The sequence below is a fragment of the Schistocerca gregaria genome, chromosome 3, assembly GCF_023897955.1.
Source record: "Schistocerca gregaria isolate iqSchGreg1 chromosome 3, iqSchGreg1.2, whole genome shotgun sequence".
Lineage (NCBI taxonomy): Eukaryota > Metazoa > Arthropoda > Insecta > Orthoptera > Acrididae > Schistocerca > Schistocerca gregaria.
The window spans coordinates 553403802-553980517 of NC_064922.1; the positions used below are offsets into that span (position 1 = coordinate 553403802).

At 41.4% G+C, this 576716-nt stretch overlaps 3 protein-coding genes, 1 non-coding gene and 1 pseudogene across 7 annotated transcripts in view; 1 reads left to right on the plus strand and 4 right to left on the minus strand.

Moving 5' to 3' along the window:
- Positions 1 to 42435: 42435 nt before the first annotated feature.
- LOC126354266 (gamma-aminobutyric acid receptor subunit beta-like) lies at positions 42436 to 341146 on the plus strand. 4 transcript variants are annotated; one of them, XM_050003798.1, is made up of 8 exons: positions 42436 to 42857; positions 171113 to 171225; positions 280281 to 280348; positions 282715 to 282860; positions 282982 to 283139; positions 308690 to 308974; positions 337672 to 337911; positions 338034 to 341146. In XM_050003798.1, exons 1-8 carry the CDS (start codon positions 42778 to 42780, stop codon positions 338459 to 338461), a joined length of 1518 nt encoding a protein of 505 aa, XP_049859755.1. In that variant the 5' UTR covers positions 42436 to 42777; the 3' UTR covers positions 338462 to 341146. The 4 variants fall into 4 exon arrangements, with proteins under 4 accessions (XP_049859755.1, XP_049859754.1, XP_049859756.1 ...); XM_050003797.1 differs by having other exon boundaries at positions 42437 to 42857; positions 337672 to 337896; positions 337986 to 341146; XM_050003799.1 differs by having other exon boundaries at positions 42448 to 42857; positions 337672 to 337896.
- On the minus strand, positions 140343 to 140460 carry LOC126356567 (5S ribosomal RNA; annotated as a pseudogene).
- Positions 203144 to 203218, minus strand: Trnas-cga (transfer RNA serine (anticodon CGA)). Its single transcript has one exon. It is a non-coding gene; the product is annotated as a tRNA-Ser (tRNA).
- A 52617-nt stretch (positions 341147 to 393763) lies between the features above and the next one.
- On the minus strand, positions 393764 to 451761 carry LOC126354267 (putative protein-lysine deacylase ABHD14B). The gene is made up of 5 exons (XM_050003801.1): positions 451008 to 451761; positions 450822 to 450929; positions 450565 to 450736; positions 413352 to 413575; positions 393764 to 394269 (listed from the first exon to the last, which is right to left on the minus strand). Exons 1-5 carry the CDS (start codon positions 451104 to 451106, stop codon positions 394084 to 394086), a joined length of 789 nt encoding a protein of 262 aa, XP_049859758.1. The 5' UTR covers positions 451107 to 451761; the 3' UTR covers positions 393764 to 394083.
- Positions 451762 to 465377: 13616 nt separating this feature from the next.
- The window catches only part of LOC126354410 (nucleoporin Nup188), a 240912-nt gene continuing 129573 nt past the window's right edge, over positions 465378 to 576716 (minus strand). The window contains exons 17-25 of the mRNA XM_050004028.1: positions 532751 to 533340; positions 531470 to 531627; positions 519594 to 519931; positions 500311 to 500448; positions 499921 to 500205; positions 494794 to 494957; positions 481726 to 481945; positions 469633 to 469851; positions 465378 to 466303 (exon numbers count right to left, since the gene is read on the minus strand). Coding sequence (XP_049859985.1) covers positions 465656 to 466303; positions 469633 to 469851; positions 481726 to 481945; positions 494794 to 494957; positions 499921 to 500205; positions 500311 to 500448; positions 519594 to 519931; positions 531470 to 531627; positions 532751 to 533340 — 2760 coding nt within the window. The 3' untranslated portion in view covers positions 465378 to 465655. The remainder of the gene's footprint in view (positions 466304 to 469632; positions 469852 to 481725; positions 481946 to 494793; positions 494958 to 499920; positions 500206 to 500310; positions 500449 to 519593; positions 519932 to 531469; positions 531628 to 532750; positions 533341 to 576716) is intronic.

A 576716-nucleotide genomic window follows, 5' to 3' on the forward strand; every position in this document is an offset into this window, starting at 1 on the left:
AGCTGTTAGCAAAGGCACTAGCGACGGTCGTCTGCTGCCACAGCCCATTAACTCCAAATTTCTCCACACTGTCCTAACGGACGCATTCGTCGTGTGTCCTACATCGATTTCTGCAGCTATTTCGCGCGGTGTCGCTTATCTTAGCACTAAAAATTCAATACAATTGCCAGTTCGCTCAGTCGTGAAGTGTCTAACATTCTGGGTGGTGTTCTATATCGTGTGTCCCTACCACTTTCGCGCAACGACGCTCTGGGCATGTTTTTTAGGGAATTGAATAGTTTGAACATGGGACCTGTTGCTGGTAAGGAGACGCCAGATCACACATGACATGTAGAATTGAGAAGAGTTCAGTGAGACTAGCGATGATATAACAAAATACTTAATGATTTCAGCGTCAGCTCCACTGCACTCCCTGTAAAAGAATCTAAATACTAACTAAATTTAGTAGAAGGGGTTCAAGGCTTTCCTATTTTTAGTTAGCTGGTAAAATAACGTCGAAAAAGCAGTTAAGTTTACCATTGGAAATTTTATTTTACTCACAAAACATTGTTTATAAATTGCACTATTGATAAAAGGAAGTGTTTTAATACAAGATGGTAAAAACCAACTGCGTTCAACAAAAATGTGAACGAATATTCTGTGAAAGGGTTTCCAAGTTCTACAATGGATCGAAGGATGACCTATGCCATATCACATCTATAATCTAAGTTAAACTTAAGTTTCACAAAAGAGAAAACTATCGAAATTGTCTACAGTGACCCTCAATTATCTTTAATTACTTATCTAACTTGTCGTAAATTACAGTGGCTGATGTGGCTTCTCAATAACTATATAACAGAAACATAATCGCGATTCAGATTTTCACTTCAAGTGGCAAATGTGAACACCATGAGCTTTAATTGACGATCGACACTAGTATTACGCAAAAAGGGGGTGTAACAGATGAGACTTCTGCAGTTCTGAGTGAAGCTTTATGCGCTGTTATGCGGCATCACGTGAGTTCATTACCTTGTCGGTGTTTAGGCCGCGTCAGGGCGGCAGCGGGCAGCACAGCTCCGCTCACCTCGCCATCTCGCAAGCAACTCTCTCTTCACTTCTCCTTACTATAATTTACCGAAGTTGGTTTAAAAAAACTATCTGGCTGTGTTTTCATCTGACCAATCAGGGTCTCAATGTTAACCTTAAGCTCCGCCTACAAAAATTCTGTCTATCCAATGAGAAACGTTATACTTTTCGTGCTGGGGCAATGTTTTTAAAGTTTGCAACGTAACAGAGACACGAAAAAGTCTCACGCTAAAACTTGTGGCTGGTGTGGTCCTTTTAGCGTTATCGTAAGATCTATACTGTTCTTCTGGAGGGCTCTATCTTTTAACATGGGCTGGGGGATGGTCCTTGACGTAACAGAGACGTGAAAAAGACTCACGCTAAAACTTGCAGCTGGAGTTGTCCTAGTGGTTAGATGGCGACGTGGGTGTCCAGTCCGTCCCTTATCGTAGGGCCTTCTAGCTTAACACGGTTCTGCTCTCGGATACTGTTCTCGTTTGTCCCCTCGGAACTGCGTCTGTCTCACGATGGGAAGGGATGACATGCATTTAGGCATTCTTGTGTTAGTCTGTGGTATTCCATTTGCTCACTCGTTACTCGTATTACTTTGGTTAATTTAATGTCACGATTTATTCGGAGCTATGTGACATATTACTGGATTTGCTTATCATGTCCGGGTTTTCATGGAAGGTGTTGGATTTGCCTGACACCTTACAAGTGAAGGTCGTCGGAAACGGCGTTGTCCGTGATGAGAGGTTGTGCCTGAAATCTGGAATTCCCGGCACGCTCTTGACACTTTGGATCTCAGGATATTGGATTCTCTAACGATTTCCGAAATGGTGTGCTCCATGCGTCTAACTCCAACTACTATACCGCGTTCAAGGTCTGTTAATTCCCAACTTGCGGCCATAATCAAGACGTATATCTTTTCTCATGAATCACTGAGTACACTGATCTTTTACACGCTGTGTACGCAATACTATCGCCATCTGCTTATGTGCATATCGCTATCCCATGACTTTTGTCACCTCAATGTATTAACACCTTGTTGGAGGAGCCAACTGGGTTGTGGCTATACATTTGTCATCATACAGATAATTGAAAGGCATGTAGAATTTCATAGAAGGTCGTACAGAGCACAATCGGTAAGCCACACAGACAAAATCGCTGTGAGCATTGAGGCGATCATTCCACCGACATATCATGATGAAGATACCCTTTTGGTAAAACACCGTGTCCAGCTGTCTGGAGAGGCTTAACTGCATGTGCGATCCTCGTTTGACAGGTATCATTGACCTTTCAAGGACTATTTTAAGGGAAGAAGTTATGAAAATAGCATGGGGGAGAATTGCACGGCACGTACACTAGTATCTACCCTCTCCAGTTGGTCCATAACTGATGAGCCTCCCCCCACACAGTATTTCCCGGATTTTGCTTTTCCATAAGCGGTAAGCATGCTGTATTTCACACTATGTGCAGTCCGGTGTCTTCCCAGTATACCACATTATGTAGCGAAACACCGCTTTAGTTCGGTTGACTCGATGAGCCTAGCGGGCCAATGCATCGAAGCGTAACTGTTTCACAAGAGAAGTTTGTTTTTAAGTTGAAAAGTCCCTTTCAAAAGCAGCAGGTGTAAGATGCGGATCACCCTGTGGAACAGTGGGAAACCACAAGGCCCACGCCTTAACTCGGAACAATCCAGCCATTTAGTTGTAAACTTAGAACGAGACTGCTCACTGGTCAACAGTAATAATTTAACGGACGAACGGAACTGTTCGCGGTTCTAGGCGCTTCAGTCCGGAACCGCGCTGCTGCTACGGTCGCAGGTTCGAATGCTGCCTCTGTCTTGGATATGTGTGATATCCTTAGGTTAGTTAGGTTTAAGTAGTCCTACGTCTAGGGGCTGATGACTTCAGATGTTAAGTCCCATAGTGCTTAGAGCCAGTTGAACCATTTGGAGCTGTGCGCTGACTGTCAGAAAGTCCAAAACGTCGAGTCAAGCGGCTGGCTAGAAAGATAGCAGAGTAGGGAAGTCAGGAAAGCTTTTTCGGAACACTGCAAACCTAGTGATTGTTGATCTACTGACGATCCTGCCGTTGGGCAGAGTTCTGTAGAATCTCCTGATCGGCCTCCGAAAGGAGCGCAGACAGAAGAGTGAGAGCTGGTCTTGAGAACAAAATACACACTCGACTTCACATCCAACCGTTGCAGAGCGGACTTCTACTGCCTCAGTCTAGTCCACTTCTCCAGTGAGAGCATTCAACGGCTGGCTTCCTCTCCACCGGCACCACTTAGCAGCAGACCGTGACTTCTATTCCGCTACATACATTATCCAGTGACCAACAGTTTCGGACCTTGTTATTTCGTGAACAGTTTGAGGTTATATTCAGCTTATTGAAGTAGTACGCATTCATTTCATAGCCAACTTTTCGGCGTAATCACGTAATTACTGGACAGATAATGCGAGTTCGTAATTGTACAGATGGTGTACGTGGCGATACCGTTACACAGAACCCTTTCATATACCAGTCAAGATTTTAGTATTACTCTTGTTCACTAATCGGTTAACCCGTGTAGTTGCGTTTTCTGATCTTCAGTCATACTGCTTGGTTAAATTCATGTCTATGTGTTCTAACCCCCATTTGCAATAAATTGAGTTGATCAGTAATCTTTATTCATTTGGTAAATAGATTGTTTCCTTGGCATTAATTAAATGTATAACTGTCTTGTGTCATTTTTGTTAAATAAATTAGTCAGTTACGCACAGTTCAGTTAACTCCTGTGAGCCTATGGAAGTTTCGTCATGTCACAAACGACCGGCATCCAGTACTATGTTGATGATATATTTCCCATTGGTAACGTCAGTCAACGAAATTATATAATAATAACACCCTTCGTCAATGAGCAGTTTTATATGGCTGACACCGATGACATCGTTCAAAAAGTCATTTATTTATAAAAATTACTGCGAAGCCTACAATTTCACAAACTTGACCCAAAAAACAAAATCATGTTTTTTAAATGTCAAGACCAGGTGCCAAGAAATAGCAATAAACGAACGTAAAATGGAATGAGTGCATTCAGCTTCTTAGGAGATACTACATCCATCACAAAAGAAAAACACATGCCGAAAAAAACTGCAAGATTCAGTTATATTAATGGGACATATACAGAACAGTGAACACGCCCCGATCCGTAGAACGCCAGTTTTCTTTCTCTTGATAACGACGTCCTCTTGAGTAGTCCCCACCCGGAGTTCCGAATGGAGGACTATTTTACCACCCAAATATTTTACCTAAGGGGACGCCATCATCATTTAAGCATACAGTAAAGCTGTATGCCCTCGGTAAAAATTACGGCTGCAGTTTCCCCTTTCTTTCAGCCGTTCGCAGTACCACAAGAGCAAGAACGTTTTGGTTATTGTTACAAGGCCAGATCATCCAGACTGTTGTTGCCCCTGCAACTACTGAAAACGCTGCTGCCCCTCTTCAGAAACCACACATTTGTCTGGCCTCTCAACAGATACCCCTCCGTTGTGGTTTCACCTACTTTACACCCATCTGTATCGCTGAGGCACGCAAGCCTCCCCACCAATGGCAAGGTCCATGGGTCATGGAGGGGGGGGGGGGGAGCTTTTAAGCCTCGTCACATGAAAACAACTCCGAGTAACAGTGCTGCGAATTCCTCACGAGGGATCACAGATAGCCAACCGTGCGACGCTTGTTTGACGCCCGGGGTTAGCGGAGCGGTCTCAGGCGCTGCAGTCATGGACTGTGCGGCTGGTCCCGGCGGAGGTTCGAGTCCTCCCTCGGGCATGGATGTGTGTGTTTGTCCTTAGGATAAATGGTTCAAATGGCTCTGAGCACTATGCGACTTAACTTCTGAGGTCATCAGTCACCTAGAACTTAGAACCAATTAAACCTAACCTAACCTAAGGACATCACACACATCCATGCCCGAGGCAGGATTCGAACCTGCGACCGTAGCGGTCGCTCGGCGCCTAGAACCGTATAGCCACTCCGGCAGCCCTATCCTTAGGATAATTTAGGTTAAGTAGTGTGTAAGCTTAAGGACTGATGATCTTAGCAGTTAAATCCTATAAGATTTCACACACATTTGAACATTTTTGACGCTTGTTTACAGTGAGGCACGGGACAGAATGCATGCGGGGAGAGTTGCCTCTTCGTCATATCATAGTTGTGAACCTGGAAGTGTGAAGGTGTCCAGCACGAGCATTATAGACGTCAATCGGAAAGAGTTGTTGTCCGTCATTAGGCTGCCGCGAACCTCGTGGATACCTGCACTGTTTTTTTCCATCGTTAATGCGCCGAATGAAATACGATTTGTGAATGAATACAGTGTTCTTCCGTAAGTAACATATGACGATTACTGTATGTAGTTTGTAGTAATTAGCTTGTCTGTTTATGCCGTAGTAACCAGTTATTGTTTGTTGTGTCATATCTTTCAGGTGCATAATCTGAATAATGGAGGATGTACACATTCGACTAGCGCTGTAATATGTAGTTGGAAGCCTGTCACAGACGATGGTAAGCGGGAAGTTACCGACGCTGTGCTTTGGTTTATAAAAGTGTTGCAAGACAGGTGCATTATCAATGCGCTACCGGAAGCAGGCAGTTCTGTTTCTCGGCGTTCCAGATTGATAGGAGCGGCTATCGTCGAACGATTTTTGGAGCTGACGAACGTAATGACTTTTGCTAATACTGAAGTACTATACCATGAAGACGAAGCAGAAGTTGATTCAGTGGAAGATATCCCGACTAGTGAATCGCAAAATGGTCGTAACACTTTGGAAATTTCCACGACACTGGGAATATATGTTTCATCTGTTACCGATGAGTATTACGAACCGGTTACTAAACGATTGAACTTCGGCGCTATACCCGTTGAAGTAAAAGTAAAGGCGGTAGCGCTAGCCAGGAATCATCCAAATTGGAACTTCACAAACAGTGCAAAAGAATGGAGCAACAACAGTCCTGAAAAGGGAGAAGGACTTGAAACTATGAGAAAGTGATATCGTTAAAGGAGGGACAAGATAAGACATATACTAGGCGATAAATAAGTGGACCGATTTGTCGAATCTCGGTGTCGTAACGAGAATGTAACAACGAGAATCCTTCAGGAGTGGGCTGCAGATGCAGCGCTTCAATATACAGCCAACAAGGATTTTACGTTTGCTGCAGCATTATCTTGGGCAAGAAATTTCAAATCGGAGTATAAAATTCGTCAACGGAACGTCACCAAATACGTCTCTCATAAGGAGGTACAAAATATAGAAGATATCCAGAAAGTGGCGGCTCTTTTCAGCACGCAAACAGCCTTACTTATGACCGGTTTTACTCATGGTTACGTGATCAACACCGATCGAACAGGATGCGAGTATCGGTTGAACATTCCACGTACGTTATGGCGTAAGGGAGAAAAAGGAACCCTTGTGGCAGTTGGTAGTAAAAACATTCGTACACGGCGCAATATGCCATCACAGCTTCTGGAAAAGTGTTGCCTAAAATTTTCCCATGTTTACAAGAAACGAATGTTACATTTGGTCCTCGGGTTATAGAAGAGGCCAATCGTTTAACTGACTTGTTGGAAAATGTTTACATTACGTGCTCCAAATGCGGGAAACTGACGAATGCTATTTACAGAACATTTTCTTGAGAATGTTTTAAAACCAAACGTTTCTGATAACAAGTTTTGTCTAATATTGGATTCCTGGAGTGGACAAATTAATAGTACAATATATGACACAATGTTTATAGATGGCGAGGGTCAGCCGACGTGCACAGTTAAAGTAATACCGCCAAACTACACACCTGTGTGCCACCCGTGTAATGTTTATTTCTATCGCCGGGTTAAAAACTTTATTTCCAGGCTTCAGAATTGCAGTGTGCTTCTGGAAACCCAGCGGTAATTGCACAACCGCACGGTTGCAATAACTATTCACAGCACAATTCATAACCAACTTTCAGCTCCGATTTTTCAGACAATGATATCGTATGCGTGGTACGCATCAAAATTAACTCCCGAAAAAGACATATTTTTAATTATAAACCAAGTTTGTTTTCAACCTACTCTTCAGAAGAAACAGTGCAGCTGTTTATAGATTTGCATTCATTAGGTGTTCTTGGTGCCGTGAGTATATTTGTTTTGAATGATTATATGGGAAGTACCATCCATCTAGTTGTTCGAAGAAAAGTGAGCACACGTAACAGTGACTGGAAGAGCCATTGTAAAGTGACCTGCAGTAACATTTTAGTTGTTTAGTATCCCAAGAGGTTTGAGAAATTTATTTGCCTACCTTATTATTATCATCCTTTATTGATTTACTTACCTTATTAACCCTCCAATCCCTTCCTTCGAGACTCGAACCCGGGTTCTCCGATTCCCAGCAAGTTACCTTGGCCGTTGCACTATCGGTGCTGTCGGCGAAAAGCGTTTAGTATGTGGGTACAGAAGCGGCAGTTGTAAAAGTTTCTTACCTCAATTTCTCGAAAAGTATGCGTTTTCGGACCCCATACCTAATGATGAAAAATGCTCTGTTTACAATTATCTATCGATCCCGCCAGTTTTGAGTCGATTGCTCGTCATAACCTTTAGGGGTTATTTTCTCAAAAACGCCGGGGGTGTTGACCCAAAATATCTTAGATTCATTCGTTTTAGGTTGTACACAAGCGACCTGCCAAATTTGAACCCAATCGGTTGGACGTGTCTGAGGCCTTACCCTTGTGAGCTTTACACAAGTCAACAGCGCTTTTTCTTTAAACATGATGCTGCAAGCCCCTTAAACTATGTAACATGAAAACTAATTCCTTTAATACTTTACGAAACCATAAAATATTTTAGGACCTAAATACGACATACCGGCTATGAAATTTGATCGTTCAGTTGTTAACGTTAATGTGGCTGAAGCTGAGTTCTAAGAAGCATGTTACCTTTCAGAATCTTTAGACATTTAATTAGAATTTGGATGGATTTTAAAATGAGAATGATTAGTGGGTGTCAAATGCAAGTCGCTATTAACAGCAGTGTGTTGAAACTGATAAAATTCAATCATACGAATGTATCACCAACTCCTACTTTTGAAATTAAGAAAATTATACATCATTTCAAACGTAACAACTCTACTGGTTTTGATGGTATTTCCAATATGGTACTAAAGATTTTCTCCCATGCAATAAGTGTATTAAGCCATTTTTAAACCCCTCTTTAAAAATAGTTGATAGGGGAGTTGTCAATAAGTACCGACGTTTTTCAAAGTTGACATCGTTCTCCAAAAATTTTGAGAATGCGATGTATTCTAGAATAGTATCTCACATCAGCAAAAGCATTATCCTTAGCAAATGGCAGCTGGCTTTCAGAAGTAATGTTCTAATGACAATGCCATTAACATGTTCATTTTACAAGTATTAAATAATATAATTGCGCCGTCTGGTATTTTCTGCGACCTCTCTATGGCATCTGACTATGTGAAACACAGTATTTTCCAAGACAAATTGACAATTTATGTGACTCATAGTACAACCAACGAATTTTCTGTAGAAATTCAAGCAATATGGTGCAGGGACATAATTATGACTGGGGAGAAATCACGTATGGAGTTCCCCAAGGTTCAATCCTAGGTTCACTACTGTTCCTCATATATGTCAGCGATCTTCCATACAACAAGAAGAATTAGTCCTTTTTGCAGACGACACTAGTATTACAATCAATCCAAAGATATATAGAGAAACAGAAGATATGGTAAACAAAGTTCTTAAAAGCAACATTGACTGGTTTTCTATGAATGATCTAAATTCAGTTTTAAAAAGACACAACATATTAATTTCTGCGCATCTGGAAGTACTGCACCAATGATAAGTGTAACACATGCTGAGGAAATAATAAATAGGGTGGAAACTTCTAAATTCCTATGGATTCATATTGATGAGAAATTAATTTCGAAAAAACACGGTTTGGAACTCATAACACAACTTAGTTCGGCCACATTTGCGTTTAGAATCACTGCATATTTTGGGAAGAGAGAAATCAGTAACTTGAGATATTTTTCATAGTTTCCTTCAATAACGTCATATGGAATAATGTTCTGAAGTATCTGATTTTAAGAAAGAAAGTCCTCATTGTGCAAAAACGTGTTTTAAGTCTAAATTGTGGTACTCGCTCACCAACATGTTGCACACATGTGTTTAAGGAGTTGCACGCTCTGACTACCGCTGCACAGTATATTTATTTCCTCTTGAGGTTTGTTGTAAATAGTCCACTGTAGTTCAAAAGAAAGAATGATATACGTAATTACAATACCAGAAAGAAAAATGGCATTCATTACTCCACATTAAGGCTACTTTAGCACAAAAAGGCATGCACAATGCTGCAACAAAAATTTTTGATCAGTTACCCAGCGATATAAAGTGTCAGAAAGCAAAGCAAAATTTGAAAACATATTCAGAAAGTTTCACCTTGACAACTCCTATTCCGTAGAAGAATTTCTATTATTGTAATTGTAAAAGATGGTGAGTAGGAATTACTAATTCACATCTGTATATCTTTTCTCTTCTTGTAATAAAAAGTAAAAATCAAAAAACTTAGTTATGTTCATAATGTAATCTTATGTACAAATTAATTTGTGATGAAAATGTAAAATGACTCGTTCCACATCACTACGATCTATAGTACAAAATAAACCGTGGAACATGCAGCAATGACTAACTAACTAAATAACACTTTTTGAAATAAAACCTTTAAAGACGACTAGTAAAATGCAGTTATCCCTCCCTGGGAGAAAAGTCAGTTTGTGTTAAATATCAATCAATACTTTATATACAAATAACAAATGAACAAATGTTATGTTACTGTTAAATCTATAAATGTTTCAACCAAGAAACACGAGGTCACACACTTTGGGTGAGGATATGTAGTACTCCTAATTTTAAGAAGCAACACTGTCTTTATTTTCCGCTTAAGGGACCCCCAGTCAGTAAAAACTGAAATGTTCAATCACATATATTTTATGTGATGTGTATACAAAAAATATGTTCTTTGTTTTGTATGTTCCTGGCAAGGTGTAACAGTAGTGTTCTATCAGTGCAGCGATTGACACAGCATGTCACTGTACGTAGGGTGTCGTAGGTTCATGATGAAGAGAACAGCTGGGTTTCATTGTCAATAATGTCTGTAACCACTATGCTGAATGTTAGTAACAAAATGTTCAAAAAAGATTTTGAATTATGTATCAGTATTAAATCAGTCTTGAAAAAGTCTTTCACATGTAATGATCTAAGCAACACATGTCAGTGTGTCATTAAAAAAACGTGTCTTCGTTAATTTGTGTCGAGCACATCTTTTTAGTCGATTACCACCGGCAAGAAAAACATATTTGTTCAGTTTACTGGAACATGATTAATAACCCACAAGCCCATTAGTGAGAGACTTTAAAAGAAATTTCTTTATTCATGAACATGTTCTGAAAAGACAATCAACATTCAAACGCCAATAGTAAAAACATACTAATTTGCGAACTGTTACGAACTTTAAACAATGCTGTTGAGTATATTGATCTTTGGTATGTGACCTACAACTTATTACACTGAACAAAGTGTTTTAGTCACGACAGAGACGTTTTAAACAGTGATAGTCGATTTCTTTAAAAGTGAGTGCAAATGATGAAGTCCACGAAAATAATTCATTTGATGATTTAGAGTAGAAGTATAAACTGGTTTTATGCAAACCAATTGATCACAGAATATTATAAGTATATTAAGTTTGTGACGAACCACAACGTCTATGGACGGCTACTGATGATTGAGTTAATTTTCAAAGATGTTCTGAAGCCTGTTAACTTGGATGAACTGAGAAGAATATAAAATTTTAGATTCTACAATGAAACTGAGAAGTTCTCATACAGTTGACGCTAAATAACGAAAAGTGTGAGATGATCCACATGAGTTCCAAAAGAAATCCGTTGGAATTCGATTACTCGATAAATAGTACAATTCTCAAGGCTGTCAATTCAACTAAGTACCTGGGTGTTAAAATTACGAACAACTTCAGTTGGAAGGACCACATCGATAATATTGTGGGGAAGGCGAGTCAAAGGTTGCGTTTCATTGGCAGGACACTTAGAAGATGCAACAAGTCCACTAAAGAGACAGCTTACACTACACTCGTTCGTCCTCTATTAGAATATTGCTGCGCGGTGTGGGATCCTTACCAGGTGGGATTGACGGAGGACATCGAAAGGGTGCAATAAAGGGCAGCTCGTTTTGTATTATCACGTTATAGGGGAGAGAGTTTGGCAGATATGATACACGAGTTGGGATGGAAGTCATTACAGCATAGACGTTTTTCGTCGCGGCGAGACCTTTTTACGAAATTTCAGTCACCAACTTTCTCTTCCGATTGCGAAAATATTTTGTTGAGCCCAACCTACATAGGTAGGAATGATCATCAAAATAAAATAAGAGAAATCAGAGCTCGAACAGAAAGGTTTAGGTGTTCGTTTTTCCCGCTCGCTGTTCGGGAGTGGAATAGTAGAGAGATAGTATGATTGTGGTTCGATGAACCCTCTGCCAAGCACTTAAATGTGAATTGCAGAGTAGTCATGTAGATGTAGATGTGTAAGATAATATGTCGAAATATTACAGAACAGTTCAGTTAAACAGAATCTATAATTTTGTAATTCTACACATTAAATGTACCAGTGAGGCAAATTGCCATTACAATTTGGTTATTATTCTGAACGCAATATTTACAATATGTATTGATATAGTGCATGTGTATGAAATTCAACGTATACTGTAGAAAGAAGAGTAAAAACATTACACACCATAGTACACATATGGTGAGGTGTTACAGTATTTCTTCAACTTTCTTTTTTATAAACGCATTAGAGGCAGATGTCGATCAGTTTCTTGAAGAAGTCACGCTGGGGCAGCACAGGTGAAAATCGAGTCCACAAAGTTCAGCCAGGAACTGCCTCCGATACTTCTCCCAACTTGTTCTGGCGCTACAAAGTTTCTCCCTTTCTCGCGCTCGTAGCTCTGATAACAGCAGAGAACTCGCAGGTGGAACTAGGCGTCGCGGTGGCAGTACTGAGTACTTGAGTACGAAAGCTCTGGGTGACCGCAGTGCACGCCCGCCTGCGACGCCGCTCTTGCTCAGAAGCGCTTGCAAATACCGTACGGCTGCTCTGCTGAAATGGGCAACTCATCTATGGACAGTGTCAAAGAGAGCCACCACTCTACGTCAAACAATTTTGTTGTAGTGAGACTGGCGATTTGCTGCGGAGGGCCAATCCCACAAGTTGGCAAATCCCATTAAAAAATTACAAGAAATTGCATTTGTCCCAAAAATATACAAGGGTTGAATTAAAAGCAAATCCTCCACCTTCGTTAATTTGGTTTGGATGGGAATATTTTAATAAATCAAAAGCGGAAATTATCCTTAGAATGTGATCTTTAATTACTCATATTCAGTTTTCCACACAATCACCAACGATGAACAAATTTTCTGAAGCCGTCACGGAATAAATCGACACTGTTTCCGCAACCACATTCTCACAATTCTGTCAACATTTTCATCAGAAGCATAATGATGTCCTCGCAGATCGTCTTTCATAATCGGGATCAGATGGAAGTCAGACGGTGCTAAATCTGGACTGTATGGAGGATGCCGTACGGTTGTCAGATTCAGTCTCTGAAGTTCTGCTGTGGTGGCACGTGAAGTGTATGGTTTGGCATTGTCATGCTGTCTATAAACATTTCCCTTTTCCTTTCGGACCCTTGTGAGCCGTAGTTTCAGATTTCGCAGCGTTGTGATGTAAAGCTCTGAGTTTATTGGAATTTATTTTTGTTCCACTATCAAGGAAATCAACATGGATAACACCATCTGCGTCCCAGAACACTGTGGCCATGATTTTTCTAACTGAGGGTGGCGTCTTGAATTTCTTTCTCTGGGGCGAGTCTTTGTGTAGATATTCCATAGAATGACGTTTCGTCTCTGGGTCGTAACGGTGAACCCACATTTCGTCTCCTGTCACAATTGAATGGAGAAAGGCGTCACCTTCATTCTTGTGACGCGGGAGGACTTCCTGGCAACTTTCAAGTCTGTGCGCTTTCATTTCAGGAGTGAGCAGATCTTCCGATAACCAAGCAAAGCAATAATGCGACCCACAAGTTCATGTGAAATGCTGATTGAGCTTTCAATTTCTCTCTGAGTGATACGACGATCGTCCTGAATTAATATGTGAACATTTTGCTTGTGAAACTCGGTGGTTGCTGTCACAGGACGTCGAACGCTTTGTTTATCACTCAGGTCAGATGTCCCCGACTCAACATATTGAAACTTATTCGCCCAACGACGCACAGTACTCACATCAACACAATCACCATAAACTGCTTTCATTCTCTGATGAATCTCCTTTGGGGCGACACCTTCTACTGTCAAGAATTCAATGACTGCACGTTGCTTAAATCACATTGATCTGCGTAGGGGTCCATACTTTACATTGTAACAACGCAACCGTTCAATGATAAGGCTTCCCGCCAACTGGAGCTGTAGAGAAGAGGCTACGGAACAAGCCATAACAATGCCATAACAATGCTGCCAACTGTTGAAGAATTACGAAGGGGAAGGCATTACTTTTCGGTCAACCCTCGTAGATGGGTACGTAGATATTTTGTGACTATTGGAGACAGTGTTACTATCAATGCTATCATGCTATATTCAGCCATATATTGGATATTTTAACGTTGGCGACAGGTAATGAACAAGAGTCCCAAAATATAGTTATAATTTTGCAAAATATGAACATACGAGTGCATTATTCAAAGGAAAACTAACTGACCATTACGTGACATTTGTGCTCCGTGCTGGAATAGAACAGTGAGGAATGGAGACTTAGCTAACCAAGTCACCAAAATCTAAGCCAATTGACGTTGTGTATCAAAGAAAAAAGAAGGGCAGATACATCATTCACAGTTAAAATAGAAAACATGACGACAGACAGTAATACCTACATATTCCACGAAGCTGATGGTATTACAGAATTAAAATAAAAATCCAAACTTCTGAAAACTAAATCAGATAAGTATCATCTATGTTACCGGGTAAAAATAGTCTTATCTCGTGAAAGATGGAAAATTCCTCCCTCTTTAATCAGATCAAACAAAACACCTTAAGGTCTAGTCATCATGTGGTATACAAATAGATGGTTCAAATGGTTCAAATGGCTCTGAGCACTATGGGACTTAACAGCTGTGGTCATCAGTCCCCTAGAACTTAGAACTACTGAAACCTAACTAACCTAAGGACATCACACACAACCATGCCCGAGGCAGGATTCGAACCTGCGACCGTATCAGCCGCACGGTTCCGGACTGCGCGCCTAGAACCGCGAGACCACCGCGGCCGGCATACAAATAGATGAAATTAACATAAGTTTCGCTTATGAGACGTTAAACACCGAAAGAGGTTCAACCAGCGGCACCTGCCAACTTCAAATTTAATTCCAGAAATGATAACGGTGACGAAAACTGAGAAGGTATATGGAAACCACGTATGAGATAAATTCTCGCTCTTGATCGCTTAAACAGACTATCACCCGTGTATGGTAGCCCCAGCAGAGACGAAGACTTTGGCAGCCACGATCGCAGCAAACGGCCCAGTCCTTGGCAGACACGGCGTAATCAAGTTAGGTACGAACCAGACAGCATCTGAGCGAACAGTATGTTCCCTGATAGTCATCACACCGAACGCTAAACGCAGAATGTCGCAATCTACCCACGGAGCCGGCAAAATAGTCCGCCAAAGAGATGGTACAGAACTGTCTCATCAACTGCTGAGGTAATACTATCCTCTGACAGAACCCTTTCAGTACTTGACACCACATGTCTACGCTCAGGTGACGCGGTTGGCGTAGAATGGAGCACGATAGCGTTCTAATGTGTTTCATAGATTTCAAATCAGGTGAATCTGGTGACTAAGACATCACTATCACGCTTATCGAACCACTGGTCTGGCCTGGCCTGGCCTTGTAAGACCCCCTACAGCAAGAGGTCATCGCCATCGGAAAAGATGTCAAGCAGGTAGAGTTGCAGGCGGTCCGCAGCTATTTTCAGGTAATCCATGCTGTCGTAATGTCTTCGATTAATGCCACAGCTCCCATGGAAGTCCACCATAACACAATTCTGCGTTCATGGCGCGATGCATACTTTGAGCAGCATTTCGCCTAGATGATGGCGTATCCGAACATGACCATCTTAGGGCACTCAATAATGATTGACATTACATTTTTTCTTTCTTTTTGAGTTCACAGAAATCATTTACTGACAAGACGAATACAGAGTTTGCCGATGCCTATGCACTTTTTCCATCGTTCTGGCATCTTCCGTATTTGCATAAAAAACACCATTCTTTGAGAGTACCACGGCGCCACTAGTGGACAAGTGAATGAAGTTCATCAGTGGTGGTGAACTTCTTATTCCACATGATCTCTTTCACTGCGTCGAAAGGGCTTAGCCGTTAGGAACCAGATCAGGCGAATACGAAGTATATGGCACCATAGTGACACTTAGTTCACTCGCGGTGGCAATCGTCTGGCGACTGATACATGGCAGCACGTTGACGTGTTGGAGCAGAGCACTATGGCTCTGTTTTCCGTGGCGGCGTTGTTGAATGCGTCGGCGGAATTGCTACAGTGAACCGCAGTACCTGTCACTGTTGAGGGTCGTATTGGGAGGGAGACAGTCCACCAGTCCATCTGTAATATCCGTTCCTGATCCTAGAACACCGTCGCCATTTGTTTCTGCACGAATAGTCTTCGATGTACTTCCTGGGACGAGGGCTCCCAATATGATTCCACTCCAAAGGCTGGCGTTTTCATTCTTTCGGAAGTCTCGTGGAAGAACCGTGACTCGTCGACGGTGATCGGACGCTGGAAGGCCTCTGTTGGATCTGCACTGTACTGTTGCACCATCTGTTGGCATATCTCCATACGCTTCTGTCTTTGCACGTTGGTGATGGAATTGGGCACACATTGCGCACACGCCTTCTTCGTCTTCAAATCCTCATGGATGATGGTACCGGTAAGTTCCTATGGGACCAAACTGCTGAGGTCCTGGGTTGGTGATGTGGGCGGCAGTGGTGGGGACGGGTGTGTGTGTATGGGAGGGGGGGGGGGAAGTGGTTCACCGTGATAGACCTGTTGCCCTATCTAGTACATCAAACGTGATTCGCCTGTACTCTATTATCGCACTATCGACACGCAGGGCATTGTTCAGTCTGCTTGCAGCAGCTGGACTCCCAGTGCTTTTGTATTTTTCAACACAGCCCCTGCCGTCTCAAAACTCTTATACCCAACGAAACACGGATTTGCGGCCTGTTGCTACCCTTTTGTGGATGTGAACCAGTCACTCATTCTCTCCAGAGAAACCAACCTGTCCACTGTTGTCCATGTTTGTATGCTTCCATGTTGTCTTATTAGTGCCCGCCAGGGTGCTCGGAAGCCGGAGTAATTGTTGCTGCAATACGGCACCTATGGCAAGCAGCAATACCATTTGGTGGCGGGATAGTAGGCCTACTGTAGTCTATTTCTATGCATTCATCGACATACGTGTAAAACTGCTACTTTTCTAGCATCATACGAGTGGGGGAGGGGGGTGCCAATCAGTACTGATGAGCTAAATGACAGAAGTATGATTCGTTCGGCCAAGGGGCACGTTTCCATTAATGCACAATTCATTTTCAATTATTTCCTTCCAACGAAATTTTAATTGACGTTCTCGTTGGATTCACACGACTGGTCTGTTGAGGAGCCCAATTTTCAACAATGTACGCTGGCTCAAAGATATACCCGAAACGCTTGTAATCTAGTCAAATTACACAAAAAAAATCACCCCAACGCTAACATTAAAAAAATGTGGCAGAAAGGATCAGGATGATGTCCGGGTCAAACTTCCAAAAGTCCCGAAAAATCCAGTTAGGCAGATATCGGCAATCTTGGAATATTCAACCATAGTAACTGACCAAGCGACCGACTGGCTCCATTTTTGCGCCAAACTGTTTGTTCTGTGATCCATTTTAACCAAAAACAGAGATAAAATACAAAAGCTAAAATAATCGGTTTTACTGTGTTAACATGTAATTTTAGATTAAAAAGAAAGTCAGGAAAAATTAATATTCTGTATACTTCTGCAGAATATTTGTTTTGTGTCCTTGTGATGAATTGCAGTGTCTCAGAGATCGTTTGAAACAAACACATTTCGACTTCCTTTTCGAAGAGATCTCTGCTCACGACCTTCTTTGCTCAGAGATCATAGCCTACACAGTATATTTGTTCGACGCAAAACTAAAACACACTACCTCATCTTGACGGCGCGCTGAGAAACTTCGTGTGCAATGCTTATAAATAGTTGACATCATGCGACTGTTTGTGAGAGCCGAAAGTTCGGAATACTGGGCCCTTCACCGGTTCTGCGTACGAAGTACTCTGCGCGACACTTCAGCTTCAGCAAATATTCCAGCTTTTATTTACTTACTTATACGTGTCCAGAACATACCAAATATGATTTATCATACAGAGCATATCATACATAGCTCATCATACAAATATATTACAAGTATTACAGAGAATATGTGGATATTTATACACTCCTGGAAATGGAAAAAAGAACACATTGACACCGGTGTGTCAGACCCACCATACTTGCTCCGGACACTGCGAGAGCGCTGTACAAGCAATGATCATATACGCACGGCACAGCGGACACACCAGGAACCGCGGTGTTGGCCGTCGAATGGCGCTAGCTGCGCAGCATTTGTGCACCGCCGCCGTCAGTGTCAGCCAGTTTGCCGTGGCATACGGAGCTCCATCGCAGTCTTTAACACTGGTAGCATGCCGCGACAGCGTGGACGTGAACCGTATGTGCAGTTGACGAACTTTGAGCGAGAGCGTATAGTGGGCATGCGGGAGGCCGCGTAGACGTACCGCCAAATTGCTCAACACGTGGGGCGTGAGGTCTCCACAGTACATCGATGTTGTCGCCAGTGGTCGGCGGAAGGTGCACGTGCCCGTCGACCTGGGACCGGACCGCAGCGACGCACGGATGCACGCCAAGACCGTAGGATCCTACGCAGTGCCGTAGGAGACCGCGCCGCCACTTCCCAGCAAATTAGGGACACTGTTGCTCCTCGGGTATCGGCGAGGACCATTCGCAACCGTCTCCATGAAGCTGGGCTACGGTCCCGCACACCGTTAGGCCGTCTTCCGCTCACGCCCCAACATCGTGCAGCCCGCCTCCAGTGGTGTCGCGACAGGCGTGAATGGAGGGACGAATGGAGACGTGTCGTCTTCAGCGATGAGAGTCGCTTCTGCCTTGGTGCCAGTGATGGTCGTATGCGTGTTTGGCGCCGTGCAGGTGAGCGCCACAATCAGGACTGCATACGACCGAGGCACACAGGGCCAACACCTGGCATCATGGTGTGGGGAGCGATCTCCTACACTGGCCGTACACCTCTGGTGATCGTCGAGGGGACACTGAATAGTGCACGGTACATCCAAACCGTCATCGAACCCATCGTTCTACCATTCCTAGACCGGCAAGGGAACTTGCTGTTCCAACAGGACAATGCACGTCCGCATGTATCCCGTGCCACCCAACGTGCTCTAGAAGGTGTAAGTCAACTACCCTGGCCAGCAAGATCTCCGGATCTGTCCCCCATTGAGCATGTTTGGGACTGGATGAAGCGTCGTCTCACGCGGTCTGCACGTCCAGCACGAACGCTGGTCCAACTGAGGCGCCAGGTGGAAATGGCATGGCAAGCCGTTCCACAGGACTACATCCAGCATCTCTACGATCGTCTCCATGGGAGAATAGCAGCCTGCATTGCTGCGAAAGGTGGATATACACTGTACTAGTGCCGACATTGTGCATGCTCTGTTGCCTGTGTCTATGTGCCTGTGGTTCTGTCAGTGTGATCATGTGATGTATCTGACCCCAGGAATGTGTCAATAAAGTTTCCCCTTCCTGGGGCAATGAATTCACGGTGCTCTTATTTCAATTTCCAGGAGTGTATTTTTATGAGCTGCCCAGAATTCCGTTCCACAGACTGCCTTATCATTGGGGACAATCAGATCGTCCATGGACACAGGTTCCGACAGTTTCCTGCAGTTGAGTAGGTGCTGATGGTCTTCAGGTTCACCACACTCACATAGTTCGTTCCCTGACATGTATCCCCATTTCTTCATGTTCTCCTTACAACGAGATACTCCTGTTCTTAGTCTATTGAGTACCGTCCATGTCGTGTAAAGTAGATGATGACATATAGCAAGTTCTTCCTTGGGGTTGTCCCAATATTTCTCTGATGATGAGCTACACCAGAGTTGTATCCTATGGTCTGCAGGTGATGTCTGGATTGGTTGCGTTGTCCGGAGAAAACTTTTTGTCGACTTGAGTCTTGGTGTTTGAAGTTCGCATCCAAACAGGGGGATGTCCGTCATTTCTTTCTTTCCACTTCAGTGTTCTCCTTCGGATGTCTGAAGGTGCTAAGCCAATGAGGTGGTAGATTTTGTCAACAGGGGTTGCCCTCAAGCAGACGATTAAAATTCGTCCTGTTTCATTTAGGGCAATATTTACCTATTTGGCGTGGCTGGAGTTCTGCCATACAGGTGCTGCATATTCAGCAGCGGAGAAGCACAAAGTGAGGGCAGATGTGCGGAGTACCTGTGGGTGTGCTCCCCAGTTGTTGCCTGTCACTTTCCCAGTAATGTTGTTCCTCCCATTGACTTTCATTTTTGTATCTGTACAGTTGTCCTTGAAGGTGAGGGACCGGTCCAACTTCACTCCGAGGCACTTTGGGGTGTCACAGTGGGTCAGCTGTTGACCTCTCTAGGATACTCTCAGTTTCCTTCGTGTCTGTCTGTTCCGTAAGTGGAATGCACACACTTGTGTTTTGGAGGGGTTTGGCTTCAGGTAGTTACTATCGTAGTAGTTAGATAATGCCTCAAGACTTATTGTGAGCTTTTCTTCCACCTCCTCAAAGATTCTTCCTTCCGCGGCAAGTGCTGTGTCATCTGCATAAATGAAAGATCTTGTGACAGGATTAACAGGCTGGTCATTAGTGTAAATATTAACCAGCAGTGGGGCTAGCACACTTCCTTGGGGGATATCATTTTTTGTGCCACCCACTGGCTCCTCTTGTTTAGTAGAGTAACAAAGAAACGTCTGTTATGTAGCAGGTATCGGTGTTAGGTCGAAGTCTTTCGCGATGGCATAGATCTTTGTTAACACGAATGGTGTCATATGCAGCAGTAAGATCCACAAAGGAGACACCGGTGATCTTCCCGCGTTCATATCCATCCTCTATGTGTTGTATCAGACTCAAGATCTGTACACAACACGACCTCCCAGGGCGGAACCCAGATTGTTCTCTGATCAGTGTTTGATCGACTTGGTCCGATATTCGATTGAGGATCATTCTCTCTAAAACTTTGTATTGATGACATAAGAGTGATATGGGTCGGAAATGTTTGGAATCTGTAGGCTGTCTCCCCGGTTTCAGTAGGACCACAACTTTAATGTTCCTCCAGATCTTTGGTATTTGCAATTTTGAGGCACAGGTGTTCACCATATCTAGAACCCACTTCTTGGTTGCTGGTACAAACATTTTTATCTGTTCTGTCCTCAAGTCGTCTAACCCCGCAGCTTCATTGTTCTTCATTGAGCACATTGAGGTTTCTAATTCTTACAATGAGAATGGTGTGCTAATACAGTTATTGGCCTCAGTAATTCTCTAGATCTTTCGAGTTGCCGAATTTTTATTAACTTTTCCATTCAGCAGTAACTGATGAGCTATCTGGTTAGGTGTTATATCAGAAATGTCCGAGGGAATAGCTGTTGGGTCGTTTCCAAGGTTGTTCAGCAATTGCCATGCCTTTCTACTATTTTGTTTCATATCGAACTGCGTCATAAGATCGCAACATTTTTCTTTCCTTCTAACTGATACCATTAGTATAAGTCCTTCACCAACCTGTATTGTTTCTTCAGCTAATGGGTCATCTTCAGAAAGGTATTCATAAGTGTTTTTGTATCTTTGTCTAGCCCTGGTATGTAAGTTGTTATACATCCGCGGGGTATATACCTACAAGAGACAGCTTTCATCAGCTTTATATAGCTATCATATTTCTCTGGAGAAGGATGTCGTTCAAAGATTTTGGAATCAAGTTCTTCAGTAAATTTATCCCTTCGTGCTCGTTTAAAGTTAAATCTTCTCTCGAAGGGGGTATAGCTGGGTTTGATGACTGTTTCTATAGTGCAAATAATTGCTCGCAGTCGTGTCCTTGGAACTGGGTCTCCCATTTCTTTCTTCACTTGGTGGGCAACATTTTCACTTGCAAAGATATTATCTGGGTTATATCCACGGTCCCACCTTCCACTATTGAAGGAGTATGGTAGCTTTGGATCATGTATTAACTTCAGACCCGTGCTTTCTACCCAGTTTTCAAGGACTTCTCCACTTTGGTCTGTTTCTCTGTAGCCCCATGATACACTGTGCCAGCTAAAATCTCCCATGACCAAATTGTAAACTGAAATTATCAGGTTCTTTGAAACGGAATTGTTTGGTGGTTTGTACACTGATGTTACTGTCTAAGCCTCTGTTGGTACAGTCAGTATTTCTGTGTCGTTATCTACAGTTAAGTCTGCGGACGAGTGTTGAGGCCTGGTTTAGCAAATATTGCACTGCCATAGTATTCTCAGTGATTAATGTCATTCCACGTATACTCGGACTTCTGTCATTCGGACCTCTATGAGTTCCCTAGATGAGCAGAAGATCACAGTTCTTTGTCTTACACATATTCGATAGTAATAATTCTTTCTCTACTGATATTCCTTCTATATTTATGGAGATTATTGTAACAGCTGGCTTTGTAAACCTTTTTGATTTATAATCTGGTGTAATGATCTGGTGGTGGAGGGATCTGCCACTGGGATTACTCCCAGCATCGCCCAGGGTACGCCCGATTGCTGATGATGACATGTCGTCTCGTATTTATCCCTTTGTTGCGATCTTCTAGGAGGCCCCTTCCGTGTAACCCAATTGCAGCTCGAAAACATGTGACGCTCTTGGACACCGTCAATTCGTCAGCGAAGGCTACTACACTGTCCGACGATCTGTTGAGTTTTGGTCTAGCATTTTGACTGATATGACCATGGATTATAGTACATAATTTTATCGTTTTAGACGATAGCGCTGCGTAAATCATTAATTTGGTGGAAAAATGAAGCCAGTATAAAGCTTGGTTCAGTTACTAAGGTTAAAACTCGAAAATTCCAAGATGGCGGTGGTCTTTTCAAGACGGTAGATTTTCTTCAAAGTGGATTTTTTTGGGACTTTCGGGATTTTGATCTGGTCATTGTCCTGGACGTCTCCGTCAAGTTTCAGCTTATTTTTTAAGATGTCTGGTTTAATGTCTAACTTCGCTAGACTGCTGCTCCTGCACCAGTCCTGTACTCTGTTGCCAGATCTGCAAGGGATCGCTTCCTGTCCTGCTTTATGGAGTGGGCAGAGCTCTGACCTGCACGTCTTGAGGTGAGGCATGGACATCACCCACGTGTGATTTCTCCGCACTCCAACCGCTTCTCGTAGATGCTCACGGCAGCAGCACACGAACAGCCGACCAGCTGCGCCTTTTCCGTGGTGCTCGTTCCGAGACGCTGCATTGTGATGAGCTGCTCTTTCTCAAAGTCATTTTTATCACTAGTTTTCCACATTGGTGGCACGCATCGTCGCTAGAGCGATTCCCAAATCATTTCTGTTCCACTTTTGCATCTTCCTCGCCACTTCACGTCCTTGTGAAGCCGGCAGGCGGCATTCACTCCCGTCATATTGCTTAACCAGTGTAGTACAGGTAACTGGAAACACAAGAAATCGAAAGAAAACTTTTATCTATACTGTCTGTGTGGTACCATACGCGATTTTATTTACGACGAGCCATTATGATTTGGATCTAACTTTACTGAAGATAGCTACCTCCCCCCATGAACCATGGACCTTGCCGTTGGTGGGGAGTCTCGCGTGCCTCAACGATACAGATAGCCGCACCGTAGGTGCAACCACAACGGAGGGGTATCTGTTGAGAGGCTAGACATACGTGTGGTTCCTGAAGAGGGGCAGCAGCCTTTTCAGTAGTTGCAGGGGCAACAGTCTGGATGATTGACTGATCTGGCCTTGTAACAATAACCAAAACGGCCTTGCTGTGCTGATACTGCGAACGGCTGAAAGCAAGGGGTAACTACAGCCGTAATATTTCCCGAGGGCATGCAGCTTTACTGTATGGTTAAATGATGATGGCGTCCTCTTGGGTAAAATATTCCGGAGGTAAAATAGTCCCCCATCCGGATCTCTGGGCGGGGACTACTCAAGAGGACGTCGTTATCAGGAGAAAGAAAACTGGCGTTCTACGGATCGGAGCGTGCAATGTCAGATCCCTTAATCGAGCAGGTAGGTTAGAAAATTTAAAAAGGAAAATGGATAGGTTAAAGTTAGATATAGTGGGAATTAGTGAATTTCGGTGGTAGGAGGAACAAGACTTCTGGTCAGGTGAATACAGGGTTATAAATACAAAATCAAATAGGGGTAATGCAGGAGTAGGTTTAATAATGAATAAAAAAATAGGAGTGCTGGTAAGCTTCTACAAACAGCATAGTGAACTATTATAGTGGCCAAGATAGACACGAAGCCCATGCCTACTACAGCAGTACAAGTTTATATGCCAACTAGCTCTGCAGATGACGAAGAAATTGAAGAAATGTATGATGAGATAAAAGAAATTATTCAGATAGTGAAGAGAGACGAAAATTTAATAGTCATGGGTGACTGGAATTCGACAGTAGGAAAAGGGAGAGAAGGAAACATAGTAGGTGATTATGGATTGGGGCTAAGAAATGAAAGAGGAAGCCGTTTGTTAGAATTTTGTACAGAGCATAATTTAATCATAGCTAACACTTGGTTCAAGACTCATAAAAGAAGATTGCATACATGGAAGAATCCCGGAGATACTAAAAGGTATCAGATAGATTATATAATGGTAAGACAGAGACTTAGGAATCAGGTTTTAAATTGTAGGAGATTTCCAGGGGCAGATGTGGACTCTGACCACAATCTATTGTTTATGAACTGTAGATTAAAACTGAAGAAATTGAAAAAAAGGTGGGAATTTAAGGAGATGGGACCTGGATAAACTGACTAAACCAGAGGTTGTATAGAGTTTCAGGGAGAGCATAAGGGAACAGTTGACAGAAATGGGGGAAAGAAATACAGTAGAAGACGAATGGGTAGCTCTGAGGGATGAAGTAGTGAAGGCAGCAGAGGATCAAGTAGGTAAAAAGACGAGGGCTAGTAGAAATCCTTGGGTAACAGAAGAAATATTGAATTGATGAAAGGAGAAAATATAAAAATGCAGTAAATGAAGCAGGCAAAAAGGAATACAAACGTCTCAAAAATGAGATCGACAGGAAGTGCAAAATGGCTAAGCAGGGATGGCTAGAGGACAAATATAAGGATGTAGAGGCTTATCTCACTAGGGGTAAGGTAGATACTGCCCACAGGAAAATTAAAGAGGCCTTTGGAGATAAGAGAACCACTTGTATGAACATCAAGAGCTCAGATGGAAAGCAAAGAGGGAAAACCAGAAAGGTGGAAGGAGTATACAGAGGGTCTGTACAAGGGCGATGTACTTGCGGTCAATATTATGGAAATGGAGGAGGATGTAGATGAAGATGAAATGGGAATTACGATACTGCGTGTAGAGTTAGACAGAGCATAGAAAGACCTGAGTCGAAACAAGGCCCCGGGAGCAGACAACTTTCCATTAGAACTACTTACGGCCTTGGGAGAGCCAGTCCTGACAAAACTCTTCCATCTGGTGAGCAAGATGTACGAGACTGGCGAAATACCCTCAGACTTCAAGAAGAATATAATAATTCCAATCCAAAAGAAAGCAGGTGTTGACAGATGTGAAAATTACCGAACAATCAGTTTCATAAGCCACAGCTGCAAAATACTAACACGAATTCTTTACAGACGAATGGAAAAACTAGTAGAAGCCGACCTCGGGGAAGATCAGTTTGGATTCCGTAGAAATGTTGTAACACGTGAGGTAATACTGACCTTACGACTTATCTTAGAAGAGAGATTAAGGAAAGGCAAACCTACGTTTCTAGCATTTGTAGACTTAGAGAAAGCTTTTGACAACGTTGACTGGAATACTCTCTTTCACATTCTAAAGGTGGCAGGGGTAAAATACAGGGAACGAAAGGCTATTTACAATTTGTACAGATACCAGATGGCAGTTATAAGAGTCGAGGGGTATGAAAGGGAAGCAGTGGTTGGGAAGGGAGTGAGACAGGGTTGTAGCCCTCTCCCCGATGTTATTCAATCTGTATATTGAGCAAGCAATAAAGGAAACAAAAGAAAAATTCGGAGTAGGTATTAAAATCCATGGAGGAGAAATAAAAACTTTGAGGTTCGCCGATGACATTGTAATTCTGTCAGAGACAGCAAAGGACTTGGAAGAGCAGTTGAATGGAATGGACAGTGTCTTGAAAGGAGGATATAAGATGAACATCAACAAAAGCAAAACAAGGATAATGGAATGTAGTCGAATTATGTTGGGTGATGCCGAGGAAATTACATTAGGAAATGAGACACTTAAAGTAGTAAAGGAGTTTTTCTATTTGGGGAGCAAAATAACTGATGATGGTCGAAGTAGAGAGGATATAAAATGTATACTGGCAATGGCAAGGAAAGCGTTTCTGAAGAAAAGAAATTTCTTAACATCGAGTATAGATTTAAGTGTCAGGAAGTCCTTTTTGAAAGTATTTGTATGGAGTGTAGGCCTGTATGGAAGTGAAACATGGACAATAAATAGTTTGGACAAGAAGAGAATATAAACTTTCGAAATGTGGTGCTACAGAAGAATGTTGAAGATTAGGTGGGTAGATCACGTACCTAATGAGGAGGTATTGAATAGGATTGGGGAGAGGAGAAGTTTGTGGCACAACTTGACTAGAAGAAGGGATCGGCTGGTAGGACATGTCCTGAGGCATGAAGGGATCACAAATTTAGCATTGGAGGGCAGCGTGGAGGGTAAAAATCGTAGAGGGAGACCAGGAGATGAATACTCTAAGCAGATTCAGAAGGATGTAGGTTGCAGTAGGTACTGGGATATGAAGGAGCTTGCACGGGATGGATTAGCATGGAGGGCTGCATAAAACCAGTCTCAGAACTGAAGACCACAACAACAACAACAGCTACATAGTAGCTGGAATGGGCCTACAATGAAAAGACTAAAAACTAACGATCGATGTTGCCTTCCACCTTTCTTGGATCTTATTAACAAGATCGCAAAGGACTCTGTTCCTAATGGAAACAAACCTGAATCTGAAACAAAAAACTCTTCTCTTACTTTTGTACATAGTTTGGAGAATATGACTGATATGTCCAACATTAAATATACTCATGATGTTCACTAGAATCTGCACTGTTTGATGCTTTTAAAGCTTATTACAGTGGTCCGAGTCCAATCACTACAGTTGAATACCTTATGACCGGAAATTGTTACTGTACAATATAACGGCGAATGCTAATACTACGGAATCCCACAAGAAAACAAAACTATTCGGCTATGGGGGGGGGGGGGGGGGGGGAAGAATGGTTTGGCAGGATCTGTCAGTACTCTGAGATTATGATTGGTGGTGGGAATATATGGTGTGCTATACTTCCAGTATGCGTAGAGGGAGATATACACTTAACGGAATATTCGCATAGGTGTTATACGCAGTGTGCTGCATAGCTCCAGCTTGATAACTTGTTACGGCTTCTGCAGTACTTGTTATGGCCGTTTGCTACTTGCTAGCAGCAGACACAGTGGCTGCGCCAAAGACTGAGACGGCGTGGAGTTTTACAATTATTTATTGAACTTTCTTTACAACTTCTCCCACGTCGTCGCCGCCCAGCCCTGCGCATCCCTCCGCCTGGCCGCTGCTGTGTAGATTCTCCGACAATGCGCGCAACGCGCGCCGCTGATCGCACTCGGGAGCCTCAGGCCACCAGTGCTCCGCAGAAGCCAGGACGCCCTGCGGTTGAGATGGACTCGTCGCCGCTCAGCGCGCCAGTACGTGAGACCAGCTGCGACGCCTGCTGCACCGGCGGCTGGGAAGCTGTCAATAGCGATGTCTGTGAGGTCCCGTCATGGACGGACCACACAGCGTGGGGCCGAGTTGCCGTGAGGTCCGGGCGTCAGTCCCCGGCGGCGCCTGTGACCGAGACCGAGATGCGGCCGGTCCTGCTGGAAGTTGTCGCTGTGGTTAGTCAGCCACGGTGCCGACCGAAGTCGGGCCGACCTCCAGAGCTGAAGTTGACATCTGGCGGCGAACGGATGACTCCTGCGAGCTGGAACAGACTTCCGGAATAGTCACCTACGAAGATTCAACATTCGGACACGGACCACGTTCGTCCTCAGATCCGAACATTTTGTTATGTAGTAGGAATTACTAATTTCTTTAATCTCGCAGGCTTGGATTGGGTCCAGTGTCCACCTGCAGCGGGACGACGGTTTATAGTGGCATTTTAATACATACAACATACACCGAAATTACTGCCACCATAGTCATCGTATTTAAAGTTTCGTGCGTGTAAGCATCGTTTGGACACGTAAAGTATTCAGAATGCTGACTATGTGTCAACTCAATATTTACAGGCACCAGACTTCAAAACAAAATGGCTCAAATGGCTCTAAGCACTATGGGACTTAACATCTGAGGTCATCAGTGCCCTAAACTTAAACTACTTAAGCCTAACTAACATAAGGACATAACATACATCCATACCCGAGGCAGCATTCTAACCAGCGACCGCAGCAACAGTGCAGTCCCGGACTGATGCGCCTAGAACCGCTCGGCCACAACGGCCGGCTCTAGACTTCAACCATGGTGACTATGACGAAAAAAAGAAAGTTGTTTTGTAATTGTAAGTCTCAATATTTAACTTTTAAATTGCTGTGCCACTGAGCTTACATATGCAAGAGGCGTATACGGATCTGACATAACTTTTTTTTCCAAATCAATCTACATGTAGTATACTACTATTCAGCCTATGTCGACACTTTTGTCAGTACAAATCTCCTGAGTCTTGGTTATCTGTTACAAGAAACTACAGTTGCAGTTGCGGGAAAAATAAGAATTCTACTGAATTCACGTTTCTCTAGTTGTTGCAATAAATTAGTTTCGTACTTCGCCTGTTATTTATTTCCACTTTATTTTTATTCTGTGCAGTAAGGCGCTGCGTCTGTGCAGCTGTTGTCAAATGGCTGTATACATAACAGAAAAATATAATCACAACACAAACTACAAAGCAACTTTTTTTTCATCAGTCTTCTGACTGGTTTGATGCGGCCCGCCACACAAATTCCTCTCCTGTGTCAACCTTTTGATCTCATAGTTGCAGTCGCAAACTATGTCCTCAGTTATTTGCCGGTTGTATTCCAATCTCTGTCTTACTCTACAGTTCCCTCGAGTGCCACGGAAGTCATTCCCTAATGTCTTTACAGGAGTCCTATCATCCTTTTTCTTCTTCTTCTTCTCAGTCTTTTCCACATAATTCTTTTCTCACCGTTTCTGCAGAGTAACTCCTCATTAGATACCATATGAGTCCAACTAATTGTACATTCTTCTGTAGCACCACAGCTCAAATGCTTCGATTCTCTACTGTTTCGGTTTTCCCACAGTCCACGTTTCACTACCACACAAACGTACATTCTTTGAAATTTCTTCGTCAAATTAAGACCTATATTTCATATAGTAGATTTCTCTTGAACAGGAATGCCCTTTTTGCCAGTGCTAGTCTGCTTTTTAATTCCTTGTTGCTCCGTCCATCATGGGTTATTTTGCTGCCTAGGTAGCAGAATTCCTTAACTCCGTCTACACCATGATCACCAATATTGATGTTCCGTTTCTCGATGTTCCCATTTCTGCTGCTTTTCATTATTTTTACCTTTCTTAGATTTACTCTCAATCCATATTCCGTATTCATTTCGCTGTTCGTTCCATTCAACAAATCCTGTAATTCTTCTCCACTTTCTCTCAGCATAGCAACGTCATGGAGGAGGGAGGATCTTAGTGTTTAACGTCCCGTCGACAACGAGGTCATTAGAGACGGAGCGCAAGCTCGGGTGAGGGAAGGATGGGGAAGGAAATCGGCCGTGCCCTTTCAAAGGAACCATCCTGGCATTTGCCTGAAGCGATTTAGGGAAATCACGGAAAACCTAAATCAGGATGGCCGGAGAGGGGATTGAACCGTCGTCCTCCCGAATGCGAATCCAGTGTGCTAACCAGCAACATCATCAGCGACTCTTATCATTGATATCCTTTCAGCTGGAATTTCTGAGCCTTTCTTTTATTTCCGTCATTTGCTTCTTTCAGGTATAGACTGAGCAGTGGGGCTGAAAGACTACCTCTCTCTCTTACGCACTTTTTTAATCTGGGCACCTTGTTCTTGTTCACCCAGTATCATTGCTCCGTCTCGGTTCTTGTATATATTGTGTATTACCCGTCATTCCCTATAGCTCACCCCTATTTTTCTCAGAATTTCGAACGTCTTGCACCATTTTACATACTCGAATGCATTTTCTAGGTCGCAAAATCCTATGAACATATCTTTATTCTCTGTCTTGCTTCCATTATCAATCGAAACGTCAGAATTGCCTCTCTGGTTCCTTTACCTTTCCTAAAGCCAAGCTGAACTTCACCAAACAGATCCTCAATTTTCTTCTCCATTCTTCTATACTTTATTGTTGTCAGCAGCATGGACGCATGAGCTGTTAAGCTAATTGGGCGATAATTGTCGCACCTGTCAGAACTTGCCTTCTTCGTAATTGTGTGGACGCTGTTCCTCCGAAAGTCTGGTGGTACACTGCCAGTCTCATAAATTCTACATAGTCGTTTTGTTGCCACTTCCCAAATCATTTTAGAAGTTCCGTGGAATGTTATCCATCCCTTCTGCCTTATCTTAAGTCTTCCAAACTTTTAAATTCCAATTCTAATACTGGATCCCCTATATCTACTCTGTCGACTCCTGTTTCTTCTTCTATCACGTCATCAGAGGCCTTTAGTGTCCTGTTTCCAAATATCGGTTCTCTCTGGTGCAGTTAATAGTGGAATTACCATTGCATTCTTAGTGTTACCGCCGTTGATTTTAATTTCACCAAAGATTGTTTTGACTTTTCTATATATAGAGCCAGTCCTTCCGGTAATCTTTTCTTTTTTTCGATTTATTCACATTTTTCATGCTACCACTGCGCCTTAGCTTCCCTGCACTTCCCGTTTATTTCGTTCCTAACTGTCTTGCGTTTCCATATTCCTGAATTTCTCTGCACGCGTTTTTTATTTACTTCTTTTAACGATCAACTGAAATATTTCTTCTGTTATCCATGATTTTTTCGTAATTACTTCCTTGTACCTACGTTTTTCTTTCTAACTTCTGTTATCGATCTTTTTGGAGATGTTCATTCCTCTTCAACTAAACTGTCGCAGTATCTGCAGCCTCAGAGAATTTCAAGCACTTCTCTTCTTCCTTAGTATTTCCGAATCCCACTTCTTTTTGTGCATTGGTTCTTCCCGACTAGTCTCTTAAACTTCAGCCCGCTCTTCATCATTACTAAATTATGATCTGAGTCTATATCTGCTCCTGGGTACGCCTTAAAATCTAATATCTGATTTAGGAATCTCTATCTGACCATTATGTAATCTAACTGAAGTCTTTCCACCTATCTTTTCCAGGTATACCTCCTCCTCTAGTGAATCTTGAAGAGAGTATTCGCTGTTACTAGCTGAAATTTATTAAAGAACTCAATTGTGTTTTCCCTGTCTCATCCCTACTACCAAGCCCATATTCTGCCGTAACGCTCTCTACACCCCTTCCCAATCTTCCAAGACTATTAGACTTTCATTCCCTTTACGTAAGAAATTACCCTTTTAATATCCTCATATGCTTCCTCTACCTCTTCGTTCTCTGCTTGCGACGTCGGCATGTATAGTGTCGTTGTTGGCTTCCTGTCAATTCTAATGAGAACTATCCTATCACTAAACTTTTCACAGCAACCCACTCTCTGCCCTATGCATAGAATATCCTATCCCAGTTCATGCCGTTTCTTGCTTGACAGCTTGTCTTTACGGAACTGACGCCCCGTTTCTTATTCGATTTACTGGCGTCACTAAGTTGCTGGCTTGCCTGTCCGTGAGTAGCAGCAGCAGCGTTTATCGATAATAACACTGTCGTATTATCCTTGAAGCGAGCGCCAGCATTTCCGGCTCGTCGTGCGTCAGGGAGTTCAGTTGGTACGTAGCAGCAGTGAGGTCAGGACAGCCAGTACTCGACGACCGTGGGCGACACACATGCACTGGCCGACGGATGGAGACTGGAGCGGAAGCGACCCTTGGTTCATAATGGTTCAAATGGCTCTGCGCACTATAGGAATTAACTTCTGAGGTCATCAGTACCCTAGAACTTAGAACTACTTAAACCTAACTACCCTAAGGACATCACTCACATCCACGCCCGAGGCAGGATCGAACTGGTCGGCCACCCCGGCCAGCAGCGCACGTTGGTTGGTAGTTCTGTCGGTCGTCTCATCGGGCGACGTGTATTTGGTAGCCGACCTCTTAATGGAAACTCTGCGTGTGTCGACTTGTGATTCGTCCTTATTGTTCCACAGCGATTGGTTTTTAGGATTGTCAGAATTCTTGGTGCAAGTGTTTTCTTGGAACTGTGTCTAGCTTGTGTAATTTCGACCGAGCAGTTATGTTAATGCTGTCTGCGTACTGGAGTAGGCAGTCGGCCGGTTGGGACAGAGCAACGAGGAAGTCTCCACGGCGAGGGCATAAGCGTAGTGTTCCGCAGTGAGTTTTTCCTCGCCGTGTTGATGCTGTCCGGTACGGCGTGTAGTTAGACAGCCTTTGTTGTTCACATTTCCGAGTGGTTATTGTGCCTTGGCTGTGTTTAGACGACAATTTGAAGACGTAGTTCTGCTGGTATCTTCGTCCTCGACTGACATTTTCCGTTATCGTGCCGATGGTCGGCCGGAAGGGAATTGATTAGGTTTTTGGTCATTCCTTCAGTCGTCTCTGGGTCGGATTGCCATCTGATTACATAATCTTATTCCTGGCTGCCTTCTCACCTAAACTTATGTTAGAGCTACCTCCTCAGGCCGACCCTTGGAACACTTCTGAGCACCACTGTTCTGTTGTTTTCGAATTGTGATTTTCTTTTGTCTTAAGTACTGTGCGAGGCCTTCAGCCGTCTATAATTTAGTCTGTATTAATTTTAAAATACGGTCTTAAGGTTTCAAGACTGAATTATTTAAAGCTTACGTTAAAAAAGGAAATTTTGCTCTAATTCAAATCTTTCTTATTTAGACTTTAAGCCTTCAGTTCATCAATGTTCAGTATGTGGTCTTCAGCCGAGACTTTATGTAACTTTTTTTCCTTTTTTTATCCTAAGGCCTTCACCCATGTGTATTCCTTAAAGTAATTTTAACAGCTTGTGTTCGGGTCTTCAGCCGTATTGTTTTGATAAGAGCATGTGCGGTTAAGTGTCTTTAGGAAAAAACAGTTTGTGTGTTTTGTGCAACTAACAGTAACTGATCCTGGCCCCTTTCCACAACCATAACCTGATCCGCTCTGTCCTACGAAACCAGATTTCATCCATTTTCTATTTCTTTTGATACTATCCTACAATCGTCTGACCAAAAATCGCCGTCTTCTTTCCATTTCACTCCACTGACGCGCACTATATATAGGTTCAGCTTTCGCACTTCCCTTTTCAGATTTTATAGATGCCCTACCACGTTTAAACTTCTCAAGTTCCACGCCCAGACTCGTTGAATATTACCCTTTCGTTGGTTACTCAATATTTTTATGATGGTCACACCACCTTTGGCAGTTCCCTCCAGGAGATCCAAATGAGGGACAAGTTCGGAATCGTTTCCCAATGGAGAGATCGTCATGACACTTTTTGGATTACAAAGCAGATGTCCGATGGATATATACTGTCTGTCTTTAATGAAATGATTTCCATTGCCTTCTGCGTCCTCATGCTGTTGATCATTGCTCATTTTTCCGCTTTTTAGGGCAAATTCCCACTTCAAAGTCAAGAAGATTCCTTGAACCTCTGCCGCCCCTCCAGCCTCTTCGACAAGGCCGTTGGCAGAATGAGGGTGACTTCTTAGGCAGGAAGTCTTTGGCCCCCATTGCTGATGATTTTTATTCAAAATTTAAGAAATAGTCTAAAGTATGATAAAATAAATAAAAATTAAACAGTATGTAAATACAAGCAAAAATTGTAAGTAGGGAATTGTTGAAAATATCATGCAATAAAAACGTTTGCCGCATTACTGGGCTTTAAAGGTGTAGCCATCATATTAGGTGCAGTACAGACGATAGCATATAGCTACGCCATTTACTGTTCTCAGGGACAACCGAACACCTCGTGGCACACAAGACAACGATAAACCTGAGTGAACAGCTATGCTCTGTGTGTGCTCTGCACTATTTAAGGTATTAACATGAATATTAGGAAGGGAAGAAACGAAAGATTAATTTGTTTATTTTGTCTACAAAGATTGTAGCTAATACCATTGAAATATAAGATGCTCAATACTACCATTGTAACAATTGCCATATACAATTTGCGTCAATAAAACGAAAGAAGATAATGTACAGGTTCTCATCTTCCTTTTTAGAAAGAGAGCTATTATGAATATTAAGATAAAACGATAAACAATGTAACTATACGTGCTACTATTTTCGTGGCGATTTTGTTTGACGTATTTTGTATTGATAAATATGGTCACGCCCACATGATGCTCCTGCACATTTCTATAAAATAGTGATACAAAATACGAAATTTTATGGAAATACAAAACCTAAAGTAATTTGATCCAATAAAAACATTATGTAACAGTTGTTAACTAGTTCCCAGCAGTAGAATGATCTAAGGTAACGTACAAATTTCCATATTTCCTCCCAAAAACAGAACCATTAGGAACAATGCGCTAAAACGATCATAGTTTAGGTCAAGTAGACTTTTGCTGGCCTATAAATATGTGCAAGCTGCAAATAATTAATCGACTTTAGGCATGCCAAACAAGAATTTGAGCTTGCGACTGTTTGTGGTTTGAGGTAAACGTGTGAGGGGCCGCAAGACCATGAAACTTTGTATTGGGAAGTCAAATTACCTTTACTGATCATTAGACCCAGAAAAAATGCCACTGTAACAGCGGCCGAAACGTTGGTGTTTCCGTTATGGTTCTTTACATTATGGCACGATGCGATGCTCACAAAACTTTTATGCCGGCTTACTCTGGCCGCGAAGCCTACACAATTAAATTATGTTTTGGTTATATTTTTCTGCATTTCGTGAAGGATGGTCCGCGAGGAAACGTGATCATCAGTTCCTCGTCTTTTTTGGCACAGGATCTTAATTAAATCGTATCCCTCCTCGACGATGTCGGTCTCATCGTCGATTTGCGTCGAATCGAGGAAGTCATCCCGTGTTAGAAAGTTAATTACACAAGTAATTAACAGACAACACTATAAAACACGTGCTTGAATAACTAAATTAACAAAAACAGCCACGTAACTACGTAGGTAGGTCCCTAACTAAACTGCCCTTAAATGTGAATATTTGGATTAATATGATTTAGTGTTCAAAAGTAATTTAACTCCACAAAAAGCCTTAATACAGTAGTAATTTAGCGCTACGATGCATTTACGTTTTTATTTGTATCTTTGCAAAGGAGTCAGTGAATTTTAAAATTTGGGAGTTCTTTTTACGCAAAAATTGATTCTCCACAACTTTCATGCTTGACGCTTTTCATTTGGAGTAACCGTTTTTCATTTGCAGGCGTTGGAACATGTGTATAACTCACTTCCCTCCAAGTTAGTAAAAATTGCCGATCTTTGATGATCGATTGTGGCTGAACGGATTTTCATTTTTAAGTACACCATTCTACGTGACTTTTTATGTTCTTTGATTTCGCATGCGTGTCAGCAGGAACATTCCATCGTAATTCCAAACAACATAGGCACTGCAATGCCATATTTATACTGGAAAAGCGACTTTCAAATAAAATGTCTCCCCAGTACAGAAATGTACATAATGAATGTACGAGTGCAGATTTTAGAGACATATTTGACGTTATATGGAAGTTCGGATCTGGCCGTGAAGCGATTTCGGGTAGCCTAATGATGAGGGGACCGCTCGCGGTAAGCGGGAAATTTCGGTTCGAGTCCCAGTCTGGCACAAATATTCACTGTCGACATTCCACTGTACAGCTGATGGTAGTTCGTGTCCGCAACTGCGAATACATGTCGTGTATTTCATAACGGCTGCAGTCGCTTCGGTACTTTGTATCCTGTTTCTGAACAACAACGGCAATGCGCTATCGGATTTTCTACGTTTCTTCTAAACTGCAGATTTAAAATAACTGAGCGCAACGGGAAATACTGACTTAATCAGCCACTTTATATCTTTTGCTTATTTCGTGGTCATGCTGTTCAAGGGAGATTATCCCGGTTCCTTGGCGCGGCGACCATTTCTCCGTTGTTCTGCAGGGAAGGTGGCTGCAACCTTTTACAGAACACTGCCGAAGTACAGGGTGGCAATTATTGAGCCATGTTACAAACTACAGCGTCCACGTACTTTATTTAACATGTGAACTTCACTACAGATATACGGATTTAGATTATGACAGGTTCGATATGCTTGCCATCATTGGCGACGATGTGGCGCTGACGAATAGCAAAATCCCGTTTGACCCACAGACGTGTCGGAACATCGATGCAGTGGAAGTCTTCCTGAATGGCTGTTTTCAGCTCAGCAATGGTTTTGGGTTATCGCTGTACACCTTGTCTTTAATGCAGCCTCGCAAAAAGGAGTCGCACGTGTTGAGATCTAGAGAACATGGTGGCCAATCGAGTACCCTAGAGCCAGAATGCGGTCCCCAAAGTGCTGCTCCTGGACATCACCCTCTTGCATGAACTACATATTGTCGAAATCAGGGTTACTTTGGATAATGGGGAAGAAATCATCGTCCGAAACCTTCACGTACCGTTTGGGAGCCACCGTGCCATCAAGAAACATCGCACCAATTATTCTGTGACTGCACATTGCACACCACACAGTCAGCTGTGGAGGGCGAAGAGATTTATCGATTGCTAAATGCCGATTCTCAGTCCCCCAAATGCGCCAATTTTGCTTATTGGCGAAACCATCCAATTGATAGTGGGCTTTGTCGTTAAACCCAACCATATTAACACCCATCATGCCCCGCGGCCAAAAGTGCAGTTTGCACGTCCTTACGCAAACCGTTCAGAAATTATTACAATTTTATTTCATGTAGTTTAATAATTGTCACCCTGTGCATATTGTCCCCATCTTTTCTCAGTGTATTAGCTGGTACTTGTTTTATGGACATAGAGCCGTGATCCATAAAACGAGTATCAGTAACTACGCATATACTGTCCGTGAATGCCTGCATTTTATGATTTTCTCTATGTTTTCCTCGTACAGCGCTTTCCGAGATGCATAAAGAGAGGTGTCCAACATCCTGACGCGTGGCTTCCTGCGACATAAATGTGACAGCACTACACGCGTGCCGCTAATGTGTCTCCAATTCCCGCTATAAATCCGCATTCCATTGCCGACAGTGGGAGCACAATAGCAATTTACAATTGTTAAGTGGACAGAAAAGACTCCTGTTAGCTTTCTGGTAGTACATTCAATTTTACATCTCAAAGCTGTAAACTACGGAGAACACAGCCATCTTGTATTATATGTGTGAACGTTTTTATTCACAGGACTGAAATACATAAGATGAAAAAAGAAAATGTAATTTTTGCGGTACTTAACCTATGAGCCAAAATAAGTAATTTGAGAAACTTAAACGTCATTTTTTGCGCTAGAGGAGTGGGGAAAAAGTGTCAGACTTCAAAGTCGAAAAAATGGACTCCCCAAGGATTGGGACATTCTTAAATCAACAGACCTAGTCTTCTACTGGCCATAGGCTACATTTCACTTAACCAACTCCAAAAACGTAGATTTGAAAACAATCTGTTCACCTTAAGTTGTTGCCGTCAACACTAAAAAATAAAAAAAAGAACATGGACGTAACGCAATAAATTCATCAAGAAGTAAAGTGTTATAACCGGACAAACTGTTGTAGAGGACAGTAGGGTTCAATAAGACTTTTAAATATTGTATTCCATGACTGCCCCTTCGAGGGGTATTAATGTTGGTTATTTTTGACGGTATCCAACAGGACTTTCTCAATTGTTTTGATTTTTGTGATATATTTTATGTTTTTAATTTTTAGTTTCAACTTAATATTATCGGAATATGAATTACGCTAAGGGAAATAATCGAAACAGCAAGGAGTTGTGACATACAAACGAAAGTTGGTAGACTTGTTTCTATATGTGGAGAAACATTTTTATTCAGATTTCGTACCAGTCGCGTAAGAGAGGCTTTAGTGGCTCCACTAATAACATCACTGAGTCTGAACAAGGTCTTGTGATAGGGCTACGAGAAGCTGGATTTTCCTTCTGCGATACTGGAGAAATACTTTGCAGGAATGTAGCCACTGTATATCACTGCTGGCAGCGGTGGTTACGAGAATGTACTCTGCACTGCCACGTGGCACTATCTAGAGGGTAGACCATCGTGTTCGACGTATAGCTCTGTCGCATCGAAATGCATCTACATCAGCAGTTTAAGCAGCAGTTGGCATCACAGTGACACAAGGAACTGTTAAAAATCGGTTACATCAAGGACATCTCCGAGCCAGAGGCCCTGTAATGTGCATTCCACTTAACCCAAACCATCGCCATATGCGACTTAACGGTGGTGTCAAGCGAGAGATCATTGGAGGGCTGGCTGGAGGTTTGTTGTATTTTATGATGAAAGCTGTTTCTGCCTCGCTGCCAGTGATGACCGTGTGTTTGTTAGAATGATGCTAGTTGAGAACCTGCAACGAACCTGTCTGCATGTTAGTAACACCGGATCTGCACTTCAGTTATGAATTGCGGTGCGATTTCGTATGGTAGGTGGAGCACTCTCTTGGTTATCTCATGTACCCTGACTACAAATTTGTACGTCAGTCTGGTGATTCCACCTGTTGTGCTGCCATTCATGAACAGCATTCTAGGGGGTGTCTTTCGACAGAATAACGCTCGCCCACATACCGCTGTTGTAACAGAACATGCTATATACGGTGCCGACACGTTGGCTTCGCCTGCTCGATCACCAGCTCTGTCAGTCGAGTACATAGGAGACATCATCGGACGACAAATCGAGCGTCATCCACAAACAGCGTTAAACGCCGCTGTATTTACCAACCAAGAGCAGCAGGCATGGAACTCCATCCCACAAACTGACTTCTGGTACCAATAGAACACAATGAATGCTTGCGATCAACGTTCTGGCGGCTACACTGGTTATTAATGTACTAGCATTTCATATTTTCAATGACTTGTCTTGCGCTTACATTAACCATCTATCTTGCAATGTTAATCATTTAAATGTGTTACCTAGACAAACGTATTACCCAGATTTCATTACTCTATATGAATTACACTACTGGTCATTAAAATTGCTACACTAAGAAGATGACGTGCTACAGACGCGAAATTTAATCGACAGAAAGAAGATGCTGTGATATGCAAATGATTAGCTTTTCAGAGTATTCACACAAGGTTGGCGCCGGTGGCGACACCTACAACGTACTGTAATGTGGAAAGTTTCCAATCGGTTTCCCATACACAAACAGTAGTTGACCGGCGTTGCCTGGTGAGACGTTGTTGTGATGCTTCGTGTAAGGAGGAGAAACGCGTACCACCACGTTTCCGATTTGATAAAGGTCCGATTGTAGCCTATCTCGATTGCGTTTTATCGTATCGTGACATTTCTGCTCGCATTGGTCTAGATCCAATGACTGTTAGCAGAATATGGAATCGGTGGGTTCAGGTGGGTAACACGGAACGCCGTGCTGGATCCCAATGGCCTCGTACAACTAGCAGTCGAGATGACAGGCATCTTATCCGGATGGCGGTAATGGATATTGCAGCCAAGTCTCGATCCCTGAGTCAACAGATGGGGACGTTTGCAAGACAACAACCATCAGCACGAACAGTTCTACGACGTTTGCAGCAGCATGGACTATCAGCTCGGAGACCATGGCTGCGGTTACCCTTGACGCTGCATCACAGACAGTAGCGCGTGCAATGGTGTACTCAACGATGAACCTGGGTGCACCAATGGCGAAACGTCATTTTTTCGGATGAATCCAGGTTCTGTTTACAGCATCACGATGGTCGCATCCGTGTTTGTCGACATCGCGGTGAACGCACGTTGGAAGCGGGTATTCGTCATCGCCATACTGGCGTATCACCTGGCGTGATGGTATGGGGTGCCATTGGATACACGTCTCGGTCACATCTTGTTCGCATTGACGGCGGCATTTTCAACAGTGGACGTTACATTCCAGATGTGTTACGACCCATGGCTCTACCCTTCATTCGATCCCTGCGAAACTCTACATTTCAGCAGGATAATGCACGACCGCATGTTGCAGGTGCTGTACGGGCCTTTCTGGATACAGAAAATGTTCGACTGCTGCCCTGGCCAGCACATTCTCTAGATCTATCACCAATTGAAAACGCCTGGTCAATGGTGGCCGAGCAAGTGGCTCGTCACAATACGCCAGTCATTACTTTTGATGAACTGTGGTATCGTGCTGAATCTGCATGGGCAGCTGTTCCTGTACACGCCATCCAAACTCTGTCTGACTCAATGCCCAAGAGTATCAAGGTCGTTATTACGCCTAGAGGTGGTTGTCCTGGGTACTGACTTCTCAGGATCTGTGCACCCAAACTGCGTGAAAATGTAATCACATGTCAGTTCTATTATAATACATTTGTCCAAAGAATACCCGTTTATCATCTGCATTTCTTCTTGGTGTAGCAATTTTAATGGCCAGTAGTGTATTTTTGGATGTTGCGATTTTTTTCGGAAAGTGTATCTTTCATGAATATTTTCAAACTTATGCTCCATAATTTGTTAGATACCCTGAATGTATCATTTGAGGACGTAATTTTAGACTGTTGAACCAAAAGTGTGTCATTAGCATTGATCTTAATAACATAAGATGTGCTATGCATATGGGTTACTATTCATTAGCGTATGGGTATCAATCTGCCTTAAGAATACTGAATGGATGAATAATTTAGCGTAAGATAAGTTTTGTGTACTAGTGAAATTAGGCCTTGAGGCATGGCACTTTTTTTCAAACTCGCCGACTCAGTTATATCAATAATTGCAAAATTAAGATCTTGCCTCCTTTTGCAAAAAATTCTGCAGGCGCCCATGATCATATTTGCATTATTTTGTTGACATTCTAGGTGAGTATAGATTTCAGGCCCAGTAATGCAGTAAACCATTTTATTGCACGACGTCTTCAACTGTGAGACAGTTTCAATTATTGCTTACTTCCTGTTTTTACTTATACTTACATATTATTTAATTTTTACTTACTTTGTGGTGCGATCAGACAACGACCTTGCCGCGGATACACCGGTTCCCGTCAGATCACCGAAGTTAAGCGCTCTCGGTCGTGGCCGGCACTTGGATCGGTGGCCATCTCGGCCTCCATGCGCTGTTGCCATTTTTCTGGGTGCACTCAGCCTCGTGATGCCAATTGAGGAGCTAGTCGTCCGAATAGTTGCGGCTCCGGTCAAAGAAAGCCATCATAACTACCGGGAGAGCGGTGTGCTGTTCACACGCCCGTCCTATCCACATCCTCAGGTGAGGATGACACGGCGGTCGGATGGTCCCGGTGGGCCTTTTGTGGCCTGAAGGCGGAGTGCTTATGATGCGATTATATTAAACCAACTACGGACTATCCATGAAACTTGCTTTAATCCAAAATATACGAAGTTAATGAGTTAAGTATTGTGAGTAGTTTTTAGTCTAATGATATTCTGGTGATTACATCAACGGTTGCTTCGTAATCTGTATTATAATTATGTTTTTGTTATATGTACGCAGTTGTTTGATAAGGCTATACAGCCGACACGGCTTAATGGGCAAAAAAAAAAAACTCCATACATATGGTATTATACAATTGGATGTGTGTGTGTGTGTTTATGCTTCACATTCCCTCCTAAACCACTGGGACCGGCACTTGGTACCTATATCGCTTACTGTCAGGCAACAATTTATGTGGGGTTTAGAACTATCTACCTACTATAGTTCAGGAGATATGACGTCATACACAATGAGACGTGTGAAAAACTTGCGCATCGTGAATGACTTTTTCAATTTATTACTTCTGTGCCACTAACTCCATTTGCAATAAATTTCGAAGAAAGAATCCACATCTGCTGCTAAATGCGCCTACAGAATTGTATAATGGTACCAGATGTAGTTCAAGAGATATGCCGTCTTCAACACTGAAAACTGCGTCTTGCACGACGTTTAAGTTTAGTACTTCTTTGTTACTAACTCTATTCCCAACATATTTCGCAGACATTGTACACATATTCTACTGAATGTATCTATCCAAATACATCACTGTATGACACATAGTTCAATAGGAATGATGTCATAAACACTGAGATGCGTGAAAAAATGCCGCATCATTCATGACGTTTTAATACATTTTTTCTTTACTACTAAGACACTCCTACAATCGGCTCAGATGAAGAAAACCGCTGAAACTTGACAGCGCTTTTGACAGCTCTCAATGGCCGAGCGGTTCTAGGCGCTTCAGTCTAGGCTCTTTGAACAGCTTTCAACTGCGAAGCGCAAACGGCCATAGGTGAAAACAATAGTCATCTATAGAGCTACAAAGAAGCGTTGGCATAGAGTCGTTTACAAAATCGCGTTGTAGACATTCGAAGTTACTGCGCACAGCGTACAATAGCGGTCCTGAATCATCTCCGATCAAGTCTACTACAGTAGTACTCATAAGTTTTCGTTTATTATAGAAAATTGGAAAAATTAATACCCGGAAAATGCCGGGTATTTCAGCTAGAGGAAATTCTTCTCAAGAATGTTGTCACGGCTGTGAACCCGGTAGAAACTATATTTTTCAAATTGGTCTTATGGTAGGAACGGCGTAGCAGATCCGGAGGCGGTCTCTCGCGCGTGCTGCCATCTGTGGTCGCGTCGGCAGCGGCAGCGGCGCATCTCCGTCGGCGAGGCGCGGCGTCGCCAGCGTCGATGCTGCGGTCGCGTCGGCGCATGCGCCGTGGCGCCGCGCCGCCTCCGCCGCACACACACACAGGACGCTGACTCACGCACACACAAGCGCGCGCCCGCCCGCCGCCAATTTCCTCGCCCAGTGCCGAATCCCGGAGCAGCGCTCGTGCAGATTCCACTCCGCTCGCAGCCCCCACAATACGGCCGCCCCATGTGACGCTGCCGCCTGAGATGCTGCTGCGAGCGCTGGCCCACCACGCGCACCGGCCACTGCCTACCGCCACTGCCCCCGATCCCGAATTCTCGTAAACATGTGTGACAGCCATGCGATGCCCTTCGTCTACCAAGTGACGTGAAGTCCCGCCGCCTGTGCGGTTTCGCTGAGAGGGCTGACAACGTGGAACGCCGGGAAGGATGGTGAGAGGCACGCCGGCTGCCAGCCTGCTATGTCTCCTCACCTTCGCATGGACGGCGGCAGAGGTGTCCTCGGCCGGGTGAGTAGCCACGCTTTCTCTACCGTTTCTCACGTTCACGTTTCTCCGGTAATATAACTGTCACACAAGGCTAGACATGTCTTACAATTTAGTTCGATATTACAATCAAAACGTTAAATTCTAAACATATGTAAGTGTTCAACATCTCAAATGTGTCATCAATATTACAAATTTTCACTACCAACGATGTGCAAAAGTAAGGTAACTTTAAACTATTATCTGGTCGGCTGTGACAACGCGAGTCCAATCTCGTTATTTTGTAAGCCTGCCGTCTGTTTCTTACTCACTAAAAATAAGTGATTTTCTTTTTGATATGGGAAATTTCTTGACTGAATGAAACGCTTTTTTAAAAATTCGTCATAGATTTTACCTTCTTTTGTTTCTGAAGCGTGGTCTGTGATTGGACTGTCAGAAAAACAGCGGACATAAAAATTTTACTGGTGACTTGTAATATTTGTGGAAATATTTAATCAACAGCATGCAGAACTGTAGAAACCACCGTCTAACACTCGCACCTTAGTAGAGATTGAAAGAAATTGTGACAAACAGATGTAACTGACACTAATCACACACAGACATGTGTGTGTGTGTGTGTGTGTGTGTGTGTGTGTGTGTGTGTCTGTGTGTGTGTTCTGAAGACAACTTAGAAATTTTAAAACACGCGAAAATCTGTGGTTTCTATGTGGAAAAAATATCTAAATTAATTTAATGTTCCTGCTGTTATCAAAAATAAAATTATAAAAATTACTTTGTTTAAAGTAGCAAACCGATCATTGGCTGCTCAGATACATTCTTGAGAGAGAATCAACACATCCTTCCTTAACACAGGTTTTCCAGACCAGCTCCGCACAGAAACAATGTTTTCAATACGTAGGTCCTTAGTCACAGAATACAATATTGTGTCTCATTTTTTAAAAGCCACTATGCACATTGAAAGCGTCGTCAGCGTAACGATATAACATTCTTCTTATGTTTACTTTTAATAGTTCTTAACACTTGTTTTCAGAAAATTTGCATATTTATAATAGCATTGTGTAATTTTTTCAATATTTCAATCCTGAAATCGACGACAAGAAATGTAAAATCTAAATTCGAGTCACTTTTGCCTTGAGCTCTACCAGAAACACATAAAACGCAAGGTGTACAAGTTTTGCTTGGATAGAACTATGAATTAGACATTCTTTTTTTAAGTGAAATACAGACACTCAGAGACCAGAGGTTTATACTTGAAACGTTGGAATCGTCTGAAGTTGGTGTATAAATGTTATGACATAAACATCACATGTATGGAGTATTTTATTTATTACTTTTATACCTTAAATCTTCTGTGTGTATGATGCGTTATCGTGGAGCGTTTCGTCGCATACTGAGAACATTTTTAAAGACAGACAGTAAATAAAGAAGCTTTGAAATATAAAATGCATGAATACAAAATTAAAAAGGAAAACACATCCAGACGTTCAGAGATCAGAGGTTTACAAATAAACTTTTGGAATAGTTTCAGATTGGTGTTTCAATGTTATGACAAACATTTATTGTAATTCGTGGACGTTCATGTTTATCATGAATATTATTTATTGTTGTGTGCATATCACAAAATATCATAAAGCGTTTCACCACATATTGAGGAGTGTTTTAAGGAAAAGTAATAAAGAAACTTTGAAATATGAAATGCATGAATACAAATAATGGTGACATAATAGTAATAATAAACATCCAGTATAAAGCTTTGCATAAACTTACTAAAATATGAAAACTGTAAGCGACTGGGGTTTTTTAAACACTGCAAAGTTTGGTGTTGGCCATGAATAAAGTCAGCGTTAGGAAATAAGGAAGCCAAAAAGGAAGCAGCTGTTTCATTCATACACAAAAGGCTTCAGGTTGTGCAGCTGTTTTACGTACTAAAATACAGCTGGGAGTACGTTCATTTATTTGAATAAGAAGCTTCACCACTATTTCTAGTTACGTTTCTCTTCTCTTATATTATTACTTCCTTGTTTTGACAGAGCTGAGGTATGTATTCTGTAGCTATTAAGCAGTAGTTTCTCGAAACGCGGGCACTATTGTACGATTTTCTTTATTTAATTACTTGAGCATTTATATTGTTCCACAATGCCAGTCCCTTAGTCCCTTACCAATCAGGGATTCTTAGAATTTCATTTTACATTTAACATAACGGGTATTGCACATCCAATACTACGCTAATATTAATAACTATTGGTATTATTATTTTATAGTAATGAACTTCATTCTAGTAATGTCGGCGCTATTAAATTTGATTTAAGTGAGTTTCTCATAATGTAAGATTCCTGTCAAATGTGGATAAAGTAGTTTGACCAAAAAGGCAGCAGTGCCAAAAGATCAAATTTGCAGAAGTAAATTGGCTCTAGAAAAGTGAGAAAAAGAGAAGGAGGAAAAAAAGAAACAGAAGGAATAAAGAAACGGAAAGAGGGCTACTGAAGTCTGGGACAGCGCTGATATGCCACTAGTTTCCCTCCTGTACGATAGTTGATATTGTCAGTTGAATTGATAAGAATGTAACACAGCCGGAATACCTTTGATATACGTGTACAGCAAGCCAAGCACTGAACCTTAGGGGACTACAGAAAACACCCACCTGGTCACGCACCGAGGAAAAATCCTTGGCAGTGCCGGGAATTGAGCCAAGGTCCTCTGCGTGACAGCCATCTATGCTGATCAGTTAGCTACAAAGCATTACTAGAGCCCTCACGAACTATGTAGAGCATAACTTACTGTGGTGATGTCTCTGATCCATAGATTACTGGCTCATGTCTGTTTCTCAGCTTGTTGTCCAAACACAGTACCACAATATTTTGGAAATTAACTGTCTCGTGGTTAAAACTTATTTAGCATATTTTTGAAAAATAATGGCTCAAAACCTGTCGTCTTCTGTGATAAATAATACATTTTCGTTACCAAAAAGAACTAAGTTGACCGATTTTGAAAGACGGTGAAGTCTGACATCTGTCTCCCGTGAATCTAACTAGACCCATGTTTTCACATGAACCTAGGATTTTCAGGCTTAAATATTTAATTTTAGAACCATTTTATGAGAATGGAAGTTAAAGAAAAAAGTATAATAAGACAGTACCAAAACACAGCAAAAAACATGAAGTATTCAACATAACATTTGAAGATTTCTTTAACGTACCGCACATATTCTATGAGGTTTTCTGGGGAGTATATGTCCCACTACATACTGATTATGTACAGACCAGCAGAATTGGTAAGGTATGTAGTAATTTTTGAAAATAATGTTTACGGTGTATAATAAAACATACACGGCAGTATTTTGCAGAAAGACTCGTATAAAACACTCTTGATAACATTGCAGGACCTGTATTTATCCCTTCCATAAGACAGCAAGTTGTTTTGAATGCGAACGGCTTACGCACGGTACTATGTTATACTTTTGTTGTTTACAGCCGGCCGGTGTGGCCTTGCGGTTCTAGGCGCTTGTCAAGAAACCGCGTGACCGCTACGGTCGCAGGTTCGAATCCTGCCTCGGGCATGGATGTGTGTGATGTCCTTAGGTTAGGTAGGTTTAAGAATTTCTAGGGGACTGATGACCACATATGTTAAGTCCCATAGTGCTCAGAGCCATTGTTGTTTATAGAGCTTTGTACTCCCTCTGCATGTGAGTTACTGAAGACGCACAGAGGATTAGAGCAAGTTAGTTTCCAACCAGTACTTTTTTTATTTTCGGATAGTCTTGTAACTGGTTTGATGCGGCCCTCCACGAATTCTTCCTGTGTCGGCCTTTTCATCTAAGTATAGCAAACTACGTCCTCAATTATTCGCTGGATGTTTTCCAGTCTCTGTCTTCCTCTACAGTTTTTCCCCTCTGCAGCTCCCTTTAGTGGCATATAATTTACTGCCTGATGTCTTAACAGATGTCCTATCATCCTGTCAGTGTTTTCCATATATTTCTTTCCTCGCTGATTCTGTGGTGAACCTCCTCATTACGTACCTTATCAGCCCACCTAATTTTCAACATTCTTCCTTTGCACCAGATCACAAATGCTTCTGTTGTCTTCTGTTCCAGTTTTCCCACCGATCATCTCTCACTACCATACCATGTTGTGTTCCAGACGTATTTTCTCAGAAATGTCTTCCTCAAATGAAGACCTATGTTTGATACTGGTAGACTATTGTTGATCAGGAGTAAACTTTTTGCCAGTGCTAGTCTGCTTTTTGTGGCAACATTCACTGTCTATCAAAAGCATCCGAATATCCCTAGGTAATGCGAAATCGACCACTCCACGTCATGGGACCTGTCAGTAGGAAAGTAGGCAAAGCGCAGTGTGTGGTTAGTAGAGCAGCAGTAATAACTGAGTGGATCGGCCAGGACAGGTCAGTTACTTCGACCGTGAACTATTCACTGGATCTCATCTGAGCAAAAAATCCATCAGGGACATTTCAAACCTCTATGTAACCGCAACTAAATCAAGACCAGGCACACATCACGTAATGAACTGAGAGTTTCGGATGGTAGTTGTAGAAAATCGCATGAAATCAGCTGAAGAATCCATTCGTGTGTTCCAAAATGCTATGTGCAGTCCAGCTAGCACAGTGACTGTCCATAGCGAGTTAAGAAGTGTGAGACATAATACTCGAGCAGCTCCTCATAAACTGCACATTTCCGCAGTCAACACTAAACGACGTTTCAGGTGCTGTAAAGTGAAGCCACTGGACAGTGAATGACTGGAAACTGGTGATTTGGAGTGACGAAACACGTTGTACCCTATGAAAAACCAATGAAAGTGGGTTTGGTAAATTCCTGGCGGGCGTTACTGGTTCAAATGGCTCTGTGTACTATGGGACTTAATTTCTGAGGTCATCAGTCACCTAGAACTTAGAACTACTTATGAAACGTCCCCTTAGAAAAACTTATACAAGACTGTGCTTAAACTGACACACAATATTTTTAGCACAACGCAATCTGACTTTCAATAATCCCTACAAAAGAATGGCCCTGACTAACATTAACCTATACCTTTCACAAATCACTTACCTCACCAAAAATCTTCGTTACTCGAACTACTGTAATACAGCGAGCACCACTACTGCCAGCTAAATAAAAGATTCAAACTTAATAGTCATAATATATATATCAGTTCATGACATCAATTCTTACAAATTTCAAAACTCCGCCATCTCTCTCCCCACGTCCACCACTGCTGGCGGCTCACCTCCAACTGCGCAACGCTACGCGCTGTTAACATCCAGCTGCCCAACACTACAATGGCGAGTATTACAACAATGCCAACAAGCCACTGACTGCACACAGCACAGCCAGTGATTTTCATACGGAGCGCTACGTGGCGTTACCAATAAGAAAACCTAAACAGCCTACTTACACTTAAACCTAACTAACCTATGGACATCACACACACCCTTGCCCAAGGCAGGAATCGAGTCTGCGACCGCCGGCCGCAGTGGCCGAGCGGTTCTAGGCGCTTAAGTCTGGAACCGCGCTACCACTACGGTCGCAGGTTCGAATCCTGCCTCGGGTATGGATGTGTGTGATGTCCTTAGGTTAGTTAGGTATAAGTAGTTCTAAGTTCTAGGGGACTGATGACCTCAGATGTTAAGTCCGATAGTGCTCAGAGCCATTTGAACCATTTTTTCGAGCCTGCGACCGTAGCGGTGGCCCGGTTCCAGACTGTAGCGCCTAGAACCGCTCGGCCAACCCCGGCCGGTGAGGACGTTACTGGTCTTCATGTGTAATGCCAACAGTGAATTCCTAAGGCGGTTGTGTTACGGTGTGGAGGTGTTTTCCATGGTTAGCAAGCCATAACCCTATTGCAACTAAGAAAATGCTAAGTGCAGAAGGAGATGAGCACATTTTACAGTATTGTTTACTGCACATAGTGGAGGAACATTTCAGTGGCGATGCCTATTTACATCGACATGACAGTGCACCCCGTCACGAAGCAGCATCTGTGAGGCAATGGTTTGTGGCCAATAATATTCCTAAATGGACTGGTCTGTCCGGGTCGCGACCTGAACCCAATGTAACACCTCTGGGATGAGCTGTAGCGTTGACTTCCCTCTACACCCCAGCGACCAACATCACTATCCTCTCTGGTTTCGGCTCCTGGGGAAGAATGAGCTGCCATTCCTCCACAGACATTCAGCTCATTAAAGGAGTCCCCAGCATCAAGCCATCAGAAAGGCGAAGGGTGGAGACAGTCCATAATAATGTATACTAATAGGTGTCCGGATACTTTTCATCAGGTTGTGCATAAGAATGGTAAAAGAAAGGATCTGTAAAATTACAGACAAATATTCTTAACGCTGGATTGCTGCATAACTCTTAAGCATTCGTAAGGGCCAACAAAACAAATTTCCATGAGAGAGAAAAGCTACGCACAAATCAGGACGCATTTAGAAATCGTTGCTAGTGTGAAAATCAGCTTACCCTTTCCTCCTACGACATCCTGAGAACCATGAATGAAACCCAACAGGCAGATTGCATATTCCTAGATTTCTGAAAAGCACTTCACACAATACCAAAGTGTAGGCTGTTAAGGTCTGAGCATACGGAATAGGTTCTCAGATATGAGAGGGACTAAATCCTTTTAAGGAATAGAACCCAGAAAGTTACAAATCACTTGATGCGAAGGATAACCACACCTGTGATGATACATTTCAACTGATGAAAACAGCAACAGCCGCGTCAAAATGTTATGTTAAACACGACTAGTGTCATGGCGTTACATTCACATATTCAGGTAGGAATCTGTTGGCCTTTCAAAACATAATGTCCTTAAAACTGTTACCTGAAGATGGGACTGTAATGGCACGAAATCATATTGATACAGCTGTTGCGGTTTTTTATCAGTTGAAAAGAACCCAGTAAGTTGTCCTCGACGACGAGTGTTCATTGAAGTAGGAGATATCCTGCATGTTTCTACAGTCACTCAAAGAAGGCGCTATCCCGCACTTTACGGCGTCGTCAGCAAACTGAAACGGACTACTGCTTACCTTATCCGTTGGTTCTTTTATGTTTATAGATAACAAGAGTGGTCTTCTCACTCTTCTCTGGGGCTCTGATGATGTCTCCGATGAACTCACGCCGTCCGGAAATACGCCGCGAACTCAAATGGAAACGGCTGGAGGGATGAAAACACACTACTGACAAGGGGAGGCCACCCCGTTGGATCACAGATTTACTCCCAACTTTGTACAACTTTAGTAGGCCATTAAAACAACATAGTTGCAGCTAGTAAGGTGCACTAGTCTGGCAATTTCGAGAAAATAGCAAAGGAAGCTTTACGCAACTGAAATGTGGCTTATGTGTCTGTACGCAGGGTCGGGACCTTAAGAGTTCGTGGCAGGCAAGTGGTTGGCGTTCGAGATTCGTACAAACGAGCATATATGAGGCGTCGGTTTGGTTCCAGCTCAAACTTAAGTTTTAATCTATTCTATCGGAAGAAAAGAAATTTTCCAAAATGTCAACACGACGTGTTTTCCCTTAGAATGAATATTCCCAGTAAATGCGGGAAAATTGAATTCATTCGATATAGTATATGCCGTATCAATTTATGTTTTCCATGTCTGTATGATAAATACCATCCTGCAACGCGTAAGAGCACATCCGACAAGTAATTGTACATCACTCTTGTGGTCTGGCAGATCGTGTCTTACTACACTCCTGGAAATTGAAATAAGAACACCGTGAATTCATTGTCCCAGGAAGGGGAAACTTTATTGACACTTTCCTGGGGTCCGATACATCACATGACCACACTGACAGAACCACAGGCACATAGACACAGGCAACAGAGCATGCACAATGTCGGCACTAGTACAGTGTATATCCACCTTTCGAAGCAATGCAGGCTGCTATTCTCCCATGGAGACGATCGTAGAGATGCTGGATGTAGTCCTGTGGAACGGCTTGCCATGCCATTTCCACCTGGCGCCTCAGTTGGACCAGCGTTCGTGCTGGACGTGCAGACCGCGTGAGACGACGCTTCATCCAGTCCCAAACATGCTCAATGGGGGACAGATCCGGAGATCTTGCTGGCCAGGGTAGTTGACTTACACCTTCTAGAGCACGTTGGGTGGCACGGGATACATGCGGACGTGCATTGTCCTGTTGGAACAGCAAGTTCCCTTGCCGGTCTAGGAATGGTAGAACGATGGGTTCGATGACGGTTTGGATGTACCGTGCACTATTCAGTGTCCCCTCGACGATCACGAGAGGTGTACGGCCAGTGTAGGAGATCGCTCCCCATACCATGATGCCGGGTGTTGGCCCTGTGTGCCTCGGTCGTATGCAGTCCTGATTGTGGCGCTCACCTGCACGGTGCCAAATACGCATACGACCGTCATTGGCACCAAGGCAGAAGTGACTCTCATCGCTGAAGAAGACACGTCTCCATTTGTCCCTCCATTCACGCCTGTCGCGACACCACTGGAGGCGGGCTGCACGATGTTGGGGCGTGAGCGGAAGACGGCCTAACGGTGTGCGGGACCGTAGCCCAGCTTCATGGAGACGGTTGCGAATGGTCCTCGCCGATACCCCAGGAGCAACAGTGTCCCTAATTTGCTGGGAAGTGGCGGTGCGGTCCCCTACGGCACTGCGTAGGATCCTACGGTCTTGGTGTGCATCCGTGCGTCGCTGCGGTCCGGTCCCAGGTCGACGGGCACGTGCACCTTCCGCCGACCACTGGCGACAACATCGATGTACTGTGGAGACCTCACGCCCCACGTGTTGAGCAATTTGGCGGTACGTCTACGCGGCCTCCCGCATGCGCACTATACGCCCTCGCTCAAAGTCCGTCAACTGCACATACGGTTCACGTCCACGCTGTCGCGGCATGCTACCAGTGTTAAAGACTGCGATGGAGCTCCGTATTCCACATCAAACTGGCTGACACTGACGGCGGCGGTGCACAAATGCTGCGCATCTAGCGCCATTCGACGGCCAACACCGCGGTTCCTGGTGTGTCCGCTGTGCCGTGCGTGTGGTCATTGCTTGTACAGCCCTCTCGCAGTGTCCGGAGCAAGTATGGTGGGTCTGACACACCGGTGTCAATGTGTTCTTTTTTCCATTTCCAGGAGTGTATATTTAGCGAGGTCTGACTCGGTCTTTCGAAGCGTGTACCTCGTGCTTGAAAATTTAATTAAAAATAGTAAATAGTCAAATAACATACGAAATTCGCTACACTTTTATGACAATGCGTGTGTTTTTTTTTTCTTTTCATTACATTGCCTCTCAAATCTCATAGGAATTAAATAATGTGACCAGTGGTAAAAAAATACGGATTAAAAGAATGTTTTGGCACGATTCGAACTGTCGCCTCGTCCGCGACCCTCATGCACAGCACAATACTAACCACTTGAAGACGATGACTTCTTACAGCCAGTCCATTTGCTCAGATACATCGGTCAGGTAACACACTCGTAAAACGTCTCTTGCGATTCTCTCGGAACTGCCAGAGTAGCTAGCTTCTTCAGGACGGTCAAAACTGTCGCGCTCGTCCTGTATTTGAACCTGGGACCTGCTACTCCCAAACCAGGAATCATACCCACCCGCCTCACCCTTTTTTTTCGGTATTGCTCGTTGCGTTTTGTCTGGTTCGACGTCACATGACATCCGTTCAAGTTGATCGTTGATTCGTTTACTTGGTTTTTTATTACAGAGGACAAACAGCCCTCTGAGCTACCGTGCCGGCAACCTTAGACAAACAACCCACCTGCCGCCTCCAATCCAGCTGACTGTAGACATTCCTCTCCGCCGTACCCTGTGTGGAGGCTTGCACAGTATATATGCAGATGTACATCCTTAATCGATAAATTTGATTTTAATTACGGTCTTGTTTCAGGCCTTACCAAATTTGTGAATATTTTACGTATACTGTCACATACTTGTTAAACTTCAGTTACACGATAAATCAGTCTAATCTAAAAGATGTAAATTCAACTAAATATCTAGGTATTACAATTACGAAAAACTTAAATTGAAAGGAACACATAGAAAATGTTGTGGGGAAGGCTAACCAGAGACTGCGTTTTTTTGACAGGGCACTTAGAAAATGTAACAGACCTACTATGGAGAGTACCTAAACTACGCTTGTCGGACCTCCTTTAGAATAATGCTGCGCGTTGTATGATCCTTACTAGATAGGACTGTCGGAGTACATCGAAAAAGCTCAAAGAAAGACAGCACGTTTTGTATTATAACGAAATATGCGAAAGAGTGTCACAGAAAAGATACAGGATTTAGGCTGGAAATCATTAAAAGGAGGAGTTTTTCGTTGCGACGGAATCTTCTCACGAAATTCCAAGCACCAACTCTCTTCTCCGAATGCGAAAATATTTTGTTGACACCAAAATACATAGAGAGGAATGATCACCACGATAAAATAAGGGAAATCAGAGCTCTAACGGAAAGATATAGGTGTTTATCCTTTCCGCGCGCTATAAGAGACTGGAATAATAATAAAGGTGGTTCGTTGAACTCCGTTGCCAGGCACTTGACTGTGATTTGAGTGTGTCCATACAGATGTAGTTGTAGGTACCGAGTAAAATTCCGCTGACCTCTTTTTCACATAATTCCGATAAGTATTACACATCGTAAGTAGCGGAATATTCCACTAGATATTGATGCACGAAACATTTCGCATCTTGCTGAGACTATTTATGCCGCTTAAACTTCCTTTCTGTGCTATAACATCAGACAAAAGCTCTACAGTTAACTCGTGCAGCCATTGTGTTCAAATATCTCGCTCGGCGCCTTATGAAGAGCAGAAGTCAGACATCTGGTGGGGGCCGCAGCGAGCTGCAATCGCTGCTGGAACTTTGCCGATCTGTTTCCAGGAGCTTTTCCATCATGTCGGTCGTTTTGCTGGCGAACTGTGGGCGCCAGATCAGAATAGCTGAACGGCTAAAAATGAAGTAAAATTAAACCTTTCTCGATCTTCATCCTGGCTGGTGCTTCATTTAGGCTGGGTGCTACTAAACGCGTAGTAGTCGGAAGATCCGTTTTTCTAAAGGTAGGAAACGAAGACAAAATAGTCGAAACGTTTATTAACGATCACCTCTTTCTTTTTCATTCTGCACCTAATTGACAGAATAGCAAATACTCAGGATCTCTACCTGCCGTAGACGTGGAGCGAAACAATAACCCAACGGTTAGAACATTTAAATCCCACAAATAAGTTCCTGATCGTCTCAGTCCAATTCTCAATTATGTCATCCGTAAATAAACGAGGGAATCAGTATAAAACTTTGTTTCCAGTGATGGTACACACACTTCTAAACGCGTAGTAGTCGGAAGATCCGTTTTTCTAAAGGTAGGAAACGAAGACAAAATAGTCGAAACGTTTATTAACGATCACCTCTTTCTTTTTCATTCTGCACCTAATTGACAGAATAGCTGTAAAACTGTTAAAAGAAATTTTAAGTAAACAAATTGTGCAGATTTTAATCATAGTCATGCACATTAAATCGTATGGTGTTGCACCAACGTCACTTTTGCTGTGAAAGGCAGGTCATGGCATAGAAGAGGGGTAAACCTGGGAAGATTACGATATTTGCCTCTGGCCACGGGTTTGTGTGTCTGTAGTAAAGCAATAAGAAGCGACTGACGTTAAAAGTAACAAAAATGATCAAAAAGGCCTATAGTATGTGCAGTAAAATAGCTTGCTATTCTGTTTCCTCTGCCACAGAAATACACGCGGATTCGTGTCTACTATAAATCAGCAAATCAGCTATTCAGAAAATTTACTGTAAAAGAACCGAAGAATAACAGTACATCACGTGTGGCTGGCTGACCACTACATTAGAAAAGTATGAGGAAGCTACACTGCAGCACGTTAATATCTCCAGCCTCGATGCTTAAGCTTTTCGGTAAGACGTAGTACGCAAATATGATTTTTGGTTAGTTTGTGAGACAGTTTATTCTACAGATAAGCTGAAGAGTCCTTTTCTTTTTTCATCGAATGACGTAAGTATACCACCCACTTGTGAGATTCCCAAATACTCAAAAATGATGACTTTAGTGGTTCCAGATTCGACCGATCTGCGGGGCGGAGAATCACAGTAAACAACTGAATACTGTAGACAGATGACACACACTAGGGTCAACGTTGGGAAATGTCATTATCCCTTGTCACATAAAAAGGGCTCAATAAGAACACATAAACGAGTTCGAAAGGTGTAGTACGAACAAAATTCTGGAAATGGATTATCTTATCGTTATATTTTGGCTCCTACAAAAATGGTGATTTTCTAGATGCAATGTATAGAACACGGTTGAACACAACTGCGATCCTACTCCGGGTAACGAAATGTGTCATTTCCACCAATTTACTTGCATGGCTGAAACTGATGGTCTAGCTTCGTCTGCAGTGTTTACTCGACTGTAACGTTTCTGGATCTTCTTCTGTCAAGATTTTAGAAGGTTTTAACGTAGGTCTGAACATAATTGATCCGATTTTAGAAACCGTAATACACAGATAGCTCCTTAACCGTCTCAGTACAATTAATATATTGTCAGAACCACAATTTGGATTTCTAAACCGTTCCGACATTGAGAAGGCTGTTTGCACATACATCGAGAATGAACTAATGTCATCAGACAGTAAATTACTGGCTACTGGTATAATCTCTGATTTCTCAAAGGCGTTTGTCAGCGAAAATAATATTACTTTTTTTATAAATTACAATATTGTGGCGCCACAGGAACTTCAGTCTTTTACATCAGAAAAAGCAAACAAGAAGCACCCTGTATTAATCTATCACTCACCATCTAAGTAAGAAATAATTACATTCGGTGTGCCACAAGGTTGCACCTTAGGGTCTTGATGTTTTGTTATGTATATTAATGACCTTACGCCAGTAATATTACCATTTGATAAGTTTATTTTGTAGGCTGATTATCCAAAAATTGCAGTGAATAGCAAAGGAAAGACAATTTTAGAAAGAACAGTTATTGACTTTTTATGGATATTAATAAATGTTTTCTAGTCAAATCTTTGTCACTAAACTTTGAAAAAACACACTATATGCTGTTCAGAACTTGTCAAAGTTTTCCAACCAGTAGTGGCTTATATGCCAAAAATATGATGACAAGTAGAAAAGGTTGTGTATTAAATCACTTGGAGTACAACTTGATAATAAAGTGGGATGGGAGGAGAAAGCTGCCGAACGTCTGAAACGCCTAAACGAATCTTTATTTGTAATATTGATATTGTTAGACGTAGGTGATACAAAAAAATCTAACATATAGTGCTTATTTTCATACTATATTTTAAGGTAGTTCAATAAACCAGTCCAAAAGCGAGTAATAATAATTGCTTATGATGTGAATTCAAGCATGTCCTGCTGTTTATTGTTTAAGAAACAATAAAAGCAGAAGGAATCAATAAAAGAAGAGGAATCAATAAAAGCAGAAACTGCATCCAGCGCTTCATCATATGTAGAATCTCTGGGTAAGAATTACAAACGACAAAATCAAAAACGCTACGGTCAACTCTGAACTGAATATAATATAACTGTGAATTCAGAGATATATGCGGGGAATTAAAGATATGGCATTCACTCTCCAAACCAGCTCACTGCTCAGAACCCACATTATTAACTCTTGATTAACTTTGTGATTCCAGTGGAGGATTTAGGAGAGCCCCTTTGAACCATGCCTATTCGAACGTCAAAATTCAATAAGTTTCATTATTTCTTATTATAAACCTTAGCTTGTCATCTGTTTACCTGCAACATGTTTTATGTGGTCGTTCCACTTAAGATTGTTCGGCATCCTGGTCCTAAGTATCTTATGGTTTCGATATTTTTAGTTATTTAACATAAGTAGTGTAATCGAACAGTAATGGATCGCTTGCCCAATTTTTTTCGCAATAACCCATATTTATTTACGTTGAGAGTTAGATATCAGTCCCTGCACCACGTGTAGATCTTCTGGAAGTTTTTGTGCATATGCGATCGCAATACGTGGAGGGTACAAGCCGTATTATATTCTTAAAAATCAGAGATCATGCACAGTTTTGCAGTCTCAGACATTTGCCATGTACTTACTCTGTGGTATTTTGTATATTCCAGTCACTTGCATCCTACTTCTCGTCGTTATTTTCACGAAAGTTAGTGTAGATGATGAAATTAGATATTTCTCAAAAACAGGAGTTCAGTAATGCAATACTTATTTAGTAAAACATTTGTAGAAAGTGGCAAAGAATTTAAGCATGCTGCTTGGTGTGGCTGCTGAGACAGTGAGATTTCACCGCCCCAGACACGCAAATATAGCACAGCGGAAGAGCAAATTCTGCTGAGTGAGCGGCATTTTAAAAGTTTTTCTGCAAACATTTCACTGAAGACATTGAAAATGGTTGTATTCCTGTTTTTGTTTTTTTATTTTTTTTATTTACCGTAGGTGTTCCACTTGCTTGTAGAAGCAGTGTCCGTAAAATACAATACACGCTTCTACGCCTTTTGTGCTTGGTGTAAGCCTTAAAAGTTTAATACCTTAAAACTTCCAGAACATATTATGGATGACATATAATGTGGGACGCCGGACATTCTGCAAGAAGTTCATAGGACATGGGACGAGTTGTCCATAATTTTATGCTCTTTACTATCTTACATTTTTTCCTATTTTACTGCCCGTCTTTATCTTAGCGAAGTAGGTACACTGGGCTTGTAGGTTTCTGTGTGGAATTATATTCAAATGTCTATGAATCTATGTTATCACTACTCAACACGTTCATCGAGAATAACACGTATGGAAAGAGGAAAAAAAGTAAATCATTTTGCCTCCATCAGTCCGTTTTTATCTAAACGTCGGTGAAAAATGCAATTAAGCCGACAGACTTTTTTAGTCACTTGTATATTCAAAAAGTTGTCATTTTCTCTTGACTTCGATGTCGTGTTCTTGTTATCACACAGCTCTTCATTTCGAAGCTGATCCCTTGCTCGCACGACGCAAGTGGCCGTTGGTTAACGTTTAAAACTGTTCGTAGAGGTTTACTCTGAGAAAAGTAGTTTAATATGGGAAACGCGAGAATTCACAACACTTGGAAAGGCCTAAAAACTGTCCCCATAGAAATGATTCACTTTACTTTTGGGTTGGTATCTGCATAAAAATTTGAATATCAGAAGTTAACTGAGTAATGTAGGATATTGAACATGAACAAAATTTGAAAATAAGGGTGGGTCATTTCTGGTATTTTCGTGCGAGATTAATAGACAGTAGCCATTATTGCAAAGCTCCGAAGGTTTGTTGGTTTGAAAACCTGTAGGATAAATGACGACATTAGTACTCTTTGCCATTAATTTCATATGATTTTCAGTGTATAGATGGATGTAAATGTAAAATAATATCACACATGGAAACTGTAAGACATTACGCAGAGTAACTAACTATTTGTCATTATCGTCTCTAATGATCCCGATATCGACGGAATGTTAAAACTGTAATTTTCCGTCCTTCCGTACGTGTGCAAGTGCTATTAACGGCTAGAGACGTGCGACAAATACAGGGTGTTTATAAATTAGTTCTACAAAAATAACCTTTAATGTCGGCCGGACTGGCCGAGCGGTTCTAGGCGCTACAGTCTGGAACCGCGCAACCGTTATGGTCGCAGGTTCGAATCCTACCTCGGGATATGTGTGATGTCATTATGTTATTTAGGTTTAAGTAGTTCCAATTTCTAGGGGATTGATGACCTCGGCAGTCAAGTCCCATAGTGCTCAGAGCCATTTGAACCATTTTTCTAACCTTTAATTGTGATAAGGGTATATAACTTACAGGAATGCATGCTGGAACAGTGAATGTAGTATATCTTCAAGTTCTAGTCCCACCTAACGCCGTTAGTTCTCGGCACTCCCGTTAGGTGGCACGCGCAAATGAGTTATTGCAAGTGATCTTGAAGTCGTTCAACGATGCAGAACGTGCGCAGTGTTATTTATGATTTCATGAATCCAAATCCGCTGCTACAATTCAGGAATAAATATTATAAGGCTCCAGCTCAGAGACAGAACTGTTATTAAATGGTACAAGTGTTTCATCGAAACTAGCTGTGTATCACGTGGGACGTCGGTGAGCAATCTCCGACACAGCAAACAAATGCGTTCAGCAGTCCTACACTCGCCGTCCGGCTAAATCGAGAGGACGGTGCCAGTTTAGGATCGAATATGCCTAGTGTTACAATGTGGAAGGTACAAGGAAACGTCTATCGCTCAAATTATACAAACTGGAACTGTTGCAAGCTTTAAGAGAAAGAAAGACGAAGAAACACGGGCAGGGGTTTATGTAGAAATGTTTAAGAAAAAGATGACTGAAGATAATTTTCTTAATCAAACTGTGTTCATTCATGAAGCCACCGTCCATACCAGCGGTGAGGTGAATCGGTATAATGTGCTGATGTGCGTTGAGCACAAACCACGTCACGTAATCGAGCATGTACAGAACTTGCCTAAGATAAATATTTTTTGCGCTTTACGGCCCCTTCTTTTTCCCGAAGTCAACTGTAACTAGCATATCGTATCCGGACACGCTTGAACATTATCTAATGACTCAATTAGAACAGGATATGGGCACAGGATTTATTTTTCAGCGATGTAGTGGGCCATCACATTATCATCGTGAAGCTGTCGCGTATCTCCGAAAGAATGTGCTGACTTGGACTGGACGTTCTGGAGCAGTACTCTGGCCACCATGATCACCTGATTCAACAACGATGGACCTTTGTTTTGAGGTTACGTTAAAGACAAAGTGTTTGCTCCCGTGCTTCCGGGAAACGTTGACGAGCTGCGACAGCGGAAAACACAAGCAGTCGCCATTATACATCAAAAATTGCTCCATAGAATTTGGCAGGAAATTGATTATGGACGGAACATTTGTCGTGATTCAAAAGGTATCCACATTGAACATTTGTAAGTAAAACCTGAAGATATACAGTATTCAGAGCTGTATCAAACATTTCCCTACGCAAGTTACTTCTTTTACAATTAAAGGTCTCTTTTGTATAAATAATTTACAAACACCATGAATTTGCTGACGACTGACGCGAATAAAGAGCAAACATATCATAACTCACGGATGATAAAAATGGCATGAAGTAGTGGATGCTTTTAATGGAATAAGTCATTAAAAAATTTCGGAAACTCTTAAATTCTTTCCAAGTCTTTAACGGAAACATGATCAGAAGAGCGGTTCTGTCTTTGATGTGTAGACGATCAAGAAAATTATAAGAAACGAGGAAAATTGAGACAGACTTTGTCTTCGGGAGTTGTGAATAGGGTCTTTTTTTTATAAAAGAAGGCCAAGAAATAGACTAAAGTTGAAAATCTAATACAACATTACAAAAGATAAAGGACAATATTTGTCATCGAATTTATATCTTATTTTTATGTGATCGTATGAAAATATGTTATTAAATAAGATTAGTGAAATTGTGTTAGCAGAAACAGAAAATTAGGAAATCAGTAAAAAATATGTTGCAGGAATTTCATATTTCGTGCTTTGGACAGAAGCCATTCATTTAGTACGACATGGCGAGCAGTTGAACGTGGAGTGCCATTAGCCCTGCCGCCTGTTACATTGAAATGATGGGAGAGGGACGGGGGAGGCGGAGGCGGGGGCGGGGGCGGCAGCTGATTCCGCTCGCCGTGGGCGGACACTTACAGCGCCTCCAGCAGACGCCGCTTTAAATCCACAGCCAGCAATCTCGAATCATTCTCTGTTTCCCTGCCTAAAGTACAAGCCGTGAAGGCAAATACTTTGCCCATCTCTTTTTATAATTCAAGAATATTTACTCACTTCCAAGTCGATTATCTAGCGATTGCTTTTCGCAGTAGCTTAAATCCACCAAAAGGCATCTTACTTCAAAAAGATAATGTGTTATTCATGAATGAGAAACAAAAACTACAGGTATTGTCCAGTGTTTCACTTGTTAGTCGTTTCTGGGCGTACAGAATCATCATCAGACACGAATAGTAAATGGCAGTGCCTGTGTTATTAAGAAATTCGATGCAATATTTCTTCATATAGGTATGCATATCCGAAGAAACATTACCACATCCTACTTCTTAATAAAACAGGCACTGTTATTTCGTATTTATCAGTAAATAAGTGGTTACTGGACGTCAATTTACGTGAAGTATGAGTGCAGGTTGTGACACGTGGGTGACGACGTACGGAAGTTTAGGTCTGGCCGTGATTCGTGCACAGATAGCCGAAGCAGTGCAGGCACGGTACCTCACGTGTTCGGTTAGATGGCTGGCTCCCTTCTGTAATAAAAATAAATATATAAAAATTTTAAAAAACTGAGTTAAGTATATAACGACGAACTTGAAGGGCTGTTGTGCAACGTTCGCCCACACCAAATGACGTGAACAATGACAAATAAACAAAAAAACGCTAAAGGAAACCGCTCGCGTTGGGGTAGGAGTCCCGGTCCGGCACAAATTTTAACTGTCGTCATTCCAATACACAGGTGATAGTTGTTCATATTCGCAGTTGCGACTATATTTCCTTTACATCCTCAGACAACTTGGGAGGTATCACTCTAGAGCCAAAAGTGTGTTGGGAACTGAGTAGAGTACATACGAGGCGGTATCTAAAAGCTCCCGAAAGACATTAGTTAAATTTTCACATCTTTTGTAGATATTGCTCTGCACCATCAGCTTCAAAGTTGTCCTCTTTGGAGCGAATACAGATATCCTAATGTTTGTGCCACTTTTGAGTTATATCCCCGAAGTCCTCTTTTGGTAGTGCTTAGTTCCATCTGCGATTCCTTCCACTGTGTCTAATCTTCACCCATTCGGCTTGATTTTCTTGGTAAAGACTTTGTAAAGCCGAGATCGCATAAAAATTTCTTTATTTACAACAACGGGTCTCTACAGATTTTGCTGTCTTTTACAGGTCCTCAAAAATGTTTGTTATAAAAACTCTCATGTTAGTGGGTAAAATGTAGCACATTATGCAAAGCTTTGTCATAAGTAAAACATTTATATGAGTAGCCCTCACAGATGATTGGTACGTCATAAAAATCACAGTACACAATAAAATGGACAGCAGCACGGCTGTTTACGTTAGCTGGACATGTTCTAACCATTAAAGAACTACCTTAGACGACGTATAATTACATTCAGTTGCCAAGATCGTCAAATATGTGAGACGCTGTTGATGCACAACTGAGCTGAGACAATTATTAACACGAACAAGAGTGCTGAATGACCTTTCTGCTTCAGCTGCAGTCACTTGTAGAGCCTAAAACATGCGCACAGTACATGTACATTCGGAAATATGCTTGAAATTTTAAGCTCGTGCATCTTATTCGAGAGGTTTAATGGTTCCAAAGTAATGTAGTCCAAGTTTGAAGTAGGAACTGTTTCCAAACATTTAATTTCTTCGTCTAAATCTGTTGTGACATCACTATGGTGTTCATAAAGAAACAACTTGCATGCTACAGTTAGTTACCTGATCGTCATCCATCTTTTGAGTACTTCATTAAAAACGAAATATTTCATCTAAAATCTTCGTTATTTTCAAGCTAGACAATAGATCGCCAACAATGACGTAAAAACATTTATCTTGAATAAATCCTCTGAATTCACATCAGTCACTTCATTCCTGGATTCCTCATTAAATGATCTTAGTGCATACTTCTGGAAATTCAGGAGCAATATTAATTCCACTGGTAACCACTTCAAAGTCGGGGAGAATAGAATCCTAATTTTTGCGACGGTATTTTAAGTAATTTAAAAAGCACTCAAAATGTCTTACCTCAGTATCAATGGTAGTACTTCGAACTTGCAGCAATTTGCTTCAGCAATCAGTTGGTACCAGCAACTTCAGCCATGATTAATCACTCGAAAAATCTCACATAATCTAAAACACTCCGTACTACAGAACGTGTATCAGCTGACAAATTTAACTTCGTGTTACAATAACAATGGTAATGTCATTAAAGTGAGCTACAACTCGTGCTACAGCGGCAATGCTAGCATTCCAACGGGAATCAGCCAATGAATAAAAAGAGCATCCATTACGCTACTACAGAATTTGCCATCGTTGTGGCCTGGAACTGAACGGGTTGTAAGAAAGCTGAATCACTCCAAAAAAGTATGCGCTTCGTGGCAACTCTCAGCTGTATGTACTCTACATACCCACGCAGAGAAAATTTTGCAAGAGAGCTCCATTGAAGAAAATTTGTCTGAGCTCCTCTATAGCCCCCAGTCATATTACTTTCGTTATCATGACCTTGTCAGCGACATTCACTGATAGAAACTGAGTATTACACAAGTATTGTCTGATTAAATGTCCATGAGGACTCTTGTTTTCTGAATGCGATCTACGAATTCCAAAACCCAGTCATTTATTTGCTACATGATGAAGTTTGCCTGTTCAATATGATTTTAATAAGGAGTTGCATCAACAATAATTGGATAATACTTCTCATTCTCTCTCTGTTACATAATGGTACTCCTGGCATCGTGGAACCAAGAGAAAAAAATTCATTCTATCATTTGTAAACGATTTCCAGGTTCTTGTTCTTCTCTGATCTTGTTAATGTGTTTTGCAAGAATTGGATCATAGTGACTTAAGAGCTCTGATATTCCGAGAAAATTTCCATTATTTGGCTCTCCCACTTTTCTGAGTTGTATCTCTTAGAGCTAAGCCTCTTTGACCAAAAAGTGATATCACATCAAGTACCACGAGAGTTCCCATGTAATTTAGGTATTCTACGGACGAACAAAAGAAGAGCATTATCTCTTTACTTCAGAGCATCAGCACTGCCAATGTACTGTAGCTCTTGTATGTCATTTCATTTCTTCACTTTTACGATTCTTCCAGAACAACTGTATTTATACAAGTAGATATCCTTTTTCTCTACTCTTGTATGGAAAATGTTTTCTGCATATTTCGTGTAAAATCATCTTGCGATGGAATCAGAAGTTCTCATCTTTGAATGTTATCGGCAATTCTATAACGTTGTTTCACAATTGGTGCCACTTTCGTTTATTGGGGAAATATTTTGGTAGGATTTCCAACAATACTTAATTCAAATATTGTGCATTCAAGACTAAACACGAAATAGAAATGTATGCAGGTGGCCTATAAGATTCACAAAACTGCATAACGGAAGTGGTAAGCAATAGCTAGTTTGACAGTGATGGTGCTACGGTAATATTCTTTTATTTATTATATGATGCAAAAATTATTTTACAGTAGTAATCTGATATTTGCCAACTGAACACCCTGGGAGACTTGCGTCCCCTGTGAGGCTTGAGCCCCCAGGCTACCACGCGATGTGGCTTTTGGTCGTATTGAAGCAGTCTTGACACACACTTCACCGCAGCCTCGCAGCCGGTGCCCTCACTCTCTGAGTATTTTATGATTTAATGCTAGTTGACGTAGTTGGTCTGTGTCAGCATCTTGTGTACGAGGTTGTCGTGCCAGATATTGTCGTAGGCGTTTTGCAAGTCCAAAAAATCGGCAGCTGTCGACTTGGCGGTGTTGACGCCTTTTCAGATGTGTTCAGTGATCCGTAGGACCTGAAGTTCGGCACAGACGTGCAATGTGAATCCAAACTGTTCAGGACGGATCGTCCCAGCTGCCGCAAGAGGTTGGGAAAGTCGGTGAAGGATCACAGATTCAAGGACCTTCGCCATAGTATTTAGGAGGCTGATGGGTCTGTTGTTGGTGGGGACCGTAGGGTCCTTGAACCTCTTGGGGATCGCAATCAGCTTGGCTTGTTTCCACTGAGGGGGGAAAAGGCCAGGCGTGAGACAACAGTTTAAAATCTTGATGAACAAGGTGAATGGTGCGCGGGGAAGGTGGCAATACCGGTTATTTATGTCAAGATCGTGGATCACTTCCTCCGTGGTAGGACTTTCCTAGTGGCTCAACGGGGAATGCTTTCTGGCATTCGCCAATTGTCGGCAGGCAATCCGCAAAGATCGGTGCTACCTCCCATCCTTTTCAATATCAATGTAAATGATATGCCCGTCATCCCCGAGTGCCACCTTGCACAATATGCTGACGACACAGCACTATACACCACTAACCGCATTACTGACGCCTCCAGCGACAGGTGGACGCCACCATCACCTGGTGCCGGGCAAACAAAATAGCTCTCAATGCCGCCAAAACTACGGCAGTCTTCTTCACGAAACGGCGCTCAGTCCTCCGCCGCAATACTTGATTGTAGTCGTGCAGGTGCCCTGGTCCCCGACAAACACCTATCTCGGGGTCCAGATGGACCACAAGTTGCTCTTCCACTGTCATGCGGAGTATGTCGCCAACAAGGGTCAAAAGCTAACCAGGGCTTTGTACCCACTCTTCCGCAGTAGGGAACTTAATCTGCATACCAAGCTGCGCATTTACCGAACAGTTATCCTGCCTGCCCTCACGTATGGATCTGCTGCATGGGCCACGATTAGTGTCACCAGGATGCGCCTGCATATCAAGGTGCTCAGATGGAGCCTGCACGCCCCGCCACTCACGAGAACTGTCACTCTCCACGAGGAAGCGGATATCGTCCCCGTAAAGACGACCATACGCAACAACGCGCGGCGGCTCTATGAGAAAGTGGATGCCTTGCAGGACACTGTCCATGGGTTACGCCTCGTTGGGACCACACTTCCAAGCCGCTGGCATCGACATCCGGTTCCCCTAACCATCCTAGAGGAATCGGATTCCGACCATGGCTAACGATAGGCCTGGCACGCCCACCACCGGTGCATCCTTTGGCGGGACTAGCCCCCATTCTACGTCCAATACTTTCCCACCCTACCTGCCCACGTTAGGCTAAATTTTTCTGCCTGACTGATGTAGTACTATCACTGTCATTCCACTGTGGATAAATTTACTGCCTCACCAACACAATTTGACCACAATAGACCGGTGATGCCGTATTGCAACATACAACAACAACAACAACAACAACAACAACAACAAAAATGACGTAGTTGGTGTTTTGGCACTTTCGATCCTTTTTAAGTGTATATTGAACAAAATCGTTTTCTTCAAAACCTTGCTTCAACATTTGATGTGTTTCTTCAGCAGTTTTCCTGAATTTAAAACAAAACTTTTACACCCGTACATAATGTTCACGCATACGCGACAATGGAAATATTCTCACCAGCGATCACAAAGTTCATGCAGCTCGCAGCCACATGCCACTGATGCAAGAATGACTCGTACCTAGCGGTATTTCAGTGAAATCGTAATCATTTGCGTGCAAAATTGAAGTTCGGTTAATAGCTATAATCAAAATTGTTCAAATGGCTCTGAGAACTATGGGACTTAACTTTTGAGGTCATCAGTCCCCTAGAACTTAGAACTACGTAAACCTAACTAACCTAAGGACATCACACACATCTATGGCCGAGGCAGGATTCGAACCTGCGACCGTAGCGGTCGCGCGGTTCCAGACTGGCGCCCAGAACCGCTCGGCCACCTCGGCCGGCCTAGTTGTGATCATATAGCTACCTGCTTCTAATATTAATAGAGCAGTGAGTGTTGTGACCTTCACAGGGTGTTGTTAGTAGTTTGTGATATGGGTGACCAAATCATTGGCTCGAGTTGCCTAGAATGCGCAGTGGTTAGACACTGGACTCGCATTCGGGAGGACGACAGTTCAATCCTGCGTCCGGCCATCCTGATTTAGGTTTTCCGTGATTTCCCTAAATCACTGCAGCAAATGCCGGGATGGTTCCTCTGAAAGGGCACGGCCGACTTCCTTCCCCATCCTTCCCTAATCCGATGAGACCGATGACCATGCTGTCTGGTCTCCTTCCCCAAAACCAACCAACCTTGTCTAGAATGGTCATCTCTCGGTCGTTAAGTGAAGGTCGTCGGACACTGCGTTGTCCGTGGTGCAAGGTAATACCCGAAATTTGGTATTCTCGGCACACTCTACACTCTGTGAATCACGAAATATTGAATTCACTAACGATTTCCGAAATGGAATCACCAATGTGTCTAGCTCCAACTACCATCTCACGTTCAGAGTCTGTTAATTCGCGTTATGTGGCCACAACCACGTCGGGAATCTTTTCGCATGAATCGCCTGAGTACAAATGGCCCCGCCAGTGCACCGCTCTTTTATTCCCTGTTACACGATAGTATCGCCACCTGTATATGAGCATATCACTACCCCATGACTTCCGTCACATCACTGCGTGCCGCTGAATGCACCTACAACATTATATCTTTGTACGACACACAATTCAAGACATACGTAATAAACACTGAGATAAGAGAGAGAACGCTGCACCATGGATGAAGGAATTTAAGGAAATCCCTGAGATCTTTCAGCGCTTTTGACAGCTTTCAATTGCAAAGCGCAAAAGGCTGCAGGTAGAAACGATAGATTTCTACAGAGCTGTGAAGAGGCTTTGTCACTGAGACGTTTACAAACTCGCGTTGTAGCAACACCTGCCAGATACGCGTGGCGTTGGTTGTACACACGCGAAGCAACTGCGCCCAGCGTAAGAAACAGTCCGGGATCATGTGTCTTAATTTGGATACCGTACTTATACATTTGTACGTTATGTATATTTCTTTGTATGACTGTTCCATAATTGCAAAGGTGTTTCCACGAATAAAGGTAAATGAAATATTTTCGACATTTCACTACAAATACAGTTCACTTTTTGTTTTCATTTACAATATTAAATTGGCAAAATAAATACATGGGCAGGACCGGGCTTGTCAGCTAGTAATGAAATAGGCGTATAATACAGCCATCGCCTATGACGGCTTTTGTGCGGTTGTTAAGCATAACGCTGTATTTGTGGATGGCGGCAGTCAACTGTAATCTGATGGCTGTCTTGTAAGCTGGAGACCGATTGACAAGAAGAAATACATAGTGTAGAACATTCGCAGTTAGTGATTTTCGTTTTCGAAGCTGCTCCACCAAGTAAAACGGAAGTGTGCAGTAATGAATTAATTTTCTTGTTATAAAGACATGAATGCAAATAAATGCATACACTGCTTAGCGCCCAATTCACTGCGCTTGTCGTGGACGTACAGAGTCAAGTGCCAAGAAAGTGGGAAACCATGTTCCAATTTTGGGGTATGACGCTCCGTTGTTGCAGAACGTACGTCACGTATATATAATAATAAACTTATTTTCCTGGGAACAGTTTTGCAGTAAAGTAATTCTTTACTGCTAACATCTTCACTGCGAACCAAAAATATATGTGAAATGAAACACGTGAAGATAAAATACACAATAATTATATTATTCATTCTAATCGGGTACAATTATCAGAGCCATATATCAGTTATAAAATACTAGGCTGCACATCATGAATTCGAAATTCTTCTTTTTCATTATAGATCGCACAAGGCAACAAAGTATGAAGCAAGTACTAGCATCGTTATATGTAGAATTTCATTCAGTATATTACTTATTCAAATGAGTTGCCTGCCACGTTAACAATCTCGTAAATCATAATGCGAACATCCCCATCGCTATTATAAAATTTAGTGACCATCTTTACAAAATAAACTTCCATCTGACATCTAAATATGCTGTGAACGGAATGAAAGATTAAGATTTAGCTTCCTTCGATAATGAAGTCACTGGAGAAGGATCTCCACCTCTATTTGGGCGAGGACTGGGAAAGAAATCAGCCACATCCTTTTCAAGGAAACTGTCGCCGTAATAGCTTTAAGCGGTTTGGCAATAACATAGAAGACATCAAAGTTTTATAGACTGGACAGAGATTTGAGTTCACTCCTGAATCTCTCTCCAGTCCCTTAATCATAGTTGCGTATTTGTTTCTCTTATCGTGAAGGCAGTGTGCCCTTGACATGCGTTATAATATGACGTTACTAATGAAATGTTGTTGCTTATTACGTCTAAATACTGAAAGGTCATTAACCAAATTTTCATGAAACAGCACAAAACCGGCCCTAGTCTATAAATAAAATCTGTACTCATACAAGAAGAGCGAGTGCAACGCTCCTTACCTTTAATGAATAATAAGTAACTGGTCGACGAGATTGTCCACTGTGCTCAACGATGACATCGTCACGATGAGAATAACAAACTTAGGAGTAGAACAGGTAATATTTGTTATTTATTTAATCGTGTCCAAGCCATAGACAACCCACATATTAAATATACACACAAATACAAATACAATACACATATGTATAAATAAAACAAACCCAAAATGGGGTGTCACATTACAATATAAAGACAAACATAGTATATATGTCATATCACGTCCCACCAAAACTCAGCGCATTCAACTGCCACTGCCGTAGCGTTTGCCAGACCTTCTTTCCTGCACACTTCCCCCATGCTGCTGTATTCCAGGAGGTGGTCCATTGTTTGGGTCTGCCCGCACTGGCACGTGTCCGTCCCGTCTCGATATTCCCATGTACACGTGTTTACGTTGCATCTCCCCACCCCAGTTGGTAGGCGGTTGAGGGTTCTCAATAATGACCAATTTAGTTCATTTCCAGAGGCCAATTGTTCGTTGGGTGAGATTAGAGGTGCCTGGTCTCCCGTAGGCAGTGTTGCTTACCATTTTGTCAATATGGCCTTTTGTTTTGAGGTTTCGAGCGGTTAAACTGAGGTGAGGAAACTCCGTCTTGATTTTAGATGTGTGTGCGGAGGGTTTTGTCCGAAGAGAGAATGGCACCGTTCGCGCAGCTGCTTGAGGCGCTCTGCTTCGCTTGCTATAGCTCGTCTGATGTTGGGTGGAGCTGTGCCACTAAGCAAATAAAGTTGGCTAACCGGGGTGGGTCTCAGGCATCCCGTGATTACGTGACAGGCATCGCTCAGCAGAGGATTCACTCGTTTCGCATGCGCTGATCTTTCCCAAACTGGGGCAGCGTATTCAGCAACCGAGTAGCAGAGTTCAAGTGCCGACGTACGTAAAGTATGTGGGTCGGCACCCCATTTTGTGGAGGTGAGCTTACTCAGGAGCTTGTTTCTTGTTGATAGTTTGCCCTTGACCTTGTCTAAAATGATTCAAATGGCTGTGAGCACTATGGGACTCAACTGCTGTGGTCATTAGCCCCTAGAACTTAGAACTACTTAAACCTAACTAACCTAAGGACATCACACACATCCATGCCCGAGGCAGGATTCGAACCTGCGACCGTAGCAGTCGCACGGTTCCGGACTGCGCGCCTAGAACCGCGAGACCACCGCGGCCGGCTTGACCTTGTCTACATGATGTCTGTAAGTAAGTGTGCGGTCAAGGGTGACGCTTAAATAACAAGGAGTGCTGCTGAACGCGATCCGTTGGTTATTTCACGTGATGTTTAGGGTATGTTTGGCGTCTCGTTTTCGAAGATGGAATAGGCAGGATAATGTTTTTGCTGCGTTCGGGCGTAGGCAGTTGGCTTCGTAGTATGGCGATAGACCGTTGAGGGCATTCGTGAGGCTAATTTCTATGTCGTTAAAGTTCCGGCCCTGCACGGCTATTGCTAGATCAACTGCGTAAGCAAAGCTCCTAGTCCCTGGTGCAACTGGTTGATCATTCACATATATGTTGAAAAGAGTGGGTGCGAGGACACTGCCTTGGGGTTGTCCATTTTTCTGGATACGCCATCGGCTTCGCTTCCCTCCTAGGTTTACGATGAACTGTCTGTTGCTGAGAAGAGTTGATATAATTTGTAATATTTGTTATTAATACGTCTCCTAACAATGGAAAAGTTGTAGGAAAAATTAAAGGATTTCGAAATTTAAAACAAATCTGATTACAAGACATTTTTAATTTGCTCTAATTGATGGACACAGTTTTCAAGGACTTGACAGAATAAAATTCTCTAAACACTCAATGGGATTTATACAAAATGGGCGGAGGAATCAAACTATATGGAAGACTGCAAGGAGAAAACAAAAAAAAAAGGTTCAAGTGGCTCTGAGCACTATGGGACTCAACATCTTAGGTCATAAGTCCCCTAGAACTTAGAACTACTTAAACCTAACTAACCTAAGGACATCACACACACCCATGCCCGAGGCAGGATTCGAACCTGCGACCGTAGCAGCCCCGCGGTTCCGGACTGCAGCGCCAGAACCACACGGCCACCGCGGCCGGTAAGGAGGAAACACAGTAAGATCCTTATCTAATAGCTCGGGAATTCCAAGTTAATGAAATAAAATCACAAATTAAACTTCTAATTCCATACTAGACAAAGAAAGTATGAGCTACTCAGAATATGTATCATGCTACCACGTATTACCACCCTCGCATTTCCAAAAAATCGGCAAAGGGTGCACCCATCAGCATCAGACAGTAGCCAGGAGGATCTTAGTTCTCCATCCTCAACTCCCTACTTTCCAAAAGGAGCTCTGCATGGATGGGACGACTCAATGCTGATGTCAATGTGATGGACGACAATGTGATTTATTACAGAAAAAACATGGGAACGCATCAGAAACTTCCCACTCTTCGTATACAAAACACACATCGTCAAACATGTTACTACAAGCCTGCAGCAGTGTTCCTTGATTTGTCGACTTCTTCGTGTCAAGTGTGGCATGATATATTGTCATGCTCAATTATTCCCTGTTGACGGCAGTGGCGGCACGGCATTCCCTGCCCTTAGTGAGGACAGCTGTCGGCTCCGCCCACGAAAGCACGAAGCGGGCTGCAGCCCACTTCCGGAGACCACCCATCTCCCTGAGGAGGCACGCCTCTCTTAATAAGATTCCTTAACTGCCTTCGCCAGTCAATAGAAACCTGAGACCACACTAGAGTGTATCCTTCCAGCGAGAAAAATGTAAAGCTTTCTCCCTAGCAGGTATGTCCAGCGCCCACATTAAAATAATCACGAAATAGTGGCGGAAAAATGGAACAAAATGTCACAAGCTCTGTAAACATGTTTTGTTTGTACGGACAGATTTAGAAAAATTTCGCCTCCAATCTTGAATGCTGGCACCTCCCCTCAACTCGATTTTTCATACTGGGGAACCAGCACAACCAGGCTCCATAGAGGCCTGCTTGGTTTCGGATGCGTAGTGGTACTCCCAAGATTCATCATTAGTGACGATTCCTTTCAGGAAATCATGCAATTCTGCGGCGTAACGTGTTAATTGATCCAGGCTTGTCACCATTCGCTGTCCCATGTGGTTGTCTGTTAGCTACTTACGCACTCTGAGAGCACTAACTTTACGAATTTCAACGTGTCGTGCACAACATCGTACGCTGCACCATACCAAATGATCTGCTGCGATGTTCGCAGTTGCACACGCCGTTCGTTCAAATTCGTTGCCTCAATGGCTTCGGCACTCTGCGCTGTTGCATCTGTTTACCGGCCACTCAGAGCGAGGCGAATCACTAAGGTTGACACGGCCGTCTTAGAAGAATGCGCACCACTTGGAGACATTGCTGTCCACACAGTCGTCCCCATATATGCCACACATGTTCCTGTCCATTTCACTAGATCTATGCCCTATGGATCGAACAACACTTCGCCGCCGGCCCGTGTGGCCGAGCGGTTCTAGGCGCTTCAGTCTGGAACCGCGCGACCGCTACGCTCGCAGGTTCGAATCCTGCCTCGGGATGGGTGTGTGTGATGTTGTTAGGTTGGAGAGGTTTAAGTAGTTCTAAGTTCTTGGGGACTGATGACCTCAGTCCCATAGTGCTCAGAGCCATTTGAACCATTTTTGAACACTTCGCTGCTCTTCACAACGTGACGGCAGTAACATGCGCGCCATGTTTGTTTTGTAGTTCAGGCTTCTCTTGCTAGAGTTGCGCATGAAAACAAAATACCCTCTCTAGCACGAACTTCGCACTATATCGTCATAAAATTTCAGCATTTCACCTGCAATCCCCGTGCGTCACTCCCTGATCCTTCCTTATAGTTTTCGAACATATTTTTTCTTCTATTGTCCTATCTCTTTCTTCGTCACTTTTTCGCCATCATTCGTGTGTGGAGGTCGCATCAAACCTATGACATTTTGTGGAAGACAATTTCAATTTATTATTATTATTATTATTATTATTATTATTATTATTACAGAGGGTAGCCAGTCCTCTGACCGAACACAATGAGCTGCCATGCTGGCTAAGCTAGACCGCCACGCCCGAACTTTTACGACCAGTATGACAACTATGACCTTTAAAGTTGTCAGCACATAATACTACGTTGCAACTGTTTAAAATGTTTTTACGAAACCATTACAAGAATTACGGTTTGCACATTTGTTCTCCCTTAAAACTAGAGTTTTTTCTGTCAAATAGACCATTCCCTACATCTGCAAAATAACTCATATCGATCTTTCTTGCTTTTTGTTAGGATATGCACAAAGCTAATCTTGTCAACCCTTTCTCTTCTTTTGTGAATGTTTGTTTCACTTCCTTCATTAGAGTTTCAGTTTGCAGCGTAATCAAGATGGGATAAATTACCACTCTGTCTTATCTCCACCCTTAAAGTTCGATTGATATTTGCTGATAATCCATGAAGGCCTTAATATTTTGTTGCAATCTTACGGGACTATTCTTCTTTCGAATTTCAGTAGCGATTTGCACACAGTTCTGTGGCCCCTATCCTTGTTTCCTGTATCAGGAGGAATTTGCGAGACTAGTATTCAACTTTGACCAGTGAGGTAATATTAATGGCTACTGTGACATGACTCCTTTGTGCATACGTTGAACTGTATTTCTATATGGCATTATTTGGTGCCACTTTCTCGTCGGTTTAGAGAAATTATTTCTTCATCTTTTCTGCATGAAAACCAAAATACTATCTCTTCTGTGCCGGAGGTAATTCTAACATTTCGTTATTTTGTAATCATATTAATTACGAAATGTGGCGTGCATCCCAGTTCTTAGCACTGGGCCAGATTTACATTGATCAGCCAGAATATTATGACCTCCGACCTACTATCGATACAGATCCTCCCAGCGTCACGTGTCGAGGAGTGACTGCTAGTCAGACACACGAGCAGTGCATGTTGTATCAGTGGGCGTGCTGTGCGTGTGTAAAATGGGAAGCCGTGCTGTCTGAGTTCGACCAAGGGCAGGCTGTGATGGCCAGGAGGCTCGGTACAAGCATTCGAAAAGTGGACGACTTGTCGGGTGTTCGAGGAGTGCTGTGTTGAGCGTCTTGAACACGTGGCGAAACCAAGGTGAATCCACGTCCAGACGTCTTGGGATTGGATGGCCATCCATCATTAAACTGTCGGACGTGGTAGGCTGGGCACACTGGTAAAACAGGAGAGGCAGTGAACTGTGGCGGAACTAACGTCGGACTTTAATGCTGGGCAGAGTATAGTTGTGTCTGAAGACATAGCAGCCGACGACGCGTACAAGCGCCAATGCTAACACCACGACATCGGCAACTACGAAAAACATTACTTCAGTCTAGTGGCCGCTTTACGTGTCGCATAAAGTTGCAACTGTATTCATTTACATAGTCGTCGATAGTGTACACGTGTACGCAGTTACATTCACATCCGACCTGGGTGCTCCAACAGTGTTTACCAGGCAGTGTATTTGTGTGAAGAAAAACATTCTTGACAGCCGGAGTGGCCGTGCGGTTCTAGGCGTTACAGTCTGGAGCCGAGCGACCGCTACGGTCGCAGGTTCGAATCCTGCCTCGGGCATGGATGTGTGTGATGTCCTTAGGTTAGTTAGGAGGCGACTGATGACCACAGAAGTTAAGTCGCATAGTGCTCAGAGCCACTTGAACCATTTTGAACCAGAAACATTCTTCTCATTTCTAATTCACAGAGGTTTTTGCTTTAATCACCTGAAAATGGCACTGGCTCAATTTCAAAATATCGCGTGTTACGCCAAAAACCTTTTCTACAGGTAATTCGACGAGATATCGATAGGGAGACGTAGGGTATATTAGCACTTAACATACCGTCCATGATGAGGTGGTCAGAGGCAGTGTTCAAAATCGGATTGGGAAGGATAGGAATGGAAATCGGTCGTGCGTTTTCAACGAAACTATACCGGCAGTGACCTTAAACGATTTTGGAAGGTCACATAAAAATTTGGATGACTGAATGCACGTGTCTTGCTACTGCGCTGCCTTGGCGGCCTCGTCTTAGCTGGACAGTTTTCAGTTTAAATACTGGTAAAGTAAATCAAGTTAGGCTGTCGACACTCCCGAAAACTGATCGAGAGTTCGATCTGGCAGGAAAACTTAAAACATTTTCGATCAGCGACGTAACTGAGGTGGAATTAGGTGCGTCGGTGCGTCAAACGCAAATACAGCGAATTTCTAAAGAACGTTCTCATTGTAGTAAACAGATGCTCGTTAAACAGTTGATCGAGTCTAAAACCAAGAAGTGAGACCTTTCGACTTATTGGAGGTGTCTTTCACCTTCTCTATTTTGTGCTGTATTTTTGTCCTCTACAGAAGTACTACATCCAACAGCCTCTATATTTTTTAGTTGTTATACGCTTGTTTTGGCTCTCCAATTTTTCCCTTCTCCTGAAACTTCCAGTTAATATTACTTACGGCGATGTTAATTATTCCAAGATACCCCAACAGCTGCCCAACTAACCAGTTCTCCTTCAGTTAAGGGTCTGTCACAGTCTTATTTTCTGACCTATTCCTCTGTAGTTCTTCACCGCTTTCATTATCTGTTTGTTATGACAAAATCCATTCCATAAATAAACGTGAAAGTTGCGTAAAACATATAAAATTTCGATAAAAATTTTTGCACATCTTCGCTATTTTTTGGTGGTATCCTAGAATTATTATCAGATGGAGCTGGCACGCCTGCCTCTCGCACGGGATGCTGGGAATCAGTGAAACAAAATGGCTGCAGCGTTGCACGTATGCACCAACGTAGAGCAGCGAAGCGTATTAGATTTCTGTTAGCTATAAGATTGAAATCAATGGAAATTCATCGTCGGCTGGTATCGCAATATGGTGAAAGTTTCTCTAGTCGAAAGCAAGTACGCTAGCGGGAAAGTAAGTTCAAAGGGGATGTAACAAGTGTTGAAGATTCGCCACAGCCAGACGCTCTGTCTGTGCACTCACGGAGAACAACATTGTGAGAGTTGATTAGTTGAAATGGGAAAATTGGCGTATTACGGCGAGTGATGCTGCTGCAACGAAGACCATTAGTGCCGAATCAGCACACCATATTGTTCATGAGATACTGTTGTTCAAAGAAGTGTGTGCGAGGTGGGTTACAGAACATTTGACATTAAAAATCAAAAGATGGCACATGGGTGTCTGCAGATAGACCTGAAGTTCTTCTGCTTGCCTCATCCTCCGTGTTCCCGCCATATGGCACCTTCAGATTATCACATTTTTAACCCACTGAAAAAACCTTTTAGTGATCAACGTTCGCTGATGATAAGTAAGTCCAGACAGCAGTGTATAACTATTGTAGTAACGCACATGCCCTCAATAATTCTTTGCACATGGAATTAAGAAGATTGTCCAGCACTGGCGTAAGTGCATAGAATTTGAGGGGGACTACATTGGAAAATAAATAACTATTGTATTCCATTCTCGTAATAGATCTTTTACAAAAAATTCACTTTTTTACTGAATGACATTTGTAGTTCTTTTTCTTATATTTACAATGTCCCGCATTTCATTTCCATACAATACTTTAATCCAGACATAAACTTCCAGGAACTTCTTTCGTATTCCCATATAAATACCTGGTATCAGGAGGGCTCTGTTATTGCAGAGAGTTCTCTTTGCCTGATTCAATATATTCGTGTTATCTACCTTACTTCAACCAACCTGTGTAAGCTTCCTTCGTGGACAGGATGTGGGGATGCAATCTAGGTTGGACGCAAATGTTTCTTGTTTTTTTTTTTGTTTTTTTTTTTACCTTATGAACTTTTATTTGGTTAAGCTGTTCATTATTAAATGAATAACAGCACTGGCTGTTAAAATGTTCTTTGTTTTAGCCCACAGCAGGATTCATATTTTATGTTTAAGCCATTTTATAGTGGATCTAAAAATTGTCCTATGGTGAAGCAACGTCATGTTCATTAGAAAACATGAATCATGTCATGGACTGAAATGAAGAACATCTTAGCAACTGTAGCGGTTTGAAACTTCCTGGTATATCTAATCTTTATGTCGGACTGGGATTCCAATCTGGTACCTTTGCCTTTTGCCAGTAAGTGCTCTAGCGAGTGAGCTATCCAAGCATAAATCACGACCGTGCCTCACAGCTTTACTTTCTTCAGTCTCCTACTTTACAGATTCCTCGGAAGCCCTCCTACATTTACTGCTGGACTGGGGTATTGTTTCCAGAATGGAAACTGAAAACTAGCTATCATTCATTAACTCAGTCGGCAGTTGCGGGCCAGTAGTGCATCACTAATTGTTCAGCTGCATCATCACACTTACTTTTCAGTCTACAGTGGTAGCACATATGATTATAAGTGACACATGAAAACTTCTGGAAAAAGACAGTGGCTCCGTACGACTTCCTATTGTAGTTTCCTTTCAGGTGTGTTAGCTGAAAACTATAATTTCTCCTTCGAAGAAGCTGTGTAATACACGTTCATACTAGTAAGGGAATTTCTATTGTCTACTAAATGATTTTAACACACTTCTGTGGTAAAACCTTATTATACTAGTGATTCAATTGTTTTCTATTTACTACGAGAACGTCTACACTCTTTAAATATTTTTAAATTGGAGTAACACGTAAGTTCCTTCCGAATAACATCAAATAAATCACCGGGTCAGGATGGAATCCCAGTTCGGTTTTACAGAGAGTACTGTACGGCCTTAGTCCTTTACCTAGCCTGTCGTGAATCTCTCGTCCAGAACAAAGTGACAAGCGGCTGAAAATAGAGCAGGTGACTCCTGTATAGAAGAAGGCCAAAAGAATGGACCCGCAAAATTACAGACCGATATCCCTAGCTACGTTTCTCTTGCGAAATCCTTGAACATATTCTCAGTTCGAATAAAATAAACTTTTTGAGACTGAAAAGCTTATGTCCACGAATCAGCATGGCTTTAGAAAGTACCGCGCGTGCGAAACTTAGCTTTCCCTTATCTTGCCTGATATACTGCGGACTATGGATGAAGGGCAACAGGCAGATTCCATATTTCTGTATTTATAGAAAGCATTCGAGACGGTGCCCCATTACAGGTTGTTAACGGAGGTAAGAGGATGTGGAATAAGTTCACAGATATGTGAATGGCTCGAAGACTTCTTTACAAACAAAGCCCAGTATGTGTCCACCAGAGACGAGGGTATCGTGAAAGCGCCCCGGGGAAATGTGATGCGACCGCTGTTGCCGTGTATATAAATGATTTAGCGGACTGAGCGCGCAGCAATGTGGGCTTGTTCGTTGATGATGCTGTGGCGTACGGGAAGGTGTCTAAGGTGTCGAAGTTGAGTGACTGTAGGAAGATACAAGACGACTTAGACAAAATTTCTGGTTCACAAATGGTTCAAATGGCTCTGAGCACTATGGGACTTAACATCTATGGTCATCAGTCCCCTAGAACTTAGAACTACTTAAACCTAACTAACCTAAGGACATCACACACATCCATGCCCGAGGCAGGATTCGAGCTTGCGACCGTAGCAGTCGCGCGGCTCCGGACTGGGCGCCTAGAACCGCTAGACCACCGCGGCCGGCTTTTCTAGTTGGTGTTATGAATGGCAGCTAGCTCTAAATGTATAAAAATTTAAGTTAATGCGGATGAGTAAGAAGAACAAGCCTATAATGATCGGATATAGTATTACTAGTGTCGCGCTTGACACAGTCAAGTCTTTCAAATACCTGGGCGCAACGTTGCAAAGCGATATGAGGTGGAACGAGCATGTGAGAACTGCGGTAGGGAAGACGAATGGTCGACTTCGGTTTATTGGAAGAATTGTAGAAAAAGAGTGGTTCACCTGTAAAGATGTAAAGGAGGCCACATATAGAGAGCTGGTGCGACCTATTCTTGAGTTCTCCTCGAGCGTTTGGAATCCGTACCAGGTCGGATTGAAGAAATACATAGAAGCAATTCAAAGAACGGCTGCTAGATTTGTTACCGTTAGGTTGCAACAACACGTAAGTGTTATTGAGATGCTTCGGGGACCCAAATAGAAATCCCTGGAGCGAAGGCGACGTTCTTTTCGTGAAGAACTATTGAGAAAATTTAGAGAACCGGCATTTGAAGCTAACTGCAGAATGTTTCTGCTGCAGCCAACATACATTGCGCGTAAGGACCGAGAAGATAAATTACGAAAATTAGGGCTCTTATAGTGGCAAATGGCCGTTTTTCCCTCGCTCTGTTTGCGAGTAGAACTGGAAAGGAAACGACTAGTAATGTACAGGGTATCCTGCGCCATGCGTCGTATTGTGGCTTGAGGAGTATCTGTGTAAACGTAGATGTAGGTATCAAAGGTCGCACACGGTACTGTTCACGCAACGCTGTCGGTATAGTTCAACCCTCACCGTTTCCCTCCTTAAAGATGGAAAACTAATATGTCATGATAGTCCAAATCAGTTCATGAGTCTCAAGTCACCATACGTGTCACACCGAGGACACACTGACTCATTCGACACCGACTCATTCGAGTATTAAAACATAGTTCCAAGAATTTTGTGAACCACAGTTTTAGAAAATACAAGTGGTCATAAAATATTATTAAAAATTTAATAACACAGTCTATACCACATAAAATATAAATTTAAAAAAACGGGACCAGTTTCGATCAATGGCTGGTCATCGTCAGACTGTTACATACTCTGTAAATTGAGTAACATGAAAGTTATTAGAGGACACATGCATATAAACACAGCAGTAAAAATCTACATAAGTACAATGTAAGTGAAGAAAGAGATACCTTCCCTGACTGCTGGGCCTGGTGGCACGGAGCGCTAACGTCAAATACGAATGAAATCGGCAAAAATAAAATTGTAGTGTGAAATATTTGGATCACGACAAGAGTCATGTTATTATAACAATAGGATTGCATAATCAGTAATAAAAGAACATGTAAAAGAAGCGTAATAAGGAAATAAACCATTAATATTCGAACTATACACAAAATTCCCTCTATGGAAATTTGTTGCATGAGATATTTTCTGCAAATATTGCTTTCAAGGGTGCCATCAGTAACCACAATGACAGTATGAAGATTGATATGTTCGAATCTCTAGTAAGGCCATTTTTGATCTACGTATGATACATCCCAAGTCCCCATAAAGTGAACCTAGTGTCTAGTTTTAATGGCAGTGGCTTACTGCTTTATTATTTTTGGTACTTCATTTATATTTTTAGCGTCGTTGGTAATTTGCGTATCGTATCTACTATACTTATTACCTCTTTTGTATGTAATGATGATTTCGTTCCGAGTCAAAAATTGTAAGCAACTCTTCTGTGTCTTTGACCGGAAATAGGAACATATCGACCTCCATGGTTACTATTTGCGTCCTTGTAAATAATCTGTAAGTAGGCTATTTAGGTTTTGATATTGGTAACGCCACGTAGCGCTCTGTGTGAAAATCACTGGCTGTGCTGTGTGCAGTCTGTCGTTTTGACAAAGGAATTCTAAGTTGGTTTGTTCGCGTGCATCTACACTTTTTCCAAAAATTGCACCTTGTAATTTAATCTTTCGTAAAGTAAGTGTGGGGGAATCGTTCGATTTGTTGCATTTGCTAAAAGCTGTTTCATTAATTACTAAAATGGGACTGCCAGAGTCAAGTACTGCCGTAAATTTTACGTCATTTACTGTAATGTGAATCACAGGATATGCAATGTTGTTATGTTTTACGTCGTGTTCCTGCAGTAAGATGTCCCTAATGTCTTCCATTTTTACGTAATTACTAGCTACGGTAGCTGCGTTGTCAGTATCATAAGTACGCACTGTGGCTGCCAGCGGTGTGAGTCATTGCCCACTCTGTTGGCGCGCATCGTTTTTGGAATTTGGAGACCTAACTTCTACAAATTCACCTTGTCGAGAGGGCCCTGCCCTGTTTGAATCCCGCCGGTTCTGATGAAATTCAGGTTTGTCGTTTTGTCGGTAGTTTACATAGTTTCTTTTCTGCCGGTCATGTGGTGGAGAATTTCTCCCGGAATCGTAACTGCGCGGTGGACCGTTGCGTCTGAAGTTATTTTGTCTCCCTTGATAATAATTATTTTGGTTCCCATATTGTCTGTTTCTCTGATTGTCTCTATGATAGTCATTACTGCGGAGAGGTGATATTTCCTTGTAATTATTACTACTTTGCCAACGGTTATCATATGGGTGGTGTCCGTTTTGGTCACGATTTACGTTGTAAGAATAGCCTTGTCGCGTCCAGTTATTATTTCTGTCATCGCGGAATTGTGACGGATGTGACCTGTAATTGTTGTGTTCCTGTTTTCGCGTCCCCCGATTGCCAGTGTCAATTTCCAATTCTTGTAACTGCCCCTGAAAAGCTTCAATGTCGTCTTTGCAACGTCCTGCCAAAATAATGTGTCGTAAATGTTCAGGCAATTTGATTAAGCAAATGCGGATGAGTTCTGAGGGGCTGTATGGGTATGACAGGTATTGATTCTTGTGCAACATGTCTTCTAAATATTTCACATGACTGGAAAATTCAGATTGTTCGAAATGTTTCATCATTATGATGCTATGTTTTACTCGGTCTTGTGTAGCTTGAGACCAATATGCTGAGAGGAAGGCATCATAAAGTTCTCCTTCACTGTGACAATCATGAATGACCGATCGCATTCTTACAGCTGGTTCATTCTCTAAGTAGCCACACATAAATTCTAATCTGTGCTCTAATGACCAGTTGAGAGAAAAACAATTAGAGAATTGATGAAGCCACGTTTGTGGATGAATGTCGTTGCCAGAATTCTTAAATGTTTTGAATTTACGTGTAGTAATGAACAGCTTATAGTCAAAGTCGGCGAGTCGCATATCGGTCATTGTTACGTTGTGTCGGCGGTTCCATCTCAAAATTCGGTGCACCTTGCCAATTTCTTTCATAATTTCCGAAATGCCTTGTGTTATTATTTTGTGGCTTTTCCGTATTTCTAAGTCCCTCCGCCCGTGTTGGAGCGCGAGTCTCCTCTAAAATATGTAATTCTTGTATTACTTGAGCCAACTGATCTTGTACTTCCCGGATTTCTCTTTTGTGTTGTGTATTAATTTGATTCTGATTTTGTTTCAACTTATTAATTTGTTCATACTCTTCTGTGTCAGTGAAGGCTACAGGTCTTGTGTCATTCAGATCATAATCCACCCTTGTAGATAAGTTAGTGAACTGATCCGAAAGTTCGGCTACATTCTCCGATAGTGAACTTATTTCCTCAGTGTGTTTTTCTGAACCAAGTTTCAGAGTGTCCATTTGTGTTGAAATCGTATCTAATGTGTTCTTTAAGTTTTCCTGAGTTTTTGCAAGTTGCGTAACCGAATCGGTAGATGCAACTGGGTCAATTTTAGCTTGCAAGGTGTCATGATTTTCATGAACAATAGTCTGGAGTTCCTTTATGGCTGCTTCGTGATTCTGTAATACATTTTCATGACGCGAAAAAATAGGTTGGGAATGCTCACAAATTTGTGCTTTTACGTCATTACAGACTTTTTGACATTTCGATTCGATTTCAAGTATTTGTTCAAGCGTGGTGTCTAACTTCTGACTCTGTTGCTGTGACTGTTTTTGATTTTGTTCCATTGCGTCTAACGTTTGAAGATTTTGTCCCATTTGTTTCTGATTTTGTTCAAGCGTTGTGTCTAACTTTTGTAGCCTTTGTCCCATTTGTTGGATTAATTGTAGTAACAATGCACTGGTGTCTGAAACATGTTCCTCAGTGCTATTCGGTAGTGCATTTGAACCGGCAATATTCGCATTTTGAAAAGCAGAAAATGTGTCTTGACTTATTTGAGAAAACGGCGAGGACGCAAAACCTGAATCTACAGTATTTGCAAGATTGTATCCTGTCATTTCGGATTCCTGAGGCGAGATGTTGCCGACCGATCGATCGATAATGCTTCCCTGATCACTAATTGTTTCACTGCCTACACCTTTATTTGCAGCCGGCTCCATTTCCCTATGCACAATTACCAAATTACTACTTTGAACATTAGTTAATTCATTACACGGTGGCGCTAACACACTGCTTTCGTCTTCACTGTCATTTCTCAGTTTACTTTGGAGGCTAGTATTACGTTTTTCACACGCCATTATTGTCACAATATTTCACACGATAACACAGCAAAGCACAATTTGAAGAGCAAAATAAAAAAAACACATAAACATAGCACTGAAAATAATATCTCGTTAATTGCTAGTGCAGCTGGGAAATACTTGGTGCAAATCTACATGCATGCCACAACTGTTTTACTGTACAACAATGAAAAACTACAACTACAAAGGAAATTCTCTCTATAATTACGCGCTAGCCATAAACAATAGCTACACTAATTACAGGAACTACTAGAAAAAATCAGAAGATTCCAGTGAGGTATCCTCGGCTAAGGGTCGACATATGAAACGTCCCCTTCGAAAAATTATAAATGACTGTGCTTAAACTGACCACAATATTTTTAGCGCACCGTAATCTGACTTTTAATAATCCTTACAAAAGAATGGCCCTGACTAACGATAACCTATACCTTTCATGAATCACTTACCACAAAAAAATCTTCATTACTCGAACTACTGCAATACAGCGAGCGCCAGTACTGCCAGCTAAATAAAAGATTCAAACTACTGAAGGCACTAACTACTGATAGGCATAGTTAGCAAATGAAAGATTTTGATAAAGAAAAAACAATGTATTTACCTTAATAGTGTTCAAAAGTCATAATATATATATCAGTTCATGACATCCAGTCTTACAAATTTCCTGTCTCTGATGGACACACGTCCAGATCATCCCCTCTCAAAACTCCGCCATCTCTCTCCACACATCCACCACTGTTGGCGGCTCACCTCCATCTCGGCGGCGCAACGCGCTGTTCACAGGCAACTGCCCAACACTACAATAGCAAACAACAATGCAAACCAGCCACAGACTGCACACAGCACAGTCAGTGATTTTCATACAGAGCGCTACGTGGCGTTACCAATATCAAAACCTAAACAGTCTACTTACAAATCATTGCACACATATGGCATGCACAAATCACCACACTTTGGGTCTAGTTCTAATGTTAATGATGCATTTCTTTATTACACTTCTTTTACATTTTCCTTTATATGTTTTATGCAAGCCTATTTTTATACACGGATAGGAAAAATTGTAACACCAAAAACTACTTAATTTAGAGTTATGAAATTTTGGGAACACATTTATCTAGGAAACATATTTAAGTGTTTAACATGGCAAGACCACAGGTTAACATAAGGGCGAGATATGGCGGATGTCAGTTTGTAGGATGGCGTTCCATGTCTGTTGTACTTGGTCGGTCAATACAGGAACGGTTAATGCTGTTTGTGGATGACGCTGGAGTTAACGTCAGATGATGTCCCATTTCACTCGATTGGAGACCGATCTCGTGATCGAGCAGGCCAAGGCAACATGTCGACAGTCTGTGGAGCATGTTTGGTTGCAAAAGCGGTACGTGGACGAGCGTTATGCTATTGGGAAAAAAAACCTGGAATGTTGTTCATGAGTAGCAGTACTACAAGTCAAATCACCAGGCTGACGTAAAATTTTTAGTCAGGTTGCATGGGATAACCACGACGGTGCTCTTGCCGTCGTGAAGAATCGCACCCCAGGCCACCTCTCCAGGTGTAGGTCCACTGTATGTAGCACACAATCTGGCTGCTTACAGGCCCTCAACTGGCACGCTTCTAACCATTACACAACCATCATTCACACTGGGGCGGAACCAGCTTTCATCAGAAAGCACACTGGACCTGCACCCGGCCTTCCAATGAGCTCTCGCTTGACACCGTTGAAGTCGCAAATGGCGGTGGCCTGGGATCAGTGGAATGCATGCCACGGTGCGTCCGGCTCGGAGCTGTCCTTGAAGTAACCGATTTGTGTGACTGTGGTGCCAACAGCTGCTCAGATTGCTTCTGCAGATTCAGTACGATGCACCAGAGTCACATTCCAAACACAATTGTCTTCCCTCACGGTAACCTCACCTGACCATCCGGCATCCGGTCTTCTTGCCGCTGTGTTTTCTCGTGACCACAACTGCCTGCAATCATGTACAGTCGCTACATTCTTGTAAAGACTTTCTGAGATATCGCAGAAGGAACATGCAGATCCTCGTAGTCGTATTACATGATCTCGATCAAACTCCGTACGGTGTTCGTAATGGCCCCTTTGTCACCTTAACTGCATTCTTGACGAACCTCAACTCAGCACGTTGAAGTTTAAAGCTACACAACGCTTACGACCATTACACCGAGTATTTAAAGTAAACCTGATTTGCATCCTTATAGTGGCGGTACTAGCGCCATTCTTATTAAACTGGCGCGAAATCTGAATAGACATCACCTTGCAGATATTGCAACACGACTACCAACTTTCCTTTACGTCGCACAACTCCTTCTTGGTGTCGCGAATTTATTTTCCGTCAGTGTAATTGCATTACTGTGGTGGCAATCAAAATATATCATACTACAACTTTATTTTTGCCGATTTTATTCGTGTTTGATTGCCATCGGCCATCACTGACGTGATGCTGGGGGCGCTGAGCCGATCTCTCGCTATATATATGATGGCAACTCCACGTCTGCCAGCAGCTGCCCTTCACACCAGTTAGTGCTCCATGGAACCAGGTCCAGCAGTCAGGGAAGGTATGTCTTTCAAAAAATTTCAAATGTGTGTGAAATCTTATGGGACTTAACTGCTAAGGTCATCAGTCGATAAGCGTACACACTACTTAACCTAAATTATCTTAAGGACGAACACACACATCCATGCCCGAGTGAGGACTCGAACCTCCACCCGGATCAGCCGCACAGTCCATGACTGCACCGCCTGAGACCGCTCGGCTAATCCCGCACGGCACATCTTTCTTCCCTTACATTGTAGTCATATAGATTTTCACTGTTGTGTTTATACACATGTGTCCACTAATAACTTCCATGTTACTCCATTTTGAGAGTACATAACTGTCTGAGGATGATAAGCCATTGACAGAAATCTGTCACCTTTTACAAAATAAAATATTTTATGCGATCTAGACTTTTTTCATTACAATAATTAGTAAGCCTGCATTCGGGCCGAGTGGATCGCAATAGTAAAAGACAAACATCGGGCGAGGAATGAGTTTATTGCTCATATGACGTGTTTCGGAATTTATCCGCCACCAGATATCCAGCAGCGATTTGTGCACATAAATGTAAAGTATCCAGTTGTATGTGAAACAAGCATGATCTGCGAATGTTTGTTTCACATACAATTGCAAACTCTATATCTACGTGCAGCAATCACTCCTGTATATCTGATGGTGGATAAATTCCCAAATGCGTTTAGCAATAAAATCATTCGTTGCCTGATGTTTGACATTTACCATTGCGACCCAGTCAGCCTGGATACAGAACTACTGATTACGTTTTATAATAGTGACTCCCTGCGTCCTGCATAGCTCTATCTCACATTTATATGATGTTCGTTATATTTTAAACAGCTTCGAGAATTTGCGTCCAGCAAAAGCTATACCTAAGATTCAGCAAAGGCCCGTTACACCCGAGGCACAGCATGGGTACACGTGGAGGCTGCCTGCGTCAGAATGCGCCCCCCTCCCCCCCCCCCCCTTCACTGGCGGTCCATAGGAGCAGATTGACGCCGTTGAGACACTCCCCCCCCCCCCCCCCCCCCCCGCCTTTACCGCTTTGCACAGCTCTTGGCCGCTTCTGCCTCTAGTAATCAACCCCATTTGATTATTGTACTGGATAACTGCGTTCCCATCTGGGAATTTTCAGTAATTAGGTAATTTATGTTACTGAACGACTAAAACTGGCAGTCAGTCACCTGGTTCGCAATGGACTTATAGGGGCACAAAAAATTTGGTTTTCAGGATTTATTAATTACTGGCGAAATTTGAAAATTTAAAATGTTGTTGCACTCGAGTTATTTAAGGGATATAACCTTAAATAAATACAATAAGTCAACTGTGTACAGACAAAGCTAGTAGGAAATTCTAAGTATGTGGTAGAATCGCCTGTATGTTCTGAGAGATACCTTCAGATGTGGATCGTGGTTAAAATATTCAAGTTCCAACAAGCAAAAGCTACACAGCATCGTTAATGTTTTGACTCAAAACAGTAAACCCGAATCAAACGTTGATTAACCTATACTGATTTTATTAAAATTGGTGTATCGCTAGTTTTTCCTCAATTTTCTCTCTCCTGCTTGTGAACAGAGAAGAATAAATCTGATATTTTTATATTTCGTAATTACATGCTTTTTGCCAAATTTAAACTTTCCGTCTCCACTTGCCACCAGCCACACAAAACATCGAAAAATAGATAACAATTTTTAAAATCCAGAATGAAACTTTCACTCTGCAGCGGAGTGTGCATTGATATGATACTTCCTGGCAGATTAAAACTGTGTGCCGGACCGAGATTCGACCTCGGGACCTCCTGCTTCCGAGTTCGAGTCTCGGTGCGGCACACAGTTTTAATCTGCCAGGAAGTTTCAGTTTTTAAAATATTTATTTCAACTTCTTTTAATTGTGCCAAACGTTATTTATTTATATGTGAAAGGAAAGTTATAATAAAAGCAGTTGTTATTAATGTGTTCGGTACTGTTGAGAAACATACGCCTTAGGAAGTATTCGTTAGTCACTTCTTCATTACTGAATGTCGTTGTGTATAAATAATTTTTTTTTTAAATTTGCTGTATACCCTCCCTCGACTGTAAATCTTTGTCGACAAAAATCGCGCTTATGACACTCACAACTTACGATACTCTGCGTTATTTCGTGGTTCATCTCTGGAAAAAAGTACTCCGTTTGCTTCTTTACGTCAGAATTGAACTATACGGTGAGGAAATGTCTAAGTTATCGTTAATGCCAACTTACATGATTTGTATGAGTCGTCTTAAAATAAAAGTAATCCCACCATTCAGCTAACACCACTATTGAGCTGAACAATTGAGCTGAAAACTTTGTAAAACACGGAACCAGCTCGAACCAATTGAAGTCCCGGACACACAGTTCCCGTACGAGCCACTTGCGGCAGATATTGCTCACGATTGGTTTTTGAATTCACGGGGCCTGGCAGTAAGAAGACATAAGATACGAATCTCCGGTATGGACATGAACTGTACTTTAAAAAAAAGTTCCTCTATGTCAGTACCGGTTAGGGCCACTGTGAGTAAGAAATCGGTGGAATTAGAGAGCTAGCTGGTCACCATGTCGAACAGCGCATGGGGAACAACAAATGTGATTTACGGAACGTTTCCGTCACTCTGAGTCTGCTTTGGGTAACGAATCGAACGAGCGCCAAAATTACTGGCTCAGCCCGAATCTGGCACAAAATGCGTGCAGGGAAGAAAACCTGCGATTAACGATACGTTACAAGTAGTAAGGAAACCGTGCTTAGATCTTCGTGGTGTATTCGTTATGCAGCGACATTTACATGCGATGTGGAATAACTCTACTAGGGAGCACTTACCTAGTAATCAAAACCATTGTGCGGTGCGGACAGAATACAGAGCGCCCTCCTAAGAAATCACTGTTACATAGGAATGTTTTCAGCTCAAGCAAATCTGCCCCTGGAAGTGTTGGGTGATGGTTGGCTGCCTTTTGAGTAGAGCAAGCCTAAAAACCGATAGCTTCTACGACTATTTCTGGACCAGCGTTGCAACAGAAGGCGTCTTCGGACAAATAAACTTATCTCCCACGCACGGAAATTACACTGAAGAAGAAAAGGTCAGAACCACTGGAAATTATGTAAATATGAAAAGCAATTTAATGCATGCCTTATCCATTTTCAGTCTTATAAATATTGTAAATAAGTTTAAGGGGGTAACACCACTGTTACGTCCCAAAAAAGCGTTTTCGAGGCAATTTCTTTTTGGCTGGAAGTAAAGATGATAAAGAAGTAATACGTGAGGTAGTTATTATGCAATATTTAAAAATATTACAGAACATTATTGTCGGATAATATTACAAAATCGCGACACTGCAGCAATTCTATCGATGCTTGTTGTGTTTGAGGTGATCTGCGCACCCTCAGTAAATGGTGCCAATTTGAATCTCAGCGAGAAGTATCAATCCGCACATGTGTTCAAACCCTTTGCACGATGGCCACTAAGGCATTCAGGTCAGCTAACTCTGGCGAACATGGAAGAAATTGCAAGAGACGCAGCTATGGCGCACGGAGTTGACAGGCCTCTGTTTGCATTAATAAGGCTTCCAGAAAACAAAGGACACGTACCTGCTGACGAAGTATATCAGAAAATCAGTGGAAATATCCTTTCCACATCTCTGCTTTCATCGGATACTGTTATGGCTGGTGCTTATGGACCTACGGTTAAAATCGATATGGAAATCGGTATGGCATTTCTGATGATCCTCTTGGAAGTGTAACTACATATGCTCAAGAAGGTTCCTTGGCTGAAGACAGCAATGGAAGTTATTTATAGTGTTCTTGTTAAGAGTTAACAATGCTTGTCTACCAGTTCAACATCTGTTTCATAAGCTCTGAAGTAAGATATTTTTCATTGTACAATTTGTAAATTTAATTTGTTAAATTCTTATTTTTACGTCGAAAGAAAAAATAAGAAACGTAGGTAAAATCGTTTCCTCCCAAGGCAAGATTCTAGATTCGGTTTCCTGTCTAGCACAAGTTTTTAATCTTCCAGGAAGTTTGAAAACAGCGCAGATACCGCTGCAGGAAGAGAGAGAGGTTCATTGTGGGAACAGAGGCCTTAAGCTGCAATCCTGCCATACACCCTTCTCGACAAAACCTCGCTGCAGTCATAAACAGCAACGTTAAATAAGGCAAATGGTTAGTTGTTGAACGTGCGATCGAAATTCGTCCCTCGCAGTTAACAGTAAAACACTACCACTAATGAATATTGCCTTACAGCATACGGCGCTGTGCAACTGATTACTCATCTCCTACCTCGCAATCTGCATCCCTACGTTCTTTCTGAAGCCGTATCTTTCGTTGCCCGCTTTGTGTACTCTGGTCTTTCACCCGTAACGCAGTTTCTTTCTTCTGAGCCTCCATCCAGTACCCTGTTAGCGCCTCGTGAATGAATAACCAGTCTTTCATCTTGCAGGAAGATTTCAGTCAGTTCCTCAGGTCGTCTGAGAACATCCAGTCTCTCAATTATTAGCTGCCCTTTCCTCATTACTTATACCTGAGTTTTCTGGCAGTTTTGTGCCGCTGAAGTCCTTCCTGATGACACAAGAGTGCAATACATTTTCATTGATTTAGCCTCATTGATTTTTGTTCGAAATCAACTACTTGAGCGTGATTATGATTTTGGTTATGCGCAAATTACTAGCAGCACAGTACTTTAGATGCGGTTGCAGGTTTAATTTTTTCCTGTGTAACGAAGCTGTAACTGTCGGAAACGTAGGCGAGAGTGAGTCATCCCACGAATGACCAATTCTAGTGTAACTAACGATGCTTCAGTAACTCAAAACTTTACAGAAATCTATCTTTTTTGTTGCTAAGGGGCAGTTCCACGGCCCACGAATGACGTAGTTTGACTGCAGTCCTCAACATGTCATAAAGATGAATAAATCTTGAGCTACAAGTTCGTTGAATATTTCATACTGCGTTCCCTCCTGAGGTCAGATCCTATAGTAACACCTGTCTGGCAATAAGTAAGTAGCTTGCAACAGAGCAGTAAGAAATTCAGATACGTTACATCTTAATTTTCTATTAAAATCGTATATAAATCTACACTACTGTTCGTGAAAATTGCAACACCAAGAAGGAGATTTGTGATTACAAGGAGGAGGAGGATTTCAGTGTTTAACGTCCCGTCGACAACGAGGTCATTAGAGACGGAGCGCAAGCTCGGGTGAGGGAAGGATGTGGAAGGAAATCGGCCGTGCCATTTCAAAGGAACCATCCCGGCATTTACCTGAAGCGATTTAGGGAAATCACGGAAAACCTAAATCAGGATGCCCGGAGACGGGATAGAACCGTCGTCCTCCCGAATGCGAGTCCAGTGTGCTAACCACTGCGCCACCTCGCTCGGTTTGTGATTAAAATTAAATTTATTCCCCGTATTAGGCTCATGAGAGTACACAAACGATTAGAATTACAGAACTGTACATGCAATTGGACTTTCAGAATTCAGTATCGTGTGCAGCTGCCATATGCTGCTCTGATGAGCCTCTAGATGTCGTGGAATGGAATCACAAAAGGCCTGGATATGGTGTTGCGGAAAACACTGACCGTAGTTTGCAGGAGTATCTGTACGGCATCGGCACTGGTTGCAGTAGGACAATAAGTAGCAAATTAATGAACGATCACACCACAGACATGTTTCATGCACGACTTCTCAGGTGCACGTGCAGGGCAGGGAATCAGTCGTAGCCGGCCGCTGTGACCGAGCGGTTCTAGGCGCTTCAGTCTGGAACCGCGCGACCGCTACGGTCGCAGGTTCGAATCCTGCCTCGGGCATGGATGTGTGTGATGTCCTTAGGTTAGTTAGGTTTAAGTAGTTCTAAGTTCTAGGAGACTGATGACCTCAGATGTTTAGTCCCATAGTGCTCTGAGCCATTTTTTTTTAATCAGTCTTACACGCCATTCTTTGGAGGAGATTGCATGTTCCTCGTTACGTGCGCCCCAGTCTCTGTTCTGTTGGTATAATTGGAGAGCATTTGTAGCCACTCATTGATTTCATGTTTCCAAACAACGTTGGAATTTTTATGGATGACAATGCGCCATGCCACTGGGCCACAATTGTTCGCGACTAGTGTGAAAAACCTTCTGGGCCATTCGAGCGAATTATTTTGCCACCCCGACATGAATCTCACCGAACATTTATGGGACACAATCTTGCACAAAATCTTGCACGGTCAGCACTTTCATAATTATGGATGGCAGCATGGCTCAGTATTTCTGCAAAAGGGACTTTCAACGGCTTCTCGAGTCCATACCACGTCGAGTTGCTGAATTACACCGGCCAATAAGAGGTCCGACACAGTGTTCGGAGGTATACCATGACTTTTGTCATCTAAGTCTATATCACAGGATTTAAAAAAGAAAAGGAAAGAAACGTACGAAATATTTAGACATCATGTGCACAGTATCTCTAGATATGTCACTCATATCAAAACGAGACAGATGAAAAAAAGTAAATAAACTGTTTATTATTTCCAAAGTGATCGCCACAACTATACAGGGTGGTTCATTGATCGTGACCGGGCCAAATATCTCACGAAATAAGCGTCAAACGTAAAAACTACAAAGAACGAAACTTGTCTGGCTTCAAGGGGGAAACCACATGGCGCTGTGGTTGGCCCGATAGATGGCGCTGCCATAGGTCAAACGTATATCAACTGCGTTTTTTAAGAATAGGACCCCCCATTTTTTATTACACATTCGTGTAGTACGTAAAGAAATATGAATGTTTTAGTTGGACCACTTTTACGCTTTGTGATAGATGGCGCTGTAATAGTCACAAACATATGGCTCCAATTTTAGACGAACAGTTGGTAACAGGTAGGTTTTTTAAATTAAAATACAGAACGTAGGTACGTTTGAACAGTTTATTTCGGTTGTTCCAATGTGATACACGTACCTTTGTGAACTTATCATTTCTGAGAATGCATGTTGTTACAGCGTGATTATCTGTAAATACCACATTATTGCAATAAATGCTCAAAATGATGTCCGTCAACCTCAGTGCATTTGGCAATACGTGTAACGACATTCCTCTCAACAGCGAGTAGTTCGCCTTCCGTAATGTTTGCACATGTATTGACAATGCGCTGACGCATGTTGTCAGGCGTTGTTGGATCACGCTAGCAAATATCATTCAACTTTCCCCACTGAAAGAAATCCGGGGACGTCAGATCCGGTGAACGTGTGGGCCATGGTATGGTGCTTCGACGACCAATCCAGCTGTCATAAAATATGTTATTCAATACTGCTTCAACCGCACGTGAGCTATGCGCCGGACATCCATCATGTTGGAAGTACATCGCCATTCTGTCATGCAGTGAAACATCTTGTAGTAACATCGGCAGAACATTACGTAGAAAATCAACTTACATTGCACCATTTAGATTGCCATCGACAAAATGGGGGCCAATTATCCTTCTTCCCATAATGCTGCACCATACATTAACCAGCCAAGGTCGCTGATGTTCCACTTGTCGCAGCCTTCGTGGATTTTCCGTTGCCCAGTAGTGCATATTACGCCGGTTTACGTTACCGCTGTTGGGGATTGACGCTTCGTCGCTAAATAGAACGCGTGCAAAAAATCTGTCATCGTCCCGTAATTTCTCTTGTGCCCAGTGGCATAACGGTACACGACGTTCTAAGTCGTCACCATGTAATTCCTGGTGCATAGAAATATGTTCGGGTGCAATCGATGTTGATGTAGCATTCTCAACACCGACGTTTTTGATCATCCAGATTCTCGCGCAATTTGTCTGCTAATGATGTGCGGATTTAACCGCGACAACAGCTAAAACATCTACTTGGGCATCATCATTTGTTGCAGGTCGTGGTTGACGTGTCACATGTGGCTGAACACTTCCTGTTCCCTTAAATAACGTAACTATCCAGTGAACAGTCCGGACACTTGGATGATGTCTTCCAGGATACCGAGCAGCGTACAAAACACGTTCAAAGTCGTCGCCATGCAATTCCTGGTGCACAGAAATATGGTACGGGTGCATTTTGATCACAATAGCCATACACCAACACGATATCGACCTTTTCCGCAATTGGTAAACGATCCATTTTAACACGGGTAATGTATCACGTAACTAATACCGTCCGCACTGGCAGAATGTTACGTGATACCACGTACTTATACGTTTGTGACTATTACAGCTTCGTCTGTCACAAAGCGGAAAAAGTGGTTCAACTAAAACATTCATATTTCTTTACGTACTACACGAATATGTAATAAAAAATGGGGGTTCCTATTTTTAAAAAACGCTGTTGATATCCGTTTGACCTATGGCAGCGCCATCTAGCACGCCAACCATAGCGCCATCTGGTTTCCCCCTTGATGCTAGACAAGTTTCGTTCCTTGTACTTTTTTCCTTTTACGCTTATTTCGTGAGATATTTGGCCCGGTCACTATCAGTGGACCACCCTGTATACGTTTGACAAGACGGTCAGTGCTTTCATGTAAAAATGTTGTGGTTGACTACGGAAACATGGTTGAATAGAGACATTCACTCTTTGTCCGAAGCAAGATGACGGCAACGAAAGTCTTTCTTCAGGGTTTCAAAAATATGGAAATCGCATCTATTAACAGTTATGGTGATTACTTTTGAAATAATGATCTGTCTCGTTTTCATTTGACTGTCCACTATAGATCACTTATACTTAAGTAGTTAAACCTCTAATTTAATGCTACATTGTTTTAAATTTTCAGAAAGACAGCAGCCGTTGTTGGAAGGGGAACCTCGTCATAAATCAATACTCCGTCAAAATATTTTTGTTGCATTTTTATCTAGATCACACAAATAGTAGGTCCAAGTCTGCTTCTTTATTTCATAAATAATAAAATGGAGATCCCTACAATCCTATCGCGAACGGATGGATTGGAAATTTACCACGATTTGTGTGTTGTTATGAATCACATGCTACTGTTCCAATAAGTTAACTATGGGGATAATGCTGTTTCAGGTCTCAACCAGTTGTAATGCACTGCTTTTAAGATCGTGGTCCAGTCTCATTGCGCCTGACAGATGTTCTTTGCTTTTTTCATTGATTAAGACTTCCTTGCCTTGGTAAGGAAGTTTATCAGTTAAGATTTCGCCTAAGTTCATTGCTCGTTTTCTTAGAACGCCCATTGTGTCGTGATCAGAGGTTTCACTGTACCCTGTAATCTACAAATAGAACCGTTACTTCTACATGGACATACACACTCCGCAAGCCACCGTCAGATGCGTGGTGGAGGGTACCCTGTACCACACCTAGTCGTTTCCATTCCTTCTCCAATCGCAGACAGAGCGAGGAAAAACGACTATCAATATGCCTCCGTATCAACCCTAATGTCCCTTATCTTCGGTGTCCCAGCATGGAAGGTATGTTAGCAGCAGTAGGATCGTTCAGCAGTAAGCTTCAAATGGCGGTTCTCTAAACTTTCTCAGCAGTGTTTTTCAAAACGTATGTCTTCGTCCCTCCAGGGATTGCTACTTGAGCTGTCGAAGCATATCCGTAACACTTGCATGCTGATGGAACCTACCGGTAAAAAACCTAGCAGCTCGCCTCTGAATTGCTTCCTTGTCCTCTTTTAAATCCAACCTGGTGCGGATCCCAAACACACGAGCAGCACTCAAGGATAGGTCGCACTAGCGTCTTACGTGCGGTCTCCTTTCAGATGAACCACACTTTCTTAAAATTCTCCCAATCAACCGAATCAAACATTTGCCTTCACTACCACATTCCTAATATGTTCATTTCATTTAGTATCGCTTCACAACGTTAAGCCCAGATATTTAAAAGTCGTGAGTGTCAAGAAGGACACTACTAATATTATATCCGAACATTACGGGTTTTGTTTCTCCTACTCATCCGCAATAACTTCCATTTTCCTACATTAAGAGCCACCTGCCATTCATCACACCAACTAGAAGTTTTGACTAGGTCATCTTGTATCATCCTACAGCCACTTATCTCCGACACCTTCCTGTACACCTCAGCATCATCAGTGAACAACCGCAGATTGCTACCCACGCAGTCTGCCAGATCATTTATATATACAGAAAATAGGAACGGTCCTGCTACACTTCCCTGAGGTTTTCCTGATGGTACCCTTGTCTCCTACGAACATTAGTACTATTCCTACTTGCTTCTTTGTTGCGAACGTGTCACTTCTGCTCTACAAGGTGTTTCAGGACGAACAGTTAACATTTTGGGAAGTGGTATTACTGATTAATTCTAATAAAAGATTCCATATAACATGTGTCAAAGTATTCTTGGTTAGAGGTACAACTGGTTAAAGAGAAAATTTTCATTTCACGTGTTGGTGCTCCGGATGTTGCAACTTTATTTAGAGATATTCATTTTTATTTTGAGCTTCAGGCAATGGAATTATGCTTGAGTTAACATAATTTAATTTTTCAACCGTGGTTATGACTGTGACTTGTTCACCATTTCTAGTGTATCGTTTATGTATGTCGCAAGTACACTGACAGAAAAACAAAAATCGCTACATCAAGAACTAGTTGTGAAACATAAACCAAAGTTGCTAGGCGTATTTTCTACATCTGAAAGATGATGTCTTTTCAAAATTTCGCACCGGTCATATAAGAGTACCGCTAATAGCGCCTCTATGAGCATGCTAATCAGGTTTGCTTTAAATACACGCTGTAACTGTCGTGGGCGTTAATTACCTTTGAGACTGGAGGTGGTGAGCTGATGCTAGTCAAGAACCCTTTATGGCGACAAAGACGCCATTATCAACACCTCGCTAACTTTGAGCAAGGTCATGTACGAGAGTGAGTCAAATGAAAACCTCAAATTTGTAATAACAAATTGAAATTTCGCCCCTTTATCCTGTACGTTGGTAAGCGTGCTACAAACAGCGTGCACAATGACCTGTACAGCACAGTGCAGATGCAAACATACCGTCGCAGTATCAGTATAAAGATGGCCGCCCCACTTGCGACTTGCACCAGGGAAGAACAGCTTTCTGTTATCTGGATTTTGCGTAGTAAAGGTATGAAACCTATGGAAATTCATCGAAAAATGAAGGTTCAGTACGGTGATGCATGTTTGTCACAGCAGCAAGTCTACGAATGGAGTAGGAAGTTCGCAAATGTTGTGACTTCAGTAGAGGAATCTCCTCGTCCAGGTCAGGCACAACGAGTTGTGACTCCACAGAACATTGCATCAGTTGAAGCCATAGTGAAGGAAAACCGCCGAGTGACACTAAATGACATTGCAGCATGTTTACAGATTAGTCATGGGTCAGCACACCACATTGTGCTCCAGTTTCACAAAGTGGCTACATGATAGGTGCCACAGCACCTGACTCCTGAAATGAGAGGACGACGTGTTGATGCTTGTGAAGAACTTCTTCGGCTCTTTGAACTAGAAGGTGATGGCTTCCTTGCAAGAATCGTTACTGTGGACGAAACCTGGGTTCACTTCCACCAATCGGAAACTAAGAGAACGAGCAAGGAATGGAGCCATTCGTCATCACCAAGTGATTTCCATATGTTTGGACCACTCAAAGACGCAATGGGAGGAAAGAAGCTCCGTTCTGATGAAGAGGTACGCCACGCGGTGCATGAGTGGTTGTGCGGACTACCAGAAGAATTTTTTTTCTAAAGGGATTCTTGCACTTTGTAAGCGCTGGAGGACTTGCATTGAGCGTGAGGGAGATTATGTTGAAAAGTGATGCAGCTTTGTACCACTTCTGCATAATAAATAATATTTAAAAAATATTTAAGGTTTTCTTTTGACTCACCCAAGTAATAGTTCTACGAAAAGTTGGATGTTCATTCCGCGATAATGGGAAAAGACTTGTCAGGATTTTGGTCAGTGTACACGATTGCTGGCAGCGGTCTTCATGAGAGTGTACGGTTGCAAGAAGGCCGGGCTCCGAGAGGCCACATGGCACTACCGAGAGGGAGGACTATCGTGCTCGACGTATGGCTCTGGCGCATCGTACTCCATCTGCAGCAGCAATTTGAGCAGCAGTTGGCACCACCGTGATACAACGAACTGTTGGAAATCACTTACTTCTAGGATCGCTCTGATCCAAATGTCCTTTAGCGTGCATTCCATCGACTCCAAACAGCCACCTTTTGCGTCTTCAGTTGTGTCAAGTAATAGCCCAATGGAAGGCAGGTTGAATGTATGTTGAGTTTTCTCCCTCGATGCCAATGATGCCCGTGTGCTGGTTAGAAGGAGGCCAGTTGAGGGCCACCAACCAACCTGCCTGTGCGCTGCACACATTGGAGCTATGATCTGGAGTGTGATCGTATGATAGCAGCAGCGCTCTCGTCGTTATCCTATACACCCTGACTGAAAATCTGTACTTGAATCTCGTAATTCGACCTGTTGTATTGCTATTCATGAACAACAGAGCAGGTGGTGTTTTCCAACTAGATAACGCTCTCCCACACGGCGCTGTTGTAACCCAACAAGCTCTGCAGAGCGGCCTGGTCGATCCCCAGATGTGTCTCCAGTCGAGCTCATATGGGACACCATCCGACGACAACTCCAGCATTAAGCATGTCTGTATTGGCCGACCGACTGCAGCAGACATGACATGCACGTCTGCATGCTTGCATTCAACATTCTGGCGGTTACTCTGGTTCTTAACGTACCAGCAATTAATTATCTCGCGCTTACAGTAACCTGTGTTCTTGTAATGTGAATCACTGGAAGATGTTATTAGATAAATGTACTCCCAAAATTTCATTACTCTACATTAATTATTTTTTTGTGTTGTGATTTTTTTTCCTTCACTGTATTTACAAATGCGTCGAATACTGTACGGTATTCACGTACGGGTTTTGTAACGGTACGCTGCTGCTTGAAGAGAATACGGCAGACGGTTTCTAACCGCACAGTAACAGGTTGTAGAGCATTTACTTGTGTTTTCACTAAACTGTCCGAAATTGGTCCAACAGTCATTTTTCATCTGAATCTGCAAATAAACAGAATGTGACTGAAGTGTTAAGGCGTTATTCCTTTAGTAGAACTTATCCTTCAACAAGCACATACACCATTTCTACACTTATCGTTCTCCCACGTACAAGAATATGACAGAATTTACGTACGCACCGTGCGAAATAATTATGACTCTCTTCGGGGAGGAGACGAAGGTAGACTATTAGAACTTTGTCGTTAGCTAATTGCAAATCGCAGAGCAGTCCCTTAATAGTGTTTACTGGTGAAGCCACTTTAACTCGTAGTATTAATAACACTCGGTAACTGACATGAGTGGACCGACGTCCCTATGCCAGGCACTTAAATGTGATTTGCAGCGTATTCATATAGACGAAAACCCACATGCCGTTGTGCAGATACTTTCAAGAACGCTTCTCTGCAGAAGCGTGATATGGTATGATAGACGATCATTTGATTGGCCCGTCATGTCACTGAATGCTCTTACAGTGTCCTTCTTGAAAACGAACTTCCAGCATTATTGAAAGAGGTTCTTTTGAATACAACAATGGGTGCATTCTACAACACGGTAGGGCCGTTGGACGTTCTAGTCGTCAAGTGACATCGTCCAAACCAGTGGCTTTCAAGCTGCGCGTGGGGGCACCCTGGGCGTCGCAGTCTTGCCCAGAGGTGTGGTGCTCATTTCATTAAAATAATAATTTGACCAAATTATGCAATACATTGCAGAGAACGGTCAAAGTTGCAATACTAATTTCCTCTATTACCTGATAGCTAATTTCGAGCCCAAGCTCATTAGCAAATCATTAAAAAAACTGCACCATATATTAAGCATTTTGTACATTACACACCTGTGACACAATATAAAGATAGCTGATAACAATTCGTGCACACCAATAACTTGTGCAATAACATATATTACGACAGCCACATGAATTTTCACTATAGTTAAACACGTCTTTAGCATAAAGCAGTACAGGGCTGAAGTTGATTCACCTTACGGAGATATCGAAGTGTGGAAGATATTAGGAAAACTAGGGTAGGGGGCGCTTATCAAAATAGTGCCATCTAGGATCAGGTGAGTTTTAAATTTCTCTCTCTTCTTTCAGTTTTTATAAAACGGTCGACCGCACGTGTGGTAACAAGCATTACAAAAAAGTATGTAATAAGTAATAATATAATGTATATACATAGTATTTTCGTTTCTCAGCATTTGACGTTCTCAGCTATTATATCCACGAAGCTATGTTTTTAGAGTGAAGCACTATTTAAGAATTGTGTTAGAAATATGCTTTTACATTAATATTTCAATATTTTATTATTTATTTCTGTTCTAGTCATTTTTTGAGAGGTAAAAGAATGGAGTCAACAGTGTCAAAATATCTTACGTTTACATATGATAATTTAAAACGTTGCTCTTTTTTGTGAGCATAGGACTTTGTTAACAGGAAATTAAAGGCAGACAGACCTCTATTGTATCTCCGATTCTATGTAATGGTTTTGTTTGTGACTGTGTGGTTTTACCACTAATTTATATCTGGTTTTTATGTTATTTTTTCGTACCTGATGTGTCCTATTTTTCATGCTGAATTTTCTTATCTTACCATGTTATACTTAGTTGTCTATTATGTCCATTTCATCTAATCGTTTATACTTGGCTGTGCAGCTTTATCACTGTTTTATGTCTGCCTTTTATGTAACGGTTTTATATCCGACTGCGTGGTTTTATTCATGTTGGACTTCCCTTCTTACCATACAGTACTAAATTGTCTTTTTAATTTTTCTATGGTTCTGTTTGTTGGTGATCTGAGAATTTGCTTTTGCCTTACTGGCTTTTTTGAAGCGTTCAGAAATTTCTTTCGTTCATTTGCCGAGAATGACGCTGCCAAGATGACATATAGATTCCTTTTTTCATTCGTTATAAAATGTTACTTGAATACTTTCTTGTAGAGGTTTTTGCTTTTATTTGAAATATGTATTTTGTAATGCTCGTTAGCATATGTTCAGCCAACTACTTTGTAAGAAAACAGGAAAAGAGGAAAAAATACACGTAAAATAAAACGGATTGTAGACGGCGCTGGTGCGATGAGTGCCCACTGTCCTGATATCTGCTGTATATAACAACATGTTTAACTACAACGAAAATTCGTGTTGCTGTCATATTGCATGTTATTGCATAGCTTACTGATATGTACCAATTGCCATCAGTTATATTTGTGCTGTGACACTGCTTTACAACGTTCAAAGTACTTACTATTTGGTTTCGGTTTTTTAGGATGATTTTATAATGAGCTTAGGCTCGAAGGAAGTAATCAAGTAATAAACGAAATAATATTGCAACTTTGACGGTTTTCTGCATTTTATTTCGCAATTTGGTTAACCAGAATAGTTGCTAACGTCATGCTTCCAAGAATTCTGGAAATTAGTAAATAATAGTTTGGAAAGAAACACAGTGGAAGAAGAATGGGTAGCTCTGAGGGATGAAGTAGTGAAGACAGGAGAGGATAAAGTAGATAAAAAGACGAGGGCTGCTAGAAATCCTTGGGTAACAGAAGAAATATTGAATTTAATTGATGAAAGGAGAAAATATAAAAATGCAGTAAATGAAGCAGGCAAAAAGGAATACAAACGTCTCAAAAATGAGATCGACAGGAAGTGCAAAATGTCTAAGCAGGCATGGCTAGAGGACAAATGTAAGGATGTAGAAGATTATCTCACTAGGGGTAAGATAGATATTGCCTACAGGAAAATTAAAGAGACCTTTGGAGAGAAGAGAACCACGTGTAAGAATATCAACAGTTCAGATGGCAACCAATTTCTAAGCAAAGAATGGAAAGCAGAAAGGTGGAAGGAGTATATAGAGGGTCTATACAAGGGCGATGTACTTGAGGACAATATTATGGAAATGGAAGAGGATGTAGATGAAGACGAAATGGGAGATAAGATAATGCGTGAAGAGTTTGACAGAGCACTGAAAGACCTGAGTCGAAACAAGGCGCCCGGAGTAGACAACATTCCATTAGAACTACTGACGGCCTTGGGAGAGCCAGTCATGACAAAACTCTACCAGCTGGTGAGCAAGATGTATGAGACAGGAGAAATACCCTCAGACTTCAAGAAGAATATAATAATTCCAATCCCAAAGAAAGTAAGTGCTGACAGATGTGAAAATTACCGAACTATCAGTTTAATAAGTCACAGCTGCAAAATACTAACGCGAATTCTTTACAGACGAATGGAAAAACTGGTAGATACAGACCTCGGGGAGGATCAGTTTGGATTCCGTAGAAATGTTGGAACACGTGAGGCAATACTGACCTTACGACTTATCTTAGAAGAAAGATTAAGAAAAGGCAAACCTACGTTTCTAGCATTTGTAGACTTAGAGAAAGCTTTTGACAACGTTGACATGGAATACTCTCTTTCAAATTCTAAAGGTGGCAGGGGTAAAATACAGGGAGCGAAAGGCTATTTACAATTTGTACAGAAACCAGATGACAGTTATTAGAGTCGAAAGGGCATTAAAGGGAAGCAGTGGTTGGGAAAGGACTGAGACAGGGTTGTAGCCTCTCCCCGATGTTATTCAATCTGTATATTGAGCAAGCAGTAAAGGAAACAAAAGAAAAATTTGGAGTAGGTATTGAAATTCATGGAGAAGAAGTAAAAACTTTTAGGTTCGCCGATGACATAATTCTGTCAGAGACGGCAAAGGACTTGGAAGAGCAGTTGTACGGAATGGACAGTGTCTTGAAAGGAGGATATAAGATGAATATCAACAAAAGCAAAACAAGGATAATGGAATGTAGTCGAATTAAGTCGGGTGATGCCGAGGGAATTAGATTAGGAAATGAGACAGTTAAAGCGGTAAAGGAGTTTTGCTATTTGGGGAGGGAAATAACTGATGATGGTCGAATTAGAGAGGATATAAAATGTAGACTGGCACTGGCAAGCAAAGCGTTTCTGAAGAAGAGAAATTTGTTAACATCGAGTATTGATTTAAGTGTCAGGAAGTCGTTTCTGAAAGTATTTGTATGGAGTGTAGCCATGTATGGAAGTGAAACATGGACGATAACTAGTTTGGACAAGAAGAGAATAGAAGCTTTCGAAACGTGGTGCTACAGAAGAATGCTGAAGATAAGGTGGATAGATCACGTAACTAATGAGGAGGTATTGAATAGGATTGTGGAGAAGAGAAGTTTGTGGCACAACTTGACTAGAAGTAGGACATGTTTTGAGGCATCAAGGGATCACAAATTTAGCATTGGAGGGCAGCGTGGAGGGTAAAAATCGTACAGGGAGACCAAGAGATGAATATGTGAAGCAAATTCAGAAAGATGTAGGTTGCAGTAGGTACTGGGAGATGAAGAAGCTTGCACAGGATAGAGTAGCATGGAGAGCTGCATCAAACCAGTCGCAGGACTGAAGAGAACAACAACAACAACAGTTTGGTTTATTTGTTTTGTGAGTAAAGGAATAACACGTGCGCCAGTAACTATACCTAGTGAGCCGGCAGGTACTTGTCGCACCGTGACAGATAGCAGTCGAATCGTACTACATGACTCATTTATTTTTCTTCAGTATCACTCAGTGTGAAGATTAGTTCTGTCGAATAGACATGGTATCTATTAGGTGAGTTAGCTGTGAAGCAACTGACAAGTGTGCCTTTGTCAGACGACACTATTAGTCGTCGAGTACTTGATGTGCGTGGCGATGTAACTGATCACTTGGACGAAAAATGCTAACGTACTGGTGATTTTGCTAGTCATTTCGATTTAGCCACAGACAACCACAATTCGGTTTATACAACATATTTCATAAAGATCTCCTTTTATGCAAGAAAATAACTCTTGGGAGAAAATCAACGGGCACCTTTGCAGTACAATAGTATTTTACGAATGAAAACAACATTAATTGGGAAAATTTAGGTTTGTGTACAACTGGAGGTTGTAGTATGGCTGGCTGTTACGTCGGATTGAAAATTTTGATCCATAAAGAGCCTCCTCATTCTATTTGTACACACTATTTTATTCATCAAGGAACACTGGTCCTGTCCTTAATGAGGTTCTTGAATCGGTGATCGACGTGATAAGCTTCGTTAAAAGTCGACAACGAAAGTCGCGTTGTTTTCAACAAATTTGTGTTGGTATGAGGCTGAGTGCAGTGCCCAAATTTACTACAGGAACTCTCGATTAATTACCCATGGGAATGTTATGAAAAGGGTGTATGAACTCAGGAATGAAACTTACTCTTGATTTGTTCATGAGAAACATTTGACTTCCTACAAGTTAGTAGACAGTGACTTTACCTTGAAACTGGTGTATCTTTGTGACATCTTTGAAAATCTCAGTTCACTGAATTTATCCCTTCAAGATAATGAGACGAATATCCTGCAACTGTCAGATAAAGTTTTAGTATTCAGAAAAAATTACTGTTGTTGGAGAAAAAGTTGGATGATAAACATATTTCCCTGCTCTTCACACGGGTGAAAAATTGAAGTCTGACCTTGTGAACCATGTAATTGGAGTCAACGACTAGTTTCTAAAGTACTTTCCAGAACAAGTTGATCAGCACAACCGGTTCAAAGATAATGTCAGTGTAGAACTAAATCAACACCTACCACTGAAGAACAACAGCAATTTATTAGAATTTCTTCAGACTCCACATTAAAATCGAATCTCACTTTCTCATCACTGCTTGACTTTGGAGCTTGGTGAAGCAGGATTATCCACAAGTAGGTAACTAGGCCCTAAGAATTCCGACAGCTTTTGCAACGTCCTACTTATGTGAGGTTGGTTTTTCAGCGTTGGCATTTACAACACGAAATACAGATCACAAATGTATGTGGAGAAAGGGATGCTTGCTTCAGTTTCCAGTCACATGACACGATCTGAAGAACTGATAATGAAGAAGCAAGTTCATTCATCCCATTTATTTTGTTGCAAGAATGAGATGTAATAACATATAAGATTGGTTAAAATTTGTTTTAAACTCAGGAGAAAGTCTTAAAAAGCATTTATTTCAATAACCGGTTTCGGAAAGACTATGTCATCATTTTCGGGTTGTAACATTACAGGACATATTGGGACATATTGAAGTATTCGATACTGTAGACTTTTAGGGGATGTCGATACAGATATGCAAAATGTAAAGGGAAACTTTGGTGATGTTTAAATATTGTACTGTGTCAATATTAGGACAGTTTGCACAGAAAGAACAAAAATAGAATTAATGTAAATATATATTAGTGTTAGTAACCTATTTTCATTAAATTTTGTAATTATATTTCATTTTGTAAAAGAAAGACTCACTGTTTGCTGTAGCTCTGATTAATTGTATAAATTATCAGTTTTGAGCTAAATTATTTCGTATAATATGGACAAGATACTTTTAAAAAGTCACCAGCTAAAGAGAAAGTCTGTAAATGAACGTTTAATGCACACTTCTGGAACTTTCTATGGAGAAATTCGATATTATGATCGCAAAAATACGAAAACTTGTGAAAACTGTTTCATAACCTAACTTCGAAAGACGATTTGTATCAAGAAATATTGCTAAAAAGATTTATTTACGTTTTGAAACACGATTTAAATCATTTTACATATAAATAGTTGTTCTAAATCACTCAAGAAATATCCAGAATCAAATGTAAAGATATTTCTGGAAACATCGGTACAAATCTGGTGAAGGTTATCCAGAAGCTGGTAGAAAAATGTTATAAAATCTATTTGGAAATTATGCTTGTAAGAATTTATATGTACTGATCCTTTTACTTACTTTAATCTGTACTAAAATTCTGTAATGTCTAATTTAGTTTTATGTTGTGAATTGCTATCGTATTGTAAACAAAACATTGTTAAAGACTCTCATTGTCTAGAAAGATATTAATACACCTAGGAGTTGTCAGTTGCCGGTTCGGATATGCAGTGCGGTTAGCTCTGAGAGTCAGTTGTTGAGTCTGTGAAGTCTGTCAGTTCTGTTTGTAAATAAACGTCTGTAATGAAGAATTACTTGTTGTCGTCAATATGAACTCAAGACCTTTTGCACGAAGCAGACACCTCGTATTGCAACGTTTTAATTTGGTTGAGGAAGCTGGGATCGCTATAAGTGCAAACAAATTGAAGTGGAACGTTTTAATTTGGTGTTGAGGAGCTGAAATGTTATAATTTGGTGGAGGAGCTGGGATGTTACAGGGTCTGCTACGGTTAATGTCAGGAACATATGACATTCGCTTGTCAACAGTTTAGAAAGAAATAACTATTATTGTTCATTTTTCCAAACTTAAGCTGTCCCCCCTCCCCTTCAAGTCGGATGTCATGTGCGAAATGAGCCGCAGCTTTTCATGTTGAGGTGATGAAGGCTGTGCACTCAAAAATTTTGAAAAACACTGATGTAAAACGAACATTAAACGTAAAAAAATATCTGCAGAATTGGTCACGTCTCTTGGCCATCAAAGTCCCCGGACCTTATCGCTTAATATTTTTGCCCGTAGAAACGGTTGAAGGGCAAAATACACAAAGTAGCAAATACAAGAGACGAATTGATCGTTCTGATTAGGAACAGAGCTGCCTTCATAAAATAACACCATACGACCCCACAAGAGAATTCGGAAGTGTAGTGAAGTTGGAGGTGGAAATTATGAAAATAAACGTTGCACTCAATCATTTGTCACTGTTTAACACCTCCTATGACTATCTGTTTGGGTTTCATTCTAACAGTTCTTCTTCTTTAAGCAATAAAAATTAGACAGTTGTATGGGGTGTTTTATTCGAATCAGTCTATGCAAGCGCGTCCTAAAATACACTGTTCACAAGAATTAGGAGAACACGGGTATTACGTCTGGTATGTTAAATCTATTTTGATACAGGCGGCACTTGTCATCTTATTGCGTGGCTCCAGGTCTCCGCTTTCATTATAGGCAACAATTAAAAAAGCTATTTGAGCATCACAGTAACAGGTGAACCCTCAGAAAAAAGCTAGTTCTGGTTTCCCAGTGTTCTCTAGTGAGGCGTTGTATTCAACGGAGGTCATGCACTGCGAATTCTTAATGCATTGGAAATTGCAGGGGTGGTCTGTTTGATACAAAAGGGATTTGGTCGTGTTTCTGCAGATGCCAGTACCTCTCCATGTGTCATCCATAGGTTGTGAAAACGCTAAATGGAGACAGGTCAATACAAAAGGCGAGCTAGACAAGGTCGCCGACTCATTAGAGCCCCACGTGAATACCGATATCTAACCATATCTGAGATGCGGCGTCGTACACGTACCGCCAAAGCACCGCAAAATGACCTCAGAAGAGCCAATGGAACCGCTGTGTCAAATCGGATTGTAATGAATAGGTTATGGGAAAGGACCTTACCATCCTCCGACCCCCGATCTGTTAGAGTACCTCCCTTGAGACCACGACATCTTGCAGCTCACTTTCAGTTCCGCCGTTCCCACGTAAACGGCAGTTTCGTCACTGGCAAAACGTGTTATCCACAGACGAGTCCATATATCTGATGATGGCCGCGTACGTGTACGGAGACCCGTGGTGAGCGGTACCTGCCAAATGTTATCCAGGAAAATGATGTATTTCCACGGTTCTGTGATGTTGTGGGGAGGCTCCAGTGTTGACAACCATACGGATCTTACCGTTGTTTACAGTCGACGTACCGTCAGGCAGTGCATCGAACAGATCCTATCATGTAGTGTCTGCTGCATACCATGGTGGTCCTACATTCCTTCTAACGCCAGAGCCTATGTGGCGGGCGTCAGTAGGGATGTCTTGAGAAGCCTGAACATCGAAGTAACGGAATGACCGGCGGTGAGTCTCGGCCTAAGCCCCATCTTGCATATGTGGGACATGCTTGACAGATGTGTTCGTGGTCATCCTATCCACCATCACAGTCATGGTCTCTCATTGAAGAATGAGAGTGCATACTTCATGGTGACCTCTGCAGACTCACTCGGAGCACGCCACGTAGACGTCAGGCAGTGATAAACGCTCACGGAGGGCATACATATTATTGAAGATCTCAAAGCCGGGATGAGGGGGCTGAATGATTGTTTTCACTTTGTTTTCGACACCTGTCTAATATTTCAGTTCTTGTTATGTAAACGATCTAGGATGTAATGATGTTTTGTTATGAACTTCTTTTGTGAAAGATAAAGGTGTGATTTGATAGTATAATCAGTCCTCAATTATTGCTCAAACGCATGTCGTATTTCCCTAATCCTTTCGAGCATGTACAGGGTGATCAAAAAGTCAGTATTAATTTCAAAATTTCGTATACGACGGATAATGTAGATATAGAGGTAAAAATTGACGCACATGCTTGGAATGTCATGGTTTTTATTAGGGAAAAAAAACAAATTTCACAAAATGTCCGACAGATGGCGCTGGACAGGAAACTGCTGTCGTGGCGGGTGAGAGGTACGCCGACATGTTACAGAATCGCATCATTCCCAGCTTGGCTGATAAACACCTGCTGGAACGTACGAAGTTTATGCAGGTTGGCGCTCCACCCCATATTGCTTGACGCGTGAAAGATCTCTTGCGAGCCTCGTATGCTCAGCCGCCACTTTCGTCATGCTTGGCTTCCAAGGTCTCCAGACCTCAGTCCTTGCGATTATTGGCTTTGTGGTTACTTGAAGTCGTAAGTGTATCGTGATCGACCGACATCTCTAGGGATGCTGGAAGACGCCAATGCCTTACCATAACTCCGGACATGCTTTACAGTGCTGCCTCAACATTATTCCTCGACTACAGCTATTGTTGAAGAATGATGGTGGACATAATGAGCATTTCCTGTAAAGAAGATCATCTTTGCTTTGACTGACTTTGTTATGCTAATTATTGCTATTATGATCAGATGAAGCGCCATCTGTAGAACATTTTTTGAACGTTTATATTTTTTTTGTTTCTAATGAAACCCCGTGTCATTCCAAGCATATGTGTCAATTTGTACCTCTCTATCTTTATTATTCCGTGATTTATTCAGTTTTCAAATTTATACTGATTTTTTGATCACACGATATTTACTACTCCTGTCGGAAGGTCCTGCATACTGTCCATCACTGACTGAAGTTCCGGTTATTTCAGTCGTGCAAGTACGTCTGTCAGAAATTATAAATGGAATTCGAACGCGCAGATGTATCTTCACTGCGTCCAGAGTGAAATCTGCGGCATTTTCTCACGCCGACTGCCTAGGTGCGACGTTGGCCAGCGCGCCAGCAGAAGAAAGCCGAGGAATGCGTGGCGGCCCACGTGTGTCCGCAGCTGTTAGGAGACAATTAGCCGCTGCGTTGTGGCGCCTGCGCAGACAATGCGTGAAATTGGCTCCGAATCAGCGGCCGTGGCCGCCCCTTGATTTAGGGAGAGGCGCTTCCTTCCGCGGCCGGCCGCTGCTGCGCCGCCTCGCCCTGGGTTCGGACTGGCCCGGCGCCAAATTGCCGACCCACAAAGTGACACCTCCAACATTTCACGTCGGCACGCCGTATCGCTCCTTTACAAACACACACGTCGCCGGACAAAGGAGGCTCTGCGAATTTTGAGACTATCAACGAGCAACCAGTTACAAGTTTACTGCGGCACTCGTTTGCGTTTCTTAAATCCTCGTTGATGTTCCTTCATCGAAAATAAAGACTGCGTGTCGGCATTTTGTAAGCCGTAGAAAACTTCTAGGCTTGTGGCCAAGATAAATCTGGCTACAGTATGAGACTCACTTGCAAAAGCTACAGCCAGTTGTTCACTAGCCTATCGAACCTGATTATTTTTCTTTTTCTCTTCGGAACTCACTGAAGCAAGGCTACATGTACCTACTTTTCTCCTTGTTTTGACTTCAATGTGTCATTAAAGCCACATGTAAGTTGCATAATTTCATTTCACCCAGCCAAATGGATTTTCCTGCCTGTTAATAACATTAAGTATTTCGGCAGAATGTGTCACATTTGTAGGTGTTTAAAATTAGACTTGTATTTTATGCAAAAGTAACAGAGAACACAGCGAACCTGGGCATTTTCTTATACAGTCCATAAGCTAGATCATTTTTCAGGTAATAGCAACCTACGCGGAACCTTACAGACCAAAATAGTCATACCAATATTAGTAACTTTTCCATCAGCTAAATGCAGTGCAGAATTGAAAAATATTTCGGAAAAGTTCTCTCAGTTCTTCGTTATAGGCCTTTCACCTACGTAGACCTCTCGTTTTCAGTACTCGTCGTAGCATTTGAAATATAGCTAAAACATAGCCATTATTCATAGAATTCCTTCATTTCTTCTCTTTCCATCAGAATGTCTAAATCTTTGTCTGCCCTTTTTTTTATAATGTGACAAAAGCGCATAATGTATGAAACTCAAAACCGCATAAGAAGACACGTAATGACAGGCGTCCCTCAATAATGAGTGTCTGTGCTTCTGCTGTTTCCCTTCCGTATAATGTTGGTGGTCCCACTAACTGTCTGACCTTTCTTAAGTGCCCAAAAATACATGAGGATAACATACGGAGTAGGAGCACTCTTAGTAATCGATTTCAGTGCGCCATGTCGCAGATATCATGTAGCAGATACTGGAGCCTCGAAAACGAGCGTCTACTGAAGAAAATGCTGGAACGTTCTCCTACTCTGTGGTGTAGGGGTCGGGTAAAACTGGAAAGAGCTTTCACAAGCTCGTAATTTTATGGCCTAGCACAAATTACAAAATAAACGTGAGATGCGACTTTAAGTACCTCGTAAAAAGCAGAGCTCTGAAGTCAAGTTTACAGTGCTTGGATAGAATTTAAAAGCCTGTTGACAAAGCTTCTCTTCAAAGACACTTGATAACCTATGATTTCAAGGAGGTACAGCTGTATCCTAATGTTCAATGGATTTTGCGGGCTTCCCTACTAATAAAGTTAACGCACCCTAAAAACAAACTATATTGAACACAGCCTGTAGTTTAAAAATGAATTTCTACTGTTGAGCAAAACGATTGAGTCCAGCCGGCCGCGGTAGCCGAGCGGTTCTAGGCGCTTCAAATCGGAACCACGCGACTGCTACGGTCGCAGGTTCGAATCCTGCCTCTGGAATGGATGTGTGTGGTGTCCTTAGGTTAGTTAGGTTTAAGTAGTTTTAAGTTCTAGGGGACTGATGACCTCAGATGTTAAGTCCCATCGTGCACAGAGCCATTTGAACCATTTGATTGAGTCCACACAGCATCAGGTGCAATCAAGCCATGTTTGAAGACCGATGATATTTGTGCCACAAACGTAAATTTAAAACTTGTTGACAAATCCGTTCTATGATGTATTATTATTTAGGATAATGCTGATAAAAACTGTTTCCGAAGGATGCAAACATTCTCTTAAGTATCTTTATTAGCTTTTACTTTTGAGTATACCACATTAGAACCACTGATAAATAAAGACACACTAAATTTCCTCTCTTGTTATAGACCAATGTTGTCCTGCACGGAGTTCATACGCACTGCATTATGTACCGCTTTACCAGTTACCTGAATGCGCTAAGGAACATGAATTATTTTTGGGGACATCACGGTCTCAAAACAGCTCTTACGATAGAGGCGACACTGAACTGACAGAAAACCCACAACCCCTTGTTGCTTTGATCCTTCTTGATTCCAACATGATTTAGTTGTGACAAATGCGATAAACATCTAAATCGTTGTCTGCCCTTTTTTTATAATGTGACAAAAGCGCATAATGTATGAAACTCAAAACCGCATAAAGAAGACAACGTAATGACAGGTGTCCCCCAATAATGAGTGTCTGTGCTTCTGCTGCTTCCCTTCCGTATAAAAAGCATATCATGCACATTCTTATTCTGCAGCTATCGTTCATATGCAGACGATCTTCAACTGTATCTGACCGCCAGACCAGAAATCTAAATGCAACTTTGTACTCGAAGCTGTTTATGACTGGGGCGATAAAACAGAACTTCAGTTGAATCCTACTCAACCACACGGAGAGTTCTAGTCCCACGTATACTTCATACCTCTATCGTACAGCAAAAGCTTTCAGTTTCTATTAGAGATCATCACGTAACAATGGATTAAAACTTAAATAGGAGCACAAAGTATGAGCACCATTTCATATTACATAATCAATTTGACAGTCGGTGTGTTGCTTGGTGGTTTGCCATGGTCGTAGAACCCATAGGCTTAGACGGCCTTACTGCCACTCTACTCACGGCCTCTAGAAGCCTAAGGACGGGAGTATCCATGAATCGAATGCATGTGAGTAATCAAATTTTCAAAAAATACAGCTGTATGGACAAACGAATTTAATAAACAGATGACAAGTGTCATAACTGAGGTGCTCCCTCTCCTTCCTGCTACGGAGTCTTAGGCAGCACCCTCATCATACAGCATCCTCATCATACAGTTCGAACTCGAGAGTTCCACGACTATGTTTGCTTCTGTCTGCTCCTCAATAGTCATAGCTTCAAACATCTATTCCAAATGCAGCATTGCTGGAGAAATAACTTTCAAGGAACAGTTATTATTATTATTATTATTATAGTATGGCACTACAGAACATACACATGTGCATAAAAATGAATATGCTTAATTTATAAAATCAGATTGCAGGTGTCTGTACATTGACTTCTTTAATATCACCTGTAAAAGCACGGAGTCGGAAGTTCTCCTCAATACCTTTTATTGTCAGTTCCTTCAAACAGCAGTCATATGCAGCACTTTTACAATGACTTCATTGCTTCACGATGTGGTGCCTTGTCCGGTCCGGAAGCTGTTGATTCTCAGCTATTTGCGCCGGAGAAATCAAATTCTGCGATCAAGTCCTGCGTTTGCGGACGATGTTCATTGCTGTGTTTCTTTCCACTTTCCACTGACAATGCAAAAATCTGTAACATCAAGCTCGACCAAAGGCGGTAAATTATAGCTCGTAAATTCTGAAAAGCGCTATTAAGTTCATATGCGACTCAATCTTCTTAAGGATTTGTGCTGTGACTGCTTTACGTCTAAATCCGGAGGGGCAATATTGGGTAGAGAAGGCATCCACTGAATTAGACTAAATCTGACAGAGTTAATGATCAATATCATAATATCCTCATTCCGACATACATCTATCTCAGTTGTGTGTGAACACTTGTAGCATGCAGCGGCACGATATTCACAAGCCAAATACACAAGTCGAACTGCAGTACTGCTTTCCAGGTACTTCCAAATGTTTTATGAAGCACTTTTGCTCTTGAGTCAAGCTTTGTTGATAGGTACGTACGGTGCTGCTGAAATGGCAGCGCCAGACGAGCGGCCAGTCATAAATGCTTAGAGATTTAAATATGGAAAACTTCGGCCCCATTAATAATGTCGTGTAAACTTTGTGTGTGTTTCTTTATTATTAAGATGGCTTTGACTGGAGTCTTCGTTTGCAAAAGTGTTCACTCAATAAGGTGAAATCACTTGAGAATATACCCTCACAACGCTTGACATCTCTGTTCTGATGTATTATTACCAGATCTTATAGAGCAAGTTTTATTACGCAGCTCTACGTTTGATCTTACTGGCTGTAAGCCATGGAATCTCATCACTTTAGTTTTGTCCACATACAGCATTCTTGTCGTACAACTATGTTTGTTTTCATTGGCTGTGTGATTATGTTTCCCATATCTTAAACAATGTCAGTGTTTGTACGTAGAGTCCTAATAGCATTTATGAGATGAGTTGGATAACATCGGTCAGTCATATGTTTCATAGCATTTCTCTGTCAACATTATCAAATGCTTTTTAAAAACCTGTAATAGTAAGATGAGTTTACTTACTGAATTCACCCAAGGTTGCCGCCGGTGGCGACACCTACAACGTGCTAACATGAGGAACGTTTCCAACCGATTTCTCATACACAAACACCAGTTGACCGGCGTTGTGTAGTGAAACGTTTTTGTGATGCCTCGTGTAAGGAGGAGAAATGCGTACCAACATTTTCCAACTTTGATAAAGGTCGGACTATAGCCTATCGCGATTGCGGTTTATCGTATCGCGACACTGCTGCTCGCGTTGGTCGAGATCCAATGACTGCAAAATATGAAATCGGTGGGTTCAGGAGGTTAATACGGAACGTCGTGCTGGATCCCAACGACCTCGTATTACTAACAGTCGATATGACAGGCATCTTATCCGCATGGCTGTAACGGATTGTGCAGCCACGTCTCGATCCCTGAGTCAACAGATGGGGACGTTTGCGAGACAACAACCGTCTGCACGAACAGTTCGACGACGTTTGCTGCAGCATGGACCATGGTTGCGGTTACCCTTGACGCTGCATCACAGACAGGAGCTCCTACGATGGTGGACTCCACGACGAACGTGGGTGCACGAATGGCTAAACGTCATTTTTTCGGATGAATCCAGGTTCTGTTTACAGCATCATGATGGTCGCATCCGTGTTTGGCGACATCGCGGTGAACACCCATGGAAGCGTGTATTCCTCATCCCCATACTGGCATATCACCAGGCGTGATGGTATGGGGTGCCATTGGTTACACGTCTCGGTCCCCTCTTGTTCTCATTGACGGCGCTTTGAACAGTGGACGTTACATTTCAGATGCGTTACCAACCGTGGCTCTACCCTTCATTCGATCCCTGCGAAACCCTACATTTCAGCAGGATAATGCACGACCGCATGTTGCAGGTCCTGTACGGGTCTTCCTGGATACAGAAAATGTTCGACTTCTCCCTTGGCCAGCACATTCTCCAGATCTCTCACCAACTGAAAACGTCTGGTCAATGGTGGCCGAGTAACTGGCTCGTCACAATACGCCAGTCACTGCTCTTGATGATCTGTGGTATCGTGTTGAAGCTTCATGGGCAGCTGTACCTGTACACGCCATCCAAGCTCTGTTTCTCAATGCCCAGGCGTATCAAGGCCATTATTACGGCCTGAGGGGTTGTTCTGGGTACAGATTTCTCAGGATCTATGCACCCAAATTGCGTGAAAATGTAATCACATGTCAGTTCTAGTATAATATCTGTGTCCAATGAATACCCGTTTATCATCTGCATTTCTTCTTGGTGTAGCAATTTTAATGGCCAGTACTGTAATTTATGGGCTGAATCCAAAAGGAATATGATTCAATAGTTACTACATTTATTTCTTATAGCCCCTTTTTAAAGACAGATATTACGACAGCTCTTAGCCAGTCTTTTGGCACCTTCTTATTTCTCCAACACTGATTGAAGATATGAAGAAGTCTTAGATATAAAAATAACCCTCCATATTTTCACAGCTCCATATTAATACCGTCCTCTTCTATAGCCAAGTAGGGAGCCGGATTCGATTCCCGGTACTGCCATGGAGTTTCCCTTGGTGGGAGGACGGGACCGGAGTGCACTCTACCTCGTGATGCCAAGTGAGAGGCAGCCTGATAGAGGTAACGGCTCCAAGATCGAAACAACATCCGGGAGTGCTGTGGGCTGACCCCGTGCCGCTCCATACCGCACCAGTGATGAATAGCTGAAGATGATACGGCGGTTGGTCGACTACCGCGTGGTCTTCAGGGCCTGATCGTGAGGATTCCTTTTTTTCATATCAATACCATCAAAACCAGTGGCTTTCCTATTCTTTTGTAGTTTTTAGAGCTTCCGTCATTTCTCTCATATAAGTATCGTCCAGGCCCTTTGTGTCATTAATTCGGGTAATGTCTGAATTGAGGTGCTGTCATACCATAATTTTTTATAATGAGCTATACATTCACTCTTCCCTATATTATTGACGTGTATACTATCATTTCCTTATCTGTTGAGTGATTTCACCGTCTGATAAGCGATAGGTTGTCTGTTATGTGAATCATGCTTACATTGCTAATAAAGCGTTCCCACGACTCTGCGTGCACTTTCCGAGTTATGTATTTTACATCATTTCTTTTATCTTTATATTCTTTATAGTTTTAGTATGTGGGATTACTTCCGTATGTCTTGAAACCTTCTTGTTTTCCTTTAATTGCTTTGTCCAGATCCTTTCCTGTAAGTACCCTGTATTTCTTTATCTACCTCAGTACCTCATTAGCTATGTTTTATATGGTTTCTTTTAAGTTTTTCCAGTCTTCATCCAAGTCTGCTGTTTCCAAATTTGCTAACTTTTGTCATTTGAGTTTCGTAGATATCCCTCATGCTGATATCTTCTAAAATGTTCACCTTAAAAACTTGTTCTTCCTTTTTATCCTTAATTGCTTTCTTCGGTTTTCTCCATTTTGGATAGATGTCAATTATCGACACAAATAAGAAGCAGTCTGATCCAACATACACTCGTCGATAAACTCTGGTATCTGCGACCTAACCAGGAAATCTCTGTTATATTATTATATAATCTATAACAGATCTGTATCCTCTTACTAAGCAGGTAAATTTGTGTGTGCCTTTCTTCCTAATGAAGGCGTTGGTAACTTTTAAATGATTCAAGGTAACAAAATTCGAATATTTTGCCGTTTTACATTATACATGTTTTCTCCAAAAGTGCCTATTACTTTAGGAATTAGTACATTTCGAATTCTAACACTGAGCTATCAGACGAGCAATTTCTAATTTTCATTGTATCCTTCTAATATCATTTGCAATTGTTTGTAAAAGCACTTGCAGTCATCAATTTCGCCATCTTCTGGGCCATAGGTTCCTATTATTCATAGGATTTCTCTAGGGCTTTTAAATCCTGGTACTATGCGTTCATTCACCTGTTCAAAGTTCGGTACTTTGTCTTTCTATTTTCTATGAATGTAGGTGGAAACTATTTCACTTGCTCGTCGTTCTTGTTTTACTTTGTTGTAGAGTATAATATAGACGTCTGTATAGTTATTTCCAGATGTTTTCTTCTTTTTTTGCTGTAATTGCTAGGAAATCTACTTCCTTTTCTTTCAAAAGTTTAGATTATTCGATATCCTTAAGAGCAGTTCCCCTGACGTCCCAGGTGGCAACTATCCAAGCTTCAATAAACTATTTCTCTTGTTCCCGTTTCTTGCTAGTGTCGCATCCCGGTAATTCATCCCGTTTCCAAGGACAGAATGACTTTTGCAAGTACGTTTCTTGAGTCCCTGAATGCGATAGTGGCCCATCTCAGATAAACTGTTGATGAGGCCGCCATCTCATAGTTTTATGGACTACCGCTCGTAACTCAGCTACATATGCTACAATATTTCCTATGCCAACATACTTTCAGCATAGCCTTGTTTGCGAGGCAGGTTATACTACAGGCAGGTGAGGCTTACAGTAGGATGAGAGAGGGTGTATCTTAATGTCATCGTCCCATTGGTACCTCTGTCACATTAAACAGAATCGGAGCCAGGGAAAACTGAAAACCATCGACTAAAGAAATTGTTGTTGAGTAACGTTATTGGTTCAGACGTGGAATTACATCAACAAATGTATCTTTGGTTGCTGTAAGACCCACGAAAGCTGCAGCCGATCTGGGAGCTCTCTGAAATCAAGTTTCAGCGAGTTTTGTAAGCGAGTAAGCCTGCTCCGGTTTTCGTTATAAAAATTCTTGCGGTAATTTGCCCTCGAAATCAGCAGTCATCGGACTGAATATTTACGAGAGCACGGGAGGGCAGGCTTACGACCGAGGTACGTGTCACTTTACTGAATCCTCTAGCCATGCTCTTCAGACACTGTTCTATCGAAACTCTTACTATTTCTGTCCATAATAATGACGACAAGATTTTGTTTCGAAACCAACACAGTTAAAATGAACATTGAATTTATTATCTTTAGGTTCAAGCAAAAATGTCCTTGTTTTGCCTAATCACCATTCACACTATAGTCACAATCACTCGTATTTTTCAGTTCCTTCTGGGCTTACCTTTGCTGTTCGCTTCGATACGACCGTAAAACACTAAATTAGTTATTTCACACATTTCCGCACGTGGATGAGCCCAGCGCGTGCATCCGCTACCTGACCTACAGACTTGTTCGGGCTCCACTGGCATTCCCCCACAAAATATCAGCAGGCGTCAAACCTCGCCTCGCCCGTAATATAGGCATCCCTCCCCCTCTCCCCCCCCCCCCCCCAACCCACGCCATCGACGCTGCTACACCCGAGCAGAGATGGGTAAGGGCAAATTCGATCTGTTGTGTACGGGATCGGTATCTGTACCCTTACAGGCATTAGCACCTGACGGCAGCAGGTGCGATTTTGTTTTCTAATATCGTCCTGATCGGCTGGGATTATTATAGCAGCGACCTCATGGATGTGATTGAGAATTAGCCTCTCCGATAAGCTATATGACATTCTGAGAAGAGAGAAAGGTCGGCAGTGAGCCGCATCAGTCCCTTCCTTGCCTGATTTCGAAACTGCGAAGTACGTCTGTTTCCAATTTTAAAGAGATTCCCGTCTTACGTTCTAGACTATTTCAAGTTCCCCCTCTCGTACCACAAGCAATTGCATTAAGTTCTGGAATAACCTAAGTCACGTGGAATAACCAGCGCCAAAACAACAGACAAGTTACAAATTTGTGCAGCTGCAGATATTAACTAATTAGTTATCTCTTGAAATAATGGTACCTCTCAGTAGAGTACATCTTTCGAGGATACTCAGTTTTTTTATGACAACTCTCCAATGTGGTTTGACTTGAATAACTGCCCGAATGCTGGAACTCCGTAACTGTCCATCTACATTCATCATTTTCTTCGGGCCTTTGTCCGACTTCAATATGGGGTCGGCCTTGTTACTATGGAGGCCCTTCCTGTCGCCACCCCATATCCCCTTGGCACAGAATTAGTATACCCCAGCTGTCTGCGTCTAGCGTGAAATAGTGCGAGCGTGTTCAAATGTCTGCGAGTCGTGCAACTGGCGGCACGTAGGGACCAGCCCGGTATTCACCTATTGGGTGGTGGTGGTGGTTAGTGTTTAACGACGTCCCGTCGGCAACGAGGTCATTAGAGACGGAGCGCAAGCTCCGATTAGGGAAGGATTGGAAAGGAAATCGGCCGTGCCCTTTCAAAGGAACCATCCCGGCATTTGCCTGAAACGATTTAGGGAAATCAGGGAAAACCTAAATCAGGGTGGCCGGAGACGGGATTGAACCGTCGTCCTCCCGAATCACCTAGTGGGATATGGAAAACCACCTAAAAACCACATCCAGGCTGGCCGCCACACCGGCCCTCGTCGGTAATCTGCCGGGCGGATTCGATCCGGGGCCGGGGTGCCTACCCGAGTCCAGGAATCAGCACATTTGCGCTCTCAGCTAACCTGGCGGGTAGGACTGTCCATCTACAGTATCAAAATATAACCGTTGTAAGCCTGAAGATGCGTCTATACTGACATGAAACCTGGAGTTGCAAATAAAGCACTTTCGCACAGCTATGCAGCTTTTGGAAACACCTCATCATTCTGGACTTCTTTAATTGTTATAATTTTAGGATAATTTAAATGGTTATTGAGTGCTAAATGTTTTTGTCGTTATTCGCAATATTATATACCAGTGTCTTGAATACATTTTAACTGTCTGCGTACCTTTCCTTCTTTTTTCCTTTTTTTCTGATTCTTTTATCTTAAACCATCTTTCTTCCATTCTTCTCTTTCTAAATTTTAAATTCTGTGTCGTAATCACAACACAAATCTAACATTATATTACACACCAAACTCTTACGTGGCCCCATTAAGTCTTAAAGATACGTATATCTCCAATGAAAACTGGGCTTGATTGATCTGAGACATAGTCTGATAAACTTACTTTAGTGAGACTGGCACACTGAATAAATAAATAGTAACTGTATAAGGATTATTTGCTAACTTGACTAGAAACATTGCAATAGGGTTTTAGTAACGCAGAAAATAACGACAAAAAATCAGATCAATTGCAAAATTTTGCAGGTACTTTCATCACTGACGTTTAATTCCTGGTGCCACACTTACAGAAAGTGAGGCAACTGCAGAGCAAACATTGCAGAGGCTATAAGAAATAACGGACTGTAAATAATCAATGAACTTGCTATTTTTTAACATGTTAGAGGATTAGGGCACCAAAAACGAAAACACTCCAAACAGTGTGGACTATGGAGGAATCATTTACGTAAACGCACCACTGGAGAACCCACTGTAAGAACATAAAGCATTTTTATCCAAAGCTCCTTCCCTGTTGATAAGACTTCCAAATGATCTATGATATAATTATCACAGCGGGTAAATCAAAAACAATGCCTAGTAATATTTTAGAATTGATCAAGGCAGTAAGTAACAAATACTTTTTTTTACGTGAAAAAGGCGTTGCAGTTGAATGGTAACAGATAAATGAGTTACTGGAATGTTATAATGGTGTTATGATAGTTTTAAAAGCCTCAGAAATGGCTCCAGTAACTATCTCTTCTGGACGCGCTTATACGCTCCATACCTCCAAGAAGAACATTTTAGGTCGGCTAATCGTAGTGACCAACGCCTTGACCAATACTTGACATACCAACAATCGTAGAAAATACCACTAACAATACCGCTAATGTGACAGTCTATAGAGATGCTGTGTGAGCCCATTATTCTTCCCCAACTGCCAGCAGAATATTTCTCCGGCAGTTACCGTCATACTGAACATATAAAAACAAGATGGCACCTACGGAGACCTCAAGACGATAAAGACACATGCTGAGTATATAGGAAAAATGGGGTTGTTGCCGATTGTTGTATAACATCTATCAAGTCTGTCATTCTGTAAAAGATATGCCTTCACATTCGATTAAAAAAAATCATAATTTACTTACGTGAGTATACAATTCAGTGAATTTGCCTTTGTGACTCTCACTGAATGAAGTCGAATAATATGACCAACGCCTTGACCAATACTTGACATACCAACAATCGTAGAAAATACCACTAACAATACCGCTAATGTGACAGTCTATAGAGATGCTGTGTGAGCCCATTATTCTTCCCCAACTGCCAGCAGAATATTTCTCCGGCAGTTACCGTCATACTGAACATATAAAAACAAGATGGCACCTACGGAGACCTCAAGACGATAAAGACACATGCTGAGTATATAGGAAAAATGGGGTTGTTGCCGATTGTTGTATAACATCTATCAAGTCTGTCATTCTGTAAAAGATATGCCTTCACATTCGATTAAAAAAAATCATAATTTACTTACGTGAGTATACAATTCAGTGAATTTGCCTTTGTGACTCTCACTGAATGAAGTCGAATAATATTTGATTTCATATTAAACTGAATAAATCCAATCAAAACTGAAAAATCGGTGGTGTAATTTGCACTGCCGGCATTACTAAAGACAACCATACCAACACTGTAGGTGTTAGACGGTTGACCCGTGCAAGCAAGCAAGGCGATTGGTCGATAGAGTGCCATTTCTTGATTTTGGCTTGGGGATTTGCAGAGTTGTAAAAGGCCGTGAGGTGCCGAAAACGCGGATATAGAGGGTCGCTCAGCGTGAGCAGGGCTGAGTTTACGTCTGGAGACAATGTGGAGGTCCGTTGTAGTGTGTTGGACAGGATGATATCGGCCGAGAACGGTCGTAACTAGGCGGCAGGTACTGGAACAGGCAATGGCCGTGCCGCGGCAGTCACTGCAGACAGCAGTTTCAAATTGCGCAGATGACCACTGAGCTTTAATTTTCCTATCGTCTTATAGACTGGACCTTATTGTAAGCATCCCAGCGTCTGGTCATTAAGCACCTTTTGATATTTCTATCGCTGAGGAACTTCTGTTCGTTTGGCTGTGAAATAGGCTGAGCGCATTTCGGCCATTGGCTGTACCTGTTACATTAACAAAACTTCTACCGTGACGGCTGAGAGGTACGCCGATATGTTTCAGAATCGCATCATCCCCAGCCTCGCTGATAAACACCTGCTGGAACGTACGATGTTTATGCAGGATGGCACTCCACCCCATATTGCTTGACGCGTGAAAGATCTCTTGCGCGCGTCGTTTGGTGTTGATCGTGTGCTCAGCCGCCACTTTCTTCATGCTTGGCCTCCCAAGTCCCCAGACCTCAATCCGTGCGATTATTGACTTTGTAGTTACCTGAAGTCGCAAGTGTATCGTGATCGACCGACATCTCTACGGATGCTGAAAGACAACATCCGACGCCAATGCCTCACCATAGCTCCGGACATGCTTTACAGCGCTGTTCACAACATTATTCCTCGACTACAATTATTGTTGAGGAATGATGGTGGACATATTGAGCATTTCCTGTAAAGAACATCATCTTTGCTTTGTCTTACTTTGTTATGCTAATTATTGCTATTCTGATCAGATGAAGCGCCATCTGCCGGGCATTTTTTGAACTTTTGTATTTTTTTTTTTCTAATAAAACCCCATGTGATTCCAAGCATGTGTGTCAATTTGTACATTATTCCGTGATTTATTCAGTTTTCAAATTTGTACTGACTTTTTGATCACCCGGTATGTCAGTGGCACTTCAGACATAATTCTTTTCATCGTATGCATTCGGATTTGTATACGGTATTACTGAAACTTAGTGTTCTGTCGTTTCTGTTATATGTAGACTGAGTGCCAATTATGGTTTCTATATTATACTGTGTAATGATGCGTGAGTCACGGCATTGAATCTGAATACCTGTATTATATCTTTTTACCAAAGGTTGTGGGTACAGATCATGATCAAACAAGGTAGCAGGTTAAAAAGTTGTTAAGTTACTGTACGTGTTAAAAAGTTATTAAGTTCCTATACATGAAACGAAGCCTTAGGTCTTAGACAATTTGGTGTCAAATTGTTCCCTTTGATTTTACAAATGTGTACCATTGTATTTTTTATACTTCGATAACTGCTATGTTGTATGTTTCAGTTATGACACTAAGACTGCCTACGGGGTTGGTGTTTGATTACGTAAGTGGCATGAATCCGAGAGAGCGTAAAAATTAGTTCCACAGCGTGCTAGCCTGTATGACAAAGGTATATTTGTTAGTCTACTATTTTAATCTATGTATCAACAAACTATTTCATTGTGTTCTGGGCGTAAGATTAATTGCTGTTGAGACTTGGCGCCTTTTGGCGTGCGATATGTTTTGGTGGAGCTTTCCACCGGTTAAGCAGTGGCTCTGTTAAATAATAAATTGAGCCATTAACTCGCTAGTTAGCACTGAGTGGCTTGTCAAGATTTTAGGTACTGAATTGTGGCTTTAAATTGTCTCGTGGACCGATCACTGCAAAGTTTAAGTCATTTCCGTTTCTTTGAGTAATTATCTTACCTAAGTTACCTGAAAAAACTAATGAGTATAAGCTCTTATTTTGAGCTGTTAGGCCTGAAGCAGTTGCTGCTGACGAAACTTTCTTATATACAGCATCTCCATATTGCTGATTAAGACATTTTGATTTTGTTGTTTATTCAACCAACATATCTTTTGCCATTGGTTACTACGTCACGAATTCTTTGACTAAACGCTAAATTTTGGAGCAGCCGTCAGTCGTGTATTCCTGAATCGTTTTAAATCTTCTAAGCTTGGTTTAATTTCGCTTAATGATTATTTCATTTATATCAACAATTTATTTCATTATTTGAATTTAATTGAATGTCTGTCTTGGTGTAAAGTTTAAAAAATGGTTCAAATGGCTCTGAGCACCATGGGACTTAACTTCTGAGATCATTAGTCCCCTAGAACTTAGAACGTCTTGCAGAGCACGATGAGTTTCACAAGGAGAGTGCGGGCGAGCATTCCTCTTGGAACAACACATCACTTTCCTGTTGCAAGAACGACAAAAGAACGGGTGTAACAAGATTCTTTCGTGCCGAGCGCTGGTTAGCTCCCCTACAGAAACATCAGAGAGAACGAGAGTTATAGCTTATCGCACACCAGGCCATGAGGCCAGTGGTGGGGTCAATGTTTCTTCGACGAATGAACTCTACGTGACAGGGCTCACCAGTTCTACATTATGTGATCAAAAGTATCCGAACACCTGATTGAAAATTACTTACAAGTTCGTGGCGCCCTCCATCGGTCATGCTGGAATTCAGTACGGTATTGGTCCACTCTTAGCCTTGATGACAGCTTCCACTCTCGCAGGCATACATTCTATCTGGTGCTGGAAACTTTCTTGTGGAATGACCGCCCATTTCTCATTGAGCGCTGCACTGAGGAGAGGTATCGACATCGGTCGGTGAGGCCTGGCACGAAGTCGGGTTGCAAAACATCCCAAAGATGTTCTATAGGATTTAAGTCAGGTCTCTGTGCAGACCAGTCCATTAGAGAGATATTATTGTCGTGCAGCCACTCCGCCACAGGCCGTGCATTATGGACAGGTGTTCGATCGTGTTGAAAGATGCAATCGCCATTCCCGAATTGTTCTTCAACAGTGGGAAGCAAGAAGGTGCTTAAAACATCAATGTAGGTCTGTACTGTGATAGTGCCACGCAAAACAAGACGTGCCAGTCCCCTACACGAAAAACACGACCACACTATAACACTACCGCCTCCGAATTTTTTTGTTGGCACTACACACGTAGGCACATGACATTCACCGGACATTCGCCATACCCACACCCTGCCATCGAATCGCCACATCGTGTACTGTGATTCGTCACTCCACACAACGTTTTTCCACTGTTCAGTCGTCCAATGTTCACGCTCCTTACACCACACGAGGCGTCATTTGGCATTTAGCGGCGTAAGGTGTAGCTTATGAGCAGCCGCTCGACCATTAAATTTAAGTTTTCTCACCTCCCGCCTGTCATAGTACTTGCAGTTTGTGATGGTCTGGATAGATTACACACTACGACCCTCTTCGACTGTCGTCGGTCTCTGTCAGCCAACAGACGAGGACAACATTTTCTGATGTTTTAAAGAAATTCAGCCATCATTAAGCCTCCCATCCCAGGAGTTAAAGTTGCTCTGTCGAAAATGAGGCACCTCTATGACGGAAGTCCTACAGTCTGCAATTCTTATCTAAAATCCAGAAAACCGACGATCTTCTTAATCTATTGGGTATTGTCCACGGAGAAATACGACAGTTTTTCTTTAAATTTGACAAAATAATAAAATGATGGTCTTTTGTATCAAATAGTTTTGTCGTCCGTTTATAGTCATGTTTTTTTGCGATAGCTAGTGAAAAAAATAAATAAAAATCAGGCTATTATTCCTTGCAGACATTCGTCTAAATTTCAGAAAGATATCTTTATTAGTGTGCCGTCAATCCTTTTCGTCAGCTTGATCTATAGTGTATTTGAAGCTGACGGAATGGATTGCAGGCACACTAACAAAGATATCTCTCTGAAATTTGGATGAATTAGTTCTCGGAAATTTCCCCAAGTAGTAACAGCTTGATTTTTATTTATTATTGCAAAAAGAACGTGACCAAAAACACACGACAAAATTATATCTTTATTTCAAACATTCATCATTTTATTATTTTGTTAAATCGGTGCTGTCTCTCCGTGGGCAATACCTTATAAATTAAGAAAAGTGTTTGCTTTTTGATTTGAAATAAGATTTTCAGACAGTAGGACATCCGTCAAGGACACACCTCATTTTGTACAAAGCAACTATAACTCCTCGGACGGGGGAGCTTATGGTGACTTAATTTCTTTAAAAAATCATAAAACGTTCTCCAAGAGTCAATAAGTAATGTGTCAAAAGAATTACGATTACTGCCTCATTAGCTTTCGAAAAAATCGTAAAATTGCTAATTTTATTGGCTTACTGAGGAAGATGAAGCCTTAAACCAAAATATCTGAAAATATCCCTGCACAGCCTCAGAAAAACTGTCTGTGGATTTCGGATTCCTCCTATATACCTATGCGGGATATGTATGAAATTCTAAAGACGTAAGACTCACGGCTCTGTCGGCAGGAGACTCCCCGGCCTCCCGGGAAAGGTTTTCTTTCTTCAGGCTTACTGACACGATTCCCTCATGAAATTTGCATCTTACATTTCTTATGTAACGGTAGGTGACTATGTTGAATGTTTCTATTACAAATTGTTTGTATTGTTGATGTTGGAGGGAGATCGGGATGTAGTTGAAAGACAGTGCTGACAAACAGCCTTGCCCGCTCGAATTCCAGCATAACGCCCACTTGTGACAAACAAATCACAGTGGAAAGAACAACGTCTTCATTTCACGTTGCTGGGGATGAGGGGGAGGGGTCGGAATTTCTTCACTTGTGTGAACTGCACAACCCCAAAACAATAAAGAACAAAGCAAACCAACGGTCTACAGGACATTGCATATCAAACTTAACAGCCATAACAAAACAAATTTGCTGCAAGTAGTCTTTTCTGTACTAGTTACACTTCCAGCACTTACAAGCAACCGTGCCTTAAAAACAGCATTAAATGTCATCAGAAAATCGTACTGCCAGATAAACCCAAATGGTAGCTACCGTCTTTTCACCACAGAAAAATCTGCAACGTTATCATCTTCAATCAGATAATCAACTTTCAGTAATCAGCAATCTGCCAATCTAAATGAAACGTCCTAAGCCATGCATAATTATCCTGGGACTACTTTTGAGAATCTCATCTAACATTAAAATGTCTAAGATTAGGACATGTTCGAAAATGTTCAGTGAAACAAGAATAAATAAATAAATTAAGCTCATATGTCTCACTTCGCACATTAATAACATGAGATGGCGAAGGGCAGAATGGTAGAATATTCCGAGAAATGGGTTCATTCCTTCAGAACGACTGAAGATGAGAAATGTCAGTAACACCAGTTCGAATTCTAACACGTCCCAAATAATACCGTCTATAAATAAGTGGTAACACGATGTGGAACCTACAAATCCAGTACCTGGCTGGTGACATTAATTCACGAAGTAACTGCCTGTTAAATGAGATGATGCTATCTGTGCAAGTGATTTAGAGGTGGGCGGTCCGTGGTATCTGCCCAAATTATCTTTGGACTCCTGGATCAGAACCAACTACAAGCATCCACAGCTTCTCCCTCGTACAAGCGCTTACACAAACGGTGAAATACTTTGTGTTTGTCTGATAAAATAATGATGCTACTGTTTTCTCGATTGTTTCATTTTACTTCTTAATTCGAAACTTCATTTTCTTATTCCTTATATTAAGTACTCATTTAAAAAGCGACATTACATTCTATCACGTACACAGTCACTTCAGGATCATAGATTCATTCGGTCATAAAACACATTGTGCACATTTCATAAAGAAGTTCGCTTAATGTTGGGGAATATCCGTTACCATAAAGATGTAGCACTTCTGTGGAGTTCATTCATTTGAAGATAGACAATATAGTTATGTGCCATCATGCTTCAAATTAGCATTGAGCAAGTAATCAGAAGAACGTGCACCATCAACTAAAGCTGCTGATATACTAATCTAGCTGAGACTAATACTTCGTACTGTACTAAAGCAGCTCATTCATTAACAGCGTTAAGACATCGACTTATTGATTTCTTGATTTCTGTAAATTACTGTAGCTGAATTCGGGGACGGCTTCTTTGTAAAGAACGCGGTCAATTTCTTCGTTGCAAAACTTGTTTTACGAAGTACGCAACTTGTGGATTGCACAGTCTCTGATCAGAGTCGTAAAAGAGAAATGTTTTGTTAAAGTTCAGCCTCAGAAACGTTGTTTGTTTCAGATGTCCCACTGCTGTGTACGTACTGTGATGTACGAGAAATACAAATTGTCACTTTGCGTGAGGGATAACAGGAGCGCAGACATAGGTAGGGCCTACATACGTGGAGTAGTCATATTATTTTAATCATACCGGAAAACTGTTTACAATGTATATAAATGACCTAGCTTAAAGCGTCGAACGCTGGTTAGGACAGTTCACAGATAATGCAATTACGTGTAAGAAAGTAACAAGGCCAGAAGACAGTACAGGTTTGCAGAACGACATGCAAAACATTGATTAATGCTGCAGGCTCTGGCATTGGCCCTGAACGTAAATTGTGTTGCGGATACGTAGGACAATAAATCCACTACTGTACAAATATACTACTGGTGACAAATTACTGGAAACAGTATTTGCCGTAAAATATCTAGGAGTAACTGTCTAGAGTGAGCACAAGTGGAACGACCACATAAAACAAATGGCAGTAAAAGTAGATGCGAGATTGAGATTCATAGGAAGAATTTTAAGGAAATGTAACTCATCCACCAAAACTTGGCTTACAAGACCCTTGTACCATTGATTCTGGAGTATTGTTCATCCACCTGGAGCCGGCTTCTATGGCCGAGAGGTTCTAGGCGCTTCAGTCTGGACTAGCGCTGCAGCTACGGTCGCAGGTTCGAATCCTGCCTCGGGCATGGATGTGTGTGATGTCCTTAGTTTAATTAGGTTTAAGTAGTTCTAAGTTTAGGGGACTGCTTAGAGCCATTTGAACGATGCACCTGGAATCCTTACCAGGTAGGACGGTTAGAAGAGACAAAGTCCAGAGCGGCGCGTTTCGTCACGGGATCGTTTAGTCGACACGAGAGCGTTACAAGGATGCTCAACGAACTCCAGTGGCAGGCGCTACAAGAGAGGCGTTGTGCATCTCGGAGAGGTTACCAGTGAAAGGTACATTCCAAGAAGACTCGGACAACATAGTCCTTCCTCGCACATACGACAAGCGAAATGATCACACTGAGAAAGTAGAAATTCACGTTACGTAATTATTATTCGTTTTGTTTGCAGACACACGCCTCCAGCACTGGTACACAACTAAATCCTCCCGCCACACTGCTAGAGTAGGCAAATCCAAATTGGGTAACCATTGAGAAAGCGCAGAATACTGTGCAGTAACTCGTTTTCTGTATTTGAGTGGGAACTACGCTGCAAAAATTCACACTTAGAACGAAATGGTAGATCACCTTCTGTGAAGAACCACGAGATCGCAACAGAAGAAACTGTCATGGTGCTCGAAGACCGTAGTATCTCAAACGAAACTGTAGTGGAAAAAGTTAAACTTAGTCATGGATCAATTTTCAACATCTTGAACAATATTTCTAACATGAAAAAAATCGTCCTCCTCTGGATTTCGTGGTTCACGTCGATTCAAAAATCCCGCCGTACCAAGGTTATAAGGGAAATGTGGCAGCTGTATCAGGCCAGACCAGATGACTTCTTTAGCAGCCTAATGGGCGAGTGCTCGTGTACTGTTATGACCCCGAGACGAAGGAGCAAAGCAAGCAGTGCGAACATGTGGATTCACCACCACTGAAAGGGGCAAAGGCCCAACCATCGTGGGCAAGGTGAAGCTGAGTGTGATGTGATACCAACAAACTATGCACACTGGGAGAAAACCGTCACAGAAGCATACCACCTAAATCTCCTGACGAAGTGTTGCGCCAAACTGTCCAAGGGGATATATTGTTTCCTTCCACGACGATACGTCAGGCATTCTTGATGTTTCTTTGGGCTATCTAATTCGCCTGATCCTCAATTCACATCTGCCATATTATTGGCATGTGGTATCACTGAGCACATTAAAATGACTACAGAGCGAGGTGCCACAGCAAGGTTGGTACCTCGCAGCCAAATCCCAGTCAGTGCAAGCCACGTGGACAAATGAGAGCCACCGGAGTATCCACTCCCAGAAACGCGTAGCTGCGGCAGCATCGCCTTCCAGTAGGCCACCTGTGTGATTAAGAGACTAGGCAGAACACGACATGAAAGTTATTACTAACTGTACTCTGAGTGAGAGACTTGTATCAAGTGACACGTTAATGTTCAGAGACAGTTGTAAATACACATGATATTCCTGTGGAAATGAATTGTGCATAGTTAAGCCATTCTTATTTGTGTTGTAATAATGTGAAATAATATGTGTTACAGTATCCACTCAGTCTCCTCCAGGAGAAAAGTAAAGAAGCCCCCATTCTACCAACAAGTGTATTTTCATCATGTACAACACAGGTAGTCAATGATCACATACAGGGTGTTACAAAAAGGTACGGCCAAATTTTCAGGAAACATTCCTCACACAGAAAGAAAGAAAATATGTCATGTGGACATGTGTCCGGAAACGCTTACTTTCCATGTTAGAGCTCATTTTATTATATCTCTTCAAATCACATTAATCATGGAATGGAAACACACAGCAACAGAACGTACCAGGGTGACTTCAAACACTTTGTTACAGGAAATGTTCAAAATTTCCTCCGTTAGCGAGGATACATGCATCCACCCTCCGTCGCATGGAATTCCTAATGCGCTGATGCAGCCCAGGAGAATGGCGTATTGTATGACAGCCGTCCACAATACGAGCACGAAGAGTGTCTACATTTGGTGCCGGGGTTGCGTAGACAAGAGCTTTCAAATGTCCCCATCAATGAAAGTTAAGAGAGTTGAGGTCAGGAGAGCGTGGAGGCCATGGAATTGGTCCGCCTCTACCAATCCATCTGTCGCCGAATCTGTTGTTGAGAAGCGTACGAACACTTCGACTGAAATGTGCAGGAGCTCCATCGTGCATGAACCACATGTTGTGTCGTACTTGTAAAGGCACATGTTCTAGCAGCACAGGTAAAGTATCCCGTATGAAATCATGATAACGTGCTCCATTGAGCGTAGGTGGAAGAAACTAAAATGAGATCTAACATGGAAATTAAGCGTTTCCGGACACATGTCCACATAACATCTTTTCTTTATTTCATTGTGAGGAATGTTTCCTGAAAGTTTGAACATATCTTTTTGTAACACCCTGTATAATGTTTGTTGGGTGGCCCGCTTTCGAGATTTATGTCATTCACAATAGCCTATACTACAACTTAGCCGATGGATGCGTCACAATGTAATAGGAATTTTCATATCTGAGGTGTACAACAAAATAAATATTTTTTTTTTTGTGAAAAGGTATATTGAAACTAAATAATTAATGTCTTGAGTGAATGGAATTGTCCCTACAAATGAGAGTACATGCGCATTCACATTGTAACTTCACTTATCCATTACCAGTTTTGTTTCCGATGGGTCTCCGTAAAAAAACTATATTGCGCCACGTTAAACCATAGTGGTCGTGCAAGGAGACCACACGGCTATCAAATTTTTGTATTATTTTATGTTCACGCTACTTGAAAATCATAATTCAAATACCATTCGCCCAAAGTAGTTCGATGTGACTCTAAAATTCTCGTGAAAATTTGCTTTGAGGTTCCCCAGGCGCCTTTAATATACTAAAGGGAGTAGGATGGTCTACGGGCCACATAGCTCTTTCGGTACTGTTCGAGACTAGTAATCGCTGGATTGCGGGTTTCTCTCTCGTTTCAGTCTTCAGTTATTTTTCTGTTTCTTTTCTTACTCTGAGTTTGAATACACTGGACTTAAAAGTATAAAACTTTGAACATAGCTGCTAAGGTTCAGTGGCCGTGTCAGAATTATATTAGAAACAAATAAGCCCTCGGTCACAAATTTTGAGTCAAAATTGACCAGGTTTCGACGCTACTATGAGCGTCGTCTTCAGAATTAAACTAACTGTTCTAAAACATATTAGGTATATAATACACTAATAAAATTAAAGTTTGTACTGACTGGAAGGAGATGCAGTACTTACAAGTCACATTTTAAAAAATCTAAGCCGGAAAGGGCTGCTCGTACTTGAATGAACAAGGGTTGCAACAAGACTGAGGTGCCCACGTTAGAAAGTGTGGGTAAGCAAACGTGGTGTTGCTACGAGCGCCATCTAGTAGCCGCAGAAACAACTAGGCTACTGTACATTCAAAGTTAGACACATGAAATTATGATGAAGCTGATTCAGGCATAACGTAAGCACTAATAATAATAGGATGAAGTTACATATTTATCTGTTTTAAACAGAGATACATTTTGTAAGTAAAAACACGTCAGTTATGAAATACAAGAAAAGAGCAAAGATATAACAGGAAAACAACATTTCGGCAAACTGCATGAGGATTAACACATAGTTAATTATCGTTTCGTTCAAATGGCTCTGAGCACTATGGGACTCAACTGCTGTGGTCTAAGTCCCCTAGAATTTAGAACCACTTAAACCTAACTAACCTAAGGACATCACACATATCCATGCCAGAGGCAGGATTCGAACCTGCGAGCATAGCAGTCGCACGGTTCCAGACTACGCGCCTAGAACCGCGAGACCACCGCGGCCGGCTATCGTTTCGTGTGAAAATCAAATCTGAATGGGGAAACGCCATGGTGGTGAGCGCCTTTCTAACAGAATAACACCACTTCTTGCCTGCGTTTGTTTACACACTTCGCGGTACACGTGTTACTATTAGTTGGCTACCTTGACGACGATCTAATCCCCCTGGTTCGACACTTGAATTAGTATATTTTTCAAAAATTTTATATTTATGTGACTTAGGGATTCGAACTGCGCGAAAAAAGGCAAAAGAAATAGTGACCGTAACGAGACTCCTGCCAGCGAATTAGCTACTCCCAGCATCGAGTACTACTGATACAGCCACGCGTCCCCTCGAAAATTGTTGCTCGGAGAACTTCAAGTCGATTTTATCGAGAACATTTGAGAGTCGCATGGAACAGCTTTGTGAGACTGATTGATATTCGAGTACTGAACTTCAGGTACCACAAACATAGAACCAGTCCGGTGGCTCCCTTGTTCGAGAAAATACTTCGCGGCCACACCCACACCATCGGGGCCCGCTGCCACACCCGTTCAGTCCACGAGCCGGCTCCGCATATTGACTGCCTATGCCCTTTTCCTGCAGGCGCCAACAGTTCATTTCACTACCTAGCTGACGGTCTCCATCAGAAACTGGTAATGGTAAGATTCGATACTTCTTAGCGGTATCAATAACTATGCTCTTACAAGTTATACACAGTGTCCCAAACTGGGTATTTTAAGACAAGAAACCAGTGGAAGTAGGTGAATATTTTACTTAACAAGGGTTCTTGAATAAGCAACGCTTGTGTTCTTGTTAGCAAACTGCTCATGTTTCGTGATAAGCAACTGGCTGCCGAATCGAAGCTGGTGGAGTTACCTAGGAAAATTATATATAGTCTTCTGTAACGCGTCCAAGGTACCTTTCTGCAGTTTTAGTTCACGCATGAGAGCGTTTTCAATTGTGATGAAGTTTTCAAATGGCCGCGATAGCCACGGCTTCGGTGATGAGAATGCATATGAAACGCTCGTATTAGATCAAAAGCAACGATTTCCTATCATCATATGGTCTGGAGCTACGCTACATCAAGTAATATAACTTTATTTACGGCCACCTGATTAGAAAGAGCAAGATTTACGAGTAGTTCATTCGCGATGTACTTTTACAGTTTTTTGAGACTGTCCCTCTTGTCTGGACACCTGTCCAACATCCCAACGGACAACTGCAACGGTGTAACCCATATTTTAAAATTTTTGAAGCGTCAGCTCTCCCGTTAAAATGATGAGCAGAGGAACTCATTGAACTCTGAGTGAATGGTTCAGACCCACTTTTTTATTATGTCGTCAGTAGCCCTCAAGAGGAAGTTTCAGCATTTCTTTTCATCTGATTCTCGTACCATCAAACCACCAATCAAGTCAGTATAAATTAAGATTTTTTTTTTTTGGCACCTCTGATGAAACCAGTTTGAGTGCGACCTCCCAACACTCTCTCGAAATTTTTCAGAAATCCTTTTAAGCTTCTTGACTCACTTTACGAGAAAATTTTATGGAGCGTAGTAACGTAGATTTTACATACACTAAACTCACCGCTAATTAACCAACTGTCGTGTAAAAAATGAGGCGAATACTTTAAGCGTCATCGTTTATTGAGTCACAATGAAGTTTTTCCAAGTGCTTGGTGTTTTTAATACATGACACGCTAATTAATAAATTGATGTTATCAGTGACAAATCACATATTTGTTTCGACATAGAGAAATATTCTATACAAAACTGTTAATATGTATTCCTGAATAATTGCTGCAGCGATTCTGCTTCTGAGAACGGACATGTTCACCTACCGTCTGTTTAACTCTCGTGAGGGCCATATTACAATGTTGCTCTATAGGACCCATAACCGATAGGACTAACCAATGGTTGAAATGGCTCTGAGCACTATGGGACAACTTCTGAGGTCATCAGTCCCCTAGAGCTTAGAACTACTTAAACCTAACTAACCTAACGACATCACACACATCCATTCCCGAGGCAGGATGCGAACCTGCGACCGTAGCGGTCGCGCGGTTCCAGACTGTAGCGCCTAGAACCGCTCGGTCACTCCGGCCGCCCAATAGGATTAACAGCGCATACTGAACGTATACAAAGAAGGTTAGCAAGAGTGGTAACAGGTTTGTTTGACTCACAGTTAAGTGTCAAAAAATAGTGATAAACGTGAACTGTCAGACGCTTGAAGATAGGTGTCAAATATCCCGCGAAAGTCTCCTTACAAAGTTTTAAGAACTACTTGTTAGTGAAGAATCTAGGAACGTACTGTAACCCCTGTGTTCGACTACAGAAAATTTCCTTCAGAGAGTAAAGTTTCTGTTCACTAACCAGAATGAATTTAGAAAGCGTCACTTTTGGGAAACTCACCTTGCACTTTTTCTCCTGCGAACGGTTGATAAAGAGGAACAGGTCGATTCCATATTACTGGATTTCCGAAAAGCGTTTGACACATTGTCACAATGCGGACTGTGCCAACAATACAGTACAAGTCCTCACATGTGTGAGTGACTAGTTAAGACTTGTTAAGTAAGAAAAGGAAGTACGTTGTCCTGTTCTTCAGAGACAGAGGTATCGTGAGGAGCGCCTCAGGGAAGTACAATGGGACCGCTCCTGTTACATCTCTACTAGCTGACAATCCCAGCATTGCCCAGATATTCATTCGCGAGTTTTCTGTTACTAATGGAAAATAACTGTTTTTCTAATGACGAATCGACAAAATTTCATTTTCATGTATTCGTGAAAACACCTTTGAAATTATGAAACATAGAAAGATATACGCATAATGTCCAGATGTATAGGTACAGGATTCAAATTAAGGAAGATGATCCCCGACAACGTGCGTAAGCCATGCACAGCTGTAAACATGTCAATCGCAACGCCTCGTCATACCTCTATAGATGGCTATCATTTTCCCCTACAGCCATTTGCGCTTCGCAATTGAAAACTGTTCAAAGCGCTGCCGGATGTCGGGGATTTCCTTAAGGTGGCTCGGCTGTAGGAGGGTCGTTGTAGTAAAGAATAAACTATTAAGACTTCAAGCTTGACGTGACATTTTTTCACGTTTGTCAGTGTTTATGCCATTACATCTCTTGAATTACGTTTCGTACAATGATATATTTGTGTAAATACACTCAGCGGCATATGTGGATAATATCTGCGAAATATGTTGCCAATAGGGTTAGTAGCAGATACATAACAAATTTAAACGCCATGCGTGATGCGAAAGTTTTCACGCACTCAGTGTTTATGACGTCATATCTCGTGATCTATGTGTCATGCAATGATATAATTTGTGGATGCTGTCTGCAATACATGTTGCTAATAGAGTTTGTAAAAAAGAAGTAATAAATTTATATGTCATGGAAAATGCGGCAGTTTTTGAAGCATCTCTTCTTTTATTATTATTTCTCCTAAACTACAGTGACGAAAGAAATCGTAACAGCAAAAAGTAATTAATGCAGAGTAATGAAATTTTTGGAATACATTTGTCTAGCTAACATATTTAAGCGATTAAAATTGCAAAATCACAGGTTAATAAGCGCGTAACAGGCCATTGCAAATGTGGAAAGCTGGTATATACAGCAAGTGTAACAGCCAGAATGTTGAATGCAAGCATGCAGACGTGCATGCATTGTGTTGTAGCGGTGTCGGTTGTAAGAACGAGGGTTGTAACTTAAATAGTGGCAGCTATTTATTCACAACAGAACAAAAGAGTTACATGTTTGCACCTGTCACTAACCTTAAAAGTAGTCACCAGCGTTGTGTAGAACCCGTTGCCAGCGATGTGGAAGGCGTTAGCGCCGTTAGCAGAGCCTGTTCTGTTGACGATGCGAATGGAGCGCTCTAAAGTTATGGTGATTCTCGTGTACGACTGTGATGGTGTTATCCGAAAGCATTACGTTTCTCCACGGCAGACCGTCAACGCACAGTATTACTGTTCGTATTTGGAGCATCACCTGCGACCAGCTTTGCGAAAGAAGCGGTGACACTTTCTGCGTAACCCTACCATCATTTTGCAAGACAATGCGCGGACGCATACAGCGCAAGCTGTACTATCCATCATACTCCTCGGACTTAAGTCCTTGTGACTTTGATTTGATTCTGAAGATGAAGGAACCATTTCGTGGCATTCGCTTCAGAACTGTTCCAGAGATTCGACAGGCAGTAGACCACTCCATTCGTACCATCAACAGATCAGGCTCTGCTAATGGTATATTACGCTTTCCACATCCCTGGTAACGGGTTTACACAACGCTGGTGACTACTTTGAAGGACAGTAACAGTTGCAAACATATAACTCTTTTGTGTCGGCTGTGAATAAATAGTCACCACTATTTAAGTTACAACCCTCGTATGTGGGATGGAGCTACACGGCTGTTGCACTTGGTCGGTCAATACGTGGACGGCTAATGCTGTTTATGGCTGACCCTGAAGTTGTCGATACTCCTTAGAGCATGTTGGGTTACAACAGCAGTATGTGAGCGAGCGTTATCCTGTCGCAAAACAACCCCTGGAATGCTGTTCGTGAATAGTAGCACAACAGGTCGATTCACCTGATTGACGCAAAAATTTTCAGTCAGGATGCGTGCGATAGCCACGAGAGAGCACCTGCTGTCATAAGAAACCACACCCCAGACAACAACTCCAGGTGCAGGTCCAGTGTCTCTAACTCCCAGACAGGTTGGTTGCAGGCCCTCAACTGGCCTCCCTCTAACCAACACACGGCCATCGCTGTCACCCAAGCAGAAGCAGCTTTCATCAGAAAACACAACAGACTTCCACCCTGCCCTCCAAAGACCTCTCGTTTGACACCACTGAAGTCGAAACGTCAGTGGTTTGGGGTCGGTGGTGTCTGGTTCGGAGCTGTCCTTGCAGTAATCAGTTTGTAACAGTTCGTTGTGTCACCGTGGTGTCAATTGCTGCTCAGATTTCTGCTACAGATGCAGTATGATGCGCCACGGCCATACGCTGAACACAGTGGTCTTTCCTCTGAGTAGTGTCACGTGGCCGTCCGGACCCTAGAGCCCGGTAAATTCTCGTGACCACTCCAGCTAGCAACCATGCACAGTGGCTACATTCCCTGGATGCCTTTCTGCACTTTCACACAAGTAACAGCCAACTTCTCGTCGCTCTATTACGCGACCAGACTCAAACTCAATGAGACGATGATAATGGTATCTTTGTCGCCTTAAGGGCACTTTTGGCTAACATCAACTCGCCACGTTCAATGTCACAGGTAACTAACGCTCACGAACGTACAGTATGTGTTTAAATCAAACCTGATTTACATCATCATAGTGGCGCTACTTGCGTTGTTCTTCTCCGACAGATGCGAAATTTCATCAGGTGTCATCATTCAGACGTAGAAACACGCCTACCAGCTTTCGTTTATGTCGCACAACTTCTTCTACGTGTGGAGATTTTTTTGCATTGTTGTACAAGTGGTACCATGATACACTTTTGTACGTGCATTTAACAGATAAGTGAATACTGCCTGCGAAATTTATTGCGAATGCAGTTCACAGCACAGAAGTAATACATTTAAACGTCATGTGTTATACGGCCGTTTTTACACACCTCATTGTTAATATCTCCTGAACTACGATAGGTAGGTGGTTCTTATCTCCACAGCGATTATTGCCTGACAGTAAGCTAAGCTTTGCTGAAATCGGCTCATTGGTTTAGGAGGAGATACGGATACACACAGAAAACACACACACACACACACTAGGTATGGATACAGCGTGGTCATAAACAGTGCAAAAACAAAAAGCTTGTGAGGATGTAGCAGGAAAAGGAAAAAATTTGAATCGTTGCGCCGTTTCAAACTTAATTAGCACTGAAGTTAACCAATCGAGCCGTTGTGTAGGCAAATTCAAGCTGGCTATCAGAGACGGTGTCGCTGAACGTGTCCTTCGTTTAGTTTCCAAAAACCGAACAAAAATTCGACACCGGACTGCAGTAAGGCTCGAACACGAGCCAAAAGCTAGGCACTCTCGCGTGATATCATCTAAGCTGTGAGAACAACTGACATAGATTGTATCTGACAGGCCACTTCAATTGTAGAGCGCAACGGCCTGACTGACTAGCTTCGGAAACGATGCAACATATCGAGTTTTTTTTAACCATTTTTTCTCAGCGCATCTCACCCTGTAACACGTTACAAGCTTATCAGGCTGTTTCTGACCGCCCTGCATAAACGATCTGACGGGTAGAGTGAGCAGAAATCTGCGATTTTTTGCTGATAACGCTGTATGGTGCGGGTTTGTGTCGTTGTTGAGTGTCCTTATGAGGATACAGGATGACCTGGATAGAATTTCTGTTTGATTTGACGAATGTCGAAAAATTGTAAGTTAATGCAGATGAGTAGGAAAGTCAGTCATATTCGAATGCAGTGTTAGTACCGCACTGCTTGACACATACCTATTCGTAACGTTGCAAAGCGACTGAAATGGAACGAGCACCTGAGATCGGCTTTAGGAAGGCGAATGGTTGATTTCGGTCAATTGGGATAGATATATATATATATATATAAGCGCGTGTAGGACACTAACGCGATCCGTTCATGAGTACTGCTGCAGTGTTTGGGCTCCCAGCCGGATCGGATTAAGGATTAAGGAAGAGATCGACGCAATCCAGAAGCATGCTGTCAGATTTGTTACCGGTATGTACGAACAACACGCGAATATTACGGAAATACTAACTGAAATTAAATTGGAAACCTTGAGAGGGAGAAGACGTTCTTTTCGTGAAACACTCTCGAGAAAGTTATAGAACAGGCATTTGCGATGGACTACGGATCGATTAGAAACGGTCCATGTTCAACGTCAACGTAATAACCACTCATAGACGGCAGGTGGCAGCACTAGCAATGGAAGGTCTATAAAGCGTGTTCTGGAGACGGGCAGAACGGTTCAGTCGTTGTAATGCGGGAATGGAACGATTAATCTGGCATGCTATTGGGCATTATCACTGAATTTTGGGCCAAGGGTGGAAGCATTTGCGAAACGGCTAAGATTGTAAACTGTTCGTGTCTAGCCGTGGTTAAAGTGCACCGAGTGTGGAAAATGGCGCTATCAAAAAATGGTTCAAATGGCTCTGAGCACTATGGGACTTAACATCTGTGGTCATCGGTCCCCTAGAACTTAGAACTACTTAAAACTAACTAACCTAACGACATCACACACATTCATGCCCGAGGCAGGATTCGAACCTGCGACCGTAGTGGTCACGCGGTTCCAGACTGAAGAACCTAGAACCACAGGCCCACACCGGCCGGCAGCGCTATCCAAAACCGACGCCGAGGCAATTGTGGAAGGAATGAACAATAGCTGCGGGTGATGTGTACGGGCGAATAGATGTGGAGCTGTTGAGCAACTGATCCCCCAAATGAAGCAAGGGGCTACCAACGTTTGTTACATATGGGCCTCCGCAACATGCCCCTAGTTCGTGAACCCATGCCGACTGCTTGCTGTTCATCGGCGACGAAGGCTGGAATTTTCACCCCTGTACCGCAACTGGACGTCCACTGAGTGACAAGAGTTAGCCTTTTCAGGTGAATCACGTCTTATGCTCCATTGAACAGATGGCCCGTTTGCGAGTACAGCGTGAAACGTCTAAAAGCGAGCACTGTGCAACAAACGTCTGAAGGCCCCAGGCCGGAGGAGGGAGCGTTATGATCAGGGGACTGTTTCAGTGGCATTCCCAGGATGATCTAGTCATTCTGCAAGGCACAAGTATGTGTCTGTACCTCGCGACGAAGTCCAACCCTAAACGCAGTTTGTTTTTCCTCGGTACGATGGCATCTACCTGTGATACGATGGCTGTGTCACATAGCTTGCGGTGGTTTGAAGAGCACCTTGGTGAGATTACCTTATTTCCCTGGTCACCGAACTCCCGGCATTTTAGCCCAATGGAGAATATGTGGAGCCACATCTATCGGGCTGGATCAGCCGAGAATCCCAGCGCAGGTGGCCACTGTGCAGGAGTCGGCATGGCTCCACATCCAGGTCGGTCTCTCCCAGAACCTCGCTCACTCTGTTCTTGAACGTCTCGCGCTGTAAAAGGTTCTTATCCCTTTCCACTCTGGTTTTAAATTTTTTGTGGCTAAACTGCATCACTTTCCTGTGTAACTCCCGATTGCAACGGTTCTGCGAGTTCGCGGCTTCCGTTTCACGGTTGTTTTGTTAAGTACTATGACAACCAGAGCGCAACAGATCATTTCAAACTTCAACGAGAAGACAAAGTCATGCATCGCCAAGATAAATAAAATGTTTTCCTAAATTTCGTTGGTTTAAGGAAATTCCTGCGTTATTTTAGATTAAGAATGTCTCATTTAACTTATGTAAGGTGTCTAAATATGTGCATGAAGCGCCTTTTCGATGTTACATAGGTTTTTGTACTTTGAGTAGCACGATCGTGATAGCGACTTCTTGGAGGAACTATTTCCATGATATTTTTTCAGCTTTTTTACCTAATTCCAGAGGTCATAAAGTATAGAAACAATCAGATAAACTTATAATAAATTTTCTCTCAGGGTGGAAAAGGTTATCGGACTTTTGATAGGTTCCTCACATTAATGTGATTGCGTTACTGGAGCTTTTGATAAGTGGTCACATTAATGTGACTGCCGACAGCATACAACACGCGTAAGGACCGCGAATACAAGACAAAACTCCTCCCGAGCAGACCACGAAGGCAAAAAAGATACTGACCGGCCGCCGTGTCATCCTCAGCGCACGGATGTCACTACAGGAGGATATGGAGGGGCACGTGGTAAGCACACCGCTCTCCCAGCCGTATGTCAGTTTCCGAGACCGGAGCCGCTACTTCTCAATCAAGTAGCTCCTCAGTTTGCCTCACAAGGGCTAAGTGCACCCCGCTTGCCAACAGCGCTCGGCAGACCGGATGGTCACCCATCCAAGTGCTAACCCTGCCCGACAGCGCTTAACTTCGGTGATCTGACGGGAACCGGTGTTACCACTGCGGCAAGACCGCTGGCAGTACAAGACGAGAGAAATGATAAATGAGAGCTCCCACGGAAGCATGTAGACAACTGTTTCCCCTTAGTCCATTTGTCAGTGAAACAAAATAGGGAATGACTAGCGGTGATTAAAGGTATTGTCCCCCATTCACCGTTTGATGAATTGCATGAAGATGGAGATGGAGTTTTAGATGTAGATATCGCTCTTGTAGGGGCCGTGAGGACAACATTAGACTAATCTCATCGCGCACAGTGGCGTTTCAGCAAGCACTTTCCGTGCTGCTAATAAATGGTACATTGCACTCCGCCGTGGTAAGAAGGCTATATATGTGGCTTGATAACGGTCTACTTGAAGTGCCTTGATAATGGTAGCACTGAACGTAAAAATACACAGCTGATGCTTACTAAAATGAAGTTTCATGATGTAGATATAATTTTGACTCCGCGTTACGGTCGCACAACCTGATGCCACATACACTACTGGCCATTAAAATTGCTACAGCACGAAGATGTGCTACAGACGCGAAATTTAACTGACAGTAAGAACATGCTGTGATATGCAGATGTTTAGCTTTTCAGAGCATTCACACATGGCTGGCGCTGGTGGCGACACCTACAACGTGCTGATATGAGGAAACTTTCCAACCGATTTCTCATACACAAACACCAGTTGACTAGCGTTCCCTGGTGAACGTTGTTGTGATGCCTCGTGTAAGAAGGAGAAACGCGTACCATCACGTTTCCGAGTTGGACAAAGGTCGGATTGTAGTCTATCGCGAATGCGGTTTATCGTAACGCAACATTGCTGCTCCTGTTCGTCGAGATTCAATGACTGTTGGCACAATATGAAATCGGTAGGTTCAGGAGGGTAATACGGAACGCCGTGCTGGATCCAAACGGCCTCGTATCACTAGCAGTTGAGATGACAGGCATCATATCCGCATGGCTGTAACGGTTCGTGCAGCCACGTCTCGACCCCTGAGTCAACAGATGTGGACGTTTGCAAGACAACAACCATCTGCACGAACAGTTCGACGACGTTTGCAGCAGCATGGACTATCAGCTCGGAGACCATGACTGCGGTTACCCTTGACGCTGCATCACAGACAGGAGCGCCTGCGATGGTGCACTCAACGACGAACCTGGCTGCACGAATGGCAAAACATTTTTTCGGACGAATCCAGGTTCTGTTTACAGCATCATGATGGTCGCATCCGTGTTTGGCGGCATCGCGGTGAACGTACGTTGGAAGTGTATTCTTCATCGCCATACTGGCGTACCACCCGGCGTGATGGCATGGGGTGCCATTTGTTACACGTCTCGGTCACTTCTTGTTTGCATTGACGGCACTTTGAACAGTGGACGTTACATTTCAGATGTGTTACTACCCATGGCTCTACCCTTCATTCGATCCTTGCGAAACCCTACATTTCAGCAGGATAATGAACGACCGCATGTTGCAGGTCCTGTACGGGCCTTTCTGGATACAAAAAATGTTCAACCGCGGCCCTGGCCAGCACATTTTCTAGATCTCTCACCAATTGAAAACGTCTGGTCAATGGTGCCCGAGCAACTGGCTCGTCACAATACGCCAGTCACTACTCTTGATGAACTGTGGCATCGCGTTGAAGCCGCATGGGCAGCTGTACCTGTACACGCCATCCAAGCTCTGTTTGACTCAATGCCCAGGCGTATCAAAGCCGTTATTACGGCCAGAGGTGGTCGTTCTGGGTAGTGATTTCTCAAGATCTATGCACCCAAATTGAGTGAAAATGTAATCACGTGTCAGTTCTAGTATAATATACTTTTCCAATGAATACCAGTTTTTCATCTGCATTTCTTCTTGGTGTAGCAAGTTTAACGGCCAGTAGTGTACTTTACGACCATGCTGAGCGCATGGCTGCGGCGAGTCCTCGTGGAGCTGGACGACAGGTGGCGACGCGACGGCCGTGCCGCCCACGTCTGTCCGCCGGTTGCCAATCCGCTATTTTTAGCGCCCCCTGTCTAGCGCGACGCCGGCCGCGCGGCCACTAGAACCGACTCGAATGTCGGCGGCGCCTCGCTTCCTTGATGCACTCTCGGTCAAACACATCACCTTGTGATCTCTAATGGCGCCCGTCACACAACAATACCTGTGACAGCACCCACCATTTGTTTTCACGGAGAGTCGAAGCCGTTCACACACTGTATTCAAGAATCGGCCGATCTCCTGGACCAAAGCGATACACATAACGTGTAAACTTCAGCTACAGCCCTAATAAAATCGAACAGTCTTTACTAGTGCGCAATGGCTATCCTGGTAATAATTCCATTAGGCTAAAATAAAATACTGGAATATATAAAAATAATCTCAATAGGAAAATTTTTAACGTGATAGAAAATGGAGACATTTGGCGCACGTAAGTGATTTTGATTTACAATCATAAAGATTGCTGATGAAATTTTCTTCCTTTCTCAGCCGTGACGTGGCGTCGTGCCACCGGGAACCCGGGAAGATCATAAATGAAATTCGCAAAGAAAGTCTGCATTCCCATGATACGATTGTATCCTTAAAACCATGGAATATGTTCCTAAACTGTCATCCATGCGTCCATAACTGAGTGTTAAGAAAATATGACCTACCGTAATTTTTACACCATCTTACCTGAACGTCACTGGAAAATGGCTTATGAAGTGCATTGTAAGATGCTTAATTTTCTGATTCATGTACTTGCTTTCAGAAATTAATTTCGTTTTAGCCTGTCAACTTATCCGATATAGATTAAACCTAAGAAACAGAATGTTCAAATTTTAATTATAGAAATAGAGTATCGTATCCATTGTCGAACAGTTCTGTGAAATCATTAGAGATTCATTGTCTGCATAACCATATATCACGTAATCATGGGATGGTGCATCTGTAGTTTCCTAAATGGACCCAACACGAGTAGGATACGCAAACTTCTCCGTATTTTTTCAAGTTCATCGTTTTCCCGAATCGCCATCCGTATGATCTATTTAACTGTCGTCGCACAATGTTGGTCAAGTCAAAGTCTGATTCAGATGCAAATGACGGAAAAACAGTTTTTCTCTTGTACTTCGTTCGTTTTGTCTCAGAAGGAACTGCTTTCCTCTTCGTTACTTTTCGTTACTTTCCGATTTGCGTTTTTCCTTTCATCCGCTTTCTTCTTTAAGTGTCAGCATCTCAAATATTCTTTCACTGGTTGTAGAAATATTCGAAGTTTATTCCTATTATAAATGCATTTAATAACAAGTTACACAACCGGTCATACCTCTTAAAATTCGCAGTAGAAAAATGACAACAAACGGCGGCAAAACATGTTTCATTCCGCTGCACTAATTTAATGGAAACTAATGGCTCCTTCAAAATACCAATAAAACTGCACAAACACCCACTATAGTACAGCACCCTTCAGGGTCAATTTAGTTTATAAAATGACAAGCTACAAAGATGCGACACATACCGGTAAAAACCGTCTCCTACAGCTGTGTACTACTTCTCTACATAATTACCTTTCAGTTTTTCACCATTCATCGTTCCTCTTAACGAAGTAGCAAAATCACAATGCTTAAAATACTGCCTCCTGATAGTATTGCCAAATCATGGCAGCACCTTGAATTCCTTCGTCGCATGTGTTTGGAGCCGAGGCACTTCCACACGTTCATGAAGAGATGAAAAAATTGTTCACTAGGCCCTATCCTTTCTGATAGTACGGAAGTGAAAGTCTAGAGATGCAACTATTCACTAAGTTTTGGAGCTCTCACACGGGAGTATTTTAACACAACGAGCACAGAACTTGTGCTTCCTAAGTTGCTTGGTCACTATCTCGTACAAAACAATATCATATCCTTAGCAAACGACGCCATTGACACACAACTGATTCACTTCTCTCATTCGGTACACTGCACTTTTTGGTATGAACGTCTACAATTAAGAAAATATTTGCCACCAAAAATCGAATTACGAAGTACATTTGACGGTATTTTCATCCCCAATGTTGCTACTGTAGGGGAAAGAGTTGAAATATGACTTCCTTTATCTCCCAGTTATGAAATCTGACGCATTACATAAGTCAGTGTAGCGACTGCATTTTCCTTCTCCCCACCCACCACCAACCCCCGCCCCCCATGCCACACAAAAGTGAGTATACATTCCGAATATCCTCAGTCCCTTCAGTTTGTTGTCAGGAAAATACTAATTATGGAGTGTGTACCTCCCAACAGCCGGTAGGAGCACTGTCCTTGACAATTCGACAGATGTTTGCAATTTCTGTCGTGCAATGTGTAGATAGAGTTAGTCCAAACAAATACTGCTCTTGACGTCTTTCATGCGACATTAAGTGTTGTTGGCTTCAAACCCATTAAAAACAAAATTATTTTTGAAGCGCCATTTAACATACCCGTTCGATAGAGCGGTACCAGATGGGTCTAGGGTGGTTTTCGTTTTATCGATATGTATTCACTGCGACGGTAAAACGACAGTAAAGCACGAAGAATAACCAGTACTCTAGTAGCAACCGAGCTGCGCTGCTGTATAGAAGAAGTCAGGAGGGCCAGGGCGGTGCTGTTGCAGTTGGTGTACTGGTTATTCTTTGTGCTTTACTGTCCCTGTAGAAATGTTTCTATAAAACGAATATCGCAAGAGGCTAATATACGACAGCTCTACCGAATTTTGCTTGTAGCTGCAAGCAACGACGCTTTCGTGGACGCTGGGCGTCTCAATGAAAGACGTAATGAACAGTGTTTGTTTGGGCTGACTCCAGCTACACATTACAGATCCGAAATACAAAATATGGCGAAACACCAGACAAAATGCGCCCTACGTCCTTACAAGGGACATCCTGTATATATAAAACACCTATTTTGATAATCTCCTGACAAAAGACCAGAGTAGTAAGTATTATATTCAAATGTTTTATGTTTCTATGTTATACTTTCTGACATGTTCCACACCCACGGGAATGATCTCATTTTTTGGGTCTAACGAACGGAAACTGAATCCAATCTCTAATCTGATCTTGATGCAACGGTTTTAACAAAACTTTGAGCACATATATCTGCCAGAAAGATGCAATGTGGGGCTGGTGGTGAGGATGAATAGGTGGTGATAGAGCCATAATTCAGCAACATCTGGAGCAACTGAACCAAAGTTTGTATACAAATGACTCATTATTTGTATAAAAATACTGTAGAGGTCACGTACCCCTATCGCCTCTGTGGTGGGGTTGGGTATCACATGTAACAACCAATATTATTATCGAATCTATAATTTTATGGGTCGCTAGGTGCACTGATGACATTCCCGATGTCGTTTCATCCCTATGATGGAGATAGAGGGGAAACTGCAAACAGTAAAAAAATACTGTGCCAGTAAGACACCGTTGGCACCCCTACAACGGAGGTTTGGGGCGGAAAAGTAACGCCTGTAGCTATTTCAACAATATTTAATATATACAGGACTCATTAATTATGTAAAACTTCTGTAGAAGTGGGTATGGGGATGAGAAGATCTGACACCAAAAATTTTCAAACTGATCTGTTGGTATTTCTTCCGTATGTTTTCTTGACCTGGAATATTTTAAAAGTATCAAGCGTATCGCAATCTCTTTCTTATTTGTGTTGTACAGTGCGATAAACTATTCTTTTTTAAGAGAATCGTGAATCAACGTTAAGGAATGAGACGAAATACATGGAGTGGACAAAAATATGCGACCTTGCAGAGTAATCGCAAAGCTCATGGAATATCATGACGTTGTTGCCCAAATCATCACCGAACCCCCACCATGTTTCACTCTTGGGATGTAACTCGCCCATAAGCTGGAAATAGTGAGAAATAAGATTCATTCGACCAAATGACTTTCTTTCATTGCTCCTTGGTCCAGGTTTGATGGCTTTCCTGTTACGACAAATTGAATCATTGATGTGTGGCTTTGATAATCCAGCTTATGGAGCTCACTGTGTGTTGTTTTGTTGCTGACACTGCTCTTGAATGCTACATTCAGTTCTCCAATAACTTTTGCAGCTGTCGTCCTTTCATTTTTCGTCTCAATCCTGTTCAGTGACCGTCTCTCGCAATCACTCAACACACACTTTCTTCCGCTTTGTGAGTTAGCGGTTGATGGTTTTCCGCTTTCCCTGTATGCGGTATAGTTTTTCCATACGCTGCCTATTGCATCACCAAGGATTTCGACTATCTTACTTACGAAAGCACCCACCACATGACCGCCATCTATTTGGTCACGTTCGAAGCCACTTAGCTCCAACTACACGCGGCTTGGTTAAGTGTACCAGCATAATTTGCAGGCTTGGCTAGAATCCACATTTATGTTACAGCATGCGTTTCTCGCAGTGTTTCCATACTTTTGTCCAAACCCTGTTCTTATCCCACTACAAACATAAAAGTTGTTTGTTCCATTTTCACAACTTTTCTTATACTTCGTACACAGCTAGAATTTTAAGTTTCGTCACGGTTCAGCTGAAACTGCAGCGGGATATACATTAAAGATACAACTGAATTATGCGCTAAATATGTTCAATTTACAAGCTGTTACGTAGTCGCGAATAAAAACAGTGATACAGGAAATGCATAATTTGTTTCTTCTATTCCATTCTATGATCTAAAACAACTTTTTTCCTGATATTATCGACTGTGGTTAGTGGTGACCGTCTCTACATCTGAAATATGTGTGAAATATGTGCTTGCGCAGGTGAGGCTGCAGTCAGAAAGCTAGTTGGAATATGATAGTGTTAATTCCTACTGCTAACATAGTAAGTCTGAAACAGTCAAATGTAACGGTGTACCACCAGACAAAATTGAACAGTTTCCTCGGAGGAAGAATTGTGTTCATGAACTTATGTGTACGGAAACTTTCCGTAATATGTGAGCACTGAAAACTCGTTTTTTTTATCATAATTTTTTGTACGACGTAGTTATTGCTCCTCTTCTGTAAGGCTAGGTACGACACAAATCACCAACATCTCTCGTGGGCTAGTGTTGGCACACGGTATTTTCGAGAAGCCAAAAACACGCCGGAAAAGCAGTTCTGCGGGTATTCGGACAGGCAAAAGTAATCAACTAGGAAAGTAATCAAGAAAACATGAAGATAAACCATCATATGCAGTGTCTGATGCTGTTCATATAGTTTACGACTCACTCTGTTGTTATTTTGCCCGCATCTCGTGGTCGTGCGGTAGCGTTCTCACTTCCCACGCCCGGGTTCCCGGGTTCGATTCCCGGAGGGGTCAGGGATTTTCTCTGCCTCGTGATGGCTGGGTGTTGTGTGATGTCCTTAGGTTAGTTACATTTAAGTAGTTCTAAGTTCTAGGGGACTGATGACCATAGATGTTAAGTCCCATAGCGCTCAGAGCCATTTGAGCCTTTTTTTTTGTTATTTTGATCTTGGAATCCATTTTTACTTCAACATGTGACCCGTGTATGAATCAAGTTCTTAAGCTTAGTTGTATGGCAGTTAATCCATCGGCTTTAAACGACTTCTTGAGCTTGCTGCAGGATTCATAACATGAATTACATGAAAACACTCGAACGTAATACGATATTAACATTTTTGCTTGAAAGAGATACCATTACGATCAGTAATTTATAGAGGAGGCACATCCAGATTACAGCCTTCCGTGATCAGGCCCAGAGGACAGCACGATACCGACCGGCCACCATTTCGTCCTCTGCCATGTGGGATCACGGGGATGTGAGGTGAGGTGTGGTGCCATCGCAAAGTCCTCCCGTTGTTGGCCTTCCAATTCTTCAAGATGCTGCTTCTCATTCATGTACTTCGTCAGTTGGCATGGCGAGACTGAGTGCGCCCCGTTTCAATAGTCCCACTAAGGAAAAATCCCTGACAGTATATGTAATCGGACCGGGGCCCTCCGCATAGAAGTCAGCCGTGCTTCAGCTATGGAGGCGGACAAACTTACATACTGAGCATAAAACTGTCGTTGCTGGAAATCTGAAATAATGTCAGAAGTATCAGATGTACACCGAAAGCGTTCACCGAGTGGTGTAAGAAGAAAGCCTTATGAGTAGTGAAACGGAAACTCACCTTGACTGTGAAATTATCCAATTGGATCAACAGCTGAGCCGGACTTCTTTTACAGCGCGTCCCTTTTGAATAGTTTGTTTTAATTTGTAAGCTCTGTACTAGTGTATTCTCATAAATTTAATTAACATTCGGTAGTTCCTTGTCGCAGAGATCTGATATTTTATCGCAGTGATCTGATCTTTTATCGCTATCGGAAATCCTTGTTCGATGGTTCTAAATCGACATTATCCTTACTGAGGTTAATCACAAGTTTTCTGTGTAGATCACTTCTAAGCCGATTTATTATCTTGGTGTTAATTATTTCTGTCGTATACCTTGGGACTGTTCCGAATACTTCTGCCAGATAGGATGGTGGGTAACTACTATATGTGTGCTGCCACTATTGGTTTGCGAATTGTGAGCTGCTGTTTTGAAAATACTGCATCACATTACAAACTTGTTTGTCGTACAACTACTGAGTATCTGTTAACCACCTCCCTCCTTCAATTAAAACGGATTTTCAGCTCATTTAGAAAGATGTCATATTTCGTAAAAATTCACCTTGCTTTCTACACCTGGTTTTAACGGTAATTGTTTACAACAAATCACAATTTTTTTGGGGAAGTCGAGACAAACAATTTGATATAGGACGCCTATGATCTTTCAAGTTGGTAACCTACCTCAGATTGGCCTGCCAAAGAAAGACATAAGCTACAACGCACGCCCATCTCGCTTCAATATGCTTCGTGCAAACGCGAATAGGACTTTTCTTGTAGGATATTTAATGTATTTCAATTTTGTAGTGCGGTATGTTTTCGCTAGAGGCCGCAGTTTTGAGTTAATGAAGAAAAACGTACACAAGTGACATTAAAAAATACCCCAACTCACATTCTCTCACCCTATTAGTCTGGAGTTTTTGTATGTTGTTATAGTTCTCCCTTCTACCACTGTACAGAAATTTGAGACTACACAAATTATTTCTCATATTCGATCTTTTTTGCTCTTCACTGACTGGGCTATTACGACACCGGTTTAGTCAGCTGCTTCTTTAGCATTACTAATTTAAACTTTCCAGTGAGGGTATTGAAAGAAACAAAAAACTTTTCTAAACGTTAGCCAGAGTGAAGTTGTGGCTCCATCAAAAAGTCAAACGCTCTACGGGGACGGTATCAACAAATGGTCCCTAGATGGGAGAAATGGATTCGTCGCCAAGGTCGCTATGTTGAGAAATAAATATGTAGATATGATGAACAAAGCTGAAGAGTGTTAACACCGTATGTTTTATTTAAAAAGCTTTAGGAGTTTTCACGTAAAAAAATTCAAAGGCACTCCTTTTCAGCAAAAACAATACACAAAATAGTAAAGTAAAATTTACACAACGTCAGTTTTGTAGTTTTTAAGTATACGACGAAGCCGGTGGAGTCATAGTCCAGTAGATGAAGACCAAAAAAGGTCGAATATGGGAGACAATTCGTGTGGTACCAAATTTTTCTACAGTGGTAGGAGAGAGTGCCATGAACAGGGTGAGAGTGTGTTTGAAGATCACTTTTGTACTTTTTTCTTGAATAACTCGAAAATCGCTTCGCCTGGGCCCGTCAAAATCGACATTGGACTATTCATGACTGGAAACATGTTGCCTGGCTGGACAAGTCTAGTTTCAAATTTTATCGAGTAGATGGACTTGTACGGGTATGGAGACAATCTCACGAATCCATGGACCCTGCATGTCAGCACGGGACTGTTCAAGCTGGTGGAGGCTCTGTAATTGTGTGGGACATGTGCAGTTTATAGTGATATAGGATCGCTGATACGTCTACATACGACTCTGGCACGTGAAACGTACGTAAGCATCCATTCGTGTCCACTGTGCATTCCAACGGACTTGGGCAATTCCAGCAGAACAATACGACACCCCATACGTCCAGAATTACTACAGGGTGACTCCAGGTACACTCTTCTGAGTTTAAACACTTCAGGTGGCCACCAAACTCCACCGACATGAACATTATTGAGCATATCTGGACTCCTTTTAACGTGCTGTTCAGAAGAGATCTCCACCCCTTCGTACCCTTACGGATTTATGGACAACCCAGTACCACTTCAGGCATTAGTCGAATCCATACCACTTCGTTTTACGGCACTTATGCATGCTCACAGGTGCCGTACATGGTATTAGATACTGGGCAGGTTTACCAGTTGCTTTGGCTCTTCAGCGTATATGAGGGTGTGCACTGCTTGTTATAGCTGTTATGAGTTCTCTTGTAAGCTCTCTTGAATTTCTGTGATCTGACTGTCTGTGCTTCGTCTACTATCCCTGACGGTTCTATGTTCTCTCCCAGATAGCTGAAACGTCTGACCCTTATGGTTTGGTTTGCCCATGTTTCGTGTCTGGTTTCTATAAGTTATGTTTACTGTGGATGAATTAAGTTCAGTTTTTTCAGCGCATTGTTTGGGGACTTCTATATCTTTTACTGCTACAATTTCACAGTCCGCTAGTATCGCTAAATCATATATGAAAGCTAAGCAAGAGATCTTATTATTATTGACTTTTTAAGTGCATATTGTGACATATTTCTGTGTTTTAGTAAAGGATATGAGTAATGGTTCCCTTCAAGGTTTTGTAGGTGTGGAGAACGGTAACGGAAGGCAACAACAATTTTTTGGTCTTGTTGATTACTTTCTCTGTGCATCAACGCCTATTTTCTTGGGTTCTCTTTCTACATTTAATAGGTAACCATTAGCCGTACATATGGCACATTGATATACAGCAGAGAGATGGTTCATATACTGTGATGAGCTACGTGGAATGTGCTTTGGTACGAGTCACAAAGTGGTCTGGTAGTCGGACCATCACCAGCCGCCGGTAGTGCGGGCTGGCGCTTGCCGCTTGTAGTGCCCGGTAGCCTAGCTGCAGGCGCTGAGGCGGCGGGCGCGCGCGCCAAGGTGGTGTCGGCACGGCGTGGCGTATTGATTGACTCGCGGCGCAGCCCGCCTCCTGTTTACGGTTGCTGCTGCTGCTGCTGCAGCAGCTGCTGCTACTACAGCCGCCGGCTGCCGGCAGAGGCATCGCGATTAAGCGAAACTCGTGCCGCGGCACGGCCCTGCTTCCACGAGAAATGCAGCCAGCGCGAAGGCAAAGCACAAACACTGCTTCGAAGTCTGTGAGATCCCACTAGTTTAATCGGAGCTTCGTCACCTGTGTAAACTGGGCAACTCTAGCACTATGAAGATCAAAAAACAAACTGATGATTTCCAGTTGCATATGGAACCAAAATAAACATATAATGTCATAAGTAGTACATTTTTCAAGGGGACATTCCGGATCGTCTCTTTTCGATTTTCTTAATATTTGTAGTATTTGAAGCTCAGTGCTTGAACATAAATTTGTCAAAGCAGTTGACATAATTTTAAAAAATCTCTAACGAAATCACATTTGAAAATTAGATTTCCGACCGCTGTTAAATACAAGACATTTCGAGTGAATTAACATATTCGCTCGTAGACAACTGCGTAGTGTACCACATCGCAGACACCTGACGCCACTGGTTCTGTTCTAGAAAGAATTTTTATTTCAATTATATCTCTATTGTCAATACCTCTGCAATTTTAACTTCTAATTGGATGAAACTGGGAGATAAATTAAACGTTACTACGGAAAATCAAAACACCATATTGAAATAAGAGTTTTTTTATTTCTAGATATTGAACATTGGTATTGATGCATTTTTTTCATTTAACACTAAGGCATTTCGCATTGCAGTATTAAAATTTAATTTATTCTCTCTAATTAAAAATGAAAAGGTGTTATATTTACTACGAAATTATGTTTCAGTATTTGTAATAGACATTTTCATTTGAAAATAAGTGATGAATTTAAATAAAAGTAAAAAATTGCTTCTAACTTGAACCAAACAATTAACTTCAGGATTAATGTACTTGCAAGCTACGCAATCAGCAACTAGTTACTCAAACTGTGTTTATAAACACGAGATGTTTTGCGCTTAACAGCGATCGGAAATCTCCTAATTATCAAACTCAATTTTTTCGAGTTTTTTGAGAATTACGTCATACAGCTTTAGTAGACTGATGTTTGGGAAAATGGAAGACTTCTAGTCCATAAAGTTTAATTGTTAATACTTTTCCGTGTAAGAGGCACTGAACTGCCGTAGTATTAGCTATCGTAGGCTAATTCACGACCCAGGCCCTCGAACAAAAATCGGAATATTCTGACAAGAGACTTTTTTTCTGCAGCGGACAAAATATTCTGTGTTTTTAATTTATTCTCAATTACATGCACTTCGAGTGAAGTCCAGTTGGAAATAATATTACATAGAAAAGTATTCAGTGGCACTAGAAAGGTGTATGAGCACTTGAAAAGCTGCTAAACGAAGCCACATCATAACGAGCATTCTGACAGCATACAATAACCTCACACAGTACTCTGACAGAATCTGAATAATACTTCCTTAATCACATGTGTGTAATGTGACTCAGAAGCCGCAATGGTGTTCAGAATTCTGTTTTCTTTACGAGTTAATGCCTATATTCTAATGTCTAGTACAATAGCTCGAAAAAGTTTCATCAGTAGGCCGCTTCCTCGATAAATTCCAATCTAAAATTAATTGCCCCGCAGCTTTCAGGTCTGACTAGAAAACAGTAATAACGTTTGAATCGAAAACGGAAAAAATAAAGTTAAGTAGTGGTGTATTGAATATCTGTTACGTGAATGCGACATAACTAATCTATATCTTTAGATGAACAATAGTTCTGCATCAAATAATAGAAACTGTTTCCCAATCTTCAAAATACAATACCGCATAAAAGTAACAGAATATAGTATCATCTCAAGTACGGTTTCAGTTAATATTTAAGAATGTAATAAAATGTTAATAATATGTAGATCAGTACACGTTATCCGTAAATGCAAGAGAGAGAGAGAGAGAGAGAGAGAGCAAGGAACAGTCGTCTTCTTCAGGTGCTTCGAGCTGTGTTATTATGTGTACTCAGACTCCAATGAAACTGTCATTACAACACATTTCGGTTACTTGAAGAAGACGACTGGGTTTGTAGTCGAATTATTGCGCAGCCCAGACAGTGTATTCTGTTTCTTTCACCACAATTCTCGTCTACTTTCCAAAGAGACTGATGATAAAGGCGTGTAAAAATATGACGAACCTTTCTCGCGCCGTGCAGTAAATTGAATGATTTCTTTGCACACCAGGCAACAGTAACGTATCTTTTGTGGGCTCATATTCCTTCAGCTGACTACATTCAGCACTCAAAACGGACAACCGATCGAGGTAGCGTTTTGGTTAACGCACTGGAATGGCATTCAAGGAGATCTGTATTTAGTTTTTTCGCGGTATTTTTAAATCACTTAGAGTGACTGTCGAAATCGTTTCTTTTAAAAAGCCGCTGATAATTTTCTTCCTCATCCATGGCCAATCCGGACTAATTCTCCGTCGTCGAAAGGACGTTAAACCCACCCTTTCACGTGGTTTACACGTTCTTTATGTCACGGTCGAATAACGATCATGTGGTCATAGTGCTCTGGTTACTCCTCGTATATTGATGGCCACATTCGACGGCACTTGTACAATAGATGAGGAAGTTACAAGCGAACTTCCGACTCTGTCGTTCCCAGGCCAGGATTTCTCAAATTGATACCTTTACCATTCTCCATCATCCCTCAACGTTTGTAGCATCATCACGGAATCACCCGTGTACGCCGATAACGCCACCCATTATTTGCCTGTTCTCTCTGCTAGCTGTAAGGTGGATCCAGAAGAAATTTTGTATAATGGTACGGAACATACTAAGGCGGACGTGGCCACGATGATTTAATTTACTGTATCATTCCGAATCATGTTGTCCGCCTCCACCTCTGCAAATTCTGTTACAACCATGTATGTTGCTTCCAGTATTGCTATCGTTACAATTTACATTAAAGAATTAAATCTTCATTTGCAGTGAAATTTCTGCAAAACTTACAGATTTCGTAAATGTAGAAGTGTCATATTGTCCTATTTCATTGATATTATTATTCAATGAATAGCATTAATACAACGTTACATTACTGGTAAACATTTATTTACCAGTATAGCACATTGGGTTCTTAAAGACAAATGACTGTGAGAGCTCTCACACACTTAAAAAGATAACAGTATTTCATCAGTCAAAAGTGTTGAACTTCTTTCGAAATTTAAGGTGGGTGGAACCTACTCGTTCCCCTGAGCCTTTGTAGACTTCGTGTATGGACAATGAAACTGTGTTTCACAGAAATGATCTTCCATTAACCTGTGCTGATCCTTTCATAAAAGTTTCTGTTTTCCAAGAAATATCACGTTCGAATTTATAAGGAGTGATTAAAATGTATCCATTTGGAGACCACACAGTCCAAAAGCGGTACGCCAATCTGGAAAAAACACTGTGAGCGTTGAAGTAACCATCCCACCGACGCATCAGGCTGAAGGTACCCGTTTGGTAAAACACCGTGTTTTGCTGCATGAAGAAGTCCGTAACTGCCTGCTGCACATGCTAGTCCGTCAAAACTCGTCGACCCTTCAAGGCCTTGTTTATAGGACTAAAGGCGTGATAATCGCATAGGGAGAGATGAGGACTATATTGCGGGTGCTCGAATGTCTCCCACTTGAGTTGGAGTAGCTTCTGCGTTGCGCCATTTGCAATGTTAGGACGTGCGTTATATGAAGCAGCAGCACCGCTTGTAGCAGTTTTCTAGGACGTTTCACCTTAATTGTTTGCCGTAATTATTTATTTTTAGATGGCTGCCTACCTGTATTTGTCCTTCCCAGTTGGTCCTGTTTGAACGCAATTGGTAATAACGTTGACATAGTCCACGTACCGCAGTTATCGCGTGCACTTCATAAATACACCAATGTCGCTTTAATCCCTTGTATACATGTCGGTGCTTATATACCAGCATCAGAGTCACGCTACGTTGCATGCACGTTGCAGCAACGCCCAGATACTGAAACTTTTTGATTGTCCTTATAGAATACCCTCCAAGAACTTGCAACGGACAGACGTTTGTGACATCCGTGTGTAACTCTTTGCATTCGTGATTTTCCCAATGAAGCGAAATCAAATTACAAGTTGTACTTCCCACGTGCTCCATAGTTTTATTGTTTATCTCCGTTATTTAGTCATATCGAAACTTCCTCTGAGCTATTAATCTATTAGCACCGACCAATGCGACAAACGTAATGAATTTTATTCTGCATTGTGGTCTTCTCATGGATTGTATGCATTTACATTCCGCGATAACTTTCTGCTCGCTGGCATCCTCAGTACGTCTCTTATTTTCTCTCGATGAATACAGAGTTCATATAGACAGAAAACAGTTTACGTGTACGCAGATAAATTAAAATGCCTTAATTTTAGTGGAATAATACTAGATGATTCCAGAAATAAATGTAATTAATTCGAGAATAACGCTGTACTCTCAGCATATTCAAAAAGTGCGCCTTGTGATTGAGGGCGTCCTAAATCAGTTCGAGTAGGAAAGAAATGGCAGTGTCATAGCACGGTTCCTTAATATACGGCACATTCCGATGAGCGTAACTGTACTGTAAAGTACATAAAACAAATTGGGCCCTACCTGTGGAAGCTGTGATTCGTTTCCACCGCTTTGATCTTCCCAGTAGACTGGACGAAAGAAAAGATATTGGAACTTGGGGTTTGACAGGACCAATTTTAAAGTAAACTAGGGCGGTAATTAATTTTTGGCTGCGGTAATTAACCACCTTTCAGACTGAAGCTTTGGCACTGGAGCAGTGGCCAGGTTGCTACCTCGAACATCTGCGCCTCGCAATAACCTCGCAAGATGAGGAGTCGCTGCCAAAGCCGCCAGGCTGCTGCCGCCGTGCACGACATAACGGGTGCCGCGTTATGTTTCATCGCCTTCAGGATCAAAGGCAGCAGTACCAATTTCTATGACACTGGTTCCCAACCTGAAGGTAATTACCCCATAAAGGGTGAAATGAAATTTTTTTGAGAGGCAAAAACAAAAGAATTTGGTCATGTTATGGCCGCGGAACTATTTTTTTTATATAAAGATAATTGTTGTTAATGCTATTTCGTGAAACTTGAATCCTGATGGGGACTTCACAATTCTTTAAATACTACCATTAATGTGTGACAGTCATTGGTAGAATTTTCAGCTTGAGAAATAAATGTATGAACGTCATCTTCTTCACATAGACCTCCCACCACACATATACTTTGCGCTACGAATCTGTGACAGTGAAACTGAAACATTCATCAACACTGATGAGCCAAAGAAATACGACCACCTACTGAAAAGCGTGTTGTTCCACCTCTGAAACGCAATTCAGCAGCCTACGCACCAGATGCCTACGCACAGGTCCCGCACTTGCCGTAATCTGCGAGCGGTTAGTTTCTGGGGGCGGAGCTGGCGCCCGATAGCGTACCAGCTGGGTTTCATCGGATTCAGATAAACAGAAATTGATGGACAAGATATGAACGTGAGTTCACTGTCATGCTCCTCAAACTTTTGTAACACGATGTGACGCACACAGATGTCCTGCTATCACTGTTGGGGAGGTCATCAAGCATAATGGGTCACAAATGGTCCCTGATAATTTTCACGTAGTCTGCAACTGGCATGGTGTCTTCGATTAGTACCGCAGGTCCCATGGAAGCCCAGGTGAATGTGCCTCCATTATATAATATTGCTCCCACCGGCCTGTGTCCTTAGCGCGCTGCACGGGCAGCCTTTCGCTTGGACGACAGCGTATATAGACACGACCATGGACCTGGTTTAACAATTAACCGGATTAATCCGACCAGAGGACACGATTCCACGGAACCATGGTTCAGCCTCGATGATCCCTTGCCCACTGTACTCATAATTGACGATGTTGTTGAGTCAGCGTGAGCCCACGTAGGTTCCTCTGCTGCGGGATGCCATGTTCAACAATGCGCGCTGATCAGTGTGATCCAAAACACTTGTGTCTACTCTAGCACTGCACTCTGGCGCCAGATCTACCACATATCGCCACTTATTTTGATGTTGAGAGCGGGCAGGCCTCCACTCCTATGTTCTGTAGTGAGGTATGAACGTCGAACTACTTGTTGCCCGCTCATGGTTTCAGCATTCTTCAATCACTTGCTCTAGATGTTCACCACAGTAGCACCCAAAGAGCCGACCAGCTTCGTGTTTCCGAGATGCTCGCTCCCAGGCACTGGGCCACAACAATCTGGCTTTTCTCAAAATCGCTTAAGTCACCGGATTTCCGAACTTGCGCAACTTATCGTCGCTAGAGCGATTCGTTTCTACTTTGCTCATATACTCTCGTACCACGTCACGTGCCTTGAGCGCCACCAGTTAGCCTACAACTCTTGTTTGGCAGAGCTGTTTTGGCTCATCAGTGTATATGGTTAATCATATCATGAAAATGTCGTCTCTGGGTGATAGGTAATCCCTTCAATGAACCGGAAATTGCTTCATTATTCAGTTCGTAACAGATAAACAGACTAGTTGACAGCCCAACACAACAGTAAGAATAAAATCGATAATATATTGCAGTAAGACCTACACAGTATTACTGTTATTATTATTACTATTATTATTATTAGTATTGTCTTTTAACGTCCGTGCGAATGTGAATACACCGGAGCCCATCAGGTGACCGAAGTTACACACGTTCAGGCGCGGCTCATACTTGAATACGTATCCATCCGGGTACACGTCATGTTGACAGTTTTCTCTTTCCCTATTTCACAGAGTGGGTAGGAGAAATGGTGGCGTGAAATCCTTGATCATCACTCTACACGCCATTGCCCTAGATTAAATTCCAAACATGTCCGTAGTGGGGGCATGCAAAACTGTTGATAGTGAACCGTCCGTCTGATGGGGACGTTAAGCTTGGCGGGCCCTCGGTGTTCTTAGAGAGGAGTGGGCAATGTGTTGGCACTGAGTTTCACCCTCTCCCTTCTCTCACCATCTCTAATACGACACACACACACACACACACATACATACACACATACACACACCGTTACAGTCATTAACACTTAGCAGATACACTTACACACATAGCTCTCATACTTCGTGAAGGGAAGGTCCCTGCGGGAGCGGAGGATACAAAAACACTTTCCAGTTAGGCGGCTGAACCATCCCTTCGGGGTCTCTCATGCCACATGGCTTTAATTTACTTTCCTTTACTTATTATTATTATTAGGAGTGGTCAGAGACAAAGTAGTGGCGTCCTGAAGTTTTCCAGTTTCTGCCAGCTCAAAGGTAAGGAGTCCAGCAGCCAAGTGGTTTACGAAAATCAGGGCTAGGTGTAATGTAAACATTTAAATCGATTGATTTTGAGTAGGGATACAGAGTGAAGTAACTATCGCTACGGAGAGAAGTGGTGTAAAAGAAGAATATTTTGTAAAAAGTGTCTATCCTTAATGTGGGTAGTCGCCTTTCTTTTCTGAGAAGGGGCTACAGGTGCCACTTGCGATGCCCTGAGAATTGCTTCATCATTCTGTAAAAACTGTTGTCAGAAATAAGCAGTACCAATCGTCTCATTGATTCATAACTTCGTGGTTTAATAAAAATTAAACATAAAGTAAATATCATTTATGTTTCAAAGAAAGTTCTTTTTCATTCTAAAGTTTAGTAAGGTGCTAATGTTGATGATGATGATGGAGGGGTTGGAGGGGAGGGTGACGCAAAGGGCTGTGGGAGGGGATTATCAGTTAATATCTGACTGCACTGAGGGTAAGGGTCTCAGAAAGTTTAGGAACTACTGTTTTACGAGGACGTGCACGCTCCCTTCTTACAGAGCGAACTCATTGTTGATTTAATTCCAAGGAGGTGACTGCGTGAAAACTAACGGCTCGTTTCAGTGGTGTACATAATATTCTAATCACCCCCATCATATATTGCCTTATGGTGAAATTATGCACAGGACAGACGTTGTTGTTGTTGTTGTTGTTGTTGTCTCCAGTCCTGGGACCGGTTTGATGCAGCTCTCCATGCTACTCTGTCCTGTCCAAGCTTCTTCATCTCCCAGTACCTACTACAACCTACATCCTTCTGAATCTGATTAGTGTATTCATCTCTTGGTCTCCCTCTACGATTTTTACCCTCCACGCTGCCCTCCAATGCTAAATTTGTGATCCCTTGATGCCTCAGGACATGTACTACCAACCGATCCCTTCTTCTACTCAAGTTGTGCCACAGACTTCTCTTCTCCCCAATCCTATTCAATACCTCCTCATTAGTTACGTGATCTATCCACCTTATTTTCAGCATTCTTCTGTAGCACCACATTTCGAAAGCTTCTATTCTTTTCTTGTCCAAACTAGTTATCGTCCATGTTTCACTTCCATACATGGCTACACTCCATACAAATACTTTCAGAAATGTCATCATGACACTTAAATCTATACTCGATGTTAACAAATTTCTCTTCTTCAGAAACGCTTTCCTTGCCATTGCCAGTATACATTTTATATCCTCTCTACTTCGAGCATCATCACTTATTTTACTTCCTAAATAGCAAAACTCCTTTACTACTTTAAGTGTCTCATTTCCTAATCTAATTCTCTCAGCATCACCCGATTTAATTTGACTATATTCCATTATCCTCGTTTTGCTTTTGTTGGTGTTCACCTTATGTCCTCCTTTCGAGACACTGTCCATTCCGTTCAACTGCTCTTCCAGGTCCTTTGCTGTCTCTGACAGAATTACAATGCCATCGGCGAACCTCAAAGTTTTTACTTCTTCTCCATGAATTTTAATACCTACTCCGAATTTTTCTTTTGTTCCCTTTACTGCTTGCTCAATATACAGATTGAATAACATCAGGGAGAGGCTACAACCCTGTCTCACTCCTTTCCCAACCACTGCTTCCCTTTCATGCCCCTCGACTCTTATGACTGGCATCTGGTTTCTGTACAAATTGTAAATAGCCTTTTGCTCCCTGTATTTTACCCCTGCCACCTTCAGAATTTGAAAGAGAGTATTCCAGTCAACATGGTCAAAAGCTTTCTCTAAGTCTACAAATGCTAGAAACGTAGGTTTGCCTTTTCTCAATCTTTCTTCTAAGACAAGTCGTAAGGTAAGTATTGCCTCACGTGTTAGAACATTTCTACGGAATCCAAACTGATCCTCCCCGAGGTCCGCATCTACCAGTTTTTCCATTCGTCTGTAAAGAATTCGCATTAGTATTTTGCAGCTGTGACTTATTAAACTGATAGTTCGGTAATTATCACATCTGTCAGCACCTGCTTTCTTTGGGATTGGAATTATTATATTCTTCTTGAAGTCTGAGGGTATTTCGCCTGTCTCATACATCTTGCTCACCAGCTGGTAGAGTTTTGTCAAGACTGGCTCTCCCAAGGCTGTCAGTAGTTCTAATGGAATGTTGACTACTCCCGGGGCCTTGTTTCGACTCAGGTCTTTCAGTGCTCTGTCAAACTCTTCACGCAGTATCTTATCTCCCATTTCGTCTTCATCTACATCCTCTTCCATTTCGATAATATTGTCCTGAAGTACATCACCCTTGTATAAACCCTCTATATACTCCTTCCACCTTTCTGCCTTCCCTTCTTTGCTTAGAACTGGATTGCTATCTGAGCTCTTGATATTCATACAAGTGGTTCTCTTCTCTCCAAAGGTCTCTTTAATTTTCCTGTAGGCAGTATCTATCTTACCCTTAGTGAGATAAGCCTCTACATCCTTACATTTGTCCTCTAGCCATCCCTGCTTAGCCACTTTGCACTTCCTGTCGATCTCATTTTTGAGACGTTTCTATTCCTTTTTGCCTGCTTCATTTACTGCATTTTTATATTTTCTCCTTTCATCAATTAAATTCAATATTTCTTCTGTTATCCAAGGATTTCTAGCAGCCCTCGTCTTTTTACCTACTTCATCCTCTGCTGTCTTCACTACTTCATCCCTCAGAGCTACCCATTCTTATTCTACTGTGTTTCTTTCCCCCATTCCTGTCAATTTTACCCTTATGCTCTCCTTGAAACTCTGTACAACCTCTGGTTCTTTCAGCTTATCCAGATCCCATGTCCTTAAATTCCCACCTTTTTGAAGTTTCTTCAGTTTTAATCTATTGGTTATGGCCAATAGATTGTGGTCAGAGTCCACATCTGCCCCTGGAAATGTCCTACAATTTAAAACCTGATTCCTAAATCTCTGTCTTACCATTATATAATCTATCTGATACCTTTTAGTATCTCCAGGATTCTTCCATGTATACAACCTTCTTTTATGATTCTTGAACCAAGTGTTAGCTATGATTAAGTTATGCTCTGTGCAAAATTCTACCAGACGGCTTCCTCTTTCATTTTTTAGCCCCAACCATATTCACCCACTATGTTTCCTTCTCTCCCTTTTCCTACTGACGAATTCCAGTCACCCATGACTATTAAATTTTCGTCTCCCTTCACTACCTGAATAATTTCTTTTATCTCATCATACATTTCATCAATTTCTTCATCATCTGCAGAGCTAGTTGGCATATAAACTTGTACTAGTGTAGTAGGCGTGGGCTTTGTGTCTATCTTGGCCACAATAATGCGTTCACTATGCAGTTCGTAGTAGCTTACCGGCACTCCTATTTTTTTATTCATTATTAAACCTACTCCTGCATTACCCCTATTTGATTTTGTATTTATAACCCTGTATTCACCTGACCAAAAGTCTTGTTCCTCCAGCCACTGAACTTCACTAATTCCCACTATATCTAACTTTAACCTATCCATCTCCCTTTTTAAATTTTCTAACCTACCTGCCGATTAAGGGATCTGACATTCCACGCTCCGATCCGTAGAACGCTAGTTTTCTTTCTCCTGATAACGACGTCCTCTTGAGTAGTCCCCTCCCGAAGATCCGAATGGGGGACTATTTTACCTCCGGAATATTTTACGCAAGACGACACCATCATCATTTAATCATACAGTAAAGCTGCATGTCCTCGGGAAAAATTACGGCCGTAGTTTCCCCTTGCTTTCAGCCGTTCGCAGTACCAGCACAGCAAGGCCGTTTTGGTTAATGTTGCAAGGCCAGATCAGTCAATCATCCAGACTGTTGCCCCTGCAACTACTGAAAAGGCTGCTGCCCCTCTTCAGGAACCACAAGTTTGTCTGGCCTCTCAACAGATACCCTTCCGTTGTGGTTGCACCTACGGTACGGCCATCTGTATCGCTGAGGCACGCAAGTCTCCCCACCAACGGCAAGGTCCATGGTTCATGGGGGGGGGGGGGGGCGTTAGAGACGCCATTTCTTCGAATGATACTTTCCAGTAAGCATATTTTTTGACGTTAACAATTTGTAATTATATCAAACAAAAAAATTCTTTTGTCATTTGTTATCCGACGTCAAGCTCTAAATTAAATTTAGTTTAGTAATGTCATGTTCTGTAGATCATTTTCACGATTATTTTATCGATATGGTGTGGAACAAGTCAGATTACAAGATATATACACACACACACATGAATTGTGCTAATATTAATATTTCTGAAATTTTTAGTTCCGCTCATGCAACTACACTTAGAGTTCTGAAACAGAAACTCGTCCATGGAATAGAAGGAGTTGTCCAAAAGAAATGAGCAACTGACAGCTTCAATAACGGATAGGAATGGTCATTTTTTCCTCTAGTGTTGTACCTATGAACATCATTGTTCTTTGCGAACTGAGATGGATAATTTATAACGAATTTCACTAGCGAATGTATGTACTCTAACCTAACTCCTTGAAAAGGTGCCAACGTGACTTCCTTGGGTGAACACCACTAATTATTGTCACTGCTCTCTTTTGTGCAATCATTACTTTATGTCTAAGTTTTGAGTTACCCCAGAAAACTATTCCATAAGACATAATTGAGTGAAATATGCGAAGTACCTTAGACTAGCGATTATACGAAGAGCGAAAGAAGCTGAACTTAATTGTTTGAGAAGCTCAGTAATATGCTTCTTCCAGTTCAAGTTGTCATCAATGTGAACACCCAAAAATTTGGAGACATCTACCCTGTCAACTGAGCCCTGTTCATATGCTACATCAATTGTCGGTATGCCTTTATTCGGTGTACAAAACAAGATATAGTGAGTTTTTTCAAAAGTAAGGGAGAGTCCATTTTCTGGGAACCACTTAATAATTCTTTGAAAGACGTCCTTAACAAAATCATCTAATTTTTCTAGAATGGGATTTATTATAATAGTCGTGTCATCTGGAAAAAGTACTAGTTATTGTTGCTGAACGTTAAGTGAGAGGTCATTCACATGAATAAGGAACATATAGGACCCAAAATTGAACCCAGTGGGACTCCTTCTGTGATAACTCCCCATTCACTAGAATCGACCACCCACCCAAAATTATTTGTGTTATTCAGCACAACCTTGTTTTCATTTTGTTCGTTAAGTATGATTCAAACCAGCTGTGTGTATAACCTTCAATTCCATAATACCTGACTTTTTCTAAGAGTGTGACATGATCCACACAGTCAAATGCCTTGGAAAGATCACAAAAAAAACCAACTGACGATAATTTGTTATTTACTGCTTGTATTATTTGATGGGTAAATCTGTAGATAGCATTCTCAGTCGTGTAACCCTTCAATAATCCGAACTGTGACATGCTGAGTAAATTATTTTCACTTAAATGTGAGCCTCCTCTTGAATACATAACTTTTTCGAATATTTTAGAAAATAAAGTCATCAATGAGATTGGTCTATACTTATTTAAGTCACTCTTGTCCCCTTTCTTATGAAGGCGTATTTCAAGAACAACACTTCAAAACTCTGTTAGACTCCATCAACACCACATGAGTTCTTGTTTCTCAGTAGATTTATAATTTCCTTGATTTCAGTGGGGGATGTAGGTGCTATTTCTAATAGCTTAAAGTCATGGGGAATGACATTTTTAACACATTTTTTGCTTCTTCAACTGAACCCTTTAACCCTATTTTTGCTGCTACATTCAGAAAGTGATTGTTAAAAATACTTGCAACTTGTGAATTATCACACACATAATCATTTAGCTTTATTGCTATGGTATGGTGTGCACTGTCAGGCTGCCCCGTCTCCCGTTTGACAATATTCCATATAGTTTTAATCTTACTATCCGCATTATTAATTTATATCAGAACTCATAAACTTCTCGACTTCTTAATGATCAGTAGTTCTGCATTCAGGCTGACTGGGTTGCAATGGTAGAAGTCAAACATCAGGCAAGGAATGACTTGATTGCTCATATGACGCGTTTCGGAATTTATCCATCGTCAGCTCTCTAGGAGCGATTACCAAACGAAGATAGGGCGTTTCAGGTTGTATGTGAAGCATCATATCTACGTGCAGTAATCACTGCTGGATATCTGATGATGCATTAATTTCGAAACGCGTCATATGAACAATAATGGTCCTTGCTTGATGTGTGACTTTTACCATTGCGACCCAGTCCACCTGAACGGAGAACAACTGATTACTGTAATTACTATAATGACCTGCCTCCTGCGTGACTTTATGTCACATTTATATTATTGAAATTAAAACATTCTCGAAAATATTGGAATCCCTGGGACCGATAGCTTTGCAGTATCAATGTCGATGACAGGCAAAAATGGCCGAGATTCTCGATTTCCCAAACGGATGAATTGTTTATATACATAGCTGAGTTCGTACGGAAGTCTCAATGCGCGAAGCTTACTCGCAGCTGTCCATTTTTTGTTTTCCATTGTAACCGATCACTTTACACCAGTGGATGGTACTACACAAATCGGTGCCTACTGTTCGTTCCCTTTAGATGAAACACTTAAAGAAACGAAGTAAACAGTTGATAAAAGATTTCATTTTTTTACGTTATGTAGTATATAAATTGAGACTCACAAATAAACCAAATTTCTCCAGTTACTGCATATATAAATGACTGCACGTATGCGCAATGAGAACTTTTTACGCTATCACTCCTTTGTTGAGAAGCTTTAATGCAACGGACGTCGTGACAAGACGGGATGTGCTATGGACACTTTGTCCCGCTCTTCGTCCCACAAGGAAGCGTCACCAACTTGCTTCGTATTTTACGCACAAAAAAGCACATTTCCAAGATATCATCCCCAGTAATTGACCCAGTGAGAAAAGTTCGGCTATAATTCTGACTGTACACAGTTATGACCTTCTAAAAGTACAGCTTTTACACATGTGCGAGAACCGTTTGTTTGTCACTCGCTCCGCTCACGCTTTGTGTCGCTTTGTTCACTGTGTCAAAGTACGCGGTTTTTAACCTGTAACTGGTGCCAGAGATCTTTTTGCTTTGAAAATTGTTATGTTTAGATTCACAAATGAAGTGTAAACGGGTCAGAAGGATTGCAAATTTCATAATACTGAAGTTGATTAAGTCAAATTCATTATGTATGTGGTAGAGGTTGATATATTATATTCTGTTTTCACGTAAAGTAGCGCCCATCTCGAGCAGAATTTCAAAACGCATTCACGTTCAGCAGACGTGTGCTTCTCTCAATTTCCCCTCTCCTTCGACATTCCGCAAATAGGAAAGCTGTGGTTATCACTCGGATGTACTGACGTCGCGTTCTGGCATTAGTCGGCTACAGTGGGACAAAGCGAGTGACAAACAACCGATTCGCGCACGTATTTAAAATCCTTACTTTTAGAAGGTCATAACAGTGTACAGTCAGAATTATAGCCGAACTTTTCGCACAGGGTCGATTTCTGGGGCCGATATCTTGCAAGTGCGCTGTTGTCACCTTAAAATATCTCAAGTCGGTGATGTTTCTTTTTAGGGACGACCACACACGCCCGTAGTACTTTGTCCTTAAGCATGAAGCTTAATATTTAAAAATTGCAGTTACTCAAATAAAGTTTCCTAGTGTAAGGGTTACGCTGTAAATTATTTTCACAGACAAAAGTTTACATACTTTTTATCTCATTTAATCAATTCTAAAGAGCTTTAAATGCAGTGGGATTAGAAAATAATTAATAATTCTAGAGGGTCTCAGTTAAATATAGCTCCATCTAATTCCTTAATGAAATGTATATAAATTATTCATGTTTCTCCCATTAATCAATATTCACCGTTATCTGTGTAAATTCAAGGTTAACTGTCCAAGTAGAACATACTGCACTCGAAAGTAGCGGCATTATCACCACTCATACCACCGTACGAACATCACTCACCGCGTCCCACTACCTTGTAATTACCCCTACTGTTGATATGCTGCTACCGAATAATACATTCAACTGATACTCTTTTTACTAAGGTTTGAAGCTCCTCTTTATGTTTTTCCGTGTTTGCGATTTAAAAACTAGGCTGTTTTGAAAATTTGCCTTATACAAACACAATTAGTTTATTTTTTATACTTACCCGGACATGTTTCGACACCTATGTGTCATCTTCAGTGGGTCAAATTTTTTATTTCTGTAAAGAACAATTTCAAATTTATAATAATTTAACTGTTGTAGGCCTAAGAATTACAATATATTCAATTTGCTTTGCTTTGTTTAGACGCTCACCTTATAATTAAATGAACTGCATTATTATACACCCGTTTTTTTCTACAGCACGTCATCTGTAAACTAGCCATGAAGAAAATTATTGCGTATTTCCGAAGCACTGTTTCGTGGGTAGAGTTTATGTGCGTTTGTGTACTGCCACTCTTCCGTCCCTCTGTCTCAATCGGCACCTTCCGATTCCTTGTGACTGCGGTCTTCGGACTGCCACGCTGGCGTTCCTTTCTGCGACGTCTTCACCGACGTGTCGCGCTCTGATCATGTGAACGCAACGTAACGGTTCACAGTAGCAAAACATGCTCTTCTCGTGTGACTGCCTGCGAGCACAACGCTTTTTTCAGCGATTCCTTTGCTTCATGGTACTCCCATAACCAAAGCTTAAAAGTTAAATTCAACCTTCATATTTGATTACGATAACAGAAGATTGTTGCTGTTTTACTAGCAGTTATTTCGGCTGAGAGTCTGTTGTCAGTTTACAAGACCGAGGGAGATTTTCTTCTTCCGTATCCGGATGCACCAATTATATCTTCCCTTCCCAGTAATTAGCAACGTAGTTTGCTTTGTCATTGACTTTCAAAATATCATCTTTAGTGCATGTTATAGACATATCTGGGCAAATCAGTAGGTGGTCCAAGTCCTGTATTGCTCCGAATTCACACCTACCGCTATCACTGTAACCCCATTTAAATAGGTTTGATTTGCACCCAGTTACTCCAGTACGCAGCCGGTTTAATGACCTCCAAGTTGTAAAATGTAGTTGAAATCCTACAGATCCCTCCTCAAGTAGTTCCATTGTGAAGTGTGGCACCATTTCTTCCCAAAGAGATAGCCGCCTTGCGACGGGCTTGGTGGCGAGCTCTTCAGTAGTTTCAATGAAACTCCTGCGGGATTTCAGCCGGACACGTTGTTTTCGGTGCATATGCATCGGGTGTCGAGGATCATTCATTTGTTTTGATCTTTCGATCTCGGCGGCTAGTTGTTTGCGGATAGTGGGTGGTGCTATGCCTATGATGGGATAAATGATGTCTGTGGGAGTTGGTTTGAGGCATCCTGTGGCAATACATACAGTTTCGTTTACGGCGACGTCAACTTGCTTAGTGTGTGTAGAGTTCCTTCAAACTGGCGCCGCAAATTCCGCTGCTGAGATACTCAGCACCAGACCCGTGGTGCGCAAAACATGTGGCTGAGCTCCCCACGATGAACCTGTTAGCTTCCGCAGTATGTTGTTCCTGGCACAGACCTTTTTTTTGTGTTGTGACAGTGCTGCTTAAAAGTAAGTGCTCTGTCCAATGTTACTCCCAGGTATTTTGGGCTGTTAGTATGTTTCAGCTCTTCCCCTTTCCACATGACTCGGAGTTTCCGTTTGGCTTGTTTGTTCCTAAGATGGAAGGCGAATACTTGAGATTTACTAGGGTTTGGTTTGAGATTATTGCCGTCGTAATAGGTAGCAAGTTCTGTTAACGCTCCTGTGAGATTCTCCTCCACTTGTTCAAAGGTTTTATCCTTCGTGGCCACTGCTGCATCATCAGCACATATGAACATTCGTGTCTGGTGGCTAATGGGAAGATCATTGGTATAGATGTTAAATAATATTGGAGCCAAGACACTACCCTGTGCAAGTCCATTTTTCTGTGTCCTCCATCGGCTGTTTTTAGATTGTAAGGTTACATAGTAGCGTCTGTTCTGTAGCGTGCATTTCACGAACATAGAAAGGGTGTAGTCCGTAGTGACATTACACACTTTCTGGGTAAACAGCTTATGGTTAACTGTGTCATATGCAGCACTGAGATCCAGGAATGCGACCCCAGTTACTTCTTCTCTCTGATAGCCGTCTTCGATGAACTGTGTGAGATTAACGATTTGGCCACAGCATGATTTTCCTGGTCGAAATCCAGCTTGTTCGTTAATGAGTGCTTTGTCCACATAATAAGCTATGCGTTTGAGGATCATTCGCTCCAGCACTTTAAATAAATGACAAAGCAGTAAGACAGGCCGAAAACTATTAGCTTCAGCTGGGTCTTTCCCTGGCTTTAGTAACGCAATAATCCGAGCTTTCCTCCACAGTTTAGGAATTTGCATTGTTGTAATACAGTTATTCATTAGCTCTAGGATCCATGCTTGTACTCCCGGTCCAAAATGTTTAATTTGCTCAGATCTCAGATCATCGAGGCCAGAGGCCTTATTGTTTTTCAAATCGTTGATGGCATCTTGTAGCTCCTAAATGAAGAACGGGCGAGCTAGGAAGCTAATCTCCTCGTTCAGTTTTCTTTTAATTTTGCCATTCCTGATCTTCCTTTTAGTTTTTCCGTTCATGAGTAGTTGGTGAGCTATCTGATCAGGTGTAACTTCACTGTAATTTGGTTGTGGTTCTGTTGGGTCGTTGTTGAGACTTTTGACCAGTTTCCAAGCCTTCCTACTGCTGTGCTTCATGTCCGTCTCTTGTAGGAGGTTACACCACTTTTCCTTTCTCGCTTCGGAGATACCATACATCAGTACCTCACCTGCCTGGATCGTTTCCTCTGAGAAGGGGTCCTTATTGTACAGTTCTTCATACTTTTCCAGAGCTTCCTTGCTGCTACCATTGAGTCCAGCGATATACTGGGTGCAGCACCCTCTAGGTATGCGCCGTCGAGAGATTTTCTTGACAAAGTCTATAAAAGTTTCATATGATTGTGTCTTTGGTTTAATTTCCAAGATCTCCTTATCAAGGTCCTCTGTGAAAAGTTCCCAATGAGCTTTTTTGAAACTGAAGCGTCTCTTGAATGGCATTACATCTGATTTGATTACTGCAGTAATGCAGCAAGTTATTGCTCTGTGTTGCGATCTTGGAATTGGGTCCTCGATTTGCTTTACAGTTTGCAGGGATACCTTTTCGGAGACAAAGATGTTATCTGGATTATATCCTCGTTTCCATCTTCCGGTGTTAAATGATGCAGGCAACTTTGGGCCATGTATGAATTTCAGTTTAGCCTGGTCTACCCAGATCTCCAGCATTTCGCCATCGTCATTTGTCTCTTTATAACCCCATGCGAGGCCGTGACAGTTAAAATCTCCTAGTACAACTTTAATGTTTTTTGAATGGAAATTTCCAGGCTCCGTAAATTTGAACCTCGCTCTGGGTGGTTTGTACACGGATGTTACAGTACATGAATGTAGCTCAATAATTAAAATTTCTATATTTTCTTCGCAGGTCAGAGCACAGGAGCATATGTCTAAGTTCGGTTTCACAAATATAGCACTTCCGTACCTTTCGTGTGGTCTCTCAAGAACTAATTTCATGCCCTGTATTTTTGGTCTATGGCTAGTTGGTGCCCTGTGTGTTTCTTGTAACACTAATACATCACAGTTGTTTCGTTTGCACATGTCAGATAATAAAATTTCTTCATTTGCAGATAAGCCTTCAATGTTGCAGGAAGTTGTCACTAGTGACTGTCTTGATAAAGGCCTTTTTTGAGTCTCTTCGGAGAGTTGTTGGGTCATCTTTGGTTTTGGTGCTCCGGTGTTTGCAGGATTGGCCGACTAGGTCGTTTCCAGGGGACGCCCGATTGCTTGTTGTTCGGGTGGTGAACGCAATCTTCGTGGAGGCTCCTGCAGTGTCCCCCACCGAGGGAGATGGCGTTGTGGTTAGGACATTGCTCTCGCATTCGAGAAATGCAGTGTTCAAACCCCCGTCAGGCCAACTTCATTTTGATTTTACACAGTTCCTTGGAACAGTCGTGATGCATGCTGGCTTAGTTAGGATGATTCCTTTGGAAATGTGTTCTTCGCCTACTCGTTACCAGACTTAAATATCTCGTCAATGTAAGTATGACCTCAGACCGTACACTAGGCCATTTGAACAATGATTGGAAACAAATTCGTCTATGCCCTTCGTCGAGAAACCATTTCAACGTTGGTACAGAAAACTAATTCATGCTGGAAGATGGTGAACAACGCTTCTCCAAGAAGATAGTCTCATCACCACTCTTCTGCGGCGCAAGGTGTTATTTTTAGCAGTAAAATACAATGCAATAGTCTCGAAACAATCTCACGGATAAACGAGAACTTTAGCAGCAAGCTTTACTCCTGCATTACTCCGACAAATCCACTAACGACTCCGATGCCCTGTTTTGTTCCCAGGAGCAGCGACCAGTACCAGGGTTCGACGGCCTCCGACCGGCTGGAGAACGTCACGCAGACAATATCTCGGCTCCTCGAGGGCTACGACATCCGCCTTCGGCCCAACTTCGGAGGTAAGGGTTTGCAAACAACGACCTCTTCCTCGGTGCTATTTAGGAAGCCCCATTTATCTTGAGCAACACAAACAACTTTTTGTCCAGGAGCAAAACAAGGAATATACCAAGCAAATGTTGTTCAGTTGGCAGCGTGACAGTAAATAGCGTGATTTAGTTTATTGTAACTTTGTTCGTTGCGAAGATATCAACAGCAATACGTCTTTCTTTTATTTGGTAATCCTCTTCCTGTTCTCTACCCCTGTTCAAAAAAGTATCACAGTGTGCCATGTACGTAAATATGGCGTGATTAAAAACTAAGCACATAATTGACTCTATTACAGTAGCAGCTAGCTGGAGTTGACAATAAATAAATGGAAACATAAGGGAAATGACCACCGACTTTCAGTCACCACCTTCGACTAGAGATTTGTTTGGATACAGTATACACCGACGAAGGTAGGAAAGCTACCTGAGTGTGAAGAATGTGTGCGACCAGAACTGTAATTGCAGTAACGTCTTCTTATCTGCAATTTTGGTACACACACACTGATGTGCAAAACTTATGGACGAAAGTAACTTTCTCATAATGTCTCACTGTCAAGTAAAATAGTCCGATGAAATTTTGGACCATGCGTAGAAATAATTGCTCTAGTATGACAAAATACAGTACAGTACAGAAGGCAGCTGAAGAAATGCGCAATGAGAGCAGAAACGACATTTTTATTCAAAGGCAATAATTACACTGAAGTGACCGCGATTCGTGATGGTCCCCTATACCTTACAAACGGCGGGATGTAGTTCTTAACAGGGTATGTGATCACCACGGACGCCAGTACATGCTTCTAATGTCTCCCATGTTGGCCACAAGGTTGTCAAGGAGTTCTTTTGGTAGGGCTTTCCATTCCAACACCAACGCGGTTAACAACTGCTGGATAATCATTGGTTCGTGTGCTCATGCTAAAGTGCGCCTCCCCAACGTATCCCACACGGTCGTATTGGAATTTAAGTCGGGAGGAACAGGCAGGCCAATTCATTCGCCTAATATCCACTCGTGCCAAGAGCTCCTCTATCTGCGTTGTTCGACGCGGTCTAGAGTTGTGTTCCTTAAAAATGAAGTCAAGGCCGAGTCCACTCATGAAAAGACGCAGATGGCGGAAGAGTACAGTGTCACGATAACGTTGAATAGAGAGTGCGCCGAGCCCGAAGGTCTGGAGCTCAGCACGCCCATGCAACATTATGGCATCCCACAACATGACATCTCGACCACCAAAACGATCATGCTCGACGACGCTGGACTTACTCTCATACGGCGAAAGGTGGCAACACGTTATGCACCCAGGAACGTAGCTTCTCCCAACTTATTCATTTGTTAATGCGTAAAAGAAGTAGTATAATGTGATCTTCTAACAAGTCCAGTGAACATGCAGGGACGTATCGCGCCTGCCTCTAATTCACTTCAGCTGTCACCACTGAAAGCTGCGATGAACTTTCATCCAACGTTTTGACCAGTGTATCACTGCCCATGGTCATCATTTTTAGTACGTTTCAATACCCCTTTTTGTTTCCCAGTGAGTTACAGTGTTATAAAATGGTATTAAAAATTTCTGTATCTGTTTACGATCAAGTTGAGTGTTTTATTTATGTGAATATGTGATATGTTTTTGAGTAGCTCCTGGGGAGAGGATGCTATTTAAAAACTAAGTTCTGCTGTCGATATCTTTGTAACAAACAAAGTTACTGAAAGGTGAACTTGTTGATTGATATGTTCCCACGTATTTAAACAACTTTCACTTTAAACAAGTTTTATTTTTCTTGTGGATTTAATATTAGTTGAGGTGTCAAGATAAGTGGGATATTCTGTGTATCACATATGGAAATATCAAGAATTGTTACAGAACTCAGAAGGGCATCGAACAAAATTTGACTGGATTAAGGATTTATTGACACGGAGAATACAGATCCTTACCTCGGATGGTGTGTAGTGGCTCTCGCTGTTGATATTGTATGTTAATGATGTGGAAAACAACATTAATGGTAATCTCAGACTTTTTCCATGTGGTACAGTTGTCTAGACTGAAATAATACCAGAAAGAACTGCCCAAATATCGAGTCAGATCTGGATAAGACTACAAAGTGGGTCAGAGATTGGCAACTTGATTTAATCTCCTCATCGTTATTGATGGTGGAGTCATACTGCTGCAGTTCATTTTATTGCAGCAAGATTACAGATTTTCTCAGGTTGACCTTTATTCATCTTGATTATTCACAGAAGGAACATGATAGACTTGTGATTACAAATTCCGCCGTCAGCTGTATCTTGGAATATTCATGACCCTAAAGTGAATGTTGGTCCACCTTTGGAACGCAGTATAGCAACGAGTCTGCGTGAAACGGTTTCTACGAGTCCTTGGCAGGTATGTGGGCGTATATGGCATCAGATGTCTATGTACTTAAATTACAAGCCTGTAGTTTGTGGCTGCACAATAGAGTCCCAGATGTTTTCTATCGAGTTCGTATCAGGCGAATGCTTTGGCCAAGACATCAACTATCATGTTCATCTGACCTTATGACACACATAGTTAGCCTGTTGGAAGATGCCATGGTCATCGTTGAAGATATAATCATTAAGAGATGCAGGAGGTCCATTGCGTCTCCATTGTATAATAACTGCCATCACCGGCTTCCGTCTGTCCGTGCGGTGCTTGGTACGAGCAGCCGTTTGCCTGGTGGTCTATCCGAAAACGACCGTCGAGCGAGTGTGACAAGAAACGCGATTCATCCGACCAAGCGACATGGTTTTATTGATCCACGGTCCATTCACAATCGCCCGCGCCTACAGCTACAGTAATCGGTGGTTTCGTTGTATCAACGGGAAGGTTCGCCTACTGTGGGATCCCTTATTCAATAATGTGTGCATCAGCATTGTGTTCTGCTGCCAGATCTGCTACAGATCGCCACCTGTCCTCATTTAACCCGCCGACCTCCACGTTATGTGACGGGGCGTTGACGTCCCACATCATGCCTCCAGTTGTGGTTTCACCATCCTCCAACCAATTCCCATAAGTACCCACGACAGTAGTAAGCGAACAGCCAACCAAATTCGCCGTTTCTGAAATGCTCGTTCCCAGGCGACGAGTAGTAGCAATCAAATCTTTGTCACAATCGCTTACTTCAGTGAATTTCCTCATTTGAAATCCCTATCGTCGCTAGAGTGATCCCTCATTTGTATGTGCATGTCTTAATGTGGCACGTGCCCGCAGATCCACCACCCGGCGTTCAGTTACGCGGTAGGCAGCGGGCATTACATTTACGCTCTTCATTGTACATCGATTCAATGGAGCGTGTCCGTGCACTGACCATAGCTTTTTTCCCACAAAACTTTTCCACAATGGGAAACAAGTGAATTTGTACAAAAATAATTATCCTTGCTGTGCTTAGAACATACACCACGTAAAGCATTGAGCATGATGTGACTTCAGGAAATCTCCATTGTTCACTGTCTAAGTGTCGGAAGTACTCGCAATGCTGAGCAGAAGGCATCGCCTGTGACACCCAGTTTTGCTGAAGGTTATCGCGTGAAATATTTGGCCAAATCAGCATCGGATATTTCGTTCTGGTAGAATGCATTCAAACTTATAAAAACCTGTGTGTGTTCGGCACACATTGTTTTTCAGATTGAAACGAGACACAGTGAAAATGACAGCTTGCTGGCAATCGAGACGTCAATTTTCCCCTATATTACTGTAGCCGGAATAGCGTTGGGTTTCACTACAGGTGTATCATCTGAAAGTAAACGCCTTTGAACTGTGAAACCAGATAATTAGTTACCTGTGACTCCAAACGAAATATTTTCTTACCTCCCGTCTTTCTTAAGCAGACGAGGCGTCTCACACCATAAGCTGGCTTCACACCTTGTAATCCACTTCCAAGAATACGGTTCATTCCATTACATATGGTACCGTCTTTCAGACACAAACACACACACACACACACACAAACACACACTACGGTCATTAAGCTTACATTATATGAAGCACACGGGTCTAAAAAAGTTTTAACGACCCAAGTCATTTCCACATGATGTGTCACTCCCAAGTAACATAGCTCGATGAAACTTGCACCAAACGGTAGAAAGAAGTGCTACTGTGTTGTACAGAAGGTAACTGGAAAAAATGAGCCTTGAGACGAACTGAAATGACATTTTTATCCAAAGAAAACAGTTACGCTGAAGTCATAACTATTTATGATGGTCCCCTGGACATGAAAAATGCTGGACGTGTTTCTTAATAGAGTGTGTGATCACCGCAAAGGACAATGCATGCTCCGCGACGTGCTCCCATACAGGACACGAGGCCGGAAAGTTGTCCTTGCGGCAGGGTGTTCCATTCTTCCAACAGCGTTGTTGACAACTTCTGGTACGTGTGGACGTGTTGCAGCATGTCTTCCCAACGCGTGTTCCCTGCACCTGCGCTCTTCGATGCAGTTTCGCATTGTCATCCTTAAAAATGAAGTTGGGAGCAAGTGCACCCTTGGAAAGACACTCGTGAGGGATGTGCACAGTGTCACAACAACGTTGACTGATGAATGTACCGTGTTCAACAATTTGGAGGCCAATATGACCAGTCAGCGTTATACCAAACACCCTACAATGCCTGGGTAAACGATCGTGTTCGACAGTGTTCCTGGGTGTATCACGTGTTCCCAACTGCCGCCGTAGGGTACGGCCACAATCGCTCCTCAGACTAAATCTGCTCTCATCCGACAAAAACACGTGATCCCACTCTTCGTGGGTTCAGTCTCTATTCTCTTAGCAACATCTCAAAAGATGCCGCCGACGTGTGGGTGTCAACAGAACCCAGTATACTGGCCGACTGGCAGAGAGACCGCCAAGCAGTCGTCGCGCCATGTGGAGCTTGATATTGCGTGCTGTGCAGTCCTGTTAAATGTAGTGATTGTGGCACAATGTAGCGGCCATATGTTGCTGTTGAAACAGTACTCTGAACAATACCAAATCTTTGAACTACTCCCATCACACTTCGTTCTTCTTCCACTTTTCCGATGATTCTTTCCCGTGTGAAGTCATCCAGATGTTGTCTACGGGTAATGTTGTAATGAAGACCACCACACTGCACCGTTAATACTCACTAGCACACAGCACACACACACACACACACACACACACACACACACATACACACACACACTGTGTTTTTCCGTTTCTTCAAATGCCTCGTGTTGCGGGGCTATAACCACGCTGACCTCACTGTGTGACGTCCAGCATTTTGTGCTTGATCGCGAGACCTCTGGCGCAACATGCTCCCGTGCTTCATTTCGACCGAATTATTTATATGTCTTGTTATTTTATCTATCTCGTGTACGAACGATTGAATCGTAGACCACACTGCAAATATTTGCTTCAGGTGACGAGTAAGTTAGCTTTACTCTTGTTAGGATCTGTGTGCCATTGCCGGGTTTTGAGTATCATACTATCTGTATTTTCCAGATACGACCGATAAAATTCATTAATTTTGGATTCATTAAACACTCCTATGTGAAAGATACTGTACTGCACTTCCAGTAAGTGCGAGTTTATATTATAATTTCCCATTCTCAGCAATCTTCATAAAATGTGGCACTTTTTTTTCCTTCTTTAGTTTATGAAAATTAACTGATTTTGCGTTTTCTTGAGGGGTTTCTGATCATGGGGGTGTAACGGGACATAACACACACGGTTCACTGCATGAAGTTCATGCACTCAGGAAGTATAAATCTCTGCCACTGAAGAACATGTTTTAATAAGTTATAACGAACTGATATTGCTCTTTCGAGGTATCATAACAAAAACATGTTTGTTACACACCTGAAACAGAACAGCTACATGGCATCATACTTCGCAGCTATGTTTCTAATATAAGATGGATTCATATCAGTTTCTCGGTATCTTCACTTTCTTATTGGCGCCTGAATATCCAAAGCATTGCAGTCACACCTCACTACAAAAGTGGTAACAATTAACAATACCTTCGATGTTCTTTTCAGAAATGTTCACTAATATTCAGATTTCTTTTCTTTATTTCGACTTCCAAGAGAAATACAATTAAAGATAAACGAAGCTATTAGAAATATTACTACTGCCATCAATATCATAAATTTAAAATTATCGACGATATCGCCATTATAGGTCACTCAAACCCTTTGAAAGAAAGAAATTTCCACTTGCAAGTAGTCTAGTGATATGCCACTCAGTTCTGTGCAGTTGCTGTTCATATTTGAAAATAATTGGCTGTCATTTTATACGACAGCATTCTCTAGCTTGATAGATGTTGAGGGGACAGTCAGATTTGTTACGAATTTGTGAGTCTCTTAATAAGCTTTCCCTCCAGTTTCTCTTCCTTCCGATTATTTTTTTGTAAGCTTTACGTGGACGTTGTTTGTAATTTGACACTTGTTTCGTAATTAATGCAGTTGCAAGATACATAAATCTGTTAATTCGCAGAACGTATAACCTCATTCATAAAACAAGGCATCATCTTTTCAAAATATTGTAATCTAGGCAGCTACTTTAAAATATTAAGTAGCTTTTGAAAAAAATCGAGCGTTTTTGAAACTGCACGATTTGTCGGGTGTTCGAGGAGTGCTGGGGTGAGTGTCTTCAACACATGGCGAAACCAAAGCGAATGTTCAGACGTCATAGGATTGTGCGACCACCCCTCATTACAGATGTCGGACGTCGTAGGCTGGGCAGATTGGTAAAACAGGAAAGGCGACCAACTGTGGTGGAAGTAACATAAACCTTCATGCTCGGGACAATAAAAGTGTGTCTGAACACTCAGTGCACCGGAAACTCCTAACGATGGTCCTCCTCAGGATGTACCAATGTTAACACCAGGACGTAGGCAACTAAGACTGAAATTGGCACGTGGCCATCAACACAGGACATTGGCGCAGTGGCAGAGCGTTGCATGGTCTGATGAACTCCAATACTTCTTCATCAAGCGTCAGCAACTCGTGGTCTCGCAGTCGCGTTCTCGCTTCCCGAGCACGTGGTCCCGGGTTCGATTCCCTGTGGGGTCAGGTATTTTGACCTGCCTTGCGATGACTGGGTGTTGTCCTCATCATTTCATCATCATTCATGAATGTGGCGAGTTTGGACTGAGCACAGGTTCGGAATTTGTACGGGCTCTGATAACCGCGCAGTTGAGCGCCCCACAAACCAAACATCATCATCATCATCATCATCTGCATCAGGCCGATGGGAGGGCGCCAATCCGTCAACAGCTCCTTGACACCTGCACTGTGGGACGGAGACAAGCTGGCGGCGGCTCCATCATGCTCTGGGGAACATTTACGTTGACATCCATGGGTCCTGTGGAGCTCGTTCAAGGCACCATGACGTCAAGGCGTGTCGCACACTGGTTGCGGGTCACCTCTTCGTGACGATCGTGTTTCCCGACGGCAGCGGCATTTTTCAACAAGATAATGAGACATCTTATAAGGCAGGAGTGTGGTGGAGTGGTTCGAGGAACATAATGGCCAATTCCAATTGAAGAGCTGGCCTCCTAACTAGGTAGATCTGAACCCGATCGAACACTTCTCTGATGTAATTGGTCGGGGTGTCAGAGCTTATCGCCCCCCCCCCCCCCTCTCCTCAGTATTTACGAGAATTAGGTGACCTGTGTGTGCAGATGTGTGCCAACTCCATCCAGCGACCCACCAGGGCCTCACTGCTTCCATGTCACGAAGCGTCACCGTTGTTATCCGTGCCAAAGATTATGAGTTAGGTGGTCATAACGTTGTGGCTGATCCGTTTGTACGTATTTTAATAGAAAACTTCACACTTTGTCACGTGAAAATGCGGACACCGTATATACAACAGTGTCTGTTCCTTCAGACACGGATGCACGTCTGGAGGACATTGTAATGTGAAAATAAAGACACTGTATAAACAGAGACTTTGTAATCATACATAATTTCTAAAATTATTAGTGCGTAAGATGAATAAAAATTGTCGTTCACAACAGCATGCCGGCCAGAGTGACCAAGCGATTCTAGGCGCTACAGTCTGCAACCGCGCAACCGGTACGATCACAGGTTCGAATCCTGCCTCGGGCATGGATGTTTGTGACGTCCTTAGGTTAGTTAGGTTTAAGTAGTTCTAAGTTCTAGGGGACTGATGACCTCAGAAGTTAAGTCCCATAATTCTCAGAGCCATGCGAACCATTTGAACAACAGCATGTGCAGTGATGTTAAAACGCTACCACTTCAATTTGCTTCATATTTCACATTATTGCCTTAAATTTTGTGTTCAACTCTAAGAGTATTTTATCGATGAGAAACTATACACTCGAGCACTCGTCTGACCCGGTGAGTTAGCCATCAGGTAGGAGTCGATCCGCACAGGGCATTGTGATCCGTCCGTTGAGATCCTGACCTCGACAATCTAATCAGCCGTGACAACAGTCACCGTGTTAAAAAACCATGTCAGTCACAATGAGTCTGCCGCCAGTTATCTCGCCAGCTTGGCGTGACATTGCTTCGCACGACGCTGAAAAAAGACATAAAATACCGCAGAATGAATTTTCACGTTGTGGCAGCGATTGCGTTGTTCCGATACTTATTGGCAGATTCAAACTATGTACCGGACCGGGACTGAAGCCCGTAATTTTGCCTTTCGCGTGTAATAGTTCTACCGATTCGGCTGTCAATGCTCGACTGACGACCTGCCCTCACAAATTTAGAGCCGGTAGCCGACAGTTTGTGGACAGCTCATTTTGCAGAGAGTCAGCCAGGCTAACAAAGGGCCGTAAGAATTTCCCCTCACCGATTTGATTCATATCGATAGGATGGGTAGGGTATGACAACGACTTCAACGTATGTAAACAGAAAGACGCAACTCTCAATCGTTTTTTAGAAAATCGAGTTTGCAAATTTTACACGTAGTTACGTATTTTGTGTGGTCGCACCGCGCAAGAAGTCCGTCGACGAGCGTGTTAGTTGGTTAGTTAAATGTGCGCTAGGTCCGTCGATAGAAAATCCCTGGCTGCATTTTTCTTTTCTTCCCACGTAATTCTTATGGCTCTGTAAACGGACATTATTGAATGATTCATTTATTATTTTCATAATATTAATCACGAAGAAAGGAGAAAGGACGTTTTCGTAATTATATTGCAAAAATCGATACTCAAGAATTTTCAAGCAAATCAGTATAGAAGTTTTCTTTATCTTATTTCATCGACATGTGTGGCAAGTGTGATGGAGAACAGTACAAATCAGGACTATACTGATCATAGGAACATGACAAACAATAATTACTGCATCATACAACACTTGTAATGAACGCCAAGTCTTTGCTTGTACATGGTTTTTTTTTTCAGTGTATGTACTACAAAACGAACGTGGGCTACATTCGTAAGCGGTTCTCGATCATCAAATAATTTCGCGACCTACCACGCATATCTGTTACTAGAATTACGTGGTAATGAAATAAAAAAGGAGTACCAGAAGTTACCTTCAATCCACACACCTCGCGTTTATGAATCTGCACTCTTATTCGGCTGGCTGCGGAATCCTTGAGTACTAGCGACCATTCGAAGTATATAAAGACACGTAAGACGTTCAAATTCGATTTTCTCGTGAAGAGTTGCCTCTTGCTATTTACATATCTTGAAGAACTAGTCGTGCCCTACACATCCTGTCAGTATGAATCTAAACGGTGAGGGGATGTCCGTACGGTCTCCTTGTTTTACTCGTCCATGAAGTTTCTAAACAGTGTACGTTGTGCAGCTAATTTGCAGAATGTGGTTTTTTGGAAGCGGTACCACAGATTTTTTGTCATAAGAGTCTCGCGTTTTTATTGAAATCCAGAATCTGGAGGTGGAGGAGCAGGAGATTAGTGTTTAACGTCCCGTCAGCAACGACGCCATTAGAGACGGAGCACAAGCTCGGATTAGGGAAGGACGGGGAAGGATATCGGCCGCACCCTTCCAAAGGAACCATCCTGGCATTTGCCTGAATCGATTTAGGGAAATGAGGGAAGACCTGAATCAGGATGAAGGGAAGCGAGGTTGAAACGTGATCGTCCCGAAAGAGATTCCATTGTGCTAACCACCGCGCCGTCTCGCTCGCTCCATACAGAATCGTTGTCTATCATTTACCGCAGCCCCTCTTACACGCAACTGTGCCGTTGTTCTTCTCGTTATAAACGAAAACTTTTTTGCTCACATGAAACACATCACTTGTGACACACACACACACACACACACACACACACACACACACACACACACACAGGCGCGCGTGCGCCCGATTAATGTCAAGTGAGCGCCTCTATAGCCGAGTGGGCCCGCCACCGTGCTCGCGACGTGGCACCAATTCACCAACAAAAAATATGCTACGAGACACCGCCCCTAAGCTGTCGGACTAACGGATTATAGAACCGTGGATCCCATCATCTACATCTACATCACTACTCTGCAATTCACATTTAAGTGCTTGCCAGAGGGTTCATCGAACCACAATCATACTATCTATCTACTATTCCACTCCCGAACAGCGAGCGGGAAAAACGAACACCTAAACCTTTCTGTTCGAGCTCTGATTTCTCTTATTTTATTTTGATGATCATTCCTACCTATGTAGGTTGGGCTCAACAAAATATTTTCGCATTCGGAAGAGAAAGTTGGTGACTGAAATTTCGTAAAAAGGTCTCGCCGCGACGAAAAACGTCTATGCTGTAATGACTTCCATCCAAACTCGTGTATCATATCTGCCACACTCTCTCCCCTATAACGCGATAATACAAAACGAGCTGCCCTTCTTTGCACCCTCTCGATGTCCTCCGTCAATCCCACCTGGTAAGGATCCCACACCGCGCAGCAATATTCTAACAGAGGACGAACGAGTGTAGTGTAAGCTGTCTCTTTAGTGGACTTGTTGCATCTTCTAAGTGTTCTGCCAATGAAACGCAACCTTTGGCTCGCCTTCCCGACAATATTATCTATGTGGTCCTTCCAACTGAAGTTGTTCGTAATTTTAACACCCAGGTACTTAGTTGAATTGACAGCCTTGAGAATTGTACTATTTATCGAGTAATCGAATTCCAACTGATTTCTTTTGGAACTCATGTGGATCATCTCACATTTTTCGTTATTTAGCGTCAACTGCCACCTGACACACCATACAGCAATCTTTTCTAAATCGCTTTGCAGCTGATACTGGTCTTCGGATGACCTTACTAGACGGTAAATTACAGCATCATCTGCGAACAGTCTAAGAGAACTGCTCAGATTGTCACCCAGGTCATTTATATACACTCCTGGAAATGGAAAAAAGAACACATTGACACCGGTGTGTCAGACCCACCATACTTGCTCCGGACACTGCGAGAGGGCTGTACAAGCAATGATCACACGCACGGCACAGCGGACACACCAGGAACCACGGTGTTTGCCGTCGAATGGCGCTAGCTGCGCAGCATTTGTGCACCGCCGCCGTCAGTGTCAGCCAGTTTGCCGTGGCATACGGAGCTCCATCGCAGTCTTTAACACTGGTAGCATGCCGCGACAGCGTGCACGTGAACCGTATGTGCAGTTGACGGACTTTGAGCGAGGGCGTATAGTGGGCATGCGGGAGGCCGGGTGGACGTACCGCCGAATTGCTCAACACGTGGGGCGTGAGGTCTCCACAGTACATCGATGTTGTCGCCAGTGGTCGGCGGAAGGTGCACGTGCCCGTCGACCTGGGACCGGACCGCAGCGACGCACGGATGCACGCCAAGACCGTAGGATCCTACGCAGTGCCGTAGGGGACCGCACCGCCACTTCCCAGCAAATTAGGGACACTGTTACTCCTGGGGTATCGGCGAGGACCATTTGCAACCGTCTCCATGAAGCTGGGCTACGGTCCCGCACACCGTTAGGCCGTCTTCCGCTCACACCCCAACATCGTGCAGCCCGCCTCCAGTGGTGTCGCGACAGGCGTGAATGGAGGGACGAATGGAGACGTGTCGTCTTCAGCGATGAGAGTCGCTTCTGCCTTGGTGCCAATGATGGTCGTACGCGTGTTTGGCGCCGTGCAGGTGAGCGCCACAATCAGGACTGCATACGACCGAGGCACACAGGGCCAACACCTGGCATCATGGTGTGGGGAGCGATCTCCTACACTGGCCGTACACCTCTGGTGATCGTCGAGGGGACACTGAATAGTGCACGGTACATCCAAACCGTCATCGAACCCAGCGTTCTACCATTCCTAGACCGGCAAGGGAACTTGCTGTTCCAACAGGACAATGCACGTCTGCATGTATCCCGTGCCACCCAACGTGCTCTAGAAAGTGTTAGTCAACTACCCTGTCCAGCAAGATCTCCGGATCTGTCCCCCATTGAGCATGTTTGGGACTGGATGAAGCGTCGTCTCACGCGGTCTGCACGTCCAGCACGAACGCTGGTCCAACTGAGGCGCCAGGTGGAACTGGCATGGCAAGCCGTTCCACAGGACTACATCCACCATCTCTACGATCGTCTCCATGGGAGAATAGCAGCCTGCATTGCTGCGAAAGGTGGGTATACACTGTACTAGTGCCGACATTGTGCATGCTCTGTTGCCTGTGTCTATGTGCCTGTGGTTCTGTCAGTGTGATCATGTGATGTATCTGACCCCAGGAATGTGTCAATAAAGTTTCCCCTTCCTGGGACAATGAATTCACGGTGTTCTTATTTCAATTTCCAGGAGTGTAGATCAGGAACAGTAGCGGTCGCAGGATGCTTCCCTGGGGAACACCTGATATCACTTCAGTTTTACTCGATGATTTGCCGTCTATTACTACGAACTGCGACCTTCCTGACAGGAAATCACGAATCCAGTCGCACAACTGAGACGATACCCCATAGCTCTGCAGCTTGATTAGAAGTCGCTTGTGAGGAACGGTGTCAAAAGCTTTCCGGAAATCTAGAAATACGGAATCAACTTGAGATCCCCTGTCGATAGCGGCCATTACTTCGTGCGAATAAAGAGCTAGCTGCGTTGCACAAGAGCGATGTTTTCTGAAGCCATGCTGATTACGTGTCAATAGATCGTTCCCTTCGAGGTGATTCATAATGTTTGAATACAGTATATGCTCCAAAACCCTACTGCAAACCGACGTCAATGATATAGGTCTGTAGTTAAATGGATTACTCCTACTACCATCGCCTTGAGAGAACTTTTCGAAATAATTAGGGGCAACGGCTCAAAAGGGATAGTTCATTTTTTTATGGTAATGAGAAAGTAGCGGTGCCAAGTAGAGGTAGCTTTGATTTTTGTTTCATTTTTTAATACTAAACTTAGATACGCAGATAGCAAAAAAGGAAGCATAAAAAAGAGGTTAGAGTCACTGCCCTCGGTGCCGAAGGACACGTGTTCGATTCCCGGTGTCTCCTAAGGTTTTTTTTCTCAGGGTGGGAGGCATGGAACGGGGTCCCCTCGGCCTCGTGAGGGCAAATAAAGAGCTGCTGCTATAAAAAAGCAGCAGCGTCCCCAGAATTCATCTCTTGGTAATAACTGGTGGTGCGACTGGCGACATGCCGAACACATACCTCACGGTCATAGATCGCTCCTGCTACTGTATTATAGACAAAAGTCGGTCAGTCGGGACAGGCCTAAGATCTAATCCCTGGGCGGTTATCTTTACATCAAAAGTGAAACAAGGACAGCAGAAAGGTGTCAAAAAAATCTGTTGATGCTGAGGAAAAGACGCACTAAAAGTTATAGAGGAGTTCTGCTGTCAGAGCAAAAAAGATAATTGATGGTGGCCGATGAAGAGCAGCTATAAAATGCAGACTGACAATAGCAAGTAGCGCTTTTGAAAACGACAAATTGCTAATATTTAGTGCAAATTTAAGTTATGAGGAAGCATTTTCTGAAAATACTTATTTGGAGTGTAGCCATATATGAAAGTGGAACATACGCTAAATACTCCAAAAACAACAAGAAAAGCTTTTCAAGTGTGGCATTAGAAATCATGCCGAAAATTACTTGGGCAGAATGAACAACTAAGAGATGCTAAACGTGTTGGGAAGAACGGAACTTTTAACACAAATTGGCTAAAAGAAAGGTTGACAGGTTGCATCCTGAGACCTCAAGGAAAAGTAAGTTTCGCTGCGGAGGGAAGTTTGTAACTCAAAAATTGAAGATGGAGATCAAAACTTTACTATCGTAAAAACGTGCAAGTGGATATAGGTTGCTGAAGTTATAGATGAAGAGGCCTGCACAGCTTAGGCTAGTACGGAGAACTGCATCAAATTAGTCTTTTGCCTGACGACTACAATAAGAAAATACAATCTGATATATTTCTGATCAACGTGTTCTACTGCAGCTAAAATATTTCCCAGATGTGATCCCCTCTGCACTAATAGTAGTTCGCCTGGTGTTTGGCTAAAAAGAGCCAACGCTCCTTAAGATAGAGTATGCTACACAACAAAACACAATAATTCGTATTCTAAATGAAGTTACTGCAAGTCGCAGTAAAGAAACAAGAGTTGTTAGTTGTAACCGAAATTAAGAACAACCGTCAGTTAATGTCCTTTTTGACTATCAATTAACTTCTAGGAAGTTTTAAGCTGCTTCATATGTTTAAAATTTGCTATAGGATACTTACATTCAATAGCTCCAGTAACGACATTCAGTCGGTGCATATGTCGTAAGGCGCAGTTTACCGCTAGCTACACTATTTTAAATGACACTAATATGAGGAGTGGCCTTTATGCCGGCTTGAACTCTGCTGGGTACACTTTCATTGCGGCAACTGATATATGAGGGGGAATGGCAGTCTATTGATCCTCGACAGCTGCAACCAGAGGGAAAAGACTCATGTCTGAAGCGTTGGTGACGTGCTAACTCATTCCAGAGGTCTTCTGTTGGGTTCAGATAATGACCCTCAACAGGTCAGTCCATATCAGGAAAATTATTGTCCATAAAACATTGCCTCTGAGATGTTGCTTTATGACAGTGTGCATTGCCATTCTAATACAAGCAGTCATCATCTCCTAAATGTTCCTCTACAGCATGAAGTACACAGTGCTGTAAGATGTGTTCATATCCTTCCGTATTTAGTGTTTTTCTAAGTGAAATGAAGAGACCACACCCTAACCAAGAAAAATGCCCCCATACCACATCGGTCTCATCGGATTAGGGAAGGATGGGGAAGGAAATCGGCCGTGCCCTTTCAAAGGAACCATCCCGGCATTTGCGTGGAGCGATTTAGGGAAATCACGGAAAACCCAAATCAGGATGGCCGGACGCGGGATTGAACCCCCATACCACATAAGCTCCGCACTTCACTAGTGGCACTACAAATAATGGCAGGTAAAGTTCTTCAGGCATTCTCCAAACCAGACCCTGTCATCGGATTGCTACGGGCTGTAGCATGATTCGACACACCAAAATATCCATTTCCATTCTTCCTCTGTCGAGCGGAGTCACTCTTCATACCACCTCAAGCGTTGCTTAGGTTGACTACCGTAATGTGTGGCTTATGAGTAGCTGCTTGACCATTATGTCCCATTCTTTTTAACTTGCTACGCGCCACAGTCATTATGCTAGGTGGTCTGCTGGCAGCACTTTGGAACTTTCGAATGATTCATTCCACTGATTTCAGGTGATTTTTTACAACCACGCTCTGCAATGCTCGGCAGTCCCTGGTTATGGATTAGCAGTGGTTGTTTCTTCTCGTTTCCACTTCACAGTCACATCACTAACACTTCACTCGGGCAGCTTTAGAAGGTCTGAAATGTCCCAGATGGATTTGTTACTCAGGTGAAACCCAGTGAGTAGAGAGTTGATGGTTGGAGAGACATCACAGTTACAGGTAGTCTGCGTAAACCAGTTGTTGGGCACTGATGCATCGTATATATGGAACGTGATAACCGCTTCAGCACCAACTAAGGCCTGACGTGCCGACACTGGTAGGTACACAATAAATGACGACGTAGGGACGGCAGTAGGTGTTTCATTTCCTTACAATAGTGAACGTCAGAAGTCCCCAAGACCACATGGCACAAGGATGGACATACAAAAACCTAGTGACTAGTCCACGTTCGAAGCCAGCCTGCTCTCTTGACCGACCTAGTCTGCTGTTACTGCTTCCCTGCTCACAACGCAATACTCCCCGCCTCCTTTTCTACAGCCGGCTCCGCCTCTCACATCTAGTGGGCAATTCCGCATTACACAGGGTTGTCCGGATACTTTTGATCAGATAGTGTATAACAACTCTGGCATGATAACTAAAAGTACTCGCGTGCGTTGCAGTGTTGCGGTTAAAACCCGATGCAAATGATAATTGACAACTCATTTACTCGACTTTCTCAATTTTTGGCGTTTCTTCATACGAACAGAAAGCTCTATTTACATACTTGTTTCTGTAACTGTAAATTACATTTAAAATTCAAACTGAAAAGCCTTCAATATCATGGAGTAGTGAAACTGAATGTTGTGCTACCTAAGAGATTCGAGAGAATAATTTTTGCATTTCTTTATCTAAAAGTGATGTCGACCGGTCGCCACGTCGTCCTCTAACTCGCGAGGTCATGCAGATGCGGTATGGAGGGATATGTGGTCAGCTCACCGCTGTACCGGCTGTCTTGTAGATTTTGCATATCGTGGAGCCGTTACTATCCGGTTAGTAGCTCCTCAGTTGGCACCACGTGTCTGAGGGACTAAGTGCACCCCGTACCATCAAGGAAATATCTTTGGCAGTACAGGGAATCGAACCACTCAGCTACGGCGACGGACTTTCCTACACATCATTATTACAATTTATCAAATAATATATTACCTACCTCTGTTCCAGAATTCACTTCGTTATCCCAGTCTAGCGACAATGCTTGGGTACTACTCCTCTTAACAACGTAAGTTATCAACAGTGTAATATAGTTATCGGATACATCAATAATTCTAAAACAGTCGATTCTAAGAAGTCGTAATTTTGTAATTTTTTTTGTAAAAAAGAAACAAATTTCGGAAACATATTTTCAGTCCAAAATGAACAGTGAAGCAAATAACTCATATGAACTTCGCGGCTTACCGCTTACCGCAGACACAAAAGTGCCTTCTGGTGATTTACACCCTTACGCTTGTCTTTTGGCAAAACAAAGACGGACAGCTGAATTTGTAGACGAAAAACATTGCTGACACTCGCTCAACTCATTTCTAATTTCGATTTCACTTCTTGTTATGGCCTAATTCTGACGATAAACAGCTACTGAGCTCTTACAGGGGTTGGACAAAATAACATGAAGACAAAATAATATGAACCCCACGTTTCTATGTTTCGTTGTCTTCCATTGACCAGAGCTCACACAGACGTCTCATATTAAAATACGACGTTGAACGCCGCTGTTGGCTTGCCAAGCTGCAAAACGTAGTGTTTTCGGGCGAGTGCTCACTCTTATGATCGCATACGGTTTAAACGCTATGGTATTGACTCGCTTGTCATGGCCCTCTAACAACCCTGCTGTTGGATCGTGGCCAGTGACTCTGTTGGCTGGATCATTGCAAAACCTCACGCATCCACTGGCCGAGACACATTCGATGAGGTTGTAATGACTGCTGAGTCGGAACAGCTAACGCCCAGAATCATTGTGCTAATTTTGACTACAATAAATATTATTACCAAAGACCTTGGATAATGCATTTTACATTTTATATTTCTCGTCTGTTCTTACGTTTCAGAAGTTTTGTTTCCTCCTATAATTTGACCCCTCCTTCTGTTTTCTTTGGATTTTTTACTACGTGATGCTTAATCCGTTTATTTTTGGAGTAAGAGTTTATTAGTCACCTCTCCATTTCTTACATTATCTACATCTACATAATTACCTCGCAAATCACACTTGACAGTGTACATAGAGCTATTTTCGAACTATATATCTAAATTTTCTCTCTCGAATTACATATGGGAAAAATGAACAGCTCAATCTTATCGTGCAAGCTCTGCTTTCTCTTACTTTAGTAGAAGCTCGTTCCTCTATGTGCAGGTAGGAGCCAACATAGAATTTTGGGATTTGGAGGAGAAAGTGGTTAAAATTTCTTGAAAAGACCTTGCCGTTGTAAAACACGCCTTTGCCTTTTCACACTAACTAGTTCATCATATCTGTTTTAATTCCTCCTCTGCTTCATGATGATACAAAAGAGCTGATCTTCTATGAACGTTCTGCATGTCCTCCGACATTCCTATCTGGTAAGGATGCCATACTGCGCAGCAGTACTTCAGAAGAGGACTGACGAGCATGGCGTAGGCATGCTCTTCAGCCTACCTGTCCAGTTATATCAACCATGAGTGCCACCGCCTTACACTCCCTAGTCGTCATGCGGAAAGTAAAACAGTAAGTACAGAATCAGCTGAAGCTGACTGTAAGCGTTAATGTGTTACAGTCTCATTTGGAAGTACCCTGCTACGCCTCGGCAGAGCTGAATATTAGCTGCTTGAAGTCTCTTGCACCCTTCGAGGCGGAACGGCACTTCAAAGCGAATACGGTGCTCGAAACAGCTCCATCCCTCTGCGACCGCTTTCTTAGCAATGTTACCCCACTGCGCACTCGATCCAAGTTGCAAACAGCGCTAACCGCATTAACGTTCACAGGACATCCACGTCAGCTCCCACTGCAGCCGAAAGCGGTCTCCGCCAAGACTATGTGCTACACTTTAAATCGCTAGTGTATTTGTATGTGTGTGTGTGTGTGTGTGTGTCTTGAGGGACAGAATAAGTACAAGGAACGTTCTATAAGTAATGCAAAACATTTTTTTCGCTGCCAGTTTCGGAAGAAATATGCGGAATTAGTTGTAGGACATTTTGAAATATTCTCGCTTCACCCGCTATAGTTTCATGAAGTTCCGACTGATGGCGGCGCTATACATAGCGTTAAAAATGTTGTCTGTTTCGGAGGTGTGTTCCAAGCAGAGAAAGAACATATTTAAAATGTTTATAATGAGTGACATAATTCATTATAGTAGCGTACGTGTGTTCGTGTGTGTGTGTGTGTGTGTGTATGTGTGGCCAAATAGGTATAGAACGGTTCGTCTGTTTAATTTAATACGCCCTCTCTTCCACGTGTGCACGTTTTTATACTGCAAAAACACGAACACTGGACGTTTTGAAGAATGAATGAAATTAATGTGATTAGCGGACGAAACCTCGTTGGAAGTAGTAGGATAACTCGATTGCAGAGTGTGTGACACGTAACGACTCATAAACACTCTGAAATAAACACAGGGCTCATCCTGCGACACATTTGTTTCGGGGAGTCGGCACCTCTTTCGCTTGCTTAAGTTTACAGAATTCGTGGAATTTTGAACCGCAGCCAGAATAAAAACGGACTGTAAGCAAGGTACTTGCCAGTGCCCCGTTTAATCAAGACAGTTGCTAACATCACTCTAAAAGCGCAGCAGCTCGCGAGTTATTTATACCGCGGCTCTTTGACTGAGTTTTCTCAAGCTGCAAGTGCAGACAAAGTATGCAAGTTTACAATTACAAGACGAAATAATTTTGATTAGCGTTGGTAGACAAGTATTTATCTGAAAGTAAAAGGTCGCTACAATCAGCGGTGAAAAGATTCCAAATCAACTTACACTTTTTTTTTCTCCGTTAAATCTGGCTATGCGTTGGAAAATCTGTTAGGATAGAGGGAAGACAGGGGGTTTAAGATCAGCCTGCAATTTCCGAGCAGTGAGAAGTAAATGCATAAAGACAAATTCCAAGTGAAGGGAGATTGACGACTTGGATTTGCGCCGAACGCTGTCAGATGGCATCTACGAGAGATGCGGATTTTGAGACTCGAGAGGATGCTAGCCGCAGGAGACTCATGGAACTCGGGGGTCTGATTAGCACTATTTGTGTGCGATGAGTCTAACTATTACACTAAAAGCTAATTCTAAACACTAGAAAAATCAAAGGAGGCAACTGGCTGCACATCAGAAGCCACGGGGACGGATGCTAAAAGTTAGCGAACACTAGCAGTTAAGTACAAACTTAAGAACAGCGCTCCAAGTGAGAAAAACAGACCGAGGCTGGCCTCGAGCAAAAGGGAGTCGGCATCCCTGCGATCTGACTGAGAACTCTCCCCGAATACAAAAACATGGGCTTTTAAAGAACAGTGGCTGGGCGCCGTTTCTCCCTTCCTGTACTCGATCCACCAATCCACCAACACTTAGCAAGCTTCGGCTAATCTGGAGAGTCACTCTGCACCTCCAGGGCGCCTCTGGCCAAAAGCATTTAGATTCCTCCCCACTCCTATTCTATAGGTAGGGACGCTTCTGGATTTTACATTAACAAACTCCAAGATCGGTATCAACAGCATTCAGCTGAAAGCTAAATGTCGCTGCCACTCCTATTATGGCCTGCAACAACAGTGTTTTAAGTTACTCCGTCCTTCTGTGGGTGAGAACTGCTGCAGTAGCACTCTAAACTGTGTAAACCCACTAATGTTGCAGTTCTCAGGAGCAAGTATCAATCTTGCTGCCTCTGCTGAGACGTAGCCATCATCTACAGTGTCGCCTTGCGACAGTGTCTAGGCGGTGAATGGAGTTACCAGTTAATTCTCTGAAGTGAAACTTCTCCCATGGGAGCTGGCGGGGTGGCCGAGTGGTTCTAGACGCTACAGTCTGGAACCGCGCGACCGCTACGGTCGCAGGTTCGAATCCTGCCTCGGCCATGGATGTGTGTGATGTCCTTAGGTTAGTTAGGTTTAAGTAGTTCTAAGTTCTAGGCGACTGATGACCATAGAAGTTAAGTCCCATAGGGCACAGAGCCATTTTTTTTTCTCCCATCGGAGAGCTGCTCAGAGCGTCTGCAGTTCGCAGGGCTCTACTGTTGCTATTTATCTCTGGTAACCTAAACGCTACCATTTTTGCCTGTTGACTGCATTGTGTCTGATTTCCTACCTTGGAGTGCCCGTGATGGTTCCAAATAGCTTTAAGAGTAACAACGTACATGTCAATATGTCGACAGTACATGACATCACTCCCCTTTGAAAATTGTAACCTGACTTCTATTCTAGTTAAAACATCTTAGCTCTGGAAACAACATTATAGACATTTTTCGGTTAATCACTTTAGTTCTCTTTACATTTTGCACTCTGTAAAGTTCGTATTCCACTTCACTTTTGCACAAATGTAAACATCAGCATAAAACACTGTTTCATTTTTCATTGCACTTGTATACACATAGATATATATATAGGCATAGAAGCATCGTCGTAAAATGTTTGTTCATTTTTCGTGAATACACACATTACATAGAATATAAATTTAAATCAAGCGCTAATTAACTTTTCCCTTTTTTACATTATAGATAGAAATACACAGCAAAAACAAATATTTTTCTCTCTTTTGTTTTTGGAGTACTTATGCACGTCCATATTTATATGTTTATTTTCCTTCACATCACTTATGCATAAATATATCAATACAGCACATTACATATCATCATTACAATAATAAATCGAAAACACACCATCTCACAAAATTCTTGTTTGCATTTTACTTATTTGTTTCACAACAGTAATTTCTTCCGTACTAAGGGAGTTTTGTAGTGCCTTGCATCATGTTTGAACTTTGCGTGTTGATGGCACAGGCAACGCAGCTGCGTCATTGCGTTCAGACGTAACGGAATCTTTCATCATGCTCTTCACCATTTGCTCTTCCTAACCGAAGAGGCCACCTACTACGAATGCGTGTCATTTCCAACACTTCACACTTGTTTACTATCGTCGTCCGCACACACATTCTGCCACAAAAATCATCGCCCATGCCTTTCCACAAGTATTTAAAGCAGTCTCTAAAATACCTGCAATATCTCCACAAAGAAAGCATAAACATAATGTTAAGTATTACAACTCCTAGATAAGACCAAAACGAATTATCATACTAAAGAATTTCTGGGAAACTATGCTGCTCTTGGAAAGCTGTTTCTTCCTCTATTTCAGTTATTTTATGATCTGTTACTTTAAGGTCATCTAAATGTTTTATTACATGTTGCAATGGAATGTCTAACTGTAAGTCAGAAATGTTCCTCTTTTTCTGATTCATAATACAGCATTTAATATTCATATTTAAAACTGGTACTATGTTTTCACTGGTCACATTAATTCTTATTGCTTGTTCGAACTGTTTAAATGCCTGAGTTCCATACTCTTTACGTTTTCCATAAAATGTTAGTCTCCCTGTACCTTTGACCAGTACGGCTGTTGGCTTGTTGTCATTACACAAAACTGCTCAGCCTGCCACCTTTGGAGCAAAAAATAACCATTAGTCCCGACTCAGTGGAGTCCAAATACTATCATTTAGTATAGTAAACGTTTTGATATAATCTTTGGGAATTTCCCTTACGCGTTACTACATCGCTGCTTCACATGTTTCGTGATCATTTGTGTACATTAAAACAAACTTCTGTTTACAATTTTGCGAAGGCAATCGATCTTTTTACACAACTGTTCTTCGTTGCTCAGTTTTGCATACTGTCGATTGGATTCAATTAGAAAACAATCATCTTCTGGCTGTATGTACATGAATAAACCTAGACTTCCATCAACTTCAAAAGTTATGAGTAATAAATACTTTTTACAGATTAAACAGTTCGTTTTCTACTAATGATACATTCGGTACATAACCGTGTATATGGCCAGGTATAAACGCATCAAAAATTGTGTGTAATAACTGGTACCCACTCTATTCTGTGAGGGCAATTGGGAACTTCTTGTCTTTAATATCATCCCGAATTAAATTCAGGTAACTAACTATTTGCACTGGAATAATTATATAAGGTTTCAGTAGTCCTTTCTGAGTATTTACTGTGGTCGAAATTAACAAAAAATGGCTCTGAGCACTATGGGAGTTAACATCTATGATCATCAGTCCCCTATAACTTAGAACTACTTAAACCTAACTAACCTAAGGACATCACACAACACCCAGACATCACGAGGCAGAGAAAATCCCTGACCCCGCCGGGAATCGAACCCGGGAACCCGGGCGTGGGAAGCGAGAATGCTACCGCACGACCACGAGATGCGGGCCGAAATTAACATCTCATTAAATCAGTGTAATGCGATACCAACTGTATTAACTGTTCATTAACAATAGTGATCACAGCTAAGTGCTGTGTCTTTTGATCAGTACTATTAGCATATTCATTCATGTATCTATGGTGCTTTTCCATTTTTAACAGTCATTTCTTCGTTTCATGCAGGGCTAGTGCATGGTTAAAATTGGCCAAAGTGACCTTTACTGCTGTTACTTGCTCTTTGGTCAACTTAAGCAATTTCCTTTGTTCATTTTCAGTTAAATTAATCTTTGATTTGAAATAGGAGGCATCATGTTCATCGAATGTCCCAAACAATATTTTACTATTTCACCCAAGAAATTTAAACCACCTCATTCCCTCGCCTGAAATTCAAGAAAAATTTCTATTTCAGCAGAACTCCTCTAACTTAGTGGCATGCAGCGTTAAAAACCTGTTTCTCTTCAAACGAGTGACCGCATTGTGGCCCTTTGTCCTTACTACAGCATATGGGCCACGCCCATGCGTATCTCAATTACTGCTTCTGCCTCTTCTAACGCTTTCATCGTATGAGAGGACTTGGCCACCAGTTTAAAAATCTTTCTGATTCTGGTCTCTGTCACTCTTCGTTCCTCTCCTTACACTGTTTATTATATTCTCTGGCACACTGGCATCTGTCTCATTTTCTCTTTTAATTCGAGTACATAAGCATCGTAATTTTAAGTAATACCTGTGGGATCTCTCTGGAATACAGCCGGTATGTTACAAGCACTACCGAAAAATAAATCATTTGGTGTACAATTCGTGGCTCTGTGTGGTGTGGTATTGTACACGAATAACGCGAATGGAAGTCATTCGTCGCAATTGGATTGAGCCGTATTGATATAGTGCCTCAGGAATTCTGTTATAGTTCTGTGTGATCTTTCCAATGCTCCATTCGATTGGGGATGGTAAAGGGAGATCTGTACCTTACCAATCTTCAATAATCTGCACACTCTTTTTAGCGCGTCACTCAAAAAATTCTACCATTGTCACTATTACGGAGGGTATTCCAAATCTCAGAATTATTATAGGAGTGTTTAGTTTCACGGCGATGTATGATGGAGAATATTTCAACCAGACGGACGGCTTTGTGATGGGAAGCCCATTAGCTCCAGTTGTTAACAATCTGTTCATGGAGTAATTTGAAAACATCACCCTGGACACGGCTCCTGAAAAGCCTAGTTGCTTTTATCGTACGTCGACGACACATTCGTTATCTAGTCTCATGGACGTGAAAAGCTGGGAGAATTCTTGGACCACATCAGCAATACCCATGACAACATCAATTTCACGATAGAGATAGAGACAGATGGCGCCTCGCCATTCCTTGATGTCCTCTTCCGCCGCAAAGCAAATGGATGTCTCAGCCACAGCGTTTACCGGAAACCTATTCACACAACCGATCTCTGCATGCTAACAGCTGTCACCATCCGTCGCAGAAACGTTCTGTTCTGAGGACCTTAGTGCATCGAGCCGACACCGTCTCAGATTATGAAAACTTGCCGAAGGACTAAGCCATTTACGGAAAGTATTCGTGGAAAACGACCACAACAACTGCCAGATTTCGCAAGATATCTTTCCGAAAATACGCAAGGAGAAAAACTCCGAGGACGTCTTGAAGATTTTTGCGTTCTTGCCGTTCTGTGGCGCAATAACAGGAAAAATAAGCCGGCTCCTAAAGAGGCATAAAATCGATGCGGTCTTCAGGGCTCCAGCAAAAATTCTACATCTCTTGAGGCCTGTGAAAGACGACATACACTCAGAACGCCAGGAGTTTGTAAATTACCATGTGGGCGTGGACAGTTCTACATTGGACAGACTGCGCGCACCATTGAACAGCGCTGTGTAGAACACGAGAGATGTTTCTCTACGGTACCCAGAGAAATCAGCGATAGCAGAGCATGCATTAGAAAAAGGTCATCGTATTGCATTCGACGAAACATCTCTTATCAAACGGACTAACAGTTTTTGGGACAGCATAATAAAAGAAGCGATCGAAATAAAAATTTGTGACAACACGCTCAATAAAGACGGCGGCCTGCAGCTAAGCTCAGCGTGCAACCCGGCCATCGGAAGGCTGAAACGGGCGCGGCGACTACATAACGCATACATCACTATATATGATGCCGGAGCGGGTACCAGTGACGTCACGGCAGATAGCGCGGCTATATAAGGACGGCAGCAACAACCAGAAGACAGTCACCACTTGACAATGGCCGAGGAGTACTTGGCCGAAAGCTCGTGGATTTCAAACCACTTGACGAGGATGGAATCCTGCGAAGCTTTGATTACTCATAATTATTCTTTCTACCAGGACACGAGTTGTTTCTGCATCCTGCCTGTCTATCGGTTCTGCCGTAGTGAACTTTGGAATGTTAATATATATCTGTTATTACCCTCTGTTATCGTCACTGGACCGACAGTATCAATGTCGCAACTATCAAACACTCCTGGTATTGCCGTTATAACCAACGGCATTTTTGTGTTATTTTGTGTCATTTTGTTATTTTGACAGCTAGCGCATTTTCCGATGTAGTCCTCAATATCGCTTTCCATACCAGACCACGTTCGGTATTTCCTAATTCGTTCCCTTGGTCACCACCTATGACTGCGTTATGAAATTCCCGTAAAATTTCCTTTTCGTCCACAGTTATATTCTGCTGTTCGTCCTCCTCGACTACTAGCACTTCCACTCTTTCTTTTGCCCTTGTTTCGATATCAGCTTAGTGTACTTCCTCTATCCTTGACAATACATCCTCTACATGGTTGTGTTTGCCTTTTTTGTATACAATTTTATAATCATATTCCTCGAGTTTCAATCCGAACTTGATTAAGCCTAAGGAAGGAACGCTAAAATTTCCGATCCATTGCAATGGGGTATAGTCTGTACAAATGGTAAACTGACGACCAAAACCATATCGTCTGAAATGTTTCACCATTCAAACTACGGCCAATAACTCTCTCTCTATTGTGCTATAATTTTGCTGTGCAGTGTTCAAATCTTTGGACGCATATACTACTGGAAGTTCTTTACTTAACTCCCCTTGGGTAAGAACTGAGCCAACAGCGTCTTGGCTCGCATCTATGGTGATAATTTTTTCAAAAATCTGAGTACTGTAATACAGGGCGGTTGAATAGTTTCTATTTTAGCATTTGGAATGCCTCTTCTTGCTTGGCACCCCTTCATACTTAACACTTTTCTTTTACAACCCATGTAATGGTTTTACCCTTTACTAAAGTTGGTCAGGAAGCATCTATAGTACCCAACTAACACTGCAAAACTTTTTGATGCTTTCGTTGCACTGGGCTGGGGGTAATCCGAGAGTGCCTTTAGTTTGTTTGCGTCTAGTTTTAACCTATCTTCGGTTAAGATGTGTGCCGCATGGGATTAGCCGAGCGGTCTATGCGCTGCAGTCATGGACTGTGCTGCTGGTCCCGGCGAAGGTTAGAGTCCTCCCTCAGGCATGAGTGTGTGCGTTTGTCCTTAGGATAATTTAGGTTAAGTAGTGTGTAAGCTTAGGGACTGACGACCTTAGCAGTTAAGTCTCATAAGAGAGCAGATTAAGATGTGTCCCATATACATGACCACCTTCCTTAAAAAGTCACATTTATCCACCTGTAACTTTAAGTTACGTCGCCTCAGGCTTTCGAAAGCCTCGCCCAATCAGGCATTGCGTTCTTCCAGTGATGGGCCGAAAATTACTACGTCGTCTTAATAAATAAACGTCCTTTCAATCTGTAAACCCATGATAATTTTTGGAATGCAGAAAGTTCAGAATGGAGTCCCATTGGCTTTCTTAAGTGCATATTATGAGCGTATCGTGTGCTGAAAACTATAAACTCTCGGTCTTTTTCATCTAGTAACGCCTGATAGTATCCCTTAGCCAAATCAAGCGTTGGAAAATATTTTGCCTCACCCAGTCCACCTAAATTTTATCTATACGTGGAAGTGGGAGGACTGTGTTGACACTAATGTCATTTAGTTTTCTATAATCAGCTACCACCTTCCATTTCCTTTGACCAGATGCATCGATCTTTTTGAGAATCATGAATAATCGGGAATTATACGGGCTTCTTGAAGGTACTATTATATCGTCCTCCAAAATCTGATTTATCTCCTACGGTTACGCCTCTTTCTGGGCCTCAGGTATTCTGTAAGGGCGAGAGCAAATTACTCGTCCCTCTGCTTCGGGAATCAGTTTTATTTGATGCTGGATTGTATCAGTATACGTCAACTTATCCCCTGGCAGATGGAAAATATCATTATAGGCAGAATACATTTCTATTATGGACTGTTTTTCTACGACATTTAAATGATCTAACCGCAAGTTTTCTTTTAATAAACTTATCCTCGATTTTTTCTCGCTCGGCACGACGGCATCCGTGAGCAGGGCAACGCAATGTGTCACGCAGTGTACGTGCGTGGTCCAAAGAACACCAGGATGAGTTTACTGTACACCCCTGGTCTCCACACTCCCAGACTTAAACACAATGCACGAATCTATAGGACGTCCTCGATCGAGCTGTTCCCGCTATGGGTTCTCCTGGCGCAGTTGGCCACTGGGGACTGGAGTCAGCAGGGCTCCACACCTCTGTCGATACTTGCCAAAAGCTCGTTGACTACCTGCACGTCCAACGCAGGAAAAGGCGGCTATTCAGGAGTTTGACAGATGGTCACATGAATGTGACTGGACAGCGTATTTCGGCATGCTCAAATGTGTGTGAATTCCTAAGGGACCAAACTGCTGAGGTCATCGGTCCCTAGACTTACACATTACTTAAACTAACTTATACAAAGAACAACACACACACCCATGGCCGAGGGAGAATTCGAACCGCCGGGGGTAGGGCCGCGCCATGGCGCCTCAAACCGCGCGACCACTCGGCGCGGCATTTCGGCATAAAGTACGCCCGGAAAATCTGAAGAATCACATCCTGATTCATGTTGGAGCTGTCATGAATGAGTGTGCACGCTAAACGCCTCATTGGCCATTAATGTAGTCGGCCCTTTGTATCATTTAAAGGAGGTTACATACCGACAGTACACGTCTCCATTCATCTGTTGTGTAGTTCCTTTGTTGTATGGTGCATAAAGACTTGCAATTTTATGTGTCACTGTTGGCAATGGCGTTTTCGCTAGGTACTCGACTCCAACGTTAGCTCGAATTGTTCAGATGGACCTGGATAATTAACAGCAGCTTTGAAACTGACTGTTGTCTGTTAGGATGTTTTTACAACATGTTAAATGACCACGAGTGGTACACCATTGGCTGCAGAAGGTGGACAGTCTGTTTTGAAACACCCACTTCATCCACATTGTGCTCCATGGGCACGTCCAAACACAATAGCAGATTTTCGCCACTCCATGTAGGCCCGTCTTTCTGCCCTGATTCCATACAACTGGAGGAGGAGGAGGAGGAGGAGGAGATTAGTGTTTAACGTCCCGTCGACAACGAGGTCATTAGAGACGGAGCACAAGCTCCGATTAGGGAAGGATGGGGAAGGAAATCGGCCATGCCCTTTCGAAGGAACCATCCCGGCATTTGCCTGAACTGATCGAGGGAAATCACGGAAAACCTAAATCAGGATGGCCGGACGCGGGATTGAACCGTCGTCCTCCCGAATGCGAGTCCAGTGTGCTAACCGCTGCGCCACCTCGCTCGGTTCCATAAAACTGGCACGTGCATACACTTGACGCCGTGGCTTACGTCAGTGGCGGAAAATATCACATCTGCCTGGAACAATATCTACCTCATCCACACTGATCCAATGTGATCAGTGGATTTTGCCCGTTGAGATTATTGTCCTAAGATTGCTGTTCTGTAAAATTCCTAGGTCATTGCAAGTAACCAGTTACTATGTAAAGTGCATGACACTGTTAGCGATATTCTGTCTCCTATACAGTATCGTATCTTGGAATCTGAATCCAACCAGATCACGTATCACGAGTGCCATACTTGTAACTAAATTTGGGTCGCGGATCAATGCCAGACTGGCGACCCTTAACTACACCTCGCAACACAATTAAAGGATCACTTTTTTCGAAATTGCTACGTCACCCTCGAACTCTACGTCGCTTCAAACAGCAAGCTATCGACTAACGCAGAAACGAGGCCACAGCTTATAAGTTCATGTGACGTGTAATATTGGTCAAAGATGTCACATTTGCACCAAAATTCTGTACACTGCCACTGTAGACGTGCCACACGATGGGGAAGGTTGTGATATCCGTGTCACCTACATTTCACAACTTTTTTGATGCCCCTGCGATGGATGTCAGAACCGTGACGTCTAGCCTTGAAATCGCGCGATTTTCTTGTGAATGGCGGACAAAAACCTTTCAGACACGCTGTAGGTCAGAATCGACGCCAAAATGCGTCAGAGAGTGGCATGAAGTGCGTCAATGAAGACAGTTTTTCCTTTGGGCGTTCATTTACACATATGTCGTGGTCGAAAATGACAGTTCGTAAGTGAGGTGAGCAACTGGATGACATTCTTGACAAGCTTTGTCACTGCTGACACCCCCGGACGTTTGAAACCTTCTCTAATGACATTGTAAGTCTGCATCTCAATTGAACGTGATCGCACCCATTTGAGGTGCAGCGCGACTGCAATTTTTACTCTAGTGTGCAGTTTGAAATCAGTAGGGACCGTTCAAAACCATTCGGCGACATTTGAAAATACACTCCTGGAAATGGAAAAAAGAACACATTGACACCGGTGTGTCAGACCCACCATACTTGCTCCGGACACTGCGAGAGGGCTGTACAAGCAATGATCACACGCACGGCACAGCGGACACACCAGGAACCGCGGTGTTGGCCGTCGAATGGCGCTAGCTGCGCAGCATTTGTGCACCGCCGCCGTCAGTGTCAGCCAGTTTGCCGTGGCATACGGAGCTCCATCGCAGTCTTTAACACTGGTAGCATGCCGCGACAGCGTGGACGTGAACCGTATGTGCAGTTGACGGACTTTGAGCGAGGGCGTATAGTGGGCATGCGGGAGGCCGGGTGGACGTACCGCCGAATTGCTCAACACGTGGGGCGTGAGGTCTCCACAGTACATCGATGTTGTCGCCAGTGGTCGGCGGAAGGTGCACGTGCCCGTCGACCTGGGACCGGACCGCAGCGACGCACGGATGCACGCCAAGACCGTAGGATCCTACGCAGTGCCGTAGGGGACCGCACCGCCACTTCCCAGCAAATTAGGGACACTGTTACTCCTGGGGTATCGGCGAGGACCATTCGCAACCGTCTCCATGAAGCTGGGCTACGGTCCCGCACACCGTTAGGCCGTCTTCCGCTCACGCCTCAACATCATGCAGCCCGCCTCCAGTGGTGTCGCGACAGGCGTGAATGGAGGGACGAATGGAGACGTGTCGTCTTCAGCGATGAGAGTCGCTTCTGCCTTGGTGCCAATGATGGTCGTATGCGTGTTTGGCGCCGTGCAGGTGAGCGCCACAATCAGGACTGCATACGACCGAGGCACACAGGGCCAACACCCGGCATCATGGTGTGGGGAGCGATCTCCTACACTGGCCGTACACCTCTGGTGATCGTCGAGGGGACACTGAATAGTGCACGGTACATCCAAACCGTCATCGAACCCATCGTTCTACCATTCCTAGACCGGCAAGGGAACTTGCTGTTTCAACAGGACAATGCACGTCTGCATGTATCCCGTGCCACCCAACGTGCTCTAGAAAGTGTTAGTCAACTACCCTGGCCAGCAAGATCTCCGGATCTGTCCCCCATTGAGCATGTTTGGGACTGGATGAAGCGTCGTCTCACGCGGTCTGCACGTCCAGCACGAACGCTGGTCCAACTGAGGCGCCAGGTGGAAATGGCATGGCAAGCCGTCCCACAGGACTACATCCAGGATCTCTACGATCGTGTCCATGGGAGAATAGCAGGCTGCATTGCTGCGAAAGGTGGATACACACTGTACTAGTGCCGACATTGTGCATGCTCTGTTGCCTGTGTCTATGTGCCTCTGGTTCTGTCAGTGTGATCATGTGATGTTTCTGACCCCAGGAATGTGTCAATAAAGTTTCCCCTTCCTGGGACAATGAATACATGGTGTTCATATTTCAATTTCCAAGAGTGTAATCCGACGAAGGAAATTGTGCTTATGCGTTTTCAGCCTTGCTGTTTCGCAGCCTCCTACGGCATGATCTCTGGGAGGGGGCCGGGGATTGGGAAGCGATATTGTCATATGGTTGTCTACCAAAACGTTAGCCCCGACCCCCTACCCCGTTAACACCCTCGGTAGCACCTGTCCACCTTTATTGATAATTTTTAAAAAGTGCCCTTACGCAGACAAGCGGTCCTGGACACCTGCAGAAGGCATCTCAAATTATCGGGATATCAAGGGGTTGCCTGCCTGCAGATCCCTAGGACTACTACACAGGCTGCCTCTGTACAGGTACTTTTTTTAAAATAGAGGTGGGCCGGAGCCACCTGTTACCGAGCTGAGAGGTGTTAGAGGGGCACTTTGCCGTATTTTTTTCTTTTCGCCCACACATGAATGTTTCCCGCCCCGCCCCGCCCCGCCCCGCCCCGCCCCGCCCTGTCGCCCCTTAATCACGCCATGTGAGGCCGCGGAACAGCACGGCTGTCGCTAGTGGTTCACACCTGCACACGGGGGTAAAAACTGCCGTCACGCTGCACTACAAATGAAAGTGATTATGTTCAATTGGGATGCAGCCCTACAATGTCCTCAGATTAGGGTTTAAATGTCCGGTGGTGTTAATAGTGCCAACGATTGTCAAGAACATAGTGCTGTTTCTCACCACATTGTGAACTCAGAATGCGATTTTCACTCTGCAGCGGAGTGTGCGCTGATATGAAACTTCCTGGCAGATTAAAACTGTGTGTCCGACCGAGACTCGAACTCGGGACCTTTGCCTTTCGCGGGCAAGTGCTCTACCAACTGAGCTACCGAAGCACGACTCACGCCCGGTACTCACAGCTTTACTTCTGCCAGTATCCATCCCCTACCTTCCAAACTTTACAGAAGCTCTTCTGCGAACCTTGCAGAACTAGCACTCCTGAAAGAAAGGATACTGCGGAGACATGGCTTAGCCACAGCCTGGGGGATGATTCCAGAATGAGATTTTCACTGTGCAGCGGAGTGTGCGCTGATATGAAACTTCCTGGCAGATTAAAACTGTGTGCCGGACTGAGACTCGAACTGGGGACCTTTGCCTTTCGCGGGCAAGTGCTCTAACAACTGAGCTACCCAAGCACGACTCATGCCCCGTCCTCACAGCTCCTGGAAGAGATGATATTGCGGAGACATAACTTAGCCACAGCCTGTGAAGTTTGGAAAGTAGGAGACGGGGTACCGGCGGAAGTGAAGCTGTGAGGACAGGGCGTGAGTCGTGCTTGGGTAGCTCAGTTGGTAGAGCACTTGCCCGCGAAAGGCAAAGGTCCCGAGTTCAAGTCTCGGTCTGGCACACAGTTTTAATCTTCCTGGAAGTTTCATTGTGAACTGTCGTTTTTGACAGCGATATGTGGGGGTTCCCAGGGGAAGGAGTGGTTTCATTGGCACCCTTTATGCCACCCCCCTTCGCCCCGCGTCGGAGGCCCTCTCGTGTTAATACTGAGAGGCGGTGTGTCTGAAATGTTTTCCTCTGCCACCCGTAAGAAAAGCGCAAGATTTCAATGCTGGTCGTCGCGGTTCTGACCTCCATCGGAGAGACATCAAAAGGAGATGTGAAATGTGGATGGCAAGGGTATGACAACCTTCTCATCGTGTGGCACGTCTACAGTGGCAGTGTACAGAAGTTTGGTGAGTTTTGGTCCACATGTGTCATCATTAAGCAACCTTACACGTCACATGAACATCTAAGCTCTGGCCTTTTTTCTGTGTTTCTCGACACCTCGCTGCTTGAAGCGTCGAAGACCGAAGGTGATGTCTCAAGGTACCAAGCCAAATTCCAAACGTATGTGTCGTAATTGGAGACAGTTGAGTGATTTCCAAAAATTGATACTCTGATTGTGTTGCGCAGTGTGTTACGTAAGTCAAAGACTGATGAAAATTGAGCCGGGTCCGTCGATTAATGTTTCCCCTCCACCGACCACGGTGTGATTGCGCTGCGTCTCGTGCCGCGTATCGCCTGGTCCGGCGGACCGTGCGAGGAGGAACAACGTGGCATTAGCGGTGTGGAACACGGAGAGCGCAGGCGTGCTGGGGGCGCGTGCTGCTGGCACAGGCGTGCGGCGGCCCTTTATCGCTGGCAGCGCGCCACGCCATCGATTGTGCTGCAGCCCGGCGGCGGCAATGATGCTGCCTCCGGTCGCTCAGGCGGCCAGCACTCACCGCAGTCCAGCGCCTAAATACCCAGTGTGTGGACGGCGCGGGCCATTTTCCAACAAATGCCTCTGGAAGCAAACAAAATGCAATACCTCAAACTTTAACGGATATTAACCACATAACGCAAAAAAACAATTAATATTAGTCTTCGTTGATCCATTGTGGACCGTGGGACAACGGCTGGCACGTATTTCTTGATGCAATAATTTATCAACAGCCGTATGTATTGTAGAAATTTATTTTATAAACTTCTTATGTGCTACCAGTTTCGGCATTACATTGATGCCATCATCAGGCCCCAGACGTCATAGTCGTGAAATCGCTATACACGGAAGGAGCCATATAACTGGATCCGTGAATCAAATCGTTATTCAACACCAAGAGCTGTGCGGGGATGCACATTTTATAACAAGTGTCAGTGTGGATATTTAGCATTCTTTCCTGAGGAGGAGTTGTAAGGCCGGCCGGAGTGGCCGTGCGGTTCTAGGCGCGTCAGTCTGGAACCGCGTGACCGCTACGGTCGCAGGTTCGAATCCTGCCTCGGGCATGGATGTGTGTGATGTCCTTAGGTTAGTTAGGTTTAATTAGTTCTAAGTTCTAGGCGACTGATGACCTCAGAAGTTAAGTCGCATAGTGCTCAGAGCCGTTTGAGGGGTTGTAAGGAGCACTCACAATGCACCGGGTATGACTTCATCATTCATTCTAACATACATACACATGTACGGCGTCCTCATCAACTGTACTGATGAGGTGACATTACATGTGCGAGGTGGCGCTACTGTGAGTCTCGGACCGAACTGACGCTCTCTATGACAATAAAGGTGGGGTTGACTTTACCATGCATTTAACTTACGTACTATTATGCGTTATATGGTCGTTAGGAATTTTTCTTTTTTAAAGACATTCATAGTTAAAAACAATTAAAATATCTAAATTAAAACATAATACAACCCTGAAAAACCTAGTTAATAACATGAACTCTGCTGTCCAATTTTGATCGTCTAGGTAGTTAATATTTAGCCCCCTCATACAACTAACTGCTGTATCCCTACAGGAAACTGCTTTTCTTTGATGTGGTTCTTGTTTTCGTGAGACTTGGTTTCAATTTCTTTTATTCTCAATTTAGGTAACTTCACAATTTTTAAAAAATATACTTCTTTATGGCCTTCAGTAATATGGACAAGCTATACGCTCGCCGTTTCTAGAAAGAAAACAATATAGCATTCACAAAATTCATGTTGGTCTGACAAACGGCCTGATTTTAAATTTCTGTAAAATATTACCGGCGAGATCAGATACTTCTTTAATAAAATGGAGAGAAACGTGTTCTTCTGTCATTGTGTTTTATACTGGTCCTTCAGCCTGTTGTTATTTGGTCGTAGAATTGTACTTCCTTCTTTCCCTGGATAGCCTTTTCTCTCAAAAGCCTGCTGCTGATGTTTTAATTCGACGTCTAGGTGTCCCGGCGTGCAAATGTTTTTGGCTCTGTCGACAAGACTTTTAATGAGACACCTCTTTTGTTGTGGACAATGGATGGAAGCCTTATGTTAATATCTACCCGTATGCGAGACTTCCGAAAAAAAGTCCAATCTACAATCGATCTTTCACAAACTTCCATTTCCGTGATAATCTGAATTTTTCGATTTACATTACTTAAATAAGAAAAGAGTTCTTTTAAAGCTGTTTTACCGGCTGATCAAACCACAAATGCATCGAAACTTCCTGGCAGATTAAAACTGTGTGCCCGACCGAGACTCGAACTCGGGACCTTTGCCTTTCGCGAGCAAGTGCTCTACCATCTGAGCTACCGAAGCACAACTTACGCCCGGTACTCACAGCTTTACGTCTGCTAGTATCTCGTCTCCTACCTTCCAAACTTTACAGAAGCTGTTCTGTGAACCTTGCAGAACTAGCACTCCTGAAAGAAAGGATATAGCAGAGTGAAAATCTCATTCTGGAAACATCCCCCGGGCTGTGGCTAAGCCATGTCTCCGCTATATACTTTCTTTCAGGAGTGCTAGTTCTGCAATGTTCGCAGAAGAGCTTCTATAAAGTTTGGAAGGTAGGAGACGAGATACTGGCAGACGTAAAGCTGTGAGTAGCGGACCTGAGTCGTGCTTCGGTAGCTCAGATGGTAGAGCACTTGCCTGCGAAAGGCAAAGGTCCCGAGTTCGAGTCTCGGTCGGGCACACATATTTAATCTGCCAGGAAGTTTCATATCAGCGCACACTCCGCTGCAGAGTGGAAAATCTCATTCTGGACACAAATGCATCGTCCACAAAGGGATACCATCGGGATGATTTCTCATTTGTTTTTGCTAGACCTGATTCTTCGAATTTTTCCAAACACAAATCATTGCTCGATACATCCAATACATCGCCTGTTCCGATACCACCAATTTGCTCATAAAACCCATTTTCCAATTAGAACTGGCTAAAAATAAGGCAATGTCTAAGAAGAACAGTCAAATCCCCTGGAAAAACATCCGCTATACAATGGGGTGATAAAAGGCACGGGATCGCGAAGTGCACATACAGGTATACAGAAGGCGCTAGTATGTACTCACGTAATTCATGAGATATCGAGTGGTTATGGCCGTACGACAAGAATTAATAGACTTTGAACGCGGAGTGGTAGCTCGAATTATATACTTGAGACATTCCATTTCGGAAATCGTTAGAGAATTCAGTATTAAGACATTCACAGTGTCAAGAGTGTCCTGAGAAAATTAAATTTCACGCTTTACCTCTCACCACGGAAAACGCACTGGCTGACGACCTTCACTTAACTACAGGGAGCAGTGTGGTCTGCGTAGACTTGTCAGTGCCACGCAACATTACGTGAAATAACCGCAGAAACCATTGTGGGACGTACGACGAACGTAGGGACGGTACGGCAAAATTTGGCGTTAATGGGCTGTGGCAGCAGACGACCGACGGGAGTGCCTCCGCTAACAGCGCAACATCGCCTGGGTTCGCGACCATATCGGTAGGAGCCTTGACGACTGGAAAACAGTGTAGACAGTGTCCTGGTAAGAAGAGTCTCGATTTCAGTTGGTAAGAGGTGCTAATAGGGTTCCAGTGTGGTACATATCCCACGAAGACATAGGCCCAAGTTTTCAACAAGGCACTGTGCAAGCTGGTGGTGGCTCCTTAACAATAGGCTGTGTTTACACGGAATGGTCTGGGTGCTTTTATCCAAATGAACAAATCATTGGCCGGAAATGGGTGTGTTCGGCTACTTGGAAACTATTTGCAGCCATCCATGTACTTTATGGGCCCAAGCAACGATGGAATTTTTATGAATGACAGTCCACCATGTCACTGGGCCACAATTGTTCGCTATTGGTTTGAAGAACATTTTGATTTCCCTACCCAGATCGCCAGACATGAATTCCATCGAACATTTATGGGACGTAATCGAGAGGTCAGTTCGCGCACAAAATGACGCGCCGGCAATACGTAAGCAGTTATGGACGACTATACAGGCAGCATGGCTCAATATTTCTGCAGGGAACTTCCAACGGCTTGTTGAGTCCATGGCACGTCCAGTTGGTGCTCCACGCCGTGTAAAGGAGGTCCGACGCCATTAGGAAGTATCCCATGTCTTCTGTCAGCTCAGTGTATAAATCTCAATTTCACTGACAGGAATCATAGTGAATAAATATACTATGCCGAAACGTAATAGAATGTCTTCAGGGAGCAAACTAAAAGTTTCACAATGAAATGACCTGAGTCATTTATATATGATCTGTATCGTATCTTGTTGTTGGATACGTCGGGGAATTCTGGATAGGCCGCAAAGTTGGAGACACATAGCTTCAGTCTTCAATATGGCCTTTTTATCTTCTTTTTTAACTGTAATATATGACTTTGTCAGAATATTTGTTTCCTTCAGTGTGGCAGCGATTGAGTCTATCTTCAGATTTTTATACTTCCCTGACGTTAAAAAATTTAATATTTTGTTTCCATAACCCTCTTTATTCGTAACGACAGTAGCAGTCCCTTTGTTATCAGAATGAACAATTATCTCTTCATATGCACTATAGTCTTTTTCTGGATCCATTTCTCTCAATGACAGGAAAAATCCTCAGGTCATTGATGTTACAAAATGTAATTTTCCTTGCAGTGCATTTCTCTATTAATTTCTTTTATTTATCAGTGTTGAAAATCAATAAATCAGTTGCCTGAGAATATACATTGTCCAGAAAGTAATGCACCGCATTTTTTTCAGCCGAAAACAATGCTACGAATGCGAAACGTTAAGTATGTATTATTTGATGTGTCCTGATGAGCGCGCCAGGTTTCCGTCACTTCTGATAGACAGCGTAGCTGCAGGACAGTTTCAAAATGGCGCCTGCAGGTGAGGTACGTTACAAGCAACGTGCCGTGATTTAATTTCTCACTGCAGAGAAATAAACTGTGGGGAATATTCAGAAACGCTTGTGCAAAGTCTATGGAGCATCTACTGTCGACAGGAGTACAGTGAGGAGTACAGATCAGCAGAGGACGACTCGGAGGAACTCCACGATTGGCAAGGGTCGGGGAAACCATCAACACCTGTCACACCTGAAACTCATGACCTAGCCTCCACGGACTTCCACTTGTTTGGGGCCATTAAAGGATGCCATTCGTGGAAGAACAAAAAATTCAAATGGCTCTGAGCACTATGGAACTTAACTTCTGAGGTCATCAGTCCCCTATAACTTAGAACTACTTAAACCTAACTAATCTAAGGACATCACACACATCCATGCCCGAGGCAGGATTCGAACCTGCGACCGTAGCGGTCGTGCGATTCCAGACTGTAGCGCCTAGTACCGCTGGGACACCCCGGCCGGCAGTGGAAGACATTTTGAGGACGATGAGGGGGTGTTTCACACAGTGAATCACTGACTCCGCCGCCAGGACAAGAATTGGTACCGACAGAGCATACACTCTCCCTTTTCCGACGCTGGAAGAAGGCCATAGAAAGGGACGGAGATTATGTGGAAAAATAGGGTGTGTAGATAGAACACCATTCTTTTATGTCTGTAACTCTCATTAGGTTCAATAAAGAATTGTTGAAGAAAAAACTGCATTACTTTCTGAGCAATTCTCATATATATAATCGACTGTTCATGAACTCTCACAGAGTATTACTACAGTATAGACATAGAATATGTGAAGAATATATGACAGCCTGCAATGGCGTCAAATGAAGGAAAGTAGATACAGTGGAATGAGTTAGTAATAGACACAGCTTTTTGTACTTACAATATGTTGTTTCTTTCAAATATTCTTGGATAAAGAATAATTGTAAAATTTACCCTATAATGTTCTTTTACGGTTATTGTGAATTTTTCTTATATCTGTATTCGTCATGGGTGAATTTGTCTATACAGTTTATGCACTTTTAATAAAATTATGGAAAAGTTATAATTTGACAGAATTGTTATCCAAATCTTCACAAAAGGATACACATGACCCAATGTATATTATCGAAATCTGTATTAAGTGAAAAGATGATTAAGACTGACAGAACCACACTCCTATGTGAAAAACGGGATACTTCACTTCTCTAAAACTATAAAGCCTAACACCTGTGACTCAACACTAAATACCAACCGGGAATGAAGCACCTGTGTATCAGAAACCCCATCGCATACCTAGGTATCTGCAGCCAATTAGGGAAGATTTTATTAACTAGCCATTTGCTGATGGAAGAGTAGAAGGGAGTAGTAGTCCATTGGATACAGGAATGATGGTCATATCAGAAAGGTCCACAGACGCTTCTAGACCATATGGGATCTGCTGCGTGCCGGCCGCAGTGGCCGAGCGGTTCTAGGCGCTTCAGTGTGGAACTGCGCGACCGCTACGGTCGTAGGTTCGAATCGTGCCTCGGGCATGGATGTGTGTGATGTTCTTAGGTTAGTTAGGTTTAAGTAGTTCTAAGTCTAGGGGACTGATAACTTCAAATGTTAAATCCCATAGTGCTTAGAGCCATTTTAACCATTTTTGTACTTTTTGACCCTGTTTCTGAGGAGTGGTTACTATCAATTGGAGGTTCTTCTCGAAGACAACATTTTTGGTACCAGAGGAGTACTAACAGTTCAAGAGAATGCGATTTGGATTGAAAAATGCGGCTGCAGCATTTCCGAGATCATTTAACGGTGTGTTGAGAGGTACGAAACTCCGTCAGCGTTTAGTTTACTTAGAAGATGTCATCATATCCTCAAAACGCGTGGAGCAGCGTAGACAACATCTGAAAATTTGTGCTGGACTGGGACTGGAACCGGAATCCGGGTTTCCAACTTCACATGAGTAGTCGCCTGAACCGCTTCGACGACCTGTATGTGACTGATGTCCAGACCCAAACTTGCACATGTTGTCATTCGTGGCTCACAACTGATCATGTAATTCACATACAGGGGAGGACATTTAATTGAAGATCGCTACCTGGCATTGACAGATAAATACAGTACTGCAGTGACTGTGTCGTTAAGAAGACCTATCCAATACTCCTTCGGACATGCATTGCTCCGACCACAGCCATTATGAAACGCATGAAATGTATTTGCAGTTGCAAATACGAACAACTATCAGCGGTACAAGGGAATGATGACAACGAAAATTTATGACGGCCCATGAGTCGATCCCGGATTTCCCACTTCACATGAGTGGTCACCTCAATCACTGTGGCTATCCGTACACGAGCCATGGCCAGACCCAAATTTCCATATGCCATAGTTCCTGCATCACAGCGTGTGCTTGTATACACATATGTGATTCCTGTGCAGGGGAGGATATTTTAATTGAAAGTCGCTGCTTTATATCGGAACATAAATACGATATCGCAGTGCCTGTGATGTATCACACAGCGTTCTTCTGAACATCACAGGCACTGCAATATCGTATTTATGAGCCAACATAAAGTAGCGACTTTCAGTTAAAATATCCTCCCCCTTATGCACGTTACATAATATGTTACGAGTACAGGTTGTGTTACAGAAACGACGACATAAGGAAATCTGGATCTGGTTGTGAGTTGTGGACAGATAGGCAAAGCACTGAAGGCAACCGCTCACGTAAAGCGGGATTTCCCTGTTCAAATCCCGGTCTGGCACAAATTTTCATTGTCATCAGCTGATGGTTGTTCGTATTTGCAACTGTGAATACATTTTTGTGTATTTCATAACGGCTGTAGTTGCTACAGTGCACTACTTCGCTCTTCTCAACAACACAGACACTGCAGTATCGTAATTCGTAAAAAGCGTTTACTGACATGCTCGACCACTCATACAGTTGCTGAGGAACGCTGTGAAATTCGGCATAAGAGTGTCAGGGCGAATTTAAAGAGTGTTTTGACACCAAGTCCGATTTTAGTATTTCCAGGGAGTTAACCCTTTCATTTGAAGCGTCTAATCATTCTTCGGGATGTGTCTTAACCGAGAAGATTAACACTGAAGAGCGTCTTGTTGCCTACTCGTCGAGACAGCTGAGTTCAGTGCAGAACAACTATTCAAAAACAGTGAAAGGTATGTATAAAATTTATTCGTAACTGCAGAATCTTTCTGACATTAGCTGCATTAGGTATGAGGATATTACCCTTTGGTTGAACATGAAAATTTGTACCAGACAGGTATCCGAACCTTGATTTCACCAATGTCTGTTTCTTCAGACATTGCTGAAAATAAGTATTAGAACCTCAAGTAGATAAAGGGTACGCAGTCAGTTGCAGTGATGCTTATTGCATGTCTAGATTTTGTGTGGCCACCTTCAGCGTAGTACATGTAAGTTAAAACATTTGTATATGCAGGTAGACCCAACTGGAGTAGTCATGTCAGAAGTTTTAACTTGCCTTTACTGCACTGAAGCTGATTACACAGTGACCGAAATCGAGATATACAACAAACATCATTGTAGCTGATTGCTGTACCCTTTACAAATTGAAATGAATATAGTTGCTGGGCACAACGGTTTCGCTAGGGAATCAAACCTGATTACAAGCCTCTACAGGCAAAATGACGGTCGTAAAACTAACTTTGAATACGTTTGTGTCCTTGAAACCCTGTTGCGAGAGTCCAAATAAAGTTCAGGCGATAGGGTCTATAGACATTACAACAAATGGAAGTTTGGGTCGGTCCTGGAAGTGTGCTTAGATAGTTACAGTCATTAAGGCGACTGCTCATACGAGCAGAAATCCAGGTTCGCGTCCCAGTCGCCACAGCTTTTCATGTTTCACCAATACGTAATATCTTCGTAGCTAATGCCAGAAAGATTTCACGATTACAAATAAATTTCATAAATTTAGTGCAGCTGCGAGATCCCACCGATGTCTGTTTCTTCAGACTTTGTTAAAAATAAGTATAAAGAAAGAGATGTTGAGCCTCACTTACGGTGCAAAATACTTTAGATGTTATCTTTACAACAACAACAACAACAACAACAATAAAATCGGGTAGTGACTGACCACATGCCGCTTTGAAGTGGCTATTGGGACTGAAGGTACCTTCCAGCAGGATGACAAACATAGCTAGGCGAGTTTGTCTACGAAGTAGTACCCAAGCAAGGTAGAAATACAGGAATGCAGACGCATTAAACATAAAGGTAGCAGTGTTGAAAGTTCCGGGTCATAGTCTTGCAGCGTGGCAGGCATTGCAGAACGCTGACAGGGTCTGTAAACAGTACAGTGGCACTCTCAGTTCAGCAAGTATGACGGACTGTTGTGCAAGGAAATGCGGCTAGGGTCTCGGGAAGTACACTCCTGGAAATTGAAATAAGAACACCGTGAATTCATTGTCCCAGGAAGGGGAAACTTTATTGACACATTCCTGGGGTCAGATACATCACATGATCACACTGACAGAACCACAGGCACATAGACACAGGCAACAGAGCATGCACAATGTCGGCACTAGTACAGTGTATACCCACCTTTCGCAGCAATGCAGGCTGCTATTCTCCCATGGAGACGATCGTAGAGATGGTGGATGTAGTCCTGTGGAACGGCTTGCCATGCCATTTCCACCTGGCGCCTCAGTTGGACCAGCGTTCGTGCTGGACGTGCAGACCGCGTGAGACGACGCTTCATCCAGTCCCAAACGAGCTCAATGGGGGACAGATCCGGAGATCTTGCTGGCCAGAGTAGTTGACTTACACCTTATAGAGCACGTTGGGTGGCACAGGACACATGCGGACGTGCATTGTCCTGTTGGAAGAGCAAGTTCCCTTGCCGGTCTAGGAATGGTAGAACGATGGGTTCGATGACGGTTTGGATGTACCGTGGACTATTCAGTGTCCCCTCGACGATCACCAGAGGTGTACGGCCAGTGTAGGAGATCGCTCCCCACATCATGATGCCGGGAGTTGGCCCTGTGTGCCTCGGTCGTATGCAGTCCTGATTGTGGCGCTCACCTGCACGGCGCCAAACACGCATACGACCATCGTTGGCACCAAGGCAGAAGCGACTCTCATCGCTGAAGACGACACGTCTCCATTCGTCCCTCCATTCACGCCTGTCGCGACACCACAGGAGGCGGGCTGCACGATGTTGGGGCGTGAGCGGAAGACGGCCTAACGGTGTGCGGGACCGTAGCCCAGCTTCATGGAGACGGTTGCGAATGGTCCTCGCCGATACCCCAGGAGCAACAGTGTCCCTAATTTGCTGGGAAGTGGCGGTGCGGTCCCCTACGGCACTGCGTAGGATCCTACGGTCTTGGCGTGCATCCGTGCGTCGCTGCGGTCCGGTCCCAGGCCGACGGGCACGTGCACCTTCCGCCGACCACTGGCGACAACATCGATGTACTGTGGAGACCTCACGCCCCACGTGTTGAGCAATTCGGCGGTACGTCCACCCGGCCTCCCGCATGCCCACTATACGCCCTCGCTCAAAGTCCGTCAACTGCACACACGGTTCACGTCCATGCTGTCGCGGCATGCTACCAGTGTTAAAGACTGCGATGGAGCTCCGTATGCCACGGCAAACTGGCTGACACTGACGGCGGCGGTGCACAAATGCTGCGCAGATAGCGCCATTCGACGGCCAACACCGCGGTTCCTGGTGTGTCCGCTGTGCCGTGCGTGTGATCATTGCTTGTACAGCCCTCTCGCAGTGTCCGGAGCAAGTGTGGTGGGTCTGACACACCGGTGTCAATGTGTTCTTTTTTCCATTTCCAGGAGTGTAGTACCAGCGAAGTTTAAGGAGGAGATTTTAAAGTAAACAAATGATCATGTGTTATCTGGTCATGGAAATTGCAGAGCAACAAACTCCGAGAGTGGAGAGGAAGGAAAACGGATGTGCATCAATACATCAAGAATTGCATAAAGCATGGACATTGAGCTGACTTTAATCGCAAACAAGTACCATTACAGAGGCTACCAGACCAATCAAAATCATTTTAAATTCTTGTGATTGGTGTATCAGGACTGTTCACACTAGCTGGAAGCTGATTTGTATTAACAATAACGTCTGTTGGTGTACCAAAGCAGCAGGCACGGAAATTCAAAAAACAACGTTTAGTAAGTGAATGATGAAGTTTGGAGTAACAGGTATAGTTACGGACCAAGGTACGAATTTCAAGTCATACTCATTCAACAAACTATGTTGGTTATTGCATGTGAAGAAGTTGAGAACTATTCTCTTCATCCACTGACCAATGATACAGTGGAATGGGTACATAGAACAAATGGGAATATTTTAAGTGATAGGCGGCTTCATGGCTACACCAGCAGTACCATGTTCTACCCAGCTAGCACTCTGCTTGCTATGTGAACAGCTGCAGGCAATTACTCCCTGAGAGCAGCGAGGCTGCAGCTTAAATGCAACAAGGCTCCTGGCGATCAGTGAGGTACAATGTGCCAGCAAGGAGGAGCGAGGGGCCATCAGTGAGGCTGCAGCATCAACATATGCAGGTGCATCCTCAGTGCTGGCGGGCCTTGAAGTAGCAAAAGACGGCTCAAGTTTCAGGACAGGGCGATGGGCGCAGTGTGAAACCCAACACAAACCAGCTTAATGTCATAACATGGACCGTAGCGAGCAGTAGGATGGACAGCGAGATGCAGGTTGAATGGACGAGTAAGACTGTGCGCGCTTGGTTCATCTTCGCTGTGCTATGCCAGCAAGCAGTGAGGCAGTACCATAAAGGCACCCTTATGTGCATCAGGAGTCCAGAACATGTGCAGTATCTTTCCAAGGACCAAGAATGAGTTTACATTCATCTCTGCTCCACTTATATACTTTCCCTTCTGTGCCAAGTGCCCACAGTACCAGTCTTTCTGTATCGTTCAGTCTTTCTGTGAGCAGTAGTCCTACTGTATAGGCTCATCAGCGTATGTGGAAAGCTTAGACTCAACTTTTCAGTGGACTGGGTTTTACATAGTATTTTTAATGACGCTTCTCTCGAACACCTAAGGTAAGATTATTAGAACAGATCCTACTGTCATAAGGAGGCAAACGGAATTCACTAACACTTTACAAAATTGCTCTACCAGAAAGAAGCATCTTAGTACCAATGCTTTTGAACAACTATACCTATACATCAAAAGTACGATACTTATATATCGTACTCTTTCCCCCCTTCTTGAAACCAACTTCAATACAAGCATGCCATTAGTCGATGAGCTCCAGTTCTGGCATGATGTCTGCTCTTGTTGTTTGGCTTTATTATACCATTTCTGCATAACTACTATGAACCACACACTTCCGAATAAGGGCGCTAAGTGTATGAAACCAGTTAAGAAATTAAATTTCCTTTATGCAGCTGGTTGCTAATAATTTTGGTACATACAACTACAGCTACTGTTGACGGATAAAATACTAAACTGTACCATTGGTCAACCCATTCATTGTGTTGTCACACGTAACAACTTGATCACCGGTATAGGTGTTAAAAAGCATTGGCGCAAGGGGACTTCCTTCTGGATAAAGAATTCTTAACAGTGTGGTTTGTATGCAATATTGTGAATTCGTTACTAATGTTTTTATAGATCTATCATCAACATTTCCTGCACTGTGAAGAGCTAGTGAGGTTAGATACCCATTTTTACCGATACTGTTATATCTCTATCTGTCCCTGTAACAGATAAAGTAAGCCATGATAAAATTTATTTTGCGCATCTCAAAATTAAACCCTTATTTACATTTGGTGATTTGTAATTTGATGTTTGGGGACACAATTAGACATCATTGGTACAATTATTTAAGCTGGCTTCTTCCATTAAAAAAAAAAACACTTCACTTTCCTATAGTTGAGGCTTTCGTAAGGATTTCACAGCTATGTTTTTCATGCAACCTTTCAGTAATAAGCCAAATAATAAGGATGTCTGTGCGTCTATGATTCGGTCTTCTGTTCGATTTCTAGTACATAAGGGTCGTCGAAGCTGTTTCTCTGAAAATAACACCCAATCCCCTCTTTATGAGGGTACAATAGGGCAATGAAAAGGCCAACACCTGGTACCCAATCTGCCTTTTCATTTGTTTAATGTCACTTTAAAATCCACTTTTAGTAAACTTACTTAAAACTGTGGGATTATTCGCATTCAATACGCCACGGTGTAAGAAAGAGATTTTAAATTTAACATCCCACGACTTTAATGTCACAAGGGCGGGACATTAACTCAGCTGAATAAGAAGAAGAGGAAGAGGCGACAGAATCTCCCATAGTCTGTTTACGGACTCATCTCAGCATTCAGCATCACAGAATTCCTAAACCAGGATAACTGGACTATTATTTGAGTCCTCTCCTATCCTGACTGTGCATCATGTTATTGTATGATGAGGCACTGTATACCCTGTTTTGGTGTTCTTTTCATTTAAAAAGCCAGTACTTCTAAAATGTTCCTTAACACTGTGTCATGCTGCTAATCCAAAGGCCTTGAGTTCGATACCCAGTGGGTTGTCGTTATTTATTGTGCCTCTACCATTGCTTTGTATACGTGAAACATATAATCTTGGCACATGGTTCAGAGTCGCTTTAAACTGAAGATTTCCCTCAAACCGTCTGGGAAGTCAGATCAGAGGTAGGTAGAAGGCAAAAGAATATCATCTGTATTGCATATTCGTATTCGCATTTCTTAATTAGTTCCTGAACTCGTTATTTGGTATATACTATATAGGACGATCCAATACATGTTGCATACTAGTGACATATGTCTAAAAACAAATAATATTATTGAAATCAATAAGTGTTATTGAGAACATTTAATCAGTTATACTACCCTTGTGTCCGGCCCCGGTAGCTGAGTGATCAGCGCGACCGAATGTCAATCCTAAGGGCCCGGGTTCGATTCCCAGTTGGGTCTGGGACTGGGTGTTGTGTTGTCCTAACCATCATCATTTCATCTCCATCGACGCACAAGCCGCCGAAGTGGCGTAAAATCGGAAGACTTGCACCCGGCGAACGGTCTACCCGACGGGAGGCCCTAGTCGCACGGCATTTACGAGTACATTTAATACCCTGGTGGTCAACATTAAAGTAACAACCGAAAATTTTGCAAGTTTGCGTTCATTTTAGAACAAAACAGTGTAAACACGTGGCAGTAAAGCAGAAACAATGTAACGAACACAGAACGTAAACAACAATTTATTTATTTATTTATTTGCAGCTTAAAGGATTTGCACACATATTCCGACAACTGGTTAATGAGCTCAGTGTAAGGTGTGCCCACCTCTGGCAGCAATACAGGCATGACAACGACGGGGGATGGTGGTGGTGGTAGTTTCCTATGGGACTAAACTGCTGAAGTCATCGGTCCCTAGGCTTACACACTACTTAATCTAAGTTAAACTAACTTACGCTAAGGACAACACACACACGCCCATGACCGAGAGGGGACTCGGACCTCCGACGGGGGGAGCCGCGCGAACCGTAGCAAGGCGCCAAGACCACGCAGTTACCCCTCTCGACGACGGAGAATGCTGTGAATGACGTCATCAACCTCATGTTGAGGCAATAATGCCCACTATTCCTGCAGAGGTGCTCTCTAGTCTCGGAGAGTGGTTTCTGGATGCTGGTGCGATGCAAACCGTCTATCCAGTGCATCCCAGTCATGCTCTATGGAACTGGAATTGGGAGAGCTAGCAGACTACGCCATGCGTGCAATATTTTCCGTTTCCAAGAAAACATCAACCACCTGTGCTCTATGAGGTCGAGCGTTATCGTCCATCAATATGAAGTCTGGATCGACGGCACCTCGGAACAGCCGCACATGGGGTCCCAAGATCTCGTCACGATACCTGTCAGCAGTTAAACCTTTCACAAAGAGGTGTTCAAGTGGTCAACGTAATTCCTGCTCACATCACTAGCATCCTTCTCCATATCTGTCTCTTTCCACAATGTTTGGGTCCCAAAATTGTGTTCCACATTCCCTCCAGATGAAAATCCGTAGAGAATCACTCTCTAGACCAGATCACGACAGATCCGTGAAAAGAACAATGGCCCGCTGTTCGACTGACCACGTGGCATTTTGACAACTCTACTCTGAACGTTCCCTTCTGTGAAGACACGTCAGAGGTACACATACATAAAGTATACTTCTGTATACCGTTTGAACTGATACAACATGTCCATTGGACGTTGCGACACCAGATGCGATTTATCGTTTAGTACTAGGGCGGTATCGTCGCGTCCTTACAGCCAAATGAACGGTCCTCTCTTTCTGACGTGGTCGACCCAGCCCTGGTCTTCGATGGTGGTGGTGGTGGTGGTTGTTAGTGTTTAACGTCCCGTCGACAACGAGGTCATTAGAGACGGAGCGCAAGCTCGGGTTAGGGAAGGATTGGGAAGGAAATAGACCGTGCCCTTTCAAAGCAACCATCCCGGCATTTGCCTGAAACGATTTAGGGAAATCACGGAAAACCTAAATCAGGATGGCTGGAGACGGGATTGAACCGTCGTCCTCCCGAATGCTAGTCCAGTGTGCTAACCACTGCGCCACCTGGTCTTCGAGAAACAGTTTTGGTTTCTGTTAAACGTCGTCACATCCGAGAAACGACAGAACGATTCACGTTAAGCCACATCATTTTGCGCCTGTCCTGCTTCCGTTCTTCCTCTGGCCCTCCACCGCAGAGAGTCTGGTAGGTTGTTCATTGTACCATATTGCACAATCTGCGACTGTGTACACAGCGGTTATCGATGTGGGACTATCCGTCAAACACTACCTCGTTTGATAGGTGCCCTGACGTCATCGTTGGCATGGCTGCCGTTGACAGGAATGCCATTTTCCGTGCAGTACAGGATCGTGCGGACACCTGTTGACAGTTCGTATGATTATATCGTAAATTACGGTAAACACAGGGTGGACAAATAGCGCTTTGTTGCTTTAATTTAGACACCAATGAATTACGTACATTGAAGGGGAGGAGGGAGAAAGTAAAGTAAAGGGAAGGACTAATGATGTGAGTTGCATCCTGACTTCGTGCGGAATCAGCGGTGAAGATGAAAAGATATGCCAGACCGGGACTCGAGGTCGGGATCGCCTGCTTACTAGGCACTTGCGTTAACCACTGTGTCATCCCAGCACAAAATTTAGCGTAAATTCGGGAACTATCTCGGCACACTGCCCGGCCGCCTCACACTCCCACCTAGCGCCAACTATCCACAGCCCGTCCACGTTCTCCATGCTCGCTAATTTTAGATTCCTGCTGGAGGTCGAATGTAAACGTGCGTCCGAAGTGAAAGTCGTGGAGTCACTGTCCACCGAGGTGAATCAGTTATATGAATGCGTGGTGTCTGTTCTATCGGATCTGTCACTTGTCGCCGCCGATTCCGCAAAAACTGCCGATGCAGCTGGTATCATTTGTTCCTTCCCTTTCCTTCCCTTTCTTCCCCCTCCCCCTTCAGTTTACACAATATGTATCACCGCTGATAATCCCGTGTGGTGTCTGTTCTTTCGGACGTGTCCGAAGGAACAGACACCATGCATTCATATAATTACATTATTTTTATGTTGCTCTAGAAACTCGGAGACAGAATAGAAGCAATGGTCAAGCAAGTACTGTTAAAGTTTCTTTTTAAAGTTGTATAAGTTCTGTACCTGTTTCAAATAGGATGTCATGTGTTTTACAGCCTAAAGCCAGTATGTTTGTCTTAACTGTGTTGCTTGATATCATAAGAGTGAAAATTACATTTATGAAAAATGGTTCAAATGGCTCTAAACACTATGGGACTTAACATCTGAGGTCATCAGTCCCCTAGACTTAGAACTACTTAAACCTAAAGACATCACACACATCCGTGCCCGAGGCAGGATTCGAACCTGCGACCGTAGTAGCAGTGCCTTTCCAGACTGAAGCGCCTAGAACCACTCGGCCACAGCGGCCGGCATTACGTTTATAGTCTGAGATATTTTCATCTTTCCAGATGGTTCCAATTGTGACGATTAGTGCTTTGTAGATATATAAAAAAAAGCAGCGACGGTATACTGATACTTTTAAATATTGATCTACAAGACCGTCTGTGTTTAGTTTATCTAATTATTATGGAAATCTTTCCTGTAGTGTACATGTTATTCTATTAATTATACAAGTCCTCAAAAGATAATTTCATCCATCAGTAGTGATCAGATACATTGAGAACACTTGTGCACGGGAGGTATTTCACGTAATAATTCTTAAAGTTATGTGAATGTGTATCTTTTTATTTAGATTATTCTAGTCCGTCTTCCATCCTAGGTTTTCCGGGATATGTATACCTAAAAACTGTCTCAATTACACAGAGACTGTCAGTCCTGAAAATCGGTGTGGCAGGATCAACCACAAGCTTTCTAGCTCTGAAGAACGAAGAGAATGAGTCTAAGAACTGACCCTTAAGGGTCTACTGTCTGATTTTATTGTTTACATTATTATGAAAATTATAAACTTTTCGTGTGCTTCTGTATCTTTGTATTTTATTTGTGTGATTTGTTGACAAGTATGGGCTGCCGTTTTCAAAATAAGCTTCAGACTGAGAAACCGTTTCCGTGACGTAAAGTTAAGATACGTGTCGCTTTCCTCATAGGCTATTTTCAAGCAGTAATTAAACTCGAAAAGAATATTTCCATTCTGATATGGCTCGTGAATAATAAATTTAGGAAATAAAGCTCATCAAAAGCGACCGGACAGAAGTGTATTATCATTGTATGGCTTACAAACCAACTACTCCCTTCTCTTATAAATGTTTTTATTGACTACCTTCCACCATAGACCAGTGTCATCATCGACTGGAATACCACGAGACATCATTTTTTTGTACGGCTGGAGCCTTCGAGGAATTTCTCTGTGGATAACACAAAGTTTACCACATCACGACAGACGGAAGTGTACAGAGTCATCTGCAGTTAGAAAGCAGTTTAACGGTAAAAACCCCTACGATATGTCCTTCTTTATCGTAACGACGAGGAAGAATATTTCGTTGTGTTATATTTTACGTGATGATGATTCAGCTAGGAACAAAAAAGCTTTTTATGGTGTGTGAATTATACGATGTTCGTAGATTTTTTTTTTTTTTGCCGTTTCCTTTAATTCGTTCACATGGTTCACTGCCTTAAATAAAATTCTTACAAATGGGAAATCTATTTGCGAATGTGAGATCACTTTATGAAATGTCTTATTGCATCGTGGACGTTCGACTTACAATTTATAACAGCTGTGTCATAAAGCAATCCACTTTACTGCTCTAGACACGAACTCTTATGTTTATGATTTTCGATTTCTGTAAAAATGTCTCAACGTAACAATATGAGATGTTCGAATCGAGTATGTTAGACGTCAGAATTAATCAAGGAAGCGAGATTTTTGCCTGAGGTTGACTATAAATAATTGCAGAAGGGTTATATTGTTTTCACTGACGTAGAAATCAGACTAAACGAGCCTCGTATTGAACAGAGGTTTCCTCAAACAAACGGTAACAATAAGTTACAGGTCAAAACAGAAATATTTTGTACACGCTAGACCATATGCACAGATATCGAAAGTTCTTTACAATGGAACGGGGAATTTTTCCAGCAAACTGGCTGAGATGATGGCTCTTTAATAGTGCAGATAGTCACACGGACACCGAGACAGGTAGCCTCACTTTCAAAAAAGATGTAATATATTGACTTTGGTAAGTCATTGGTAACTTGTGTTCATGTCTTCCTTCAGAACTGAATTATAATGAGTCATGTATCGAAAAGCTTTCTCAAGCACTTGTTTTGCCCTACGTGTCTACGTTCATTTATGTCACATTCTTCAGAATATTTATTCTAATCAATTTTTTTGTTTCGCGCTCATTGAGAGGAACACGCTTGTGAGGAACTAACCATTACACAAACTGAGCAGATTGTTTCTGAACAACTGAGAAAAGTATTTAGACGTATAACATGGGGAAACTTTCTCGCTTATATTTTTCAGCACTGGGCTAATCTCTCTGTGATTCTGGGATCACTCTATGTGTGCAGTATCTCGCTAGTATTACAATAATAAGATGCTGTCTTCCTTTCTTGGAACGGAAGGAAAAAAATTTAACTATCATTTTCATTGCAAATAAATGCCAAGCAGTGCATTATCTTTTTATTCAGCTACAATTTATAAGTGAGGCTTCGGAAGTCTTGCAAAAGAATAAATCTCCGTTATCTATCTCATTTGTTGAATACATGCGATCTACTGGCTTTTTTTAAATTTATACCTTAGGAACTTCTGCCTTAGCGACGCCATTAGAAACTTCTTTGTAATATAACAGAAATGTGTTCATTTTTCAGCCAGCAGAAACATTTAAACGCCCTTTTTTAAATTCGGTATTTTATATGCACGTAATTGCGTGTAAAGAATCATTCTTGTAATGCATTCTTACTGGAATCTTCTAATATGAAACATTAAGACTAATGTTCTACATAAATTATTAAATTAAGGTGTACCTCTTTTCATAGAAGCGTCGAGAACATTGGGAGATATAATGTTCAAATGTCATATAAATGAAATTTTGAGTTAATGATCCAGTAGTAAGGACTAAAATATCGTGAAGTTTGTTTCTAGTAGAAGTAGATGGCCGCTGTTCGTATTCTCTCCTAATTTCGAAATGTCTAAATTTGTTCTCCCCCTTCACATATTATTTGCCTCTCTAGCCGAGGTCTTTAACGCACAGCTGTGCGGTGACTTTTGACTCGGAGGTAAGCCGGTCCGAATCTTGTTGGTGCAAAATGTTCACCGCCAGTAATTGGCCGGCAGGAGGAGGAGATGGGGTAGCGTTAAAGTTCCTGGTCACCAGTCCTAGCGCTAATATCATGGATTAAATTCCAAATTTCTTGAAGTGTTTCCACAAACGCTACACTGCACTACACTGTACAAGCGCTCATCGCAGTCATCCACCCGACACAGGCACACACGCTACAACTCATAACAGATCGAAGAAAGGCAACGGCAAGCCACCTCCTTCAGGACTTTGCATAGAACGACGGGGCAACGTTCTTGCATCTGCTCCTCGATGCTCATTCCCTGAGTATAGGTGTAACGTTTCATGTCGAATGTTACTTCAGTTTCTTCTGCCTGGTCCACTGATGAATGAGTGCGAAATTTTCATGCTTCACAAAAATTATTCACGTTGACATCTGAACTGCACACTCGTCACGTAAACAAAAAATGGACAGACGTCGCAGATCTCTTTGACTTCCAAAAGTAACTTCAAAACTGACTCCTCGCAGCATCATTGCATCGCTTTATATAGAATTTTAACAATAAGTTCCAAAATAAAGCATTATTAATTTTGTACAATTTTGATGTTACAATTAAAATTTAGAAAAACTAAAGAAACTGATGTTAGAGCCGAATAAGGTATAAAATACAATATTCAATGACAATCCTTTATAGTAATATCTTTAATTTTCCATAATAAAATCATTCTGAACTTTAAATACAATAATGTCTCTCGTATTATTTTAGTTATGTAATTGATTACAGTTAGGATTTGGTTACTAATATTCAGTAGTAGTACAGAACTCGTGCTTTATCCGATTACATACATAAAATGCACAAATAAGGCCTCAAATTCTGGAAACTGGAAAACTGTGAGATGTAAACAATTGGAGAGTTAATTAGAAATGTAATTACAAAGAATATTAATTACAGAGGAAGACATAAAAATAAATTAAAAATACATCGCTTGGTAATAACTTTTAAACTCTTTGTCAACATAATGAGGTCTTCTGTTACTGTATTTTTAGATTACCATTTTGTTGATTAGAAGCATTGATTTTTCATGCAAATATCTCTGCAGGCTCTAGTTATTTATTTCTAAGGCTTATTACTTCAGTTTCTTGATTAGTTACTTAAATTAGTATATGCACATAGTTTTATGAATGACAACAATCCACCGATAATTATGACAACACACGTCCTTCCAGAACATTACATATGCTTTGGCAATGAATATAAAGTTTTTATCAAATAGAACAGAATGATATGTATAAAGACACGCATACAAGGCATTAGGAAGCACTGAATTGTTCTATAACTATCCGGATACATATAAAAAAGGTGGTATCGGACATTTCATATGAGTACTGGGGGAGGCTGTACCGTTGTATAGGGTTACTTTGACTTTCGACTTAGATATTGTGATAACTCTGGCACTATTGAGGTATAATCGACATATCTCACGTTGTTTATAAGCACATCTGCTGTCAGAACATAAAACTTCTCCTACATGAGTCGGAACGCACTAAAAGCACAAAATATTAAGCTGTCTAAATAGAAGATGAGATGGTGAAACGCAGTTGTAAGTATATGTCTTCCTTCGTGGGGGTACAAAATGCCTTCCGAATGTACAACACATATGCACATTTTTTAAGAGGACGGCTGTTTAGTGCGATGTGAAGAATGCGCATTGTTTTTCTAAAATGAAACGTTGGAAAATTGCTATGCTCTTCATGCGCCACAACCAGCGTCAGAGGGGAAGCAAGACCAGAGAGCAGGTCGATAAACAGACCGCTTTAGTGCTCAGATGGCTAGCTATGAAGCGTGAATGCTTCCCTAAGAACGAAGTTTCCTCCTTTCCCAAGAGGGCGCCTTAAGAAAGTCAACTGGAACAAATGACACTGCGTTTACTTTAAACGTGTATCTCACGGCGGCTGACAGGTTCGTGTATGATGACCATCCATTCCTGGAGAGATGAACACACTATATGATAGCGCTCCTAATGCGCGACGGGATTTTGTTGTGCTTACGTAGACAATAAATGTATTAGACAATGTTGTTTGTAACGTCTATCGAAAAATGTTTAGCGTTGTCTGCCTCTCCGTAGTAAATTACTGATGAAGATAAAGCGAGGGAACATCGATAAAGATAGGTGACATAAAAAAGAATTTCGGCAGATGCTAAGCAGCTGTTAACAAAAATGGCTCCCATCCCAGCTTCTAATGTGGTGACAATCTTCTATGACTTATTTACTTCTGCACCACTTATCAACCGTAAAACGCCATCTTTGTGTCCACTGACCTTGATAAAGCATTATTGGTTCCACATCTACATCTACATCCATACTCCGCAAGCCACCTGACGGTGTGTGGCGGAGGGTACCCTGAGTACCTCTATCGGTTCTCCCTTCTATTTTAGTCTCGTATTGTTTGTGGAAAGAAATATTGGCGGTATGCCTCTGAGTGGGCTCTAATCTCTCTAATTTTATCCACATGGTCTCTTCACGAGATATACGTAGGAGGGAGTAATATACTGCTTGACTCCTCGGTGAAAGTATGTTCTCGAAACTTCAAGAAAAGCCCGTACCGAGCTACTGAGCGTCTCTCCTTTAGAGTCTTCCACTGGAGTTTATCTGTCATCTCCGTAACGCTTTCGCGATTACTAAATGATCCTGTAACGAAGCGCGCTGCTCACCGTTGGATCTTCTCTATCTCCTCTGTCGACCGCATTCGGTACGGATCCCACGCTGGTGAGCAATATTCAAGCAGATGGCGAACAAGTGTACTGTAATCTACTTTATTTGTTTTCGGATTGCATTTCCTTAGGATTCTTCCAATGAATCTCAGTCTGGCATCTGCTTCACCAATGAGCAACTTTATATGATCATTACATTTTAAATCACTTCTAATGCGTACTCCCAGATAATTTATGGAATTAACTGCTTCCAGTTGCTGACCTGCTATATTGTAGCTAAATGATAAAGGATTTTTCTTTCTATGTATTCGCCGCACATTACACCTGTCTACATTGAGATTCAATTGCCATTCCCTGCACCATGCGTCAATTCGTTGTACTTCAGTACAATTTTCCATTGTTACAGCCTCTCGATATACTACAGCATCATACGCAAAAAACCTCAGTGAACTTCCGATGTTATCCACAAGACTCCTGGTTCAAAAATGAAGTCTAAGAAATTAAGATCTTTTCCTATAACGGTCCACAGAACTTTTGATGTGTATACCTTCGGTATCTTTCTCCCGATCACATACACTATGGTGACACAAGTCATATTACACCTCCTAATACCGTGCCTGTTCTCCTTTTTGTCGATGTGGTGCAGTAACTCGATGTGGCATGGATTCAACAAGTTGTTGGAAATCCTTTGCAGAAGTACTGTGCCATGTTTCATCTACAGTAGTCCATAATTGCGTAAATGGTGCAGGTGCAGTATTTTGTGCAGGAACTCATCTCTTGATTATGTCCCATTAATATTGCATATGATTCATGTCGGGTGCTCTGAGTGGCCAAATCATTCGCTCGAATGGCCCGAAATGTTCTTCAAACCAATCGCGAACAACTGTGGCCCGGTGAAACGGCGCATTGTCATCCTTAAAAATTCCATCATCGTTTGGTACCCTGAAGTCCAGGAATGGCTGAAAATGGTCTCCAAGTACGCGAACATAACCTTCTCCAGTCAATGACCGATTCAGTTGGACCAGAGGAGTTCATTCCATGTCAACCGAACCTACACCACTATGGAGCCACCACCAGCTTGCACAGTACCTTTTTGACAACTTGGGTCCATGGCTTCGTGGAGTCCACGCCACAGTCGAACCCTGCCATCAGCTCTTATCAACTGGAATCGGGACTCATTGACCAGGTCACGGTTTTCCAGGCGTCTATAGAATCCAGCCGATATAGTCAAAAGCCCAGGAGAGGCGCTGCAGGAGATGTGCTGTTAGTAAAGACACTCGCATCAGTCATACGCTGCCATAGTCAACTAATGCCAAATTTCGCTGCACTGCGCTAACGGATACATTCGACACACGTTCCACGTTCATTTCTGCGGTTATTTTACGCAGAGTTGCTTGTCTGTTAGCAATGATAACTCTACGGAAACGTCGCTGCTCTCGGTCCTTAAGTGATGGCCGTCAGCCACAGCGTTGTCCATGGTGCGATGTAATCCCTGAAATTTGGTACTCTCGGCACACCCTTGGCGATGTGGATCTCGGAATATCGAATTACAAATCGATTTCCGAAATGGAATATCTCATGGGTCTATCTGCAACTACCATTCCTCGGTCAAAGTCTGTTAATTCCTGTCATGCGGCAACGATCACGTCGGTAACCTTTTCGCATGTAGCACCTGAGTACAAATTACACCTCTGCAAATGCACTGGCCTTTTATAACTTGTGTAGGTCATTACTAAAATCATCTGTATATGCGCGTATCGCTATCCCATGACCTTTGTTACCTGAGTGCGTGTGTTTGCTAACAGTCAGGTAATGAGAAAGGTGGAGGCAATATATCCCCGTCACACATCTGTACCTACATCTACATGGATACTCTTTAAGTCACATTCAAGTGTCTCACAGAGGGTTCATCAAACCACCTTCACAATTCTCTATTATTCCAATCTCGTACAGCGCGCGAAAAGAACGAACACCAATATCAAACTGTACGAGCCCTGATTTCCCTTATTTTATCATGGTGATCGATTCTCCTTATGTAGGTCTGCGACAACAAAATATTTCCGCATTCGGTGGAGAAAGTTAGTGATTGGAATTCCGTGAGAAGATTGCTCCGCAATGAAAAACGCCTTTGTTTTAATGATGTCCATCCCAAATCCTGTATCATTTCCGTGACACTCTCTCCCCTATTTCGCGATAATACAAAACGTGCTGCCCTTCTTTGCACTTTCTCGATGAACTGAGTCAATCCTATCTGTCTCTTTAGGTCTGTTACATTTTCTAAGCGTCCTGCCAATAAAACGCAGTCTTTCATTAGCCGTCCTCAGAACATTCTTTGTGTTCCTTCCAATTTAAATTGTTCGCCATCGTAATTCCTAGGTATTTAGTTGAATTTACGGCTATTAGATTAGACTAATTTATCGTGTAACCGAAGTTTAACGGATTCCTTTTAGCACTCATGTGGATGACCTCACACTTTTCGTTATTTAGGTTCAATTGACAACTTTCGCACCCTTCAGCTACCTTTTCTAAATCGTTTTTAATTTGTTTTGACCTTCTGATGACTTTAGCAGTCAATAAACGACAGCGTCATCTGCAAACAACCTAAGACGGCTGCTCAGGTTGTCTCCCAAATTGTTTTTGTAGATAAGAAACAACAAGGGCCTACAACACTACCTTGGGAAACGCCAGAAATCACTTCTGTTTTACACGATAACTTTCCGTCAATGACTACGAAATGTGACTTCTCTGAGAGGAAATCATGAATCCAGTAACATAACTGAGACTATATTCCATAAACACGCAATTTCACTACGAGTCGCTTGTGTGGAACAGTGTCAAAAGCCTTTCGGAAATCCAGACATAAGGAATCAATTTGACATCCCTTGTCAATAGCACTGAACAGTTCGAATAAAGAGCTAGTTGTGTTTCACAAGAACGATGTTTTCTAAATCCGTGTAATGTTCGAACACAATATACGTTCCAAAATCCTGCTGCATATCGACGTTAATAATATGGGCCTGTAATTTCTTGAATATAGTTCATAATGTTCAGTAATTTCTATTTTCATTTTGGATTTGTCTGTCTGTCATATTGGTTATCTGGGTTTCTTGTCTGTTCTGAGTTCTTTCAGATTATCGAAACCAGTCTACGTGTCCAAAAAATCATAGTGCTTACACGTGGAGTCTTCAGAAAGTATGTTACACAAGATGCTGCGCAATAAGAGTAGCGCATAGTCACAACAGAGTACAAGTTTCGAGTTTCCTGCGGACACAGTTCTGCTGCTTTACGTACGATTGAAACTGTGAGACAACGAGACGTACGATTCTTGTAAGGCAAAATATCTACACTGGACACCTGTTCATAACGAAATTCTGGCGGTATATAGACCAAATGTGAAATGTAGGCAGCAATTTGACCACTCAGACGTGGGTGATGCTCATCGTAAAGTCCAGATCTTGCATCATGCGATTTCCACCTTCTCGGAATGCTGAAAGAACATCTTTGGAGGAAGGAGATTTTCCAGCGATGAGGACGTTCACACAACGCTTCTCCAATAGCTCCATGACCAGGAGCGGTTTCCTGTCGACGACGAAATGAACGACTGACAGAAGGTTCTGACCGTTATCAACAGAGATTTGATGACAGTGTTGGAAAATAGTGTCATCTACGTGTGCCACTTTGAAGTGCAGTGCATAATTCAACAGAAGTTACGTGGGCTACCACAATAACATATAACTTATTTTTTGAAGACATCTCACACTATCAATAGTATCATTAACGTGACATGAAAGGCCCGAAACCTCGCTATAGAAGATGGCACTCTTGTACTGCAACCCTCGGAACAGTTCTGCTAGTCCTCTATCAAACGTATAGCGGCCAAAAGCGGAGCACATAACAGCCTACTATGCGCAGCCCTAGCCTTAGCTTGGCGCAGGCGAATCAAAGCCACAGCTTCAAAGGCGGCAGGCAGGCTTAGTAGTATACGGCCGGGGGGGGGGGGGGGGCTGGGGGAAGGCGGGGGAGGGAGAGAGGCTCACCGCTGTCCGGCACTGCCCCTGCGGCCTCAAGTACACCGAGAGTAGGGCAGCCTTCGTCGCTGACAAGAAACGGTGAGCTTAACATCAGAGTCGGCAGAAACGTGAAGAAATATCCTACCATGCACAGTCGATACTTCCTATCCGCAGTAAGCCAGTCTATGTACGCTATCCCATCAAAAGAATATCGACACCTATTAGCGAATATTAATACGGATAACGTCCACCCTTCGCCTTTATTATGGCTTGAACGCTGCTCTGGACACCTTCAAACACATTATGAAGACCTGTGGAGGAATGGCAGCCCATTCTTCCTCAAGAGTCTTAAGCGGAGAATGCAGTGATGGTCGCTGACGTCTGGAGCGAAGTCGACGTTCTGACTCATCCAGAGGTATTCAATTCGTTGCAGATCGCGACTTGGGCAGGCCAGTCCATTTCTGGAATGTCGTTCACACGCGATTGCCTCATAGGTGGTGCTTTGTGAGAGAGTGCATTGTCATGCTGGTGCAGACAGTCACCGTCCGAACTGCTCCTCTACTGTACGCAGAACACAATGCGGTCAAGTGTATTTTTATCCATCTGCATTTAGCGTCTTCTTAAGCCTAACTACGAAAACCACCCCCATAACGCAACACAATCTCCTCCGAACTTCACTGTTGGCACCACACTTGCTGCCAGGCTACGCTCTCCAGGCATTCACAAAACCCAAATCCTTCCATAAGATTGCCACATGACATAGGATGGTCCACACATGGTGGCCTTTGGTATCATCCTCAAGGCATGAAACGATCTCTACATCAGAATTACGTTACGTGTTATTAAGTTTCATGTGACTTTACGTTATGCTGACGGCCAAGTGCATCGACAACTCAGTGCATGCAAATGAAGTTCTGTCGGTTTCGTTTGGACGTAAACCTTGTTTAAACAATACTCATTGGGCTGAAAGAGGCTGGAATGTTTTTATTTTTTCTTTGAAAATTTGTGGTATATTCCTATGGGACCAAACTGCTGATGTCATCGCTCCGTAGGCTTACACACTACTTAATCTAACTTACACTAACTTTCGCTAAGGACAACACACACACCAATGCCCGAGGGAGGATTCGAACCTCCGACGTGGGAGCCATGCGAAACATGGCAAGGCGTCCCAGACCGCGCGGCTGGAATGTTTAAAAATATACAATAACAAAAATATTTATTTCGATCTTGTTTCACACCTCTTCCAAATTGTAGAAATGACATCATGTCAGAAACCATTTTTCGGCTCCTGTTTTATCCACGTCATGAATACAAGAACATTTTGGGTGAAAAGGATTATTGAAACTGGAAATAAAACACAAGCAATACTTACAGATTGTAGTTAGCCACACACACACACACACACACACACACACACACATATATATATATATATATATATATATATATATATATATATATATATATATATATATATGCTAAAACGCCACAGAAAAAAATCAGTCGGATCATTGTGATGTTCATTGCAAGGTAAGGTCTACGTACCAAAGGCTGGAACATTTTTCATTTTGACTTGAGCAAGTCTGTTCAAACCTTTGGCTATTGCCTTCTCGCAACGTATCATTATGGTTGTTAATAATTTCATTCTTATGAAGACATCCTTATAGCCCTCGAAATCTAGATCAGTGTATTAAAAATTATGTACAATCGGTTGGCGGAGTTATTTCTCCGTTGAAACTTCTATACGGTTGCTGAAAGACGGCCTTGTTCAAAAGTGACAGATTTTTAATAGCGAATCAAGAACTTAACCTCCCCCCTTCACATAGAATATATGACTGCTTTATAGGCAACGCACATTGGGTACGCACGCCGCAGAGGACTTACGCACTACCGCCTATCGAGAGCATAACCAATAGCAAAAGGCACCCAGCGTCACCAGGAGCAGAGAACATTTTGTCTGTAACGACAGTTTTCCCCATGATAAGACCTATCACCCCTGGATGTTTGATGCAAACACATTCCAGAAAATCACAATGTCAAAAATATAATATTTGCAAATAGTTATAATATTATAATTTTCAGACCAGTTTCCGTGCTTACTGAAAATAGTGATGCGTTAAGGATGAGTCTATCTTGTTTCAAGTACACAATTACTGTTTTGCTTTGATACCTAAACGTGTTTCACCATAACTGTGACATCCTCAGTGGCCTTTTTATGTTATTTCACGTTGTGTGTGCCAACGGAAATTAGCCATGTGTATAATTTAGTACGCCACTTCATCTGCAAACATAAGGCATGTTAGGATACCGTCTGCATTGAATTTTTGTTTATAATTCAATCTTTAAAATATATATTCCGGTATAACTTGGGGTATATGCCCGTTTTTGCCCTTACCATTGCTGTATCTGATTTGTCCTGAGCTGTGGCTGGTTTGTGTTTACGAGCCGAAAGTGGTTTTTGGTGCTTTTTTATAGATGGACTGAACCTTGTTGTGGATAACTATGGATAACAAACCACATCGAAAAGTTCTCCACACCAAAGTTTAACAGAAGTTTTTACCAGTGTCCACCGGTCAGTCAACTACACAGAAACAACAAAAACACGTTCAGAAAACAAATATAAACCAGACACAGCTCAGAACAAACCAAATACAGCAATGACAAGGCCAAAAACGGGCATGTGCCACCAGTTGTGACAGAATATGTATTGATGTTGGATTATAAACATAAATTCAATGCAGACGATGCCCTAAAGTCCCCTATATTTGCAGATGACACGGTGTTCTAATTTAGATGTATGTTTGATTTCGGTTAGCAGTCACGGAACACACACAATGTAAAAGAAAACGTAGAGTACATATGAAATTTAACAAACAACAAACTCCGGTGTAACTTAAACAGAAACAGTATGTATGTATTTCATAAAGATACAAGAAAAACCACTGAGGATGCCACAACACCGGTGAAACATATTTGGGCATTAAAGCAAAACAATAATTGTGTACTTGCAAAAAGGCGGAACCATCCGTAATGCACTATTTACGAACAATGTTTAGTGACGCAGAGGTAGCTGTATAAAATGTCAGTTACATACAAAATCACTACATAAATGCTAAAATCAAAATCGGAACAGTATTGAGATGTGTATCTAAATGTTCCGACTTATCAGAGGGCTGCGAAACTGAAGTTAGCGTTAGAAACAAGATACGAAACCTTAAACCACTCGAAGAAAGCTGATGAAGTTAATACAAGTAAAAAGATCGACATGTAAAGAGACGAAGAAATTTAATGTAGTGGCCGAAAGTGTCTGTTATTTTAATTCAGAACTAACTCTTGTCACGTAAAATTTTTGGTTATAGTTTACGATGGAGTTTTCATCTTAAGCAAGTTGATACACTGTAAGGCTGAATTATTTTAACTCAACTTCGTCCACTACTGTACTTCCGTGACTGTATTACCTTTATAAAACAGGAAACAAACCGTCTTCAGTCACAAATTAGCGTCTTTATTTCAAGACACGATGCGTTTCGAGGACTCGTGCCTTATCTTCAGGAACTTAATCAGTCTACATTTTTTTTTTATTGATGTAAGCTTTTACCGTTCCTGTTAAGAGTAAATAGACATATTGTGACTATAATTTTTACAAAACCAATTGTTACTATTTGTTGCCGGCAGTGATTATATAGGGTTTAAACAAGTGATGAGTAAACATATTTACGTATATACAGGATGGAGAAAAATTGTGTCACTAAATTTTAAACCCGCGTAGCTGCCGCCAGTAGGAACCAAAATTACTAATGTGTAGGTCGACAACGCACCATTTTTAAACTACGGAAACTTGGCGCCACGCACGCCGATTGGCCGTGGGATTGACCTGTTGCCGTTCGTCGGTTAACGGGCGGCGCTATGGTTGTCGGTTCATACATACAAACGTCCCTTCCCCCCCGCCCGTCACTGCCGCAATGTGATACGCATACGCGCACGTGTCGATTAAGTTTTGCTGTTTATCACCACCTCACGTCAGAGGCATTCACATGTAAGCTTCGCTTTGGAGCACACACACGTCACCTGCGATTTAGTCATACAGTAAGCATGGCGCACGATATTCGTTTGAAGAACAACGAGATATAGTTTTTGTTTATGATCACGCGCGTGAAGTTCGACGGTTGTATGAGGAACGGTGCCCAACAAGACGCCACCCACACCCGCAAACGTTTACAGCAATTCACTGACGATTTGGCGAAACAGGCTCGTTAGCGGGATATCGTGGTGATGCTGGAAGGCCTCGAACACGACGGGGTGCTGTCGTAGGTGATTCCTCTAAGTATTTACGGCAAGTACTCGAGTGGTTGTATACGACATAAGGGTAATTCATCAGTTAGTCAGTTAGGGATGATGGCCAGCATCCATTTAGTTTAAACCCTGTCCAAGACCTAAATCCTGTGGCAGACACAGCCTAGGGTTTTGCCGGTGGTTTCTGCGACGTATTGCACGAAATCTCGACTCCCCGCCATTGTGTTGTTTACCGACGAGTGCATCTTCCATCTGGAAGGCCTTTACAACACTCGAAGCGTTCCTTACTGGGCAAGGGGAAATCCTTACGTCACGTAAGTCCACGGACACAAGGAACGATTTTGACTCAACATTTGGGCAGACATTTTGGGTGACCATCTGACTGGGCCAATCCGTTTACCTCCTCAACTTTACCTTCACTTTTTGCAAGAAATTCTACCCGGCCTGCTGGAAGATGTTCCCCTGGACATACGGCTAAGCCTGTGGTTGCAGCATGATGGAGCGTCCGCACATAATAGGCGTGCTGTGCGCGTATTTTCAAATGAGCTGTTCAACGGCCGGGTAATTGGCAGAGCTGCTCGTTGGGCATGGCCACCGCGACCACAAGACCCCAAGCCACTGTGGTGATTCTTCAAGGTTCTAGTTCACCCACCCGAACGCGAACCACCTAGTAACGAAGAGGAATTAATGGATCACGTTCAGCATGCCGCCAATCACGTCCGGGCAATGTCAGGAATCTTTGAAAGAGTTCGGTAAAACAGTGTTCGACGTTACTAAGCTTGTGTCGCGTCAGAGGGTTGCCAATTCGAGCACCTGCTTTAAGTAAACAATGTCCTAGCTACAAAAGAAGACCCTTCTAGGGCCGACACAAATTGTAAAAGATTTTTTGTACGCCAACTAACGGCTGCTGACAGGTTTTTTGCCGGTACGTCTTATCATGAAACTACAATGGATGTGTCGGGACCCCGGAGGATTCGCCCCCAGGCCTCCAGAGTGGAAGGCTGGCGCGCTACCACCGAGCGTGCGGGCCGCCTTGGATACATCGCGATATCCGGCGGGAAAATCACTCGCGGTCATGCGTTGCCCAGAGCATCCGGCAACAGGACAATCCCACGGCCAATCGGAGCACGTGGCATCAAGTTTCCGTAATTTAAAAATTGTGCGTTGTCGACCTACACAATATTAGTAATTTTGGTTCCTACTGGTATCATCCAGGGTTAAAATTCTGTGATACAATTTTTCTCCATCCTGTATACATATGTCATAGTACATTTTTAAAATTCTTAAAACACGATGCTCATCTTCAGGTGCTTGAGACGAAAAACGTGTATAAGTATGTAGGTATGTCCGCTCATATCGTAGTCACAAAAAGTATGACCTTTACTGGAAACTGTACGTCATTTTTATGTTTTATTTTGCTTTTCTAAGAACTGTAGTCTCCATAAGCGTACCCTACGCTTTCAATGCGCACTGGGTATCCTAAAATTCACCAAATGGTTTAGACAATTAAATTTTCTAACTGCACTGATTAACAGGTTGTTTTAGTGAAAGTATACATTTTCATAAACAGAAAAATCAGGGCTACGAAAGTATAATACTGAGTTATGGAAATAATTACATTTTAATATTGCAGCATTCTTGAAAATTTTGAATACAAACAATTTCTGAAATATTTAGTTTTTGAAAAAAGTAAAACGTCTGTCGAAAAATGGGGAATAAGGGTTTTCAAATGAACTGCGCCAGAGCCGGCCGCTGTGGCCGAGCGGTTATAGCCACTTCAGTCCGGAACCGCGCTGATTCTACGGTCGCAGGTTCGAATCCTTCCTCGGGCATGGATTTGTGTGATGTCCTTAGGTTAGTTAAGTTTAAGTAGTTTAAGTCCAGGAGACTCAGATGTTAAGTTCCATAGTGGTTAGAGCCATTTAAACCAACTAAGCCAGTCTCGAAACAAACAAATTTTAGCATCCTCGAATTTTCACATGTATGTTGTCTTTGGATTTTGTAAATTATGAACATTTTGCTAAAAAAAAGTCCAGGTAAACTTACTATACTATTGTCTTCAGTAATCGCGAAGTTACACAGTGAACAACAAATTTTTATTGACTATGTCACGGATAAGAATTCAGTCATTTCATATCATCATCGTCTTCAGTGATTAGACCTTTTGGATTGTTCCACCTCATAACTGTTCATGGCATCTCTTTAAGGGGCGTGCAGCATTTTCCTTTTCTGTTCGGTTATACAATGTTGTAGCTTAGGTTATCTACTGTTAGACACACGTTGGACTGACCTTTCCAGTTCGGTATGTATTCTTCTTTTATACTTGTAATGGGTTCAAAATTTAGTTCTTGTCTCTTATCGGTGTTTCTTTAAGGATGCAATAACGAATACGCCGCTACAAAGCAGAAAAACTTCGTCTCTGATGATACGATTAGTCGTAATTGATTAGATGTTAAGAGTCCAACATTCGTTACCAAATAGATGCAAGGGCTGTTACTTTGTAAATTTTAGCCAATTTTTTTTCGTATGCTATGTTTTCATGTAAGTTGCGTGGTTCCACAGAAATGTGTGAATGTAGCCAATTTTATCTCTGCATCATCAGACTTGGGAAATTTAAAGTTGGAGCCTAGGTGTTTAAACTCTCTTGCTTGTTCAATTATTTGTCCATCTGCAACAAATTCTGCTCTTGTGCGTTCCAATCCACCGAATTCCATTATTTTGTTTTATTTGTCGATATTCTCTTTTAGTATTTAGCGTCAATTTATTTTAAGTATGGTAAGGTAGGGAGCTCAAATTTCGTCATCTTAATAGACTAGGGCCTGTATAATCCCTGAAATATTAAGGAAAAGGCTAAAACTCGAAATGTTCCTGAATTTATTCTACATTTGTAAGCAAGTTACAATTAAATTCTTATAACATACCATAGTCAGTGTTTAACGTACACATTGACACTGTAAAAATAGACACACAAGAAAAGTAAGAACTTTCAGCTCTTCAGCGCGTCAGCAATCGAGGCTGACTTTTCATAATTATTTCATAAGAAAAGTGTTGGTAATGTTGTCTAACATAAAAACGCTCCAAAGTACAATCAATTTAAATGTATTTTTCCATCTAAATATTGGCAAAAACTTTCGCTATTATGAATCATGTGGATGCCATGAACCGTACGATGTTTTCAAGTTATTTTCAGTCTTCGAAGCATGCGTCACACACAATTTGTATGCATGAGTAGATGGTTGGCCTATTTCGTGGTGTGAAACCAAGCGTTTCAAAAGCGTTTGAAAAGTAAAACAATCTACATAAGTAGTAAATTAATTCGAATGCATTTCCAAACTTGGTCCTTAGATGGCACATAGGAACCGCAAGGGTATTCTGACGAGTTGTGCAACAAACGGAAATACACACGTTGCAATAACAACTTTTTGTTCATTAACCATGAACTCGGCATAGCTTCTGAGGACGAAAGTCTACATAACTTGATTACAGCTGAAATGTCAGTTATTGACGATGCCTAACAGGTACTTTCTATGACCAAGTCCATAAGTGTCGGACTGACGAAGAGCCAGTAGGAGTCACAGATGAGTAGCTACACGGCTCCACGAAGCTATGGGCCGACGAGCAGCCAAGTGCCGTAGCGACAAGGTCCCACGAGGCGGTGGCTCGTAGTCAGTCGAGACGCAGATCCAGTGAAGCGGAGCCCTCTGGAGCGGCTCACGCCGATGGCTGCACAGCACTGTCTGACGGTTAGCAGGCAGCCGAGGCAGCTGTTGGGTCCCTGGTGGAGACTCGAGGCGTCTGGCCGTCGGTCTGGAGCGGGGATCGAAACCGGGCTGAGCGGCGACCTAGAGCCCGTCTTATACGATCGATTTCCTGTCTCAGTTGACTACTCGAGAGAAGTCCGTCTACTGCAGCGCCATGGCTTTTTATTCCCGTACCCGTACTGAGTCTCATCTGTTTCGAGTGTACTTTGTAGTTTATACGTCAGCGCCAAAACTGCCGTTGTTCAGAGAGCAGTTTGCTGTGCTTTTTGGCATCTGAGTGGTAAATCTGAAGTTGTGGTGGACTACCCTTCTCACAGAAAAATCGACATATAGTAACAAAACGTATGAACAAGCAATGACAAGACACAATTCGTAGTGGAAAACCTCGTCAAAAGTCGTATGGTAAATTGTTCACACCCCTGAGAAATGAAAGAGCAGGAAAAATGCCGCCTAACATTTCAGAACACATACATTTACTCTACTGGCCATTAAAATTGCTACACCACGATGAAGCCTTGCTACAGACGCGAAATTTAACCGACAGGAAGAAGATGCTGTGATATGCAAATGATTAGCTTTTCAGAGCATTCACATGAGGTTGGCGCCGGTGGCGACATCTACAACGTACTGACATGAGGAAAGTTTTCATCCGATTTCTCATACACAAACAGCAGTTGACCGACGTTGCCTGGTGAAATGTTGTTGTGATGCCTCGTGTAAGGAGGAGAAATGCGTACCATCACGTTTCCGACTTTGATAAAGGTCGGACTGTAACCTATCGCGATTGCGGGTTATCGTATCGCGACATTGCTGCTCGCGTTGGTCGAGATCCAATGACTGTTAGCAGAATATGGAATCGGTGGGTTCAGGAGGGTAATACGGAACGCCGTGCTGGATCCCGACGGCCTCGTATCACTAGAGATGACAGATCTTATCCGCATGGCTGTAACGGATCGTACAGCCACGTCTCGATCCCTGAGTCAACAGATGGGGACGATTGCAAGACAACAACCATCTGCACGAACAGTTCGACGACGTTTGCAACAGCATGGGCTATCAGCTCGGAAACCATGGCTGTGGTTACCCTTGACGCTGCATCACAGATAGGAGCGCCTGCGATGGTGTACTCAATGACGAACCTGGCTGCACGAATGGCACAACGACATTTTTTCGTATGAATCCATTTTCTGTTTACGGCATCATGATGGTCGCATCCGTGTTTGGCGACATCGCGGTGAACGCACATTGGAAGCGTCTATTCGTCATCGCCATACTGGCGTATCAACCGGCGTGATGGTATGGGATGCCATTGGTTACACGTCTCGGTCACCTCTTGTTCGCATTGACGGCACTTTGAACAGTGGACGTTACATTTCAGATGTGTTACGACCCGTGCCTCTACCCTTCATTCGATCCCTGCGAAACCCGACATTTCATCAGGATAATGTACGACCGCATGTTGCAGGTCCTGTACGCGCCTTTCTGGATACAGAAAATTTTCGACTGCTGCCCTGGTCAGCACATTCTCCAGATCTCTCACCAACTAAAAACGTCTGGTCAATGGTGGCAGAGCAACTGGGTCGTCACAATACGCAAAAAAAAAAAATGGTTCTGAGCACTATGCGACTTAACTTCTAAGGTCATCAGTCGCCTAGAACTTAGAACTAATTAAACCTAACTAACCTAAGGACATTACACACATCCATGCCCGACAATACGCCAGTCACTACTATTGATGAACTGTGGTATCGTGTTGAAGCTGCATGGGCAGAAGCGGTTGTTCTGGGTACTGATTTCTCAGGATCTATGCACCCCAATTGCGTGAAAATGTAATCACATGTCAGTTCTAGTATAATATCTGTGTCCAATGAATACCCGTTTATCATCTGCATTTCTTCTTGGTGTAGCAATTTTAATGGCCAGTAGTGTATTTGCACGAGAAAATATATAGTTGCAGACACATTAGACAATAGGTAGAAAGCAATAAATAGCGCCTTTTTTTCCTTTGTATCTTGTTTTCTAAGTGACAATTAACAATGACATTTTTTCGGCCAATAATTCTGACATTTTCATTATTAAAATAATTTTCGTTAAAACAAGTTGATCTATTGACGGTCTTTTTTATGCATAGTGTAGGTTCTTTCTCTGTAAAATGAAAATACTTCTTGCTTTTAGATATTTCATCTCTCTTGTAGGAAAACACTATTAGAAAAAAAAACATAATGTAAGTTAAGAGTACACGAAAGCATAAAACAATATAATAAAAGTTAAGAAGATACGAAAGCATAAAACCCATCTCCATACCGGGATGATTCCTTTCAAAGGGCACGGCCGACTTCCTTCCCCACGCTACAGGAAACAATTACAGTGGTGACTAAAGTAAACGCATCACACTGTCAATGCTTCCAAGTCAGCTGTGCAACCCTTATTAGGCCCTGATTTACGACAAGCCGCCCGAATCGTGCTCATTCCTAGGTGTAATAATATTGTCATCGACTAGTAGACATGCTCAAATGCGGCCGCTGCGTCACTTTGGAGGTCGTTTGTCAACAGAAGAGTCGCTGAATTGTTTACCGCCAAGCATGCCGCCACAACGTCTGGTTTCGCAAGCCGCGCTGATATGTGGCGTGCAGGGTGCGGTAAACGGCGGTGCAGTAGCAGGCACTTATTTGTGCCCGCATAACCCGTGCCTGCAGTCTTCCACGCAATGATACTTAAGTCCGTTTTACAAGAGCGACTTTCTGGTCGAAATCAACTACTCAAAGTGCTTGCACCTTTCGTGCCTGCGTGTAAATCAGCAACCAACCACGACTCGAGCGTGTCTATAATGTCAATGATCTGTAGATTGTGCCGAGCGTGAAATTGTAAATTTCCGAATATGCTACAGGCTGCGTATATACAGAGACGAGCGACTATGGCAGCGTCTGTTAATATCGGAAGTCGAGCTCAACCCTATTATACACTCCTGGAAATTGAAACAAGAACACCGTGAATTCATTGTCCCAGGAAGGGGAAACTTTATTGACACATTCCTGGGGTCAGATACATCACATGATCACACTGACAGAACCACAGGCACATAGACACAGGCAGAGCATGCACAATGTCGGTACTAGTACAGTGTATATCCACCTTTCGCAGCAATGCATGCTGCTATTCTCCCATGGAGACGATCGTAGAGATGCTGGATGTAGTCCTGTGGAACGGCTTTCCATGCCATTTCCACCTGGCGCCTCAGTTGGACCAGCGTTCGTGCTGGACGTGCAGACCGCGTGAGACGACGCTTCATCCAGTCCCAAACATGCTCAATGGGGGACAGATCCGGAGATCTTGCTGGCCAGGGTAGTTGACTTACACCTTCTAGAGCACGTTGGGTGGCATGGGATACATGCGGACGTGCATTGTCCTGTTGGAACAGCAAGTTCCCTTGCCTGTCTAACAATGGTAGAACGATGGCTTCGATGACGGTTTGGATGTACCGTGCACTATTCAGTGTTTCAGTGTCCCCTCGACGATCACCAGAGGTGTACGGCCAGTGTAGGAGATCGCTCCCCACACCATGATGCCGGGTGTTGGCCCTGTGTGCCTCGGTCGTATGCAGTCCTGATTGTGGCGCTCACCTGCACGGCACCAAACACGCATACGACCCATCATTGGCACCAAGGCAGAAGCGACTCTCAGCGCTGAAGACGACACGTCTCCATTCGTCCCTCCATTCACGCCTGTCGCGACACCACTGGAGGCGGGCTGCACGATGTTGGGGCGTGAGCGGAAGACGGCCTAACGGTGTGAGGGACCGTAGCCCAGCTTCATGGAGACGGTTGCGAATGGTCCTCGCCGATACCCCAGCAGCAACAGTGTCCCTAATTTGCTGGGAAGTGGCGGTGCGGTCCCCTACGGCACTGCGTAGGATCCTACGGTCTTGGCGTGCATCCGTGCGTCGCTGCGGTCCAGTCCCAGGTCGACGGGCACGTGCACCTTCCGCCGACCACTGGCGACAACATCGATGTACTGTGGAAACCTCACGCCCCACGTGTTGAGCAATTCGGCGGTACGTCCACCCGGCCTCCCGCATGCCCACTATACGCCCTCGCTCAAAGTCCGTCAACTGCACATACGGTTCACGTCCACGCTGTCGCGGCATGCTACCAGTGTTCAAGACTGCGATGGAGCGCCGTATGCCACGGCAAACTGGCTGACACTGACGACGGCGGTGCACAAATGCTGCGCAGCTAGCGCCATTCGACGGCCAACACCGCGGTTCCTGGTGTGTCCGCTGTGCCGTGCGTGTGATCATTGCTTGTAAAGCCCTCTCGCAGTGTCCGGAGCAAGTATGGTGGGTCTGACACAACGGTGTCAATGTGTTCTTTTTTCCATTTCCAGGAGTGTAGAAATGGTTGGTTGATTTTGGGGAGGGTACCAAACAGTGAGGTCATCGGTCCCGTGTACCTAGGAATTCGGGCGGCTTATCGTGAATCAGGACCTAATAAGGGTTGCACAACTGACCTGGAAGCATTGACAGTGCGATGCTTTTACCTTAGTCACCACTGTAATTGTTTCCTGTAGCGTGACCGCGTGTTTTCGATAACGGCCCAGTGCAATAATAGCGTGGTTGAGTAGTACGAGCGTAGTGGCCGAATATGCAGGGGCGTAGCCTTGCATTCACCACTAGGGAGGACGAAATTATGAACCTTCCCAGATTTATTATAATGACCGTTACTGTAAAACACATCAAATCTTTGAATATAGCCTTTACATGCAAGAAACTACAACACGCGAGTGGAATGCAGCCCATATTTGAAGATAACGGTGGCCATACTAGGAAGAGCACGTTGTTAATCTGAGTGCTGCGCTAACACACATCAGCGTAAAAACTGAATTCCACTGTAATTTCTTACAAAAATAATTTTCCCTGCTCTTTAGTCTTGTGTGTGTCAAATTTTTCAATCGATTTGAAATTTTTTTGTGGCATTTCAACAGATATGTGTGGTAAATTTTGGGATTGTTTCGTTTCTCTTCACCTGAGTCAACCAGTACACCGCTTCCTCCTACGATTATCTCACGAATACCACGAAACATTCACAAGCGGATCTAGGGAACTAGGAAAAGGAGAAATTGCAGTGGTGCACGAAATACCCTGTGCCACACATCACACACGAAAGCGGGTTAATATTGCATTGTCATTTCTGAACTATGTTGAAAGTTTCGAGTCTCTATGTTGAAAGTTTCGAAAAATGGTCCAAATGGCTCTGAGCACTATGAGACTTAACTTCTGTCATCAGTCCCCTAGAACTTAGAACTACTTAAAACTAACTAACCTTAAGGACATCACACACACACACACACATGCCCGAGGCAGGATTCGAACCAGCGACCATAGTGGTCGCGCGGTTCCAGACTGTAGCGCCTAGAACCGCTCGGTCACAAAGGCCGGCAAAGTTTCGAGAAATGATAGTGGTAGATGAAATATTCTCAGCCACACACCAGACAAGAAAATGAGTTAATTTCAAGTCTCTAGCTCATCTTGAAGTTAGTTTGAAGTCAATTGCAAAATTTGTGCAAAGAAACCTAATAAAAATGAATTCCCACGCACACGGACGCTAAACGTGCTGCACACAACAGACGCTCTCCAGACAAGACGACGGAACGAGGTGACGCATGTACACGCATCTAAACATTCGTTACCAACAGTGGAAGCCGGAAGTTCCGAGGACGTTGAAAAATGGAGCAGGAACGGAATTAGGGGCCGTAAACTTATATGCATTACGCGTATAGTAAAAAATTATGTATTTAAGGAGTAGGAATGTAGAAAGTGGCGCTGTCCCACCTTGATACTTCTCAAGTGTCCCATATCGACGCCAAGTTCCGTCAGTGCTGGCTTGTCTGCTTCTAGCGAGCGGATGTACCGTTGATGTTCTATAGATATCTGAAGAAGAATTCGTGTTGTTTGGTTCAATTGGCTCTGAGCACTATGGGACTTAACATCTGTGGTCATCAGTCCCCTAGAACTTAGAACTACACGGTGCGTTCCGAAAGTCATGCAATTATTTTTTTAAAGTAATTTATTGAACAGATTTGCACAAACACTTAAAATTCTTCAAAGTACTGTCCTTGGGCCTCTACACATTTTTTCCAGCGACTCTGCCATGACCGGTACGCGCCTGGAAGGCGTCTTCTGGGACCTCTCGCAAGGTCTTCGTCACGGCGGATTGGATCTCGTCTATCGACGAAAAACGGGTTCCTTTCAGGGCTGACTTAATCCTAGGAAACAAAAAGAAGTCAGCTGGGGCGAGGTCAGGACTATAGGGGGGGTGGGGCAGCGTTGGCACCTGGTGTTTGGCCAGGAACTCGCGGACTCGTAGCGCGTTGTCGTGACGGAGTTGCCAGGTAGCGGAGATGTCCTTTCTCGTCCTGACGACCCTTTTGCGGAGTCTTTCCAGCACATCCACGTAGTAGGCAGCGTTAACTGTCTGTCCTTGAGGAACAAACTCCTTATGGACCACTCCTTTGCTGTCGAAAAAGACAATGAGCACTGTTTTCACTTTTGATTTGCTCATTCTTGCCTTTTTGGGCCTGGGGGACTGATCAGTGTGCCACTCAGAGTTTTGGCGTTTTGTTTCTGGGCCGTATTCAAAAACCCAGGTTTCATCACCAGTGATGACGTTGTCCAAATAATCAGGTTCAATTTCAACACGTTGCAAAAGTTCACTTGAAATTTCCGCTCGGTTGGTTTCCGTGACACGGTCGGCGCGCAGAGGTTTACAATAACAGACGTCCTGCCGCTTCCACAGCTCGGAGAGCACTGGAACCGGTTTCGCGGCAAAGCTTAGCGTCCCCCCCCCCCCCCCACCTACTCCATGTGGCCCGCTCCCACTCCGACTACTAGGAGCGGCGCGGGAAATTCAATTGCATTACTTTCGGAACGTACCCTGTACTTAAACCTAACCAACCTAAAGACATCACACACATCCATGTCCGAGGCAGGATTCGAACCTGCGACCGTAGCAGTCGCGCGGTTCCGGACTGAGCGCCTAGAACCGCTAGACCAAATTCGTGTTGTTTGCCCGACATAATAACCGCCGACGAACGTAAATAAAGTGTTGGTTTCCCGCCCGCTGTTCTATGAGGCGGTCGCCGCGCCGGTGGCGGTCAGTCGTCGGCGGTCGGGGGCGGCCGGCCGCGGCCAGCTTCCTTCCGCGTTTAGCGCCCCATTGGAGCGGCGAGTGGCGCCCCTGGAACTGGGTTAAGGGCTCCGTTACTGCCGCGCTGCGCCTGCGCAGTCGATACCCGAGGACCGGCCGCCGCTGCCGAGCGCTGCACGTCGCTGCACTGTGCACGGCGCGCCACTCATCTTTACCGTCTCAGCTTTCAGGGAGTGATAGGCGATGCTACGTTTACAGGGACTGGATGAAGTAATGTAAACATTCTCATTCTCTCTCCCTCCCCCTCCCCCCCTCTCTCCCTCTCTTTCTCCCACTGTCCTAACGTTTAACGTTTAGGGCAGCAATGAACAGCTTTTGCTGACTCGCAGCCTGATTCACAAACCAGGTGGTTATAATTACAGGGCAGCTGCTCACAGAGGTCAAGCGTGGGCTGTAATTATCGTATGGCAGCTAATAACGCCGAACCCATTTACGCTGCAACAGCAATCGGACACAAAAGGTCAAACATGAGACAAAGGCACAATGCTGATTTTATTATTAATCACTGCTTATACAATTTGTTCAGTATGAGGACGAGAGACAATAGGTATGTTTATAAATAATTCTTCTACTACGTCATGATTTTCTTTATTTACTTTCCGAACGATCTTTTTGTGAAGTTGGTGGCGAAATTTAGGACAAATAACCAACTAAAATCGCGTGTTTCTTATATATTGCAGCAAAGTCAATGAAATGAAGCAGACTGTAGAACATCGACAACATCTCATAAAAATGGCGAAATACACACAAAAACGCAGTTGAAAATGGGAATTATTTCTTTAAACGCGTCGTGTGAAAAAGTAAATAAAGAAAATCGTGACAGGTAGCAGAAGACTTATTTATAAACAAACCTATTGTTTTCACAGTCGCAAGCTTTTAAAACCATTTATAACGGATGAAATCAGGAAGAGAGACGTTTGACGAGATGCTGCGTCCGTAAAAGGACATGATCAACCGCTGCTCACTGCAGTTCCAGTGAAATCCGACCAACTTGTTCTTGTGTACTGTCTTTCAGATCTGGTAAAGACCGAACCAAAAGTCACGTAGCTTCAGGTCAAGTGATCTTGCAGGCCATGTATCCGGAAAACCTCTGGAGATGGATGCATTAAGCAGATGTTCCCTGTGCGAGCGACATGAAGTGTTGCCCCATCCTGCATGAAAACAATGGTTTTCACACGGTTTCACTCTTCCAAAGCCGGAATAACTTTCTGTACATGCAGGTCTGTATGAAATTCAGGCGTCACAATACGCCTGACACTTCTCTGGGTGTATTCTCTTCAAAGAATAACGGACCGATGCTTCTGAATCCACACCAAACAGTCACCTATGGCATGTGCAATAGCTCTTCGTGTACAACTTGCGATTTAACAGTACTCCAAATTCGGCATTTTCGTGTGTTCAATGTGGTCTGTAGTGTAAAATGTGCCTCGTCACTCCATAGAAGATTGCCTGGCCATACAACTTCAACCCGTGTCGTGAACCGAAGAGCAAATTACGAACGTTGCTGCAGATCATGAGGTTTCAATTGCTGCATCGTCTGGATCTTGTACGTAGCGTAAGTTCTGCATGTCAGTTACAGCAACAGGAACCTTGTCAATATCTTTCACCGGGATAGCACACCTTCCTCTTCCCGGTGCCACACCAAGCTTACCCATGTTTTCGAATTTCCTGAACATAATCTTTAAACCGCTTAATGATATCGGGGCTCTTCTCTGACCTGCCAGTCAGTGATTCTCTCTCGATGCAGAGCTGTAATTGGTACCATTCACATAAAGCAGTTTCAGTGACAGCGCCGGTGTCTTTTCTCAATAGCCAAACTAATCAGTCACGTTGTGACTTGTCAAATGACAACGTGGGTGTCACACTGTCATACAAACGGTGTACAGCGCCAGCTTTGCACCTGGTGGCCAAAACTGGAACTACTTTTTCCAGGGTAAATCGGTTGCGCATTAACGCATTAGCAGATCTATCCAGTTTCGTTGCCATACGTAGATTACAGTCCATAGAGGACCTCAGTGAGTAGCTGCACTATAGTTCGATGCCACCCCGTACTTTCTTAAGCTCGAAGGCCGCCTAAACCGCCAGCCGGAGTGACCGAGCGGTTCTAGGCGCTACAGTCTGTAACTTCACGACCGCTACGGTCGCAGGTTCGAATCTGGCCTTCGGCATGGATGTGTGTGATGTCCTTCGGTTAGTTAGGTTTAAGTAGTTCTAAGTTCTAGGGGACTGACGACCTCAGAAGTTAAGTCCCATAGTGCTCAGAGCCATTTTGAACCGCCTCTACCCAAGACGCGACAGCAGCACTCCTAGCGCTTAAAATCAAAACCATAACGTCCGTGACGTTAATGTTTATGGGATAATGCGCTGATACGAATGCACCCTTTCCCAACACGTCACGCCAAACATGTTCTTCTCTTTTTTTAAGAGTACCTCCATTTTGTTCACCCCATCTTCAGATGTTTACGTTTTATTTACGGACCGAGATGCTGCATCCGGAAAATGACGTGTCTTACAAAAAACCCATTGAGTGAGGAGTCGCAAAAGGCCAATGATGTTTACGGCATTCGACGCACCCACATATTGTCCACTACGCAACCACAATATTGGTTGCTAATGGCAACAGGAACAGTATTAGCGGTGTCCAGTGGTAAGCACTGCATGCGGCTACGGAGCGTAGTTGAATTACTTACTCGACGACTAACACACAACAGTGCGATAGTACTAGTGGTGTTGGTACAAAGCAGACCAATGACAACGACAAACAAATCAAACATTGCAGTAAACCTACAACAACGGTTGCCAAAGTTGACATTTCGTCAGAATGGAACCCAAGGAATTCCGCAGAGTGAGAAAGAAGTGACAGGTGAAATAGAGCTTTTGCAAGATGAGTCAGTGGAATGTGTGGAGTCGTACACGCTCGATTGTGTGGACAATGTACATGAGTAGTAGCGGACAGTGTACATGAGTACAATTATGACAAGACGTGCTTAAGAAGTGAAAGTGATACTGAAACAGGTGTCGAGTCACGTAGTTCATCATCCTCGTCGAACAGGGAGACACAAATCCTGTCTCCAGTTAAGTTCTTAGTAAAGGACAATCGTTGTGCAAGAAGCGGACACTTAACACAATTACGTACATGGAAGATCATCCGCAACGTAGTAAGAAAGTAACTATGAAAAACAAATTCGAATAAGTCCGCAGCAGTATGAAGGTGCAGTGCATAAGAAAAACTGTATGTATTCAAGAGAGGAGAAGGAGCACTTGGTACACTGGTGTCTGCGCGTTGCAAGGATGCTCGATACAATTTACAGGACGTGGACGATAGACCTACTATGTTATGCGCACCAAACTGCGCGCAAGCAGGATTACAACGATTTCAATGGAACCAGTGGATGGTTCCATAACTTCAAAAAGCGCTACAGAATAGGAAGACGAAAGATAACGAAATTACAAACAAAGCGACAACTTGGCGACTCACAGCAAATTCCGGAATCGGCCAGAAAATTTGTAGAAGAGATAACCAAACTTATCCTATTGTTCCGCAATGAATTTGTTGCAGTCTGACTTATCAGGATTTGAAGAGAAAATTCATATGAAAGGAACCCTTGAAATTAGAGGTATCAAGAGAATTGTATCCAGATCAACTAACATCTATGCCTATTATTAATTTGGATTCAAATTGGCTGGAAGTTATTTATCGTGCTGCGAGAAGTTGGTGAGGCTCTGCCCCCCCCCCCCTCTCTGGTTCTTTCCCATATGCGTTATCTCGCTAGGGCAGTAGGGAATATTTACGTCACAACAAGCAAGGGTGGGAAAATGGGCGTGAGAGAATTAAAACTATGGTACGAGCACTGTTTTTGACTATAAGCTGGTCAAAATAACTTGCTTTTGCTTGATTCCTGGTCTGCAAACAGGACACAGCATGTTGTTTTCAACGGAGAGACGTCTACAGACGTTAAAGTAGCCTCTGGCGTGCAACATGGGAGTGTTATGGGACCATTGCTTTTCACAATATATATAAATGACCTAGTAGATAGTGTCGGAAGTTCCATACGACTTTTCGCGGATGAAGCTGTAGTATACAGAGAAGTTGCAGCATTAAAAAATTGCAACAAAATGCAGGAATATCTGCAGCAGATAGGCACTTAGTGCAGGGAGTGGCAACTGACCCTTAACATAGACAAAAGTAATGTATTGCTAATACATAGAAAGAAGGATCCTTTATTGTATTATTATATGATAGCGGAACAAACACTAGTAGCAGTTACTTCTGTAAAATATCTGGGAGTATGCGTACGGAATGATTTGAAGTCGAATGATCATATAAAATTAATTGTCGGTAAGGTGGGTGCCAGGTTGAGATTCATTGGGAGAGCCCTTAGAAAATGTTTCGTCACAGGGTTATTTGGTAAGCGTGATAGCGTTACGGAGATGATTAGCAAACTCAAGTGGCAGACTCTGCAAGAGAGGCGCTCTGCATCGCGGTGTAGCTTGCTGTCCAGGTATCGAGAAGGTGCGTTTCTGGATGAGGTATCGAATATATTGCTTCCCCCTACGTATACCTCGCGAGGAGATCACGAATGTAAAATTAGAGAAATTCGGAGGCTTTCCGGCAGTCGTTCTTCCCGCGAATCATGCGCGACTGGAACGGGAAAGGGAGGTAATGACAGTGGCATGTAAAGTGCCCTCCGCCACACACCGTTGGGTGGCTTGCGGAGCATAAATGTAGATGTAGATGTAGAGACCAGAACTTTGACAGAATGCCATTTTAAATATACTAAATCTGTCTTCAACTTGAACATGAATCTGTACGATTTACATCTTTGCGATTAAATCGCCTCAGTTTTATGTTGCCTTTTTTCACGCACAGTAAATGCCCAATTGCCGAAATACGTGCCTTGTGTTGCCTTATGAGATTCGTCGTTAAAAAAGGTAAATGGTGGTAAGTGTTTTACTTATCGTTTTTGTTTACTTGGCTTCCAATCGGATCATACCTCCTTCAAAAGCGACAATGAGTGTCGTAGCTAAAGAGGGTTTTCATTATTGTTGTAAATTCCTCTTTCTTTCAATTCTCATTGTGATGTTGATGTTGTTGTATAAGATAGATAATAGCATGCCGAAATTCAGTATTCCTTTAAGCCTTAATATGCAGAGCTACATTAACAGTTTTGGAGCCGATGCTTTTTCTACTGATGGTGAAATACGTCTGTGCAATATATGGCAGCCGTAAGTGAATTAACAAAAATGAATATTTAATTTCTCGACCTATCAGTACAACCAAACACAAGACTGCACTTTCAAAGACTCCTGGGAAGAGGATTACTAAGCTTCCAACGGCAACTGCAACATCGAATCAAAAATCACACTTCCCATCCGACCATTGTGAAGTTTTTATTGATGCCGTAATGCCTTTGTGGAAACTGCAGAATCCTTCTTTAAGGTAGATTTTGGTGAAGTATACTGATGAATCTGTTCCCAGTGAGTCGCGTTTGAGAAAAAATACTTAAGTCAATGTTACAATGAAGCAATGAAAATCATTAAAGGTATGTATCAAATTAAAAAGTGAGTCAGCTGATCCTAAACGTCTTTTTCATGCCCATTTCATTGTTGGGCCAATAGATCCTTCAGAACGTGGATCAATAAAAGCATTCCTGCACTACACATAAATAAGTCTAAGACAACTTTAAAAGTACTATTTCCAAAACGCTTCGTGTGGCCTACGTAGTACATGGTACCGCAGGGTGTACGAAGCTTGTTTCCGGATGTCGACAAATTGGTTTCTAGTATTAAGAATATCTTTGTGAAAGCCCAGTCAGAGATTCAGACATTTAAAAACAGTGCAATAGATAAACTTCTGGCCCTCAACGTATCATAACGAAATGAAGTATGGACGGATACGGATTAAACGTGCGGAGGGAGTGTGGACGCATCGATTCCGCTACCCCCCCCCCCCCCCTTCTTTTAAAGTTAGGTCAAGTCTTAGTATTAGAGTTTATTCATTGAAACATGAGAAAATAGTTCCTAAAACTCTGAATTCACACACTGCTGCAATTAGTTGCAGTATCGTCTTTTTGTGCTAGCGTTAACAATTGGTATTACTAAAAAGATTCCCAAAACTACAAATGTACTTTCATCATGATTTACAGAGATATCGAACAGAAACACCTCTCCATGAAGTAAGGATAGCTGCTGAAAACCCGTGAAGCGTCTTCGACAGTAGCAAATCATTATTAGAGTTATTAATTCACAATGCTTACAAGTCGTCATGCTTTCGTACCAGTCTCGGCTGATGCTCATTCAGCCGTGTATTGGATTTTAGCTGGCGTTCGATGAGTCACCTCAGCGTTTGCACGCCCACGTGGTGTTAGTGACCCCTGCCCCTTTGCGGGTTGCCGGCGAGCAGGGGCGCCATTGCCCAGCACTAAGTGATTGCCCTCTGGTTGCTGGAGTGTCCTCGGTCCCACACTGAATTCTATGATGATCCTTGATGACCCATCCACAATGTACCTTTGTTGGTAGCCGTGTGGTCCTTTGATCTCCTCTCCTTACCACCTGGTATGCCTCAGCACCCTGAGGCACCTGGATGTTGTACAGGAACACAGTTCCAGAGAGGACCTGTTGCTAACTACCGCACTGAAGTTCTGTGCCGGCAGCACCCTGTGATGTGATGATGTCGGAAGACTGTCAGTTTCTCCCTCAGATGGTGGGCAGCAAGCAGCATGAAGTTCACCAGGTGAAGACCATCATCTTGAGTACATCGTCGGCTAGTTCATAGACTGTGTTGGAGCATCTAGGACATAGAGTCACTACAATATCGTGGTCGTACAATCATGTACTATTACTGTGAATGCTATTCATCCCAATGATAAATCCATGACACAAGCTGAAGAAACGGTTACTTTTGGGCAAAGCAAGGACAATAAAACGATATTCTTCTCAATTTGTTGTTGATTTACAGTCCCCAGCAAATGTCAGAAATTTGTGACAAATTTTGTCGCATGATAAACATGTATTCAAGTATCGACTGCAGACTGCTCTGACACCCAAACATACAATACTGGCCATTAAAATTGCTACATCACGATGATGCCGTGCTACAGACGCGAAATTTAACCGATAGGAAGAAGATGCTGTGATATGCAAATGATTAGCTTTTCAGAGCATTCACACAAGGTTGGCGCCGGTGGCGACACATACAACGTGCTGACATAAAGAAAGTTTCCAACCGATTTCTCATACACAAACAGCAGTTGACCGGCGTTGCCTGTTGAAACGTTGTTGTGATGCCTCCTGTAAGGAGGAGAAATGCGTACTTTGGTAAAGGTCGGATTGTAGCCTACTGCGATGGCGGTTTATCGTATCGCGACATTGCTGCCCGCGTTGGTCGAGATCCAATGACTGTTAGCAGAATATGGAATCAGTGGGTTCAGGAGGGTAATACGGAACGCCGTGCTGGATCCCAACAGCCTCGTATCACTAACAGTCGAGATGACAGTCATCTTATCTGCATGGCTGTAACAGATCGTGCAGCCATGTCTCGATCTCTGAGTCAACAGATGGGGACGTTTGCAAGACAACAACCATCTGCACGAACAGTTCGACGACGTTTTCAGCAGCATGGACTATCAGCTCAGAGTCCATGGCTGCGGTTACCCTTAACGCTCCATCACAGACAGGAGCGCCTGCGATGGTATACTCAACGGCGAACCTGGGTGCACGAATGGTAAAATGTCATTTTTGCGGATGAATTCAGGTTCTGTTTACAGCGTCATGATGGTCACATCCGTGTTTGGCGACATCGCGGTGAACGCACATTGGAAGCGTGTATTCGTCATCGCCATACTGGCGTATCACCCGCCGTGATGATATGGGGTACCATTGGTTACACGTCTCGGTCACCTATTGTTCGCATTGACAGAACTTTGAACAATGGACGTTACATTTCAGATGTGTTACGACCCGTGGCTCTACCCTTCATTCGATCCCTGCATTTCAGCAGGATAATGAAAGACCGCATGTTGCAGGACCTGTACGGGCCTTTCTGGACACAGAAAATGTTCGACTGCTACCCTGGCCAGCACATTCTCCAGATCTCTCACCAATTGAAAAAGTCTGGTCAATTGTGGCCAAGAAACTGGCTCGTCACAACACGCCAGTCACTACTCTTGATGAACTGTGATATTGTGTTGAAGCTGCATGGGCAGCTGTATCTGTACACGCCATCCAACCTCTGACTCAATGTCCAGGCGTATCAAGGCCGTTATTACGGCCAGAGGTGTTTGTTGTGGGCACTGATTTCTCAGGACCTATGCACTCAAATTGCATGAAAATACAATCACATGTCAGTTCTAGTATAATATATTTGTCCAATGAATACCCGTTTGTCATCTGCATTTCTTCTTGGTGTAACAATTTTAATGGCCAGTAGTCTAAATATATACAGGCTAGATTGGAGTTCCTATGTCATAGACTTCAGAATGAGATAAAGTTATCTTCAATGATAAGAAAAAGTTTAATTTAGATGGACGGGATGGATTTCAATATTATTGGCAAGATCTGAGAACACAGCAGCAAGTAGGGATGAGCAGAAAATTTGGCGGTGAAAGTGTTATGATTCGGGCAGCCTTCTGCTCTGAAGACAGTTCGCGCGTTGCTTGGTTGAACACTACAACGAACTCTCGACATGTACGCTGGGATACTAGAGATAGAAATGATTAGAATGTATTAAGTCTAGGGGACGAAAGTAATAATGTTTCAACAAGATGTTCATGTTTCTACTACAACCCGAAAGTGGTTTCAAGATAAAGATAATGATGTCTTGACCTAGCCTGCACGAATCCCGGATTTTAAGCCATTAGAAAACCTTTCGAGAATACTTCCAAGACACATTTTATCGTAATGGAAGGCAGTTTGAGGCCGTATGTGAGCTGAGAAGAGCGATTCTAGGAGACTAGGCGCCAATTTCACTGTAAGGATTAGAAACCATAATAAAATCAATGCCGAAGACAATTTTTAAAGTAATTAGGAAGAACTTATTTTGAAATAAGTACTAACAGTGCAGTAACACAACACGACAATGAGTGTCTTTATACCAATTTCCATTCAGGAAATGAAAAAGCCTTATTTTGTTACTCGCGTTAGGAAAGAAACTATGTAATTCCATCATGACTACATCTACATCTACATGGTTACTCTGCAATTCACACTCAAGTCCTGGAAGAGGGTTCATCAAACCATTTTCATACTACCTCTCTACCATTCAACTCTGTAATGGCGCATGGGAAAAAGGAACACCTAAATCTTTCCGTTCTAGCTCTGATTTCTCTTATTTTATTATGATGATCATTTCTCCCTACGTAGGTGTGTGTCAACAAAATATTTTCGCATTCGGAAGAGAAAGTTGATGATGGAAATTTCTCAAATAGACCTCGCCGCAAAGAAAACCGCCTTTGTTTCAGTGACTGCCATCCCAACTCGCGCATCATATCAGTGGCACTCTCACCCCTACTGCGCGATAACACAAAACTAGCCGCCCTTCTTTGCACTTTTTCGACGTCCTCCGTCAATCCTATCTGGTAAGCACCCCACACCGCGCAGTAATTTCCAGCAGAGGACGGACAAATGTAATGTAGGCTGTCTCTTTAGTGGGTTTGTCGTATCTTCTAAAGTATTCTGCCAACAAAGCGCAGTCTTTCTTTCGCCTTCCCCATAGTATTAGCTATGTGGTCTTTTCAATTTAAGTTGCTCGTAATTGTAATTCCTAGTTATTTAGTCGAATTGACAGCCCTTAGATTTGTGCAATTTATCGTATACCCAAAATTTATCGGATTTCTTTTAGTACCCATATGGATGACCTCGTACTTTCCTTTGTTTAGTGCCAGTTGCCACTTTTCGCACCATACAGAAATTCTCTCAAGATCATTTTGGAATTAGAATTGATCGTCTGATGATTTTACTAAACGGTAAATTACAGCATCATCTGTGAACAATCCAAGCGGGCTGCTCAGATTATCACCTATATCATTTATGTAAATCAGAAACAGCAGATGACCTAGGGCACTACCTTGTTGAACGCCAGATATCACTTCTGTTCTACTCGGTGATTTACCGTCTATCACTACGAACTGTGATCTCTCTGCGAGGAAATCACGAATCCAGTCACACAACTGAGACGATACTCCTAATGCACGCAATTTGATTAATAGTCACTTGTGAGGAACGGTATCAAAAGCTATTGTGTCTGCATATTCTGAAAGGAACCTGATTGGCATACCATCTGGACCGCAAGACTTGCCATTCTTAAGTGATTTGAGTTGTTTCGCAACACCTAAGATATCTACTTTTATGTCACTCATGCTAACAGCTGTTTTGGTTTCGAATTCTGGAATATTTACTTCGTCTTCTTTCGTGAAGGAATTACGGCAAACCGTATTCAGTAACTCCACTTTAGTGGCACCATCATCAGTAACATTTCCATCGCTATCGCGCAGTGACAATATTGACTGTTTTTTGCCACTAGTGTACTTTACATACGACCAGCATATCTTTGGGTTTTCTACCATATTTTGAGACAATGTTTCATTGTGGAAACTATTAAAAGCATCTCGCATTGACGTCTGCACTAAATTTCGAGCTTCCGTGAAACTTATCCAGTCTTGGGGATTTTGCGTTCTTCTGAATTTGGCATGCTTTTCCCGTTGCTTCTGCAACAGTGTTCTGACGTGTTTTGTGTACCATGGTGGATCAGTCCCGTCTCCTATTAACTTATGCGGTATGAACCTATCTATTGCTGTCGACACTGTATCTTTGAATATGAGCCATATCTGGTCTACTCTTACATCACTAGCTTGGAAGGAATGGAGACTCTCTCTTAGGAAGGCATCAAGTGATCTTTTATCTGCTGTTTCAAATAGGTATATTTTGCGGTTACTTTTGGTGGTTTTGGTTGATATGGTTTTGAGCCTCGGTACAATGACCTTGTGTTCACTAATCCCTCTATCCGTCATGACGCTCTCTATTAGATCAGGATTATTTGTGGCTAAGAGGTCAAGTGTTTTTTCGCAACCATTTACAATTCATGTGGGATCATGAACTAATTGTTCAAAGTAAGTCTCAGAGAAAGTATTTAGTACAATCTGGAAAGATGTTTTCTGTCTACTACCGGCTTTGCACATGTATTTTAGCCAACAAATCGAGGGTAGATTGCAGTCTCCACCAATTATAACTGTATGAGTGAGTTACTTATTTCCCACGCCCGGGTTCCCGCGTTCGATTCCCGGTGGGGTCAGGGATTTTCTCTGCCTCGTGATGACTGGGTGTTGTGTGCTGTCCTTAGATTAGTTAGGTTTAAGTAGTTCTAAGTTCTAGGAGACTGATGACCATAGATGTTAAGTCCCACAGTGCTCAGAGCCATTTGAGCCATTTTTTTGAGTTACTTATTTGTAATGAGATTCAAGTTTTCTTTGAACCGTTCAATCATCTGAGTGGTAGAAGGAGCCAATTATTATTGGTACGGCTGTTGATTATAACCTCTACCCATAGTAATCCGCAGGAACTATCTATTTCAACTTCACTACAAGATAAACTACTACCAACAGACACAAACACACCACCACCTACTTTATTTAATCTATCCTTTCTGAACACGGTGTGGGAATCTGTAAAAATTTCGGCAGAATTTATCTCCGGCTTTAGCCAGATTTCTGTTCCTATAACGATTTCAGCTTCAGTGCTTTCTATCAGTGCTTGAAGCTCTGGTTCTTTTCCAACGCAGACTGTTTGTCTTCTTTATCTACTACTTTCATAATAAATTCGACACATGTGTGCTTCAGACATTGTACTGCTACTTTTGTAGGAACCCTACCTTTATACTGATTTCTACTATTGTACACCATTTTCTGCTGCTGTTGATATTACCCTACACTCGTGTCACCAGAAACCCTTATCTTCTTTCCACTTCACTTCACTGACCCTCACTATATGCTGGCTGAGCCTTAAGATGAGGAGATGAGTGTTTAACGTCCTGTCGACAACGATGTCATTAGAGACGGAGTAAAAGCTCAGATTAGGGAAGGATACGGAGGGAAATCCTTTCAAAGGAACCATCCCGGCATTTGCCTTAAGAGATTTAGGGAAATCGCGAAAAACATAAATCAGAATCTTCGTACATCCATAGTTGAAATGGAGGACAGTGGGACGCTAGCTGGTATAAATTTATATTAAAAATGAAGAAATTCCTCCAACTGTGCTCCGTGTGGAAGGTGGATAGTAACTACGACTAGTTACCTTCCACACGGAGCACAGTTGGAGGAATTTCTTCATTTTTAATATAAATAAATTAGGACGCCTGCACCCTCGTTTAAACCGTCGTCCTCCCGAATTCGAGTCCAGTGTGCTAACCACTGTGCCACCTCGCTCGGTCGAGCCTTAGCGTTTCCTTTTTCAGAGTTTCTAATTTCCCTGACCAGTTCAGACTTCTGACACTCCATGCTTCGAAACGTAGAATATTACGTCTGTTGGTATTTTAGTCGTTCTCTCGTGATTACCACACCCTTGACAGTCTTCTTCTGGAGAACTGAATGGGGAACTAATCCCGAATCTTTCTCTAATGAAGAGGTCATCATGACACTTTCTCAATTACACGTCACCTGTCTTACAGATACAAATGAAGTGTCTTTACTTTAGTTGTTTCCATTGGCTTCTGCATGCTCACGCCGTTGATCATTGCTGATTCTCTCGCCTTTCACCAGTTTTCAACCCCAAGGGCAAGAGGGCTCCCTCATTCTCTTTCCGCTCCTCCGCCCTCTTTGACAAGGCCCTTCGCAGGGCGAGTGTGAATTCTTATGCCAGATGTGTTTGGCCGGTGGTTCTTACGATTTTTATACAAAATTTAAGCAGTGACTGGGCTCGAACCCTGGGCCCAGGACGGTTTTATTACAAACCAAAAACGCTGCCCCTAGAGCTCTGTGTCAAATATTCTCTGTAATGCCGCTTGCAACCTCAACAAGAGCGTTGTAAAGTTACTGCAACGGCGCAGACGTGGACAGGGCGTCGTGGAGGCGGCGGCAGCCAGCCTGGAGGCCTGCAGCGGTTTCTTGAGGCGCCTCCGGCGGCTGGTAGTGGCGGACACGGGTCTCCCGAAGCGGATTTGCATGGGATCTGCATTAGGGACGGGACAGCAATTTCACCGCCACAATGGCGACCAATCAGGGCGCCCTACAAGCGCACTATCCTTGCAGATTACGTTCTCTACAACCAAGACAGCCCTGATACAGCAGCCTTTCTTGTTTTTAGTTGATTTTGTCCAGGATGGCTATTAATTTAACGCTTGCTCCCTTGCCTGGCATCACACCGTAAAACTGTGAATTGCATCTTTAGCCCGAAGTACAATACGAGGGACATTTCATAAATAATGTACAAGTTGGTATTTTGTGGCTTGTTTGATGCAACAATAACGAAAATTACGTCAAATGTAGTAGGGACTTTGAGGAAGAAGCACGTGTTTTTTTTTTCTTTTTTTTTCGTTGTGTGCTCTAACATAAAACTGGCGAGAGGTAAAAATGCACTGTGCAGGGGTGCCCGGTACTGTGACTGTTGAAGACCAGAGGTAGTACATAAAGATCGAAACTTTACGCGACAAAAACCCGACAGAACTTCATAGTGCGTTGAGTGAAGTTTGTGATGAGGCTAGAGTGAATCGTAGTACAGTTTCTCATTGAGTTAATTGATTTCGTGTTGGTTGTATGAGTACAGACGATAATCCAAGACCCGGAATGCCAGAGACGTCTACAGATGAACGAAGTGTGAAGATTGAAGACGATCACAGTGCGATTTGTGAGGAACTCTGAAGCCAGGAGAATTCCGTATGCTGACGAATGATTTGAAGAAGAGAAAAATTTCTGCGAGAAGGGTCCCACACCGTTTGACTGCTGAAGAGAAGCAGAAACTTTGATTTTATCCATACTGGATCAGAGGTCGTGGTTGTGGATGTCAATGTTGAAAAATATATCGGCTCAACCACTTGTTTATAGTGTAAAACACTAAGATTGACGCGTTTCGGAAGTCAAGCTTCCATAATCAGAATAATAAAAAGTAAAAGAACCTGTTAAAACTCGCTAAAATTGAACATGCACCAGGCATAATAAAATTGATAATAATGTTTTAATTTTACTATCAATTTTATTGTGCCTGGTGCATGTTCAATTTTAGCGAGTTTTAACAGGTTCTTTTACATTTTATTATTCTGATTATGGAAGATTGACTTCCGAAACGCGTCAATCTTAGTGTTTTATACTATAAAAATGTGGTTGAGCCGATATATTTTTTAATACAGAAGCAGAAACGCCTGGACATTGCAACCTTACTCAAACAACGATTCGACCGCGAACTTCAGGGATTCTTGTGTCGAATTGCCGCTATTGAAAACACGTGGATTAGAGACTTTGAACCGGAGTTGAGATAACAGTCTAATGAGTGGAAAGCTTCAAATTCTCCATGTCCAAAATATTTTCTACGTGCTCCATCACAGCTCAAGCAAATTATGATTTTTGCTTATGATCACCAAGGAATCATCACGGCAGATAGTCCCAAGTGGAACAAATGTCACAGCAGAGTGTTTCCATAACATCATGCAAAATTTGCTCCAGCTAGGCCACTCGTTCTCCACGACAAAACTCTCCCGCGTGACGACACTATTGTAGCCCACTTCCCATGCGTATACGCATGAGAAGTGTTGCCACATCCTCACTAGAGCCTGGATATGAGTCCATCAGACTTCGAATTGTTCCCGAAGTTGTAAAAACATTGTGCGTGGACTTCGTTATCTTTCTCTGGGAGAGCTTTTTACCTCCGTTACTCGAGCCGTTCTACAGATGAACTGGTGTTCTGTATGGAGTAACAGAGCTTCCGAGACGATGGGATTCAGTCGTAGGGAGGCAGGGAGACTATACTGATGAATTGTTAAGAGATATCGAAAAATAAAAATAAATGTGTAAGTAAAAAATAGTGAGCGTTAATTATGAATTATCCCTCGTAATATTAACAAATATTAGCAGTGATTTTAAAGACAAAATAAAATGTTCTCAGTGTATAAGCGAAATATCCCTGCCTAGATCTATATCTCCATTCGTGGCAGAGTGGAGGAAGATCCTGATGCCGCCAACGTACATCTAGCACAAAGACGGCAGAAAGCAAATCGGAGAAATCTGAGATCGTACGGAAGCAAATACATAGTTTTTCTCTCCCTCGATTTGCCAGTGGAACAGGAAAGGTATTGACTTTGAAAACTCATATTGATTTATTCAGTTAACTTACAGACATGATTTTAGTGTAATTTAATAGCAAAATACATAAATTTTTTATCTTCTACCTAAACAGGTTAAATATGGCTTCCACTGGTTATGCAGCAGACATCCTGTCTCAAGTCAGAGCACCTAGGTCAAGCCACTTGCCCCATTGTAAATTCTTATTTTGAGATGCAACCGTTTTCTTAACACGCGCCGAAAAGTCATACTGTATGTGGGACGCCCAAGTCTCCAGGCGCATGCTGGTTTGATTTTGTAAGGCGGTTCACGAAGTGGCTCAATTCTGTACTAGCACATAACGTGAGTCAAAACTTGATCTCTTATTCCTCAAGATGAAACCAACACTAAGCCTGTAAGTCGTATGATTAAGTTTGTAAGAATTTTCAAATCCTTTTTGATACAGCCTATCCAGTGTGATGCAACTAATCAGACCGCGTATAAACGCATGATCCAGTCACATTAATGTGACCACCGCCCATGTTCGACGTCAACGTGCAGTAATCACTCGCAGACGACAGGTGGCAGCTCTGGAAGTGGGGAGATGGAGCGGGGGGGGGGGGGGGGGGTATATAAAGCGTGTCGGAGAGATGCGGAAAACAGTCCAGTCGTTGTCACAATGCAGAAACGGAACGATTTACCTGACATCCAATACAGCATAGTCATTGGCTTTCGGGCCAAGAGTGAAAGCATTTTCGAAACGGCTGAGCTTGTAATTCTCATCCGCCGCGGTTAAAGCACACCGTGAGTAGCCAAAAGGCGCTATCCATAACCGGCACCGAGGCAACTGTGACCCAACACTAGCCATAGATCACAGGTGTGAACGACAGCTGCGGAGATATGTACGGGTGAACAGATGTGCAAATGTTGTCCAGCTGACTGCCCAAGTGAACCAAGGAGCTACCAACAGTCTTCTCAACGACACTACAGCGAATGTTTCTGCGACTGGGCCTCCGCAGCAGGCGACTGGTTCATGCACCCGTACTGACTGTTGACCTTCGTGTGTACGGCGTGAAATGTCTGAAAGCAAACACCAAGCAGCAATCTTCAGAAGGGTCCACGCCAGAGTAGGGGGCGTTATGGACTGGGAAATGTTTTCTTCCCATTTTCTGGGTCATCTCGACATTCTGGAAGACACAATGGATCAACACAAGCATGCATCCTGAGAACCAAGTCCACTCCTAAATGCAGTTTGTTTCTCCTTGGCACGATGACATCTAACAGCAGGTCAATGCAATATACCTCACAACTGGCAGTGTACGTACGTGGTTCGAAGAGCATCTGTATGAGTTCATCGTACTTCCCTTGCCACCAAAGTTCCCGTATTTAAACCCAATCGAGAATCTGTGGGACTACCTTGATCGGTCTGTTCGCGCCTTGGATCCTCAACTGAGAAACCCGGGGCAGCTGGCCACGGCACTCGAATCGCCATGGCTCCATATCCCTGTCGGTACCCTGAATGATTCTCTTCCTTTACGTCTCGCAGCGGTGTGCACTAAAAATATTTGCTTATTCAGGCTTTTAATAGGTGGTCACATTAATCGGAGAGTATGAATCGAGGTTCAGTTTGCGCTAAGCTATAGCTGATAATGGCAAATTTTCTTCGCCGACGTCTGCTTCGTTGCTAGTTGCAGCATCTCTTCCTCTTTTTGCACGGTAAGTATACGGATAAGTACACCAAGTTGTATCGGTTGCGTCTTGAAGGAAGGGATGTCACTGGCTCAACAGTCTAGAAGTTAACGCTGGTTGAGGGTACTGTTGCAAAGGTTGGAAAGGGGGGGGGGGGGGAGGGAGAGAGCGGTTCTGTGATGTGTTCCGTCTGAGGTGGCTGGTCAGCCGGGGGTGGGAGTGGGAGGGAGGGGGAGGGGGGAGGGGTAGCTACATCGATACGAAAGCGACTGGGGGGCAGAGGGCTCGCCATAGTTAGCTCTGCTGAGGTTGGCAGTTGCGACCAGTCGGTTGGTGTCAGAGTGTGGTACCAGGATGAGTCTGATGCAGGGATGGAGTGTGTGGCTACGTATTAGTCGCATAGAGCATGGACCTAGCCAAAGGTTGTATGATTTCACAGACGACAATGAAAATTTGTGCCACACTGGGACTCTAATCCAGAGTTTCTGATAGTCACAAGTGGTCGCCTTACCATTTGGCTATCCGTGTGCAACTTAAAGCCACACCCAAACTTTCATATGTCGACAACCATGCGCTACAACCTGTTCTCGTACATCCACTCTGGGATGGACTAGATTGCGATGTCAAAGCTGGAAAATGCGGTCTGCCGACGGTGAACCCACAACAGCTCTGTTTCTCACTGATGGACACAGGGGACCATGCAGATTGTTAGTCTTAACCACGGGTGAACACCACAGGACGAGCAGTATATTGAGTGTGGAGGTGCTTCCATCATGCAGCATCAGCTGCAGCGGGCAGAGCAGAATGCCTAGAATCTCTGGTGGTCTTCTCATTTGCCGGTGTGGGCCTAAAAGTGCTCACAGAGGCAGGCAGAGGAGCTCCTTCTGTGCGTACAGGTCAGTGAGATGCTTTCACTTTTCCTTGTAAGTCCTCAACATATTCTCAGCTTTACCATTTGATTGAGAGTGAAGTGGGGCTTTCAATATATGGCTATTACTTTGGTCCGTGCAGAAATCGAAAAACACTGCAGAGGTAAACTGAAAGTTGTTACCAGAAATAGTGTATGCGAAGCCTACTATGCGAAAATTTGTCACAGGGCACAACTGGTCGTTTACGATGTGACATTGAGGAGGCAGCGAACATACGGAAATTTCGAGGAAGCATGAATGAAGACAAGCCACCTAGAACGAACAAATAAACCATCTTAATCAATACTGGCGCGATATCACAGGTCTGCTGGAAATGTGTATGATGAAAGCCGTACACGAGTTTGGTGCGATTACAGCACGTCCCATGTCCGTACCTATACCCGACCAGTAGACATGGAGGTAGGCCAAGCTCTTCATTCTAGAGTTACCGCTGTGTACTGCATATAGAAGTGTTAGGGCCATCGAGCGACCTTTAGTCTCGTGAGTGATAGGCTTCAGGCAGTAAATGATGAGTTCCCGAGCTGCATATAAGTGACAGTTTATTAACACGATGCAGAAAGAACAAAGATCGAAATAAGGTATCTCCTGAATGGTCCACTGAAAGGGATCCTCCTGATCTGGTAATGTGGCGCAACCAAGGGTCTGTAGTGACATGGGGTGTGACCAGGTGGCGTGTGTCGTGACGCTAGTCCATCGTGACGAGGGTCGTGACGGTAACAGTGATGGTACCGAGTCTGCGAAGTCCAGCGTTAGACGGGCGAGGGTCCAAAAGCAACGACTGGCGGATCGGGGTGGCGCGGCGCCGCTGGTGCGAGCTCCGACTGATGGGCTGTGGAGCTAGCGCTAACTCCGGAACGGGAGCTGGTCTACTGCTGCCCGCCTGCGCTGACGCTGACGCTGACGCTGCACTGAGGAGGGCCAACCCTCGACTTGATACGGAAGATCTAGCGCTGGGGCGGTTCGCCTTCCTCGTGGCGGTGTGGTGAGTGGTGACGTGGCGGTGTGGAGATCTGGATGGTGTGCAATTACAGTTTTTTTAACCCAAAGATGACAGGAGAGAGTGAGAGAGAGACAGTGGAAGAGGAGGAAAACGAAAGGCCTTATGTGACTGGCCTAGTGGTTTTGTTTTAATAGAAAAGGATAGTAGAAGGAACAGTAAGAGAAGTGGAAAAACGAAAGGCTCAATTGACAAGCCGGTTACTGAATGAGAAATGAGAAGACAGGAAGGAGAAGAGAGAGTGAGAGAAGAAGGAAGAAAGAAAAACGAAGACCAAAGTGGCCGGTCGTCGACAATCGGATGGCGAGGCTGACACTAGTAGATTGAGGAGGGGGAGGGAGAACTTAGGAAGGGAGTGGAGCGTTAGTAGGGCCCCAGTAGGGGGCAGACTGTGGAGGGAGTGGAGGAGGATAACAAGGAGGGAAAGAAATACTAGGGAACGTCCAAGTGGGGGGGGTGGGGGCGGCAGGGAGGGGGGAGAAAGAAAGGAAGGGGGAACCAGGACGGGAGGGGATAACAGGTGATGAGGGATCAGCGGACAAGGAGGTCAGGCCAACGGTGGTGGCCAGTCGATGGAGGCGGGTGCCAAGGGAGAGAATGAGAGGATTGTTGGAGTCACGGCAATGGTGGTAAAAGGAAATGGTGGATGAGCGGACACGGTCGTGGAGGAGGGGGATTCCAGCAAGGAGGTGAAGTTCACCGGTAGGGAAACGACAGGGGAGGTGGAGGGTAAGACGGAGAGCACGGTTCAAAAATGGTTCAAATGGCTCTGAGCACTATGGGACTCAACTGCTGTGGTCATTAGTCCCCTAGAACTTAGAACTACTTAAACCTAACTAACCTAAGGACATCACACACATCCATGCCCGAGGCAGGATTCGAACCTGCGACCCTAGCAATCGCACGGTTCCGGACTGCACGCCTAGAACAGCGAGACCACCGCGGCCGGCCAGAGCACGGTTCTGGACCGTCTGTAGTCGGTAGAGATAGGCGGGGGTGGCATTGCCCCAGCTGTCTTCCTGCGATTGAGCGCCGTCTTTTACACGCAACGAGCGGAAGGATTGCGCGTAAGCTTTCGCCGAGCATGTGGCGAGGGTTGCAGCATAGTCCATCCGATCGCAGCGCCTCTGTCACTGGTGCTCGCGCTGTTGTGGATGAGGCTGTCGCCTTCTGGTGGCACTTGCTAGAGGTCAGCAGGAATGTTTCCAGAACACGCGGTCTACTAACAATCGTCAGCTCGTATTGTCTCCAGTGGAGCAGCGCCCGGAGTACCAAAGCAGACTACCCGCTACTCGAGAGTGTTGTGCTGGTGGCAGAAGTAGCAGGCGTAATGCTGGTATACGGCACGACCTACAAGGGCTACTTTTTTTTGAGCCTCCGATCGGTCGTGAAATCGAAACTACAATAAACATAAATAATGTCTTATTTGCAACACCTAGCTACACCTTCCAGCTACTTTACCTAATCACCGCTCCGACGTAGACATTTTCCCTAGCGTGGAACTAACTGTCCAATACCCTCCTCACAGATGGCTGTCTCCAGTGCTTTCCACCATTTTCCTACGCTGGTCTGTAGCTCGTTGTCTGTAGCAAAATGCTGTCTGCATTGCCTGCGGTTCATGTGAGGGAAGAAATTAGAAACAGAGAGAGCCAAGTCCGAGCTGTATAGTGAGCGATCAAACACTTCCCACTGAAAACGCTGCAGGACTGTCGTTACGTTGTGTGGGCTGCATGAAATCAGGTGCAACCCTTCCGCAGTCACTTCCCATTTGGCGGGGCTCACTGTGGGCTCAGAACTGAAAAGTATGACGTAACGCGTTAGACGGCTGTATTGCAGGCACTGCGCAATGCCTCTGAGCAAAGCTTTGTCAGATTTTCACGTGATTTTAAGTTTGTGACCGACTGGAGGTCAAACAAATACGGCCCTCGTACTGAGATAACTACCTGATACGAATCTTACTCTGTCACTAATATCAGAACTCCTTCATGGTGGTTACGCTTGATAGTGACGTCGCCTTCTAGTGCCCGTTCTGATTTCATGGTAGCTGATCTGGCCAACCAATTGCCTTCCATTTCAAAAATTTGCGGAGAGTAGCATCCCCTTAGGATTCAGCTGTGACTGTAGAAGCCCTATTGAGGAATTCGCCGAGAACGTGAGAAACGTCTGAATCTAGTTTCCCGGTCACATTCGAAATTGGGTTATTCTGGCAGCGTGGAGAAGATATTTCCCGTTGTATAAAGCTTGATAAACTTATACCGAGAATAGTGCCCATCTGTAAAAACATTATGACTCCCTGTCAGGCAAGAATGGTCATGGGTCGTACGAGGGTAACAATGGTTTTTGATCTGCCATCATGTGACATGGCACAGACAAAGGTGCAGTACTAAGTGGAATTTCCTCATTGCGTAAACTGTGAAAAGAGATTCTTTCTTAATTTCTGAGAATTTCCTCTGTTCCTCTAGGCAGAACATAATACTTTTATGAACAAAGACTGTTTAATCTTTGTGTGATCCCTTATGCCATATTGCAACGCATTGGTAGACAGTATTAATAGTTTTAACAGGGTTAAAACAAAAGAGTGCCAGAAGTGATTGTTTTAATTGGTGGATAGATTTCTTGCGTTCTGCAAACGGTAGAAATTTTGTTTTCTTTCTTTCCCTAAAGCGTTCAGGGGTCTAACATTCTGCGTGGTGTCTGTTCGTTCTATATCGTGTCTCCCTACCACTTTCGCACAACGACGCTCTGAGCGTGTTTTTTAGGGAATTGACTAGCTTGTACCTGGGACCTGTTGCTGGTAAGTAGACGCCAGACCACACATGACATGTAGAATTCAGAAGAGTTCAGTGAGATTAGCGATGATATAACCAAATACTGAATGATTTCAGCGTCAGCTCCACTGCACTCCCTGTAAAATAATCTTAATACTAACTAAATTTAGTGGAAGGGGTTCAAGGCTTTCTATTTTTAGTAAGCTGGTAAAATAACGTCTAAAAAGCAGTTAAGTTTACCATTGGAAATTTTATTCTACTCACAAAACATTGTTTATAAATTGCACTATTGATAAAAGGAAATGTTTTAATACATGATGGTAAAAACCAACTGCGTTCCACAAAAATGTGAACGAATATTCCCTGAATGGGTTTCCAAGTTCTACAATGGATCGAAGGATGACCTATGCCATAGCCGGCCGCTGTGGTCTAGCGGTTCTAGGCGCTCAGTCCGGAACCGCGCGACTGCTACAGTCGCAGGTTCGAATCCTGCCTCGGGCATGGATGTGTGTGATGTCCTTAGGTTAGTAAGGTTTAAGTAGTTCTAAGTTCTAGGGGACTGATGACCACAGATGTTAAGTCCCATAGTGCTCAGAGCCTTTTGAGCCTATGCCATATCACATCTATAATGTAGGTTTAAATTAAGTTTCACAAAAGAGAAAACTATCAAAATGGTCTACAGTGACCCTCAATTATCTTTAATTACCTATATAACTTGTCGTAAATTACAGTGGCTGATGTGGCTTCTCAATAACTATATAACAGAAAAATCATCGCGTCTCAGAATTTTACTTCAAGTGGCAAGTGTGAACACCATGAGCTTTAATTGACGATCGACACTAGTATTACGCAAAAAGGGGGTGTAACAGATGAGACTTCTGCAGTTCTGAGTGAAGCTTTATGCGCTGTTTTGCGGCATCGCGTGCGTTCATTACCTAGTCGGTGTTCGTCAGGGGGCGGCCGACAGCACAGCTCCGCTCACCTCGACGTCTCGCAAGCAACTCTTCTCCTCACTTCTCCTTACTACAATTTACCGAAGTTGGTTTAAAAAAAAATAAACTATCTGGCTATGTTTTCATCTGACCAATCAGGGTCAATGTTAACCTTAAGCTCTGCCTACAAAAATTCTGTCTATCCAATGATAAACGTTACACTTTTCGTGGTGGGGCAATGTTTTTAAAGTTTGCAACTTAACAGAGACGTAAAAAAGTCTAATGCTAAAACTTGCAGCTTGTGTGGTCCTTTTTGTGTTATCGTAAGATCTATACTGTTTTTCTGGAGGGCTCTAGCTTTTAACATGGGCTGGGGGGTGGTCCTAACATAACAGAGACGCGAAAAGGTCTCACGCTAAAACTTGCAGCTGGCGTTGTCCTAGTGGTTAGCTGGCGACGTGGGTGTCCAGTCCGTCCCTTATCGTAGGGCCTTCTGGCTTAACACGGTTCTGCTCTCGGCTTCTGTTCTCGTTTCTCCCCTCGGAACTGCGTCTGTCTCACGGTGGGAAGGTATGTCATGCATTTAGGCATTCTTGTGTTAGTCTGTGGTATTCCATTTGCTCACTCGTTACTCGTATTACTTTGGTTAATTTAATGTCACAATTTATTCGGAGCTATGTGACATACTACTGGATTTGCTTATCATGTCAGGGTTTTCATGGAATGTGTTGGGTTTGCCTGACACCTTACAGGGGCACGAGTTCTAGGAGATATTAGAAATAAACAAGGATTAGCAATTTCCTTTTTTGCCTCATGAAGGATTTTTAGCCTTTTTATATTCTTTAATGGTGGCATTTTTTCAACTGCTTGCAAGTATTTACATGTTGGAAGAATGCTTTATATACCGATAGTGAAGCCCAATTATTGGAAGAATCAACATTTTTGCACACTGCATCTTACGTAAGCGCCGTGGGGGTTTCTGAGTAAGAATCAGAGACTTGGAAGGTGCTTGTAAATATTGGCTCTTCCAATAACTGAAACAACTTTCTGAATCAGTCGGAAGACGGCAGATACACTTGAAATGCCACAAGGTAACCAAGGTACCAGATCAAACGGTCTGTTCAAAACTAAAATCTGTTGGGAATCGTGACGCAGCGGAATTTGCAAGTAAACGGCCAACGAGTAATCTTACTATAATACTCCCAACGTTTTAGAAGAAAAAACTTTCTCTGAGTACAAAAAAGGGTAGGTGTTGATTGGCCACTTTGAAATATCTGTATATTTATAGAGAACCAGTCACTTTAATTACCACCACCACCACCACCACACACGATGTCCGTATGCCGTAAACCGCAGGAGCGATTATTCTGAAGTCGAACCACAGCATGTCTTTCTCTCTTGTGTAGTAAGTGTGGTGCTGCTGGGCAAGAGAGATGAAAATATGTGCTTTTATGTTATCCGCATATCCTAATCCTAAAGGGAACAACGTCGAAAATTGCTTATAGTGTTCATCACTCTGTCATCGATTTGGGAAACAAATACGTGGAATGCAAATAACCAGAGGGCGTCCGCAAGATGGGAAAGGGGGGGGGGGGTCGCATTTGTCCCCTACACCCTCACCCTCTTGAATCTGGGCTACAGACTTTTCATTCATTACAGTTATTGTTATGCACTTCTAGAAATGATTATGTTTACGTTAAACTGCAGTGTTAATGTGAACGACCACAACGAAATACTATGGCTTTATCAATTGCCACGTAACTTGTGTAAGTTTTATTTTTACGGGAAATCACGGCGGTTTTATTGGTGCAGCTCCGTTTTCGCGCTGATTTAAAATCAAAGCACATGCAGACCATTGCAGAACCGTGCTGAAACACAGCCCCAAATACTTTTTCCTGTCGATTTCCTCTTCCTGCTATTGGCGGGTGCACTCCTGACGCATGAGTACTATCCAGATTTAAACAGCAGATCGTTGGACTGGGCCGCAAAGAAAGCGTTCACGTTATCCAGTCAGTGTAATCATTTCAATCTCCTTTATACAAAATCTTGTCGTCTAAAAGATAAAATATGTTCTCTGAATCCTTAACATATCCACTTTTATCTAGCTCATAGTCTATAGTACGTGCGACATTATCGATTTTGCATTAAAGCTTTAATTCTTCTAAGCTATTCAGAAATCTTGCTGTAAATTGTTTATAACAATTTTCTGGATATTTAGGCAATTCTGGGATGATGTGAACTACCGCAATTAGAAATACTATGGCTTTAGCAATTGCTACGTAACCTGGGTTTGTTTTATTTTTGCGCTGTTTATTGAATATCACCCGTTTTCATTGGGGCAGCTGCTTGTCTGTGCTGATTTAAACTGAACGCAGATGCAGAGCATCATCAGTTGACTTTCATCGGTTGTGTAGTCATTTATACATACTGATGAGTACCTTGATGAAACGTAGGGTGCGTCTCGTCGTATTCCTCTGATTGACTACAAAACTGACTCTTCGTTTTTTGGACGACTATAAGTGGACTTCAAACTATAATTTCGATAAAAGAAGCTCTAGTTTATTACATAGTATGACGTTTGAGTACAACAATAGTATACGCGCCCTCCACGGTGTGTTTATTCTGCAACCTCGGCTCGTACTTAGTCGGCATGGTCCAGTGACGATGTGGTGTGACCTCTCATAGAGGTGACTGATGGGAGTGACAGCGTCGATTAAAATCAACTGCCGATAATCGTTATTGTCTGCTTCCTGATCCCTTCCAACTTTAGACAGCAGACGACACTGTGTTTACTTGGTCCAACATGCCAGTAAATAAGACGATTCCATAAAACAGTTAGGCCATACGGAACATTTCAGCGATTGTTGACTCACTTTCCCTCTCGTAGATGAGTCGCAAAAATGAGGCCATACAAATAGAGTTCGGCTGAAATCGGTTGATTTGTTTGTTGTGACAGACTTGTTATGGTTCAAATGGCTCTGAGCACTATGGGACTCAACTGCTGCGGTCATTAGTCCCCTAGAACTTAGAACTACTTAAACCTAAGTAACCTAAGGACATCACACACATCCATGCCCGAGGCAGGATTCGAACCTGCGACCGTAGCAGTCGCACGGCTCCGGACTGCGCGCCTAGAACCGCGAGACCACCGCGGCCGGCGACAGACGGTTCTGCAGTGTTGACCGAGGGCTAGGTCAGGTTGAAACGTGATAATTCAGTTGTGCATTGACTAATCCAAAGAATGTGAATGGCAGTAAAAGTTGTAACAGGTTTATCAGTATTCTTGTAGCGAGCGGGGGACATCACGCGATCCATATGCCGTTGCTGCGTCCTCATTTTAGTCACTCCTCTGTCGCAGATGTAGATGCAATAAACACCGCTGTCTGTCAGTTCACGTTGGCAGCGGTCAGAAATCAGTTAGTCACAGTTGTTTTTTTTCCCCGCACTACGTTCCTAGCATTTGTAGACTTAGAGAAAGCTTTTGACAATGTTGACTGGAATACTCTCTTTCAAATTCTAAAGGTGGCAGGGGTAAAATACAGGGAGCGAAAGGCTATTTACAATTTGTACAGAAACCAGATGGCAGTTATAAGAGTCGAGGGACATGAAAGGGAATCAGTGGTTGGGAAGGGAGTGAGACAGGGTTGTAGCCTCTCCCCGATGTTATTCAATCTGTATATTGAGCAAGCGGTAAAGGAAACAAAAGAAAAATTCGGAGTAGGTATTAAAATCCATGGAGAAGAAATAAAACTTTGAGGTTCGCCGAAGACATTGTAATTCTGTCAGAGACAGCAAAGGACTTGGAAGAGCAGTTGAATGGAATGGACAGTGTCTTGAAAGAAGGTTATAACATGAACAACAACAAAAGCAAAACGAGGATAATGGAATGTAGTCGAATTAAGTTGGGTGATGCTGAGGGAATTACATTAGGAAATGAGACACTTAAAGTAGTAAAGGAGTTTTGCTATGTGGGAAGCAAAATAACTGATGATGGTCGAAGTAGAGAGGATATAAAATGTAGACTGGCAATGGCAAGGAAAGCGTTTCTGAAGAAGAGAAATTTGTTAACAACGAGTATAGATTTAAGTGTCAGGAAGTCATTTCTGAAAGTATTTGTATGGAGTGTAGCCATGTATGGAAGTGAAACGTGGACGATAAATTGTTTGGACAAGAAGAGAATAGAAGCTTTCGAAATGTGGTGCTACAGAAGAATGCTGAAGATTAGATGGGTAGATCACATAACTAATGAGGAAGTGTTGAATAAGGTTGGGGATAAGAGAAGTTTGTGGCACAACTTGACCAGAAGAAACGATCGGTTGGTAGGGCATGTTCTGAGGCATCAAGGGATCACCAATTTAGTATTGGAGGGCAGTGTGGAGGGCAAAAATCGTAGAGGGAGACCAAGAGATGAATACACTAAGCAGATTCAGAAGGATGTAGGTTGGAGTAGGTACTGGGAGATGAAGAAGCTTGCACAGGATAGAGTAGCATGGAGAGCTGCATCAAACCAGTCTCTGGACTGAAGACCACAACAACAACAACAACTAAGAACCGCTTATACAGCGTTTTGTACAGCCCTTCCCGCCTAGCGCGCGGAACGGGGAGTAAGCAGTCGCTGCCGTGGCGAGCGAACACAGCGCCGTGTAGCAAAAGTGTCTCAGATAATTAATTTTTTGAATAACTTTCAGTTCATCTCGACATCTTAATTGTTGCAGATGTAATTGCTACACAAGTGAGTAGCAGAGGAAACAAAATCAGGGCAGTGTATGACGTTACATTGCAGACGACTTCCATCAATTGGAACTTTAATTTGTTGACAATTGACGTTACAAATTGCATAAAAAATCCTTTAACATAGTTTTTATGATAATTTTTCAATGATGCATATTTTATTACCAATGAAACTGCCCCTTGTTTATTCCCAGTAGTCGCCACAAAAATACGAAGTGTCTGTTTGATTTAAATTGATTTAAATTAACAAAACGTTATCCTTAAATTGGCACACATGATAAAAGAAAATTTATACATTCAGGTATTTCACAGTAATTACTAGTTTTAGTTAGATAGAACTGGAATGTAGTAAGTAACGATCATGGTCATTGTTCTGCATAGTGTGCTATGTACTAGACACACCCAATCAAAAGCAATTAAATATGTGAGGCAAATTGACAATGCAGAAATGACTGAAGTTCAACAATAGTGTTCCTTTGAAAAACCTGAAATGTCAAAGAACTATCGGAAATCGTATTATCCGTCAGTTTACTCAAAATGCTTTACACTACCGAATTTTTTTTTAACAGGTGTCTGAATCACAATATTATGAATAATATGAACAGTGTTTTCGTCGGCCTCTGAAAGACTGAAGTGTCGTTATGTCCAAACCAAGGGTGCAAAAAAATAAATTGTTTTCCTCTAATGGTAACAAGACATTTCGGATTTAATGTTGAAAATGATTCCCATTTCTCCAGATTTTGCTTCTTTGATTACAAGATTTTTGCAGTAAACGGTCTTTTTTTTAACTTTTGGTCCTATTTTGCCTTGATGTTTCTGAAGAGAGATATAAAGCTACGGAAACAATATACTGATACATATCACTGGCATTGTTGTATACAATTGTTTCCAGGGCTTCGCGCGCAAACTGCTGGAGAAACGGCGTGACGTCATTTGGAATACGAAAAGCAGGAGGCGAGAACGCTGGACATACATTGTTAATGCACGCAGATTCTTAAATTGTTGCTTTTAAATTAATAGAATACTGTTGCTTATTAGCTGTTCTTCTAGCTGGTCGGTTTGTAGTACTATGAGCAAAGTCAAGACATTATTGTACTATTGCTGACTGAAAAACTGTTTCATATAAAACTGCGGATGTCGCTTACCATACATTTCCTGAACATAAGAGAACTATAGCGCAGATGGATGTCACGTTGGAAAAGAACTGATCCTTTTGATGTGAATAATGCAAGGCTTTATTGAGATCGTTTCCTTTCAGCGGATTATGAATGTAACTTTTTGCGGTTTCCTTCAAAGAGATAATTAAAGCGTGACTTTTTGTATCATAAAAAAATTCAAATTGGCATGCAGATGTAACCAAGGTTGTCGCAAGTAGCAGCAAGGACAACGTTCATATAACTGCCAGATGTTCATTCTCTTCAGAAAGGCGTTTCTGTGCACTATCGTCTTCAGAATTAATCGTGCATTGTTTTCTATACAGATGTGAAATGAGAAGAGTGTGCTGTCTGCTCTAGAAGCTTTATCTACGAAGAAAATTAAATTATATCAATCGACCAGCACAGATGTAGTACTTGACACAGACATTACTGCTAAACACGAAATAGGCAGATTAAAAATTAAGACACCACTGCTGATGAGAGAAAACTACGCATTGAAAAGAAGTAACAGAGTCCTGCAAGCCAAGTATTCGAGATACGAGTATGTTGTGGAAGAACACTGGAGCGCATGCGTATTCAAATACAGAGATATGTAAACAGGCAGAATACGGCGCTGCGGTCGGCAACGCCTAAACAAGACAAGTGTCTGGCACAGTTGTTAGATCGATTACTGCTGCTATAATGGCAGGTTATCAAGATTTAAGTGAGTTTGAATGTGGTGTTAATAGTCGGCATACGAGCGATGGGACACAGCATCTCCGCGATAAATATCAGGTGGGGATTTTTCCCATACGATTATTTCACGAGTGCACTGTGAATATCAGGAATCCGGTAAAAAATCAAATGTCCGACATCGCTCGGTCGGAAAAAGATGCTGCAAGAACGGGACCAACGGCAACTGAAGAGAATAGTTCAGCCTGACAAAAGTGCAACCCTTCCGCAAATTGTTGCAGATTTCAATGCCGGGCCATCAACAAGTGTCAGCATGCGAACCATTGAACGAAGCATAATCGATATGGGCTTTCGGAGCCGAAATTCCACTCGTGTATCCTTGATAATTGCACGACACAAAGCTCTAGGCCTCGCCTGGGCTCGTCAACACCGACATTGAACTGTTGATGACTGGAAACAGGTTCCCTGATCGGACGAGTCTCGTTTCAAATAGTATCGAGCGGATAGACGTATACGCGTATGGAGACAACCTCATGAATCCATGGACCCTGCATGTCAGCAGGGGACTCTTCAAGCTGGTGGAGGCCCCGTAATGGTGTGGGGCGTGAGCAGTTGGAGTGACATGGGACCCCCTGATACGTCTAGATACGACTATGACAGCTGATACGTATGTAAGCATCCTGTCTGATTCCCTGCATCCATTCGTGTCCATTGCGCATTTGGACGGACTTGGACCATTCCAGCAGGATAATGCGAAATCCCACACGTTCGGAATTGCTGCAGAGTGACTCCAGGAATACTCTACCGAGTTTAAACACCGGCTGGCCACCAAACTCTCCAGATATGAGCACTATCGAGCATATCTCGGATGCCTTGCAACGAGCTGTTCAGAAGAGATCTCCACCACCTCGTACTATTATGGTTTTATGCACACGCCTGCAGGATTCATGGTGTCAGCTCCCTCCAGCACGACTTCAGACATTTCTCGAGTCCATGCCACGTCGTGTTGCGCACTTCTGCATGCTCGCGGGGACCCTACATGATATTAGGCAGGTGTACCAATTTCTTTGGCTCTCCGTGTAAGTAGATATGCTTCTTCTACACCCACACGACTACTCTACCATTCGCAATTAAGTGCCCAGCAGAGAGCTCATCGAACCACCTCCAAGCTATTTCTCTACCATTCCAATCACAAGCAGCGCAAGGGAATAACGAAAACTTAAAGCTCTCAGTGCGAGCTCTGTTTTCTCTTATTTTATTACGATGATTATTTCTCCCTAGCTAAGATGGACGCCGAAAACAAATATTTTCGCTTTCGGAATAGAAAGATGGTGACTGAAGTTTTATGAGAAGTTCCTACCGCAACGAGAAACGTGTTTGCTTTAATAATTGCCATCCTAATTCGCATGTCATATTCATGGCACTCTTTCTGCTATTTCGCGATAATACAAAACGAGCTGCCCTTCTTTGAACGTTTTCGATGTCCTCCGTCAATCCCATCTGATGCGGATCCCACACCACACAGCAATACTCCAGAAGAGGATGTACAAGCGTAGTGAAGGCAGTCTCTCAGTAGAACTGTTGCATTTGCTACTTGTTCTGTTTTACCAACTATATTATTTATGTAATCGTTGCAATTGGAGTTACTCGTAACTGTGATCTCTAAGTATTCAGCTGAATTTACAGCCTTCAGATCTGTGTGATTTATTGCGTAACCGAAATTTAGCGAATTCCTTTTAGTACTCATTTGGATGACTTCACATTTTCATTATTTAGAGTCAGTTGCCAGTTTTGTTCTGAAATAAAACAACGAATTAGACAGTATTGTCTTACTTTGACAGTTTCTTGGATTCAGTCTCAGAGAAACTTCTTCTGGATTCAGATTACATCACCGATAATGACTGCATCTCCATAATCTCCGGAAGTGGTTTCACTTCTCCTTCAGTTAGCTGGTTCAATAAAATAAATGAGTTTGAAGTGACATTTTGCAGTTTTCATGGGCGACGTGTTGCTACGTGTGACAGAGTGCTGCAAAGGATAATTTCTAAAATAACATCAACGTTTCCCGTAATGCTTCACAAAGCAGTTTCTCTCTACGTTAGAACAAGAACCTTCTTTAAACCAAAGCATCTGAGCAAACAGCATCAAACAGGAAACATAAAAATACTTGCTGTGAAGAAAAATCTTCAGTATGATGCTTCGTGATCTTTCTGAGCTACAGTGAGTATTTGTGAACACAGTAAATGTTATAACACTTAATAAGTCTTTGAAGGTGGCTATTACACACATCAAAAAGATTTGCATCACCCTTGTTCCCAGAACTCCTGAACATACACATTGACTATGGATATTGCATCACTGACACAGTCCCTTTGACTGTTCATAGATGTCACTAAACCCGCCCATAGATTTAACCAACCATGCATGAGCAGCGCCTATTAGACAGAGGGGGTCCAACAGCCGATCAGTTCCAGTTATTCCACCCGGAAGGAGGTACACGGCTCGTGTTGTCTGTAGTTCAACCATGCCAAGACGGTCGATACCGCGGTTCGATCGCGTCCGCATTGTTACTTTGTGCTAGGAAGGGCTCCCAACAAGGGAAGTGTCCGGGCGTCTCGGAGTGAACCAAAGTGATGTTGTTCGTACGTCACTGGTGGTCACGGAAGGCGCCGTACCGGCTGTACGATACGTGAATGCCATCCTCCAGTAGATAGTGTAACTATATTGGCAGCATATTGGCGAGGCATTCGTCTTCATGGACTATAATTCGCGCCCCCAAAGTGCACATCTTGTGAATGACTCGTTTGACTAGAGTGGCTAGCATGTTCTCCAGACTTGAACCCTATCGAACATGCCTGGGATAGATTGAAAAAGGCTGTTTATGGACGACGTGACCCACCAACTACTCTAAGGGATCTACGCCAATCGCCGTGGCGGAGTGGGACAATCTGGACCAACAGTGCCTTGATGAACGTGGAGATAGTGTGCCAAGACGAATACAGGCATGCATCAATGCAAGACGATGTGCTACTGTGTATTATTGTGAAAGTCTGGCACCTGCGCAAAGACAGATGCTATTAAAAAGCATAAGCCAAGAAATCAAAAAGAAAATTAATTCAGTTTTATCTCCATTGTTAACACTTAGCAGTACCGAAAAAGGCAACAGCTAATTATTGTGGATATTAAATGAATTGCATACATAAGCGAATAGTAACATTGAACAATTATGTGTCAGAAACTATCAGCGAAAGTTGAAATGTGCTTTACAAATTAAGATCGCGTTATGCCGTGATATCCGTATACCGATGTGCCGTCAGCTAAGGATATGTGCCCGGCCTGTTGTACATACGTGTCTTTATTTGCATATACGTCACAAGAGGAACATGTGGATGCGCTCATTTCAAAGATATACTTTGGCTGAAGCATCTGGATGAGGCCATATTGGATTTCGTCAACTCGTATTAGGTGCGTTTTATATTATAGCCAACTTATAAATTATGTCATGTAAATAAATACTAGCACTTTTAGGATCTCTCGAAAATGTACAGGTTATTGATACTGAATGTCAAATAGCGAGTTTTCGGTGTTTACAGGTTTCAGTAGATGTACCGTACGACACAGAACTAAGCTACCGCTTTAAATGCGAATATGTTAAATGAAACTGGAAAAATTTGCTTGAGATCATTTCCATATAATCTCACTCTCATCTTTTGATAGTCCTTAGCAGATCTAACTGCACACATTCTCCTCCTGCCTCCTACTCCTTCCCCATTGTTATGATGACTTATTTTATTATTAACATATTCAGGTGCAAGAGAATCCTCATTAACCCTGAACATAATAAGGCCTGAAGTTTGTTGTCTGCACTGAAGTGACATAACAGTTAGCTTTCAGCATTAGTAAACAGTCACAGGTAAACAGCATAAACCATCAGGTGCATACTCATTTCATCATTAGCGTCGCTTTGTGTTTCAACTACTTTTATCTCTGTTCTCTTGTTTCATTTCCATCATTACATTCTTCCCCTTGGTGTCGCCTCTGCTTCTCCATCCCATTTCTTTCGCTGTTTTAAATAAACTCTCTAACTTACCAGCTACCTAATTTCCAATGGTCATTCTCAGAAATTCATATCTTATTTATTGTATTACATTTCTTATGGTGTCATCTGTATGTTGTTCATCTGTATTTGAATAGAGACACAATCACAGAGACACCCAAACATTTTTGTATCTGTGTGCTTGTGTGTACTAGAAAAAGAGCAAGAGCTCAAAAAATATTGTGAATACTACATTCTGTTACATGTTTCTGTGCTCCACAAATCAGTCTGCTATAGGTGAGTAGTTGCCTTTGCCTTATTTTATGTATTGTTCCAAGCAGGAATTGCCATTAATGTCTAATACTTATTCAGAGCCTCAGTGTTTTCGTTCCTTTCTTAGCTTCCGTAAAAGAAAAATCTGCCTCTTAACCATGGATTGTTTCACCCCATCATGTGGCTGTCTTTTTTGTTGTGCACCCGTGGTCTAGAGATAGTGTCTTTGACTAGTAATTCTGTGCAGCTACTGTAAAATCTTGAATGACCCCCAAATACCTCCAACGCAAGAAGTCACCCCCATTCCATCAATGGCCTTTTTAAAGATGGCAGAGGAGCAGACAAAAGGGTGCCCTTGGAGTTGGAAACTGCCCCTCAAATACGGAAGAAGCAGCAATGATAAATACCATGAGGATGCAAAAGACACTGGGAGCATTAAAGATATATAATGAGTATTTAAAGGAGATGTGGCTATAACTGAAAAAATGCGTTGACTGATCTCTCCACTAGCCAAAGATTCCAGATTAGCCACCATTTGGATCTCCAGAAAAAAAGATGGAAGAAAATAAACTGTTTACATAAAAAGAGAATGGAAGCTTTTGAAATGTGGTGATACAGAAGGATGCTGAGTATTAAAGGGCTAGAATGAATAACTAATGAGGAGGTACTGCATCATATTGTACATGCAAAAGGTAATTTACAATACAAAGTAACAAAATGAAGGGTTTGATTGATGGGCAGCAAGGAATCATCAATTTGGTAATGGAGGGAAGTGTGGAGACTAAAAATTTTGGAGGGAGACCATTTCTTAAATACACTAAGCTAGTTGAATTGGACAAATGTTGCAGTAATTATGCAGATATGAAGAGCCTTACAAAAGAAACACTAGTGTACGAGTTCTGCATCAAACCATTCTTTGGACTGCAGACTATAACAACAACTTCTCTACTGCTGAATGAATTTTAATTCTAAGTTTTATCCATCTGTAATGTAATTTTACATCTCAAACTCTCTTACAGAGTTGTCCAGCCATTGACCTAATAATCTCTGCCAGTGTAAATCATATATTTTTTAAAAGTTGAATCAGTATGTAGGATGCTATTTAGATACCTCTAAAATGAAGAAAAACATCCAAATTTATTGGTAAATGTTATATGGCTTCTTTTTCTCTTTTCTCCAGGTGACCCTCTGTATGTTGGTATGGATCTCACAATAGCAAGCTTTGATTCCATTTCTGAGGTGAACATGGTAAGTAATAGTATAGAATTTGTCAAAAGAAGATAAATTATACAGTTTCCAAGCAGTCAGCACCTACATGCACTGAACAGTGCTATCCATGGGATTCCATAAATTCAGTATTATGAGAAGGATAGATTGCTGCTCATCATGTACAGACGACACTGAGTTGCAGACAGGCACCACAAAAAGATGGCTATACATTTGAGTTTTTGGCAAAGAGCCCATCTCATAAACACACACATGCACACACACACACAACCACTGCCTTTGGCCATGGGGGCCAAACTACATAAAGCAACTGTGCCTGATGTGAGAAACAATCTGTGGCTGGTGAGGGTAAGGAGGAGGCAGGGGTTAGGAGAGGGGTGGTGGTGGTGGTGGTAGAGTAGGATGGAGGGAGGTATAGTGCTGCTTGGGGGAGCCTGCAGTGACATGGAGGGGCAGGGTAAGGCTGCTCTGGGTTTCGTTGTAAGCTTTGAGGAGGGGATGGGTGGAGTCAGGAGGGGGAGGGGAAAGGAAAAGGAGAGAAATAGAGAGGGGAAAAAGGTTAGTTGCTTCACTGGTGTAACAGAAGGCTTTGTTGTGCTGCAGTTGGTGCAGGGATTGAGATAGGTGGTTGAAAGGCAGGAACTAACAAGGTTGATGCCAGGGGTGTTATGGGAACATACGATATATTGCAGGGAGAGTTTCCAACTGCACAATTCATAAAAGCTGGTGTTGGTAGAAAGGATCGAGATGTGCAGATTGTGACACAGTCACTGAAATTAAGTGTGTTGTGTTGGGCATCATGTACAGCAACTGGGTGGTCCAGCTGTCTCTTGGCCACAGTTTGTCATTGGCTATTCATTCAGGCAGATTGCTTGTTGGTTGGTTGGATGGTTGTCATACCACATAAAAATCAGGACAGTGGTTTCAAATTAGTTAGTAGATCACATATTTACTGATATCCCCGCCTTTGATGGGATAGGAGATGCTTATGACTGGACTGGAATAGGTGTTGCTGGAAGGGCATATGAGACAGGTCTTGCATCTAGACTAGATCTATTGCAGGGGTATGAGCCATGAGACAGGTGGTTGGAAGCAGGGGTGGAGTAGGGATGATGGGTGGCAGAATACCAATGGGAGGGGGGGGGGGGGGGGGGGGGGGGGTGGAGGCAGTGGGTAGGATGCTACTCATTTCAGAGAGATAGGTGAAACCCTAGTGGAGAATGTGATTCTGTTACTCCAGTACTAGGTGGTACTGAGTTACAAGGGGAGTGCTCCTTTGTGACCAAACAGTGGGAGTGTGGGAGGTAGTAGGTGATTAGAGAGACAAGGCATGGGAGATCAGTTTCTGTACAAGGTCAGGAGGGTAATTTTGTTCTCTGGATCTTGTATATACCATCACCTGCTGTCTGCTCCCATCCAGTCACAAGCATCACCCATCCAATCGAAGGCCAGGCTACCTGTGAAAGCAGTATGTGATCTTAAGCTGCAACCACTGTGCTGCTTTCTACTTGGGCATGACAGCCAACAAGCTGTCGGTCCACATGAAGGGCAACCAACAAACTGTGGCCACGAGATAGCTGCACCATCCAGCTGCTGAGTATGCTGCCCAACATAAAGTGCTTCACTTCAGTGACTGCTTCACAGCCTGTGCCATCTGTATTCTCACGATCAACATCAGCTTTTCTGAACTGCTCAGATGGGAATTCTCCTGGTAATATGTCCTATGTTCCTGTAATCCCCTGGCCTCAGTCCTTCACTAGTCCCTGTCCTCCTTCCACTTATCCCTTCACTGCTCCCATTCCAGCACTATATAGCATTCATTCCACCAATGCATCTACTAGCCTTTTTCCCTCCCTACTTCTCACCTTTTCCACTCCCTTACCCCCACAAACCTCCCAATTGCACCTAGCAGTCATACCCTGTCCCCACCACATGCTCCTACAGCACCACACCTTCCCCTCCTCCCCCCCCCCCCCACTGCTCTCCATCTCCCTCCCTGCCCAAGCCTCCCCCTTATTCTCACCACCCATTGATTGCTTCTCTCATCAAACACCATTGCTGCACACAGTCTGGCCTCAGTGGCCTGAGAGAGTGGCCACGTGTGTGAGTTGCACTTGTGTGTGTGTGTGTTTTCTACTTTAGAAGAAGAGCTTTTATCCAAAAGCTCAAATGTAAAGCCATCTTTTTTGTCTGCCTGTCATTACCTCCCCCATATGGTGAATAGCAATCCATCATCTTCATATTATGGTCATTATTCCATCCTAGTTTTACCATTGATGGATTTCATAAATTAATTTTTGTAGCCCATGATAGAGTTTCATTTATTCATTTGCCAATCATATACATGGACAAGCTGAAATAGTAAATGATAAATATTTTACTTGCAGGACTATACCATTACCATGTACCTCAATCAATACTGGAAAGATGAACGACTTGCCTTCAGTAATGAAGAAGAGATATTAACATTATCAGGTGATTTTGCTGAGAAGATATGGGTACCTGACACATTTTTTGCAAATGACAAGAACAGGTAAATAGTTAAATCCTTTTCTTTGTGTCTGAAACAATGTGTATATGTAAGCTTTTCCACATTGTGAGGCTTATTATGTAAATCCTTCCCCTACAGCAATTACTAAATCTGTCTGTTTCAGCTTCCTTCATGATGTGACAGAAAGAAATAAACTGGTACGGCTTAATGGAGATGGGAGTATTACATATGGCATGAGATTTACGACGACATTGGCCTGTATGATGGATCTACATTATTATCCCCTTGATTCACAAAACTGCACAGTAGAAATTGAGAGCTGTGAGTAATAAAGCATACTTAACACCATGAAAGTTTACTCATTTCGATCCTACAAGCCATAGGCATCACCATTTATCGAATAGCTGTATACACTGTCAGAATCTTACTCTATTCTATTTGTGCTAGAAAGGGATCTGAACGAATATCTTAAATAATTAGGAAGAGAGTCACGACTCTAAAAACATATGTTGTTTCTGCAGTCATACCACTCATCTGCATCTCACCTACTACTGCATGTTTAAAATTTACATGAGAACAATAACAGTCATGGAACAACAGTTGTTTGTCAACAGCAAGACTGCAGCTTTATTTCAGATGAGAATTATTAACAGTCATGCTGCAGGTAGCAATCTCTAATCATCAAATGTACATAGAAGGTAATTTATGTAGCTTCTAAATATATGTTTTTGTAACAATATTATGAAAAGGATACCATACAGCTGAGAGGCTGAGTCACAGATAGGCACTACAAAAAGACTGCCAGCAAGTGAGCTTTGGCCAGCAAGGCCTTTGCCAAAAATAGACAAGACACACACACACACACACGCACATGTAACACATACATACATGACTACAGTCTCTGGCAGCTGAGGCCAGACAGTGAGCAGTAGCGCACGACACACGATGGGAGAGGCAACTGGATGGTGGTGGTAAGGACGAGGCTGGGGCAGGGAGTGGGAGGGATAGCAGGGTACAGATGGGGGACAGTAAGGTGCTGGTTGTGAGGGTGAACAGGGATGAGGTGGAGAGAGGGTGGGTAGCTAGGTGCTGTCTGGAGGTTAGACAGAGGGTGGGGGAGGGAGGGTAGCGGAAAAGAAAAGAAGAAAAATGACTGGGTGCATTGGTGGAACAGAGGACTGTGTAGTGCTGTAATGGGAACAGGGAAGGGCTAGATGGGTAAGGATAATAACTAACAAAGGTTGAGGCCAGTAGGGTTATGGGAATGTAGGATACATTGTAGGGAGGGTTCCCACCTGCATAATTCAGAAAAGCAGGTGTTGGCGGGAAGGTTATACATGGCACAGGCTGTGAAGCAGTCATTGAAATGGAGAACGCCATGTTGGGCAGCTTGCTCAGCAACAGGTTGGTCCAGCTGTTTTATTGTCACAGTTTGTCAGTGGCCATTCATGCAGACAGACAGCTTGTTGGTTGTCATGCCCACACAGAATTCAGCACAGTGGTTGCAGCTTAGCTTGTAGATCACATGACTGATTTCACAAGTAGCTGTGCCTTTGATGGGATAGGTGATGTTTGTGACCAGAAAGAAGTAGGTGGTGATGAGAGGACTTGTGACACAAGTATTGCATCTAGGTCTGCTACAGGGATATGAGCCATGAAGCAATGGGATGAGAGCAGGGGTTGTGTAGGGATGGATGAGGATATTGTGCAGGTTTGGTGGGCTGTGGAATACCACTGTGTGAGGGGTTGGAAGTATAGTGGATAGGATACTTCTCATTTCAGGGCACAACAAGAGATAGTCGAAACTGTGACAGAGAATTTAATTCAGTTGCTCCAGTCCTGGGTGGTACTGAGTCAGAAGAGGAATGCTCCTCTGTGGCCAGACAGTGGGTCTTTAGGAGGTGGTGGGTGACTGGAAAGATAAGGTATGAGATACTGTTTTTGTACAAGGTTGGAAAGATAATTATGGTCTGTGAAGACCTCAGTGACACCCCAAAGTGGATGTAATGCTGGTGTTTGGTAGGTTTGATGTGGGCAGAGGTACTAACATAGTCGTCTTTGAGGTGGAGGTCAACATCGAGGAAGGTAGGTTCTGGGATTGAGTTGGACCAGGTGAAGCAAATTGGGGGGGGGGGGGGGGGGGGGGGGAGAGGTGTTGAGGTTCTGGAGGAATGTGGATCATGAATATGTCATCAGTGTATTTGAACCAGGGGAGGAGTTTGGGATTCTGTGTGTTTAGGAAGGATTACTCTAGATGGCTCATGAACAGGTTGGTGTATGATGGTGCCATGCCAGTGCCCATAGCCTTATCCCAGAGGCCATGGGCACTAGGGATGTTAGTGTAAAGGAAGGGTGCATCAATAGTGATGAGCTGGGCACCATGTGGTGAAGAAACACGAACTGTTGTGAGTAATAGGCTGGAAGTGTTGGTTGATGAGAGCAGAGATTCTCTCAGTGGGGGGCACAGTAATTGGCCACAATGGTGTCCTGTGTTGTTGAGTTTATGAGTTTTAGCAAATATAGAAGGTAGGAGTGCAGGGAGTGCTAGTGGTGAGGAGAGGGATGGACTCCAGGGAGAGTTTCCAGGTCGTGTGTTATGAATTGTGTTTGCATGAGTCTCTCTCTCTCTGTCTCTCTCTCTCTCTCTCTCTCTCTCTCTCTGTGTGTGTGTGTGTGTGTGTGTGTGTGTGTGTGTGTGTGTGTGTGTGTGTGTGTGTGTGTGTGTGTGTGTGTGTGTGTGTGTGTGTGTGTGTGTGTGTTTTTGACAAAGGCCTTGTTGGCTGAAAGCTCACTTTCTGACAGTCTTCTTTTTTTTCCCTATCTGTGACTCAGCATCTCCACTATATGGTGAGTAGCAACTATCATTTTCATCCAAGATTTTCTATTGTTTGAAAGGACTTTGTCTGATAGCGTAATCTACTTTTAAATATCCTTGTTTGAACCACTTCCATGTCTGAATTGGTAGCATCACTGCCTTCACTGTCGAAGCACCCAGGTTCAATTCTCAGTACCTCCTCAATTTTTTTCTGAGGTATGGTGGTCTGGAATGGGTTTAACTCAGACCCAAGAGGCAAAATGAGGATTTGCTTCAATAAAGAAGTGGTGGCACCATCAGGATTTGTCTACTGGCAATAAGGGGTGTAGCGATTGGCAACTTGCTGATCACATGTCCCATCATCATAGATTGCTCATATTGCCTTGTATGTGGCAGTCATCCTATGGGATTAACTAAGGCCCAATATTTCACTGGTGGTTATGTTTTTGTTTTATGCACTTGTTTGCCACTCAATGCTTCCTCTATGTGCTGAGTTAATATTGTTTAAAAAACAATCTTAAATCAATGAACATAAAGGACAGTATCAGTGATCATTAGGCTGTAATTGTACCTATGACTACAGGTATTACAATGAATGTTAAGAAAGTTAGGAAAATATTTATGATTAGCAAGAGTGACAAGATACAAAGTGCAGACTATCTGAGTAGTCAACATCAAGTATTCAGTGCTGAGGGCAATGACATGGAGCACAAATGGAAAAAATTCAAGTGCATTGTTCAATATGCAAAGTCTTAAGGGATGGGAAAGACCCACCATGGTTTAATAACCATTTCGGAAAACTGCTTTGCCTGTAAACAAAGGGTTCTTCCTCACAGTTTCAATAGAACTCAAAATCTGGCTGACAAACAATAGCTGGATGAAGTGAAAATGAACATAAGGCGAGCTGTGTTAAGTGACATTGAAAGAAAAAATTTGTCAATCAATCTAATGGAAATCCTAAGAGGTTTCAGTCTTATGTAAAATCAGTCATCACTTCAAAATCATCTATTCAGTCACTCAGTGACCATAATGGCAATAAAATGGAAAAGACAGAGCGAGAATTTGGTCTTCCAAAATTTTTTCACCGTAGAAAATCATAGTAAGATTCCTTCTTTCAATCATTATATGAATTTCAGAATGACACATATTGAAATAACTGATTGCAGAACAGAGAAACAATTACAGTCACTTTGTAGTGGAAAAGCATCAGGACCAGATGAGATACCAGTAAGATTTTACAGAGACTATGTGAAAGAACTTGCTCCACTTCTAGCAGCAGCTCATCGAAGGTGACTTGTGCAATGAAGGATACCTGATGACTAGAAAAAGTGTATGTCATTCGCTCTCTCAAGAGTTGTAGGACAGGTACATATCATTATAGGCTCATATTGTTAATGTCAATCTGTTGTAGAAGTATGTAACACATTTTATATTCATATATTATGATATTTTTGGACCATAAACATCTCCGCTATAAATTTTACATTAAAATTTTCCTGAGACATTTAAGTCTCATCTTTATCTACAATAATGTTGGAAGCTGAAGAAATGAATCAAAATTTGTGCTGCGGCTGGGACTCAACCTGGATCTTCTTGCTTACTAAGCTGATATGCTGACCATTACACCACTGCAGCATGAACTACCCAAGTCAATTGCCATCCCCAACACAAACTCTAATTCACATCTCCAGCTTATATTCCCCTTACATTTTCACTATTACCAGGGCTCTGCAACATTGGGATAGCACCCCAGCATTGGACATAAGGGGGAAGGTAGATAAGATAGATCTTATAATTATAAGATCTATACAATCACATTTAGTAGAGGACTACCCCATTAAGTCCAATGCTGGGTGCTATTCCAGTGTCAGAGAACCCTGGCAATAGTCACAATGTAAGGGGAAAATAAGCTGGAGATGTGAATTAGAGTTTGTGTCAGGGATGGCATTTGACTTGGGTAGTTCGTGCAGCTATGTTAACCATAGTACTGTGGTGGTGTAATGGTCAGCATATCTGCCTAATAAGCAAGAAGACCCGGGTTTGAGTTCTGGCTGTGGCACCAACTTTGATTAATTTCTTCAGCTTCCAACTCCTCTATAAAAATCATCATGAATTCTGCAGAAAGAGATCTTGTGAAACTCAACTCACTCTGTTCCTTCATGAAGCCCACAGTGCTCTAGACATCAGTCCTCAGGTTGATGCTGTGTTCCTTGACTTCAGGAAGGCACTTGACACTGTTCTACACAGCCACTTAGTGAAAAAAAAATACAAACTTACTGAGTACTGGACCAGATTGATGAATGGATTCAAGACATCCTTGTAGGTAGAACTCAACACATTGCTCTTACTGAAACAAAACCAACAGTTATAAAGGTAATTATGTGAGTACCAAAAGGAAGTGTGATAGGACCATTACTGTTCACATATATAAATGATCTAGTAGACTGCGTTGGAAACTTTTTAAGGCTGTTTGCAGATGATGCAGTTATCTATAAGAAAGTAGCAATGCCGGAAGGCAGTATTGATTACAGAATAACCTGTAGAGGATTGATGAATGGTATGTGATCTGACAGTTGACCCTTAACAAAAATAAATGTAATACATTGTGCATACATAGGAAAATAAATCCACTATGTACAACATCACTACTGATTACAAATTAACAATAACTACCATAAGATATCTAGGAGTATCTATCCAGAGTGAACTTCAGAGGAATGACTACAGCAAAAAAAAATAGTAGGAAAAACAGATAGATGGCTGAAATTAATAGAAAGAATCTTAAGGAAATGTAATTCATCTATTAGAGAAGTGGCTTACAATGCACTTGTTCAACCAGTTCTTGAGTACTGTTCATCAGTCTTTTGACCATTACCATGTAGGACCAATAGAAGAGATAGGGAAGATCCAACAAAGAGTGGTACATTTTGTCACATGATCATTGAATCTGTGCAAGAGTGTTACAGAGATGCTCAATGAACTCCAGTGTTACGTGCTACAAGAGATGTGCTGAGCATTACTGAGAGGTATACTATACAAATTTCAAGAGAGTACTTTCTGGGAAGAGTCGGACAGCTCATGAAATGACCACAATGAGAAAATTCAAGAATTTTGAACTAATACAGAGAATTACTGATGATTATTTTTCCAATATGCCATTAGTGAATAGAACAGGAAAGCAGGGATCAGTTAGTGGTACCATAAGTACCCTCCGCTTGTGGAGTATTGATATAGCTACAGATGTAGACAGATATAGTAACAGTTATGATGTTTTATAAAGTAGTGTTGTCCCTGTATTACAGTAGAGAAGAGAGTTGCAGGTCTCTTGCTAACAACGAGAAAGTAAATTCCAGGGGCAAAAGTCTTATGCATGAAGTACAGAAGAAGAGGAAGAAGAAGTAGGATGAAGAGAGAAAAGAAGAGGAAAAACAAGAAGAAGTTGCAATGCTGTTTTCTTTTTATTTGAACACAATACTCAGCTACACTATTTACTGCAGTTATTGTGTGTCAGTAACTTATGGAAATTGGATCTACAACAAAGTTTTCAATAGCTGTTGCTCTAAACTCTTCTGTCCTTACTTGGAACTTCCATTTGAGCAATTAAAGCAATTTTATTTACTTAGCCATTTGCTTTTCCTTTTTTTTAATGTAATGATATGATGTTTATTTGTATCTGTTTAAATATATCTGTTCCATTTTTGTAGTTTTCAAGTAGTATTCAGATAACCATAACATGGCTATTGATAATTAACCATTGTGCTTTATGACACTGATATTAGAAATTTATAACCATTATTTCAAAACCTACATTTATTACATAACTCTGTCAGTCCTAATCTGTTATTCTAAAAATGTCAAAGAAAATGAAATCATTAGACTGGTTAGATAACTACTTTCATAAGACTGAATAACACAGTATGTAAGTAATATCTTGTAAAAAGCATTCACATGCTGACCATACAATGCACAAGGGCAAGGGAGATATACGGGCAACTGTGAATTCAGTCTTCTATTTCCCACCTGTTGTAAACAAGGGAGCAAACTCCTTATAAAATTTAGGTTCATTTCCTGTAGTAGTAAACAATTTGAAACAAAGAATTTTACCACAAAGTGTACCATTTTGAGAACTTAAAACATACTTCATTATTTTTAAAAAGCTGTTTAAGTTATAAGTAAAGCCAATCAATAGTCAAGTTAACACTTGATTTACATCATTATAAAATATGTACCAACATAACAAAAACAAAATTTCATTGATATCTCTATTATCTCTGCACTGTCAGAGAACAGTTTGTGCATCAAAAGAATACTAAAGCCCACCCAAAACTGAACTCTGTCCCTATGAAATACTTTTCAAGGACTTGCTGCCCACAACTGTGGAGTAAATTGGTGTGTTCCTAATTTTACTGAGAACTAGAAAACAAGGAAGACCTGATTTAACTCCCTATTGATAAATAGGCCATTTGAGTATGTACTCAATTTGCACCATGATAAGGAAAGAAATTGTCTTATCTGTTTAGGGAGACCATTCTGGTATTCATCTTAAATGCTTTAGGCAATCTCAAGAAGTTAAATCTGGATGACTGTATTTGAGAGATCAAAGAATGTGGTGAGACAATTCATGGCTCTTGTGCCATGATAACACTCCTGCACATTCATCCCTGTTGGTAAGTGAGTATTCCACAAAAAATGAAATCACAGATATTTGGATAAAAAGGTAACTTCTATGTGATGAGTAGCAGTCTGTCCTAATATTCAAGTTACTACTTCATCCCAGATTTTCTAGTGTGATTGTTTCCAGTCATTCAGAGTATAAGTACCATTTATTCTATTTTTGTCTGAATACCTACTGTAGCTGCTTTGCAAATTTCCATGCCATATTAATTTGCCATGAATCAGATACACCATGCTGTCAGTAAAATATGATGGAAAATTCTAGGTTGTTTATACTTATCTGAGTACAGTTACCTTTCCAAAAAGAAAAGTCAGTTCCTTATGGAAAATAAACAATAAGACAAAGCACTGTTACAGAACAAAGATATACACTGTTGTAGATCTGTCACATGAGAGATTCAAAAAGTTTAATTAAAACTGAATGAAAATACTTCAGATAGTTGCTAACTCTCATATACAAAATGCAAGGCTGTAAGTTAACAAAACGAGAACTAAAACTGGCTGCAGTTTACATTGGCAATTTATTATTTATTTACATCAAAGCATCTAACTTCAGGATAAAAGATACAAACATATATAGGTCTGTTCAAAAAATTCTGGAACTTTGTCCACAAAATTTTTTTACACTTACCTTTTACTTATTGTGCATGGTCTGCTTCAAAATGCTTTCCTCCTCAATTGATACGCCACTCCCTACACTGTTTCGACTTTGGGAAGCAGTCTTAGTATGCCTCTTGCTCAATCATGAATTTTCTTTTATCTCATGTACCACTGCAAATCTTCATCCTTTCAATGGGGTTACCAACTCTGAAAGCAATAAAAAGTCTGCAGGGGCCAGGTTTTGAGAGTATGGAGGGTGGGGCGGCACAGTGATTTTGTGTTTTGTGCAATACTCACACAGCAACAGGGATGAATGTGTAGGAGCATTATCATGGTGCAAGAGCTATGAATTATCTCACCACATTTCAGGCCATTTCCTTCTCACATTTTCTTGCAGACGTTGCAACACATCCTGATAATATGACCAATTAACTGTTTGTTCCTATGGCATGAATTCACAATGAACTAATCCTTCAAAGTCAATGAAAACTATCAGCATGGTTTTGACATTTCACCCGACCTGATGAACTTTTTCTGGTCTAGGAGAACCATTCCCAACCCGCTGTGAAGATTGAATCTTGGTCTCAAAATTATAATAGTAGACTCATATCTCATCACCAGTTATGTTTCTTTTAAGGAATGTCTCATTCTCATTTGCGCGATCCAAAAGCTCTTCACAGGTTGTGAGGCAAAGGTCTTTCTGGTCTTGACTCATGAGCCGTAGGATGAACTTGCTGGCAACACAATGCATTCCAATATGTTATGTCAGGATTTCATGACATGATCCAACTGAACTGTTACATTCTTCTGAAATCTCTCAGACAGTCTATCTTTGATTAACACACACAATTTTGTTGATTTTCCTGACATAATCATCATTGCTGATATTCTTCACGGGTTTGCAGCCGGATCATTTCGTCCTCCAGACACAATATTTCAGCGGACCAGCTGGCCGCCATCCTCAGGTGAGTTAATGCTGGTGCACTGCCTCGCCGGAACTGAGTTCCAGCCACAACGACGGAAACCTTTATACACCACAAACCGTTCACCGCGCCTGCGCGAGAAGATAGCGCCTCCTGGCGGTAAGAAGACACGCAGCGCGCCAGTGGAGAAAGACGGCGGAAACGATAAATCGCATCAGGAAGGATCCAGAGATCGAAAAGAAGAACGTTTTTGTTTAATGTCCGACAACATCGGATTCCATATTTTGCTTAGAGGAAAACCTCTATCCCTGTTAATAATATTGCTTGCTAATCTGATTTCAATAGATTCTTTAAGAATACATTCCCAATAGCGAGAAGCAGGAGAGATCAATTGTGTCCTGTCGTACATCATTCTGTGTCCCTCGTTAAGGCAATGTTCCGCCACTGCAGATTTCTCGGGCTGGAGCAACCGAGTGTGCCGATGATGTTCCACACACCGGTCCTTAATCGTTCGAATAGTCTGACCAATGTACTTCTTTCCACAGTGACACGGGATTTCATATACACCGGGTTTCCTTAAACCCAAATTATCCTTAACTGAGCCGAGAAGGGCTCTAGTCTTGGCCACCGGCGTAAAAACACTTTTAATATCATATCTCCTTAGAATTCTTGAAATTTTAGATGATATACTTCCCGCAAAGGGTAAATAAGCAACAGCTACAAAAGTATCCTCTATAGGCTCGCGTGACGGACCAAACTGAAGAGCACGGCATATTTGTTGTTCCGTATATCCATTCTGTTTGAAAACAGTTTTCAAATGGTCAAGTTCTTCTTTCAAATGTTCCTCGTCAGAAATGGCATAAGCTCTTTTTACCAAAGTCCGCAAAACTCCACTACGTTGGTGTGGTGGATGACAGCTGGTCGCATGAAGATAACGGTCAGTATGAGTAGGTTTCCGATACACGCTGTGTCCGAAAGTCCCATCGTCCTTTCTTTCAACCAAAACATCAAGAAATGGAAGTTTGCCATCACTTTCAATTTCCATGGTAAACTGAATGCTCGGATGTAGACAATTAAAGTGATCCAAAAAACGATTCAAGGCATCAATTCCATGCGGCCAAACCATAAAAATGTCATCAACATATCTGAAAAAACACTTAGGTTTAAGAAACGAAGTTTTGAGTGCCATGTCCTCAAAGTCTTCCATAAAAAGGTTAGCGACTATGGGGGAGAGGGGACTCCCCATAGCCACTCCGTCAGTTTGCTCAAAATATACATCATTAAAAAGGAAATACGTCGAAGTCAACACATGACGACATAACTTGGTGGTTTCTTCATCTAATTTCTCACTGATTAGTGACAGGGACTCTTCAAGAGGAACCCGAGTAAAAAGAGAAATAACATCAAAGCTGACAAGCAAGTCAGAAGGACCAGAGTATAATGATTTTAATCGTCGAATGAAGTCAGACGAATTAGATATGTGATGTTCACATTTTCCCACATATGGCCTGAGAACCGAAGCTAAATATTTGGCCAAATTATAGGTAGGGGCGCCCAAGTTGCTGACAATGGGACGCAGAGGAATACCACTCTTATGTATTTTGGGTAAACCATACAATCTCGGAGGAACCGCCGCACCAGGATGAAGTTTCTTGATGACATCACTAGGTAAAGAGCTCTTCTTTAAAAGTGAGAGAGTCTTTCGTTTTATACAATCCGTGGGATCATTTTTGATTTTCCGATAGGCCGATTCCTGTAGCAAAAGATCCATTTTGGCAACATAATCCTCACGTGCGAGAATAACCGTGGCATTGCCTTTATCAGCCGGAAGAATGATTAGATCCCGATTTTCTCTCAGAGACCGAATAGCAGCCCTTTCACAAGATGGAATATTATTCCTTGGAGGTGGAGTTCGACGAAGTTTATAGGCAACCTCCTGCCTGATCTCTTCTGCCCTGTCCTCATGAAGGCGGGCCACAGCTTGTTCTACAGCACAAATAAAATCCGTAATAGGAGTCCTCTTGGGAGTAGGTGCGAAATTTAACCCTTTTTTTAAAACAGATAATGTAGCATCATCAAATTCCTGAGTCGTAAGATTAATAACCACCCGTTGACGGGTGTCGTCACCAGACATAATAGGAGAAACAGAGAGACGTTGGAACTTAGATGACTGTTTACCAGCAGCAATTTTCTGCACCGAGTCCGAAAAAGCCCATGAAGCGCTATCCACCCATTCCCATGATGTGGCAGACAGTCTCGAAGATATTTCCAGATGCAAATAAAATAAATCTTTGGATATAAAATCCAATCGTCGACGCGTAAAGCGAATACGTTCCCGTACCAATGCACGACTGGCCCGCTTCTTGATTTTGTTGGCCGCTTTTGTGTCAATATAATGATTAATTCTGGCAAATTTAGGGATAATACCCTCGTCCCGACATCTCAATAAAAACACAAGTGCACTCAGTAACTTCCCTTTCTTCTTGCGAAAATTATCCAACTTTCTAACAAGACTCACCATCTCCTCCCCGTAGAGGTTTTGGATGTGATTTCGTAGACTTTCCCGGCGTAATAACTGCTGATATTCTTCACGGGTTTGCAGCCGGATCATTTCGTCCTCCAGACACAATATTTCGGCGGACCAGCTGGCCGCCATCCTCAGGTGAGTTAATGCTGGTGCACTGCCTCGCCGGAACTGAGTTCCAGCCACAACGACGGAAACCTTTATACACCACAAACTGTTCACCGCGCCTGCGCGAGAAGATAGCGCCTCCTGGCGGTAAGAAGACACGCAGCGCGCCAGTGGAGAAAGACGGCGGAAACGATAAATCGCATCAGGAAGGATCCAGAGATCGAAAAGAAGAACGTTTTTGTTTAATGTCCGACAACATCGGATTCCATATTTTGCTTAGAGGAAAACCTCTATCCCTGTTAATAATATTGCTTGCTAATCTGATTTCAATAGATTCTTTAAGAATACATTCCCAATAGCGAGAAGCAGGAGAGATCAATTGTGTCCTGTCGTACATCATTCTGTGTCCCTCGTTAAGGCAATGTTCCGCCACTGCAGATTTCTCGGGCTGGAGCAACCGAGTGTGCCGATGATGTTCCACACACCGGTCCTTAATCGTTCGAATAGTCTGACCAATGTACTTCTTTCCACAGTGACACGGGATTTCATATACACCGGGTTTCCTTAAACCCAAATTATCCTTAACTGAGCCGAGAAGGGCTCTAGTCTTGGCCACCGGCGTAAAAACACTTTTAATATCATATCTCCTTAGAATTCTTGAAATTTTAGATGATATACTTCCCGCAAAGGGTAAATAAGCAACAGCTACAAAAGTATCCTCTATAGGCTCGCGTGACGGACCAAACTGAAGAGCACGGCATATTTGTTGTTCCGTATATCCATTCTGTTTGAAAACAGTTTTCAAATGGTCAAGTTCTTCTTTCAAATGTTCCTCGTCAGAAATGGCATAAGCTCTTTTTACCAAAGTCCGCAAAACTCCACTACGTTGGTGTGGTGGATGACAGCTGGTCGCATGAAGATAACGGTCAGTATGAGTAGGTTTCCGATACACGCTGTGTCCGAAAGTCCCATCGTCCTTTCTTTCAACCAAAACATCAAGAAATGGAAGTTTGCCATCACTTTCAATTTCCATGGTAAACTGAATGCTCGGATGTAGACAATTAAAGTGATCCAAAAAACGATTCAAGGCATCAATTCCATGCGGCCAAACCATAAAAATGTCATCAACATATCTGAAAAAACACTTAGGTTTAAGAAACGAAGTTTTGAGTGCCATGTCCTCAAAGTCTTCCATAAAAAGGTTAGCGACTATGGGGGAGAGGGGACTCCCCATAGCCACTCCGTCAGTTTGCTCAAAATATACATCATTAAAAAGGAAATACGTCGAAGTCAACACATGACGACATAACTTGGTGGTTTCTTCATCTAATTTCTCACTGATTAGTGACAGGGACTCTTCAAGAGGAACCCGAGTAAAAAGAGAAATAACATCAAAGCTGACAAGCAAGTCAGAAGGACCAGAGTATAATGATTTTAATCGTCGAATGAAGTCAGACGAATTAGATATGTGATGTTCACATTTTCCCACATATGGCCTGAGAACCGAAGCTAAATATTTGGCCAAATTATAGGTAGGGGCGCCCAAGTTGCTGACAATGGGACGCAGAGGAATACCACTCTTATGTATTTTGGGTAAACCATACAATCTCGGAGGAACCGCCGCACCAGGATGAAGTTTCTTGATGACATCACTAGGTAAAGAGCTCTTCTTTAAAAGTGAGAGAGTCTTTCGTTTTATACAATCCGTGGGATCATTTTTGATTTTCCGATAGGCCGATTCCTGTAGCAAAAGATCCATTTTGGCAACATAATCCTCACGTGCGAGAATAACCGTGGCATTGCCTTTATCAGCCGGAAGAATGATTAGATCCCGATTTTCTCTCAGAGACCGAATAGCAGCCCTTTCACAAGATGGAATATTATTCCTTGGAGGTGGAGTTCGACGAAGTTTATAGGCAACCTCCTGCCTGATCTCTTCTGCCCTGTCCTCATGAAGGCGGGCCACAGCTTGTTCTACAGCACAAATAAAATCCGTAATAGGAGTCCTCTTGGGAGTAGGTGCGAAATTTAACCCTTTTTTTAAAACAGATAATGTAGCATCATCAAATTCCTGAGTCGTAAGATTAATAACCACCCGTTGACGGGTGTCGTCACCAGACATAATAGGAGAAACAGAGAGACGTTGGAACTTAGATGACTGTTTACCAGCAGCAATTTTCTGCACCGAGTCCGAAAAAGCCCATGAAGCGCTATCCACCCATTCCCATGATGTGGCAGACAGTCTCGAAGATATTTCCAGATGCAAATAAAATAAATCTTTGGATATAAAATCCAATCGTCGACGCGTAAAGCGAATACGTTCCCGTACCAATGCACGACTGGCCCGCTTCTTGATTTTGTTGGCCGCTTTTGTGTCAATATAATGATTAATTCTGGCAAATTTAGGGATAATACCCTCGTCCCGACATCTCAATAAAAACACAAGTGCACTCAGTAACTTCCCTTTCTTCTTGCGAAAATTATCCAACTTTCTAACAAGACTCACCATCTCCTCCCCGTAGAGGTTTTGGATGTGATTTCGTAGACTTTCCCGGCGTAATAACTGCTGATATTCTTCACGGGTTTGCAGCCGGATCATTTCGTCCTCCAGACACAATATTTCGGCGGACCAGCTGGCCGCCATCCTCAGGTGAGTTAATGCTGGTGCACTGCCTCGCCGGAACTGAGTTCCAGCCACAACGACGGAAACCTTTATACACCACAAACCGTTCACCGCGCCTGCGCGAGAAGATAGCGCCTCCTGGCGGTAAGAAGACACGCAGCGCGCCAGTGGAGAAAGACGGCGGAAACGATAAATCGCATCAGGAAGGATCCAGAGATCGAAAAGAAGAACGTTTTTGTTTAATGTCCGACAACATCGGATTCCATATTTTGCTTAGAGGAAAACCTCTATCCCTGTTAATAATATTGCTTGCTAATCTGATTTCAATAGATTCTTTAAGAATACATTCCCAATAGCGAGAAGCAGGAGAGATCAATTGTGTCCTGTCGTACATCATTCTGTGTCCCTCGTTAAGGCAATGTTCCGCCACTGCAGATTTCTCGGGCTGGAGCAACCGAGTGTGCCGATGATGTTCCACACACCGGTCCTTAATCGTTCGAATAGTCTGACCAATGTACTTCTTTCCACAGTGACACGGGATTTCATATACACCGGGTTTCCTTAAACCCAAATTATCCTTAACTGAGCCGAGAAGGGCTCTAGTCTTGGCCACCGGCGTAAAAACACTTTTAATATCATATCTCCTTAGAATTCTTGAAATTTTAGATGATATACTTCCCGCAAAGGGTAAATAAGCAACAGCTACAAAAGTATCCTCTATAGGCTCGCGTGACGGACCAAACTGAAGAGCACGGCATATTTGTTGTTCCGTATATCCATTCTGTTTGAAAACAGTTTTGAAAACAGTTTTCAAATGGTCAAGTTCTTCTTTCAAATGTTCCTCGTCAGAATTCTAAGGAGATATGATATTAAAAGTGTTTTTACGCCGGTGGCCAAGACTAGAGCCCTTCTCGGCTCAGTTAAGGATAATTTGGGTTTAAGGAAACCCGGTGTATATGAAATCCCGTGTCACTGTGGAAAGAAGTACATTGGTCAGACTATTCGAACGATTAAGGACCGGTGTGTGGAACATCATCGGCACACTCGGTTGCTCCAGCCCGAGAAATCTGCAGTGGCGGAACATTGCCTTAACGAGGGACACAGAATGATGTACGACAGGACACAATTGATCTCTCCTGCTTCTCGCTATTGGGAATGTATTCTTAAAGAATCTATTGAAATCAGATTAGCAAGCAATATTATTAACAGGGATAGAGGTTTTCCTCTAAGCAAAATATGGAATCCGATGTTGTCGGACATTAAACAAAAACGTTCTTCTTTTCGATCTCTGGATCCTTCCTGATGCGATTTATCGTTTCCGCCGTCTTTCTCCACTGGCGCGCTGCGTGTCTTCTTACCGCCAGGAGGCGCTATCTTCTCGCGCAGGCGCGGTGAACGGTTTGTGGTGTATAAAGGTTTCCGTCGTTGTGGCTGGAACTCAGTTCCGGCGAGGCAGTGCACCAGCATTAACTCACCTGAGGATGGCGGCCAGCTGGTCCGCCGAAATATTGTGTCTGGAGGACGAAATGATCCGGCTGCAAACCCGTGAAGAATATCAGCAGTTATTACGCCGGGAAAGTCTACGAAATCACATCCAAAACCTCTACGGGGAGGAGATGGTGAGTCTTGTTAGAAAGTTGGATAATTTTCGCAAGAAGAAAGGGAAGTTACTGAGTGCACTTGTGTTTTTATTGAGATGTCGGGACGAGGGTATTATCCCTAAATTTGCCAGAATTAATCATTATATTGACACAAAAGCGGCCAACAAAATCAAGAAGCGGGCCAGTCGTGCATTGGTACGGGAACGTATTCGCTTTACGCGTCGACGATTGGATTTTATATCCAAAGATTTATTTTATTTGCATCTGGAAATATCTTCGAGACTGTCTGCCACATCATGGGAATGGGTGGATAGCGCTTCATGGGCTTTTTCGGACTCGGTGCAGAAAATTGCTGCTGGTAAACAGTCATCTAAGTTCCAACGTCTCTCTGTTTCTCCTATTATGTCTGGTGACGACACCCGTCAACGGGTGGTTATTAATCTTACGACTCAGGAATTTGATGATGCTACATTATCTGTTTTAAAAAAAGGGTTAAATTTCGCACCTACTCCCAAGAGGACTCCTATTACGGATTTTATTTGTGCTGTAGAACAAGCTGTGGCCCGCCTTCATGAGGACAGGGCAGAAGAGATCAGGCAGGAGGTTGCCTATAAACTTCGTCGAACTCCACCTCCAAGGAATAATATTCCATCTTGTGAAAGGGCTGCTATTCGGTCTCTGAGAGAAAATCGGGATCTAATCATTCTTCCGGCTGATAAAGGCAATGCCACGGTTATTCTCGCACGTGAGGATTATGTTGCCAAAATGGATCTTTTGCTACAGGAATCGGCCTATCGGAAAATCAAAAATGATCCCACGGATTGTATAAAACGAAAGACTCTCTCACTTTTAAAGAAGAGCTCTTTACCTAGTGATGTCATCAAGAAACTTCATCCTGGTGCGGCGGTTCCTCCGAGATTGTATGGTTTACCCAAAATACATAAGAGTGGTATTCCTCTGCGTCCCATTGTCAGCAACTTGGGCGCCCCTACCTATAATTTGGCCAAATATTTAGCTTCGGTTCTCAGGCCATATGTGGGAAAATGTGAACATCACATATCTAATTCGTCTGACTTCATTCGACGATTAAAATCATTATACTCTGGTCCTTCTGACTTGCTTGTCAGCTTTGATGTTATTTCTCTTTTTACTCGGGTTCCTCTTGAAGAGTCCCTGTCACTAATCAGTGAGAAATTAGATGAAGAAACCACCAAGTTATGTCGTCATGTGTTGACTTCGACGTATTTCCTTTTTAATGATGTATATTTTGAGCAAACTGACGGAGTGGCTATGGGGAGTCCCCTCTCCCCCATAGTCGCTAACCTTTTTATGGAAGACTTTGAGGACATGGCACTCAAAACTTCGTTTCTTAAACCTAAGTGTTTTTTCAGATATGTTGATGACATTTTTATGGTTTGGCCGCATGGAATTGATGCCTTGAATCGTTTTTTGGATCACTTTAATTGTCTACATCCGAGCATTCAGTTTACCATGGAAATTGAAAGTGATGGCAAACTTCCATTTCTTGATGTTTTGGTTGAAAGAAAGGACGATGGGACTTTCGGACACAGCGTGTATCGGAAACCTACTCATACTGACCGTTATCTTCATGCGACCAGCTGTCATCCACCACACCAACGTAGTGGAGTTTTGCGGACTTTGGTAAAAAGAGCTTATGCCATTTCTGACGAGGAACATTTGAAAGAAGAACTTGACCATTTGAAAACTGTTTTCAAACAGAATGGATATACGGAACAACAAATATGCCGTGCTCTTCAGTTTGGTCCGTCACGCGAGCCTATAGAGGATACTTTTGTAGCTGTTGCTTATTTACCCTTTGCGGGAAGTATATCATCTAAAATTTCAAGAATTCTAAGGAGATATAATATTAAAAGTGTTTTTACGCCGGTGGCCAAGACTAGAGCCCTTCTCGGCTCAGTTAAGGATAATTTGGGTTTAAGGAAACCCGGTGTATATGAAATCCCGTGTCACTGTGGAAAGAAGTACATTGGTCAGACTATTCGAACGATTAAGGACCGGTGTGTGGAACATCATCGGCACACTCGGTTGCTCCAGCCCGAGAAATCTGCAGTGGCGGAACATTGCCTTAACGAGGGACACAGAATGATGTACGACAGGACACAATTGATCTCTCCTGCTTCTCGCTATTGGGAATGTATTCTTAAAGAATCTATTGAAATCAGATTAGCAAGCAATATTATTAACAGGGATAGAGGTTTTCCTCTAAGCAAAATATGGAATCCGATGTTGTCGGACATTAAACAAAAACGTTCTTCTTTTCGATCTCTGGATCCTTCCTGATGCGATTTATCGTTTCCGCCGTCTTTCTCCACTGGCGCGCTGCGTGTCTTCTTACCGCCAGGAGGCGCTATCTTCTCGCGCAGGCGCGGTGAACGGTTTGTGGTGTATAAAGGTTTCCGTCGTTGTGGCTGGAACTCAGTTCCGGCGAGGCAGTGCACCAGCATTAACTCACCTGAGGATGGCGGCCAGCTGGTCCGCCGAAATATTGTGTCTGGAGGACGAAATGATCCGGCTGCAAACCCGTGAAGAATATCAGCAGTTATTACGCCGGGAAAGTCTACGAAATCACATCCAAAACCTCTACGGGGAGGAGATGGTGAGTCTTGTTAGAAAGTTGGATAATTTTCGCAAGAAGAAAGGGAAGTTACTGAGTGCACTTGTGTTTTTATTGAGATGTCGGGACGAGGGTATTATCCCTAAATTTGCCAGAATTAATCATTATATTGACACAAAAGCGGCCAACAAAATCAAGAAGCGGGCCAGTCGTGCATTGGTACGGGAACGTATTCGCTTTACGCGTCGACGATTGGATTTTATATCCAAAGATTTATTTTATTTGCATCTGGAAATATCTTCGAGACTGTCTGCCACATCATGGGAATGGGTGGATAGCGCTTCATGGGCTTTTTCGGACTCGGTGCAGAAAATTGCTGCTGGTAAACAGTCATCTAAGTTCCAACGTCTCTCTGTTTCTCCTATTATGTCTGGTGACGACACCCGTCAACGGGTGGTTATTAATCTTACGACTCAGGAATTTGATGATGCTACATTATCTGTTTTAAAAAAAGGGTTAAATTTCGCACCTACTCCCAAGAGGACTCCTATTACGGATTTTATTTGTGCTGTAGAACAAGCTGTGGCCCGCCTTCATGAGGACAGGGCAGAAGAGATCAGGCAGGAGGTTGCCTATAAACTTCGTCGAACTCCACCTCCAAGGAATAATATTCCATCTTGTGAAAGGGCTGCTATTCGGTCTCTGAGAGAAAATCGGGATCTAATCATTCTTCCGGCTGATAAAGGCAATGCCACGGTTATTCTCGCACGTGAGGATTATGTTGCCAAAATGGATCTTTTGCTACAGGAATCGGCCTATCGGAAAATCAAAAATGATCCCACGGATTGTATAAAACGAAAGACTCTCTCACTTTTAAAGAAGAGCTCTTTACCTAGTGATGTCATCAAGAAACTTCATCCTGGTGCGGCGGTTCCTCCGAGATTGTATGGTTTACCCAAAATACATAAGAGTGGTATTCCTCTGCGTCCCATTGTCAGCAACTTGGGCGCCCCTACCTATAATTTGGCCAAATATTTAGCTTCGGTTCTCAGGCCATATGTGGGAAAATGTGAACATCACATATCTAATTCGTCTGACTTCATTCGACGATTAAAATCATTATACTCTGGTCCTTCTGACTTGCTTGTCAGCTTTGATGTTATTTCTCTTTTTACTCGGGTTCCTCTTGAAGAGTCCCTGTCACTAATCAGTGAGAAATTAGATGAAGAAACCACCAAGTTATGTCGTCATGTGTTGACTTCGACGTATTTCCTTTTTAATGATGTATATTTTGAGCAAACTGACGGAGTGGCTATGGGGAGTCCCCTCTCCCCCATAGTCGCTAACCTTTTTATGGAAGACTTTGAGGACATGGCACTCAAAACTTCGTTTCTTAAACCTAAGTGTTTTTTCAGATATGTTGATGACATTTTTATGGTTTGGCCGCATGGAATTGATGCCTTGAATCGTTTTTTGGATCACTTTAATTGTCTACATCCGAGCATTCAGTTTACCATGGAAATTGAAAGTGATGGCAAACTTCCATTTCTTGATGTTTTGGTTGAAAGAAAGGACGATGGGACTTTCGGACACAGCGTGTATCGGAAACCTACTCATACTGACCGTTATCTTCATGCGACCAGCTGTCATCCACCACACCAACGTAGTGGAGTTTTGCGGACTTTGGTAAAAAGAGCTTATGCCATTTCTGACGAGGAACATTTGAAAGAAGAACTTGACCATTTGAAAACTGTTTTCAAACAGAATGGATATACGGAACAACAAATATGCCGTGCTCTTCAGTTTGGTCCGTCACGCGAGCCTATAGAGGATACTTTTGTAGCTGTTGCTTATTTACCCTTTGCGGGAAGTATATCATCTAAAATTTCAAGAATTCTAAGGAGATATGATATTAAAAGTGTTTTTACGCCGGTGGCCAAGACTAGAGCCCTTCTCGGCTCAGTTAAGGATAATTTGGGTTTAAGGAAACCCGGTGTATATGAAATCCCGTGTCACTGTGGAAAGAAGTACATTGGTCAGACTATTCGAACGATTAAGGACCGGTGTGTGGAACATCATCGGCACACTCGGTTGCTCCAGCCCGAGAAATCTGCAGTGGCGGAACATTGCCTTAACGAGGGACACAGAATGATGTACGACAGGACACAATTGATCTCTCCTGCTTCTCGCTATTGGGAATGTATTCTTAAAGAATCTATTGAAATCAGATTAGCAAGCAATATTATTAACAGGGATAGAGGTTTTCCTCTAAGCAAAATATGGAATCCGATGTTGTCGGACATTAAACAAAAACGTTCTTCTTTTCGATCTCTGGATCCTTCCTGATGCGATTTATCGTTTCCGCCGTCTTTCTCCACTGGCGCGCTGCGTGTCTTCTTACCGCCAGGAGGCGCTATCTTCTCGCGCAGGCGCGGTGAACGGTTTGTGGTGTATAAAGGTTTCCGTCGTTGTGGCTGGAACTCAGTTCCGGCGAGGCAGTGCACCAGCATTAACTCACCTGAGGATGGCGGCCAGCTGGTCCGCCGAAATATTGTGTCTGGAGGACGAAATGATCCGGCTGCAAACCCGTGAAGAATATCAGCAGTTATTACGCCGGGAAAGTCTACGAAATCATAATCATCATTGGTAGATGTCAAAGGGCATCCAGAACAAGGGTCATCTTTAACTTCCATCCAGCCATTTTTAAACCAAGTGAATCATTCGTAACACTGAGCATGGCTTAAGCACTCATCATTTTAGGCTTCCTGCATCATTTGGTGTGTGTCTGTAAAGGTTTTCTTGAGTTTCACACAAAATTTAACACAGACGTGTTGCTCCTCTAACCAGCATCTCAGCATTTACATACTGTGAATCACAATGTTCTACTCAATGCAGCACTGAACAAGTAACAGACAAACAACAATGAAACTGCTGGAAATTACAGATGCTTGTGCAGAAATGCCAACGGCATTCACTCCAACACACCATTGGTGTGAAACTACAAATGTTCTGGAATTTCTTGAACAGACCTTGTACATACAGACATACTTAACAATATACATATAAGCTGTTAGTTAAAAAAAAATGAAGACAATGTTACAGCTTTCAGCTGTATACATTATAAGAATGTTGAATAAAAGAAATAAAGGCAAAGATTAAAATCTAAGCAACTTTAGCCCAGTATTTGGCTGTCATAATGGCTTCAGAGTTTGTTGACATTTGGTCATCAATGGTATGTCTTGCAGTATGTATCCTACATTGCTATAAGTACTCCATAGTTTGTTGAACATCATAGTCACAAAGTGTCAATGATGTAGGATAACCTCATTTCTACAAATTCTCTTTTGACCTTGCAACCCCAGTTCTGAGCCTGTTCAGAGTTCCTACATTCACCATTCTTCAGTGAAACCATCAGCTAGATTTTCTGATAATATCACCTAGAGGTGTTCAGACATCATCTCCGATATAGATAGTCAGGAACATGTCTGTAAGACAGTGTTGTCTGTTGTCCTCATGACACTTTTTCTGAGCATCAGTCAGGAACGAGGGGGATGGTGGCCATGTAATGGGTATTTATTGGTGGTCGGTACCTTGTACCATTCTCTGTATGCAGCTATCTCACATCTCTTGCCTAGGGGGCAATTTCAGCTTAATGCTACTGTTTATCCCATGGTGCATGTTTCTGACTTTGAGTAATTAGTTTGCATGAATTATTAAAAGTGATATCCACTTGGTTAGTGTGGCTAGAATTATGCCAAACAAGGCTAGCATTTTCACCTGCAGTGCAACACAAAGACAAATTTGCTGTTTTTGCTGTTGCATCCCAGGATGGAATTTTCTGCAATATGTTGTTTTATTTTTCACTCATACAATGCTGCTTGAAAGTCTGTGCACAGTCAAGAGTGATCCCAAGATATTTGGGCTAAAAACTGTGTTCCACTTGCACTACTTTCCAAGTCATCTGAAATTTCCTAAGAGCCTGACTGTCACTCAGACAGTGTTTTTGCTGGGATCTGGTATTAACTGGTTCTTACAGCAGTATTTGTTTAATTCCTTCAAATCAGTATTAAGATTTAGTTATGCCTATTCAAAGGCCTCACTCTGAGAACAGATGGTGAGATCATTGACATGGATGAAACTTCATGTGTTATTAGGCAAAGGGATAAATATTAAATAACAGAGAACCAAGAAAAACTGCCCTGGGGAAATTCTCTGTTTTGTACCCTCTGTTAACTGTGCTGATCTTGAAATGTTATGAAAAACCTTATAATTTGTAGGAGATCTATAATTATTTATGTAAGAAGGTGATTTTTAGTTATTCCATACATTTGTGGCAGGAGTATTTGGTTGATGATCATGTCACAAGCTGCTGTTAGATCAATAAATGCTAACTCAGTGATATTTTTGTCTCAAAACCATATCAGTATGCTGGGTTAGATTTAATACCTGTGCTTCTGAGTCCTTACCTGTTCTAAATCCAGGTTTCTGTGGGATTATGAGAGATTCATCTGCTTTTAAGAGTCAGTTATGTGTCATTCTTCCAAAGATCTTTTACACGAGACATAGAAGTGAGATTAGTAAGTAACTCCTTGGGTCTTCAACTTGTTTACCTGGCTTCAGAAAGGCAAATACAAGAGGTTTCCTACACAAGTTTGAGATCCAACAAAATTGTTGAGACAATTTTCAAAGAAACATAGGAGACAGTCATGCATTTCTGGACCAAGATGTTTTATTTGTTTGACAGTTATTTCATCTAAGCCAGCAGCAATGCCAACTTCAGCACCTGATATTGCCCACTTGGGTTGCTCTTGAGCAAATAGTTAAGACAGATCATTTAATTACACATCCAAACATTTGGATAATTTAGTTGAAGACTTATGAATGTGACCATCTGGTTTACCATTCTTAACAGTTTGATCAGCAGAAATGTGGCATATACAGATCTCTTAACCAGGTAATTAAATAATCTCCTCAGCAGTCTCCATGCCCTTTGACTACTTCTGGTCATATCTACGAGGGGGTACCTAAAAAAATAACATTGCCATAGGAGGAGATTGTGTAGTATGCATTTCTGTCCTAGGAGTGTATAATGCAAGTCATTGCCAGTTCTGTGCCACCTGTGTTGTTGACCTGGCTTATCTGCAGTGATTGTTTTTACTAGCACCACTTTGTTCTAGTTTTGTTTTCGTATGATGGGATGTGTAAGTGAACAATGTGTGGTTATGAAATTTTGTTTTCTACTCAGTAAAAATTCTGCTGAAACTGCTTTAATGTTGTAAACAGCTTACCAAGATAACACTATGAGAAAAACTCAAGAATACAAGTGGTTTGCTCAATTTAAAAATGGCAACATGTTAATTGAAGAGAAACCTCATTCTGGATATAATGCAATTTCCACTCTACAGCACAGTGTGCGCTGATATGAAACTTCCTGGCAGATTAAAACTGTGTGTCGGACCGAGACTTGAACTCGAGACCTTTGCCTTTCGCGGGCAAGTGCTCTACCAACTGAGCTACCCAAACATGACTCACGCCACGTCCTCACAGCTTTAATTCCACCAGCTGTGAGGACAGGGTGTGAGTTGTTCTTGGGTAGCTCAGTTGGTAGAGCACTTGACTGCGAAAGGCAAAGGTCCCGAGTTCGAGCCTCAGTCTGGCACACAGTTTTAATCTGCCAGGAAGTCTCATTCTGGATGTCCATCAGTTGTGCAAATCAATGAAAATATTGAAAAAAATCTGAGGGCCTATGCTCACAGACCATCAATGGGCAATTGATCAACTGTCAGAGATTAGTGGGTCATCTTGGAGCTTGGTTCAGTGAATTTTACTGGAAGATTTGGGAATGGAAAGGATTGCTTCCAAGTTTCTTCTTTGGGTTCTGACTGGCAATCCAAAGGAATGTCGAGTTGCAACAAGTTGTGCTTTGAAACAACAGCTTGAAACTGATTCAGATTTTCTGTCAAAGGTCATTTCTGGTGATGAGTCATAATACTATGGTTATGACCCAATAACGAAGCAACAGTCAAGTCAATGCAATACGTCATTCTCACCCATCCAAAAGAATGTCATCAAGTCAAATCAAACATCAAAACAATGCCGACTTGTCTGTTTGATGCCAAGGGAATAGTTCAGTCAGAGTTTGTTCCCACAGGTCAGACCATTAATTGAACCTTTTATTTGGAAGTTTTAAGGATATTACAAAACAGTGTTCATCAAACAAGATCAGATTTGTGGCAGAAAGGGGACTGGTTCTTCCACAACAACACACCTACCAGAAAGCCATCTCTGTTAGACAGTTTTTGGCTAAAAATGGCATGATTCCACTGCCCCACACACCTTACTCACCTGACCTGGCCCTGTGAGAGTTCTTCTTGTTTCCACGCATGAAAATGGGTGTGAAAGGACACCAGTTTGACAACATTGAAGACGTAAAGAAAAAACAAGGAAGGAGCTGTCAGCCATTTCTAAAGATGGCTACAAAAATGTTTTGAACAATGGAAGCACTGGTGGGACAAATATATTAGTTGTAATGGAGAATATTTTTAAGGGGATATGGTTGTTTCGTAAACAGTTTGAAAATATGTTACTTTTAAATAATAATTCTGGTTTCTTTTGGATACCCCCTTTCAGATTTTCCAAAAGTTCTATCCACCTCTCTCTATTACATCTCCATACCTTTAAAGAGAACAGTAAGGATGCTGGTGACAAGGTATAGCTGAGGATTGGGCACAGTAATCAAAACTTAATATCTTTGTGTATGGCACAGCAAAGAGGCAGCCTTGTTGGGCATTAAAAAAGTGAAATGCAAATAATGACTCAACATCTGTTCTTTTTAGTTCTAATTACAAAATAATTTCACCGAACTGTTCTGTTATATACAAGTAAATTACTGTCACTATAAAACAGACTACTTCTTCCAACATATTTCTGCCTTGCAATATCCAAGTTACACCTGCCAATGCAAAAAAGATTATAAGAATTATTTTCCATAAAAGAAAACTTATATTGCCATTGTGAAACAATGAGCCCTTGAAGCTATTAAGACACCCAGAACACAACCTAATATATATAATTTATACACACATGCTGGTGTGCTGGATGGTGAAAAATGACATACATGTACTCCCATACATTCTCTGTTTCGTTGCTAGCTACAGCAAAAACTGATCACTTTGCAATGATGTGGGAGTGCTGTCCTGATACCCATTGTGTTCTGAAGAAGTTATTAACCAAATCAGAAAAAAAAATTTAAGTGTGAGCTTCAGTTCACTGCACCAGTAATACATGTGAATGAAACAGACCTTTCTCTTCCTTACACAAATAGTAGTAATATTGCACTGCATGTAATGGCAACAGATAATACTTATGCACCTCTCTGAAAATTTATGTTTCCATTTTTTCCATCAGATGGGTACACTGTATCTGATGTTGTAATGTACTGGAAGGAGACACCAGTACGAGGAGTGGAGGAGGCAGAACTACCTCAGTTCACAATTGTTGGATATGGAACCAATGACCGCAAAGAAAGACTGGCAACTGGGAACTATCAGCGACTTTCCTTATCCTTCAAACTTCAGAGAAACATTGGTTACTTCATATTTCAGACATATCTTCCTTCAATATTAATTGTTATGCTGTCATGGGTATCTTTCTGGATCAATCACGAAGCAACCAGTGCTCGTGTAGCATTAGGTAAGTTTTCTGCTTACAATGCTACATTTTTAAAAGAGACAGACAGATGCTTTCCTGTTTTGTTGGTGAGTCAGTACTTGGTACTTTTACACAATGCCGATGCCTTATTCACTAATTCTGCATGGTGCACAATATTTTTGTGTGCGAATTGTAGTTCACTGAAGAGCTATTTGAAGCTGTGGTATTTATTTCTGAATGTCTGTTATTTGCTTTCTTTAATTAATGATTTGGAACTTTGTTAAACAAAATATGTTTCTATAATTATATCCAAATTTAATTGAAAATCCTCAATAAGCAAATCACATTCTATTGCCCACAGATCTTATAATCACAACTTTCACACTGGCTGAGCCACTTCCTTCAGTTTCACGATTAATTCATAACAATAATAACATTACATTAAACCAGTTATCCTATGATTAATAAACCAACTTTTTACTTTCCTTTGTATAGCATATCCTATCCATGCCTGTCTCCAGCAGCTGCCTACTACACTCAGCTCCCTTCTTAGCAGCTTCTGGCTTCATCCCTGTTAATATAAGAGGACCTACTGCAATGGAGATATGATTTGCCACAATCGAAAAAAATATGGAACTCCCAAAATAGATCATCTATCTGACGAATATATTTATATAGGAAGTAATTGAAATAATGCCTCATGAGTGACCAGAAGTAGGCACGAGATAATAACAGTTTCCACCTGCTTCAACTATATAATGTTTAGTGTTCTGTGTAAAAATGCAGAAGTTCAACCTAAGCGCTTAAGTTTACCTTCAGATCCTAATGTGGTGGTGCAAAACTGGCTATGCCATTAGCAAGGTTTTCCAGTTCTTCCCCTGTGAACACCACTCAATTAAGTAGTGTATATTTTTTAAAAAAAGTCTTTTAGACACACTTTTCTACAACACATCATATATAAATTTACTGTTATAATAGTACCAAAACAAATTAATAAGTGTCATGCAAAATACAATCTGACAGGCAAAACAACACATTTATTTGTTGAAAGTAGGAAGTGGAATTATTTCATCTCAAGTATTTAATAATAAATCTCATAAATTAATATTACTATTTTTCTGTAGTTAATTATGATTCATTTGGATTATGATACTCATTGAGCTGTATAAGGAGGCCAAGTCACCCTGCTAAGTATTTGTCAAATGACCCAGTTATTTGTGGATACAGCCAAAATTTCCTTCAGCTCAGGTCATGTTGCAAAAGTATTGAGGCAGTGCTAGTGAGATTTAAAATTAAGGTGGTGTCATTGTTGAGATCAGATCACATCTTGTACAATAAAAGAAAAAAATCATTAAATAATTCAGTCTCTTTTTCATTCTTTTAATGTACGCTCTTTGTAAAAATAAATAAGATGAAGTAAAAAAGAAGACAACAAAAATTGCACCTGTCAAACATCCATGTACATATATGTGACTTTAAGAAGAAAATAGGAATTTCTGGTGACCTATAAAACAAATTTTAACAGTGTGATTGCATTGGAGTAGCACATCTTTTTAAATCTTAAAGTGTCTCCACATACAAACTAAACACTTAGAGACAACTAAATATGTAACTATGTAAGGAGTAAACACCATTTGAAAAGAATCCAGTCATTTTCAGCTAGTTAAATTAAACACTGGTTTATGGTAATGTAATAATATGATATGTGGAGGTCGGTAGTAACAGCTGTATCTGCAATCTTAGAGATTTTTAGGTAATTATCTGAAACACTTAATGGAATGCACCAGACAACATTTTATATTCTTTATTTGCATTCAGATTGTTGATTGCTGTCATTGCAGTAATAAGACTGGTAAGAATGGGACTGTGATGACTGAGATAACAAATGAGAATCAGTTGATCTACTGACCTACTGGGATCATGTACCAACTTCAGTTTCTGTTCCTCCTTTGTTGTTTCCTTTTTATCAAGTAAACATTGATCCTATTCCCATGTTGTCTTTCACTTTATTCTACCCATGCAAATGGTTCAAATGGTTCTAAGCACTATGGGACTCAACATCTGAGGTCAACAGTCCTCCTACCCATACAGTTCCTGATTTCTTACTTTTTTTGTCTCAGGAGCTTACTAAATTTACTACTTCATTTTTAGTACAGTTCCTTTCTATTATTTCTGTATGTTTGATTTATTTATTTCTAGCTCTTTTTTTAATCTGTAACCCCTTGTTATTGTTTACTCCTTTTTCTAGAAATACATGAATATTTTGGAAAGAACAATAATTCAATTGAGCTGGAGACATACAGTAATTGACTGTTCTGAAAATAATTCATTATCCAGCACAATCAAAATCTTTCAGACCATAAAAATTTAGCCCAACTCTAAGTTGTATTCAAGACACAGGTGGAAGTTCCTTTGCCATGTAAACAAAGTAGTTATAAAGATGCTTTACCTGATAATATATACAGTAGTAATTTCATTACGCATTTGAACAACAGATGTCTATTTGAAGGAATGATCAGCAAACTTTATGATATGCAAATTCCTCGAGGAGGTATGAAAGACTCAGTAAAGGTAATATGTCTTAATGAACATTGGCTTAAAACTGAAAATATCAATCTCCTCAACACATTTCCAGGCTACAAGCAAGCCACCAGCTTTTGTAGAACTAACAAGTATGGAGGCTCATTCATATTAATCCATTCCCATGGTGAACTATGAAATGAGACAGAATTTTAGCTATCTAAATGAATATGTTCTTGTCATTAAGTGAAAAAGTGTTCATTGCACAAAAGTGTGTAATCAGAATAAGAGCTGGAGCACACCCAAGATCACCTTGCAGACATTTATTTAAGGAACTCGGGATTTTCACAGTAGCTTTGCAATACATATATTCACTTATGAAATTTGTCACTAATAACGCATCCCAATTCAAAAATAAGAGCAAAGTCCATAGCTACAACACTAGAAGAAAGGACAATATTCACTATTCTGGACTAAATCTCACTTTGGCACAGAAAGGCGTGAATTATGCTCCCACAAAAATCTTTGGTCATTTGCCAAATACACTCCTGGAAATTGAAATAAGAACACCGTGAATTCATTGTCCCAGGAAGGGGAAACTTTATTGACACATTCCTGGGGTCAGATACATCACATGATCACACTGACAGAACTACAGGCACATAGACACAGGCAACAGAGCATGCCCAATGTCGGCACTAGTACAGTGTATATCCACCTTTCGCAGCAATGGAGGCTGCTATTCTCCCATGGAGATGATCGTAGAGATGCTGGATGTAGTCCTGTGGAACGGCTTGCCATGCCATTTCCACCTGGCACCTCAGTTGGACCAGCGTTCGTGCTGGACGTGCAGACCGCGTGAGACGACGCTTCATCCAGTCCCAAACATGCTCAATGGGGGACAGATCCGGAGATCTTGCTGGCCAGGGTAGTTGACTTACACCTTCTAGAGCATGTTGGGTGGCACAGGATACATGGGGACGTGCATTGTCCTGTTGGAAGAGCAAGTTCCCTTGCCGGTATAGGAATGGTAGAACGATGGGTTCGATGAGGTTTGGATGTACCGTGCACTATTCAGTGTCCCCTCGACGATCACCAGAGGTGTATGGCCATTGTAGGAGATCGCTCCCCACACCATGATGCCGGGTGTTGGCCCTGTGTGCCTCGGTCGTATGCAGTCCTGATTGTGGCGCTCACCTGCACGGCGCCAAACACGCATACGACCATCATTGGCACCAAGGCAGAAGCGACTCTCATCACTGAAGACGACATGTCTCCATTCGTCCCCCCATTGACACCTGTCGCGACACCACTGGAGGCGGGCTGCACGATGTTGGGGCGTGAGCGGAAGATGGCCTAACGATGTGCGGGACCGTAGCCCAGCTTCATGGAGACGGTTGCGAATGGTCCTCGCCGATACCCCAGGAGCAACAGTGTCCCTAATTTGCTGGGAAGTAGCGGTGCGGTCCCCTACGGCACTGCATAGGATCCTACGGTCTTGGCGTGCATCCGTGCGTCGTTGCGGTCCGGTCCCAGGTTGACGGGCACGTGCACCTTCCGCCAACCACTGGCGATAACATCAATGTACTGTGGAGACCTCACACCCCACGTGTTGAGCAATTTGGCGGTACGTCCACCCGGCCTCCCGCATGCCCACTATACGCCCTCACTCAAAGTCCGTCAACTGCACATACGGTTCACGTCCACGCTGTCGCGGCATGCTACCAGTGTTAAAGACTGCGATGGAGCACCGTATGCCACGGCAAACTGGCTGACACTGACGGCGGTGGTGCACAAATGCTGTGCAGCTAGCGCCATTCGACGGCCAACACCGCGGTTCCTGGTGTGTCCACTGTGCCATGCGTGTGATCATTGCTTGTATAGCCCTCTCGTAGTGTCTGGAGCAAGTATGGTGGGTCTGACACACCGGTGTCAATGTGTTCTTTTTTCCATTTCCAGGAGTGTAGTATTAAAAGTCTGACAGACAACCAACCAACATTTAAAAGCAAATTAAAAGAATTTATGAATGACAACTCCTTCTATTCAATAGACAAATTCTTAGATATGAAGTAGTAACTGTAATTAACTGTAATTAATTAATTATTTTCTGTAAAGTGACATGTTCCACATCATTACGAAATGTCGTATTCATGATCTATAGAACAAGGATTAATGTATGTATATGAACTTACTTTTGAAAGTTGTTGTATATAATTTAAGGAGTATAACATGTTAATCATCAGTATATATCACATACCTGGGTTCTCTGTGCTTTTATATAAATTTGAAACTCCGTTACATAAATTAAAAACTGAAAAACTGTGCAAGAAACTAGTTATATGTGCTGACTGCAACATAGATATAAGAACTGATGACAAATCTGCTTCACATTTAAAGACTGGTAGACACAAATGGGCTAAATTTGAATTTTGACCTATGCACGAGAGTTGCAGCAACATGTATTGATAATATTGTAAGTAGTCACAATTACAATATCAAAGAAAAATGTATTTAATTTTAGGAATATCAGACAATGCAATACTATTTATGATATCATCAGAATGAAATTCAGGCTGCACAACAAATAGATGTAGGAACTCCTGCAAAGAAAATGTGGAGATATTTATAAAAAAACAAAGCCTCATGGTTTGATCAGTCAGCAAACCCACTTCAACAAATGACAACTACAATAACTTTGCAACCAAATTCATTAGCATGTTCAATGAATGCTTCCCTTTTATAACAGTATGGACTGAGTTGCATAAAAGTAGATCATGGGTAACAAAAGGAATTAGAGTGTCTATCATCAAGAAGACAAAACAGCATATGGAGGCAAAAGTAATTGAAATCCTAAATTTCTTAAATATGTTACCATATACAAAAAAACATTTGACAAAGTAGTTAAACCAGTAAAACATACTGCAAACAATACATGCATTAAAAAAATATCCAATGCTGTTTACTCTGTTATAAGAAGTGAGTTTGGCAGTGAAATGAAGAGAATGTCCCTCTAAACTAATGATAAATGGCAGGACAGTGCAGAGCCCAGTGTGATATGTGACGCCTTCATTAGTTGTAACAAAATTGGTGACTCCTCAACACCAAGTACAATTTCTAGAATGACGGAAAGAAATTCCTTGGATTTTCAATTTTCACCTGTTTCAAGTTCTGCTGTCATTAAAACAATAATGCACATAAAAATTTTAAATTCAGCTGGATTTAGATGAGGTTACCACTAGAATAATAAAACCAGTATGTCATGTATTGCATACCCACTCTCCCTCATAACGAAGCAGTCTTTTGAAGAGAGGTGTTTTCCAGATCAGTTAAACTATGCTAAATTGTACCAGTTCACAAAAAGGGCAAACGAGATTAAATGGAAAACTATAGGCCTATCTCATTGTTACCAAATTTTTCAAACATATTGGAAAGAGCTGCGTGTGACCAGATAGAATGTCATAATTCATCCCACAATACTATTTTATGCAATCAATGTGGTTTCAGCGAAGGCTTCAGCACAACGTATGCAAATGAATGTGGAGATATTTATTAAAAACCTAAGTCTCACTGTTTGGTCAGTCAGCATACAAACTTCAACAAATGAGAACTACGATAACTTTTCAACCAAGTTCATAAGCATGAGTTAGCAGTTGTCTCAGTAATAAAGTGTGTGTAACAGGCATCTTTTGCAATCTTAACTAAGCCTTCAACACTGTAAATCATGACTGGCTTCTTCAAAAACTGACTAGCTGTGGTTTTCAAGAAAAATCTCTTAGTTGGATGTTATCATACTTGGCAAAAAGAAAACAAAGGGTGCTTGTTCATAACAGTGGCAAGAAATTCCTTTCTGGCTAGAAACTCTTACAATTAGGTGCCACACAAGGCTCAATATTCGGGCCACTACTATTTTTGTATGATATCAATGATATGCCATGCCAGGTTGAGATAGATACCATCCTCTATGCAGATGACTAAGCAATGATAGTCTGCTGTAAAACCAATGAAAATTTCATCCACTGTATTAAGTAGGCACTTGGGGAAATGGAGACATAGGAAAAAATAATAATTTGAAATCAAAATTTGCAAATACAGAAATTTTTCACTACACGTTGAAACCATCAGCATGATATATAAGTGAAATAAGCTACACAGACAAAAAGCTGGAAACCACAAGCAGTGTCAAATTCTTTGGTGTCTTAATAAATAAAAATATGTTGTGGAGCAGTAATGTAGACAGAATTCTCACTTGACTGAACAATATTGTGTATGTCATGAATGTCTTATCTAGTATCATTGACTTAGCAGTTAAAAAGCTGTGTATTATGCATATTTTGTTTCAGTAGTTAAGTATAGCAGAATTTTCTGGGGGGTCTGAGAAAAGTAATCTGTTCAAAGCCTTTAGACTAACAAAAAATAAATAAATAAATAAATAATTCAAGCCATGGTGAGAGCTAAAAAGAATCAAAACTGCAAACTTCAATTTGAAAAGCCTTACATACTACCTACCAACAGACTCAACATATATGAAAAACTCCACACTACATGGGCATGAGCATGAAATTTATAAATAAAATCTGTAAGATGAAAAGTGATCTTGAAAAATATTTTAAAAGTAACTGCAACTATAGTGTAGAAGATTTCTTGAATTATTACCATGTAATATAGTATCTCTCTAAATTGTAACATCGTATATGCCATAACCATAGATTTTCTTTTTTTTAAAAAAAATGTGATAACTCTGTAAAGTAATACATATCAATGTCACCCTAGATTACTTTATTAGTCTTAAAAATTGACAAGTCATCTATGTCACAATGTTTTATTTATGAAGCATGTTATGTGATGATAAAAATTTGTTGTTGTTGTTGTTGTTAACATGTCATGGTTCAGTCATACCACTGAGGAAACCACATTGTCAGTTATTGACAATGTTGTGTCTTCAGTGATAGAACTGAACCATAATATGTATTTTGTGATCTGATGATAGCCAAAATAAGTCATATCATTTGAAATAAGTATGACTGTGCTGCACAATAAATTATTTTCACAAGTATATTTGTTTTGTTAGCTGGTTCTCATTCATTTGGAAGATGTGTCCAAAGAATATTAACCTTCTCTTTGCTATTAATTCTTATATTCTCTACATACATGGTATCCACAATTAAAGTCCCAGTTTCAAAATGCTGTAAAAACAAAACCACTACTCAGAATGATGTCAAATTTGAACAGGATAGTATTAACACAGGGGGAAATGTATGAGGGGAAAAAAAACAGATGGCACCATAAGCATCTTATCATAAATGGGGTTAGCTGCAAATGACAGGTGAATCACAATATGATGGCTGTGGCTTGATTCGCACATTACATCATCTGCACGGTCCAATGTGCATGACCACACAAGTTTGACAGTCAATAGTTGTTGCACAGTTAGTTAGGCAAGCCCATACACCACATCATGGATTTACCACACTGGATGTCAAAAATCAGTTTTTAACTGTCCTGATGCTTAAAACTGCATAAAAAGCAAAATTGGGTCTGTTTCTAATTGTCATGCGACTGGTGCAAGATGCTGTTCATTGTTTTCTGCCACAAGTTGAAACTGAGGAACAGCATGTCCCACAATAGACCAATTTGTCTCAGTGGGCACATAAAGAATGTGTTGTGCAATGCATGCCTTCAGTTCAGCTACATTTATGACTGAAGCACTGAACACACCATCTTTCTGATAACCCCACAGCTAAAAGTCATAAGGATTAAGATCAGCTGAACTATATGGCCAAACTATAGGAAAATAATGGCTGATAATTCTAGCATTTCTGAAATCCCTCTACAGCAGCCACTTCACTGGCTGTGCAATGTGTGGAGGAGTGCCATCTTGCATAAAAATGATGCAACCCACACATCCATGTTGTTTAAGGGTTGGGATGACATTGATGTGTAGAAGATTCTTATAGCATTTACCAGCGACAGTACAGGTAACAGGACCCACAAGGATCAACTCAAAAAATATGGCCCTACAAAAAGTGATACCATCAGTTCACATCAGAGTCACCTTTGCACAATGAAATGCTAGAAGTTAATGTGTGTGCAGACTTTCCATTGCCCGTATTCTGCAGATCTGCATATTGACGTGTTCTTGAGGTTAGAAATGGGCTTCATCTGTCTGCAGAATGTGTCATGGCCATTCATTGTCCATTTCCATGTGAGGAAGAAATTCCAGAGCAAACATTTTTCTTGCTGGAAGATCAGCAGGAAGCAACTCCTGAACACGCTTGGTTTTGTATGGATAGCAATGCAGGATGTTTTGTAGGATTTTGTGCACCATGCTCACAGGCATGTCCAATATTCGGGCAATTCCCAGTGCACAGCAAGTTTGCATGCCACTACTTGACCCCTCCTGCAATACTGTAGCCACATCTTTGACAGATGTCGGATCAATTGCTTTCCTTCCTCTGCCACTCTGCACTTCAAAAGAATCTGTCTTTTTTAATTTTGTAATCATGGTCGTGAAACTCTTAGACATTGGAAGAATGCTTTTTTCATACCCTTGAGTGTCTGAAACTACTGCAGAGCTACTGGTGCATAATAACCGTTCTTGTAAAAGAGCTTTGCCAACATTCCATGACCGTTCATGTAGACAGTCATGTGGGCATCTTGGATACAAACTGAGAAACGGCCATGTGCCACCCATCTGTCACATCTGTTGGTGTGCATACTGTGATGCTTACAGTGCCATCTGTTGGCCAGGTTTTCATTTTTTTCTCATGACATTTCCTGCTGCATAAATAATAAGCTCCTCAAATTTGAAATCACTCTGAGCAGTTGTTCTCTCTCTACTGGAATTTTAATTATGGGCACCGTATGTTTTGGTAGATCTCCTCATTACTTCTCAGTTTCCAACCCTATGTTGTCTAATGGTGGGCTTCTGGATGTCCTGCCAAGTTGTTGTTCGTGTTTTATGCCTAAAGTGGAAACAACAGCTTGGTAGAACACCCAACACTACTCCATTAATCAATCACTCCAAGAATTCAAGCAGTTCTATTTTTCCAGCTTAAAATTCTTTGTCAGCATTCATACTTATACATTGTGGCAGTGCAACTGAGGCACAATTTTTCAGTTTTGTATGTACAGAGATGCTCTGCCTGATGTAAATATTTTTAGCTGATCCACATGCTGTTTCTGTTTCTTCATTTTTACACCCATTGTATATATTTCTATTCTATTTTGCTGTACATTTTCTCAAAGATATTTAAATTCACTACATCATTCTATTTTACCTATCTGAATACCTGTCATGTACATCTGTAGAAACTTTGCCAAGAGAGGGCAAGATTCTAAAAGTGTATCTTATAGAATTGATATTTTTGCACTTAGTATTTTTAAGGTAGATTGCTTTTATAGCTAAACAGACAGCATATTTTGATACTTCATGAAAAGTACTTAATTCCCTTTTATGTTATTTACATGAACATGGATGTAAAATGATTCATCATCATTATCTTCTTCTTGTTGTTGTCCTCCTCCTCCTCCTCCTCCTCCTCCTACAGTTTCCAGCCCATAGTTGGATCTGTGTAGAACATCAACCTCTCCATCTTTCCCTATCATCCCACCATGATTCTCTCTCCACTCTGTTCCAGTCATCTCCTCTCTTCATTGCACATTCCTTCACTCCAACAATCCATCTGTCTCTCAGTCTTCTTCTGAACCTCTTACCTCCAGCTGTCATTTCATGGGCCTGCCTCGGTTTCCTGCCAACTCTCATGCCCATGCCATTTTGTCTTCTCTGTGGTCTCTTGCATGGGCCTCTCATCTATTGTTTTTTTTCTCCATCTTATTCCTTACTTTGCCCACTCTAGTTAACCCCATTCTGCTTCTTTAAAATTTCATTTCACAAGCCTGTATCCTGCTCATCTGCGTTTTGTTCATTATCCATATTTCTGGTGAATACATGAGTATTGGAGCATAATATGCTTGCTATAACATTTGCTTGATTTTGGCACTACTTCCTTGCTCCAAACCAGTCTTCTTACACTCTGCAGGAAACCATGGGCTTACATACCCCTTCTCATTCTTCCCTCTGTCTTCTATTATACTCCTCAAGTACTTGAAACTTTCCACCTTCTTTAGCACTTGCCCTCTGATACTTGCTTCCATTTCGACTCCCCTCTTATTCCTCATTGACACAATCATTTAAGATTTCACATTTCTTTGCATTAATTTCACTTCATACCATCCCACTACTTCATCCCATACATTTAGCCTCTCTTGCATTTCTCAGTTTCCCCAAACCAATAAATCTCTGGAACACCTCTACTTTTATATTTTCATCTCCTATTCATGCTACACCCCTGTCATCATCTCTTCCATAAGAGTGATGAAATGTTGAGGAAATAGTGCACTCTCTTGTTTCAGTTTATTTTTCTATTCAAACCTCTATGTCTTCCAACCTCATGTTTTTAAACAACTCACATTTTCTTGATACATTATCTTTATTCTTCTCATAGTCAGCCTTCCAATTCCCCTTTTCTGAAGGATTTCCCATATCTTGCAGACTGAGTCAATGATCTAAAATTACATCCTAATGTGATTAAATACAGAGTATCTAATGACTTATGAAACAAAGTTAGACCTATTCACAAAAGTGTTCATATTCCAATAATGATAGGTTGAAGCTAAAAATTCACAAACCTTAAATAGAAAAAAAATCAGAACAGTTCAGAAAACCCTATTGGATATCAACAAAAATAACCAAACAAAAATGCTACTGTACATTAATTTACTTCAAAGAGGAGAAACAGAGAATAAACTTTAAACAAGAGTTATTCAACTTTGGTGCTGAATTGTGAATTGTGGTTTAGTTGCCTCATAACATACATAATCTAAAGTTCATTTATAAAAATTTATGCCTGATAATTAATGGTTTTACTGAACTGCTTTCACATTTTCTTCTTTTCTTTATGTTGAGTGGTATAAAGAAAAGTGAAACAAATGAGCTCTGAAAATTATTTTTTTGGGCTGGTTAAAATGTAGCCCAGGGGCACTATATGACTAGCTGAGCTTGGGAAATCTCCCAAAACTACCCTTAAATTGACTCATAGAATCGATTTTTAACAGCTTAAAATAGAAACAAGGAAGTCCTTGTGTCTCCATTTTGTGACATTACTGTGCTGCCAGGCCAACTCAAATGTAAAATTTGTAGTTTGTGACTAAATGTAATGTTGGATACCATCCCTTAGGGTTGAGGAGATCACAATGCTTGGGCAGGACATCTTTCCTACCTGGAAGTTTCACGCTGTTTTCCCCCTCTTCTAGTGCAGAAAATAGTTTTTTGATGCATGAATTGGTCCCATATATTAAGTGTAGATATACATACCTATATGACTATGTTCTTCAGAATCTTCCAGATATAAAACTGAATGTAGAATTAGCAACCATCAAGGGTCTTATTTGTGCACAAACAAATGGTTAAATACTGTCATGATCCTGTTATGCAGCTTGAGTAAGAACATACTTGAAGGAATCAGGGATGAATGACAGGCCCAGGCCATGTTTATGTTGTTCTGGGAATCCACACATCAGTGTGTTTGATCCATCCTTTATGAGTTCAATAAGGGCTCTATGAGAAAAAAAAAACAGAAAAAAATATTGTGTACACTGTATTGGTACTGTTCTGCAAGGTTTTGTGTGCATCTTGACTACAGAACAGCGCCGAAACTGGTGCCACACTAAGGAATCATCATAATTTCCAAAGAACAATGTGACAAGCAAACAAATCCAACATAAAAGGTGATTGCTAAATTCACTATATTTCCCACTGAACTCAGAAAAGTTAAATGTGCGGGTTAGTTAAGTCACAGAGAATCATTGCTAGGAATTTATGAGCATTCTGTTAAGTATAAAACTCCTGCACCTAGATTCCAGAAGGGGGCAAGTATCCCCTCTTGCCTCCTATGTAGAAACTAATCCTGACTTTTGTTTTACATCTGAAATTGTAGGATCAGTTCTATTGCATATTCTTACAAGAAAATTTATTTGAGTAACTGCTTCTGTCAGATTTTCTGAAAGTATTTCAAATTTGTATGGTAAAGATGGTTGTAGTTGGCAAGCTTTTGAAGCCAGTGGCCCCTTCTTCAGGCAGAAGTGTTGAGGGAGATGGAAGAAGGCGAAGAAAAAGGGACTGGAGAGGTCCAGGAAAATGGGTACATTTCAGGAAATTGACCCAGAACTGCAGGTCAGGAGGACTTACTGTACAGGATGAGAAGAAAAGACTGATTGTTAGGGACGGCATCCGACAACTCCCCAACAATCCATCTTTCCTTTTCATCCTGTATGGTAAGTCTCTGCCTGCTTTCAGTAACCAAGTATTAATAATAAGATCTGCTGTGGCCATGGGAGTGCCTGTTTTGATGTGTGTGAAAGTGTGTACTTTTGTTAGAAAAAGAGCAAGAACTTAAAAGCTAATGTGAATGCTGCTTCCTCTTAAATGTCTCTGTGTTCCATGCATCAGCCTTGGTATTGGTGATTGGCCATTCCTATAATTTTATTTAAGGCAGCACATTGTTATCCAATAAATCTTTGTTTAAAATTAGATATTTGGAGAAACAATAAGCTGATGATACAACACATTACGCCCACCTACTTAAAAGCATGCTGGTCCACCTTTGTAATGCAATTCAGCAGTCATTCTGTATGCCATGGATTCAATAAGTACTTGATAAGTTTCCAGAGGTTTGTGGCACCAGATGCCTATGCACAGGTCACACAATTCCCACAATTTACAGGCAGATGGTTTATGGGCATGGAGCTGGTGCCCAATAGCCTCCCTTTTGGGTTTCACTGGATTCAGATAAGCCAAAGTTGATGGCCAAGACATCAATGTGAGTTCACTGTCATGCTCCTCAACCAATGCAGCATGATTCTGGCCTTGTGACAGGAACAGATATTCTGCGGGAAGATGTCACCACTGTTGGGGAGGACATCAAGCTTAAGGGGTTACAGGTGGTCCCTAATAATGTGCACACAGTCCACAGATGTCATGGTGCCTTCAATTACTTCTGCAGTCCCCATGAAAGCCCAGGTGAATGTCCCTCATAACATAATACTGCTCCCACAGGCCTCTCCCACTGGCACTGTATGTTTCGAGTAGTCATTTGCATGGGTGACAGCATATCTGTTTATGACCATCGACATGGCTTAACAATATAACAGGATTCATCTGACCAGGTTATGATTCCATTGATCTGTAGTCCAATCTCGATGATCCTGTGCCCAATCCTGTGCTGCAGAACACCACATTCACACTGTCCACTAAAAAGCCTCTAAAACACTTGTCCCTGCACCAGCTCTGTCATCAGATTTGTCTCATATTGCTGTCTATCCTGCTTTAGAGAGTTAGAAGGCCTCTGATCACTATGTTCTGTGATGAGGTATGGATGTGCAGCTTCTTGTCGCCTACTCATGGTTTCAGCATTCTTCAGCCACTTTCCATAGATGCTCATGACAATAGCATGCAAACAGCCAACCAACTTTGCCATTTCCAAGATGCACACTCCCAGGTAGTGGGCCACAACAATCTGGCTTCTATCAAATTCGCTTAAGTCAGGAGATTTCTGCATTTGTGCCACTTATCATCAGTAGAATGATCCCCCATTCATCTCTGCTCTGCTCATATACTTCTCTTACCATGTTCTGTGCCGTCAGTGCCACCAAGCAGAATACAGCCTCACAGTTGGCAGTGGTCCTAATGGATCAGTTTATGTATGGGAGATATTATCTAATGGTTTAAATACCCTGCTGTCACAGTTACAACTGGCTCCAAGAAAGAAAATGAAGCACATATTTTCACAGCACAGTACAGCATCTTCTTTTATAGTCTTTTTTAACAGAAAACCTGAACATTCTTGATTAGAAAAAATATACAGCTTGTAGAATGAGATTTTCACTCCGCATCAGAGTGTGCACTGATATGAAACTTCCTGGCAGATTAAAACTGTGTGCCGGACCGAGACTCGAACTCGGGACCTTTGCCTTTCGCGGGCAAGTGCTCTACCAACTGAGCTACCCAAGCATGACTCATGCCCCGTCCTCACAGCTTTACTTCTGCTAATACCTCGTCTCATCTCCCTCCTTCCAAACTTTACAGAAGCTCTCCTGCGAACCTTGCAGAACTGGCACTCTTGAAAGAAATGTGGAGCACTTGCCCACGAAAGGCAAAGGTCCCGAGTTCGAGTCTCGGTCCAGTACACAGTTTTAATCTATACAGCTTATGTCTGTTTGAATATTCATTAGAGTATCATATAAAAATGTAAAGTAAACCAATCAATGACTTCTTCAGATTTTTGCTAAAAATGTTCACCCTTTGCATGAGTATACCATCAGCATAAATGTGAACAAATTCCTTGTTTTCAAAAATGTTTTTGTGCTATAGCCAGTTGGCACTTTATATTTTCTCTACTTTGCCCATTGTGAGTTTTTTTGCTGCCCAAACAGAGAACTCATCTACTACTTTAATGTCTCTCTTTCTAATGTAATTTCTTCACTCTCATTTGGAATAATTTTGTGACATCACATTAGTCTTGTATTACGTTAGTTGAAGTTCATCTTATAATCTCTTTTCAAGACAATGTCCATTCTGTTCTACTGCTCTTTCAAGTCCTTTGTCTCCTCTGTCATCAGCAAACTTCAAAAAATTTTTATTTCTTCTCCCTGAACTTTAATTCTCTTTCCAAATTATTCCTTGGTTTCATGTATTGCTTACTTTGTGTACAAATTGAATAACATTGGGGGTGGTTTACAACCTTGTCTCACTCTCTTCTCAACTAAACCTTTCCTTTCATGCCCTTTGATTCTTGTAAATGCAGTTTGGTTTCTGTATGAATTGTAGGTAACCTTTCACTCCTTGCATTTTATCAATTCTAACTCCAAATTTTCAAAGTTTTTGTTCCAGTCAGTATTATCAAATGCTTTCTTTAAATTTATAACCACAATTGCTATAAACATGCATCTGCCTTTCATCATCCAAATTTCTCAGATAATTCATAGGTTCAATATTGTATCTCACATTCCTATGTTTCTACAGAAACAAAATTTATCATCCCAAAGGGTGCTATTTTGCAACCGTGAGTCATTACACTGAAAATATGGTAGTATTCACAACTGTCAGCTACTGTGTTCTTTGTAAATGGAATTATTATGTTCTTTCTTAAGTTTGAGTCTGTTTTGTCTGTCTCATATATCCTACACACCAGATGGGCTAGTTTTTTCATGGCTTTCTCTAACACAGAACTGAATAATTCTGAGGAAATATCGACTCCAAAGGCCTTTTGTAACTTAGGTGTTTTGATGCTGTGTGAAATTCTTTTTACAGTATCATTTTTCCCAAATCACCATCACCATCACCCAGTCACCCCACACCATCACTTTCTTCTTCTCTCCTCCTCCTCCTCCTCTTCAAGTTCATCTCCCTTCACAGGGCTTCTGTACAGCTCGTTCTTTGCCTATTACTGGTTTCCCACCAATGCTTCCAATTTTTACAAAGCTGTTTCTCTTTTCTCCAAAGTTTTCTTTGATTTTCCTACACATAGCATCTATCTTTCTCCTAGCTGTACATCCTTGCATTTTTTGTCCAGCCATTTGTGCTTTGCCATTTTGCACTTGCTGTCACTCTCATTTATTAGACATATATAATTTCTACCTCTTTGCTGCATTTTTATATTTCCTCCTTCCATCAATTACACTGACGTGACAAAAATCATGGGATAGTGATATGCACGTATAAAAATGGTGGTATTATCAGGTTTTTGATGTGATTATGGCCATACAATGAGATTTAATGGATTTTGACTGCAGAATGGCAGTTGGAGCTAGACACATGGGACATTCAGTTTCAGAAAGCATTAAGGAATTCAATATTCTGAGATCCACAGTGCAAAGAGTGTGCCAAGAATACCACATTCCTGGCATTACCTCTCACCATGGACAACACAATGGAAAATGGCCTTCACATAATAGCTAAAAGCAGGGCATTCGTGTAGCACTGTGAGTGTTAAAAGTCAAGAAACACTGAATGAAATAACTACAGAAATCTATATGAGATGTACAATGAATGTATCTGTTAGGACAGTGTGGCAAAATTTGGCTTTAATGGGCTATGGCAGCAGACGACCAATGTGAGTGCCTTTGCTAGCAGCACAACATTGCCTGCAGCACCTCTCCTGGACTCATGAACATATTGGTTGGACCCTAGATGAATGGAAAACCATGGCCTGGTCAAATAAGTCCTGATCGCAGCTCGTAAGAGGTGATGGTATGGTTTGAGAGAGGTGCAGACTACATGGACCCAAGTTGTCAAAAAGGCACTGTGCAAGCTAGTGATGGTATCATAATGGTGTGGGCTGTGGTTACATGGAATAGACTGGGTCCTCTGGCCCAGCTGAACCAATCATTGGCTGTAAACAGTTTTTTTGGCTACATGGAAACCATTTGCAGACATTCATATACTTCATGTTCCCAAATGTATCACCAAGCCACAATTCTTCAAAGTTGGTATACATAACATTCTGGATAATTAAAGTGAATGATTTGTTCATCCAGATCACCTAAGATGAGCCTCGTAGAATATTTATGGCACATGCTCAAGAGGTCAGTTTGTGCACAAAAAACCTGCACTGGCAACACAATTATGGGTGGCTATAGAGGCAGCATGGCTCAATATATCTGCAGGGGACTTCCAACAAATTGTTGAGTCCATGCCATGTCGAATTGGTGCGTTAGCCAGGTAAAAGGAGGTCAGACTTGATATTACAAGGTATCCCATGACTTTTGTCACTTCAGTGTGAATTCAATATCTTATAAATTATTCAGTAATTTTTACTGGGCTTCTTAGTTTTGCCTATTCAGTCCTCTTTTGTCTTCACTACTACATGTTTCAATGCTCCCAATCATCTTCTGTTGTATTGCTTTCCCTGATCCAGTCAAGCATTGCCTACTGCTATTTCTGAAACTTTCAATTATGCCTGGTTATTTCAGTTTGTCTGAGTTCCATCTCTTCAATTTCCTACCTTGTTGCAAACTATTCAGTTTTTGATCTGCAGTTCATAACCAATAAATTAGGATCAGAGCTTATCTTTGCCCCTGGAAATATTTTCCAGTCTAAATGTGGTTCAAATTCTCTATCTCATCATTATGTAATCAGTCTGACTTCCTCCCAAGTCCCCTGGTCTCTTCCACATATATAACCTTTCATGCTTTTTGAACCATGTGTTAGCAATGATTATGTTATGCTCTGTACAAAATTCAAACAGGTGGCGTCTTCTTTCATTCCTTTCCCCTGATATGTGTTCTCTCATTGTCTATTCCTTCTCTTCCTTTTTCTACTATCAAATTGCAGTCCGCCATCACAGTTAAATTTTCATCTCCCTTAACTATCTGAATAATTTCTTTTACTTCATCATACATTATTAAACTTCTTGACAGGCTGCACTGCTAGTTGCCGTCTGTTGTGATGAGTGTTGGCTACATGTTTATTTGGCTTTTTTGTGTTCACTTTCTTAGACCTGTTCCAGCATTACCCGTATTTGCCTTTTGTATTTATACCTCTGTATTCATCTGACCAAAAGTCCTGTTCCTCCTGCCACCACACTTCATTATTTTCCACAATATCTCACTTCAGCCTGTACAGTTCCCTCTTTAAATTCTCTAGCCTTCTTCTTTAGTACATCTGTCTACGACAGGTTTCAACTGAAGGTTTTCCACTGTGTTCTGTTCTGATTATCCTCCTTCATCTATTTGTATGTCCCCTTTCCACAGTCATCCATCGTTCCAATTATCTTTCTAAGTCTTCCTTTTATCCCTTCACTTTTCCCTCTATAATTCTTTGTTGCAGATAATTCCTATGCAGTACATGTCCAAGCCAAGGTCTTTTTCTTTTTCTGATAACACTCAATAATCTGCTTTCTACCCCTATTTTCTTCATTACTTCTTCATTCTACATCTGTCTGTTCATTTCACCTTAAGCATTCTTCTCCACAGCAACATTTCAAAACTTTCTAGAACCTTTTTTCCTCCGTGCCATTGGAATTGTTCCAGATGTTAGTAACTGCTTCATCTTTGTAAATTTTCTCTTTCTTATAGAAATACTCCTCCTTATTTTGTCCATTCATCTTCCATTCCATATCATATACTTACCACATAGAGAAAAGTTTTTACTTGTTCTACATTTTTTTGTCTAAGAATATGTTAAATGGAGCTTCCTCTTGCTTATTCTTGTCGCTTTTGTCTTCTCTATATTTATTTTCATTCCATACTCCTTGCCTTTTCTTGCAGTTCTTTTCAGAATCCGCTGCAGGTCCTCTTCTGATTCTTCCAGATCTGCTTTACCATCAAAATATTTTATAGTTTTATTAGTTCTCCTCCAATTACAATCTCTCTTGTATCCTCTATGGCCTTATGTAGCAGTTGTTCTCCATATATGTTGAACGGATTTACTGACAGTGAACATCCTTGCCTTACACTCATTCCATGCATTCCATCTTCTTCTTCCCTACTCTGTCATTTTTGCTTTGTGTATATTTCATTTATTGACCTTTTATCTTTCCAGTCTATACTAGCGTCTTTTAAAATTCTCAGCAGTACACTCTGGTTGATTCTATCGAAAGTCTTCTCCCAACTGATAAAATAAATATATAGCTTCTTGACAATTTTTACTGTTCTTTCTTCAGTCGTCCTTAGACAACCTATTGCATGTCTTTTTCCTTTGCTCTTAGTGAACGTGAACTGGTCTTCACCTGTATTTTCCTCAGACAATCTGTTGCATGTCTTTTTCCTTTACCCTTTGTGAACCTGAACTGGTCTTCTTCCACTATATGTTCCTCAATTTTCTTCCAATCTCCTTAATATAATTCTCATTACAGTCTTCATAACATAACATGACTAATAAAACTAGCTGTCCTGTAGACTTTGCATTCTTTTGCATTGCAGTTGTTAGGCAAAGGTACTAGAATAGTCTTATGAAGGTCTTGAGACAAAATTCCTGTGTTATAATTTCCTTGTGTGATCAATGCACATAGCATACAAACACATAACAGAAAACAGTATTCACACTAGCTTTCAAGTACTATTTCTTTTTCTAGTAGTAGTACACACATTCATACACACACAACCACACAGATACCCAAATGCATAATCTCCTGATTATTGGTACTCAGTTACTGAAAGCAGTTGCCTGAGCTGATGGAGGTGGGGAGGGGGTATAGAAGGAAATTCCTATCTGAACTATGCAGATGGGAATTGTTTCTTCAACTCAGTTTGCATTCTTGCAATTCCCATGGCCTAAACCTCTGCCAACTTGTTTCCACTGCCTCACCTTGTCTTTTCTCTATTCTCTCCTGCCAATGCCACTCCTTCTCCATCCAGATCATGCACTGTCTTCTTTCTCCCATCGCTCTTCCTCTTGACTTCCCCCTCCCCCATATGGGCATTCTAAACACCCCTCTCCCCCTCCCCCCTCTCTCTCTTCCCCCACCCCTTTCTTCCCTTTCAGTTCCCCCCTCTCCCTCTTCCTACATCTCATTTGTTGTTCTGTCTGGTCTATATTCTTTTTGCATTGTTGTGTGGCTCTGAAGTCATCTGTCCAAAGATCTGACTCTTTCCCTCCTTGCATCCTTCTGTAGGACCCCCCCCACCGCTATCTTCTCAGGCAACTGCTTTCAATAATCGAGTATAGGCAAGTGGTTGCCTTTCCCTTATTGTATGTATTGCTCCATCCATGAATTTGTCAGGTCTAAGACTTTCAGTGCCTCAGATGGTGCTCTATAGTAGCCCAATGCTTTCTTTTCCTGGAACCCCTGAATTGCTTTCTCTGATTCCCACTTCTCCATCTTAGGATTTCAGTCTTCTTCATTCTCTCTTCCTTTCCATGTTCATCTTCCAAAACTAGTATGATGTTATCTGCGTGTGCACTGTGCAAGTCTTCCACGTAATCCATTCAAACTTTCAACTTTTCATCTATACGTGTTGTCTTCTTTCCATCTTAATTTAACACTACTGTTTTCTTATTTTCATTACTTTTTCCTTGTCAGGGATTACATTGTTCTGTATATTTCTTCCAAGTTCCCTTTTTTTATCTTTTCCAGTTATTCTATTTCTTCAAACTGTTTCCTCATCCAATCCTTTCTAGCTTGGTCAGTTAACTTTTCTTAGCACCTTGTTAAGTTTTATATACTGTCTTCTGCCTTCTTCAGACTTTTATTTTTCCATTTCCTGCATTCATCCATTTTATCCAGCATGCTTCCTGTTATACAGTGTTTCTTATTTCATACTCTCTCTAGCTTATCTACATGGTAAAAGAACTAACATTTCACACTCCAATCCATAGAATACCAGTTTTGTTTCTCCTGATGAAGACATCCTTCTGAGTAGTCCCTGGCCAGAATGCTGAATGAGGAACAATTTTACCTCCACAACATTTTACCCAAGAGGATACAATCATCATTCAACCATACAATAGAGGTGCATGGCCTCAGGAAATATAACAGCTGTGGTTTCCCCTTGCTTTCAGCCAATCACAGTACCAGCCTTGTAAAGCCATGTTGACTAATGTCATAAGGTCATGTCACTCAATCACCCAGACCGTTGCCCCTGCAATAAGTAAAAAGACTGCTGTCCCTCTTCAGGAACCACATATTACTTGATGGCCAACTACATTTTCAAAACGCGTTTTTCACTCTGCAGTGGAATGTGCACTACCATTTATTGCCAGTCTTTGTCATTCACCAGCCATGGCTGGACAGACTGTGTCAAAGTTACAATCAAGTGATTTAAAAATAATTAATTACAGAATAACATCTAAACTTAATACAGGTAATGTATGTAGACAATGTCATGTTCACTCTGGTCATTCGCTTTCTTCACAATGAAAGAATTTTTGGACTGAGTATAGTTGGGATTGTTTTAGGCCTTCAGCAATTTGTTTCTTGAAGTTGTCCAGTGGTAGGGTCTGCAATGCAATTCAACAGGTAGTTTGTTGAACATCCTCACAGTAATCACCAGAAAAGTCTCTCTTGTTTTATATCCTTGCAGCCTGCCGAATGACTCCATAGCTGTAATCCATACAAAATGTGGCTATGGAACAAAGCATGGTAGACAGTTATCAGTGTTCATTTTGTTTTCTAGTACTGAGTGTTTGAAATTCCCTTTAGGACTTTTAGAGGGGAGTGAGTATATAATATTTTGAATAGGAAATGTCATCCAGTGATGCTACAGAGCATCAGTGTTATAGGTGCTAGCACCTGTAATGTATGTAGAAACAAGGTGATTCTGTGTTATAAACTTTCTAGGATAATGGAGAAGGATAAATGTATCAATCTGAGGTAATGGCCACTGTACCAGAAACAAACACGTTAAAAAACTGTTCCGATACCTCTGATAGTGGAATACATGTATTGGTAATGTTGTTGCCAATACTGTAGGATAGGCAGCTTTCAAACGTGGTAGTATGAACCAAAATAAGGAAAGATATGTACAAAGGATGTGGGCTCTGAAATTCATACTGGGGGAGCTATGAGCACTTGTTAACCTTTTCTATTGTGAAACACATCTCCTCTATTGAACAAATCCACATAGCTCTTAAGGTATGTATTTTAGAGCCCATGTTTACTAGGTTTTTTTTTTCTTTTTTATCCGTCCATACTAATCACCTCTGAAAGTTTCTACCTTATTCCACAGTCTACATTATGGTGCATGTCAGAGGGTATCCCTTACCACTATTAGTCATTTCCTTTCCCATTCCACTTGTAATCTTGCCCTCCCACACATAACTATCAAAATTCTCTGTCTTTGCACAAATTTTGAAAGCTTCAAGAGGCATAAGATATACCAAAAAATAACTTTTTACTTCTCTTCATTATCACGTTGTTGTTGCTGTTGTTGTTGATGGCTTGAACACTTGCTGCAGAAATTTGGATGTTGTAGGTTCTTGATGACTAAATAACTGATGAAGATTTGCCTGTATTGAATTTTATTCTTTGTCACATCTTTCAACATCACGCCAATTTACATTTTCCACATTAAAAAAAAAAAAAAACAATAATTACATAGTTGGTGACAAACTTAAAAAACATCTACTTACAGCAGAGGTATGTCTACCACTACTCACATTCTGAAGTACTCACATTATTCCAAAGAGCTTACAAAGCAGAAAAGTTTACAAACTTTCTTTACCAAAGAAGAATCTTCATCAAATTATATCGTTATTTTATCAATAAATCTAGAAATAAATTTAATGATTAGAGTTATATTGTACAATTAATAATATAAATTTTAAGTATACCATAAATTTTATAATTTCAAATATTTTTAGAAGAAGAATGATTTTAACTGTTAGTACATATCAATTGTAACACATTAATTTCCTTTTTTATACATTTTAGCCTGAAATATAATACATTATATACAAAATCATATGAATTCTTTTAATGAAACAGCTGAGATAATTTTAACCTATGCAAGAACCGATGGTATACGTGGTATTGGTTATCTCTATTTAAATGAAAAAAATAAATGGTAATGTTAGGGGAGTGTGATTGATCATACACTCACAAACAGAATGAGAGAGAAACAACTGTCTATATGCATCTGTATGAACCCTGTTTCTCGTATCTTATCTTCATGCTCCTTACACACAATGTATTTTGGAGGAAACAGAACCATTCTGCAATCAGATGCAAATGCTGGTACTCTAAATTTTCTTAATAGTGTTCCTTGAAAAGAATGTTCGCCTTCCCTCTAGGGATTCCCATTTGAGTTCCTGAAGCATCCATGTAATACTTGTGTGTTATTCGATCCTCCCAGTACCAAATCTAGCAGCTTGCCTCTGAATTGCTTCAATGTCTTGCTTTAATCCAACCTGTAATGGATGCAAAACATTCAAGCAGTACTCAGTAATGGATCACACTAGCATATAGTATGCTGTCTCCTTTACAGATGAACCACACTTTCCTAGAATTCTCCTAATAAACCAAAGTTGACCATTTGCCTTCTGTGGGCATTGATGATGTACCTCTAACAGTATTAAAGATGAGTGCAACAAACCTAATTGAAATACTCACACACTTATGTGGCTGCTCACTTCAGGCAGGCACTTTCCCTGATGTACTGAAAATGTCAAAAGTTTTTTCAGTATATAAAAAAAGGTGAGAAAGGTAATGTAAATAACTACAGACCCATCACAGTTGCCTCCTACATCTCAAAAATATTAGAAAAAGTTATGTATGACAAACTTATGAAATTTATGAACTAAAAAAACATCCTACATAATGAACAATATGGATACAGAAATAAGAGTTCAACAACAACTGCTGTTTGTGAGTGCATCAATTCCATCCTAAACCTGACGGACAAAAAAAGAAAACAATAGGAGTATTTACTAATTTGTCAAAAGCTTTCAACATAAAATTCTGCTATCAAAGGTTGAAAGATATGGTATTCAAGGTCTGTCCAACAACTGGATCAGTTTCTTTCTGGCTAATCGTAAGCAGAAAGTGTGCATCAAGCACACATATATGAAATTAAAAACTGTATCTGAACAAACTGCCTGTTGGCTTTTGTCTTGGGTTCTACGGCCGACGTTCATCTGATGATTTTTCTCTCATTTTGCCAGCATGAGAGCCCATCATTGTCAAGGTTTCACCCTCCATTGCTGGTGGTGGATTGGAGCCAAGCCCATGGCTGCAGACTATATGTATCTGGAGCATCAACGTCTGAGGGCTTCTCCATGGTTATTTCCAATACAATTCTCTTGTTACCTGCAATGGTCGTTTGCTGCAGGACACGAAGCCAGAACTCATTTACCTTGGGGCTTTCCTCTTTTTTTTGCATTTGTTCTAATGGTTTTGTATTTCTACAGCTTCTCTGAACAAGTGGGTGTGATAGTTCTTCTCTACAACCAGAACTTCCATGTCGGCAAATCTTACAATTTTACTATGTGGTCAGTCTCTCACAGTGAGTGCCTGCCACAGCCAATTTCTCCATCTGACCCAACCTGGAATGTCATTTATGTTCTTTACTTCTAGTGTTGATCGATTGTACAGTCATTCCAACATAAACTTCTGTGCCTGTGCATGGAATGCGGTATATTCCTGCATTGCAAATGGGTCCCTTTTCTCCTTTGCCCATCTGAGACACTATTTGATTTTCTTTGTCAGTTTGTAAATAGTCTTTATGTGACGTTTGTGCAATATATGGCTAATTCTGCAATATACAGCCAATTTTGTCCATCACTCTGGGAATGTATGGCAGAAAGGTCGTACCCAATATTTCTTTTTCTGATTTCTCACTTCGCCGAGTGTTTTGTTCTATTATATTTCTAATAACACTTGTGGAGTACCTGTGATATTAGAAGTATAACAGAGCCTAACACTCGGCAAAGTGAGAAATCAGGAAAAGAAGTGTCGGATATGGCTTTCCTGCCATACATTCCCAGAGTGATGGACAGAATCAGCCGTATATTGCACAAACATGGTGTAAAGACTATTAACAAACTGACAAAGAAAATCAAAGAGGATCTCAGATTGGCAAAGGAGAAAAGGGACTCACTTTGCAATGCCAGGAATATACTGCATACCACGCACATGTGGAAAAGTTTGTTGGAATGAGTGGATGATTGATGAACACCAGGATTACTTAACATAAATGACATTACAGGTTGGGACAGCTTGAGAAATTGGCTGTGGCAGAGCACTCGCTGTGTGAGACCGACCATGTAGTAAAATTCAGCAACATGGAAGTTCTGGCTGTAGAGAAGAACTATCACACCAACTTGTTCAGAGAAGCTGTAGAAATGAACAGTCATGAGAATAGCTTCAACAAGAAAGAGGAAAACCTCAAGGCAAATGGAGCTTGGCTTCCTGTGCTGCAGCGAACGACCATCGCAAATAGCAAGAAAACCACACGGTAAGTGACTGTGGAGAAGCTCTCAGTCGTTGGCATGCCAGATACATACAGTCTGCAGCCGCAAGCTCAGTTCTAGTCCATTACCAGCAATGGAGGGTCAAACTTTGATAATGCCAGCCATTTGTGCTGGCAAAATGTTAGAAAAACCATCAGACCAACATTAGCTGAAGAACCTGAGACAGAAGCCAACAGGCACTTTGTAAACAAGTGGCCATGAAAGCCTTAACAATTTTGTATCTTAACACTTATCTGAGTATAAACAAATGAAATGTGGTGCACTCCAAGGATTAGTAATGGGTCCCCTTCTGTTCCTTCTGTACGTAAATGATCTAAACTTAAATGCTGATGCACATAAAACAACCATATTTGCAGATGACACCACAGTTCTACTAAAAGGAGACAGAAATGAACAGTTACGGCACTGAGTTAACATGGTCACAAAACAACTTACCAGCTGGGCTCAGAATTATCAGCTTATAATAAACAGTAAAAAGCCATTGTACTAAAATTCCACAATGTTCCTAACAAGGACATGTTTATCTCAAAGGTCTCTATCAGTGACAAACTAATTGTTAACAGTACTGAAGCCAAATTCTTAGGGCTTTGGCTGTTAAGCAAAGTAAAATGGAATGAGCAAATTGAATATCTCAATGCATGACTGAGCAAAACATGTTACCTTCTTTGCTAACTAAAATCATTCTGTAGTAAGAAAACAATAATGAATGCATATCATCCCTGCTTTCATTCTCGACTTAGATATGGGGTCACTTTCTGGGGAAACTCTAAAACAGCTGTAGCAATTTTAAACTAAAAAAACTGCCATTAGAATCTTTTCTGGGTGCAAGCCTAGTGACTCTTGGAAACTTTTGTTTAAGAAATCTGGTAATCCTCCATTACTGTGTGTATACATTATGGAAACCCTTTTATTCTTTGAAATAAATGTAATAGGTAAGGACTGCAGACTGCAGAAAAAAAACACTTTTATATACAAGCACTTTACCATACAAATTAGAAACTCACATATAACTCAAATCAGCACAGCTCTGTGCCAAAAACGCAGTTTCCACATGGGAATTAAACTTTATAACAAACTTCCTGAAAGCATAAAAACCATTACTGAGCATCACTGCTTTTACTCCATTGAAAGTCATTTAAATTTATGAAATGTGTTGTATAAATACTTATGTATAAAGTGTATTATTGTAACCTTCAATAAGAATGCCTAGAAATGACTTACAGCTGTATACTTATAACTTGACTTGTCCAATGTCTTATACATAAGCTGCTTTGTAGACAATGGGACCAATAAATAAAATACAATACAGTACAATAAAATTCACTGCCTTTTCCACCACAGTCTTCAGATGCTCATTCCATTTCATATTGCTTTTCAGTGTTATGCCCAGATATTTAAATGATGTGACTGTGTCAAACTGGACACTACTAATGCTGTATCCGAACGTTGCAGGTTTGTTTGCTATTCATCACACCAACTAGAAATGTTGTCCAGGTCATCTTGTATTGACAGATTGCTGCCCAACCTTCCAACAAATCATGTATGTTCCTAGAGAATATTAGCAGTTCTGTCACACTTCCCTGGGGCACTCCTGACAATACTCTTCCATCTGATGAACACTTGCCATTGAGGACAACATACCAGCTTCTGTAACTTAAGAAGCCTTCAAGCCACTCACATATCTGTGAGCCTATTCCATAAACTTGTACTTTCTTTAATAGCCTGCAGTGGGGCACCATGTCAAACACTTTCCAAAATATGGAATCTGCCTGTTGACCATCATCCATAGTTTGCAGTATATAATATGAGAAAAAGGAAAGCTGAGCTTCACACGAGTGATGCATTCTAAAACTATGCTGATTCAAGGACATAAGCTTTTGGTCTCAAGAAAAAATTTTATATTCAAAATGAGGATATATTCAAGGTTTCTGCAGCAAACCGATGTTAGGGATATTGGTCTGTAATTTTGCGGGTCTGTTCCATTGCCCTTCTTATGCATAGAAGTCACCTGCACTTCTGTCCAGTCACTTGGGACTTTGCACTGGGCTAGAGATTCATGAAAAATGCAAGCTAAGTAATGGGCCTATGCCATAGAGTACATGTATTCCAATGTCACAGGTAACAGAACAGTTTTTGCTTATAACTTTTCGCTTTCTCATGAGTAGATCTTCATTTCCCCTCACAGGGAAAATTAAATTTTAGTCATAACTGTTAGAGACATAGCACAAGTAAAAGGAATACATTTTTATGAAAAGGATAGATTGCTGCTCGTCAGATGAATAGAGTAGTGTAGTGTAGAGCAGAGTAGAGAAGTCATTGAGTCCTCTATATGGTGAGTAGTGATTTATCTTTTTCATAACAATGTATTTATTTTACTTCCACTGTGTGTCAAACAGTTGTGAATTTTCATGTGAAGAGAAATAAAGATCTACACAGGAGTTGAAATTCTGATCAAACATTATGAGATTCCAATACTGCTACTAAAATTTTCAAGAATGTAAATAATAAGATATAATAGGGAAAAAAGCTATATTGTGTTGTATGTTTGTTATGTACACCTACAACTACATAAACATCTATACTCTGCAAACCACTGCAAAGTGTATAACAGAAGGTACATCTCACTGTACCTGTTATTAAGTTTTTACCCCTGTTGCAGTCATGTATGGAGTTTCATAGTATTTGACAGAAGCATAATCAAGTCTAACAACATGGTCAACATATTTCTGAGAGCTATTAAAAACAGTTTTTATTGAAACTGCAACACATTTATGTTGCAAATTTTGCATAATTTTACAAGTCACACTGGATTTTTCCTATTTTCTCAATGCATGTTTGAATCAATTCATGTATTTAACAATATACAGTAGTCAAAGTTCATGTGTAAGTACTCTTGTCACACTTACATTACATCATGACTTTATATGTAGCATCAAACCTGTTTGTTCCACATGAATTTCTTCACATAGTTTTCATCTTTGGCATTTGTGGGACTTACTACAACATGAAAAAAAATCCTTCGATCCATCACACTATTGGTACTCCAATTTGGCACCACAGTTATGAAAACAAAACTAAACAAAAAGCATGTGCTAGTATGAAATGATAATAAAGCTGAGAAAGTAACTATTCCATAAAAATACAACATTCACACAGTGTAGAAATGAGCAGCACTACTGTCCATGCAAATTTTCTTGTTATTATATGGTATGCAAAGTGTATAAAGAGTTAATTATATTATTTCATTGATTTTCAGGTATCACAACTGTACTGACAATGACAACAATAAGTACAGGTGTCCGCAGTTCTCTTCCTCGAATATCTTATGTCAAAGCAATTGACATATATTTAGTTATGTGCTTTGTATTTGTCTTTGCTGCCCTGCTTGAATATGCAGCTGTTAATTATACATACTGGGGAGCACGGGCCAAAAAGAAGTCTAAGAAAACCAAGGAGGCTGAGGAGAAGAAGACAACACAAGGCACGACAATACCAAGTTTGTGAACATTTATCTATATCAAATTTGTTCATGTAAATAACATAATAAAAATATAATTTCCTTTCTCACAGGCATGAAGCCCATTACTTCAACAACTGATGGTTTTGCTTCTGCAACAGGTGCATCACCCGATCAGGAAATAATTGAACTTCAAGATGTGCGGATGTCTCCAATACCATCCATACGCAACCGACACAACAGTCGCTTTTCTACATCATCCACAGAGCCTGTGGATCCTTCTCGATTTCCTCCTAGTTTCCGTATGAATCGTTCTCCAGGGTATTCGTTTCCAGTTCGATCTACTGGTGGACTGAGGTTTCGAGGATCGAGGAGCCATATACAACATACAAATCATCGGCCAAAAGTGTTCAATGCTCTAAAACGAGGAGCATCAGCTATTAAGGCCTCCATGCCAAAAATTAAGGATGTTAATATCATAGATAAATATTCACGGATCATTTTTCCAGTTTCTTTCATGCTGTTTAATGCTGTGTACTGGATCTTTTATTTTCTTCCAAGTGAAAATGATAAAACCAAAGTGACTTAAAAACAGTAGCAAGCAAACTTCTGTGTGTGTGTGTGTGTGTGTGTGTGTGTGTGTGTGTGTGTGTGTGTGTGTGTGTGTATTTTCTGTGGAAGTGGACAAGCCAGCAGCAAATGTGAGGAACTAAAGACTTTTTTAATTACCAAATAAGATGTAAATAAGTGGCATTTCTCTGTCATTTAAAGGTCATGGTTTTGAAGACTTGGCATTCTCAAACAAGGCATCAATACCCAATGTTGTTAAAACTGTAATGAGACCATCAATGTGAAAAATAGCCCAAGGACTGCATTTGCTAAAATGTGATGGTAATTTGTGATACAGACTTACATATTCCTTGCAGAACAAATTTAAAATTAATGCAATTTCATTATGCTCTGAGTCTGCAAACTATTTCACAAAGGAGGGCATTACCATACAAATTTGACATGTTCCACCTGTAGAGCTGCTTTCACCTGGACGGAAATAATTACTTTTCTTGCAGCCTTACTGCAACAGGAATAAGATGGTGCAATAGAATGCTGTTTTCTATTATAATGAAGTGACAAATGAAACTGATGCATCAAGATCAATATTAGTTTACCTTAAGTGATTTTTAAAGTACTTTCAGAAATTTAATAACAAAGAGTCTGTAGACAGACATTTCCCAAAAAACTACACACAAATTACCTGAGAGATTGTATCATGGAATATTAATACTGCCACCATCATGATTGTCCCTTCACCCACCCCTTTCCCTTTCCACCTCATGTTGCAATGTAGCATATAAATTGATCCTGTCTCCTTTTGTTCCAGTGGTATTATAATGTACCACCACCACCACCACAACAACAACAACAACAACAACAACAACAACTAGGCACACAAGATGCATTTATCTTCTGTTGGTTCTCACATGACTGTTAAACAATTACTGCTTTCTTGCCTTTACATCTCCTTCTATTGAAGCCTCTCACCCAGTCAGTTAGTTCTTTATGTTCTGATCACACATCTTTTCTTCTTAGTCTCTTCACATAAGCAGTTACTGCTTTCTTGCCTTTACATCTCCTGCTATTTAAGCCTTTAACCCAGTCAGTTTGTTCTCTATGTTTTTTTCACACATCTTTTCTTCTCAGTCTCTTCACATAGCAGATTAACCATGTCTTGCATTCTCTATAGTCTTACCCTTCATGTCTCACAATTAGAATGTAAAAATCATGCACATTCTTTCCAAGCTATGAATTCCAGTTTAAGAAACAAATATATTGTTGGAAAATTGTACTGTTATTTAATGGAAACCTTGTATTCCAATAAAACACTACTGGTCTAACATATTTTTATTTTTCATGAAACTTCCTCAATGGGCGATGACACTGCTGATTTATGCTAAATTTTTTTCTCAGTGTGTCTTCTCTGCTTTCTCTGTTTCATTTGATTCCAGGATTCAGTAACTTTTCTGACACTGCATTTTTAATTTTAAGAACCACAAAGTGTGTCCCCTTACATGGCACTCAATGTGAAGCTATGCCGTAGTGTGCATAATGCAAATAGTCCTACACAGAAAATAATTTTCAAAAATATTTCTGCCATATCCATCATTAAACATTTTTCCAGTCTTGCTCTACCCAGTACATCACTCATTAATCTATATAGTCGCAATGCTTTTAGGCACCAGTGAATGTCAGTTATGTCCCCTTTCATAAGTGGTAATAATCTACTCACAACACACACAAAAAGATTATGCTGACAGAGACCAAAAATCATTTCTATTAAATACAAAGAACAGACATAAAATGCAAGCCTGTAAGGTAAGTTATTTTTGTTCATACAGATATTTCCATGATCTCCATTTATCTTTTTAGCATTTTTAATAAAACACAAATAGTCATTGTATTGCTGACATCTTTGTTTATAGATTCACTTATTTACAATTCACTCATCTAATCTCAAAATTACAAATGTTTCTTTGTCCAAAGTAAGACTTAGCGTGGTGGTACCATAAAACACTGTCAAACGAAGAGAAACATTCTTGAGTTTATGAATTTCAATTCATATTGCTTGCTAGTGGACGTATAAGTCACTTCCATGTATCAAACATTGAAACATTCACATTATATGCTAGTATGCATAAAAATTTCATATTTTTACATAAATTTTCCTCCATATTTTTACATAGTGCTGCTGTTTGTTATTAATAAATATATAAAACAATGTTGTATGAGAAAAGAAGTGTTATGTACTACAACAAGTAACTATATTGCTACTGGTTAGCAGTATATGTGAAAATACATAATTGTTGCAACTATTAACAGAAGAAAAACTATGAAAATAGATTTACGTTTTCATGCAAAATGATTTATGGAAATATGGTGCTTCAAAAGACGTGTGTTGCTAAGGCAATGAATGAATGAGATATGTTGAGTATGCTAATCTGCACATTCTTATTCACTGGCTTTGAGAGATTTTAAAAGTACTGCAGGCAGATAACTAATGTTAGTTATTGTAATTGATGTGTATTGTTTCTTCAGATAAAACTGTATATTTTTTTATTTTTCATGTCAGAGAGAGTGAATATTCATGTTGGTGTTTTATTATAAAGTGAATGATAATGTGGTTAAAAATTCTAACAACTACCTGAAGTTTATTAGGCAACAACGGAGTTTGTTAGTTAAGTTCAAAAGACAAGAATAAAGTTTAAAGAGTCTACTGAGATACTTGTTTATTTCTGGTACTGTCTTGTGCCCACAAGACCCCCTACTCCAAGATGGTATAAACTACACTTCTGTAAGAAAACAAAACATCAGCCACTTGCCATTTGTGCAAATTAAATATTTTGAAATATGCGCTACAAAAAGTCCATTTACTATTAAATGAAGGTCACAAATTTCAGTATTTTAACTTAAGTATGGATTCCCCTAAATATAAAGAAAGAAATCTTTACCCATGAGAGAACATAGGTTACCTACTGAAAGCATACAAATCGTTGCACTACATGTGGGCTTATCTCCCAAGAAAAAGTCTTTTATTAATGTTTTATTCTGTCACTAATAATGATGGCACCAATAATGTCATTAAACTAGATTGGTCAAGGAGGCTAAGGAATTGTGGCTCTGACTTATGAATCTCTATTACAAAACAGTCATTAAATCCCAGTAGCACATTGTGTAGCTAAAGGCTCACAGGGGAACAAAAATTTGATTTTCAGTATTTAATATAACTATTCACCAAATTTCAAAATTTAAAATGCTGTCATAATCTACTCATCAAGAGGTATAATTTATATTAAAGACTTAAAACAATAATTCAAGTATTAAAGTTAGAAGCTTTGTATATAACTTAAGACAACGTAACTCAGTGTGCAAGTTAACCAGACCAGGGTTTCTCAACCGCCATGTTGCGACACAATGGTATGTCATGAATATGTATCAGATGTGTCATATGATTATTAATTTCTTCTAATCTTATGCAGAAAAAATATCTAGAAGATAGCCTCTTCAAGAATCATATACAATAAATTTATAAAATTTATATGTCATAACCATGCCTTAACAACAAATCTGTGGGTTTTCTAGCTATACCAACTGACCACACACATAAAACTCCAACTGATTATGATCAGGCACTTCTATTACAGCTCATATAATTGCACCAGACACAAGGAAAACATTACAGGTAATAACAGTTCAGACATCCACAACAGAGTCAAAAGCACACACAGTCCAAAAGAACACCAAGTCCATAGACAATTTACTCTGAACTTGACAGGTGGCAGTCACTGGCGGTCGATGGTCGCCACAGAGGCAGCCGCCCTCCAGCCCCTCCTGCCCCAGGAGTGTGGAGAACTGTGGGAGTGTGTGTGTGTGTGGGGGGGGGGGGGGGGGTAGAATAATGTAGTTCAGCGGAAGCAGTAAAACATTCTGTGGGGCATTGGTTGCCAACACTTGTGACGGGTTAACATCACACACCACATGTGGTTGGGCCTGAGGATGTGGATCATCACACGCAATGTATGAGTGAAGTGAGGGTAGAATATTATCACATGCAACAGCTCAGCTGCCCGAAGCTGTAGGCTTGGTGCACATATGATCAGGGTGGGGGCGCAGGGGAGTGGGCGGTATGTGTGAGATCGGAGCCATTGCATGACACAGGAGCACTCAAAGCAGGAGGTTGTGGTTCAGATTCCTCAATTGTCCAGGTTGGTTTCACATGTTGAAGAGAAACTGTGTTGATGGCCATTGATGAGGATGTACATGTGAGCCAATACTCAGTGTAGGCCAGAGTAACGTGGCTGTAATGCTGGTCTGACTGAGTCATCCTGTAACATAACGAACTTGCAAGAGTCCAGAGCCAAATACAGAAAAACCTGATTACAGGTGTGTGGTCATGGAGGGGAATGCAGATCATAGCTTTGTGCAACCAGACACTCTCAGCTAGAGCAGGGAGGTCAGATAGGTTGACAGTTATTTCGTCGTTGACAAACTCTGTGGGGAGAATTAGGGTCTTGCCATACAGGAGCTCCGCAAGTGAAGCCTCATGGTCTGTATTATAAGCCATGCATATTCCTAACATAACCCAGGGAAGGGCATTGGACCACTCACCGCCATTCCACATGAGGGTCACTTTCAGAGTCCTGTGCCAACGCTCAACCAGTCCATTGCTCTGTGGGTGGCAAGCCATAATGCAGAATCAATCCACCCCACGGAACACACAGAGTTTGTTAAACAGCAAGAATTCAAACTGCCTACACTGGTCTTGGGTGATGGATGTAGGGCATCTATCCAGAAGGATATAAATGCTCATGCTACGGAATCCGCGGTAATGTCCTTCTAGAGTATTGCCTCCACCCAGCAGGTAACATGGTAGATGACAGACAGCATATACCTGAAAGCATCAGACACGGGTAATGGTCCTATGAGGTCCAGATGCACATGTCGGAAGTGGCCTTTCAGGATGTCGAAGTTACCTAGTGGGGGTTGTGTGTGCCTGCTGACTCTGCTGTGCTGGCACTGTATACAAGCATAAGCCCACATACGAAATTCCCTCTTCACCTGGCCAGGCAAAGCATTCTGTAACAAGGCACATAGTAGCCTTAGCACCAGGATTTGAAAGGTTATGTAACATAGTGAATACTTGGCAAAGCAGCACAGACGGAACAATAGGCAGTCTGGTGCCCATGGACATATAGCACCATAGTGACGTTACCAAGCCTGGTAGGTTGCAGGAAATTATCTGGAGGGAAGCAGTGGGGTCCTGTCAGAGGTTCGGCAGTTCAGTATCATTGTCCTGTAAGCGGGTCAGTTCGTTGAAATTAATGAGGGACAAAATTGAATTGATACTTGATAGGTAGTCAGCCACCACATTTTCTGAACCTCGGATGTAACAAATGTCTGTTGTGTATTGGCATATTAAGTCCATCTGCCAAAACCGATGTGCAGGTAGATCAACAGTGGGTTTATGGATAGCATTTGTGAGGGGGTGATGATCTATGAAAAGTGTTATATTCCTTCCTTCAATGTCTTAACAGAAATATTTTACAGCTTTGTACACTACCAACAATTGTCTGTCAAACATTGACCATTTACATTGAGCTCCAAATAGTTTGTTGGAAAAAAACTGAAGTTGCTGCATCATGTCACCAACGTGCTGTTGTATGACTGCACTGATCATGAAATCGCTTGCATCCACTGTAATAGAGATGTGGGCATCTGGCAAAGGGTACGTGAGAGTGACAGCATGTGCTAATGCTGATTTAAGATCTTCAATAGCTCTCGCCATATTGTCAGTCCACTGTACCCGGCTATTGCCAGAGGTTTGTTTACCAGCCGGAGGGGTTTTAATGGCTGCCGGCATCAATAGGTTATGACAGTAAAAATTGATGGTTCCTAAAAATCTGCATAATCCATGAAATGACACTGGGAGAGGTAGGGCACCAATGAAGTCAACCCAAACCCAAGGGGGGTGTATACCTTTGGAGAAGATGGTGTGCCCCAGAAAAGTGACAGCGATGCATTGAAGTTCTGACTTGGCCAGGTGGAGTTTGTGTTCTCTGTCAGAGGAGGAAAAAATGAGTATATCATCAAGGTATATGCATAAAAATATGAGTGGTTAAACAAAAGTGAGTCTATAAAATGCTGCCAAGTTTGGGCATGTAACAAAATTTGTAGAGGGTGAAGGGTGTGACAAATGCTGTCTTTGGTATGTCACTCTGTTTCATGGGTATCTGTAAATATACCTTGCGGCAGTCCAAGACACTGAAGATGCGTGCTCTCCTATGTACTTTCGCAAAATCTTGTATATGAGGTATAGGTAATTGTCTAATAAGGTCCATTCATTGAGGTGGTGAGAGTCACCACAGAGTCACAATGTGCCATCCTTTTTGGAAACTAAATGTGTTGGTGAAGCCAGTTGCTGCCTGATGGATGGACAATACCTGTTCCACTACTGCAGCCTTAGCAAGGCTTAGTCCATATAGCGGTAGTCTGGGTGCTTTATGACGCAATCCTGGCCCATCCATCGTGACAATTTTGTGTGTTGTTCCATTTGTGGTAACATTAAGCAGGGCCACCAAACTCGCTCAGGGGCCATTGCGAATGGGACTCAGTAGCACACAAGAGTCACTAACCTGATGTGCTGGCGGAGCTGTCTGAGGTGGCTGCATCAAAGTTCCACAAGATACGTCGCCAGTGTCGGGGAGTGGCTGCATCAACCACGAGGTGTGTCGTCGGTGTCAGGGGAGGTGGGAGGGGGGGGGGGGGCAGTGGCATTAACAGGTGTTGTATGAGGCAACGTGCCTCAGTGAGCGCTTGTGTAGCCAACAATATGGCATGGTTCAGTTCAGTGTTGCAAGTGCGATCATCGACTGCAGTGTGCTCGGATTGAAGCTGTGTGATGGAAGCTGCAAGGCTGTCCGCCAGTGAAGACCACTCGATGAGAGCCCTGTTGAAATCATTGGGAAGCTGAGGGGAAGGGGGGGCTGAGGAGGTAACTGAACACACAATATGAGTAGATGAGGCGTGATGCAATAATGCAGCGAACTGGAGATCTGGAGACAGACTGAAGTGAAAAAGGAAGTCAGTGCCTAATACTGGGTCATCTACATTAGGCACATATAAGGACCAAGTGAAATGTTTGCCAGGTAGGAGTTCAGTTGGTGACTCGGCAAAACCATTTACATGAAGTGGCAGTTTATTTGCTGCTCAAAGAAACAGTTGGGTTGGTGTTGCGTCCATTACAGTAAATGAGGGAGGTGTGATGCTAATGTCTGCTGCAGTTACAATGAGAAAATACCAGCGGAAACCTAAATCCAAGGGGTACAGATGATCTCATGAGGTGGAGGGTCTGACAGAATATAACATCTGTGGTCACCCTTCCATATACCCACAAACCTGGCATTTGGGAATGCACAGGGCAGGCGGCAGTTGCAAGTGGCATCCCCATAAGTGGAGTGGAACTAGCATATGCATGCGTCAGCTGTACTCGTCCCGCCAGCTGAAGCACCAGGCAAGGGGAAGGCTGGGAGGGTAGGTGCTAGCCCGGTTGGGATGGGGAGAGGCTGGCACTGAACCACTGGCAATTCCCCTTCTTGGCCACTAGGTGGCTGCTGCTCTATGTGCTGTCTGTGATACACACATGCACAGCCTCTGCCCCTGTGGTTGAAGTATAGTCACAGTATTACCAACCTTCGCAGTATTAGGTGCTGTGCTACACGAAGGAAGGTGGCGGTGCCAAATAATGGGGTATGCCTCCTGGCCCTCCAACTGTAGTTTATCCTCGAATGTTGCTGCAGTGTGGGGAAGCAAATGTAATTGTAGTTCTCGCAGCAGCTTCACCAACTACAATATCCAGAGCACTAATTTGGCAAGATTTTAGTAGTGAACTGTGCATGCAAGTGTCACCACAGCTGGGAGGTGTTTGTCACCTTAAGTCTCGCCACAAATAATGTTGTGAATAGTATCAGCTGGTGGACAAGAAAGGTGTTTTATGAGTGGTGCACACACAGAGGCATATTTGTTACTCTTGGGTGGGTTCAGCAACATTTCACTGATAAGATCTGGGTGGTCATGCAGGTGGTTCACTTAACGCACAAAACGAGTGGTGTTGTCCGCAATGCCGTGTAAGTCCAACATGTTGTCCACCAAGGTAAACCACGTCACTGGGTTGTCCGGTTGTAACAGTGGCAGCTTTGGAAAATCACCTGTGGCCAATGCTTGTGGGGATGTAGAAAAGGCACGAACCATGCGGGGATTCACTGACACGAACTGTGCCTCGGCAATGTGAGATGTGGTGTGTTGACCATCAGGTAGCTGTGCAGGCAGTCACTGTAGAAAGGAAATCAGTATGGCTACACAACAAGCATGACACAGCAGGGACAGAAGGATTGACTGCCTATGCAGACGAAATCTTGAGCAGAGGCGCAAAATCGTGATTGAGTGCTGAGTCACAGGGCAGAACCATGGCATGCATCACCAGAGGTGTGCACAGAGCGGCAGAATGGATAGGTGTATACGTGGCTCAGTGTGGTTGATGTGAGTATCCCTTTGACCAGCGCTGAGGGGAACACATTAAACCATGGACTGCTCTGAGGAGAGGGTAGCCAGGGTGTGGACCCCAAAACCAGACAGCTGTGTGGTCTCTGTTGGAGTGCAGTAGAAAATGAGGCATAGAATGCCATAGAAGGCATCCGCATTGATGTTACAGCTCCCCATGTGGTGTGCCAGTGGAGGTTAGGATCATCTGGCCTGTCGAAGCAAACACTGGGAGCACGAACATTCCCAGTGTATTAGTAGCACATTGGGTAAAGCATTGTGCATCTCAGGTCCCTTCTGCAGTCACAGCACCCTCCACTGCCAGAGAAAATGGAGGTTGCAACATTGTCTATTCATGTGAAAGTGGTGATACACAGCAAGTTAATGCATATTTCTGCAACTCCAGGTCACCAAAGTGGGTTTTCTAGCTATAGCGGCTGACTGTGCACACCAAACTCCAACTGATTGTGATTGGGCACTTTTATTACGGCTCGTATAATTACACCAGACACAGGAAAAACATTGCAGACAATAACAACTCAAATGTCTACACCAGAGTAAAAAGCACACACAGTCCAAAAGAACACTGCGTCCAAAGGCAATTTACTCTGCACTTGGCAGACAGCAGTTACTGGGGTCCATGGTCACCACAAATGTATTATTTGTTTTGCTTTTTTGCATCTAGTGAAAAAATCATGTTCAGTGGTATTATGGCAATCTGAAATGTATTTTGGCATGCCCCAAAGGGAAAAATATTGAGAAACATGGACCCAGACTATATTCAGCCAGTATTTTAAAGTAGAATACTTCATGACTTTCATGAAACTTTATGCATAATTTTAAAACTTTTTGAAACTTTTTTCCACTGACACCACCCACAAGGCAATGAAAGGAGAAAAGTCCACCACTTACTACATTTTCACTGCTCACACAGTAAAACTTCAGCATCAGGCATGACATTTTCATTTGCTGCTACTTTACTACAAACTCTATTAGGAACACATTTTGTGCACAGCATCTACAAACACCACTGAATGTACTAGCATAATTACATCATTGTACAACACAAAGTTCAAAAGATATTATGCCTTAAATATTCAGATGTGTGAAGAGCTAACTTCTCTTAAAATGGAGCTGTTTTATATATGGCAATTCAGTTCTTTAAAGGATCGATTATGTGGGGTTACTGGTAACCCCCCACCCCCCCAATCAGCATGAAATTGGTACAGTTTCTTTCTTGTCTTTCTTTGTTATCATTTAGATGCTGTAACTATTAATCTGACAATGTACACTCTGAAAACTGATTTTGACAAAGTCCTTCAAATATTTTTAAACTGTGTGTGTGTGTGTGTGTGTGTGTGTGTGTGTGTGTGTGTGTGTGTGTGTGTGTGAATGAGAGAGATAGAGAGAGAGAGAGAGAAAGAGAGAGAGTTATTTTACTACAAAAGTGGAGAATCAATACAGACATACATATGTGAAAAATTCTAGTTTTTTGTCGACTATGCAGTCTATTTTAAATTATTTCCAAATTTTTTAAAACTATCTACATTACATGCACAGTGGAACAATCTGCTACCTTTAAGTCAGAGAGCATGCTTACTGGGTCCTCTTCTAAATATTGTGCAGTAGCTAGGCATCACAATTAGAGATCCTCCAGAAATCATAATCAGAATTCTGCCAAAATCCTCAACAAAAATTCACAACAAAACCACAAATACCATTACTTATAAACCCACCACCATGGGTGAAGGCAACCTGCTTGTTTATTAGTTCATAATGGAAAATGACACATAATATAATAAAAGATTTAATTACATGATATAAAGCCTAATTAATTAATCCATTTTCAAAACCATCACCTTGTTTATGATGTTTGAGTGGTCTGACACTCAGTTCTCACAAGGGAAGTGTCTGACCTTGAGTGTTCAGAAGCACACAAAAAGCTGCTTAAAGTATAAATTGCTCATCTAAAAACAAGGGTATGAGTCATTCACTTGCAAAACACAGCTATTTTCTGCTAACACCATCCAGTGGCGGCATGTCATACCTGCACCGACAAGCAGTTAATCTGCTTGCATGAACAATATAATTGCAGTAGAAGGCTCTCTTTCACTGTATTCAATTGTGGGTTAGACTGCAAAAAATGCATATCTTTATCATGAAGTGAATTAATCCCATGAATGTTACAAAATGTTAGAAGCAAAGTGCTGAATATGGTAACTTAATCAGAGTCGACGACATGTAGTTTGCGAACATGTTATGTCGCATAACAATTCAGAAATTCAATGCAGATGACACAGTACCCCAAAAAGATATGCTGAAATGATCAGTAATTTTGAAGGACAGGGAAAGCCCATACCTGGTGTTGATTCATCCAGCAATACAAGACTTTCACCTTGAGAGCAACAGGAACCTTCAGGTATGAACCATCTCCACCCAAAATGTTAAGGGCCAGTATTTTATGAGATACTGATGATTACATACTAATCAAAATTTACAAAGAATATTACAATTATAGCTTAAATTCCTATAGTAAACATATGAAATGTTACAGGCATATTCAAAGTAAACCAAATTGCATGATAATATTACATTATGTGACTAGCAAAAAGCAGGACTGAATTCACTTCAAGGGAAACGAGCTGTCACAATCATAAACTTTAAAGCAGGAGGTCAAGTCACAATATGATAGGGCAAAAGTGTATGAATCTGCTGTTCACTATTGGCATCTGTGAGTGTGGCTACTAGAAACATCGAAAGTGATTGGCCTGGACAATTTGGTAGCGTCACTTACTTCTAACAACAAACTTTAGTGTGGATATGGTATTTCTACCAGGCATCTTCCTTCATTCATCACATGTAAGGAAATAACAGAAGATCACAGTATTCATTAGAAGGCATAATGATTTCTGGAGGACGTGAACTAATATGTAGTAGACTGGACAAAGTCAACTTTATTACAAAATGTCTTCATTGTCAGTGCTAACTAACAGACGAGAGAAAACTACAGCTGTGTGTTGCAATCTGTGCATAGCACTACACACAGCTATACTACTGATGTGGCTTTATCAATGAGTCACACATTAACTAAGTAGTTTTAAATCTGTTTTCAAGAGTCAAAAGGCACTTTTGGTCCAAATGTTTCTAAGAAACTTGAAGCAACATGTCCACAAAACATTCATATGGAGGCAAGCAAAAATGGAAAAATTATAAAAGAGCATATGGAAAGTTCTCTATATAGTGTCCTCAGTAAAAATGTATGTGACAATGAGTAATGCATATTGCTAAGTGATCATTGGTCAGGCCAAGAGATCATACTCTGTTGGGTGCAAGTTTTCCAAACAAGGAAGTTACATTCAAGACAATGCAAATGATGGCAACAAAATATTGCCAACCTCTTAATGTGTACTTCTTTAGGTAATATAAGATCTGCATGTGAAGGATCATTGAACATTAACCTTTCAGCAGAAGAAAGGACATCTAAACATAGCCTCACAACAGATCCTGATCTAATTATCCTACCACCAGACAAATGTTCCACAACTGTCATGAATTACAGTGACCCTCAACTTCCTGGTTGTTAACCTCCTCCTCTCTGATGGCACCATCCACACTTCTGTACACATTAAACCCACTAACCACCAACAGTACCTTGAAGGCTTGAACCAGGGATTCCAAGGGTTCTGTGACAGGCTAGACTGTGATTTCCTAGACCTACACCAGAGGGGCAAGAGCTGTAGGGCCCCTAAATAAGTCAAGTGTGCACTAACATCAGAGGCAGCTACCGAAGTAGTTAACTGTGTGTGGAGTGCACACAAGGGCTACAAAGTCCAGATAATGGTAGCTGTGGGGAAACCTAGAAGTATCAGTGTAAAATCAAAAGAAATGCCTCCTGTGGATGAGAGTATCAGGATCCTAGGGTTAAATGCCAAGGAATCTGTAACAAAGTGCCAGAGTTCAAAGCACTCCTAAAAAGCACTGAGGCTCACATAATATTACACACACAAAACTGATTGAAATCTGAAGTTCGCAGCAATGACATCTCTGAAGAAAATTTAAGCGTATACCAAAACGATAGTGAATGAGAAATGGAGGCAGTGTATTTGTTGCAGCAGACAAAAAACCAATATCCACTTAGATAGAAGATGGAGATGCAAGGCTCAGTACCAAGGGTGGGAAAAATTATAATAAGGTCCTTCTATTGACCACCAGATTCTCCTACTGGTGTAAGCTTAAAGTTCAGAGAAAACATCAGTTTTCTTGTACATAAGTTCACTAATGATACTGTAATCATCCAATGGTCAATTAGGATAATTATTATTTTGTTAATGGTGGGCATTACAAGTCATTGTGTGAGTTGTTACTAAATGCCTTCTTTGAAAATTACGTAGAAAGAGAGTTCAGAACCCGACTCACGATGGAAATATATTAGATCTAATAGCAACAAATAGACCTGACCTCTTTGAGGAAGTCCACATGGAAACTGGTTTCCGTGACCATAACACAATTATAGCAATAATGAACACCTAAACACAAAGGACAGCTAAAATAAGCAGAATGATTTATATGTTCAGTTAAGTAACAGAGAAACAACAGTGTCATACCTCAATGAGGAAATTTAAACTTTTAGTTCAGGACAGGAGTTTGTAGAGGAAGTATAGCTGACCATGCACTGGATAGATAAATATTCAATAGGAAAGTTCATAATGGAAGAGATCCTACATCTGCATCTACATCTAAATCTTCATGGATACTCGGAAAATCACACTTAAGTGCCTGGCAGAGGGTTTATTGAACCACCTTTACAATAATTCTCTATCATTCCACTCTTGACCACTGTGTGGAAAAAATGGTCATCAATATCTTTCCATGACAGCTCCGATTTCCCTTATTTTATTATGATGATTGTTTCTTCATATGTAGGGTGGTAACAATAAAATAAACTGAAGAGCCAAAGAAACTGGTACACTCACCTAATACCACGTACGGCCCCCGCGAGCGAACAGAAGTGCCACAACACAACATGGCACGGACTCAACTAATGTCTGAATTAGTGCTGCAGGGAATTGAGACCATGAATCCTACATGGCTGTCCATAAATCCATAAGAGCACAAGAGGGTGGAGATCTCTTCTGAACAGCATGTCGCAAGGCATCTCAGATATGCTTAACAATGTTCATGTCTGGGGAGTTTGGTGGCCAGTGGAAGTGTTTAAACTCAGAAGAGTGTTCCTGGAGGCACTCTCTAGCAATTCTGGATGCATGGGGTTTCACATTGTCCTGCTGAAATTCCTCAAGTCTGTCAGAATGCAGAATGGACATGAATGGATTCAGGTGATCAGACCGGATGCTTATGTAAGTGACACCTGTCAGAGTCATATCCAGACATATCATGGCTCCCATATCACTGCAACTGCGCACACTCCACACTCCTCCACCAGTTTCGACAGTCCCTTGCTGACATGCAGGCCATATGGATTCATAACGCTGTCTGCATACCCTTACACATCCATCTGCTTGATACAATTTGAAATGAGACTTGTCTGACCAGGCAACATGTTTCCAGTCATCAACAGTCCAATGTTGGTGTTGACAGGCCCAGGTAAGGCGTAAAACTTCTCTGTCACGCCATCATCAAGGGTACACGACTGCACTTGTGGCTCCAAAAGCCCTTCTAGATGATGTTTCATTGAATGGTTTGTACATTGACATGATGGCCCCACATTGAAATCTGCAGCAATATGTGGAAGGGTTGCACTTCTGCCACCTTGAATGATTCTCATCAGTCATTGTTGGTCCTGTTATTGCAGGATTTTTTTCTGGCAGCATTGATGTCAGAGATTTGATGTTATACTGGACTCCTGATATTCACGGTACACTCATGAAATGGTCATACGGAAAAATCCCCACTTCATCACTGCCTCAGAGGTGCTGCATCCCATTGCTTGTGCACCAACTATAATGCCACATTCAGATTCACTTAAATCTTGATAACCTGCTATTGTTGCAGCAGTAACCAATCTAACAACTGCACCAGACACTTGTTGTCTTATATAGGTACTGTCTACACAGCACCGTATTCTGCCTGTTTACATATCTCTGTATTTGAATACGCATGCCTATATCAGTTTCTTTGGCACTTCAGTGCATTTTCACATTTGGAGGAGAAATTTGGTGACTGAAATTTCATAATACATTCTGCTGCAGTAAAAATGCCTTTATTTTAATGGCGTCCATCTCAAATCCTTTATCAAGTCTGTGACACTCTCTCTCCTATTTTGTGATAATGCAAATTGTGCTGCTCTTCTTTAAACTTTCTTGATGTATGCCATTAATCCTATCTGGTAAGGATCCCAGATTGCACAGCAGTACTCTAAAAGAGGATGGACAAGTGTAGTGTAGGCAGTCTCTTTAGTAGATCTGTTACATTTTCTAAGTGTTCTGTCATTAAAATGCAGTCTTTGGTTTGCCTTATTCACAACATTCTATGTGTACTTTCCAATTTAAACTGTTTGTAATTGTAACTCCTAGATATTTAATTGAATTTATCACCTTTAGATTAACCAAAATTTAATGGATTCCTTTTAGCAATCATGTTGACAACCTCACACTTTTCATTGTTTAGGGTCAATTGCCTATTTTCACACTATTTATATATATTTTCTAAATCGTTTTGCAATTTGATTTGATCCCTGCAAGCAACCTAAGACAGCTGGTCAGATTGTCTTCTAAATCATTTATATACATGTGGAACAGCAGAGGGCCTATAACAATACCTTTAAGGAATGACAGAATTCACTTCTGTTTTGCTCAGTTACTATGAACTGTGACCTCTATGAGAGGAAATCATGAAGCAAGTCACATAACTGAGATGATACTCCATAAGCACATAATTCACTACAAGCCGATGTGTGGTACAGTGTCAAAAACCTTTTAGAAATCTAGAAATTTGGAATCAAATTGAAATCCCCTGTAAATAGCACTCAACACTTGGTGTGTGTAAAGAGCTAGCTTTGTTTCGCAAGAATGATGTTTTCTAAATCCATGTTCACTGTGGGTCAATAGACTGTTCTCTTCAAGGTAATTCATAATGTTCAAACACAATTACAATTCTGCTGCATATTGACGTTAATGATATGAGCCTGTGATTTAGTGGGTTACTCCTACTATCTTTCTTGAATACTGGTGTAACCAGTGCAAGAGCTGTGGATCTATTGCATCAGCAAACTCTGAAAGGATTTTAATTGGTATACAGTCTCAACCAGAAGACTTGCTTTTGTTAAATTATTTACATTGCTTCACTGCTCCAAGAATATTTACTTCTATGTTAATCATATTGGCAGCTGTTCTTGATTTGAATTCTGGAATATTTACTATGCTTTTTTTGGTGAAGGAATTTTGGAAGGCTATGTTTCGTAACTCTGCTTTGGCAGCACTTTCATCGGTAGTATTTCCATTGCTATCATGCAGAGATGGCACGGACCGTGTCTTGGTGCTAGCATACTTTACATACGACCAAAATCTCTTTGGATTTTCTGTCAGGTTTCAAGATAAAGTTTAGGTGTGGAAACTATTACAAGCATCTCACATTGATATCCATGCTAAATTTCAAGCTTCTGTAAGAGATTGCCAATCTTCGTGATTTTGCATCCAGTTGAATTTGGCATGGCATACAGTCACTGCAAATAAACTTCCAAAGCAACAGAGACTATTGTCTAATTGGTATAAAACAAAGAATAGTGCAATAGACACAGAGTTCTGAATGAATTGTGTTTGGCAGACAAGGAAGCAATGTGTGAAGCTTCCATGACTGCCATATCATAGTGCTGTCAAATTCTTTCAAAAAATTCCAAAAAAATCCTGGTCATAAACTGAGCTGTTAGTGGCACCAAAGTCAGTGTCTAGTCAATCATGGATGAGACTGGAACTGAAGCTGGGAGTAGCAAAACAAAAGACGAAATGCTTTAACTCTGTTTTCAAATGTTTCATTACAAAGGATAACCCAGGAGTATTGCCCATCATGATTATTGTACCACTGAGCAGATGAGTGAAATAAATATTAGTGTCAGTGGCACTGAGAAACAGCTGAAATTGTCAGAAATGAATAAAACCCCAGGGCCCTTTCAGATTCTATACCCATTTCACAGGTGATTGAGCCACTCTGTTAACTATAATCTATTGTAGATCCCCCAAAGAAAAAAACTGTGCCCAGTAGATGGAAGAAAGCACAGGTCACACCTGTCTACAAGAAGGGTAACAGAAATGACACTCAAAACTATTATTCTTGACTTTCATTCGTTGTAGAATCTTAGAACATATTCTGAGCTCAAACATAATGAGGTATCTCAAACAGAATGACCTCTTCCATGCTAGGGAGCTTGGCTTTTGAAAACATAGATCATGTGAAACCCAACTCACACTTTTCTTACATAACATAATGAAAGCCATGGATCAACGCAGTCAGGCAAATGAAGTATTTCTCAATTTTTGGAAATCATTTGACTCAGTACTACACTTATGCTCTTTATCAGAAGTATGGTCATATGGTGTATCAGATGAAATATGTGATTGTATTGAGGATTTCTTGGTAGGGAGGATGTAGTATGTTATCTTGGATAGAGAGTCATTTTAGAAATTTCTGGTAAGGTCTTATGGGACCAAACTGCTGACATCATTGGTCCCTAAGCTTACACACTACTTAATCTAACTTAAACTAACCTATGCTAAGGACAGTTCATACACACCTGCCTGAGGTAGGACTCGAACCTCTGATGGGGAGAGCCAAATGGACTGTGACAAGTTGCCTCATACAGCTCAGACAGAGTGTCATTGACAGATTTAGAAGTAAGCATGGGTGTACCCCAGATAAGTGTGTTGGGTTGTTTTCTCTTCATGTTGCATATTAATGATCTTGTGTACAATATTAATAGTAACCTCAGACTTTTTGCAGATAGTACAGTTATCTGCAATGATAAACATTAGGAATGAATCTGTACAAATATTCAGTCAGACATTGGTGAGATCTCAAAGTCATGCAGTGATTGGCAGCTTGCTTTGAATGTTCAAAAATGCAAAACTGCACACTTCACAAAAAAAGTATCTTATGAATATAATATCAGTGAGTCACAGTTGGAATCTGTAAACTCATGCAAATACTTGGGTGTAACGCTTAGTAGGGACATGAAGTAGAACGATCAAATAGGCTGAGTTGTGGGTTAAGTAGGTAGCAGACTTCAGTTAATACTAGGGAAATGCAATCTGTCTGCAAACAAGATTGCTTACAGATCACTTGTACCACCCAGCCTAGAATATTGCTCAAGTAGATGGGACCCATACGAAATGAGACTCACAATTGATACTGAATATATGGTGAGAAGGGTAGCATGTATGATCAAAGGTTTGATCTGCAAGAGAGTGTCACTGAGATGCTGAAAGAACTCATCTGGCACACTCTTGAAGATAGATGGAAACTATCTTGAGAAAGTCTACTGATGAAGTTTCATGAACCAGCTGTCTCTAAGAATATACTACAACCCCCTAAATATCGCTCCCATAGGGACATGAGGATAAGATTAGGTTAATTCAGCAGGCACCAAGGCATTGAAACAATCATTTTTCCCGCACTCCACATGTGAATGGAACAGGAAAAAGTCCTGATGACTGTCACAGTATGATGTGTCCTCTGCCATGTACTTCACATCGGTTCACAGAATAGTATCCACATGAAAAAATTCTTCCCGTATAGCCTCACCATCAGGAGATGGCATATCTTCAGTGACGAGAGCCCCCTTATCCAGTCTCACAAGGTTTGATGTGCAAGAGAGTGTCACTGAGATGCTCAAAGAACTCATCTGGCACACTCTTGAAGATAGATGGAAACTATCCTGAGGAAGTCTACTGACCTAGTCCACAAACAGATTTCATGTGCCATATTCCCATACACCCCCAATTATTCCACCAGCCCAAGAACCAGCTATAAAGGAGCACACTCTTCCCCCTTTGTCACCAAACACCACCCCAGGCTGGAACAACTGAACCTCATCCTTCATCAAGGCTTTGATTATCTACCATCATGTCCTGAAACAAGTGACATCCTACCCAAAATCCTTCCTTTTCCTCTTAAAGTGGTGTTCTGTCACTCACCCAACTGCCACAGCATACTAGTCATCAATTTGTCACTCCCAATCCACACCCCTTGACACAGGGTTCATATCCCGATAAAAGACCCAGATGCAAGACCTGCCCAATCCACCCACCCAGTACTTCTTGTTCCAGTCCTGCCAAAGAAGTATCCCATCTCACCAGAGGCCAAACCACATGTGAAAGCAGCCATGCCATATACCCCAGCTCTGCTGCAGTTATTACTAAGCTTTTTATATTGGTTTGACTACCAACTAGCTGTCTACTAGGATGAATAGCTAGCTACCTCCAATCTGTAGGCAAGAGCAAAGTGGACCACTCAATTGCACAACATGCAGCTGAACATGACATGCTTCAGTTCAATGCCCCCCTCACAACCCAGGCCATCTGAATTCTCCTCTCCATCAACAGCTTTTCTGAACTATGCAGATGGGAGTTATCCTTACAACACATTCTCCACTCATGAAATCAATCTGGCCTCAACCTACAGTGTCCTGCTGCTCCAACCCTCCACACAATTGTTTCTGCACCTTCTCTTCCGTCATCTCCTCACAATTAGCTTTTCCCCACACTCATTGTGTGCTACTCTCTGCTGGTGCACCCACCAGTCTTTTCCCCTTCTCTGCTCCTCTCATTCGCACTTCCCATTTTCCCCCTCTTCCTCCCCCTCAGACAGGTAGCTCTACTTCCTCTTCCCCCACCCATACCCCGTTACCCCTTCCCCTCTCCTGCCCTATGTCATCTGAGAGTGAGGTGTGATTGCTAGTGTGAATGTGTGCACCATTACCCTTTTCATAATATTGTTGGATAACTGATTCTGTTAGACTACAATGTGAAAAACCATGAGTAAAGTCATGCAGTCATCATTTCATTACCAGTCTTTACTCTGCACAATACGATCAACTTACATCACCAAAGCACAAACCTATGTCACAATATGCTTGGCAAAAAGGTGGGTTCTGACAGAAACATACTGATATGATCATTCAGAATTGTAATTAGTATGGTCTATGATATTGGATTGCTTGGATGGAGAAGTGGGGTGGTGTGAAAAACTGCATTTAGTTAGATATGCATGTTGTTCTTGTTCCACTTTGCTTCCACCATTTTATTGAAATCCCACATCTGCATTTTGAAGATTGAATAGCTGTGCAATACTATCAGGTCAGTAGAAAACATTGTTCAGACATCAAGTATTTTAACCAGAGGAAAATATAGCACTAAGTAACAACATTGAAATACATAAGTTTGTGAGCCTGTGCTCATCAGTGGAAGAGTCTGCTTCCTAAAACAATAAAAATATGAATGACAATAAACTGCTACTAACAACATATAGGAGACGCTGAGTGGTAGACAGGCACACTTCAAAGTAGGCTATCTGTAGAATACAGAGGTTCTTCAGAGATAGAAAAACACTTACATAAAGTCAGTTAATATGATATGATCTAAAATAAATAAAATTGCAATCAGGCTTCAATTGCATTTCATAGGAGGCAGTTTTTTCTTCTATGGACCAGTAAGTGAATAAAAGAACAGAAAAGTCTAAGGAATGTTAGTGAATGTGGACCGTAAATGAAAGTTTCCTATGGTTTAATAAAACCAAATATTTAATATTTCAAACAAGTCTCTTACCCATCTGGTATGCTTGTTTATTGAAGATCAGGAAACTTGATTCCATCTAAGGAGCTACTTGAGAAAGCATGTGAATTACCTTGTCTCTACTCCACACAGGTGGATGAACCCACTGGTTTCCAATAATCACACCTCACAGAGTTTTGTAATAATGTTGCTCCACAAGGATGCAAGGGAAGAAAAGTCAATTATTGTTTAAAAAAATGGGAGAGTTATCACACTGTAACATCTACATGCTTGAAGGGGGCACTAGATCAAAAGCCTTACCAATAGCTGAAGCAGAAAGAAGAAAGGAAAAATAAAGAAATCAATGGTCAAAGCCAAATGAAGAGTGAATACAAAAAAAGCTCATCTTCTGAAATATAATGTAACTGGGTAGATAAAATATCTACGCACCAAGAGGCAGCAGCAGAACACATATATAAAGGTATCGAAATTTGCAAGCTTTCAGAAGCAGTGGCTCTCTTTTCTGGCAGAAAGGTTGAAGGAGAGGGAAGATGGGTATTGGAAAAGGACTGGTGAGGTTTAGAACATGGGGAGAGTTCAGAAAAGTCGCTTTGAACTTCAGGTCAGGGAAGAGTTATGAGACAGGATGAGAAGGAAAGACTGATAGTTGATGTCTGCCCCAGATGATAATTGAAAATGTGAGAACTTAATGGTAGAAGATAGGGTAACATGCAATACAGAGATTACTGACAAAATATCAGCTTCTTTGACAAGTCTATCATTTCCTAAAATCATGCCTTCAAGTGAGGTCCATTCTGTCCGACAGTTTGCCCACCACGCTGAGAACAGCTTTTTGTCATCCTCCCAATCTCCACATTATCCTTGTCAGACCCTTTGCTCCTTCTGCATCCATTTCCCTACCACAATACTCCTATCCCTGTGACCATCCCCACTGTAAGACTTGCCCAATGCACTTACTACCACCACCTATACAAGCCCTGGAACTGGTAAAGCAAATACTGACAAAGGGAGAGCCACCAGTGAAATGGTACATGTTGTATACCAGTACACTGTTCTGTCTTTTACAATGGCATGACTACCACCAAGTTATCAATTAGGGAGAATGGGCACAAGGACAGGGCGTACACTGGCAACACACAATATCCTGTTGCAGAGCTCGCTCTACAACATGACATTCATGACCTCAGAGCCTGTTTCACCATATGTTCCATCTGTATTCTTCCCCCAGACACCATTTTCTCAGAACTCCACAGATGGGAATGGTTTACAACATGTCCTTAGTTCTAGCAAGCCCCCTGGTCTTAATTTATGTTAGTTTCTTTGGCCTCAGCATTTCTTCTCATTAACTTTTCCTTTCTTTACTCCCTTTTACTTTTCTATGTCTTTTTATTTTTTGACCTGTCCATTTTGCCCTGCCTTCATATCCTCCTATCCTCCTATGATCTGGTGTCATCGCCACTAGTCAGCAAGGACTCGGGGAAGGCCGTTGATATCACCAAGTCACATTGTACTCGGCAGGAATAAAGATGTTATGAGTTAATAATGTTTCTTTGGCGTTTCTAACGCTTCTACAGCCATTTCCTAGTATCCTGACAACTGGAGAGGTCACCGCTCGGCCATCCAGTCCATAGGCGACCGGGACCACCGGGGCGCCTACAAGTCATTATTCATTCAGAAGCTCTGGGACTTGAATGAGACTGTTGATCATGAAAGCAATCTTGTACTAAGAAGAAACTATCTCCAATTGTAGTTCTATCACCACTCTCTCATCTTTTCAGCGCCAAGATCTCCATCACATATTGATTAATCCAAAATTTATTCACAGGCCTGTGCACATTTTCTATTGAAGTTGACCTGCACCCTTTCCCATATGATGAGGATGAGGTGGATTCATCAGTACCTCTTCTAGCCTGTGCTCTGACAGTGAGATGCCCTTCTCACTCCTTTCTCTCATCTTTTCAGCACCAAGATCTCCATCACACATTGAATAATCCAAAATTTACTCACAAGCCTGTACACATTTTCTATTGAAGTTGACCTGTCCCCTTTCCCACATGATGAGGATGGGGTGGATTCATCAGTATCTCTCCTAACCTGTGCTCTGACACTGAGATACCCTTTGACTCCTTTCTGTGTGTGAGCAGTCTACTTCACTTGCAGTCATAAGTGCAACACTGTGCTCTGAACTTCAGTGCCTGCCAATCTTGGGGAACCATTCTTTTCATTTAGAGTCTGCTTCCTTCATCAGTTGTTTTTCATCCACTAACATTTCTGTGAGACAGTGAAAGTCTCTGAAATCCTCAGCTAAAATTCCAACCTCTTCAGCCAATTTTACTAACTTCAAGGTTACATCAATTTCCCAACAGTGAATCTCTCCGAAAGTGATCCAAAAGACACTATCCTTCTCTCTCTCTTTTGAACCAAAAATTAAAACAATTATCATTCTGAAGATAAAATAAAATTACCCCAGCCTCTTCTGAACATAACTGCCAATAAGCATGCCACAGTCAATACCTGTTTTCCAAAAATTTTGAAATTATGTCTTTACTTAATCTCTTGTTGACCTATAAACATTTTCAAATCCTGATTGCTTTTCAATATTTTGAATTTACGAATTTTTGGATGCCACAGGACTAATAGTTTTGTATGCTTGTAACTCCTAAAAGAGCTTTCATACTGGGGAAACAATTTTATAGCCAGTTTGTCATTCTCCATACTCAATATGTGCTTCTGATTAAGGTATAAAAAGGCTCTGCAGAAAGTAAGGTGACTTTTCAAATTGTGCGGGCAATATACATTCAATTAGCAATCTTTTTTTTTCTTTGGTTACATTGGTACATATGTACTGATAATATTCACAGTTCCAGGTGTACAGCATCCTTCCTTTGTTTCTGACGGAATGACAGATAGAAAGTAACAACATTATGAGAATGAAAGTTGCTCCTCACATATAGCAGATATGCTGAGTCACAGTTAGACACAACAAAAAGATTTTCACACTTAAAGCTTTCAGCCAATGGCCTTTGTCAACACTAGAAACAAATACGCACACACACACTCACACAAACACAACTCCCACACGCGACTGCAGTCTCAGACAACTGAAATTATGCTGCGAGCAGCAGCACCAGAGCATGAAGGGAGTGGCAAGAGAATGGGGGAAAGGAGGAGGCTGGGGTGGGGAGGGGAGGGATAGTAGGGTAGGAATGATGGAGAGTGAAGTGCTGCAGGTTGGGCAGCAGGCAAAATAAATAAAAAAAAGACTGGGTATAGTGGTGGAATGATGGCTGTGTAGTACTGGATTGAGAGCACAGAAGGGGCTGGATGGGTGAGGAAAGCAACTAACGAAGGTTGAGACCAGGATGATTATGGGAACGTGGGATGTATTGCAGGATGCCCCATTGTGGCCTGTTACTGTGCCCCCACTGAGAAAATCTCTGCACTTGTAGACCAACACCTTCAATGTATTACCTGGTACCTACCCTCCTATACAAAAGATACCAACCATTTCGTCCGCCAACTCTCCACAGTTCCTTATCACATGGTGTCCTGCTTGTCACTATTGATGACACCTCACTGTACACTAACATTCCTAATGCCTCTGGCCTTACCACTATTGAACACTACATTTCCCAATGCACGATGGATTCCAAACCAACAATGTTCCTTCTAGTCGTCATGACCAACTAAATCCTCACCCACAATTACTTCTACTTTGAAGACATTACCTACAAACAAATCAGGGGTAAGGCTATGGGGACCCGCATGGAACCATCCTATGCCAAACTATTTATGGGCCATCTAGAGGAATCCTTTCTAAACACCCAGAATCCTAAACCCCTCACCAGGTTCAGATTCACGGATGACATCTATGCTATCTGGATCGAAGGTGAAGACACCCTATCCACATTCCTCCACAACCTCAACATCTTCTCCCCCATTTGCTTTTCCTGGTCCTACTCAACCCAGCAAGCCACCTTCCTAGATGTTGTCCTCCACCTCGAAGATGGCTACATCAGTACCTCCTTCCATATCAAACCTACTAACCACCAGCAATACCTCCACTTCGACAGCTCCCACCCACTACATACCAATAAGTCCCTACTGTACAGCCTAGCCACCCATGGTCGTCGCATCTTTAGTGACGAGCAGTCCCTCTCAAAATTTACTTTCACTGACTGTAATTATCCTCCCAACCTTGTCCAAAAACAAATCCCCCATACCTTATTTTTCCAGTATCCTACCACCTCCCAAAGCCCCACCATCCGGCTACAGAGGAGCATTCCCCTCGTAACTCAGTACCACCCAGGACTGGAGCAACTGAATTACATTCTCCACCAGGGTTTCGATTACCTCTCATCATGCCCTGAAATAAGAAATTTCCTGCCCACTACCCTACCCACCCATCCGACAGGGGTATTCCACCGTCCACTGAGCCTACAAAATATACTCGTCCAACCTTACACAAGCCCTGCTCCCAATCCCTTACCTCATGGCTCATATGCCTGTAATAGACCTAGATGCAAGACCTGTCCCATACACCCTCCCACCATCATCTACTCCAGTCCGGTCACATAACCTATCCCATGAAAGGCAGGGCTACCTGTGAAATCAGTCATGTGGTCTACAAGCTAAGCTGCAACCACTGTGCTGCATTCTCTGCAGGCGTGATAACCAAGAAGCTGTCTGTCCACATGAAGGGCCACTGACAAACTAAGGCCAAGAAACATGTGGACCACCCTGCTGCTCAACACGCTGCCAAACATAATATCCTACATTCCAATGATTGCTTCACAGCCTGTGCCATATGGATCCTTCCAACGAACACCAGCTTTTCTGAATTGTGCATGTGGGAACTTTCCCTGCAATATATCCTATGTTCCCGTAACACTACTGGCTTCAACCTTTGTTAGTCACTGTCTTCACCCATCCAGCACCTTCCCTGGTCGCATTCCAGCACTACACAGCCATCATTCGACCACCACAGCCAGTCATTTATTTTATTTTATTTTATTATTTTTTATTTATTTCTCTCCATTTCCCTACTTCACTGTCTGCCATTTCCACCCTACTATCCCTCCCCCTCCCTGCCTCAGCCTCCTCCTTTCCCCCACCCAGTCGCCAATCCCATCATGCACTGGCGCTGCCACTCTCATTGTGGTTTTAGTTGCCTGAGACTGCAGTTGTGTGTGTGAGTTGTGTTTGCTTTAGTGTGTGTGTGTGTGTGTCTACTCTTGACAAAGGCCATTGGCTGAAAGCTGTAAGTGTGAAAATCTTTTTGTTGTGCCCATCTGTGACTCAGCACATCTGCTATATAGTGAGTAGCAACTTTCCTTCTCATAATATTGTTACGTTCCATGCTGGATTTTCCATTGTTTGAGAAACGGAAATGTTAGACATGTTTTAGTGTGCTCAACGATTTTTGATTATTATAAAAGATGGAGCAAAGACTTTGCTTTAAATTTTATGTGAAAATGGAATCAAGTACTCTAAAACACTTGAAATATTGACAGTTGTGTATGGGGAGTCTGCTCTAAGTAAAAAAAAAAAGTTTACAAGTGGTAGAAGATGACCAAGAGGATGTCAATGATGAACCTTGCTCTGGACACCCCAGCACATTAACAACAGATAATAACATTGAACTGTGAAGAAAATGTTTGGAAAATTGTCAAATTACCGTAAGAGAAGTCACTCTGGATGTTGGCATATCGGTCAGCTTGTGTCATTCATGGCTTTTGCATCACGATAGTGCACCTGCTCTGTCATCGTTGGTTGTGAAAGATTTTTTAGCCAAAAACCACCATATTTGCTGGATTTGGCCCCCTGTGGCTTTTTCCTGTTCCCAGAAGTGAATAGACCTACGAAAGGACGAAGATTTTCAATGATTGAGGAAATAAAAACTACATCGCTGGAAGTGCTCAAAGCTGTAGCAAAAAGTGCTTGTGAGAAATGCTTCAAGGATTGGGAGAAGTATTGGAACAAGTGTATTGTATCTGAGTGGAATTATTTGAAGGGGACAACAAGAATATTGATGAACACATAAATATTTTTTCATAAAAATATAAAGTCACCTTACTTTTTAAACACACCTCATATTCTACTGAATGCCCTTGTTTTGTCCTTTACTTTTCAATCTCTCTTTCAACTAATTAGTAGTACACCTTATGACATAGCATAGTGGATTCTTCCCATTCCCAATGTTTTTCTACTTCCATAAATAACTCTTTTTCTTTTTGCTATATATCATATCTGCCAGCATATAATATGCACCAGCATAAAATGTGCACCCACTTTTTAAGACTTTTTTTTTTTTAGGGAAAACATGTCCTACTTACTATGAGGGACAGTCATACTAAAAGCAAACACCTACCAAATGGGGCCATGGAATAGTTTCTTTGAAAAGTAATCACCACATGCATCCAACATGGAGATGACATGATCAATTACTGCTTCGTAGAACACGGTTAGCCACTGACAGATCCACAACCCCACCAAGTCTTCCACTTCCTCGTCTGGCCGATGCCAACATCTATGCATATCTTTTTTCAAGTTGTCAAAGATGCAAAGTTAACATATTGAAAAATTCTGACATTTCGGAGGTTATTGCATTGTTTTCCAACCTAATTTCTGAAGTGTAGCCTTTGTCTGATTGGCAGTGTGGGAGTTGACTTTACCACACAATTGGATGATTCTGTCAGACTGCATTCTGACACCTCAAGGGAAAATGCAAAGCCAAAAGTGGAAACATCCCACATCTCCCTAGCCAAAGAAATCCAATGCTGTTCACACAAGTTCTGGTGATGGTGAGATCATGATGACCTTCTTCCTTGACTGCAGCGCTCCTCTGTTGATCAAGTTCCTCAAGCATGGAACCACAATCAGTGCACAGTGGTATGAAGACACTTTGCAGAAACTGTGATGTACCATAGTCAAACATAGTCAGACATAAATCTGTACGCTGTTTTGTCGTTGCTGTTGTGGTCTTGAGTCAGAAGACCAGTTTTGCACAGCTCCCCACACTAGTCTGCCCTGTGCAAGTGTTTCCATCTCACCATAACCACTGTAACCTACACCCACTTGAACCTGCTCTTGTAGTCAACCCTTTGTCTCTCTCTACAGCTTTTTGTCCCCACATTTCTCACCATTTCCAAAATGATAATTCCTTGAGGTCTCCAGGTGTGTCATATCAACTGATCCTTTCATGCAGTTAAGTTAAATTCCTTTTCTCCCAATTTGATTCAGTACGTTCAGCACCCTACAGCAGCACCAAATTTCAAAAGTTCCTGTTCTCTTCTTGTGTAAACTGTTTATTGTCCCTTTTACTTCTACATAAAGCTACAGTCCATACAAATACCTTCTGAAAGACTTACTACCACTTAAGTTTATGTACAATATTATCAAATTCTTCTTTTTCAGAAACTCTTTACTCACTATTGCCAGTTGCATTTTACTTCCTTTGTTATGGACATGATCAGTTATTTTGCTTTTATCAAAAATCATATATTACTTACAGTGTGTCATCTCCTAATCAAATTTCTTGAGCATCATCTGATTTAATTTGACTATATTCCAATAACCTCATTTTATTTTTGTTAATGTTCACTTTATAAGTTCTTTTCAAGACATTATACGTTCTGATCAACTGATCTTCCAAGTCTTTTTCTATCTCTGATGAAATTACAGTGTCACTGGCAAACCTAAAAACTTTTATTTCTTTTCCCTGAACTTTAATTCCTGTTCCAAGTGTTTCCTTGGTTTCTTTTACAGCTTGTTCAATATACAAATTGAATAACATCAACGATGGGCTAAGCCCTGTCTCAATCACATTGCAACTGTTTCCCTTTCATGTGCTTTAACTCTTATGACTGCAGTTTGGTTTCTGTACCAGTTGTAGATAACCTTTTTCTCCCTGTATTTTATCCCTGCTATCTTCAGAATTACAAAGAGTCTATTCCAGCCAACATAGCAAAAAGCGTGGTCTTGTTGACCTGGCCATTAAGTTTGAGTCAATGTAACCAATGGACTTCCTGCTAAAAATATTTCCTGAATAATAATCCCTTATGCAATCTTCACTCCTCACATTCTTGTTTTTTCTTGTATTCTAATAGGAATAAGCTGCTTTATTTCCTCATTCTTCATAGGTGCCTACATAAAGTTTTGGTGTAGCTACACACTCCTTTAGTTTTAGCAAATACTAGGTCTGTTCAAGAGCAAAATGCGGTTGGCATCTCTGCAGACATAGTGTTTAATGAGTAACTGCCAGAAGTTTCACTGTTGTATGTTTGTTAGTTATTATTCAGTGCTGTATCGAGTAGAAAATTGTGTCGCACAATTTATGAATTTAGAGATGGCAGAGTTAGAGCAGTAATGTATCTGCATTAAATTTTGCGTGAACTCAAGACAACCTTTACAGAGACACAGCAAATGATGTGGGAAGCCTAGAATGATGAGTGCTTAAGCTGTACTTGGTGTTACAAATGGTTCACGTGGTTTAAAAATGGCCAGACAGAAGTTAAGGTGATTCTCGTTCAGGACGCCCTTCAACATCTACTGACGACTCATGTCAGGAACATGAATTAAATTGGGCATGCCAATCTAAGACTGACTGTCCGAGAGATTGCGGAAAAATATAGCATTTCAGGTGGATCACATGATGAAATTCTGACACAGCATCTTGGAATGCATCGTGTTGCTGCCGAGTTCATCCCCTGGCTCATAAATCATGACCAGAAAGACCTTTGCCTCACAATTTGTGAAGAGCTTTTGCATTGTGCAAATGAGAGTGAGATGTTCCTTAAGAGAATCATAGCTGGTGATGAGACATGTGTCTATGTTTATGATGTTGAGACCTAGGTTCAGTCTTCACAATGGGTCAGGGAAGGTTCTCCAAGCCCATAAAAAGCTTGTCACATCAGATCAAATGTCAAAGCTGTGCTGATAGTTTTCTTTGACTTTGAAGGATTAGTTCATCACATATACATGCCACAGGGACAAGGACAAATTGTTAACTGATGGTGCTATCAGGACGTGTTGCAATGCGAGACAATACATGGCTCTTGCATCACGATAACACACTTGCACATTCAGCCCTCTTTGTGCATGACTACTGCACTAAAAACAAAATCATTGTGCTGCCTCATCCTCTGTGCTCACAAGACCTGGCTCCTGCAGACTTCTGTTTATTTCCGAACCTCACCGAAAGGAGGAAGATTTGCATCGATAGACAAGATAAAAGAAAATTTGTGGATGGCACTTCATGCAATCCAGCACGAGGCATACCAAGAATGCTTCCAGAAGTGGAAATTACATTGGGGGTGGTGTATCAGTTGTGGAGGAGAGTACAATAAGTAAACAGTAAGTGTGTAAAAATTTTGTGGACATTGTTAAGGAATTTTTTGAAAGTACCTGACAGAGTAATCTTTCTTTGTTCTTTCTTTGTTCTTCCATAAACCTAAATTTAGCCTACATAATACATATACATTCCAGTTCTCTGTCCTCATTAGGTACTTAACTTTTTAAAATGGAGAGTATGTAAACCTATTTTACATTTACATATGTACTCTGAAAGCCACCATATGGTGTATGGCAGAACGTAGCTTCTACCACTACAGCCATTTTCTTTCCTGTTCCACTTGCAAAATGAAACGACTGTCTATATGTCTACTAGGAGCCCTAATTTCTCTTATCTTATTCTTGTGGTTATTCCGCAAAATCTACATTGGCAACAGCAGAAACATTCTGTAGTCAGCTTGAAATGACAGTTCTCTAGATTTTCTCAATATTGCCTCACATAAAGACCAACAGACCATCATCTTCCACACAGGGCTTCTCATTTGAGTTCACAAAGTATCTTAACAATAGTCACATGTTGACTGAACCTACCAGTACAAAATCTAGCAGTATGCTTTTGAATTACTTTGAAGTCTTCCTTTAATCTGACTTGGTGGGAAACCCAAACACTCAAGCAGTACTCAAGAACAGGTCATACTAATGTTCTATATGCTGTCTCATTTACAGATGAGCTACACTTCCCTAAAATTTGTACAAGAAACCAAAGTCAACCATTTGCCTTCCCTACTACCATCCTTACACGCTCATTTCATTTCATATTTCTCTGCATTGATATGCCTAGATATTTAATCGACACGACTGCATCAAGCAGCACTCTACTAATGCCATATTTGGACATTATGGGATTGTTTTTCCTACTCATCTGCATTAACTTACATTTTTCTACAATTAGTGCAAGCTGCCACTCATCACACCAACTAGAATGGTCAAATGTATAAAGGGATCTAACTCCTGATGTGCCAGTGACCTGTCTCGTGTTTGTCAGTCATCATTATTGTGTTATGTTGCAGCCTGTTGTTTCTGCAGTGTGTTGTGAGTGACTAGGCCTATCATTAGACGGCTTATAGGTGTTATTCAGTATAAATTATGGCAGATGAGGGTGTTAAGAAGCAAAGGAAAAAAGGAGAAGGGAGACTATGAGAAGAAAATAAGAAGCTGAGAAATGCTCGCAAGGCCTATGTTACTGCTATCAGTACTGTAGTGAAGGCGAAGGATATACCATCAAAACAAACTGTATGTAAGTGCAAATGTATACCATATGACCAAAAACTTTTACGCTTTGATGAGTTTTATAACTTAGAGCATTTTAAACAACAAAACCATCTTCTAAGCCTAAACCAAGTTAATCACATTGCAAGACACAGGCATGGTATATAGGGAAATCCTGCACAAAGTAGGTGTCAATCAGTGGTGATGTGCACTGTTCCAGATGGGGAAGGGGAAATTGTGCAAGTCTGTAAAAATACTTTCTGGAATATTTTTGCTTTGTCCAGTAAAAGGTGCCAGCTTTTCAAGCGCATGCAATCATTCCCAAGAGATGTAAACCACTATATGGGAGGCAGGATTCAGGGACGGAATATCTTTCACACAATTTGAACATATCCACATAGTACGAGGCTTTTAAGAAACAATATCCTGGCAGCACTGTCTTGTACCATCTTTATTATCTGGTATTTAATAAGTATTTCAAAAGTAAACTATTCTTAAAGCAACCTAGAGAAGACACAAATACAACATGTGATTTGTTAGCTTGTCAAATCGCAACACTGTCTGGTGCAGCTAAAACAGATTTCAGAAAAAAAACTAAAACTTCATTATTTGAAAGCTTAAAAAGCAAGAAAGGAATGATAACCTTACATCTGCAGAAAGAACTGCAGTCCACCATCTAAAAACTCATCCTGACATTATAATCCTACCTGCCGATGATGGCTACACTACTGTTGTTCTGAATTGCAAGGATTAATTGGTGGAAGAACTCTGCCAGCTCTCAGATACTTAATCTACAAACCTTGCCACAGTGACCCCTTTCCAGTAATCCAGCAGGATCTTCAGTCACTACTCAAATCATTTGGCTCATCCCAAAACCTATCCCTAGAGTCTCTCTCTCTCTCTGCTCACCCCTACCACTTCCCACATTCCTACCTTCTACATGCTTCTGAAAATCCATAAACCTATCCACAGAAGACACCCCATTGTTGCTGGTTACTGTGTCCCCACTGAGAGAATCACCACTCTCGTAGACCAACACCTTCAACATATTACCCAGAACCTACCCTCCTATATAAAAGATACCAACAATTTCCTCCACTGATTCTCCACAGTTCCTGTCCCTTTTACCACACGGTGCCCTGCTTGTCACTACTGGTGCCACCTCCCTGTACAATAACATTCCTAATGCCCACAGCCTTACCACTATTGAACACTACATTTCCCAATGCCTTACAAATTCCAAACCAACAACCTCCTTCCTAGTCGCCATGACCAACTAAATCCTCACCCACAATTACTTCTCCTTTGAAAGCATTACCTACAAACAAATCAGGGGTATGGCTATGGGCACCCAAATGGCACCACCCTATGCCAACCTATTCATGGGCCATCTAGAGGAATCCTTCCTAAACGCCCAGAATCCTAAACCCTTCACCAGGTTCAGATTCATTGATGACATCTTTGCTATCTGGATTGAAGGTGAGGACACCCTATCCACATTCCTCTACAACCTCAACATCTTCTCCCCCATTTGATTCCCCTGGTCCTACTCAACCCAGCAAGCCACCTTCCTAGATGTTGTCCTCCACCTCGAAGATGGCTACATCAGTACCTCCTTCCATATCAAACCTACTAACCACCAGCAATACCTCCACTTCGACAGCTCCCACCCACTACATACCAATAAGTCCCTACTGTACAGCCTAGCCACCCATGGTCGTCGCATCTTTAGTGACGAGCAGTCCCTCTCAAAATTTACTTTCACTGACTGTAATTATCCTCCCAACCTTGTCCAAAAACAAATCCCCCATACCTTATTTTTCCAGTATCCTACCACCTCCCAAAGCCCCACCATCCGGCTACAGAGGAGCATTCCCCTCGTAACTCAGTACCACCCAGGACTGGAGCAACTGAATTACATTCTCCACCAGGGTTTCGATTACCTCTCATCATGCCCTGAAATAAGAAATTTCCTGCCCACTACCCTACCCACCCATCCGACAGGGGTATTCCACCGTCCACTGAGCCTACAAAATATACTCGTCCAACCTTACACAAGCCCTGCTCCCAATCCCTTACCTCATGGCTCATATGCCTGTAATAGACCTAGATGCAAGACCTGTCCCATACACCCTCCCACCATCATCTACTCCAGTCCGGTCACATAACCTATCCCATGAAAGGCAGGGCTACCTGTGAAATCAGTCATGTGGTCTACAAGCTAAGCTGCAACCACTGTGCTGCATTCTCTGCAGGCGTGATAACCAAGAAGCTGTCTGTCCACATGAAGGGCCACTGACAAACTAAGGCCAAGAAACATGTGGACCACCCTGCTGCTCAACACGCTGCCAAACATAATATCCTACATTCCAATGATTGCTTCACAGCCTGTGCCATATGGATCCTTCCAACGAACACCAGCTTTTCTGAATTGTGCATGTGGGAACTTTCCCTGCAATATATCCTATGTTCCCGTAACACTACTGGCTTCAACCTTTGTTAGTCACTGTCTTCACCCATCCAGCACCTTCCCTGGTCGCATTCCAGCACTACACAGCCATCATTCGACCACCACAGCCAGTCATTTATTTTATTTTATTTTATTATTTTTTATTTATTTCTCTCCATTTCCCTACTTCACTGTCTGCCATTTCCACCCTACTATCCCTCCCCCTCCCTGCCTCAGCCTCCTCCTTTCCCCCACCCAGTCGCCAATCCCATCATGCACTGGCGCTGCCACTCTCATTGTGGTTTTAGTTGCCTGAGACTGCAGTTGTGTGTGTGAGTTGTGTTTGCTTTAGTGTGTGTGTGTGTGTGTGTCTACTCTTGACAAAGGCCATTGGCTGAAAGCTGTAAGTGTGAAAATCTTTTTGTTGTGCCCATCTGTGACTCAGCACATCTGCTATATAGTGAGTAGCAACTTTCCTTCTCATAATATTGTTACGTTCCATGCTGGATTTTCCATTGTTTGAGAAACGGAAATGTTAGACATGTTTTAGTGTGCTCAACGATTTTTGATTATTATAAAAGATGGAGCAAAGAATTTGCTTTAAATTTTATGTGAAAATGGAATCAAGTACTCTAAAACACTTGAAATATTGACAGTTGTGTATGGGGAGTCTGCTCTAAGTAAAAAAAAAAGTTTACAAGTGGTAGAAGATGACCAAGAGGATGTCAATGATGAACCTTGCTCTGGACACCCCAGCACATTAACAACAGATAATAACATTGAACTGTGAAGAAAATGTTTGGAAAATTGTCAAATTACCGTAAGAGAAGTCACTCTGGATGTTGGCATATCGGTCAGCTTGTGTCATTCATGGCTTTTGCATCACGATAGTGCACCTGCTCTGTCATCGTTGGTTGTGAAAGATTTTTTAGCCAAAAACCACCATATTTGCTGGATTTGGCCCCCTGTGGCTTTTTCCTGTTCCCAGAAGTGAATAGACCTACGAAAGGACGAAGATTTTCAATGATTGAGGAAATAAAAACTACATCGCTGGAAGTGCTCAAAGCTGTAGCAAAAAGTGCTTGTGAGAAATGCTTCAAGGATTGGGAGAAGTATTGGAACAAGTGTATTGTATCTGAGTGGAATTATTTGAAGGGGACAACAAGAATATTGATGAACACATAAATATTTTTTCATAAAAATATAAAGTCACCTTACTTTTTAAACACACCTCATATTCTACTGAATGCCCTTGTTTTGTCCTTTACTTTTCAATCTCTCTTTCAACTAATTAGTAGTACACCTTATGACATAGCATAGTGGATTCTTCCCATTCCCAATGTTTTTCTACTTCCATAAATAACTCTTTTTCTTTTTGCTATATATCATATCTGCCAGCATATAATATGCACCAGCATAAAATGTGCACCCACTTTTTAAGACTTTTTTTTTTTTAGGGAAAACATGTCCTACTTACTATGAGGGACAGTTATACTAAAAGCAAACACCTACCAAATGGGGCCATGGAATAGTTTCTTTGAAAAGTAATCACCACATGCATCCAACATGGAGATGACATGATCAATTACTGCTTCGTAGAACACGGTTAGCCACTGACAGATCCACAACCCCACCAAGTCTTCCACTTCCTCGTCTGGCCGATGCCAACATCTATGCATATCTTTTTTCAAGTTGTCAAAGATGCAAAGTTAACATATTGAAAAATTCTGACATTTCGGAGGTTATTGCATTGTTTTCCAACCTAATTTCTGAAGTGTAGCCTTTGTCTGATTGGCAGTGTGGGAGTTGACTTTACCACACAATTGGATGATTCTGTCAGACTGCATTCTGACACCTCAAGGGAAAATGCAAAGCCAAAAGTGGAAACATCCCACATCTCCCTAGCCAAAGAAATCCAATGCTGTTCACACAAGTTCTGGTGATGGTGAGATCATGATGACCTTCTTCCTTGACTGCAGCGCTCCTCTGTTGATCAAGTTCCTCAAGCATGGAACCACAATCAGTGCACAGTGGTATGAAGACACTTTGCAGAAACTGTGATGTACCATAGTCAAACATAGTCAGACATAAATCTGTACGCTGTTTTGTCGTTGCTGTTGTGGTCTTGAGTCAGAAGACCAGTTTTGCACAGCTCCCCACACTAGTCTGCCCTGTGCAAGTGTTTCCATCTCACCATAACCACTGTAACCTACACCCACTTGAACCTGCTCTTGTAGTCAACCCTTTGTCTCTCTCTACAGCTTTTTGTCCCCACATTTCTCACCATTTCCAAAATGATAATTCCTTGAGGTCTCCAGGTGTGTCATATCAACTGATCCTTTCATGCAGTTAAGTTAAATTCCTTTTCTCCCAATTTGATTCAGTACGTTCAGCACCCTACAGCAGCACCAAATTTCAAAAGTTCCTGTTCTCTTCTTGTGTAAACTGTTTATTGTCCCTTTTACTTCTACATAAAGCTACAGTCCATACAAATACCTTCTGAAAGACTTACTACCACTTAAGTTTATGTACAATATTATCAAATTCTTCTTTTTCAGAAACTCTTTACTCACTATTGCCAGTTGCATTTTACTTCCTTTGTTATGGACATGATCAGTTATTTTGCTTTTATCAAAAATCATATATTACTTACAGTGTGTCATCTCCTAATCAAATTTCTTGAGCATCATCTGATTTAATTTGACTATATTCCAATAACCTCATTTTATTTTTGTTAATGTTCACTTTATAAGTTCTTTTCAAGACATTATACGTTCTGATCAACTGATCTTCCAAGTCTTTTTCTATCTCTGATGAAATTACAGTGTCACTGGCAAACCTAAAAACTTTTATTTCTTTTCCCTGAACTTTAATTCCTGTTCCAAGTGTTTCCTTGGTTTCTTTTACAGCTTGTTCAATATACAAATTGAATAACATCAACGATGGGCTAAGCCCTGTCTCAATCACATTGCAACTGTTTCCCTTTCATGTGCTTTAACTCTTATGACTGCAGTTTGGTTTCTGTACCAGTTGTAGATAACCTTTTTCTCCCTGTATTTTATCCCTGCTATCTTCAGAATTACAAAGAGTCTATTCCAGCCAACATAGCAAAAAGCGTGGTCTTGTTGACCTGGCCATTAAGTTTGGCACCCTATACAGATAATTAAGATTCCTTAACTAAAATATATTTCAGAAATGGCAATAGTTTTTTAAATGCCTCACAAAGTACTGTGCACTAAAGTGTGCATACCCAGTGTGAATATATTACATTAGCTTCCCATGACCTTTTTGAGTCAATGTAACCAATGGACTTCCTGCTAAAAATATTTCCTGAATAATAATCCCTTATGCAATCTTCACTCCTCACATTCTTGTTTTTTCTTGTATTCTAATAGGAATAAGCTGCTTTATTTCCTCATTCTTCATTTGGAGACTGTATAGGTGCCTACATAAAGTTTTGGTGTAGCTACACACTCCTTTAGTTTTAGCAAATACTAGGTCTGTTCAAGAGCAAAATGCGGTTGGCATCTCTGCAGACATAGTGTTTAATGAGTAACTGCCAGAAGTTTCACTGTTGTATGTTTGTTAGTTATTATTCAGTGCTGTATCGAGTAGAAAATTGTGTCGCACAATTTATGAATTTAGAGATGGCAGAGTTAGAGCAGTAATGTATCTGCATTAAATTTTGCGTGAACTCAAGACAACCTTTACAGAGACACAGCAAATGATGTGGGAAGCCTAGAATGATGAGTGCTTAAGCTGTACTTGGTGTTACAAATGGTTCACGTGGTTTAAAAATGGCCAGACAGAAGTTAAGGTGATTCTCGTTCAGGACGCCCTTCAACATCTACTGACGACTCATGTCAGGAACATGAATTAAATTGGGCATGCCAATCTAAGACTGACTGTCCGAGAGATTGCGGAAAAATATAGCATTTCAGGTGGATCACATGATGAAATTCTGACACAGCATCTTGGAATGCATCGTGTTGCTGCCGAGTTCATCCCCTGGCTCATAAATCATGACCAGAAAGACCTTTGCCTCACAATTTGTGAAGAGCTTTTGCATTGTGCAAATGAGAGTGAGATGTTCCTTAAGAGAATCATAGCTGGTGATGAGACATGTGTCTATGTTTATGATGTTGAGACCTAGGTTCAGTCTTCACAATGGGTCAGGGAAGGTTCTCCAAGCCCATAAAAAGCTTGTCACATCAGATCAAATGTCAAAGCTGTGCTGATAGTTTTCTTTGACTTTGAAGGATTAGTTCATCACATATACATGCCACAGGGACAAGGACAAATTGTTAACTGATGGTGCTATCAGGACGTGTTGCAATGCGAGACAATACATGGCTCTTGCATCACGATAACACACTTGCACATTCAGCCCTCTTTGTGCATGACTACTGCACTAAAAACAAAATCATTGTGCTGCCTCATCCTCTGTGCTCACAAGACCTGGCTCCTGCAGACTTCTGTTTATTTCCGAACCTCACCGAAAGGAGGAAGATTTGCATCGATAGACAAGATAAAAGAAAATTTGTGGATGGCACTTCATGCAATCCAGCACGAGGCATACCAAGATTGCTTCCAGAAGTGGAAATTACATTGGGGGTGGTGTATCAGTTGTGGAGGAGAGTACAATAAGTAAACAGTAAGTGTGTAAAAATTTTGTGGACATTGTTAAGGAATTTTTTGAAAGTACCTGACAGAGTAATCTTTCTTTGTTCTTTCTTTGTTCTTCCGTAAACCTAAATTTAGCCTACATAATACATATACATTCCAGTTCTCTGTCCTCATTAGGTACTTAACTTTTTAAAATGGAGAGTATGTAAACCTATTTTACATTTACATATGTACTCTGAAAGCCACCATATGGTGTATGGCAGAACGTAGCTTCTACCACTACAGCCATTTTCTTTCCTGTTCCACTTGCAAAATGAAACGACTGTCTATATGTCTACTAGGAGCCCTAATTTCTCTTATCTTATTCTTGTGGTTATTCCACAAAATCTACATTGGCAACAGCAGAAACATTCTGTAGTCAGCTTGAAATGACAGTTCTCTAGATTTTCTCAATATTGCCTCACATAAAGACCAACAGACCATCATCTTCCACACAGGGCTTCTCATTTGAGTTCACAAAGTATCTTAACAATAGTCACATGTTGACTGAACCTACCAGTACAAAATCTAGCAGTATGCTTTTGAATTACTTTGAAGTCTTCCTTTAATCTGACTTGGTGGGAAACCCAAACACTCAAGCAGTACTCAAGAACAGGTCATACTAATGTTCTATATGCTGTCTCATTTACAGATGAGCTACACTTCCCTAAAATTTGTACAAGAAACCAAAGTCAACCATTTGCCTTCCCTACTACCATCCTTACACGCTCATTTCATTTCATATTTCTCTGCATTGATATGCCTAGATATTTAATCGACACGACTGCATCAAGCAGCACTCTACTAATGCCATATTTGGACATTATGGGATTGTTTTTCCTACTCATCTGCATTAACTTACATTTTTCTACAATTAGTGCAAGCTGCCACTCATCACACCAACTAGAATGGTCAAATGTATAAAGGGATCTAACTCCTGATGTGCCAGTGACCTGTCTCGTGTTTGTCAGTCATCATTATTGTGTTATGTTGCAGCCTGTTGTTTCTGCAGTGTGTTGTGAGTGACTAGGCCTATCATTAGATGGCTTATAGGTGTTATTCAGTATAAATTATGGCAGATGAGGGTGTTAAGAAGCAAAGGAAAAAAGGAGAAGGGAGACTATGAGAAGAAAATAAGAAGCTGAGAAATGCTCGCAAGGCCTATGTTACTGCTATCAGTACTGTAGTGAAGGCGAAGGATATACCATCAAAACAAACTGTATGTAAGTGCAAATGTATACCATATGACCAAAAACTTTTACGCTTTGATGAGTTTTATAACTTAGAGCATTTTAAACAACAAAACCATCTTCTAAGCCTAAACCAAGTTAATCACATTGCAAGACACAGGCATGGTATATAGGGAAATCCTGCACAAAGTAGGTGTCAATCAGTGGTGATGTGCACTGTTCCAGATGGGGAAGGGGAAATTGTGCAAGTCTGTAAAAATACTTTCTGGAATATTTTTGCTTTGTCCAGTAAAAGGTGCCAGCTTTTCAAGCGCATGCAATCATTCCCAAGAGATGTAAACCACTATATGGGAGGCAGGATTCAGGGACGGAATATCTTTCACACAATTTGAACATATCCACATAGTACGAGGCTTTTAAGAAACAATATCCTGGCAGCACTGTCTTGTACCATCTTTATTATCTGGTATTTAATAAGTATTTCAAAAGTAAACTATTCTTAAAGCAACCTAGAGAAGACACAAATACAACATGTGATTTGTTAGCTTGTCAAATCGCAACACTGTCTGGTGCAGCTAAAACAGATTTCAGAAAAAAAACTAAAACTTCATTATTTGAAAGCTTAAAAAGCAAGAAAGGAATGATAACCTTACATCTGCAGAAAGAACTGCAGTCCACCATCTAAAAACTCATCCTGACATTATAATCCTACCTGCCGATGATGGCTACACTACTGTTGTTCTGAATTGCAAGGATTAATTGGTGGAAGAACTCTGCCAGCTCTCAGATACTTAATCTACAAACCTTGCCACAGTGACCCCTTTCCAGTAATCCAGCAGGATCTTCAGTCACTACTCAAATCATTTGGCTCATCCCAAAACCTATCCCTAGAGTCTCTCTCTCTCTCTGCTCACCCCTACCACTTCCCACATTCCTACCTTCTACATGCTTCTGAAAATCCATAAACCTATCCACAGAAGACACCCCATTGTTGCTGGTTACTGTGTCCCCACTGAGAGAATCACCACTCTCGTAGACCAACACCTTCAACATATTACCCAGAACCTACCCTCCTATATAAAAGATACCAACAATTTCCTCCACTGATTCTCCACAGTTCCTGTCCCTTTTACCACACGGTGCCCTGCTTGTCACTACTGGTGCCACCTCCCTGTACAATAACATTCCTAATGCCCACAGCCTTACCACTATTGAACACTACATTTCCCAATGCCTTACAAATTCCAAACCAACAACCTCCTTCCTAGTCGCCATGACCAACTAAATCCTCACCCACAATTACTTCTCCTTTGAAAGCATTACCTACAAACAAATCAGGGGTATGGCTATGGGCACCCAAATGGCACCACCCTATGCCAACCTATTCATGGGCCATCTAGAGGAATCCTTCCTAAACGCCCAGAATCCTAAACCCTTCACCAGGTTCAGATTCATTGATGACATCTTTGCTATCTGGATTGAAGGTGAGGACACCCTATCCACATTCCTCTACAACCTCAACATCTTCTCCCCCATTTGATTCCCCTGGTCCTACTCAACCCAACAAGCCGCGTTCCTAGATGTTGACCTCCACCTCGAAGATGGCTACATCAGTACCTCCTTCCATATCAAACCTACTAACCACCACCAATACCACCACTTCGTCAGTTGCCACCCATTCCAAGAAGTCCCGTCTGTACAGCCTAGCCACCCGTGGTCGTCACATCTGCAGTGATGAGCAGTCCCTCTCGAAATATACCTAGGGTGTCACTCAAGCCTTCACTGGCCGTAATTATCCTCACAACCTTGTACAAAAACAAATCTCCTGTGCTTATCTTTCCAGTCTCCCACCATCTCCCAAAGCCTCACCGTCTGGCCACAGAGGCAGTACCACCCAGGACTGGAGCAACTGAATTACATTCTCTGCCAGGGTTTCGATTACCTCTTGCTGTGCCCTGAAATGAGAAATGTCCTGCCCACTATCCTTCCCATCCCTCCCACAGTGGTATCCCACCATCTACTGAACCTACACAATATACTAGTACATCCTTACACAAGCCCTGCTCCCAATCCCTTACCTTGGTTAGTTTCAAGAAATTGGTAAATTTTATATGTGACACAAAAATTGTATTATATCCCAGAGAATTGGTGGTCATCCACTAAACATGTGAATAAACACTCTGTATTCCAGATTTAAGATCAGGGAAAGTGCTCCCTTTTGTCCCCCCTTGGCACCCACTCACACACACCTATGTGGAACATTGAACAACTAAGGACACGAACAGAAGTATTGGTTACTAGGCTGGAAGTAAGGTAACAATTTGTATAGTGCAATAAGGGCACACTCATTCATTCCTCTCTTAATAAATTCTGTTCAACATTTAGCAGTTTACAATCATACTCTCCTCAACATCACTACTGTAGGTATAGCAACTGCATTTGTTGTTGTTGTTGTCTTCAGTCCTGAGACTGGTTTGATGCAGCTCTCCATGCTACTCTATCCTGTGCAAGCTGCTTCATCTCCCAGTACCTACTGCAACCTACATCCTTCTGAATCTGCTTAGTGTATTCATCTCTCGGTCTCCCTCTACGATTTTTACCCTCCACGCTGCCCTCCAATGCTAAATTTGTGATCCCTTGATGCCTCAAAACATGTCCTACCAACCGATCCCTTCTTCTAGTGAAGTTATGCCACAAACTTCTCTTCTCCCCAATCCTATTCAATACCTCCTCATTAGTTACGTGATCTATCCACCTTATCTTCAGTATTCTTCTGTAGCACCACATTTCGAAAGCTTCTATTCTCTTCTTGTCCAAACTAGTTATCGTCCATGTTTCACTTCCATACATGGCTACACTCCAAACAAATACTTTCAGAAACGACTTCCTGATACATAAATCTATATTCGATGTTAAAAAATTTCTCTTCTTCAGAAACGCTTTCCTTGCCATTGCCAGTCTACATTTTATATCCTCTCTACTTCGACCATCATCAGTTATTTTACTTCCTAAATAGCAAAACTCCTTTACTACTTTAAGTGTCTCATTTCCTAATCTAATTCCCTCAGCATCACCCGATTTAATTTGACTACATTCCATTATCCTCGTTTTGCTTTTGTTAATGTTCATCTTATATCCTCCTTTCAAGACACTGTCCATTCCGTTCAACTGCTCTTCCAAGTCCTTTGCCGTCTCTGACAGAATTACAATGTCATCGGCGAACCTCAAAGTTTTTACTTCGTCTCCATGAATTTTAATACCTACTCCAAATTTTTCTTTTGTTTCCTTTACTGCTTGCTCAATATACAGATTGAATAACATCGGGGAGAGGCTACAACCCTGTCTCACTCCTTTCCCAACCACTGCTTCCCTTTCATGCCCCTCGACTCTTATTACTGCCATCTGGTTTCTGTACAAATTATAAATAGCCTTTCGCTCCCTGTATTTTACCCCTGCCACCTTTAGAATTTGAAAAAGAGTATTCCAGTCAACATTGTCAAAAGCTTTCTCTAAGTCTACAAATGCTAGAAACGTAGGTTTGCCTTTTCTTAATCTTTCTTCTAAGATAAGTCGTAAGGTCAGTATTGCCTCACGTGTTCCAACATTTCGACGGAATCCAAACTGATCCTCCCCGAGGTCTGCATCTACCAGTTTTTCCATTCGTCTGTAAAGAATTCGTGTTAGTATTTTGCAGCCGTGGCTTATTAAACTGATAGTTCGGTAATTTTCACATCTGTCAGCACCTGCTTTCTTTGGGATTGGAATTATTATATTCTTCTTGAAGTCTGAGGGTATTTCACCTGTCTCATACATCTTGTTCACAAGCTGGTAGAGTTTTGTCATGACTGGCTCTCCCAAGGCCGTCAGTAGTTCTAACGGAATGTTGTCTACTCCGGGGGCCTTGTTTCGACTCAGGTCTTTCAGTGCTCTGTCAAACTCTCCACGCAGTATCGTATCTCCCATTTCGTCTTCATCTACATCCTCTTCTATTTCCATAATATTGTCCTCAAGTACATCGCCCTTGTATAAGCCTTCTATATACTCCTTCCACCTTTCTGCCTTCCCTTCTTTGCTTAGAACTGGGCTGCCATCTGAGCTCTTGATATTCATACACGTGGTTCTCCTCTCCAAAGGTCTCTTTAATTTTCCTGTAGGCAGTATCTATCTTACCCCTAGTGAGATAAGCTTCTACATCCTTACATTTGTCCTCTAGCCATCCCTGTTTAGCCATTTTGCACTTCCTGTCGATCTCATTTTTGAGACGTTTGTATTCCTTTTTGCCTGCTTCATTTACTGCATTTTTATATTTTCTCCTTTCATCAATTAAATTCAATATTTCTTCTGTTACCCAAGGATTTCTAGCAGCCCTTGTCTTTGTACCTACTTTATCCTCTGCTGCCTTCACTACTACATCCCTCAGAGCTACCCATTCTTCTTCTACTGTATTTCTTTCCCCTATTCCTGTCAATTGTTTCCTTATGCTCTCTCTGAAACTCTGTACAACCTCTGGTTCTTTCAGTTTATCCAGGTCCCATCTCCTTAATTTCTCACATTTTTGCAGTTTCTTCAGTTTTAATCTACAGGTCATAACCAATAGATTGTGGTCAGAGTCCACATCTGCCCCTGGAAATGTCTTACAACTTAAAACCTGGTTCCTAAATCTCTGTCTTACCATTACATAATCTATCTGATACCTTTTAGTATCTCCAGGGTTCTTCCACGTATACAACCTTCTTTCATGATTCTTAAACCAAGTGTTAGCTATGATTAAGTTGTGCTCTGTGCAAAATTCTACTAGGCGGCTTCCTCTTTCATTTCTTAGCCCCAATCCATATTCACCTACTATGTTTCCTTCTCTCCCTTTTCCTACACTTGAATTCCAGTCACCCATTACTATTAAATTTTCGTCTCCCTTCACTATCTGAATAATTTCTTTTATTTCATCGTACATTTCTTTAATTTCTTCATCATCTGCAGAGCTAGTTGGCATATAAACTTGTACTACTGTAGTAGGTGTGGGATTCGTATCTATCTTGGCCACAATAATGCGTTCACTATGCTGTTTGTAGTAGCTTACCCGCATTCCTATTTTCCTATTCATTATTAAACCTACTCCTGCATTACCCCTATTTGATTTTGTGTTTATAACCCTGTAGTCACCTGACCAGAAGTCTTGTTCCTCCTGCCACCGAACCTCACTAATTCCCACTATATCTAACTTTAACCTATCCATTTCCCTTTTTAAATTTTCTAACCTACCTGCCCGATTAAGGGATCTGACATTCCACGCTCCGATCCGTAGAATGCCAGTTTTCTTTCTCCTGATAACGACATCCTTCTGAGTAGTCCCCGCCCGGAGATCCGAATGGGGGACTATTTTACCTCCGGAATATTTTACCCAAGAGGATGCCATCATCATTTAATCATACAGTAAAGCTGCATGTCCTCGGGAAAAATTACGGCTGTAGTTTCCCCTTGCTTTCAGCCGTTCGCAGTACCAGCACAGCAAGGCCGTTTTGGTTAATGTTGCAAGGCCAGATCAGTCAATCATCCAGACTGTTGCCCCTGCAACTACTGAAAAGGCTGCTGCCCCTCTTCAGGAACCACACGTTTGTCTGGCCTCTCAACAGATACCCCTCCGTTGTGGTTGCACCTACGGTACGGCCATCTGTATCGCTGAGGCACGCAAGCCTCCCCACCAACGGCAAGGTCCATGGTGCATTAGCAAACCAATAAAAAACTTTTGGTAAAGTTCTATCATTCCTAAAGAGGCTTTTACCTGGATCTCATTTACAATTCACAACATTTCCTGACAGCTTTGAGTTTATTTGGAGTAGTTTTAACCCTTCTGCACTCACCATATCTCCAAGAAACATAACCCCAGTTACTTCATTTAATATTTTAATAATTTCTTTGTGATCCCTTGCCCTGCTAATCACTTCAAAAGCAAAACAGAGGATGTCACTGGTCTTTGAGACAATTACCACATCTACATACATGGCTGTGTTTTTATTTCGAATCATATGGTCGTGTCCAACTCCCTCATAAACACATGTGCAGACCCCTCAATTCTAAAAAGCAAGACATTAATTTGACAGGCACATCCTTTTTTAAAAAAAAAAAAAAAAAAAAAAAAAAAAAAAAAAAAAAAAAAAAAAACCATCGTGTAGGGCCACAACTCTTCCTTTAGAAGCATCTTCTTGTATCCCACTATTGAGATTAAAGTAGTTCACTCTAGCAGGCTTCATTATCAATTCTGTAATTTATAAATTATAAAGCACAGCAATTAGTCATCATCCCCCCTCCCCCCCTTTTTTTTGTTGGCAAATTCAGATTCTGGCTAGTGCCTAACCGTTATCAATGTCGTAGTATTCAAAAAACTGTGACTGACATCCAAAGAACAGGGAACTGACATGAATCAAGAATAAAAAATAGTGCATTGATAATGGCTAGGCACTAGCCAAAATCTGTATTTGCCAAATAAAGCCTGGAGGAAAAAAAAAAAAGAAAAAAGGACTGATTGCTGCACTCTATAATTTATAAATCATATCACAGTCACTGAGCACACCCATTTTCCTAATGGAAGGTCACCTGATTTCTGTAGTTACTAGTAATCTGTTTTGTTCAGTTTTAATGGAACGATTCAGAGAATGGACAGCCAGCGATGAATACACTGAACCACTATGTTTCTTCATAACATCAAAGCGGTTATTTTAAGAATTTTGAGGGGCTTTCATTATCCCTCACTGCACCAGTTGGTCAATCCAACTCTAATAATTTTCTTAATAGTTACTCAGACTGGAAATGCTTTAAGAAAAATTAGTTTCTAGAGACTAATCCTCCATTTACAAGTGAAGCTTTTTCCCACTCACTGTTTCAGTAAGAATGGTTGTTTTCATTTCAGCAGTGCGAGTAACTTATCTCACCCATGAAAAATCAGCTTACATTTCCCTTCCATTGACATTGTGATTATTTGTTCAACTTTTAACTCAGTACTCATCACCATAGCACAGAGTCCCATAACTTTTGGATAGTGTAGATCTTATTCTGCTAGGCTTAGCTCATCCCTTGACCTCTTCCTTCACATTGCTCCCCTAACATTTTCTCCATAGTCAAACTGAATCATTTCACCAGAAAAATCTATGTCCACTCTAACAATACTAGAGACGGAAAGTTGCTACTCACCATATAGCGGAGACGCTGAGTCGCAATAAGCACAATAAAAAGATTCAAGCAAACGCGAACGCAACTTGCACACACCATTACAGTCTCAGAGAGCTAAAACTAAAGAATTCTTGTTAATTTATACAAAACATTTTCAGACGTCTATACAGGGTGTAAATTTTAAATTGACAAACCAGAGTAGCTCGAAAAATAAGCTTTGCACGAAAAAATGTGTAGAATCCAAAGTTGATTATATTCGAGGAGGACATCTGCTGGTGCTAAAATTAGCACCCTCCCCAGCCCCCTGGGGGTGGGGCGGGAGGCAACTTTAAAATTTCAAATTCTTTATTGCAGAATCAGATTCTACATAAAAAACTACATACATTTTGTCTTAAACATTTGTTTTGGTTCTTGGTAGTTGACACTGTAATTCAAGAAAATCCATGTCCTCACTTTTGCATGGAAAATGGTTACGGATAAATAAAACATACTTATTTACTTTGTAAATTTTGATTCGCTTAAACTAAAACTCTCCCTCCCCCCTGTAGGGTGGGTTTTGAGAGAGAGGAATTAGAGTTTTACAAATGATGACCCACACATGTGGGGCTGGGGTGGAGGGCTAATTTTAGCACTAGCAGATGTCCCCCTCAAAAATAATCAACTTTGGATTCTTCACATTTTTTCGTGTGAAGCTTATTTTTCGAGTTATTCTGGTTTATCAACTTAAAATTTACACCCTGTATACTGGCCAAGTGAAAGCCTATTTAATGTGAACATTAGTGTTAGCCCTAATTTACTTGCCTAAACCCAGACATTGTGTATATTATAAAAGGAATGATAAATTAGGTAAACTTTTACTTTTATATATATGGGAATTTCCAATTTCCTGCATGATTTTTACTGGAAAACTATTAAAGAGTTTTGCATCAGATTGTAAAACAGGGATGCAGATTTCCTTGTAGTATTATGATTATGGATTTCACAGTCCATCCTAAAATCATTCTTACTAACAACAAATATAGGGAGACAATTATTGAACTATATGAAATAAAATCATCATAACTTCTGAAAGCTTTGCATTTGGATGTTCAAACTCCATGGTTGATAGCAGGGCATGATGAGAATTATTATGCGCATATGCACGTGCCTTGTTGTTCTCAGCCGGCTGCTGTGGCTGAGCCGTTCTAGGTGCTTCGGTCAGGAACAGTGATGCTGCTACGGTCACAGGTTCGAATCCTGTCTAGGGCATGGATGTGTCTAATGTCCTTAGGTTAGTTAGGTTTAAGTAGTTCTAAGTCTAGGGGATTGATGACCTCAGATGTTAAGTCTCATAGTGCTTAGAGCCATTTGAACCATTTTTGTTGTTCTCAGCCATTTGCACGTGAAAATGTCACAATACATCATGCCTGAACATATAGTGCTTGTGAAGGCGCCTACTATGCTAGCAACAACAGCCCACCTGTGGCGCAAATGAAGTTTGCAACTGAGTTCAAGCTGAAGACAACCTGTCCAAATATGCTAACAATCAAGAATTTGATTCACAAGTTTGAGAAAACAGGTAGTGTTTGTGATGGCAGTGTTGTTCATCTAGAAAGGATGAAAACAACTGAAAACATGAAGAAGACACACACTGTGTTTCAAACCAGCCCCAGAAAATTGATTAGGCAATTTGCACAACAGGTGGGAATCAACCAGGAGACACTGTAACAAATTGTTGTTGAAGACCTGCATCTCCTCTCATACAAAATTCAAACCCATCAGCTTAAGCCCCAGGCCATGGAACAGCAGTTGTGTTTCGCCAACACTATTTTTCACAGAATTGACGAACATGGCTTTGATGTGAATATGGTTTGGTTTAGTGACGAAGCCCAATTTCATTTAGATGGGTCCATCAATAAGCAAAACTAGCCATTTGGGGGACTGAGAATTCGCATTTCGTGATTGAGAAGTCTCTCCACCCTCAATGGGTAACTGTGTGGTGTGCTATGTCCAGTCACTAAATAATCTATGTGATATTCCTTGATAGCACGGAGACTACCAAACAGTACTTGAAGATTCTGGAAGATGATTTCATCCCCTTTATCCAAAAGTGACCCTGATTTCGACAAGATATGATTCAAGCGAGACAGAGCTTGACACCTTCGGAGCAGGAGAACATCTAATTTCCTGGAGGAGCACTTTGGGAACAGCATCCAGCTCTGGGGTAGGCAGAGGCCACTGGCATTGGCCTTGTCAAGAAGCATGGGACTTCATTTCCATATTAAAGACGCGGTGTACAGTAATAACCCCAAAACCATTGCTGAGCTGAAACCAGCCATTCAGGAGGTCATCAACATCATCAAAGTTTCGACACATCAGCGGATCATGCAGAATTTTGTTATTTATCTGCACCACATCATCACCAAGGAAGGCAAGCATATCGAACATATCATAACCTAAATCTGGATATCTGTAGTGACATTTATAAGTTGAATAAAGTGTGTGCATGCTGTAGCTTGTAACTAATTTACATTTTTTTTCATACAGTTTAATAACTGTCACCCTGTACTTTTAGGGAGTAGATGTATTAGTACATAAGTGTAACAACTCCAAGGTTCCTGAAGAGCCATCTGTATAATGTTCAGTTACCAACTTACACAATACTCCTACTGTACACTTTTACAGAATAAAAGCTTTTCTCACTTAAGCTGCACAGTCCCAGAAGATGATTTCATGAGGCAATATTCAGTGAAAGTGTATGAAGTATTTTAGCCACCTCATTTGCATGACAACACAGTAAGAGACTTTTCTACATGCAAAACAAGTAAAACTGAGTATTTTGAATAATTACATGTGCTGATTCCACTTCATCTTTCTTATTTATGTGAATGCCAAGAAATTTTATACACAGAATTTAAATTAGTGTATGCACGCTGATCTCTATTCTGGTACTTGTAACGTGTTTTTATTTGGTTTCTATTAAGTAACATGAGTTTTTGTGAGGAAAAATAGAAGTCAAGTTGTTTACAGCAAATCTGTTGTAATCCAGTTCCACTGTTCTCCTGGCTATGTCTGGTGTCGACATGTTTGCATCCTTTATCAGTATATATGTGTACCATCTATGGATGCAAAAGATTTTGAAGAGTACTCCAATTTATTTGTAGGTCAAGAGCTGACAAGCCAGTATGGGACTTCATATTTAATGTTTCCAGATTCTGAATTTGACATTAACAAGGGAAATTTGGGTTGATCCAGACAGAGCCACAAGTTATCAGGACAAGCATAACACTGAAGTGAGGCAAGAACTCAAGAGTTTCCTCGGGAATGACTATGTCAACTCAACAGCCATCTACAACCCAAGCACATATAGATCCAGTCAGTTGAGCACAGATGCTTGTTTCCTGTAGCATACAATTTTCCATCACTGCATAGTGGCCACTAAAATATGTCCAGATCAGAAAAATTATTGAGCTTATGACCTCATAGTTTGGAAGCCTTTGGACCATCAAGCTGATACCTAGCAAATCTAGTGGTGTTCTCTGTGGTCTGAGGTCCTGCTCATTTGACAGAACAGGGCAATGTGGCTTATTGCGCGCGCGCGCCACACACACACACACACACACACACACACACACACACACACACACACACACACTGCAGATGAGGAAAGCATCCTCGCCCCCCCCCCCCCCCCCCTCCCCCTGCCGCCGTTGCCTCCACAGGTCACTCCTGTTAATAAAAGGGTAAAAGAAATGCATGCACAGAATTAAAGACCAACATGTGTAACACAAATATGTTGAAAGATCCTACAGGAAATCCTAATCCAAACATAATGACATTTCTCGAGGAAAAGAGACTGATCTCTCCCCACCACAGGTTCTACTATTCATTTGAAACATAGATTGTTTTTATTCACAATCATCTTGTATACAGAAGATGGAGGACAAGCCAAATTCAGCAACTTATTTTTTCCCCACTTCATGTTGTTTTTGTGGTGGTCTTCAGTTCAGAGACTGGTTTGCTGCAGCTCTCCATGCTACTCTATCCCTGTGCAAGCTGCTTCATCTCCGAGTAACTACTGTAACCTAAATCCTTCTGAATCTGCTTAGTGTATTCATCTATTGGTCTCTCTCTATGATTTTTACCTTCCATGCTTCCCTCAAGTACTAAATTGGTGATCCCTTGATGCCCTAGAACATGTCCTACTAACTGATCCCTTCTCCTTATTAAGTTATACCACAAATTTCTCCACATTAGTTATGTGATCTACCCATCTACATGATCTATCCGTCAGCATTCTTCTGTAGCACCACATTTAAAACTTCTATTCTCTCCTGGTCTAAACTAGTTATTGTCCATGTTTCACTTCCATACAGGACAACACTCCGTACAAATACTTTCAGAAATAACTTTCTGACACTTAAATCTATACTCTATGTTAAATATTTTCTCTTCTTCAGAAACGGTTTTCTTTCCATTGCCAGTCTACATTTTATATCCTCTCTACTTTGACCATCATTGGTTACATAGCTCCACAAACAACAAAACTCATCTACTACTTTAAGTGTATCATTTCCTAATCTAATTCCATCAGCATCAACTGATTTAATTCGACCACATTCCATTATCCTCATTTTGCTTTTGTTGATGTTCATCTCATATCCTTCTTTCAAGACACTGTCCATTCTGTTCAACTGTTCTTCCATGTCCTTTGCTGTCTCTGACAGAATTACAATGTCATCGGCGAACCTCAAAGTTTTTTCTTCTCCATGGATTTTAATATCTACTCCAAATTTTTCTCGTGTTTCCTTTACTGCTTGTTCAATATACTGATTTAAAAACATTGGTGATAGGCTGCAACCCTGTCTCACTCCCTTCCCAACCAATGCTTCCATTTCATGCCCCTCAACTCTTATAACTGCCATCTGGTGTCTGCACAAATTGTAAATAGCCTTTTGCTCTCTGTATTTGACCCTTGCCACATTTAGAAAAGAGAATATTCCAGTCAACATTTTCAAAAGTTTTCTCTAAGGCTACGAATGCTATAAATGTAGGTTTGCCTTTCCTTAATCTATCTCCTAAGATTAGTTGTAGGTTCAGTATTGCCTCACGTGTTCCAATGTTTTTCTTGAATCCAAACTGATCGTCCTCAAGTTTGGCTTCTACCAGTTTTTCCATTCATCTGTAAAGAATTTGTGTTAGTATTTTGCAGCCATGACTTATTAAACTGATAGTTCAGTAATTTTCACACCTGTCAACACCTGCTTTCTTTGGGATAGGAATTATTATATTCTTCTTGAAGTCTGAGGGTATTTCGGCTGTTTAATACATCTTGCTCGCCATATGGTAAAGTTTTCTCAGGGCTCGCTCTCCCAAGGCTATCAGTAGTTCTAATGGAATGTTGTCTACTCCTTGGGCCTTGTTTTGACTCAGGTCTTTCAGTGCTCTGCCAAACTCATCATGCGGTATCATATCTCCCATTTCATCTTCATCTAAGTCATCTTCAATTTCCATAATATTGCCCTCAATTACATCACCCTTGTATAGACCCTCTATGTACTCCTCCCACCTTTCTGCTTTCCCTTCTGTGCTTAGAACTGATTTTTCATCTGAGCTCTTGATATTCATACAAGTGGTTCATATGTAAATGGAATACAATAGAAAAATCACAAATACTGGTACAAAGTACCATCTGCCATGCAGTCATGTGGCTTTTCATGTGGATGGGATGTATTAGAAATATTTTTAACAACAGAAAGGAGGAATGGAGAGATTGGTTTAATGACACAGCAACACTGAGGGGACTAGAGATAGAGCACGTGCTCACATTGGGGAGTGGTAGTGAAAGGAAATCAGCTGTGCCTCTTTAAATGGACCATCTCAGCATTCTCCATAAGCAATTTATGGAAATGACAGAAAACCTAAATCTGAATGGTTTTATCCATTGTTCTCACAAATATAAGTCCATTGTCTTAACCAATGAAGCACCTTGCTCGGTCTTTTTACCAATTGTAGAGGTAGAGTACCAACAGCAAAAGACAAATATTCCATATAAATACATTCAAAAATCCTTTTTTTTTGTTACTACTGAAATTTTTTACAATGTTTTCAAGCACAAAGATGTTGTCCTCAGCTTGTCTCTACAATGGATGCACTCCCACAATATTTATGGAAGAATAAAAATCCTCATGCTGAATTTTAAGGTGAACAACAGCAGCAGCTGGCTAATGAATGTGTCAGAATTGTAGGTTACTGCGTGTGCATGCAGTAGGCAAGTTGAACACAGGCATAATTCATCTGTGACAGTCATTAGGCAATTTGAACACAGGCATAATTCATCTATGTCACAGAAGCCTACAAAACTGTTCAAAACCACACCACTTGGAGGATGGGTGTAATAGTACATGACCCAATGAATGCACACGTGTAGAAGCAAATAGAAGATATTTTGGATTTTTTTTTCTAGTTGGAATTTTTTTTAAACAATCTTTAATTAATATACATGAATGACTTTCACACACATGTTTGTGTGAGATTCTTCCGTTCTTTTTTATTACGAATTCACCATTGAAGTTTGTAAGTGTTTCCGACGTACCCTGTAAATGCAGAGGTAGATTTGGGAATAGCTGACATGAAACTGAATTCAGCTTCACACATATTTGCCATCCAGAGTTTTAGTATCTGACAGTACCAAGTACTCACCAGACAAAGAGAGATAACCCATGAAAAGATCAAATAAGGAAAAGTCACAGTGTTACAAATTTAAACTGATACACAGACTTTGGAATGTAAAGAACAGTGTTAGGCAGTTGTAAACATTATGAAGTGCAAGTCAATAGTTAACAGTTATGCATGTTTTATATTTATTAAACACAGTAATTATTTTAAAATCAAACAAACTATTATGACACTGTAATTAAAAAAACCAATACGGAATGCCACTATCACACAAATTTAAGTATTTTAAATATACCGGGTGATCAAAGAGCCAGTATAAATTTGAAAACTGAATAAATTGTGGAATAATGTAGATAGAGAGGTAAAAAATGGACACACATGCTTGGAATGACATGGGGTTTTATTAGAACCAAAAAAATACAAAAGTTCACAAAATGTCCAACAGATGGCACTTCATCTGATCAGAATAGCAATAATTAGAATAACAAAGTAAGACAAAGCAAAGATGATGTTCTTTACAGGAAATGCTCAATATGTCCACCATCATTCCTCAACAATAGCTGTAGTCGAGGAATAATGTTGTGATTAGCACTGTAAAGCATGTCCAGAATTATGGTGAGGCATTGGTGTTGGACGTTGTCTTTCAGCATCCCTGGAGATGTCGGTCGATCACGATACACTTGCAACTTCAGGTAACCCCAAAGCCAATAACCGCACGGACTGAGGTATGGGGACCTGGGAGGCCAAGCATGATGAAAGTGGTGGATGAGCACACGATCATCACCAAACAATGCACGCAAGAGATCTTTCACGCATCTAGCAATATGAGGTGGAGCACAATCTTGCATAAAAATCGTACGTTCCAGTAGGTGTTTATCAGCCAGGCTGGGGATGATGCGATTCTGTAACATATCGGCGTACCTATCACCTGTCACGGTAGCAGTTTCAAAACCAGAATCATGCATTTCCTCGAAGAAAAATGGCCCGATAACAGTAGATATGATAAATCCAACCCATACCATGACTTTCTAGTCATGCAATGGAGTTTCCACGACAGTTCTAGGATTTTCGGTAGCCCAAATTCTGCAGTTGTGGGCGTTGACAGACCCTAGGAGCGTGAAATGAGCTTCGTCGGTCCACAACACGTTACTCAACCAATGGTCATCTTTTGCCATCTTTTGAAACGCCCACACCGCAAATGCCCTCCGCTTCACTAAATCACCAGGTAACAGTTCATGATGCCGATGGATTTTGTACGGATAGCATTGGAGGGTATGCCTCAGTGCCAACCAAACAGTAGTGTATGGAATGCCGGTGGAACGTGCAACTGCACGAGCGCTGACTTCCCCATGCATAGATGAACCCACTACAGTCTCCATTTCTTCCTGAACTGTCTCAGCAGCATTACGCCTTGTGCTTGGTCAGCCACTACAGGGTCTATCATCTAAACAAACCGTTGCTTCGAACTTCGAAATCATTCTCGGCACAACTGCATTTGTCAATGGACCTTTACCCGTTCGAATCACCTTCTTATGTCAACAGGATTGTAACGCTGAACCAGCACATTCCTCATTCTGATAATACAGCTTCACTAAAAGGTAATGTCAACATACTGCAACTGCTGGCACATCTGATTCTGTCTCTCATTACAGCTCCTTTTATACACAATTGTCATGCGCAGTCACTGACGTTTTGCTGTCCAGCGCCATCTATCAGAAATTTTGTGAATATATTTTTTTTTGTTCTAATAAAACCCCATGTCATTTCAAGCATGTGTGTCAATTTTTACCTCTCTACCTACATTATTCCATGGTTTATTAAGTTTTCAAATTTACACCGATTTTTTATCACCCGGTATATTGTGTTGTTGAGTAAGGGACTACAGGGAAAAAATGAGCAAGGAATGAACTGTAGCTCCACACATTGTGATTTATACAAAGCAGGGAAATTAACACAATGGTTGGGCCAAAAATTTTAAAACACTATTCTTCCAAATGCAATACTAAAATTTCATTTACAGAATAAAATATAAATTTCCACTGTATGGAGAAAGGATAAATACAATTCCTAAAAAATAAACAATTCTCAAGCTACACACAAATAAACAGTTTAAATGTAATTAAGTAGCATGTAAAACAACAGGAGAAGAATGGCCGATCAGTACTTATCTCCAGGAGATAAAATTAGAACCGGATTTTTGAATGAAACCTTAAAAAATAGAAAAAAAGCTATATGTAGGTGTTTGAACTTGTAAGTTCCTTTCTGGGGCAGGAAAGAGGAATAAGTAGGAGAAGACTGGAATGGAGAAACACTCACTCAGAGTCCCAGGTTGAGAGGGACCACCTCTTTTGATGGTAGGAGATACAAAATACAAAATGCAGTTTAGCCTGTGAGAATCAGTCTTTATTAAATGTACCAAGGCTATCTTACTTTGCCATTCAACATTTCACAAAAGAACAAACCAATGAGGCAATGCCAGTTACCCACTATACAACAGACAGAGCATACAGAAATAACGACACATGCACCACATACAATGTTAAATTCTGTTTCAAGAATAAAAAATGTATAAACAAACTTCTCACCTATAAAAATATTACATATCACTCAAAAATACTGTATCACATCATGTGGCATAACCAGTTGACAATACATTTTTTTAAGTTCTGACAGTACATAGCTTTGTAAAATAACCTCTAACTTACTGCAATAACTTCATAAAGTTATACAACAGTTTATGCCACAATTCAGGCTGGTTGAGATACGCTGGATGACCAGCCTTTTCAATCTTTACCTCCCTGCTATTAGGTAGCACTTTCAAATTTTCAAGTGATGTTTCTGCTAAACCTGTGTTGTCATCACTTCCATAGACTATTAGTGTAGGAACCTGGGGAGAAAAAAAAGATTTTAGAAAACTTCCCGAATCTGTATTCAATCTACAATAAAAAGATCAGTAACATGTGATGTATATATTGATCTCATTCATGATTTACTAAAAATTATTCTAATTTTTCTACTCAGTCTGGGTCAAGCACAAATTTACTTCATTATAAAGAATGAAAGTCAATATAAAACTCTGCCCACAATTATTTTTTACTTCAGTCAAGTAAGAATTTTGAATGAAAAAGAGAGACTATATTTCAGAGTTTTTTTCCATTTTGAATATGGTGTCATTCCTGTTTTAAAATGTGGCAGTTTTCCCTTGACGAGAAAATGTGGATGTTCCAGGTTACACTCAGCACTTCAGTGCATGGTTGTTTTGCATAGATTTAAGACATATTTTCAAAAGATATCCCATAAAAGGCAAAAGCCATCATCCTAATTTTCAAAATTTGCATTCTTTTTGTTTTAAGCTTGGATAAGTCACTTAAAAGGATTCACATTTCCATAAATATCAGGATGTAAATATAACTGTCAGGTGTGGTTAGTGCTGAGATTTAAGTGTAAAATTTCCAGATAAGTAAATGTGCAGAAAGCACATTTACTTCACAGGTACTTGTTATTGCTGTTGTGGTCTTCAGTCCAGTGACTGGATTGATCCAGCTCTCCAGGCAACTCTATCCCAATGCAAGCTGCTTCATCTCCAAGTAACTACTGCAACCTACATCCTTCTGAATCTGCTTAGTGTATTCATCTCTTGGTCTCCCTCCACGATTTTTACCCTCCACACTTCCCTCCAGTACTACATTGGTGATCCTTTGATGCCTCAGAACATGTCCTACTAACTGATCCCTTCTTCTAGTCAAGTTGTGCCACAAACTCCTTTTCTCCCTAATTCTAATCAGTACCTCCTTATTAGTTACGTGATCTATCCATCTACATGATCTACCCATCAGCATTCTTCTGTAGCAGCACATTAAGAAAGCTTCTATTCTCTTCTTGTCTAAACTAGTTATCATCCATGTTTCACTTCCATACAAGGCTACACTCCATACAAATACTTTCAGAAATGGCTTTCTGACACTTAAATCTATACTCGATGTTAACAAATTTATCTTCTTCAGAAACAGTTTTATTGCCATTGCCAGTCTACACTTTATATCCACTCTACTTCAGCCATCATCAGTTACTTTGCTGACCATATAACAAAACCTAGATAGTGCTTTAAGTGCCTTGTTTCCTAATGCAATTCCCTCAGCATCACCTGATTTAATTTGCCTACATTCCATTATAATCCTTTTGCTTTTGTATATCCTCCTGTTGAGACATTGTCCATTCTGTTCAACTGCTCTTCCAGGTCTTTTGCTGTCTCTGAAACAATTATAATGTCATCAGCAAATCTCAAACTTTTTTATTTCTTCTCCCTAAACTTTAATTACTACTTCAAATTTTTCTTTTGTTATCTTTATAGCTTGTTCAATATACAGATTGAATAACACTGGAGAAAGGCTACAACACTGCCTTACTCCCTTCTCAACCACTGCTTCCCTTTTGCGCTCCTCAACTCTTATGACCGCCATCTAGTTTCTGTAAAAATTGTAAATAGCCTTAATCTATCTTCTAAGATAAATCTTAGGATCAGTATTGCCTTGCATGTTCCTACATTTCTCCAGAGTCCAAAATGATTTTCCCCGAGCTCAGCTCCTACCAGTTTTTCCATTCTTCTGTAAAGAATTCATGTTAGTATTTTGCAACTGTGGCTTATTAAACTGATAATTTGGTAATTTTCACACCTGTGAGCACCTGCTTTCTATGGAATTGGAATTATGATATTCTTCTTGAAGTATGAGGGTATTTTGCCTGTCTCATACATCCTGCCCACCAGATGGAAGAAGTTTGTCATGGCCGGCTCTCTCTAGGCTATCAACAATTCTAATGGAATGTTGTCAACTCCCAGGGCCTTGTTTCTATGCACTGTCAAATTCTTCATGCAGTATCACATTCCCATCTCATCTTCATCTACGTCCTCATCCATTTCCATAATATTGCCCTCAAATACATCTCCCTTGTGTAGACCCTCTATATGCTCCTTTCACCTTTTCCATCTGAGCTCTTGATATTCATACAGGTTGTTCTCTTTTCCCCAAATGTCTCTTTAATTTTCATGTAGGCTGTATCTATCTTACCCCTAGTGATAAATGCTTCTACATCCTTACATTTATCCTCTAGTCATCCCAGCTTACCCATTTTGCACTTTCTGTCAATCTCATTTTTGAGACATTTCCTTTCACACACTTCATTTACTACATTTTTATATTTTTTTCCTTTCATCAATTAAATTCAATATCTCCTTTGTTACCTAAGGATTACTAACAGCCCTCGTCTTTTTACGTACTTGATGCTCTGCTGCCTTTATTATTATTAATCTCTCAAAGTTATCCATTCTTTTTCTACTATATTTCTTTCCCCTGTTCTTGTCAATCATTCCCTAATGGTTTCTCTGAAACTCTCTACAACCTCTGGTACTTTCAGTTTATCCAGGTCCAATCTCCTTAAATTACCACATTTTTGCAGTTTCTTCAGTTTTAATCTACAGTTCATAACCAATAAATTGTGGTCAGAGTCCACTTCTGCCCCTGGAAATGTCTTACAATTTAAAACCTGGTTCCTAAATGTCTATTTCACCATTATATAATCTATCTAAAACCTTACAGTGTCTCCAGGCCTCTTCCACATATACAACCTTCTTTCATGATTCTTAACACAAGTGTTACGTATGATTAAGTTATGCTCTGTGCAAAATACTACCAGATGGTTTCCTATTTCATTCCTTACCCCCAGTCCATATTCACCTGCTACTTTTCCTTCTCTTGCTTTTCCTACTAACGAATTCCAGTCCCCTGTGTCTATTAAATTTTCATCTCCCTTAACAATCTGAATAATTTGTTTTATTGCATAACACATTTCTTCAATTTCACCATCATCTGTAGAGCTAGTTGGCATATAAACTTGTACTAATATGATACGTGTGGGCTTCATGTCCATCTTGGATACAATAATGCATTCACTATGCTGCCCATAGTAGCTTATCCGCTCTCCAATTTTTTATTCATTATTAAACCAACTCCTGCATTGCCCTTATTTGATTTTGTGTTTATAACCCTGGATTCACCTGACCAGAAGTCTTGTTCCTCCTGCCACTGAACTTCACCAGTTCCCACTATATCTAACTTCAACCTATCCATTTCCCTTTTTAAATTTTCTAACCTACCTGCCAGATTAAGGGATCCGACATTCCACACTCCGATTTGTAGAACACCAGTTTTCTTTCTCCTGATAACGACGCCCTCCTGAGTATTTCCCGCCCGAAGAATGGGGGACTATTTTACCTCAGGAATATTTTACCCAAGAGGACGCCACCATCATTTAACCATACAGTAAAGCTGCATACCCCCAGGAAAAGTTACAGCTGTAGTTTCGCTTTGTTTTCAGCTGTTCACAATACCAGCACAGGAAGGCCGATTTGGTTGATGTTACAAAGCCATATCAGTCAGTCATCTAGACCGTTGCCACTGAAATTACTGGAAAGGCTGCTGCCCTTCTTCAGGAATCACACATTTGTCTGGCCTCTCAACAGATACCCCCTCTGTTGTGGTTGCACCTAAAGTACCGCTATCTGTATCGCTGAGGCACGCAAGCCTCCCCACCAACGACAAGGTCCATGGTTCATGGGGTAAGGGGTACTCATTATTACACAAATATTATATCATGATATTCAGGAAAATGTGATCATCACTACATAAGAATGAAAACTTTGAAGAACTTGAATTTTCTGTGTACCTGAGTGATTGATTCGGTGCCTCCTGCTACTGTCCAGCAAGGCTACCCACAGAAGCACCTACCACAAGAAAGAAAAATAATCACACCATAGAGGTGCCCATTTACTGCTATAGCTACTCATTTAATAAAAGAGCAGCATTAATGAATGAACAGTTGTGCATCTAAGTCTGCATTTCACAACCTGTTTTCCTTTGGGGTGCAACATAGTACGTGGCATTCCCTAAATGTGACTTCATTCCATGATACAAACACATAAAGCAAATACAATACATTTATTTAATTACAGAACAACTATCAATTTCAAATTTATTATGTTAAGACTTTTGAATAGAAACATCTGAATATAAACATAAGACATTTAATAAGGGAACTTATGCCTCTTCTACATATACACATACATACACCTCAAGCCATGATATGGTGTGTGATGGACAGTACATTCTACCACTACTAGTCATTTCCTTTCCTGTTCCACTCCCAAATATAAGGGGCGTTCAAAAAGAAACGAGCTGGAGTTTGGAATGTGCAAACTCGTGACAGGAGGGTAATATCATGGTGTCTGTAACGAGGTGTGGTTCCAACCAGAGTGTGGAAATTCACAGCCTGTCACTAGAGGGAACGCGTGCATGTCACGTGATTATACAGAGCCAGCAGTAGCATGCATCAATCGTCCAACGCTGTCAGGTGCATTACAAACAGTGACAGTGACATGGAGGCATCAAAGGACGAGCAAAGAGTGTTGCTTGTTTCCTGACAGCAGAAGGAGTACGGTGAACGGACATTAATTAACAAATGTCACAAGCATACAGCAAACACTGCACGTCTTTTGCAAGGGTCAAGGCGTGGCACAAGTGCTTCAGGGCAGGATGAGTGTTGTTACCCAATGATGCACGGCCTGGAGCATTAATGACATCGCCCAGCTGATGGATGCACTCATTACCTAGGACTGCTGAGTGACAGTGAAATCCATAGCAGCCATGGTCGCATTGAGTGTCAGAAGTGTTCACACCATCATGAAGGAACAACTGCACATGCGCCAAGTGTGTCCCACAGTCTTCAACCACACCAGGAATTATGTTGAATGGCCTATTCTCTTGCAGCACTATGCTTGAGAAGGCAATGCATTCCTGGCACGAGTGGTGGCTGGAGATGAGTCATGGTGTCATCACTTCAAACCAGAATCAAAACAGCAAAGTCTCCAGTGAAAGCATCCCGTGTCACCACCACCAAAAAAAGCCAAGGCCATTCACGTGAGTGCAGGAAAGGTTATGCTGATATTCTTCTTTGACTAAGATGGCCCCCTTCTGGTTCACTTCCTGTGGCATGGGACAACAGTGAATGCCCAGCAATATTCGCAAACCTTGACCACCCTTTGCCAAGCGATCAAATCAAAATGACCACTCAATCTCACCCGTAGGGTCATTCTGCTCTGCGACAATGTAAAGCCTGATATGTCCAACACAGTCACGGCACTCCTGCAGAAATTCAAATGGGAGGTTCTCAGCCACCCTCCATACAGTCCTGACCTCTCCCCCTGTGATTACGCCATTTTTGGTCCCCTTAAAAAGACTCAGAAGGGCAAACAAGTTACGTTGGACAAAGACATCCAGCTGTATATGCAGAACTGGTTATCATTGCAGCCCCGGGAATTTTATGCCACAGCCATTCACCGCCTTGTGTCGCAGTGGGACAACTGTCTCAACAGTCAGGGTTACTACTTCTAACACGCAGGTACTGGTTTCTGTAATAATGCCTCCGGCTCATTTTTTTTTGAACACCCTTTTGTAGAGCAAGGGAAACCACTCTCTACATGCCTGTAGATGAGCACCAATTTCTCTTATTTTTGTGGTCCTTATGTGAAATGTATGTTGGCAGCAGTAGAATCGTTCTGCAGGTAGCTTTAAATGCTAGTTCTCTAAATTTCCTCAATAGTGTTCCTCAAAAAGACTATTGCCTTCCATGCAGAGATTTCCAATTGAGTTCCCAAAGTATCTTTGTAATAGTTTTATGTTGATTGAACCTACCATGTAACAAATCTAGCAGCCTGTCTCTGAACTACTTCAATGTCTTCCAGTTTGGTGGGGATCCCAAACACTTGAGCAGTATTCAAAAATGGGCTACACTAGTGTCTTATATGCAGTCTTCTTTACAGATGAACCACACTTCCCTAAAATTCTCCCAGTAAGCCGAAGTTGGCCATTCGCCTTCCCTACTACTATCTTTACATGGTCGTCCCATTTCATATCACTCTGCAATGTTACATTTAGATATTTAATCAACATGATCATGTCAAGCAACCACAAATGCTGTATTCCAACATTATGGGACTGTTTTTCTAATCATCTGCATTAACTTACATTTTTCTACATTTAGAGGTAGGTGCCATTCAACAACCAGAAATTTTTTCTATGTCATCTCGTGCCCTTGTGCAGCCATTCAATCATGAGACCTTCCCACACACTGCGGCATCATCAGCAAACAGCTGCAGATTGCTGCTCACCTTTTCCATCAGATCATTTATGCATGTAGAGAATAAGAGTGGCCCTGTCACAGTTCCTTGGGGCACTGCCGGCGATACTCTTGTCCCTGATAAACACTTGCAGTTGAGAACAACATACCAGATTTTATTATTTAAGCAATCTACGAGCTGCTGGGAAACTATTTGTTATGCTTGTACCTTCGTTAACAGTCTTCAGGGGGGCACTGTGTCAAACGCTTTTCAGAAATCTGCTTGTTGCTCTTCAACCATGGTAAGCAGGATATAATGCAAGAAAAAGGCAAGCTGAGATTTACACGAGCATTGCAGACTGGTGGACATAAGATTGTTGGTCTCAAGAAAATTTATTACATTCCAGCTGAGAATGTATTCAATAATTCTGCAGTAAACCAGTGTTAGGGATACTGGTCTGTAATTTTACAGGTGTGTCCTTCTACTTCTCTTATATACAGGGGTCACCTGCACTTCTTTCCAGTTGCTTCGGACTTTGTGCTGTGTGAGCAGGAACATAAAAAATAAGCATTAACATCAGAAATATAGAGAGACTGAAAACTTAAAACTAGTAAGATATTTGCCCTGGTGATTTTTTCGAAGTAGATCCGTGAATTGTAGTTTATTTGTCTCATAACATACATAATCTAAATCTTTTTGGTTCAGATACAAGAGACACGTCAATTTGTGGTAAAATTTCACCATAAACAAAGAACAGCTGATATTAACAAACAGAATCATATTAATAATACAAATCTGTTACACATACATACAATAAAATCTAACACTTAATCACCCCTTGCTCAAATTTATCCTTTCATCCTCTGTGAATTCTTCTATTGAATAGTAGCATTTCTCTCACAGAATCTGCTATAGCCTCTTTTCTAAAATTTCTGGATTCATATTAAATATGTTTTTGCGTATTAACTTCTTGTATTGTCATCCCCATATACTGTGGAGTCCATGCATATAATTTCAACTGGTGTTTGGGTAGCATATAATTATTTTTATTTCAGGTTTTATATGTATGGTTAAAATGTTTCTCCTCAAATAATTTTTGCTTGTTTTGTACGAAGGTTACAATTTCATAAATATATATGGAGGGAAAAGTTCGGATTTGTAGTTTCCAAAATAATGGGTGACAAGAGACTGTTTGCTGTGCAGTACACATGTATCAGACAATTTTCTTTTGCAGATTCAGTATTCGAGGTACACTACTTGAACTTCCCCAGAAAATTATCCCATATCTGATCTAATGACAGATTCAAAATAACTATGGTAAGCAGTTTTACGTGTTTTCAAGTCAGTGGAATTGCTGGTATTTGCATTGCAAATGTAAAACTGCTTATTTTGTTTGATAGGAAGTCAATATGTGTATTCCAGCTTAGGTCCTTGTCCACATTTAGTCTGAGGAATTTGACTGCGTCAACTTCTTTCATATGTTGATTGTTATGTTGTATTTTAAGGTCCACATATTTTGAGTTTTGGTTTTGAAATGTTCCATATAGGTTTTTTTCAAAGTTCAGTTTCAACCCATTTAACTGAAATCAGTTTTCTAAAGTATCCAGTGTGCTTACGCTGGAACTTGGAATTTTTTCTGCACCATCATCTTCAATTAAAACAGAAGTATCATCTGTAGATAGAACTGATGGGGAATTTATATTTATGGGTAAGTCATGTATGTAGAACAGGAAAAGGACTGGCCGCAAAATGGAGCCTTGACACAGACCTTGTGATACTGCACTTCGTTTAGAATAATAATTCACCACATCTGAGGTAATAGTTACCCTTTGTTTTCTGTTGTGTAAGAATGATGCTAGGTAATTTAGAGCAGTGTCCTTAATCCCCTATCTGTCTAATTTGTAGATAAGCAAGTCATGGTTCACGGAGTCAAATGCTTTTATGAGGTCACAGAATATATATGCAACTTTACTCCTGTGACCCAATGATTTGCCTATCTTTTCAATAAAGTTATTTACTGCATCCAGAGTGTTCCTGGTTGAAAGAAAAATTGATTACTTATGATAATATCATTTTTTACAATAAAGTTTTTGATCCTGTTTGCAGCTGCTTTCTCCAACACTTTTGATAGGACTGGAAGAATAGAAATATGCCGATAGTTTCCCATTTCTTTCCTCAACCCTTTCTGAACAGAGATCTGACTTTGGCATCAATCAAAACATCGCAAAAGCATCCCTGTTCAAAGACTGGTTGAATATTTTAGTTAGTAGAGGTGCTATTATGCCAAACAGACAAACTCTTGAAAGACACACTCTCATCTCACCATCCACATAAGGAGGTAAGACCTGTAGTCATATTTTATACTCTCCAATGTAAAGGACACACACACACACACACACACACACACACACACACACACACACACACACACACACACACACACACATGTAGGATGCTGAGAAGGGCATAAAAGAGATACTGATGTATTTGTAATATATGGATATTCACTTTTTTATTGAGATCTGAAAAACGTCGGGATCAGTTTCTTTAAATTTCAATCTCAGGACTGTATTCAATGATATTTTGATAGGTTGCTCTTTTTCAGAGGTGTTTAATTCTGATTTTGAGATGTCTTCCTTGTCAGGTACACTCAACCTCTCCTGGCCAGTAGTCAAGGTTGAGAGAAATTTTTTGGTATCTCTTCTTGCAATCCAGATATGCATCCTTTTACACGTCCCTTTATCTGACTTTTTCTTCTGTGTTCAATTCACTTGGTGTGATAGCCATAGTTGGAAATGCAGTTAGATCATTCTCTCCTATAGCTGAGGTCCAAAGGGAGAGTGTTTTAAAAAAAATTGCTGATTTTATTGCTTGATGATATAATCATTTCATATCATCTGTGCGTAAGTAAATTTGAAAATATTGCAAAGGTACACAAGCTCAATAAATCAAATTATTATTATTATTTTAGAAAAATGCAAGTAGTTTGTCTTTAAATTCATGAAATCCAGTAGATATTTTTCTTTTGGAAAGTCAAAGAAAATTGCTGTGGAATAATAATGCTTTACGATCTGCAAAATTTCTTTAAAGAGTTTCTCAAACACACACGACTCTATACAAGTTTTTACATAGCTTATCATTAAAACAGCTGTTAGAATGATATAACACAAACAATTTCCATCCATAGTCTTCACCATTAGAGCCTCTCTATCTACAAAGCAATGAGTTGTTGTTAATTCTGGCTTTTTATTCTGAACAGAAGTTAGAAATCCTTTTATATTTTCTGTCATTGCAGCAGTGCCATCAGTACATAGAGCAATGCAGTCCATCCACTTGAATCCATTACCTTGAATGAAACTCTCGGCAGCACCAGATACATCAGCTCCCATGATGGCTGTTTCCAGTTCTCGACAAAATAGATACTGCTCAGTAATTTTCTATCTACAACAAATCTTACAAGAGATAATAATTGACATCTGCCAGAAATATCAGTACTCCTCTAACTGCAGCGCAAATTATCGTGCTTATTTTCTATAACATTACTTTGAAAAGCAACTGACGTGTCCATAATAAGCCAATGAGCTAGGGACGGGAAAAACTGAATGTTTAAAACTGATACCATTATTTTAGTTCTGAGTAACTGGTATTTACCTGTATTTCTTTCACCTGAGTTATAGCAGGCTTTGTTTTTTTAATTGCTTACTAATAACCAGGTAAAAGAAAAAAAAATATCAATTACCATATAGTACACATGCTGAGTCGCGCACAGGTACAACAAAAAGACTGTTACAAATATAGCTTTCAGCAAGTAAGGGCTTTGTCAAAATTAGATGACAAACACTTACATAAATTCTCATGCAAATGCAACTCACACACACAACTGCAGTCTCAGACAACTGAGGCCACACTTAACTGAATGTGCAGTCGTGTGTGTGTGTGTGTGTGTTGTGTGTGTGTAAGTAACGATATCTACAGATTTATTTAATATGAAATACTTTAATTTTCCTGTTTCAGCATTGGGGGGGGGGGGGGGGGGGGGGAGGGGCGCTTGACGTCTAATTTTGACAAAGGCCTTACTGGGCAAAAGCTATATCTGTGATAGTCTTTTCATTGGGCCTATCTGCGACTCAGCGTATCCACTATATGGTGAGTAGCAACTTTCCTTTTCACTATATTGTTACATTCCATTCAAGATTTTCCATTGTTTGAAAAATGTCAATTAGCTATAGCAACAGTGCTAAAATTTATGGTTTTCAAATGAACCTTTTTTATACATAAAATTTCCATTGGTTTGAAATATTGGGTTATAACAGAAAATGGGATAAGCAAATATTCTATTTTCATGACAATGCTGACAGAAGTGAGCAACAAACACATGGGATAAGAAATGTTTCAGCGCTGCTGAGACAATACTGTAACTGTTACTATGTTGTGTGGCCTATTAGATGGTGTACATGTGCATGCAGTACGCATGACTTGCGCATCTGCTATGTATGGTAGTTTCTCACTGTCATCGTCCGACACCACATGTATTACAGAATGGTACCATCCCTAAACAGGAAGTATTTTCCGAAGTATGGTACCAACAAAGTTAAATGTACCATTTGCTTTAAAAGATTAAAAATGGGAGGAGCCACAACAAGCTCGAGATATCATGCGAGGAGAAAACTTAAGACTTAACAACTCATTCATAGTTTACGATAAAAATAGAAAGTAGCTGATCTGCTATCCATGTCTACATAATATGTCTTTATCCACTTGTGGACTTGAAAATTGACAAGTTAACATGAAAAACAGATTTATTCAACATCAGTTTTCACACTTTACTACTGACTATTCATAATGCCCAAATAGTGGTATGTTTCTTGATTGCAAAATGTTTCTGAGCAGAGTGTCAAATCATTAGAAGCAGTGAACAGTGAGGAAACTAAGTCTTCTTTTATTTGCCTATTTAATTTAATGTTTTGATCCTATACAACTTCAAACTGCGGAAGGCTAAATTTTTAAATCTCTGTTCAATTCCTATGTTCATTATAACAAATAATAGGAAACAAAACCAAACATTAGCTATTTAAGGAACTGTTTTTTTTAGTGGTTTTAACAGTCAGGTTAAATTAGCATTGAAAAAACCAACTCAACCAAAACTTGGTTGTTTCAACCATAACCACAATCCCTATGATGAACTGTATCATTTGAGAAAGGTACTTTTGAAAGCCGTTCAACAGATTCCAGTAGCAATAATTTCTGTGTATGCCACGAAAATAAGCTCTTTGCTGATGTTACGGGGTTTCTGTTTCATGGCAACCATTTCAGAAATTTGAATGATGCCAAGGTTTTATCGATTTTTTCATCAAGACAGGAGATGATTGAATGATAGTGCACAGATGTTGAAAATACTCTCATGGGTTTTGAAAGACATTGTGCTGGTTTCATTCTAAATGCCTTTTCAGGTTGTTAAATACAGTACCACAGGCTCATTTACCCATTTAACAGCACTTTGCAGAACACCAAACATTTTGGTGTAGGCTTGGCACCTCACCTGGCCACATAACTCTGACATTTATATATTCTTCTTTATAGTGGCGGTTATGCTGGACCATGCTTGATCCTGGTTTTATGTTTCTCTGGTTACCAGATGACCAAAGCGGCACAACTTCTGTTCTCGCAGCACAACTTTTGTTCTCTTTTGAATATTAGTATATTTATATCCACTTTCCTTAGATGTAGAAGAGCTGTCAACATCTAAGGCTTTCTTTTTTCATATTACAGATCCATGGTGAAAAGAGTGAACTAGCAAATGCACATAACTACTGAAACTATAAAATTTACCAAGCAGCATAACAAAAAATGACCGATTTAAAAAAAAAAAAATGATTATCCGCTGACATTCTTTACTGATGCAGCTGACAATACCAACAAAGAGTCCTAGATTGTGTCAGTCGCGTGGACGAAGGATTAAAGGACGCTGCCTGATGCAAAAAAATAGGATTTTATAATGAAGATTATTTACAGAATTAGAAATTGTTTGCTGCACAGTTAAATGTAAAAAAATATATGTTTACTATGATAGGTTACATGTTTAATGTGTATAATCATGCATAATGATGGGCAATTTCTTGCAAACAGGGGCTACTCCAAGAAAAATTTGGTGATAGGGGAGAGGAGGTGTACAATGAGCATCAATGATGCATTTCACTAAAACAGCCAACCAAATCAGCTATCACTGAGTGATGCCCAGAAAATAATCATGGCATGAGACATGACAAGACCAGTATTATGGCACAGACTCCAAGTTTTTTGTACAGAACAATTAAGGAATAAATTGAAACACGGATATTACAAATCTTATAAACAAAATAGAAAGAAACTTCCACATGGGAAAAATATATTAAAAACAAAGATTCTAAGACTTACCAAGGGGGAAAGCGCCGGCAGACAGGCACAATGAACAAAACACACAAACACATGTGTGTTTTGTTCATTGTGCCTGTCTGCCGGCGCTTTCCCGCTTGGTAAGTCTTAGAATCTTTGTTTTTAATATAAATCTTATAAACAGGCATATATATTTCAGTGTAAGCAAGAGCTGAGTTCTGGGACTACACCTGTAACGACTCTTGTAGGCTTTTCATCCAATACCCAGAAAACACCAAGGAAAAGTGCATTTCACAAGATAATGGCATATGTACAGAAAAACTTACATGTGACAAAGGGGGCAGTAAGTGTCAGGAGCAAAACTCTGACATAAATAGGGCTGTGACATAAAAATACATCACAGTCTGATGGGAGTAGATACAGCAAGCACACATGAGATACTGATGGCCCATGAAGAAGATGGCTACGCGAGTCATTATTATAGTGCGTGAAAATGTCATTGTTAGCCCTTTAAAGAAATTACACCTGATTTACAACTTACTTTCAACAGCCAGTTCTGCATCCTCCTTTACCTACGTACAATATCATTATCGTATTGAACTATCTGTCGTATACTGATAATCTTTGTCTCAGCATGCTTCTGTAACAGTATGGAGCATATCATACAGAAAAGGAACTTTAATTCCCCTGAAGAACTCTGGGAAGCTAAGGAGACACCACAGCTGCTTAATTCTGCTAGCTGGACATGGACGGCAGGCATCTGTCACAGTGCACAGCTAACTTGAAGAGATACAGTTAGAGTGAAGGAATGAGCAGTAAAGTTGTGGTAAAGTCTGATGCACTGAACACCTCAGTCCCTGTTGAATATGTTTTGTTCTCTGTAAATGACAACTCTTCTGAGGATTGGAAGAAATTAGTTTATGTCATTAGCAGTTTGATATTAAAATGTCCTCTATTTGTGTTTCAGATTCTGGCAAGCAAACTGGGTATTGAGTCTCAGATGTAATAATGCCAGTAAAACACACTGTAGTTTGCTCGTACTTGAGGCATAATAGTTGTGAGTTAATGGTACCCTTCTTAAACTCATGTAATATGACATTAACACGAACATACAGCCTCTAAAACAATGTCACTTCAAACATAAAGTGCACGTTTGTTAGTTATACAGTTGGTTTTTCCTATGCGCCACTCCTCAAGTTAACTGACCACACACTAAAACTATAATATTTTCTTGAAAATGTGATGGTGATCAAACACAATTTAAAGTAGTAGGACAATCTTTTTAAATCTTCTAAAATAACACATTCAGACAAAACTGCACCTTGATCAACGATTTGGCAATGAACAAAATGGATATTTTGTGTCCAAAGATGTGTGTGGTGTGTGCAATGACAATTGATGAAATGTGAATACTGTTGTGACAGTGCCACGACATTTAATAGTGCCGCCACGACAGTACGCGCAAACGGTGATAGAGGCGCTCTGCAACTCGGCTGAGTGCGGGAGCGCCACCTAGCTACGAAAGGCGCTAGCCGCATGTCACAGCACGGCAGTCGAATAAGAGATACTGAGTTGTTATCATGTAACCAGCTATTGTTTCTAAGTGAGTGTGTTTGAATATCCACACAATTATTGGTGATTAAAGGTTATAACACTTTTTGGCGATGAGGATGGGATATTTTCACTGTGTTGTGGATTTGTGTGTTCGTAACGGGGCAGACATGGAACAGCTTACGCAAGCGCTCATTGAACAACAAACGCAGCTGACGGCTGCTATTCAGGCGTTGTCGACGTCGCTTACTCATTGTCTGTCTTCCTCTTCTCCGCCTCCATTCCCTCCTTACGACGAGGCTGCTGAAGACTGGGAGTATTATGAGAAGCGTTTGTGGCAACACTTCTTGGCTTTCGGCGTTTTCGGCGCTCCTATGTGTAAGTCGTTATTTCTATCTTGGATTTCCCCACGGATCTATCAGCTGGTATCTCAGTTAGCCCCTCTGCGGGAACCTGCCTCTCTGTCCTTCCAAGAAATGTGTGACTTATTGTCTATTACCGAAAAAACACCCACATATTTGCTGCCCACGTAGCATTCTACAGGTGACGTAAACAGACCCATCAATCTTACCGGGCTTGGGCGGCGAAACTACACGGTCTGAGTAGGAAATGTCAGTTTGTCACTGACACTCATCATGAGTCTTATATTGATTCAATGGTTAGGGATGCTATTCTATGGCTTGCTCCTGATAAAGCTCAGCGTTGTCGGAAGTTCTAAGCGTCGCTCAATCCTTTGAAGTGTCTCACGCTGCTGGCGTACAAATAGATGCGTGGTGTGATGTAGGCGCTGTACAGTCAACTTTCGACACGGACAATTTGTCTGTTTCACAGGAGAACGAAGATGTGGCAGCAGTTCACTCGCGTAAACAACATCGCGTTGGGCCGCAACGCTCGCATGGAAAACAGCAACCAGAGAAGCAGGTTCGTTCCCCACTTCCTTCTTGTCCACGTTGTTTCATAGAGCATGACAGGGCCGCGTGTCCAAAACGTTGGGCAACGTGTAATTCATGTAGGAAAAAAGGCCACATTGCTTCTGTGTGTCAGTCCCCTAAAGTTCCTGTCGACGAGGACAAGGCATCAGACATGGATGTTAACTATGTGCTTTCTCAAACAAATAAGTTGTTTGTTACTGTTCGTGTTCTGGATAAAGACATCCGCATGCAAGTGGACACTGGCTCTGCAGTAACTCTCATTAATTCTCGCACGTATTTGGAGTTGGGCTCCCCTCCCTTGTCTCCAGTTATGCAACATCTGAGAACTTATAATAAACAGAAAATTCCTATCATTGGCCAGTTTCATTCTTCCACTGCCTATAAGTCTGTTGTTAGGCCCCTCACGTTTTATGTGGTGGATCATGCGGGCACTGAAAACCTGTTCGGTTATGATGCTTTCCAGTTGTTCGGGTTCTCCATTGACGATGATGTGCACCTCATATCTGAGGATATTCCGTATCAACAGCTGGATGGATTGTGTTCTGAATTTTCGTCAGTGTTCTCTGCTGGTCTGGGTCGTGCCAAGGATTTTGAAGCCCACATTACTCTTAAACCGCCCTAAGTTTTTCCGAGCACCCCCTATTAAGGTGGCGTTGCGTGCACCTGTCAAGGCTGAGATAGACAGGTTAACAGCTTCAGGGATTCTCCTTCCTGTTACCTCCAGTGAATGGGCATCGCCAATTATGGTGGTTTCTAAACCAAATGGGAGTCTGCGATTGAGTGGTGATTTTAAAGCCACTGTCAATGCTCAGAGCCTCATTGACACTTATCCTCTTCCCCGTCCTGAGGAGTTACTTACCAAGCTCACTGGGGGCCAGTTCTTTTCCAAACTTGACTTATTGGAGGCGTATCATCAGTTGCCGTTGGATGATTCTTCCAAGGAATTTCTCGTCAACAATACTCCTTGTGCATTGTATCAGTGCCGGCAGTTACCATTTGGCATCGCTAGTGCGCCGTCCATTTTTCAGCGGTTTTTGGAACAGCTCACGGCTTCCGTTCCCGGCTGCATAAACTATCTGGATGACATTGTCGTCACGGGGGCCTCCACTGAGGAGCACCTTCACAATTTACGTTCACTGTTTCGGGTTTTGCATTCGGTTGGGTTGAGGTGCAATCTGGACAAGTCACAGTTCTTCCAACCCTCAATTGTGTATCTTGGTTTCCATTTGTCCCCTGAGGGTATACGTCCTCTACGTCAGCACATTGCGGCCATTAACGCTCTACCCTGGCCGTCTACGGTCAAAGAACTTCAGGTATTTCTAGGCAAGATTGCTTATTATCACAAATTCATTCCATCCGCAGTGGCGGTAGCTCATCCTCTGCATCAGCTGCTACGCAAAAACGTCCCTTTCTGTTGGTCTGACGAGTGTGAGCAGGCTTTTGTCTGCCTGAAGGCTCATTTGCAGTCAGCACCTTGTCTTGCCACATTCCGCCTGGGTCAGCACTTGGTACTGGTGACTGACGGGTCACAGTATGGCCTAGGGGCTGTTCTCGCCCATCGGTATGAGGATGGGTCGGAACAACCCATCGCCTATGCTTCCAAGACCCTCAACAAAGCGCAACGGTGTTACTCTCAAATCGAAAAGGAGGTGCTCACTATCATTTATGCTCTAAAAAAGTTCAGAGTTTTTTTGCATCATTCTAAGTTTCACCTCATCACCGACCACAAGCCGCTGGTCTCTCTGTTCCGCCCATCGGCGACGCTTCCGGATAAGGCAGCTCACCGCCTGCAACGTTGGGCCTTATACTTGTCTCGTTTTCACTATGAGATTCACTATCGCCCCACGGCCCAGCACGCCAATGCTGACGCATTATTGCGATTGCCTGTTTCCACATTGATGAGGAAGAACGTCGTGCGGTCACGGGTTTTCCACTTACAGGTTCGCAGGTCGCGTCGGCTACTGCGCGGAACCTGGTCCTGCGTCAGGTGATCGGTTTTGTTCAACGGGGTTGGCCGGACAGGACCAAGGGCCGGGCATCGGATCCCCTTCGCAAGTACCATGACTTGCGCCTTCGTCTGTCTGTTTGTGATGGTGTTGTTTTTCTGGCCACGGATGGCGCATCTCCACAGGTCATGGTGCCAGCCTCTCTTCGCAAAGATGTTCTCAAACTGTTGCATGAAGGCCATTGCGGTATTTCTTGGACTAAGTCCCTGGCCTGCAGGCACGTTTATTGGCCCGGTATTGATTCGGACGTCACCCACATGGTTGCTGCATGTGGTCAGTGAGCTCAACAACTGGCTGCACCTCGTACAATGCCCTCTCCGTGGCCTGATCCGGCGCGCAGCCATGGGAACGGGTACTTATTGGCTACTGTTGATTGACGCCTTCTCGAAGTTTCCGTTTGTTGTTCGATGTCCGTCGCCCACCACTGCGGCGACGATGCTGGCTTTGTCCCAAATCTTTGCGCTAGAAGGTCTTCCATCCACGATCGTCACAGACAATGGCCCTCAGTTCTCTGCGCAGGCCTTCTGTGATTTTTGTACTGGACATCATGTTACAGCACTGCCCTTCCCTCTGCAATCAATTGGGGAGGTCGAGCACCTCGTCCGCACTTTCAAAAACCAGATGAAAAAATTCGTTACTGATTTTTCCACAGATGATGTTCTGCTGCAATTTCTGAGTTCTTATCGCTTCACGCCTCTGGGTGATCGCAGCCCTGCTGAACTCTTGCATGGCCGCCAACTGCGCACTCTACTGCACCTGCTCCACCCTGTCAGGCCTTGTGCTGTGTCCTTTAGTGCGGGAAAATACTCTGTGGGCGCCGACGTGTGGGCACGAGGGTATGGATCTCGCCCTAAATGGATTCGAGGGGTGGTCAAGGCTCTTTGTGGCCGCTGGCTTTGTGAAATATGTATGGATGATGGCATGGTTGTTCGCCATTACGACCAGATGCGCCCACGAGTGGTGGCCACGCCGGTGCCACCGCCCCTTCCTTCGCCTCCACCAGCCCGAGAAGCCAGTCCTGTCGCTGCTGCTGATCTACCGTACGTGTTGATGCAGCCGACGTCGCTACCGCTTCTGAGTACGCCAGAACCGCCCCCAGTCGCGACGCTGCCTTCTCCGGGACCCATCTCGCTAGAGCACACCCCCAGGTCCACGACACCTATGGATGCTGCTCCGGAGTTTTCACCCATCATCTCGTCCAGAAGGCACATTCCATGCACGAGCTTCCGTTCTGGACATTTTCGACCATACTCTCGTGTCTCTCTGCGGGATCTTCTCGGGGCCTCACAAGACGCACCATCCATGTCTCCAAGGAAGTGAGTGTTTTTTTTTCAAGGGGAGAAAAGTGTTGTGACAGTGCCACGACATTTAACAGTGCCGCCAAGACAGTATGCGCAAATAGTGATAGAGGCGCTCCGCAACTCGGCTGAGCGCGGGTGCGCCACCTAGCTACGAACGGCGCCAGCCGCATGTCACGGCATGGCAGTCGAATAAGAGATACTGAGTTGTTATCACGTAACCAGCTATTGTTTCTAAGTGAGTGTGTTTGAAGATCCACGCAATTATTGGTGATTAAAGGTTATAACAAATATGTAATGTATAATTAGTTTTGGCATTATCATTTACCTTGGTTGTAACTATGTGAACAGAAAAGAGCATTGTACCTTATGCATAAATCTTTATGAAACTAGACTCTGTGAAATGGTTAAATTAATGTTTTTTGCTTGGTAAGCTAACATGTCATTAGAAAACCATCTGTTGGTGAATGTTTTATTACTCCACTTTTTAACCAAAAATATAAGCTCCAATTGCCTTCACCAGCTATGCAAGAAATGATTTCACTCTTGGAAAAAGTATACAACATTAAAAGAGAAACAAGTGATGTTTTAAGGTGATTTTCAATTTTGTTATTCATGGAAGAGGGAGACATAAAACATACCTCAATATCCTGAAGAACGCTTTTTGGTACAGAATCTGAGGCCACTGGAGCTACAGGCACATAACCAGATATGAGGTCAGCATATTTTCCCAAAAAACTTATGGAATAACCACCACTCATAGAAGGGGAAATTACAACAGGTTTAGTCAATGTTAGTTCTTCTATTATTGATTTCAGGAAAGCAGCTTTGTCTCCTGAGTAAGTCATGTGAGTATTACCATAGCCTAGAAAGAAGACAGAAAAGTTCTAGTACTTTTTAGCATACAATGTAACAAGCCATGAAAATTTAGTTACAATCTGGGTGAGACAATGTGATGTCATACAATGGCATAGAAATATAATGAGCACACAATGTAAATTGTAGACTATGCCACAAAAAAGAATTTATTTGTTAGATTACTATAGAGATATAACAAAATAAAATAAGTACACATTTCACTAATCACTTTATGCACTAAAGATAGACAGACATCAGTTGGGAAAAAATGTGAGAAAATTGCCTGGTGTAGGCGGTAATAACACAAAACAAAAATGAGAAGAAATACCTTCTTATGAGAAATAGTGGCCAAGAAACAAAACTATAAATAAAAAAAATGAGAATGAAGAGAATTCTTCCAAATTATTTACTGAATGCAAATTTCATGACATCAGTGCAGTGGGGAATACATGAATTACACAGTTGTGAGATATGAAAATTTTTGCCTGACCAGGACTTGAACCTGGTACAAATTTTCATATGTCATCACAACTGGGTAATACATCTATACCCATTGCAGCTGATGTCATGAAATTGAAATTCAGTGAAATATTTAGAATAATATTTCATATAGCTGCTGGGCATCAAATCATATCTAAAAATGAAGAGAATACCATAGAAATTATACATCAAGGAAATACATTCTATATGATATGCAAATAACTGAAAATGAATAACACATTCTGGAACTTCTTCCTATATCAGTTCTGCGTAAAACCTTAAACTTTGGACATTTACCACCATTGCCTTTTCCACAAGCAACTGAGCACTGTCTGCTGCTGTGGTGGATTTTACAGCTTCAGGATGGTTTCTGACTGGTCAGCTTACATTGGCATGCTGCAACAGATAGTTTCAAAGTGTGCACTGTTGGTGCCTCCACAGCTGCTAGGAGTATAAGCAATTTGGCAAATTTCTCCGTTTCTTCTCTGCATCAAGATCTTTTGCCCATGCACCACTAAAATTATATTCACTGTTGAAGTTGCTCTCACACATTCTAATTTCTACAGCCACATTAGTAACAGAACCGCAGCATGTACAACTCTAAAAAATAAGTTTTGTTCCACTAAGCAGAATTTTATATTTATTTACGAGGTTGTGATTAGCAGCTCCTGATTTCTCAAGTTCTTGTCTTTTAATGTGCCATTGATATTCTACACAGCTGTCAGATATGGTGTACATGGACTGATTGATGTAGTTGTTCTGCACTCACTAAGGATATTAAAAACTGCCGGTACCTTGAAATGTTCCATAAAGAAGTTAGCCAACAGTTTGAGACAATAGCAAGCTGATAGCTATTCCGTCAGTCATTTCACAAACATTTTCAATGTGTCTTCCATATTAACTTTTGTACATAAAGTCCATCCAGACTGAATAAAATATTATCTGGACCAACTGTAATTTGTTTGATTTTCTAAATGAATGTGGTGTTCATAGCAGTCAGCTATGGGAGTCATTAACTTGGTCAGATACTTGGCTGCAAGTAGTTGGGGGGACCAACAGCACTAGCATTGTGTGTCAATGACTCTATCAATATGTGTCAACGAGACACCTTCTTTGTGATTTGAGATAATTTGTTTCACCTGGGAGGTATAGTTCTTCACCCCATACACAAAAATTCTTCAGCAACTCCACCATTTTTCTGCTGCATGAAAGAGTAGGGATCCATTTTAGGCACTTGTACATACTGTCCTCCAAAGAACATCAGTGGTATTTCCCTTCGCAACTGGAATCACAATAAGACCTTTATCTCTTTGCAATGCAGGAAGCTCCTCTGTCTCTACTCTGCTATTGTTTCACTTGGGAGGCTTGGCTATGTTTAAGACACAACTTGTACGCCATCAGTGATGTCCTGTGTGAGATGTATCACTGTCTGTTGCATTTCACTAATAATATCCACAGTAGGCACAGTGCATAGTATAAGAGTGAATTTAATTCTCTATTCAGGAAAAAATTAGTTCTTCCATATAGGTTATTGTCTGAGGGCTTCATGACAGTACGTTCTGTTCCATTCCATTAGACAACACCATTCTTAACATAACTGCAAGTCATTCAATTTTTTTATCTGTTTTGCCATTACAATGCTGTGATCAGTTCTTTGATGAGCTGCTGTGGTCATACCAACTCACTCTCAGTCAAGTGGTGAGAGACATGTAGATAAAAAGAGATGGTAATGACATATTTTATGAAGTGACTGATGGAATGGCTATGGGTTCTCCACAGTTTCCAGCAGTGAATAATTTCTTGATAGAATGTTTTGAGGAACATGCATTTTGTTCCATTTCAACCATCTTCATTTTATCATTATCTTCATGACATGTTTACGGACTGGCCACATTTCACTGAAGCTCTTGACTCTGGACCTATTACTTGACCACATGAACAGCAAGGAGTGAAATAACCAGTTCACCGTCAAGATGGAGAGAAAAGGATATGTTGGTTGAACAAAAGAAAAACTTACGGAATAACCACCACTCAAGGGGAAATTACAATAGGTTTAGTCAATGTTAGTTGTTCTATTATTAACTTCAGGAAAGCAGCTTTGTCTCCTGAGTCAGTCAAGCAAATATTACCATAGCCTAGAAAGAAGACAGAAAAGTACCAGTACTTTTTAGCATAAAACGTAACAGGCTATAATAATTTAGTTACAATCTGAGTGAGACAGATGGGGCCCAAGGCCGCTCTGTGTAATGCAAGCTGATTTTATATCTCAGTTGATTTTATATCTCAGCATTCAGAATTTCAGCGATACAATCTCAAGGACACCCATTTAAAATAGACTGATATAGCAAGCTAAAACTGTTTCTGTGAGCACCACTTGGTGTCTGAAAGTAAACATCTGAATTATATGCCCCAATGAATGGCTACAGAGCATGTGATATAAAGGTCGTGCTCTCCAAGAAAAAATAAAATGAAAATGTTGAACAATCACGTGATAAGCCACTGATTGTGCTCCTTGCAACCTGTGGTACTACATCTAGCAAAATAGGTACAGACCTGGAAAGATGAAAAATAAGACCTACTTTCTGATAAACTAAGAAAATAAATAAGATGCTGTACCCAGTTAATGACAATCCTCACAGACACAGGGATTTATATCATCACTTGTGAGTGCAGAGGAAACTACACTGATTAGTCCATATGCACAATTTCAGATCGCTGCGCAGAACGTCAAAGCCACATAAAAATTTGGGAACTTGAGAAATCAAAAGTTGGTGAGCACTGTCTCACAAAGAAACACAAAATACCATTGGGCAAAACAAAATTTTTGTCCCTGGGAACAACTTCAAGACCGGAAATAATCTTAGCAGTGACTGGAAGGAAGGTTTCGATGCAGAGAATAAATAGAGCAATTTGCCAAATTGTTTGCACTCCTATGACAGTGGTGGTGTCACCAGCACAGACTTTAACATCATCCATGACAGCATAACGACATATGCCAACCAATGAGAAGCTGTCCATGGGCTACACAAGTCCACCACAGCACAAGCCATGACAGCCAGTCGTCGCTGACAAAGATGATGGTGGTAATCATCAAAAGTTTAATTTTTCACCTAGAATTAACTAGCTTAGAAGTTGGATATGTTTTATCCTGGATTGTTATTGCAAACTGAAGCTGAAATAACCCTTCCATGAATCATAAAACCCTTAGGAATTACATTTACTTCATAGAATATGCATTGAGCAGAAAATATGCTCATTGTAAAAGTATTGACAATGTAACTCTACTTGTTGTTGTTGTTGTTGTTGTTGATGTTGTTGTTGTTGTTGTTGCGGTCTTCAGTCCTGAGACTGGTTTGATGCAGCCCTCCATGCTACCCTATCCTGTGCAAGCTTCTTCGTCTCCCAGTACTTACTGCAACCTACATCCTTCTGAATCTGCTTAATGTATTCATCTCTTGGTCTCCCTCTACGATTTTTACCCTCCACGCTGCCCTCCAGTACTAAATTGGTGATCCCTTGATGCCCCAGAACATGTCCTACCAACTGATCCCTTCTTCTAGTCACGTTGTGCCACAAACTCCTCTTCTCCCCAATTCAATTCAATACCTCCTCACTAGTTATGTGATCTACCCATCTAACATTTCAAAAGCTTCTATTCTCTATTTGTCTAAACTATTTATCGTCCATGTTTCACTTCCATACATGGGTACACTCCATACAAATACTTTCAGAAACAACTTCCAGACACATATATCAACACTTGATGTTAACAAATTTCTCTTCTTCGGAAATGCTTTCCTTGACATTGCCAGTCTATGTTTTGTATCTTCTCTACTTCGACCATCATCAGTTATTTTGCTCCCCAAATAGCAAAAATCCTTTACTACTTTAAGTGTCTCATTTGCTAATCTAATTACCACAGCATCACCTGACTTAATTCAACTAAATTCCATTATCCTCGTTTTGCTTTTGTTGATGTTCATCTTATACCCTCCTTTCAAGACAATGTTCATTCCGTTCAACTGCTCTTGCAAGTCCTTTGCTGTCTCTGACAGAATTACAATGTCATCGGCGAACCTCAAATTTTTTATTTCTTCTCCATGGATTTTAATGCCTACTCCGAACTTTTCTTTTGTTTCCTTTACTGCTTGCTCAATATACAGATTGAATGGCATCGAGGAGAGGCTACAACCCTGTCTGACTCCCTTCCCAACCACTGCTTCCCTTTCATGTCCCTCGACTCTTATAACTGCCATCTGGTTTAACTGCCATCTGGTTTCTGTACAAATTGTAAATAGCCTTTTGCTCCCTGTATTTTACCCCTGTCACATTCAGAATTTGAAAGACAGTATTCCAGTCAACATTGTCAAAAGCTTTCTCTAAGCCTACAAATACTAGAAACATAGGTTTGCCTTTCCTTAATCTTTCTTCTAAGATAAGTTGTAGGGTCGGGTATTGGCTCACATGTTCCAACATTTCTATGGAATCTAAACTGATCTTCCCCGAGCTCAGCTTATACCAGTTTTTCCATTCGTCTGTAAAGAATTCGTGTTAGTATTTTGCAGCTGTGACTTGTTAAACTGATAGTTCGGTAATTTTCACATCTGCTTTCTTTGGGATTGGTATTATTATATTCTTCTTGAAGTCTGAGGGTATTTTGCCTGTCTCATACATCTTGCTCACCAGATGGTAGAATTTTGTCAGGACTGGCTCTCCCAAGGCTGTCAGTAGTTCTAATGGAATGTTGTCTACTACCGGGGCCTTGTTTCAACTCGTGTCTTTCAGTGCTCTGTCAAACTCTTCACGCAGTATCGTATCTCCCATTTCATCTTCATCTACATCCTCTTCCATTTCCATAATATTGTCCTCAAGTACATGCCTACTTGGATAATGTTACAGCTAATTTTTCTACAGATATGTGTGATGTCAGACTTGTTAGTGGTGCACCAGCAGATCATGAACCACTAATTTTTACAGTACACTTTGATCAGTTATCCAAGTCAGACACAGCAATCAGCATCCAGTCTAATGCAACATGGATAGCAGGCCAGAAACACGAATATATTAATTTGTTTACTAATATTATGTAATTTCCATCCAGAATTTCCATTGTTTAATTTATTTACAGACAGGCTAGACCATGTTAGCTTAGACTTGTGTAGAACAAACAACGTGGATCCTGCAATTTGATCTCAAATATGGGTGGATAAGGAATGAAGGAACCTAATTGATAATATTTTCTTTGATGAAGCTCAAAGCAAGAAAATAACAGTTTACACAGCAATAAATGCATCATCTGATCATGATGTATATTTAGTTAAGATAAATAACACTGTGCCTTACAGTATGGATACTCTTCAGTGGAAATCTGTTAAGAGTAATTGATGACTCTATGACAAATGCTTCAAGAATAGTTTACAGGAGATGACATGGCATGTAATTCATAATGAATCATATGCAAATGTGAAATTTTTATCTATTCCACAATAAATTCATATCATTATTTGAAAATAGCTTTCCGCTTCAGCTAATCAGAAAAGACACCAAAAGCCATGTAAAAAGCCATGGATCACTGGAGTGATTAAAGTATCATTGAAAGGAAAAGGGAAATGTATCTTTCGCCAAGACCAAGTAGGAATCCTGCAGTAGCTATACACTACAAAAACTACTCAAAATTCCTAAGAAAGGTTATTAAAAATCAAGGAACATGCACATAATGTCAGAAATCAGTACTTCTGACAACAGACTTAAGGCTAATAGAATGTAGTGAAACGAGAGACAGGACAACCAGCCACAGAACAAGACAACATCACTACTGAACTGAATGGAATGGCTACAAACGAGTCACAGGTAGCAAATGCATTTAATAATCATTTCTTAAATGCAGAAGAAAGCATAGGACAAACAGTTCAAGAGCAAAACTTTCATAAAATTCAAACATATAAATGGGTCACCAACTACTCCTTCTTGAATTAAGAAAATTATACATTCTCTCAAAAATAACGTTTCACCTACTTTTGATGGTGTTTCCAGTAAAGTACTAAAGATTTACTTCCATGTAATAAGCCCAGTCTTAAACAAAATATGTAACACATCGCTAACTCAAGGCATTTTGTCAGAGAGACTGAAATATGCCATTGTTAAACCCCTCTTTAAGAAAGGCAATACGAGAGTCGTTTATAAATACTGACCTGCTTCACTGCCAGCACCATTCGCTGAAATTCTCGAGACGGTGATTCTAGAACAGTATCTCACCTTAGCTACAATGGTATCGTCAGCAAATCACAGTTTGGGTTTCAGAAGGGTTTCTCTACTGAGAATGCAATTTACGCATTCACTCCCAGGTTTTATAAGCATTAAACAATAAAATGGCACTGGTTGTACTTTCTGTGACTTCTCTAAGGCATCTGACTATGTGGATCACAGTATTCTCCTAGATAAATAGACATTTTATGCGATTGATGGTACAGTGAATCAATAGGTGCTATCATATCTCACCAATGAAATGCAGAAAATTGTACTTAGCAATTCAAGCAATATAGTGCACGGATATATTTATGATTACAGAGAAATCACATATGGGGTTCCCCAAGGTTGACTCTTAGGTCCACTCCTGTTGCTCATATTACAGATGGGCAAAACTGTTCTTTTCAGAGATCGGATCAGAACTGTTCACTCCCTGAAATGAACTAGCTCTTTTTCATGACTCACCACTCATTCACAATAGAAAATAAATGGAATGCACATTGCCCTTTAAACTTGGTTTATTCCAGTAATATACCTGTATTTTGATCTTATTTGATGCTATTTTGAAGTAACACAGATAATGAGTAAGCATTTTGTATTGTCTATTGAAATTTCCACGATATGACAAAGTTTTTGATTATTGATTTATTTTGCACTATCGTAGTTTTTTGGGTGATCGGAAAATGTTGTAACTTGAGATTTACATTAACAACGTATTTGGCTATAATGTATTAAAATTTCATTAACCTCATACAAATACATAGCAAGCCATATATTTTTAAAGTAAATGTTTCCTTCTGAAGACGCCTAAAATCGCAAAATCTGGACCAGAATAAGAAAAAAACATATATAAATTTGACTGTAAGACTTAAGTGCTGCATATAGCCTTACGCAGAATAAAACAAGGAAAATATTGGTGTATCACATTTTGCTCGTAATTAAACCGTAAATTCGAGTGTCCATAATAAAAATCGTATAGTAAGAGGAGTCGTCAGGAACCTAAACTGATCAGTTTAAACAAATAAAAATAAATGATGTATACATAACATAATAATGTAATATACATAGCGGTATTACTACGAAGAACAATATCCAGTAGAGACGAACTCCGATGCAGAGGCGCTGAGTCAAGCAGGTCGAGCCGCAAGCTGTATTACTGCGTGAGCTAAGACCACAGAGACCAGATTGACACCTGAGTTGCTTTGCTCAACACTCTGGCTAGAGTCGAGAACGGTGGGATGAGCGTTGAGCGGGCGAGTTCCGAGGATGGGGGGAGCGGTGAACGGCCACCAGTCACCCGCTCCAATACAAATCGTCTGTTCTCTTGCGAACAGGTAGTTGCAAGTAGTTCTTATGTTCTCCACTAGGAGGCTCTCTGTCCTGTTAATCGCATCAACTGCCCAGAGGGCAGGATATGCGAATGAAATGATCACCAACGGAGTGCGATGCTAAGTTAAGCTAAGCCGGACACTCCACGTGGCAGAGGAAGCACTGAGACGGCATGGCATATGTGAAACACAAAATCCAATGGGGCACTGCACAATGCAGGCAGCCAAGGTAGTAGCAGGGCAGAGGCCGGTGCTGGCTGTGTTGTGTGGCGTGCAGTGTGCTCTGACCAGCAGAGGCCCCACTGATATGCTCCGTCTCTCTCTCTCTCTCTCTCTCTCTTTGCTGTGGGAAACGTTTGGAGCTACCGTTCTTTTTTTCTGAATCACTGATTGTTCACTCCTTTGAAAGATTCAACTCTATGAATCAGTTCAGGAGCGGATCCCCTATCTCTAGCTCATATATGTAAGTGAGCTTCCGTCTAACATACAACAAACAGTATTACTTCTTTCTGCAGATGACATTAGTATTGTAATCAATCCAAGCATACATAAAGAAACAGAAGAAATGGTAAACAAAGTTAGTAAAAAAAATCATTGACTTGTTTTCTGTGAAGGGTCACATCCTCAATTTTAAAACACATAACATATTCAGTTCTGCACATCTAGAGGTACTACACCAGCAATAAGTGTAATACATGATAAGGGAATAATAAATAGGGTGGAAACTTCAGAATTCTTAGGAGTCCATATTGATGAGAATTTAAACTGGAAAATAACACATTTTGGAACTCCTAACACAACTTAGTTCAGACACATTTGTGCATAGAATCATTGCAAAGCTTGGGAAGAGACAAATTAGTAATTTCATATAGCTTGCATACTTTCATTCAATCTCGCATTCGGGAGGACGATGGTTCAATCCCACGTCTGGCTATCCTGATTTAGGTTTTCCGTGATTTCCCTAAATCACTCCAGGCAAATGCTGGGATGGTTTCTCTGAAAGGGCACGGCCAACTTCCTTCCCCATCCTTCCCTAATCCGATGAGACCGATGACCACGCTGTATGGTCTCCTTCTCCAAACAACCAACCAACTTTCATTCAATAATGTCGTATCAAATAATATTCTGGGAAACTCATCTTTAAAAAAGAAAGTCTTCATTGCACAGACACGTGCTGTATGAATAACATGTGGTTCTCACTCATGATCATCTGGTAGATATCAGTTTAAGGAGTTGGGCATTCTGACTGCTGCTTCACAGTATATTTATTCCCTCGTGCAGTTTGTTATAAATAACACACTAAAGTTGAAAAGGAATAATGAAGTACTTAATTACAATACCATAAGTAAAAATGACATCCATTACTCCACATTAAGGTTATCTTTAGCACAAAATGGGATGTATAACGCCGAAACAAAAATTCTTTATCACCTACACAGTGACATAAAAAGACTGACAGACAGCAAAGTAAAATCTGATAAACTGAGGAAGTTTCTCCTTAACAACTCCTCCTAGTCTGCAGAAGGATTTCTATTACTGTAATATGTAAAAGGTGGTGTATATAAATTACCAACTCCCATATGTAAATCTTTTTTTTTCTTTTTGTAATTACAAAAACAAAACAAAAAATTAAAAACTTAGAAATGTTCAGAATGTAACCATACTGCCATGTAGAAGATGGTGTAAGTAGATGATGATGAACTCTAACTTCACTTAATGAAGGTTTATTCAGCACTTGCACGTACAAGAGTGCAGAGCAAATTGCCTCCGGCCAGAGCACATACTGTATATATACAGCTACAGAACATTCCAGTACAATGATTCTTGCCATTTGTGGATACTTTTAGAATGCACTCGAACCGAATATAGAAAATAAAATTTTTCAGTTCAGGTGAGTTTTGAATGCACGACCCTCCATACAACACTCTAGTATCATAGCCACTACACTACAGCGATTGCGCTACTTGGCTTCTTCTGCGACACTCCTCCCTCCTTAAGAGAACAGTGTCTCGGTGTTACGTCCTCCTAGTCCGGGAACGAGTCATCGGTCCTGCATACTCCAACTCCTGATGACTGATGTTTGCCCTGGCAGTGATCATCTTAGAAATTCCTTTGCCACTACGTTCTTTATTACCTTTCCACTTGTTGATTGCTGCTGGAGCTTTGAATTTATCCTGGGTTGCAGGATCCTTATAGAGCTCCATTCAAAGGAGGTGGACCGTATCTCTGACCTTTCGTCATCTTGTATCAGGGTCAAAATCTTCAACTTCACTTGTAACATCAGACAACTGTCTTACAACCTTATAAGGTCCAAAGTAGCATCTGAGGAGCATCTCAGAGAGCCCAACCTTCCGAACAGAAGTGAAGATCCAGACGAGGTCACCAGGCTAGTAGACAACAGGGCGGTGGCTCGTGTCATACCTTTGGCAATCATTTTCTTGAGCCTGCATGTGGAGTCGAGTTAACTGCTGAGCTTCCCCAGCTTTGGTTAACACTTGGCCAATGTAGTTGTTGTCCACGTCATCAGTATGTAACGGAAACACAGTGTCCATCGTCGTCATCACCTCAGCCCATGCACCAGTAAAAATGGCGTAATTCTAGTGGTGTTTTGTTTGGCGGTGTTGTAGGCAAACATCAAAAAAGGTAGTACCTCATCCCAGTTGCTCTACTCAACAATGATGAACATAGATAGCATGCTGGCCAAGGTCTTGTTAAGGCATTCAGTAATCCCATTAACTTGCAATGGTAGGCAGTTGTCATGTGATGAGTAATGTTGCAATGACAATTTATCTCTGTCACAAGATTCGATTGAAAAACTTTCCCTTGATCTGTAATTAATGACATTGGAGCACCATGTTTTAATACAATGTCTTCTGCAATGAATTTGGCTACCTCAAATGTTTCAGCTGTTTTCACGGCATTTGTAATGGCATAGCGCATCAGATAATCAGTCCAAATAATAATCCATCAATAGCCACTAGCAGATGGCAAAAATCGTCCGACGACGTCAATCCCAATAGGCTGGAAAGGAGTTTTGGCTGGTGGAATTGGTATGAGTTGGCCAGGTGGTTTCTGAGGAACTGCCTTTCTCCTCTGGCACTATCAACAGTGTGACACACAGTGACGGACACTCCTAAATAAACCTGGCCATAAAAATCTCTTGCGGATCCTGTCGTATGTCTTAATAAATCCTAAATGTCTGGCCTCAGATGTGTCATGGAATTTCTGTAAAACATCTAAGTGCATGTGTTTAGGAATCACTGGTAGCCACCTCTTTTCAACAGATCAATGTTTTCTTGCAAAGTAATCCATTAGATACCTTATATAGTCCTTTCACATCCTCTGATCAATTTAAGGCAACCATAATTTGAGATATCTTGGCATCCTTCTTCTGTTCAGCACAGAGATCCTGGAGTGCAGCCAGACAGTCACTATCTTCATCAAAGTCTTGATGGTCTTGTACAGGGTTTCTTGAGAGACAGTCGGCATCTTGGTGTTTCCTTCCACTTTTGTACACTATGGTACTCTTGAAGATGTAGTGCCCACCTGGTGAGTCGTCCTATTGGATCCTTAAGACCTGTCAACCAACAAAGTGAATGATGGTCTGTAACAGCTGTGAATGGCCATACATTAAGATATTGTCGAAATTTGCACATGGCCCAGATCACAGCAAGACATCCTCTTTCAGTAGTTGAGTAGCTTCTCTCAGCTTTTGTATGTGTCCTAGAAGCATAGGATATAACCTTCTCTCTTCCATCCAAAATCTGCACCAGAACAGCACCGATCCCATACCCACTGGCATCTGTGTGTAGTTCTGTAGGTGCTCTCTCATCATACAGACCAAGTACAGGGTCAGTTGACAGAGCTTTTTGCAGCCCATCAAAAGAATCTTGTTGAGCACCATCCCAGATAAATTTATCATCAGCTTTTAACAACTCTTGGAGTCACCTTGCTTTGATAAAACGACGGTAATAACACAATCTGAGGAAGCTTCTCACGTCTCTAATACTTTTAGGAATAGGAAATTCCATTATAGCTCTCACCTTTTCTGGGTCTGGCCGCACACCTTCGTTTGACACAAGGTGCCCACATATTTTGATTTCTTTTGCTCCAAAGAGACACTTCCTTGGATTAAGTTTCCGTCCGGCTTGTTGAAGATAGTTAAGAACGGCCCTCAGTCTTTTTATGTGTTCATCAAATGTCTCCAAGAACAATATAATGGCATCTAAATAACAAAGACACATCGTCCACTTCAGGTGCCTCAGAAGATTATCCATCATTCATTCAAAAGTTGCTGGTGCATTACGCAAACCAAACAGCATTACCTTAAACTCATACAGGCCCTCAGGGGTGATGAATGCAGTTTTCTCACGATCAGCCTCATCTACTTTGATTTGCCAATGCCCCAAGTACATGTCCATGATTGAGAAAAACTTAGCCCCCTTCAGACAATCTAGTGTATCGTTAATTCGTGGAAGAGGGTAAACGTCCTTTTTAGTTACCTTATCCTGTAATCAATACAAAAGTGCCAATTGACACACTTCCTGATGAGAACTACTCGTGATGACCATGGGCTCTGCTTAGGCTGAATAATGTCATTCTTCATTTTCTCTACCTTGTCACGAATTATTCGACGTTCCGTTGCTGTCACATGGTATGCTCTCTGGCTTATTGGTTGATGGTATCCAGTGTTCGCCGTTGATTTGCCTAATTTGCTCTTCACCTGTGGATTGAAGCATTCAGAGGACTCTTGAAGAATGGCAGGTAGCTTCTTCTGTTGTTCCTTAGTGTGATCTGGTGATAGTCGAGCTAGAAGACCTTGTCTCATAATGGTAGGGCTAATTTCGCCAACAGACTCAACATGGGAGGTTTCTATGACGCTCAGCTGTTCTGCAATTAATGGCTCAGCGTTTGCTATGCACATGTGTCTTGGAAGGATCTGTGGTCTCAGTGACAGTTAACTATCCACAATTCACCAAATCCGTTCCTAAACAAGATGACAGAGGCTGAGATGACCAAGTTACTCTTCAGCGGAATGCTTCTCTTACATTCCACTACAAGATCCATGGGCTGATGCACGGAATGACACGAGACAGTTACCTTTCTAGCGCTGCCTGCAGGAATGATCACTTCATCCAGCACACATAGTCTCCACACACGTGGATGCACATCTTCCTGTCCACAGTATCTCATCTCGTCTAGCATAATCTTTGAGCAACCACAATGTATAGTTGTTTGAGAAGCTTTCAAAAAGTCCCATCCAAGAATGACATCATGACTACACTCTTGTAAGACAATGAATTCTAAGGGCTATGTATAGCCACTTATACCCGCACAAATGACACATCTTCCTGTAGGTTTTACATATTTCCCATTAGCCACCTTCAGCAGAGATGTTTTGTTGTCGATGAATAAGGTTTTCTGCAACTGGCAATGGTACTTCTCTGAAATGACTGAGTATGATGCTCCAGAGTCCACAAGAGCTTTGGCTGGTCAGCTATCCATGAGGATATTGATGTAGTTTCATGTCATTTTTGTAGTGACCAACAGCGGAGGATTTTTCTCTTTGGCGGCCTCACCTCCAAAGAAGGTCGCTAGGTGATCGGCTGGAGCTTCTGAACGGCGATGGAGACCTTGATCGGCGTGTTGGGGAGTGTCCTCTCCAGCGGCTAGCTCGTACGATGGTGACCTAAGTCATCCTGCACCCACATCATCTTATTAATCTCCATCGTCCCGGAGTTGGCGGCGGCTAAGATCGGTCTGCTGTCTTCTGGCACAGACATCATCAAACATCCGCCGCCTTTCTCGACAATAGTGCACCACATGGTCTGGTCATCCACAGTGGAGACATACTGGTTGGTTATCCTGGTTCCTCTAGACATCAGTCTTCCTTGGTGCCCAAACAAGTTCCTAGTGCGGCATTGTGCGAACGTAACTTCGCCTGGGTCTTGATGTTTTTACTGTTTTAAAGGGAAATGAAGGACGAGAGATTGGGTTCAATGACTTTTCCACTTCCTCCCTTATGACCTCTTGAAGTGTCTCGGATTTTTGTTCGCCGTGCAATCCAAGTGCCTTCTGAACTTCCTCTCTCACTATCTGACGAAGAACACGTGTGAAATAAGTTTCTTCCTTAATCATAGGTATGATGTTTGGAAGCCGTTCAAACTTCTTGCATGTAATTCTTTTTTGATCCATTGTCTTGATATACTGGCACAATTTTATGAAGTTGTCTGCTGTCGAAATCTCCTTCAGGAGTAGGGCTTGATATAAGTCCACAGCAATACCCTCCACAGCAACACCCTCCACAGCAACACCCTTCATGCGATGTGCAACCTAATCTGCCTCCTCCATTATAGGATCCACTATTTTACACAGCTCCAAGACGTCTTGAATGCAGGATGCTGTAGTTTCTCCTGGACGCTGTGCTCTGCACTTTAATTTATCTTCAGCCTTGCACTTCTGTCGTTGTGTGTCGTCGAAATACTTCCGCAGTTCCGCCTGGAATACTTCCCAGCTAGTGAACTTTTCCTCATTGTTCACATACCATTGCTTGGCAGTGCCCTCTAAGTAAAAAATTTGTTAGCCAAACACACGGTGTCATCCCATTTGTTAAATTTAGTTATACGCTCATATACCTTCAGCCACTTGTTTGGATCTTGGTCATCGTCACCTAAGAACACGGAAGGATGTCACATGTGGTGGCACATAGTTGCTGTCATCGTGACATCCTGTCCTCCTCCTGCCTCAGATCGATAGCGGTCTGTTGAATTTGGCTCGAACGCGGGTTTCTGGCCACGTAAACGGTAGATCTGTCGTGGTCTAATGGGAGCCACTGTGTCGTCGATAATGTGTGGTATCACAGGTTCCAATACCCAGCGCCTCCACCAGAATAATATCACGTAGAGGAAGGTGTAAGTAGATGAATGACAAACATTAACTTCACATAATGAAGGCTTATTCAGCACTTGCACATACAAGAGTGCGGAGCAAACTGCCTTTGGTCAGAATACATACGGTATATAATACAGCTACAGAACATTCCAGTACGATGATTATTTGCCATTTATGGATACTTCTAGAATGTACTCGAACCTAATATTGAAATTAAAATTTTACAGTTCAGGTGAGTTTTGAACTCACATTTGTGAGTTTCACATGTGTGAACACATATTTGTCTGCTTATGTCTGTGTATGTGCGGATGTGTGTGTGTGTGTGTGTGTGTGTGTGTGTGTGTGTGTGTGTTTGTGTGTGTGCGCGCGCGCGCGAGTGTACACCTGTCCTTTTTTTTCCCCCTAGGGAAGTCTTTCCGCTCCCGGGATTGGAATGACTCCTTACCCTCTCCCTTAAAACCCACATCCTTTCGTCTTTCCCTCTCCTTCCTGAAGAAGCAACCATCGGTTGCGAAAGCTAGTAATTCTGTGTGTGTGTTTGTGTATTTTGTTCATTGTGCCGGTCTGCCGGCGATTTCCCGCTTGGTAAGTCTTGGAATCTTTGTTTTTTAATATATATATATATATATATATATATATATATATATATATATATATATATATATATATATATTTTCTGCAGTTTTCCCCAATGTACTCCAAATTGCTGAGATTATGCCAGTCTTAAAAAAGGGAGATTAGCATCTGCCCCAAAACTACTGATCAATTTATATTGTCCCAGTTTACTCCAAACTTTTTTCAAATATAATGTACAACCACCTAAATAACTACAAGAATGGTTTGAAAAGTTCTCGAAACAGAATGGACATAAAGTATGTACACCACTGATTTTTTTTTTAATTTTTCAATATGGCATCCTTGTAGATTAATGCACTTGGTCCAACAATGTTCCAGTGCCTTGTTACCAGCTAGAAAATGAGTTTCCTCCAAGCCTGCAAAATAGAATTGTCAACTCCATCTATCAATACTTCATTTGAAATGAATCTTCATCCACCAAGAAAAATTTTCTGTTTTGGGAAGAGATGGAAGTCTGATGGAGCCATATCGGGTGAAAAAGGCAGGTGTGGCAACAATTCATACCTTAATTTGTGTAATTTTGCCATAGCGACGGCACATCTGTGTGGGCATGCATTGTCTTGATGCTAAACCTGGCCATTTTTCACATATCTTTTGTTGCAATTTGTCCAGGAGGTTAGCATAGTAATCTCCAGTAATTGTTTGCCCAGTGGAGAGATAATTTACAAACAAGATGCCCCTTCAAATCCCAGAACACTGATGCCATGACCTATCCCACTGAAGGAACTGTCTTTGCTTTCTTTGGTGGTGGAGAATCAGCATATTTCCGCTGCTTTGTCTGTTTTGTGTCTAGGGTATAGTAGTGAACCCAAGTTTCATCTGCCGTCACAAACTGGTGCAAAAAATCTTGTTCGTTTCTCCTAAAACCAGTCAAACATTGCTGCAATATGTCCATTCTCATGCGTTTTTGATCCAGTGTCATGATTCGCAGCACTCATCTTGTAGATAATTTTTTAATTTCTAATTCTTCACTTCAAATGTGATATACCCTTTCAGATGAAATGTGGCAAGCATGAACAATTTCACGCACTTTGAATTGGCGATCCTCCATGACCATTTCATGCACTTTTGCAATGATTTCTGGAGTAGTGACACTTCTTGACTGACCACTGTGCAGATCATCATCTAAGCTATCCTGACCAAATTTAAATTCATTTGTCCACTTGACAACACTTGAATATGAAGAAGCAGAGTCCACCGGTGTATTCTGGAAGTTGGCAAGAATTTCCTTTGTTTTCATATATCTCTTTATGAAGTACTTAATCACTGCTTAAATCTCAATTTTTTCCACCTTTGCAAATCACTGTGTAGGAACAACAACAGAGCCACATCACCGCCACAGCTCTCTTCCAAGAGCACTGATGTGTCATGTGTTAACAAATGATTCAAATGGCTCTAAGAACTATGGGACTTAACATCTTAGGTCATCAGTCCCCTAGACTTAGAACTACTTAAAACCTAACTAACCTAAGGACATCACACACATCCATTCCCGAGGCAGGATTGGAACCTGCAACCATAGCAACAGTGCAGTTCCGGATTGAAGCGCCTAGAACCACTCGGCCACAAAGGCTGGCCATGTGTTTACAGGCAACACTCCAATCAATATCATGTGAACAACTCGATGATTTCGGAAAGCATGAACTTCTCCCCAACAGACAGTATGGATTCCAACGCAGCAAGAGCACCAATACTGCTATCACTGAAGTTGTTAACCAGATGTTAACTGCACTTAAAAGTAAGGCACTAGTATCAGCAGTGTTGTGTGAACTCAGCAAAGCTTTCAACTGTATACCATTTAACGTCCTACTCGCAAAACTGGCATATAATAGCATAAACAGTCCATCATTAACTGTAATCAAATTATACCTAAGCAACAGGAGGCAGTTTATATCAGTTAAAAGTAGATGTTCCTCATAGAAGGAAGTCTGGTGTGGAGTGCCACAGGGCTTGGCCCTAGGCCCCTTTCCATTCATCGTTGCCATTAACCATCTGACTTACCATGTAGGAGCAGATCCAATAGCTTGGCTCAATATGCACCATGGCGTGATAACCTTTTTATTTAATATTCAAACCTATTCTGCCGTATGTGGTCACCTGCAATGAATCTGTACACACAAGACAAACAAATTATGTATATGGACAACTGACAAATACAGCACCACTACAGGAAAGAATACCTCATCCTGGCATCAAACTGTAGAATGCATTCCCAAATTCCAAAAGAATAATAATAGACTGAAACATTTTCAGATCAACAGTGAAGGGTCACTTTGTGAAGCACTGCATCTCTACAGAAAGGGAATATATAGAGTAGCAAAACTGTACCATCAATTAAGATTGTTTTTCAAATGTGTATACAGTAATATTGTGTAATATTACCTTTTGCTAAACTCATGTCTGTAAAAAATTTCAAGAGATATGTATATTGCTTAAGAAATGGTCCAATACTTTCTGTACACTGTACAGCCCTACATTCACAGGACCAATAAATAAATGTTCAACAGCTTAAGATATTGAAATTTTTTTAAATGCAGTTCTATGTCCCTACCCCCATGAACCATGGACCTTGCCGTTGGTAGGGAGGCTTGTGTGCCTCAGCAATACAGATAGCCGTACCGTAGGTGCAACCACAATGGAGGGGTATCTGTTGAGAGGCCAGCCAAACATGTGGTTCCTGAACAGGGCCAGTAGCCTTTTCAGTAGTTGCAGGGGCAACTGTCTGGATGATTGACTGATCTGGCCTTGTAACACTAACCAAAACAGCCTTGCTGTGCTGGTACTGCGAACGGCTGAAAGCTGAAAGCAAAGGGAAATGGATAGGTTAAAGTTAGATATAGTGGAAATTAGTGAAGTTCGGTAGCAGGAGGAACAAGACTTCTAGTCAGGTGACTACAGGGTTATAAACACAAAATCAAATAGGGGTAATGCAGGAGTAGGTTTAATAATGAATAGGAAAATAGGAATGTGGGTAAGCTATTACAAACAGCAAGTGAACGCATTATTGTGGCCAAGGCAGATACGAAACACACGCCTACCACAGTAGTACAAGTTTATATGCCAACTAGCTCTGCAGATGAAGAAATGTATGATGAACTAAAAGAAATTATTCAGATAGTGAAGGGAGATGAAAATTTAATAGTCATGGGTGACTGGAATTCGTCAGTAGGAAAAGGGAGAGAAGGAAACGTAGTAGGTGAATATGGATTGGGGGTAAGAAACGAAAGAGGAAGCTGCCTGGTAGAATTTAGCACAGAGCACCTAATCATAGCTAACACTTGGTTCAAGAATCATAAAAGAAGGTTGTATACATGGAAGAATCTTGGAGATACTAGAAGGTATCAGACAGATTATATAATGGTAAGACAGAGATTTAGGAACCAGGTTTTAAATTGTAAGACATTTCCAGGGGCAGATGTGGACTCTGACCACAATCTATTGGTTATGAACTGTAGATTAAAACTGAAGAAACTGCAGAAGGGTGTGAATTTAAGGAGATGGTACCTGGATAAACTGATAGAACCAGAGGTTGTACAGAGTTTCAGGGAGAGCATAAGGGAACAATTGACAGGAATGGGGGAACGAAATACAGTAGAAGAAGAATGGGTAGCTCTGATGGATGAAGTAGTGAAGGAAACAGAGGATCAAGTAGGTAAAAAGGTGAGGGCTATTAGAAATCCTTGGGTAACAGAAGAAATATTGAATTTAATTGATGAAAGGAGAAAATATAAAAATGCAATAAATGAAGCAGGCAAAAAGGAATACAAACGTCTCAAAAATGAGATCAACAGGAAGTGCAAAATGGCTAAGCAGGGATGGCTAGAGGACAAATGTAAGGATGTAGAGGCTTATCTCACTAGGGGTAAGATAGATACTGCCTACAGGAAAATTAAAGAGAGCCACTTGTATGAATGTCAAGAGCTCAGATGGAAAACCAGTTCTAAGCAAAGAAGGGAAAGCTGAAAGGTGGAAGGAGTATGTAGAGGGTCTATACAAGGGCGATGTACTTGAGGACAATATTATGGAAATGGAAGAGGATGTAGATGAAGATGAAATGGAAGATACGATACTGCGTGAAGAGTTTGACAAAGCAGTGAAAGACCTGAGTCGAAACAAGGCCCCGGGAGTAGACAATATTCCATTAGAACTACTGACAGCCTTGGAAGAGCCAGTCCTGACAAAACTCTACCATCTGGTGAGCAAGATGTATGAGACAGGCAAACTACCCTCAGACTTCAAGAAGAATATAATAATTCCAATCCCAAAGAGAGCAGGTGTTGACAGATGTGAAAATTTCTGAACTATCAGTTTAATAAGTCACGGCTGCAAAATACTAACAGGAATTCTTTACAAACGAATGGAAAAGCTAGTAGAAGCCGACCTCGGGTAAGATCAGTTTGGATTCCATAGAAATATTGGAACACGTGAGGCAATACTGACCCTACGACGTATCTTAGAAGCTAGATTAAGGAAAGGCAAACCTACGTGTTTCTAGCATTTGTAGACTTAGAGAAAGCTTTTAACAATGTTGACTGGAATATTCTCCTTCAAATTCTAAAGGTAGCAGGGGTAAAATACAGGGAGCGAAAGGCTATTTACAATTTGTACAGAAACCAGATGGCAGTTATAAGAGTCGAGGGACATGAAAGGGAAGCAGTGGTTGAGAAGGGAGTGAGACAGGGTTGTAGCCTGTCCCCGATGCTGTTCAATCTGTATATTAAGCAAGCAGTGAAGGAAACAAAAGAAAAATTTGGAGCAGGTATTAAAATCCATGGAGAACAAATAAAAACTTTAAGGTTCACCGATGAAATTGTAATTCTGTCAGAGACGGCAAAGGACTTGGAAGAGCAGTTGAACGGAATGGATAGTGTCTTGAAAGGAGGATATAAGATGAACATCAACAAAAGCAGAACAAGGATAATGGAATGTAGTCGAATTAAGTTGGGTGATGCTGAGGGAATTAGATTATGAAATGAGACACTTAAAGTAGTAAAGGATTTTTGCTATTTGGGGAGCAAAATAACTGATGATGGTCGAAGTAGAGAGGATATAAAATGTAGACTGGCAATGGAAAGGAAAGCATTTCTGAAGAACAGAAATTTGTTAACATCGAGTATAGGTTTAAGTGTCAGGAAGTCATTTCTGAAGGTATTTGTATGGAGTGTAGCCATGTATGGAAGTGAAATATGGACGATAAATAGTTTGGACAAGAAGATAATAGAAGCTTTCGAAATGTGGTGCTACAGAAGAATGCTGAAGATTAGATGGGTAGATCACATAACTAATGAGGAAGTATTGAATCGGATTGGGGAGAAGAGAAGTTTGTGGCACAACTTGACCAGAAGAAGGGATTGGTTGGTAGGACATGTTCTGAGGAATGAAGGGATCGCCAGTTTAGTATTGGAGGGCATTGTGGAGGATAAAAATTGTAGAGGGAGACCAAGAGATGAATACACTAAGCAGATTCAGAAGGATGTAGGTTGGAGTAGGTACTGGAAGATGAAGAGGCTTGCACAGGATAGAGTAGCATGGAGAGCTGCATCAAACCAGTCTCAGGACTGAAGACCACAACCACAACCACAACAACAGCCACAACAGTTCTACATCAATAATATGAATTGGAATCAGTCAACTCATACAAATACCTGGCTACAACAATTTGTGCAGACATGAAATTGAATGGTCACGCAGACTCCATTGCAGATAAAGAAGGAGTCAGACTTTAATTTATTGGTAGGATACTGAGAAAATGCAGTCATTCTATAAATGAGAGTGCTTGTGAAACACTCATGCAACTTATCCTAGAATACTACTTACGTGAGTGGGACCCATAGACCCATGTCTAACAGGATTAACAAAGGATACTGTAATGATCCAAAGAAATGTCAGCACTACAAACTTTACTGTAGCATCCTAAAGAAGGTAATAAATAAATGAAAAAATATGTGCATTAAGTATGAAATTGATAAGTCTGACAACAAAATATAAACAATTTCGAATGTAATAAAGTGGGAAACTATATATATATATATATATATATATATATATATATATATATATATATATATATATATATATATATATATATATTAAAAATAAAGATTCCAAGACTTACCAAGCGGGAAAGCGCCGGCAGACAGGCACATGAACAAAACACACAAACACATACACAGAATTGCTAGCTTTCGCAACCGATGGTTGCTTCTTCAGGAAGGAGAGGGAAAGACGAAAGGATGTGGGTTTTAAGGGAGAGGGTAAGGAGTCATTCCAATCCCGGGAGCGGAAAGACTTCCCTTAGGGGAAAAAAAGGACAGATGTACACTTGTACACTCGCACACACACACACACACACACACACACACACACACACACACACACACACAAACATATCCATCCGCACATACACAGACACAAGCAGACATATTTCTGCTTGTGTCTGTGTATGTGCGGATGGATGTGTGTGTGTGTGTGTGTGTGTGTGTGTGTGTGTGTGTGTGTGTGTGTGTGTGTGCGCGCGAGTGTACATCTGTCCTTTTTTTCCCCTAAGGGAAGTCTTTCTTTCTTTCACTATTTTACAGGAAATACTGTCCACACCAACAGACTTAGTATTTTTAATGAGGTAATAATTCTTTCAATCTATTTTACCGTAACATGAGTAAGGATAATTGTGGGGGTCTATTACTGATAGCTTTCTGTAGAAGAGCCAATGACTCATCCACAGAACCTTTACAGCTTGCCTTCTCTGCTGCTGCTGACAAAAAGTGCCTGTTGTTTCTGCAACCATTTCAGGTTTATTTACAATATTGGTATCTTGTTTAATTTCAATGGGTGTCCTGTTCCCCCTTTTTGTTGCCTACCAATAAACTGAAGTCTGACTCCTCCTTTATCTGCAATGGAGTCTGCGTGACCATTCAATTTCATGTCTGCACAAGGCTAAAACTAGCTGTAGTGATACCACTGTTTAAAAAACGCGAGAAAAATAATGTTACAAACTATCGCCCAATATCCCTCTTAACCATCTTTTCCAAAATTCTTGAAAAACACATGCACAGGCTGATTGTCAGTCATCTTAGCTTCCACAATATCCTAAACAAGAGTCAGTTTGGTTTTCATGCTGGTCTTTCTACAGAACAAGCAGTATTCTGTTTCACCAACCAAGTTCTGGAAGCCATGAACAAAAAATGTCTCCAGTAGGTATTTTTTGTGACCTCTCAAAACCCTTTGATTGTGTAAACCATCTAATCCTTTTGAAAAAGGCAGAATATAATGGTTTGGATGGTACCATTGGTTTGGATGCTATCATTGGTTTGTGGCTCCAATCATGCCTAAAGGACCGAAAGCAGACTGTAATGCTGAATGGCTCATCCAGAGAACCTTCTTCATCTGAGTGGGGCTCAGTAAGTTGTGGTGTGTCACGAGGCTCTGTTTTGGGTCCACTGCTATTTCTCATCTTCATTAATGATCTCCCACTTTTTTCTAATACAATCAGTAAATTTACTCTTTTTGCAGGTAACACTACAATTCTAATTGACAATTTTACAGACAACAATCTTGAACAAACCACGGATAAAGTTTTCAAATATGTTTTAAACTGGTTTTCTTCAAATGGTCTCTCACTCAGACAGATAAAACCCTTTATATGAGATTCCATACTCCACAAAGAAATCTGGAAGAAATTAACATTAAGAGCAGAGATCAAGAAATACAAAAACCTGAGATTACAAAATTCCTGATAAATATAGACAGCAAATGTAACTCATCAGCATACATTCTTCATCTTTATAAAACACTTAGGCCAGCAATATTTGCACTACGGATTATTGCTTCAGTGGCTGAAGTGGACACCATTAGGGCTTCGTACTTTGGCTATTTTCATTCATTAATGTCATATACTATTATATTCTGGGGGAACCAACCTCTTGCAAAGAAAATTTTCAATGCATAAAAAAAAGCCATTAGAATAATGAGTGGTGTCCATCATAGGCACTTTTGCAGGCGCTTGTTTCGAAAGACGGGGATCCTTACCAACTCCTCACAATATATCTTTTCCTTGTTGACCTTTGTCTATAAAAACTATTCTATCTACAAAGAAAATAGCCTATTTCATGACTATAACACGAGAACCAATAACAGTCTGCACATTGAACTGAAAACCCTCACTATGGTTCAAAAAGGAGCTTATTACTCTGGCATTAATCTGTTTAATGCTCTTCCACCACACATCAAACGCCTTCACAAAATATTGCCGGCATTCAAACAAACTCTCGAGGAGTACCTGATAGAGAAATCTTTTTATACAGTTGATGAATATGTGAAAGAAAATGTATATAATCACTGAATTTCTGAGTGTTGTAAACTTAATATAATTAATTTTATTTTGAGTACTATCATAGGCATCTGACAATTATTTATTGGTATTCCTGTATTTCCTTTGGAATATTTAGTTTATCTTGACTCCTGTATATATTACTCATCCTTAACATGTGAGTCACAATTTTCTGTAAATTGATTGTTCTGTTGTTTAGTTGATTTTTAGTGACATTGTTTATTTTTATTGTATTTATACAAGTTATATTTGAACTACGTAGAATCTGACACGTTCCATATCCTTGTGATTCACTCGCTACCAGGATCTACGGTACATGAAATAAATAAATTGGACCATGGTAGTCAGGAAGACACAGTACGTCTTGATTTCTGAAAAGCATTTGACTCAGTATCATACTTATGCTTATTGTCAAAAGTATGATCATACAGGGTATCAAGTGATTCAGGATTGAGGGCTTTTTGGTAGGGAGAATGCAGCATGTTATCTCAGATGGACAGTCATTGTCAGATGTGGTAGTAACTTTGGGTGTGCCCCAGGGAAGTGTGTGGGATACTTGCTGTTCATGTTTTATAGTAATTGCCTTGCAAAAAATATTTATATTAGCCTCAGATTCGTTCTTATGATGAATTTATCCATACTGAAATTTGTCTGAAAGAAGCTGCATAAATATTTAGTCAGATCTTGACAAAATTTCAAAGTGTTGCAAATACTGGCAACTTGCTTTAAATACTCGGGAATTTAAAACTGTGCACTTCACAAAACAAAAATACGTAGTATCTATGACTATGACATCAATGAGTTGCAGGTGGAATCGGCCAACACATATAAACATCTGGTTGTAACACTTTGAAGAGAGATGAAATAGAATGATCACAAAATAGGCTCAATTGTGGGTAAAGTAGGGGTATACTTCAATTTACTGGTACAATACCATGGAAATGCAATCAGTTCTTAAAGGAGACTGCTTACAAATCAATCCTGTGACCCATCATGGTATATTGCTCAAGTGAGTGGGACCCATACAAAACAAGGCTAACCGGGGGTACTCAATGTATACAGAGATGGGCAGCACAAATGGTGAATGTTAGTTTGATCCACAGGAGACTGCCACGGGGACGCTGAAGAAATTGAACTGGCAGAGTTTTGAAGACAGATGTAAACTATCGCAAGAAAGTCTACTTGCAAAGTTTTAAGAATCAGATTTAAATCATGACTACAGGAATACACTACAACCCCCTACATATCACACTCACATGGGTCGTAAGAACAAGGTTAGAATATTTACAGCACACACAGAGGTATTCAATCATTCTTCCCATTCTCCATAAATTATTGGAACAGGGAAGAAACCTTAATAACTGGTACAATGGGATGTACTCTCTTCCATGCACTTCACGGTGGTGTGCAAAGTATAGATGTAAATGAAGAAGAGCAAAATGAATGGCCAAACGTTTGTTTTACTCATGAAAGAGCACTTAGTGTTTGCCCTTTAAATACTGAGGTTGTTCCTAGAAGAGATACTCTGCTATAGCAGACACACTGGGAAACAATTCCTTGACACAACTGTTAAGTAACAGTAGCTTCACGTGATTTTTAACTTTTTTTCTGTACAAGTAATCATTCAGATCTAATTGCCATTAGGTCACCAATTCCTTTCTCAGATTTTAATAAATTGTAAAGTTCATACCTTATTAAACTTCCTGGCAGATTAAAACCATGTGCTAGACTGAGACTCGAACTCAGGATCTTTGTCTTTCACGGGAAAATACTGTACCAACTGAGGAATACAAGAACAACTCATGATGCATCCTCACAGCTATATTTCTGCCAGTACCTCATCTACAAGCTACCAAACTTCGCAAAAGCGCTCCTGCAAAATTTTCAATCTGTAATCATATCTTAATGTTTACATGAGATTCAAGTTCTACCCATCATGTGTAGATTGTCTAATTATCCTAGATAAATTTCTGAAAAGACATTTAATACAACACTGGGTAGATCTTCAACCCTGCCATCTGTATTAAACTTATGAATCTCAAAACCTGGAAAACTGCACTCTCCCCCATTACAACAGCATGATAAGAGAACTGATGGTTTTAGACTCACTGACCTTTCTTGTAAGTTTTTAATCAATTTAATACTTGATGTACTTGTTGCTATAGATAACCAGTTAATATTTTTGGGCCATTTTTCATACACAGCTTCTCCCAGATGGTGTGGCATCCTGAATTTGCGTTCATCTTACTATGTGTAACTGTTTTTGACAGTAAATAAGCCACTAACAAAAGCATCCAAGCTGGCTGTTTCTTCCCTCTATAGTCTCGATTACACTCTTCATGGCAACCCTTCTCCTCCAACACGAGTACCCGATGAGACCAAATCTTTCCCTGTGTGCTTTTCTGGCCATTCTAAAAAGAGCAATCCAATTTGCAACAGATTAAACAACTGAGGCTAGCTCGGGAGTCTTTCCAGCAACAGACTATGTCAACGACAACCAGGAAATTGATATCCTTGTAGTCAAAGACTCATGATCTGTGAGCAGTCTGTCATTCAACCCCTGACATAGCTGGACCAATCTCCTCAGTCACATCAGAATGTACAGCTTGAGATCTCAAGTGACGTCAAAGGCACCTTAGGTGTCACAGTTTTTATGCTGGGCACTCTCCCTCCAGCACAGCTCTGGACAGCAGCCAAAGCCTGTCAACAGTAGGCAACACAGCTTCTATAACTAGTACGGTCCCTAGGCATCTTTCACCACCGAACAGAATGATCTTAGCTTAAGAAAATTTAAAAAAAAATACTAAAACCAAATAATTTATATGTAAGTGGAAGGGGAATCACTGTTATCAGCTGCAGCAGGACATTAAGTGGAATCAGTGGCAATGAGTGAAAATGTGTACTGGACCAGGATTTGAACCAGGGATCTTCTCTGCTTACTAGGCAGGTGCTGTAACCACTGTGCCATCCGGGACACAGTGTTACCGCAACTGCACATGCTATCTCGGTACGCCTCACAGCCAATCCACACTCCCACCGAGTGCCACCTATCTGCCTAGCAAGCAAGAGATCCCGGGTTCAAATCCCCATCTGGTATGCATTTTAGCTTGTTGCCACTGACTCCACTTAATGTCCCACTGTAGCTGACAGCACCAATCTCCCTTTCATTTAAATTTAATGTTTTGAAGCTGCAGGATCAGCGTGGTGTCTGTTCTTTCAAAGGAACACACAGTATGCATCAATATAACCAAACAATTTAAGCTAAAAACTCAAGAACACTAACTTAAGAATCAGTTGAGAAACTTCTTACTGCTTCCATGTGGACACAGTCAATACACACATGTAACAATAATAACCTTACATAATAAGACAGACAAGATAAGATCCTATTCACTTCAGCACACATGAAAGTAAATGGCACAAAATCAAATGCTGATATGTTGCTGTTTAAGCTGGTAACACTGACGGCTATTACTAAGACAAAACGGTAAGAGTTATGCTATTTGTGGCTAGTCAGCAGGTGTGACTTAAGAATTAAAAGCGCATTAGAATGTAACACATTTGTGCACTCAGTGTGAGAATAATGTGGAACCTTCAGTCCAATTGTAGAACAAATATGAAAAATGGCCATAACTGAGAGACTTGTTAGTGAGTACGGAATATCAGACACGAAAGTGAAAATGATATACAGTTTATGGTTGACTGATTTATGCATACAAAGGTTATTTGGTGGATCTGAAAATGTATACGTCAATATCCAGGAAAATGGCATACACCATCTTTTTGCAGATCAGTGTGGTCAGATTCAGCAGTTCGCAACACGTACTAATTGGATCATACATATACATTCATCCTCAACACTGTGTAGCAGTAACTCTGAATTCTGTAAATGGGAACTGTCCCTCCCACGCACCCTTCAGTCTTTTAACTTCCACCGCCATACATCTGTCTCTGCTCCCTTTACTTGTTTCATTTCCTTTCATTCTTATTTGTCCTTTAAATGTGATCATTAAATATCTGTACATATTATACGCAGTACATCAATATAATGAAGTTGGGGCGAGTTATTTATGAAAAAAACAGGTAACCAATGTAGTTTTAGCAGCAATGAGAAACAATTTTATAAAGTACATTTATGAGCTATACTAATCTTGAAAGGAGGATATAAGATGAACATCAGCAAAAGCAAAACTAGGGTAATTGAATGTAGTGAAATTAAGTCGGGTGATGTTGAGGGTATTAGATTAGGAAATGAGACAGCGTGGAGGGTAAAAATCGTAGAGGGAGACCAAGAGATGACTACACTATGCAGATTCAGAAGGATGTAGGTTGCAGTGGGTACTGGGAGATGAAGAAGCTTGCACAGGATAGAGTAGCATGGAGAGCTGCATCAAACCAGTCTCAGGACTGAAGACCACAACAACAACAACTAATCTATGCTGAGGCAGAATAATTATTACTGGAATTACCAGAATTCAAGTATTTTTGTTGAATGGACAATTAATTATCACTGATTAGGTACACAGATACGTAAGTGTGTATGTCCAACCCAAACATGTTTCAATGAATTCTTTATAGCTGTAGTGAAGTTTGATGTCAGCGTAACAGATTATTACAACAATAGATATCCCTTTGGCCTTGATAAAGATTCTGAACACCTTACAAAGTTTTCAGAAGTTTCCATGAAGGATACAGAGAATGCAATTTTATCATAAAAAAACAAAAATTCTACAGGTTGGTATGAAATACCCACTAAAGTTGTAAAAGCAATACACAATACAATCATACATCCACTAGCTCAAGCAATTAATTATTGTTTTGGGGATTCTGCTTCCTGATGTGCTGAAGTACGCCAAAGATAAACACTTTTCGAAAAGGGATCGAGAGAGATTATATGAAATTATTGTCCTATCTCAGGTCACCCTGTCATATCTACAATATTTGAGATATTTGCTGTTACCCAAATCCAATACTTCAAAGTAAAATATTCCATTGTACAACTGTTACAAGAAACTGTTTTCCAATGAGACGAGCTGGTTATAGCAGAACATCTCCTCTAGGAACAAATATTGATTTTAACAGAAATCAATTTTGTTGACAAGATACGTACATCATTAGAGAAGAGCAATAAAGTAGTAGGGATTTTCTGTGACCTCACAAAGGCTTTAGATTCTGTAAACTATGCCTTATTTATTTACAAACTTGACACGTATGACATTACGTACAGCAATCTACAATGGCTTAAATCCCTTATGCAACAGAAAGGAAGGAGTTAGCATTACTTCAAATGGGATAAATTATAATTCTGACTGGAAAATAATAGCTCAGGGTGTTTCACAAGGCTCTATACCTGGCTCAGTCCTATTTCCATCCTGTGTTAACGATTTACCATTAAATATCAGCTCCCCATCAGTTCTGTTTGCAGACAATATGTCTAATGTTGAAAATCAGAAAAAAATCCCAGATCATTGACCAGTATCCTCAGCACTATAACCCTGTGCATCACATCTGGACACGTGTCATGGCACCAGGCCACCAGCATTCTACACTCAAATACTCTGCCAACAGCATCTGAGTACGCCAGCCGCTGTCCGTGACTTGGGCACACTGTACGGCACCTAACATGCCATCTACTAGAGTCCTCTATATAAGAAAAGCACAGCAGGTGCTTGACCTCAGATTGTATTCTGCTGTTTATTGTACCATTTCTGTGGTTGTTATTTACTTGAATGTGGACAAATAAACTTTTGTTCTTTGAGGCCGAGTCACATTACTGTTTGTGTCTAGCATTATGGCACAACTGGTAATGAGTGTGGTGTTCACTTCCAGGTGCTAAGCCTATTTGGTTGTTTTGTTGGTTCTAATGTCCATGGAGGCAGCACTCGAATCTCTCCTCGAGCAGCAGCAGGCTCTTATGAATGCTACCACAAATTTTCAGTCACATCGACTATGCAGTCTTCTATACCATCAGCCTATCCATCGTCATTTGCCCGTTAGGCTGATGCAGCTGATGACTGAGACCCTTAAAGAAGAGGCGTTGGCAACACTTCCTTGTTTTTGGTGTGACTGTTGCAAACATGTAAGGGTTTGTTCCTTTCTTAAATTTCCCCTCGGATTTACCAGCTGTTTATCAGTTAGCCCTGCTCCAGGAACCAGCATCAGCTTTGTTCAATGATAGGCATAAATTGTTGTACAGTTGTCACTGTGAGTGCATACATCATTGCAGCATGGACCAAGGTCTATCACTGTCACAAACAGCTCCATTAGTCCCACTGGGCTTGGTCAGATAAACTCCACAGCCTCAGTTGCATATGTCAGTTTGTTACTGATGTTCATCAGGATTCCTATGCAGCTTCTACGATTCGTGCTACCATCATTCGGTTTGCCCTGGACAAGGAGGCGCATCAACATGCAACTACAGTGGGAGAATCCATTTTTAGCTGAAATGTTGCCCTATCTTTCAAGGTATGTCATTCGGCTGGTGATCAGATTGAGGCCTGGTGACCATGGTGGCTCTATTTCTGGTCATCAGGCATCAGTCAATTCCCAGGAGGAAGACCGTGAGGCAGCCATGCATACACAGCCTCTGCAACACAGGACAGTGATGTGCCCCAAACAAAAACAACCAAAACATATGCAGCACTCTTATCTTGCCCATACTGTGCAACATGACAGGACCATGTGCCTTAAGTGCTGGGTGACTTACAACTAGTGAAAAAAAAAAAAAAAAGGTGACATACAGTATCTGTGTATTGTTCCCAGCTACAGAAATGGATGTGGATGTTAATTGCCTGTCTCCTGCTTACAAATAAAACAAACTGTTTATTGCAGTGTGAGTGATGGGCAAAGAACTCAGGCTACAAGTGGACATGGGTGCAGCTGTTACATTTATGAACACACAAATCTATGTGGACTTGGGATCTCAAGTGTTGTCTCTAATTAATCGGCGTTTAATGAATTACAACAGGCAGAATATTCCAATATGGGGGCAATTTATGGCTCCCATTGCATATACATCTGTGGTCTGTTCCTTAACTTTTTTGGTAGTTAATGATGCTGATGCCAACAATCTGCTCAGTCTGGATGCTTTTGGTTTTTTCATTGCAGTTGCATTGCACCTCGTTACCAAGTAGGCCTTACCAGCAGTTAGATAAGTGTTATTCTGCGTTCTTCCCTCTTTTTTTCCAGATGAGTAATGTTATGTCACTTATTGTACAGCCGATATTATCAGGAAACCTACAGTGCTGCTGCATTTTTTCCGTACTTGCCCTAACCTATAGCTTTGCACGATCAGGTGAAATTAAAAATGTACAGACTGACACCATTGGGATCATACAGCCTATTATGTATAATGAGTGGTCTAAATACTGAATGCCCAGCTCTGCCTTTGCAGTGACTTAAAAGCTTCCATTAATGCTCATCTATCAGTGACACTTGCCCTTTGCCCTGCCAAGACAAGTTGTTGGCCAAATTCACAGGGAGCCAGCTTTTACCTAAAATAGATTTACCTGAAGCCTATTTACAGGTTTCATTGGACGAGGCTTTCAAAAGGCTCCTTGTGATCAACTCACCCTCTGGGTTGTACCAAAATCAGTACGTCCCATTCAGTTTGGTAGCACCCCTTTGATTTTTCAGCATTTTCTGCAACAATTGATGAAGTCTCTTCCAGGGTGAATCAACTACCTCTCTGCCATTGTCATGATGGGTGCATCCATGGAAGAGAATTAATGCAGTTTATGTTCCTTGTTCACAGTCTTACATACAACAGGGCTGAAGTGCAACTTGACCAAGTGCCACTTTTTTCGGCCATCCATTGTGTGTTTGGGGTTTGAGGTTTCTCGGGATCATCATGTTGGCACTGTCACAACTCTGACTCGCCCTTCCAATGTCAAAGAACTCCAATTGTTTTTAGAGGAAATTGCCTACTATCATAAATTCATTTCAGGTGTGGCCAAATTGGCCCATCCTCTCTATGAACTGCTTCACAAACATGCTGCTTTTTGGTGGGCGCTGGCCTGCGACCGTGCTTTTGAAATCTAAATTACATTCTGCAGTCTACCTTCCATCCTGGCCACCACCCGGTCTTGTTTACAGATGTCTCTCAGTATGGTCACAGGGCCATTCTTGCACATAGCTGAGAGGACGGTTCTGAGAATCCGATAGCTTACGCGTCAAAAACGCACAACTCCGCTCAGCATCACTACTCCCAAGTTGAAAAGAAAGCTCTTGTTATCTTATACACCCTCAAAAAGTTTTATGTGTTCTTGTATGGATCTACGTTCCACCTCATTAGAGATTGCAAGCCTTTGTTTATGTTGTTTCATCCTTCTAATTCATTGCTTGAGAATGAAGCACATCATCTCCAATATTGGGCCTTGTTTCTGCCTCATTTTAGGTGTACTACACAGTATGCCACTGCCAATGCACTGTCCTGACTTCTGATGAGGTCAGATCCAACTTTTGATCAGGATGAGCTCCTTTGTTTTCATTTCGCAGCCGAGGCACAGTGTACAGTGGAAGGGTTTTCATTTATGTATGCGAAAGAAAATTCCTGGCAGATTAAAACTCTGTGACAGATCTCTGCTCAAGCTCAAAAGATTGCCATTTGTGGGCACTGCTGTTACCAAGTGAGCTATCATGGATGACACACAACCAACCTTCACAGTTTCATTCTGCCTGTAGTTATCAACTAGTTTCCAAAATAACACACACTCAGCTGTAGAGTGAAATATTCATTCTGGAAGCTTCTATTTCTGCTTTAGTGTAGTAAGCCCAATGAATTTAATTTTCTTGTGTATTATCAAGGCTACTTCTGCCACAACATATATCTGCAAAGCAAGTGGTAACATTCATGCTTATAGTTTTCTGTGTGTCCATCAATTATGTTTGCTTAGACCAGGATTTTATATCAAAAGTGTTTCCATTGACTACATCAAGTGTATTCTCTCCACTTGTTATCAGTACATGTGTGTTATCTGCATATAAAAATGAATTAGCCTTAGGAATATGCTTAGGCATGTCATTAATATAGGCCCGGAAATGCGAAAAGGGCAGGACCAGGAACTAAGCCATGTAGGAACAATATATTTTACTTTCTTTGTTTACTTGGCCAGTAAGATAAAGACTTCTTAGAGTTTATGTTTTCAGCAAACTGCCCCTTTCCATAGAGACAGCTACAACATCAGTTACAGACAGGGACAGTGGCAAGGGGAGGGGGGTGCTATAGTCTCCCCCCCCCCCCCCTCCCGATGGAGTATCATATTAGACTGGATAAAATGACTTCAGAAATCAGCAAATATATTACTCCAGCAAATTCAACCTTTTTTTTTTATAATTATGTAGCAATACAGGTTGCAATGTATTTCAAACACACTTTAACAAAAGAATAAGAGTGGCGAATGGCACACTATCTAAGCCAATAAATATCATTTAACTTAAAATGGGCATCTTATTATTTATTAATACACATTTTTGACCCTGAACTACAAAACCCTTACCAAAAACTACTTTTAGCATAACAAAATTTTACCAGTTTGTCAGCAGAGGACCACAACTCTCCTTTTGTTAAATGATATTCCATTCCCCCAAACCCCTCCCCCATTAGCCCCCACCCCTCCCCCTTGAAAGACTTCTAGAATAGCCCCTGATTACAGACAGCATCTCAAATTCCATATTTCACAAGTTTTGCAACGAGTAACTCAAAGCTGACCATATTAAATGGTACTCAAGAACTGGTCGCACCAGTCTCGCAAAAGGTCACCTTTACAGATGAACCACACTTTCCTAAAATTTTCCCATTAAATATACAAATGTGGCAAACAGTGACCTTACACAGAATTGGATGAATTTTTTCCATGCCTACGTTAAGTGGTAGACCATTTACCAACAATACTTTGGACATTCCTGGTGGTTTCTGATCTATGAACTAGCATGTGTAGAGGTCCTGTCTTTGTTGTGGTTTTCAGTTCGAAGACTGGTTTGATGCAGCTCTTCACACTATTCTATCCTGTGCAAGCCTCTTCATCTCCGAGTAACTACTGCAACCTACATCCTTGTCAATCTGCTTACTGAATTAGTCTCTAGGTCTCCCTCTACGAGTTTTAGCCCCCACCCTTCCCCCAGTATTAAACTGGTGATCCCTTGATGCCTCAGAGTATGTCTAACCAACGGATCCCTTCTTCTAGTCAGGTTGTGCCACAAATTTATCTACATCCCAATCCTATTCAGTATCTCCTCATTAGTTACATGATCTATCCATCTACTCTTCAGCATTCTTCTGTAGCACCACATTTTAAAAGCTTCTATTTTCTTCTTGTCTAAACTGTTTATTGTCCATTCTGTAAAGAATCTGAGTTAGCATTTTGCAACCATGGCTTATTCTGTTAAGAATTCATGTTAGTATTTTGCAGTCATGAGCTATTAAACTGATAGTTTGGTAATTTTCAAACCTGTCTGCACATGCTTTCTATATAACTCGAATTGTCATATTCTTCTTTAAGTCTGAGGGTATTTCGTCTGTCTCATACATCTTGCCCACCAGATGGAAGAATTGTGTCATGGTTGGCTCTCCTCAGGCTATCAACAGTTCTAACGGAATGTTGTGTTGGGTACTCCTTGGGCCTTGTTTTGACTCAGGTCTTTCTGTGTTTTGTCAAATTCTCCATGCAGTATCATACCTCCTATCTCATCTTCATCTACAACCCCTTCCATTTCCATAATATTGCCCTCAAGTACATCTCCCTTGTATAGACCCTCTATATACTCCTTTCACCTGTCTGCGTTCCTTTTATTTTTTTGTTTAGGACTGGTTTTCCGTCTGAACTCTTCATATTCACGCAGGCGGCATCTACCTTACCCCTAGTAATATATGCTTCTGCGGCCTTACATTTATCCTCTAGCCATTCTTGTTCAGGAATTTTGCACTTTCTATCAATCTCATTTTTTAGACATTTGTACTCCCTTTTGTGTGCTTCATTTACTGCATTTCTATATTTTCTCCTTCCAGCAATTAAATTTAGTCTCTTATTTTGCCCAAGGATTTCTACTAGCCCTCATCTTGTTACCTATTTTATCTTCTGCTGCCTTACTATTTCATCTCTTAAAGCTACCCATTGTTCTTCTACCATATTCTTTTCTCCTATTCTTGTCAATCATTCCCTAATGCTCCCTCTGCAAATCTTTGCAATGTCTGGTTCTTTCAGTTTATCTAGGTCCCATCTCCTTAAATTCCTACATTTTTGCACTTTCTTCAGTATTAATCTACAGTTCAAAACCAATAAATTGTGGCCAGAGTCCCCATATGCCACTGAAAATGTCTTACAATTTAGAAACTGGTTCTGAAATCTCTGTCTTACCGTTATATAATCACTCTGAAACCCTCCATTGTTTCCAGGCCTCTTTGACATATATGATTCTTTCAGTGTTAGCTATGATTAAATTATGCCCTTGTGAAAATGAAATAATACGGTTTATGGTTATGATTCTCTCTTATGTTACATCAAAGAATATTCGAACATCTTCAGGAAGACATTTGATATTCAGCACAAGGTAAGTATTGTAACCCCTTGCATTTTGCAGTATGGTGTGATTGTAAACAATAGGCTTCAATTCTCAACCAAACTGTCACCTTCCAACTGAGGCTAGACCTCAGACTGCACTATATATATCAATCTGTCACCACAACCAAAATTTTTGGGAGGGAGAGAAAGTAAGACATAATTTTAGCCAAATATTGCAATTTTTCCCTTTTTGATACAAAAGTCTAACTTTTGTAGATCAACTGAAGCAATCGATGCCACTTAACTGACTTAAACTAAACTACCACCTTTCAACATAAAAAAAAATTCTTGACCTTGGGCCACGCAACGGATAAGTAACTATTTCACTATTATCTAAGATGAAGTATTTACATCCTGTGACTCTGCCAACTCAACCAAACTGTCATGTTCCAACGTAACCTCAACTATGGGTTACATTACAGATCATTGTCACCCCAACCAACCATTTCAAAATCTGATACAGACACAAAAGAAATACTGTCATTGGCCTGCCCTCTTTCTGTTTGTATAAAAGCACATAGGATATGACATGCCACATTATCATTCCATTAGATTAGCCTATATTACGAAGCCAACATCCAGAATCAGTAGGTTCAGTGGACCCATTTTTGCTATTTTTAACTCATCAGGATACATTTCCTCTCTGGAGTATGCATTTAAAATATTCGACAAATTCATAATCCTCTTTATGTTTTCACTCTCATGATGTTTACATTTCTCTCTGTCACACACATAATTTAATTTTATTAGTAATCTTAACCCTGTGGCACATAATGTCAACTACAGTGGACAACTGATAATGGTCAATTCTTTGCCATTTTCAATCAGTCTTGAGGCTACAAATGCACACAGTTCACTGCAGTGGACACTCCCTACTGGTGTTGTGCACTGCCTGCATTTGCAGCCTCATGACTGACTGAAAATGGCAGAGAACTGACCATTAGAAGTTGTCCACTGCAGTGAAACTCATGCACCACAGGGTTAAAGTACTTTCTCCTTCCCCACAGTATCACTTTCTGTCTAGAGTTACTGGTTGCAAAGTTCTGGGAAGGGGGAAGAGTACTCCCCTGTTTAGGCATCTATCTACTGCTTCATGTTACTTATATCTTAATGTATCATTACAGTATACAATGTATTGAAATTTTGAGCACATAAATGTGTTCTGGGCAAGTTCCCACTTTGTCACTTGAATAAATTGTGAACTCAGTACAAAGATTAGCTGGTCCTTTCGTTTGAAGTCCCTTACAACCTTCTGCACAGGTATTGTTATTGCAAACAGGTACTGAAATGTCAGTATACTGAATAGATTGATAAAAAGTAATATTATCAAAATGAGGAGTCATAGCACAATGTAAGACAGTTAGTCAAAATATTAGTACTTGAATATATATTAAACAGGTACCTCAAATTCTGAGGGCAAATATAATTCTACTAAAATATTAAATATGAAAATACCGGATGTATTAGTGATTCCACATACATTTTTATTTTGTAGTCATTATAACGTGTCGTTTAAAAGACTTGAAGTTACCTGGTAAGTCAACTGCCACCGTTTTATGACCTAATGCTGCCATTAACTGCAGTGTCCCAAGATTTTCCCAGGTTTCTGACTTAAAACTTCGTCCATGTAGGAAAAGAAGCGATTGTCCGGATGCCTTTACACCATTTGGAATTTCGGCTTCTCGGTAAAACATGTCAATGCCCTATTAAATAACATATGTTTTACTATTGTATTAAAACGCTAATGTGAACAAACGTTGGCATTCGTACAAAACTTGGCGTACATACGTGTATTTTATGCGTGTGGGAAGTGATTTGTACATCTTTTTTTTTCTTAATAGCTTCTTCAGGAAATTCTTTACCCAAAATATCAACAGTTTTCCAGTCGATTGCCATCTGCAATAACCACAATTTCACAGTTAAGGTAGCACTGCACAATGTTGTACACAATCTAACGCTGAGAAATCTACTCACGTCTAGAGTATGCTGGTAACTAAACTTTCCTGGCGCAACGATGATAATAAAAACACAGACAAGAAAGATAACGGCTCCTAATTTAATTCCACACTTCATTGTAGCCAGCGAACAAACAAGCAAGATAAAAATATGTTTGCACCATACTCTCAGCAACTGACAGAACTATGTCTTCTTCACCTAAGCGTTGAAAGACAATGCCACAAAACCTTCAAATATTAGCACTTCCGTTTACCCGCAATAGAAACGAGATCGTGTGTGTGTTATGTGAGCAGATATGTCATCTTTTCATCTTTCGTAATTCCAAATTGATTCTGTTGGCGGTTCAATAGTGTGACAATAGGTAACATACTGATACACAGACAAGACAAAGCGTTTCCCACATTTTATTTTAGGAATTATACAAAAATGATGAGTTTATAAGAATCCTTTGATACTTGGGAAGACAGAAGTGGAACTGTAAAACACGAAAAGGGCAAAATACAGCACTTCACAAGAACAAGTCCGACAAGCAAACTGTTCTGTTACGTTTCCGTGAAGGCGTGAACCAACCACAGTATAGGACACGTGACACTCACTATGCCTCCAATGCAAGCATTTACTGCGCTGTTTTTTTTTAAGAATACAAACAACAAAAAGAAGCCGCTGATCGAGGGAACAGATTAACATGAGAAAGACTGACCCTGAAAATCTGCTTAAGGGTATATTACTGTCAGTAGCCGATGATTATCTACATTAGCTTTCTTTAAATGGACGATTAAAATTTTAATAACGTTTTAGGGCCCTTGCAAAATGGCAAATTTGTCAGATTCCTTCGTATTTAGCAACGGATGTGCCGAACAAGTCAGTACACGTACCAAATCAATCAAATTTTTCAGTTTAATCCCTTGAAACAGATGCGTTTCGTGTACGCTGTATTCTGATATTAATGACTACAAATGCAGGTAAAACATTTCTAACATTGACTCTGGCAATGTTTTTGAAGAGGAACACGAAAACCAAGAAAAAAAAGATGCAGGTCCAGAGAATGGTTTAAAATGAGAGAGGATTATACACATAAAAATCTGTTAACAGAAATGTCACATTCAAAACCTGTGATTAGGCCTAACTCAACTTCTTGCTCATAGACCGTGGAACTTAAGCGCTCACGATGAAAAAGAAGTCAAAAGTATGCGCAAATTTATTCTTTTCCATTTCGTCCTGTAATGCCAGTTTATTAAAATTCCACGACATGGGAACATACACTGAAGTCGTGGGGTAGCTCCCTAATTTGTCGAACCTCCTTTTGTCTGGCGTACTGCAGCAACTTGACGTGACATGGACTCAACAAGTCGTTGGAAGCCCCTGCAGACATATTGAGCGATGCTGCCTCTATAGCCGTACATAATTGCGAAGATGTTGCCGGTGCAGGGTGTGTACGAATTGACCTTTTTTTGTTTTTTGAGTCGTCAGTCTTCTGGTTGATTTGATGCGCCTGCCACAAATTCTTCCTCTGTCCCAGCCTCTTCATCTTAAGAGTAGCACTTGCAACCTACATCTTCTGTCTTCCTCTACAGTTTTTACACTCTACAGCTCCCTCTAGTACCATGGAAGTTATTCCCTAATGCCTTAACAGGTGTCCTACTATCCTGCCTCCTCTTCTTGCAGTGTTTTCAATATATTCCTTTCCTCACTGATTCTCTGGGGAACCTCCTTATTCCTTACCTCGTCAGTCCACATAATTTTTAACATTCATCTGTAGCACCACATCTCAAATGCGTTGATTCTTATTTTCCCACAGTGCATAATTCACTACCATACTTCAAACATACATCCTCAGCAAGGCCTATGTTTGATACTAGTAGACTTATCTTGGACAGGAGTGCCCTTTTTGCAAATGCTAGTCTACTTTTTATACCCTCCTTGCTCCATCCATTATGGGTTATTTTTGCTGCCTAGGTGGCAGAAGTCCTTAACTTTTCTACTTTATGATCACCAATCCTGATGTTATGAAGTTCCTCACTGCTCTCTCTCATTACTTTCAACAAGGAGTACACAAATACAGTGCTGTGAATTCCCAGTGCTGTGAGTTCCCAAAAAATTACCGAGGCGGAAATGGTGAGCCATTGAATTCATGATCACCAGATTCAGTATTTACTTCCTCACAGGAGTGGTCAACGTTGTGTCTACAAATAAACAACTAAATATAATAGCGTTAGATTTAATTCCACTAACACTGCATGTACCACCAGGAGACATCAGTTTACAAAATGCAATCTCGGAGGAGACTACAAAGTTTACTAAGTCACTAAAAACTTGCAAAACTGTCAGGTATGATTGGTTTCTAGTTCTGGATATCCAAGACCATCGTTAAGCTACCGGTATTTTCGAAATTTCTTAGGGTATGTTTCCTAACAGGCTAAAATGTGCCCAAGTGACATTTATAAAATCAAAGATGTCATCATTTTTTGAGGAGCAGATTCATAATTAAAGATTTATCCTCTATACATTTAGAGGAATTCAAACATGGTGAAGAATAGATGTTGCTAGTTACTTGAATTTCACACATGATAAAAGGTCATAGACAATGTATGACCAAATTTTAATACCAGTTTCCTTAATAAATCAAAATATATAAAAAAAAAACAGAGACTCAGAAATCCAAATTCTTATACATAAAGCAAAAAGAAAAAAAGGGCAAATTAAAACTTAGGGTATACTGGGTGGTATAATTAAAGTGCAGCTACTCACAAAGGTCCAGTGTGGGCTGTTAACCCTCATATAGCAGCAAAACTTGGTAGATATTCTAATATGTTCATGTGTATCTGATTTACACTGGAGAGAGGAAAAAAAATTGAAGTTTAGTCACCAGGCAAATCTGGTTCTGTGATTGCAAGAAAGAAATGTTTCCATGTGTAATGGATTAGGAATGGGACATGGGCAGAAACAAGTCAGAAATGCCTACTGTTGATTTTATTATTAAACGCACCTTAAACAATATGTTCAATATGAGTACTGGAGATGTTGATGAGATGCTCCATCTGTAAGACGACATGATCAGTTGTTACTTGCAGCAGTTACCGTGGGATGTGAGCAATGTATTCCTGTATACTGGCCTTCAGGTCCAGTAGAGACTGAATGTGTCCCTGGTAAACTGATTAATTGAGAAGGGTTATGGGACCAAATGGCGTCATCATCAGACCTGCCCTGGTGAACAGTTTTCCCCTGAGCCAAATGTCACATGAATTCAGATCAGCTGGTCTTGCAGGCCATGCATCTGGAAATCCTCTGGATATAATCTGTTATTGGAAGGTTGCTTGAGAACAGTTGTTTCCACATAGTTACGCTCTTCCGGAGCAGCAACCACATGCTGTACAATGTGCTCTCAATAACATTCAGACATCAAGTACATCTGACAGAATGTCTAGGTGTATTCTCTTAAAAGAAGAATGGAACGAGAATAAAGATGCTTGTGAATCCAAACCACTGAGTCACACATGGTGAGTATTGTAGTTCTTTGCCCACAACACATTGTTTAATAATGCACCAAATTCGCAGTTCCGAGTATTCAATGCACCCTGTAGTGCAAAATGTGCCTTGTCACTCCACAGAAAATTAACTTTGATCTGTGCCAGAAACTGAAGAGCAAATTCAGAACATTGCGGCAGATAGACCGCGAAACTTTCCATACTGTTAACCATGGGATGGAAAATTCTTGTGACACTGCTCGAATACTAGCAGAACTCAGGGCATGTGATGGTGGTCACTTACAGCAACAGCAACCTTATCAATAACTTACATCAGGATAGGATACCTTCCTCTTCCGGGTGCCACACCAAGCTCATCTCTGTTTCCAAATTTAATTATCATCTTCTATAACCCATTTAATGACATCATGCCTAGTCTGCCATTTACATAAAAGTTTCAGTACTATAGCCAAAAATAGCCATAGTGTTCACTAATTTTATGGCTTGTCCAATAACGAGATGGATGTCATACTGTCATACAAACAGTGTACAGTGCCCAGCTCGCACCTGATGGTCACAATTGGGACTAATTTTTTTCCAGTGTAAATCGATTTTGCATTAATGCATTAGCATATTTACCAAGTTCTGTTGCCTTGTGGTAACTACAGCCCACAATGGACCTCTGTGAGTAGCTACATTTTAATTAGAACAACCTAGTAATTTAGAAGTTTACAGATGCAGCATATTTGAAGTAGATGAAAATATTATAGTTCACCACACAAAATTTCACTTTTGTATTAACTTTGCATTATACAGGAAGCCAACTAACAGAAGAATATATATTTATACAAATGGTTCATACTTCACAATTGACAGTATGTGACAAAAGGAAGTCAGGTATATCTGATTGAGACTGAGTCCAGTAACTACCTCTTCATAATTTTATTTATTTATTCGTTCTTAGACCATACAGCACAACAGCAGTATTGGATGTGTCAGATACATAACAAAAGTAAGTGTGTGCGTGTGTGTGTACACCACATCTGTTCCTAAACCAGTGGACCAATTCCAACCAATCTGGTGCACATATACCTTACTGTAACACAGCAATAAGCACATATACCACTGAATGTCAATGCAAAATCATGTCGTGTACAAAGCATACACCGAGGTGACAAAAGTCATTGATAGCAATATGCACTTATACAGATGGCAGTAGTATCGCACACAAGGGTATAAAAGGGCAGTGCACTGGTGGAGCTGTCATCTGTACTCAAGTAATTCACAGGTGATTCATGCGAAAAGGTTCCCAATGTCAATAAGGTCGCATGACTGGAATTAATAGGCTCTGAACACAGAATGTTACTTAGAGCTAGATACTTGGGACATTCTATTTTGGAAATCATTAGGGAAATTAATATTCTGGAATACCCAGTGTCAAGAGAGTGCCCAGAATATCAAATTTCAGGCATTACCTCTCACCACAGACAACGCAGTGATTGACGGCCTTCACTTAATGACCGAGAACAGAGGTGTTTGTGTAGAGTTGTCAGAGTTGAGAGACAAGCAACACTTTGTGAAATAATCACAAAAATCAATGTGGGACGTATCACAAAAGCATCTGTTAGAACAGTGATGCAAAATTTTGCATTGGTGGGCCATGGTAGCAGACAACCAACAAGAGTGCCTTTTGCTAACAGCACAACATTGCTTGTCACGCCTCTCCTGGGCTTGTGACCATACCTGTTGGACCCTAGATGACTGGAAAACACTGACCTGGTCATATGAGTCCCTATTTCAGTTGGTAAGAGCTGATGATAGGGTTTGAATGTGGTGTGGACACCATAAAGCCATGGACACAAGTTGTCAACAAGGCACTCTGCATGCCAGTGATGGCTCCATAATGGAATAGGCTGTGTTTACAAGGAATGGTCATACTGAACCAATCATTGGCAGGAAATGGTTATGTTCGGCTACTTGGAGACCATTCATGGATTTAATGGTCCAAAATAATGATGGAATTTTTATGGATGACAATGTGCCCTGTCACTGGGCCACAGGTGTTTGCGATTAGTTTGAAGAACATCCCAGACAATTTGAGTGAATGATTTAGTCACCCAAATCACCCGATACAAATACCATCAAAGATTGATGAGACATAATTGATAGGTCAGTTTGTGCACAAAATTCTGCATCAGTAACACTTCCACAATTATGGATGGCTATAGAGGGAGCATAGCTCAATATTTCTGCAGGGGGACTTCCAGCAGCATGTTGAGTCCATGCCATATTGAAATGCTGCACTACACCACGTAATGTGAGGTCTGACATGAGATTAGGAGGTATCCCATGACTTGAGTCACCTCAGTGTAATTCAGGAGATTATTACGTCATGAACGAGATTTGTGAAAAGGTCCTGCGTCATGCATGACATTTAAATTTATTACTTCATTGCTACTACCAATGACAGCACGTTTTGCAGACATTGTCCACCTACACCACTGAATGTGCTTATAAAATTATATCATTGTACACCACATGATTCCGCATAGGACATCATAAACATTAAGCACAAGACCAGAAGCTGCATGGTATGGGCATGGACGCACAGCTATAAATAAATCCCTAGACAACACTGGGTTTCTCTGATAGTACGTATATAAGATATACACAAAGTAGAATAGGATTAGGCAAGGATAGAACAGGAAGTTGGCCTTGGCTTTAGCAAAGGAACCATCCCTGCATTTACTATAGCAACTTGGGAAAACTGTGGAAAACTCATATCAGGATGGCAGTAAGGGGTACACATCCCAAACCTCCCCAATTTGATTCCAATGTATTAAAACTGGCTTATCAACCTCAGCCAGTACATGATTGGAAAGGAAACCACATATACACAGTATGCAAGGAGATTACAACTTGCACAATAAGTATAATCAGTGACATAACTAAAGCATGACTTTGATAAAACATTCTTCAGTAAAAATGAAAACACATGAACACACAATATAATACTGTTGAATTAAAAGTGTTACAAATGAATGCATGTCCACCTGCCAACACTATACCAATCACAACTAATCTTGCAACCTACCCCTTCTCTGAGGTGTACTGTATCAGATCTGAAATAAAGGAAATCAACAGAAGAAGCATTCTTGTGCAAAGACAAAGACAGTGTTGATGGTGCATCTGTTAACAGGTAAAAAAAAAAAAAATATTCAACAACAAACAAGGGCATAGTATTTCTGTAAGCTAACATATTGACCTACAATGTACACACACTTCGAAAACAAGAAATGATTTTTAATTCTGCTCTAAAATTTGTTAGCAGTGAAGTATAAAAAATAACAGCAAAGTGGCTTACATACCTTTGAGTATAAGTTGCTCGCTCTACATGGAGGGACCCACAGGTGTGAGTATTAAAGCGATTGGTTGGTTGATTTGGGAGAGGGGACCAAACAGTGAGGTCATTGGTTCCATCGGATTAGGGAAAGAAATCAGCTATGCACTTTCAAATGAACCATCCCGGCTTTTGCCTGAAGCAATTTAGGGAATTCACGGTAAACCTAAACTAGGGTGATTACTATTAGTTTGCAGGGCTCCAAGGTTATCTCTTGTTATAAACACAGTTTTGTATATGTACAGGGAAGTTACTGTAAGCACAAACATCACCTTTAAATAGGGGCTTGTTGCGAGCCTTTGTAGAACTATGTGACAAGATTTGAATAGTTTTTTTCTGTAATGTAAAACTTTTGTTTAACTAATAGTTTTGCTCCTATAATCTACTCCATAAGCTACAAGGAACAAGAAGTAACCAAAGTAAGCCATTTTAGAACCTTCTGAGCAGCATACTTTAGATTTACTGCTGAAAGACACTTGTAAATGAAAACTGTAAGATGTCACAGATAAACGTGCAGATATTGTAAGAGGGTTGGTATTTTTATTTGCATGTGGCACATCACTTCAAGGGACTATGCACTCTTCAACATAGGAGAGCAATACTGCGAGAGAAAACACCAAATCAGATGTGAAAATAAAAAATTCCAAAGATTGCTGGCCTGCTTTGAAGAGGCACAGAATTCTTACAATGATATACACATACAAATAATTGAGATTAAGATGTGTGGAACAAATGAAAGATTATTTTTAAGAGAGATTGATCTTCAGAATTGGTAACAGGTCTGGTTGTTATTTCTCTTATAATGTGTATTCGAGACATCAATAGGTGTGTTATTGATTCAAAATGACCTTCTCTTGTATTATTTGAGGGATGTTTAGAAAAATATGGTGTTGATTCTCTTAACATCAATAGTGCAGTCAGAGTATGGGCCTGAGAAGAGTGAAGAGCCTGACAAAATAATATGGTTAAAAAAACAAAGATGAACTAAATTAATAATAATAATAATAATAATAATAATAATAATAATAATAATAACTATCCATATCATCCATCAACTACACTTAATGACAGTGTGGTCTTCAATGAATGAAAAACACACGAGCAGGGAAGTGGCATAATCCTGTCTGTATTAGTGTTTTAGTAGCGGTGAACAGTAATAAGCTCAGCCTTAATGTGTGGGCAGATATTACTAGCAACTGCATCTTGGAACCTTCATCCTTCCACAATGCCTTACAGGTGATGCATATCTGCACTTCTTGTGGGTAACCCTGCCTTCCCTTCTGGAAGGAGTGTCTTTAATCATACACAGGGTAATGTGGATACTACATGACAGTGCTCCAGCTCACTTCCGCATTTCCATATGGAAGCATCTCCCCTACTCTAACCACACAATGAAACTGAACCAGTACTGATGCTTTGCTGCCACCATGCCACTAAAATACTAATACAGACAGAACATTTTCACTTGCCTGGTGTGTTCTCATGTTTGCTTTACATCATTGAAACATACACTACCAAATATCTTGTATCTCCATCTACAAGTGAGTGTACCTCCCTTGGAACATTTCCAGCCCACAAGTATTTTTTTTTGCTCTTTCTCATCATGGGGATAGTTTCCTGCAAATTGTCCCGATTCAGCAAAATCACCCTGTATCGACATTTGGCACAGCATTTTTTAATTGTATATTCAGGGCTTACACAGTAAAACTGGAGTTTTGCTGACTCCATATCTTTGGAATCCATACTTGTTTCTAAACAGAAAGTTGAAGCATTTGAAATGGAAGATATTCTTGAATTCTGGTGCAAACACAGGTGAATAATATATGAAGATAATTCTAACCAATATATATACTTTTTGTATATGGTTGCATCCTGTGTTTTTATCTAATAACTGCGACAGGTTCCACTCCACGTGATCTACTGCATATTATATTCAAGAGAGGATCTAATCTGCTCACAGATTCCAGCCTCATCGCAGAGACTATACCAGGTCTTAAGTTGAGTTTTACCAGTTTCAGCTGCTTGTTTTCCTTTGTGAAGGAACATCTGAAAACAGAATTCCTAATATTCAACCTCTAGTTTACTATACCCTATTTTGGTTCTCATGTTATCAACTATCTGGACACAGTTTTATACCACCTTTTTTAAAATACACATATAACAATACATTTTTTGCTTCCTTTTTTCAGTAATGGATCAAAGCATGATCATCTGCGAGTTTAATTATGACCAGCCAAAAACAGACAAATAAATGTTATTTTGAGTACTTACAGTTCATGGCATAAACACTAATTTGTGGAATTAGGACATGGTGGGCAGGTGCAAGACAATTCCAAAGGTGTGGGGTTCAAACCCTAGTAAGTCTTGTGAATTTTTTCTTTCTCTTTCACTTTTTTCATGTCTGTCAATAATTTTTTAATGTGGAAAATTCTAACTGTGTTGTAGTTTGGAATCCATTTTAATTTCCACCATTTGACTGTTAACTGTTCATTTATTTTACCCAATCATGATTTTGGCTTTATAGTCATTCTCCGGTGCATGTTGAAATATGCGGATACTGGCAGAAGTAAAGCTGTGAGTACCGGGCGTGAGTCGTGCTTCGGTAGCTCAGATGGTAGAGCGCTTGCCCGCGAAAGGCAAAGGTCCCGAGTTCGAGTCTCGGTCGGGCACACAGTTTTAATCTGCCAGGAAGTTTCATGTTGAAATATGTTTGTCAGTGACAGGTCATCATTGAAAAAATATATTTCTGTCCCTACAGACCAGTCGTCGTGTTACAAGATACGAGTACATATCAAAGATACATAAAATGGCTTAAACTGCACCCAGCGATAGAACTGTTAACACAGTATGGCATATTTAACAGCTAATATATTCTTGTGACTTGTGTTCATCAGTTCCATTCATGAAATATGCCATACTGTGTGTTAATGGTTTTTGCACTGTGCACAATGTCAGTCATTTTATGTATCTAGTCCATAAGACCAGAAATATGTTTTGTCATCAATGACATGTCACAGCCAAGTCAAACATATTTTAAAATTTCAACATGCACTTGAGAATGGCTATAAAGCAGAAATCATGACTGTTAAAATAAATGAAAAATTAACAGTCAAATGATAGAAATTTCTTTAAAAAATCCATACAACTGTGCTCCCCCAAGAAGGAAGATCATTAACTACGTTAAACTGTGGGCCCCTTTATAACTAGCTGGGTACATATGTTGAAAGGTTGGAGGAGGCCAAGGGTGTATTACTTCCAATTGGATCATGCCTAGTAAAGTACTGTAATGCTCAAAACAACCCGCAAGTTGAGGACAGCTTTAAATTGTTATATTTCTATTTTCTATCACAGTAGTGATACCTGGTGTTCCCCAAGGAGATGTTATAGGCCCTCTGCTCTTTCTAGCCAATATAAATGACTTTGAAGAAGATCTGAGCAATCCTCTTTGATTATGCTGTCATTGATGGTATAGTAAAGTCCCCAGATGATTAAAACCACTTACAAAATGTCTGAGACATGATATCCATGATATCCTTAGAGTGCAACAAGTGACACTGTCTCTCAGTCAGGAAATGTGTGAGGTTATTCAAATGAGTACAAAAATAAATCCATTAAATTTTGTTTATATGACAAATCACACAAATTTAAAGGCCATCAATTTGATTAAATACCTAGGAATTACAATTACAAACAATGTAAATTGGAACAACCACATAGATAATGTCGTGGGGAAAGTAAACCAAACACTATGTTTTATTAGGAGAATGCTTAGAAGATGCATCAAGTCTACTGAAGAGACTGCCTACACCACGCTAGTTTGTCTTCTGCTAGAGTATTGCTGTACTGTATCATATAGGACTGATGAAGGACACTAAAAAAAATTCAAAAGGCAACTCATTTTGCATTATCACAAACTAGGGTAGAGATTGTCACAGATATGATAAGTGAGTTGGGATGGCAATCGTTGAAACAGAGGTGTTTTTCACTGCGACAATATCTTTTCACGAAATTTCAAACACCAACTTTCATCTCTGAATGTGAAAATATTTTGTTAGCAGTCTGCATAGGGAGAAATTATCATAATAAAATAAGAGAAATCAGAAATTCAGTAGAAAGATTTACATGTTGATTTTTCCCATCCTATGTTAGAGTGTGGGAGGGTAGGGAAATAGTCTGAAGGTGGCTTGAAGAATCCTCTGCCATGCACTTAAGTGTGGATTGCAGAGTAGTCATGTAGATGTTGATTATAAAGAGAATGTCATAAATTAACAAATTAATACATACCACAATTAAACAATCATTCTTTAGCAAAGTAAGCACCTAAATCTATGGAAGACAGTACATGTAAAGGGAGTCTGTTGTGTGTTTAAAATTAGTTGCGACTTTTTATTTTTGATTCACCTGAGAGGTTGGTAATGCGACACTGTTGCCACACCATGGATAAATAGTCTGACGTGGTCTCATGCATTAGATGCATCTACGTTGATTAGCTCTCACTGTAAAGTCGTATTCACTGGTGTTGAAGTATTCTACAGTTATCAAGTATCATGGACAACTGTTTTGTGTTGACATTGGATTAATAACAACAGTGCAGCACATTTAAGGACGAGATTCACAATAAAAGTTGTAATCCACGAAAATGTTCACTGTCTGTGAAGATAATGTTCTGCTGCAAAATTTTCTTCCAAATTTGACAATAGTAATGGACAATGTGCCATTCCACTCTATTGGGGGTGGGTAAAGTGCCAACAATGCAGTGGAGGAAAGCAGATATTTTGCTTTTGATACAAAGAAATGTTCCATTGGATAAAGTTGAACCTAGCATTGTAAGATTGAGTTAATGGAACTAGTAGTGCTGTACAAGCTAAAAAGTACAAGGTACCAGGTTGACCCTAAAGTAATATCATGCTCATTTAAATCTGACTGAGAATACATGGAAAAATATATCAAAAACAAAGATTCCAAGACTTACCAAGCGGGAAAGTGCCTGTAGACAGGCACAATAAAATAACAAACACACACACAAAATTTCTAGCTTTCACAACCAACGGTTGCTTCTTCAGGAAAGAGGGAAGGAGAGGGAAAGACGAAAGGATGTGGGTTTTAAGGGAGAGGGTAAGGAGTCATTAGGGGGAAAAAAGGATAGGTATATACTCGCGCTGCGCGCGCGCGCACACACACACACACACGCACACACACACACACACACACACGTCCATCCATACATACATATACTTGTGTCTGTATATGTATGGATGGACTGTATGTGTGTGTGTGTGTGTGTGTGGGTGCGCGCGCGCGCTAGTATATACCTATCCTTTTTTCCCCCTAAGGTAAGTCTTTCCACTCCCGGGATTGGAATGACTCCTTACCCTCTCCCTTAAAACCCACATCCTTTCGTCTTTCCCTCTCCTTCCCTCTTTCCTAAAGAAGCAACCGTTGCTTGCGAAAGCTAGAAACTGTGTGTGTGTGTGTTTGTGTGTTATTTTATTGTGCCTGTCTACCGGCGCTTTCCCCCTTGGTAAGTCTTGGAATCTTTGTTTTTAATGTATTTTTCCCATAAGAATACATGGACTTAGATGAAAAGTAATGTGGTGAAAAATAACAAGAAATTTATACTCTGTGAGGCTGAAAAAGAATTCTGATGAGTTCTGAGTAACACGTAGCTTCTCTTGTTGCCATGTTAAAATTTACTTCTTTTGCCAAAATATAGCAGAGTTTACAAATAGTCATCTCAACAACATCCTTATGCAATTGAAATTGTGACAGAATGCTGGAACATTGTATTATTAAACCAGCAACCGAGGGGAAGACAGGTCCATATATGAAAAAGTCCATTCTCAGTATAAAAATAAACATATAGCTTCTCCTCTTATAATGTTACAAAACTCGCAGCAATTCTTGCTTTACGAGCCACTGATGTTCTTAAAAATTACATTTTTTCATTGGAAAAAATCTATTGTTGCTTGAAAATCACAGTAGATATGTTACCTCAGATTGTTAATGAGATACATGGAATTTATGAATGTTTCATTCTGACATTTTCACTGGTACATGCATTTGCAATGGAGCACTTTACATACATTCCATTTTCTTGATATTGAAGGCAGATAGTGATATCCTTCCAATTTTAAAGAATAGTTCAAAGTGTTATCTACATTACATACACAGCAACGTATGACCTAATAGGAGTCAAATGAAAATTATTAGTGACCCCTATTTTTCATTGCAAACTATAAGAATTTCTTGCAGTAGTTTACCTAAATTAGGTATAGCACAATAGCTATGACCATTACCAAAATGATAGGCAATTCACCATGAAGCTGATAAATTGAGCAATAAGATGTGTGAGAATATGAGTTTACTGTTAAATAGTTTCTCTTAAATCATTTGAGAAAGACTGCAGATCAGCTGGCTCGCACGGCTTGCTGTTCGTACAGTTAAGCGAGTTTGACAATTTCTGCATTGAGTAGGACTGGCATTATTGTCACCTGCTGACATGCCCAGCACATGCTGGCAACTACACTTCCCTCCCATACTCTGTACTGATCTGTCAAAAGTCACAACTAATTTTAAACACTCTATAATATGCGAGTTGGGATGTGTGAAGTTGTAAGACTATTCTTCTTCATGCTGCATCCACATGTGCTATCTTAAAGAAATAAACATACAATACATAATACAACTGAAATCACAAAACTTCCAGGCAAGTTAAAACTGTGTGCCAGACCAAGACTTGAACTAGGACTCTTTGCCTTTCACAAGCAAGGTACAGGCAGAAGTAAAACTCTGACAACGAGTTGTGAGTAATGACTGGGTAGCTCAGTCAGCAGAGCAGTTGCCCGTGAAAGGCAAATGTCCTGATTTCGAGTCTTGGTCCGGCACACAGTTTTAATCTGTCACAAAGATTCATATCAGTGCACACTCCACTACAGAGTGAAAATTTCATTCTGCAACTAGAAATCATGACAGTCAAACATATGCTGTGTCACATAATGTCAGAGTATGATGAACTTTTTAGTATCACATTGTGTTCACTAGAGTTGTGGTATGGATGAAGTTCCATTACATTTTTCTTGCAGCTTACTGCTAATACTTTCAAACAGTATTGTGGTAAAGATGGGTGACTGGGTACATTTCAAACTGTTCATAAAACCCACATTGTAATAATAACTATTCCAATAGATATCATCACTTTTATGTAATTAACTTGCATAACACCCTTTGGAGTGTACTGTATGTTTTTCTTTGGAACTTTCATTCCAGGAATGGTATAAACTGTAAACCTGTTGAAATTAACTCTTTAGCTACAATTATTTTATAGTAGTTCCTTTGTAATTCCTAAATCTTCTTCACATAAACAAAGTTTACTAAATATATTATAAGAAATTATTTTTGTTGTCACTTACAGGAATGAGTACAGTGTTCATAGGACACATGCGAAGAAATCACTCCCATTAAAGAGGAATACAGTTAGGAAGTACAGCATTCCATTAAAGAGGAATATAGTTAGGAAGTACAGCATTTTTCTATCGCTAGTGCAGTTTACCATAGATAAACCAAATCTTTTTTATTTTATAAAAAATGTTGTTTTTTTGTACAAAATGGTTTCAATAAAATCACATTATAGGCAGGCATTTACCATTCTCTTGAGTGTAGCAGTACAAATTCAGTTCAGTAATGGTATCACTTTCAAATTATGACAATCAGTAACACATCACACACAGAAGACTGGGACAAATGGACAAGAAATTCACTCACCTATGTTTTTCAATATTCACAAAAATGTACTTCACAACAGTTTAACTAAAAATGCTGTTAATAATATATGCCATCAACTGACAATAATTCTCACTTGAACATTCTTTAAAATTAATCAGCTGCGTTCTTGCACGAGTAGGAGAAATGTCTTCATAGAGTGTCGGCAACTGCGACTCCTTAATAACTTTTGCAGTCTGTGGTTTTATCAACTTTTCAAACATTTTTTGTAACTCAGTGCTTAGTGACTTTCCTGGAGTAGACATAACTGGAACATTTGTGGACTGTTGTTCGTTGCACTGCAGAAAGGTACGATCTCCATCTGATGGCAATTGTGCATGGTCACGATCTTGACGAAAATAGGGTGTGTCTGTCAAAACTCTGCGAAATGGTGATGGTGATCCTGGTGACTTTAATGGTGATCCAATATTTCTGCCAGGAAAATTGTGAGGTAAGTTCTTTTGCACATTTTCCTCCTCTTTAGTCTTTGGACTCTCTGCATTTAAAGATCGACGTAAGGTCCTATTTGGATCACTAAGACTACGCTTCAGAGGAACCATTGCTGCTGCAATTTGATCAACATCAAAACCTCGAGCAAGACTTCTAGGAACAGATTCCACATTACCTGTAGTGTCAGACTTACTAACAGAAGTTTCCCTTGCAAATCGTTTAGTGTAATCCAGAAAAAGTGTCTGAAAAATGGAAGAAAAGAAATTAAAATTCTGGATCATCAGGATACAAATTAACTGAATACAGTGACTACATTTTATAACTCCATGATAAACTAAAGACCACACTTCTTTTTTATTTCATTATTTTCCTCATTACAGACACAACAATTATTTTTTCTTAATGTAGAGGGAATTTAATTAATAAGAACAGAATCTAGGTTAACAGAACTTTTTTGCTTTGTGTCTATCACTAATAGCATAACTATTGGAAATATTGATAGTATCACATAAACAATCATGATGATAATCCATTTTCCAATAATTTAATTCCCAAAATGGTGTGCATGGAACTGTGATACATTACACAGAAATAACTATGTTTGTTTCAAGTAATGATGGTACATCACAGTGCGTATAGCTAACAAGATCAATGTATATGGCAATATACTGCGCATTCAGACAGATAAAATTGCAAAGCACTTTGAGAGCAGCTTGCTCTCTTCACCGTATGGTTCATTTTCTCTTCCATTGCTTCCATTTTATTTCATATAACCAGCAGCCATAGATTTTGTCTCATTATGTTCCCAAAAATGACTAGGGATGATGTCACAGCTTAACATTTTTCATAGAAGAATGTCTAACATGAAGGTGAGTCTTCCAGCAGACAGTACAGTAACAGAAAGTTCTCCACATGAAAGGCCTCAAGCATTTTCATAAAATTTGTACCTTTGATATGAGCTAATCACTGAAGTCATTGGTAGCTGAGAGAGCTGTAGAACACCGATATTTAGATGTTAGCCCCTTCACAATATCTGGTAAATTCTCCTGTGACAACAATGCTGATTAATGGCATGTTGTTTTGATAAAAAAAAAAACATTATCCCAAAGTCTACTCCTCGGCTTATCCTCTACAGCTGCTACTCTTGTGGTAATTCTGCTAGTACCCCCCCTCCCCCTCCTTTTATTTAAAAATAAAATTCATCAATTCCCTAAAAAATTCTATACCCCTCACATCCAGTACTCTCTTACAAAATATGTTTCAAATCTACGGTAAGAATCAAAACACGTAAGATTTATATTTGAAAGGAAACTGAACAATTTTACAGCAAATAATTTCAAACATATTACAAAATCTCTTTGTGGTTTAAGAACTGGCATACCGTGAAATGGAAACGTGCAACCTTATAAATGTTTACATGATAATTTATTATGTCAGGATTCTCTAATTAATACAAATTCACATTCTCCATTTTGGCAATTTATTGCCATCTTCAGATGTGATAATTAATCCACAAAGAGTTTCATTAATCATTATGAAATAAAAACCTTAAGTAATATGCATCCTGGACATCATGAAATGGTATCAAATATGTCAATGATATATATCTCATGTTATCAAATGGTTAAACAGACAAATTAAAATATTGTCATATACTTTTTATATAGGGCTTATGAGAAACAAGGGCACAGGAAATGGGAAGAGGTAAAATCAAAGGCCATAGGCCCAGTGCCAATAATTCTGATGGCATTTCTATTAGACAAAGAGCCTTGTTTCGACTTAGGTCTTACTGTGCACTGTCAGATTCTTCTCACAGTATCATTTCTCCGATGCCATCCTCATCTACTTCCTTTTCCGCGACATTGCCTTCAAGCTTTCCTGTTTTGCTTAGTGTTTGCTTGTCATTCAGGCTCCTTACAGGCGATTCCCCCCCCCCCCCCCCCCCCCCCTCTCTCTCTGGCCTTCCTATTGGAGGCATCTACCTTGTATATGTTTATACAGCTTTGGATTTTTTTCTCTAGCTATGGCTGGTTTGCACTGCCTATCCCATTTCTTTACTATGTCATCTCTCAAACCTGCCCCTTCGTCTTCTATTGTATTTATTTGCTCTTTTGAGTCATTTGCTCCCCAAATGCTTCCTATGGAACTCCCAACATTCTTTGGTTCTTTCAGTTTAACCAGGCCCCATCTCCTTAATTTCCTATCTTTCTGCAATTTCTTCAGTTTTAATCTGCATTTCATAACCAATAAATTATGGTCAGTGTTCACATCTGCTCCTGTCACAATATGCTAGCAAGTTTTCTCTGCAACTTCCAACAGGTGGCTTTCCCTTTCATTCCTTTCTCTCAGTCCATGTTCTACTATATTTTGTCCTCTGCCTTTTCCTACTATCAAACTTCAGCAGTCCACCAAAATTAAATGTTTGTCTCCCTGAATTATCAGAATATTCTTTCAATCTTATGTAGAGTTAGTTGACTTATAAACTTGCATTACTGAGGTTGGTGTTGGCTTAGCATCAATCCTGAATGTGATAACCCAGTCACTACATTGTTCACAGACACTTAACTGCATCCCTGTTTTCTTACTCATTATTAAACATACTCATCTACAGACCCTATTTGTTATTTCATGTCTTACATGACAAGAAACCCTTGGAAGTCCAAATAAAATGGTACTGTGACAGGTGATATGCCAGGTATTGAATAAAATGATCAGATTACTGATTTTAGCCAAGACAGCAAAGTATAAGCACTTAGAAGTAATTTTTCCATTTAAAATAACAAAAACTATAACAGGCAGGAGAAAACATGCACAAAGGTTAAAGAAATGTGTAAGACTTCAGAGTCAATGGCTCCTTCTTCTGGCAATGGTTGAAGAGGAAGGTACAGGGATGAAGGAATGGACCGGCAAGATTTAGGAAATGGGGAAAGTTCAGAAAAGTCGTCCTGAATCCCGGCTCGGGGGACACTTACCACACAGGTAAGTCTCCCCTGATATGGCATTCTACAGGGAGGTAAAGCTCTCCAGAACTGGGGTTCTGGACAACTTTTCCGAACTCTCCCCATTTTCTAAACCTTGTCAGTCGTTTTCCTTCATCCCTCTTTCCCTGGGTAAATCTCTCCAGAATTGGGGTTCTGGACAACTTTTCTGAACTGTCCCCATTTTCTAAACCGTGCCAGTCATTTTCCCTCATCCCTCTTTCTTCCTCATCAATCCTTCTGCCAGAGGGAGGAGCCCACTGGCTCTGAAAGCTTACACATTTCTTTACTCTTTGGTAAGTTTACTCCTGCTGCAGCTTGGTGAGTGGATTTTTTATCTATACAATTACATTACAATTTCAAAAATTGATAATTTTGGTTGACACAAAACCCTAACATGGATATTCTCTGTCCAACAAATAACCTACTTCTGTTACTGAAAACTTGCAACACATTTTTAATTACTTATGTGAAAGATAAACAATTTTAAAAAATGGATAAAATAGTTACATTTTAAGAAAATGATTGCATATAACTAGTTCATCTGTTCTCGGGGGAAAAATGTAAATTAGTTCTCTTAAATTATTACTCACCATTTCCATGCTCAAGTTTCTGTGGAACATCTCTCTCTTAATCTGTGGGAGCTCTGCTGAATGAAGGAGCCCCTGAGTGATAACAAGTTCAAGGCACAGCTCCAATAGCACAGTGCACTTTTGTTTATTAAGTGTTGACACCCACATTGTACTCAGTCCAGATGATACTGTGCTATACCGCACAGATGTGCTTGGAGTGGACTGTCCTGTTCGACTACCCTAGAAAATTCAGCAATGACCCAGTTATGAAGAGTGAGTAACATCATCTAGTCGCTGTGAAGTTTCCTACAGTAAATTAAAGGTATATACTAGAGTGGCAACAGCGTCGCCGCAGTGGATACACTGGTTCCTGTCAGGTCACCGAAGTTAGACGCATGGCCAGCACTTGGATGGGTGAACATCAGGGCCACCATGTGCTGTTGCCATTTTTCAAGGTGCACTCAGCCTCATGATGCCAATTGAGGAGCTACTCGACCGAATAGTAGTGGCACCAGTCAAAGAAAACCATCATAATGACAGGGAGAGCGGTGTGCTGACCACACACTCCTCCTATCAACATGAGGATGACATGGTGGTCAGGTGGTCCCAATGGGGCACTTGTGGCCTGAAGACGAAGTGCTTTCATTTATGTTTTATATATACTAGAGTACCAACACGTCAAGAGTACCCTATGTCTTCTTTGTGTTACAATACAAAAAAAGCTTCCCAATCCTTTGCACATTAGTGAATATATAAGTTCATGTGAAAATTTAAAAAGAGCAAACAGTATGCGGAAAAGGGGGGGGGGGTGTTTTCATTAGTTTAATACGCATATTAAAAGGTGAATCTGAGTCTCACAATAATACACATCTGTCCATTAAAATAGTGACATAAAGAAGAATAATAAATAATGCAATTTTATTTTTTGTCCATATATGGTACTGTAGGAACAATACATTATTAAACTTTTAGCTAATTTGAGGTTATCCAGGGTGCAAAAATTTGTACACTGACAAGGAGCAGTCCCCACCAGTGGCACAAACTTTTTGAAACTATTTATACAATGAGGTAAGTTAAGATCACAGGTATCACACCCTGCAGCCATTCACCCTGGTATCCTTTGTTAGTGAGTTATCAAGGGGGAGGGCAGAAAATAATAATAATAATAATAATAATAATTCAATTAACTGGCTTAAATGTAATTTTGTATTTCTATTCATCTGCCAATAATTTTAATCATACATTTTGACACCACTGCTCGGTCAGTAAAAGTAGATTATTTCATTTTTTGTTTGTTAACTGGTAGATAGGCAGTTTCAAATGTTTAAATTGTTATGGTAGATAAAAAAAATAATAAAATTCATATGCACATAGACCGTGAATAGAAAAAAGAATGCTAAGAAGAAAAAATTAGAGCAACTGAAAAAGTTAATACGGTGATTAAAATTATGTGAAAAAATAAGAAAAATTACATTTAAACTGATGAATTGAATAAAAATAATGATCAAAGAAATTTGGATAAATATTTAAAAATAATGCACTCAATGAGATTTGAACCCACAACCTTTTACATGTGACGTATGTACCATAACCATTATGCTACGGAACCAATCTGTATTACACATCATTCTTTAAAGCTACAGACAATCACACAAAATTCCAAAATTTCTTTACGTCAGTCACTCACGAAGAAGGGTCCACCAGGGTGAATGGCTGCAGGGTGTGATACCTGCGACCTGAACCTACGTCACCATACAGATGGCTTCAAAATGTCAATCCCAACACTGGGGACCTCTTCCTATGAGATGTCATCTCTAGCAAGAACAACAGTTTTAATCTGGATGGGCACAGAATTGAACTAAGCTTGAATAACAGACACACATACATCATTCCTTGTTTCAGCTCCATACTGGAGTTCATCACTCACAGTGTCTGTCAAGTAGTGGCAAGCCAGACTCTTTGCAACAGTCCAGTAGTCTAAGTATTTTGGTAGGTCAGAACAACAAAGACTACAGGTGGTCCTCAACACATGGTCCTGCATTACCCTACTGAAAGGTAACATCACGGAGTCAATAATAGTGTGCAGTCATCAGCCTTAACATGTCATAAATGTAATGGTTACTGTCCAAATTACAAGCTATGCTAACCAGAAGAGATCGAGTCATATACCCAATGGCATCTCATACCATCACATCAGATGCTGGGACTGGGTAACTATGACAAAAGCTATCTGACAATGTTTGTTCTCCTAGGAGCCTCCACACGTGGATATGTTTATACTGATTGTATGCCCAGAATGCAGACTTACTTGAAAAGACAGTGTGGTGCCACTTCTGTGTGCAGGGTTTTTGATGGCTGCACTGTTGTTCGTGCATTTTTCTCTGGTGTTATGTCAATGGAAACTAAAACAATAGTCGCTGTGCTAAAAATCTCCTCTATCATTTTGCTGTAGTATCCTGCAACTATGGCACCATGTTTTCATTCTTTCAGTCATCTGATGTCTTCCTTTCTCTCTATACTGTTCCCATGATCTGAAAGAACTGCTGCACTCTAACAGTGCCAACTACTATCACCATCTGTCCAATGGCCAGCTTCACACATCCGTCCACATCAAACCCACCAACAAGCAACAGTACCTCCATTATGACAGCTGCCACCCATTCCATATCAAACGGTCCCTTCCCTACAGCCTAGGCCTTCGTGGCAAACGAATCTGCTCCAGTCCTGAATCCCTGAACCATTACACCAACAATCTGAAAACAGCTTTCGCATCCCGCAACTACCCTCCCGACCTGGTACAGAAGCAAATAACCAGAGCCACTTCCTAATCCCCTCAAACTCAGAACCTCTCACAGAAGAACCCCAAAAGTGCCCCACTTGTGACAGGATACTTCCCGGGACTGGATCAGACTCTGAATGTGGCTCTCCAGCAGGGATACGACTTCCTAAAATCCTTCCCCAAAATGAGATCCATCCTTCATGAAATCCTCCCCACTCCACCAAGAGTGTTTTTCCGCCGTCCACCTAACCTTTGTAATATCTTGGTTCATCCCTATGAAATCCCCAAACCACCTTCCCTAACCTCTGGCTCCTACCCTTGTAACCGCCCCGGTGTAAAACCTATCCTATGCACCCTCCCACCACCACCTACTCCAGTCCTGTAACCCGGAAGGTGTACACGATCGAAGGCTGAGCCACGTGTTACAGCACCCACGTGATTTACCAACTGACCTGACTACACGGTGACGCTTTCTATGTGGGAATGACCAGCAACAAACTGTCCCTTCGCATGAATGGACACAGGCAGACAGTGTTTGTTGGTAATGAGGATCACCCTGTGGCTAAACATGCCTTGGTACACGGCCAGCACATCTTGGCACAGTGTTACACAGTCCGGATTTCGAATAGGTTGGTGTTGGTGGGAAGTATCCAGATAACCCGGAGATGGGAACTTGCCCTTCAATATATCCTCTCTTCTCGTTATCCACTAGGCCACAATCTCCGCTAATTTCAAGTTGCCGCCACTCATACCTCACCTGTCACTCAACATCATCTTTGCCTCTGCACTCCCGCCACAACTGACATCTCTGCCCAAACACTTTGCCTTTAAATATGTCTGCTTGTGTCTGTATATGTATGGATGGATATGTGTATGTGTGTGCGCACGGGCGCGAGTCTATTCTTATCCTTTTTTCCCACTAAAGTAAGTCTTTCCGCTCCCGGGATTGGAATGACTCCTTACCCTCTCCCTTAAAAACCACATCCTTTTGTCTTTCCCTCTCCTTCCCTCTTTCCTGAAGAAGCAACCGTTGGTTGCGAAAGCTAGAAATTTTGCGTATGTGTTTGTGTGTTATTTTATTGTGCCTGTCTACCGGCGCTTTCCCGCTTAAAGAAAATTCCACATGGGAAAAATTTATTAAAAACAAAGATTCCAAGACTTACCAAGTGGGAAAGCGCCGGTAGATAAGCACAATAAATAAAACACACAAACACACACACACAGAATTTCTAGCTTTCGCAACCGACGGTTGCTTCTTCAGGAAAGAGGGAAGGAGAGGGAAAGACGAAAGGATGTGGGTTTTAAGGGAGAGGGTAAGGAGTCATTCCAATCCCGGGAGCGGAAAGACTTACCTTAGTGGGAAAAAAGGATAAGTATAGACTCTCGCGCGCACACACATACACGTATCCATCCATACATATACAGACACAAGCTGACATATTTAAAGGCAAAGGGTTTGGGCAGAGATGTCAGTCGAGGCGGAAGTACAGAGGCAAAGAAGTTGTTGAAAGACCGGTGATGTATGAGCGGCGGCAACTTGAAATTAGCGGAGGTTGAGGCCTGGCGGATATCGAGAAGAGAGGATATATTGAAGGGCGAGTTCCCATCTCCGGAGTTCGGATAGGTTTGGTGTTGGTGGGAAGTATCCAGATAACCCGGACCATGTAACACTGTGCCAAGATGTGCTGGCCGTGCACCAAGGCATGTTTAGCCACAGGGTGATCCTCTTTACCAACAAACACTGTCTACCTGTGTCCATTCATGCGAATGGACAGTTTGTTGCTGGTCATTCCCACATAGAAAGTGTCACAGTGTAGGCAGGTCAGTTGGTAAATCACGTGGGTGCTTTCACACGTGGCTCTTCCTTTGATCGTGTACACCTTCTGGGTTACAGGATTGGAGTAGGTGGTGGTGGGAGGGTGCATAGGACAGGTTTTTCACCGGGGGCGGTTACAAGGGTAGGAGCCAGAGGGTAGGGAAGGTGGTTTGGGGATTTCATAGGGATGAACCAAGATATTACAAAGGTTAGGTGGGCGGCGGAAAGACACTCTTGGGGGAGTGGGGAGGATTTCATGAAGGATGAATCTCATTTCGGGGCAGGATTTTAGGAAGTCGTATCCCTGCTGGAGAGCCACATTCAGAGTCTGATCCAGTCCCGGGAAGTATCCTGTCACAAGTGGGGCACTTTTAGGGTTCTTCTGTGAGAGGTTCTGGGTTTGAGGGGATGAGGAAGTGGCTCTGGTTATTTGCTTCTGTACCAGGTCGGGAGGGTAGTTGCGGGATGCGAAAGCTGTTTTCAGGTTGTTGGTGTAATGGTCCAGGGATTCAAGACTGGAGCAGATTCGTTTGCCACGAAGTCCTAGGCTGTAGGGAAGGGACCGTTTGATATGGAATGGGTGGCAGCTGTCATAATGGAGGTACTGTTGCTTGTTGGTGGGTTTGATGTGGACGGATGTGTGAAGCTGGCCATTGGACAGATGGAGGTCAACGTCAAGGAAAGTGGCACGGGATTTGGAATCGGACCAGGTGAATCTGATGGAACCAAAGGAGTTGAGGTTGGAGAGGAAATTCAGGAGTTGTTCTTCACTGTGAGTCCAGATCATGAAGATGTCGTCAACAAATCTGTACCAAACTTTGGGTTGGCAGGCTTGGGTAACCAAGAAGGCTTCCTCTAAGCGACCCATAAATAGGTTGGCATACGAGGGGGCCATCCTGGTACCCATGGCTGTTCCCTTTAATTGTTGGTATGTCTGACCTTCAAAAAAAAAGTGAAGAAGTTGTGGGTCAGGATGAAGCTGGCTAAGGTGACGAGGAAAGAGGTCTTAGGTCGGGTGGCAGGTTATCGGCGTGAAAGGAAGTGCTCCATTGCAGCGAGGCCCTGGACGTACGGGATATTTGTGTATAGGGAAGTGGCATCAATGGTTACAAGGATGGTTTCCGGAGGTAAGAGACTGGGTAAGGATTCCAGGCGTTCGAGAAAGTGGTTGGTGTCTTTGATGAAGGATGGGAGACTGCATGTAATGGGTTGAAGGTGTTGATCTACGTAGGCAGAGATACGTTCTGTGGGGGCTTGGTAACTAGCTACAATGGGGCGGCCAGGATGTTTGGGTTTGTGAATTTTAGGCAGTAGGTAGAAGGTAGGAGTGCGAGGTGTCGGCGGCTCAGGAGTTTGATGGAGTCAGGAGAAAGGTTTTGTAGGGGGCCTAAGGTTCTGAGGATTCCTCGAAGCTCCGCCTGGACATCAGGAATGGGATTACCTTGGCAAACTTTGTATATATATATATATATATATATATATATATATATATATATATATATATATATATATATATATATATATATATATATAAACAAAGATTCCAAGACTTACCAAGCGCGAAAGCGCCGGCAGACAGGCAGAATGAACAAAACACACAAACAGAATTACTAGCTTTCGCAACCGATGGTTGCTTCTTCAGGAAGGAGAGGGAAAGACGAAAGGATGTGGGTTTTAAGGGAGAGGGTAAGGAGTCATTCCAATCCCGGGAGCGGAAAGACTTCCCTTAGGGGGGGAAAAAGGACAAGTGTACACACGCGCGCGCGCGCACGCCCGCGCGCACACACACACACACACACACACACACACACACACACACACACAGATATATCCATCCATCCATCCATCCGCACATACACAGACACAAGCAGACAAATATGTCTGCTTGTGTATGTGCAGATGGATATGTATGTGTGTGTGTGTGTGTGTGTGTGTGTGTGTGCGCGCGCGCGCGAGTGTACACCTGTCCTTTTTTTTCCCCCTAAGGGAAGTCTTTCCGCTCCCAGGATTGGAATGACTCCTTACCCTCTCCCTTAAAACCCACATCCTTTCGTCTTTCCCTCTCCTTCCTGAAGAAGCAACCATCGGTTGCGAAAGCTAGTAATTCTGTGTGTGTGTTTGTGTGTTTTGTTCATTGTGCCTGTCTGCCGGCGCTTTCCCGCTTGGTAAGTCTTGGAATCTTTGTTTTTAATACATTTTTCCCATGTGGAAATTTCTTTCTATTTTATATATCCCTACAGGCCAACCGCAAATTAGAACAGCATGCCACCCTCCACCTCAAAAAACTATCCAATCCCCTGGTTTCCCACCTCCGGAAAGGCAACTCACTCACCCTCCACAACCTTTCCAACAAACCTCAACCTCCTCTCATTGTACACAGACCCAGTCTCTCCCATCTACTCAATCTCCCACTTCCAGCTCCACTCCCCCCAACACCTCAAAATTCTAGACAACACAATCTGGAACCACAACACCCCAATTCAGTAGTTAACCTTTCCTCCAAACCTCTCTCCCAAGCCGAAACCTCTGTCCTATCCAAAGGCCTCACCTTCAGCCCCACTCCCAGGTTCAACCAAACTGCCCTTGTCAAAGATTTGCTGTCATACACTTGTAGTCTCTGCTGGAAATATCACTTTGCCACGAAGAAAAATAATCCTGATCCCACTCCTAATGATCCAACTCCCCAAGACACTATCCAAATTGAACCCTGCCTGGAACAGTTCCGTCCTCCATCACAGCGGGACCCACCTCCTCTTCCTCAAAATCACCCTCTCCAAACCTTACAGGAATTTCTCACTTCCAGCCTTGCCTCTCAATCTTTCCTGAAAAACCTTAATCCTACTCCCAACATCACCGCAGCCGAAGCCCAGGCTATCTGTGATCTGAAAGCTGACCGATCCATCATCATTCTTCCGGCTGACAAGGATTCCACGACTGTGGTACTTGATCGTCGGGAGTATGTGGCTGAGGGACTGCGTCAGCTTTCAGACAACTCTACATACAAAGTTTGCCAAGGTAATCCCATTCCTGATGTCCAGGCGGAGCTTCGCTTCAAGGAATCCTCAGAACCTTAGGCCCCCTACAAAACCTTTCACCTGACTCCTTCAAACTCCTGACCCCACTGACACCTCGCACTCCTACCTTCTACCTACTGCCTAAAATTCACAAACCCAAACATCCTGGCCGCCCCATTGTAGCTGGTTACCAAGCCCCCACAGAACGTACCTCTGCTTACGTAGATCAACACCTTCAACCCATTACATGCAGTCTCCCATACTTCATCAAAAACACCAACCACTTTCTCGAACGCCTGGAATCCGTACCCAGTCTGTTACCCCCGGAAACCATCCTTGTAACCATTGATGCCACTTCCCTATACACAAATATCCCGCACGTCCAGGGCCTCGCTGCAATGGAGCACTTCCTTTCACACCGATCACCTGCCACCCTACCTAAAACCTCTTTCCTCGTCACCTTAGCCAGCTTCATCCTGACACACAATTTCTTCACTTTTGAAGGCCAGACATACCAACAATTAAAGGGAACAGCCATGGGTACCAGGATGGCCACCTTGTATCCTAACCTATTTATGGGTCGCTTAGAGGAAGCCTTCTTGGTTACCCAAGCCTGCCAACCCAAAGTCTGGTACAGATTTATTGATGACATCTTCATGATCTGGACTCACAGTGAAGAAGAACTTCAGAATTTCCTCTCCAACCTCAACTCCTTTGGTTCCATCAGATTCACCTGGTCCTACTCCAAATCTCATGCCACTTTCCTTGACGTTGACCTCCATCTGTCCAATGGCCAGCTTCACACATCCGTCCACATCAAACCCACCAACAAGCAACAGTACCTCCATTATGACAGCTGCCACCCATTCCATATCAAACGGTCCCTTCCCTACAGCCTAGGACTTCGTGGCAAACGAATCTGCTCCAGTCCTGAATACCTGGACCATTACAAAAACAACCTGAAAACAGCTTTCGCATCCCGCAACTACCCTCCCGACCTGGTACAGAAGCAGATAACCAGAGCCACTTCCTCATCCCCTCAAACCCAGAACCTCTCACAGAAGAACCCCAAAAGTGCCCCACTTGTGACAGGATACTTCCCGGGACTGGATCAGACTCTGAATGTGGCTCTCCAGCAGGGATACGACTTCCTAAAATCCTGCCCCGAAATGAGATCCATCCTTCATGAAATCCTCCCCACTCCCCCAAGAGTGTCTTTCCGCCGTCCACCTAACCTTCGTAACCTCTTGGTTCATCCCTATGAAATCCCCAAACCACCTTCCCTACCCTCTGGCTCCTACCCTTGCAACCTCCCCCGGTGTAAAACCTGTCCTATGCACCCTCCCACCACCACCTACTCCAGTCCTGTAACCCGGAAGGTGTACACGATCAAAGACAGAGCCACGTGTGAAAGCACCCACGTGATTTACCAACTGACCTGCCTACACTGTGACGGTTTCTATGTTGGAATGACCAGCAACAAACTGTCCATTCGCATGAATGGACACAGGCAGACAGTGTTTGTTGGTAATGAGGATCACCCTGTGGCTAAACATGCCTCGGTGCATGGCCAGCACATCTTGGCACAGTGTTACACAGTCCGAGTTATCTGGATACTTTCCACCAACACCAACCTATCCGAACTCCGGAGATGGGAACTTGCCCTTCAATATATCGTCTCTTCTCGTTATCCACCAGGCCTCAATCTCCGCTAATTTCAAGTTGCCGCCACTCATACCTCACCTGTCATTCAACATCATCTTTGCTTCCACACTTCCGTCTTCACCTACATTTCTGCCCATACTCTTTGCCTTTAAATATGTCCGCTTGTGTCTGTGTATGTACGGATGGATATGCGTGTATGTGTGTGTGCGCGAGTATATACCTATCCTTTTTTCCCCCTAAGGTAAGTCTTTCCGCTCCCGGGATTGGAATGACTCCTTATCCTCTCCCTTAAAACCCACATCCTTTCATCTTTCCTTTTCCTTCCCACTTTCCTGACGAAGCAGCCGCTGGTTGCGAAAGCTCGAAATTCTGTTTGTGTGTTTGTGTGTTTTATTTATTGTGCCTATCTACCGGCGCTTTCCCGCTTGGTAAGTCTTGGAATCTTTGTTTTTAAAATAGAGGGAAACATTCCACGTGGGAAAAATATATCTAAAAACAAAGATGATGTGACTTACCAAACAAAAGCGCTGGCAGGTCGATAGACACACAAACATACGCACAAGATTCTAGCTTTCGCAACCAACGGTTGCTCCTTCAGGAAAGAGGGAAGGAGAGGGAAAGATGAAAGGATGTGGGTTTTAAGGGAGAGGGTAAGAAGTCATTCCAATGCCGGGAGCGGAAAGACTTACCTTAGGGGGAAAAGTGGACAGGTGTACACACACACACACACACACACACACACACACACACACACACACACACACACACACCCATCCATCCGCACTTACACAGACACAAGCAGACATTTGTAAAGGCAAAGAGGTCGGGTCCCCTAAGGTAAGTCTTTCCGCTCCCGGGATTGGAATGACTCCTTAGCCTCTCCCTTAAAACCCACATCCTTTCGTCTTTCCCTCTCCTTCCCTCTTTCCTGAAGACGCAACTATCGGTTGCGAAAGCTCGAAATTCTGTGTGTGTGTTTGTGTGTTTTATTTATTGTGCCTGTCTACCGGGCCACAACATTCTTGATAAGTGCAAGCTAAATAGGGGGTCGATGCCAATGACTAAGGGGGTCAATGCCAAAGACTACTTTCTATAAAACCTAATTGGGATTTCATCTGGACATGGGGACTTGCTTATTTTCAATCCTTCCAGCTGCCTTTTCATAGCCAGAGACACTCATTTCTATGTCATCCATGTGGCATTTCTGGGATGTTAAACTATCTTAAGTCTGTACGATCCTCCTGCTTGAATGATTTCTTCTAGTGCGTAATTTAAAACTTCAGCTTTCATTTTGCTACCTTTTATTGCCACACCACACTTATCTTGAAGTGACTGAACACATGACTTTGACTAGCTTAGCAATTTTATGTAGGATCTGAATTTTCTATGATTCTCAACAAGATCTTTTGCTAATGTATGATGGGGGAAGTAGGTGAATGGTTTGCACATCAATTTTTTTTTCTTTTCTTTTTTTTCTTTTTTTTTTTTAAATGAGAGTGAAACAATATCCATTTTAAATGTTTTCAGTATATCATGTCTCGCAGTTTTCAGATATCAAAGAAAAGAAATTTAACACCAAAGTTGCTGTTTATTTACTGGTTGACTAGTTTCTGTCAAAGTTATAATAACACCTACAATAAATAGGTCAGCATGAGACACAACGTAATCCAATAAGAACAAATTCTCCATTACATATAAAATATCACTGTCGCTAGGATCACAGCATGCTGGATTATGAAGATGTGATACATGTGATGACATTTACTACAGTCCACACTAACCACATCTTAAATACAAATACATGGCTTGTGAAAATGGGCAAAGCTCAAAACTAGTCAGCCAGTAAATAAACAGCAAGTTTGGTGTTAAAATGTCCTTTACTCACTCTGTATTCTGAAACTTTCTCGCAGATTAAAACTGTGTGCCAGACTGGAACTCAAACCTAGGAAGTTGCCTTAAATGGACAATTGCTCCACCAACTGAGTTATCCAAGCATGACTCACTATCTGGCCTCACAGCTTTACTTCCACCAGTACTTCATCTCCTACCTTCCATATTCACAGAAGTCGTCCTGCAACATTCAGGAACTAGCACTCCTGGAAAAAGAAGTGAAGGCCTGCAAGGTTGCAAGAGGAATTACGTGAGTTTTGGAAGAAAAGAAATTAAGCACCGGTAGAAGTAAAGCAGTGATGGTAGGTCATGCTTGGATAGCTCAGTTCGTTGAGCACTCGTCCGCAAAGGGCAAACGTCTCAGGTTCAAGTCCCAGTCTGGCACACAGTTTTAATCTGCCAAGTTTAAAAATGGCACACACTCCACTGTAGAGTGAAAATTCTTTTTGAGATCTCTGTTTTCTCAGAATTTTTTTTCAAATTTTGTTATTAAAGCATGGTGTGTGTGTTCTGCACTTCATCCAGTTACACACCATATACTCATCCAGAGCATGACTTACTACTAGTTTTAAACTTTGCCCATACTTCCTATGTATCGAACCAAATGACATCCTGTCCTTGTCTTAGTAGGATGCTAACAACTGCTTATCTCTTTCCAGCATAAAAACTCTCCTAGCCTGCTGGATGGATTTATTAACTGATTAATAAAGCATTCTCAATACATTTCAATGCTGTATGTAATTTTCTTTTCCAGGTATGGCAAGCAAGTACTAATGCAAGGAAATAAAGATTAAAAATGAATAGAAAAGCAACACTAGTCAACAGAAGACAGAACAAAAAAAGTAAAATATACCTGTACTAAAGCTGGACTTAAATTTGTTTCAGAAAAAATATACATTGAAACTGAGGCAAAAAGTATGTTTTCTACAAAAGACAACTTCACAGGATACCTTTGACAGTGCCTGTGTGCAAATGTTTATCATTGTAATCAAAGCTCCAAATGTCAAATTTGGAATTGGAGAATCTTCATCTAACATTGGTGTGCTGAAAATAGTATCAACAATAGGCTGCCAGTCAACATATTCTTCCATTTTTCCATTTAGTAATGGTAGCAATCCTGGTCCAAATGGTCTTAAAATCACCAAGCACATGACTGCCATTTCCAGTAACCTGGAAGCAAACAATGAGCTCTAGTCATTAGTAAGTAACAGCATTATATAAAGTCCCAGGTTCTTTCAATTCTGAATATCACACTTTCAAATACACAAACTTGCAGCTGCTTAATACAGCAGACTCTGAAACATAAATATCTTAAGTTACAGTGTGAGCATCTGTTGTGGAGAGGAATATATTATGCAACAACCACAAAATATGAGGAGAATCAGCCTACCTACATGAATCATTGGTACTTCAGTGATTACATACTTTCTGCAACATAAATATAAATATTTAATGCAAAAGTGGGGATGAAGTTGACAAATAATTAATATGTAGAAATTCCAAATGCAAGAGATATGCTAATGGAAACTCCTGCTAACAACACTAATTATACATACACTGGTCAAGCAAAAGATAAATGCAAACAGAAAAGATAGGATGAATACAAAAAATTAGATTTTTTTAAAATTTCCTTCAAATGTGAAATAAACACACACACTCTCTCTCTCTCTCTCTCTCTCTCTCTCTCTCACATTCACTCACTCTAGTGTGCATTGCAATCAAACAAATAAATAGGGAACAAGGAAAACTACGAATTTTTTGTGTATGTTAATGTGAATTCTTTTTTTTTTAATTACTTACTCTTATTTTCTCTTTGTCGCAATGAAATTACTTCAATGCTAAAATAGTGCCACAGATAACAGTATATGTGAATGTGTGCCTCTAAATGCCAACAAGGCTCTCTTTGGAGAAAATGTGAAAAAAACACCTTCAGATTTTTCTTAGGTCACAGTTCAACAATCTGACTGTCTTCTGCAAGGGCATCATCAGCTGTGGAGTCCAAACATAAATTTCTTTTCTAAATGGCCTGCTCTGCACGGAAACTATAGGTGTTTGTTACTTTGATGAACAGTGTTACTGAAAATGTATTTTTTCTTCTTCTCTTTATCAAGCATACCATAGGCATAGCCACAGCCATTCACTGTAGTGCAATTTCATGAGTGTAACAGCAATCACACAGTCCACATATTTGGGAAAATTAAAATTTCTTTTGATCAAAGAATTTCTCTAATAATAATTATTACTTGCTTTTTAAAAATTACACTACTCTCTCTCTCTCTCTCTCTCTCTCTCTCTCTCTCTCTGTAATATATATGTGTGTGTGTGAGAGAGAGAGAGAGAGAGAGAGAGAGAGAGAGAGAGAGAGTTGTATTTCTCTTTAAAAATGATTCATCTACCTCATAGTTAAGATGATCAAAGGATAACTACTACTACTACTACTACTACTAATAATAATAATAATAATAATTAATATACTATTACTCATCAAGGCAAACTGCTAACCCAGGTATAGTGGGAATTATCTTGGACACATGACTAGATACAGTTATCTTCCATTTCAAAACTGGACACATTTTTATCTCACACCATGGATGTGAAAAGTAATTGTGGAAAATACCTCTGTGGGAAGCCACAACAACTTCTCATTGTCAGTAAAATTAATGGCTTTAACAAGAACGAGGAAGGTGTGAAAACTGGCCAAGAGCAACAACAGCGAGTTGTCGAGGGTAAACAGGAGGACACAACAAGAGGAGGACAGACAAAAAAGATGCAATAGAGAAATAACAAGTTCAGCAAGTAAACCACAATCAAAAACATACTAAGACATTGTGAATTTGTAACGTACAACAATGTGTAGCAAGATTAGTATAAGAGCACAGTGCAATCGTGACTGACTATGGAGCTGCTGCACATGCTCCTAAAATAGCATGAACACCTTGGATTTATTTTATGAGCACAACATGATATCGTAAGAGCAATGACATACTTGTATATGACATTTCTGGACACTATAGGCACTATCACACCTTTCTCATTCTCATTTTCCACAATTAATTTTCACCATCACTTTTCACATCCATAAAGTGAGGTAAAAATGTGTACTGTATCTAATCATGTGGCCAAGAGATATATTTAATTTCCCATGTGTCGGTAAGTTTTAAATCAGTGACGAGGTGCGTTAATTCAATATAGACATTAAAATTGGGAATCTGACCTTTCTTGCTTAAAACACAGTTAAAATAACCCTCCAATGAAAAGATGATGCGACTGTTTTCATAATACATAAATTTCTTCTTAAATACATTGCCCTGTCTATTTTATTGCGAAGTTCCTAAACGTACACACAGATTAGTGAGGATGGCATCTAAAACTGTTGTGTCAATTGCTCTGCCTGATTCTAATCTTTCAACTTTGGATACAAGTATCTCTGATCAGAATGGCTGTCCCTACATTTGTTCCAAGTGAAACATTTAGTATTTTGACACACAGTTTTGCAATCAGACATCACAACTTTTTCCAAGTCCCTGGCCCACGTAAATATTCTTTTAGAGCAGCAACTGTTGGTTCTGATGTTACTCTGTTAATATTTAGATTCGTAATCATTTAGGCTTGCATCATTTTAATTTCATGTGAAAGGAGCAAATAAATAAATAATTATGACTACTACAACATGGAAATGAATAAATAGCTACTCCAACAAAGAAGTAAATGAATACATAAACAAGTACGTAAAACAGTTAGTAAATTACAGAACCTGCTGTCGCTGAATATTTGCAACAAGTTTTAGTCAAAATGACATTACTTCAATTTAAAATTACTCCAGGAGTGTATCAGAGTCATCAGCACAGATGGGATTTGTATCACTTCTTTCTTGAAATCCTTCCATGATTATCACATAATGCACATTTTTTGGTTTTGTGTTGTACTCTTAAGGTTTTTTTCTGTCATGATTACAAGAAGTCTTTGGTTTAGATTGTGATTTGATCCAGTGTTGATGGGTATCTTGAGTCACTGTGTTTGCCTTTGAGATTGTTGTTCCTGTAGGGATCACAACATTTTCATGTAGGACTTGCCGAGAATTTACAGTATGAGCTCACCCATAGAAATGTGAGATGGATTATTTTCCCCTATTTCCACTTCCACTGACCAGATACCAGTGATTAATTGCAGTTTATGCAGTCTTGACCATCTTTCATTAACTACAGATTTAACCTCTTTGTACTTCAAAAGAGCATCTTTTATTAACTGATTATCAAATTTGATAAGCTCTTAAAAAAGGATTTGTCGGAAAGCTGGCAAAAGTTTTCAGTTTTGTTTATGTGCCTTTTAACAACTCAGTGCCTCAACTACCGTATTTACTCAAATCTAAGCAACAATTTTCTTCCACACTTTTCTTCCGCTTTTTGTAATTGAAAAAACCGCCTGCGGCTCAGAATCGAGTGCAAAGTAAGTGGAAGTTCTGAAAAATGTTGGTAGGTGCCGCCACAACCAAGTTCTGTCATCAAATATATATAGCGCTACACAGGCATGTTTTGCAGGCATGAAGATAAATACTGGTGCCAAAACCTCTGCGTCAGTAAATAAGAAAAGGGGGTGGAAGATTAGCTTTTTTTCTCCGCCTCGAGTTTCGACCACTGCATTTTCATACATTACCCAACGAAGTAAATACAAATTCCGTATTGTTCATCTTCGAATGCAGCAGCATTTCCATGTACTATGAAAATCCGACAGGCAAGACTGTTTGGGATGTTTGGCAATATGGCCAACTCTACGTTCCGAATGTCTTCCTACCTGTGAGAAGAGGTGGTTGCTAATAGGAACTTTTATGTATTGCGAATCACATTCAGTATTCTCTTCACCATAAGAATATAAACATTTTGCCGTGTACTGTTTCGTGTTTGCTGCTATCTAATTTAAATCCTGTCTGCCTGATAAACTACGAAACTAGAGTGAGACAACAGCAAACACGTAAGAATATACATATCATGTCATGTTTATATTCGTATTATTCTTATGCCTAATAGTGGTACAGTCAGAAATGAAGCACGGCAATTGACTAGATTTTTATATCTAAGATGACTCATTTCTGTGCAGAATGTAATGTACTAAAGAGGCGCCTGCAAAGATTTTCAAACGGAGAAAACTTTTCGCTAAACTCTCGTTCAGAACATCTTCTATCATACGCAGTCTATTATTTGGTTCTTGTTGATCATTATCAATGAAAGCAGCAGTGTAAGTAACAGTAAATAGCAGTCTCTTGCCATTGTTTCGCTAATGAGACGATTCTTCTCTTTTGTTTTTTAATTGTAAGCGGCGGTAGCGTGCACAAAAGCAAGCCATGCTGCAAACGGCGACAGGTCGTAGACACACATTATCAGAATGTGACAAACAATGCATGACACAGTACAGTAATGCATTTTCAGCTTAGAATGACATAAACACCTATAACAAAGAGAACGGAACTTATCAGATCAAAGAAAAATAAGCAATCAATTCAAATCAGACGAAGTAAGTTAAAAAGGAATGGTACCCGTATAAATACAGACAGAGCGCCCGATGCTTAGCAATGACTACCTGGTAAAGCTTAATTGCTATGCTTACGACTCGAACCAAACTACTGTAGCTGTATCGTCATTCATTCAACCTAAATTGTGTCTCATATTACAATGGACCAACTTTGTTTCAATTCGGAGGTGTGGCCTAAAACTTATCTCTCCCCTTGAATTTCGAGTCTCAAATTTCAGGTGCTGCTTAGATTCGGGAAATTTTTTTTTCCTTGATTTCAAGCCTCATTTGTCAGGTGCAGCTTAGATTCGAGTAAATGCGGTATTTGGTGAGTTATAATCTTAAGTCATTAAATTTTATTACTATTATGCAATTTCAGTTTGTCAAAAGGACACTCTAAGTAAATTTATATGTGATGTTTGATATGTGAAACAAACTTCATCTGTTGGTAAAGTAAAATATACAGGCTGTGACACTAAGTTTGTGAAATGCTCTAATACACTATCTGATCAAAAGTATCCAGATACCTTCCAGTGGACATTAATATGATGTATATCCACACTTCACCTTTATGATCACTTGAACTCTGCTCGAATTGCTTTCAATGAGGTGTTTCAATGTCTGTGGAGGAATGACAGCCCAGTCTGCCTCAATAACTGAAACCAGAGAAGGTAGTCATGTTGGATGCTGGGGCAGGAGGGAAGTCGGGATTCTAACTCATCCCAAAGGCATTCCATTGGATTCAAGAAGGGACTCTGGGCAGGCTGGACTATTTCAAGGATGTTACTGTCCACAAACCAATGGATCACCAATGCTGCTTTATAACAGGGTGCATGTCATGTTGATACAATCAATAATCAATTACAAACTTTCCTCTACTTTACACAGTACACAGCTGTGTAAAATGTGTTCGTATCCTTCCAAACTTTCATTTTCTTGAGTGTGATGAAGGGACTACACCCCACCACAAAAAACATGCTTTACACATAATGGCAGGTAACATTCTCAAGGCATTAACCAAACCCAAACCTTCCAACATATTACCATAGGGTATAGCATGGTTCATAACTCCAAACCACCAATTTTCAGTCATCTACTGTCTAGTGGTATATCTCTTAACACTACCTCAAGCATTGCTTAGCACCGACTGCAAAAATGTGTCGCTTATGAGGAGATCCTTGACCACTGTACACTAGTCTTCTTAAGTCCTTAAGTTCAGTCATCTTGCTGGAACTCACTGAGTGACTCCTATTGCTGACTGCTTACAATTTTCTGCAACCATTGTCTGCAATGATCTGCAGTCCCTGCCTGTCAGTACATGAGGACTGTCTTGTCTTATTTAGGTGTGATTGGTCCTTTGCATTTCCACTTCAGTGTCACATCACTGACAGTTGACCTGGGCAGTGCACATTACAAGTCATTCGGCCCTGCTGATCGACACATTCTGTTGATACTGTTTTTCTACTGACAACACAATACTCCCCACAACTTCCATGCTGGAGGGTCCACCTCTTGTTACCTTTAGTGGTCAATTCTGCATTGCAAAAGGGTATCCAGTTACTTTTGATCAGACAGTGTATGTTTTTCAACTTTGCATAAGTTTTCTTCAATTTTTCTCTCTTCTTCTTCTTCTGAATATTTTTCTAGTTACAAATTTCACACATGAAGGAAGAGAATGATCATTTTATAATTGTCATATTTATCCACTACTATCTATATACTATCTCACTATAGTGAACTTTTGCAAGATCAAAGATCAGAAAAATATTAATTACTCTGAACACTACCAAAATTCATTACTAAAAAGTAATACTCTTCTGTACTCCGAACATGTTTAATGTGCCACTGTACCATTCCTTTGGTGCTGTAAATGTGTTTAATGGTACCCACTCACTGAGTCTTGAGTGCACTAGAATAATCAGATGTGCTGTTGCTCAGACACCCATGTACTGTGGACAAATGTCTGTTCATATCTAACTTTCTGTTTAAAGCGCTTGGAATTTAACTGAGGCATGTTCTGTGTGTGCATTTGATTATGTGGTCTTGTTGCAGTTTTCACTTTGTGAGGACTGATTTCACAGATATTGTCATTACTTTTTTACTGGGCATTAAGTACGGCATTTCTATAAAGAAAAAGACTTTTTTTTTTTTGAGATTTTCACTGGGGACGTATATGTTGAAAGTGCAGTTCTGCTATACAGTGTCACAGTACTGACAGTCAGAACTATCTAGTGTGATAGTGAAACAGTTGCAGAAAGAGCAGGTTTAATTTTGGTGAACTTGGTCTTATCCCCAGGGCCTATAAAATGCTCCAATTATTCTGCCATTTTTCATTACATTTCTAACAGTAAACATGATGAAATTTTAAGTAGATGGAATTTCTTCATTTTATTTACACATTGTGATAAATATGCCACAAAGAAACACTTCCTATTTTTCAAAGAGAACGGTACAGGATGTGGAAAGGCTTATTGTGGTCTATTTTCTCATGGCTAAGACAAATAAGCTGAAAATAAACTATTATTGGTCTACATATGTACTTTTGAACACTCAATTTGCCAATGGAAACGTGTTTAGAAATTGCTGTGTAAATTTTACTATGGTCACACTTTTGTATCACTGAAGTGGATAGTTCATTCAAAATCATGAATACTATAGCAAATTGTAGTGGCATTCCATAACGCATTTATTCTTCATCAAAAGTTCTACACAGACTAAAACTTACTGTTGTTGAAAGGGCGATTATCTTTTCAACAATTTAATCCTTCTAAATGAAGTAGCATCTGATGAAAAACATTTGGGCTGCGCAATGTGACACTAGTAACGCCTACAATTTTATTGTACAAAGACACAGTAATGGAAACTGTTTCCAACAGTCTGGGAAAATAGCGTCACATGGGAACATTCATGAAGACTCATTTGATACTTAGCTTTAACCAGTTGCAGTTCCATATACAGAGTAGTTATAAAAGTATTTGGACACTCAGATACACTAACTTTGAAGCTTCTCTCCAAATTACTTACTACACTGACCAACACACATACTGAAGTTTCAGATGCTGTGCTATCCATTCTATGACTGAAGTACGAAAGTTAAAAATATAATGTGTCAACTAAAGAAAAGTTATTAATTATTCATCTACATCTACATCCATACTCCACAAGCCACCTGACGATGTGTGGCAGAGGGTACTTGGAGTACCTCTAGTGGTTCTCCCTTCTGTTCCAGTTTCTTATTCTTCGTGGAAAGAAAGATTGTCGGTATGGCTCTGTGTGGGCTCTAATCTCTCTGATTTTATCCTCATGGTCTCTTCGCGAGATATACATAGGAGGGAGCAATATACTGCTTGACTCCTCGGTGAAGGTATGTTCTCGAAACTTCAACAAAAGCCCGTACACAGCTACTGAGGGTCTCTCCTGCAAAGTCTTCCACTGGAGTTTACCTATCATCTCCATAACGCTTTCACAATTAGTAAATGATCCTGTAAAGAAGCGCGCTGCTCTCCGTTGGATCTTCTCTATCTCTTCTATCAACCCTATCTGGTACGGATCTCATACTGGTGAGCAATATTCAAGCAGTGGGCGAACAAGTGTACTGTAACCTACTTTCTTTGTTTTTGGATTGCATTTCCTTAGGATTCTTCCTATGAATCTGGCATCTGCTTTACCAACAATCACATTTATATGATCATTCTATTTTAAATCACTCCTAATGCCTACTAACAGATAATTTATGGAATTAACTGCTTTCAGTTGCTGACCTGCTATAGTGTAGCTAAATGATAAAGGATCTTTCTTTCTATGTATTCGCGGCACATTACACTTGTCTACATTGAGATTCAATTGCCATTCCCTGCACCATGCGTCAATTCATTGCAGACCCTCCTGCATTTCAGTACAATTTTCCATTGTTACAACCTCTCGGTATACTACAGCATCATCCGCAAAAAGCCTCAGTGAAAGTCCGGTGTTATCCACAAGGTCATTTATGTATATTATGAATAGCAACAGTCCTACGACACTCCCCTGTGGCACACCTGAAATCACTCTTACTTCGGAAGACTTCTCTCCATTGAGAATGACATGCTGCATTCTGTTATCTAGGAACTCTTCAATCCAATCACACAATTGGTCTGATAGTCCATATGCTGTTACTTTGTTCATTAAATGACTGTGGGGAACTGTATCGAACACCTTGCAGAAGTCAAGAAACACAATATCTACCTGGGAACCCATGTCTGAATCTCGTGGACGAATAGCGTGAGCTGGGTTTCACACGATCGTCTTTTATGAAACCCATGCTGATTCCTACTGAGTAGATTTCTAGTCTCCAGAAAAGTCATTATACTCAAATATAATACGTGTTCCAAAATTCTACAACTGATCGACGTTAGAGATATAGGTCTATAGTTCTGCACATCTGTTCGACGTCCCTTCTTGAAAATGGGGATGACCTGTGCCCTTTTCCAATCCTTTGAAACGCTACGCTCTTCTAGAGACCTACGGTACACCGCTGCAAGAAGGGGGTCAAGTTCCTTTGCGTACTCTGTGTAAAATTGAATTGGTATCCCATCAGGTGCAGCAGCCTTTCCTCTTTTGAGCGATTTTAATTGTTTTTCTATCCCTCTGTCATCTATTTCGATATCTACCGTTTTGTCATCTGTGCGACAATCTAGAGAAGGAACTACAGTGCAGTCTTCCTCTGTGAAACAGCTTTGGAAAAAAAACATTTAGTACTTCGGCCTTTAGTCTGTCAGCCTCTGTTTCAGTACCATTTTGGTCACAGAGTGTCTGGGCATTTTGTTTTGATCCACCTACACCTTTGACATAAGACCAAAATTTCTTAGGATTTTCTTTATTTACAATGTGAAAAGACTGTGTGAAAACTTGTGATAGGTGTCAGTAAACATACATTTTTTTGGCTCTGAGAACTGTTGGACATTTTACTATGCTTATTTGTTTGAAATGTGTTTTTACAGTTCCAATGAGTGTTCATTTGAAGTTAACATATTGTTGTGACTCATTACCACTCAGGATGGAACAACTGAATCACATCCTCTGCCAGGATTTAGACCACCTCTTGTCATGCTCTGAAATGAGGAATGTCCAAAAGACTATACCTCCCACAGTGGTATTCTGCCGGTCACCGAATCTACACAATATCTTCGCCCATCCCTACACAACTCCTCCTCCCAATCCCTTGCCTCACAGCCTATATCACTCCAATAGACATGGATGCAAGACCTGTTCCACACATCTTCCCACTACCACCTACTACAATCCGAACACGAGCAGCACCTATCCTGTGAAACCATTCATTTGATCTACAGGCTAAGCTGCAACCACTGTGCTGCATTCTTTGCGGGCCTGACAACCAACAAGCTGTTTGTCTGCATGAATGGTCACTGATGAACTGTGGCCAAGAAAAACCTGGACCACCCGAATGCTGTTCACCCCACCCAACATGACATTCTTTATTTCAATGACTGCTTTACAGCCTGCACGATTTTGATCCTTCCCACCAACACCAGCTTTTCCGAATTTCACAGGTGGGAACTCTACCTGCAATATATCCTACCTCCTCATAATCCTCCTGGCCTCAACCTTCATTAGTCATTGCCCTCACCCATCTAGCCCGTTCCCTGTTCCCATTCCCTCTATTTCACCCACACACACCCACAGTCCTTTTACTTCTCTCCTTTTCCAATAACCCCCACCCCCCCTCCCCCGACTACCTTCCTGGCGGCACCTAGCAGCCCATCCTCTCTCCACCTCGTCCCCAAATGCTCCTACAAGCAGCGCTTTACTGTCCCCCACCCCTACCCTACAAGCTCTCCCTCTCCCTGCCCCAACCTCCTCCTACCCCCACCACCCAGTTGCTTCTCCCATCACGCACTGCTGTTTGCAGTGTGGCCTCACCAGCCAGACTGTGTTCATTTGTGTGTGATTTACATTTGCATGAGTGTGTGTGTTGTCTATTTCCAATGAAGGCCTTTTTGCATGAAAGTTTACTTTCTGACAGTTTTCTTGTTGTGCCTATTTGCGACTCAGCATCTCTGCTATATGGTGAGTAGCAACTATCCTTTAATATTGTTACAAATTACTGTGCCAACACAGATGAATGGGAAAGATCCAAATTTTTTGTGTTCCATATAATCACAAAAAATTAGAAATTAAGCATTACTAAACTGAAGAGAGCAAAAATTAAGATCATTATCGATTTCTGATACACAAGAAGTATATCAAAAGTTAAGAAATCCATTGATAAGCAAATAAATAGCCGGCTGGAGTTGTAATGTAGTCACACTGTTCGCTCTGTATACATGTTACAGACAGGCAATCTTTCGTCATGTGACTAAGCACTCAGTTTTCTATAGCATAAGGAATACACTGCACATGAATATACTAAGCAGATAACATGAAACAGATTTGGGCAAGAAGGAGCAAAAAGATTTTTAGTGGGGTGCACAATGAATATCATAGAATTACAGCAATATCACAGATGTTTAATATATTTCTTTCACATATAAATGGCACAGTAGAATACTGTGGACTATTTACTTTCTGAAATAAGCCTTAGACTCCTATACAGGCTGTGAAATTGTATGAATTGTGTCACAATAACTACCCTCCATAAGTTTGTAAACACCTAGCGATTAAGGACTCTGGAGAGGAAATAAAATAAAAAAAATTGCATTTTATTGTTTTCTAAAAGTTTATTAAGTGTTATCTGGCCACAAGGGGAAGACGAGCTTCAGGACTTCCACGAACATCTCAACCAGCAGCAAAGCAAAATTCCCTTTGCCATGGAGATAGAAAAGAACGGGATATTGCCTTTTTTCCAGCCAGGCGGGAAGCTTGGACACAGAGTTTACAGGAAGCCCACCAACATGGACAGGTACCTGCATGCATCCTCCCACCACCATCCTATGCAAAAGAATTCGGCCCTGCAAGCTTTAACAAAGAGAACCTACAGGATCAGCAATGAACACAACCTGCAAGCTGAACTACTGAACCTCAGCTCTATTTTTGGAGCTAATGGCTACGACATTAGGACGATACACAGAACGAACGCGCTGAAGGAGAGGGGCAACAGGGAAATGCAGAACAAAGCACACAACACCGTCATGCTAACATATTTACAACGGGTTATTGAAAGTCTGGGCAAAATTCTCCATCGGGCAGATATTAAGTTGATTTTTCGTAGCAACAACAAAAGTAAAAGACATTCTGGGCTTGACGAAAGATACAATTGACAAGCTTCATGTCGGCAGAGTTTATGAAATTGGGTGCGAATGTGGACTAGTGTATGTGGGTGAGACTGGGTGTCCATTAAGCACAAGGTTAACTGAACATGAGAGATATATCTGCCTCAAACAATACAACAAATCAGCAGTGGCAGAACATCAGGAATAGTGCAGGATAAAGATCGAAATTCGAGAGGCCCACGTACTGGCAAAACAGCCGTTTAGTTTGAGGAGGAGGATTAGAGAGGCTATAGAAACAGCCAAGCGACCTGACAATATGAACAAAGAAGACGGGCACCGACTTCCAGCGTCTTGGCTGCCAACAGTGACAGCTTTGCGGAAATACAGCTCTCGCAAGGCGACAGGCGCATGGTAGGCCACAGCGGTGGAGGCTACACAGACCGCTGATGTGGCCTAGTTGATACTATGCAGTAGTCGCCGCTCAGTTTCCTATTCGCCGATTTCCACCAATGGCAAGCAGTAAATAAAACTACAATGGAAAATGCCTATTTCCACCAATTACAACACGCAATGCAAAGACCAATAAAATGAACTCCTAATACCCTTCCTCCTCACCCTCACATCCAGTGACAGCACTCCTCAATAGTATATAAGTAACCAAACTAGTGCTCATTCAGCAGTTAGAAATACGCCCTGAGGTAGGCACCTTGCAACCACTGCAAAAACATCAGAATTTTATAGATGACAATGCGGACTCAAAACCAGAAGAATTTTATTGACGGACACTGTCAAACAAAGCTTTCGGCCAAAAAGGCTCTCATCAGAATTAGACAATTCTGATGAAGGCCTGTTTGACTGAAAGCTTTGTTAGACAGCCTTTTTGTTGTGGTTATCTACGACTTAGCATCTCCGCTATACGGTGAGTAGCAACTATTCTTTTCATAACAAAGGAAAACACACATACATTCACAGAAGCAGGCATACCTCACACACACATGAACACTATCTCTGGCCGCTCTCATCAGACTAGGTGGGGGGCGTCATGTGTATGCTTGCTTATGTGAATATGTTGTGTCGTGTGTGTGTGTGTGTGTGTGTGTGTGTGTGTGTGTGTGTGTGTGTGTGTGTGTGTTTTCTACCTTTCCTGAGGAAGATTTTGTTTGAAAGTGTGTACAAGTCCTGTGTTACCTGTTATCTTTACGGTGAGTAGAAATCTATCCTTTTCATAATATTGTTGAGCATTTTGTTTCTTAAGGACCATTTTATTTCCTTACAATACTAACACATTAGGACAATATCTGTTACCTGTTCTGAACTTCTACTATCTCTGGAGCTGATTCAGTTTCATCGCCTGTTAAAGAAGTAATTTTGGTGACTGGTTTTGACCGTGGCTGTTTCACAAGCATTTTAAGAAGAGAAGGATGTATCAAGAGGGCACCTGTATAGTAGAAACAGGCTTTTACTCCATCCTGTAAAGAGAAACATAAATTATCATTCTTAAATCAAATATGACCTTATGCTTTTCACAAATTATGACAAATATAAAATTGCACTCAGTATTGTGTTTGTCTCAAAGCAATGCACATATGCATACACTGAACTTTCATTTCTTAATAATACTGAATACTGGTTTTACATAAACGATGTATGAGGTAAAAATTCTGGGAGGAATAGGTTACTGAAGTCCACGACTTACCAAGCAATAATTAAAATTCTCAATGTCAGAACGAAAAACAACATCTTTTAGGGACAAACCTGTACAGTGTCAAAGTAATTACTGGAGAAAGATGAAAAACAAGAATACAAAATTATAAAAAAATCATGAGCTAGATTTTTTCCAAAAAGCAAAAACTTTACAACACTTTCTCATTAGGTATCTGAGAAACAATGCCACAATTTGGCCTAATTTATATATCATCATATCAGTTTTTCCATTAATTCAGTTAAATGTCTATAAGTAATAATTGAAGGAATAAAAGTAATTGCACACCATGTAGCTGAAGCATTGAGTAATTGACAAGCATATAAACAAAACAGAAAACACACCACTGAGCTTTTGGACAATATTCAAATTTGGTGCCAACTAATACACACACACACACACTGTCCCAGCTAACTACATTGTTCACAATAGGCCCTGATGAAACACGCTAATTACATTAATGCATTTTGAAGTACTAGTTATCTCTAAAGAAAGACACTGTCCAAAACAGCTTTGTTTTCAATCTTCCTTAAGGCATGCCAGTCATTCAATGCTTCAGTTACATAGTAAATGATTATTTTTACTTCCATTATATTATACCACCCAGAAATGTCCAATAAAATAATTACACATCTACAATGGTTAGCTTGCCACCGCATTACAATGCAAGATTTGAAAATTACTTTGTTCTGGTCCACAGCTGAAATTTCATCAATAACATGTGAAATAGGTATCCTGCCTAACTTGTTCTTGAAAGATTCAGTAGTACACGAATATCAGAAATAGCACAAGGGAGACTATAATTGTGCATCACTGATAATGCTGCTGTATTCTTAACACAAATAACACTAATATAGCATCTTCAGTTGCTTAGCAACAGTATCTGGAGGGGGAGGGGGTGAATTCTAGTCTAGAAAATTTTAAGAAAGAGACAAGAAAACAAAAAAAATGTGTAAAGCATATTATATATTGTGTATCTTCATGCACAGTGCACTAGGAACCAGGTTTTAAATTGTAGGACATTTCCAGGGGCAGATGTGGACTCCGACCACAATCTATTGGTTATGCACTGTAGATTAAAACTGAAGAAATTGCAAAAAGGTGGAAACTTAATGAGATGGGACCTGGATAAACTGACTAAACCAGAGGTTGTACAGAGTTTCAGGGAGAGCATAAGGAAACAATTGACAGGTATGGGGGAAAGAAATACAGTAGAAGACGAATGGGTAGCTCTGAGGGATGAAGTAGTGAAGGCAGCAGAGGATCAAGTAGGTAAAAAGTCGAGGGCTAGTAGAAATCATTGGGTAAAAGAAGAAATATTGAATTTAATTGATGAAAGGAGAAAATATAAACATGCAGTAAATGAAGCAGGCAAAAAGGAATACAAACGTCTCAAAAATGAGATCGACAGGAAGTGCAAAATGGCTAAGCAGGCATGGGCAGAGGACAAATGTAAGGATGTAGAGGCTTATCTCACTAGGGGTAAGGTAGATACTGCCTACAGGAAAATTAAAGAGACCTTTGGAGAAAAAAGAAACCACTGGCATGAATATCAAGAACTCAGATGGAAACCCAGTTCCAACCAAAGAAGGAAAAGCACAAAGGTGGAAGGAGTATATAGAGGGTCTATACAAGGGCAATGTACTTGAGGACACTATTATGGAAATGGAAGAGGATGTAGATGAAGATGAAATGGGAGATACGATACTGCGTGAAGAGTTTGACAGAGCACTTAAAGACCTGAGTCGAAACAAGGCCTCGGGAGTAGACAACATTCCATTAGAACTACTGACGGCCTTGGGAGAGCCAGTAGATTAGATTAGATTAGATTAATACTTGTTCCATAGATCATGAATACGACACTTCGTAATGATGTGGAACGTGTCAGGTTAATAAAAGATGTCTGTACAAGAAATTACATTACCCAAAATATTGCATGACACTAATGATTAAGTGTTTTTTTTTATTTTTTATTTTTTTTTTATTTTTTATTACTTACTTTATATCTAAAAATTCAGCCAATGAGTAGAAGGAGTTGTCATCTAGAAATTCTTTTAATTTATTTTTAAATGTTAGTTGGCTATCTGTCAGGCTTTTGATGCTGTTTGGTAGGTGCCCAAAGACTTTTGTGGCAGCATAATTTACCCCTTTCTGTGCCAAAGTCAGATTTAACCCTGCATAGTGAAGATCATCCTTTCTCCTGGTGTTATAGGTATGCACACTGCTATTACTTTTGAATTGGGTTGGATTATTATCAACAAATTTCATAAGGGAATATATATACTGTGAGGTTACTGTGAGGATCCCTAGATCCTTAAATAGATGTCTGCAGGATGACCGTGGGTGGGCTCCAGCAATTATTCTGATTACACGTTTTTGTGCAATGAATACTTTTCTACTCAACGATGAATTACCCCAGAATATGATGCCATACGAAAGCAGTGAATGAAAGTAGGCATAGTAAGCTAATTTACTGAGATTCTTATCACCAAAATTTGCAATAACCCTAATAGCATACGTAGCTGAACTCAGACGTTTCAGCAGACCATCAATGTGTTGCTTCCAGTTTAACCTCTCATCAATGGACACACCTGACAAAACTCTTCCAACTGGTGAGCAATATGAATGAGACAGGCGAAATACCCTCAGACTTCAAGAAGAATATAATAATTTCAATCCCAAAGAAAGCAGGTGCTGACAGATATGAAAATTACCGACCTATCAGTTTAATAAGTCACGGATGCAAAATAGTAACGCGAATTCTTTACAGACGAATGGAAAAACTGGTAGAAGCCGACCTCGGGGAAGATCAGTTTGGATTCTGTAGAAATATTGACACACGTGAGGCAATACTGACCCTACGACTTATCTTAGAAGCTAGATTAAGGAAAGACAAACCCACGTTTCTAGCATTTGTAGACTTGTAAAATAAAGGGAGCGTAAGGCTATTTACAATTTGTACCGAAACCAGATGGCAGTTATAAGAGTCGAGGGACATCAAAGGGAAGCAGTGGTTGGGAAGGGAGTGAGACAGGGTTGTAGCCTGTCCCCGATGTTGTTCAATCTGTATATTGAGCAAGCAGTAAAGGAAACAAAAGAAAAATTCGGAAAAGGTATTAAAATCCATGAAAAATAAATAAAAACTTTGAGGTTCTCCGATGACATTGTAATTCTGTCAGAGACAAAAAAGGACTTGGAAGAGCAGTTGAACGGAATGGACAGTGTCATGAAAGGAGGGTATAAGACGAACATCAACAAAAGCAAAACAAGGATAATGGAATGTAGTAGAATTAAGTCGGGTGATGGTGAGGGAATTAGATTAGGAAATGAGACACTTAAAGTAGTAAAGGAGTTTTGTTATTTGGGGACCAATATAACTGATGGATGGTCGAAGTAGAGAGGATATAAAATGTAGACAGGCAATGGCAAGGGAAGCGTTTCTGAAGAAGAGAAATTTGTTAACATCGAGTATAGATTTAAGTGCAAGGGAGTCGTTTTTGAAAGTATTTGTATGGAGTGTAGCCATGTATGGAAGTGAATCATGGACAATAAATAGTTTGGACAAGAAGAGAATAGAAGCTTTCAAAATGTGGTGCTACAGAAGAATGTTGAAGATTAGATGGGTAGATCATGTAACTAATGAGGAGGTATTGAATAGGATTGGGGAGAAGAGAAGTTTGTGGCACAACTTGACTAGAAGAAGCAATCGGTTGGTAGGACATGTCCTGAGGCATCAAGGAATCACCAATTTAGTATTGGAGGGCAGCGTGGAGGGTAAAAATCGTAGAGGGAGACCAAGAGAGGAATACACTAAGCAGATTCAGAAGGATGTAGGTAGCAGTAGGTACTGGGAGATGAAGAAGCTTGCAAAGGATAGATTAGCATGGAGAGCTGCATCAAACCAGTCTCAGGACTGAAGACCACAACAACAACAACAACATTGTTCCGTAAGTCTAGAATTGTCAATTCTCCCAAATTTGATTGGAAAGTCTAATGAATACTAGCTACAAGTAGCCTGAGGTATCCTAGTGCATTGTAATTGTTTCTGTCATGATTCTTTGTTCTATTATGAACTATAGTCTACGTCAAATACAGTGATATAGTGCACACATGGCACTTATAAAATTAATAATACTTGGAGTAAGAGTCTTATTTCCTTCACCAAGCTCATGCTGTGCACAACAGACTGCCGATACATAAACTAAGCACCATTGCTGTTCTCAACTATGGAGTCATATTCTCAGGCTGTGAATATTCTTTCCAGGGACGCATACTGTGAGGTGTACATTAAGTGGTTTGAGAGGATGGACAGGCACGTACAGCAATGAAAGGAGAGTGACTTGGAAGATGTGAATGCAAGTGCTGAGAGAGGTTGGAATTTGCACTACTGTCTAAAATATTTACGAGTCATTTTCGCACAAATTACAACCAAACATCTGCACACAAATGTCTCAGCCAAATCATAACAATTATTGATCCAAAGATCCTCATTAAAAACAATTACAATGACTTTGGATGCAAAGTGACTCATTACTATCTTTAAGTAAGTGCTTCAAATTTTGTCCTGTCAATTCAAAAAGATTAAATTCAGTGTCTGCTTCCATCCGATTCTGTTGCACACATCTCAGTTTATAGATTCATTCATGTGGTCTTTCAACCTCTCTGTATTATTTATATTTAGATCCTATTTTAAGTCCTAAACACAAAGACAAAATGGGTTAGTGACTTACTATAATGTATTTATGAGAATGTGAATGTGAGAACATCCAGTTCTCATGGTAATTTGACAGCACTCTTATAAAATTTAGAACTTTGATTGCTAAGCGCAGGACATCCTGTTTTAATGTATGCCTGACAGTAAGAATTGCACTTGTAAGGTACTCTTCATGAATTGCTGCAAACGATATGGCATCCTCCAGGAAATGATGACCTTGTGATGTCAGCATCCATGTGAGAACATCTAAAGATGGCCCGTAGACCAACTTCCAAGGTGTTTCGGCCCAGAAATCACTGTCCTGGTCAAAGAAAAAAACCAAACAAAATAGAAATATGCAACATATCACAATAAATACATACTCTTAATTACTAAGCACTATCATTAAAAAACTTTTTCAACAAACCAGCTTTCTTGGCGGTAACAGCTCGAGCCACATGGCCGACTTCATATCCATGTGCAGAAGAGCACCAGAGAAATTTTTATTCAGCAGCAACAGCAACACATCGATTAATGAAACTGCAATATTAAAATGACGAGCAACCTGAAAGCACATATGTTTTGAATCAACAGAATATTTACAAATTTTCTGTAACAGGATAATTAAATACTATCAATCCTACTAAAATACCAACGTAAGTAAAAGTTTCTGGAAACATTTCTCAAACAAAGATACTTAAGTCTGTGTTAATAGTATCTCAAAAGTGTCACTCCACAGAACATGCTGTTTTTTAAGTCATGAATCCAACCGCCCAAAATTTGCACGACGAAATACTGTCAACAAGTAATTTCTGTGACTGGGCAAAATCATATGACTGTACAGTCCACAGAAGTCTCCTACAGAAGCTGAGATATTACGGTATCATAGATATTGCTGGTAACTGATTTTCATTCTGTCTAACTTATAGGGGGTAGATCAAGGATGGTCATGATTCTGGTTTGTAGGTCACACCTGGGCCCATGTGCCAAAGGGCTCAGCTTTGCTTCAGTTCCCCCACTGGCATGCCAAGCTGTCTGTGTGTGAGGAGAGGTAAGAAAGGTAAACAGCGAACATGTTGCATTTAGATGGCAGTAGAGTCTTACTGCAAACGAATTGGTTTTATATTTCACGTTTCTCAATGACATAAATCAAGTTTTAGTATTAATTAATTATTTTTAGGATGCTGAAGACATAATATAATTTTTATTTGGTACAAACTGTCAGCATATGGACATATGTGGGCATTTCACAGAGTGTTGCACGCAAGTTACAAGGTAATTGTGACTTACTTAATTTCATAACTGAAAAAAGGCATTTCACACAAATATGTTGATCAAAACACTGAATCACTTTTGCAGACTCATTATGGAGACTTGGAAAATCTACCAGAGAAAAGCAATGAAGACATTCTCCTGGACAGTTTTAACATAAAAAGATTTCTAATTAAAGTAATATAAAAAGATTTGTAATTAAAATTGGAGTTCCTTGCAGGTCAGTCAGTTACATCTTCACATGCACAGAGGCACTCTCAACTGAAAGGGCAAATGGTCTTGTAAACAGATTTAATATTGAGTGTGTCCTCAACACACTTATGAAACTATTATTGGAAGGCTTGTAAGGACACAACGAATTGTTCAAACCTCACACTTTCAGTCATCTTAGGTAACTGACTTATCTTTGTAACATTTTCTTTTTAAATGCATCTCCATCAAATCGTAAAGAACTTACCTTTCAGTATCTTACTACAGGTAGTGTGCACTCAAGTCCACAAATGTGAAGTCTGCAATTCATTCTGGATGTTCTCATTTTCATTGCTGCACTTTTTTTCCCTTCATTAATTCAATGTAGGGAGATTTAAATAAAAAAAAAAATTGTCTGAGGCATGCCCCTTTACTTAACCAACATTCTCGTTCTCTGTAGTAATACATTATGTGATCAAAAGTATCCCGAGGAGATCACGAATGTAAAATTAGAGAGATTTGAGCGCGCACGGAGGTTTTCAGACAGTCGTTCTTCCCGCAAACCATACGCGACTGGAACAGAAAAGGGAGGTAATGACAGTGGCACGTAAAGTGCCCTCCGCCACACACCGTTGGGTGGTTTGCAGGGTATAAATGTAGATGTAGATGTAAATGCCAAACAATGCCTCGCTTGGTGTAAGGCGCTAAACATTGGATAATTGAAAAGTGGAAAAACGTTGTATGGAGTGACGAATCACGGTACACAATGAGGCGATCTGATGACAGCGTGTAGGTATGGCGAATGCCAGGTGAATGTCATCTGCCAGTGTGTGTAGTGCCAACAGTAAAATTCAGAGTGGTGGTGTTATGGTATGGTCGTGTTTTTAATGGAGGGGGTTTGCACCCCTTGTTGTTTAGCGTGGCACTATCACAGCACAGGCCTGCATTGATGTTTTAAGCACCTTCTTGCTTCCCACTTTTGAAGGGCAATTCGGGGATGGCGATTGCATCCTTCAACACATTCGAACACCTGTTCATAATGCACAGCCTGTGGCAAGACAACAACATCCCTGTAATGGACTGGCCTGCACAGAGTCCTGATCTGAATCATATAGAACACCTCTGGGATGTTTTGGAACGCTGTCTTCATCCCAGGCCTCACCGACCAACATCGGTACCTCTCCTCAGTGCAGCACTCCATGAAGAATGGCCTGCCATTCCACAAGAAACATTCCAGAACCTGACTGAACGTATGCCTGTGAGAGTGGAAGCTGCAATCAAGGCATTACCGATGGAGGGCGTCACGAACTTTTAAGTCATTTTCAACCAGGTGTCTAGATACTTTTGATCACATATTGTACATGAAGTCTCCATACTCTTCAGTCACTTCCACTGTCAACTGTTGCAACTGAAAATGGAATAATGGGTGCGACTTCAGAAATTTTACTGTTCACACCATCTGTTTCTTCAAGTGCTCCATGCCTGCAAATTTAGCACAAAGTGCATCTTGATGTACAGAACAAACTGTAAATCATAATTTTTTGCTCTTTCATTGTTATCTAAAAGTTTAAATTGTTTCTGCATGGTATTATGATGTAATTTCTTAGTAAATAAGCAGCACACGTTGCTTATGCAAACTGAAAATTCCCATCCCTCTCTTGTAATTCCCATTCATTTTAAAGGATTAAGATGATATATATCTAGAGTGTCTATTTTTTTGCAAACAGCCACTCGACCTGTGAACAGCCTACATACCACAAACAAATAGCAAAGGGTAAACAGTGCTGACACCACTATTCTGTCGAACTGGGAGAGTTGTGCCCACTGCAAAATGCCACACCGCAATGCTAAATGAAATGTTGCACTGTTCTGGGTACTTCTGAGAAGGACCTAGCAAAGCAGATTGACAATGCAGACCTGGGCGCACTTGTGGCCCACACATGCTTGATACATGAAGTTTGGCATGCTGTGGCCGGCCTTGGTGTAGACTGTCACATTAAGAAACCCATGGACTGCACACAATGAAACGGAGACATAGAGGCACCTACAAGGTTATTGTGATCACCAAATATTACTCTCACTGCTCACCTTTTTGCAATCAATACTCCCAAATGAGTTAGAAAATAAGATATTACTTAGCAGAGACATGCAGAGTATGTTATGATGTTGATCTGTTTGTTTCCAAAACCAATTAGTAGACTGAATTTAGCTGTTTGTGTAGATCAGCAATGTATTCTGTGCCAAGTATGGCACGATGATTTAGGTTGGCACTTGTTGATTTGCTTTGGCTGGACTGCCCTGCTAAGGCATGTCAGAATCCCCTGAGGAGGAAAGATGTGGAATGGACAGGCTTTGAAAGGATGAAGATGGGTGATTATGGAGAAAGAGGAGAGACACACAAAGATGAAAGGTGCCTGGGCACGTGTAGAAAGTGAGGCACCATGTGAGTGCACTGGTATTTACTGAGTGGAGTCTATGCTGGCACGAGTGGTTAGCGCTGTGGGCAGAGAAAGTAAGAGACACAGTGACTAAAAGTAGACAACGGTTCATGCAATGTGTGTCGAGTTGCCAGACACATGAAGTGTTAATGTAGCTGGTGGGTTAATAGCAAGTTTGCAAAAGGTACTGTTACCCACCACTATTATTGGCTCATCATATTGGTTGAACATTAACTTATGGTGCCTTGGTACTACACTGCTCATCCTTTTCCTTAAACTTTTGTCTTCTGCGGATAGTGCAGCCTGGGACTTAGAGACTAAATGGCTGCTTGAGTGTCCAGCATTAAAGAGATTCATAAAGTGGGTTGTCACCAATCATGGAATTATCTGATGCTCACTTGTGTCAGATTTGTTATTAATCATACTGGTATAAGGTCAAGTGTGGGGACCTTGGTGTTAAGTGACTGAAATTATTTGCCTACTAGAAACTGTCATTATTTCTGGTCTCTCATACTACACTGTTTCACATGTAGGAGCTGATATTGCCAATTATTTATGTGGACTGTGATACACAGATGGAGCATATCACTGGACAAGACGTGTGATGAGAGTAGCAGTTGTGGCACAACCAGACATTACTAAAAGGGAAGCAATGTTCTGTTAGTAACAGTATCAAAACTAATGTTAGTGAGTATTAAGATCATTTGGTTACCACTGAGACTTCTATGAGACCTGAACAAAATTTGTATACTCACTTGTGTATTCTTCTAAGTTTAAAGATTTTATAGATCATGTGGTTATACTAAAGTAAGTGTGGAAAGGAGGCAGTTTAAGTAGAGCAAGGTAATAGAAATTTCTAAGGTAAAACAATAATTGAAAGATTTGCATAAAAGGTTCAATTTTTAAGATGTTATGTTGCAAATTTTACTGGTATGATTGTAATATTTTTTTTTCTTTTTTTTAGTATTGGTTCCTTAAGAAAATAATTTCATGAGAAGTGTTTACACTGCATCGGATAATTGTATTTGAGTATTGTTGCTGGGTTATCAGTGACCAGTTGTTGCAACTTTGTAATTTCAAATAAATGTTTAAAGCGTTAATATTGTCACTACTCAATGAACTACTCCACTCTTTTCGATTGTGGCCCAGTTACCTGTCACACTTGTGGTAACAGAGCATGGTTGATTGATTAATTGATTAAAGAGCAATTAAATTAAAAATATATGTTGGCTTTAACAGTTCATGAACTGATTGAACAAATATAACAAAACAGTCACCTGCCTGCATAGAAGGCAACTGAGTCCAGTGAGGTAAGTGTAGCTGCTGCCACTACTGCCGCAACATCTGAGGAAATTTTAGAAATTGTGTTGAGACAGGCTACATGTATTTCTAACCAGTGCATAGATCGCAGGTCTGTTTCAACCACTGCCTTGATGGGATGTGTAACGTCTCTTAGCAAAAGACATGTTATGTAATAAAGAGAAAACATTGTGTGTCATGTTTTGTTCTTGTATAGAATTATTTACATTTTTTTATTTAGATAATATCTGTGTCGGCGAGTACTGAAACCGCCACAGACGCTACTTATTAAATATCAAACAAAGATGAGAATATGTGACTAGTATGAATAGTAAAAAAAGAACATTAATTTCTCTGTCGTCGTCTTGTAGTTATGTGAGTAGGAAGAGCCTGTGACGTTATATTGTACGCTTGTGTAGCATTCTTTTGTCAAGATTGTGAGAGGGACGACATTAGACATAACCTTGGAAAGGTGTGTAATTAATTGATTTGTTTAAATGTTTTGAATAGAGTCACTTAGTGAAACCTTGCGTTATGATTTGTAATAAGCTTGCCTGGTATTTTATCCCCTCCCTTTGAGACATTTTCAGTTATTTAAATATTATTCGTGGTGCAGAGCTGTGCTACAAACGAACGAGCCGCTGCCGCGACGCATTCAAACTGCATTAAATGAAATCTATCATACCGCAAAGAAGCGGGCAGGTAATAGTGAAGTAAAATTATTTCTTTCAGCTTTCGGAATTGCAGAGCAGAGCAGCAGATTTTATGATGTGCTTTACATGTTGACGCGGGCTGCTGATAATATATTACTAACAGTGCAAAAAGATAATTTACCTTCATAACATAAAAGAAATCTTACTGTGCGTAGTTCTGGTCTGGCAAACCTTATAGTAAAAACATCTTTTTCTCCGATAGTAGTCTCATGTTCTTGTGTTAGTCGTGGTAATTATTGGTGTTTTACTGTTAAGAAAAATCCACTGCAAAATTTTTACGTTGAACAATCATTGCGTACTTTAACATCAGTATTGATAACAAAATAATTTGCATTAACCTTTTGAATAGCTATAAAGTAAGGAAGATATGTTGAACTTTATAGTGAGTTACAGTAACGAAAAAATAATCCTTTAGTAGAAAGCCAGATCCAGAATAATAACATAATATATTCTGTTTCGTTGAAAATTAATGATCCAAAGAAAGTCACAGCACAGCATCACTAAAAGGTATTTCGGGGCTCTTTTCGTAGTAACATATTTTATTTCATATATTAGTTGTTACGCGAGTAATAATAAAACAAAGCAAATAACAACAGAGCCAGCGAAAGATGAATGATTTGGTAGATGTAGGCAGATCAGGCACAATGGTTGCTCTCTGATGGTAATACTATTCAGGAATGGTTGCAGGAGCAGTGTGGTCATGTGAGTGAAACCATTGGGGAAGTAAATCTGATAGATCAAGCTAGCACCACTGGGCGACCAATTTTTGATACCTTATTCAGTAAGGCCAAATCCAGTGCAAAATGGATTACATGAAAGTTCTAAGTTGTCTTTAGATTCAGTCACTCATATAGTCAAATTTTTGAACTTTAGGTAGTAGAGCACGAGTGTTGAAAATGAGTAACGTAAAGTGCACGCAGGATAACGTGGGCAGCAGGTGCTCAGTCAGCAGCGCACATGTGGAGACAGTGGTAGTGGTGGGAGTTGTGGGCAGGCTTGCAGGGGAAATGCCGAGCACTGGAGTGGAAGTGTCATCCTAAACCAAAGCCTGTGCTCACATTTTCTGAAAATATTAAATGGAGCTACTTCATACCTGCAAATGTATGGTGACCATTCAAAAACATCTACAGTCACCTCTGCTTTGCTTAGTATCTAAAAAGAATTGAGCTGAAAATGCAACAAAAGCAGTGATGTATTTTGGTCTGGCTTGTTAATCATTTGTAACATTCAGACAAGCATCATGAGTGGTGAACTTTGAGTAAAACCTCAATCTCTTCTTACCATGTTAAAATTTGCTTCTTTTTCCAAAACACAATGGAGTTTACACAATGTCACCTCACTAACATGTTGTGCAGACACAATTGCAAGAGAATTCTGAAACAGTGGTTTATTAAATTTATTGAGTGAGGAACTGAGGAAAAGTGGATCAACAGCTTATTACAAAGCACATTCTTGGCTCAAAAATAAACATGTAAAGTCTTCACTTATATCGTTCCAAAACCCACAGCTTTTCTCGTTTTACTAGCTATTGACGGCCCTTAAAAATTACAGTACGTTATTAAAAAAAATTGTATTTTGTCGAATAAGACAGTAGACAATGAAGTGCAGATAATGAAGCTTCGTACACCGTATTTACTTGAATCTAAGCTGCACTCGAATCTAAACCGCACCTGAAAAATGAGACTCGAAATTAAGGAAAAAAAAATTTCCCGAATCTAAGAGACACCTCAAAATTGAGACTCAAAATTCATGGGAGAGAAAAGTTTTAGGCTGCACTTCCAAATTGAAACAAAGTTGGTCCATTGTAATATGAGACACAATTTAGGTCGAATGAATGACGATACAGCCACAGTAGTTTGGTTCGAGTCGTAAGCATAGCAGTTAAGCTTTACCAGGTAGCCATTGCTATGCGTCAGGCTCTCCGTCCGTATTTATATGGGTACCATTCCTTTTTAACATACTTCATCTGGTTTGAATTGATTGCTTATTTTTCTTTGATCTGATAAGTGCCGTTCTCTTTGTTATAGGTGTTTACGTCACTCTAAGCTGAAAATGCATTACTGTACTGTGCCATGCATTGTTTGTCACATTCTGCTAATGTGTGTCTACGACCTGTCGCCGCTTGCAGCATGGCTTGATTTCGTGCACGCTACCGCCGCTTACAATTAAAAAACAAAAGAGAAGAATCGTCTCATTAGCGAAACAATGGCAAGAGATTGCTATTTGTTGTTACTTACACTGCTGCTTTCTTTGATAATGATCAACAAGAACCAAATAATAGACTGTGTATGATAGATGTTCTGAACGAGAGTTTAGTGAAAAGTTTTCTCCGTATGAAAATCTTTGCAGGCGCCTCTTTAGTACATTACATTCTGCACAGAAATGAGAGTCATCTTAGATATAAAAATCTAGTCAATTGCCGTGCTTCATTTCTGACTGTACCACTATTAGGCATAAGAATAATACAAATAGAAACATGACATGATATGTATATTCTTACGTGTTTGCTGTTGTCTCACTCTAGTTTCGTCGTTTATTAGGCAGGTAGGATTTAAAAGAGATAGCAGCAAACACGAAACAGTACATGGCAAAATGTTTATATTCTTATGGTGAAGAGAATACTGAATGTGATTCACAAATCATAAAAGTTCCTATTAGCAACCATCTCTTCTCACAGGTAGGAAAAAATTCAGAACGTAGAGTTGGCCATATTGCCAAACATCCCAAACAGTCTTGCCAGTCGGATGTTCATAGTACACTGAAATGCTGCTGCATTCGAAGATGAACAATACGGAATTTGTATTTACTTCGTTGGGTGATGTATGAAAATGTTGTGGTCGAAACTCGTGGCGGAGAAAAAAAGCTCGTCTTCCACCTTTTTTTAAATTTATTTACTGACTCAGAGGTTTTGGCACCAGTATTTATCTTCATGCCTGCAAAGAATGCCTGTGTAGCGCTACATATATTCAATGGCAGAAGTTAGCTGTGGCGGCACCTAGCAACATTTTTCAGAACTTCCGCTTACTTTGCACTCAATTCTAAGGTGCAGGCGGCTTTTTGAATTACAAAAATCGGAAAAAAAGTGCTGCTTAGTTCGAGTAAATACGGTAATAACCTTATGGCAAAATACTCTCCTTTGTAACACTATCATTTTCCAAGCTCTCATTTCAATATCTCAAGCAGTTTATGAAATATAGGGAATGTTGTGTATACTTCATTCTGGGTTTATTGCTGATGGAGGTGACCGCAAAAGCATGTAATACATCAGATCAATTTTCTTGAGATTGGTAACAGACAGAGACCTCCACCCAAGTGTAAAGAAAAATTCAGTATGTTAACTAAATTTCTTATGCAGGAACATATTATGTAATATTCAGCAAACACAAAATCATAGCAACGCTCCTTTTTTTCAAATTTTGGGCAGTGTCTTACTTAAATGCGACTATTACAATAACTATGACCAGTAATGAAATGATGGGCATGTCATCATGAATTTGACATACAAATCTATAAGTAACACAAAATTGATTTTTTTTTTATTTTTAGCAAATAGTTTCCGTAAAATCCTGCGGAAGAGCTGCATTCTGTCATCAATGATGCTGGCAATTTTGGCCGCACCTTTCAAACAAATGAATGAACTCACCCAGTGCTTTGCACAAAAATTGGTCACTGCACACTGGCCACTATATCCTGTGCAGCCTCTGGAAGTATTTAGATTAACTGCAGTTATACTGATGGGTAGCTTACTTGGGGAAGTATCACAAGCCATACGGGAAAATAGTACATATAAGCAAATCCAGGTGGGATCTCGGAATTAATTCTGCCCAGAGGAGAGCAAGAATTGGACTATAACCAATACTGCTGCAAACAGAATACTGAGTTGCTCATAGATTACTTGAAGTGAATTAACCGAAGCATGGTAGTGTTCACTTGGCATACGCTGGGGAGCAGGATATGAGTCATTTTTAGGCGGGTTAAATCCTGAAAGTACACAGACCAATATTTTATCAGACTCCCAAAACTATTACTCAGCTGAACAAAGTAATAATGTAAATATGGGTTATGGAGGTAATAGATACACTTCAGGATAAACACAACAAAATAGACAAGCGGCGAGCAATTGGCAGGCAGAAGGGGAAAAGGAAGAGCAAAAGTATGATAAGAGGCTATAACAAAGAAATCTTTATTTTCCAAAGTGGAGTGAAATTGTATCATTGAAGGTAACATGTTGAAGATGTGGTATGCAGGCCCTCGTAAGGGAGGATAGTGTAGTGGAGGAGGAACACGTGCAGGAATTATGATGGTTTCTAAAAGGGAAGGGGAGGTTAATCAGTGTAATAAGGGCTACTAGGATGCCAAATTTGCCATTCGTGTGTGCTGAGGTTACATGCTCTGCTACACCTGTGCAGCACAATTTCAGCTATTGACTATGAATGGTTTGTAGAGCATCAGACAGTTTCTAAATGGAGAAGTTGAGAATGGATATGGAGAAATATGTGACTGCAGATAGATAAGAGGCTGAGAGTAAAGGGGATTTTACAAATTGAGGTTGAAACTGATAAGTATACCTGGAAGATTAACATGAGGGAGATTGAAAATATGGCTACGGAATGTGTCTTTTTTTTGTGTGGACCAGTTTTGGATTAGTTCATGACATGTCAGGACAAGAGTTTTATTTTAAGTTTAGGGTAATGAGTATGTTGAGTTTTGCCAGCAAGATCAGCGAGGAGTTATGGCAACAACTGATGACAAATGCTATGTAGGACAAACCAGCAGAGGAATCTCAAATGCTTTGAAGGAACAGCTGACTCATCTAAATGGGTTACTTAGAGAGAAAATCGAAAGCATATCCACAGATTTTCCTGATGTACGAGGGCATTTTGAAAAGTAAAGATACAATGGTTCACAGTCCTTAAATAGAACATTTATTTAGAAAACGTCAGTTACATCTTATTAACTGGATTATTCGTTATTTTTCGACATAATAACCCCCATTATCCAAACAATTGTTAAGTCGGTGCACAAGCTTTTGTATCCCACAGTCATAGAAGGTTGCCGCCTGTTGCCGGAACCACATTTCAACTTCCCTTTCCATTGTGGCCCAGTTACTTGTAATAATTTATATACTTTATGAGTAAAGGAGACTGCTCAATTCCTCCAATTAAATTCAAATTAATATATACACTGACAAATTTATAACAATCTTTCCTATTAACTGGCATTGTTCATGTACTATATTAACTGATGGTGATGTTTGTGGTGCAGAACAGAATATACTGCACTTTGTAAAATTTGAGAGGCAATAACTAAACCATTTTATGCAGTCAGACTTAAATCTCAGATACTACCGACTGGTAAATGACAACTTACTTTACACAGGAAAGTACGAGTTAATGTGCCTAAATACACTATGTGATCAAAAGTATCCAGACACCAGGCTGAAAATGACATACAAGTTCGTGGTGCCCTCCATCGGTAATGCTGGAATTCGACATGGTGTTGGCCCACACTTAGCCTTGATGACAGCTTCCACTCTCACAAGCATATGTTCCATAATGTGCTGGAAGGTTTTCTGGGGAATGGCAGCCCATTCTTCAAACAAGGCTGCATTGAAAAGAGGTATCAACGTTGGTCAGTGAGGCCTGGTACGAAGTCGGCATTCCAAAACATCAGAAAGATGTTCTATAGGATTCAGGTCAGGTTTCTGTGCACGCCAATCCATTACAGGGACGTTATTGTTGTGTAACCATCCGCCACAGGCCGCGCATTTTGAACAGGTGCTCGATCGCGTTGAAAGATGCAATCGCCATTCCCAAATTGCTCTTCAACAGTGAAAAGCAAGAGTGCTTAAAACATCAGTGTAGGCCTATGTTGTGATAGTGCCATGCAAAACAACAAGGGGTAGAAGACCCCTCCATGAAAAATATGACCACACCATAACACTATGGCCTCTTCAAATTTTACTGTTGGCACTACACATGCTGGTAGATAATGTTCACTGGGCATTCGCCATACCCACACCCTACCATCAGATCACCACATTGTGTATCATGATTCGTAACTCCACACAATGTTTTTCCACTGTCGAATTGTCCAATGTTTACGCTCCTTAAATTATGCGAGGTGTCATCTGGGATTTACCAGTGTGATGTGTGGTTTATGAGCAGCTGATTGACCATGAAATCCAAGTTTTCTCACCTCTCGCCTAACTGTCATAGTACTTGCAGTGGATCCTAATGCAGTTTGGAATTCCTGTGTGATGGTCCGGATAGATGTCTGCCTATTACACATTACGACCCTCTTCAACTGTCAGCAGTCTCTGTCAGTCGACAGACGAGGTCGGTCCGTACACTTTTGTGTTGTTCGTGTCCCTTCATGTTCCCACTTCACTATAACATTGGAAACATTGGATCTATGGATGTTTAGGAGTGTAGAAATATTGCATACAGACGCATGACACAAGTGACACCGAATCACCTGACCACGTTCAAAGTCCATGAGTTATGCAGACCATGCCATTCTTCTGTCTCACAATGTCTGATGACTACTGAGGTCACTGATATGGAGTATCTAGCAGTAAGTGACAGGACAATGTACCTAATATAAAACACATTTGTTTCTGGGGGTGTCCAGATACTTCTGACCACATAGTGTAGGTGACCATGTTTAACACTATTCAATTACACTGCTATTTCTACATTAATTGTCCAAAACATTATAACCACTGCCACTACAAGACTGAATGCCACCTATGGAATTGCAGGCATATGACACAGTAACACCGTACGGAAAATACACTACTGGCCATTAAAATTGCTACACCAAGAAGAAATGCAGATGATAAACGGGTATTCATTGGACAAATATATTATACTAGAACTGACATGTGATTACATTTTCACCCAATTTGGGTGCATAGATCCTGAGTAATCAGTACCCATAACAACCACCTCTGGCCGTAATAATGGCCCTGACACGCCTGGGCATTGAGTCAAACAGAGCTTTGATGGTGTGTACAGGTACAGCTGCCCATGCAGCTTCAACATGATACCACAGTTCATCAAGAGTAGTGACTAGCATATTGTGACAAGCCAGTTGCTCGACCACCATTGATCAGACGCTTCAATTCGTGAGAGATCTGGAGAATGTGCTGGCCAGGGCAGCAGTTAAACATTTTCTGTATCCAGAAAGGCCCGTACAGGACCTGCAACATGCAGTCGTGCATTATCCTGCTGAAATGTAGGGTTTCGCAGGGATCGAATGAAGGGTAGAGCCACAGGTCGTAACACATCTGAAATGTAACGTCCACTGTTCAAAGTGCTGTCAATGCAAACAAGAGGTGACCGAGACGTGTAACCAATGGCACCCCATACCATCACACCGGGTGATGCGCCAATATGGCGATGACAAATACACACTTCCACGGATGCGACCATCATGATGCTGTAAACAGAACCTGGATTCATCCGAAAAAATGACGTTTTGCCATTTGTGCACCCAGGTTCGTTGTTGAGTACACCATCGCAGGTGCTACTTTCTGTGATGCGGCATCAAGGGTAACCGCAGCCATGATCTCCAAGCTGATAGTCCATGCTGCTGCAAACGTAGCCAAACAGTTTGTGCAGATGGTTGTTGTCTTGCAAACATCCCCATCTGTTCACTCAGGGATCGAGATGTGGCTGCATGATCTGTTACAGCCACACAGATAAGATACCTGTGATCTCGAATGTTAGTGATACGAGGCTGTTGGGATCCCATATTCTGCTAACAGTCATTGGATCTCGACCAACATGAGCAGCAGAGTTGCGATACGATAAACTACAATTGTGATAGGCTACAATCCGACCTTTATCAAAACCGGAAACGTGATGGTACGCATTTCTCCTCCTTACAAGAGGCATCACAACAACGTTTCACCAGGCAATGCTGGTTAACTGCTGTTTGTGTATGAGAAATCAGTTGGAAACTTTCCTTATGTCAGCACGTTGTAGGTGTCACCATCGGCACCAACCTTGGGTGAATGCTCTGAAAAGCTAATCATTTGCGTATCACAGCATCTTCTTCCTGTTGGTTAAATTTCGCATCTGTAGCACATCATCTTCATGATGTAGCAATTTTAATGGCCAGTAGTGTATAAGACAACCCCGAATATAACAATCCCATCCCCTGTTTTAAGAGGCTCATTGAGAAAATTTTGTTTCTAACATATTTTGACTAATGAACATTATAAACTGACGATATTATGAACAGGATAGATTGCTACTCACCATACAGTGGAGAATCTGAGTTGCAGTTAGGACAAAAAAAAAAAAAAAAAAAAAAAAAAAAAAAAAGGGGTCAAGCAAGTATGCTTTCGGCTCAAAAGGCTTTCAGTCTAGTCAGAAAAAAAATTAAATAAACATATTAAAAAGTAATAAAAAACACACAAATTTGTGTGAAGAGCATCTTGATCAAATCATCCATGCTGATCATGGATAAAGACCATATAATTGTGTGCAAAGCTGAATGTCAGCTGTAAGGCCTTGGAAACAATGTTGGAACAATTGAGAATCCAACATATGCACTTGCACTTTCAAAGTCTGTGTGATATGGGTCCCACAGATGCTTACAAAGGAACAAAAAAAGCCTTCAAATGGAAATTTGTTGGGACCTGCTAAACCAATATGAAGCTAAAGGTGACAGTTTTCTGAATAGCATCGTCACCAGAGATGAAATGAGGTGTCACCACTACGAGCTGGAATCCAAAGACAGTCCATGGAATGGCGACATGCGAAATCTCCGTCAAAAAAGAAATTCAAGATGCAGCCATTTGCAGGCAAAGTGATGTGAAAAGGCTTCTGCGATAGCCAAGGTGTGGTACTTTTGGATGTCCTAGAGAAACTGTGAATTCAGCACACTACAAGACTACACTGACTAGTCTGAAAGCCCGAATTCCCAGGATAAGGCCAGAGAAGACGAGCAACTTTCACCTGCAACATGATAACACCAGGCTCCACACCAGTTTTGCCACCATGCAACTCACTGCAAAAGTCGGCTGGACTGTCTCACCACATCCATCGTGCAGTCCTGATTAAGTGCCTTCAGACTGCCATTTCTTTGGGCCTCTGAAAGATGGACTATGTGGTGAACATTTTCAAGACTCAGATGCTGTTATCAAAGCTGTTAGGAACTGGTTAGCCTCAGCTGGTTCTGATTTTTACAAGTGCAGTATGCAGACTCTGGTTCATCATTGGCAAATTTGCATAACAAATGGTGGTGGCTATGTGGAGAAATGATGGTCTGTAGCTGAAATATTGCTCTGTTTATCTGTGCTGATGTGATTTATGTATCTGCTGTAGTTTCCATGAATAAAAATAGGAAGAATTACTTTTGGAATGACCCTCGTGCTTATTTGACAGTCTTTTTGTTGTGCCTATCTGCGACACAGTGTCTCCACTATATGGTGAGTAGCAATCCACCCTTTTTGTAATACTGTCATTATTCCAGCCTGGATTTTCCATTGTTCACAATTACTTTATATCACTAAAACAGTTTGTATCTGTCTAAAATGTTAAAAGAAGAAATAAAAAGAAATGGTTTACATTAATTTTTATCTCGAGTTCTTTCTTTGTTCACTACATAAGCTAGTCATCTGTAGTACCACTATTTTTAATCCTCGTTGTCGTCGTCGCCACCACCACCACCACCACCACCACCACCACCACTGCTAACACTAACCGAGTTAATAATTTCACCTAATGAATGAATGTGAGTAGTTCTGCTGACACAAAAATTTAGCTGTGTCCTCCAAATATACTGCAATTTCCAAGGTTGTGGTTATGATAGGACCTGAGAACGCAACTGTTTTTTCTTAATACGTAGCCAATTTTGCTTCTTTACTGACTTAAGAATGCGACGATATTTCTTCATCTCTCACTTCCAAGCATATCATCTGCCTGCTGCTCTCTCACTGGCTGCAAAGAAACAGCAGCTGACACTCTCTTTTGTTCCCATCATACCTCACAGTGAGTGCTGACAAACTTGGTGCACAAAAAATTTACATTGTTGCTGGACCTGTGTAGACTTTTACTGTCTCTGGCAGAAATACATACTAGTGGTGAGTAGTTGTCCAACTTTAAAGTCAAGTCAGTTCAATTCTGACTACAAACAGATTCATGCAAACTGCAATTTATTCTGACTGATGTTCATAAAAAGCTAAGGCAGGTGGTAACATTTGCATAACAACAGCACAAAAAATTCGTTGTACACTTACAACTCCGCTCCCCATATCCGTTTTAATTCTCAGTCAAGCTGGTGTCATTGTTCTCCATCCTACCTTTCTGAATTCTTCAAAATAAATCTGCACATGACCTTATCTGTAAAAGTTTGGTCTGTAGCAGAGACATCCCCTATATTCATCTGCTACAGAACGTACAAACGTTGACATGTTAGCAGATTAAGATGCGAATAACAAATTTGGGAAAAGCATTCCAACTTATGATCAGGTAAATATGGTATATAAGGAGAGCACAATCAACTGAGAAATCACTCTGCAAATGATACGGACTGCAAATGGGGAAATCCTTTGACATAAGTGATGTTGGCAAAGGGAAAATTGCTATGGCCTTGCACCTGGAAAGAACATTTTAGAAATGGCGAAACTGGTTAGCTGTTTGCTTGCTACTGTTGAGAGTATCTATAGAAAGTAACTCAAGCACAGTCATTCCATGAGTAGGTGATAAAGTGTTGGATGACCATGTCTCATTATAGAACATGAAGGTTGGAGGATTGCCCAATCCCTGATGTAGATAGGAGGAAATATGTGGCAGATGTTGCAACTGAATATACCGTATTTACTCTAATCTAAGCCGCACTCGAATCTAAGCTGCACCTGAAAAATGAGACTAGAAATCAAGGAAAATTTTTTTTTCCTGAATCTAAGCCGCACCTGAAATTTGATGCTCGAAATTCAAGGGGAGAGATAAGTTTTAGGCCGTAATTCCAAATCGAAACAAAGTTGGTCTATTGTAATATGAGACACAATTTAGGTCCAATGAATGGCGATACAGCTACAGTAGTTTGGTTTGAGTTGTAAGCTTAGCAGTTAAGCTTTACCAGGTAGCCATTGCTATGGGTCAGGCACTCCATCCGTATTTATACGGGTACCATTCCTTTTTAACATACTTCGTCTGGTTTGAATTGATTGCTTATTTCTCTTTGATCTGATAAGTGCAGTTTTCTCCGTTATAGGTGTTTACGTCACTCTAAGCTGAAAATGCATTACTGTACTGTGTCATGCATTGTTTGTCACATTCTGATAATGCGTGTTTATGCCCCGTCACCGCTTGCAGCATGGCTTGCTTTTGTGCGCGCTACCGCCACTTACAATTAAAAAACAAAAGAGAAGAATGGTCTCATTAGCGAAACAATGGCAAGAGACTGCTATTTGTTGTTACTTACACTGCTGCTTTCTTTGATAATGATCAACAAGAACCAAATAATAGACTGTATGATAGATGTTCTGAACGAGAGTTTAGTGAAAAGTTTTCTCTGTTTGAAAATGTTTGCAGGCGCCTCTTTAGTACATTACATTCTGCACAGAAATTAAAGTCATCTTAGATTTAAAAATCTAGTCAATTGCCGTGCTTCATTTCTGACTGTACCACTATTAGGCATAAGAATAATACGAATATAAACATGACATGATATGTATATTCTTCCGCATTTGATGTTGTCTCACACTAGTTTCGTAGTTCATTAGACAGAGAGGATTTAAAAGAGATAGCAGCAAACACGAAACAGTACATGGCAAAATGTTAATGTTAATATTAATATTTTTTTTGGTGAAGAGAATACTGCACGTGAGTCACAATTCATAAAAGTTCCTATTAGCAATCATCTCCTCTCACAGGTAGGAAAAAATTCAGAACGTAGAGTTGGCCATATTGACAAACATCCCAAAGAGTTGTGCCAGTCAAGTTTTCATAGTACATTGAAATACTGCTACATTTGAAGATGAACAATATGGAATTTGTATTTACTTTGTTGGATAATGTATGAAAATGCAGTGGTCGAAACCCAGGACGGAGAAAAAAGCTCGTCTTCCACCTTTTTTTTAAATTTATTTACTGACGCACACATTTTGGCGCCAGAATTTATCTTTGTGCCTACAAAGCATGCCTGTGTAGTGCTACATATATCTGATGAGAGAAGTTAGTTGTGGCGACACCCACCGACATTTTTCAGAACTTCCGCTTGTTTTGCACTCGATTCTAAGCCGTAGGCGGTTTTTTGGATTACAAGAACCGGAAAAAAAAGTGTGACTTAGATTCGAGTAAATACGGTAATGCTCATGCAGACACAAGTGCTTTGGAGAACACTGTTCAGCACACGTTACTGAACATGGAGCTCCACAGCAGACAACCCTGACATGTTTCCATGTTGAGTCAATGACATCATCAATTACAATTGCAGTGAACATGAGATGACTGTAATTGGAACACAAGTCAATGGAAAAGTGGTACCTAATAGAAATCTTGTTAGATCAGACTGACCGCCATCTCCGGTTACAACATTATTGAGGCTGCCTGAAACATGGATTGTACCAGAGATGCAAGCTGGTGTGGGCAGTATTACACAATGGGGGACAATAACTTGAGTTTCTATGGGATTATGGTACTAAGTGAGGGCACCATCATTGCTGTAGACTATGTGAAAATTGTCCTGGACTGTTTCCATCCCTTCATGCTTAACGTCCAACAACCAACAGCGATGGCACCCTCCAGCACAATAATTTTCCATTTCACAAGGACAGGATCAAGCTAAAGTGGTTTTAGGAGCTTATGTCGATGTCTTGGCCACTAATTCACATGATCTGTAACTGAAGGAATCATACAGAATGCTATCAGGCACTAACACCAGTTCACAATTTACAGGAATCACATGATCTATGCATAGACATCTGGTGCCACATATGTCTGGAAACATGCGAATGACTTGTCGAATCCATGCCACACAGAATCGCTGCTGTATTGTGATCCAAATGTGCATAAACATGATGTTAATCACAACTGTATTGTGATCCAAATGTAGATTGGGTTGGGTTGATTTGGGGGAAGAGACCAAACAGCAAGGTCATCGGTTTCAGCGGATCAAGGAAGAATGGGAAAGGAAGTCAGTTCTATCCTGTCAAAGGAACCATCCTGGCATTTGCCTGAAGTGATTTAGGGAAATCATGGAAAACCCAAATCAGGATGGCCGGACACGGGATTGAACCGTCATCCTCCCAAATCCAGTGTGCTAACCACTGCGCCACCTCGCTCGGTGATCCAAATGTGGACAAACATGTTGTTAAGGAGGTGGTCGTAATGTTTCGGCTCATCAAGGTAGATTACAGCACATTCATAACTTTACAAATCTTTCAACTAAAATATGGTGAAACTTTTCCTATACTACCTAAATCTAGACTACATTGTGCTCATTTTCTGGAAAAATGATACATACTATAAAACAATACCAGTTCAATATTAGGGAGAGAGGGGGGGGGGGGGGGGGGGGGGGGGGGGGAGAGAGAGAGAGAGAGAGAGAGAGAGAGAGAGAGAGAGAGAGAGAGAAGTGAAATAAGGGGAAGTGTATTTGTAGCTGACTTTTTCAGTTCACAGGCAGTTGTAACAAAAAGAAAAACTAGTGCCATTAGTAGATACTACAGAAAATGTTGCATCACACACACACGCACACAGTATTATTTCAACGAACTCAGTTACAATGTGTGTAGTAATTAGACTTCTAGAATATTTTATAGCTATTCATAGAAAACTTACCATGCCTATTTCACGTATGTGAGACAGAATTCTTCCATATGTCTGAAGCAGTGTTGGGATTAAACTTGAACATCTGTAATTATTAAGCCAGATTTGTCTTCCCTGAAATTGCATCAAAAATTTGCGAAGAAGACATAATGAAAGAATGCAGCTTCCAGCTTTTTCAGTTTCTTTAGATGATGCTACTTCTGAGGTATTAAGCCAATTTTCGATTTCCTTTGAGCCATGTTTCCCTTCTTCTGTCATTGCTTCTTTAATAACAGGCTTCTCCAAGCTTGTCATTTCAAAAGTCACAATAGAAGATATAGCATATAATGTACTTTCAGATGCAAAGTCATCTGTAAAAGAGATGTTACACTCAGGTCTAGGAAGACACAAACGAGGATTTATTAATATTATATAATATTACTAAAATCAAAATTAAAAAATAGCTACATCAATATCTGTACTATTGTGGGGAACACAAGTAGTTGCAACTGTGTTTTTTCTTGGTCCGCTTAATATTAACTCGTTATCGATACTTTGATTGTAATGAAAATACTAGTAGAATTTAATTAGCTTAGAAGTAGAAGTCAATCTCTCTCTCTCTCACACACACACACACACACCTGTACATCCACACTGTATTTACTGTTCTGAGACGGTATACGCACTTGCACTGAGTTCAAGCAGCACACAATGATAATGATGATGTAGAGCAATAGATAGGAAGAGGGCGACAGAACAGATCAAGGGGAGACTGTGAATAGGGTGTGGGTGAAGGATGAGTCAAGTTAGCATCTTCGGGTAATATAGGGTAGGAGGTTTGTGGAGATTCAGCCAAGGAGGATTACAGGACTTAAGGATGTGTTGCGAGGGTAATTCCCACCTAAACAATCCACAGAAGCTGGCATTAGGGACAAGATCTATATGAAACAGGTCACAAAGTAGTCACTGCAATCAAGCTTGTTGTGCTCTGCTACATGTTCAGCAACTGGATAGTCAACTCTGTTCTTGGCCACAGTTTGGCAGTGACCAATCATTCTGGTGGACGGTTGGATGGCAGCCATGTCCACATAAAATGCTGTGCAGAAGTTGCAGCAGAGCTGGTATATGAAATGACTGCTTTCACATCTGGCCCTGCCTCTGAGAGCACTGCCTGTGACAAGACTGTTGTAGGATGTATTGAGTGGGTGTCTCAGAGAGGTCTTGCAAAGGTTGGGACTGGGTGTGGCATAAAGATGGGTCTGGATGTTACTTGCATGGAGTGGGTTGCAGAATATCACTCTGAGAGGGATGGGAAGGATTGTGAGAAGGATATTCTATATCCAGACACAATGATGTATAGTTGAGCCTCTGGTAAAGGATACTGTTTAGTTGCACCATCCTACGGTGATATTCGATGAGGAGGGGGATGCTCCTTTGCAGTTTTTGGAGATATTAGGAGGATTAAAGAAAATAGCACAGGAAATCTCTCTGCAGATTTAGAGTTTTGGGGAATAGTGTTAGTCTGTGAAGACCTTACTGACACCATCAGCATACTCGGCAAGGGAATTTTGGTCACTGTACATGTGCCAGCCACAAATGGCTAGCCTACATTGGAGTGATTTTTTTTGGTGTGGAAGAGACCAGGTAATACATATAGCGATCAAAATTCAGGTGGGGGTGGGGCACACACCAAACTGCTTGGTCATTGGTCCCAACACGTGTATGGATGGATGGAGTCATCACAGAGGTGGAGGTGATCCAGGGTGGTGGTGCTTTTGGCTGAGGACAGGTGAAGTGAATGGAGGAGAAGGTGTTGAGGAACGAGGATTTAGTATCTTGGCAGTGGCTTCACATCATGTCACATCATGAAGATGTCATCAACAAAACTGAACCAGACAAGGGATTTGGGGTCTGGATGGCTAGGAAGGTTTACTCTAGATGCCCCATAAATGGTTTTGCATAGGAGGATGGGCAAGCAGGTGTACATGGCCATACTGCAGATCTGATTGTACATTTTCCCTCAAATGTGAAGTAGTTATATGCAAGGTCGTAATTAATTAGATGTTAAAAGAATGAAGTGGTGGGTTTGGAGTTGGAAGTGTATAGGAAGAAGTAGTACTCAATAGTCGCGAGGGCACACACGAGGGATGGTGGTGTTTGGGGAAGTAGCATCAACAATTATGATTAGAAAACCTGTGGTAATGGGGTTTGGATGGCTGAGTGTGAGCAAAGTGATTCTTATCTTTAATATGGGAGGATAACTACAATGGGGCATTTAAGACTGATGGATTTATGGATTTTGGGAGGTGTGCAAGGGGTCACAGAGGTAAGCAGAGAGATGGATTTGGCGTGGATACTTTGGGGGATCTGAGTAGAGACTGAGGGTCATACCAGACTCTTAAGGTGAAATCACTACGGCAGAAGCCTTTATCTGCTGGAGGTTGATTAAATAAGGATTTGTCTTGAGAATGTGGAGCGCTGTTTTCTCTTCCATTCGGAGGTTTGTGCTCTTGGGCAGAGATCCAGGGAGGAAGAGTGAAGCTAACTTTGAGGTAAGGAGTTCCTGGAATGTAACCAGGAAGTAATTAGTTGGGAGAGGAGGTGTGTCACATTCGGATGGTGGTATGGACTAGGAGAGGCAAGGTACTATATTGGGACTAGGCTGGCTTCTATTGGAGGTACTGTTAGCAAAAAGGGTATCCATTGTAGGGATTGGGAGAATGAGTAGGCTTTGACAACTGCAGCATATCTGAACATGGGTGTGGGACTGAAGGTCTTTGGATAGGACCGAAACAATCCTACAGCTTCTCGCATTCATATCCAGTGCACTTACAGTTTCTCCCTCTCATGGGTACGGAACTCAATGAAATGATCTGACAAGACAACGCCACCGCTTGGCTCCTCACCCAAGATGATTTTATCACAGATCCTTAACCTTCTGTTGTGTCCTTCTGTATATTATTCTTGTCAGCAGCTTGGATGCTTGTTCTTACACTTATCTACCCTTGTTATCTTTGGACTGTGTGGATGATGTTTTTCCAAAAGTATGATCATATGTGTCTAGACTCAGATAACACACACCAACTTGAGTAGTTGGCTCCTACTTTGGCCTATTATCTATCCCTTCTGCCTCATTTGATCACAAGTCTGTCAAAGGTCTATGAAGCTCTGACTAATACTGGATGCTTATGTCTTCCATATTGACTCCATTTCTTCCTCAATCACGTCCTCAGCCAAGTCCTTACCCTCATAGAGGTATTCAATGTAATCCTTCCATCTATCTCCTTTGTACTCCACACTTAACAGTGGAAATTCCACTACAAACTTAATATTGATGTCCTTGGTTTTACTTTCGCCCAAGGCTGTTTTGAGTTTTCTACTTGCTCAATCAGTCCTTTCAATGACCATATTTATATTTCTATTTTCAATTTATTCACATCTTCCCTGCTCTTCCTGATTATTTCACTTCTAAATGACTTATGTTTGTCTATTTCTCTGTCCCTGGGCATTTTTGTACTACCAACTTTTGAGGATCAGTAGAAGTATTTTTTCCATTACCCAAGGCTTCTTCACAGTTACCTTCCTTGTATCTTTGTTTATCAGTCCAATATCTGTGAGTGCCCTTTTTAGAAGTATTGATTATTCTTAAACTGAAATGCTTAATCGTCAAACTACCTATAGCCTTAAAATCTTCAAACACATGCCATTAGTCCTTGGTACTTGAGTATCATACTGATCCTTCTGGATGATTTTAACTTCATACAACTCTCCATCATTACAAAATTGTGATTTGAGTGTATATCTACTTCTGAGTGTGCTTTACAATCCAGTATGTGATTTCATCTTCTTGTACCTACAAGTCTTTTACGAGAATACATCTTCTTCTCCTGAAATTTGAATCACGTATTTACTGCTACAAGCAGAAGTTTACTGCAGAACTCAATTAGTCTTCCTCCTCTCTCGTTCTTGCCATGAAGCCAATACTCTCTCATAACTTCTCCTTCCATTCCTTCCCCTAATACTGTGTTCCAATATCCATCATTATTAGATTATCCCAGATGCAGGTCACACAGTTTCCAAGAAGTATAGGTCAGTGTTTTGTCAGCACACATCTGGCCTCCAATAGCATACCAGAAATGCCCCATCAGGTTCAGATCAGATCAGATGAATTTGGTGGGGAAGTCATCAACATAATTTCGTTATCATGTTCATCAAATAACTGTAGTATGGTTTTGGCCTGGTAACACAGAATGTTATACACTGGAAAATACTGTACATGGAACGGAAGACATCCAGCATGAAGGGATGCAGGTAGTCCCTAATAATGTTCACATAGTTCACAGCTGTCATGGTGCTTCAGATTACTACCACAGGTCCCCTGGAAGCCCATGTGAATGTCCCCCACAGTGTAACACTGGCCATCAGCCTGAGTCTTCATGGAGTGGCCCGTTTTGAGCAGCCGTTTACTTTGAAAATGGCCTGTCTGGACACGAACATCAACTTGGTTTCACAAGGGACACCACTCACACAGAGTAGCAAGAATATGGTGTCGCCAAGTGGTATCGTAGGCTTTCGTCAGGACAAAAAAGATGGTAATGAGGTGTTGATGCTGAGAAAAAGTCATTCGTATGGCAGATTCCAGATAGACCAAGTTGCCAGTGAAGGAGAGACCTTCCCGAAAGCTGCCCTGGGACGGAACCAGAAGGCCCCAAGACTCGATGAGGCAACACAACCACTGGCTCACCATACATTGCACAGAACACTGGTGGGGCTGACAGGATGATAACTATCCACATCTAGCGGGTTATCACCAGGCTTTAGCACTAAAATGATTATACTTTCCCGTCATTGGGATGGGACTTCATCATTTGCTCCAGATGTGCTTGTAGATGGCAAGGAGGTGGTGCTGATAATCCGCTGCTGGATGTTTAATAATTTGGGAATGGATGCGGTCAGGACCAGGGGTTGCATCAGGACAATCCGCAAGGGTACTGAGGAATTACCACTCACTGAAGATAGAATTATCTGGCACAGGGTGGCATGGAGCAAAAGACAGATGTTATCATTCCACCCACTGTTTTAGGAGACATAAGATGGGGCAGTAATTCTCAGAAGCAGAGGTGCAAGTATTATGCTCGGCAAGACACTCAGCAATTGGTCTGGACCGGCATATACAGCTCCACGTGTGGAAATTTCAGGTATACCTATAGAAGTCTGGCATGCATAAAGGCATCTGAACTTGATCCAAATCTGGGAAGGAGAGGTTCGTGTGGCAATGGTGGAGATGTATCTTTCCCAACACTCCTGCTTCTGTCATTTGATGAGCTGACAGAACCGGACGCACAGCCATTTGAGGGCAATGAGATGTTCCAGCAACAGATGACGCTTATGAAGTTGAAGGGCTCACCTACAATCTCTAATGGAAACAGCAATTTCAGACGACCACCAAGCTATCGACTTTGGCCGGAGGCAACCTGAGAAACAAGGAATGGAAAATTCAGCTGCGGCAACAATGGCAGTAGTGATGATGTAGATCACCACATCGATGTTGCTGTGCAATGCAGATTCAACAGTGATAATAGGGGTGAAAGCGTCCCAGTCAGCCTTGGTAAGAGACCACCTGGACAAGCGTCCAGATGAGTGATGCTGGGGTAGGGAAAGGTAGAGTGGAAAGTGGTCACTACCACACAAGTCATTGTGAGCTCTGCTGTGGATAGACGGGAGGAGGACAAGACTGCAAACCAAGAGATCAATGGCTGAGTATGTGCCATGTGCCATACTGAAATGAGTCGAGGCATCTGTATTGAGTAAGGATATCCTCGATATTTTTACCATGGCCAGTAATTTCAGATCCACTAAAAAGGCTTATGGACGTTAAAATCGTCCAGAAATAGAAAAGGTGTGGGGGTGGTGGGTGGTTGGGAGATTAGTGCAGCTAATACATGGTGTGGCACTTCACCATCTGGAGGAAGGTACATGTTACAGATGGTAATTTCCTACATTGTCCTCACCCTGACAGCCATTGCTTATAAATGTCTTTGAAGAGGGCACACGTTTAGTACAGACAGAGGTACGAACTTAGATAGAAACTCCACCTGACAGTCTGTCACAGCCAGTATGGTTTTTGTAGTACCCCTGATAGCCATCAAGGGCGGGAGTCCACATTGCGGAAACCAGATTTTCAGAAGGGCCATACAAAAAGCAGGTGTGACACTTAAAGAGTTCTAACTCATCCAGGTGGGAAACAAAACCAATGCAAATCCACTGGAGTATGACACTTTCTGTCACCTGGGAAGACATGAAGGTACCAAGGAGGCAGATTACTCCTTAGGGTCACCTGCCACCAGCAGATGAGTGCTCACACCCAGCACCATTGTGTCTGAGGTGTCTGTGATATCTAGAAACTCAGGGATGTCAGAATCTGCATCTCGTCCTCGGATGCAGAACTATTAGAGAGTGGCGGTGCAAAGGCCAACCAAGTCTCCAGATTCCTATCAGACTACTACTTTGTTTGTTTGCCCTCTCACTACACTTCAGATAATTTTGGGAGATGTGTAGGACAGGCCCTAAAAGGGGACCATCAAGTGATTAGGTTGAAATGTGGGAGACACTCTTTAGTTGCCTCTTACGAGATGCAGGAATATCTTAGGCCTATTCTAACTCCGAACCAACAACGGGAATGAATAAGAGAGACAAAACAGCAGATCCTAATGTCTCTTCTAGATGTACAGGCCATGCTGGTTCTCGTAAGTTAAACATCTCCACAGATCACTTTATGGGGAACAGATATAGACTGGTAGCTCTTGAATTCACACTGAAGACAGCATGGTAAGTCAATGTCTGCTACCTTGTTAACTAAATGTATTCTGGATGATATGAATATTGACAGACTGACAAGACAAGTTATGATAATGACGGGGAACATGATGGCATTACATGGGAGCAGCATTGCATACGGACCAAACTCTTAGATTTGGAAGTACTAAAGTTTGGTTAGGAGCGCTATGACCCTAACCCTGCTAAGTCATGTCTTGCCAAACTCTACAGGGCCTAATTTCATCAAAGCTCAAAATTGCAGTGTTGTTATCAGAACTGAGTAAAGTGGAATGCTTGAACCAGAGACTTTGAATATTCTGTAACAAACTAGGATTTGACTTCCTACATTTACACCATAGTATTGGGAACTGTATGGTCACCATAAATGGGACCCAGATGCACTTCATGGCAGGAGCTACTGCCCAGGTAGATGACTGTGTGTGGGGCATACACAAGGGACTTTTACACTGTGTGACTCTCCTCCCTACCCATATAGTGATAATAATAACAGACCTCAAAGTAGTGGTATGAGATATCAAAGAAATGGCCCTCATCGAGACTGCTAAAATCCTAGAAACCCAATTCCAAAACATTTGTAATAATTTCCAAGAGTTGGAAGCATTCCTAAGAAGAAGTGGAGCTCACATAATATTAGTTACAAAAAGCTGGCTACAAAACCAAAATTGACAGCAGTGAGATTTGTTCAGCTAAAACTGTGTATCAAAATCCTATGCCAATAGGAAATAGTGGCAACATATTTGTCACAGTATGGAAGAAACTCAAAGTTACTGAGATAGAAATTGAAGCTGCGTATGACGATGTTTTAGCAATACTCAGTGTCAAGGGTTTCTACTAAAGATCACCAGTCTCAGCCAACAATCAGTTGGGATAGTTGCAGTTTTGTAAGTTGTGAACGTGGCACAACAGCCTCAAAAATAATATTAAATGCTTTATCCGAAAACTACCTATGAAGAGAGAGTCTGAATGTTCCCTCATGACAGAAGTATATTAGATCTCTTAGCAACAAACAAACCTGTCCTCTTTGAGGATGTCCACATTTATACTGGGATCAGTGGTATATGAACAATGATTCTCAAACTACAAATAGCAACTAAAAGAAACAGAAAGATTTACAGGCACAATACACAAGAGAAAGAGGCAGTACTGTCATAATGTAAGGAAAACTTTGAAACTTGTATTTGTGGACATGGGCATGTAGAGAAACTGTAGCTCTAGTTTACAAGAATAGCTGACCGAGAACCAGATAGGTATGAATCTATTAGGACAATTCACGATGGACTGAACCATCTAAGAAACATCTAAAGACAGTAACTGACTACCATTGGAAAATGGTCCATTCTTGAGGCATTCTTCATATGTAATCTTTCATACATTGTGGTGCATTCAGAGTGTGCCAGCTTCTTTCATTTGTAGATTTAGTGACTGCTTTTGATAATGTAGACTAGAACACACACTTTGAAATTTTTTAGGTCACAGGAATAAAATAGAGGAAGAGAAAAGTTGAGTGGAACTTGTACAGTAACCAAACTACAACTATAAGAGCTGAGGGACATGCAGTAGTCAAAATAGGGTGAGACAAGGTTTTAGCCTGTCTCTCATATTATTCAATATTTTTTAGAAGCAGGCAGTAAAGGAAACCAGAAAGACATTTGGAAAGATGATTATAGTACAGGGAGAAGAAACAAAAATTTTGAGGATTGCAAATGACAGTCAGATATGGCAAAAACTTTAAAGAGAAGTTGAATGTACTGGTTAATGTCTTGGAAAAGTTATTGCAAGATCAACAGCAACAAAAGTAAGACAGGGGCAATGGAATATAGTCAAATTAAATCAGCCGATGCTGAGCAAAATAGATTGGGAAATGAGGCAGTGAATGCTGTATACGAGTTTTGCTATTTGGGAAGCAAAATAACTTATGACGGCAATAGTAAAGTTGATGTAGTGTTGTACAGTATATGCATTGACAGAATAGAAGCTTTAGGAATGTGGTGCTACACAAGATCGCTGAAGATTAGGTACACTGAGCAGATAACTAACGAGAAGGTACTGAATTAAGCTGCAGGGGGGGGGGGGGGGGGAAGGGGGGAGGGGGGGGGGGGGTGGCACAAAAATCTGTAGAGGGAGACAAAGGCTCAACTACAACAAGCAGTTTCAGGTGGACATGGACTGCAGTACTTATATGGAGATAAAGAGGTATACACGTGATAGACTAGATGGAAAGCTACATCAAACCAGTCCTCAGTCTGAAAACCACCACCACCACCACCACCACCACCACCACCACCACCACCACCACCACTGCCGCTGCCGCCACAAACAACAACAACAACAACAACAGCTCCACATGATGTTAATAAGGGTTAATGAGATACTGAGTCATACTCTTTGGAAACCAAGAAATATTGCAGCTACCTGAATGCCTTGATCCACTGCTTTCAGTTTGTCATGTGAAATAAGCATGAGTCACATTTTGCATGACCGATGTTTTCAGAATCCATGCTTGTGGACGTGGAACACGTCATTTTGTTTGGCATTCTTCATTACCTTTGAGCTCAGAACATGACCCACTATTCTAACACAATGTAAATCGACAGATAAAAAAATTATTCGCCAAGCAGCGACATGGGAACAAACACACACACACAAACACACACACACACACACACACACACACGTACACACACAGACACAAGGGTTTAACATTTACAAGTTTCTGGGCCAGTGGCTCCTTGTTCTCACAGAAGAGCTGAACGGGAAGCAAGAGGAGTGAAGGAAAATGATTGGAGATGTTTAGGGAAAGGGGTATAATTCAGAAAAGTTGTGCAAAACCCGGTCTGGGGAGATTTACTGGAAGGGGGCTGCACTGGATGAGATTTGAAAACCTGAGAGCTTAAAGGTGGAAGACAGGGTAATATGCAAGACAGACAGTACTACTAAACCATTGTTCACGAGTTAATAAAAGTGAAAAGCTAAGTGCATTGTATGTAAGACCAGCTACACACTTCCGTCCACATCAAACCTACTAAAATACTTACACTTTGACAGTTGCTATCCATTCCATGTCAAACATTCCCTCCCATACAGCCTTGGCATTTGAGGCAAACATATTTGCTCGGATGCAGACCCTTTACAGCAATACACCACCAGTCTCACTTCAGCCTCCACTGGACGTAATTACCTCAACAGCCTAGTTGAAAAGCAGATTTCCCAGGTCATCACATCCAATCTGGGTACTACTGATACCTCCAAAAAACAACTTCAGAGCACACCACTTGTCACCCAGTGTTATCCTGTTCTTAAATTATTAATCAGCTACTTCGACAAGAACACAACTTCCTAAAACCAACCCCTGAAATGAGATCCATTTTGTCTGCTATTTTACCCACCACACCTAGAATAGCTTTTTCTCACACTCTCAATTGCTGCATTATCCTTGTCAGACCATACATTCCTTCGGCACCCATCTCCCTACCCTATTCCTCCTACCCTGGGAACATTCCCTGCAAGACTTGCTCTACACATCCTCTTACCACCACCTATTCCAGTCCTGTAACTGGTAAAACATACACTATCAAAGGGAAAGTCAGCTGTGAAACGACACGTTATATACCAGCTGTTATGTAAACCCTGTTTGGCCTTTTACCTCAGCATGACTACCACCCAGTTATAAGTCAGGATGAATGGGCATAGGCAGAAGGTGTATACAGACAACACACAACATCCTGTTGCAGAGCATGTTGTACAATGTTACAGTCATGACTTCGGTGCCTGTTTCACCACATATTCCATCTGAATTTTCCCCCAAGGCAACAGTTTCTCAGAACTCCCAAAGTGGAAACTAGCACTACAACATGTCTTTGGTTGTTGCCACTCACCTGGCCTTAATTTATATTCCTTTCTTCACTCCATCTTTCATTTTCGGATCTGTCTATTTTTCGACATCCCCTCACCCGTCTCTGTTACATAGAATGTTATTACCTCATGCACAAATTTTCAGTAGTAATACCTGTCTTGCATATTATCCTGTCTTCCACCTTTAAGCTCTCAGGTTTTCATATCCGTAAGGGTACAGTCCCCAAGAGTCAGTCTTTCCTTCTGTTCCCGTCCGGTAAGTCTTCCCTAACCCGGGGTTCTGGGTTACTTTTCTGAACCAAGCCCCTTTCCCAAACCTCTCCAGACTTTTTTCTTCACCCATCATCCTTCCCATTCAACTCTTCTGCCAGAAGATGATGTAACTTACCAAACGAAAGTGTTGATATGTTGATAGACACACAAACAAACACAAACACACACACACAAAATTCAAGCTTTCGCAACCCACGGTTGCTTCATCAGGAAAGAAGGAAGGAGAGGGAAAGACGAAAGGATGTGGGTTTTAAGGGAGAGGGTAAGGAGTCATTCCAATCCTGGGAGTGGAAAGACTTACCTTAGGGGGAAAAAACGACACGTATAAACTCACGCACACACACACACATATCCATCTGCACATATACAGACACAAGCAGACAGTTAAACTGTGACAGCACTAATAGATTTTCCTTTGTAAAGGGTAATTTAAAAAATAATATTGTACTTTTGTGACATAACTGAATTCTTACATAATATATTCTGAAATGGGAATTGTTAAAACATATTTCAAATGTTAGTCCTCTAAATGGTGGCAAATCAGGCAAAAATGATACTGATACAAGATATTTGACTATAAATTCATGTAGTCTAGTTTCTGTAGCTTTTATTCATTATATTTGGATTTAATTAATTGTTTATTGAAAATCTTAGCATTTGAAAGAAAATTCTAACTTCATATATCAGCCACAGGCCATATAAATTGTATTACTACCTATTTTGACCTATTATTTGAAGCAGAAATATTTAATACTGAGAACAAAAGTATAAAATTACAAGTGGTCACTGTGTGTCCTTTTGGGAATATGTCTAATCTGTGTAAGTTAGCACTTGAGTTTGGTATGATTCATCTGCCACAATAAGTAATCAATATTAAAATGATTTTTCCTAAAATTTCAGAATAACATAGTTACTCAGTATCCATTAAATAAAATAATTTTACTTGCCTTCTTGGAGTTGCTTACTACACCTTCCATACAACTGGATGCACAATGTCAATATAAGTTCTCGTACATTTTGTGTCATGACTGAATATGAAACAACTAGGTACTGAAGCAGATTCATTAACTGCACTTTTGTAAGTTCTTTATTGCAGTGGCATGTGCTGAAAATTGAAAAGTTTTTTTGTTAACTAGAACACTACTCATAATTAAGAACACATTTGCTTCTTTTTCTAAGATACGCACGGAGAATTACATGTAAGTGGCATAATCACCTAAACTATGAAAGCAAAAATATATACAGCTGTTTGAAAAGGTAAGTAACTAGATGAAAAAATTGCTTTTACAAAGAGACAACTTTTCGTTCATAATAGATTTAACTAGCGTATATGGCAAGTAATCTTCAGATGTACTACCAGTTACACAAATGTCATAAATCAAGAAATTGAAAGCACTTTCTGTAAGACATGCCACAAAGATAAAACACAGAATCATACGAGTAGGGGGAAAAAGGAACAACAACTGGTATCAATATAATAAACTTTTTGTTCACTATGTAAGTGCTTAAGTACACTTATAATGATTTCTGTCCCAATTCTTTTATACACCACACCACCTCAATTTTCTAATTCAGACAAATTGAACATTTTTATGAGTTATACACAGCACTTTCTTCTTGTCTGAGTGTTACTTAATCTTCAAAGAATTATATCAATTAACTTTAACAGCTTTGAACAAACAGGCGCATGTGACATCGACTAGTAATTAATGTCATGTAAAAAAACCTCATGTGTCTACTAATTTCACTCACTCTCTTTACTAATCACTTTTTTTTGTGTCTACACTAACAGATTTCTGTCATAATTATCTCATGTGCATTTGTATGGAATATGTAATTAGAGCTACATTCCTTCATTGGTGTGGCTCAACTACATAATTTAAAAATTGGACTTTCTTTTTATGTAGTTGTCTTTACCCATATTATTGTTTGCATCCTATCACATCTAAGATTTATCTTTAGCTAATGAGTATACACACAGTAAAACATATGATCAATGTTTTAAGCTCAAATTTGGTGATGTTTCAGTTAGTCACATAATTTAAAACAAGAGATCAAGAAAGAAATAAGCAGATGTTTCAGTCAGTCACACTATTTTGAAACCAGAAGAAAAGAAAGAAAGAAAGAAGGAAGGAAAGAAAGAAGGAAGGAAAGAAAGAAGTAAGTAGTTTATAACTGACCACCTAAGTGCAGATACAAAGCTCATAGATATAAAATAGTTTCCTCACCAATGCCACTCATTAACTACAAGCAGATATGCTTCCGCCAAAATAGTAAACAGCCGTGCATCATCATTTCCCACTTCCAGTTGTAAAACACTCATTAAATCATGTGACAATAACTCCTTCTGATATGCAGACATTGATATTTCTGCATGTTTTAGAACCATGGCAAGAAATTGCTTCCATGATGTGAGGAGCTTTATCTTTTCATCCATATCCAAACTAACTCCTGTTTGCTTCTTTTTATAAATATTGTTTTCAATAGCCTTTCTACGAGTCTGTGGCACTAATTTACTTTTACTACTTTGTGAGTTGTCAGTGTTATCTGTCATTGCTCTTTTCCCACTTCTTTCTGCTTCAGGATTGATTCCACTAGTTGATATGGTGTCCTCAGGCTTTCTTTTGCCAGGAGAAACTGTTTTGTTGACTGCTGAAGAGCCTGGTTGCGCATCACTTGCACTTCGTAATCCATGTTCTTCACACTCTTCGATATTGCCAACATTATGGTGTTTCTCAGCAGCTATTCCAAATATTGCTTTATTCAAACCAATGTTCCATTTTGGTTCTAGGCTCTCCACAAGCAAAGATGATATATACTGAAAATAAATTAAACAAATTATTGTGCTGTTATTACAAAAATAATGCATACAAAAAATAATGGAGGTGTAATTTCATTAGTAAGGAAGTAGTTTATAAAGGGCAAAGGACTGTGACAGCCTCCCTCTATTTATTTCTTTTGAAACCTGAAGGTGTGGGACCTGCTTTGCAAAATTTGTTATTTCACAGAAACTTATTTGGAAAACTGTCCACTTATCTGATTCTTCTGAGATTTAACTTCTTAATTCTTGTGAGCCCTTGGTGGAAAACTATGCACTCCTAAATGTGCTAGTTGCACCTGAGAGTCAATCAGGGTGAACTTTCATTAAGTGACAGAATGCTTATTCTAGACTGAAGTTACATGAATTCTGTAAACACACATTAGGACCCCTGCATAAACAAGTTGTTAACAAATTCAAATTTTCTTATGACAAACTAAGTGGAATTAATTAGTACTAAAAAGTCAGTGATTTTAATTTTACAGGTAACTATATTCAAATATGAGTGATCTAAATAATTTATAGAAAATCTTCTTTAAGTGCAGTGTTTGATAGTAAACGTTTCAATCAAAGAGTACACAAGTGTACATAATTCTCAAGTGAACCAAGCTAGCCCACCATCATACTTATGTCGAACCTTTGAAAAATAGAACACATCGTATTAGTGGGGGCTTTTATAGACTGTAAACAGTTTTATGAAACTGATATTTTACGATACATAAACATCTGTATGAGGACAGATCTCTGCTGATTGTACTGGGAGAGACCTGTAGAGACGAATGTGGGATCTTTATTGTGCATATAAATAGCTGAATGAGAAGGTTATCAGCACACTTGCTAAAATAATCCAAGAGAAATGTGACTCAATGTGTAAAACTTAAAAAATACAAAAATTGGGTTGATTGGCACAATCACAGAATCACGCAAGATGTAAATTTGAAGAGTGACCAAAAAATCTGGACAGAGTACAAAGAGAATGTTAAAACAACAACTGATGACAATGTGGATCACTGCTTGCAGAAAACCTTGATGAGCCAATAACCTTGACAACACATTCGACACTCTTCTTAATAATTTAGGAAACTGACTGGGGAGTTTGCAAAATCTTAGGACTGAAAGCACATTTGTCTTGGCATCTATTAAAATGGAGGGTAGATCACTTGGTGATAGGACTCTTTCCTCTTTCAGTTAAAGTGTGGCTTACTGAATTCTGTATGCCACAATGCACTGCATGTTGAAGAGTCCTCTCACTAGAGCTAGAAACCATGCATTCTGGACTATGTCCCACCCACAGGTAAATGAGAAGGATTTCTTCTCATCTCTGTCGTTGGAAGGGAAGTATGTCACAGCCAAGAAGTTGACTTCTGTAGCTGTTGTCACTTACAGCCACTATTCATTCCGCCAAATCATAACTCTATACATCAACAGTGACTATACCTTAAAAACGGACAGTATATAAAACCACAGTACTTTAAGTACATCATTCCATTGTTATCTGATCTCTTATTTCATTTCCCTGAATTCGCATGTGGTCTCATACACAGAAAATGAGACCTCCTTTCCCTTCCCCAGCCTCTGCAGGCAAAGAAAGGTTCTTGGGTAAGTTGGACTTGTTTTTCTGTTGGGTAAATGTGTTACATAGACTGAAGAATGCACAGTCAATCAAGAAAGATGACTTTCTTAATATGAATATGCCATATGTATTCCAGTGCCCTCACAATCACATTTTACTCCAAATCAATTACTGTAAATTTATTTGCTAAATGGATCTTGAGGACACGCTCAAAGAAAACAATAGACAAGTCAAAAGTGTCTCCATGATCGTCCTCAACTGCAAAAACTGAAATGTAATTGTAGTGCTCATTTAAAAGGTCATAAAGTGTTGAGTTAAAAAAATACCTAGAAATGCAATCTCTACACATACCTAGGAATGCTGTCCATTCTGAATCTCAGTAAATTTAAAGCATTTCTTGGGCTCTTCAGTACCCAGGTTGGCAGATGACTTCAACACTGAATTAGAATGGTATCTGTCCCAAATGTCTTATTGCTCAAAGGTCAAGCAACAGTTTGATATGCATATGATTAGGGAACAGAATGAGACCTACACGTTTGATATGTCATGAGTGTTTGCTGCAAGATGGCAGTGGTGCAGCAGCTGATACCTGTGGTCAGACAAATTCCTTCACTAAACAGCACTAATGGCTGTAAGATAAGTAGGTCTTGCTGATCTTTACACCAAACAGCCAACATCTAGTCAGGCTTTCATAGAAGCTTTGTAAAACTGGAGTAGATGTTCCCTATCTGCTGCTCAAGACCTATGACTAAGGCACTTTTATCTGCAAAAATTTTGAACTGGTTTGTTCTGCTCAGGTTCTCAGACTAAATTACTAAAAGTCACACAACTGTTATGTTGTTGCAAAAGAGAGTTATTATCAATGCTGAAAACAAAAGTAGCCTAGTAGAGATAGTTCTGAAAAGGGGTTGGATTATAAGAGGCAGAGTAATTTTGATTTTTAGGTATGTTGTATGTACTGATCCTCTTGTGAAATATCCACGTTTTAGATCTTGTTCGCCTTATGTGTTTCCACCATCTTGAATAAACTACTAAGAAATGGCACTTTTTCATATTTTCCTCCATAACTTGCTTCCAGTGCATTTTAGTTGAAAATATGCTAGTATCATTTTAGAGAATGTTGAATTTCCTATAAGTTTCACATACATCATGCTCCATATGGAACATCTGCTGAGATACAAAGCTGTCAAAATCTGCAAAAATGTCAAGAAATGACAAAAAGTTAGATATGTCAGTGATTTTGCCTCAATAGCTTCTTTTTCAGGCCAGTTTTGGGCACAATACACAACAATCAGTGTTTCACAGGATTTAATTTACATCAAGATTCATACAAAATATTTGTAATTACTCCTTATACAAATGAGAAATGTTGCATTAACAATTTTAGTGAAAGTGGACTCAAAACTGAAAATACCATACTCAGTCAAAAATAGTATTCATGAATTTAATATCATCTTTAAACTGTTACATATGCAATATCTACATTTAGTTCACGTGATTCATGTAATTTTTGGGGAATTAGTATTTTTGAAAAAGAAAAACACAAATTTTCAACACTTTTGCATATTCTTATAGTTCAACAAAATATAGTTTAAAAATAGAGCTTAAATTTTGTTTTAATAATACATACAAATTTTTAAGTTACAAATTCATTAATTTCTGGAATTTTCATTCTGATATGGCTGATGTGTACAATGCATCACTTAACCAATTGGCAGTGGATCACGTAACTTACCTTTTTCGATACTGAATTCTTCTTCTGCTGCTTATATTATCCAAATCCCAATGAACATGTGTAAGTACAATGGAGCATTGACATTCTGTTTTTATTTATTTACTTATTTATTTTTTCTTTGCAGATGCATTTGTTGCCATAAGTGTTTTTACATTAGCATGAAATCACATTCAACAATGTCTGTGTATCTGGTTCATTATTCATTGTCACTGGAGTTAGACCACCAATATCCTTCTTCCAGCCCCACTTGGAAGCATCTTCTTCATATGCCATCCATAACTGAACTTGCAAATAAGTTCTACATGCATGATATTGAACTGTATCTCTCGTTGGAGGTAGTCACAACAAATCGGATTTTCTATGTAGAGTACTGGTAGGCTGACTCATGGATGATGTATAACGGGCCGCATTCTCACTCGCTGGGTGCTGGTCTTAGCTGCATTATAAAATGCTTGTGTTGAGACAGAGAACTTCTGCAGTCGTGAATTGGCTACTACAGAACAACATACAGATGTGGATGTTCTCGTATAGCCAGGAATAATAGTGACTTCAGTATACCAACACAGTGATTTTCCAGTCACAGTGCTTTTCCAATTGTTAAATACTTAATGTCAATAAATAACAGTGTGATTGGGGGCAAAGACATGAAGACATCTATTTTGGGAGGTTAATTCTACAGAGTGGATAGAATTGTGAACAGAAAATTTGAGAACATGCATTTACGATGTTAAGATACAATGGCTTCTCTGGCAATGGGTGTTAATCATATAAACATGAAAAAAGGAAAACTAGCTCTGGATCCTTTCATGCTTTTCTGTAGGATGATCATCTCTAAGTAGTCAGATGACGATCTGAAAAAATACTTTGAGTACAAACCTTTTTGCTTTTCACTGACACTTTTTTTCTGAGGAAGGCATCTTCAAAAAGATAAAGTCCACATTTTACTCTGTCCTCATGCTCTTACCAACTAACTTAGAAATGGGAAAGAGCAAAGGTGATGATGTAGATGATGGCTACCTCCTACACAGAGTTCACTGGAATCAGAGAAAATGTTTTTCTGCTATTTTTAAAAGATTTGTGGCCTATATATAGCAAAATCATGGTAAAAATGGTATCGTAGTTTTTGATTGATATGTCACAGAAGAAAATAAAAGGAACACAAAAAGAGCTGAAAAAAACCTTGTCTTTCCAGGCTACAACCTTGTGCAGAAGTTCTCTTTGGTGGTACCATATTTCCACAGATACCAAACAGTAAACTGTCATTGGCATTTTTCCATGTTATAAGTGGATGTGATACAACCTCCACTCTGACTGGACAGAAGCAAACCAAATTTTGCATCAGACTTGAGAGTGATGCTTCCCACTGAAAAATGTTACATTTTCAAAGATCCAGCAGCAGAGAAAGAGAAGACCATGGAAGCAATTGAAAATTCCCTTGCAGCACTTCATGCAATGTCTCAAATACTTCTGTAGATGAGTTGTGATACCTTTGTTTTTCTAAAGCTGCTATAAATACCAAATTTTATTTTGTTCGTCTACCTGCAACAAGGGATACAGTTCAATGGCATGCACATAGAACTTAGCCATAAGGGTGGTGTATGGAAAAGATGCCCTCAAGTGGGGCTGGAAAAAGGATAGTGGTGGTCCAACTCCAATGACAACAAATATGAACCAGATACAGAGGCAATGCTGACCTTTATTTCATGCCAATGCAAAAACACTTGGGGCAACAAATACAGCTGCAAAAAACCAGTGCTTCAATGCTCCACTGTATGTGTTCTTTGTGGATTTATATCATGTGGCAATGGACCAGAGGTTAATTCAACATCAAAGAAAATGAGCTAGATGATCAGCTGCCTATTTGTCAAAGTGATAAATTGTACACATCAACTACATCTAAACAAAAACCACAGAAATACACAAATTTTTATCTTAAAATTCTGTATGTATAACTAAAATACAATTTAAGATCTATTTTTAAACGTATTTTGTTGAACTGTAAATATGTGCGAAAGTGTTGAAAATTTGTGTTTTTCTTCTTCAAAAATATTTACAGAAATTACATGAATTTTATGAACTACTTGTATACACCGAGGCGACAAAAGTCACGGGATAGTGATATGCACATATACAAATGGTGGTAGTATCATGTACACAAGGTATAACAATGTGTGGGTTGCAGCAACTGTCATTAGTTCTCAGGCGATTTGCATGAAAAGGTTTCCGATATGATTATGTCTGCACGATGGCAATTAACAGAGTTTGATAGCAGAATGGTAGTTGGAACTAGACCATTGGGACATTACATTTTGAAAATTATTAGGGAATTCCATGTTCCAAGATTCACAGTGTCAGCAGTGTGGTGAGAATATTAAATTTCAGGCATTTCCTCCTGCCACAGACAATCAAGTTGCTGACAGCCTTCACATGATGATGAAGAGCAGTGGTATAGGCATAGAGTTGTCAGTGCTAACAGACATGCAACACTGTATGAAACAATGGCAGAAATCAATGTGGGACATATGACAAACATATCCATTAGGACAGGGTACCAAAATTTGGCATCAATGTGCTATGGCAGCAGATGACAGCGAGTGCCTTGGCTAACATCATGACATCCCTTGCAGCGCCTCTCCTGGGCTCGTGACCATATGTTGGCCTCCTTGATGACTGGAAAATTGTGGCTTGGTCAGACAAGTCCTGATTTCAGTTGGCAAGAGCTGATGGTAGGGTTCAAGCGTGCTGCAAACCACGCGAAGCCACGGGCCCAAGTTGTCAACAAGGCACTGTGTAAGATAGTGGGGGCTCCACAATGGCATATGCTGTGTTTACATGGAGTGGGCAGTACCCTCTGGTATTGTTCAATTACTTAGAGACCATTTGCAGCCATTTATGGAGTTCATGTTACCAAACAATGATGGAATTTTTATTGATGACACTGTACAATGTCACTGTGCCACAATTGTTTGTGACTAGTTTGAAGAACATTCTGGACAGTTTGAGGAAATGATTTGGCCACCCAAATCCCATTGAACATTTATGGGACACAATCAAGAAGTCGCTTCCTGCACAAAATCCTGCACAACTCCGCAATTATGGGCGGCTACAGAGGCAGGATGGCTCAATATTTCTGCAGGGGACTTGCAATAACACGCTCTGTCCACACCACATCGAGTTGCTGCACAACAATGGGCAAAAGTTGGTCTGACACAATATTAGGAGGTGCCCACGGCTTTTGTCACATCAGTGTCTATTTCATACATAATGGATTAAAGATAATATTACATTCAAGAATATAATTTCTGACTGAGGATGGTGTTTCGGTTTCAAATCGACATTCACAAAAATTGTTAATTCAAAATTTCTTGTTGTGTTAGGGAGTAATTATAAATATTTTATACGAAACTTGAAGGAAATTAAATCCTCTAAATCATCTGCTATTATGGATTGTGCACAAAACTGCGCTAAAAAAAGTTATTAAGGCAAAACCCCTGACCTACCTAACTTTTTGCAGTTTTTTGATTTTTTAGAGACTTTTACTGCTTTTTGTCATAGCATCTGTTCTCAATTTTCCAGCATGTTATGTACAAAATGCACCGGAAGCGACTTACTGAAGAAAAATCCGAAAAAAAAATCGAATTTCTTAGCAATATTTTCAAGGTGGCAGATAATGCACAAGAGGGATACGCTGCAAAACTTACAATTTTTTGCAAGAGGGTAATAGATACAACATAGTTGAAAATCAAATTTGCTCCACCTTTCGCAATCCAAAGTGCTATATCTACTGGATTAAGAAGATTACCAGTAAAACACTTCTTCAATGGACACCATTCTCTTGCTTGAATGTTTTAGACAGAACATCACTAATTTGGTATGACTGGTTGGCTGGTTTAATGTTTAAAGATCAAACTATAAGGTCATCAGTCCCTCCTAGCTGGAACAGGCAAACCAACAAAACTACACACTAAAAAGGGGCCTAGTGCATGGACCCCAAGGTCTGCTGAAATCAACAGTGAGTAGAGAAATGAACAAGGAAGAAGAAAAATGGGGAAAGGAAGAAAGGCGGGAAAGGTGTCCTGTCCAGGGAGCAAACTCAAAGGCACAAAGTGTGATGGAGGACACACCCGCCACCACTTACCAAGCACCCCACCCAATATCACCCTGAAAAGACTAGCGTTACGAACAGGGTGAGAGAAACGCAGGAACACAGAGGAAGAACACCATGTCAACAGAAAATGCGAGAAGGGAGGAAAAGAACAACAGAGTGGGTAGGGTAATGGCTTGTGCAGACCACCAATCCCAGACAGCTGCTGCCTGTTCAGGGAAGAGGAGGCAACAGCGCATCCTGCCAACACCTCATTGGGCCAAAAACCTCCTTGGTAAAAACCTCCTATACAAAAACCATAAAATCAGGTCAGCTGCTGAGGCACTGTTCACTAATACCAAGAGTAGCATGTCAGGAAGATTTAAGATTCTGCCGCAGCTAGAATACGACAGCCCAGCAAAATTGGACTACCGTTAATCGGGTGCCACAATGAAAGTGGGATGGATCCTTGCGATGAAGGAGACAACTATCTCAAGCCAAGTATGGCCGATGCACAACCGGCAAAGGATAATGGAGTCCTTCCAAGAAGCCTGATTGGAAGACCTCCACAAGTTTGTGGTCTCCTCTATTGCTATGCCCTTCTGTGTTGCAGATCCTCAGAACATGGCAGTCTAACACCGATTGAAGGTCCAGTTCAGAAATAACAGTCTCAAGAGGCAGGCTGCCATTAGCCAATTTGGATAGCCTGTCAGCGAGTTCATTCCTCAGGGTCTCAACATGACCTGGGGTCCAGACAAATATCACCGAGAGTCCACACTGCTAGAGGGCAAAAAGGGAATCCTGGGTAGTTAGGACCAAGGGATGACAAGGGTAACACTCGTCAAGAGCTCGTCAAGTGCTCAAGGAATTGTTACAGGTGAGGAAGGACTCAATGGTGCAGGAATGGATATGCTCAGGAGCACAAGAGATGGCCACCAATTCTGCAGTGGAAACACTGCCACTATTTGCAAAGAGTAGAGTTCATTACATCTTGCATGAATATAAGCAAAGCCAGTGTGACCAGCATCCATTGGGCCATCAGTACAGACTACTTCTGAACCACCAATTGAGAATGAAAAGAATTGGTGGTGGATCTGAGTGTTTCAGATCTCGTCATCATCATAGGTCAAGACAGAGCAATGAATGGGGGACGCATCATGGTGGTCTAAGGCACGGAGAGAGAAAAGCTAGAGTTCAGAAAAATGAGACTTGATACACTCATAATCCCAGACGTTGGCCATCATTGAGGGAGGTGGATCTCCACATTTGGAAGGAGGAAACGGTAGTTCAGGAGCTCTGGCGAGCAGCGGATGCATAACGCATAAGAGACCAACTTTGTTGGTGGACAACCGCTACAGTGGAACCCTGCCTCTCCTAGGAGGCTGATCAAGGGGCTAGTCCAAAAGGCATCAGGTGCCAGTTGCACCTGCATCTATAATGTTGAAGGTGATGCTGAGCCACATGCCAGACTCTCATACCCTGAGGTGTGACCAACATGTCCATTTTAGTTGAAGATGGGGAAACCATGTCAACCAGGAACCAAAGACCAGTTCCAAAAAAATGATGGGAGTCCACCAAATTGAGCGATTGGCCTTCAAGGTATGAGGATGGGGATGGACTGTGAGAAGTGCATATTGTAGATCTTGAAAGCTGGAAAATGGAAGCTGGAATGAGAGCCCAAGCCCGTGCTTGGTGTATTGCTCCCTGCAGTTTGCGTTCAGCAATGTCCATTGCGGACAAACAAAAATAAATGCATAAATCATCAGCATACAAAGAGGAGGATAACATAGGCCCCACAGCCACCACCAGACCATTTATAGCACTAACAAGAAAGGAACAATCAAAACAGAACCAAGTGGAACACCATTCTATTGCAGATGGCAAGTGCTACTGGAGGCACCAACCTGTACCTGAAAATTATGACGCGAATGTTCCTGATAGAAATCAGGAGTAGGCCACAGATTGCCCACTCATATCAAGTGGCAAGGGTATAGTGCTGTCATGTGATGATATAAGCTTTATGCAGATTGACGAAGACTGCAACAAGGTGCTGACACTGTGCAAAAGCCTTTCATATATCTGACACCAGGTGAAGTAAATTATCTGTAGTAGAGTGGCCTTGGCAGAAAGCACCCTGGGTCAAAACCAAAAATTTCAGGATTCAAGAATTCAGTACAGCCTTTGACTCACCATATGTTCAAGTTATTTGCAGAGGACTTTGATTAAACTGCTCAGATGATTGTTGTCCATCCAAAGAGGCTGTTTACCTGATTTCAAAATTTGAATAACAACACCCTATTGCCACTGGGGAGGAATTCCCCCTTGCTCCAGAGACAGTTGAAAAGGGGAAGTATATGACGTTGACTAGCAACCGATAAGCACTGAAGCATTTGGCTGTTAGCCAGTCTGGTCCACGGAAAAGAGTGCCGGTGAATTCCTACTCACTAAATGTGGTCTTATAAGGCTCCAGGTTATGGGGAATAAAACACAAAGGGAGTCATTTGAGATGGTGTACAAGAAGACGGAACACAAGTGGACAGTGGACCAACAATAAGGCTCGAGTGAAATAGCTCAGTGATGGAGTCTGGGGTCATAAGGATAACACCATTCAAGAAAATTCCCAGGACATATTTAGAAGAACAACAGCCAAAAATGCGCCTGGTCTTTGCCCATACCTGCAAAGAGGGAGTAAGCAATCTTATGGCAGCGACATTTTGTTCCCAAAAAATACATTTATGGCATTTAAGAAGGTAACAGGCCGGTGCAAGAAGCCATTTAAAGGCTGGTAGGTGGTTGAGAAATGGATGCCATTTGTAATATTGGAGGGCATGACACTGGCCTTTAATAGCCACAGAAATTTTGGGGATCCCTCTAGGGGTATAGTTAAGTCAGGGAGAAACTGAGGACAAAGGAATTGCTGCAGCAGCTGCCAAAATGATGATGTTGGTGGTCAAACTCCTATGGGTTCATAAATGCTGTTGGGTGATGGAATGGTTGGGATGGCAGCTGAGAAAAAGGCATCCCAATCTTAATTAGTAGAGACCTACCTGGCAGGGTGTTCAGGTAAGTGATGCTGAAGAATAGGTAAGACAATCAGAAAATGATGATTGTTGCACTAATTGTCATGAGTTGCCCACTGAACGGAGCAGAGGAATCTAGGGCTACAGGTGAAAAGATCAATAGTTGAGAAAGTGCTGTGTGCCACACTAAAGTGTGAGGGGGCTTCAGTGTTGAGGTGGCAGAGATCAAGCCTTACTAGCAGGTCTTTAATAATCCTGCTGCAGTCATGCAGCCAGTGGTCAGGTACCACCTCACAGTGGGTTAAGGGCATTAAAATTCCCAAGGGAAAGGAAGGGGGAGGGAGCTGTTGAGAGAGAGCAAGAAGAGCAAGAAACGTCTGGGGGGGGGGGGGGGGGGGGGGGAAGATAATGACTATATTGTTACCTCAGAGTCTAAATAGATCTGAACAGCCACCGTTTCCAGCCCAGTATGAAGAGGAACCCGGAACTAACAATATCTATCTGGACTAAGGTACAGACATCACTGGAGGTTTGCAAAGTGCCAACTGATTGGGCAGAAGGCTGGAAAACCATGAGAAGATGGCTGATGAGTATCAACAAAAAGAGATTCCAGCAATACACAGTAGAAAGAAAGAAGTGACTGCAGTTCCAGAAGATGACGATAGTAACCACTACAGATCCACGCCAGATGGACATCAAGCAGACCAGAATTGGTCATTGTGCCAGGTCTGTCTGTCACAGGTAAGGACAGAGTGGCATCCATGGATTTAAGGTCAGTTCCTGATTGAGAGGAAGGGATGACACCCCCTTTGATGTCATGGGACAAGAGGAGGTGTGGTCAGCAAGAGAGCAAGTCACAGCAATATCAGGATCCAAAGGAGAATGAGCAGCCTTGAGGCCCATAGAGAGATGGGTCTCACCTTACTTGAAGTAACATGCTTCTGGTTCTGGAGATATTGGGGAGGGGATTCCTAGAGGGAGCCACAGAAGAGGGTTTCTTCTCCAGCCAATGAGAAGGAGTGGTTCTGTGAGGGGAGGGAATGGGAACTTACAGGAAGGTGGAAAGGGAAGGGAGATAAGGAAGAAATGATGCAACAGGAGCAAGCGTAGACATTAAGTGTACTGGGTGGAGATTGTCAAATTTCTGTTGGGCCTCACAGAAGGACACACAGTTGTGAGTTTTGAATTCCTGAATCTTCCTTTCCTTTTTATTGGTAATGCAATCTGGTGATCAAGGAGAAAGTGGACCAGAACAGTTCACACATTAGGGTGGTGAGGTGCAAGAACTCCCCAATTGGACAGCACAGCTGTAGCCACTGCATGTAGGATATGCCACACATCACGAAGACGTGGCCATATTGGAGACACTGAAAACAGTGCATGGGAGGCGCGATATAGATATTCACATCACAACGGTAAACCGTAACTTTGACTGTTCCCGAAGGTCCCCCCTCCCCCTCAAAAGCCAAGATGAAAGTGCTAGTAACAATGAGATTGTCCTTAAGACTTCTCTGAACTCACTGGTCATAATGAATGCCACACAATTCCAGATTAGTCCTGTGTCCTTCGTCAGATTGAAGGAGGAGGTCCCTGTTGAAAATAATGTTCTAGGTCGTATTTAACGACTGATGAGGAGTAATGCTCACCAGGATGTTTCCTCAGTGCTTGCAAGCATTAAGGGAAATTGATTGACGGGCAGAATAGATTTTCATCAGTAGGAAACCAGATAATATCTTACGAAGTGAGTCAGTTTCACCTAATTTTTTTTTAATACATTCCACAAAAAAGAGCAGGTTGATATTGGAAGGAGTCTCAATGTCTGTCTTGGAACAAACCAAGAAACTGTGAAAGGGTTTCGTCCCAAGCCAGCACGCCTGGCTCTCCTCCTAGTGGATGGCCAGAGAGAGGGAGGCTGAAGAAGCAAAAGTAGGAACAGAGAGCAAACAGTTTCTGTCTGAAGAGAGAGCCATGGAAGTGCGGCCAGAAAGATGAAGCTTAGCACATTTCATGTGCAGATTGTCCATCCTGGTACCACCTACTCTGATCATGGACTCACAACATGAGCACTAGCTAGTTGTGACAAGTTCCACCTGACACTGCAGTCACTGGTGGGAGTTTCGATGCCTCAAAAAAATGAGCAACCAATCCCATGCCAGCTCTCGCACTATGTAAACAGAATTTAAAAAGGGAGTTCAAACCTGAAGGAGGACCAAAGGAATAGCGAAACCAAGGGAATAGCAGAGTTGTCATAAATGGAAACACTGAGGAAGAAAGAGGGGGTGAGGGCAGGAAGGGGAGGAGCAGCTAGGATGGGAAGGAGTGGATGTGGGGAAGGGCGTGGCAGCCGGCAGAGAAGAAAGGTTGAAATAGCTTGGGACCCCACAAAGTGCCATGTACTTACCCACAAAAGAGCTGTGGAACCACTGGGGGGAATTTGGTATGCATAAAGGGTATACAGGCAACTGGAACTCTTCAAATGTCTTAGAGAAAAATTCACTAATCCCATGCCTGAAAAGGAAGAATCATTTGAATACAGACAACCAATGAGGAAAGCTCACTCATGGAACTCTCAGAAATATTATGCTTCATGAGGTACCACTTGCCTCAACAAGAAAATATACCTTTTAAATGTTGCATTTGTACAAAAACCTGATGGATGCTGTAGGATTCAGATCTGGTGACATTTCACCATTCGCTGCAAGATCTTTCCTGCACAGCTTATTAAAGCAATGCTTTGATATTTGGTCCTTCCCTAGTTTAAGGAGAGGGCCAAAACTGCTTCTCCACCCATGAGTTGGTAAACTGTCCTAACTGCCATTTTTAATAGAGTTGCAGAAAAACTTCTTTTAGTTTACTGTCAATGTGCTGCAACATGCTGTATTTGATTAGGTCATGACCATGCACGGTACTATGGCCTCACACCTAACTGAAACTAGTTCTCAGATGGAGAAGAGTTGGTCATCATGGCTTTTGTTGGATCAAAAATCCAGTCCGTTCTAACTATGATCACACAATAGGGATTGGATGCTGAAACTTGGCAAGCATTAGTGCTGTAAAAATGTCTCCTTCCATCTACCCCCAAAAAACTGTGGGTGACATCTCCAGATAGTGTTCTGGGACCTCAATCTCTTTAAAAAATGCTGCTATAGGAGCCCAATTACTTTTTTTAAAATCCTTTTGATGGCCCCCTATACATGTGTAAAGCTAGTCACTTTCACTGATTTGATCCAGGAAAACTCGCCACAACTTTTGTTCCTCTCTTTAATAACTCGCCAAGCCTTTAGTTCTGCGACTCCAAAGGCTGAGAGGTTCTCTGCAATTGAAACTTTGTAAAGCTCTATAGATTCTTATGAATTCCCAGGACAAAAGGTTTAAGTACATCTTCACAGAAGGCCTAAAGACTGTTGAATGCATGTGTGAGTGAGTGGTGTTTTTGACTACAATTATAATGTCGTCTACCATTTCTCAACACTTTTGCAGTACTCAAATACAGCTAGTTGGCTGTATACCATTCAGTCTGCATTGCTGAACATGTATTTTGACAGCTTCATTTTGGTCACTACCGAGGAACTGTGCCACAAATTCTGAGAGACCTTCTCCATCTTAGGCGGCACTGGGGACATACGTGGAGAACAACACAGAAGGACCACCTTTTGGTGACAGCTATAGCTTTTAGCAAAGAGATGTTTAAAATAAATGTCTTGAAATTTACTTACAAATGACCTTCCCCAGGCTAGCAGTTTCAGCTGCTGCACTTGTGTCCTGAACACATTTAGGCCCCCTCAATATGAAGGTCACTTTAATGGATATGTTTATCTATTTTTCTGTTGTTTTTTGGCTGCATAGGACTGAAGGTTCAGAAGAGAGAGTAGTTGGTTGCTTTGGAAGACTTCATAATGCATCATTCTTATGGATCCTCTTCAATTTCATTAGATAGCAATAATGGATGATGGCCTTAAAGCTCTGGACCCAATTTATAAGGTATATGATACTTTCCTGCCCATAGTGCCTTTGGTGATGAAATATTTTCATGCACTGCTTGCTAGGTCTTTCACTGCTTTCTGTTGGGATGTAGATTTTGCTTTTTAGTGATTTCAGTATTATGTGTGACCAGTCTGTAGGCTAAATGTGTGTAAAGCAATGGCTGCTTTAGGATTGCACTTACAAGGGCATATATTTGTACTTATGCTGCTGGTCTGTGTCAGTGGGGATGTAATGAATTTAGTGACAATTGCCTTAATCTCTAAAGTCAAGGATATGGTGAACAACGGCAGCTGTAACAATCTGTACATCTCCTTTGCCCAAGGGTAAGGTACTTTCTTTTCTTCTTGAACAATTCTGGTTCCATGTTGTGTTCATACTAAAGCAACTGATGCAAAATTCTCAGGCCGGGAACGTAACTCCTGTTTCACAGTAAGCCTTGCATCATTTCCATGTGTTGGCTTCCCATAACATGCAAGATATATGTGGCCAAATCATTGGCACTGCAAGAGGTTTGGTACATACGATAGAACTGTCTTAATGCAGTTTTGAAAAATTTTCAGAACAAAGACTGAGTTTTTCAAGGTTAGTATTAACTTGCTTCAAATTTCAAGCTTACAAGAGATATCTATAAAGTATCATCACTTTTCAAATAGCATGGAAAATACTGGAATGGGATTGAACAGTCACTACACTGGCTAATGTGTACGTCTTTATGCTTAGCGCTTTCATTCAGAATGTTCATCTGAACGATACAATGAGAATCATAATGGGCACCTTGACATTAACTTCTCTGACTTGGCTGTCTGGTCTCAGTAATTCACAACACCTCATTTGAGATGAAAAGAAGCAGTGGCCCATGAATGGGAAAAGATTAATAACAGAGTTTTCCCAATGGCCACTTGTCCAGGAAACTGTGCTCAAACTACCTAGCATCCATCTCAATTCAAGGAATCTGAGAGCTTGTGAGATCCAACAACTCAAAACTGATACTATGTGGAAGGGGACATGGATAAACAACTTCAGCATAAGTCATCGTGCCTCAAAGATCCTTCATGTATGAGAGTTATTCAGAAGTAAGGACCAAATCGCCATCCCAGGATCTCTGAAAAGCATATATGCACCAACTTCCAGCATGCCTTGCTTATCAAATGATGTCATTTGCATTTTTACTATTGAAGTGTGCTGTTTACAATGTTAGTTCATAATGTTTGAAACAAATAATCACCACGCTGAATGTGAAATACGTCAGTGATTTGGGTTTTCACAGCAATGAATGCTGCACCAGTGAAAATTCATTGATATATAAGTGAGGTGTACAGCCCCAATGCGATAAGCGATGCCAAGTGTATAAGTGGGAGAGAGCTTTCAAGTACAGATGGGAAAATGTCCATGATCAACCACGATCAGGCTGACCACCTGTGTCTGAGAAGATCTGTTCAAATCTGTGGGTGAAAAGACTTGTGAAGACCCCCAATTCACAATTCCAACTTCAGCAAAGGAATTTCTCTCTGAAAGTTGCAATTTCACAAACTGTGCATATTTTGGGATCCCAGGTTGCTTACTGAGAAAAACAAAATGCAAGTGATAATCTGAGCTATCGATTTTTTGGATCGATATCACAAGGAAGGTGATGAATTCTTAGAAAATGTTCTCACAGGGGGCGAGATGTGGGTTTTCACATGACCACAGTGTGTAAATGTCACTCAATGAAATGGCATCACATGACATCACAAGCCAAAGTCAGGACCAAGCAGACAATCTCAACACACTAGACATGGAATCTTATTAGTGGGGTTTACATTGCAAGGTACAAGAATAAATGCAACAGCTTACCATAGTACCCTGACTAAAGTTCGACTGATTAAACTTCGCTGTGCAATACAGATTAAGTGATGAGATGTTCTGACATCTGGAGTTGTGTTGCTGCATGATAATCCCATATATCATTCAGACATTGACAGCCAATATCTGATTAGATCTTTTGGATGAGAACAGGTTGTTCACTGATGATGCTGTGGTGTATAGTAAAGAGGCTATGTGAACTATACAAGGTCTACTTAACAAAGGTGCTTGCCTGACTAATGAGATCTATGAGAGTCAAGCAGCCTTCCACAAAGAGATTAATGAGCCACATGCCACATTGGCTAGTGAGATTTCTGGAGGCGAGCAGCTGCACATAAAGAGATTAGTGAATTGCACATGAGTTTGGCTAATGAGATTTCTGAGTTAAGGGATGATCATTAGCCTTTTTCAGAAGCTCTGAAGTATCGGAAATCTGCAAAATGCAAGGAACATTTTTAGGGAAGTTAAGATGCTCTCTGAGTGTGTTATGAATATATCTCTTGAGCAAGAGTACATCATTGGTGAGTGAATCACTACAAAAAAGGCTGAAATGGCTATGGTATTAACAATTTGGATGTCCAAAAAATATGAACAACCTGCCAAGCAGATTGAAGAGGGAATTAATGACATTTCATCCGCACGAGATAGTAGAGGACAAGGTATTACTAAGTGATGAATGAAATTAGAAACTAGATAGGCAATAATTTTTCTCAGTGATGATTTGCCATAACTGAACAGCTGGAATCTGTAAACAAGGAGTAGGATGAAGACAAGAAAGTGCTACAAGACAATCCGTAAACAGCCCAGCAATCAGAATGAACGCAATTATCTGTTCCATTAATAGATAACTCATCATATGGGAAATATGAATCAAATGTCAACTTGCCACCTCGAACAAATTAGTGTTGCGAAAGCAGAGCAGTGGAGGGGGGGGGGGGGAGGGGGGAAGGGGGGGGGGGGGGGTGGCAGGTGGTGGTAACCCACAGATGAAAGAAGCTTATTAAGCATAAGCAATTTTAAGTTTTTCTCTTGACAAAAATGTAGTACATTCCATAATTTTTGTATTCTCTTCCTTGATCCCGAGTGAAATACACAGAATTGAATACATCAGTAGTTACATACACTGCGACAGAGCCCTACAGATAGCAGAAGCAGCTGAAACATGGAAAACATATGAAGTGTTTGAAAAAGAATTTCTGGGGGAATTCTGATTCTGTGGAGTAGAGAAGAGTTTGAGAAAGAAAGCTTTTAATCCCAAACAGTTTCACTTCAGACAAGGCAGCTTACGAAAATACTTTGAAAAATACATAAATAAAACATGGCACTGGGATAAACTGATATCACACAGAGATATTTTCAGAATATTAAAGGCTAAACTGCTGATCAAGATCAAGGTTAAATTAACACATGTATCTGAATCCAAAATCTTGGAGTTTATATCAGTTTCTGATTCAATCCTCATAGTAAGGTCAATAACTGTGAAGAGTTTGAATCAAGGATTCATAGCCAGTCCTAGTGATAAGAGATGATTCAATGGCTCTGGCGAAGATTGTGATGTTCATAATGCAAAATTTGCAAAATATTTGCAGAGGAAAAAGTAACAGAAATAATAATAACAACAACAGTACTCACAAGTTACGGGACATGAATGTCAGTACAATCCCAGCTACCTGCTATTAAACAACAAAAAGTGGGAAAGTAAAGCAATTCACAACAGAATACCACTGACTGGCAAAATCAACCTTCGATAATCAAGAAGTGTGTGACGAAAATAAACATTAAACCAATCAGGAACCGGGAAGCTAAAGGTGACCGCATTTACTTCCAAAGTGTTGGTCATTGAGTGAGAAGGGGGCTGTGTAAAAACAGTTTAAATTATCACAATACAATGACAGCACGGATGTCTGAGAGGTGCTACCCTCAGACATTAATACAAGTAATAAAGATTACTCTGCTATGCCACAGTTAGCCTCCAATGCACAGATTGATGGTCTACAAGCGATGCTTATCTCAGACATAGACCTAGCGATCACAATTAAATGAGTCAAGATGAGATCAAAAGTAAGCTACTACAGCTTAACCTGCAATTAAAACTTGTACTAAGGAACAGATCAAATCTAACATATAGTGAGTAAAGATCTGTACCAAAAATTCAATGGAAAGTGTTGCTCCAGCTACTGCTCAAACACGATGCATCTGAACGACCAAGAACAATCGATAGTTATGTCTATCATATGAATTTTTTACCTTACCAAACATGTTCTCACAGCTCATACCCTATTCTGTGGGCACAAAGATCATCTGTTTGTGTAGAAATTGGAAGAATGATAGTCTGCCAAGCAATTGAAACCCCTGCAGTGGACTGCAGTGTGGACTCTCAGCTAATACCTCAACCAGGTGGAAAAGTTAATGAAACAATTATTCCTGTCCAGCTTTGTCCTCAAAATATAGAGGAACTGACACAAGTTTCAAGGTGTTAAGAATTTAACCAGTATTGATTTATGTTAGTTATACCGGCAAGTACCGTTTTATCCGGAACTGTGAAAAATAATGCATTCATTTGTGCTGGAAGTAGTCACCGCTTCAAGGTATCACGTTTTTGGGTTTACTGTGAGCTCCAATACATTTATACCAGCACTCAATACGGCTGATGTGTTCATTTGTGCTGGAAGAAGTGACCACTTCATGGTATTGCCTTGTTGGACTTAATGTAAGCTGCAATATATTTAAAATAGCACTCAATACTGCCATTAGCTCAGAAAATCATTGCCGAATGACAGTGTATGTAGATGTAAATAATTAATGGAAAATCTCATATAAAGATGTGAAACAAATACTAAAAAAGGGATAGAGGGGCTGGCCAGTACTTACCTCAGCTCAGTATAGCCAAGAGATACATACAAAACAACCGAAAATTTACGTTCCTAGCTTTCGGAATAAATGTTCCTTTATCAGGGAGGAGAGGGGGGAAAGAAAGGGAAGAAGGGAAAGTGGATTTAGTTACTCACAACTCAGGTTATGAAGCAACAGGGAAAGAAAAACAGGGAGGGTAGCAAGGATGGAGACATGGTTGTCAGAGCAAGAACATTTATTCTGAAAGCTATGAACGTAAATTTTAGGTTGTTTTTTATGTACCCTCTGACAACCATGCCTCCAGCCTTGCTACACTCCCTGTTTTCCTTTCCCTGCTGCTTCATAACCTGGGTTGTGAGTAACTAAATCCACTTTCCCTTCTTCCCTTTCTTTCCCCTCTCTCCTCCCTGATGAAGGAACATTTATTCCGAAAGCTAGGAACGTAAATTTTCGGTTGTTTTTTATGTATCTATCGGCTGTACTGAGCTGAGGTAAGTACTGGCCAGCCCCTCTATCTCTTTGTTAGTATTTGTTTCAGTGTATGTAGATGATTTATTAACAGCATCACAAACCTGGCAGGAATATATTGAGTTACTGGAGAAAGTACATAACACATTTTTGCATACAGAAGGAACAGAAAACTTGCAAAAATCTGAGTTTGGACACAATCAGATAAAGTTTCTTTGAAATCTCATTACATCAAAAAGGATTCCATGAGACAGTGTGAAAATCAGAGCTATAAAAAATTTTTTAAGCACCTTGACTGAGGAAACAAAGGAATCTTTACAGATAATCTCGTTCTATCAGCGGTTTATCTTGAATTAAGTGTTAAATTCAGAACCACGTTTGCATGTGTTGAGGAAGAACGTAACCTGGCATTGGTCACCAGAGTGCCAACTCGTCTTTGATAAAACCAAAATGGACCTCATAAATTCAAAGATCTTACACCACCCAGAGAATGGATTTGGTTCATCAACAAACGCCTTGTTGATTGGACTGGCCGCATGTCTCTTCCAAGTACAAAATGTGGCAGGAACAATAACATTTTGTGCCATAGCATTCACAAATCATATTCCTTCTGACTGCAAAGGCCCTGTGTGACAACTGAACTGGAAGGATTAGCAATTGTGCGGGAATTTAAAAGATTTTATTACTATCTGGCTGGGTGTGTTACAAAATATTCAATACTGCAACCTTTAGGCATCATCTTTTTACACTTCCTCCATCCAAAACTGTATGCTGAACCAAAACACAAAAACTTGAGACCTTTGCTATTCGCGGGCAAGGTAGGAGGCGAGGTACTGGCGGAAGTACAGCAGTGAGGATAGATTGTAAGTCATGCTTGGGTAGAGGACTTGTCCGCAAAAGGCAAAGGTCCCGAGTTTGAGTCTCAGACTGGTACACAGTTTTAATCTGCTAGGAAGTTTCATGTCAGCGCACACTCCACTGCAGAGTGAAAAATGTCATTCTACACCATCTCTGCTTACAAGAAAGTCATTGATTTTATAGGACAGTAATTTTGAAATGTTTATATGTAAAGAGTAAGGATAATGTCATCGCTGATGCCCACTCAAGAATGCTGGAAGGGTTAAATCAAAATCTGGGAATACGAAAGCAGTTGTCTCAGTTCAGGATGTTGCTTATAAGGGATGACATGCATCTCAAATATTATCTGGAACTATGTCATAATATGTCCACCTTACAAGACTCTAATTCATGGCGGCATAAAGTGAAGGAACTATTGCAACAAAATAGCAATCCAAAAAACCACCTTGCTGTATAAAGTAGTGAATGCAGTGTTATTCCATTGCGAACATCCTGAATCAGAGCACTGGTGTGGATGTATCCCAGCCGGATATGAAGGATAATTCATTTGCTATATGCGTCACACTTGGGGGTACTATGGAATGATGAAATGAGCAAATAAAACTGCTGAATACTGTTGGAGGAAAGCGAGTGAACTTAGGGAGGGAGGGAGGGAGGGAAGGAGGGAGGGAGGGAGGGAGGGAGGGAGGGAGGGAGGGAGGGAGGGAGGGAAGGAGGGAAGGAGGGAGGGAGGGAGGGAGGGAGGGAGGGAGGGAGGGAGGGAGGGAGGGAGGGAGGGAGGGAGGGAGGGAGGGAGGGAGGGAGGGAGGGAGGGAGGGAGGGAGGGAGGGAGGGAGGGAGGGAGGGAGGGAGGGAGGGAGGGAGGGAGGGAGGGAGGGAGGGAGGGAGGGGAGGGAGGGAGGGAGGGAGGGAGGGAGGGAGGGAGGGAGGGAGGGAGGGAGGGAGGGAGGGAGGGAGGGAGGGAGGGAGGGAGGGAGGGAGGGAGGGAGGGAGGGAGGGAGGGAGGGAGGGAGGGAGGGAGGGAGGGAGGGAGGGAGGGAGGGAGGGAGGGAGGGAGGGAGGGAGGGAGGGAGGGAGGGAGGGAGGGAGGGAGGGAGGGAGGGAGGGAGGGAGGGAGGGAGGGAGGGAGGGAGGGAGGGAGGGAGGGAGGGAGGGAGGGAGGGAGGGAGGGAGGGAGGGAGGGAGGGAGGGAGGGAGGGAGGGAGGGAGGGAGGGAGGGAGGGAGGGAGGGAGGGAGGGAGGGAGGGAGGGAGGGAGGGAGGGAGGGAGGGAGGGAGGGAGGGAGGGAGGGAGGGAGGGAGGGAGGGAGGGAGGGAGGGAGGGAGGGAGGGAGGGAGGGAGGGAGGGAGGGAGGGAGGGAGGGAGGGAGGAGGGAGGGAGGGAGGGAGGGAGGGAGGGAGGGAGGGAGGGAGGGAGGGAGGGAGGGAGGGAGGGAGGGAGGGAGGGAGGGAGGGAGGGAGGGAGGGAGGGAGGGAGGGAGGGAGGGAGGGAGGGAGGGAGGGAGGGAGGGAGGGAGGGAGGGAGGGAGGGAGGGAGGGAGGGAGAACAAACCAATGTAGTCTCTGTCAGAAGGCAAAGCCTAGAAACAGAGGTTGTGCTGAAGAATTACATACAACATTGCTTGAAAAAGTATTACAGATTTTATTTACTGAGGTTTGTGGACCCTTGACTCAGAAAAGATCCGGCATGAAATATATTGTTGCCTTTTATGATCTTTCCCCTATTCATGTAAAATTGTATACCATAAAAAATGATATGAGCAAACCGATTATTAAAAAGTTAGCAGATAACTAAATTCTCAGTGTTGGAAAACCTAATAACTGGACAATGCAACCCGATTCATCAGTTATCAATGGAGAAATATTTTGGCAAACAATCAGATTACACACATTTTAAGTTCCAGATATCATTCTGAGGCCAACATGGTAGAATGAATGTTACATGAGTTAAAATGATTTACAAGAAATTACTGTTATAACAAAAAACTTGGGTAGAATTACTAAAGTTCTTTAAAGAAATCAGTAACAGTCTGCCCTATTCATCTACAAAGTGTACTTCTGCAGAACTGAAGTTACTTAGAAAACAGAAGGACAAGTGGGTTAACATAATGCCACAGATAACACTCACTTGTGGGAGTAAAAAATATGAGAAACAATGATTAATATGGAAGAAAAGGCATGTCACAGCAGGGAGAAATATTTTGGACTGAAGTTAAAAAAAGATCCAAAAGTTTGAAGTAGGAATTAAAGTATTGATAAGGAATTATCCTCAATCTTAATTGATTAACAAAATGTCTAATAAATGGCAATTACTGCTCGTTGGCCCTTCTGAAGTAGGATACTCAGTTCTTATGCATCTTTCTTGCCTATCCAAATGGCAACAAACTGAAAGGAGTATATTCCCATCAAGATATAAAGCAATGTTTTTCATAAGTAGTGATAAAGAATTGGTACATTTCCAAAGTGTGCACAGAACTTAATGTAGAAATATGAGTTCCTAACCATATTTAAATGGTTTTGCAGCCAAGTCAAGTGCGAGTACTCTGAACTAACCAACTAACCTTTGCTATAATAGTTAGTCAAATGAAAGAATTTATGTATGTCTCCGTATTGCATAGTTAAAAGTGACTTTATTGGCTTAACAGACCTTAACAATAGACACTGGTAAAGAATTAATTACTATTTGCTTTTTCCCCTCACAGAGTTTTAACTAGTATCAGTAGTGTCGTATCTAGTAATGAGGTTATTTTCTCAAACTGGTCTCATATTATATTTTTGTGAATACAAACGAATAATAAGAGACAATTTAACTGGATTTTGTCTAGCTAGGCAGTTTTCCTATTTTCAATTACATACAGGTTATCAGACAAAAACGTTTTTACTGGTTAATATGCCATTTGGCCATCATTATAACAGAAGATCATATGAGCTGGCATGCACTTCTGTAATATTGTAGACATATCTCGGGCAAGTCATTCAAAGTGTTCCCAATTGTGTTAATTACTTTGATGACTTGCTAATGACTGTGGGAACAAGGAGCAGCACCAGCAAAATCTATAGATGCTGTCTGAGTGGCTTCAAGGCCATGGTCTGAATTGTTGCCTCAACAAAAGTGATTTCTTTGAGCCTGAGACATACCAGGTAATCCAAAAGTCAGTATAAATTTGAAAACTGAACAAATCATGCAGTAATGTAGATAGAGAGGTACAAATTGACACACATGCTTGGAATGACATGGGGTTTTATTAGAACCAAAAAATACAAATGTTCAAAAAATGTCCGACAGATGGTGCTTCATCTGACCAGAATAGCAATAATTAGCATAACAAAGTAAGACAAAGCAAAGATGATGCTCTTTACAGGAAACACTCAATATGTCCACCATCATTCCTCAACAATAGCGGTAGTCGAGGAATAATGTTGTGAATAGCACTGTAAAGCATGTCCGGAGTTACGGTGAAGCATTGACGTAGGATGTTGTCTTTCAGCATTCCTAGAGATGTCGGTCAATCATGACACACTTGCGACTTCAGGTAACCCCAAAGCCAATAATCGAACAGACTGAGATCTGGGGACCTGGGAGGCCAAGCATGACGAAAGTGGCGGCAGAGCACACGATCATCACCAAACGACGCGCGCAAGAGATCTTTCACGCATCTAGCAATATAGGGCGTGTTTTTTTTTTCTTTTGGTTCTAATAAAATCCCATGTTATTCCAAGCATGTGTGTCAATTTTCACCTCTCTATCTACCTTATTCCGTGGTTTATTAAGTTTTCAAATTTGTACTGACTTTTTGATCACTCGGTATATTAAGTAAAGAAGGGCTCATGACCACATCATGTGGGTGCAATCACTAACTTGCTAACTTCTAATAACCTCAAAGAACTGCAGTCATTCCTGGGAAAAGTTAATTATTACACCCAAATTTTCTCTATTCACTTGATCAACTGTGAAAAAAGGGAGTTTAATTCAAATAGTCAGAGACATGCCATACAGCTGTCTTGGACTTAAAAAATGTCTTTGATTGACTTCTTGTTTAGCAATATACAACCCAAGTAAATGTTTAACATTAGTCATTGATTCCAAACATTAGTCATCGAGGTCATGGATTGTGGCATTGGTGCAATGCTGTCCCACAGCTATACTGACGCCACCGAACTGTCCACTGAATCTGCATCTAAAACATTAAACACAGCTGAATGAAATTAGGTATAATTTGAAAAAGAGGTGTTGGCTATCATACAAACTGTCAGGAAGTTTCAGATACACTGCCTGACAAAAAAACTTGAAACACCCCAATGACATGGTTGTATATCAATGTGTACACTTACATACCATTGGAGGGATTGTAAGTGATTAGACTTGCAATTCTCTCTGGCACCAGAGGGCATCAGTACTGCAGAAAGTGTGTTGTTCCAGGCCTGATAGGTTCTATACAGGTGTGAACAGTGTCAGATACTGAGTCACTACTGTGAAGGACACAGAGAGACCCACTCATGTGAGAATCCTTCATCAGTATCAGCAGAGTTTGAAAGGGGTCTCATTGTGGGTCTCCATTCAGCCATCTGATTCAACTGTGCAATGTCCAAGTTTGTGGAGCGTTCGGCTGTAACAATGGCCTAATTATGGGCTGCGTGGAAATGTGAGGGCACGCACACACAATTTCAAGGATTTGGGCTACCATGTCTGACCAGCAGAATGGAAGATCACCATATTATGCATCAAGCATACCTGAACCCCCCCCCCCCCCTGCCACACACACACACACACACACACACACACACACACACACACACACACACACACAAATCTGCACCTGCCATCCAACATTCTAACATTGTGTGTCCTCCAAATTTGGTCAGAGACTAACAGCAGTGAGACTAGGCAATTGCCACCCCATCCCCATGTGTAATGTGCAGATAACCCAACTCAAACAGCTGTGTCTGGATTTGTGCCATGACTGACCAGCATGGACTGCGGATGAATGGTATCACACTGTGTTCAACAATGAAGGCCATTGGGAATGACTTCCTGTCACAACTGGTAGTGACTGAGGGAAACCTCAGAGTGCAAAGGTATGTCATGGGCATCCTGGGTCCTCATGAATTATACAGCTCAGCAAACATGTGGCCCGTCTGTGTGCTCTGTGTGCTCCACTGGTGCACTGTCCCATTGCCAGTATACCATGACCCATTTAAAACACTTGTGGCCAGATTGCCTCAGGAGGGGATAGAATGGATTTTGACACTCTCCCCAAATGAATCAGATAATGCATCCAGGCTATAGGGGTTGCAACATCATTCTAATAAGTGGGCTCATACTGCTGAGTTCCTTGTAAATTTGACTTGAAGTTTAATTAATGAAATAACATAACATATCCTTTCAACCTGTGAAATTTTATTTCATTTCCTCCTCCCCTTCTGGGTGCTTCCCTTTCTTGTAAGGGAGTGTGTAACGCAATGGATCTAAGCTTTACCTGTTTGCCGATGACAAACCCTTCATTTTGATACTGGTCATCACCCAAAACTTCCTGATAAGACAGCATAGTGGCTGCAAAGTAGTGTGTTGTTCTTTAGTAACTACAGGGTGTTCCATTTATCTAAATAAATCAAGTGCCGGATTGTGTTTTCCAGACACCGGAGCCATGCAGGCCCATCAAATGGGTCACACGTCTCCCTGTTAATGCCGCACTACGTGTGTTTTCGGTCAGTATCATTTGAACAATGAAACTAATGTCAAGACTGTTACAGTGGAGTCTGCAAATGTGACAATGGGGAGACCAAAATTATTGAAGTCCACAATGAGAGTTTATTTACAATTCGTATGTGCATACACAGTTCACTCGTATTGTCTGGAGATCATTTCAACAAAAGTTTCCAGGCATTCGAATTCCCAGTTGTGAGACAATTTTCACAGGCTACTGAATAAATCTCATAAAACAGGAAGCGTAAATTACATGAAGCATAAAGGAAACAATGACACACAGTGCTCACAGAAGCTCATCTTGATGACAATGCATACTGCCAAGAAAATTCTGCTAAAAATTCTCTAAAACGTCTTTCACAGCAAACACAAATTTCTTGCATCTCTGTGCAAAGAGCTGCTAAGTTACTTGGGCTAAGACCCAATAATGTAACAATAGTGCAAAAATTTAAACCTGGTGATTCCAGAATGGGTTTTGAAACAAATGTATGACAGTGAAATGGATCATTACCTCGTTCTGTTTTCAGATATGCCTTGGTTCCATTTACACGGGTACGTCCGTTCCCAAAATTGTTGACACTGGAGCACCGATATACCTAATCTGCTTCATGAGGACCCCCTTCACAATCAGAAAAACAGAAGTGTGGTGTAGAGTTAGTGGTGACAGAATAATAGGCCCAATTTTTTTAATCACACAGTTAACAGTTTATGTGCAAAACATTTTGCAAATATTTTTTAATGAACTGAGTGAAAAAGAATGAAGCTTCACATTTTTCTTACAGTGTATGGCAAAGGGGCTCATGTGGACAATATTTTTTTGCAAGTAATTCTCGACATGTTTCATGGTGGAGTCATTAGTAACAGTCTCTGGCTGACTTGAAGTCCCGTTTTAATCCCGTGTCATTTCTATTTGTTGGGAGCACTGCAGGGTAAAGTGTACACAACAAATCTGTACTACCCATGTTCATAAACGCAGTGGCTCTGCAATTATCCAGCAGTTCTTCCTATTCTCTGAAACCTTTGGTATACAACATTTAATAGTAGAGTGATTGATCTTGACTCTGTTTATGTTTTTGATTTAGATCGTTTCTTGGACTGTTTTGTTCAAGCTTACAATGACTCTTGCTATGCTATGGACCTTGCTTCTGGCAAGCCATTTGCTTCATGAACTCTGCCATCATCGACTACAGGAACTGCCTGTTTATTCTACCAGTCTCCGCATCACTGCCAATGTGACTGACAACAAAATGTCTTCTACTTATGCAGAAGGTAGAAAAGCTCCTGTTGCACACTGTAACCTGGTCACCTGAATAGTTTACCATTACACTATTACTCTTCTATGACAAGTGTTGTTTGCTGCATTCCGTGATTCTATTACATAGATATAACTTGAGGCAAATTTTCAAAATTTAACAGAATGACTCTTTAAGAAATACTGAAAATATTGGATGAATTACCCAGTGAAGATGAAGCCCCAGACAATGGGGAACCTAAAGAAGAGAAGTCAGTGTTAGAGAGGAAAATCAACATGGCCTCAGATAAGATAGTGTTGCCAATGATTGAGAGATACAAGCAGATAAACTTTTTTTACATTTTTTATTGTACATATAACTTACATAAAAAACTAATGTTTTGGGAACAAATTGCAAAGAAAAACATTTTAAAAGTACTGCCTGTTCTGAGGCAAACTGTTTAGGAAGTCAATGATCAAAACTCAGCATTTCATAAAATAACACAATGATATGATGGATGACACTGTCATACATTTTGACACCTACTTTCACAAATGGTGTAATCCCAATATTCTCATGACAATGATCCAAAGAAACATTAAGAAGTGAAATAGTGTTTTGTTTAGCTGCTTGTAACTCATAAGTACAAAGAAAGGAAGCCACAGAAACGTGACAGAAGCGTGGCAATGAAATGAGAGAGGTTATAAATCTAAGAGCTTCTACGAGTTAGAAGCATTTCCTGGTTTTTATGCCAATGTCTATGCTTTGACTACAAGGAATCTAGAGCAAAGAGAAGAAAACTCATCAAATTAAGTGATGTATGTCCATTATTTGATAAATTTATAATCTATTTTGAAGAGATGTATAATCCTAGTGTTGTTTTAACTGAAAAAATTAGAGTCTTTCCAATGAACATGCAGTTTTGTGCAGTATATAGAAAATGAACATGTGTAGTAAGAAATCAACAATTTTTCGTTATGTGATGCCAAAACTTACTACTTAAGCAATGTTGAAATTTATCGAGACAAACATGAAAAAAGGAGTTCCTGGTGTCAAGCATATCACCTGACACTGCAGAAGTCAAGCACAAAAACAGGTCTTATCTGGTGTGAAACACACCAGGTGACACTACAGAAGTCTGATCTGTGATAATGAAGGTTCCAGTAGAAACCTCACTGATGCCCCAGTTACCATCTAGAAATGAATCCATTCAAGAAGAATCTCAACTGCTTAGGTATTCAGTAAAACAATAAAAGGCAAATACCTGGGGAATTTCAGACTAAGAACAGTTGACATTATTTTGATTACAAAAAAGACTCCAATGTCTTTCTTTTTTAAGGAGAAATAAATAGGTGATTGCTCACAAACCAGCCATAAAAAATTACAGTGTATAGATTTGACAGTGCTAATAAGTTATATAACACATACATTGTTATTCATCATACAAGATACTGGCCAATGGCTGTCATCTATGCACTACTGAATATAGTATGCACTGACGCTCACATACTTTATTTTTACAAAATAAATTATTCCAAGACAACCTAGGAGGCCTCGAATTTAATAAAGTACTAGAATAAATCACTCAAATACATTATCAAGGCACCTATGTACTGCATGCAGTATGCTGAAATATGTCTACCTAAGAAAAACCTCTTCTGACAAAAAGATTTTTTTTCAACCTAGGAAGCCTCAGATTTCACAAAAGACGAGAGTAAATCACTCAAATACATTATCAAGGCAAATGCATACTGTATGCATTATGTTGAAATATGTCTGCCTAAAAAGTCTCTTCCGACAGGAAGATTTTTCCAATAGATACAAATCCCAAGTGGCGAAATGACTGCTGGCTCACACACACTCCAGAGAAGACCCTTGTTGCCACAACAAAAATTTCTACTAGTCTTCACTACGTCTTTTACACACATGTAAACAGAAGTGTCACAGGAAATAAAAAAAAGTTTGAAAGTTCTTTTGAGTGTTGTATAGTCATTTCTGAAAACATGGAAACACTGGTGTCTGGAACTCCTTATAGTTTTCTGGAAGACACTGCACTGACCCACATAAGCTATTTGCACAAAACTGTAAGAAGATAATTATGATATGTTTTGGTCTAAGGAATTTTGGCGTACTATGCCCGTGATCACTATGTATGGAGCATAGTTGGAAGTGTCGCCAAGAAATTTCACCATTCCAATATGACTGAACCAACATTTGCAATACATTACATAGTGCATGTGCACACATTAGTTTGAGCCTCAAGGCTGTTATTCAGGCTATTGGGGGATACAATGAATTATTGTAGTCTAAACACACCCCCATGTACCTTGCACAAAGACTTGTTTGTAATATTAAATATTTCACTGACAAATTTTGTTTAAACAAGCTGTTAAATTTGTCCAGATTTTGGCTATGCACCCTTTTATTTATGTTCCATCCTCAATTTTCCACAATGTAGACACAGTGAACACCAACTGTACCAAAAACATTTTGGGGTTTTTTAAAGATATTATTTGGGTATGACTAACCTGTGGTCTCTGACGGCTTCGTACCGAGTAACAAAGTGATTTTGATTTAATCAGCTCGTTATCTCAGTTATCTTTATGTCTCTGAAAATACCTCCACAACAGTGAAAAAGCCTCTAATATACAATAACCAAAATGTACAACACAAAACACAGAGTAATGCAACAACCCTCAGACAGATGTAAAAGTACTGTGACCATCATTGCAGGAGCAGCTCTGCATAGCATCATTGTGCAGGTCTTCCACTGTATTCAGTGAATCCCTACACAGGTACATGTTGGCCAACTCTTCATTGGTTAACCTAACAATAATGCTGCATATCACTGTTAACAACTAACATTGCTGGGGGAAAAAAACCCTTGCAGTACTTAATGCAGCCTTGAGGGAGAAGAATAAAAAGGGCATTATTGTTGTCAAGAGCAGGTATTATCAGTGAAGGGAATGAGTTTGCTCGCAAACAAAACGTAAAGCACTTTTAATTGAGATTTGCACTGTTATTGCAGATATTTTCAGTGCTATACAGAAATGAAGATAAATTAGGGTAAGTAAAAAACAAAAAGGAATTACTCTGTATAATCCATCAGGAGACCCTTATACCAACATACTGAGCAGATCTCACTAAAGAATTTTTGTCACTGGAATCTAGTGCAATCTTTGCACATTGCTAACTGATATGATTGGGCAAGATTATTGTATACAAATTGTAATCATGATTTACATATCAGTATATCTTAAATACAAATTTATACTAGCAAACAAGATAGTTCAAAAATATGTTCTATAATCCTTCTCATGCAAAGTTTCTTGTGAAGATAGAAGAGAAAGGTTGTAATTCATATTTGAATTTTGAGGATAAGAAGAACTCAGCCAGTACACTGTAAAATTCAGATTATGGATAGCTTAAGACATTATGTGCAACGACACTTTGTTAACATACAATGACTCCAAAATCACAGAGGGAATTTGTTATCTTGCAATATGAAACAGAGCCCAAAAATGTAAAAAAGCGTTATATCTCCGAAAAGTTCTAGATGAAATATAAATAACAGAAGGGGTATATTAACTAATCACCACATAGTTTAGGCATTCAGCAGTCAATAGGCCAACAGGCACATAAACAAAACTTATTGTTGAGCCACAGAGTTAAGAGAATGTAGCACCGTGTGTGTGTGTGTGTGTGTGTGTGTGTGTGTGTGTGTGTGTGTGTGTGTGTGTGTGTGTGTGTGTGTGTGTGTGTTTTGGGGATTGGAAATTGGGAAAGGGATCATAACTATTTTAATAAGAAAGCCTTCATTTAGAAACTACCAATAAACACATGACATAAGAATCGGACAATAATGTACTTGTTGCCATGTGGCGTAACCTATTAGGTGCTACGTGTGTACACGCAATGAGCACAACTCATCTAAATACATAATCCTGAAGCCACAATATGATGCATGGTAGAGAGTATCTTGTGCCATTACTAGTCACTTGCTTTCCTATTCCACTTGCAAACAGGTTGAGAGGAAAACTGCAGCTTTCATATGACACTTAATTCCTCTTCATTGCCCTTATGTAAAATGTATGTTGGTGGCAGTAAACTTGTTGTGGAGTCCATTTCAAATGCTAGTTCTCTAAATATCCTCAATAGAAAAGAACATCATCTTCCCTCAAGGAATTCGCATTTGAGTTCATGAAGCACTTCTGTAATACTCGCATGTTGATCAAACTTACCGGTATCATATCCAGCAGCCTGCCTCTGATTTGCTTCGATGTCATCCTTTAATCCAACCTGGTTCAGGTCCCAAAAAGTAAAGCAGAACTCAAGAAAGTGTCACACTAGTGTTCTGAATGCAGTCCCCTTGGTAGACAAGCTACACTTTCCTAAATTTCTTCCAATAAACCAAAGTCCACCATTCACCTTGCCCACTATACATTCAATTTCAAATTGCTTTACAACATTACTCCTAGGCACACTACCAATGTGGTATTTGAACATTAAGAGATTGTTTTTCCTACTCATCTGCATTAACTTATGTTTGTCTATATTTAGAGCAAGCTGCCATTCATCACACCAACTAGAAATTGTGTGTAAGTGATCTCGCATCCTCTTACAGTGATTCTATGATGACACTTTCCCATACACACAGCACCCTCAGCAAATATTGGCGGATTGCTGCTCACTCTGTATGTTGGATCATTTATCACACTTCCTTGGGACACTACTGACAATACCCTTGTCTCTGATGAACGCTCGCCATTGAGGACAACATACTGGGTTCTATACTTAAGAAATCTTTGAGCCAATAACAAATCTGGGAACATATTCTGCATGCGTGTAACTTCATTAACAGTCTATAGTTGGGCACCTGTCAAACTGTTTCTGGAAATCTAGGAACATGGAATCTGCCTGTTGCCCTTTATCCATGGTTTGAAGTATATCGTATGAGAAAAGGGCAAGCTGAGTTTCATGTGAGTGATGCTTTCTAAAACCATGCTGATTTGTGGACAGAAGGTTTTCCATCTCCAGGAAATTTATTATATTCGAATAGAGAACATATTTAAGAATTCTGCAGTAAATGAATGTTAAGGATATTGGTTCTCACCTACACCTTTTTCCAGTTTCTTGGCACTTTGCACTGGCTGAGATGTACAGTAATTTCTTTCTCTCTCACAAAGCAATTGTATTGCAGAATGATACCATCCCTAGTTTAGAAGCATTTTATGAAGGGTGGTAGCAATGAAGTATAATGCTCCATTTGCTTTAAAGGACTAAAAATGGGAGGAAATGCAAGAAATTTGTGACCTAATTTAATGAGAAAACATTCACAATGTTACTTGGAAGAGAAGGTAAATTTGACTAATATACCGATAATTTTACTGATATGTTATAAGTTTGGGATAAAAATTGAATCCTAAAAATTGATAGCATTGAAAAGCGACAACATACGGGAGTCGTCAACTTCTGACAATTCACTCCCGGTCACTCTGACCATCTCCTTCACCTTTTCAATCTTTTCTAGAGACAATGAGACCAATTTCCACTGCAGCCTCAACCCCATATCAATCACGATAGCCTACTCCTTCACATTCATTACACTTTTTCAGTCTTCAATCAGAGTCTATGTTTATTACTGGAAGTAACAGTAATAAAATCCTAAATTAGTTACTTCAGAAAGTGGTTGTTTTATCAGTTTTAACAGCTGGGTTAAACTGGAGACAAAAGCAGTGTAACCAAAAACAGTTTGTTTCAGTGAAAACCACCATATCTAGTGTATTCTTTTCTGTGTTATTTAAGTCTGAAGGAGATTCTCTGAATGCACAGCTATATTTTCAGTTGTTTATGTACCCCACGAGTTACAGGAATGTCAATAATATTTTGTCAGGTGAGTACTTCATCATTTTCAAGGCACAAATGCAATAAAGGATCACGGTGGAAGGAAATTTACACCCTTGGTAGGTTGGGCTATTTCGACCAAGAACAATAATACAGCAGATGCAAAAGGACCAAACACACATCATGAATAAATAGCACCTCCACACAACCAAAGATAACCAATGTCAGATGTTAAAGTAAATTTAGAAATAGTGCAGGACAATTTTAGTAATATCATGACCCTTGCTAAGATGGGGAAGGTTGCATGTCTCAACAATACAGATAGTACTATAGTAGGTGCAACCACAATGGAGAGGTATCTGCGGAGGGACCAGACAAATAGTACTTCCTGAAGAGGCGAAACAGTGTGAATGATTGACTGGTCTGGACTAGTAACATTAGTCAACATGACCTTGCTGTGAATGGCTGAAAGCAAGGGTAAACTACAGCAGTTTTTTATCCTGAGGACATTCAACTCTAGTGTATGGTTACATGATGATGACATCCTCTTGGATAAAATATTCCACTATTCAGATCTATGGAAGTGAGGTAGGAGACACTCAGGGCTATTCAACAATGTAAAATGGTGGAATATGTTTGAAATCCTATGAAAAGTAGGTGTAAGCTACAGGGAATGACAAGACCAAAAAGGTACAATAACACTTTAAGACCAAGAAGGAAGTGCCCAGAGCATCGAACACAGGAATTAATTTGTGGATGAAATTTCTGAGAATGTAAGTCTGGAGCAACGCATAGTGTGCCAGTAAACCATGGACTGTGGGAAAACCAGACCAGAAGAGAACCGAAGCATTTGAGGTGTGGTGCTAAAGAAGATAAAGAACAACACTGAAAATTAGGTGGACTGATAAGGTAAGGAATGATGAGGTTCTCCACAGGATTGTTGAAGAAAGAAATGCAAGGAAAATGCTGACAAGAAGCTGGGACAGGATGATAGGACGTGTATTAAGACATCAGGGAATAACCTCCAGGTTACTAGAGGGAGTCACAGAGGGTAAAAACTTTAGCAGACAACAGAGTTTGGAATATATCCAAACAATAATTGAGGACACTGTGTGAAATAGCTACTCAGATGAAGAGGTCGGCACAGAAGAGAAATTCATGGCAGGCCACATACAACCTGTTAGAAGACTGATGACTCAAAAACACAGAGGCATAAAGATGGCCAGTTTTCCCTCATTCCACTTCTGAGTGGAATGGGAAGAGAGATGACTGGTAGAGGTACCAGGCACCTGAGTGGAATGGGAAAGGAAATGACTGGCAGTGATACGAGGTACCCTCCGTCATGCATCATGTAGTGGCTTGCAGAGTTTGTAAGTAGATGCAGATGTAGAGGTACAGATTGTCAGCAGGAAAAACAAAACTGGCATTCTACAAGTTGGAGTGAGAGACAGATAGACTGGAAATTAGTAAAGTGTGGTGGCAGGAAGAAAGGTCAGTGAAGCAGTAATGCAAGAGTAATCCTACTACTGAACAGGGAAATTGGAAGGCAGGTAAGTTAATATGAACAGCTTAGTGACTGCATTATCATAACCAAGACAGGCATGAAGCCAAGTGCCATCACAATACTACAAGTTTATATGCCAGCTGGCTTCCCAGATGATGAAGAGACTGAGAGAACATATGATGAGATAAAATAAATATTTAGATAGTTATGAGAGATGCAAATTTAATTATGATGGGTGACTGGTATTTTATAGCAGAAAAAGGAAGAGAAGGAAAAGTAGTCAGAGAACATGGAGTTGGAGGAGAGAAATGAAAGAGAAAGTCACTTGGCTGACTTTTGCACAACAGAGAGTAACTTATTTAATACTGCTAACACTAGGTTTAAGAACCATTTGGAAAAACATGTGTTGGCAGTAAGGATCCAGATGGCACAGGTTGTGAAGCAGTCTTTAAAGTGAGCCATTGTGTTGATCTGCATTTTCAGCAAGTGGGTGGTCCAGGGGTCCCTTGGCCACAATTTGGCAGCAGCTTTTCCTGCAGACAGACAGCTTGTTAGCTGTCATGCCCACGTAGAAGGCAGCACAGAGGCTGCAGCTTAGTATGTAAATCACATGGATGCTTTCAAAGCTACCTCTGCCTTTGATAGGATAGGATGTGCCTGTGACAAGACTGGAGTAGGTGACAGTGGGAGGATGTATGGGACAGGTCTTGCATCTAGGTCTATTTCAGGTATGAGTCACAAGGCAAGGGATTGGGAACAAGGGTGGAGTAGGGATGGACAAGGATATTGTGTTTGTTAGTTGGGAGGATGAATACAACTGTGTGGGGGGGTGGAGAGGATAGTGGGTAGGATATTCCTCATTTGAAGACATGATGAGAGATAGCTGAAACTCTGGCAGGGAATGTTATTCAGTTGCTCCAGTTATGGGTGGTAGTGAGTCATCAGATGAGTGCTCCTCTGTGGGTGGACAGTGCACATGTGAGAGATAGTAAATGACGGGACAGATAAGGCATGGAAGACCTGTTTCTGGAAAAGGCTGGGAGGGAAATTTCAATCTTGAAGGCATCAGTGAGACCTCTTGCATATTTAGAGGGGAACGCACATGCAACAGCCAGCAGGAGGCTAGGTTTTATAGAAGGGACTTTGTATTATGGACTGTGTGGAAGCTGTCGATGTAGATGCATTGTTGGTTGTTGGTAGGTCTGATTCGGACGGGGGTGCTGACATAGTCAACCTTGAGGTGGAGGTGCACATCAATGAACATGGTTTGTTGGGTTGAGGTGGAACAGGTGAAGTGAATAGGTGTTGAGGCTCCACAGGAATGTGAATAGGTTGTTGTCCTCACCCTCAGTCCATACCATAAAGATGGAACTTGAACCAGGTGAGGGGTTTGGGATTGTGGGTGGTTAGGAAGGATTCTTCTAGATGGCTCATAAACAGATTGGCACAGGATAGTTCATATGTGTGGGCTTCCAATATAATCTGTGGCCTCAGTTACAGTAGCCTTTATTAAAGACTAACACATCCAAAATTTGTAATCTGCCATCTACTTCCCTCTCCTGCTCTATGATGAGATGACTCTTCAGGTTATACATCTTGAACTGATTGAAAAAAATAAAAGTTTATTTTTTCCATATTTCCCCAAAACAACCATATTATGTATGATCCAGATATTCAGATTTCCTGAGACAGTTTGCAAACCCTGTTCTTCAAATTTTTCCACGAAGACTTTGGTCACAACAAGAATTACTTGTCGATTATATTATTATAAGGAAAACTGTCTTACAAATATATACTTTACATGGGACAAAGGGTGGTGGTTGTTGGTGGTGATGGTGGTGGTGGTCCAGGAAAATCACCCTATTAAAGGGTCGAGCCCTATGATGAGGAGTACATATAGCCATTAGTCACCAGTAAAGAAACAAGTGAGTGTGGATCCAAGCTCATAGTTGGCCAGACTTAGTCTTCAGCCTAGATTAAATAGGCACTGGAATATTAATTCCATGCATTTATAGATTGGTGAATTGTGGTATTACCATGATAATGGTGGAGAAATGAAGAGAAAGAAAGTCTGCTGCTTGAAAGAGAAAAGTACATAAATGATCTGTATTGGAACATATATTGTAGACAGTAAATAATTAGATCCTATATGATGATACTGGTTCTGGTAGCTATGAGCATTACAATGACACATTACACAAAGAGATGACAGAGGCTGCTGAGCTGACCAATACCTTTAATAGGTAAAGAGGAACATTCAAAACTAAATGATATCTTGTTTACTGTATGGAAAGGTGCAGCTGTTTCCCATTTTGAAAAGATAGCAGCAGTGACAACAACAACCGATAACAGCCAAATTGCATTCAGAATTTAAAAGTGATGTGCTCCCCTGTTTGCCAGTACCTGCCAGTGAAAATATACTTAGTTAGCAGGGAGCCATAATGTACACTGTGAACCCCCTAAAAATTTACTCCACCGATATAGGGAAGAAAAAGTGGTTTTCTCAATTGAATTTATTGGCACATAGGATAATTGCCCAGAAATTTGTTATGTTCAACAGTTCCAGCCATGAAATATTGTAAATTACACTAAGCATTTCTTCCCTGCAACTACTGACTGTTGTCTTCATATATTGACAGCGAAGTTATTTATTAAAATTCCTTTAACTGCACATTTAAGCAAACCATTTGATGAACAAAGTTGCTATAGATGACTATGATCTGCACTTGTATATGAGACACTAACCTCTCATTACACTGGAGAACGTTGTGTGTTCAAATCAGGTCGGAGTCACTAATTATTGCAGGACTTGATGAATTAACTTTATTGCAACATAAAAACTACACAATAACTCATATAACTGTTTAATAGCACATTAAACAACAGAATAAAACATATATAAAACAAAGAGAAAATATGAGTCAGGATCTGCACTAAAGATAATCATTAAAAATAGCATGTAGCGTTACACTGCACACAGCAATGTGATGACTGCCGCCGATTTCATTACCAAAGGCTGTATGATTGCAAGAAGTGGTCATGTCACATTAATGTTGGATTTAGGTGTACAGCACAAATTTTAACAACAGTTTGTCGTAGCCGATGTTATGCACCCCATACTCGGAGTGGACTTTTCATCGTTTTATGGACTCTTGCCCGAACTCCATCAACAACACGTTCTTGACAGTACTATCACCCTAGCAAGCAAAAGGCAACTGTATTGTGTGGAAGATACAGCAGTGCAGGCGATTACTCGTGCTTCTCTGTCCACAGAACTCCTCAGAAAGTTCATAGAAGTCACATTTCCACATTAGAACCTGTGCAGCACTCAATGATGCACTGTATTTTGACAACACCTGGATTACTACTTCATGCTCAACTGCACCTTTTGGCACCTAAGAAATTGAAGACAATTAAGCAGGAATTCTTGTCCATGCTTGCACAAGGAATCTACCATCTATCAAACAGTAGCCGGGCATCTCCACTACATGTGGTCCCAAAGAAGAATGAAGGATGGTGTCCATGTGGTGACAATAGACAGGTCAATGCCAGAACCATTCCAGATCAATATCCAGTAAGGCATATAGAAGATTTTTATGTTCAGTGTCCTTTGTAAGCACATCTTTTCTGCAATGGATTTGGTTCACGTATTCTATCTGAGACCTGTAGTACCAATGACGACGATAAGACTGCCACCTGCACAGTGTTCAGACTATCTGAATTTTCCTGAATGCTTTTTGCATTTTGTAACACTGCCCGCACATTTCAACCATTTATGGATGAAGTCACACATGACCTAGACTTCTGTTATGTGTATATTGACGATGTCCTGGTCATGTCAGACTCAGAAGAGGAACATCAGTCATTTATGACAGATCTTCACTTGTCTACAGGCATGTGACCTGTCATCAACGTGTGTCTTTGGAGCACCTGAAGTCCAGTTCCTACGCTACACTATCAATGTGCAAAGTATACGGTCACTGCAAAAGGAAGTAGAAGCTGTACTTGGCTTTCCATAGCGTATGTCAGTTAAATAATTATAACAATTTTTTTGGCATAACCAGATTTACTACTGGCTTGTTTGCAATCCTGCCCTCCTAGATGCACCACTTTATAAATTATTCCATGGATCACCAAAACTGAAGGGAAAACTTCGGTGGAAGAGTGAGGCTGAGTAGGTATTTAGCAAACTAAAGATTGCGCACCCAGTTCCACTAGAGGCCCTCACTCTGATGGTCGACACGTCTGCCACTGCGATGAGTGCTGCGCTGCAATGGTAAATAGATGAGCACTGGCAGCCCTTTATCTTTTTCAGTAAAAAGTTATCACCATCTCAACAGAAATGGTTCATCTATGATTACGAACTGTATCCTGCCTATGTTGCTATAGAAATTTCATCGCATGTTGGGGGGCAGCAGTTCACACTCATCACAGATCACAAGCCACTAAAATAAGCTTTGTCAGTATCCTGAGAAAGTGTCTTGACTATATGAGACAATTCACTACCCATAATGATCAGCACAACAATCAAGTAGTGAGCTATGAGATTTGTTGGCGCAACCATCAGGTCTACAACTGCCATATCAAGCTGCCACTGTCACTGTGCTGCTGTATTGTGATGCTGCCACTAACAAACCATGACGGTTTGTGACTACCGACTTTTACCAACAGGAAATTGCCTCTTTACATAACATGTCTGACTCTAGGGTCAGGCCACACATGGACAAAGCCAAACATGGACAAAGATTGCAAGCAATATGTGTGACAATGTGTGGCTTTTCAATGGAATGAAGTTAGCCAGTACATTAGGTCACCCCTTGGCATGCTTCTTCCTCCGATGCATAGATCTGAACATGTCCATCTAGATCTTGTATGATCCCTCCCACCACTGGAAGAATACACCTACTGTCTCACAGCTACCAATCATTTTACACACTAACCTGAGGTGTTCCCAATCGTTGACATTACCACCAAAACCGCCATGACTGTATTCTACTGGGGTTGGATCACCCATTGCGATGTGCCTTTATGAATTACAACAAACCAGAAAAGACAATCAGAGTCATAACTGCTCAAAGCACTCGCCATGCTACTGGGTATGAAGCAAATCAGAACTACAGCTTACCAATCAGTAGCGAATGTCGAGTCAGCGGTGATCAGAGATGTTACCTATCATCCTCCTGGGCCTCCATGCATTGATGATGGAAGGCCTGAAAGCCACGACTGAAGAACTTGTTTATATCCTACTGATACAACTGCCCTGTGAGTTCTTTGTCAACATGCCAGATGATTGCACTGACACATCGGATTTTGTACAAAAGCTGTGTACACAAATCTAGTAACTACACACTGTTGCTCCAAGGGATCACAAGACCCCTCAACCTTTTGTTTTTGATGAGCTACAGGAGTGCCATCATATCTTTCTGTGTCATGACATAGTATGCAAGCCATTGTAGTCACCATATAATGGACTTTACTGTGTCATCAGGGGGGAGGACAACACAAAGTCAATGTCACGGGTATGCCAACCACCATCACCGTTGACAGGATGAAGCTAGGTTTCTGCGCACCCTATACTGCAGCCACTCCACCATTCATAACAGATCAACCACAACGGATGTCAGAGGCTACCTCTAATGTACCATGAGCAGCCTGTGCATTATCTGTTATTACCTGGTCCAGATGACACGTCTGATTTAACTACAGGGGACATAAAGCCACTGAGGCTAATTAATAATTATTTTTGAGAAATAGCAATGCATTCAACAATATAACTTTATTTTTGTATGTTGTTGAACACAGGAATGATACCAAGAACAAAACCAAAGAATAAACACATCGTAAATAACATTCTTTACAGAATAAACACCAAAGTCCACTGTGTGATTTCGTTGTGTCACCAGGCGGTTTCTACACAGCCCCCCCCTCCCCCCTTTGTAGAGTGGAGCTCCAGGCAGATAAGGATAAAATGGTTCAAATGGCTCTGAGCACTATGGGACTTAACATCTATGGTCATCAGTCCCCTAGAACTTATAACTACTTAAACCTAACTAACCTAAGGACATCACACAACACCCAGTCATCACGAGGCAGAGAAAATCCCTGACCCCACCAGGAATCGAACCCGGGAACCCGGGTGAGGGAAGCGAGAACGCTACCGCACGACCACGAGCTGCGGACACATAAAGATACTTGTATTTTATAATTCTGCCCACCCTAGAGCGCTTCTCTGAGACTGGTGGGTCTTCCGGTGTGGTTTCCTGCTTCTGGCTTGGCATGCTGTTCTCTGCAGGCAACACCTCTTTGTTATACTGTGCAGGCAGCGGTTCTTCATTGGTGTCTTGATTTTCTTCGTCAGCTGGTGGCCACATGTGCGCCGGTTTAGTTCCCTCAATGGAAACGGTTTGTTGCTTCCCATCATGATTTATCTGCAGCGTATGTTCACCTCTCGCGAGTACTTTATACGGCCCAGTATATGGCGGCTGAAGAGGTGTTCATACAGTGTCTGTCCTCAGCCAGACATAAGGGCAATTGCTAAGCTGCTTGTGAACGAATGGCATGTTGGTGCCATGTCAATAACTAGGTGTCGGTCGTAACTGTGCCATGTGGTTGCGGACTTGTTGTAAGACATAAGGCATATCGCTCACTGTCGCTTGCGTTGGTTCAATGAAAAATTCTGCCGGCAGCCTGAGGTTCTCTCCGTAAACCAGTTCAGCCATGGATGCACCTAGGTCTGATTTGTAGGCAGTTTGGAGACCTAGCAGCACCACTGGCAATGCTGAAGTCCAGCTGTCCTTTGCCGTGGATTCAAATTGTCGTCCTCGATCGGTTGTCATGTATAGTGGACATCCAAAACAGGATATCCAAGAAGCCAAAAATACTCAAGCTACCATCTCTGCTGAAATGTCTGATGGTGGAGAAGCTTCTGCCCATCTTGTATACCAGTCCACCATGTCAACAAATACTTGCAGCTTTCCGAAGGTGGTAGAGGGCGAACAATGTCTAAATGAATGTGGGAGAACCTCTTTGTTACCAGGGGAAGATCTCCAACTGCTTTATGTACATGCTCATCCAATTTTGTTCCTTTGGCACAGGCTGCATGTTGTTACCCAGCTGCGGCAATCCTTCCTTATACTCGGCCAGACAAATCTCCCCGTGAGTAGTTTGATAGTTGCTCTGCTACCCGGATGACTGAATCCGTGTATGCTGTCGAAAACCTCTTTCCGTAGTTGCCTTAGGATGAAAGGGCTGGGTTTGTTCGTAGCTATGTCGCACCATATTTTCACATTCGCACCTACTTGCTGGTTTAATTTTAACTGAAGTCCGGTTGTTACGTCCTGTAAGTACTGTTGGAGTTGTGCGTCATTAGCTTGTACTGGACCTAATTTATCGTAGCCTGTGATTTGTGAAATAACTGAGACCTGCAACAGGAAATCGGCGACTATGTTTTTGACTCCCTTGATATGCTTGATATCTGTAGTAAATTGACTGATGTATTCTAAGTGGTGAAATTGACGTGGAGAACAGTTATCCTGCGACTTACTGAATGCAAAGGTTATTGGTTTACAGCCGGTGTATACAGGAAAAGCTCTTGCCTCTACATATGGGCAAAGGCTGCCATTTGTCATTTACCTTCTGGTGCAGTGCGGCTTCCAACGCGTCTTGTCTGGCACCAACTACTAATGACAGAAGTGCTTTTGGTACTGCTTTTCATAAGTCAGCCTTTATATGTTGAAATGCTCTCTCGATGACCATGTTCCATTGCAACGGTTGTTTGCGAATTGCATTTTTAACTGCGAGAGCGTCTGTCAAGGATGCTTGTACTAGTGCAGCTCGCGGCAAATGCTGTCTATAAAAATTTACCATGCCTAAACATTTTCTGAGTTGATGGTAAGTCTTGGGGCGGTTCATGTTGTCAATTACTGCTACCTTGTCCTCTCGCGGGCGTATGCCCGCTGCCAAAACTTCATATTCTAGAAACGTCACTTGCCATTTTCACAGTTCAAATTTTTCTTTGTTGACTATTATTCCGTACTGTTTTATGTGGGCGAACAGTGTGGACAGTTGCTCCTCGTGTGCTTTTGCCGTCATTGATGAGATTAATATGTCATCAAGATACTCAAAGCATCTTTTCAACCTGCACAACACTTCATTAATAAATCGTTGCCATGTTTGAGCTGCGTTCTTTAACCCAAAAGGCATTCAAACATATTCAAATAAAATGAAAGCTGTTGTAACTGCTGTTTTCGGTATGTCTTCTTGTGCAACCAGTATTTGGTGATAAGGTTTTTTACAATCAATAATGCTAAAGATCGTTGCCCCAGCTAACTGATGTGTGAAATCGTGAATATTAGGCACTGGGTACCAATCTGGTATAGTATGTGCATTTAACTTCCTTGAATCGCCACATGGTCTCCACCACCCATCTTTTTTTCTTTACCAAATGTATGGGTGACGCCCACGGGCTGTCTGATCTATGTATGACACCTGATGCCAGCAATGCATTGAATTCTGCTTTTGCTGCCAGGAACTGATCGGGTGCTAACCTGCGTGGTCGTTGATGTACTGGCTGACTGGACGTGGTGTGAATGCGATGTACAGATTTGTGAGTTACTGTGGATTTTTCTGCAACTGTGTTACTTCTGCAGCATGTGACACCGTGTCACAGTTATGCTT

Excerpts from the sequence above, each read along its gene's own strand:
- LOC126354266 (XM_050003797.1), top strand. The coding sequence starts at position 42,778 with ATGGTGAGAGGCACGCCGGCTGCCAGCCTGCTATGTCTCCTCACCTTC. Across the intron at positions 283,140-308,689 it reads CACAGTAGAAATTGAGAGCT|ATGGGTACACTGTATCTGAT; the intron begins GTGAGTAATAAA and ends TTTTTCCATCAG. Across the intron at positions 337,897-337,985 it reads GGAGAAGAAGACAACACAAG|GCATGAAGCCCATTACTTCA; the intron begins GCACGACAATAC and ends CCTTTCTCACAG.
- LOC126354267 (XM_050003801.1), bottom strand. The coding sequence starts at position 451,106 with ATGAAGTGTGGAATTAAATTAGGAGCCGTTATCTTTCTTGTCTGTGTT. Across the intron at positions 450,930-451,007 it reads GTTACCAGCATACTCTAGAC|ATGGCAATCGACTGGAAAAC; the intron begins GTGAGTAGATTT and ends TGGTTATTGCAG. Across the intron at positions 394,270-413,351 it reads GCGTTCTTCAGGATATTGAG|GTTCCTACACTAATAGTCTA; the intron begins GTATGTTTTATG and ends TTTTCTCCCCAG.